The sequence below is a fragment of the Cupressus sempervirens genome, chromosome 7 (assembly GCF_028749045.1).
Source record: "Cupressus sempervirens isolate cs-2001-9-10 chromosome 7, ASM2874904v1, whole genome shotgun sequence".
In the NCBI taxonomy this organism is placed as follows: domain Eukaryota; kingdom Viridiplantae; phylum Streptophyta; class Pinopsida; order Cupressales; family Cupressaceae; genus Cupressus; species Cupressus sempervirens.
This window is the reverse complement of record NC_143124.1, coordinates 504,259,561-504,836,276: the sequence shown is the minus strand read 5'-3', so window position 1 is coordinate 504,836,276 and position 576,716 is coordinate 504,259,561. Positions and strand designations below refer to the sequence as shown.

Sequence of the window (576,716 nt, the reverse complement as noted above, 5' to 3'; positions counted from 1 at the left end):
ATAAAGCTTTAGAATGGTTAGGAGATACTAATATAAAGGTGAGACATGAGTATAATGAAAATAACAATCCCAAGGAAAGTAGTAAAGAAAGGTAAAAGAAAAAGAAGCTAAAGTAGTTGTGTCTCAAATTCCTCAGATGTTTTTGGATAGCTCTTTCAATGAATGTTTGGGAAATGTTAAGCCATTTTTCTTGAGTATTTTAATAAATGGAAAAACATTAAAAAATTGCATGATTGACTCTAGTGCTTCCAATATTTTGATGTCTTTTGAAACAATGAAGGAATTAGGCTTGAAGGTAGATACTACTCAAGGAAGATGTTGTGCTATGGATGAAAGAGAAGTGACGGTCATAGGTACTATTAATTCCTTACCATATAGACTAATAGCCTATCCTAACAAATAACTTACTATGAGTGTGTTGGTTGTTGATATTCCACCTTAGTATGGTATGTTGTTATCTAGAAAGTGAAGTGTTCCCATGGGAGGAAGTCTATAGTGTGATTTATCATTTGCTACTTTCAACATTGAGGGGAATTCGATAAAAGTAAATAGGGAGCTTAAAAGTGTATATATGATAGAAGAAGACATAGAGGATGACATGACAAACTTTGTGGATATAGATATCAATGCATTTAGAGCTAAGGCTTTGACTTTGAAGAAATCCGAGCATAAGTCTCAGATGGAAGTAGAAGATGACACAAAGATAGACAAAGGTGATCTATGGACTTTTTTTTTTGATGGTGCATGCTACAAGGATGTATTGGGTGTAGGTATTTTGTTGATATCTCCAATAGGGGTAACATACAAATTCTCCTTTACTTTAAATTTCCCTTGTACCAACAATATAATAGAATATGAGGCTTTGCTATTAGGCCTTAGATTAGCTCACAAGCATGGGATAAAATGTTTACATGTTATAGGAGATTCTGAGTTGGTTGTATCCCAAGTAACAAATTCTTATGTATCAAAGAATAGAAGGTTAAAATAATAAAGAAATGCTATATGGGATATGATCGAATGTTTTGATGCATTTGGGATAGTTTGGAAATATAGGACTAATAACAAGATGGCAGACTTACCATCAAATATATCAATAAAACCTGATGATATTACATTTGCTGGTATATCTAAAATTAAGACACAAGCTAGACCCTCTATTCCTAATAATATCCAGAATTGGCAAGTGTTTGAAGATGATAATGATATTCTGAGATTTTTGAACTGTGAGAATATGTTGTCACAGCAAGAAATTGATTGTGCAACTTATGTAGAAAATATAAATGGAAAGGATACTATTTTTGGGTAGGAAGTTGTGCAATTAAAGACAAACAAAATCCCAAAGGGTTTAGTTGTTTTAGAAACTATTTTTGATAACCAAAATAGGTCACAATTTGATGCTAATAAGTATGATGCTAAAGATTTGAAGGAGGTAAATTTGGGAATTGAGGAAGCACCTAAAAATGTATGTATTGGTAAGAAATTACCTCCTAAGATTAGGCAAGAATTGATAAATTTTCTAAGGAAGTATAGACATGTGTTTACATGGTCATATGATGACCTAAAAGCTTATAGGGAAGATCTTTTTCAGCTTGAAATCCCTTTGAAACTAGATGCTAAATCTTTAAGGTAGAAACAAAGACCAATAAATCCAACTTTGGCTCCCAAAATGCAAGAGGAACTAATCAAATTAAGAGATGCAGGAATCATAAATCCTATTAGACATTCTTCTTGGGTATCCAATTTAGTCCCTATTAGGAAGAAAAATGGAGACATAAGGTTATGTGTTGATTTTAGGAATCTTAATATATCTTCATTAAAGGATAATTATGGATTGCCAAATATGGAAGCCATGTTGCAAATGGTCACTAGTTCTGAACCTATGTCTATGATGGATGGATTTTCAAGTTATAATCAAGTGGTTGTTAAAGAATCAGAACAATTCAAAACTACTTTTACTACTCCATGGGGTACTTATGTTTATGTCAAGATGCCTTTTGGGCTTACTAATGATGGGGCCACTTTTCAAAGGGCTATGGATGTGGCTTTTGTTGATATTATTGATAAATTTTTGACTATATATTAGGATGATTTAACTACTTATTCTAAGGATGAGAATGATCATTGCATGCATTTAGAAAAAGGTATTTATCAGAGCCCTTAAGTATGGTATCTCTTTAAACCCTAGAAAGTGCAATTTTGGTGTTACTGAAGGAAAGTTGTTAGGTCATCTAGTTGGCAAGCATGGAGTAAGGATTGACCCTAAAAGGGTAGAAGCAATAGAAAAGATTTAGAAACATAAAAGTGTTAAAGGAATTCAATCATTTTTTGGACAAATCAATTTTCTTAGGAGATTTGTGACTAATTTTGCAAAAATTAGTAGATATATATAAGAATGTTGAAGAAAGGATTTGAGATAAAATGGGATGGGGAGCCTAGCATTTCATTCGAGAAGATTAAACAAGCTATTAAAGATGCTCCTATTCTTAGAGCACCAAATTATGACAAGCTAGTGCATATATTTTCTTTTTCCTCATTTCACACTATTGCTATAGTATCGTTATAGAAAAATGAAGAAGGTTATGAACAACCCATTTCATTTTTTAGCAAATCATTACAGGGAGCAGAACTCAAGTATGATATAAATGAAAAATAGGCATATGTACTGGTGAAAGGGGTAAATGCTTTTAGGTGCTACCTAATGAGAGCTATTGTTATTGCATTTGTCCCTATTGCTGTTATAAAGGAAATTTTTTCACAACAAGAGGTATCTAGCAGAAGATGTAGGTGGATTAATAGAATACAAGAATTTAACAGTGATAGATAGATCACTAAATTGGTTAGGTGTTACAGTTTGGCCAAATTGATGACAAAAGCCAATTTAGAGGCAAACCAAATCAATCAACTTGATGATAGTTGCAAGGATAGTCTTTGTGATATGGATACCTCTGATTGGTATAGAGATATGATCTATTACTTGTAAAACATGAAATCTCCATTAGGATTAATAGACAACCAAAAAAGGTCTTTGAAGTTACAAGCCATAAGGTATGTCATAGTGCAAGGGCAATTATGGTGGAGAAATATGGAAGGGGTCCTTTTGAAGTGTGTAGATGAAATTGAGTCTAAAAGGATCTTAAGAGATATGCATGAAGGTGTATGTGGTGGTCATTATATGGCCAAAACCACTGATCATAAAGTTCTGAGGGCTAGTTTCTGGTGGCCAACACTTTTCAAAGATTCTCATGAGTTTGTGAAAATATGTGATACTTGTCAAAGGCTTAGTGGAAAGTTAAAATTTTCTAGGAATTTACCATTAAGACTTGTTGAAGTGCAGGCACCATTTCAAGAATGGGGAATTGATTTCATAGGTGAGATCTCAAAAAAATCTAGTGGTGGAAATTCTTGGATCCTAGTAGCTACTGATTACTTCACTAAGTGGGTTGAAGCAATCCCTACTAAGAGTGCAACAAGTAAAGTAGTATCTATTTTCCATGAACAATAGTTTTAGGGTTCCCTGTCTTCTTGTACATTTTGTAAATCCCTATAAATATCTTTGTGCAATCTGTTTCCATGTTTTTGTTGTTTTGTGCTCTCTAAGGAAGTTGTCATTTTTCATCACGTATGTGGTCTACTCTACCATAGGTTCTGAATTCTTGCATAGACTTAGGTAGTCTATCATCCCCAAATAGAGCCATTGTTGGTTTAATTTTTTGCATGATAAATTTTCCCATTCTAGGTATAAAAAATCACATTTGAGTCCATTGTTAGAGGCTAGGGTTTTTGGTTTTTGGTCTTGAAGTTTTGATATCATTTGGAAATCTTTGTTAAACCCTAGGTCTTGTTCCTTTTTATTTTATCTTGGCGTGAAATATTTTTAAAGTGCAAATATCCCTTTCCCACATAAAATCTTTTTTTTGCTAAGTATCTTTTTCAAAGTCTTTCCCACCATTTGATCTTGGTTGGATCCATAGTTGTCACGTCGTTGTTATAACAAAGTCTAAGGTTTTTTTCCATAATGACATAGCGACTACTGGGATTTGAGTCATGGTATCGTAAAGTGAAAAATGGTGCCAAAAATATGCATTGATTTGGAAAAGTTTTAGTCATGAGCTATGTCTTAGATTTGTCAGTGTCATAAAAGACACGTGGAGCAAGTTGCAATTGGCATCACCAGAACTTAGATTTCTCGGTGAGTCACTATGTTGCGACCAAAAAATCTATACACCCTGCTGGTAGCAATATGGAACCTTGCCAAAAAATGAGGAAAGTGAAAACCTTTTTGGAATTAATGGCCACAACGAAAGTTCCCACGTAGTATCATAACTGTGCATATTGATTGCTTTGACACAGGTATTGATTAATGTAATCATGATTGATAAAGTAGCTTTTCTCTCATCACTAGAGGTTAACTAATCACCAGAGGTTACTATGTCATGAATGGAAAAGTAATGGTTTTTGCCAATAACAACATAGCGACTCATCGAAAAATAATAATATGGTGACAGTTCCAAAAGGTGGGTCCCAATGAATGCTTCATTAGAAATGAGTCATGCACTCCCATGACACAGTGGCATCTTGCTAGAGATGTATGCACCAAAAACTATGAATCCATCAGAGGTTGTTATGTCACGATTGAAAAAGCTTTATGCCTTGCCGGTAGCAATGTAGCGACTTGCCTAAAAGTGTGAAATGCAGTGGGCTCAAGAAGACATAATGTCACCATATAGATTAAAATAGTAATATATATGCTAGCATGTCAGGATAGTTCCATGTCATCAAGAATGTAGACCCATGCCAAGTTAGATCTTAGATGATCAATGATAATCGTTGGATCAAGGGTAGATCAACGATCATCACCAAGTCATTATAAGAAATTGTGCTTTGTTTACTCAATGCAACTTGGTGACTGAGGACCCACCATAGTTTATGTGACTGAAGGGCAATTTCCTCACCTTTAGATCAAGTGAGATCTACAACTATTGCATAGTCACTATGGAGAAGTGCTCAAAGTTTAAGGATAGTGACACAATGATTAAAGCAAGTGGAAAGGAGACCCACCACATTTTTTTTAAATAATGAATTAAATATCCTCCACTTGATCAAAATAATATCAATGGTTGTCACCATCTCACATAGGTGATATGCTCACTCTTTATGCATAGCAAGATAGTGACACGGTGACACGTGTCCTCAAAGACTAGTGGGTCCGATTTGAAATGCAAACAGTAAAAGAAAGTTACACATGTAGACTTTTCTTGGTTTGACTACTAGCATGTCAAGAAGAAGATGAGTCATCCCTATTTCCATTCCTAGATTGTAGGATTTTCTGAGATCAATGAAACAAATTTGAAAAAGGAAGGTGGTGCCACTCTATTTTTCCTTACAGTTCATTTATGAGGTATGAAGGCTTTGCGTGTGAGAAAAAAATAGAGTATATTGCAGAAGATTGAACCATTTTCATCTTACACGAACAAGATTTCAAGCTTTCTAAGTAGTCAAAATTACAGAGAACATTGTGTTAAGTTTGATTGGAACATGAAGCAATTTCTCCATTGTTTGCAAGAGGTTGCAAAATTACAGAGAAGAGCGAGTAGAAGATCAAGTAAGTCCCCATATACTATAATCTCTGTACCATTTTAGTTCCTACAAATTATAGTTAATATGCCTCCAAAGAAGGTGTTTTCTAGGCAAGAAAACTATTTGGATAGGAATATCCATGATGACCTGCTTGAATTGCTTCTTGAATCCACCACTGAGACTGTGCAAGTCAAAAAGCTAACCTCATTAAACCCTAGGATGAGAATTGTAGATGGGTTATATGATAAGGGGAACTGGGTTAGGAATGCAAAAACTTCTCAGATTGGTCTTGCTCTATTCAAAAAATGGTTTTCAAAGAGGAATCTATTCTGCCCACATGCCAATATTTGGAATTTTGAATTGGGAAAGTTAGTGGTTCCCAGTGTTTTTATGGACTATGACCTTCTTGAAGCCATTACAAAAACATATGACCAAGTAGTTAGAGTAGTAAGAAGAACTGATGGTGTGCCTCTAGTTATAATTAGTCTTGAGGAAATTAGGGAGGTATTTCATCTAGAGCCATTGACAGATTGTCACGTGCCCATTGATTTACAAGAATTAGAAAAAGAATATATATCAAAGAAGGACGTGATCAAGGGAGGTCCATTGAGGGCACATATTGGAACGATTGGGAATTTTCCAGTAATCACTACAACCTCTAGGGAACCCTTCAAGAAAGAATTTTTCACTTCCTGAGTTGTAGAGGCATACATGACTTTATGCTGAGTTTTCAGTGAAGATGAACAGAATGTAATGCCCATCAGTGTTATGTATATGATGTTTTAGATTGCTTTCTTTGCTGTAGACATTATTTTTTATTTTACCTCTTATTTAGCAAAATAAATTCATACTGGCCTAGAAGGAGTTGCAAAGGGGAAAGTAGAGAAGACTTTTGGCCATTATTCTTTGTTGATGCATATGTTTTTGTTTAAGGGAGTGACATATTTTGATAAGGAGATGGAATTGAATAGAGAGCAGGATGGAGAAGCACTACTAGTCTAGCTATGGAGTGCAGATATGAGCTAGGATGTAGAGAATGCTAGTTTTGGCAAGTTTGATTGATATTTTGCATCAAAGTTGAGGTGCCTCATATTAAGTGACAATCCTAGAGTCCCTAAGGCACTAATGAGTCTCATTAGGCCTATGGATAACCCTATTGGTTTGAAGGTTTTACATAATTGGGGAGATATTATCCCATACTTTGTCTCTACTATCATTAGAATTTATGGTTTTAGAGGAACCCCACATGTATTGCCTTACCAAGTACCTCTAAAGGTAGGAATGGCTGAATTTTTGTGGCACCTAGGGGGACTAGAAGAATTCTTTTTGATAAATAGATCAAGATGGTCAATATTCCCCACTTGTACTATAGCCCATCAATTTGTGATCACTAAATGGGATTAACGTTTTTTGCATAAAATTTTGTATCACTACAAAATGGCTATTTCTCATCCCCATTTTTGTGATACTGAGCGATTTTATAACTTGGATTTTAGACACATGATCAAGTTTGGCAAAATTGACCATGAATTTTATTATCCTAAGGACATCATAAGAAATGAGTTTTCCTTGTAGGAACATGAAACTAAAAAAGAAAAATGGAGAGTTTACTCAAGGATTCTAGAATTTATACATTGTTTTGATAAATATTATAGTCCTCTGGATAATGTTGTAACAGAGGCAGATAAGATTAAAAAGTTCATGAATACATTTCCTAAAATAATGGAGACTATGAATGAGAAGAAACAATTCTTTATTAATTATTACCTAGATAAGGCCAGGGAAGTCATCAAGAGGTTGGCATTCACTCCTAAGGTAGGATCTGGACATTTGATCTTCCAAAAGATGCTAGGTTATACCATATTTCAAAATAAAAAGGTCACTATGGATAAGGGTAAATAAATAATGGGATCCACCAGTGTTGTCCTAGAAGAGAGACCTAATGAGCCTTCTCCTAAGAGGCAAAAAGTAATGAAGGAATAGGGTCCTCATGTTGAGGAATATTAGCCTACTCAATCCCCTTTGTGGATTGGAGAAGAGCAACTCATTGGGGAACATTTTGAACAAATAGGATGACAAGGAGTGTTCATTACTCAAGTAGAATTGGATGAGGGAAACAATCAAGAGCCTCCTGTGCCAAGCCTTGGATTGACAGTAGCAGATTACAATGGTAGGGAATTGGACCCTGTCATAGAGCAAGCTAGTCATCAATTTTTATCAGATGATAGCTTTATTAAATCTAGAGCTTTCTACTAATTATGGTAGGCCAATATGGGCAAGTTTGAAGAGAAATGTAATAAGTTGAGAATAGAGCATCTAGGAATGGATGAGGCTGAATTGCAAAATTAGGTGAAGGAAGAAATGATGCAAGAATTTCAAAATATAAGTCCTGAAGAAGGAAGGCAAATGGTGAAAGCATCAAACATTTTGTTGCTACCCAATTGGGACATAGCTAAAGCTTTGGTTTTTAATTCTATTTCTAATAAATTGGATTTACAAGATCAGAATAAAAAGGAATTCTAGGGCACTACATTTAGTAAAGACCAGGCTACTTTAGTCATTTGGTCATTAAGGGGTCACGAGCTACCTCATCATAGCTAGATGAATCTTGATTGATGGAAATATTATTGTGAGAAGAGTAGCTGATACTTCCCATGTATAGGTAACACACATGAATGTGGGAACCTCTCATTTTGTTTTGGCCACTGCTGAAAAGGAAGAGAATGCCATGTTTGAATTGAAAAGTAAATATGAAACAATTTTGGAAGAATACAATAGAGAGGTCCAGAAGAGGATTGAGTTAGAAAATAAGGTAATGGGAAGGTCTGCCAGACCAAGAATCACATATCCTCACCCTCTAGTAGAACCTTTTAAATCCACTCATCTTATAGAAATGCTAGACACCCCACATAGGCCACAATACTATATAGTTGAAGATTTTGAGGAAGAAAAAAGTAAATTTTGGGCATTACATGTAGAGATGGAGGTGCAATATGAAGGTAAACTGAGAAAGGCTCTAATGTATCTGGTAGATAAAATTGAGTGGCCACTATTTTATGATCAATTAGCAAAAATAATAAGCATATGGGAGGAATTGAAAGCCCATGAAGAGATTTTGAAACCTATTATCAACAAGTGGGGAAAGAGAAGGAAAGAAATTACCTTCTTGTGTTATTCTGTTATAAGGTCTACCCATGACCATATAGAAAAAATATATGATATTGCTAATGATATGTCAGATCTTGATGATAGAACTATAGAATTATAACTAAAAGTTGTTTCTTTGTTGGAATATTCAAATATGGAAAGAGTACTTATGAGAGGGGGGGGGGGGGGGGGGGGGAATCATAAGTATCACACTTTAGCCAATAAAATTTTTAACTGAAAGTAAATTGCATGCATGTAAATACATCAAATAAATATGAAACTAAACACATGCATCAACAACTCTTAACACTGGAATTTGGTAACCCAGAAACCCTCCAAGAATAAGAAGGTAAAACTGGGGTGGGGATGATACCCACAGAAATTACTACAGCAATATTGTTCAACCACTTCTGATGGTCTGCCCTATTAAAGGCTTTACACTATATTAATAGTGACCTGGTTAGAGGATTTACAAACACTTAACATGAAGTGTCACCCTGTTAAAGGATTTAATCACCTATTTGAAGGATCTATGAAATAGTTGTTAAGCTAACCTATCACCACAGGATTTTCATTCTAATACAATTGCTAGAAAGTATTAGGTATAATGAACCTGATAGATTACAATCCTTGATTACTGAATGCAAGTAACTTTTCCACTTTCTCTGATCTTGATCCTTTGTGATCTGATAACCCTTGCTTCTGAAAATAGATTTCCTTGTGCACCCTTGTACATCCACTCATTCATTTTACAATGAAATTTTGTCTTCTTTATAAAGACATTTGAGGATTTAGGGTTAGGTATGGATCTACGATCCATATTCAATCTTCATTTTCCACTTATTATTTGCATTTCTTCTATTGGTTGCATGCCTTCATCATTTTTCTTATTGGCTGCATGAAGATTGCATAGGAAAATTAAAAGATTCGATCTCATTATTAAATCCTTCGAGATTTACTTTATGTCGGCTATAAAAACTGTTTGCATCATAGTTTGTGCAATTACAAACTCTTATGCTGATATACTGAGTTACTCGGCTCCTGAAGTATTGCTGATACTCGACATATGTTGTTTCCTAGATAGCTTGACACCTAAACAAAACTGTATCACTCAGCACCTTATGTAGCTCAGCACTTGTTAACACTCGACACCTTATGTTACTCGACACTTGTTAACACTTGGCACCTTATGTTACTCGACACTTGTTAACACTTGGCACCTTATGTTGCTCGGCACTTGTTAACACTCGACACTTACACTTCACTCGATATCTGATCTTCACTTGGCATCTGAAAACTACTCGGCACATGAAGATCACTTGGCACCTGAAGTCTTTCCTAACTCGACATTTGTTGTGGCTCGGCATGCATGGTGTACTCGGTTCCAATGTGGAATGTGATTAAGTGTGTTGGCACTCAAAAACCATTATGAGGTTAACAATCTCCCCCTTTGACATGAGTGACAAAAACACTTAACTGACCTTACAAGTACATTTACTAATCTGATTGGTATATACAGAGTTTAAAGAAAACTTGATCAAAATTTGTAACTTACAAATCTTACAATATATACTTCAAAAATTTTGTAACTCCCCTTGAGTTGATTGTGCCTTATCTGTATATCAAGCTCCTCCTTTATATCTTTTCTCCCCTATTAATTCATCTTATAATATCTGTATCATCCCCTATTATGTCTATTTTCTCCCCCTTTTTGACACTTATGTCAAAGAATGTTTAAGGGTTAAGACCATATTTAGCCAAAAATGTGTTGTTTACCTCCATAATCATCCTGAGAGCTGCATCCCAATTGTTCAAAGCAATTTTCAGTGACTTATGCTGGATGGCAGTCTTAGCAGCAAGATGAATAAGTCCATCTGATGTAGAAAGATTTGGGTCTTTCTTGAGAACAGTTTAAGCATATACTTGCTCTTTATGGAGTATCTCTAAATGTGGGGTAATGGAGGATTGGGGCTATATTAATTTGGGCTTGATATTAGCCTCATCTGCTGTTAATACAACTATTTCTTTGTGAGTGTGAAGCGATTGAGCAAAATGCTTCTCACTTTGAGCTGGATCATTTGGTAGTTGCATGCTTGAAATGTTTAAATTTCTGTCCAGGTTAAGTATCTTTTGGCTTGTTTCTTGTGTGAAGTATGAAAAATCACATAGCTTTTTGTACAATGAGAATATATTCTCAAGTACCTTTTTCACTTTGTTAATAAGCTTTGCCAATTCAACTTGTGAAAGTGCAATTTGACTTGATATTTTCTCATTCACTTTCCCGTGAAATTTTCTTTCTGACCATTCCATAAGTTTTGCATTGGTTTCTAGGTCTTCACTTGTCACATGGTCAACAATATCTATTAATTGCTCCGTGATATGCTTTGACTCATCTGGTGATTGCAAACTGAAGGCATCCATAAAGATGTCCTTAATTTCATATAGTGTTTGCTTTTGTTTATACTCCTTCCTGAGTATTTCCTATCTTTTTCTCCTATTCAGTGCTTCTTGCACCTCATTGATTTGATCAATGGTTATTGATTTTGAGTCATAGCTCGGTATGACTATCTCCTCATCTAATTCAGGGTCTCCATAGTGAAGTACCCTTGCAACTCCGGTAGTACTAGATGTTGGTACGGATATTTGCAATGGCTGGTGTGAAGGAGTTCCCGAGGTAGGAAAATTTATTAATGTTTGTATTGCCTCCTGTTCTTTAGGGGTTTTCACTGTTTCCTCCTCCTTCTGTCTACCATGATCAATTATTGTAATCTTGGGAAGTGCACCTTGTGTTTGTGCTATAGGATCAGATGTAATAGTCTATCCTATTTGTGATGTTCCTTTTTCTATAGCTGCACTTGGCTTCTGTCTTGCAGCATCAACTATGCTTGTTGGTATTTGAAATTGACTACTAGTAGTTGTAGAGATGATAGAAGGTGGTTCTTGTGGATTCACCTTATCTTTGACTGTACTTTCTACTAGTTTTTGCAATTCATCTATACTGACCAATACTGGATCTGCACATAATATTGCTTGTTGTGTAGATTGGTCAAGAATTATTTTGAGATCTTCTGCAGTTAATGGATTGATATTTTGACCAGAAGTATCAGGAACATCAGTAATAGTTACAGTGTCTGCAGGTGAGATGGATGCTTGAGGAGGGCTAGGGGGTGGCAATTGTGTGTCTTGCACACTTTGATCTGGTTGCTGCTCTTGCTCAGCTGTTGCCATTATATCATGTTTTTGTGTCTCTTCCTCCTCTCCATCTTTCTTTTCTTCTTCCTTCTTCTCTTCTTCTCTTTTCTTTTGTTCTTCTTCTTTCTTTTGTTCTTCTCTTTTCTTTTCTTCATCTTCTTTCCTTTTTCTCCTTTCCTCTATTGGTACAACAGCTTCTTCCTTGTATTCTTCTTCAAGAAAATCTTCAATATTTTTGTACAAGTTCTTCCATGATTTCATTGTTCTTTGAACAATTTCTTCCATCCTGTTTTGGAATATGAAGAATGCCCTGTATTTAGGTGTGAACCTATTATTATACCTTTTGACTGCATTCTTTACTTGTTCCCTAGTCAAATCTAGCAATACACTTGCTAGGGTTGATTCCCTCATCTCCTTCTCCATTTTCAAATAGAAATGCCATCTGTCTTCTACAATTTTTGACAGTTCTTTTGGCAATTGTCCATCTAATTCAAGTGGAGTGTACTTGAACTGTGCCATCATTCCATAAACTATTTCTTCTATCTTATTTTGTTCTTCTTTAGTAAATTTACTAAAATCAACTTTATTTAAATTACTTAAGTCACCATTTCCAATCTTTTTACATAAGGTATCAACTGAAGAATTGCTTACCTTTTCAGATTGGTCTTCTTCATTAGTGTCAGGTTGAGCCACATATCTTCTTCTTTTCCTCAGCTCTTCCTATGTTTCCTTGGTTTGTTTCTTCTTTGTAATTTCCTCTTTGGCCTTTTGAGTGGAGGCCCTTGTTGTAGCTCGTGTTGTTGGATTTTGAGGTGATGGCGTGGCAACTTTCTTTGATCTGGGCTTAGCTGAAGGCTATTCTATTGCCTTTCTCTTCTTTGGTTCAGCTTCAATTGGTGCTTCCTTGGCTTCTTCTTCCTCTGCACCTTCCTCCTTTTCTTCTCCAAGACCTTGAGTTAATTCCATTGGCCCTTGTTCTTGCTCATCTTCATCATCACTATCATCTTCTTCTTCTTTTGCTTCAACCTCAATTTCTTTACCAAATTTTTTCTTAATTTTCTTTAATAATTTGTCTTTCTTCTTCAATGTGGAAGCAGTTTTTAATTCCATGTTTATCTTTGATCTTACCACATCATAAGTGCCAAAATGTGGAACACTTTTATCTATTTCTTCTGCCAACAATGCAGTTATTGCTGCAGATGCCTCATCAATATTAATTTCATATCCAGATGGCCTTAGCCATCTTACCCTTGGTATTGCTGCTTGAATATAAGTAAAATCAATGTCAACTAAGAAACATATATCATTAGTATGTTTTTCTACTAAGGAAGCTGGTATCCTTGATCTTTGCTTCATGGATTTCTTCCTCAAAATAGCTTGTCATTAATGTATCAAAATTTTCTCCCATTTGTTCTATGTATTCATTGATTTGGGCAATGATGGTTCTGTCATTCCTCCATGCCACTTGTCCAAAAGAAGGAAACTCATTCTAAACATAAAAGAATATGCAAACTAGGATTGCTCCAAATTTGCATTGAGTGCCCTTTGTTCTTCTTATTGCAGCTAGGTTTCATTGATCTGTTGTAGTTGCAGTTCAGCAAGATCATAAGTATGATCCTTTTTCACCAATTTGTAGCCTACATCTACTGCAATACATGGTACACTGTTGAGTCTACTGGATTGGTAGAATTTATGGGCAATGACTCTAACATCAAACTCAATTAGAGGATCTTGTATGGTGAGAATTGTCATTCCTCTTTTGTTCCACTGGGCACCAATGTTCTTTTCAATAACCTCCTTTGATTCACTTCTCAGGGTTTTGTACCGATCTAGGGTTGGATACCCTGTTACTCTATGTATGATTTCTTTGGTCAATTTGATGGGAATATCTTCTAACCACAAATTTCCACCATGAATTCTGCTCAGTACAAGTCTAACCCATTCTGTTTTGAATACAGTGGGAAAACTTAAGACTCGGGTCAAACCCTTTCTTTCAACGATTTTGAATTCTTCTTTCAAGACTCCATCTACGCATAGTTTCTCATAGGCTTGTCTTATTTCCATGTCTCCTAGAGCACCTATCTTATAGTTGTAACATTTTCTTACATCTTGGACCATTACAACTTTTGGGGGAATTTGGGAGAGAGCTCCGGCTGGGTCATTTTTGTAGGCAACTTCGGGAATAGGATGGAAATCAGGTTGCTTCACCTCATTTGAAACTAACTACACTTCAAAAGACTCTTTTTCCTCAGTTTTCTTCGAACTTGACGCCATTTATGCAAACTAGAATTTTCACAACAAAAGGATACGAAACTACGTAGCTCGACACAACTGAAAATACCTCAAGATCAATGAAAAATGTGTTGAATGCGGTTGCAATCTGCTTGATACGCTGGATTCTTGCTATGAAGTCACTCAGCTCTCTTTCTTCTTCTTTGCTTCTTGATCGCGATGAGTAAAATTGATTGAAATTGCGATAATATATCCTATTTTCATCGCATTAAATGCTCAACTACCAACTCGGCTTTTGAAGAAATTTTAACCTAACTCGGCTTCCACTATATTTCCACTTTACTTAGCTTCCGTTGGAGTTATCCAACTCGACATCAGTTATCAGCTCGGTCGCTGTTGGGAGCTCGACATCTGTTGGAGTTTAACTCGGTATCCAAAGATAGCTCGGCAACAACATTTAGTTTTTGTCTTGACATCTTGTTTCATGTAGGTTTATACTTTGCTTATCTTCTTTGTCTTGGGACTGATGTGTGATATAGCTTTGTATATCAGTCATGTGTACTTCTCATGCTTAGTTTGATGAAGTGTGATCACTTGACCCATTGGGTGAAGTGATCCCTCCACTTGATGTGTTGCACTCATCTTTCTTTTTCCAAGTCTTGTTCATTTTCCTTCTTATCTTTTTGACATCAATTTTTCATTTTCCCTTGTTTTCTTTAGTCTTGGGTGCCTTTTTGATCTTGTAGGACAGTTTCTGCTGATATGACCAATTTTTAAACAACTAAAACATGTAGTTTGATTCAACCATTTTTTGTAGTTTCCTCTAAAATGTGTTTTTATGTAGTTCTGTGGTATATGTCCATATTCTTGACAATAATGACAATTGTATCTCGTATTGTAATCCCAATGATAATGACTTTCATTCCCTTCTATTTTTGCTGGTTGATTTGATGTCCACATAGGTTTTGATCTGCATTCAAATGCCCTATGTCCATACTTTTTGCAATTATAACAATGTCCATCAAATCTATGAGTGCTTGTGACATTGGATCTACAATTTTGTGTCATATGTCCTTGTATGTTGCATTTGTGACAGAAACTCTTATTTTTGGGTGTGTTTGATTGATTGAATCTTCTACTCCTGCACACATTAACTGTATGCCCCTTCTTATTACAGTGATGACAAGTGGGTTTTGAATTCTTACCTTTGTCACTTCTTTCTTCAGCGTTCTTTGATGATTTCCCAACTTCAGTGCTATTGTATCCTAGTCCTGATGTATCATGGGCAGATTTTGGGGATTTCAGCAACTGTTCAAAATACTTGATGGCTTCACTTGACTTGTTGAGATTCTTTGCTACCTCTTTTTCTCTGTTCAATTCAGTTTGCATTTGTTCATTCTACATCTTCAGAGTAGAGATCTCAATATCTTTTACATTGAGTTCATGATGAAGGTTCATCATTTGGGCAAGTGTATCCATCTGCATGTTTGAGATCCTTGTCAATTCAGTACATTTTTCTTCAAGTTTGTTTGCAAGATTTCTTTTATCATTTTCCATCATCACTTTATCTTCAACTGCTCTTTTCTTGTGTTCAATGATTTCACATATCATTATGGCCTGTGACTTATGTTCCATCTTGAGAGATCTTATCTCATCTGCTTGAACTTTGTTTTTCTCCATCAGTTCTGCTATTGCTGCATCAAACTATTTTGTCTCTCCATTGGAAAATATGTTGGTGATATCAATCTCCTTGTAGTGTATATCATTTTCAGCTATGGCTAGATCCTTCCTTTTTTTTAATGAGTTTCTCAACTTGTTTTTAAATTCCTCCAAGCTATGTAGAGCAAGTTGCACATCTATCACCTGATTTTCAATAATCTTTCCAAGTTTGAAAGCTTCCATCTTTAGATCTTTTCCTCCAAGCTGTTAGGCTTTTCCTTGTGAGAACCTGGATTTTCTCTAATACCAATTGTTGGAATATTCAAATATGGAAAGAGTACTTATGAGAGGGGGGGGTGGGGGAGTGAATCATAAGTACCACACTTTAGCCAATAAATTTTTTAACTAAAAGTAAATTGCATGCATGTAAATACATCAAATAAACATGAAACTAAACACATGCATCAACAACTCTTAACACTGGAATTTGGTAACCCAGAAACCCTCTAGGAATAAGAAGGTAAAACTGGGGTGGGGATGATACCCACAAAAATTACTACAGCAATATTGTTCAACCACTTCTGATGGTCTGCCCTGTTAAAGGACTACCATGTTAAAGGCGTTATACTATATTAATAGTGACCTGGTTAGAGGATTTACAAACACTTAACATGAAGTGTCACCCTGTTAAAGGATTTAATCACCTATTTGAAGGATCTATGAAATATCTGTTAAGCTAACCTATCACCATAGGATTTTCATTCTAATACAATTGCTAGAAAGTATTAGGTATAATGAATAGGATAGATTACAATCCTTGATTGCTGAATGCATGCACCTTTTCCGCTTTCTTTGATCTTGATCTTTTGTGATTTGATAACTCTCACTTCTGAAAATAGATTTCCTTGTGCACCCTTGTATATCCACTCATTCATTTTACAATGAAATTTTGTCTTCCTCATAAAGACATTTGAGGATTTAGGGTTAGGTATGGATCTACGATCCATATTCAATCTTCATTTTTCGCTTATTATTTGCATTTCTTCTATTGGTTGCATGCCTTCATCATTTTTCTTATTGGCTACATGAAGATTGCATAGAAAAATTAAAAGATTCGATCTCATTATTAAATCCTTCGAGATTTACCTTATGTCGGCTGTAAAAATTGTTTGCATCATAGTTTGTGCAATTACAAACTCTTATGCTGATATACTGAGTTACTCAGCTCCTGAAGTATTGGTGATACTCAGCATATGCTATTTCCTAGATAGCTCGACACCTAAACAAAACTGTATCACTCGGCACCTTATGTAGCTCGGCACTTGTTAACACTCGGCACCTTATGTTACTTGGCACTTGTTAACACTTGGCACCTTATGTTACTTGACACTTGTTAACACTCGACACCTTATGTTGCTCGGCACTTGTTAACACTCGGCACTTACACTTCACTCGATATCTGATCTTCACTTGGCATCTGAAAACTACTCGGCACATGAAGATCATTCGACACCTGAAATCTTTCCTAACTCGGCATTTGTTGTGGCTCAGCATGCATGGTGTACTCGGTTCCAATGTGGAATGTGATTAAGTGTGTTGGCACTCAAGTGTCAAAAACCATTATGAGGTTAATTAAAAGATTCGATCTCATTATTAAATTCTTCGAGATTTACCTTATGTCAGCTGTAAAAACTATTTGCATCATAGTTTGTGCAATTACAAACTCTTATGCTGATATACTGAGTTACTTGGCTCCTGAAGAAATGCTGATACTTGGCATATGTTGTTTCCTGGATAGCTCGGCACCTAAAAAAAACTGTATCACTCAGCACCTTATGTAGCTTGGCACTTGTTAACACTCGACACCTTATGTTACTCAGCACTTGTAAACACTCAGCACCTTATGTTACTCGGCACTTGTTAACACTTGGCACCTTATGTTGCTCGGCACTTGTTAACACTCGGCACTTACACTTCACTCGATATTTGATCTTCACTCGGCATCTGAAAACTACTCAGCACATGAAGATCACTCAACACTTGAAGTCTTTCCTAACTCCACATTTGTTGTAGCTCGGCATGCATGGTGTACTCGGTTCCAATGTGGAATGTGATTAAGTGTGTTGGCACTCAAGTGTCAAAAACCATTATGAGGTTAACATTCTTATCTAAGAAAACACAAGAATGATAAATTTGATTTTTTCCCTCATGGTTTAGATAGAAATAATAAATTAAAGAATAAGGATGAGTGGGCCAAGGAATTGGATGACCTTTTTTGTTTGACAATGAATAAGGTTATCAATGAAAAAGGGCATGCTTGGTGGGCCACCATGATAGAAGAATTGGTAAAAGTCTAGTTATTTTTTGATTCTTTGAAATAGGAATTTGTTAGTATTGATAAGGAGGCTGCATATGTACTTCGAAAGAAAAGTGATATTTTGCAATTCAACTGGCTTGATGATACACTCTTTGACACATGGATGGCAGATATTGCTTCTAGTGAATAGTTTGAAGAGGTTGAAATAGATGATGATGAGGTACAAATTATTGACACAATAGCACCAAATCAAAGAAATGAGGAAGATAAAGGTCACCAATTAGTTTCATCTATAGGTTTAGAAGCCTAGGATGTGGACATGACAGAAGAACAATTAAGAGTAAAAGTAGTTTTGTTTATTCAAGATGAAAATAGTGAAAACCCATGAGTAGAAATTGATTTGTGAGTACCACAACAAGATTAATCATTTGCTAGCTTAATAGTTGCATATAACCAAAGATTCAAAATAGTGGTGGCAAATCAAAAAGAGCCAGTAGTTTGTAATGATGTAACAGAAATGGGACCTACCAAAGAATGTCTTGATGTGTTAGCATTCTGTTACTCTAAGTTTTGTCTTTTGTAGACTATATTTGTCTTTTGTTTGGAAGGACACTTGTCAATCACATATGCCCTTTTATTTTTGCAACTCATGCTTATATAAATGAGTTTTCAAGGCATTGTGAGAGGTCCAAATGGCTGGTAAAATTTTGTTTCTCTCAAGAAAAGTATAGCCAGTACAGTAGTATGTAGTTGTTTTGAGTTTATTGTCAATTGTATACTTTTTGATACTATATAGAAATGACAAAATCAATAAGATATTTGAAGCTTTTCATTCAGTTTCTATTGGTAATTGTATTAGTCATCTAAAAGGATAATACAAAGGGGTATTTGCATTAGATTTGTGTCACCAATTTCTATCTCCATTTTATGAGTTTTCTTACTTTGAAGTCATTTGAATAAAGTTTTAATTGATTGAATGCAGTCTAGATGGGTTGTATACTGGTTTTGTTGTTGCTTTTATTTCAAAGAATTATTTAAATGCTTCAATAGATCAGTAGAGTTTGTGAGTCTATGAAATGGATAATTCATAAGAATGGGAATGGTTTGTTACAATTGATAGATTCATTTACAAGTTACTTGAGTTAGATCTCCTGCCAATAGTCAATATTTTGCCCAATGGATAAGGCACTGATCACATAAGTCAGAAGTGAGTAAGGGTAAATTCTATCACTTCATATCAAATCAATTATAAAATCAAAATCATTTTCATTCCATTTTTCTCAAAGTTATCAATGCTGGTCACCACTCATTTATATCTAGTTTTTGAGTTTTAGGTAGCTGCTATTTCCAAAAATATTTCTAACCCCTGGGAGAATTATGACTAGATCTGCTTATGAGGGATGTACATAAATCTAAAAATGTTTAAGAATTGGATGAACTATGTATTTGTTTGAAGATTGAAGATGAGAATTATAATGAAACTAAAATAATTGTCATACAATAGTTTTCATTTGGACTATCCCTAGGTATACCCACCTTGGTTTTGTAGAGCCTAAAGAGTAGGAAACCATCCTTGGTTTTTTTGAAGTTGGGTCCATGTTTTTTGCACATGTAATTGTTAATAAGAATTGGCTAATCCTTAGGTTATGTGAGTATTATCACTGTGGTATTGAATATTTTGTTGTTCAATAGTTTTAAACACCAACATAAAATATACTATTTTACACTGGACCTGATCAAGTTATGAGGAGATGTGTGAGAGAAGATGAGACATATGGCATTCTACATGCATGTCATAATGAACCATGTGGAGGACACTTTGCAGAAAAAAGAATAGCATTGAAGATTTTAACAACTAGTTACTATTGGCCTACACTTCATAAAGATGCAACCAACTATACATGGAAGTGTGATAAATGTCAGAGGATGGGCTGACCAACAAGAATAGATGAAATGCCTCTCAATCCACAATTGGAATTAACACCATTTGACAAATGGGGCATGGACTTCATTGGTCCAATAGATCCTCCATCAATGCAAAATCATATATCCTTGTGTGCATTGACTATAGATAACAAAATGGGTTGAAGTCAAAGCCATGAAGCATGATCGTGATCATAAAGTTGCCAAAAATTTTTATGAAGAAATGTTTACTCAGTATGGTGTACCCAAAGAACTTGTCACTGACTAGGGTGCTCAATTTACTTCTAATCTAATCACAAAACTCATGAAGGAATATAATATCAAACACTAGAAATCAAGCCCCTATCACCCTCAAACTAATGGACAAGCAGAAGTTACAAATCAGGAGATAGAGGCCATGTTAACAAAGACAATTTATTTGCCCTGAAGAGATTGGAGCAACAAACTACCAGAAGCTATTTGGGCATACCAAACAACATGGAAGACTACCACAGGGTTCACACCATTTGAGCTATTGTATGGAAAAGTAGCAATGCTACCCATTGAGTTTGAACATAAAACTTTAAGAACAATAATGGAATTGAACATTGAAGTTCCTGCAACATAGAGAGAGCATCTATTGCATCTTAATTCTTTGGATGAAATGCACAAGTTTGGTTTGGAACACACAGAAATCATACAAAAGAAAAGGAAACAATGGCATGACTCACACATTAAGAGTAAAAAATTTCAAATTGGTGATTGGGCATTGCTTTATGATTCTAGATTTAAAGATATGCTAGGCAAGTTGTAGACGTGATGGCTGGTTCCCTATGAAATAAGTCATGTATTTGCAAATGGAGCTGTCTAGTTAACTACCATTGGTCCAATACATTTTAAATTATTAGTCAATGGACATCAAATCAAGTTTTATAAATGACCCCAAACAAAAGATGACTTCCTACAACAATTTTAACAGCCAATTTCAACTGCACAATAGGTAACACTTCCTGTAGCAGAAGATGTTGATCTCCTGCTTGCAACTCTTCAATAACAACTTCTTCACACATGCCCATAATAAAAAATTTATGTCCACATAAAGTTCAAATTATCCATTCACTTTCTAATTTCTTCTTTTCCACTCATCTCATCTCTTTATCTACCACACACCCATCTTCCACATCATCATTTTATAATTCTTTCAATAACATAGTGAGTTCTCTAATGTATGCTGCCGTTGCTAACCTTCAAACTCTTGCCACCTTTTGGCACATGCAATGATCCATTAGTAGGTATAATATTTTCAAATCTTTATTCATTTTTAGTACATAAATTTTGGTAATCATATCTATTACTACATTAAATATATTATTGCACTGTTATGCCAGTTCCATACCTCGTGCCAAGTATGACAAGTGAGAACACTTGTCCACGTTTCATAGGGGGTAGGGAAGGTTACTAATTTCCAATGAAATTCATATTTATTCATTAAATATCCTTAAATACGTATACTCTCTTTGATTTATTAAAACATAGTTGCCATAGTACGCAAGTGTCAAGTGTTGTACCCTTGTTCCCAAATAATTCCTCATTGTCAGGCTATGATGTGAGCCAAATTTGATTTTGGGATGATTCTTGCATATCTATGATTTTCTTTCATTAAAATCACATTATTAGTGCTCATGACATATTGTTATGACATTAATTAGCCAAAAAGAATGTGAAATGCAAAAAGGGTCTATGATTTTCAAAAAACAAAAGAAAGCCTGAATTCATAGAAGGGAAGAAGGTAATAGTGGAAGCAGAGTAGAGATTGAAGTTGGCAAGCACAAATGGGAGAGAGCACAAGGATTTTACTACACCTTCAAAAGTAGCAGGAGAGGGAAGACTGAAGTTGGAGATTTTTGATCAATGACCAGAAGATGCAATGCTTGAGGACAAGCATCAAATTACCAGGGGGCAGATGATGAGGCTAATTATTGCCTCTATTATATGATAATTTTAAATACTCTATTTTAATACTACCAAGACATTTGTGAACTTATGTTTAGTTGACCTTATGATTAAGTCTAGATAGAACCATTAACCTATGGGTAGATAGTATATCATATTTTCCCAATATTATATATATATATATATATATATATATATATATATATATATATATATATATATATATATATATATATATATATATATATATATAGTATTTCATATAACCATCAGAATATGTGTTCTAATATTTGGATTTAATTTGACTATGCTTATTTGCAAATATTTCTGCATCGTAACTAACTTGTTAGGGAAGAAGTTGAAGGGTGGTTGAAAACATTCAAGGAGGAACATTAAAGTCTAGTCATATTGGAAGAATCATAATGGTACCAGGAGACATTACCGCTATAAAGGAGGAGCTATGAAAAATTGCTATATTCCCTTTGCATTTACTATCATGTCAAATTGGTTATCCAAACTTTATTATTTGTACCACAAACTATTATCATTCCTTCTTTAACTCTAACAAATTTGTAGTCAAATTGTTTTCTTTCATGTTTTAGAATAAGTATCAATCCTCTATTTATAGGGATTGGATTGATAGTTTTAGGAGGTTGGAAGAAAGTTTATGAAAAGAAACTGTTGACTCTTGTAGTGAGTTGTTTTATAGTTTTATGGATTGTTCTTATGTAAGGAATGTTTGAAATATAATGAAATAGTTCTTGGTTTACATTCTGTGTTAGTAGATTAGTGAAAGACAACCAAGGGGGCCCACTTGGGAGGTGGATTAGACTAAAGTAGTGTAGATTTACTTTCAACATTTCTAGTATTTCAAGTAGAAGTTGTAAGTTTTCTCCTACAACATCATACTTTGTTAGTGTTCTTGCAACATTTGTGAGAATAGTTATAGTGGATGGTCTTAGTTGGAATATAAGTTAGCATTTAATTGTATGTCCAAAATTCATTTTAGTGAAGAGTTAAGTATGTTAGTTTCTTGCAACACTAGTGTAGGTTCTTTCTTTGCATTTTAATTTCCTGCAACATAAGCATAATGACTCCTTAAGAAACCTAGTGCACATACCGTGCCAACCATTTCAAGTATATGTCCTTGGGTTGACAAATTAAATGCACCTCATGGTGGGAAGAATAATCATTAGATTGAATATACCATTCCTAAGTAAGGCCTTGGGCATGATTATCACACACCTATTGTGAGGCGGACCAAAAGGTTCAAAATGGTTAGGTTCAAGTTCACTAGTTCAATAGTACATGTTCAGGATCATCAATTGCAAAAGGTTTAAGATTCAGGTTTGAGGTTTAAAGTTTAGAAATTTAAAAACTCATATGGTCCAAAAATTTTGAATTTGAACCTTGAAGGTCACATAGTTCAAGTTTAAAGTTCAAGTTCACTAGTTCGGAGTTGAAGATCCAAGTTTAGATTCAAAATCTAAATGTGAATCAAGATCCCCAAACCACCAATGCAGTTCAAAATTATCACATTTCAAAAGTTCAATTTTGCAGGTTCAAAATGTGCAAGTTTAGTTTTGTAGGTTTAAACTACTCAATTTTAAGAGCAACAACCTATAACAACAAATTTTCTAAAGATTGCAAAAATAGTTCTTGCTATGGGGGGCATTACTTTTAGCTCCATCATTGGATCTTTCTGATGTTTGGATATGTTGTCTAAAATCAAAATTTATTAATAATCAAAAGTGAAAATTTCAAAATATGGTCAGATTCAAAAGTTATAATGGGTTGTATAAGGGTCTATCAAGTAGACTAGAACCACAAATTCACTAAAGCCAGAAAAATAGTCATGTTTGGAGGGGCATAACTCTTAATCCTATTGTTGGATTGAGTTAAATTTTGGATATTTTTGGAAAAACCTAATTATCTAAACTCTCTCCAAGTCATTTTGCTAAAATTTGAACTTGAACTATGTGGTTCAAGGTTTAAGTTCAATATGATAACTTGTCAACCTGAAAGTTTTGAAAAGAAATTTAGAATTATTGGACCAATTGACTTTTTGAATTTTTGAACTCCTAAACCTCAAACTTAATCCTTGAACCTTTTACAATTGATGAACCCAAACTTGTACTATTGAACCAGTGAACTTGAATATCAAACTTGAACCTGCACATTTTGAACCTTTAAACTATAAACTACATAGTTTGAAGTTCAAGTTCAACAACTCTTTACAACACTATCACTTTACACATAATGCAAGCTTTACAAGAACATAATTTACATAACTAATAAAAATATTAGGAAAAATGAGTGCATTATTCCCTTGGGCTCAATATTTAAATTTTTTAAGTTGGGTGCTAAATGCAGGTCAATAGTACTATTGAAGCCCTTTACCCAATACATGATGATAAAAAATGGGCCATGACGTCTATTCTTATGATTGATAATGCTAGAATTATTGCAATGTTCTTACGAATTTCTTTTCTTGAAAATTAATTATCCTAAATAATAAAAATAATGAGATTATCAAATATGCATTATACATGCAACTTAAGACATTTATATCATAGGCTAATGGTTTGATAGTATGATTGGAAGAAACTCATCTAGAATATTTTAAAAATAATATTATATTAGAAGAATGAAAATATAGGTAAAATATTATAAGAAATGAAACCATGAGTACAAGCTCATCTTAATTAATAAAAGAGGTGAAGAAATCAAGCAAATAAAATTTAAATCAATCTAAAATGAATTTAAAATTTATGATCAATTAGTTGGTGAAATAAATTAAACCAACTTTGTCTATATATATATATATATATATTATAGACAATACAAACTGATCAAATTTTTTTTATTGTAGACAATATAATATTTTTCTTTATAATATAAATATATTTTATTTCAAAATAGTTGAATATAAATATTTTTAGATTTTCATATAGACTATATGAATTTCAAATGCTTGAAAAATAAATTATATATAACCAATTATGTAATATAATATTTTGAATATTATTAATTATATACTTATATTAAATTAGAATTAGAATTACTAAAAAATAAAAGATATATAATAATACGTACACTTGTTTAATTTTAAAAAATTAAATATAATTTATTATAATATGTTTAATGCATAATATTATATGAGTGAGATACATTACAACTATAATGTATCAAATCATATTGTAGATGTAAAAAAGTACAAGATATATCAAAATGATGACAACATTAAACAACAAGACACGTTATGCGTCAAAGTTCCTTGCTATAAGGGGCATGGGGCATAATGTAAAGTGAATAGAATGAATTAGACTTTCTTAGTTTGTGGTGTATTTTTTCTTGTTTTGTCATTAGCATTTGACATCACCACAAAGACATTATCATCATTTTCCCATAGAAATTTTGATTCTTGAGTGCCTACACACATTCCTAATGGGTGCAATGTCACGTGTTGCTTCTTACTCTTTGTTGTGCTCCAAATTTTTCCTAGGTTGCAAACATGCAAATGCAAAGCTCCCGTGAGAAAAAAAAAGTGTTGTGTGTTGAAAATAAAAGCTGCTTCAGTTATGAAAGCGTAGTCCTTAGAATATGGACTTGAAACAAGATGGAGTCTTTAGGGAAGCTTGTGGGTGGAAAATAAACAATGCATAGACGACAAAATTCTAATATCAAAATGAGAGAATTCTAGGAGAATGGGGATGCGATTAGGCATGGAAAATTTGGTCAATTATTTGAAGAAAGCTTAGTGTTTGGAATGGTGGGAAGTAGTGGATCTGATCTTGAAATGTGGGGAGCATGTCTAGCATCTACTAGTAGTTTCCAACCATCTACCATGCAAACATATAAAAGGATATTGACTCAGATATGCATACGGTTCCTATTGCCTTGGCTTGGCTTATTACTAAATGCACAAAGAACTTGGATAATTAGCTAAGAAGTGATACAACCAAACATTAAGGAACTCATAATCCATGATTCCATACATATTGTAAGTTCAACATAGAAGCCAATACGATGGGGAGGCACAAGTGGAAGAGGTCTTATTAGAGATGCACAATCATCAGCCTCATTTGATCTTGCATTAAGAGCTGATACAAATAAAAATAATAGTAGATACAAGTAAGTTGAAGAAGTTGGGTTGCAATGCAGAATGAGATCTCTTTACAAATGAGCACCTAATTTTTTAAAACCGAGTACTCGTTATGGTTCGGGTGCCCAATCCGTATTAAAAAATTGGGCACCCAATTTTAAACAAATAGGGTACCCAATTTTAAAGGTCAGGCACCCAATTTTAAACAAATTGGGTGCCCGATTTGTAAAAAACATAAAACACATTTTTGGGTGGGGTTTTTGTCATTTTGACTGTTAATCATTATTTGGAGATGGGAGCTCGATTTGACCTTTCTATTGACCCCAAAACTATTTTTTCACTCTTCTAGGCATTTTAATTTATTTTTAATTATTTAATTTCATTGGTTTTAGTTTTTTCTTTATAATTTTGCCAATTTATTGCCATTTTTTTCATGATTAATAGTTTTATATATGTAAAATTCTACATTTGCATTAGTAAATTATTGTTTTGTATAGATTATTATTCAAATTATATTTAGATTATGTTTTCTCTCCTCCCTTTGTTGATAGTTAGATGTTCATATAAATTTTTTTTTTGTAGATGTTTATTTAAAAATTAGTATTTTAGATTTTTGGATGTATTTAATTTATGACACAATTAAAGTTAAAGTGATGGATGATTAGATAGATGCATTCAATGTTTAGATTGTTTAAACATGTATTTACATTGATGTTTAGATTTATTTCAACTATATAGTAATTGTAAATTAGTTTTTTGTACATATTAAATATTAACCAAACTTTATGGTTGGGATTTGTATAAAGCCTATACTTGAACCTACACTCTACACTTAAATGCATGTTTATGAAATATTTTTCTATCTCTAATATATTAACTTATTACCTTATTCATATCCCTAATTCAACTATAATCCAAATCTTAGGTAACTATATTCCCTAATTCAACTATAATCCTAATTCAATTCTAACCATAATCTTGAACCATAACTATAATTCAATTTTTGACCTTCACTATGACTAGTTCATATTTTTCTCTACTTGAACCATAACCCTATTCTATCCTTAAGCCTAGTAAAAATTATGCTTCAACCATAAGAGAAATTGAACTATATAACTCTATCCTAATTTGAATGCTAACAATAATCCAATCTTAACTAGAGTCATAGTAACACTGACCTTAATATGTACATCCTAACTAAACCCTACACAATGCATAATCTAAAACCCTTACTTCAATCCTAAATCTAACTCTAAACCTTAAAACCTTATATTCCTAACCCTACCATATAGACACTAAATTCTAAACATAAATGTAAACCATGATGTTAGCCCATATCCATACCCTAACACTAAACCTAACCAAGTTTTATGAACTCACTCCCTAAAATGTTATTTCTAAAACTTAACCATGTAACCATAATCTTGTAGTTAAGGTGATGTATGTATGCTTGAATTGAATGTATACAATATTTTATGTCTGTATTGAATTTATAAATTGGTAAGTGTTGTACTCTCTCAATTATTCAAGTGTGAATTGATAACATTATATGAAAAAATCAAGTTAGCATTTATTTTAACTTTTAAATAATAAATATAATCAATCTTTATGTATTAAAATAAATTCTAAATGATATATCAAATAATAGGTCAAGTAATACCTTTATATCAAATGATCTAGAGCTATGCACATGTATATGTATATCACAACAAAAAGTTGGCTCATATTCAATATATTAAACTTGAAATTTTCCTCTATCACCTTGAATAGGCCCCTAGGACTTGGTAAGACAATATAGATCCATTCCTTTAATTTTTTTCACTTTTTGCCAATGTCACAAGTTTATTTTATTGTCTATATTTTACATGTAATATTAAAATAAAAAATTTATTTTTAGCTAAGATATATACTAAATATGTAATGTATAAAAGTTTTACTCAAAGGTAGAATTAATTTAATTGGGGATAAGATAATGTCAAACATAAATTTAATTGATTAAATAAAGTGTACTCATAATTATTATGACTGAATTATCAAATCTTTGATTTATACTTATCAAGTACGAGGTCATCTTCCTCTTGATTCCATGGAAAATATCATCAATATTACCATAAGATCTTGTCCATGTGAATACAACCCTAGCTTGACCCTTGAACAAATATGTGTTCTAAAAGTAATATTTCCAATGGTAGGGGAAAAACATACTATGATGCACTATTAAAGGCTATGTTCAAAAACTTTGTGAAAAAACAAATATCAAATTTATGAAGTTTGATAATATAGAATCAAAATAATAGTTTTAGAAGGGATAAAAAATGAAAGAGTAAGGAATATTAGAGAGATAGGTAATATGAGTACTTATCTTTTAATATACAACATTTATGGCATGAATCTATATTAGTAATATGTATAAATTAAACCTAGGTATAAATTAACCCTTCGATTTAAATACCAAACTAGATATAATTCATAGGTAACCCTTCTATCATAGGTATAAACTAACCCTTAAATCATTGGTATAAATTAACCCTTCAATTTAATAACCAAACTAGATAACCATAATCTTGAATCATAACTATAATTCACTTCTTGACCCTAACTCTAACTACAATATTTCCCTTTACTTGTATGTAGCCCTATTCCATCCTTAGGTCTACCAAAAATTGTGTTTCAACCATAAGAACATTGAATAATATAAGTCTATCCTAGTTTGAATCCTAACCATAATCCAATCCTAGAACTAGAGCCATAATAACCCTAATTGTAATATGTACACTCTAACTAAACCATGACAAATGCATAATCCCAACCCTTAACCTATTCCCAACACAAATTGTAAACACTATATGAACGTAACTAGATAATATAAGCTTGTTTCAAACCTTATTCCTAACAAAATTAAAATTAATGTAAAAATTGAAGATTTAGGCCTAACCCTTAAATCCTAAATGCACTAAATCATAACCTTAATTATAAATGGAATTTTTTTAATAAAAAATGTTAAATTCTAAATCTTAACCAACGTATATTAATGCTTAATCTAGTAAAACTTAATTTTGTAAATGTTAGCACTTTAGAACACTTTTGTAAAGTCTACACACAATCATTAAACTAACCTTTTTAAAAACACTTATAATCCTTAGCCTAATCTTGACCATAATCTAAATATAATTTGAATCTTAATCTATACCCTAATCCTAACCTATACTTTACAGTTATGTATGTTTATGATGGACAATGTTTCTTTAATCCAAATATATTAAGTCATTCCCATGAATATTCTCTCCTCCTCTTTTTGTTATATTCAAGTAGTTAAAGATGTATTAGATGTAAATATATGGTTTTAAAGATGCATTTATATCACAATTTTAGATTTATTATAATTAAATAGTAATTTTGTGAATTTTTATGTTGTATACATATATGTAGATTATATTTGATGGCCCCACCCCCACCCCCACCCCCTCCCCCCACCCCCGTCCCCTCCATCTCCACCTCCACCTCCACCCCCACCTCCACGACCACCTAGTCCTCCTCCACCACCTACCCCAAAGGATCTATGCAAGAGCATGAGGCACAACCTTCACAACCTCATGTGAGATATATGGAGTATTAGGCACGAGGCCCATCCCCCCCTCATATACTTCACCTTTCAGATAGCATGCAAGACATTGTATAGTCTATTGAGCATTTAGATAGTGACATATATAGCTTCAGAGTATGGAGGAAAAACATGCGTGCCTTCTATTCCAATGACCTATCTTATAGAGAGGTTTGTTAGCTAAAATAAAATAAAGGACATTTTAAAATATATTTTGTAAACTCGAAGACAAGTCTTAAGATAAGCAAGAAGAAGCCTTGTATATCTATTAGATGGTATACATATCCTTGTATATCAAAACACTATTGGGAGTGGTGGTGGATGGTATTTGACCATCCACCACATGTTAATCATGAGGTGCCTTTCTTAGGAAATTATGAGCAGAGTTTGAAACCCAATTATTTTGATATTAGGCCATTTCAAGGGGTTGGTGGAGGGATGTATTGGGATAGGGCTGGGGAAAAGCTCAGTGATAATATGAGTAATCGCCAACATCGTTAGCCTTTTGATCCTCCTCTTGCAAAAGTTTTTCTAGTGCCCCTCCATCATTGAGCAGTGTCATATACTCTTACCTTATTGAGTGCCCTTTCGGGCAATTCAGTAGACTAGTGGATGTAGGTGACAGGTATTTGTCCACTTGGACACATTTGAACTAGTTGTGGAAGTAGATGCAGATGCCCCAAAAGTGATGCCAATTCAACACAAGTTGGCCGTGGTAATGAGGGTGGTAATTTTGATGATGAGGCGTATGCTACTCATGGTGTTGATAGTGATGACATTGATGTCTCGTCATTTGTTGAACTTCTTTGTGGAGAGGGAGAGAGTCAGGAGCAATGGCTAAAAATTAAATTAAAATTTATAAAGTAAATTATTATTTACTTTCTACATATATGCATACTTGTATTAATCATATTAATGAATGTTGATTTTCAATTAACAGAGGATGGATGATATTGTTCCTCCTAGGAGACAATATAGTCTTTTTTCGAGACCTTCAGATGTTGGAATCCCTCATATGGTATGCACTGTGAATTACACTGTAAATAATTTACATTGCAACTCAAATTTAATAACATGTGCTCATATATTATTTTTATCTTATTTTGTAGGGATTGCCATCCGTTACATAGTTATATGATTGTATAGGTCTTGATCCATCGACCATTGAGGAACAACCTCAAATGTCTATTGTATGAACTTTTGAAGACAAATAATTTGTAATATTTTTATGTACACATTGTTATCAACTTATCTTTAGCTTTGATTCATGTACAATAATGTATTTTGCTTTTATGAATAGGAGACAGATCATACTTTTCCATACAAGCCTCAGTATAGTCTATTTTTTACTCCGTCTTTTGACCATTTCAAACATGTTGATGATCATCATAGTGGAATATCTCTAGACACATATGTGACACTAGCTAGTACTCAGGTATGATATATATGTTTTTATTTTAAAAAAAATTAGTGTAAATTATGTACTTTTTAATTTACATACTTTGTAATTCATGTATATATAATTTTGACTCAAGGTTCATGCATCCATGATTTTAGGACTATGTCACCATGAGTGTTGGTGGAACTATAGGACTAAGCCAAATGGAGGTACAAACATCACCCTTTTAGGTCAGTATTGTTATTTATGCATAGTTTTATTATGATCTTTATCAAATTTTAAAAAATTATGTATTCTATTACAAGACCTTACCACTACCACATTTGGTAACTTTGACAATGCACCTCCTCCTATTATAGAGGGACACCTATCTCATGTGGTATTATTTTAAATAAGTACTAAATGTTTAAATTTATTTGCAAGCTAGATTTTGAAACCCATTTCAATTAAGCATGTACATATTTCTTCTCAAGATGTGACACATGATACCCTATAGGATGTCCCACATGATGAGACACATCATGTTACAAAGGATGAGATACATCATCTTACACATGATGATGCATCTGAGTCCTCTTCGTGTGGAGTAAAGAGGATTGTAAATCAGATAGATTATGTATTTTGGCACCTTTAGATTTTTTTTTTATGACACATATTGTTTATTATGATATACTTTGTTTTAGGATAGTTAACTATATTATATATATTTTTTGACTTCATAGATCATGTTATGACATGTTAGACCATGTTATATATTTTTATGACTTCTTATCATGCTAGTCTATCTAATATGGATTATTATGTTATCATGTTGTAAGTATGAACTATTTTGTTTATTCTGAGATATTTTATTCATGTTATGACACATTTTGTTAGTATTTGGTACATGAACAATAATTTTAATAATTTTAATTAAATATAGGAACATTAATTTAAACTTGTTTGAATGTAAAAGTAATGGAAAAGTATTGGAGGTTGTTAATTGAATTGACAAAGAATTTAACATCAAGTGCACACCTTTAACTTTAAAATAGAAGTGAACTCCTATATTTTACACAACTGAAATCATGTATTATTGAAAAAGTAAACTCATGTATATTTAAAACAAGTGAAGTCATATATATGTAACACAATGTGAAGGATATAAATAAACGTGAATGTCTATTTTTAAATGTTTACAGTATGTTTCGATTTCAAAATAAAAAATTGGTTCAATAGATTTCTTCAAATGAGGTCTTGCAATTTTTTTTTTGAAATTTTAATAAAAGCATAAATTAATAAGACCTGTTTGTATTATGTCAATATTTGTAACACATGTACTCACTATGTGTAATTGCACAAGATGTTGATGTTGGATCCACCTTAAACATTTAAATTTGCATAAGTTGTACTTGAGAAATGACTAAGAGGTATATATAAGTTCTCTATTTTTCTATTGAGAACACATACATACATTTAAATTATATAAGTACATATATAAAAAGAGCACAATAAAGAAAAAAACTTACATGTGTTTATTTTGTAGTCATCTCACTGTACCATCTACATCCTCTCTCTTTTGCAATGCATCTATGATTGCAGCATGCTCATCCATTGAAATTGTCCGTAATACCTTATTGGTGGGTCTCCTTTTGTATCTTTCTAATTTGATAGACATTGCCATAACCAAATGAGAATAGTGTAAAATCTTATTTTCTGATTGGTAGCCTTCAAATGTTGGTAAACCATTTCTTCTTCTTAGGTATGTATGTAGCCAGGTGTTAGCTATGATGACCAACCCAATTGGATACTCAAAACCATTATCATCTACTTGATGACATATTATTTGTTCTTAGGTTCCACACATCTAGCTAGCCAATATGCAGTCTGTTCATCATTATCATTAGGTGCAATAACAACATAAACATGTCCTACAAGATAAGATAAAGTACATAAACAATTTAATCAGATGTGTAAATAAATAACTAATATATTAATGACATGTACATAAATAAATAATATAAATTGAAGCATGATCACAACAAAATTTAATTAAATTGTCCATACCAGGTTGTATGAGGTCTAAAAAAAAACCATAGTTTTTAATGCAAATGTAACATTTGGGCCTTGATTTACTATATCATCTTGAAAATGTGTGTCAATAGGTGCTACTGATTTATGTTTCCAATCTTCAACCCATTATGTATTCGAGCATATTCTTCTCATTCACCTGAAAGACAAAATTGACAAAAACAAGCAAGTTCCCCAGTCCATATAGTCCAAGTGTTGGAATCTAAACTCCTAAATGAAATGAATGTCATTTAGCTAAACCACAAATTTTCTCATAGTCATATCTTGAAAGGATATTCTTCTCTTCAACTAGGAATAAGAAACATCTGATTGTAGAGTTCTGACTTGATCCTGTGTATAAATATTTGTTACAATGTTCCAAAATCTCATGTACATTTTTTAATTTGGTTTTTTCCTCAAATTTTAATTTTCCTTTGCAAAGGGCTCTCTTCACACATGCACCAATTCCATCATGTTCTCCTTTACCATGTCTAGCCTAAAAAAAACTCCACACATGGTAGATATTAGTTTGCCTACATGTGTCCTAATCAACCTATAGAACATTCTAGCATTCTTGAATTGTCCTGTACAATTATCTGACCATATCCAATGTTGTGTTATTTGAATTTCTCTCTCTCTCTCTCTCTCTCTCTCTCTCTCTCTCTCTCTCTCTCTCTCTCTCTCTCTCTCTCTCTCTCTCTCTCTCTCTCTCTCTCTTAAATTATCATAAAAGACCTTGAAACAATATTGGACAAACTCAAATGAATGAAGTTTATTATCACTCATATATAAATGGTACTTTGTCAATATTTTTTAATCCTCCTCTGTACTATTAGGTGCATTCCTATAAACTATATGAACAAAAATTGCTACTGCACTAAATTGTAATATTGTGCTTATACCTCATCTTGGGGTGAAAGTGTGTAGTTCTCCACAAAGTCAATAGTAGAAAGTATAGTACTAATTGAAAACGTATTCTTACATATGCGAAATTATCCATCAAGCCATCTAGTATATTGAGAGTGTTTAACATATTTTGGTATGATCACACTCTTAAACTCATCAATAAATTTATGACAACTAATTTTATTTGTAACTAGATCACACCTTCTTCCAATCTTCCCATCCTTTAATAGAAATTTTAATAATTTTGAATCTTTTTAAATCAACTAATTGTTGTCCAGAGGTAGTCAAAGAATTTTCATGCAAACATTCATCTAACAAAGAAAGATTGCCACACATATCACATGTATCAGAAATACATGCACTGAAAAGAAAATATTGGTCATCAAGTGACTTACAAAATAAATCTGATCTAAAATCCTTTATAGTTTGATATGGTATTTTTATACCACATTCCTGCAACATTTCTTTACTATTCATGGTACCATGTATAGATTGAAATACATCATAATGATAATGAAATTGAGCATGAGTTTTACAACAATATGTGATTCTTTCTTTGTTAATCCTTACATACCACGATTTACACTTTTCAAAGATCTTTGCCTAATGGTAATAGTTAAAACCTTATCATCTAATTTTTTTCTGAATAATTTAGTTTGAGTCATGTCCAAAAGCTGTTTAAGATGTGGATCATGTATTTTTGAGCCAATTCTAAATTTAGGAACATCTCTTGAATTAGGTGACACTCTTGTATTATCATGCCAAAAAAATTCAACCAAACTTTTGACTTCACTAGTAAGTTTCATATCATATCTCTAGAGTCTACTAGTAGAAGTCCACAAACTATTTACTAGATCATATTCAAAGTTGACCCTTCTCTTTGCAACTCCTAAAGTTTTATGGCTCACATTAAGATATCCACTTATGTTACTAATCAATCTTTTGTCAGTAGTTGATTTGTTAACTAAAGTTGTTGTTATTGCTCATCATGCTACATTCTTATCTTTAGAGGGACTTCTCTTTTCAATAACATTAAAGGCACTAGCAACAATGGATACAACTTGTTTTAAAGACTCATTTTTATTCTTGAGTTTTGCATACATTGCTAACCTTTTCATTATTTTCACATTTTATACATTTTGATTAGTTGCAACATCAACTAACATTGAAACCCAAATTTCTTATTATAAAAAAATTATCTATATAATCTATTAGCATGTGTCCTAAACTGTCTCCAAGAAACCAATCTATAAAGATTATCTAGCACATCATTATAATAGTTAAAATTATGTTCACAAACTTCAATACTATTGAGCTATCATTTTCCATGATGCTTAATGGTAGAAATCCTTTCAAACTCCCCTCTTGAAAAGATAATCTGGGATCAACTCCAAGGTTCTAGGCAATCTTGCAACCTATTGGAATTTGCTCAGTTGAAGATAAATGTGAATTTTCACAAGGAGGCTTTTGTTGTTTCTTAAAAAATTTGGATAAGATTTTGAATCTACTTGCTATCTCAAAATAACTACACAAAAAGAAATATATTTTTGTATTTTTCTATTTTTTAATGAATGCAATCTAACAATGCAACTATATGAATTCCTAAATTAACCAAGAGGTTAGTAAAGAAAATAACAAAGATAGGGCAACGAGAAATTTAAGCAAATAATATGAAAATTAAAATCCTAACAAACATAAGCCACAAAAACAATGTGTCTACGAGTTAATCCTTTGAAAAGATTGGTGGGTAACCAATGAAAATAGGAGCATCGCTTCCTTAATTCCACTGATGCAATCATTGATGGGAATTCAATAATTGTAAGATATTTCACTTTTCATCAAATCACAAGGCCACGAAAAGTGCACTCATGCAAGACAAAAAGATATGCAAGAACAATATGGTGATCTCTTCTCGAACTAAGTATGCCAGCAAAATTTGTAAACACATGGAAAACACCAGAATTAAAAGATTGCATGACCATAATAACATAATAAAACTATTGGATCAATTACATTTCATGAACATACATTCATAGAATATAACACAATCAGGCAAGAATCACTACACTCCAAATGTGAGCACCAATAGCATATATTATTGCATCAAAATAATGGCAACCTAGAATACATGTTACATTCTTGAATTTATAAGAAATCATCTTCTTAATTTGTGTTGAGAGTGAGAGATATTTTTATGCAAACATATGTTTCTAAACTAATAAAACAAGTCTATTTATGTACAAACTGACTCTCTAACTAGTGCTAAGTAGGACTATATCCTTATTTGTATCATTTAATGGATGCATGAGCCTTTACATCTCTTAAAACAAAGAAAGCATGAGAAAATAAGAAGAAGAAAGCCATTAGATGATGTAGGAGTATCTAGAGATGCCAAAAATAGAAGCTCAACTTTCACTAGTTGTTTGTAGGAGTTAAACTACCATCAGAATGTGTTTTCGATGCATGGAAAGCTCAAAATTTGGAATTGGTAGTTAACTATCAACACACCTTTGACTTCTTCAAAAACTTCTAGCGCACCTCGAAAGAAACACACCTAGTGCACCTAATACACCTCAGAAGAAGCACACTTTCTCAAAACAACACAAATGTACCTTGCGCACCTGCTCACCTAGTGTACTTGCACACCTTGGAAGCTCGAAAGCTCAGAAGCTCAATTCACCAAAAAAATCAAAGTTCTCAATCTTGAAAATGATTTTTGAATTTTTCTCAGATGAGGTATGGGAGCACTCTAGTGTATTTATTTTTCCCCATTTTGATGATTTATACCCTCTTTATAGCCAAACATTTTCATACATTTGAACTCCTTTTACTTCTTCTATCTAAAATCCCAAGGTACTCATGACTCCTTTGAAGGTCAAGGTTACCATCTTAGGTGAGATCTCTATTGCTACTGATAATGAAGATGCTATGGAAATTTGTGCACTTGCACATTATGCGCTACACCTTCATGTTATGCACATTTCGTGATCCTTCCCAGTCACAGACCAAGTGATCCAAATTATCTAGAATGATCAAATGTTTGAAAAAATTTCATATATTTTTTAATAAGATTTTCTAGGTTCTTTTAATTAGCTTTTTCAGAGGTCTTCTACTCAAAATTTCAAGTTGAAACTTTCATCAGTTCCTAAAATTGGGCAACCAAAGGCTCACCGTTTAGGGACTTAAATTAGATTTTTAGTGCTTCTTTCCAATGGTGCAAATGATTTTGAATTTTGAGCTCTAGGTCAAAAGTTATGACCTAACAAGTTAAGGATGTGTTTTTTATTTGCAAAAAGAAGCAAAAATTAGTCTGGAGAGTTGAAAAATAAAACCCTAAACAAACCCTAGTTATGACAAAAAAAATGACCAAGAATGTAAAATCTTAAAACTACTAAAAAACACCAAAAAACAATATTTCTAACCCTAATAGGAAAAAAAGAGCACACCTAGCACACCTCTGAGGTGTGCTAGGTGCCCTTTTTCCCTTATGCAAACTTTAAAGAATATGGGTGCACATCTTGTGCACCTCATGGGGTGTGTAAGATGCACACCCTTACTACACAGGGTAAGTCAAATACAAAATTAAATGCACACCCCAATGCATACCCTTTACTTCCCTAAGGGATGATTCTTTCTAGTAAAGGTGCGCAACTATGCATCTTTCACTTGGTGAAGTCTTAGTGAGAGTTTAGGTTTTTTAAGGTTTTTTGAGTTTTTTAGTTCATGTAACAAAGCTAAGGTGCACACCTTGTTTTAGAGGTTTTAACACAAGTTTTTAACTTTTTTTTTGTGGTGTTGTGTGCAGGTGTGAGGATGGGGTAGTGCAAAGGCACACCTCTTGGAGCTATGCAGCTACACACTTCCAAGAGGAAAGTGCTTTTCAATGTAAGTTAGTGAACCAGTGCACCTGGTGAGGTGCACTAGGTGTGCTAGTGCACCTTCATATTGCAAATTTGATTTTCTCCATCTAAAACAAGGTTTCTGGCATTTGGGTTTTCAAGAAAAGATTCAGATTAGGCAAAAACACTAGGCAAAACCCTAAAAAAGACTCAAAACCTAGACTAGGGATCCAGAAAGCTAAAAAATAAAGTAGTGGGTCCTCATTTCTAGGCAAAATGGGGCATGCATTGTGAAAACACAACAATTATCATTCAAACATGTTTGTTCAGTATTTGGTGTTTCCATGTCTACATTCATATAATTGTTATTTTCAATTGGCATTTTATTTTCAATGTTATTTGGAATTTGAATCTCATTTTCATTTGTTGTTGGCATTTCATTTGGGGTTTGCATTTCCATTGGATTTTTTTATGCATGATCATTTGACAATCTATTCTCATGAAGAAAACCTATATCATTTTTAAATCATAACCTACTTCTACAAAATCACCAATTTTATTATGAGAAAAAAATCAAGGGTTTGGAGATACAATTATATTGAATGTTTGATTAGAATGTGCACCTAAATATCCTTGTACTAGGTTATCTTTTTTAGCCTCTTCATCCATTGTGATATCCTAAATGTTTTTCTCTTCTGAAACAATATTTGAAATTGAAGACCAAAAATTACTCAACTCTCTAATTCTTTGTCTTTTCTCTCATTGATGTTGTGCTTCATTTTCTTTGTTTGTTGCAATCTCCTCATTTTTCAAATTTTTTATTTTCTTTTTTCTTCATTGTTTTGATCTCATGTTTGCATAAGTTTTGAATTCAAATAAACAGCTTGTATATTATAGAAGATGACAAGAAAACAAAATAATTGTAGAAAAACATTGTTGTTGTAGCTCGAGATTGTCAATCAATCATTGCAATGATTGATAAGTGCTTTGTGGGTCATCTTTTTCTAGGGCCCAATGGGTACTAACAATTGGGCACCTGATTTTTAAATACTTAGGCACTTGATTCTAAATCAGGCACTTGATTCTAAATTAGACACACAATAAATATTGGGTGCTTGATTTGTACAATGACTAAATTAGAATCGGGCACCCAATTTTTGAATTGAAAATTAGGTGCCCAATTCTAATGCCATGGGTAGGAATTTCCCTTTAGCATTAAGTTTTTCCTTGGGGAAAGACATGGTACATGCTTGGTGGGACCAAGGCTTTGCCTTTATGTATCAAATTTTGGCTAAGGCAATTATTCAACAATTTCACGAATTGTTGTAATTTTTATAAGGTCTTCCCCATTGAATTTTTTTAGCAAAAGAAAACTATTATAGGTCTCACTATTTTGATTTAAAAAATATAAATTTTATAGTGTTATGAGTTCATTTGCTATTTTTGCATTATTTATGAATAAAAAATGTCTCTTAAACATAAAATAGTGAGATTCACAAAAACTTTAATAACTTTTTAATTTTCCATATTTCTTAAATTAATTTAAATGCCATCAATATGCACACAATTCTTTTGAAGTTAAAAACAAAATTATGAAAAAGTTAATTTTTTTTATTAAATTATGATGTTTGTATATGAGAGGTTTTAGAAATTAGCTTAATTGTCAATTAAAAATTAATAATTAAAAAAATTAAATAATAAATAAAATTATTCTTATCAATCTTTGGTGTGTCAAGAAACTTTTTTAAAAATGATTCATAAAAATTCATTTAGTTGTGTCAAATTATGGTGTCTGTACATGAGTTGGTATAGTCCTGAAACAAATATTTTTAAAAAATGGGTTTTAAATATCCATACTAAAAGAATAACCTATCATATGGATATACAAATAAATTACATATTCAAAAAGGAGATATCTAGCACTCCAATTTTTATTTGTTAAATTTTTTAATATTTAATTTCTAAATGCCTCAAATTTTGATATCAATTGACAATATATTTCAAAAACAGATAAAACACTTACACTTTTTGATACCCAACTTATTGCACTAACCCATACAAATACAAACATCAGACAGCAATAGAGGGGGCATTTGTTTAGGGGGACATTATGGGCATCACATTGCATTTCAAGATGTAAGATGATGATAACACAGGAAGAACAATATCATTAGCGACGTGGATGTTGATATGGTGAATAATGAGTATAGTTTAGGATTCACATGCATTAATCTAAAAGTAGAAGAATTAATAATGTAGTGAAGGGCTTTTAAAGAAAACAAATTTATTGAAGGCAGACACAGGAAATGAGGTTTTATTCATGAAGACTAGGTGTTATATATATGTTGCACAAAATCATGTTTGTTGTTGTACGTGACCATACTCGTTGCTTCCTCATATTATAATCAAATTTGCTTCTGCAGGGAAGGGAATTGTAATGAGTTGTATAATACGAACTAAAGAAATGTGGGCAAAAAGAATTTGAAAATTTGGTGGGCAGAAATAAAGGGATTATGTATTAATGATGCAATTGTGGAAGCTTTAATGGAAATGGGGAAACTCTATGCTCAACCAGGACTCCTCACCTCCATTGCTTGAAATTCTTCCTTAATATTTATCTCAGCCTTGCTACCCTACAAAAAATACTCAAATCCATGATCAAAATCATTTCCCTGCAAAATAAATACGTTCAAGGTGAGCAAACAAATCATATCTCCCAAATTTTGATATCAAACAAGAAACTTCAAATGGAACAAAAGAATCTTGGGATGTATTGGTTGCAAGCATCATGTTATGCTAGTTACTAAATTAATTAAAATAAATTTCTAATTTCGACAATATAATCTCTTCTCAAAACCCTACAATACAACCTTTGCATCAGCTTACAATCTGTTTGGGTTTTTTTAAAATGGTGGCCTCATGAGTACAGATTTGGCAGCGACAGAAACCCCAAATCTAGCATCTCCCGAACTACAATCCCTCTTGGCTACAACTCTGAAAGTCTTAAAAGTCACACCCCTAGCTAAAACTCTGCTTGTAAACTCCTCTGTAGAGCCATGACTTAGTAAAGCTCTATGCAAAATCTCTATCAAAAACCTTAGAGGAAGTGCGAACTGCTTAAACATCACACACTAAGGCTTGATTCCTAGTGCAAAAGTGTTAAATAGTCAAAGTTTGACTTACTTTTCCAGGCTTAATTTCTTCCTTAGTGTGTGATGAAGTGCATTGCCTCTGAGAACTCCACAAACGCTTCAGACGGAAGAAGGTAATATAAATTAAGACTCATAAATATAAGTGTTTCATAAAAGTTTAACTTTTATTATCATTTATTTGCAATGAAAATTAATTTTTTTGAAATCTTTTCCTTCACAATTTTTTCTTTCAACCAATAAAAATCATGATAATTAATATTTTTTATATTTAAAAAATATGCATAAATTTCTAAACATAGGAAATCTCATATGAAAAAACCCAAAAAAAACCTTGGACATAATTGGCTGATATAAATGGTTTATTTGCATCCAACAATAGCCAGGAACTAATAAACAATATCAAGGAAGTAATAAACAAAACATAGATTACAAAAGAAGCAAATAAAAGTTGGGATGACTATCTCTGGTATATTTATTTGGCTTTGATTGACAATTTTATAGCAGTCAGTCGTACATAGTTAGAATATTTGTTGTATTTAGTATGCATTGTTGACTATGTTCATAAACATATTTAAAATTTTAAAATGATTTGTAAATGAAAAAAAAGTCAGGACAGGATTAAAATGACCTAACAAAGTTCAAGTTGAATTCTAAGGCCCCGTTTGTTTGTTGGAATTAACCTGGAATAGGGAAACGGGAATAGGAAAATTGGAATAAATCTATTCCAATTTTGGCCCAAAATGAGAATAAATCAAATTCTAATTTTTGGAATTCGATTTATTCTCATTTTGGGCCAAAATTGGAATAGATTTATTCCAATTTTCCTATTCCCGTTTCTCTATTCCAGGTTAATTCAAGCAAACAAACGGGGCCTAAAGGATTGACAAATATCTAGTTGGGTACTAATTTGGTTTATGCTTATTGTACCAACTACAGTTAAACTTCAACATGGGAGAAAGCACCCTTTCTCTCCAGCAAAACAACACAACTGTTGACTTGATAGAAATCACATAAATTGACTAAAAATGTTTATTAATTATAAGAATTGTGAATTGACCTCAACCTACTCTTTGCCTTTGACAAACATGCAATTAACTGGAGAGACAACTGAAACACAATCGTAACAATTGAAGAAGAAGATAGGAGTGAGAGAAGACATAATATTTTACCTCTACACCTAACACTGGGTTGTAATAATGACATTCCAGAAATGATAAGGATTTCAAGGCAGAGTTTCTTCTGGCAAGACGTATTGGAGTCAGTGCAAAGTGGTAGAACAAGACTACAGTGGAGTTGTTCATTTTATGAGAGTAATGGGAATATGTATATATATGAATGTGAGCATAATGACAATGACCCATTTTACATTGGCCTGGAAGATTATGCAATGGATGATGAAGATTTTCAAATTATTGTAAATGTGTTGGATGATGAGAATATGAGTGAGAGTGTTTCTTGAAGGGTTCCTGCAGACAAGTCTGCTATGGAGAAGTTATTGAGCGTTGAAATTAAAGATGATATGGGCATGTGTTGTATCTGCCAAGATCACATATTGGATGACGGTGATTTGACCAAGAAGATGGAGTGTGGTCATCTCTACCATGGCGACTGTATATTCAAGTGGTTCACATACTCCAACTTTTGTCCTATTTGTAAATATGCCCTGCCATCAGCTTAGAATCACATGGGTTACTAGATATGCACCGCCATTAGATTTTTATTATAACTATAATGATGGTCAAATTTTTGCACTTAGCTAGTGATAAGAATATTCTTTTTAATTAGTATAAGTGATAATTCTAGGACATTATTTTAGATGCTCTAGTCTCTCTTTTTTTTCTGATTCATGTCATTAAAAAAATGACATGATCACATTCATAGTAACTTTGATCATAGTCATTTTAGTACTGACACTTTATTTTAAACCTTTTTCTATTATAAGCTTTAGATACAGTCATTTATAAGCTTTAGATATGGTGATTTCTATTAGTGTAGTGATGATAAACTTTTTCTATTAATAATTTCTATAAATATCATGGTACCTACATTGTTATACTAATAGCGATTTTGATAGTTATAATGACCATCACATCCTTTGATGCAGGTGCATCCTAGGCTTGCTTGCAATCTTGCATGTTTGGAGGGATTTTGGCTTAAGTTGTGGAGTTTGGTAGATACTGGTACTCGGCATGGTCTATCCAACTTGGCATGGTATTTGGAACTCGACATGGTGTATGGAACTCAACATGGTTTGTGGAACTCAGCATGGTCTTTGGAACTCGGCACGGTCTGTGGAACTTGACATGGTCTCCAAGCTTGGCAATGCTTAGCAATTTACTAGTGCTCGACTTGGTTTTGCTGACACTTGATTTGGTCTTGATCCTTCTTTGACCAAGTTGTCTACGAGTCGACTTATGGCATTTAATTTTTGTATTGGGTATTTAACTTATTGTTGTAGCCAACTTGTGGCTTGACCTATATTTAATGTAAGGGATTTAATTTAGTTTGTAATGAGTTGGGCCAACTTGTGGCTTAGTTGGGTATAAGTAAGGGGTCTTGTAGGGTCTTTAGGTATTATTATTTATTCTAGATTAGATAAGGGGATGAATTGTAGATGCAAATTTTGAAGAACTAGGATTGTTGCTTAGGAACTAGATGATTTCTTGGTGGACCTAAGGGTACAAGTGTGGATTCTTCTTGGTGTTCTTATCTAGTTGTGGATCTAGATTACCTAGAATTGGTGTGTGGTAATTGGATCTTGTGGGATCTTGTAGAACTAGTATTGTAATTGTTGTTTTTATTTGGCCCTAACTTGGAAGGCCTTACAGTTGGGCATATCACACGCAATTAGTTATTTATGAATTAAAAGTTGTGATTTGGTAGCATATCTTGTCTTGTTGTTGCTTTGTTTTATTATTTATATAGTGTGGGTATTTTCTAGGGGTTAGGAAATATCCTTTAGATATTCTCATGCGTTGCACTACATTAGGTGTTATCAAAGTGAAGGTTGTTCCTGAGTGTGTGGATAGATAGTCGAAGCTGAGGTAGTTTGCACCAGGATTTGTAGAGAAGGTTGATCTAGCGGAGCTGATTGATCTTATGATTACTGGATCTATTGCTTAGGGTTTGTGAATATTTTGGAAGATTCCTTTGAGAATATTGGACCCTAGGGAAATTGATGATCTTAGTGATGCTATGGAGGAAAGGATCTCAAAAAAGATTAGGGTAGAATTCAAATATGAGATTGCATTGATGAAAAGTCACATGGTTGCTGAAATTGTGAGTGCTCTAGGTGATGTACCTAGGCATGTGGGTACTAAAGGTAGTTATGAGGAAGTTGTTGAAGACCTTGAAGCTACTAGATCTAGTGGTAAGGATAGAACTAATCATGTGGAGAGACCTATTGGAACTAGTGTTGGTCAGTTTGTTAGAATTGGATCTTAGTTGAAGCTAAAGCATAAGATGGAGGTTTCTAATTTCTTAGGTAATTTAACTCTTGAAGACTTGATTGATTGGATTGGTGATTTAGAAGAATACTTTGAGCTTGAGGATATTGAGGATCCACTCAAAGTGAGGTTGGCACAAACTAAGTTGAAAGGACATGCTTCTTTTTGGTGGAAATAATTGCAAAGAGACAGAGAGGAAGAAGCTGAAATGAAGATCTCTAGATTGAGATTGATGGTGACTAAGGTGAAGGCTAAGTTCATTCCTGCTGATTATGAACTTGAGTTGTTTAAGAGATTATAGAATCTAAAATAGAAGGATATGACTGTGAAAGATTATACCAAGGAATTCTACAAGTTGACTATTTGGTCTAGTCATAGAGTATTGTCAAAGAAAAAGGTCTAGATTAGTACATTAATGGTTTGAGATTCAATATCCAGGATGAGGTTGGTATGTTGAATATTTCTTTAGTTGAGTATGCTTATCAGTATGCTTTGAAGGTAGAAGATAAGTTGTAAAGGAAAAGTCAAGGTAACACTAGAGGGAAGGAGAAGCAGGATAGCTCAACACAAGCTAAACCAAGTGTAAAAGGTGAACTGAAACCTATTAAGAAGAAAAGAAGAGCAGGTGGAGGGGATTCAAAGGCAATTGTTTCAAATGTGGTAAATAAGGGCATGCATATTATGAATGTCTGATTGGTAGGACAACTACTATTGTGAATGAGGTTATAATCTAGGATAGTTAGCCTGAGAAAGGAGAGAGTTTTTTGGCTTGACAAGTACTGGTTGGTGAGAGGACATTGGATTTTTGTTAGAGGACTAGTTTTTTTAGGACTTGTTGTAAGTTTAGTGGTAAAATCTGCAAGGTGATTATGGATAGTGATAGTACGGATAACTTTGTTTCTAAGGAGATGGTTTAGAAAGTTGATTTGAAGAGAGTGAGACATCCTTATCCTTATAGGATTGGGTGTTTGCAAGGTGAACATGCTTTGGAAGTTAGGGAGCAATGCCTTGTTGATTTCCAAATTAGGCAGTATAAGAATCAAGTGTTGTGTGATATTGTGGACATGAAAAATTGTCATGTGTTACTTGGTAGACCTTGGTAGTATGATTGCAGTGTTGTGCATGATTCTTTCAAGAATGTGTTTACTATTGACAAAGGTGGTCAAAAGTTTTCCCTGATTCCTTTGCAGAATGAAGAGCTTGGTAGGAGGATCTTGAGTATTCACAGCCGAGTTAAATTGGTAGATTCTGAGAAGGTTGGAGATCAGCATGGAAGGTAGACCTATAGCAGACCAAAGATGGATGTGAAGAAGTAGAAGAAGAATAAGGGAAAGAGTGTACAAGTTGAGGACTTGGAAGATATGTATGTGAAGAACCAATTTGGGATTTATGTGTTGAATCTTAGAACATGTTCTTCCAGTTACTAGAACATGTTTTTGAACCTGAGGTGTCTAATGCAAGGGCATCCTGGGCTAACTTGCAATCTTGCATGTTTGGAGGGATTTAGGCTTAAGTTGTGGAGTTCGGTAGATACTGGTGCTCATCATAATCTTTGGAACTTGACATGGTCTCTAGAACTCAACATGGTCTCTAGAACTCGACATGATCTTTGGAACTCGACATGGTCTATGAGCTCGATGATGCTTAGGAATTCACTGGTGCTTGGCTTGGTTTTCTTGACACTCAGTTTGGTCTTAGTCCTTCTTTGACCAATTTGTTTGTGAGCCAAATTTTAGCATTTAATTTATGTATCAGCATTTAATTTAGTGTTGTAGCCAACTTGTGGCTTGACTTATATTTAATGTAAGGGATTTAATTTAGTTTGTAATGAATTGGGCCAACTTTTGGCTTAGTTGGGTATAAGTAAGGGGTCATAAGGGGTCTTGTAAAGTCTTTAGGCATCATTATTCATTCCATATAAGAGAAGGGGATGAAGTGTAGATGAAAATTTTGAAGAGCTAAGGTTGTGGCATAGGAGCCAGAGGATTGCTTGGTTGACCTGAGGGTACAAGTGTGAATTCTTCTTGGTGTTCTTATCCAGTTGTGGATCTAGACTAGCTAGAATTGGTGTGTGGTAATTGGATCTTGTGGGATCTTGCAGAACTGGTATTGTAATTATTGCTTGTATTTTTCCCTAACCGAGAAGGCCAAACAACTAGGCATGTTGCATGTAATCAGTTATTTATGAATAAATAGTTGTGATTTGGTATTAGATCTTGCCTTGTTGTTGCTTTTTTGTATTGTTTATGCTATGTGGGCATTTTGTAGTGGCTAGGACATCTCCTTTGGGGATTCTCCTACCTTGCATTGTGTCATCATTTTAACAATATAAATTTTCCTTATTGTAATGATGTTCATCATTTTTCTTTCTAGTTGTGATGCATTACTCTCAAACATGTGTTTCTCAGGTTTTCTAAACTTGCTTCACATGTGTATAAGCTTTAAAATGGTGATTTTACTTGTTGTATTGCTGGTTACTTTTCTATAACTATCATGGTACCTACATTGTTATACTAATAGTGATTTTGATAGTTATTATAACCATCACATCCTTTTAACAATATAAATTTTCCTTGTTGTAATGATGCTCATATTTTTTCTTTTTAGTTGTGATGCATTACTCTCAAACATGTGATCCTTAGGTTTTCTAAACTTTCTTCACATGTGTATAAGCTTTAAAATGGTGATTTTTCTTGTTGTATTGTTGGTTGCTTTTCCATAACTATCATGGTACCTATATTGCTATACTAAAAGTGATTTTGATAGTTATATTGACCATCACATCCTTTTAACAACATAAATTTTCCTTGTTATAATGATGTTCATATTTTTTATTTCTAGTTGTGATGCATTACTCTCAAACACATGTTTCTTAGGTTTTCTAAACTCGCTTCACATGTGTATAAGCTTTAAAATGGTGATTTTCCTTGTTGTATTGTTGGTTGCAGTCAACAATGGTAATTCCATAATTTCATGAATGTATGATATTTTAACAGTGTTGATTTCCTTAATATAATGATGATCACATTCTTTTAAATCACATTCTTTTAATCATTAGTAATATAATGACTCACTTTTGAGCTCCTTTCTCTTATTTCATAGATTGAATTTGAATTTTTTTATGGGTTTTATTAATGAAGATTTTCATAACTTTAATGTTGATCACATTATTTTCTTAGTTATTAATAATGCTTTACTTTTGAATACTTTTCTTGTTTGGCATACTTTAACTTTTTTCTTAGTTGCACTAATCCTAGTTACATTTTTCTTATATGTACTAAACTAACTTATTATTAAGCATGGATAGTAGTGAGTCTCATAATTATAATAATGATCATATTCATCCAAACAATGAAAAAATCAATAATAATCATGATCACTCTCTCTCTCTCTCTCAATTAATTTATATAAATATTTTTGATGTCAATAATGATATGTATTTTGATATTAATATGAAAATATTTACTACAATCTCCCAATAAAAATTTATGCTATCACATAATGTTATGAATTATAAATTATTATCGTAATTTTAATTCCTTGACCTCTAAACTATAATGTTTTTAATAATGAAGGTAGAGAGAGGGCCCTGAACCTGAAGAACCATTACATAAATAAAGCATTTCCTTAGGCCATTACAACTAAGAAACTAGATAAAGCATCATAAACAAATTATACATCATAAACCTTTCACAAAATTGACAAAACTAAGCCAATAAAACTAACCAAACTAAACTATAATTTTCCAAAGTAAAAATAGATAGATTACTTTATAAGGAAAACATTGAGCTATGCTTGTTAAGAATCTTACTTAAATTATAAAATATATGTTAAAATACTCAATGACTAGAGATCATTATTGTATCCTTTCCTTAAACCCACCACTTCTAGACAACTCAATGGCTACTGTTACTCCCCAAATCTCCATGGAACCTAACCCTAACTCAAGCCAAAAAAAAAACCTTGGTTTTGAGGTGAAAATAAGCCTCATTGAGTCTGATATAGACATGAGGAGGAGAAAGAAAATTGCTTGGAGAGCTAGTCAATGACTCCAAATAGAGAAATTGAAGTCCCTCCCAAACAATATTTTAGCTCTGTGTCTATTGAGAGTGAGAAAAAGCCCACCAAGAGGAAGATGCCACACTAGGACACTAGAAAGAAGGAAGTCTCTAGCCCACCTAGTCCCTCACACATCTCAGACACCTTGGAAGCCATCTTGTCCCAACTAGAAGTTGGGGGGAAGAGATCACCTCCCCCATGAAAGACACTCCCAAAGGTGGGGGGAAGAAATGGAAACATAGCCATGGATAAAGCCAAAGCAAGGCTCAGCTGGAGAGGCTAGAGAATTAGATGAAAGAGATGGCAGATTACCACATTAGCATTTGCTAGAAATTTGACACCTTGGAAAAATTCTCCATGAAGGTCATGCACACTACTGCCACCACTATCTATTTCCTATAGGTGAACAAGGATGAGATTTGGGCAAGGAGAGTGAAACTACCTGCTCCATTTTTGGTTGCCTGGCAAAGGATTGGTTGAAGATGCTCCTTGATAAACCTATCAAAGAGAAGGGGGTGGACTTAAATAGGGAGGCTCTTGAGGAAAAAAAGAACACAGAATGGGGAAAGAAAGCAAGCAACTAGCCCTGGTTCTATTTTTTTTTGGTTTTTATGTTTTTGATCCCTTTGAACTTGGTGCCATACAATTTTTTTTCATATATGTATATGATCAGTGTACTAGACTAATAACAAAAATATGTCTCCTTATTGTTGGTATGTTTTTTTATTTTATTTTTTAGTTAGAAAGAGGACTGATGGTAAGGATTTCTCTGTTTTGGAGCTTATCTTAAATTTTTTTTTTTTGAGGTATAAAAATGGTATCGGTTAGATAGTTGAGAGGGTAACCTTCAACTGATTCTTTAACCTTTTTTTATTATAGGGTGATCCCCACTTTCTTTTAGCTACTATCTAATACTTCAAAAAATAGTTTAGATAATTGTTAAAAACATAAACATCTCTTAACTCAAAGATAACTAAAACTAACAAAAGAACAACAGAACTATCAAGACTTTTTGATGGTGTTACATTCCTTCTCCAATTGTTAGAGATCATACTATTAGTTGTTGATGTTTCTAGCTCCTTGGTCATTCCTCTTGTCACCCGCACCCACTTCCTTAGCCTTTTTCATCTTGCTCCCACCACTCATAATACCTAGAATAGTTCTTTTTTAGGATCTCACATTGAATTTAGTAAAGGGTAGAAGCCATGACTCCCAACTCAATGCTAGTAATAGCCTCCTTACATTTTGTGAAGGGAGTCAATCGTTCTCTTCATGTTATCCAATCGGATAATTAAATTGGATTTAATCTCCTTTATCCTTACATGTAGAGAATCTATTTGTTTCTTTCCCTTATTCTACTCTTCCATGGTTTCACTCTAACTCCCCTATTTGTTGGCTTCATCCATATTGGGCTTCTTTCAGTTAAGACTCACCACATCTATGTTAACCTCAATATGTACCTCCTATTCTTCAATTTATGTGTCCTCATCCTCCTCATCATAGATCTTTTTTTCACCCTCTACATACTTTTCATCCTCAGAGTTAGTATATGCACTATCATCAGGTATTACAATCTTAGCTTCCAAGTATTTTAACTATTGTTCTACAACTTTTGGTTCCTTCTTTTCCTCCCTCAAACTCATTTGTTTCTTCTTGTAAATGCATTCTAACATCCTCTCCATAGATCTAGACTCTTGGTTTTTGCCTTTACTCTCAACATTCTCATTTTTTCCAACCTCTTCCTCGGACCTATGTTTATTGACATCTATAATTTCCTTTTCAATTTTCATGCATTTAGGGTTAGGGCCTTAGTGATTATTTTGGGGTGACTTCTTCATTTTGGTTGGGGTTTCAAGTAGAATGGATTCTTCAAGAGAGAGAGAAAGCATTTGGGTTATCACTTTTAGGGCTCAAGGGTTCCTCAATACCATCTTTTTGGGTAGAAATATCAAGGTCAACAAGATTATTCTTCAGGGGAGAGGAGTTAATTTCTTCAATCCTCATAGATGAAATATTTCCAACATCATCCTTTCTAAAGATTAGATTCCTATTAAAAGAATGGAAATGTGAGAAAACATGATGGTAGAGCACAAAAATCAGCCCCTGGTGGAGTGGGGGCTATCATCACTAAGAATACTACTATGTACAGAAGAAAGTAAGAAGAATGACATAGTCATCTTTTAATCATTAAATAGGAAATTAAGTAGAGAAATGTGATAACCACGGTTAGGATTAAAATATCCTTCACAAGTAAAATACTCCATGACCTATAGACAAACAATAGAAACAAGAGGAGGTGTTGAGCTATCATTTTGCACGATGCTTAACGACAAGAATCCTTTCAAACTCCTCTCTTGAAAAGTTAATGTGGGATCAACTCCAAGTTCTAAGCGATCTTGTGACCTACTAGAATCTGCTCCATAGAAGATAAATGTGAGTGTTCATGAGAAGGCCTTTGCTGGTTTTGACCAATTTTGGATAAGATGTTGAATCTGCTTGCTATCTCAAAAGAATAACCACACAAAACAGAAATATATTTCTGTATTTTTCTATTTATAATGAATGGAGTTCTAACTATGCAACTGTATGAATTTCTAAATTAACCAAGTGCTTGTAAAAGAAAATAATGAAGATAGGGTAACAAGAAGTTTAAGAAAATGACTTGAAAAATAAATCTCTAATGGACATAATCCATAGAAGCAACATTTTTGCGAGTTAAGCCTTTCAAAAGGTCGGTAGGTAACCAATAAAAATAGGAGTAGTGCTTCCTTAATTCCACTAATGCAATCATTAATGGGAATTTAGTAATTGTAACATGTTTCACTTTTCATCAAATTGCAAGGCCATGAAAAGTGTGCTCATGCGAGACAAAAAGCTATGCAGGAATAGTAGGGTGATCTCTTCAACTAAGTATGTTAGTGAATTTTGTAAAGACATGGCAAATAGTAGAGGTAAAATATCAATCAATCAAAATAAAACAACAAAACTATTGGCGCCTATGCATGGGTTGTTACCCATTTTGCTTCCCGCCAAAATTTGAACTTTGAATACTGGCCCATCTAACGGTCACTTCCAGGTTTAATATCATTTAATTACTCAAGAAATAAAAAATTAAATGATTAAAATTTTAGTGTATTTCCTTGTTTGTTTCGGTTGGCCAACAACTTTCTGTGCCGTCAAATCTTGCCTAGATCTACGGTGGGTGCTTTCTCGCATTATCAAAATGAACAATCTTTAAACATTGCGGGGAAGCTCCTTTGTGACATGTAGATCGGTGGGTCCTTGTTCTCTTGTGGGATGCGGGATATAGGGTGGCTGGCTAAGCTGGCAATTCAATTGGTGCCCGCTTTCCCACATTCTGAGCTTCGTCAGACCTTCTGACAGTGCGGGGAAGTTCTTTGATGACACGTGTCTAGATGACATCACGGTGGGTATTCACAGAGGTTTAGAATGCACGTGTTATGAGCACCATGAGATCTTCTGAGATCAATGGCTGGCCCATGCCTATAAAATGGAGATGCAAGGACTTTAAGTAATGTGGGCAAGCACCTTGATGACACTTGTCCCATGACCTCACATGTTCCTAGTTGTACCTTCCACCGTCAAATCTTCAAGGATCAATGGCTGGTGCATGCCCACAATAAAGAGTTGCGAGGAAAATAAGTAATGCGGGTATGCGCCCTTGCAGCATGTGGCATGGTGTGATGTTATGGGCCCACTTTTCTTGGAAGCAAATGATAGCCCGCCCCCCATGGTAGTTGCTAGATGAGTCAGAGTACGACAAGGCAATCTCATTGGCCCATCTAGCTGACTAGGTAAGCAGTTCTGTCGAGCTTTGATCGCCGTAGATTCAAATGAAATCAAGGGCTAGCGCTTCCCTGCAATATGAAGATGCAAGGACCTTAAGTAATGCGAGAAAGTGCCTTGTTGCCACATGTTCTTGTGGGGTTGGTTTTGTTCTAGGTGGCGCTAGTTGGTTGCCAAGTCGAATGCCGAAGTATTTTGGGGGCCCAAGTTTTCATGGATAGGCGCATTGAATGGAGAGTCTTTCTCGATCGTTGATCTTGTGCAAATCAACAATCAGGGCTTTCCAGCAATATAAAGTTACAGGGAAGTTAAACATTGCGGGGAAGCACCTAAACAACATGTGTCCTTGCGGGCTCGGGGAGATACGTTGTGGCTAGGCAGTGTGGTTAAGGCTGGCAGTTGGCAGTTCCATTGTGGTTAGGATTTGAGGAGGTGGCGCAGATAGTAAAGAAGGTGTTGGTCAACCACATGGGGACTCTACAGAGTGGAAAAGTAAAAGAAGATCATTGGTCCACATGGCTCATCTTGGGTGCAATAGTCGGTTGACCTGCTGATCATGCTGATTCATGAGCTACAAACAAGGGAATTTGAGTTTTGTTGCGCGATCTGATTCTTGTGATCAATGCCAACTGCTCTTAGATAAATGCTAAACTCGGTGAATGTGGGAAAACACTCCACCATCTCTGATCCAATCCATCTACCTAGTCAGAACTATTTAATGGCACCATTTCTGTCTTCTCAGGGCCCTGTTTTAACAAGATCAGATATCATTGCATCTGGATTTGTGCTCAGATCATATTTTCTTCTTATCTCCATGATTATTCTCTGTAGGACTTAATGGCAGTAGTTGTAGAGTAACTTCAGTAAGAGGACATCTCAGTTATGCCTAAACTATAAAGGTAATTTTTGTAAAGGTTGACCCTTCTCTAACTTCTCTGATATTGCTCTGCAATTTTATGTGTAAATTCCCCTTGCCTCTGAACTATATGGCATTCTACCTTATCTCCTTCAACCATTGATGTATAGTGTAAGAACTATTTGCCTCTCATTGGTGTATTGTAAAGATCTGCAAATTTTGCATGATTGTATCTCTTTTGGCCTATGAATGGTATATAAGTGAGTCCTCTCCTTCCTTGTGTCATTCATTTGGGTTTTTTGATCTGCATGTGATTGTTAGATTAAAGCAAGTCTAAATGTGTATATCTTTTGGTGTCATGATGGTTTAATAGTGCATGTATGGACAGAGATTGGTTTGAACACTCTATTTTGGTGCATCACCCCTTAGGTTAGAATAGGTAGATTTTCTTTTTAGGCATTTCTTCTCCCTTTTCCTCTCCAAGAGTAGTTAGGTGCACCTTGATAGTAAAGGAAGCCGACCTTCTTCGGAGACTCAACCTCATAGTTCAAGTCCCATAGCTTGGAGGTTGTTTCCATGTTTCACAAGGTTTTTCTTAGGCAAAAACTTTGGACATGGATGCAAAATTTTATGACAACAGCTCCATTACACTCCATGAACATACATTCACAAAATATAAAACACTCTGGCAAGAATAACTACACTCCAAATGAAAGCACTGATAACATACATTATTGCATCAAAATAATGGCAATATTTAATATCTTTAATGTAAATATGTGAAAATATTAGAAAAGCATTTTAGTTCTTCATGATATTTTCCTAAATATAAGAAAATATTTAAGACCTCTATGATATTTTCCCAAATCTTTAATATCTGTATGTGGAGGAGGGATAGCAACATGGTCAAACAACTTCTAATTTTAGTTCTTCATAATGAAGGCCAATGTTTGTGCATCACCCGCAGGAGGCTCAAGTTTCTTAAGGGCTTAAATTAATTCTCTCACTTCTTCTTCCTCAGTACAATACAATTTCCTTTTATGCCTAACCATCACCTCTTTTCTCAACCATCCTAGAGTATTTTCCATTAGAGACTTATACTTAGATGAAGAGGGAGTTTTTTCTACAAGATCCTTTCCCTTATCATTTATTTCTAGAGTCCTTTCTTTTTGTGAGGTATCTATATCATGCATCCTTGTATTTGTTGAGCCCACTATCCTTACCTCTGTATCTTGGGAAGTTTTCTAGGATTATTCGTATATTTTCCCCTCCTCTAGTACTTCATTGATGGGTCTTTTTTGTGGCTCTTCTTCTTGCACTGGTTGTACCTATTCTTCATTGACCAGAGGGAGAGAAGTACCTAAACCTTTATCCACTAAAGATACATCTTGAGATGGTGATGGCAGAGCACCTAGAGGTCCTTGTGGAGAAGATGCCAATTGACTCCAATCCTCTTGTGGAGGTTGATTTTTCAATGTATCCTTTATCTAATCAGCTACTAGTTCAGTGCCTATAGGCATGAAATCAAAATCTGACATCTTAAAGACATCAACTGAATCCACTATTGTAACTCATCCTTCAAAGCTATAACCTGAATAGGTTGTGTAGGAATGGATGGTAGAGTTATCATGGAACTCCTTCTTTGTTCTGCTTTAGTAGCCTTTTCCAGACAAGTCCTCTAAATTAAGGGAGGGTTATCCTTTTCTTCTTCGTCATCCTATTCTTCTTTTTCTAGAATAACTTCTAGGATTCATTGAAAAGGAATAACCTTTCATATCACCTTTTGTCTCCTTGTCATTTTAATTGGAGTTTTTATCTTCTTCCTCTTGGGTAGTTAGAGACACTCCGTGTGCTTCTTTTCAGCTTCTTACCCTTGTTCTAGCTATGGCACCAATTGATTATCCTAAGTCTGAATGACTTCTTGGGCTTGAGTCCCTTCATCCTCAGGTTTAGCTCACTATGGAGAAACTCTTTTCCTTTTATTCTTTCCCTTCTATGCCTTGAAGTGCCCAACTTCCTTGTCATGTTGATACACTATCTCTGGCCTAATTGGAGATTGGGTTGTGAATGTTGGTACTATAACTTTCGCTCCTCTACCTTTCATTGGACGAGCTATAGCTTGGAAAACTACTATTTGTGGAACCAGATCTAGCTTGAATGGTCTCTTAATCCATTCCTTGGTCAACTAGATGATATTCCTCGCCCTATGATTAATATATACATTTTCTTCTCTATCAACCTCTACACTAATGATAGGCTGATCATATATCTTATCTCAGTTATATAAGGGATCTAAGACCTCTTTAGTCTCTTGCTACACAATATTTAATGGGAATTTTATTTTTAAAGCACTCCTTGCCAAATAAAGAGTTATCCTACCATAATCTATTATACAGATCTTGTAGTCATCTACTACATTCATCCAATGATCCTCTACAAAATCTTCATGTTTAAACTATTTTCCTGCCAAGTATTGAACTTTGCCAATGTTATCAAAACATTGATGAGGGTATTTATAATCCTCCAAGAGGTAATGATTCTATTTTGACTCAAAAGTTGTGATATCCTACTTCTTCTCGACATTGAATGGACCTATGGTGATGGGCCATACCCAAGTCTTCTTACGCTGCTTCCTTACTTTGTCATATGCAGATGAGAGTTATCATGCAATCTCTAGAAAAATGAGCCTATCACATGGATACCTTGGGATCTTCTTAGGATTTATATTTGTACCTGCTAACCTTAAGTAGCTGAATGTCTTGAATTGAATGTAGTAGGCACCTATTTCTATAATTTTTGCTATTGCCTCTTCTGATATCTTTTTTGCATAGTCTCCCTCAATGAACTAGATGATTACAAAAATGAAAGCATCATTCACTATTCTATATTCTTTTTTGTGATCTAAGAGCTTTTTCTTCACCAGCTAGGATACCACATAAGTCCATGCATCAACATCTTGCAAGTTACCCCTCTTAAAAAATCCTAGGTAATCTATACTTCTTGCTGCTAAAAAATACACTAAATAAGATGTCATATAAAACTTTAGATCATTTTTGTACTACCATGAGCTATTCATCTAAATTCTCATTGAGAATTGTGGCCTAGTCAATTGGCATCTTTGTCATTTTAATGGTTTCAATGAAGTGTACCATCCATATGTTTAAGTGTCCCGTTGCTAGTAATCCCATAATTCTACTCAAGAGGACTACGAAATGTCTGATATAATCCTTCATATCACCTCTTGTCATATCTACTTTCCTAGCTTTTCTTCCCAAAGGTGTTCTATCAATGATATATGAAATTTGAGTAACTTTTTTGGCTTCTAGTTCATGATCTCTATATCACATTTCTACTTGATGATAGTCAGTCTTATATACTGATCTACCCTCGGAAGATGGAGTAATTTCTCAATGTTCTTGGGCCTCAGATCTAGGATGATCTCCCTTGTTATACTTTTCACAAATCTTTCCTCCAAAATATAATTCTCAGCCAAAGTCATGATCAACTCAGAAGATTGTACTGAAACTAGGTGTGAAGTTATGTTTACTAACCTTGATTTTATAAGTCCAGACACAATTGGGGGGCTCTCATGTGGTTTTTTGCATAGAACCAAGAATTCATTCTAGTTAATATGACCCATCTCAGTGTCCTGAATCTCTGAATGTGTATCTTGGAAGCATGTTTTCAATAGAACACCTTGAAATTTGAAGATCACCAGTTTAGGAGCAATCTTTTTATCAAGGAAGGACAAGGAGGAACCCATTTTATCTACACAAAATATACATACATTAGTTTGGAAGGTGAAAATACAATCTTAAACAAACCCTAGTTAGGAAAAAATCAAACCCAAAACCTTAAAACATCAAAAAACACCTTAAGAACCTATTATTTGCCTATCATAGACAAAACATGGTGCACCTTGTGCACCTTGAGGATGCAATAGGTGTGCCTTACTCCTAAGGTAAAATTTCAAACACTAAGGGTGTACACATAGTGCACCTTTTGGGGTGCACTATGTGTGCACCCTTATGATGCAAAGTGGAGTTTATCTCTAAAATGTGAACATGTGTGCACCTTGGATAGTTGTACACATGCACACCTTTCACTAAGGTGATTGTTGTTTTCCTTAAGTTTTATTAAGATTTGTGAAAAAAGGTGCACACCTTGGATAGGTTCGCAAGGTGTGCAACTTATTACTTGTTTTGTGTGCTATGCACATTCTGAAGATTGGTACACCTCTAGAGGTGTGGAGGTGTGCTCGTCGAAGATCGAAAGAGAAAATGAGGTAAGGAAGAGATAGGGTCCTGAGCTTTTATAGGCCCAGGATGGATCGCACATTTGGAGGTGCACACTTATGCATATGTGTGGGTGTACACTTCAAAAGGGAAGTTCTCCCACACTAATGCATCTAGCACACTAGCACACCTTTAAGGGTGTGTTAATGTGCTAGGTGCTCTAATGCACACCTAAACACCAAAATTCACTTTTCCCTCAAAACCTCTAATTTCTAGCAATTGGGTTTTTCAAGTAGAGGCTTAGACTAGGCTTAGACACTAAGTAAACCCTAAAAAAGACCTAGACCTTGGACTAGGGGTCTAGAAAACAAAAAATTATACTAGGGGGGTCCCCAATTCTAGGAGAAATGGGGCATGCATTGTAAAACCACAATAGGAGGGAGAGCTGTTGGAAATATAGATGGAGTAACTAAGAGGGGGGGCGAATTAGTTACTACAAAAATAAATCCACAAATCCCTTAGATGTCTAATAAACTAGTTATTGCTATCACTTAGTAAACATACAAAAAAATGTTGTAACTCGATAGATGTAGTGTATGTTAACTTTTTACTGATCTTTAAGCATTCACAGTGATTAACATGCAACCATAAAAGAAATAACATGAACACATGAGACACCAGACTTAACGTGGAAACCCAATATGGAAAAAACCACCAAGTAACTAGCTACTGATTTTCACTCTTCTAAAGTGAGCCCTATTAAGAGCCAACCTGGTTAAAGGTTACAAAACACACTGTTAGGTGTGATCTTGTTAAAGGATTTAATCACCCTATAAGGAGTGGCCTTGCTAGAGGTCTTTAGAACAATTCAAAAGAACTATCATCTTGTTAGAGGATTTACAAAATGGCTGTTAAACCAACTCTATTAAGAGATTTAGAAATCATTGCTACAATGGTGAGAAAGTAACAATGAATAGACCTAAATGAGATGCAACTGAATTGCTGATACAGATCTCTGTTCTACTCCACTAGATCCTCTCTCATCGAATAAAACTTTCCTGCCCCTCAAGGATATCTGACCATCCTTCAAAGTTTGCTCACACTTTCTTCTTCAATCAATACACTTGCATGCTCGCTCACTCATTCATTTGAATTCACAATTTGATCTTTTATTTATACCTTACAAATTGTTAAGTTGGCTCATTTACAACTTACGATTACCAATAATCATTACATCAGTCAGCTATAATCATTACATGAAATAATTAAATTTTATTTTTCAAAACAACAAAATCTTTCATTGGCCAACCCTGCTCAGTGAACATTGTTCCTAAATTGATTTCCTATGTTAACCAACAGAGGCTCAGTTAACATTGCAAACTTTGCAAAATATTTTGGAGATCAAGTGAACTTGGTAAACACTGACTTTCCTTAATTAACCTTGTGAGCTCAATTAACACTGACTTCTACCAAAAAATCCTTTGACGCCCGAGTGAGCTCAATAGAAACTGTTTCCACAAAGTATTTTACAAGAATGCTCGGTAGACATTGAAATTTTCTTTGCTAACCAATTGAGCTCGATAGACACTAACTGATAACTAATATGACATTTTTGTAACATTAAAGACAACACACAATTGGACAATTGTATCCAACAATCTCCCTCTTTGGCATTGATGGAAACAGAACATGTTATAGCAGAATGAAATTTGCAAACAAGTCTTTCTCTGATAGAAATTTCTCCCTCTTAGGTTTTATGCCACAAACTTCTCTAATGTAGTAATCTCCCTCTATGAAGGAATTACATAGCTTCTTTTCTAAATAGAAAACTCTCCACAAACAAATAATGAAAATGTTAGAAAGATATGACAGTAAATTCTCCCTCTTTGAAAACACATGCCAAATACAACACATACCAAATGAGTATCAGTGTACCTTAAGTACTAATTCATATGCAATGTTCTCATGACTATGTTGCATCAACTGATAGATCTTCAACTTGATTCTTGTTGATGCATCACTAAAACTTTATTTTATTGAGCTTCAGATAGCAGAATGACCCCTAACTTACCTCTTAGATATAAGAATGCATCCTTAGGTAATGGCTTGGTGAATATATCAGCAATCTATTCTTTTGTATGGACATATTCAAGTCTAGTCTCTTTATCCTGCACCAATTCTCTGACAAAGTGACACTTTATTGCAATGTGCTTGGTTTTGGAATGAATCACTGGATTTTTTAATATGTTAATTGCACTTTTATTATCAAAAAACATGAAAAATGGTTCCTTGATCTCAACCTTCATGCCTTCCAATAACTTCTTAAACCAAACAATATTAGAACAGTTTATTGCTACTGCAACATACTCTCCTCTGCTATAGATTGGGATGTGCAATTTTGCTTTTTACTTGTCCAAGATACCAATCTTTTGCAAAGAAATAATGCTCCTCCACTTGTACTCTTTCTGTCATCCAAATTACTAGCCCAATCAACATCAATGAACACTTTTAGGTCTAGATTTCCTCCAAGTTTATACCACAGACCATAATCTTCAGTTCCTTTCAAGTATCTCAAGATCCTTTTGATTGCCATCATATGATTTTCTTTAGGTTTTGTTGAAAATATTTCTACTATACCAACTACATACTACAATTTTCCAATCATTGATCTATATAAGGTCTGGTCTACCTCTTTTGATTCATCATCTTTGGTAAGCTTTAATCCAATACACATGGGTGTTCCAACTAGTTTACAATCTTCCATACCAAACTTCTTGAGTATCTCCTTGATGTATTTAGATTGAGTGATGTAGATACCATTTTTGCTCTACTTTATTTGAAGACCAACAAAGAATTTAATCTCTCCAAACATAGACATTTCAAATTCCCTATTCATTTGTTCTGAAAAATATTTGCATAGATCATCATTTCCTGTAAACAAAGTATCATCTACAAATATTTTTTCCAAAACAATTTTGTTATCTAGTCCTTCCTTAATGTATAAGCTATTGTTATCATTAGTTCTCTGAAAATCAATTTGAATAAGATAGTTATGAAATCTTTCATACCATGTCCTAGGAGCTTGTTTTAGACCATACAATGCTTTGTGTAATTTGCAGACCATGTCCTTCTTGTTTGGATCAACAAAACCTTTAGGTTGCTCAATGTAGAATTCTTCATCAAGAATACCATTGAGAAATGCTGATTTGACATCCATTTGATATACCTTAAATCCTTTGTATGAAGCATATGCAAGTAAGGTCCTAACACCTTCCAATCTTGCAACAAGAGAAAAAGTCTCTCCATAATTAATTCCTTCTTCTTGAGAGTAGCCTGTACACATCTAGCTTTGTTTCTTGATACCTTACCATCTTCATTCAACTTATTCTTGAATACCCATTTTGTTCCAATCACATTTTTATCTTTAGGCCTAGGTACAAGAATCCAAGTTTTGTTTTTCTCTATTTTCTCTATCTCTTCATTCATAGCCTCAATCTAACTTTCATTTTCTAATGTATCTTTGACATTTCTAGGTTCAAAATCAACAAGTAAATAAGTACCTTTTTACCTTACTTCTTGTCATAGTACCTTCAAATTTATCTCCAATAATCTAATCTAGTGCATGATGTCTCCTAACATACTTGGCTAATACAGGTTCCTTGCCTCTTGAATGAATTGCACTGTCTTCATTTTGAGTTTCAAATTTTGGCTCTGGTTGATCTATTTGTAGCTTAGGTCCTTTAGACTTGGTAGGCATTGACTTGGTAGCTTCAGACTATGACTCGGGTCCTAGTGACTCGGTTGGAACTTCTTGCAACTCGATGACTGAGGAAGACTTGGGAGTAGAAGTCACTTGATTGAAAAATGTATCTAGCAATGTATCAGGTTCAATGAAAACAAATCTCCTATAATCTTCTAGTTCCTTTTTACTTTCTTATTCAGTTCTTTTTGAAAACTCATCAACTTTCACATGTGCACTTTCTATGATTTTGTGAGTAGACAAATTCAAACATCTATATGCTTTACTCTTACAAGAATATCCAAAAAAATACCTTCATCACCCTTTACATCAATTTTTCCTTTTCTAGATTCTTTCAAGATGTAATATTTACTTCCAAATACTTTCAGGTAAGTTACGTTGGGTTTATAGTCATACCATTACTCATAGGGGGTTTTGAATGAGTCCTTCTTCAGCTGTACTCGGTTCAAGGTATGTACTGCAGTGCTGATAGCTTCCTTCCAATATTTGATAGCAATGTTCTTTTCAATCATCATAGTCCTTGCACAATCCATGATAGATCTTTTCCTCCTTTCAGTTATTTCATTTTGCTCAGGAGTTTCAGGACTTGATACATGTCTTTTGATTCCTCTTTTAGATGAATTCACCACCTATGTTTGATCTCAAACATTTTAGTCTTTTTCTTGTTTCATTTTCTACTCTGGCCAAATACCATTTGAATTTCTCAAATGCTTATGACTTCTCTCTTAGATACATAACAGTCATCATTCTAGAGTAGTCATCAACAAAAAGAATGAAGAAATTTTCTCTAGTATAGCTCTCAATTCCAATAGGTCCACACAAATTAGTATGCACAATTTCAAAAATATCTTTAGACTAATAGTTTTTACTTTTAAAGCTAGTCTTTTCCATCTTACCAATCTGAGAGTTCTTGCATAGACCAACATCAGGTTTCTTTATACTAGGAATGCCTCTTACTTTCCTAAATTTGCTTATCTTTACCATGTTATCAAAATTCACATGACATAAACTTCTCTGCCATAACCAACTTTCTTCAACTTGAGCAATAAAACATGAGCACTCACCAGGTTCAAGATAAAACAAGTTACCTTTTGTTTGTATGCCTGATCCAATAAGCTTTCCTTTGTCATCTAGAAATCTTGCCTTTCCATGCATAAATTTCACCTTGAATCCAATATTGATTAGCTATGTCACACTCAATAGATTATGTTTTAGTCATTCAATCTAATAGGCATTATCACATACAACTTCTTTTATTAATGAGATTCAACCTCTTCCTTTTATGCAACAAGGTTCATTCTTTCCAAACCTTACACTACCACCATCATAGTCTTCAAAATGTTCAAACTTAGTTTTGTCACAAGTCATATGATGAGAACAACCACTGTCTATGATCCATGTATCATTTTTGTTCACATGAGAGATAAGTGCCATCTTATCTTCCTCATCATTATTATATTCATCTTTCACAACAATGTAAACAATTTCATCTTCACTATCATCAGAATCCTTAGAGTCCTTAGCCATAAAACATGTTTTCTTACCTTTGTCCTTGAATGATTTGAAATCTTTCTTGCTATTGCACTTATGACCTTTCTTTTCATCCTTGCTTTGCTTGTTTGGGGACCTAGCAGCAATATGACCAATTTCTTCACATTAAAAAAAAATTAAGGGAACCTTACCTTTGTATTTTCCTTTGCCTCTAGAATATTTCCTTTCTAGTAGAGCTACAACTACTTCAAGATCACTATCAGAACTTTCTTCTAATTCTTCTTCACTTTCTAATTGAGATTCCTTTAATTTCTTCCCTTTTTCTTTGAGTGAAAGCTTGGCTTCAAATGCTAATTCAATGTTCTTGGAAGCTGGAATATAATTGTCATAGTTATCTAGATCAAATGTAGTCAATCTTCCTACTATGGCCTCCAAATTTATCTTATGATTTGTTTCACATCTTCTTTCTTGAATTGTAGAAACTCCAGTTGCATAAATGGGAAGAAATGTTCTAAGAACTTTACTTACAACTGTTTCTTCTTTGATGTCTCCTCCAGAAGCTTTGATTGCACTGACACTTTCTTTGACTCTCTCAACATATTTGGCAATGTTTTCATCCTCTCTCATTCTCATCTAATCAAATTGCCCTCTTAGAATTTCTACTTTGGCTCTCCTCACATTTTCATCACCTCCATAGATATATGTTAGCTTGTTCCACATTTCAAAGGCAGTTTTACAATCCTTGATATCATCAAATTCTTCATAGTTTGGAGTTGATGCAATGTCTATCATCATGGAGTTATGAGTCTTCTTCTGAGCAATATCATTAATAGATAATGTACTAGAAGGAGTTGTGTATTCTTCATCAAGGTATTTCAATCATGTATCTCCAATGGAAGGTAGATGAAGTCTCATCAATTCTTGCCATGCTGAAAAGTTGTCCTTGATGAGCCTTGGAATTTCTCTCTTGTAAGACATCCTAATCTTTAGAATAGGTCCTTGAAACCCTTCCTACAAGGACCAAAATCTCTGATACTGGGGGGGGGGGTGAATCAGTTACTAAAAAAATAAATCCACGAATGCCTTATATGTTTGATAAACTAGTTACTATTGTCACTCAATAAACATATAGAAAAATGCTATAACTTAGTAGATGCAGTGTATGTTAACTTATTATTGATCTTAAAGCATTCACAGTTATTAACATGCAACCATAAAAGAAATAACATGAACACATGAGACACCAGATTTAATGTGGAAACCCAATATGGGAAAAACCACCAAGTAACTAGCTACTAATTTTCACTCTTTTGAAGTGAGCCTTGTTAGGAGCCAACCTAGTTAAAGGTCACAAAACACACTGTTAGGTGTGACCTTGTTAAAGGATTTAATCACCTTGTTAGGAGTGGCCTTGCTAGAGGTCTTTAGAAAAATTCAAAAAAACTATCACCTTGTTACAGGATTTACAAAATGGTTGTTAAACAAACCCTGTTAAGAGATTTAGAAATCACTACTACAATGGTGAGAAAGTAACAATGAATAGACCTGAATGAGATACAACTGAATTACTGATATAGATCTTTGTTCTGCTCCACTAAATCCTCTCTGATCAAATAAAACTTTTTTGATCCTCAAGGATATCTAACCATCCTTCAAAGTTTTCTAACACTTTCTTCTTCAATCAATACACTTGCATGCTCGCTCACTCATTCATTTGAATTTACAACTTGACCTTTTATTTATACCTTACAAAGTCTTAAGTCAACTCATTTACAACTTACAGTTACCAATAATCATTACATTAGTCGGCTACAATTATTACATGAAACAATTAAACTTTATTCTCCAAAACAACAAAATCCTTCATTGGTTGACCTTGCTTGGTGAACACTGTTTCTGAATTCATTTCTTGTGTTAACCAATAGAGGCTCGGTTAACACTTCGAACTCTGCAAAATCCTTTGGAGACTAAGTGAACTCGGTAAACATTGACTTTCTTTCATTAACATTGCAATTAGCACTAACTTATGCCACAAAATCCTTTGACGCTTGAGTGAGCTCAGTCAAAATTGTTTACACAGAGTATTTTCCAGGAATGCTCTGTAGACACTAAAATTTTCTTTGCTAACCAACTGAGCTCAGTAGACATTGACTGATAACTAATATGACATTTTTGTAACATCAAATACAACACACAATTGGACAATTGTTTCCAACAAGAGAAAATCTATCATACCTTTTTTTGGATTTTACCCATTCTGCCTTCTCCTTATTCTTGAAGAATTTCTTCCTGTAGAGGTTTATCTAGCTTCTCTTTTATGTTCTACTTGACCCATTTCACATTTAAGACTAGTAGTTTCTATAGTTAACTCCAAAGTGAACACCAACTAAATACTACCTATCATAACCGTGTCTTTGTGCCAAGAATTAGCAAGTCTAGATGAGAGTCTGTAGTTGAAACCTCTCATGGATTTAATGTAGGTATTCAACCCATTTTTTTGGAAATAATTTATAGGCATTGATTTGATTCTTTGTAATCCCTCATCTCCACCTTCTTCAATAGCCCTCCCATGATTTTTATTTTACCCAATGCCTCAAGAAATTCTTAAATATCTTTCATTTGCTTAGCTTTGTCCTTTTGATTATTGCCAACTTTTTGCATTCTCATGGTAAAAGATTTAGTTTCATTAGAACCATTATTCTGAGAAGCTCCAAGATCCACATTTTTTTGCAAATTTTTAAGGCTTTAAAAAGAATGATTAACCTTCATCATTAATAAAACACCCCTTAAAAAATGAATGTCCTTGGGCTAGTTGAAATGACATAAATCCTCGCTAGTAGTCTTTGCACAAATGTCTTTTATTAAGCACATGAACTAATTTATTAAAAAATAATAAGAACAAATAAAGGGACTAAATATATGAATAAGGCCTTTTTAGATTTTTGTAAAGAGCATGCCATAAAGAAAGAATAATGTACATAAATATGTGTACCTTTGAAAGTACATATAATTGTATAGAAAATTGACAAAACATGGGTCTAACCCTTAGAATGTTCTGCAATCTGATATCTATCTAAACTACATATCTATCTAAACGACAAGTAGAATGAGTTTTTATGGATTTGATTCCCATAGAATTGAAGAATAACTTGTTTCATAAACCCTCAATGACCATATTTTCCTCGTCTCACTGTAATACAAATTCATCACTAAAAACTCAAAATAGAAAAAAAAATATAGAAAAAAGACAAACTAAAGAGATTTCTCGCAAATAAGTATCTTAAAATGCCTTCATTTGTAGTAAATATTTAATCATTTTGATATCTTAAATCATTAATATATAATTACAAAGTAATTATATTTTTCTATCATTTTCATGCATATAATTCAATCTTAAAAGGAAGATATTAGAAAATCAATTTGTTTAATTTGTTTATATCTACTAAAGTTAGTTTGTAAGACTGATATAATATTGCCATTTGATAACTCTCATAATTGTTTAAGCGTATAATTTATGGTGTACTACGGGACTTAATATGTTAATTCAATGTCACTTTAATGATATTAGAAAATTCTATACAACAATGTCCTTCATCTTGCAAAATCTAAAAGTTTGAGCTAAAAAAGATATAATAATATGTTACATAATAATCAACTAATAATGAATCATTTTAGAATATATTTTTATTAAATCATATTTCCATATAAAATTATATCAATTAATTTTGTAATAATAAAATATCTTAATTAGCAATAGCAAAAACTCAGGCCATGCGGGAGGCACATGAGCCACGAACTCTACAGATCGAATCCAATTGATGACAAACTCATTTTCTAAAGTTTAACCGAATTTGAGATCCATATGCAGAGAAATTATAAAAGGTGAAAATTGATTGTAGAGAAGATCACTTGCCATGAAAAGGGAAAAGACATGGTCGCAGACCGCTATGCATGCTATTGAGGTGAGGCACAATTCTGATTACAGGCTCAGGCTCATTTCCAAATTTGAGGATATTTTCCAAATACATGTTGGTCTGAGACTTCAATGTAAGAAAAGTTAAAAATATGAATTAGGGAGAACTTGTTGCAGTCTCTATCAATAACCCCAGCTTCCTGCTATATGATTCCATCTCTCAAAACACAAAAATTCTGGGCTCTGCAAATTTTGAATTCAAAACATGTGATCTGTGCTTTAGCCATAACCACCTAGATTTTATTCGAAAATACATTCAAAAAGTTATTGGAACTACAAAGAATCAAAGAGACACAAATAAACTAACCCAAAAATGCCCTTACCATATGCTCACAAAGAATATTCGGTTTAAACAATGAGAGAAGAGACAAATTTTTGAATCAGATAAGGGTCACAGAGTCCAATCTTTAGTTTAAGCTATTGAATGTTGAGCTTACGGATTCATCAAGGAATGTTATGAAAAATGGAGAGAATTACAGAAGTAGTGAATCAAGCAAATAAATCAGTATTTTCTAGATTTGTCAATCATTCTTTTTTCGGACAACACCAATATCAACAATTAGAGGTAAATAAATTTTTTCCTAATAAGGGTTTGGCTTTTTCTCAGTCAACATATAAGAAACAAGGAGATAGGCTGAATGGAAAATAGGAAATCCCTTGTATTCTGATCAACAACAAATTTGAAGCTTTAAACAATGATCATTGAAAGTAGAACATATTTAGTGCCCTGGTTAGACAACATGAAGCTAGGGATAAGAAGATGATAAAGATAAATAAAAATCCATGTGAAAATATCAATGGGTGGTAAGTTGTAATTTCAAACAAGAATTGAAGAAGAAACACATTGCAAAAAAAGAGGCCAATGATGGAAAAAAATAAATATCCTTAGAAATAGTCTACCCAAATTATCAAACCAGTAGAGGAAGAAAAGTGAATGGCAAAATTGGTTACTTTCCCAGCAAAAGCAAACAAAAATAGCAAGCTTGCAATATATAAACCTACCAAAATTTTTGAACCTAATTGTATTTTGCTAGGGTAGAAACAACAAGCAGACTCAAAAAAAGTAATTAGGGTTTCTGAGAAGAATCAAAAAATATATATACCACCACAAAGGGAGAAGGGTATTTCAAATAATGCAAAGTTACCAACACAAAAAGGTAGTATGACAACTCCGCCACCAGATAAGGTAAAGGAAACTAATTTTTATAATTTCTTTGATATATTAATCATTAGGGTAGGTATGTAGAAAAAAAGTGGAAGGAATGTCCAGCGCTAAGAGTATATGTACACTAGAGTGGACCAAACAAGCATTTGTCAAAATTGACAAAGAAATTAGAGAAGATTTGCAAATAATAGGTAAGTATTAGTACTTCCTCAAAATCATTAATTTATCTTCATTGCAAAAATAAAGAGATTATAAATAAAATAATTTCTATATCAAAATGCTATTATAAAGGGCATGTAGTTAAATTTCAAACTTGCATATCTAATTGGAATGATGAAAAAGAGCATATGTTACCAATTTGGTATGAATGTAGTAATCTTCTAGTAGAAATTAAACATTTATATACATTATTCAGAATAGGTAAATCAATTGGTAAACTTATAGGTATAGACTCAGAGTATGAAAAAACCAGTAATGTTAAATTTCTAATAGATGAGGAACCAAATCAAAGAATGATTAAGATAAAAAAGATTATAACAAATAGATCCATTTATGAGATTGAATTTAAGAATTGTGAAGGGGAAATCAAAGGCATTATTAAAAAAAATCTAGAAATTGATCATAATATTTTAATCATAGAGGAGTCCTTTGGAAATATCAGAATAAAGAAGAGGGAACTAAAGATTAAGACAAATAATAAGGACAAATATAAGAATATAGAAAAACTAGATGAAAGGAAAAATTTTGAGCAAAGCACACAAACAGAAAATATACCTATAGTAAAAAAGAGTAAAGAACAAAATCAATTAGAATGTTCAGAAGTACCAGAATAGAGAATCGAAGGTATACACAAGGAAATGACAACAATTGTAGCATTGAAAGAATGCAGAATTTGTCACAAGGAGAATGATAATTTGAAGGAAACACAAAAAAGCATTAAAGAATGGTATACAATGACACATGAGATTAAACTATTACAAGCAGATAAAGAAAGATTAGACTATGGTAGGAGAACAATTTTATCAAGTACATGAGATAAGACAAAAACTTACAGACAAAAGAAAAGAGAAGGAGAATTATAATACTAAGACAAAAATTGGGATCAATAGGGAGAACAGGATGGTAAAAAAATAATATATAAACTATTTTGAGGATGACACTAGTTAGATACATTAGGATGGTGAAGATATTACAATTAATAAGGATATGAACCATCAAATAGACTTGGAAAAGGAAACCACAAAAGAAGAAATTTTAAAGCCAATAGAGTATACAAAAAATCGAGAAGAAGAATATATAATTCTAGCAACAAACTTAGAATAATGGAGTAATATAACAATTAGGAAAAACACAAAAAAGAAAAGTTATAAATTTTGACAAACACTAATAGATGGGAAAGATATCTTTGGAATTAAATCTACAGAGGTGAAGGATAAAATAAAGGAATATAGTATCCCTCCAGAAGTTGAATCTTTTTTAAAGGAGTCTAAAATGTATAATTAGGAAGATCCTATCACAAAGACTAAACTTATTGAAGTGTTAAAGAATTGGGAGGAATTTAGGGTACTAAATGAGACCCCAAAAACATTGAAAAGGAAAATTTAGAAAAGGATACAGATAAAGATGTAGAAGAAAATGAAATAACAGAGCAGATATTAGAAGATTTAGCAAATGGGGAAGATGATAAAGAAGGAACTACAAAATAAAATAATAACCATATAAATATAGATAATTTGGGTATTTCAATCAACCAGAAAGGATTTATAACTCCAAAATATGGTAAATCAAAACTGAAAAGAGGAAGAAAATCAGTTAAGGAATTAAGAGAAGTAGATGGTCAAACCAAGGAACAAAAAAATATATTTGAGGTTCTTAACTCTGGGAAGGGGAAGTGCCTTCCCAAAGAGCAATGAGGATCATAACATGGAACACTAGGGGCCTGAATGCTCCTAGTAAACAAAGAGTGTTAAAACATAACCTAATGCTCTTTGAATTGGATATAATTATAATATAAGAAGCTAAGCTTAACAAAGAAGGGGAAAAGCTAAGAAAAAGACTATGTAGATTGAATGTAGAAATTAAGGAATTAGATGGAGCATCAGATGGAATGGGAATCATTTGGAATACTAGAATAGAAAAAATTAAAAATATAATATTAAAAAGAAACTAGATGGGGAGTATGGTTTCAAGCATTGAGCACAATCTCGAATTCATTCTAATTAATGTTTATGGCCCAATACAAACTTCAAACAAATGGAAAGTTTAGGATGATATATCTGCCTTTATGGAGTTATATCCTATGACAAACATGATCATAGGTGGTGGCTTCAATACCATACTTGACCTCAAAGAAAAATTTGGAGGTTCTTAGATTTGAACAAGAAACATAGTAGAATTCAGAGAATGTGTCAGAGTTAATAAATTGATAGAAATACAAATTAGCAAGAGAGTATTCACATGGAATAATAAAAGAAAAGAATTTAGTTATATTGCAGAAAAATTGGACAGATTCTTTTTCAAAGGAGAACTAGTAGAAGTGGATTTCACAATCATTGCCTCAATTCAGCCTATTGCAGAATCAGATCATTATCTTGTTAAAATTGAATTAACAAAACCTATAAAACATAATAGGAATCCTTTCAAATGTGAAAAGATGTGGTTCTTAGTTAAAACATTCATGGAGAATATTAAACAATGGTGGGATGAAGGAAAGTTTATAGGATCAAAGATGTATTAAAGAAAAAGAACTATTAATCATACAAGAAGACATTTTAGCAAAAGAATAAGTCTTTTGGAGACAAAAGTCAAGGGAAAATTGGTTAGCAGAAGGAGACAAAAACACAAAATTCTTTCATAATAGTACAATACACAATAGAGCTTTTAAAACTATTACTCAAATTAAAGATGATAATGGTAGTAATATTAATAATCTAGGAACAATTTCTCAAACATTTGTCACATATTATGAGAATCTATTAATCAATTATGACTCATCCAATTTAACCAAATAATAAATTATGCTAAATAATATACCTAAAGTTATCACAAAATTTCACAACAAGGAGTTCAGTAAACCTTTTACAAAAGAAGAAATCAAACTAGCTCTTTTTAAGCTTAGCCTAGATAAATCTCTAGGCCCTGATGGTTTCCAAGCTTCTTACTTCCAAAAATGCTGGGAAATCTTAGGGGAAAAAATATGGAAATCAATAGAGGCAGCTAGAAATGGGGGATAAATCTTAATTGAAATTAATCATACTTTTTTAGCATTAATACCAAAAAAATCTATAGCAGAGTCACCATCAGAGTTTTACCCCATAGAATTATGTAATACAATATATAAAATTTATTTTAAAGCAATAGCAAATAGGATTAAAAAATTTCTTACAAAAATTATCTTAGAAGAACAAACTGGGTATGTACCTGGTAGATCAATTCTGGATGGAATATCCATCATTCAGGAAACTATACATTCACAAATTAAAAACAAAGAAGCTTGTATCTTTATGAAGTTAGATATACAAAAAGCATATGACACAATAGATTGGAGGTGTTTATGTAAATACCTAGAAAATTTTGGATTTTCCAAAAAATGGATAAATATAATTTTTAACTATATATCAACTCCAAAAAGCTCACTACTTATTAATGGTACTCCTAAAGGTTTCTTCAAGATTTCAAGGGGTATCCGACAAGGAGACCCCATGTCACCTTTTCTTTTTATAATTATGGCATAAGCATTTGGTAGAGCTATTCAAAAGGCACAAGCTGTAGGATTAATTAAAGGGATTACTATCACTGAGAATGTTCCAAACATTACCCATTAATAGTTTCCTAATGATACCATTCTTCCAGGAAGTAGTACAAAGGAAGAAATCAAAGCTTTAAAAAAAATTATATTGGATTATTCAGCAGCGTTAGGAAAAAAGGTTAATGAAGAAAAATTAGAAATTTTCTTTTTAAACACACCAAGGAACATGGAGGAATATATATGCAATTATATTGGATACAAAAAGAGTAACTTTCCATGTAAATATTTAGGGATATACCTAGAAAAAGTAGTTAGGAGTAAAAAAGCTTGGGACAATATATTAGAAAGAGTAGAAAAAAAAATAAAATCATGGAAAAGAAAATGGCTAACTAAAGATAGGAGAGTAACAAAAATTAAATTTATTCTATTAGCTATTCCTACTTATCCGCTATCTCACCTTCTGCTACCGAATAATATTAATAAAAAACTACAAGGAAAACTTAAAAAGTTTTTTTGGAGTGGAACAAAAGAGAAAAAGAAACTAACACTAATAAAATGGGATAAGATATGTAGGTGTAAGAATAAAGGAGCATTGGGCATAAAAAATCTCAGTTGGCAGAATGAGGCATTAGGAGCAAAGCTAGTATGGTGCTTATATAAGGAAAAAGATTAAAAAAATGTGCAAAAATACTTTATAATAAATATCTTAATCCATTAGATCCTTCCTCTCTCTTTAGAATTAGAAATCCACCAAGAAGTTTAGAAAACTAGAATTTATGATGAAATATAGGCCTCTGGTCAGAAAATATCTTACTTGAGATTTAGGTAGAGGTGATGAGACATTATTCTAGGATGATTCATGGGATGGTCAACCCCTAATTATTAATTCTATATTATCCAGAAATAGCATCAATGCCATTACTGATATTTGGGGACCCAAGGTTTCTGATGCCAAAACACTTATTAGGATTGATGAGACTGAGACTTGGGTATGGAAATATTTGGATAATATTAATATTCAAAGTATAGATAAAACTATTCTTGAAACTATCCTTAATGATAGACCCGTGACTCACAATAATTGAGTAGATAAACTCATCTAGGGAGCATCTAATGATGGAATATGTACAAAGTTAAGCTAGGATATGATCTTATAATTAACTCACAAAGATGGGATAATATTTCTATTCCTTTGGATATATGCTAGGATTCAACATGCCTACCTAAGGTTGGTTTCTTTCTTTAGGTGGCAATTCAAAATCAGATTCTTACAATCAATATATTCTCTCAAATGGGATTTGAAGGACCACCTAGATGCAGTCTATGTAAAAATGAATCTGAAAATATGGAGCATATTTTGTTTAAGTGCCCTTTTGGGCAAGATTTTTGGTATTGGGTTAAGAATACATTGAATTGGACTTCCCCTTTATCTTAGGATATCGAGGGATTTCTTAGGGGTTGGCCAATTAAGAATAGGATAAGCATCTATGAGAAATTATGGAATATTTCACCTGCAATCATTATGTGAGAAATATGGAGGGAAAGAAATAGATGAATATTTCAAAATATAGAACTTAGTAAGATAAAAAAAATTCAATAAAATCGAGGCAGTTATCATAGAAGTTATGAATTGCCATCTCAAGAACACACCCAAGGCAGAATGTACATTCTCAGCATGGGATGAGAATATGAGAAAAATTTGGCTTCATTTGATTAATCTTCCCTTAATATCCTAAAAAGGATAATATAGCCAAGAAAGAACGTAAATTGGTTACACCTCTGATAGGATGGAAGAAATTAAACTTTGATGGAGCTTCTAGAGGGAATCCTGGGAAAGCAAGATTTGGTTGTACAGTTAGATCAAAAAATGGAGATTGGATATTAAAATGAACTAAACCATTAGGTAATGTAACTAATAATATAGCTGAATTGGAAGCATTACAAGAAGGATTAAAATTAATCATAAAAAAGAATATTAAAAAGTTAATTATTGAAGGTGATTCACAAATTATCATAAATACAATTAGAAAGCAACAAACACCGAATTGGATATTAAATGCTAAACTAGAAAGTGTACTTAATCTTATAGATCAATTTGAGGAGATTAGAATAAAACATATTTATCATGAAGGGAATTTAGAAGCTATAAATTGGCAAATAAAGGAGTGGAGGGAGAAGACCTTATATATTTAGCAGAAAAAATTTTAAATTAAGTAGAATACTAAGATTAGAGAAAAAGACAATTTAGTAGAAATATGACACATCTTTATTAGAAATAATTATCAGACAAACATTCATAGCAAGAAAATCTAGTTACATTTATAAGACATCTAAGAAACAATCATGAAACATTAAGTATAGTCTCTTTTAGTGTATCTCAATAATTCCACACATATATGAGTAGGCATCAATCAATGCTTAACAACCCATGAGTAGCCATCTATTATTTAAGACTCAAAATACTAAATCTTTTTATGGCTCTTCTTTCTTATCAAACCCTATTATTTCTTTGTGAGCATGGAGTCTACTATTTCCCTCTTTCACGCTCTAGAAGTGAAGACAATGGCGTTCAAAGGGGTTGTCAAATTGGAGAGGTGGAATAGGATCCTTAATCTAGTAGATGATGTTTCTAGGTTTGCAATCTATTGGGCAATTGGGGAGAGCTTGTTTAATTATACTCCTATTAAACTTAGAAGTATACGATAAGAATAAGAAGAATCAATTAACTTCTACAATTATTGAATTTAGTTAATATAATTTTGATTAATCTATTCATTTGAACTAGATAAGGACCCTGAATATGTAATCCACTCTAAGTATAAACTATAAACTGATTAGGTAATGTGATGAGATTCTAGATAAAGATTCACATAAAGCATATTATAAAATCTTCTGACTCACTCTATTGGTACAATTTAGGATTCTTATTGTATGAAGAGTCTCTTAGTATGTTATTAGTCTCTTTACTCCTCTCATTTTTATGATCACATTGAATTGGTACTAATCCCATATTAGAAGATAGTTGTATTTTATCATGTAGATGGTAGATGGATTAATTCTTCATAGCAGGATCCTTGCTAAATTTTGTTTGGAACCTTGCCTCTCTCTAGTTTTGTGTTCCCTTTTCAAAGGATGTCTATATGTTATTACTTGCTTCATAAAATTTTGTATTAATCTATATGAAGTTTCATATAAATTGGGGTATTCCCCTTTTAAACTGTATAATATAGGACTTCGGTCTTGGGCAAGAATGGAGGTTTTCTTGCTCTGTTCTTTCCTACTAGTGCCTGCTTGAATGGATAATTCTATAAATTTAATTTAATTTATTTAATATAATACAAGGTTTCAGCTGTTTACTAATAAAAAATAAAATTAATGAATAATTTTGATTAAATGTTCATTCAGGCTTGGCCTTTATTTTTAACTTCAAGTAATTCATAATATTTGGAAATTGAAAAATTATAAATAATTATCTAATTCATTTCCTCATTTAGCATAAATCATATTCACATATAAAAGAAAAAATATAATAATATGATATCAATGTCAATTTACTCTAAAGAAGAGCTCTATAAAGCTATGGTCCCACCTTATGTAAGAAGGGAGAAGTAAGATTCAATTTATAGTATTGTTTGAAGAAAATAAAATCAGACCAAAATGATTATCTATATAATAAAAACAAAAATCATAATTACAAATTTAATATTGACATTGTGCTAATTTGGAAAAGTTAGAAAACAAAACATGCATAACTAACATAATTAAAATACTAGTCCTCTAGAGTAGAGTTGAAGAGAATGTCAATGTAAAATATAGTTATAGGTAAGTGTGGACAAATGAGGGTCTTCAAGAGGACATCAAGCATGAAGAAACTTGAACTAACTTCTCCTCTTAGCACAGTCTATTTGAAATTGCCCTCTAGAATTCATGGTGAACATATTTATATTTTTTGTTTTGACGATCAATGTACCTACCAGAATGTATAGGTTATGTATCAAGGTAGCATAAATATACTTGTAATTACAATCTTGTAATATGTGTAATTAGGATCTTGTAATACTATGAGTAAGACACGCGCGCGTGCGCGCGCACACACACACACACACACTTCATCTTTTAAATGAAATTATTATTTAATAATATTTCTCATCCTTAACCAACATTCTTACTTTTTCTATAACATTTACCTAGAATAACCCTCCATACCTATCATTCCACTAAAGTGTAAGCTGAAGTTCAAAAGAATAGAGTGACTTTGAATCTTGTCCAACATATTAGAAGTTATGAAAACAACTTAATTTAGTGGAATTTTGGTATGAAGTTGGTGCAATCTTCAAAGTGATAAAGTTTATATTCTATGTCTTTCTCGAATAGATAAAATTTAAGAATTATTTTTACAATAAGATGGTTAATAATAAAATTATTTTTGAAATGTAATTTCATTAAGAATAATAATTTATAAACAATTTCTAATTTAAATAAAGAAAAAAAATTATAGAAACGATTTTGGAAGACCTTAGGTTCAAATCCACTCGAAAAATAATAATAATAACTTATCAAGACATCAACCTATTATTGATAAAAAAACGTATTATTAATTTATATTCATGATATTTCAAATAAATAAAAAATTCCTTGAATAAATTCTAAAACTTAAACATCATGCTCCACTAGCCCAAGGTAAGAAAAAAGAAATAAAAAAAAACTTAAATATCATTAAAATCTATTTAGATACTAAAATATAATAAGATTGGAGAAATATGACATGTTCAAAGAAAAGTAGTTAAAAGATATTTTGATCAAATATTAAATAAGGAATAAAGTAGTAAGATTTTAGACAAAAAGAGGGGTAAAAATTTATTAAGACAGAAAGGAATACAACAAGGAGAGCTCAACAAGGAGCTCGATCCTGAGCAACAAGATCATCAAATTCTTGCACCATCTCAAAGGACAGTTGCCTCCTATCCCTAATATTCCAACCCGGATCATGACTAGAAGCCCATTTGGCTAAACAATCAGCAGTTCTATTCCATTCACGAGGAATATACATGAACCTAATGAACTAAAAAGAGGAAGAGAAGAAAAGAATTTGCTTAACAACAGTGGCCAACTGCCAACTAACATCCTCAAGCTCTTGCAAAGAAAGCATGTTCACCACCACCTGTGAATCAGACTCACAGATAATCTTACTCCATCCCCGCAAGCAACACTGTTCCATATTTTTATTTATTTGTGTATACATTCATTGTATGTGTGTGTCTACACACACACTTACATAGATAGATACATACATACACACATACACAGACACACACACATACGTACATACATATCTTTGATACTTATATTCATTTAACTTTCATTCCTTTTTTTTTAGTAGTATTTATTATTAAGAGGTAAATATTTTATTTTCTAGAGTAATTTTTATTTTTATTTTTTATTTTTATAAATATTTCAAAATTACAAAATCATATTGTAAAGTTGAGTAAAGATCTACTATATATGAAATATAATTAAGTAAATTAAAAATCATAGTGTAAACATGAAGGCTAACAAGAAATAGATTCACCCCAGAGTTAGAAATAAATGAAGTGATTTTTTTTTTTTTTAAATTAATGATTTTGAATATATTTTTTTAAAAACACATCAAAAAGATCTTAAATGAGTCACAAATTTATGCATCTATCATAAATATATTCTCTCTCTTCATCTCTTCTCTCTTTATTAATATCCCTTCATATATGTCTCTCCTCCACATATTTTTGAAAAAAAAATTATAATAATTCAAAACTAACTCTATCTCATTATCTCTATCTTTACCCATCACCCTTAATATTCCTTCATATATGTCTCTCCTACACATTTTTTTTTAATTTAAAAAGTGTAATAATTCAAAACTGACTCTATCTCATTATCTCTATCTTTGCCCATCACCCTTGATATCCCTTCATATATGTCTCTCCTACACATTTTTTTTTTAAAATTATAATAATTCAAAATTGACTCTATCTTATCTTTACCCATCACTCTTTTGGCTTTCCTCTCATCTTCATTTCATCACTTTATATTTATAAACTTCATTATTTTTAATATTTAAAATATAATTAGATTAGATAATTAAATGTAGAAGATCTTTATATTTTAGCATCAAAATAATAATATATTAATCATGTTATATGTATAAATCAATTATGTTATATATAATAACAATAATAAATGAGTTCGGGCCCTTAATTAATCAAAAATAAATAAATGCAATGTTTATTAGATTTTTTTTTTTTTTCAAACTTATTATTTTCATTTTGGTATTATTATACATTACAAACTGTTAAAAAATCTTACATTTTAAAACCAATTTAATTGTAAATAATATTTTTTTTTAAAATGAATCTATTAATTTTTTAGAAACCTTACATATCACTTTCATTTTTCTAATATTATTATAAAAAAAATAAAAAAATAAAAAAATAAAACTGTTCAACTCTATAAATGTAGTTAAAAAAATTTCATCAATGAATCTGATTTGCAATGGAATAAAAGAGAGGTTGTTTGCCTATTTTATTGTAGATTTTTATGCTGATTCATTTGTTACAAATTGATGGATATTATTGTACTTACTGTAGGCAAATACTTCACTTGTACTGATTAGTCAATTACTTTTCACCAATCATATCAATTTATTTGTTTCATTTGAAAAATAGTCTTATGTTTTATAAAGTTTGTCTTTATTTTTAAAATTTTGATAATAAAAATAATATTTATTTTTTCAATTAGAACAAAGAAGTACATAGTTTTTGGTATGAAATTATCTCAGTAATATAAAATAAAGTGAAGTTTAATATAAAATAAAGTAGGGATTAATGTAAGGGTAAAATTAGTGACAATATAATTTATATCCATGTCTCTAATAACTATTTTAATTTTAGTAACTAGTTACTAATAGCATTACCATACAAATCTTAAATTTTAATTTTAAACATTATATCAAAATTTTAAATATTTTTATTCATATTAAGTGATTCAATTAATAACTCTAACTCTATCATAATTACTAAGGTAACTATTAATTTAAATTTAATATAAAATACTTTAAAAATCATTACACACATCTTCTACAACAATTTTCTAACTATTTAATTAATTATTTATCAATTATAATTGTAATGACAAATACAAAGCACTATGTGGAACTTGTTGAAGCTTAAAAAATGAAAAAGTAGGCAAATTCAATTGTTCAATAATTATAGCTATATTTTAGCAAATTTGTGATATGAGTTCTAATTTCAACCACCTCAATTTTTTTTTTAAAAGACCATACCATCTATTACAAAGTGCAAATTCAGAAGAAAATTCAGAAGAAAATATATTGGCAAAAAAAATTAAAAATAGAACAAACCATCCATTACAAAGTGCAAATTGCAAATTCACGTATAGAAGATATATGAAATTCACATAGAGAAGAAAATAAATCAAGAAGAAGAATCATATGAATAGATCAGTGAAAATTCAGCAAAGGAATGAATTGTTTATACAATTTACCATAAGGATGAAAAAAACATAAAGTTCTAGAATTATAACGAATTTTATAACAAGAATCATATTTAGAATCCTGCACAAACTGTACCTATTCCAGCACCCTATGAAAGTTAGTCCACTGTAAGTGACTATACTTTTGTTGTGAAATAATTGAACTTAAACTAGCTTTAAATATTATTTCCAAAGAAAATGCGTATACAGGAAGTGTTATTTTGGTAAAATTGAAGCCATTGAAGAGGTAAGGATTGTTAAAAATGCTTTGGGTTTTCTGGCAGCAGGTTGGTGATGAATACTCCCCCCATTCTCTACAGAAATCAGATGAAATTTGGTTTACTCTCTTGAAAGGCCTGCAACACTTGCTTAACATTCTACAGCCCCAAAACTCTTTCAATGTGGAAAAAAAACATTTTCATTCCCATAACAAAAATCAGGCCTTTGAACATTTTATTTTCAAGAAACCTTAGCCAAGACTACACTCCTCACTGATAAATCCACACAAACAAAAACAAGGGCAACCTGCAGATGTCCAGTATTTTGGCTATTAGATCCTTGGAGCTGCGTTGAAGCTTCCAATTCTAGAGGATTAAAGAGGGAATGTATTGGAGGATTGAATCAATGTTTGGTTCCACCACCTGGGCTTCGAATTATAATCTTTCCTATATCAAACTCTACTCAAATCCTATATTTATTCTCTACATATTTTGATCTATTGTAAGGATTGCAAGGGAAAAGATATATGTCCGTGAAATTAATTTTGAGTAAAACAAATATGGGTCAAAGGATATACTAGACAACCATTTTCAGCATGCTATCAAATAAATAACCATTTTCCATAAGTAAGATATCAACCAGAGATCCGATTCTCACAACTTCATTTTTTTTTTGGTTTTCCAGGATAAGATAAAACCTGACTATTAGAACAATCTGATTAATACAGTTTATGGTCTGATTAACAAAGTTTACAACACAGATTACATAAATACACAGAAAAAAACAAGTGACCTTAAGTGATAAGTCAAAGATAAACAATTACCTCTTCATAAATTGATTCTTTGTGCCTTCAAAGGTTTGTGTATTTGGATCATCAAAGTTTACTAGAGTGGTCTTTGACTGCTAATAGTTTTGCATAACATAACACAAGCAAACAAATGCTACATATTTAGGTAGAGAACACAAACGCTGAAACTGCTTTTGTATTTTGCAGCTGAAACTATTTGACATGCGTTGATCAAAAGCAGGAAATATGCTTTGCGTAGTCCGTCCACTGGGCGGGTGGCAGGAATGGCTTTCGCTGACAGAGAATCAGCGCAACTTGCTCGCAATCATTGAGAAAATATTTGAGGAGCTAAACATTGAGTTTAATTGGGATGTTAAGGTCATCGATCGCCTTGGTGGAAATCAGGAGTGGGGAGTTGTAACCGAAAACCAAAAGGTAATCGAAGAGGCACTTCAAGCTCTCAAGAAACATCTGTCTTCCTTCCGGCCACGTTTCCAGCAACCATTTCCTTATTATGATGGACATTATCCTCAGCAATTCCCTAACGATGGATTTTACCCACAGAAGTTTCCATATGACCCTCGCCCACGTCCGTGTAGTGGGCCTGTGAGTGAAGATGCAGCTGCAAAAGCAGTTTCAGAATGACCTGCCTAGTAATAGTGCTCAGTCTGTGTATGTGCCGTCCATCTTACTAGCTTATTAAATAAATCCTGGACGGTTAGGGTTCGTCTTCGTGTTCACTGTTTTTATTTTGTTTGTCTGGCGTATGTGTCGAGATTCCTTGTTGGCTTTTAAATAAATAGATAAATACTAGTTCAGATATTATAATCAATGAAGCTCTGAATTTTTGTTTTTGTTTTTTTTAAATGAAGCTGTGAATTTTTCTAAAGTGAATCCTTCAATTCTTTGGGTTTTATTTCTATATTTATGCTCTATTCCTAAATAAATATTAATTGTTTTCTGCTTCTATAATCAACTGTCATTGAGAATTGAAGAATAATGTTAATTGTTTTCTGTTTCTATAATCAACTGTTATTGAGAATTGAAGTATAATATTAATTTTTTCTGTTTCTGTAATCAGCTTATATTCAGAATTGAAGAATTACTTGCATTTAAAATATTTTCTAATATATTATATTCTCTCCAACCACACTTATTGCAACCATTCCGTACCTACATATGCTCTAATTATTTAGCACTAATCAGTCAACGTTACTCACAATACAATATATCTAATATCCATACATCTTAAAGCACAAACAACTTTGTGTGGACTTAGTGCAACTCAGTCAAAGTTTATTCAGTTCGTGCTTATTGTGTAACATGCCAAAACCCACAATTGCAATGTTAATGAAACATATGCACGAGACAATCTTGACATACATAGACATATGTTGTCATGTAAAAAAAATATTTTTGTAAACAATAAAATATTCTTCAAAACCATTAAATGTAAATAAGATCTGGGAGTAAAATTTAATCTATTCAAAAGAATATTTATAAAGGAAACACAAATGAAGTCTTCTTCCAAGTCAAATGTGCAAGAAGCTTTTACACAATATTATTGTTTGTCAAACTCACAATTCATTAAATTCTTTCTACACTAAAGAGAAAGAATGTTGTGGTCCATCATTGAACACATTTATGGTATTTATAAAGGAACACAAATAAAGTCTCCTTCCAAGTCAAATGTGCAAGAAGCTTTTACACAATATTATTGCTTGTGGTACTCACAACACATTAAATTCTTTCTACACTAAGAAATAGAAAAAGAATGTTGTGGCCCATCATTGAACACATTTATTGCTAGCTTTATGTTCTATTTTAAACCTTATTTCTCTTTTTCATTATAAACTAAACAAAGGAGAGTTAACTATTACACATGTTAATTAGTTATTCTCATTAGCAATCACTATATTGCATTTCTATGAAATCATTGTCTTAATGTCAAGATTTTTTTATCTCACAAATCTTTATTTGAGTGAGCTACAATAATGCATCTAGTTAAGTGGGTTGTCTATTGTAAAGAAAATTATTTAGAATAGTAAAATAGAAGGTTAGTATGATAATTTTCATTATAAGAATAAAGAGACACTATATTATCAGTATTTGGTTTATCCTTAAATTGTTAATTAATTGCATTTTTGAAGCCATTATGTTCCCATATAGAACTTACTAATCAATGACAGTAAAGCTCCCCCATAACTAATTATAGACTAATTTATTAATTTAAAAATTGTTTTGCAACAAGTAACTTCTAAGGTCTTCAACATTCTTTTTAAAAATAGGCAACTATTTTTATTAGTTGTAACCTAAGTTTCCTAGTCTAGAAGACTATTTAATTTACCCAATCTCCTCTTTCTTGAGAAAAATGTCCCACTCTATTTTAATATTATCCTAAGTTTTTCAATCCACAATTTTTTTAAAAATTATCCTGCAATACCTAGGATTCCAAGAAGGATCTATTATAAATAAGCATCCCACTCCTCCTATGAACTAAGAAAAACTCAAAATTCCATGCTAATGAATATGAAAATCCATGAGTTCAGATATATTGAGTGATCTTGATGCAGGAGCATCCTAGGGTAGTTGGTCATCCTGCATGCTAGACTTGTTTGACCTTGGAGTTGGAGGATTCGGCCATAGGAGGGACGATGCTTGGTCGTTATTAAGAAGTTCTTGATTGGTTTAGTCTCTGAAGTAACTTGGCAAATTTTTTTGCTTGGCAATGCCTAGGTTGCTCAGTTTCTTAAGGAGCTTGACTTATTTTGTATTTCTCGACATGTGTTGGGTGTTCAACATGTAATGTTTCTTGGGGATGCTTGGAATTTTGTTGATGCTTGGCAGTGTAGTTTGTCGATTCGTATTGCTACAACTTTTATCAACAACTTGGTGCATTTAGTGCATATGATTATGACATTGATCAATCTGGAGTTGTGGGTGGACTTATTTGGGTCTTGGATCTTTAGCCTAGGTGCATTTAATGAGTTTTGTAAGCTGACTAAGGAATTTTGTATATGTTGCAAGCTGACTTGTGGCTCAAATATATATTCAATGTAAAGGTTTATTTAATTTGTAACTTTATAAGTTGACTTGTGGCTTAGTTGGGTATAAGTAGATGGTCTCATGGAGTCTTGAAGCATATTCCTTTGGCATGGAGTAACTAAGAGGAGCAAATTTTGGGAGTAGAGCTAGTAGCTACAACTTGGGAAATAAAAAGATTCCTTGGTGGCTTGCGAATATGAGTTTAGATCTTGCTGGAGGTTTCTAATAGAGTGTTGCTATGTTATAGATCTAGACTAGCTAAGGTTGGGGTTAGATCTAGAGGGATCCTGTAAAACTATTACTTGCTTTGTATTTGGCTATAACTAGGAAGGCCTTACAACCTGGCACATCACATGTAATTAGTTGTTTTACAAATAAAGAGTTGAGTTTGGTATCAAATCTTGTATCTTATGTTGTGTTTCCTATGTGAGTTAACTGCTAGGGGTTAGGATATCTCTTTCATGGATTCATGTGCCTTGCATTGTATTAGTGGTATCAGAGCCTAGTTGATCTTGTGTATTAGTGGTATCAAAGCCTAGTTGATCTTGTGGAGCTGGTCGATCTTGTGGATTTATTTCTTTAGGTTTGAGAAGATCAAGTAAAAGATGCCTTTGGGAAGATTGGACCCTAGGACGATTGATGATCTCTCTAATGTTGTGGAGACTAGGATTTAAAAGGTGGTTAGATTAGATTTAAGATGGAATTGATGAAGAATTATATTATGAGTGCTATTGTTGGTGTACTGAGGAATGTGGGTATTGGGGATGCTTATGAGGAAGCATTCGAAGACTTTGAAGTTGTTGGATCTAGTGGTGAAGAAAAAACTAATTGCATGGAGAGACTTATGGAAGATATGGTTGGTCGATTGGATAGATCTAGATCCCACTTGAAGCTGAAGCACAAGATGGATGTTTCTAATTTCTTAGGCACTTTGAATTCTAAAGACCTGATTGATTGGATTAGTGAATTAGAAGACTACTCTGAGTAAGATAATATTACTAATCTTCTTAGAGTGAGGTTGACACAAACGAAGTTAAAGGGAGATATTGCAACAAGATAGAGCAGAAGGTAAAATGAAGATCACTAGATGGAGATTGATTGTTACAAAATTGAAGGCTAAGTTCATACCTACTGATTATGAATTTCCATGGGGCTCAACTTTATAGGTGTATGTGGGTGGTTAACATTGTGTGTAATCCCATCTCACATTTTTTGACAATGGCGTGAATTGATGTGTTGTGGGCATGACACATTACAAGGACTGTTCTTTAATGTTGAGTGACATTCTTTGGCCTTGTTTTCATGATGCTAATGCACTCCATGCTTCTGTATTGATTGTAATTATTAGATCTTTGGATTTGATCTTTTACAACTAGATGTATTTTTTTCCCCTTCTTGTCACTTCCTACAATAGATTGCACTTCAAAATCAGATTTGCCTCTGATATTTAGTTATTGCTCTTCTCTGTAACTTAGTTGTAGGGGTTGAGTTTCAAACTCTATGGCTACATTCATGTTATGACAAAACTCTGTAAAAGGTTGTTCTAAATATTTTCAAAGGGTTCTTGTAATGCCCTAAAAGAGTTCGACAATGATAAGAAAAATGCGACCTAGGCACGACAGTGGCCTCCGTAAGGACGACACTACGAGTTGCGACAGTCTGCGGCGTAATTAAACGCAGTACTGTCACATACTAATATATATATTTAGTGTTTGCTTTAAAATATGTGGGTTGTGAAAATCGATTTGTATAGTTCAGTTTTTGTTATAATGTTTATAAAATGATATTATTATTATTAAAAGTTTATTATTATATATGTATGTATGTATGTATGTATGTATGTATGTATGTATGTATGTATGTAAGAGTATATGTGTGTGTATGTGTGTGTGTGTGTGTGTGTGTGTGTGTGTGTGTGTGTGTGTGTGTGTGTGTGTGTGTGTGTGTTATTAATTATAAATAATTATTATATTTAAAATGATTTGAATTATTGGATCATTCTTTAAAATGAAAATAAAATTAAAATGGGATATTATTAATATCCATTTAAATAATGTTTATTCTATTGAGTTGTTTAAATTATGAAAATTATTAATAGAGTTTCAATTAAGATACTATTAATTTATTTGGGGTCGTATATGGGAATTTATATGCTCCATTAATTAATTTAATTAAGCAAAATTATAATGGAAATAAATCATAGAGAGACTCCTTGCCTAATAAGAATTATTATAACAATTATGTGATTATTAATTTAATTAATTAATTAATTATGGAATTAATTAAATTTAATTGATAATTAAGTTACACAATGAAGTTAGATTGAAATGATTATCGATAATACGAATTTGTCAAGGAAATATTAGTATTCTTTGAAAGAGTGACGAATGTGGTCATTATAGATTTCCAATACGACTTGTTATTAAATATTAACAAGTCATCATTGAACTATTAATATTAGAAAATTGGATTGTAGATTGGCCTTTAACTTACAAATTATGGCTAGTTATTAATTGGGTCGTTGATATGGATATGTAATTATTAATTAAATTAATTAATTAGAGTTAATTAAATTTAATTAATAATTAAGTTATGTAATAAATTTTTAATTGATATGATTCTTTAAATGAAGTTGTAGAGTATTTACATTGAAGTTGATAAGTCTTATTCTAATGACTTGAATAACGACTTTAGATATTTTTAGTGATGATTTAATCAAGAGACTTAAGTTTTAGTAATATTTAATGATATAAAGTTATGGATTATGTGTGTTATTAATTAATTTAATTATATAATTTAAGTAAGATTAATTAATAAAGCATGGCATTAAAGTAAGACTAGTTAATTTTGTTGTTATAATCTTCTTATTCGAAGGTTGATAACTAGCTTTCTTATAATTTAAAAGAATATGATCTTTTGATTATGTTGAAAAGTTGAATTAATGATAAGAAGAGTTATTCAATTAGTAACATTGATCTTAGCAAAATAAAGAAAATGATTTTATTGAATGTCAAATGATTTAATGAGTAAATATTTATCCTTCAATTAATCTTAGAATGTAATTTTAAATAATGGAAGGATAATGTTATCGAGGGAACAAACGGGTTGACTTGTAGGTCAAATGATTAATCTTATATACTTGAAGTATACTTGCAAATAGAAACTGAAACCTCCACACTTAATTCAACTATGTGATTTTAGCAAACCAAAATAGGTGCTTGCATTGTGTTTTCTCTATGCTTCTTGTTTTGGGTTTTTGGGTTGACTAGCTATTGACCAGTTATAGGACATCTACCAGAGGCTCGAGGGTTATGAGATGTGATGGCATATTGATGTTATTTGGTCTCGATCTTTTTAAACCCAACCATGGTAATGCAATGGTATGCTCTATGAGATGTTTGTATTTACTGATTGTTATTGCTCATCAGTGTTCTTGAGTGAAGTTGAGTTGTATGTATCTGAGACACTTGAACTAATCATTTTTGAGTCATCGATCAGTTAGCCTTGGATTTCTTTCCATTCGCCATGATGGGACTGAAATGTTGATTTATTTCTTGATGATGTCATGTTGTGACATGTTTTGACTCAACCATTTTGGAGTCTTCGATCAATATGATTTTGAGATATATTTTGGTTATTGAGAACCAATGGATACATTTGATTATCAGTGATACCTTCAGTTGCCAATAGAGAACTATTGTGGTCATGATTATCTATGAATGCTTTTCATTTGCTCATGGAGATTTGATGCTCTTTTTATGGATTATTTTTTTTGGTATTTTTCTAGTCTCTTGTAAAGGACTCTGGTGATTTTAGTGATTTATGATTCCATGAGCTTAGGGTAGGTTATCTACTTGTAGTGTTGGGAAGTGGCTTGCAATGGCGGCTGGGGCCCTAAGTAGCTGCCAGGGTAACTCATTGTAAGTTGTTTTAATAAGTGAAAACATTTACACTAAATGGGGATTAAATGAACCTAAAAAGATAGTTGTTTTATTCTCGCCCATGCTTCGAGTGCTAGTACAGACTAGGATGGGAGTAGAGAGAGCGCTTGGTTGCGACCTTGCATTCCATAGTATGCCTTTTCAGTATGAGAGGATACTAGTGGCCGCATAAGGATCAGTAGGGACCCATGGAGTCCTAAGCTAACTACCAGGGTAACTTCTACATGATATATGCAATGACACTTGCCCGCTTATAGAGTAGGTTTCCTACATGTCATTGTTGTGCCTTTGGGATTAGATGTCAATTTTGTGTTGGAACCTTTGAGTTAGTATACTTTTAGGATTCCTAGACTTAGAGAGTATTTATTCTATGTGATTTTGATAACCTGTTTGGGACTTGAGATTATCTCCTCAGCACGGTGGGAGTGGACCATTTAGGTTCCATGTGGTCGGGTGGTAGTGCTTTATCACTCGTATCATTTGAGATCCGTTTGAGACACCATGGCTAATGCATTCTTTGTTGGCATCTATCTTCATGGATTATGATGGTGGACATGTATCCTCACATTGATGATTTGCATATGTTAGATGATGTTATCTTATGCTTTACTTGCATGTTAGATTTCTTTTTTCATATGATGTAAGATGTTTTAGGAGTGACATTCCTACTATGATAATACCGATGATCTCTTCGGTAACTTGGAATGTTACACACGGAGGGATGACTAGGATCCATGATGGTCTAATGATGCTATTTACAGTTGGGAGAAACCATGCACTTAGATATTTATGTTTGATGATTTATGGTTATCTCTTATGATGATGTATCATGTATAATTTGTGGTTTTATTTATATTATTGCATCATGGATTAGAGTTAGTATTATGATGTAGTTTATTTACACGGATGTATATTCTTTTATGCCTTTCATACCCTGTGACACGTACAGAGGGTGATTGAGCAATCTGAAATGTAATTCTAAAAGACACTTGTATATTGTTTAAGTACATTGGATGTATCATTATTATTTCATGAGGATGTGATGTTAGATGATTAGTTGATTTAGATGTAATTCAACGTTAAGGGATCCATAAAGAATGTAACCTATTATGTATGTCATGTTTACTTTCATTTAAATTGTTGCTATTGCTTCCACTATCATGTGAATGATGTAAATGGATTTACTTTCATGTTATAAAAAAAAAAAAGAATGCTACCGAACTTAGTGAAACTTTAGGTTAATTCTTTGGATCTCTTGGCAGGGCATTACAGTTCTTCTCTAGTTCTCTTGTAGCTGCTTATGCTTTGCAATTGTAAATGTTTTGTTCTATTTTTCCTTAGTAGAAATCCATATTTCTTCTTCTTTCCATTTGACTATCTTGTGCATGTTTTTCCTTGTGTTGAATTTTTCTATTTCATCATTTAAGTTTGTATGTTGTATTTACTTTCTCATGGGTGTTGTGTTGTGAAATTCTTCTTCCTTCCAACATCTCATTTTTTCTAGCCTCCATATGAATCCTTAAACGAGTGAATTACAGTTAAGATCTATGACTTTTGGTGTCTTTTATTAATGTCATGTGCATCTATAGGGAGATTTGTAACCATAATCTATTTGGATGCATCACTATTTTCCCTTTTAGCATTTTAAGTTCAGTTCTCCTTCTCCCCTTTCCCTTCAAGTTTTAGTTTAGGTGCATCCTGATAGTAAGGAAGGCAACCTTCTTCAGAGATTTAGCCTCAAAGAGAGAGAGAGAGAGAGAGAGAGAGAGAGAGAGAGAGGGGGGGGGATAGGAAGAGGGAGAGGGGATAGGATAAGAGAGAGTGAGAGAGAGATGAAGTGATGGAGAGAGAGGGACGTAGGAGAGAGAGATTAGGGGATATGATGGAGAGAGAGGGAGAGAGGGGGGATTAGGGATTACTCAGAGAGAAACAATGTTTAAGGATAACAAGTTAAACATAGATAATATGTTAGCATTTGTGTTTACCTATTGCTTATGCATTTGAAAAATAATGACTACCTATTTTAGATTATACTTAATTTAAATTGATGAAAAATAAAAAAATTATGACATATGATTGATTTATCTACATCATGTTATAGATCTCTTCAATATCTTTCCAATGCATTTTGAATGGAGTTAATCAGACTTTGTATGTGAAAGTTATGGCCTTCAGAGTAAAGCCTACTTTTAGTTCTTCAAAACCCGATCAAGTTTTGAATAACCCGATCAGGTTTTGAATACACTTTTTCATTTTCATAACCTGGTGAAGTTTTTTGAATCTTAGAAACCCGATCAGGTTATGGCTTGGTGATACCATAGGGAAATAACACAAAGGCTTGGGAGACTATTTTGCCTCCATTTTTTTTTCTTTAGATGTTTTTTCATCTTCTGAGATAAATTCTCATCTTTACCTTCATCAAGTTTGCTAATGGTGAAGTGGGTGTCTCTAAAATTACTCCCATAATATTATGCATCTTCTTAGCTTTCTAACCGTATCAATTTTTATATTTTTAGACAATGTAAACTTTTATTACTTTTACCAATGCCTTGACATTCATCACAGACATATGTCTACCATTTTTTTAGTAACGTTTGATATACTTAACCAAATAAAAATAAATTATATATTATTATTCTAAAATTTATTCTATAAACTCTAAAAAAAATTAATTTTTGATTGTTTTGGTGCAAGTTATGTTTGTTAGCACAGGAACATGTACCAAAATTTCAAGATGTAGTCAGTTCAATTATTCATTAAAAAAAAAAAAAATTCATCAAAAAATTGCAAAAAAAATACACAAATTATAGATATGACTCTTAACTATCATCATACTAAAAGGGTATGAAATTTACTAAATATAAATATATTTTGTGTGCTGCACACGAAAACACCTATGTTATGTTTTCTAAAAAAATCAGGAATTATTTTTTGTGTGCGCAGGGTTTGACCCACCTAATCTTATCCTTTTTTTACAAGATCTAGTAGTTTAGAAATTATATTCAAAGCAATAAAATTTATATATTTCACACATGTTGTCATTTTGAGTGGATGAACCTCAAATGTCTCTTCAAAGTTCAGATTTACTTGATTTCAGAAAAAAAAGGTGTCCACTTATACCCCCCTTTTTGTACACCATCTTTGTGCACTCACCCTAAGGATGCTTATAAATATGCTCTTAAGGAGAAATATAAGTTGAAGAATAGAAATAAAGGTATTTCCTATAAGAAGGATAAATAGGATCACTTGACAAAGGATTTAAAGAGAGTGCAAAAGATGAACAAAAATCTACTAAGCTGAGGAAGAGGATGGGTAAGGTTGTCTTTAAAGGTAAATGTTTCAATTGTGGTGAAGGCGTTATATCCCCATTTTAAGATAGAACTTTAATAATTATTAGATAATACAATGTTATTAAATAAATAATAAAGTTATGTTAAAACTACTACTAAAATATAAAACAAGAAAATAATAATTTTTTAATCTATATTATTAATAAAATAATATTTAGTATGATATCTTAAATAATTAAAAATAATAAAATTCAATGAGTAAGGAAATAAATAAAATTAAATGCAAGAGACAATATTGTAGAAAGTATGTTAACTTTCTAAATAGAATTTTATAATAAATAAAATAAACATAAATAAGTAAGTAAATAAATAATATAACATAGAATAATATAAATTAACTAAATCATTTAACAAATGCACATGATTCCTTAAAATTAAGATATACAAGGAAGGAGATTTTATTTTAGAGAGTAAAAAAAGGAAGAGAAGGAGAGAGGAGTTCAAAGAGGAAAGTAATATGAAGAAAATAAGGAAGTGACTTTCTAAAGTGGTATCAATGATATTGAAAGGATGCGGACCTTTGAAAGGGTCATAATTATGAATAGTTGTGACTCTTCAAAAATATTTTGATTATAAAGTATTTGGACTTTTCCAAAGGATTTTAGTTATGAAGTATCATGACTTTTCGAAAGGATTATTATACACGGTGTAAATGTGTATCTATGAAACTTTAATGTAGAATGTAGATAAACTGATAACAAACTAGACTAAACTTAAGAAATGATTATCAAAATGTATATTCTATGAGTGTCTCATGTTTCCCTAACTACAACTACTAAGAAAGCTCTTAGACCAACATCTCATTGACAGTTCTAGAATCAAAGTATGCTTAGAATGTAGATCTACAAGAATGCATGCAAGATCTATGACTATAATGCAAATTATATGAAGATAACAACCCTTAGAATGCTATGACATGGACATACAAAAAGCTAACATGTAATAAATGATGCTAAATGACATAAAAACAATGCTAAAATTCTATGAATTCACTAGAATGATAATGCTGAAATGATAACTCAAAGTGTGCCTATAGTGAAGATGCCTAAACCTTGGGTCCTTTGGCTCTTGGATTTCCCTCCTATTTATAGGATTTTGGAAGGGTTTGGGCTAAGAATCAGGATTTTTACCTTTGACTAGAGGATGAAAGTGAAACTGAAATATCTCATAAGAGACCAGGAGGAAGAATCCAATAGACTTGGTTTTGAGGATAAATGGGGATATTTCTAATTCTTTTAAATGAAAAAGGGAGATTTTCTCTTTTGTGAGGATAATTGATTTAATAAATGTTTATCTATTTCCAACACTTTGTCTTTTTCTTCCTCCCTTTTTGAATTTCATTTTATGAATTTGCATTTTTTTTCTCCTCTTTTAAAGTTGATTTAGGTCTTGTCAATTTGATAGATAATTGATGACCTAATGCGATTTTTATTTGAAAGTTTTTTGTGTACCTTTAGTTTTCTCCTTGATTTTCATTAATTGATTGGAATTGAGTAATTCAAGTGTTTGCCAATTTTTGGGTGTCTACTATTATAATTATGAAGTGCTGTGACTTTTTCAAAGGATTTGTATTATGAAAGGTTGTGACTTTTGGAAAAAGAGAAACAAAATAGTATATTTTGTCCTTTCCTTATAATTAGAAAATGAAGAAGTGTGAAACTAAATATAGAGTTGAGATAATCTAGAAGGAATAATTCATTCAAGGGTCAACTAAGGATATAGCCTCATGGACAAAGAAAAGAAGAAGGTAAGAATAGGTATAGTGTATAAATTAAGTTTGAATATTCCTTACACTATTAATATGTTAAGACATATATGATAGTATGAGAATATTTATATGTTAGGAGGATAATGTTAGGGATATCTTTAAGATGACAATTAATAGAGGGATTTAATAAGATGATGTTATTAATTTTAAGGATAGTTAGTGTGTTTTAATATAGTAATGTAATTTCAAGTATCTATATAATTAAATAACTAAACCCTTAGTACTAGTATATGAACTGCATACATTTATGTATAAATTTCTACATGCTAATGCAAAGCTAGAGATCATCTCTATATGAATAGGTAGATTGGAATCTCACAGTGCCAGTGCTAGAGTAAGATCCTCATATGAATGGTTATCATACCAGTGCAAAAGATAAGTATCCCTATAAGAATGGCTAGATGAGTAATGAATGAAATTGAAAAGTACTAGTGTAGGAAGTGAGATCCCCATATGAATGGCTATCATGTCAGTATGAGAGATAAGTAACCCTATATGAATGGCTAAATGAGAAACAGATAATGGCTAGAATATTCTAATGTTGTCAAACCTATGCATATGTCATTAGCCTTGGATAGAGGATGTCTATCCAAGAAGAATCTTAAGAGGGGCACTTTCGAGATGATGACGAGGTAGCTATAAGCTAAGAAGCCCGATCTGGAGACGTCCTTATGATTGGGATTAACTTAGAGGGTAGAATAATATAGTTAGCTTTATTATTATTGTGATTCTAACATTTATTTTGCAAGTATTACTTGTCCCTCACTAACCCTATTAGTGGGGACATTACAGTGGTATCAGAGCATGATCTTGCCATCATGTAGGGATAAAGAGGATCTAGAAAATTAATTTATATGAAAGACTAATGTAGAAAGTTAATGACTATTAGAAAAGATTCAAACATATCCATGATAGCAACCTAATAATTTGGACTAAAACAAATATATATTTCAACTCAACAAAAGAAATTATCTAATTGCTTGAGGACAAGCAATTTGAGGATGTACTATCATATCCCTATTTTAAGATAGAATTTTAATAATTATTTGATAATACAATTTTATTAAATTATAAATAATAAAGTTATATTAAAACTACTACTAAAATATAACATAAGAAAATAATCATTATTTAATCTATATTATTAATAAAATAATATTTAGTATGATATTTTAAATAATTAAAAATAATAAAATTTCAATGAGTAAAGAAATAAATAAAATCAAATACAAGAGTCAATATTGTAGAAAATATGTTAACTTTCTAAATAGAATTTAATAATAAATAAAATAAATACAAATAAGTAAATAAAAAATAATATAACAAAGAATAATCTAAATTAACTAAATCTAGTAAAAAAGTCAAGAGATGTTTAACAAATAGACATGACTCCTTAAAAGTAAGATATAAAAGGGAGGAGAGTTTATTTTAGAGAGTAAAAAAAATGAAGAGAAGAAGAGAGGAGTTCAAAGAGGAAAGTAATATAAAAAAAATAAGGAAGTGACTTTCTAAAGAGGTATCAATGGTATTGAAAGGATGTGAACCTTTGAAAGGGTATAAATTATGAATAGTTGGTGACTCTTCAAAAACATTTTGATTTTAAAGTATTTGGATTTTTCAAAAGGATTTTAGTTATGAAGTGTCGTGACTTTTTGAAAGGATTATAATTATGAAGGGTTGTGACTTTTCAAAGGATTTTGTATTATGAAAGGTTGTGACTCTTGGAAAAAGAGAAACAAAATAGTATATTTTTTCCTTTCCTTATAATTAGAAAATGAATAATTTTGGAAAGTAAATATAGAGTCGAGATAATCTAGAAGGAATAATTCATTGAAGGGTCGACTAAGGATAGAGCCACATGGACCAAGAAAAGAAGGTAAGAGTAGGTGTAGTGTATAAATTAAGTTTAAATATTCCTTACACTATTAGTATTCTTTTGAATTAAAAGCAACCAAAACTAGGGGGCTAGCCCATTAACAATCAAACTAGTCAACAACCAACAGAAAACCAATAACCAAAATTACTCCCTACCACTTAATAAAACAAAAAAAGGGTTTGGAACCATAATTAAAAGAGTATCAGTAGGCCTAACATACATACTGACTATATTAAAACTAGTAAAGCTACAATAATATATAAACAAAAGCATAATAGCCTTAAACCCCCTCAAGTTCAATAACCAGCAAATTAATAGCATTAAAACAAAAAGGAGAGAACCATTAAGGCTTCTTAGGCTCCTTCCTCCCCAGGAGGATGTTAGCCCAATCTTCCACAAGGAAGTCAAACAACATTTTTGTATCCTCCTTTAGCAAGTCCCCCTCCAAGTCCTTAAGCAGGTTCAGTGTGGTGGCAGCTACATGTGTCACTTTGACAAAGAACTTTGTCGGTAGGCACATTCTCTCCTCCAGTGCATGAATTCTTTCCCTCACCTTACTGCTAGCCTTCTTTGTGATCTCCACATTGACCTTCTACATGTCACTAGGAAAAACATCTGCTTGCATCATAATAACTTCCTGCACAATAGGGGGTTAGCATTATCCTTGGAAAAATCCTTAACAGGGGAGGAAATTGTTATGGGGGAGGGTGCTTTATCCACCATATCAAGGAATTGGTCCCTCGTTAAGTCCACACACCCCAGCTTGATGGTTTTTGAAACATGTGACACCTCCTTTCTCTCCTTCATCCCCTCATCTGAGCTAGACCAAGAAGAGTCCAAGATCTCCTCTTCTTCCTCCTCTATTCTCCCTTCTCCAAAAATCTATACCTTCTCTTTCATCCTCTGTTTGGTGTGGCCTATGTCTTCAAAATCTGTCTCCTCCTCTTGCGAGGCCCCCTATTTCAATTTCCTTTTAGCATTAGACTTAGCTAACCTCCTTGACCTCCTCCTCCCCCCTCTTCCCTCCTCCTCCAACTCCACCGATTCCTTCTCTTTCCCTTTGTCCTAGCTCCCTATTATTATTAGTATGTTAATATATATATATATATATATATATGATAGTATGAGAACATTTATATGTTAGGAGGATAATGTTAGGGATATCTTTAAGATGACACTTAATAGAGAGATTTAATAAGATGATGTTATTAATGTTAAGGATGGTTAGTGTGTTGTAATATAGTAATGTAATTTTAGGTAGATCTAATTAAATAAGTAAACCCTTAGTACTAGTATATATGAACTACATACATCTGTGTATAAATGGTTACATGGCAATGTAGAGTTGGAGATCATCTCTATATGAATAGGTAGATTAGAATCTCATAATGCGAGTGCCGGAGTGAGATCCTCATAAGAATGGTTATCATACTAGTGTGAGAGATGAGTACCCATATAAGAATGGCTAGAGGAGTAATAAATGAAATCTCATAGTACTAGCGTAGGAAGTGAGATCCTCGTATAAATGGCTATCATGCCAGTATGAGAGATAAGTAACCCTGTATGAATGGCTAAATGAGAAACAAATAATGGCTAGAATACTATGATTTTGTCACACATATGTATATGTTATTGGCCTTGGATAAAGGATGCCCATCCAAGAAGAACCTTAAAGGGTGAGCTCCCTAGATGACAGCAGGGTAGCTATGAGCTAATAAGCCCGATTTGGAGATGTCCTTAAGATTGGGGCTAACTTAGAGGGAAGAATAATATAGTTATTTTTATTATTACTATGATTCTAACATTTATTTTTTAGGTATTACTTGTCCCTAACTAACCCTATTAGTGGAGACATTACAAAAGGATATGGAGATTATGGATGCTCCTAGAAGGTTGGTGATAGAAGAGTTTTTGTTGTGATTGAGGTTGAAGACTCAATCAATGAACCTAAGAGGGAAGGAGAGAACTTGATGGCTCGAAAAGTATTGTTTGATAAAAGGGTATTGGAAATTTTTCAAAGAAGTAATTCTTTTAGGACTCATTAAGTCTGCTGGTAAAATATGCAATGTGATTGTGGATGGCGGTAGTATAAATAACCTTATTTTTGAGGAGATGGTTCAAAAGCTTGGTTTGAAGAGAGTGAGACATCCTTGTCCTTGTAGGATTGGTTGGTTACAAGATGATCATGCTTTGGAAGTGAAGGGGTAGTGTCTTGTTGATTTTTAGATTGGGTAATATAAGGATCAAGTGTTGTGTGAATATTGTGCACATGAGTAGTTGTCACATATTACTTTGTAGACCTTGGCATTATGATTGTAGGGTTATGCATGATTGTGTCAAGAATGTATTTATAGTTAAGAAAAGTGACAAGAAATTTTCACTAATTCTTTTGATGAACAAAGAACTCAATAGAAAGAGCCTAAGCTTTGGCAGCCAAGTTGAGTTGAAGGATTCTAAGAGGGCTAGAGATTAGTGTAGAAAATAGACCTATGCTACACCAAGAATGGATGTGTATAAGTAGAGAAACCATGTGATTTTTTTTGGAATAGATTGGTAGAAGTGGAATAAAGGGAAGAGTGTGCAAGTTGATTATTGACAAGATACATATATGAAGAACCAATTCAAGATTTATGTGTTGAATCCTGCAAGATGTTCTTTAAGTAGCTAAGAACATATTTTCATACTTGGGGTGTCTAATGCAAGAGCATCCTAGGGTAGTTGGTAATCTTGCATGCTAGACTTGGAGGACTCTGTCATAAGAGGGTTGATGCCCCATCACTATTGAGTAGTTCCTAGTCGTAGTGTTGGTTGAGGGGCTTGGTCTTTGATGGAGCTTGATGTATACTATTTCTCAACAATGCCTAACATTCTTGGTTGTTGAAGAAGCTTGGCTTATTCTTTATTATTCAACATGTGTTGGGTGCTCGACATGTATTTTTGCTTAGTGATACTTGGAGTTTTGTTGATGCTTGGCAGTTTAGCTTGTTGATTGGTATTCCTATAGATTTTCTCATCCAACTTGGTGTATTTAATGTTTATGATCATGATGTGGTTTGATCTCGAGATGTGGGTGGACTTATTTAGATCTTGGATCTTTATCCTAGATGCATTTAATGGGTGTTGTAAGCCAAATTAGACATTTTGAATATGTTGTAGACTGATTTGTAGCTCGAATATGTATTTAGTGTAAGGGTTTATTTAATTTTTAACTTTCTAGGATGACATGTGGCTTAGTTGGGTATAAGTAGAGGGTCTTGCGTACTCTTGAAGCATATTCATTCAGTATGAAGTAGCTAAGAAGAGTGAAGTTTGGGAGAAGAGCTAGTAGCTATGGCTTGGGAATTAAGGAGATTTCTTGGTGGCATGCAAACACAATTTTAGATCTCTCTAGAAGTTTCTACTTGTGTTTTTGTGCTATAGATCTAGACTAGCTAGGGTTTGGGATTGGATCTGGAGGGATCTTGCAAAGCTATTACTTTCTTTGTATTTTGTTATAACTGAGAAGGCCTTACAGCTTGACGCATTGCATATAATCATTTGTTTTATGAATAAAGAGTTGAGTTTGGTATTAGATCTTGTAACTTGTGTTGTGTTTTTTTTGTGTGGTTAACTATTGGGTGTTAGGACATATCCTTTGGAAATTCTCCTATCTTGCACTATATTAGATCTATAGATACAAATCACATGTTTGAAAGTTAAGAAAATCCCAATTATATGCAAACTAAAGTAACTAGTAAGTCGACTATGACAAATTCACGTATCTATAAAAGAAAATTTATCTACTCCATAGATTGAAATTTCCCAAGTCACATCATTATTAAACATAATCATTTGATAAATTTTCTCATAATTAAAGATAAAATTATCAAATTTTAATCGATTATTAATTTAATACATTGATTATTTATCTTTTCATATGACAAGGAAACACACAATTATGGATTTCTATCTATAGTGATTAAATATATGATTCGATTAGCTTGACAAGGAACTTATCACTTTATCTATTAACAAATGGCTTGACAAAACTCAATAAACTTATCCAACAAGTCAGGCTAGCAAGTTACAATGATTAACAAAAATTAACTTACAAGTTTCAAAAGTCACTTGGCAAAAAAATCTATCTTTTCTTTATTGACCTATGTTCATTGAGAAAGGTACTATTTACACCCAATCAAACAATATAAGTGTGACTAGTACAACATTAATAGAACCAAGCTTTAGAGAACTATCATTAATGGTCAAATGGATAAGTGCATGGAGAGTATGAAGGATATTAACATTAATTTGTTGGAAAAATATATTGCATTGTGGGTTTAGGGTAAAGTTTGTATTGGCATTGTGATGTTCATTACTCATCCAAAAAAACTTAGAAAAATCAAAAAAAATGTCTTGAATTTTATAAATTCCATTTCTATGTACTTGAAAGTTTCATGTAGTGTGTAAAGTAATATTTTATTTAAATTTTAAAATTGCAAAAATGTTGCAAAAAATTGCAACATTGTACAAGTACATTTTTACAAGTTGCACCAAATGTTGTAATAGGTGAAGTTGATTTGTCCAAGAGTTGGTTATAAGTTTGAACAATCATATAATATTATAGGATGATGGGTGATGGTCAAGTTGAGGTAGAGGATACAAGTTGGAGGGTAAAACTTTAAGGATCAATATAAATTACCTCTAATTGCCCTTCCATCTTTGTAAATATCGAGATAGTCATGGAGATTGAGTAATATTTTGTATGTATTCATCCATGTAATCAATAGTTAACTCATGGGTAGGAAGAGGATTGTATGGGAGACCATTTTAAAGTATTAGTGGAGACATTTTTAAAGTATTACTTAAGTTATCAATGATTAAAATTAATAATTTATGAAAGCTTTTGATGGTCATTCTATGAATAGTCTCATTTTTTATTCTTGATGAATACTTTTCTATAAATAAATTATTTGAATAATTATTAAAATTTATAAATATTTTAATTAAATTTTATTATAACCTACTTAGACACCTATTCAAGGAATGTAATGGAAGATCTAACTATTTTTCTATAAACTATAGTGAAGCCCTTTATTACAAACCTACATATAAGGGTTTGATTAGTAATTCTTTTGTAACCATTAGAGAATCATGAATTTATGGGATTATAAAGTAGAATAAATTTTATTCTAAACAAATTTGATTAGAGATTGAGAGGTTATATTTCCTTTGATAAATTTGATACGTAACAAGAAAAATTATAGAAAACTTTATATTTTAACAAAAAATAGATTTATCTAGTCAAATGAACACAATCTAAAGGTTTATAATGCATGTAACTAGTTTAGTAAGGGTAACATGTAAAATATGTTTTGACACCTACAAGATCAAATATGTAGAAAATTGAAGATGAACAATACATATTTATTGTATCCTACAATTGTCTAAGTATTGACAGTCAACCATATGGTTGAATCACCATTCCTTTGTGATATTTTTATCATAAAGCCATGTGAGGTTGATTGTATTGAAAAGGTTTATGACCCTTTCATTTGAGAGTAAATTTGAACAATAATTAATGACACCATGCTACCCAGATTTTGCATGTATAAAATTGAAATGTTCTTGTTGTAAAGGACAAGTATGGTTAATGAGTTTTTCTATTATTGGCAATGACCTTATTAGATTTTTTAAGAATGAATGGTTTAGATGTGTATTGAGTTTGTTTTGTAGAAGATACTTGAATCTAAATGGACATTATAATGGCTAATTCATATGTGCAAACATGCAATGCTAATGATAATCATAATGAATGTTTCTAATATGAAAAATATCAAGGACATATTTGTTGATGAGACTTAATATATTTTCAAAGAATAAGGAATTGGAATAACTCTTATATTTATGGCCTTTGGGATGCAAATGGTTCTCTAAATTAAAGAAATACATGGTCGATGTGACCTTAAATGTGTGAATGAAGAGTCACTAATGAATTTGGAATTCTTGTATGGTAGAAAGTTGATATATGGGTAAAAGCATATAAATAGATCCTAGATTGATAATGTTTATAGAGTCAATAGATTGTCCAATTTAAACATGTGGGAAAACCTACAACTAGATGAACAATTATTGGTGACGACTTTAATGCATTGTATTTTCTCATTATTGCATGATAGATTGAATATCTTGTTTAGATTAATGAAGGAATTCTAAGAAGATCAAGATGATCCTTTGGGGAAAATAAGTTGTTGGTAAGATTCTCTAAATATTTTGCTAATAAAGCTAGAAGATCTTGAGAGTGGAAGTAGTAGAAAATCACACAAGGCCTAGCCTACAAAATTTTATATTTTTCTTCTCTAACAGAGTTTCATTCTAGGTGCTTGTTCATCTAGTTGTTATATAGGAAGTTTTTGTTTGAGTGTGGGCATACTAGGAAGGTCTATCATTTTTGTCTATGGTCTATTGATTTCCAGAAGACTATTGAGAGTGCAAAGGAAGGAACACTAGGTGAGGTAGAAATTGAATCATTTGTTTTGAGGTGAAGTGGCCATGGGAAGGTGGTATTCTAAAGGATAAAATACTTTTGGTTGCAGTGATTATGTATTCCACTAATAAGAGTAACTAAGAAAGTATAGATAAGGATAATACTATGTCCTTAAATGTAAATTTGTTGGTAATAGACTCATAAGGTAGATGAAGGAAAACAAGGTGCATTAATAGGAAAAGACAAATTAAAAGGTGGAAGATTTCCATAAACAAAATTTCTAGTAGCTCAATACATCCATGTTACCAAATATGTTGTGTGAGAAACCACTATTAATTATCTAGTTCTTGTAGATATTAGTGTTGGCTATTAGGGTCCTTTCTATCTTTTCTTCTATGATAATGGTGTAGGAGTACCCTAATCAATATCCATAGGTTTTGACATGCCTAAAGGACTCCCTAGTCATGTTTGTGTATTTTTGTTCTTAGGACCCTAAGATGTTGCAATGGGATCCATTTGTAAGGCCCATTTCCAAGTTGGTGGGCATATAAACCACTTAGTCATTGTGATCAAATGATTAAAATTTTAGTGGCATGTGTTGATTAGGTTTCCTTAGTGGGTTTTTAGTTATTTTGGTCTATGGGGAACCATAAATCATGCATACAATACAAGTTTCTCACTTTTATTAAGAAAAGTAGTAAGAGGGTGCCAACCTAAGGTACAAACAAAAAATACTTGAGACACTATTAAACAACATATTAACAATTTTTCCTAGTACCAAACATCCTAAAAACAATATACTAAAGCTTAACTCTATAAAAAAAAAGGTCTAAATGCAAAAAATCCACCAACTATGGTATGCATTGCTAAGAATCAACATGGGACAAGCCCCCATACTAGTTGCATTATTAAACCCCCAAAAGGGACCTAGGTTTTTCCTTTAAAACAAACAATAACCACTTAGTAATAGGAAGAAACTAAACATATTGGGGGGCACAAAATCATCATCAGAAGCTCCAAAAACCTACCACAGGAAATGGGAAGCTAATTCTTCTTTCACCCTCATAGCCATAGGTCAATTGCCAAAAAAACCACTAATTTAAGTTAGCATTCCCAAAAAATATTCCACCCCTACATACTCCCTTACCACTGCCATAACGATAGGATCCACTTCAATATAAGAAGGGGAAGGAATGATCAAGAACTAATGTTGGGGGAGAGAAACATCTAAACATCAACACTGTCTCTAATGGTAGGAAAGGTATGTTCTCCTTCAATAAATATCACATCCACCACCAAAATCCTAGGAATAAAATTCACCTCTATAGGATTGAATCTCATAGTCAACCTCATAGAGGAAATAACTAGAAAACACCAAGTCCACTTTGAAGGAACAACCCCAACCCACAAAAGAAGAATGAGAGAAACTATCTATATAGACAAGCTACCTTCCACCTTAATAAAAAGGAGCCCCACTCCAATAGGGATAATCAGGATAAAGGGAATCCTTAAAAATACCTTCTTCTAAATCTACCCCACCTTCTAAGCATCAACCTTATGAGAAGGATTATCCAACCCACTATCAACAAAACCCACACAACATATCACAACCTTAATAGGTGATATCTCCATGTCAATAAGAGTTGTGTGCATAATGGACAATAGTATGAACCCTCCCTAAAACCAAAATTCCTATCAAAGTTGTCTTTGATACAAAACATGAGACTTCATATCTATAGAAATCCCTAGAGGAAAATGTAGGAGAAAGCATAGAGACTACAAGATAATAAGAAAAAGAAGGCACCAAACTCTACTATGTGAAATCACCCCAAAAAAGAGATCAACATTTAACCAAGAACAAGGAGCCAAAAAGGGCTTCTTAAAACCTAAAAGCAACCACCTAGCAGCCAAAAAGAAGGCCAAAAAATAAAAGCCCACTTAAGAAAATAGGTGATTTGCACTTGTAAAATCATTAAAGAAGCACAACATCTCAATAAGAAAGAAGCATGGTGAGATCTATAATTACCAACCATTAAAACACCATAGAGCCCCCAAACATGGAAATCCCATAAGTAGAAAACCCCTAGACATAATAAGAAGGGGCAAAAATTTGGCTTCCCAAAAGAAAAAACACCTTCAGAGAAGGTTTGCCATAATTCCAAAGGAACACTAACAACTCTAGAACAAACCACTAATAAGGTAGAATGAAGATACCTAAAAATTCCAACCACTACAATAGTACAAGGTCTAGAAAACCCAGCAATAAAACACTATAGGATGCATCATGGAGAGGCAAAAAATGGATGTCCCAAGCACACAAGAAGAGGAGGTACCACTAAGGGAGACGCCCCACTATCTTGAGGGAACCCCAGCCATGAAAAACTAGAGTTCCCTCCACAAAGCAATCCCATAGAGAAGAATACTTCCCATGGCCCAAAAATCCAACAAGAAAATGGCACCCAAACCGCTCTCTTAGCAGCAAAAACCACCCACTATCTGTGACAACACATAGCTAACCAATGACACAAGGAGGGCCCTCCTTCCATCTGGCTCCTCATGTTCTAATTCCCCACCATTAATAGAATCCAAATTGATTCAAACCCTAGAAACTCGTAGCACAGAGCTCCCACTCCTGCTAATCCTAATCTAAAAAAAAAATCAATGTTACACAAATTATTGTTATGCAATTTTTTTACAAAAAGTGTAACTTTTGATTTAAAAAATTGTAATAGTTCCTCCAATGGTCACAACATTTAAAAATTAGTTGGAAATTTTGGAGAAGGTCTTCAAATAGCCCTTACTGATGGGTGGAAGCCAATAATATGTCAATTTTCTTTCCAAATCAATGAAAGTAAACTAATTTTCGTACAAATTTGATATTGTTTTATTTTGTGCAAACTTGTAAAAATTCATGGTTGCTTGAAACCTATTATAGAAGAATCAAGGATGCATTATCTTTCATTTGAATTTATTTTGAGCCCTTGAGAATTTGTGACAAGGGAGATTGAACCAAATTTGTAAATAGAGCTCTCAAACCCTAGGTTACCTAGGGTTTTGTAAACAAATGCCATTTTCTCTTGTTTCACCTAGTGTAAAATTCTAAATTTTGGTGAAATGAGAGAGTGGAATGTGTAATTTATGATTTCAGTTCTCATTTGGAGGAATATTTCTAGTATAGATTGATTTGAAGAAAACTAAGGTTGGCATCTTTCTGTGTCAATATAGAAACAACAAGAAGGATTGAGGATTGATATGCTTATGGGTTGAATCAGTCCTAGAAACATTGGATTCTTACTATTTTCAATATTCTCAACATGTTCATGGCACTGGCATAGTTGTTCAGTGTGTAACTCTAGTACTTACTTTGTTAAGTAGACCTAATTATTAGAATATATAGTCCACCAATATAACTGAGATGGGGGGCTAAATTAGTTATCTAACTATTATCACAATTATCAACCTTATTAATCCTTAACCATATGAGAAATATAATCAGAAACCATAACAAGATACTCATTCACAATAACACTAGATATATTAACTAGGGAAATTGTTGATCAAAAGGAAAACCCCAATGGGGATGGTACCCAGAAAATGATGTACTAGTATAAATATTCCTTGTTAGAGGATGGACCCTATTAGGATTCTATGAAATACATTTAGTACATATCAATCCCTACTATAAGACTTTGAATCCCTATTAGGAGTTGTAGAAGGAAGATGGACCCACTGTCCAAACAACTTTAGGGGTAAGACCAATGAATCCACTATACCAAATGATCTTTTTATTTTTCATTGCAAAATAATAGAAATGAATTGTACTTGTACTTCTTCTTCCTTTGTTATGTGAACTTGTCTTTTGCTTCTTTTGATCTTAATACCACAACACCAACTTCTTACTCACATTTACTACATACTCTACTCTTGTTCACACACTTCACACTTCAAACACTTCTTAATCAAGGAAAATACTTTCCTTTATACCAAGTCCTCAAAATAATTCCTTGAGTTTACCTTGAGGCTTTTCCAAATTATTATAATAGGACAACATTAAGATAAATATTTATTTCACAATCATACATCATTATCAGCTCATAGTCTTAATAAATTCTCACACATGTGACTCTAGGACTCGTGCACTTTCTGACATCATCATCAAACTATCCTCTATCACTATATAAATTTTTATATCTTAATTCTATCTCTATTAGTCTAGATACACTCCAATCATTATAAATCCCTAATCAGGTACTCTATCTCTATACTTCTCTCTGTAAATAGAACATATCTTCTATACATATTTGAATTACATCATGCACACTTAACCTCATCATTAGGACACAATGTAGAACATGTCCTTAACCATACTTCACGTAAACATAAAACCTTTGTTTGTATGACCATGATCTATGTCTTCTACTCTACTAGTCTTTAGATAAACCATACTATGGTGTCATCAATGACAAACATAGTCATGAATGCAACATATCAATCGTGCTACATGCACTCCAATTCTTAGGATACTCCTCCAAAGGAATACCATCAACATTCATGATAATAATATCCCCCTTTTGCATTGATGGCAACATATATGAAAAACATCTAAGTTCCAAGAATACCAAAAAACACTCTTTTGATGTACTCATCTTTTCAAATCCTCTTCATCAATCATATCTAAAATCCTCTAGAACACTGCTCTATTCTAAAACTCTTAGGATTAGCATTACTTGTTCATAGGCTAAATAACTCTTAACTTCTCCCCCATATAATGTTAGTCTCCATTGATATCAACACTACGCATCTTCCCTTTTGGCATTAATTCTTCATCTTGTATATCTCCCTCATAGAGATATCCCTTCTTCTTATTTACATGAATCTTTCTAAATCTCCCTAGTAGAGATGTGCTCATCTCTCCCTTTTCAACTATCGCTCACCCATTTGACTCGAGGATGTTTCTCATATGCACTTTTCCCCCATATTTAGGAGATTTCACACTTCTCTCCTACATATTTAGGAGATATTTTTCATGCATGCTTCTCTCCCCCATTCACATCAATGACAAAGGCTTCATTATGTTAAACATCTACTCCAAGTCTTTAAACAACTTGAGTCTCCAAAGACACTATTCAAGACCAGGAGTCCTTAGTGACTCTTCTCATCTTAGATACTCTCCCATACATGAAGCATTAGCATTTAGTCCAATCGAACAATAGTGCTCTATACCACTCGACTAATGTAATCTCTACATTATCTAATTTGAAGTAGGTGGGGGCATAACCCCAAGTATACCTCTCAAGTACTCAAATGTATCTTTAGGCAAGGTCTTTGTAAATATATCTATAATTTGATCTTTGGTACTAGAATACTCCAATCTAATCTCTTTCTCTACAACCTTCTCTCCCAAAACATGATCCCTAATAGAAAATATTCTTAGTCTTAGAATGCAATACATGATTCTTAGAAATACTTATTGTACTTGTGTTATCACAATATATGATAATAGGTTCTAAATATTCTATCCCAATATCCTTCAGCATCTGCTTCATCCAAATGATCTAATTACAATTATTTTTTGTTGCTACATACTTTGCTTCAGCTACACTCAATGAAATACAATCTTGTTTCTTGCTTAGCCAAGAAACCAATCTTCCTCCACAAGAAAATGCTCCACTACTAGTGCTCTTTCTATCATCCATACTGCCTACCCAATCTAGATCAGTCAAAGCACATAAAATGAAATCACTTGATCTCTCATACCATATCCCATAATCAGATGTTCCCTTCAAATATTTGAGTATCATCTTTAGTGATGCATAATGATACTCCTTAGGATCAAATTGAAATCTAGTTGTATAATCCCAACTACATTTTCTATATCTGGTTTGGTGTGGGTAAGATATTGTAGAACTCCAATCATTGATCTATAGATCTTTTGTTCAACTATAGGTGTCTCATCCTTGTTATATAACTTGTGACCAATTATCATTGGTGTACCAATAGGCTTACAACTTTCCAAGACAAATATTTTCAACAAGTCTTTCAAAAACTTAGCTTGTGAAACAAAAATACCATCACTAGTTTGCACATTTTGTAAACCTAGGAAAAACTTCATTTGTCCAATCATGCTCATCTCAAATTTGTTCTTCAATTCTTTAGAGAACTTATCACTTTCTTCATCATTGCCTCCAAATATTATGTCATCAAAAAATATTACTATTATCAGCAATCCATTCTCAATTTCTTTCAAATACAAGTTACAATATGTCATAACTTTAGCAAATCCAAGATTTGCCAAATACTTTTCCAACCTTGCATACCAAGTTCTAGGTGCTTGCTTTAAACCATATAGAGGTTTCTTCAATCTAAATACCATATCATTTTTCTATTTTCAGAGGGAAACCTTTAGGATACTCAATATAAACCTCTTCTTTAAGTTCTCCATTTAGAAAGGTTGATTTGACGTCCATCTAATACACTTCAAATTTCTTATTTGTTGCATAAGCCAAAAATATTCTTATAGCTTCCATTATGGTTACAGGAGAATATGTTTCCTCGTAATCCATTCCTTCCTACTATGAATAACCTTTGTACACTAGTCTATCTTTGTTTCTCACAACTTCACCTTGTTCATTCATCTTGTTTCTAAATGCCTATTTAGTTCCCATAACATTATTATCTTTAGGTCTAGGAATCAACTCCCATGTGTCATTCTTTATAATATGATCTATTTATATTAGATTATGGTGACTAATCAGGAAAGTACTGTGCATACTTCATAAATAGTGGGGTTTGGGGCATCACCCTGAAAAAAAATTTTGGGCCATGGCCGACATGGTAGTTATAACCCTAAAGCGATTTAATACTTGTATAAAAGGGTTTAGGCTTAGGTATTTTCATTATGTTGTGATGCAAAATTGGTTCTTGCAGCGGTATTGAGCTGTAAGGGATTACGGATTGTAATCAGGTTGTAATCACTGGATTGTAATAAGATCAGACCTGCTGTTTGGTGGACGTAGCCCAGGGATTGGGTGAACCACGTTAAATCTTGGTGCCTTGTGTTCATTTATGTGTGATCTATTATTTTCTATTATTGATTATATTTGCATGTAGTTTTTATTTCTATCTGTGGTTTATCCTAACAAGTGGTATCAGAGTGAGGTTGTCTTTCAGTTATCCTCTGCAAGAAATTCTCATGGTTGAGTAGGAGTGATGGCAGATGAGGGTAAGCTGAGGGTTGACAGGTTTAATGGGCAGAACTTCCAGTTATGGAAGATGCAAATGGAAGACTATCTATATTAGAAGGATTTATGGAAGCTGTTGGAAGGCAAAGCCAAGAATCAGGGAACTATGTCACAGGCTGAATGGGATCTTTTGGACAAAAAGGCACTCGAAAGCATTCGATTATGCTTAGCACCATTGGTGGCATTTAATATTAAAAAAGCAAAGACGATAGAAGATTTGATGAAAACCCTAGCGACATTGTATGAAAAGCTCTCTGCTTCAAACAAGGTATTTCTCATGAAGCATTTATTTAATATGAAAATGGTAGAAGGTGGATCTATTGTAGATCATTTAAATGAGTTTAATACTATTACTAGTTAGTTATCTTCTGTGGGTATCAATTTTGATGAAGAAATTAGGGCTCTCTTGATTTTGTGTTCTTTGCTTGAAAGTTGGAATGGCTTGGTAATGGCAGTGAGTAATTCTGTTCCTAGATCTAGTACCCTAAAATATGATGATGTGATCGGTGTTGTTTTGAGTGAAGAAACTCATACGAAATCCTTAGGTGGATCTACATCAGGAAGTGCTTTGAATGCACAAAGCAGGGGCAGAACAACTAAAAGAGGAAGTAACTCTAGAAATCATGGGAAATCAAGAGGAAAGTCAAAGGGGAGTAGGTCTTAATCGAGAGGACCAAATGATTGCTGGTACTGTTGGAAACCAAGGCACAAAAAGAAAGATTGTTGGAATCGAAAGAAAAATGAAGGAGATAAATCAGATGGAGACAAGAAGGCAAATGTGGTAAGTAACAAATCTGAAGAGGATGCTTTGCTTCTGTCTTTAGAAAGTGTTGATGATTCATTGGTTTTAGATTCTGGTGCTTCATTTCATGCTACACCTCATAGAAGTTATTTCATTGATTATGTCCAAGGGGATTTTGGGCTTGTTTATTTGGGTGATAATGAACCCTGTCAAATTGTTGGAAAAGGGAAAAATCAAGATTAAGTTGCAGAATGGAAATCATTGGCTACTACATGAGGTAAGACATGTTCCAAAACTAAGTAGGAATTTAAGTTCTGCAGGGCAACTCGGTGATGAGGGTTGTGTAGTTACTTTTAATGATAAAAATTGGAAGGTTTCAAAAGGTTCCCTTGTAGTAACAAAAGGTGTGAAAGTAGGCACCTTATATCTTTTTACAGGTCATATTGTTCCTTCTACTTTGATTGTTTCAAAGAAAAATGAATGTTCAGGAACAATTGCTGCAGTTGAGCAAGGAGAACAAATAGTTGCTGTAGATTCTAATACAACGTTGTGGCACAATAGACTTGGGCACATGAGTGAGAAAGGTATGAAAGTACTTAATTCAAAGAAATTTTTACCAGGTCTGAAATGTGTGAATATGGATTTTTGTGAAAGTTGTGTGTATGAAAAACAAAAGAGAGTGAGTTTTGTAAAGACTGGGAAGGAAAACAAAAAGGAGAAATTAGAGCTTGTGCATACAGATGTATGGGCACCAGCTCAGGTATCTTCCCTTGGTGGCTCTCATTATTATGTTACATTTATTGATGGTGCAACTAGAAAAGTATGGGTTTATTTCCTTAGACATAAATCTGATGTATTTCAAACTTTTAAGAAATGGAAATGCTTGGTTGAAAATGAGACTGGTAAGAAATTAAAATGTCTTAGATCTGATAATGGTGGTGAGTATTGTAGTCATGAATTTGAAGATTATTGCTCCACTAATGGTATTCGTAGACAGAAAACTATTCCAAGGACTCCACAGGAAAATGGAGTGGCTGAACGCATGAATAGGACTATAATGGAGCGCGCAAGGAGCATGAGGTTGCATGTTGGGTTGCCCTTACACATGTGGGTAGAGGTTGTCAATACTATAGTATATTTGATTAATAGAGGTCCCTCTACTCCTTTGGGTTGTGGTATTCCAGAGGAAGCATGGACTAGTAAGAAGGTGAGTTATTCTTTTCTCAAGACCTTCGGTTGTGAAGCTTTTGCTCATATAGACTCTGAAAATAGAACCAAGCTAGAAGCTAAATCAAAGAAATGTGTTTTTTTTGGATATGGAATTAATGAATTTGGTTATAGGCTTTGGGATTTTGAAAATCTTAAAATTGTTAGAAGTCGGGATGTCATATTCAATGAGAAAGTGTTGTACAGAGATCTGTTGCAGCAACATGAGAAGAAAGAAGATGATTATGTAGTGTTGGATGATACTCCAAAAGCTGATGTTCCAGCCATTCCTCATGATGTGCAACAACTGCAACAACAAATACCACACACACCAATGAATGTTAGACGGTCAACGAGGAAAATTAGACCTCCACAAAGGTTTTCTCCCTCTTTGTATTCTATTTTACTTACTGATGCTGGTGAACCTGAAAGTTATGATGAAGCTGTGTAGGTGGATACTAAGATTCAGTGGGAGTCTGCAATGAAAGATGAAATGGACTCTTTGCTAAAAAATAAGACATGAGATTTGTGTAAGTTGCTTGCAGGTAAAAAGGCTTTACAGAATAAGTGGGTTTATAGGTTGAAAGAAGAGGAAGGAGGTAAGCAAAGATTTAAGGCCAAGTTAGTTGTAAAAGGAGTTCCAGAGGAAAAGGGAATTGATTTTGATGAGATATTTTCTCCTGTTGTTAAAATGACTTCTATTCATACTGTTTTAAGTCTTGTGGCTACTGAAGATTTGCATTTAGAGCAGATGGATGTTAAAACAACCTTTCTTCATGGTGATTTGGATGAAGAAATATATATGGCTCAGCCATAGGGTTTTGAGGTCAAAGGTAAGGAGAACTTAGTGTACAAATTGAAGAAAAGTTTATATGGCTTGAAGCAAGCACCTTGGCAATGGTATCTAAAATTTGACAGTTTTATGCATGAGCATGGATATAACAGGTGTCATTCAGATTACTGTGTTTATTTTAAGAGGTTGGATGATGATAGCTACATTATTTTATGTTTATATGTTGATGATATGCTTGTAGCTGGGTCTAACATGGATCATATTAAGGGGCTAAAATGCCAGTTAGCACATGCATTTTCTATGAAGGATTTGGGGGCAGCAAAACAAATCCTTGGTATGAAGATTTGCAGAGATAAGAAGAACAAATCATTGACGCTATCTCAAGTTGATTATGTTGAGAAGGTGTTGCAATGTTTCTCTATCGAGAATGTTAAAGCTGTCAGCACACCTTTACCTAGTCATTTGAAATTGACTAAGGAAATGTTTCCCAAGACACAAGAAGAGGAGGATAAGATGTCCAAGGTACCCTATGCTTCAGCTGTAGGAAGCTTGATGTATGCTATGGTATGACTAGGCCAGATATTGCACATGTAGTGGGAGTCGTTAGCGGGTATATGAGTCATCTAGGATTTGAGCATTGGAATGATGTCAAGTGGATTCTCAAATATTTGAGAGGAACATCCAATAAGTGTTTACACTTTGGGGGCTCTACTATTGATTTACAGGGCTATGTTGACTCAGATTTGGCTGGGGATATTGATACCAGGTAGAGTACTATAGGTTATGTCTTTACTGTTGGTGGGGCAGTCGTGAGCTAGGTTTCTAGGTTACAGAAGATTAATGCTCTATCCACTACAGAGGAAGAGTATGTTGCTACTACCGAGGTAGCCAAGGAGATGATATGGCTTCAGTTCTTCTTGGAAGAATTGGGACATCCTCAGAAGGATAATTATTTGTTCACAGATAGTTAGAGTGCCATTCATCTTGCTAAGAATTCAGCTCTGCATTCTAAGACCAAACACATACAGTTGCGATACCATTTCATTCAGTCAGTTTTGGAGGATGGACAGTTAAAGCTGGAGAAGATACATACCAATGACAATCCAGTAGATATGTTGACAAAGTTTGTAACAATGGAGAAGCTAAACTCCTCTTCAACTTTGGTTGGTCTTTTAGACTGACCATGAATAAAAGAACAACAGAGTCTAGAGTGGTTTGATCCAGTGGGAGCCCCATGTGGTAGTGGTATTGGTATAAGATCAGTCTCCAAGTGGGAGATTATTGTTTAGTGCTGAGCTTGATCAGTCCCCAAGTGGGAGATTGTTAGATTATGGTAGCTGACATATTATGGCTGACATATGGCCGACATGTTATAACCCTAAAGTGATTTAATACTTGTATAAAAGGGTTTAGGGTTAGGTATTTTCATTATGTTGTGATGCGAAATTGGTTCTTGCGGCGGTATTGAGCTATAAGAGATTATGGATTGTAATCAAGTTGTAATCACTGGATTGTAATAAGATTGGACTTGCTATTTGGTGGACGTAGCCCAGGGATTGGGTGAACCACGTTAAATCTTGGTGCCTTGTGTTCATTTCTGTGTGATCTATTATTTTTTGTTATTGGTTATATTTGCACGTATTTTTTATTTATGTCTGTGGTTTATCCTAACAATTTCTTCCTTCGTTGCTTGAATCCAGTGATCATCTTTGCATGCCTCATCTACACTCTTAGGTTTCATTTGAGAAATTAGACATAATTGCTCATTTTCTCTATTTCTTTTCATCAATCCTTTGTCTTTGCTTCTAATTATCTCCTCTGGAGGGTGATTCTATGTCACACCCTTGTTAGGAGTAGGAGTTTCTAACTCAACTCTTGTCTTGTCTCTTAGTTCAGATCTATATTCTCTTCTTTTCTCAACAATTTTATATCATTCTATGAATCATTGTTAATCTCAAAGAATACTTCCACATTTTCTCTTACAATTCTAGGATTTTCTTCTTCCTCACTATAAAAAATAGCTACTAAAGATATCTCTTCAATTATTTCCTCTTTTTAAACCAGTTTAGGCTCATTATCTTTATCATCATTATCATTCAATAATATTTCCATACATGCTTTAAATTCTTTGTCTTCATCTAATATGGAATTCTTTTTATATTTTCTTATTCTCTTAGGACATTTGGATGAAAATGACCAAACTATTTGCATGCCCAAAAAACAAAAAATTTCGTACCCTCTGGCTTCCTTTTCATAAGCAAATCAAAACCTTCTTCAATCTTCTTTTCTTCTTCAAATCTAGAATTTTATTTACTTGTGCATCTATTCTTTTGTATGCAACAAAAGGATTCTAGATCACGCAAATCGATGCTTTCTTCTTTACACAATTCTGATAACTCACCAAGAATCTCTATCTTTTAGGTGTTGAAACTTCCTCTATCAAACTTGGGACTATCTTTTCTGAAGTGACTCACCATTGATTTCCCAAAGTTGTTAAGTTTTCTCTTCATGGACCTCAAGCTCTAATACCAATTATTAGAATGTATAGTCCACCAATATAACTAAGAGAGGAGAGGTGAATCAATTATACAAATATTATCACAATTATCAACCTTATTAATCCTTAGCCATATGAGAAATATATTCACCAACCATAACAAGATACTCATACACAAGAGTACCACTTATGTTAACTATGGAAACCCTTGATCATAGGGAAAACCCTAGTGGGGATTGTACCCACAAAATGATGTACTAATATAAATATTCCTTGTTAAAGGATGGACCCTATCAGGAGTCGATTAAATATATTTAGTACATATCAATCCCTGTTACAAGACTTTGAATCCTTGTTAAGAGATTCCAAACTTGTTAGGAGTTGTAGAAGGAAGATAGACTCCCTATCCAAAGAACTTCATGGGCACTTACAAATGAACCCACTGTCCAAATGATCTCTATATTATTCCTTACAGAATAATAGAAATGGATTGTACTTTTACTACCTCTTCCTTTGTCTTGTCAACCAAACCTCTTCTTCGTCTTATCTTGATACCAGATCACCAACATCACATACAATAATCCCTTGGATTGCTTACTCACATTTACCAAATACTCTTCTCTTGTTCACACACTTCACACTTTATACACTTCTCAATCAAGGAAAATAATTTCCTTTATACCAAGTCCAACAATTCCTTGAATTGGCCTTGAGGCTTTCCCAATTAATTATAATAGGACCACATTAAGATAATTAATTATTTTGCAATCACACAAAACTCTTGGCTCACAATATTAATAACTTCTCACACATGTAACTCCAAGATTTTCACATCACTAACATCATCGTCATATTTTCCTCTATCACTATACACCTTTGCACATTTTGATTGTATCTCTGTCAGGAGATACAATCCAATCATTAGAAATTGCTTATTAGGCACTCTGTCTCTTTACTTCTCTCTATAAATAAAGCATATCTTATGTATGACTTTTACTTACATCATGTACACTTAACCTCAACTTCAAGATATAGTGTAGAATATTTTGTTAACCACACTTCACCTAAACATCAAACCTCTATCTATTTGACCACAATATATGTCTACTCCTCTACCAATCTTCATAGAAACCATCCTATGTTTTCATCAATGACAAATATAGTCATGAATGCAACATGTCAATTATGTTGCATGCTCTCCAATTCTTAGGATACTTCCCAAAAGGAATACCATTAGTATTTATGCTGGAACACTAATTAGGTCTTTTAGGCATGGGAACTTGGTTAGCTTTTTTCTAGTTCCTTGATGAGTCAAAAACTAAGAATTGGGAGTTCAAAGTAACTTAGAAAAGCATATCTAGAATTTTTTTTTGTTTCCTAGAGGTCTTTTAGAGAAATAGTGACTAGTAGTTCAAAAACCAAGAGAGGAGGGCTATTAGGAAATGATGGGCTTAATGAAGGAAGTATCAATTGCTAATGGATAGATGAAGTTTTGACCATTAAAGGATATCAGCAAGGTTTCAAATAAGAGGGATCTAAGTTTATTCAACCGAACTCAAATTTTTCATCATATTTTGGAAAATGTGTCAAATAGGTCCTTAGTTGAGTCAAATTATTTGAGCTACCAAAGGGGGATCCGTAAGAAGGATTAGAAGTCAGAGTTATATAGGGTCTTTGGATTCCAAAGACATGTGGGATGAAGTTTCTATTAAAGGTGTTAGTCACTTGTTAGAGTCCTAATCCAAGTACCTAGGAGTGAAGCCTTTGAGGAGGGTATTATCAAGAGTGGTGGAATCCCACAAAAATAATACCAACCACTTAATTTGTGTTGGATATAATTTGTGCAACAAGGGATTTGCATCAAGTGGTATCAAAGCTTAGAAAAGTATCCTAAAGATAAAATATTGATAAGATGTTGAAGGAAGAAGAAGCCTTTCCAAGAATGACCAATACACAATTGGCTAGATTGGCTAAAGAAAAAATGGGAGAGAGAAGGGAAGTGTGGACATTAAATAACTCATTGAGGGAGGAAATAGACAAAAGAAAGAACATAATTGATAAGAGGGAAAGATAAAACATTGGAAATTATAGAGATGGGGATGAAGTTTGTGTAGATCAGATACCCCTCTTGAAGGCTCTTAGGTATATGGAATGGAAAACCATGGATGCTAAGTGGGATCACCTATCTATTGTGGGAAGATGGACTCAAATCAAGTCATAAATCAGATATAATCTTTGTCAAGTTTCTTTGAATGTGAAGATATTTCAAAAACCCAAAAATAGAAAATTCCAGGTTAAAGTGGGTAGTCTTGACTTGGTTGAACTTCATAAAGGCAAAGAGGTTGAAGAACAAAAAGGATATGATCTCATTATGGAGTACAATGGTAACACTAGTTAAGGAGGCCTATTTCCTAGAGGACTATGGGGTTCAAATTCATAGGAGAAGAAAACTCACAAACAAATAGACATCAATGCTATTACTTATAAAAAGAAGTTTTTGAAATTGTGCATGAAGGCCAGAACTACAAACACTAGGGAGGAAAAGTTGGCTAGATACATGAAAGGATTGAAGCTTTCAATTAAAGGAAAACTCAAATTAAATGCCCTAGAGATAGTACATAGATTCTATCAAATGAAAATCAAGGTTGAAGATGAGTTTAGGAAGACACAAGAGATGAATGGAAAAGAAAGATGAATCAAAAAGAATTTTAGAGAAAGATGAATTAACCTAACATGTTATAACATTTACTAAAAATTTTTTTTTTTTTTAAAATTAAACAACATCAACTAACAATGCGGAAGTAATATACACAAACACCACAACTACACATGTATTTACAACTCAGATTACATTCCACAAGGGTTCCTTCTCATTGAGTCATGTTTAAGAAGTTTTATTAATTAGTTTAAACCTCAAGTACAATGTTCATGATACAAAATAAATAAATAAAATACATGTCATCTCATAAGAAAATGCATAAATACAATTGATAAAATGAAATACATCTAACAGATAACATCCACAACACATGTTGTCGGGTATGTGAGAATAGATACAAGTACATCAAAATGCATGATACATTATAACATATTATACAATAATTCAATAGAAATCTCCAATATAAAAATAAGAATAATAAAGGTGCAATTGCATCAATGAATACCCAATAACTCCCAATCTATAGGGGAACCCAATGTTAAGAATTGACTACCTCCTAACTATGTGGTCACCTATTTAGGATACCACTCCCACCATGTAGGAGAGATAATGAATGATCCACATATCAATAATCAAACCATAAAATAATCCTAGGCTAGGAATTCAAGTGGCCAAATCTACCTCAAGGGTAACAACCTATTGATAAAGAAAAAGGTAACCAAAATAAAAAGACACTCAACCAATACCAACACCACATACCAAAGGAAACATACACATACCATGTTTAAATTAAACATCAAATATCAAGAGATCAAGTCAATGATAGATATTCGCTTAAGGTCAAAAGTCACATGTCAAAAGTACAATAACTAATAAAACACCTATTTCCATCAATGAAAGTAAATCACCAACAATAAATACACCACTAAAGGTAAATAGAAAATCTATGGAGGGACCCACAATACATACTAGGGAGTGTCATTACATGGTCAAACTACTTGAATTACGATGGACTCGCTTCTCATTAGACCCTAGACCCTCAAGTCTTGAGTTACCCTGGACTAGTCACTCTGGACCCTAGACCCTCAATGTGACACCTATAGAACTAGAATACCCTCTCACTAGGTATAATTTCATTTCAATTCTTATCCTATACAAGCACTCAAGGTATGGGAAAGGCAATATCTCTAACTTGTCATTTTATTTTATCTCAAGGAAAGGGCTATGCAAGATATTTTAATAACTAGGTTATCACTTATTACACAACTTACAATAGGTTACCTTTGTAACTGCCACTTTGGGTCGTAGACCCCAATTGCAAGCCACTCTAGAAAACATGTAACTAGATAGCCTCCCCAAAGCATATAAATCACTATTATATCCCATTACCACAACACCCATAATGATCAAATTTGGTTCCTTAACAAGAAACCTAAAAATAAGATGGTTCTCAAACCCCCAAGTAAATAGAAACATTCCACAAAATAAATCTCATAAATCCAATTTTTAATTTGAATCAAAAGTATATCATGACATCCAGTTCAATAAACATAATAAAGAAAACATAATGCATCTAGTGTACATCCTAGTTGGCCAACCAAGCAACCCAAAAAATAACATGATGAAATAAATATCACAAAACTCCAAGTGTAGAATATAGAAAAATACAATGTTCAATCAAATGGTTAAATTCATTTATTTTCCAAATAGTGGTTTGACCAAAAGGACATGAACATTCAATATAGTATTCTCATTTTCAAAGGAAAAATAGGATTCTTATGATTTTAATAATGTATTCAAAATTTATTAATATTCATTATTTAAAATCAAATAACAATATAAATTTTCATCCAAAATACTATATAATAATCCAATTAAACTAACTCTTAATAAAGTTCAAGAATAAAAATTTTTAAATTAAATAATTGTTATTCATAAATCTCATCTCATAATTTCTATATTATTAAAAACTCAATTTAATATAATATTATTAATTATTAAAAACATAAACAACTTTTAAATTATAAAAAATTAAAATTATATATAAGTTTATCAAACCCTAATTTGGGTGGGGCTTGCATGGTTCATGGACTAAAGTTCTCCCTACAGCCCTCCCCAAATGGGATGGCATCAACCTAGCAGTTGTGCACTGTTGTAAGCAGTCGTAGAATTCTACAATAATTGCACACTACTAGCAATAGTCATGGTTGGGCGGGGGGGGGCGTGGTTAGTTTTTTTTAATGACAGGCATATTAAAAAAATTGTATATTTAATCTATGTCATTTTTCATCAAAATCCTAGTCATTCAAATTCTTTTTATTTGTAAATAACAATTTGATAATGGACAAGTTTTTTGCAATTCCTTCAATTAAAATGTGAAATTTTAGTTCATTTGCACAGATCCCAACTAATAAAATAAAATGAAAATCAAACTTAAAACTCCCACAAGACATGAAGAATATAGATCTCTTCAAATGAAATATGCAATAACACCTATTTGAAACACTACCTTACGCTAATGCTAACAAAATGGAAATACCTTATGAAACCCTTGCTAATCCTATTATCTAATTTTCACCTTGCAAACTCAATTAGGATGATATGTTATAAGGGGTTGCATTGAATGAAAAATATAAGTATATTTACATGAATTAACAATGGATAAGTAAGAAGGAAACATGTTGTAGGGAATATACAACTTTAAGACTGAAGAAATCTGAAGTTATGTTTTGCTACAGGAAGTGCACAATTTTACCAGTTGTTGATTTTCAATGTTGCGGCACTTTGCACAAATGTTACAAACATAAATGGATATATGAATGTGAAATATCACACTCAAATAAAATTTTATCGAAGTATTCTTTCATTTAAATCAAGTATAAAGCATCTTCATGAAGAAATGAAAGATTTATATCCATTTTGGTGACAATATCTTGCCTAGAAATTAATTTTCATTTTACAATAAAGAAAGGAAAAATCTGGTACGACCACATATGGGCTCATATAACCTCATAAAGTTATGAGGAGATAGATATTGATGTTAGGAAAGAAAAAAATATTTCTAGAATTTTTTTGGATGTTTAGGGGGTTATTTACATCATTTTATTAACAATGCCTTGCCTAGAAATTATTTTTGAACCTGTACCAACCAAAAGTAAAAAACAATTTGTACAGTCACATATGGACTCTTAAGACTATACAAATTGGTGAAGAGCTTAATTTTTAAGTTAGGAAAAAAATTCTTACCAAAAAAACTTATATGGACATTTTGGGGGTCATATAATTCATTTTCTAAAAATCTTCCCATTAAAATGAATGTTGAAGCATGTTTATAAATGGCTAAATTATTGAATTGTAAATGCCCAAATTTCAAAAACTTATAATACATTGATTGTTACTGTAAATATGTGTGTGTGTGTGTGTGTGTGTGTGTGTGTGTGTGTATAATGATTCCTTATAAATAATTTTATTTAAATGTTATCTATAAATGCAAATAGGGGAAGTTGGCAAGATAAAATATGTGACTTTAGAAGGGGGCTTTATATTTTAGCATTTGCATTTAATGTAAACAGTTAAATGGATGATATCCTTATAAATCATTCCGTTTAAATATATATTTTGAAATGAAAAACAAGTGAAAGAATAATTAGATTTAGTTATGCCCATGTCATGGAAGTTTGGTGATTAGTTTCCTTTCTTGTATTCACCTACCAACTGATTTGAGGGAGATGTCAAATTTTAGATTTCTACATGATCTATGGAGATATCAAGTTTCACTTACAAGTTGATTTGAGGGAAATCATGGATATGCTTCCATTTTGAAGAGATGATGCATTTATGGTTTATGAACCTATTAATACTCCCTTCCTTAGCATTTTTCAATTATTTCTTAGATCCTATCTTATTTCAAGAGGCGTTCTTCTTTCTCCTTGCAAAGATAGTCTAGTTTGTAGTTCATGTCCTATATTGCGATGTCATTGTTGAGCCTTTTCTCCTCATCAAAGTAATATAACAAAGATCCTCTTTTTCCCTATTGCTAGTTTTTCATTTGTCTTGGAGAATTTTTAAACTTCAAGTTAGTGTGGTTTGATTCTTCCTTGGCTTGAGTTAAATATTTGAGAGGCATTTGAGAAATAGTTTTATGAGAAGAGTAAGTGTAACTTGTGTGTAATCCAAGTTTAAATTTGTGAAATCTTTCCTTCTTTTGAACTTGACATTATGTAATACAAGAGCATCCAATGGTGTAAGGGCAATCTTGTATCACCCAAAAATATGCTTAGAGATAGTTTTTGTTTAATGTGTTTTCATTTTTGGATACCCATTTTGGTCAAATAAAGGTTCCAACTCTCACAGTTCCACTATTAGTTTTTTGGGTTAGAGTTTTTAAGCACCTTGGGATACATGTAAATGTAAAAAAAAGGGTTATTTTGTAATTGAGCCAAAATTATGATGAGTTAGAGGGTGTAATTTGGAGGGATGATTATACTTGTAATTTAAAGTGCTCCAGAAAAAGAATCAGGTCAAAAGGCTTTATGGTTAGAAAGTTATTATAGTTTTAAGTTTCCTGGAGACCTCCGAAGAGTGCTTCAAAGTCAGGTTTTGAGGCACTAAATGGCCTCCTACAGGAAAAAAAATGGGGAGCAAGAAAAGCTATCCACAGGGCTATAGAGTACTTTGAGAGCTTTCCAAAAATGTAAACGGTTCACTAGTCGGAGTTCACTAGTCGGAGTCCCAATTCAAAAGTTATGCCTCCCAGAAGTTGGGCTACCATTCTTGGATTCTTCTAATTTTACACTGACTTCTAACAAGATTTCTAGAACCTTCTATTTTGGCAGTGGATGCCAACTAGCATATTCTACAATGTATTCCTAACCCTAAACCAATTGGGGTCTATTTAAGAACACTTCTGGCATTATACAGGCAGTTCTTAGTGGAGTTTGGGAGAAGACACTGTGAGGAGAATTTCTCTCCAGATTCAATATATTGTAAGCCCATAGGGCATGTCTTCGAGTCTATTTTCCTTGTACTAAATGTAATAGAAAATTTTCACAAATAATAATATTTCCCTTTTCCCTGTTGTGTTCATTCTGGTCTTGGGTTGTGTCTCCATCACCTTGATATATTTTAGGAACTTAAAAGGATATTTTTGTGATCAAACTATTATAATCATTTCATGTTTTTGGTTGTTTATTCAAAGTTGCATCACCTTCATTCCAAGTCAATTTTATGTTAATTTATTTCCTCTCTCTCTCCTCTTTTCCTACCAAGTTCAAGTTCTATTTTAATAGTTGATTCAAGGGAATCTAACCCTTATAGCAGAGGTTGATCCTTAACATTTTTTACCTACAGGCCAAGGATCATCCCATATTTCACTAGATTGATGGAAGTTTTCAACACAAGGGCACAGTCTAAGTAATAATAATTTTTGACATGCCCGATGGGACAAGATTTCAACTTCATAAGTCTGTGGGTTAACCAATTTGAGACCTTCATTCATTGAGAATTTAGGTGTTATTCTTAGTGAAATCAGCCTTTGGAGGCATTCATCTCTCATCATGGTGACACTAAATGCATCTATTGGTTTCAATCAATTATAGTACAATGGTATGTGTAAAGATCTTTTTGATCTTTTATATTTCTTTAGGATTTGTATGAAGTTTTTTTCTTAAATAATTTAACACAAATCCCCATCATAGATATTTGTATTACTTCCCCTCATATTATAAGAACGAATACAATTTTAGGGATCTCATACACTCTCCGGAGTGGGAGGGGCTTTGGGCCTAGTTTGAGGAAGATCTTGTAAGAAGGCTGGCTATTGCAAATGAAGAGATGATACTCAAGCTTTCTCAATTGCAAGCAATTAAAGCACAAGAGCCTCCAAAGAGAAAGTTTTCTATCTTTAGATAGAGAAATCCCCCATTTTTTAAAAATGGAGCACAAGATAAACATGAAGAAGAGGTGGATATTTTATCTTCACAAGAAAATAAGGAGCCGCTTTCAGACCAATGAGATATCATTATTGTATACCATAATAGTGTAGTCAATGTTGATTGCTGTCATGCCCAAACTACGAGGGCAAAAACACACACATTTTTTTTTTTAAATTAATAATTAAAATGCTCTAAATTCGATAAGGTTAAGTTTAAAATCAATGGGTATGATTAGATCATCACAATTAAAACTTTCATAGTTTAGTCGATTAATTAATTTAAACAAATCCAAATTCAATTTCTGAAAGTTTAACACAGATGTTTCATTTACTCTAAAGGATGAAAATAATGATTAAAATAGAAATAAGGATTAATACCCTTAAATCAATTGGATAACAATTATAATTCGAGGTCTAATATTTTGGAACTTTTGCACTAAAAAAATATTATCTAATTAAAATAACATTTCATCCACCATTAAACTCAGATTAAGATTTCAATATTATTTAAATCTATTCTTAAATATCATGACAAACTTAAACTTTATTTCTAAATAAAAATATCAATTAGCTTTGTAATCCATTAAAATCAAACCATACTAACATTACTAAATAAAGAAATAAAACATACTAATTACAATATTGCATAAAACTATACTTCATTATAGATTAAAAAGAACTTCCTAAAGTTAAAGTAATTAACTATTAGAGATCAACGTCTATCAAAATTATAAATTAGTCATAAAGATATAATTACATTTAAATTGACAACCTAACTTAATTAGGATATTTCCATTAATAATAACAATTACCAAAATAAAACTAAATAATACATAAATAATTCTTATACATACTTCAAATAAAATAATGCTGACTACTTAAACAATTTAACTAGAACTAAAAATTAATAAACAATTTTTTTTTAAATTACTACTTTAATAATACTAATAAATCTAATACTAAAATTAACTAAAAAGAAACAAATATTATTTTAAACTAATTCTTTAAATTCCACTAACTTAATGTTACTAGCATTTACATAAAATAAAATAAAAACACACTATATAAAAATACCAAATAAATGTAATCTAAACTAAACTAATACTAATCTAATCTATACTAACAACTAAAAAATATCCTAACAAACTCATAATAATTTAACATTTAAACTACCCCCAAGCCCATCTAAACTTAACTTTCTTCCCACTCACCCATCCCATCCTTCACCAACCTCTGCGCTTCCCAACTGTGCATTGCCCAATGCACTCAAATCAACGCAGGCATGAGGGGTGGGTTTGAAAATGCATCAACTGGAAGGAAGGAGGGAGGAAGGTAAGAAGTAAAGGCTTGTTGATATTTTATTTTTTTTAAAGTTGTTTAATAAAAAACTTTACCAAGCTAAGCCGCCCCCTCAAAAAAACTAACCTTGACTAAACTTTCATTTCACATAAATGCATACTGTGCCCAACCACTATGGACAGAGGTGACGTCAGCATGGGAGTGGGGTTGAAATTTAAAATAAGGAAAAATATAAAAGTGGGCTAACATCATTCATATATATATATATATATATATATATATATATATATATATATATATATATATATATATATATATATATATTGACTTTAAAAATTGAATAATTTTCAACAAAAGGGATAAATGTAAGAATCTTTGGAGGAATATTCTCTGTTGCACAAATAGATTTAATTCTTTCTTCCATGCAAAATCCAGAGAGCATTTTTCTCTTGGGGGAAAAAAAATTTTGAAGCTTTATTTTTCTAAGTATGGATTTTAAAGCAATGTATTTTTTATTTTTTTAAGGTATATTTTTTTGATAGATTTAAAACATAGGTTTAAACATTGTGACACAATAATACAAGATTAATTGATTTCTCAACCAACTTGAATTGAACTATAAACCATAATTATTTTTCTTTCCTCAACATAGTTTTTTTTTCATATTTACCATATAAGAAAAACTTAAAAAAATTTCTCAGTCAAACTGAATCTACATCCATGATATAATTTGTGTTTCCAACATAGAAGTAAACTTGAAATTTGCCTAATTAAATCAACACCATTGATGTGCATCCATCCAAATTAAAATTTACAATTAAATCACATGGCAAGCAATTATACTCAAACACCAATTTTATTGGCAAACCTGATTCAAGGGCTCAGCCAGGAAAGAATCAGGAAGAAAACCCAACTTCGTTGCCAATCCAACAAAGTTTGAAATACCAATTTACATAGGATATCAATCCCAAATTTCAACATCATGACCCTCATCAAGGGATTTATAACAATTTCTGCAACACATTTCTAGAACCATGGATGGAACAGAATTCTGATCAGGTGACAACAAGCATGACCAAGAATAATTCAACCATGCATATTCACACAAGGTTATCACTATATGATTCACAATGAATCAACACTAGGGAAAGGTGGATTCTTCCAACTAGGAGAAGTCAAGCACAACACCAAAAAATGCCCAATCAGGGCTATTAACCAAGAACTTCCATTCTCCCATTTCAACATATCATAATCATACAAGGTTTGTGCTGACAGGTAGGGGCCCATAACACCCTACCCTTTCTCCCTCTTCTCATCCTGAGAAGAGACTTTACACTGGTTGAAGTCCAACTAAATAGACCTTTCCCAAAATTGGTCACTTCTGTCCTATCCAAGGGTGAGTAATACCAAAACACCCATGCAAGAAAATCTCAAAATTTCAAACATAAACATGAAAAGAAATCATCCAAAAGTAACATGGTTTTCAAATCTTCCCAACATACCCACAAACATACAAACATTCAAACAACAACAAGGTAGCATAAGCATGAAACAAGAATGAAATCTGAACAAGGGAGATGACAATTCCTACCTTCACCAAGAGGTAATGACAATGAACAAGTTTGAGTAGAGCTTTCCCCTTCCTTGCTCCAATCTTCCAAGACTCCTCTCTAAATGTAGAGATTGGGTAACAACCTCAACTAGTCCAAGAAAGGCCTCTAAATAAGCCTCAAACTCAACCACCCAAAAGGATCAATAACTACACCCACCCACCTACAAATCTAGAAGCTCCTAACTCAACCCACACTATGGTTAAACACTAAGTGGAGGTGAGGTGAGGTAACTCAAGATAACCACTTGCAATTTTCGCACAAAGGTAAAATGAGACTTTTTGAGTGGCCTCAAAAGTCAATAAAAGGGGCTTAGGGGTTGGAAAAGACCCCCAACCCATACCCATACCCCTTGGGTATTAATATTTCAAGTTTTAAAGCCTTACAAATAGGTTAAGAGCCAAACAAAATTTAGGAATAAAATAAGACCATCTAACTACTCTAACATTGCAGATTAAGCACTAATCCAGATTAAGGGATGACTGACCTCGATTAAGAACCCAATTAGCAAATTGACACTAGCTAAAACTGACTTAGATCCAAAGGTTACACAGCTAACCCCAACTAGCATGCTGAAGAACATAAACAATTTACAAGTGTCAAGCAACATTAAAAGAACACAGTTACGAACATTAACATTTACTGATCACAGAAAGATACATACATACATCTCACAATACAATACTAGAATTACGAACAACAAGGTTTCCAAAATTAGTACATAGGGATCAGTTATGTTCCTCTGTCAGTTTTTTCGGCTAAAATATCTACACACTCATTGCACACATCAATAGTCCAGTAAAATCACATGTACATAAATATATACGTATTAGAAAATCACATAAATTAAAACATACATCTATAAATCAGTCAGGTTTTCTCTCAATTCTTAACCATTATACTCTCTTAATCCAAGTGTTAATCCTACGTTCTACTTAATTCATCAACATACATAAACATAAAACATTAAATGAAAAACATCAATATATCTGTAAGTAACATCACACAGCATGAAATAATATAATATGTTTGAGTATTTGATAAAGTCTCGACATCTCGAGTTGTGAGTATCAAAATGATAAGGTAACAACTAAGGCTACGAAGGGTCGGGGTGAGGCCTCACAATTGCTTAGATCAAGTGGAATCAAGAGGATTCCCCATAAGGCATCTAGCTCTACAAAAAATAAATATTTTTCCCTCGTTCATGCTTAATTTTGAGCATAATGATGATCATAAAAAGGAGCAAGTGTATCTTTATCAACAAAATAATGTCTTAGTACTAGAGAGTTTTCTTTTTCTCAGCATTGGGAAGGTATTTCAAATTTTAGCATTATGACTTCCATGCATGTTGATCTGATTAGCTATCGATATGCATGAAAGGAAAAAATTCAATTTTTAGAAAGGGAAACTATTTCAATCAATCAATAAATGGGTGTATTTGAGATTTTTTATGATTAATTAGCTTAGGATATGATAGCCCAATGTGTTTCAATTTTCAGTTTCTATTCATGTTAGTTATTGTTGGTTAGTTTATTTCAGTTTTGGTTTTTTTTTGTTGGTTTTATTTTAGAGAGACTCAATTCATAATGGATAGCTAAGGAAACTAGTCACATGTCTAGCAAGAAGACACCCATCAGAGGTTGCCAAAGTGTTATCTAATTTTCACCTTATAGGCTCAATCAGGATGATATGTTGCAAGAGGTTGCATTCAATGAGAAATATAAGTGTATTTACATGAAGTAAAAATGTATAAGAAATAAAAATAAATGTTGTAGAAAATTTTCAACTTCAAGAATGAAGAAACATGAAATCATGTTTTACTATAGGAAGTGTACAATTCTACTAGTTGTTCATTTTGATTGTTAAAGTACTTTGCATAAATGGTACATACATATATGGATATATGAATATGAAATATCATATTAAAATTGAACTTATCTAAGTTTTGTTTTATTTAAATTGAGTTTGAATCATTTTCATGAAGAAATGAAAGAGTTATGTCCATTTTGGTGACAAAGCCTTGCCCAAAAATTATTTTTGAGCCTACAATAGAGGAAGGAAATTTTGGTATGATCACATATGAACTTATATGACCCTATAAATTAGTGAGGAGATAGATATTGATATTAGCAAAAAACTTTTTTCTTTCTAGAATTTCTTTTATGGATTTTTAGGGGATTTTTTACTTCATTTTGGTGATAATGCCTTGCCCAAAAATTGTTTTTGAGCCTACAACAACCAAAAGTGACAAATTAGGTACAATCACATGTGGACTCTTAAGGATGTACAAATTGGTAAAGAGCTATATATTGATGTTAGGAAAAAAAAATCTTACCTAAAATAATTATATGGACATTTTGGGGGTCATATAATTCATTTTGTAAAAACAATCTTGTTTAAATGAATGTTTTTAAATGGATGAATAATTAAATTGTAAATGCCCAAATTTCAAGAAGTTGATATACATTGATTATTATTATTATTATTATAGCTAAGGGTCCAAAGCCTATTAATTATTATTATATTTTAAAATTAATTATTATTATGTGTTAAGCTCAAGTAGACTCGAACTTAAGACCTCCTACATGAGAGGCTCACAAGTTCCCATTGTGATAAATGCTCTTGCTTATTATGCATTGATTATTATTATAAAAAAAATTAAATAGACTGATTCCTTATAAATTTATTTATTTAAATTTTATCTTTAAATGCAATTAGGGTAAATTGGCAAGATAAAATATGCAAGTTTAGAAGGGGCCTTTTTATTTTTGCATTCGCATTTAATGTAAATATTTAAATGGATGATATCCTTATAAATCATTCCATTTAAATGTATTTTTTGAAATGCAAAGAAGTGAGAGAATTATTTTATTTTATTTAGCCCAAGCCATGGAATCTTGGTAATTAGTTTCCTTTGTTGTATTTACCTACCAACTGATTTGAGGGAGATGTCAGATTTTAGATTTTAGCATGATCTATAGAGATGTCAAATTTCACCTACCAGTTGATTTAAGGAAAATGTTGATATGCTTCCATTTTGAGGATATGATGCATTTCTAGGTTTTGAACCTATTTATACCCCCTTACTTAGCATTGTTCAACTAGTTATTGCATCCTATCTTATTGCATAAGGCTTTGTTCTTTCTCCTTGCAAAGATAGTCTTGTTTGTAGCTCATGTCCTATATTGTTATGAAGTTTTTTAGCATTTTTCTCCTTTTGAATTTAATATAATAGTTATTCTCTTTGGCCCTAATATTAGTTTTTTTATTGTCTTTAAAAGAATTTTTAAAATTTAAGGTAGTGTGGTCTCATTAATCATTCTCTTGAGTTATATATTTAAGAGGCATTTGAGAAATAGTTTAATGGGAAGAGTAAGTGTAACTTGTGTGTAACCCAAGCTTAAAAGTTGTGAACAAGTTTCCTTCTTTTTAACTCTACATATTTTTATATTTCAAGAGCTTTAAGTTAATAGGATCTTCCCATGATCAAAATATTAATCATTTCAATTTATGGGTTGTTTATTCAAAGTTGCATCACCCTCGTAGTTTTAGTGCATCGCCTTAATTCCATGTCAAGTTTATGTTAATTATTTCTATCTCTCCCCTTTTCCTACCAACTTTAGGTTATGTTTTAATAGGTGATTCAAGGGAAACTGACCCTTATACCAAAGGTTGATCATTAACATAGCATACCCATAGGCCAAGGATCATCCTATGTTTCACTAGATTCCTAGAAGTTTCTTTTTAGCACAAAAGTACAATCTAAGTGAAAACAAATCCAAAACCCTTCCAGGCTTCCAAAACTTCTCTCACTTAGATTCCCAAAAAAATACTCCCTAGAGGCTTGTGTGTCAAATAATGAACCAAAAGATTCTAATATAGAGCCCTAACTCCCTTTAGGGTTTCTATCTCTAAAAGTCACAAATTATAATTATTTTATTTAATTAATCTTTTCATGCAAATTTATGTGCTTGAAATATGATAGTAGTATCCTAAGGAGGAAGTGGTTTGCAAATATCAGCATTACCAAGGGCAAGTGGCTCTTAGATATGATAGGTACTAGATTGAAAAGAATATTGATGTTGTTTTTATGCAAGACAGGTAGAACATACATAAAGAATATGAGGAAAAGGGAGGACAACTTCATACCATTATATCAGATCTCATATAAGAAAGTGATTGGGTAGAGAGGTATTCATATCTATAATTTCATAGAGAGGTGGATGCAATAGTAAAAGAACATGGAGCAACACAAAATGAGGAAGTTGTATCAAGTGTGAAGGGATATCCCTTCTTGATTACCTCAAGAAAGTATAATATGATCTTTAGAAATAATACAAGATTTAATACTCCCCTAAACCTTAAACTTGTGATTCAAAATATTATATATAGATAAAATAATCTAGTGAAACTAGGAACATAAAGAACATTGGTTAGAGAGAAACTTTCTATTTCAATGAGAATGATAATTATACTTGTACCTTCCACTGCATGATCTTTATCATCAATGATATGAATCATATATAGTAGGTGTAAGATCTAGCATATCCAAAAACCCTTTATCATGTCAATCATGTGTAGACTAGCCCTAGAATCAATCACCCAAACATCATGTGATGACAAAGAGTTTTAAAAGAGAAGTGTTATATTCTAGTTAGGACCAAGAATAGGAGAGTCCTTATCAAAGATACCTTAAGATTTTTCATCTTGTTATATAGAAAAATTTACTTTTTGTTAACATCTATAATGACACCAATGAGATTCACTAGAATGACTGTGACTACAAGAGATCTCTTTACTTGAAGAGCCTTGAGTAAGACCATTGTACTAGAATTTATTTGCATCATGAGTGTGAATGCTAGAGATGTAGCACAATCTAGTTGAAGACTTTTATTGTGAATCTAATTGTATAATGACACCAATGAGATTCACTAGAATGACTGTGACTACAAGAGATCTCTTTACTTGAAGAGCCTTGAGTAAGACCATTGTACTAGAATTTATTTGCATCATGAGTGTGAATGCTAGAGATGTAGCACAATCTAGTTGAAGACTTTTATTGTGAATCTAATTGTATCTAAGATTGTTCTGAAACTTGTTGAGACTATGATGGCTAGGATGACCCCTTGCAAGTTCTTTGACCATATTATTGGTGAGAGGAAAGAGATTTCTCTTCAAACTCCTCATGTATGAATTGGAGGGATAATTTCTATCAAAATATATTTATCAATTCTTTGAATGAAACGTTTTGTTTTTTGATATTAAATATAGTGACAAAGGTTGTGAACTTGGAAGGAACAACACACAAGGTGATAGGAATAAGTAGGTTATCCTCTACCATCTCTCCAAGAGTAAGGAGTTTTGCACAAACAAAAGATACACAAGAAAATAAATATCAATTTTTTTAAATTAATTTTTAAAGGAAGAGTATGAAATTTAGATTGAAAATAAAGTACCTTGGTATGATTCTTTGCCTCAAAAATTTTAGAAACAAGCTCCCAAGATACCATAGATGTCTCAACATCTCTAATCTGTGGTTCACCATTATAAGATATATCGAGAGTGATAAGCATTAATATTTTTGCATCATCTTTGTCATGCTTTTTCCTAGAATCAACATCAGTTGGTCATTTGGTAACACCTATAACAATTTCCCATAAATTGTCAAACTGAAGAATGGTGCACATCTTGGTTTTCCATGTGACATGGATAGTCCCCTTTTGACATAGTGCAAGGTAGAAGAATCCCCAAAGGAGATGTTATAGCCCCAAATAATAACCAAGGGGTGGAATATAAATAATAACATAGAGATTTTTAGATCCAAATTCTCATAATAGAATCATAAGAATTCATCCAACATGACTGGTTGCAAGGCCTTCTAGGTTATGACCAAATACATTAAAAATTAAAATAGCAAGTCTGCAAGACCTTGCAAGATCCAACCACTAGCTATCCTAGACCCATAATCTAGTAGAGAACTCCAAGAATAATCGGAACTTTTTCTTGCAAGCTACCAAGAAACCTTCTTGTTTCCCAAGCCTACACTTAGCTACTAGCTTTGCTAAACTTCATTCCTCTCAACGACTCCATGTTAAACTAAATCCAATTATCCCTTTAGACAAGACATCACCCCTTACTTTTACTAAACTAAGCTACAAGTTTTCCTAGAAACCCTTACATTAAATTAACACTCAAATTATATACACTCTCAAGTCACAAGTTGGCTTGGCAACATACATTGAATACATTAAATAAATAAATACTTAGGATAAGCCTCAAGTTTACAATGCATAACTAACTCATGTGACAACATAAGAGTACGAACTCTTAGGCATAGGTCCACATCCCATCCATCTATCAAATCCAAGAGAGAACACATCAACTCCCTTAGAAAGAAGCTCACGAATACAGTCTCCAAAGCTTGCTAGTAAATTAGAAACACACAACTAGAAGTCAGCAAAACAACTCTAATTCCAAGTTGATAACTCCAATCCTCATGCATAGATAGGAATAAGTCCACTAATATGGCTTGAACACCTCCCTAACCATAAAAACTATAGGTCCAAAAGATATGATCTCAATGCTCCTGCATCAAACTCCCCATGTAGATGGAAAAGTATGTGGCATACTCTGATGCTAAAGAAATTTCTTCAACCAACTTCATTTTCACCAAAGCCATCTAATCCATCGAGGACAAGAAAACCAATATTCATATGAACCATCTCTTCTTCACCCATTCAAACATCATAATCAAAAGAATCTCAATAACTCTGTTGGTTTGGTTTTTTACCATTCCTGCTTTGCTACATTTAGCAGTAAAAAAACCTAAGTCTGTGTTTTAAAGTCTTGAATTTAGGTCAAGACCCTGGGAAAGATTCTTGAAAGACCCTCACGCCTTATTCAATTTTTCTCTAGCTCTTGAAATTTTCTAAAAACAATATTTCAAAAAGATTTTGGCAGGATAATTTTACCCTAAAAGTTTCATGTTGCAAGCATTACTATAAAAATTTACATGTTAAACCCTTGCTAAGCCATCCTTTAATCATAGTTACTATTTTGAATTTTTTTATTTAAGAACCTTAACTGTAGCAAGATTTTGATTAACTATCGATCTTGATGAAATCAAAGGCCAACACTTCCCTGCATTAAGAATATGTAAGAACTTTAAGTAAAGCAGGTGAGTGCCTTTGCGCCACATAGCTCTTGCTGACATTGGAACCTCAGTGTGCCACAAAATCCATAGACTGTTAGATTTATCAAACCCATGTTGTAGAATTGTCAGTATCTGTCAACACACATTCAATTTTTCTATTATGTTATTGGTTGGTTCTTTATTGAAATTATCACTCTCCCATCAATTATGATACACTGTCAATCTTGGTAAGATTGATGGAGAGTGCTTCCCCACATTAAGAAAATGATCAAAATTTAAATTATGCGAGCAAGTGCCAATGTGCCATGTGGTACAGTGGGACCAAGCTTTGAGGAGGATTCTAAGTCATGCCAGGTTGTAAAGCCTTGCTGAATTAGAGTGCATTTATTGGTGGAACACAACACATATATGCCAAGTTACAAATGATGTCATGGGCACGAAAATTCTTAGAATTAATATTACAATCTATGCCACTGTCAGACTTGTTAGAGCATATTCATTTAAAAGGTGACATCCTATTGGTCAAGATAGATGATTGGATGATATAAGGGTATAAGTTTGTGTGATCATTGATTTGTGTAAAATCAAAGGCAAGTGCTTGACCACATTATCAAGATGCAAGAGATTTAAATAATGTGGGGAAGCACCTTGTGGACACGTGTTCATGATGATATCAGTGCCACATTTCGTGAGATAAACCAGCACTACTAATAATTGTTCTCCTTCTATATCACGGGTGTCAAAATTCCATTAGCCATTTATGTTGACGTGATTTCCTATAACATCACTTGGCTCCACTATTGATCTTGACTTGATCAACGGACAAAGCTTTCCCACTTGATGAAGTTGCATGGCAGATAAATAAAGTGGGTAAGCACCTTAGTGACATGTGTCCTTAATGATGTCGTCACTTTTATCTCAAACTGTTAAAAAGGTTCAAGTTATGCTACCATTGATCTTTCAAAGATTGATGGCTGGTACTTGCCTGCATTATGAAAGTGCTCAATAATTAGATAAAGCGAGGAAGCGCTAGCCTGATGCATGGAAAATTGTAAGGAAACTTGAAATAAATAATATAATCATTTCCACATAACCCATAATAGATCTGAAATAAACATGGAATTAAAATCGACATGCAAAAGAATAGACAACATACCCACAAAATGTGACACAAGATATACCCTGGGAAACCCTCATTGAGGGAAAAACCCAACCTCCAAAAGCATCCATCACCATGTATTATTCAGCAAAAAATACCATTGCCATACAACCATGGAAGCCTTCAAAGCCATAGCCACCACCAAGCAATCCATGTGAACAAGCATGAATCCACACATCCCATGCCATGCTTCTAACCTTCACAAATGTTCCCTTGGCTAACCTGTCAAGCCTTGTCCTGCTCGACTCTTGCCTTTTTCCCTTCTCTCTCTTGTCACACCAAAAACTACCCTTGTGGTTGCTTATATAGTAGCAAGTCCCACAAAACAACCAAGTGGTTTTACATAAACCATGTCCTACCTAACCCACTGACCCCACATTTAATATTGGGCATTTAATTCTTTTCCCCAATATTAAATAATTACATGAAATATTATCACAATGTTACAATACAACTCATCAAGTATAACCCATGGGAATCTTTACATGTTGCACATCCATCTAGGTCGATCATTACAAATAATAAAATATAACAATATTATGCAATGTGTGCAACACCCATTATCTCAACACAAATGTGATGTCAAGGACCCACCTTTTCAAAAGATAATAGGGAACCTACTTCCGTGGAGTTTGTCAGAATGTACTACCTCATGTGGGGATTTTCTATTGGTTGATGAAGCTGACTAGGTGTTATAGCAGTATGAACTTGTATGATTGTCGATTCAACCAAAATCAGGGGTTGGCACTTGCCCGCATTTTCAAGGTACAAGAAATTTAAGTAATGCAGGGAAGCACTAACTTGACATGTGGCAAAGTGGGACCAACTACAACCAACGTGGGCTAATGTGTGACACTTTGGAAGAGTTATTATGCCAGTTGGATTACACTTTTTCACATGTTTTCGTAAAGATGTGTTACTTCTCTTGACCATTGATTTGAAGGAAGATCAATAGCCATCGTTTGCCCGTATTATCAAAATGCAAGAGATTTAAATAATGTGGGGAAGCACCTATTCGACATGTGGCTAGATCTTTGAAGCTATAAAGAAATTTTTCTTTTTGAATTAGGGTCATCCAATCTAATGAAATCAATGGATAAGATTCAAATTTGAATACAAAATGGAAATAACGACTAATGGAAGTTAATTTATCTCAGAGCTTATTCATGTGATCTCAATGCATGGAGCCACCATTATTGAACTACAAAATTATAAAGGTTATTAGAGTGCAAAGAATTTTTGGAGCTAGGGCACAGAATTTTACAAGGTGATTTAGTGAATTGTAGCGATTTTCAACAGAGAAAGAGGCACAATTTAGTGGGCAAGTGATCTAAAACTTGTGAAAATTAAGAAATTGGTGTAGTGAAGTTTAAGGTTTTTCAAGATGCCTCCACAAAAGGAATTTTCTAGACATACTAGCTATCTTAAAAGGTCTATCCATGATGATTTTCTTGAGAAATTTCCCCCATTTGTACATGAAATAACAACTAGTAGAGATTTCATTCCTAAGAACTCTAAGTTAATAGTTGCAAATGGTTTCTATGATAAGGAAAATAATTACAGAGATGCTCAAATTTCCATGTGGGAGGTTTAGAATTGTTCAAAAAATGGTTTTTTAAAAGAAAATTAGATACCCCTTTAAGTAGTGTCTGGGAGTTTGACATTGGAAAGTTAGTAGTCTCGAGGGTTTTCTTTGATAGTGATCTACTGATTGACCTGGCCAAGAAATATGATCACATTACTAGATTTGTGAAGAACTATGCTGGAGAATTTCTTTTTAGGGTTTCCCTTGACTTGATTAGGGAGGTTTTTAACCTCAACCCTAACTGTGTTATGCATGAGATCATTGACATGGATGACCTTCAAGAAAGTTATGATGCACAGAGGGTGTACCTATGAGCAAGGCCTCTACAACAACATTTCACCAGGATTAGTAGACAATCCTTGGTCACACCCAATACCCCAAAGCCACTAATGTGGAAATACTTTAATCCTAGGGCTCAAGCTTTATATTTTTCCCTCTGCCAAATATTTGGGATGGATGAAGGGGATCACATCCCAGGCTCTATTGTCCTTATCATGGCTCAAACATTACAATTTGGAATGAGTAGTATTTTTTATTTTGCCTCTCTCCTAGAAGAAGAAATTCACAATGGATTGGTAGGAATATCAAAAGGGGAGGTAAACAAACATTTTTGTTGGTAATCCCTACTCGTGCATGTATGTCTTTTTAAGGGAGTTACCTTTTTCTCTAAAGGGATGGAATTGGAATTGACAAGGGATAGTGAAAAGAATCTAGTCTAATTGTGGAGCATTGATATGACTTCAGAGGCCAGAAATGCCAATTTTGTGAGATTTGACAAGTATTTTACATCTAGGCTTAGATTTCTTTTGAGAGGGGATAGCCCTAGAATTCCACAATCACTATTAGAATTGGTCAAACCAAAGGACCATGCAAAAAGGCTTTTGGTTAGTCACAATTGGGGGGATGTAATCCCATATAATGTTTCTACAGTGATTAGAGTATATGGTTTTTTGGGAAAGCCCCATGTTCTACCTTTCCATGTGTCATTGAAGGTAGGAATAGTAGAATTGTTGTAGCAGATTGGAACCATTGAGGAGAGAGACATGATTGGTAAGGGTAAGGGCACTTTCTTCCCAATTATTACCCTAGCACATGATTTTTTTTTTTTAAGTAAGAGATGGAGACATATCTGTTTATTTTTGAACAAGTACAACATGGCAGAATCCCATGCAAGGTACATTGATCTAGAGGGATTCTTTGATCTTTTGAGAGAAAGGAAAAAAGCTACCTGTATGACACAGCAAGTATATTTTACTGAAGATATTATCATAAATATTTTCTCTTTACATGAGCAAGACATTAGGAAAGAAAAATGGATAGTATTTAGCAAATTTTTGGAGTTCTTCAATGCATTTGACTCTGATTATCATCCTTTGATAGATAAAAAAATATTGGGGAGCCAAAATGCATGTGTTGATGAATAATTTTGCTGCAATAATGCAAACCATGAATGAGAAAAAGGTTATATATGTCAAATCCTATCTAGATAGAGTTGCAGAGGTACAAAGAAGAATAAATAGTAGAAATATAGTTGCTCTTGGTCAGTATACATTGCAAAAAAGGGCAGGGTGTGTGATGGTTCAAAACATACAACAGGTTCCCCCTCATGGAAGACAAAGGCTAGAGAGTCCACCTACAGCGAGTGCCCCAAAGAGGCAGAAGTAGGAACAAGGATCCTCTTCTCGTGTAGAAGAGTACTCCCCAAGTCAAACCCCAATCAAAATAGATGATGAAGCATCCTTAAGGGAGCAGTTGAGACAGATTGGTGGAGAAGGGGATGTAATTGTTACCACTGTAGATATGGAAAGAGGAGTGCCTAAAGAGCCTCCTGTACCCTCCTTAGACCTTACAATTTCTAATTATCAAGGTAAGGAGATAGACCCACTAATTGCTTAAGCTTCTAAGAAGTTTATAAATGATGAAAATTTTGTTACGTCTAGGGCTTTTGCACAGTTTTTATGGAGAAAGAATATAGGAAATTTTAAGAAGATATGTGAGAAAATAAAAGTAGAGCAACCTGACAAACTAGACTCTGATATTAAGGAAGAGGTAAAATCCAAAATTTTGAGTGATTTTTCCCAGTTTACACCTGAGGTTGGGAGGCAAATAGTTAAGGAGTCAGGGGTCCTAGTATTTCCAGAGTGGGACATAGCTAATGCTATGATTTTTTACTCAATTAGGAAGGAGAAGAATGTACAATATAAAATAGAGGAGGAAATATTGCAAACCCATAGAGGAATTAAATTTAGTGATGACCACCAAGCCCTAGTAATTTGGTCAATTGAGAAGAGAGACAAAACTAGAATGTAGGAAATTTCTAGTGCAAAACATACTAGTGCTCTTATAGTATATAGGGTTGGTGAGGTAAGTAGTCAGCAAATTTTTGGAATGGCTTCAAAAATGGTAAAATTTGGGAATGTGGTGCCTAGACAAGAACATGATAAGTTCTTAGAACTTGATGCTAAATTTGAAGAAGTTTTGAAGGCATATGAGGAAAGAGGCAAACAGATACAGTTGTTGGAAAATTAGCTAGCTCAAATGAACAAGCAACTGGGGAAGAGAAAGATGGGAGAATCCAGCAAGTCAAAAATTGTATATTCCCAACCACCAATTGAACCATTCAAATCCACTCCCATTATTGAGATACCAGACACCCCACAAAGGCCTGAATTCTACAGTGCAGAGGAATTTGAAGAAGAAAAGAATAAATTATATGCAATGCATGTAGAATTGAATAATTAGTATGAAGGAAAAATAAGGCAAGCTATAATGTACTTAATAGATAGAATTGAGTGGCCAGCATTTTATGATCAGTTGGTAAGAATTGTAGCTATTAGGGATGAAATAAAAAGAGATGAAGGTAAATTGATACCTACTGTATAGAAATGGACTGAAAGAAATAATGATGTTATTGCTATGTGCATATCTATCATCTAGCTACCATGTGACCAAATAGAAAAGATTTTTGATTTGCTAAATAAATTGGAGGGTTTTGATGACAAACAGGATTTATTTCAGACAAGAATAACAATTTGTTTCTCAAATACATAGCTAAGAAGTTTGAACTTTTTTCTAGTACTCTAAAAATGGTTGATAGAATAAAGGAAAAGGAAGAGTGGAAAAAGGAATTGGATGAAATATTCTGCCAAAGAATGAATAATGTTGTAAATGAAAATGGGCATTTACTATGGGCAATGACCAATGAAGAATTGGTTAAAGTGTAGTTATTTTATAAAGCCATCAAAAAAGACCTCATTGAGATAGAAGCAGTTGGAAATTCTATAATAATAGTAAAAAGGGAAATGCTAAATTTTAATTGGCCAGATGACACTACTTTCAACGAATGGAAGGAACAATTTTTGTTTGCAGAATAGATGGTAGAAGATAATGGGGTAGAGGAAGATGTAGGTGTAATTGTTACTCTAACAGTTCATGATGAAGATAGTGAGAACCCCTGAGTTGAGGTAAGCTTGTAGGAAATAGAATAGGACATGTCACTTTTAAGCTCGATAGCCACCTACTCCAAAGAATCAGATTAATAAAGGGTCAAATCACAGAGTTTATAGTTTTCCAAAAGATGTAACAGAAGAGGAGCCTACAAAAAGAATATTATGATGTATAAGTCTTTCTGTTACACAAATTATTTTCTTTTGTGGTAGCTATATGTAAATACCTTTTGTAAAAGGGCACCTGTCAATTGTCTATGCTTGAAGCTTGTTGCATCTCACATTATATAAGTGAGATTCTAGGGATAGAGTAGGTTTAATTTTTTAATATAGTTTGAGTCTATTTTGAGTATGGTTTGGTCTAGTTATTGTAGAAAACTTTATGATGTACAACTTCTCTGCAAATTTTCTAAGAATACATTGATGTTATGTGATCCTTGTGTCCTTTTCTAGAGTCATTCTGAGTTTTATTACAATTGTATACAATTTTCAAAGAAAATTAATACAAGTTTGAACTGTTCCATATTTGTTCTTGTTGAATTTTGTCTCCTTTTTTATTACCTGATTATTCTGATATTATATGAGCAAAGCTTGTCCACTTGAATGCAATTCACTTAGGTTGTATGTCAATTCATTATTACTATTGATTCAATGAATTAAGTAAATGCTTTAGTGAACTTGATAGGATTTCTATGGTAATAGAAAGGATGTCTGTAAGAATGAGTTCCAGTAAGAATTGCTGATAATATTTGTTGTAATGCAACAAATTAGATCTATAAATTGGAGTAAACTCTGAATTCCAATGGATAGGCACTGATCTAGTTAATCTAGTCTACAAATAGATAGATCAAGAGTGAGCATCAAGTTTTAAATCAAAATCAATATTATTTTATTGTTTAAAGAGTTTCAAGGGTGGTCAGCACTTGTGTGCATGTAACTTTTAAGTTGTAGCTAGCTACTATTGCTAGAAATACTTGTAAATCAGAGAAGAATTATGACCAAATTTGTTTATAAGGGGTGTATATCATCTGAAAGTGTCAAGAAATAGATAAACTATGTATATGGTAGAGATAGAAGATGAGAATTAGAATGAAACTAATAAAATTCTCATACAAAAACATTTATTCTGAATCATCGCTTAGGTATAGCCACCTTGGTTCTATAGAGCCTAAAGAGTAGAAAGCCAATCTTGGTTTTGTTGAAGTTGAATCCAAATGGTTTACACACATGATTTTTGATAGGTGATAGCTAACCCTTAGATTATGTGAGTATTATTATCTTGGTATTGAACCTTTGTTGTTCAATAGTTGAAAAACACCAACAAAATTGTGACTCTACTAGGGACTGTATTGAATCTAAATGGTAGACAAACCTTGAGAATTTAAAAGAAGAGATTCAATATAGTAGAAGAAGTGCATAAAAAAGTTGCAGCGATAAGTTCTCTGATGTTCTTTCTATTTTTCTTACTCCAAATCATACACCCCAGTGAGGTTTTATCCATTTACAATAGTAGCTTTGAGGTTGAATGTAAATCGTGTTGTTAGGAGTGTTCATCTTTAGTCAATTCAGCTAGATTTTATCTTTCAAAGTGTTGTTGTAAAATCATAGTCAAGAATGAACATAAAGTTTGTGTTCCATTTTCCAAGTTTGTAAATCTACAAGAGTGGTTTGATGGTTTGCATTTCTCCTATAGAAAAAGATATGGTTCAAATTTGTCAAGTGATAAATTATTTTTTATTTCTCACAAAGTGTGAGTGGCGACTCCCAAATCTCTGTACCAATTTGTTCCCAGTTGATTTCATTGCATAATTTGAAGGATTTTTAGTTTTATGGGAAAATCTGAAGCTTTTGATAGTTTCTTGAAAAGGAAGTTTAAATTCTTGAAAAAAAATTAAGTGTTGTTTGCAATCTGCTGTTATAAGAAAGTGAACTGTAAAAAGTAGATCACAACAGCGATTTTTTTATCCTCTCTCAAGGAGGTGGTGGCTCTATGAAGTTTTTATCAATGGTATGAAGGATTTTTAGTATGCACCCATGTCAAAATTAGCAGATCAAAGTCTTGCATCAGCACTTGAGGTATTTTGATTTTCATGTTTCTCTTTCATGAAAATCAAGTGGTAAAAGTGGTTGCCTCTATTCAATGATTTTTAGCAATAGAAGGAAGAGGTAGAAGTTAAAATTTATGGTGGAGTCAAATCTCAGATCTAAGATTAGTTTGCCAAATTCTAAAAGTTCAAAGACTGTAAGTAACAATATTGCTATGGTAATAGAAAGGATGTTTGTAAGAATGAGTTCCAATAAGGATTTCTCATAATATTTGTGGTAATGCAACAAATCAGATCTATAAATTGGAGTAAACTCTGAATCCCAATGGAATAGGCACTGATCTAGTTAATCTAGTTTGTAGATAGGTAGATCATGAGTTAGCATCAAGTTTAAAATCAAAATCAACATTATTTTACTATTTGAAGAGTTTCAAGGGTGGTCAACACTTGTTTGCATGTAACTTTTAAGTTGTAGCTAGCTTCTATTGCTAGAAATACTTGCAAATCAAAGAAGAATTGTGACCAAATCTATTTATAAGGGGTGTATATCATCTAAAAGTGTCAAGAAATGGATAAACTATGTATATGGTAGAGATAAAAGATGAGAATCAGAATGAAACTAATAAAATTCTCATACAACAACATTTATTCTGAATCATCCCTTAGGTATACCCACCTTGGTTCTATAGAGCCTAAAGAGTAGAAAGCCAGTCTTGGTTTTGTTGAAGTTGGATCCAAATGGTTTACACACGTGATTGTTGATAGGAGGTAGCTAACCCTTAGATTATGTGAGTATTATTATCTTGGTATTGAACCTTTGTTGTTCAATAGTTGAAAAACACCAACAAAATGGTGAATCTGTTGGGGGTTGTATTGAATCAACATGCTCACTCCAAGGAACAAACTAAACATAATACTTCACCAATAATTACTATAGCTGATTTCAATCAGCAATAGTAATATCCTCAAACATGAAATCCATGTCAGCAACATCAGGTAACTCCAAAATGGAATAAGGAAAATGTAAGCCCAAATCCACAATAAGAGAAACATGTAAATCTTCAATCATGTCAACCACATGGAGATCCACATCAAGAACATATAGATCCAAAGAAATAGTATCATGTAGATCCTCAACCTCATCAGCAACTGATGAATCTACACTAGAAATATCCAACTCCACATCAGTAGAAACAATAGAGTCCTCAACCATATAAGAAATAACATGTGAATCCAAAACCACTTTCACTTTTAGCAACAATACAAAAATCCAAATCAATCATATCAATAGTAATATACATCCTCAATCATCTCAGCATCAACATATGAATTTAGATCCATATCAAAAACCGCATGCACATCCTCATCCATATATAAATCCCCATAATTAACAATCTCATTTTTCACAACAAGATGCTCTGCAACATGTAACTCATCACCCACAAAATCTTGATTATCCACAACCAAGTGCTATATAATTTTCATGTCAAATCTAAACTAATCATGAAAACAAATCTCATTTCCAGTATCAGCAAGGTTATGAACTTCTTTGGTAAGCTTGGGTATCTCAACAACAACCATAAGTTGCTTTGGTGGTTTCATATGAGAATCCATAAACTAATCGACAAAACCAAACACACATGCCTCTTCAGCTCCGATGAAGTAATCCTTTACCTCTTCCTCAATAGAAATGTACCTTCTTATCTAAATGATCTTCTTAACTAGTTAGACAAATCTCTTTCTAATCGATAGACTCCAACTCAAGTGCTTACAAATTTATTCTCCTTATCTTCAATTCATTTAGAAAAAGAAGCATCCACCTAATAAAATTCCTCTATTATCTTCATCTTCACCATATCATAGAGATATGCAATCATCCTTGGGTCCAATCTTCTCAGAGGCATCTTCCAAGATCTTTGTAAATTTAAAACAACAAATTCACAAGATCAACCTTCCATCTTTGCAACCATCTCTCCATATCAAGATCCATCTGTGATTCCTCTACAATTGTAATTCATAACCACGATCTTCCACCTCACAACCAACATGTCCAAGACTCCAGAAAGAACAATATAATTTATGTGAGCAATAGGTCAATGAAAAAGTGGGAGAGTAAATGCATCATGAAGTACAAAATTTGCAAGGAAATATTCTATTTAGTGTTACAAATTTATTTTTATATATTCAAATAACTAAAAATATATGAAAATAATAATAAAAGACTGCATTAAAGGTTCTTTGAAATTTCCTACAATTCATTATAGATTCATCCATATATATTTTGGACAACCTCATGGATTGAATTAGGCCTCCTTTTCTTAGCTCCACATCTAATAGATTATAATCCAACTTAGAAGTGTATCACACTAAAAAATAATGAAGAGACATAGTCGATGAACCAATAACATAAATGTTAATTAGCTATGAAATATTTTCACAAAGCTTGAACTATTTTTTATATATTTTTGGATGCTAAATATTAGTCAGTACTTCATATTTCAATTTTTTTAAAGAAATCTTGGAATATTAAAAAAATCTACCTTTGTAATTAAATATAATTTGTAAAGAAAAAGTGATGAAATATGTGTTCAATCCTTAGAATTCTCTATAATTAAACATCTATACATATTGAAACCACAAGCATGATGAGATTTTTCAAGTTTGATTCCAATAGAACTGAAATATAACTTATTTGGATAAAACCCTTAATGACCATATTTTCCCCTTTTACTCAGATACAGTTCATAAGAGGAATATCATATTTTATTTTTACATACTTGTTACTAAAAAATAAAATAGAATGAAAAATAGAAAAAAGACAAACTTAAGACATTTCTCCCAAATAATTTTCCTAAAATGTCTTCATTTATAGTAGATATGTAATCATTTTGATATTTTAATTATTTACTTATTCATTATTATATGATTACAAATTAATTATATTTTTCATGCATTAAATTCAATCTTAAAAAGAACATATTACAAAACTAACCTGTATAAAAATTTGTCATAATGTTTATATCTAGTGAAGGTAGTTTGTAAGGCTCATATAACATTGTCTATTGAAATATCTATAATTATTTAATTGCATGATTTATGTTCTTTTGAAGGACATAAATATGTTAATTCAAGTAACTAATAATGAATCATTTTCTTTAAATCTTGATTCAAGAAACAGTTTTTCTTTTAACTGACAAATTTTAAAGAATTATGTAATTATATATTCTAAACAATTAATCATGTTTTCTACTATGAGACTTCTACATTAACCTTACATAAACTATTATTAAAATGAATAATGAACATTTCCAATAGAAAAAGAAAAGCTATATGAACAAGGGTTGTGTGCAACACTAGTCTCATCTTTTGGCAGGCTTGACGAGAGGTGTGTCTATTGATGGGGTAGGATGAATGGATAAAAGAGAGGACAAGTACTACAGTATACAATGGATCTAGTAACATCAAAATATGATCCAATACCAAACAAATGAAACCAAGAGGGACAATCCTAGAATGCAAGTAGGGTACTCCCATTAGGATATGGACAATGTGATCTAGAGATTAATGCTTCTTATGCCATTACAGTAGCAATGGCATGCATCATTTAAAAGGGGGCATTCTAGAGCAATATATGTAACTCAAGTATTGACCAAGAAAAGCGGATATAGATAATGTGATACAGGCTTTATAATTAGTTAATTACACCTGCAAAAGCCCAACACAAGATGGACAAAACTAGATGAACTTAGCACAGACCATTTCCATTGAAACAAGTTTGATGTAGATGGTATAAAAGAATAACATCCATTATCATTTTACTTGCCTTGTCCATAATTTACTTGGTCTCATATTCCATAGCTATCTAATAAGACTCCTGGTCTAATGCATATTATTAGAAAATTGTCTAAGCATGAATGGAGTATTACAATTGCTAAAGAAATTGAATAATAAAAATCCATAGCACTGGAGCACTCTCATCAAGGAAAGGAATACAAATTTTGATGCAGCATGTATCAGGGAGTGGTGAAATATATAGTATGAGCTCATAATGAAATGACATGATTGCAAATATAATTGAGAAGGTTGCACAAAGCAATTTCCATGCTACTAGAAAAATGTTGGATTGCCTCTAACTAGAAGTGTGAACATGGACTTCAGAACCCTGAATGGATATGTGGAAACAAATATTATCCAATTGGAAATAGGCATGGAATGCATTGAGGTACTGCCAAGAAATGAGTTTGAGATTTTTTGTAGGGCACTAAATAGACTGCACACCGATTGAACAATAGTCAAATGAGAATTATTTTATATGCGATGTTTATTATAATTTGTGCTAAAATTTTCACCTCAACCTAAACACTAAGTTCCCCCCTTTTTTCCTTCTATGAATCTCACGTGTGCAAAAAAATGCATGTTCCCCACCTTCCTGATCTACTTCTCTCACATTTATATGTTCGCTATACTGTTGGGTCTCACCACCCATCCTTAATTATTTTTATAGAATTCTACCCAGAATTGCACCCTACGAAAAAATGGCGGACTGGGAATTTAAACACAAACATCGAGTTGAGGGTTTCTATGGGTCAACAGATTTAGCAATTGGTTCTGTTGCTTGCTCTATCATTGACTATGCTACTATATCCATAAGCTACATTCAAATAACGAACATATAATTTCTATGGCTTTTGTAGGTGATGAGTCTCAGCCTAGTTCACAGTTTCCTTATTACCCTTACTACACCATTAATGGCGCCTAGCCTAGCAGTGTCAGATCCTTCATCGCTTTTCTCTCCTCTTGTTCTACCTTTGGATCAATGCATTTGTGGACAAGATTGGTGGGAAATGCATCTCCACATTGTAGTATCTTCTCTCGAAGATGTTTCAAAGTGATTGAATGTTTATATACAAGTGGAGTGTAAAGGTAATGATGATCTCATCTCACATGTCGATTTGTAACAGATTTCAGGGTTAACTGAGTTTTTGAATTATAACTTTCAGAATTTTGAGTTTGAAATCAGATCTCTCCGCATTGCATTTGTAAGATCTTTAAGGAAAATGATGCAACCTATGTGCTTGGATAATCTGCTCCTGCAGTAATCTCGATAGCGCAGAAAACACTAAGAACTCCCATTGAGAATCTTGAAGGCTTCTACAAATGAAAAAAATAGAATTTGCAGTGGATTTTTCATATACAACGTGAACCGGTATCTAGCTTTTTCATGATCTAATTTGTAATACTACTTGGAATGAGAAAGAGTGGATGGGCAAAATTTTCTAAACAATTCGTTTATTATCGAATACACCTGGCTCCTGAGTGCAAGTTGAATACAACACATTGATGGTACACACAACTACCCCTAGAAACTATACAGATGCCAGCAAACATCATCGGGAGAAAAGAAACAAAAAAAGTGTTCCAAATATTTTTCCACTAAGAATATTGCAAATGGATTAAATTTATTTTGGCCACTTTTTCATAATGAAGGTAGAAGTGTTATAATCAATTGAATGTTTAAAATTATAAACAAAGAAAAGTGAAGGTGAGAAGTAGCACATTACCATTTGAAGGAGAGAAAAGAAATCTAAATTAGAAGTCAAATGGATAAAATAATTCCTAGGCCAAAAATCTTGTCTTGTTGATAGAAAGGGCACAATCGTTTGTAAGAAGACCAATTGAATAGGAATGGAAGATATTTTCAATACACTAATAAGGAAAGAGAGTAAGAATTCATGCATAGCTCCACACATCAAAATTGACATGCCTCCATTTGTTATGTACTATTCATGCATAATTCCATCTCCAGATGATAGGTCATTAGCCTCTACATAGCACCACGCTCCATCACTAAAGATAAATTTCTTCATAATTTTGTCTATTGAAAAAAGGAAAGACTACCGAAAAAATGGATAAGCACTAATGAGAAGGTGGAAAATTTAAATGTAAAAATTACATTTAATTAAAAAATATAACTAGTGCATATTTTGATGGGATTGCTTTTGTAGAATCTAAAAACACAAAAAAAAAATAGGGGAAGAAAATAGAGCAAAGGAAGAACACAATTTTACACACAAACACATCAATATCTTAATTGATCTCCAAATTTGATTATATTCTTGAAGGCTGCTATCCATTCTGTTGTGCAGCACACTAAAATGCATTACATTACATTTCTTTATAATATTCCTTACCATCAATGATGAAATATGTAATTATGCATGAACAACAATCAAATATCATGCAAATAATCTAAACTAATCCCTAATTGTTAGGTGATGTGGAAAGACTTATTTATGAGGCAGATCAATTTGACATATAAATCTTTATTCATTGCACTTAAGATCTTGTTAAGGAGCAATAATAAACTATGACTACTTCTAAAAAGACGAACTTAGAGATCTATGTTTCTCCTTATTTCATGAATATATATCATTAATTGCTAACTATCACATGTCAATAATTTCTTGCTTTGCTCTAATTTCTTCCCTTATTTGTATGTGTGTTTTCAAATTTTGCATTTGGTATTAGAGCTAGGTTGTTTAAACAGTGAGCCTCGAGTGGATCTTAGCATCAATATTCATACTTCCCCTTGATGCTAAGAGGACTCACAATCTAATCTTTGAGTACAAAAATTTGATCCTTTGCAATTACTTATGTGAAGATGTCCGCTATTTTCTCTTTTGTGCTTGTATACTTCAATTCAACCGCCTTATGTTGCACCAAGTCTCTGACAAAATGTTGTTTTAGATAAAAAAAAATTGTCCTACTATGATGAATAGGATTTTTGGCCAATTTAATATCACTTATGGTGTCAGAAAAAATCATAGTAGACAAAACCTTGTGATTCATGAAAGAGAGAAATTGATAAAGAGATGGTTGACTTCTATTAGAAGTACCATTCGAGTCTATGAGACTCTAGTGATGAAGAAAGAGAGAAATTAGTAAAGAGATGGTTGATTTCTACTAGAAGTACCATGTGAGTTGAAAATACTCTAGTTATGAAGAGTTGCACTGTGTGGTGCATGGATTAGGTTAAAACCTATGAGAAAATTGTGAGACTCAACATCAAGGGTGAGTGTTGAGAAAATACAAGAGTTTGATACTTGAAGATGAGTTTTTTGTGGTCAACTAAAAACCATAGAATGAATGTAGAAGTTTATGGTAAGCTAAAAGCCATTTCAGAATTGATTGATGAGTAGTAGTGTATGCAGTAGCATTTGGAGGTCAAAATTAAGAGGCAGTGTTGAAAGATACAAGGCAAGATTGGTTGCTCAAGGTTTCAGTCAAAGGTATGGCATTGATTATGAAGAAACTTTTGCACCAATAGCAAGACAAGAAACTATTAGGATGTTAATCTCTCTTGTAGCTCAAAAGAAATGGAGTATTCATCACATGGATGTGAAAAATGCCTTCTTGAATGGGTACTTAGAAGAAGAGGTATATGTGGGACAATCATGTAAGGTTTTGAGATTCAAGGCAAAGAAGATCATGTCTACAAGTTGAAGAAGGCTTTCTATGGCCTCAAGCAAGCACCACATGCATGGTATGCAAGAATTGATAGATATTTTCAGTAGAATGGCTTCCAAAGAAGTAAGAATGAACCTACCCTTTACTACAAACAAGAAGGTACTAATATTCTTATTGTGAGTTTTTATGTTGATGATTTTTTATATATGGGTAGTAGTTTAAAGATGAAAGATGAATTCAAGGTTTCTTTGATGAATGAATTTGAGATGAAAGATTTAGGTGTCATGAATTATTTTCTTGGCATGGAAGTTTATCAAGGTAAAGATGAAATTTTTATTTGTAAAGAAAAGTATGCAAAGGATATGTTGAAGAAGTTTGATATGGCTGATTGTAAACCTATTTCCACTCCAATTGCTCATGGAGTTGCATTATGTAGAGATGATGGTGCTGAAATTGTTGATGAGGCATCATATAGAAGTATAGTTAGGAGTTTGATGTTTTTAAAACACAAGGCCTAATATTGCTTATTTAGTTACATTGGTTTCAAGGTATATGAAAAATCCTTCAGAGGGACATATGAAGGCAACCAAGACAATTTTGAGGTATGTGAAAACCACAATAGATTTTGGCATTCACTATTCTTCTAATAAATTTGAGCTTGGTGGCTTTAGTGATTCAGATTATGGAGGTAGTTTGGATGACAAAAAATCTACATCTAGTAATTATTTTTCTTTGGGTTCCAGTTTAATCACATGGAGTTCAAAGAAGCAAAGTATGGCTCCTCTCTCTTCTACAGAAATGCAATATGTTGCAGTTACTTTAGTAGGCACACAAGCTTTATGACTCAGAAAGCTTCTTGAAGAAATTGGAGAGCTACAAATTTATACTACGGTGGTTTTTTGTGATAACATAAGTGCTATTAAATTGGCCAAAAATCTCATTCATCATATCAGGACAATTTTTTTTGATTTGAAACAACATTTTATTAGAGACTTGGTGCAATAGAAGGTGGGTTAATTGAAGTATACAAGCACAAAAGAGAAACTAATAGCCATCTTCACAAAGCAATTACAAAGGATCAGTTTTGCATACTCAAATATCAAATAGTGAGTCCTCTCAACATCAAGGGAGAGTATGAAGATTGATGCCGAGATCTACTCTAGGCTCACTTTTTAAACAACTAGCTCTACTGATTCAACCATTTTTGCAGTCACCATTGGTTTCGCCATTACTTAGCACATTTGATAGATGTTTTAGTTTTAGTTTTATTTTTTTTGAATAAGGAGATAGATGTTGACGTGCATTTATCAATGCATGATTTTTGAAAATTTCTTTAATTTGTCAAAATAGTATTTGAATGTTCTACATGGGATCAAGAATCTTGTTGTAGATTGACACAAAATAAGAAATCAGAACTGTTGTTTCAAGTAGTCAACTATGCCATCTTTCACCATAGGATTTAGAGATTACAAGTTAGAAATAAAATATGTAATAGTATATACTGAGCATCAGTTGATAATAAATTGTAGACATTCAAAATGAGGAAAGTAATTTTTTGCTGCTCCAAAACTCTGTTTTCTTTGTTAGAAAAATAGAGCATATTGTGTTTAGAAATTTTGTGGTTTCTCTTCTTATTTTTTACATTGTAGGTGTTTATGTGCTACATTTTTCCTATTTTGGCTATTCCTGAGGCAAGATTAAATGTTAAAAGTTGGTGAAAACATCAAACCAAAGGACCAACAAAACAAATTGAAAAATTATAAAATTTATTTAAAAAACACATGCCCAAACTATAATAAATTGTAAAAACATAGTAAATGGAAGTTCCTTTTGGATAATCCCACTATTGGATTAAGTAAACTATATAATATTTGAAAATTATAGGGAAAATGTAGTGTTTTCCAATAATAAAAAAATAAAAGAGAGGAATTAACCACAATAAAATGACGATGAAAGTCCAATGGTAAAAGTGTACATGGATTTCCAATGTGTCAACTTTATTTAACTATAAGTGAATAGGAAACTCTGTCACATAAGAAAACACACCTTACATATTTAGATAGATGTATATATGCCAGAGAGACAATGAAGGAGGAATATAAACCTTCCATGTTTTATTTAATAAGCCTTATAAGATGGATGGTGTTGGAAATATAAGAGTAACTAAGAGGGGAGGGGTGAATCAATTACCACAAAAATAAATCCCAGATCCCTTCTAAAATATGTCAATACAAATCAAAACATAAAATCTAATTAAATTGTATTTTTTTGTTACTTGGCAAACACATAGGCACTCGGTTTACACTAGAAAATGTTGTAACTTGGCAAACACTTAACTAACTCAGCAACCACTTAACATGAAAATATTAAGATATTATCTATGATTAATATTACTTAACTTAGTTGCATACACATAAAATAAATAGCATAAACACAAGTGACACCAAGATTTAATGTGGGAACCCAATTTGGGAAAAATCACCAATTGTAACTAGTTACTGATTTTCACTCTTCTAAAGTGAGCCCTGTCAGGAGCCAACCTTGTTAAAGGCTACAAAACATACCGTTAGGTGTGACTCTGTTAGAGGATTTGATCACCCTATTAAGAGTGGCCTTGTTAAAGGACTTTAAACACTTCAATCTAGAAATTCCACCTTGTTAGAGGATTTGCAAATAGTTGTTAAGCCAACTCTATTAAAATATTTTAGATCACTACTATAATGATTAGAGAGTAACAATGAAATTACCTGATTTTTGATGCAACTAATTTTTTTATTATAGCTCTCAATTTAGGCTTGTATACTTGATTCTTTCTAATCAAATGTATCTTTGCAGCTCAACAAGGATATTCTTCTTATCCTTCTAATTTGCTTCCTCTAAGCATCTTCAAATCTTTTTTTATATTCTACACATTTAATTCTCAACTTGACCTTATATTTATTTCTTACACATTGTCAATTTGGATTTAATACAACTTAGAATACTTAATATTCATCTTTACAATCAGCTAAAACCAACAAACAAAATAACTAAACTCAATATGCCAAAACAAGAAAATCCTTCGTTAGCCAACCTTGCTCAATAGACACTAACTTAGAAATGATTTTCCTGTGTTTACCAAGTGAACTCAGTTAACATTGCATATCATAGAGTTCCTTTTCTAACTGAGTGAGCTTGGTTAACATTGGTTCCATCCAATATATCTTTCATTAACCAAGTGAGCTTAGTTAACACTCAACTTCTGTAAACTTCCCTTTGACACTCGTGTAAACTCGGTAGACACTATCTTCTTAACTTAGAAAACTTTGGAATGCTTGGCAAACACAAGAAAAATTCTTCATCACCCAAGTGAGCTTAGCATACACTAACTAACAATAATATGACATTTTGTGTAACATCAAAGATAAGACACAATTAACAAATTATTTTCAACAATCTTTCTCTTTGGCATTGATGGCAACACAACATGTTATAATACAATAAAATTTTAGAGAAAGAATAAAGTAAGGAACATATCCTTAGTTTTATTCTGATTCTCATCCATGAGAACTTCCTCTATCAGTGTGAACTCCCTCTACCTTCAATTTCTTCCTCTGTCAGCAAAACTTTGTCTTCAACATCTTCTTCTGATAGAAAACTTTCCTTATTTGGTATTAGATCAAGTTCTCCCTCTTTGACATCTTTGCAAGTAATAAAATTTCTATGAAATATATACTCTCCATCTTTAGAAAATTTCTATGAGATATGACATCAAACTCTCCCTTTTTGACATCTCATGGCAAAGACAATATTTAATGAATATCAATGTACCACATGTACTGATTCATTTGTAATGTGCCCTTGTCAATACTACATAAACTAATTGATATTCAACATGCTCTGATTGATGCATCACTAAAATTTATTTAGTGAACTTTGGATAGGGGAATGACCCCTAACTTACCTCTTAGATACAAAAATGTATCCTTAGGTAATGGCTTAGTGAATATGTCTGTAATTTGTTCTTTAGTATTCACATATTCCAATCTTACCTTTTTATCTAGTACCAATTCTCTCAAAAATTGATATTTTATAGCATTGTGCTTGGTTTTGGTATGCATCACAGGATCCTTTGATATATTAATTACACTGGTGTTATCACAAAAGATAACCATTGGATGCTTGATCTCTACCTTTATACCTATCAATAGTTGCTTGAACCAAACAACATTAGAATAGTTAACTATTACTACCACATATTCTGCCTCTGTTATGGACTAAGAAATACAATTCTACTTCTTGCTTGTCCAAGACACTAGTCTTTTGCCAACAAAGAATGCTCCACCACTGGTGCTCTTTCTATAATCAACAATTCCTGCCCAATCAACATCTATGAATGATTTCAAATCTAGATTGCCTCCTTTCTTCTACCATAATCCATAGTCTTCAATACCCTTTAGAGACCTCATGATTCTCATGATTTCCATCATGTGATTTTCTATGGAATTTGCTAAGAATCTTGCCACCATACTAGCTGTTAATGCAATATCAGGACTTGTGTGCACTACATACTACAATTTTCCAACCATTGATCTATATGTAATTTGATCTACCTATTTGGAATCATCATTTTTGGAAAGATTATGTCTAGTAGATATAGGTATTCCAACTGGTCTTGAATCTTCCATTCCAAACTTCTTTAGTATCTCCTTGATATAGTTGGATTGAGTAATGCAGATACCATCTTTCTTCTACTAGATCTGCAATCCAACAAAGAATTTTATCTCTCCAAACATGAACATCTCAAATTCTTTACTCATCTCCTTTGAAATGCCTTGCATAAGTCATCCACAAAGATTTCTTCCAACACAATCATTTTGTCTAGTTCTTCTTTGATATATAGGTTTTTGTTATCATTTGTTCTTTGAAAACCAATCTTTATCAAGTAGTTATGAAGTATTTCATACTAAACTCTAGGAGCTTTCTTGAGACCATACAATTTGTTGTGTAATTTATATACCATATCCTTTTTACTAGGATCCACAAAACCTTCATGTTTTTCTATATAGACTTCCTCTTTCATAATTCCATTCAAGAATGCATATCTTACATACATTCAATAAACTTTAAATCCTCTATGTGTGGCATAAGAAAGTAGAGTTCTAACACCTTCTAATCTAGCAATAGGTGAAAAATTTTCACCATAATCTATACCTTCTTCTTGAGAATAACCTTTACAAACTAACCTTTCTTTTTTTCTTGAAACGTTTCCATCTTCATTCATCTTATTTCTGAAAACCCATTTTGTGTCAATTACATTTTTATCCTTGGGTATAGGAACAAGAGTCCAAGTCTTATTCCTCTCTACTTGTTCTATTTATTTATTCATAACCTCAATCCAAATTTTATTATCCAAAGCATCTTTAACATTTCTGGGTTCAAATTCAACAAGCAAACATGTACCTTTCAATTTGTTTCTTGTCATTGTTTCATGTGACTTGTCTCCAATGATCTAATCAGATGCATGGTGCCTTCTAACATATCTTTCTAACATAGGTACTTTGGATTTAGAACATATTCCACTAACTCTTCATTATCTTTTATATCAAGCTTGGGTCCCTTTATTTGTGACTCGGGTCCATCAGACTCAATTTTCTCTGGTCATAGCTTGGTAGCTTCAGACTATGACTCGGGTTGCGCTAGTTGCAACTCAGTATCTTTTTGATATTTTGGGGGCTCAAGAGGTGAGGCCTCCTAACTTCCAAGTAGATTTGGTAATGTATCAGTTTCATAGTAAAAAAACTTTTGTAATCCTCAAATTCTTTGTTGCTTTCTTCTTCACTCTTTTCTGCAAACTCATCAATTCTCACATGTGCACTTTCTATGATCTTATGAGTGAATAAATTCAAACGTTTATATGCTTTACTTTAGAAGGAGTATCCTAGGAATATGCCTTCATCACCTTTGACATCAAATTTACCTTTCCTAGATTCCTTCAAGATATAACATTTTCTACCAAATACTTTCAAGTAACTTACATTAGGTTTGTAGCCATACCATAGTTTATGAGTTTGATTTGATTCTTTCTTCAACTGTACTTTGTTCAAGGTATGCACTATAGTACCAATTTCTTCTTTCTAGTATTTGATTGCAACATTCTTTTCTATCATCAAGGTTTTTGCATAATCAATGATGGATCTATTCCTTCTTTCAGCTATACCATTTTGTCGTGGTGTACCAGGGGATGATACTTGTTCTTAATTCCTTTTTTAATACAGAATTAATTGAACTCATTGAAAATGAATTCACCACCTATATTTGATCTTAAACACTTTAGCTTCTTTCCATTTTCTTTCTCTACTCTTGCCAAATACCACTTAATTTTTTAAAAGCTTCAGATTTTTCTTTTAGATACATTACAGTCATCATTCTAGAATAATCATCAACAAATAAAATAAAAAACTTATCTCCATTATAGATGTCTATTCCAATAGGTCCACAAAGGTCTACATAAACCAACTCCAAGACTTATTCTAAATGATAGTTCTTACTATTGAAACTAGTCTTTCTCATCTTTCCAATTTGACAATTTTTGCATAGACTCATATCAGGTTTCCTCAAACTAGGAATATGTCTTACTCTTTTCTTATTTCTTATCTTGCTTATATTATCAAAGTTCACATGACATAACCTTTTATTCCATAACCAAATTTCTTCCTCTTGAGCAATAAAACATGAACTTTCACAGAGATCTAGGTAGAATAGGTTACCTTTTGTTTGTTTGCTAGACCCAACCAGATTTCCTTTTCCATCCAATAGTTTGGCCTTCTCATTCATGAATTCTATTGTGAGTCTAATTTTATTCAATTTTACTACACTCAATAGATTATTCTTTAGTCCTTCAACCCAATAAGCATTATCACATCTAAGTTCACTCGTTAGTGAGATACAAACTTTTCCCTTTATGCAACAAGGTTCATTGTTTCCAAATCTCACATTGCTACCATCATAATGTTCCATGTGTTTAATTTTTTTTTTGTCACCAGTCATATGATGTGAGTAGCCACTATCAATAATCCATGTATCATTCTTGCTAACATGAGAGCTAAGTGTCATCTCCTTCATCATTAAATTCATCTTTTATAGTAATATATACCATTTCATCAGCTTCACTACTATCTAAATCTTTATCCATAAAACAAGATTTCTTACCTTTTGTGATGTGGAGCCTAATTAGACTTAGAGGTTTATTCGGCATGGTTTTCTTCTAGATTATTTCTATAGGGGTTTGAGGGTAGTGCCCCCAAGATGGGCTCAAGGTGTAGTGCCCCTATAGGGTCCTATGGTATCACCCCAAGTGCACTCCCTATCATAGTATAGGGTGGGGTCGAGGTGAAACGCGCCTGTAGGGTTTTTCAGGGGCAACGCCCCCAAAGTCAAAAAAAATGAATTTATATTTTAAAAGGCGTCGGGTACTATTTTGTCTACTATTCTAGCCCTAACTTTGTAAGTGGAAAAGAAGCTTGTATAAAAAGGCTTAGGGTTAGGATTTTTCATAGTGTGTGATGTGAAAATTGGTTCTTGTAGCTATATTGAGTTGTAAGGATTATAGATTGTAATCAAGTTGTAATCACTGGATCATAATAATATTGGACTTGTTGTTGGTGGGTGTAGCCTTGAGATTGGGTGAACCACATTAAATTTTGGTGTCTTGTGTTCTCTTATGTGTGATCTATTATTTTCTGATATTGGTTATATTTGCATGTAACTATTATTTATGTCTAAGGTTAATCCTAATAAATGGTATCAGAGCTAGACGATCGTAATTTTTTTTAGCTAGGCCATTGTCATTTCTTTTATCAATCATCTATAGGAAGGTCTCATGGTTGAGTCGGAGCAATGGAAGATGAGGGTTAGCTGAGGGTTGAAAAGTTTGATGGGAAAAACTTTTAGTTATGAAAGATGCAAATAGAGGACTATCTCTATCAGAAGGATTTATGAAAGTTGTTGGGAGGAAAAACTAAAAACTAGGGAACTATGACAAATGAGAACTAGGATATTTTAGATAGAAAGGCACTTGGAAGCATTTGATTATTCCTAGCACCATCACTAGCATTTAATATTACAAAAGAAAAGATGACGGAAGAGTTGATGGAAACCCTAGCAAAATTGTATGAAAACCCCTCCACTTCAAATAAGGTATTCCTCATGAAGCATTTATTTAATATGAAAATGGCAGAAGATGGATCTGTTGTAGATCATTTAAATGATTTTAATACTATTACTAGTCAATTATCTTCTATGGGTATTAATTTTGATGAAGAAATTAGGACTCTCTTGATTTTGTGTTCTTTGCTTGAAAGTTGGAATGGCTTGGTAATGGTTGTGAGTAATTCTATTTCTAGATCTAATACCCTAAAATATGATGATGTGATCAATGTTATTTTGAGTGAGGAAATTCTTAAGAAATCCTTATGTGGATCTACATCAAGAAGTGCTTTGAATGCACAAAGTAGAGGTAGAATGAATGAGAGAGGAAATAATTTCAAAAATTATGGGAAATCAAGAGGAAAGTCAAAGGGGAAGAGGTCTTAATCTAGAGGACTAAGAGATTTTTGATACTATGGTAAAATAGGGCATAAGAAGAAAGATTGTTGGAGTCAAAAGAAGAATGAAGGAGATAAGCTAGAAGGGAACAAGGAGGCAAATGTGGTAAGTAACAAATTCAAAGAGGATGCTTTGCTTTTGTCTTTAGAAAGTGTTGATGATTCATTAGTTTTAGATTCTGGTGCTTCATTTCATGCTACACCTCATAGATGTTATTTTATTGATTATGTCAAGGGGATTTTGGGCTTATTTATTTGGGAAAAAATGAACCATGTCAGATTGTTGGAAAGGAAAAAGTTAAGATTAAGTTTTAGAATAGAAATCATTGGCTACTATATGAGGTAAGACATGTTCCAAGGCTGAGTAGGAATTTAATTTCAGTAGGGAAACTGGGCAATGAGAGTTGTGTAGTTACTTTTAATGATAAAAATTGGAAGGTTTTGAAAGGTTCCCTTGTAGTAGCAAAAGGTGTGAAAGTAGGCACCTTATATCTTTGTACAAGTCATATTATTCTTTCTACTTTGATTGTTTGAGATAAAAATGAATGTTTAGGAATAGTTGTTGCAATTGAGCAGGGAGAACAAATAGTTGTAGATTATCATACAACATTGTAACACAACAGAATTAGGCACATGAGTGAGAAATATATGAAAGTACATCATTAAAAGCAAGTTTTATCAGGTCTAAAATGTGTCAATATAGATTTCTATGAAAGTTTTATGTATGGAAAACAAAAGAGAGTGAGTTTTGTGAAGACTGAGAAGGAAAATAAAAGTGAGAAATTAGAGCTTGTGTATAGAGATGTATAGGGATTGGCTCATGTATCTTCCCTTGGTGGCTCTTATTATTATGTTACATTTATTGATGATGCAACTACAAAGTGTAGGTTTATTTCCTTAGGCAGAAATCTGATGTATTTCAAACTTTTAAGAAATAAAAATGCTTGGTTGAAAATGAGACTGGTGTGAAATTAAAATGTCTCAAATCTAATAATGGTGGTAATTATTAGAGTCATGAATTTGAAGATTATTTCTCCACTAATGGTATTCATAGATAGAAAACTATTCTAAGGACTCTACAGGAAAATGAAGTGGCTGAATGCATGAATAGGGCTTTAATGGAGCATGCAAGGAACATGATGTTTCATGTAGGATTGTCCTTAGACATGTGGGTAGAGGCTATTGATATTGTTTTATATTTGATTAATAGAGGTCCCTCTACTCCTTTGGGTTGTGGTATTCTAGAGGAAGTGTGGGCTAGCAAGAAGGTGATTTCTTCTTTTCTCAAAACGTTCAGTTGTGAAGCATTTGTTCATGTAAATTTTGAAAATAGAACCAAGCTAGAAGCTAAGTCAAAAAAATGTGTATTTTTTGGATATGACATTAATGAATTTAGTTATAGGCTTTGGGATTTTAAAAATCATAAAAATTGTAAGAAGCAGGGATGTCATATTCAATGAGAAAGTGTTGTACAAATATATATGTAGCAGTATGAGAAGAAAGAAGATGATTTGTAATGTTGGGTGATACTCCAAAAGTTGATATTCCAACAATTCCTCATGATGTGTAACAACTGCAACAATAAATGCCACATACCCCAGTGAGTGCTAGATGGTCAACAAGGCCAAATAGACCTCCAAAAATATTTTCTCCTTCCTTGTACTCTATTTTACTAACATATGCTGGTGAACCTAAATGTTATAATGAAGTTGTATAGGTGGATACAAAGATTCGGTAGGAGTCTACAATAAAGAAAGAAATGGACTCTTTGCTGAAAAATAAGACATGGGATTTATGCAAGTTGCCTATAGGTAAAAAGGCTTTATAGAATAAATGGGTTTACAGGTTAAAATAAGAGGATGGAGGTAAGAAAAGATTTAAAGTTAGGTTAGTTGTCAAAGGATTTGCACAGAAAAAAAGGTATTAATTTTGATGAGATATTCTTTCTTGTTGTCAAAATGAATTCTATTCACACTATTTTAAGTATTGTGGCTACTGAAGATTTGTATTTGTAGTAGCTTGATGTTAAAATAGCCTTCCTTCATGGTGATTTGGATGAAGAGATATATATGGCTCAGCCATAGGGATTTGAGGTAAAGGTTAAGGAGAACTTAGTGTGCAAATTGAAGAAAAGTTCATATGGCTTAAAGCAAGCACCTTGACAATGGTATCTAAAATTTGACAGTTTTATGCATGAGCATGGCTATAGCGGGTGTCATTCAAATCATTATGTTTTTTTTAAGAGGTTGGATGATGATAGCTACATTATTTTATGTTTATATGTTGATGATATGCGTGTAGCTGGCTCTAACATGGATCACATTAAGGGGCTGAAATGCTAGTTAGCATATGCATTTGCTATGAAGGATTTGGGGGTAGAAAAAAATCAATGGTATGAAGATTTGCAGAGATAGAAAGAACAAGAAATTGACTTTATCTTAGGCTGATTATATTGCAAAGGTGCTGCAACATTTCTCTGTGGAGAATGCTAAAGCTATCAACACACCTTTACCTGGTCATTTGAAATTGACTAAGGAGATGTGTCCAAAGACACAAGAAGAGGAGGATAAGATGTACCTAGTACCCTATGCTTCAGCTGTAGGAAGCTTGATGAATGCTATAGTATTTGCTAGGCTAGAGATTGCTCATGCAGTGGGAGTTGTTAGGAGGTATATGAATGATCCATGAATTGAGCATTGGAAGTAGTAAAATAGATTCTCAGATATTTGAGAGGTATGTATCCAGTAAGTGTTTAGAGTTTGAGGGCTCTACTACTGATTTACAAGGCTATGTTGACACAGATTTGACAAGGGATATTGATACTAGGTAGAGTACTATAGGTTATGTATTTACTATTGTTGGGGCAGCAATGAGCTAGGTTTCTAGGTTACAGAAAGTTAATGTTTTATCCACTATAGATGCAAAGTATGTTGCTACTACAGAGGCAACCAAGGAGATGATATGGCTTGAGTTCTTCATAGAAGAATTGCGACACCATTAGTAGGATAATTCTAGAGTGTCATTCATCTTGCAAAGAATACAGCTCTACATTCAAAGACAAAACACATATAGTTGTGGTACCATTTCATTCAGTCAGTTTTGGATGATGGATAGTTAAAGTTGAATAAGATACATACAGATGATTATCCAATGGATATGTTTACAAAGGTAGTGAAAAGGGAGAATTTGAATTCCTCTTCAGCTTCAATTGGTTTTCTTGATTGAACGAAAAAAAAAAATAATAGAGTCTAGGGTGGTTTGATATTCCAATGGGAGCTACAAGTTTAGCAGTGCTATGATCAGTCACCAAGTGGGAGGTTATTATTATGGAGTCTGATTAGTCTCCAAGTGGGAGATTATTGTGATGTAGAGCCTAATCAGACTCAAAGGTTTATTCAGCATGATTTTCCTCTGGATTATTTCTATGGGGGTTTGGGGGCAATGCCCCCAAGATGGGCTCAATGGGTAGCACCCCTGAGGGGTCCTGGGATAGTGTCCCAAGTGCACTGTCTATTGCAATACAGGGTGGGGTTAAGAGGCAATGCCCCCATGGGGGTTTTTGGGGCAGCACCCCCAAAGCCAAAAAAATGACATTATATTATAGAAGGCACTGACTATTATTTTTCTATTATTCTAGCCCTAATTTTGTAAGCAGTAGAAAAGATTGCATAAAAAGGCTTAGGGTTAGGGATTTTCATAGTGTGTGATGCAAAAATTGGTTCTTGTGATGATATTGAGGTATAAGGGATTACGAATTGTAATTAGGTTGTAATCACTGAATCATAATAATATTATACTTGCTACTGGTGGACGTAGCCTAGGGATTGGATGAACCATGTTAAATCTTGGTGTCTTGTGTTCTCTTATGTGTGGTCTATTATTTTTTGATATTGGTTATATTTGCATGTAATTTTTATTTCTGTGTAAGGTTAATCCTAACATTACCAGTCTCCTTGTAGTCCTTGAATTTCTTGAAATCCTTCTTTCCTTTGTACTTGTCATGCTTCTTTTCATCTCTATCTTCTCTATTTAGGCACCTTTTCGCAATGTGTCCAACTTCTTCACAAGAGAAATAGATTAAAGGGATTTTACCTTTATACTTTCCTTTGCCTTTGGGATACCTTCTTGCAAGAAATGATTCAGTGGCTTCAAGATCATTATTAAAACTATCTTCCTCTTCACTTTAAGATCTTCTAGCTTTCTTCTTGAGTGATACCTTGGCTTCAAATAAAGACTCAAGATTGCTAGCACTAGGAGTATAATTGTCACAGTTGTCTAGTTCAAATGTTGTCAATCTTCCCACTAGATCATCCAGATTTATCTTATTATTTGGATCACATCTCATCTCTTGAATAATAGACACTCTAATTGCATAGATAGGAAGAATGGTTTTGAGTACCCTACTTACAACAATTATGTCATCAATGTCTCCTCCAGATTCTTTGATTACACTCACACTTGCTTTAATTCACTCACCATATTTTGTAATGTTTTCATCCTCTCTCATCTTTATTTGATCAAACTAGCCTCTCAAGATTTCTACCTTAGCTCTTTTTATGTTGTCATCATCTGCATAGATGTCTTCCAGTTTGGTCCACATTTCATGAGCAGTAGTGCAACCTTTTCCCTCATCAAATTTAGCATAATTTAGAGCTAATACTATGTCAATCATCATGATATTATGATTTTTCACTTTAGCAATTTCTTCCACAGTAATTGTACTAGTAGGAGCTTTGTAAGTAGTGTTTAAATATTTCAAACCTAAATCACTAATGGTTTCTAGATGAAACTTCATAAGGTCTTTCCATGCTGCAAATTTGTCTCTGTTCAACTTGGGAATCTTTCTTCCATAATACATCCTAATCTTTAGCTTAGGTCCTTGAAACCTTCTCTGCAAGCACCAAAAGCTCTGATACCAATTGTTGGAAATATAAGAGGAGTAACTGAGAGGAGAGGGGTGAATTAGTTACCACAAAATAAATCCTAGATCCCTTAGATGTCAATACAAATCAAAACATAAACTCTGATTAAACTATATTCTGTTGTTACTCGGCAAACAAACAGGCACATAGTTTACACTGGAAAATGTTGTAACTCGACAAACACTAAAATAACTTGACAACTACTCAACATAAAATTATTAAGATATTATCTATGATTAATCTTACTTAACTTATTTGAGTACACATAAAAGAAATAGCATGAACACAAGTGACATCAAGGTTTAACTTAGAAACCCAAATTGGAAAAAACTACCAATTGCAACTAGTTGTTGATTTTCGCTCTTCTGAACTGAGCTATATTAGGATCCAATCTTGTTAAAGATTACAAAACACACTATTAGGTGTGACCCTATTAGAGGATTTGATCACATTGTTAGGAGTGGCATTGTTAGAGGTCTTTAGACATTTCAATCTAGAAATTCCACCTTGTTAGAGGATTTACAAATAGCTCCAAAGGAAATATTTATGTTGCAGTGGGAAACTCTTTATAGTTACAGAATTTTGTAAGTATAGACATACATACATTATGAGTGTACTTTTTTTGCTTGTTTGTTTTTTTAAATGTAAAGAGCCTGGATCCAGCTTTTCCTGATTATGAAGATGATTAATACAATTTTCTTGAGGCATTGGTAGTCATGCTTGGTAGAAAAGATAGAGAACCCTAAACAAGATGGAGTTTGCTTGATTAGGGTAAGACAAATTTTGAATAGGGATGGAATTAAACATTTCAAAAGTACTGATATGGACAAAATTTGACCTAAGATAAAGGAAAAATGATGTGCTCATTTTATATTTTAAAAACTCAATTTTGTTTTGTTCATTCTTTCTTCCCTTTTCTTTCTTGAGTGTCATGCATAGCATAGTTTGGTAGAGAAATATGCTTGCAATCACATTCTGTGTTTAGGTTTGTCCTGACTAGTCAATTTCTTTTTCTTTTTTTTTCCTTTTGGGTATTGTTGAACAATAGCTTTCCTTTACCATCAATATTAATGTGGACATGCATACCGATCTATTAAGTAAAGCTTTGATTTCAAATCTAAAATATTACCAAGGGACAAATGGGTATGTCATAGTGATGCAAAAGGATCTAATCAACAAAAATTAGATCTAATAAAAAACACTTACAAGTCAAGGATAATTGAATTTAAGACTAAAATGTGAATGACCTAATTAAAAGAGTATCAGTAGAACTATGGATTCACCAAGCTATCACTCTCCTACATTTTTTCATGATGATGGTTGTAATAACCCTTTCCTAGATTGCCTTGTAATCTTCCCTATATACACAAATTTCCAAATGAAACTGACAACACAATATAGTTAGAGCTATAATCCTAACGTAGGATTAAGATAAGATAGGCATGTGTTGGCACTTGCAACCAAATTAGTTAATACAAATTTAATCATAATACATGTCATACATTCATTAAGGCCAAGAGAGAAATATACTTATAGCACAAAACTTTCACGAGCTAAATCCATAGTGAGGGTTGAGATAGGAAAGACATGATGAGGTGCTCTAATTATCTCTAGTCCTAGTGCCAAGAGTAGAAATTCTATCCCACTTGGCCTTGTGTGGTTACAACCAAGCTCATGAGGTGGTGTACCTAGTGGAGCCTGTACACCGGTTCCCCATCACACCAACTTTTTCTCCTATTATAATTAAGGATCCATTTCTCAGTTACGTCTATGACTAACCCATATAGGCTCAAAGGGAAGATTGTAATAGGGTGACCTTAATTGGACCCTAGGCCCAAGAGCAGAATCTATGTCTCTCTTGACCTCATGTAGTCCTTAACTATTCTCATGAGCTGGTGTACCTAGTGAGGCCTCATTGTTCCTCCTTACACTTCTTCTCCTTTCTAATATGGTTTATTATTATAGTTACATGATATTTTAATTTGCATAGATGTAAACACACATTTACATTCCATATATCCATCCTAAGCATGCAAATATATCAGAGATGAAATTTGTAAAATAACATTGATATTCACATCATTTAAATATGCATTAGCAGTATAATTATTTGGGACTCATGACTATAGTGCATGCCCTTATCCATTGGAGAGTTTTTCTTTTGGGACATAGGTTTGAGTTGCACAATGATCATCGGAGCTTGCTGTATATCTTTACTCAGCCAAACCTAAGTGCACGACAACATCGATGGATGGAGTTCTTATGCGAGTATGACTTTGATGTTCACTACATTAAAGGGAAGGAAAATGTTGTCACAAATGCCTTGAGTAGGAGGCAACATGAGGTATTAGTGATTTCATTGAGAGTGGATTTTCAAGGCCATATCTTGGAGGCCTTTCCTAGTGACACATGGTATCAAGAGGTGAGGGCAAAGATCGAGTCTGAGCATACCTATGAGGGGTGATTTTTAGGTTATATGCTTGAGTCTGATGGACTACTATGTACCTGTCTTAGGAGATCTTTGTGCTTTGGTTTTGTTGGAAGTGCATTGTGCACCATAATCCACACATCTTGGAGTTAAGAAGATGCATGTTGATCTTAAACAATTGTACTTCTGGGCAAGGATGAGACACGATGTTGAGAATTTTGTTGCTAGAGGTCTTGAGTGCTAGAGAGAGGACATAGTATCAACATCCAATGGGTCTTTTGCAAATGCATACCATTCCAGAGTGGAATTGAGATACGATATCCATTGATTTTATCATAGGGTTGCCTATGTCATCATGGAGACATAATTGTACCATGGTGATAGTGAAAAAATTGTCCTAGTCAGTTAGAGCCAACAAACAAAACAACTAAACTCAATATACCAAAATAAGAAAATCCTTCATTAGTTGACCTTGCTTAGTAAACACTAACTCAAAATTGATTTTCCTGTGTTAACCAAGTGAACTCGATTAACACTTCATATCACAGAGTTCCCTTGGTAACTGAGTGAGCTCAATTAACATTGGTTGAATTGAACATTTTCCTCATTAACAGAGTGAGCTCAGTTAACACTCAACTTCTACGAACTTCCCTTTGACACCCAAGTGAACTCGGTAGACACTGTCTTCTAAACTTGGCAAACTCTAAAATGCTTGGCAGACACAGGAAAAGGTCTTCATCACTTGAGTGAGCTAGGCATACATTGCCTAGTAATGATATGACATTTTGTGTAACATCAAAGACAATGCACAATTAACCAATTGTTTTCAATAGGGACATATATAGACTAACCACTAGTAGGCATTTGCACCTGCATCTTCATTCATAGGCTCAATGGTGCAAGGGAGCCTAAGTTAAAAATAAAAATGGAGGTTAAAAATCTTAATGTGAGAGATCTAAATTCATTTGAGTCATAGTTTTGGTTTATGTTGGTTTTATTCAAAAGTTGTAATGTGAAAATGCATAAAGTGCATAAATGTTGTCATAGTTGCATAATTATTAAAAGAATATAAGGAGCTGGTTTAAAAGGTAGTTTGGAAGTTATAACCAATAACAAAAACTACATAAATGAATGTATGGTTGAACCAAAACATTAATGAAAGGAAGAGATAAAATTTGAAACAAATTTGGTAAAATTTCAAGTTGTTGTTTTGATTGATTTTTTAGTTTTAGTGTTGGTTCCAGGTCTTGTATGACCATGTATAGCATGGAAACCATGTAAAATTTGTATATGTGGATAGAGTAGTGAATAACCTTTCTTTTGGATTTGGTCTAGATTTATTTCATGTAGAAATGAAGAAGTTATGAAAGTTTTGGCAAAGGTTGTAAATTGCAGGCTTGAGGATGCCCGAATATAGTCAAATTGAAATATTTGGTAACACCAAATTTGAATGAATTAGGAACCCTACTTATATTAATTAGAAATATATATGAAATAGGTTTTATTTCAAATTGTTTTGAGTCATTTTCATTTAGATTTGTGTAAATTATGTTCATTTTAATGAAGACTTTTTTTTATGGATCTCCATTGAAGTTATAGGACACAATTAGTGCTTTTAGAATGATTTATGCAGTTTAAGAATTAATGGCTTATAGATTCAAAAACTAGACTCATATAACACTAAGTAAAAATTATTTTAGTGTTATTTGGTATTAACTTGAGAAATTTATTTGATGCCCTACAGAGGGTTACTAATTTTACACCTAATTTATGACAGAAAATATGGGTCTTGGTTCAAAGCACATAATTTGTAATTTATTTATTGAATTGGTCTCATATTTGGATAGGTTTCAAAAGGGATAATTTGGAACAAATCCTTCAAAATCTTTGTAAAGAAACTATCAGGACTAAAAGTTATGGGTAATTTACTCGGCTATAGAAATAAGATTTTGTGAATGGAGATGTTGTCTTTATTAGTGTATAATGTCAGGGTTCTTTATTGAAATCTTTGAGATGTTCTTAGTTCCTTGAGGGTGTACCAGCCTATTGTGAATCCCTTCTATTGAACTAAGATTTCTTGAAGGTAATACAGAGGACTCTACATTAGATTGGTATCAGAGCTTGAAGATCTTAAGTGTATGGGTAGAGCATCGAAGGAGGCAATCTGCACCAGGACCTTGAAGATTTGGTTTTGATTTGTTGATAGAGTTTTTGGATGCAGGTTCTCAACCATCTTGCTACAAAAAGAATTGTTTTTTGTTGTGTAGATAGATATGGATTTTCTATCATGGTCATGGAAAGGTCCAAGTGAATTCCAAAAGACCAAGGAGAGAGACAAAGAGGAGAACTCCTAGGTGAGGCATATGTGAGAGTTGTTTATGGTGACTTTGAAGTAGCAAGGTAAAGGTGGATCTCTGACTAACAATGCACTATGGAGTTTTAGCATCTAATGCTCCACTGATAAGAGTATTTGAGAAAATGATTTTGCGGATATTCCTATGTCCTTAAGCAAAAATGATGGTGATAAAGGCATGAAGAGGCAAAGGTAAAGAAGAGGACTTTTGGTCTAATATTTTTTCTAGTACGTTATTGATTTCATGTTTTCAAGGGACTTGGAAACTTTTCAAGGTTGGGAGTATGGTGCAAGGGCACCTTTAAATAAAAATAAAAATGGAGGTTAAAAATCTTAATGTGAGAGATCTAAATTCATTTGAGTCATAGCTTTGGTTTATGTTGGGTTTATACAAAAGTTGTAATGTGAAAATGCATAAAGTGCATAAATGTTGTCATAGTTACATAATTATTAAATGAATATAAGGAGATGGTTTAAAAGGTGGTTTGGAAGTTATAACCAACCACAAAAACTATATAAAATGGATGAATGGTTGAACCAAAATATTAATGAAAGGAAGAGATAAATTTTGAAACAAATTTGGTAAAATTCCGAGTTGTTATTTTGATTGGTTTTTCAGTTTTAGTGTTGGTTCCAGGTCTTTTTTAACCTGGAAACCATGTAAAATTTGTATATGTGGATAGAGTAGTGAATAAAATTTCTTTTTTCTTTGGTTTTGATTTATTTCATGTAGAAATGAAGAAGTTATGAAAGTTTGGGCAGAGTTTGTAAATTGCAGATTTGAGGATGCACTAATATAGTCAAATTGAAACATTTGGTAAATTCACATTTGAATGAATCAAGAACTCTACTTATATTAATTGGAAATATATATGAAATAGGTGTTATTTCAAATTGGATTGAGTCATTTCCATTCAAATTTGTGTAAGTTATGTTTGTTTTAATGAAGACTAGTTTTTATGGATCTCCATTGAAGTTACAGGACACAATTGGTACTTGTAGAATGATTAATGAATTTTAAGAATTAATGGATTATAGATTCAGAAACTAGACTATATAAGGTTGGGTAAAAAATATTTTAGTGTTATTTGGAATTATCTTGAGAAAGTTAATTGATACCCTAGGCAGGGTTACTAGTTTTGCTCCTAATTTATGACAAAAAATATGGGTCTTGGTTCAGAGCATGTAATTTTTAATTTATTTATTGGATTGGTCTCATATTTGGATAGGTATTAAAAGGGATAATTTGGAACAAATCCTCCAAATGGTTTTGCAAGAAACTATCAAGACTGAAAGTTATGGGTAATTTACTCAGCTATAGAAATCAAATTTTGTGAATGGAGATGTTCTCTTTATTGGTGTATAATGTCAAGGCTATTTGCTGAAATATTTGAGATGTTCTTGGTTCCTTGAGGGTGTGCCAGCCTATTTTGAATCCCTTGAGTTGAACTAAGATTCCTTGAGGGTAAATACAGAGGGTTCTGCATCACTCAACACAAGCACACACCCTGGTCAGAATTCTATTGAAGTTAGATGGATAAGCCTTGTTGGAACCTCCATGAAATGGAAAATTCTGAGGATAGAATCCATCATATGGAAATAGTTGATGGGATGAAGAAAGACATCTTTTGAGACCTTTAAGTTTCTGTTCCATTACATATTGGTTTTTGATTAGAACCTTGAACTCCTAAAATCCACCTAGGATATCAATCACCCTAACCTCCCATTTGAAGTCCATGTCTAGCTCCTCAAACATTTTCTTAATCAGTGCAAGCAAGTCACATTGATTCTTTGTAAGCATGTGTCATTCTTTCCATCCTCCCAACATATCGATAACACAAACCATGTTTCTTGTTTTACATTGCATAATATTGAATCCCTTTAGTGAACACAATCAACATAATACAAGTTAAAGCTTATTAACTAAATGAATATAATTCCTAACCAAATAGAAGCTCAAAGAGAGAAAATTGAAATGGATAAATCAAAAGCACTTTTCATTTTGTTCAACAGAGAGCTCATTAGCACCAAGTGCCAAGTTTGATGAATGCCAATGAGACCTTACTAATCTTATATAGAACTGGCGAAGGCATTTCCTTAACTATGGAATAACTCTAGACAGTATGAATGTTTGAGATTTAATGAAAACACAATTTTTGGGTGGGAGGGGCACTACTTGTGGAAGGAAATTACTAGAAGATAATGAAGTAAAGGGGGGCATTAGCTGTAATAATTGATTGAAAAAGTATTAAACAATAAATGCATTAATTGCACCTTAGTGTGCAATAGGTACATCAAATTTTTCTTTAACTATTCATATATTTCTAATACATCATTATAAAAAAAGCTAAAATAATTATTAGTAGTAATTTGAAGGAATATTATAATTGTCTTGGAGATTACATTTATTAATTGGATGCCATTTTTAATAGATTTTGAATAATTATAACTCATTTATAGCATTGCTATAGAAATACAAAGAAAACATTTTTTTGAGAGTGCAAGGCCTTTCGCATATGATTATGTAATAGTAACATTGTAATTGCTTTAATTTTTTTTTTTGTTATTGCAATTTAACTCCATATTTGTCAGTCATTTGGTCATTTATTTTTGGCATCAATGCTCACAAGCACCAAATCTAACTATTTGTTAGTTAGTTTGAGCCTTGAAGACTTTATAAGTGTCTCAAGCTCTAACACCATTAGGTTGTTGTCAACATTGAAATTAAATCCCCATAACATCTCTTTGAGCTCTAATTTTTCATTTCAAAACCCTTTTGTCTTTCCCTTTGGACCCATGCTCGTAGTTCAAAATATGTCCAACAATTATTTCACATGCTTCCGAACAAGATGATCATGATGGTAAAAGATGGATAGTAAGGATATTTTTCATAGTCATCACTCTCTATAGATGATAATAACCATTTGATGATTCAATTTAGGTCATCCATCTTTTATGTAGTATATCAACATTGTGATGAATGAGGGGGAAAAAAATTAAGACATAATAAGATTTGCATTTACTAATCTAATGAAAAATATTGATATTTTGTGTAACCATTAGCTACAAAAGTAAAAACAAAAAATAATTTTTGATATTGCTATCATGTATCATGAGTAGTGATTCACACATGAATCCATCTCCCATGAGAATAAATGGGACACTTTGCACTCATTAGATCTAGGTGACGCTCATAGAGGTGAAGCACCGAGACTTCCTAGGAGGTCACCAATCCCAGTACTATTGTAGCTTGAGCACACTTAACTACAAAGTTCCCTCCATGGTTAAACCCACTCTTCTTGCAATCCCATTTGCAAAACCTTCACCAAGTGTTGTGCCTATGAACCATTCATTAGAAAGCTCCTTAAGCTCATCAATTGATAAGTAGGTGATATTTTTCCACAAGTCAAATTGTGATATTACTATCAAGATTTAACTATGTGGTTTTTGGGTCAAACTTATTGACCAATGTATCCTAAGTAGTGATTCACACATGAATCCATCTCTTATGAGAATAAATGGTTCATGAATCCATCTCCTACTTATCAATTGATGATCTTAAGGGGCTTTCTAATGAATGGTTCATAGGCACAACACTTGGTGAAGGTTTTGCAAATGGGGTTGCAAGAAGAGTGGGTTTAACCATTAAGGGAACTTTGTAGTTAAGAATGCTCAAGCTGGAGTAAAAATGGGATGTGTGAACCTCTCAAAAAAGCATGTTGCTTCACCTCTGTGAGCATCACCTAGATCCAGTGAGTGCTAAGTGTTCCATTTATTCTCATGGGAGATGGATTCATGTGTGAATTCACACATGAATCCATCTCTCATGAGAATAAATGGTTCATGAATCCATCTCCTACTTATCAATTGATGATCTTAAGGGGCTTTCTAATGAATGTTCATAGGCACAACACTTGGTGAAGGTTTTGCAAATGGGGTTGCAAGAAGAGTGGGTTTAACCATTAAGGGAACTTTATAGTTAAGAATGCTCGAGCTGGAGTAAAAATGGAATGTGTGAACCTCTCAAAAAATCATGTTGTTTCACCTCTGTGAGCATCACCTAGATCCAATGAGTGCCAAGTGTTCCATTTATTCTCATGGGAGATGGATTCATGTGTGAATTCACACGTGAATCCATCTCTCATGAGAATAAATGGTTCATGAATCCATCTCCTACTTATCAATTAATGATCTTAAGGGGCTTTCTAATGAATGGTTCATAGGCACAACACTTGGTGAAGGTTTTGCAAATGGGGTTGCAAGAAGAGTGGGTTTAACCATCAAGGGAACTTTGTAGTTAAGAATGCTTGAGGTAGAGTAAAAATGGGATGTGTGAACCTCTCAAAAAATCATGTTGCTTCACCTCTGTGAGCATCACCTAGATCCAATGAGTGCCAAGTATTCCATTTATTCTCATGGGAGATGGATTCATGTGTGAATCACTACTCATGATACATGGGTCAATGAGTTTGACCCAAAAGCTATATAGTTAAATCTTGATAACAATATCACAATTTGACTTGCTATGGAACTATCTCCTACTTATCAAAAATTAATTTTATATATTTCAATTGTGTATTTAAAATTCTCATCCTAAGACATTTTCACATCATGGAGATTATCATGAGAAAAATGACATTTTGACAAAGCTTTGACAAATTATAAAATGTAGATCTCTTTTTTCTCCATTTATAACTATTTATGCACATCTATCATCTATTCTTACACACACGCACACACAAAAAAAGGAAAACTTTTGTACAAAAGGTATTTTCCTAGGTCACTACAATTTCGATGTCAAAACATATCATACTAAAAAAAATCTTCTTTATGAAAGAGAAACCATATTTATTAGGAAAAATATAAATACACTTAATTAGTAAAATATTCTTAATACATTTATAATAATTATCTAAATAACTAATTATGTATTCAAATAATTTTATAATAATAATTAAATGATTGAAAAAACTAATCAAAATAATTTATTAACCTTAACATAAATAAATCACTACTAATAATCAAATTAATAAAGTTTAATCAATATTCATGAAAACAAAATAAAATAACTATAACTAACTAGCTAGCTAAACTAAAGAGCAATAATTAATTATTTTAAAATCTCCAAGTTTAAGCACCTTGACTCCTTTAAACATCCAAAACAAAACTCTCATTTAGAAAACTATCCTAAATTAATTCTTAATTAAATATAGCCATTCTTTTACTAAACTTTGAATTCCTAAAAATTGATGTCATTTATTCTCTCATATTAAAGTAGAAGATGGGCTTAAATAAAAACTAAGTCCATACATTCCAATAACTAACAAAACATTTAATAATTCCCTTATAAAGAATGAAATATATAAACCTTTAGATAGAAAAGATATAGGAGAAACTTGAAATTCGTTTTGACGTGCGCTTTATAATATGCACTGTGTTATTCATGAAGGAAGTGTACCAAATTAAGTGTAAAGTGGTCAATTAATGCTTTCAAGAATGATTCAACGCATCATATGACCTCAACTCTTTTAATTAATGCTTTCAAGAATGGATAAGAATGAATCAAGGCATCAGATGATTTCAATGGTTGTCATTTCGTGTATACAATTGCTCACCGTGGGATGTGAAATTTAGCTCCTTACATTCCAACATGGAAATGTCTTCGACATAATAAAATATTTGAATGGTGAGGATCCATTGGATGGTCGTCGAAAGACTCTTACAAACACTGCACCGTTGATTCTTGAACATTTAGCCCGACCTCTTTCTTATAACATTTATGCATAAGAAGCTTCTATCCAATATGATTGGTTGCCAAGTTAACAATAAATTTTATTGTTTTTGCACTGCAAAAAGAGAAAGAATGTTGTCATTGTTGAACACATTAATTAGTAGCTTTATGCTCTATATTATGCTCTATTGCTCTATATTTTTAGTGGGCTAAACAATATGAGAGTTAGATTTTATACATGGTAATTAGTTATTCTCATTAGCAATCGCTATATTGGAAATCACACTAAAATATTGTAGTGCTATGAAATTATAAATTTGATCATTCAATATTCTTCACCTCCCAAATCATTAGTGTAGTGAGCTACAAGACTTCATCCAAATCCATTTGTAACCTATTTAAAAAGACAAGGGTGCTAAACAACAATTTGAAGGAGAAATTTTGATAATCTAGAAATGAGATTTCATAAACTAAAAGAAAACAAAGATTTAATAGAAAATAATTTAGAGAAATAAAATAAAAGATTGATATAATATATTTGCATTATAAGAATAAAGAGGCATTGTATTATAAATGTTTGATCCATCTTTACATTGAGATTTAAATGGATTTATAAATTTTCTATTTTTTTTTATGAATAGTTCTTTTTCTATTAATAAATAATATACTAAGTTACAATTTACAAAAAAGGGTCAAGGGATACAAGATCACCCCACGAAAGTTCACTCAGTCTCAACCAAAATCAACAACTATTCATCAAAAAAATTTATAAGAAACATCCTCAGGCTGCCAAAGCAGTGCCAATTGAGGGTGGTGGTTCATCTTGATCATGGAATCTCCAGTCATCCCTGAGATTAGCAAGTGGGTTGGGAATAGTCCAGCCATCAGCTACATTGTCAGGGGCCTGAGCTTCATCCTTGTTATCAATCCTTAAGGGCGAGATGGCTAGATCCAAGTGAATGGGCCATTTCCCAGGTACAATATGTTGAGCACCAACTGGGGGAGCCACCGGGCCTGGAAACCACCCTATGCCACCTTGGGGTGGAAAAACTTAGCAACGACCCCAACCACCATCGCCACCACTGAGAGAGCAGTGACGGGAAGCTTGCAAGTGAGACATGTGCGAGTAACGGCCCCTGGGCAGAGTAGCGTCAACAAAGACTTTAGGTGGAACTCTGGCAATCATACAGTGAGCATTACCCCAGTGGTTAAGTAGCTCCTGGAGGTGGGCCACCTCTAGAGCCACCTTGTTGGCTTGTACTCGAATCTACATTATTACATTATTACAAATGCACGCTTTAGTTTACATAGCAACATTTATGTCAAGAAAACTGTGAGTGAAAATAACAACATTCCTATCTTTCCATAATGTAATAAAAATCTCCATCCTGAAGGTATACCAGATCTAGATAAACTTATTGGGAAACTTGAGGGAATCACCCAAAATAACCATATGCCAAGAAAAGGATTTTGGCCAAAAGGGCTGAAAAAAGAGACATGAATCCAGTGCCAATACAGTTGAGCACATCTACAGAACCAAAAGAGATGCAAAAAGAGCCTTTGGTTGCCCATAGAAAGGGTATCAAGGATCCAGAATGCCAATATGTTTGAGCCAAGGCCCAAGGGGAAGAGCTTGAAAAACCAAACACCAAGCAAAGTGGGCAATCTTGGGCTCCGTAATGGGATTCCAGATTGTGTCAAAACACTTTCTCCACTCTGTGTGTGTGTGTGTGTGTGTGTGTGTGTGTGTGTGTGTGTGTGAGAGAGAGAGAGAGAGAGAGAGAGAGAGAAGACTAAATGTCAGTGCTGGTTAAGAGTATCCACCATCAGCAAATGGGGAGAAAGCCAATGATATCCCAAGCTAGGCTTATAGCTAGTGAAGGGAGTAGCAGGATATCATTTCCATTCAATCCACAAAGGATGAATAGACTGAATACCCACCTTATGAAGTAAATGATCTAAAATTGCAAAAACCAATAGATCAAAAGTATGTTGATCTAAACAGGCAAGATAAAACTAAACTTGCATATCTTCCCATGATCTGAGGTTCATAGTGATCCTGGAAAAGAGGTCCTCAAGGGTCTTGATGCCACGTTTAAAAAATGCAAAGCACAAGCACCTTGAGTCTTGGCCAAAGAGATACCATGGGTGGCAAATAGAGGAGACCACCAAATGTTCTGTTGATTCAAAGGGAGCCCATCCCTAAACCCATCACCAAACCAACGAAGCCAAAGCTTGACAACTTCCCAAGCTTCCATATGCTCTTGATAACAAAGAGCCCTGTATGTGCACAAGTACCCACCTAATAAGAAGGGTTTGAAAGCCAATCCTTTTCCATGCAAGTCTGTTGGCAAGAAAGCTAGAAGAAATACAATGCCAAACCAAAAATTTCCAGGCTTCATGGGTAAAAGTACAAAGTTGTGTCACCTTTCAGGATGACTTATCAGAACAATTGAATTTGAGTATTTCTATCTAAAAATCAATTTTGTTCAAACATATGATCTAGATAAATTCATTCTAGCTAAGTTATATATGGTTTCACACTTTTCCAATTGGAAATGTCTATTTAATGCATGTTTTATACTACTTTGTATCTAATTACTAAATAAATAAAATTATTTGAGAAAAGTGGCATTTCAATAACTCTTACTATTTTTTATGATAATTTTTAATAATATATAAACACCATTTTATAGAGCTCAAAGTCAAAAATATTCTCATATAGAGTTTATAGTGTTTTAATTAGATATAGTATATTGTAATTAAAAAATTCTACAAGCATGTATTTTAACACTCGAAAAGATGTAAATTTTGAGAAAGAAAAAAGTATTAAATCATATTAAAAAGAAAAATTATATGACGTTCTAGAGGAGAGAGTCCTCTTCTAAGATGTATATTTTTTCTTCTAATTAGAATAGATTTGCTTTGAAAAATGTGGTGGGAGATGAAAACTATCAATACTAGGTGAGTTGAAATTTGAATCATTATAAAAGAGAAAATATAGGTCTAGAGCTGATTTTTATTTTTGATTGTTCTAGCTATATATGTTATCTATAACATAGTCTGAGATCAAAGGGAAATAAGTTTATTTCCATATAGTTTTGTGGTGGGAACTAGACCTATAATTTTTTGTGTTTTTCAGTAGCTAAAAATTTATCTATAAAAATTAGGAAAATATATCAATTATTATTTCAAATAATTATTAAAAATTGCAATCCTAAATTTCATCCATTTCTACACATTTCATTAGTTTACTTCATTTTCAAATTCAAAATAATAATACTAGTTTTATGTCACTGAAGGTGAACAATTATACTTTTGTTAGCCTTTTCCTTTACAAAAGTGTGACATAGGTTTGTGCTTTTACCCTCATCTCCAGTACTGGCACGAATGATCCATTTGGCACAAAGAGCAAGCCCTTACTTTTGAGTGGAAAGAAGGCCAAGGCCTCTAGACTCTTTGGGGAGGCAATAAAAATCCCAAGCCACTCTGTGGAAACCATGATGGTCAGAGCCCGAAGCCCAAAGAAAGTCACAAAGTAATCTCTCTAATTTCATATAAGAGGCTTTGGAGGGAGCCCAATAGGAAGAATAATAAAAATGTGTAGTTGCCAAAACCTTTAAGAAAATCTAGAATTTCCTTGCAAGAGAAAGGGGTTTAATAAGCCAATAGTCAAGCTTCTTTTCAATCTTGATAAACATAGTGTTCCACAAATCAACTGACAAGGTTTGAAAGGCAAAAGGAATGCCTAGAAATTGAAAGATCTTGTCAGTGACCCATTTCCATTAGAACTGGTCAAGCCATGGCAGCGTTGAAAAAAATATTGCTAATAAACAGAGCGTTTTGTGCCATTGAATAGTTGAGCCAGAAGCTTGACAAAAGGTATCCAGACATTGCAAGGAATTAGTGATGTTTTCCTCATGCTCCAAAAGAGTGACAAAGGAATCATTAGCAAAGTGACCATTGAACAACTGGGAGGAGGAATTTGGTAAGGAAATGCCATGCACCAAACCAAAAGAAATAGAGTGGGCTAGTAAGTATCCAAAACCTTTAGCAGTGAGAACATATAAGGCTAGAGCTAGAGGGAAACCTTGCTAGATGGAGTGAAAAAGCCCAAAGGCTTCACATTGAGAGCTATTGGTAGTAATACAAGCATTAGCACCTCCATAAAGCATTTCCACAGACTGAATAAAATTGGAGCCGAAACCAAGAGCTTGAAGCATAGCCAAAATGAAAGACCATTCGATCTGGTCATAAGCTTTAGCAAAGTCAACTTTAAAAAACATAAACAGCTAATTGGACTTGCAAGCCCACTCCATGCCCTCCTAGACAACAATAATGTTGTCAAGAATATACCTAGACTTAATAAAGATAGTTTTCTCTAGCTACACAATTAATGGCAGGAGATGGCAAACTTTGATAGAAACTACCTTAGTAATAATCTTATAAGACACATTAAGCAAGGTAATGGGCTGCCAATTACAAATATCTTTGGGATCACTAGCTTTAGGTATGAATTTGATGTTTCCTTTGTTAATAATAGCTCCTAGACTCTTGGAATGATAGGCTTCAAGATAAACTTTGTGCAGGTCTGGACCAATAGCTTCCCAAAGATGTTTCTAAAATTCAAAAGGGAGCCCATCACACCCAGGGGATTTGTCATCAGCCATAGAAAAAACTACCTCCTTGAGGTCTCTAATGGTGAGAAGCTAGTCATAGAAGGTTCATTGCTCGACCACTAGGTAGTTTGGAGTAATAGTAATACACTTTTTGAGGGCTTCCTCCTAAGCAACCAAATTTCCCTATGAAGAAAATACATTTTCGTAGTGGTGCACAAAAGCTTATAGGATGTCAAGGAGATTAGAAAGAATAGAATTACCTTTCTAAATCTTTTTAATCCCAAAATTGGCATGGCGGGCTCTAAGAGCCTAAAAAAATTCTTTAGAAGCCTTATCGCCAACCTCCAACCAATGGAGGTGAACTTTGATTTGGGCCCCATGAGTAGCATAATTATCTACAACCTGCTTGTTATGATGAAACTTGGCAAGCTGAATTTGCAAATCAACATCAAAAAGGTTGAGGGTGAGCGCTTCAGAAGCTTTTTTGAGAGTTGTGGTAGTGGATTCATAAGACTAGCAACCACCAATTGCAACCCATAGATGCGCAAAAATCTAGCAGTTTTGGTGATGGCATCATTCCACCACTGAATCCAACCAATCTAGGAATGCAGACATGGCTCCAAGTTCCAAACATGTAGGCTATGGGCAATAGTGGAAGCATGTGTTAGCACTAACATATTGAGAAAAAAATGAGTCTTGATAACACGCTGGATAGTTGTATGCCAAGACATGGAAAACTAAATGGGATAGTGGTCTGATAACATCACATCTAGCAAGGGAATGACAGGTAGTTCTTGATCCTTAGAAAAGGAGAAAAAAATTGTACAATAATCATAGCACGATCAAGACACTTTAGAGTACGGTAAAAGCCAACTTGAAAGTTGGACCAAGTGTGTCAAACCCCACTATGCTGGCAGTGGTTAGAATTGGGATCATAAAGGCCCAATTTATTACACATGTAGTACTAGGCTTCCCTTTCCCCAGTTGTCCAACGAAAAGGAAAATTCCATCTTTGTCAGAGGCCACCTCAACTATATTGAAGTCACCACACATAACCCAAGTAGCTAGAGCCAAGTTGTCCACCATTCAACCCCATAATTGAGATCTTTCCACGGCATCATTGGAGTGATTGTTGATAGAAAGCACAAGCCAAATTATTTTGCGCATGGGGTCAAAATCACGTGAAATAATAGAAAAATGAACATGAGGTGATAGAAAAGTAACTACACCACCTCTACCAATTTTGTGCTGAGAAGAAAACATAATGCCATCTGGCCAAATGATGTGACATGCAGAAGAAAGCATGAAACCAAAAATTTTAACCTCTTGCATGTAGAGAAAATCTAAATTACCACGTCTATGGTGCCTCAACACGTCTAGGAGGACTCCAAGAATGCTTCACATTCTAGGTCGTAATGGTAGAGGCCACAAGAGGTGTGCGAATCACCATAGAATTATTAGCCCTTGTGGCTGCCTTGATCCCCTATGAACCTCTAGGGTTTGAAACTTGGGAAACACCATGGTTTGAATCTAGAAAAACTAGCTTTGGCCCTACAATGGCTGGAGTTTGCACTCCTGTAGGAATATGAGGAATTGAAACAATAGTCACATATACAGGTTTCAGAATTGAGGGAATTTTACCCTTGTTCCTAACTGTAGTCCATTCATCTTTTTGTTTCCCTTCTTCATGTTTAGTTGGGGCCTCCTTAGGTGGGGGTTTAACCCTAGGCATAGCCAAAGGGAAATCCCTAATCTTGTATTGTTTTGCTGACTGACACCTATAATAGGTGTTGGGTAGGTTCAAATAGAGCACCTTTTGAGAGAAGGTTTGAGAACCAATTTGGAGTTCCATAGAATCCTTGAGATCCTTGGAGAGATCAACCTCAACACATATATGTGTTTCTGAGGACAAGCATTGAAAAAAATTTCATGTTCCTTAGTGATAACCTTGCCAAGAGTATTGGCAATAGACTCGATAAAATGCCAACATGGAAAGGGTAAACATGGGAACTCAACCCACACAGGGACCCTAATCTTTTTGTCCTCAAATATGGTAAAGTATCTCGACCATCTTTGAAAAATAAGTAGGGAGGAGCGCATAGACCAAGGGCCATTATTAAACACCACATCTATTTGAGACAGGTTGGAAAAATGAAATAAGAAAAAACCTTTGGTAAGGTTTTGCACAGCATCAAGGTGGACTCCATGAGGAGTCCAGCTCTTGTTAACCCATTCTCAGAGCATAGCTTTAGGAGGACTCCTACCCACAAAATACCCTATCAGGGTATGTTGTTCTAACCAATCACAAGCAGCATCAAATTCTTGCAAAGGAAGGATAATATCAAGATTACCTCGAGGAAAACTTTCGAGATGAATTTGCGAGGACATTTATTCAAAGGAGGTGCCATGGCTATCCAACACAGCAATGTGAACACCAATATCAACAACTGGATCACCACTAGTCAGGGCCACTATAAACTAGCCTAAAAACTCCTGCAGTAAATGCAGTTTGACAAGTGGAAAACATAGAAGGAAACCTCAGACAGAGAGCCGTATGTAAGAAAACTCAAAGATCGCATGAAACCCTAGTAGAGAAAAATCTCCAAAATCGCTATGATCCCTAAACTCTCTATTTTTACATACAAAACAATCTAACTAATGGGAATAAACTTTTTCATTAACCTAACTATGAACTAGTTTATTGAATTTCAAAATTGTTTTCTATGAACTACCCTCTAAGGTCTATAGCATTCAAGAATAAAACTAAGAAAACTACTCCAAGTAAATCAATACATAAATCCAACTTTGATTGAATTTATCCATTTTTTTCTTGTTTGGAAGAAAGGTTTGACTCCATATTTCAAAGCTTCTAGAAAGATATTTGATTATCCAACAATACCCATGATTTATAGAATATTTTGTTGGTGTTTTTACATTAGCAGGTTAATTTATGATTTTAAAAAAATAAGATAATAGACTAGATAGCTACTAGAAATTATTGCTTTAAGGGGTGGTTGCATGGTTACTCACTAGAAATCAATACTTTTTAAGAATTCACATTTAGCAATGAGGAATTTTGATTGAAGGAAAATATAATTTAATGCAACATTGAATGACCTCGATTATTATGTGGTATACTTTTCCATTTTGTATCAAAGTATTCAAAGAAATGGCTGAGATGAATACATTGCATGAAGGATTTGATCTCTTTATTCATTGATAACTTTGATGACTATAGGTGCACGTCTATCCAAGTGATAAAGAAAGAATATAACATTCAGAGTTAGAAGTGGGAGGATAGATCTATAGTGAAAATAAGAAATTCATCTGATACATAATTTTAAGGGAATCTTATTACTAGTGATAAAAATTAGAAGTGGCTACAAAGAAGATTGGTGGTGTATTGCATGGTATGTTGAGAAATATTTTATGAAGCAACAATTTAAGCTAATGTTCTCTTGAAAGAGGTTTATAAATTCATTAAAACCAAAATTCCTAACTAGTACCAATTGTCTTTGTATTTAGAATGACATGGATTGTCTTTGTATTTAGTGAGCAACTATGATGTGGTTTCTTATGACTTTTACTGTGGATTTGATGTTTAAAAAAACATAATTTCTTGTGACCTATAAAAAGTTATGAGAATGAATTGAAAAATTTATGGCATGACAGACGAAGGTAAAATAAACTTCATAGTAATTTGGAGGGTTTCAAGACATTTGATGAAGCATGCTAAAATTTACAAATGGAAAAAGGCATTGGACTTTGTAATGGAAGTATAGTCAAAAAAATATTATAATCTCTGTGAGAAGTAAACCATTTGAGAGAGTTTCTCTATCAATTTCTATTTTAAATGGGTGTTTAAATTTATTATTCATATATAGTTTTTTAATGTTATTTTTATTATAAATTTGTAAAATAAAAAGTTTGTCAAATGCTCTAAAGGAGATTAAGACTTATTGAGTTATGGTGTGTAAAAGGCATGTGATTTCTAGAAATTATAGTAAACATCAGTAAAAGAATAAAGATCGTAAATAATTTTGGGGATAAATGTGATTGTGTGTTGTTGTCATTTGAATCTTTGTGTTTACATATTTTTTGATTTCCAAGTTAAAAGGAGACTATTTTTATAAGAAATTATGACCACATTTTTTTATTTTTTTTCGTTTAAGTGTATCTATCATTGCTTTACTTTTTCCTTTCAATTGTTCATATGGAAGATGAGTATTATTGACTCAAATCAACACTCAATTTATTTTCTTTGTTTATGGCCAACTAATATGTACCTTAATTTTGTGGCTAGTAGATATTTTACATTCCATCATTTTTATTATAAAAAACTAATGGATAAAGCATAAGGAATCAACAAGGGGGCCTAATTTTTTGAAATATAAAAGCAGCCAAAATAGGGGCTAGCCTAGATACAAATATTGTAAAATAGTTAACACTAGGGAACAAAAAATAGTTCACCTACTCCCCATCTTAATTTCAAAAATCCCCCAAACTAGAGAAATCCAAAATATAATAGTACTAACCGAGATAATAAACACAATATATACAAAAAATGGTGATTAAGATCAATCCTGAAAAGCACCATAAAGAAAGCCCAGATGGGTTGAGTGTTGAAACATAAAACATAACAAAACTTTAAAATCAATTGAGAGATAGGTCTCTTTATTTTTCTCCTCCCCCTCTGGCCTGAGTTGCTAAATAATGTATGGGAAGAATTTATTTGTGTCCTTGGAAAGCACTAGCTTGAAAAAATCATCCCTAAAGGCTTGACTTATTTTTATCCATATAAACAAGAGGAGGCTTAGCAACATGATTATCCATTCATGGAGCACACAAGAGGAAGCAATATTGCCAAATATGATTTTTTAAGGGATCGAAGAAGTGATAGACACACTTAGAGGAGGCATGGACTTTTAGAGGAAAGACATCTAATATTTAAGTATATTGGTGATGATTTTTCCCATAGAATTTGAAGAGGTGTTAGACACACTCAAAGGAGATATGGACTTCCAAAGGAAAGGTGTTGCATGTACAATACTGGGGGAGGTATTAGACACACTCGAAGGCTATGTGAAATATCATAGGAATTGTGTCTCTTGTGTGAGGGAGGTGGAAATACTCGTGAAGAAATATTTAAATTTTGTTGTCCATAGATCCATTGATGTAGTCAAGTGGGTGTTTCTTGAGTGAGCAAGGAGGATTGCTGAAGATACTTTTTCAAATTGTCTAGAGGGTTGGTTTAAACCATTTCAACCTCTACCTTGTTTGAATTAATGTAATAAGGGCAGGAGATGTTGGAGTTCTTACATTAATAAATTAATTTTACATTAGACTAAATTAAATAGTTAACCATTTAGTTTGTAGATTTTATTTCTATAAGGGATCTTACAATGGCAATTGACAAGAAAAAATGATTATAATCATTTACGTATGGCATTATAACACATAACAACTGAATGGAAATATAATTTAATGAAACTTTGATTGTGCTTTTTTTTTGTGTTATGTATTTGGATGCTCCATTAACAACAAGCACGTCATTCCTCCAACAAACTAAAACAAAACCTCTAAAATCCATGCTAAGAAACTTGAAAAAGTATAATTGAGATCAAATCAATAATCTGTAGATATCAAACACATATTTGTAAGTCAAGACAAACTCAATTATTTGAAAACTAAAATATCAACCAACGTTGGCATTTAGTCTTCTCTTAACCAGCACTAACATTTAGTCTTCTCTCTCTCAGTGGAGAAAGTGTTTTGACACAATTTGTAATGCCATCATGGAGCCCAAGATTGTGCACTTTGCTTGGTGTCTTATTTTTCAAGGTCTTCCCCTTGGGCCTCGACTCAAACATATTGGTGTTTTGGATCCTCGGTACCCTTTATGTGGGCAACCAGAGGTTCCTTTTGCATTTCTTTTGGCTTTGTAGACGTGCTCAATAGTATTGGCATTGGTTTCATGTTTTTTTTTTCATCCCTTTCGGCCAGAACCCTTTTCTTGGCATATGGTTATTTTGGGTGATTCCCTCAGGTTTCCCAATAAGTTTACCCAGATCTAACATACCTTCAGGATGGAGATTTTTTTTACATTATGGAAAGATAGGAATGTTGTTATTTTCACTCACTATTTTCTTGACATAAATGTCGCTATGTACACTAAATCGTGTATTTGTAATAATGTAATAGTGCAGATTTGAGTACAAGCCAACAAGGTGGCTCTAGAGGTGGCCCACCTCCAGGAGCTACTTAACCACTGGGGTAATGCTCCCTATATGATTGCCAAAGTTCCACCTAAATTCTTTGTTGATGCTACTCTATGCAAAGATCTCTACTCGCACATGCCTCGCTTGCAAGCTTCTCATCACCGCTCTCCTAGTGGTGGTGATGGTGGTTGGGGTCACCACTCAATTTTTCCACCCCCATGTGGCACAGGGTAGTCTTTGGGCCCGGTGGCTCCCCCAATTGGTGCTCAACATATTGTACCTAGTAAATGGCCCATTCACCTGGATCTAGCCATCTCGCCCTCAAGGATTGATAACAAGGATGAAGCTCGAACCCCTGATGATGCAGCTGATGGCTGGAATGTTCCCAGCCCACCTGTCAATCTCAGGGATGACTGGGGATTCGATGATCAAGATGAACCACCACCCTTAGCTAGCACTACTTTGGCAGCCTGAGGATGTTTCTTATAAGTTTTTTTGATGAATAGTTGTTGATTTTAGTTGAGGCCATATGAACTTTCACAGGGTGATCTTGTATCCCTCGACCCTTTTTTGTGAATTATAACTTAGTATATTATCTATTAATAGAAAAGAACTATTCATAAAAAAATAAAAAATTTATAAATCCATTTAAATCTCAATGTAAAGATGGATCAAACATTTATAATACAATGCCTCTTTATTCTTATAATGCAAATTATTATATCAATCTTTTATTTTATTACTTTAAATTATTTTCTATTAAATCTTTGTTTTCTTTTAGTTTATGAAATCTAATTTCTAGATTATCAAAATTTCTCCTTCAAATTGTTGTTTAGCACCCTCATCTTTTTAATTAGGTTACAAATGCATTTGGATGAAGTCTTGTAGCTCACTACACTAATGATTTGGGAGGTGAAGAATATTGAATGATCAAATTTATAATTTCATAGCACTACAATATGTCAGTGTGATTTCCAATATAGTGATTGCCAATGAGAATAACTAATTACCATGTATAAAAACTAACTCTCATATTGTTCATCCTGCTAAAAGTATAGAGCAATAGAACATAATATAGATCATAAAGCTACTAATTAATGTGTTCAATAATGACGACATTATTTCTCTTTTTGCAGTGTAAAATCAATAAAATATATTGTTAACTTGGCAACCAATCATATTGGATAGAAGGTTCTTATGCGCTTGACTTGTAGGGAAGAATCTTTAATGGTGTCATTTTGTAAATATTTCTTCAAGAAATCTTTATCCTATTATCATTTTTTTTTTGAAGAATGGTTTTTTCTATACAAAAAAATTTCATCACATGGCAACATATGCTCTAGATGTATGTCAAGTTTAGCTCAGCACATATTTCATTAACATCACAAATGTGTTTCTTGGAAAGTTATGCAATATCCTATACAAGCCTAAAATTAATTTTCTTTAAAAGGGTTGCACTAATTTAGATTCAATATTTTATGTTTACATAAAGTTGTTTATTTTTAAGATGCGTGACTATTGGAGATGTTGTATTGTGAGTAATTAGACTTGTGCACGTGAGTGATTAGGGATAAATTCAAAGTATATGTAGGCATGGAATGGTTGTAAGAATATTAATTGTACTATTTATATTTAGAGAGAATATAATAGATTAAAAATATTCTAAATGGATTGTCTGTAATAATTAACTAATATTTTTATTTACAAATTAATCAAGCATAAATATAGAAAGAAAAGACAAAGAAGTGAAGTACTCACCTTAGCAAGATTGACATAAATAGCTTTTTTCATTCTATTATCTAAACTACTATTCTATTTATTAAGACGTCGGCATTTCTCATATGAAAGAGGTCGAGCTAAATGTTTGAATCAATGGTGCAGTGTTTGTAAGAGTCTTTCGACAACCATCCAATGGATCCTCACTGTTCAAATATTTTATTATGTCAAAGACATTTCCATTTTGGAATGTAGGGAGCTAAATTTCACATCCCACGGTGAGCAATTGTATATGTGATATGACAACCATTGAAATCATCTGATGCCTTGATTCATTCTTATCCTTTCTTGAAAGCATTAATTAAAAGAGTTGAGGTCATATGATGCGTTGAGTCATTCTTGGAAGCATTAATTGACCACTTTACACTTAATTTGGTACACTTTGTTCATGAATAATAGAGTGCATATTATACAGCACAAATCAAAACGATGAGTTTGGGTTTGTCAAACCAACCAATTGCATTGCCTTCCGTGCATCGTGCCTCTATTGGCTACTTTTTCTACTACTTTTATCACCTTCCATGTCAACTAGAGTTTCCTAGGAATCTCATATAAGAGTTTCAATGAGAGGTTCTCCTATCATGAATCTTATATATATATATATTCTTTGTGTGTTTGATTCATTTGTTGATTTACTAAGGAATAAATTTAATCTTGATATTTTATGTTTGGGGAGATAAGGAGTGAAGGAATGGAAGTTCTTTGTGATTATTAGCCTTGGCAGAGGCATATGTTTTGGTGTTGTGATTGACATCTCCTACCTTGGAAAAATCCACCTTCTCCCTAGTCTTGGTTTGATAAGGAACTAGTTATGCAAACCTAGGATGGGAGTAATTGGTTGAATGTGTCTATGTGTTGAAATTGATTATCACCCAGTCAGTTTTAGTTCTCCATAGTTATCTTGATGTAAATTGTAGATTTGTATAGTTGATACCTTGATATGGAGTCAAACTAGATTCAAATTTTTGGTGTTCTTGATTCAAATGTTATGGAGACTGCTCCTCGAGATAATGATCCTAATGTAAATTTCATTATTAACCTTATTTTTGAAATGACAATGATATCAAATTTTCTTCCCTGATTCTTTCTCGATTGAGTCCTTGAATCAGGTTTTGAATAAAATAAATATGAAGTGGCTAGCCCACATATGTGGAAAAAAAAAAGAGAAATTCATTTCTTATGGCATTCTTTATAATTCATTTCATATGCATATGATCAATTGTGATTAGATATAATGACATTACACGAAGTTATGCACTTGGATTAAGATTAGGTGTTAGAGAAAATTCGAACTAAATGAATGTTACTTATTTTTGCATTGTTAGTTACTATTGAAAAATGAATAGAATATTAATATTTCTTGTCATGTTAAAATTTCTATGGGAAAGCTTAACACTTATGAAAAAAATAGACCTTGAAAAAAATTCATGTATTTTGGAGCAAAAGCTCTATGGATTTTGTATGAGAGAAATTTTTAATTCTCTTTAGAACAGAGGATATTTTGAAAAATTTCCTTTCGAATTTTGAATACCATTTTATAAAGAATTATGTAATTAAAAAAATAAAAATAAATACAAGGGAAAAACTTCTAACATACTACTCTTACCTTATCTTTCACCTCAACTAGAAAACTTTAAACCATTAATTTTTACCTTTAATGTCAAGACCAATGAAAATAGTAGACCACCTCCTGCCGCGCGTATAGAGTGATGATGTCACCTATCTTTAACCTTCCCACATGGCTTGGATTGGACAAAATTTGGAGAAGGAAAGAAAGTAAGAAAAACACACAACCAAGCAATAAATGGCATGTAATCCTTTCTCCTCCAATCCAAACAAAAAGGCTTTAGACCTACCCATGACATGCCCTACGTACCCACCACCCACCTTGGACAACACTCCAAGTTTGCACCTTAGATAGCACTCCAAGTCTTGTTTGGGAGGAATGAATTAAAATGGGATGAGAATGTATTAAAAATTTTGTGTTTGCAAACATCTTTTCCCCACAAGACTCTCCTACGCACCATCTGCAAGATATCCTTGCTGCCTTGGGCAGCGTAAATCATGATTGAGTCTTGGCCCACATGGGCATTAGGGGACATAAAGGGAGGTAAGGGGTAGGTCAGTTAGGGGGTGGAGTTAGGTGGTAGGGGTAGGGTTAGTTAGGGATTAGTATGGTTAGTTAGGTTAGTTAGTTTAATAAGTGTTAATTAAGATTTGTGATTTGACGTAAAGTAAGTAGGTTATTAATTCAATTTAGATTGTAGTTTAAATTAAATTTTATTGAAGTAATGTTAATATTTTTTTGATTTGTTTAAATTATACTAATATTTTTTATATGTTTAATATTATTTTAGGTTTGTAGATTTAATTATTCTTGTTTTTTTTAGTTATTTAAATTTATTTAATTAAGTTGTAAATGGTTGTTTTATTTTCAATATTTAATTATTATTTTTAAAATGAAAGTGGCAGATTAATAATGTATTGGAGGGTCACATTTTATAAGTGGTAGTGGTAAAGGGTTTAATGCAATACAAATAGATGTTGAAATTAATTAAATAATGAATTTTTAAATGTAATTATTTAATCCTACAAGATTAGTTATAAACTAGGACGAAGTGTTAAATTGTGCTAAGGAAACCTATGTATGATTTTTAACACACCTATAGATTTAACTTGTAAAATGAATGTATTGAATCATGTCAAAACCTAGTGTGACTTAGGTAATTAGTCAAGCATATCAATTCAACTGTGGCCCAAGAACAAAGGAACCTAATGCTCTGCCTGAATTATGATATCACTCTCTACCTGAGATGTTGACTCTGCATAATGTTGAATCACGGCTGGAATTCATTTTTAATCTTCTCATAAACTTTTTAGGTGACATGTATTAATTTAGTGGATTAATTATCTTTAAAAAAATAAAAATAAAACTATATGTTTGCCCCAATATTTTGGGCATGATATCTTCCTAAGGGTTGTTCACCAGCACCTCTCTTGCCTACTACTCCTACTTCAGAACCTATTCTTCCATCTACATCTACTCAACCTATTGATGTTCCTTCTTTGGAACCTATGGTAGTTGATCCTAATTTTTTTGTGTCTTGCAAGACTATTCATAATTAACCTACTTGTTAGTGTCACAAGAACTATCAAGCTAAAGCTAAGTGTATAGCTCGTTCTCTTGCTTCCCAACCTACATCTTCTTTTGAACCCTTAACTTCCTTTGGTAAAATTTTGTGTAAGTCTTTGGAGAAAGTTAAACAAGGTAACATTTTGCATATGGATAAACATGATTCTATTTGTATTTTAGATTCTATTAACTAGACATGGAAGATACTTTAGATGATAGTAGTGATGAAGATTTAATTGATATGGATAGTGATTTTCCTACCATTCTTTCTATGTGGCTTACAATCAAGTATTAAGCATAGTGACTCCAAAAATCCTTGTGTAGAACTAGTTGTAACTCATACTACAATGGATATTGTTCCTCTCAAGAGTCACCATCCATCCCTTGGAATTTCAAACCAAGATGTGTGGGGCATGTCAAATACTTGAAGTGGACTTTATTTTTTATAGTAGTCTTTTTCTTTTTGTGTTGTGTTTTCCCTCGTGTTTTGTTTTAATTTTATGTCTTATCTTTTGATTTCTTTAGACAATCATTTTTTCTTTTTTGAGCTCAAGAGGATAAAGTAATCACCTTGTCTTTTGCATTCTTCTATTTATATCTTTGTTCTTCTACATGTTATGTTGTGCTTGTGCTAGTGTTCATACCGATGATCTTGTGTAGTCTTCTAGATCACTTATGATTTGGTAGCAATGATTATTTTATGTCTACATGTTATTGGCCCAAAAGGACTCTTTTTTGCATCTCTTTTGTGTGTTTTCCTCCATTTTTTCATAGTTCTACCTCCTTTAGGAATGATGATATTTTCATACTTGATATATTATTACATGTTATCATATGATCTAACTGACCCCAAAGTTAGTAGATCCCTTGTGTGCTCTTTCTCTTTGTTATGTGATCATTTCCCTTGATATGATTCTCTTTTTGGGGGAATTTCATAGTGGAAACAAAATTCAGTAGATACATATATGCTTGCATTAAAGTCATTTCTCTAGTTAAGACATTTTCAATCACTTTAACGTGGGGGCATACACTTCGCTCATGCTTTGTCCATGGAAAAAAAATATGGACTCTATGTATAACTTGGAGTACTTTAGACTTTAGTGTTTGGCATGATTTTGAAGGTATACCCAAATCTATGTATTCTTATTTCATGTTTATCTCCTCTCAATTTTTTTCTTCTAGTTTCCACAGATCATTCCTAGAAGCTTGGTCTTCTTTCTTTTGGATCTATCTCTAAAGTACTGTTAGTTTGGGAGGTTTGATCCTTCTTTCAACCCTTCTTTCAACTACTAATAGTCTAGGAAGCTTGGTCTTGTTCTGATCCCTTAAGGACACACACATCCTTATGCCTAGGTCACTTTTTTATTCTTCTTTTCAGGAGATTGAGTTCCCTTAAAGTTGAATCACTCAATGGACTGACTAGAATGTCACACACACTTGCTATAATATTTGGTTCATCTTTCAATGGGTTAACTATCATGCTAGACACACTTGCTAGGATATTCAATTTCATTCCCTTTTCATTTGTGGAGACCTTTCCCCATTTATTTTTCTTTTTCTTGTGTGGTTCACAATAAGGCACACAAACCTTATTGGGTGAGTAACTACACCCCCTTTTGTAGTGCTTATCTCTCTTATTATGATCCTAGATGTAATAAAAACTCAGGTCTATTGGGCACTTGATGATTTCTTTTCCTCCAATTTCACGATAATATTTTCTCTTTTTCCATTTCTCTACTTTACCAAGCGTTTGAGAAAACTCATACTCCTACTAAAGTGAGAGCTAAATGTACCACCTTAAAATGGATGCACTTTCCTTTTAAGACCTTTTAGCTCCCTCTTCATAATTCCCTCTTTGGACCATGGATATGACTATTCTTGATCTCCTTTTTCTCTTATCTTCTTCCTCTTTCCACCCTACCTTTCTGGCATCTACCCTTTCTTTATGTGGCAAACAGGATTGGACATCCAAGACTAGGTCAACTTAGGTTGACCTAGTCTAGACTACATTGGTCTAGGTTGACCTCGTCCTCCCAGGTCAACCTGGTCCTTGACCAAGTCAACCCACGTCAACCTAGTCCCTAGAAATTCTAAAGCTCAAGGCTTGAAAGGCCTCACAGATTTAATTAGTTTTTAATCATTATCCGGTTGGCCTATATTATTTTTCTACCCAAAAAACTCATATATAAGGAGACTTGTAGGCTTCATTTTTATACCTCAAACATCTCTCATCTCGTATTATCAAGATCTTGCTCTCGAGTGAAGATTTTTTCCTTTTGCATTCAAGGAGTTCAAGTATTCAATTTTTTCAAGCATTCAAGAAAAAATATTCCTATCTAGTATTGGAGAATCCGTTGTGAGCATTTTCTCTTCAAGATCTAACATCTTGTTTACCATCAAGGGAGAAGATTTATATTGAAGCATTCATCTTCTTCATTAATGTACTTTTATATCCATAGCACCATGATGGAATTATCATAGATCCATTGCAAGTAGTGGAGATAGCCTACAATCCTAATTCAAGATATATATTACATTTAGATATATACAATCAATATGAATCCTAACATTTATCTTGTCTTTCAGTCATTTACATTTACATTTCTCAATTATGATTGATTCCTTAACCTAGGGCTTGACCAAGGAAAGCCCTTGTCAAACCCAAAACCTTTCTTTTATTTGTTGATTTATAGGTTGGTAGTGATAAGGATTACGAATCTGGAACCTACAGTTCACAAGCTTTCTACAATTGTCAGTTGCAGATCATCAAACTATGTCAACCTAGTTGTAGGATGTCTTCCCAAATCAACCTAGTCCTTTGGTCCTAGATTTAGGGGAGATTTCTAGGTTTCGTTCCTTTCATTGTTCAATTCTAAGATCCATAGAGGGATATTTAGATACAATTCAGATCTGCAAGTTTTGAATCAAAAATACATCTTCCTCTACTCATTTCAAGGTGACTCTTTTATATTTAATTTCCTTTCATATATTTACCCTAAATTTACATCTTAATTGGGCTAATTGTCTTTACATAGCATCTAGATTTACATTATTCAAGAAATTAGTTCAATTCCACATTTACATTATCCTATTAAGGACCTAAGAGAGTACATTTCCATGTATTGCATTCCTCCTTATAATTCTAATTTAGTACTAGCTCCCTTGTTCCTTTGGGTCCTAGCTAATCTAATTTGGATCATAAGTGAAATCATACTTGGAAAGTCTCTTCTTTCCCTCACACACATATTTGAATGGTTTAGTGATCCAGTAAAGTGGAAGTCTACATCCTTACTAAAGTGTTCCCATTTTATCACTAAATAGATGAATAATCTAACACTTTATTCATCAAATAACTAACTAAATTCAATGTGTTGGGCTATAAGGCATTCCCGGTTATGGCCAAATACAAAGAAATTACAGTAATAGCTATGAAAGATCTCACAAGATCCAAATAACTTCTAGCTAGCCCATATCTATATAAATGACATGCTAATATGGTAGAAACCTCAAGAAAGATCTAAACTTTTTCTCACAAGCCACCAAGCATCCTTATTGTTTTCTAAGCCCACACTCATCTACTAGCTATGTGTTCAATTCTCAACCTTAGATGTCTAACTTGAATCTGTGATCCCTCATGCATTCCTAGAATGCTACCCAACCCTTCCTTTATACTTGAATAACCATATGTCAGCCAATTACAAGGAGAATCACCTAGAACCAAATAAACACAACATGCCTTAGTCATCTTACAATAATCATTAAATGAACATAGGAGAAAGAACTAAAACTTCAAATAGGTCTTAACTCATCCCATGATTGATCCATGCCATGATCACATGATATGCATATTAAGTGTACCAAGTTGGCTAATCAAATCTCCTAAGGCATCTATTCGATGAACCAGACCTTTGATTGTTAGCAAAAACCACCAAGTACACCAAGCATACCAACAAAAAACATCTACGAGGCTCCCACAAGCATCAATAATCACATATTCTACCAAGAAGATCATCAATCAAGCACCACAAGCATCATAAAGTTCCTTCAATCATTGAGTCTCTAAGGAAAAACTAGGACCAGGAACTACCCCAATAGTGATTGAGCATCACCTCCTTTCAACCAAGTTCTCCAACTACAAGATCAAAACTACTCCAACATACAAGATAACCAACCACGCTAAGAAACTCCTACGTTAGACACCCTAGGTGTGAAAATATGTTCTTAATAACTAAAAAAGCATCTTCTAGGATTTAGCACATAAATCCCAAACAAGTTCTTCACATACATGTCCACCAAGTCTTGAACTTGTATGCTCTTTCCCTTGTTCCATTTCTTTGAATCCTTTCCTACAATAGTAAACTTCACATATGTCCTCTTTACACCTTTCCTTGGCATACCATAGGTTTTTTTTTCATGCTAATCTCTAAACCCTTGAGAATCCTTCAGCTTAACTTGCCTGTCAAAACTCATGTTCCTCCTATAGAGTTTTGCATTCCTAAAAGGAATCAAGGAAAACTTATCGCCACCCTTCTCAATGGTAAATATATTCTTCACACAATCATTCATTTCATATAATCATACTACCAAGGTCTACCAAGTAATATGTGACAACTACTCATGTCCACAATATTGCACAACACCTAATCCACAGATTGTCTAATATGAAAGTCAACAAGACACTACTCCCCCACTTCCAAAGTAGGTTCATCTTGCAACCAACTAATCCTATAAGGACAAGGATATATTACTTTCTTCAAACCAAGTTTATGAATCATCTCCTCAGAAACTAGGTTATTATTACTACCACTATTCACAATCATATTCCAGTAGTTACCTCAAGACTTATATCGAGTCCTAAATAGATTTATTTTTTGAAAAGGTTCTAACACCTTCTTACCAAACAATACTTGTCAAGCTAGCAAGTTATCTTCCACCTCAAGCTCATTCACCAAGTCCTCATTTTCATTCACTATAGTAGTTCTTCTATTGTTGACCTTCCTATCAACATTAGGATATTCAAAAGATCTATGTCCTTCTTTAGCATATCTGTAGAAAGTACCCTTAAATGCACCTTTGTGTGCTCTTCTAATCTGTTCAATAGGTTTCAGTTGATCCTTAGCAATCAATTTATCCTTCACTAATTGATCATGCTTCTCCTTCCCTTGGGAATTACCTTGATGTCTTCTCTTCAATTTATCTTCTTCCTTCAAAACATACTTGATAAGCATCCTCAACCAAATCAACCTTAAGAATACCAATCTCATCCTAAATATTGAATCTTAAATCATTAACATATGTATCTACCTTTTTCTTATAAATTTCTCCATGTCCTAACGGAATAGTTAACTTGTAAAAATCCTTAGTATAATCCTTCATTGATGAGTATTCCTTCTATTTTAGATTCTACAACCTCTTAAAATAATCAATTTTATAATCAATAGGAAATAACTTATCTTTCAACTTTTTTACCATCAATCTCCACCTAATGATCTTCAATCCACCTTCATCTTCTTTATCTTGTTGCAATTCTTTCCACCATGAAGTAACATGTCATTTCAACATATTCTGTGTCAACCTCACTTTGAGTGGATCTCCAATATCCTCTAACATAAACCAATCTTCCAACTCACCAATCCAATTAACCACATTATTTAGGTTTCAAAGTACCAGAGAAATTAAAAAATCCATCTTATATTTTTTCTTCAACCAAGCTTCAGATCTATCCAACTGACCAGTTATGTCTTCTACAGATCTCTCCATCTAGTCAGTTCTATCCTTACCATTAGATCCAATAACCCCAAAGTCTTCAACAACTTCCTCATAACCATTTTTGTACCCACATTCCTTGGTACACCATCTATGGCTCTCATGATCTTAGCGGCCATATGATTCTTCATCAATTCCATCTTTGATCAAAAATTTGATCAAACCTTCTCAGAAATTTTAGTCTCCATAGCTCCAAATAGGTCTCCACACATCCCACTATCAATCCACATCATAATCACATGCTATGCATATTAAATGCACCAAGTTAGTTGATCAAATCATCCAAGACATCCATTTGGTGAACCAAACCACCGAGCATCAGCAGTAACTACCAAACATTCCAAGTGCACATTGAGCATACTAAGAAAGAATGTCCACTAAGTTCCCACAAGCATCTCTAAGTACAAGTTCCACTCTGACAATCATCAATCGAGTATCATAAGCATCACTAAGTTTCTTCAGTCACCAAGTCCCTCAAGAAAAAATAGAACTAGGAAATACTCCAATAATGATTGAGCATCACCTCCCTTCAACCAAGTTCTCCAACTCCACAATCAAAACCACTCCAACATACAGGATTGCCAACTACCCCAGGATGCTTTTGCATCAATAACAATATTAAAAATGTTTGATTTTCACCAATCATATCTAGTAAATCTCTAGAACTTGGACAAATCCTTTTGGAAAGAAATTCCTTTTATTTGAATGAATTAATTCTCATAGAGGTAGATCCCATTAGCATTGTTTGACAATTTTGCAAGAAACATGTTGATCTAGTATCGAGATGGTTTATACACAAATAGTTTTACAAGATATGATAAATTCAATTTTAAGAATTAAAATATGATATCTTAAGCCATGTTGTAAAGTCTATTTCAAATGGTTTTGTTATACTAATCTGCATGCCTATTAAGTGCCATGGTGTTATCAGAGTGTATTGTAAATATTTGCAAGAAGTTCTAGAGGTCACTTAGTCTTTTGAGCATCATACAAAGTTTGAAATATTACAAATTTAAGTTATTTGCATGGTTCAACTGATTGAAAACATTATTTATTTTAGCTAAAATTGTAAGAGAACCCAACATGACATGATAATTTAAGTCCACATTTTTTCAAATGTGATCTTATTATTTAAATTATTTATTGGTTTAAATAGTAATATAACTTGATATATATCAGAAGTAGCATGTGAAATAATGTTAATAATTCCCAGTAGTGATGTTGACCCCTAGTGATCTCCAAAGGTGATGCAAAGGATGTAATCTTAAATAAATTTTCATTTGAAACATTTTTATATAATTGTTAACTATTAAAATGGGTTTCAGTTATGAAGGGGGTATAATGATAAATAAGTTTTACTTATAAACATAATTCATATGAAAAGTCCCTCTCCTTTGTAGACTGGCTATGGCTATGGCTACCACTGATTCCCCTTCTGTTGATGATATAAAATAAATGAAGAAACTATGTGGCCCTTAACTCTTGTACTTGTACGAATATTCCCCAACTCTACAATGAAATTTAATAATAATAATTTCAAGTGTGGGACCTCCATAGTTTCATCCAACAAATAAATAACAACCAAAACTTATTTTGAAAAAAATGGATTTCTTCTTATAGTCTCATAGTGGAGAATTGAATGAGGAATTTTTGGTGGGCTTGATGGACAACCCTACACCACTACTGTATCCATCAATTTTCTCATTTTTTGTATGGGTGTATGAATGAGGAGGTAAATTATTCCCTAATATTTTCATCCCAAAAAAATGATATAATGACCACTTCTAAAGACTATAGGGAAACAATAATCTCATGGAATTAATGTTTGAAATGAATTGTAAAGAGATTGATGGGAGGCTTTTATTTTTTCAGTGTGTTCATTTTCATTTGTCTCTTTTCATTTCTTCTTATTATTTTTTATATGTCCACTTTGGAGGGCATTGTAGCTTGCAAGAATCATGGAAAATAGATTTGACAAGAATTGTACAACTTCTTATAGATTCCTCATTTTTTTGATTAAGGCAAAAATAGGTTTTGAAGAAACCCGAAACCCTTTAACAAAAGCTAACGATCGGCATTAAGTACCAGCAGGTTTTACAAGGACCTAAAACTTAAAGTTTACCAACCAAACACAAAAAAACTAAGTTTTACAAGGACCTGAAACCGCAATAGTAATCCAAGTAGAAAACACACTTAGGTTTTACAAGGACCTAAAACCTAAAGCTTAAACAAAAAATTGGAAATAAAACTAGAACTAACAAAACAACACGGACCAGCAACAGTACACCAATGACCACGACAACCACCTATAGCAGCTCTTTTATGATCTTCTCAACCTCCTTACCTAATTCTGTAGTACTCTGGATAATATCAGCCATGGCAAAGCTAGGAACCTCGGGTGCCTGTTTAATATTTTTCCTCATACTCTACCTAGTTCTGTTACTTGGTCCTCTAGGACTCTTCGCACCGATAGTATCTAGAGACATAATCTCCTCATTGCTTTTCTTTCCCAAACTAGTTGTCGTAGCACATAAACTAGAGATAACCAGCTCCATCCTCTGCCCACTATCCTTAATTAATTGACAAAGTTCCATCTCATACTCCTTACATTTTTCGGGAATGTTACCAACTTAGTTTTCCAAATGGGCTCTCATAGCACTTTCATGATCCAACTCTTTTTGAATATCCCCAACTTTTTTCTTAAGCACCATTATCTCATTGTATAGCCAAGAATCACCTTGAATGGATGTCTTAGCTTTGAGCTTGGTAGTGTGAAGGAAAGATAACTTCAGATACTCATCCTTGTACCCATCATCTACCCTATTCGCAGAGTCAATACTGGTATCCTTATTCTCCTCTATATTGGCCTAGAACTTAGTTTTTGCATCTTGCTTCTCATTAGGCTCATCTTTATTATCCTTGCTCAGGTTGTGCTCTTTCATGATAGGGACTTTACCCTCATTTTTCTTTTTAGTATCCATGTTCATTTTCTCCTTCCTAGAATTCCTTTTAGATGGAGAAGGGAGATCACTTTGTTTCCCCCCTTCATGCCCTAAAGCTTCTGACCCTACATTTGACTCAATTTTCCTATCTTTATAATCTTCCACATAATCCTTGCCGATAGACATGCCTCTACTCCCAGAGTAACCATCCAAGTTTGAACTAAGATCCCCTATTTCCATTTTAGCATCATCTTCAACAAAAAATTTACATTATGTAACTTCCTCTGTATTTTTCTTTTTAATCTCCCTTTTATTTCCCTTTTTGCTACTCTTGCTATCACTAGTAGCTTCCTCACTTTTAACCTTAAATTTATTTGAGTGAGGTTCATTACCAGTCACTTTCTACTTTTTCTCCACAACTGGAGAGGGTTTAATAACTCTTTTTTTGTAGTAATTTTCAATAAGTAAAATTAAACCCTCATGGAGCACAGGGCCTGACTCCTCCTTCCTATGGGGTTGGAGACTTTGAATAAAAGAGTATTTCAAATAAAATGGGAAAGACACTCTATACCTAAAATGATTTAAGAACACAAAATGAAACTTGTGGGCCTTCTTAGATCTACCATCAAGGATGAAATTCTCATGAATTCATGATAAAACATCCCTCCAAATAACCTTAATCTGCCTCAAGTCATAGAAGTTGCCACTCTTCTCCAACATTTTCTCCTCTTCATCAATTTTTGGGAATTTCTTGAAGGCAACATTGAAAATGTTGGTCTCCTTGTTGAATTTCAGTCCCTTCATTGGAAGACCCGTAATCTCAGTGATAAGTTCCTCAGATAGTTTCATAGTAACCCCATGCTGCATAACCTTATCTTCTATCCATTTTTTGAAAAAAAAAATCTGTAATATGAGGCTTATACCTATGAAGTTTCTCAATATACACTATTACTTTCCCTTTTTGTAGTATATCCCACACCATTGAATTCACCTTCCATTCCTTGCAATTATTTCGCTCTTGCTTTCTTGGTTCCCCTCCCATCTCAAATTTGACTCTGCACCTACAACTAATCTAAGAATTGAAAATCAACAAGAAAAGTAAAGTGTATTTGATTTCCAAGAAACTTTTAACCTTGAATGTGTTCCAAGTACAATCCATTATTGCACAAAGGTACCTTCTTAGGATATGCAAAAAATCTGCCATAAACCCATCACTTCCCCTCATAAATTCCTCAATCTTGAGTGATCTTCCCTTCAATAGCATGTGTCTTTTCATAATTAACAACTATTGTCAGCTCAACTTCCTTGCTTAGGTCATCTTTCCAACTCAACTTTGTTTCCCTAAAGATCTCTTGATTCACAGTCTAGTCAATGGCTTGGTTGCCTTCACGAAAAATATGAGAAATAAAAATATTATAAAAATTTATCATAAAGATTTTATTTCCATTAAACTTCCCTCAATACTCCAAGCTATCAGACTCTTATTATTCATCATATTAATAATATTAAGAAAATCTCCTTCCAACCATAAATTTGAAATCCAAATTCCACAACCATCCTTTTAGTGAATAAAGTAGCCATAGCCTCATCTTTATGAATAGTAGACTTGCCTATAGGTATTGCAATAGCATCCACTGCCCTACTATAGTGGCCTCTCAAAATAATCCCACGTCCTTCTTTTCCAAGATTCCCTTTAGCTGAACCATCAAAATTACCTTTAATCCAACCCAAAGGAGGAGATTTCCACTTTACATCATGTTTGTATCATCTTGTTTTTTCTTAGTACCTTTACCATTCATGGGATTACTTATCTGGGTAGCATCAAACATTTTCCTCTAAGATTTGAAGTTCTCTTTGATGGCTCTGATAATATTTTGACCCAAAACACAATCAGGAGTTTCCTTATTTCTAAAAATTTGATTTTTTCTCTCTTTTCAAATACCCCACTAGAAATGAGGAAGAGAAATCTTCCAAAGAAAACCAATATCTACATCCTTTGCGGGACATGTCCAGCTCTGAAAGCATTAATCAATGTTATTATGTTGAACCCAATCAATATTCTAGTAGTGAAGGAGATGACTCCAGACATTTTGGTTGAACCTACAGGTTAAAAAGAGGTGATTCTTATCTTCAGAATCCACCTTGCAAAGATAGCATCTATTGACCAAAACAAAACCTCTCTTTTGCAAGTTATCCAAAGTCAAAATTTTGTTTTGAAGAACAGTCCAAAAAAAGATATTGATTTTAGGAATAAGTCCTTTAATCCAAGCTTTAGCCCACACTGGAGGATTTCCTTTCTCCTCAGATCTAAAAATAGAGGGTTAGAGCTGCAAAATAGATTCCTCATGTTTTAACCAATGTTAGAGCTACAAAATTCACAAAAGAAAAAAAAATTATTTGAAGGCACTAACCAAACATTTTATGGTTTTTGGATGAAAATACTAAAAAGAAATGTAATCATAACATCTACAAAAACATTGCAAAATTTTCAATAAGAGAACAGATTTATAGAATTTTTTTAGGTATTTCAAACAAAATACAACTATATATTACAAATTATGAGTTAAATAAAGAAAATTCTTGATGCATTGATGTAGGAGCAATCAAACAGAATTCCTATCAATGCACAAATGAGACACACAATACACTTGAAAAGATGTTTCTAAGAAATTTGGTCTCAGACACTATTTTGTTTATATTAAAGGGGTCAAAATAGGGTTACTAGCCCAAAAAAGAAAGAAGACGAGCTTCTTACATCTGAACAATGGTAGGTGGAAAACTAGCACAACGCCTCCTCCTCTAATGTTGTTCTTTAACAAAAAAAAAAAAAACCAGCACTAAAGGAAAATAAACCAAAGAGCTAACCTACTAACCAGAAGAAAATAGTAGTACCAAATAGTATCTAGGAACATAAAAATGTCATGATTTTTTGAAATACTACTACTACCAACATCAACCATTAAAGTCTAATTATATTAAAAAATTAGTACTACACAGGGTAAGAAGATCAACATAACAAAAAGAAAAAAATGGACTAGAGGTTAAGCCATCATTATCCCTTAGCTCTTGGGGAGAGATATTTAGACACCAATACATGTATCCAATCATAAACAAGGAAACTATAGATATGTAAGGAGCTTCTCTAATCTCCTTCAGTTGTGCCTTTTTATTTTTCCTACTAGAGAAGTTGGAGGGTAGTCTCTAACGAGTGCATGACCCTGACCTATAGTTTCATCAAGGTAGTGAAGTTTATGTCTATAGGGCCCATTTGTTGTTGCACCAAAATCCATGACTATTAGTGAACATGGAACACCACATAATTAACCACCTGTGGGCAGGGGAGCACGTCGCATCACCCAACAATCTCCCCCTCGATGCGCATACCAGGTGCTTACGCGGGTCAGGATGGCACCGAGGAGATTTGAACCCATGACCAAGCCAAAACCAGGCTCTGATACCAATTGTAGGGCCCATTTGCCGTTGCACCAAAAGCCATGACTGTTAGTGAACATGGAACACCACATAATTAACCACCTGTGGGCAGGGGAGCGCGTCGCATCACCCAACAATGTCCAGGTCTGAGATCATACCTTTCATTTCTTCAACCTCCTTTCTTAGGCTCATCATAATCTCCTCCAACAAGCCACAATCATGATCCTTAAAATTTTCCTATACAAAAGACACTTCCTACAAAGTGGGGGCTAAGGCGTCCTCAAGGATTTTCTTCTCAAGGGACGTAGGCATACAGGGAAGGGAGGTGGAGGTAGACTTGACCTCCTAGGAGAGGGGGGAGGTGTTCATAATGGTGGAGAAGTCCACTAAACCATTGTCACCCTTATTGGTGGTGAGAACCACTATTTTCATATTAAAACTAATCATAACACGAGTCATGTCCTTGGTCATAGAAGAAGCATCAATATCTAAGGAAGTTCTAATGCTCTCTAACTTCGAGAGCTCCTCCTCATTAGCATAGTTATTCCTTATAGATTTCTATTTTTTATGTCACTACTCTCCTTTTTCATTTTACTTTCCTTGGACTCAAAATCTTATTCCACCTCTTCCAAAATACGTTGTTGGTCCACCATTTGCTTCCTTTGAGGGTTGGAAGAAATCTTGGGCTTCTTCTTAAAGATAGAAATAGAAGGGGTTTCCTTATGCTTCTTGCCACTAATAGACATAGAGTTCTAGGAAACCTAAGGGGTAGGGTTATTAACAATGGGGACAACAACAATGTTAGTGTTAGGTGTTGAAATAGGCAAAAGGATAATATTGTAATGTGGATGGCGGGCACGATGGAAATTGTAAAGGTGGAAAACAAGGTCGTAGTGCAAGATAACATAATTCCTACCCTATTCTCTATGCTTCCTAACCTCCATAATTAAGAATTCCATATCATGAAGTAGAAAAAATGGAATGGAAATATCATCATGATATCCAAGATGATTGAACAAGGGGAAATGCTAATACTAGCTTACCCAAACCAACCTGTAAGGTACTTCATAATCCAAAATAGACATTGTGTCATGGATCTAGGAGATTTTCTCTAGCAAAATCACCATGTAGATGGATTGATGCTTCCTTGGCTTCAAAAAAAAACTATTGAGACTGGTCTCGTCAGGGACCTTAGTGACCTTATTCCACTTCCCACCTTTGTAGAAATTTGAGTGGCTCAATAAATAACCTTTTCATTACTTTTAAAGGTGATTCCACCTATAGTGACTTTTCTGTCATTTCAGGTGTTCACCATCTCCATGGAGAAGGATTCATCATATCCTTCCATGGCTTCCATAAAAGGCTGAAACTCACCCCCACATATTATCATCCAAGTGCAAGGATCCTTCTACCATGCATCTCTAGTATGAAAAGCGGGGAAAATCACTTGCAATTATGAGGGTTACAATAAAACTTGGGCATTATTATTATCACATCTCACAAGAGGAAATATATTTCTTTGGAAGAAATTAAAAACTTTAGGTATTATACATATAACTTTTGTAGTGATGAATTCAACAATCATAGTGTGATTTTCCCATTGCCAATTATATTTTGTTGAGAATAAAGTAAAGATAGTTTTTGAACCATACATTAGGAAAAGTGGGTTTTAATCAGACACATGGTAAAATTTCCATGAAAATAAAATTAGCTTGTAGATATCAATACAAATCATGGAATACTTAGGCAAGAAAAATGCATGATCATCATAAGTTTTTGTAGAAAATTTCTTCACCTCTTGATCTGATGAAGATGATAAATAACCTATAGTTAATTTCTTCATTTTATCACTAGAACTATTATGCAAGCATCCAAATTCAAAATTATTCGAATTTGAACACCATTAACCATAATCATATTTCCTCTTAACATCTTATTCAATTATTTGTAAAAGAATCTTATACATCTACATAATTTGAGCTATTAAACCGAGTTTTTATGCTAAAATCAAGGTATGTAATACAACATTGAACCTTCTCTCTCTACTAATCTAATATTTACTATATAGTGGAGATCAACATCTAAATAAAAATCGTCACCTAGATACACATTCAAATTGTAATATTATACTTTATTCTTAGAAAATCAAATCCTATTCATTGTAAAAGTGATATGATGTACTTGATTCTATCAGTTGCATGCCTTGAGATGTGTGCATTACCAAGACCACAATAAATGTTTTAGAATCATTAGAAATATTCATCTCAATCCTTCTAGATGTTCTTGTCATCTTATACTTGCAAAAAGGTTAAGAATAATGCCTCTATAAGAGCTCCTACTAAATCAATAGAAAAAAGAACTTTCAATCTAGAATTCTAATCAAAGTTAATAAGAATTTGGTGCTAGTTGAAAGAAATTTGAGTATATAGAAGTAGCTTCATATATCAATGTATGCAAAGGACCTAGTTCAAAAAAAAATTTAACCTTAATGACTATAAATTCATATGCACAATTAATATAACACAAAAAAGTAAATAAGACTAAATAAGACTATATTTGAACATGTAAATTTGGAAAGTCAGTTTACAAAATATAATATTAAAAAATATAGCCCATTGTATTATTTAAAGACCAATTTTATACATGATTTTAGATTTATTATCTTTTTGAAGTCTTTACACTTCACCGAGATTTTGAAATGATTTTGGCAGCATAATGGTGTCAATGAATAGAAAACAATACAATCCAAAATGTAATTAAATAATATACAATAGTTTTTAATGGATGATTGGATGTTTCCAAAATGGTATGTTGAGAATGTAACATGTCATTTTCCTCTTCATTGCATACATACCACATTGAAGATAAATATGCAAGATCCCTATGTCACCTTGCAACCTACTAATTGCAACAAAAAGTACAAGACACATGCATCCATTTAACTAATATTGGACATGGAAATTTTCTATATGTGAAAAATATCCATCTTTAATGATGATCTACTAGATTGACTTCTCAAAAATAATATCTACAATTAGTAACTAACAATCTAACATGATTCAACTATCATGTTATAATGTTTAGGATGTTGGAGTTTATAATGTTTCATCCATTTTCCAACATACTCTTAGTTTTGGACTTTTACACACACACACACATTTAAGTGAAACCTTATATTATATTAATAATAATTGGTTCAAAAATAGCTCCTGGAGAAAAGAACCATAAAAGAAAAACTCCAGTCATTGCCTGATACAAAAAAGATGCAGAAGAAGAAAGACTACAACTAAAGAGAGTATCTATCAACACTAATGAATCTAGTCCTTATGAATACAATTCATTGTTTGGTGTCGGAGACAACACCAAGAGCCAAGCCAAAAATTGTCTTGTTAGAATGGGGTTGTTGTTGCACGAAAAGACCGATTTTTCAATGCTTGATACAACCACTCAACTTATAGTACATAGGAGGCAGTTAAACCCTTGTCATAAATTTTGAGGGGAGCGCTGAATTTTTTTTTAACAATCTCCCTCTCCACATTAACCAAGGGTCTGAAGATTCAAACCTGTGACCAAGCTCTAATACCACTTGTTAGAATGGAGTTTTCATTGCACCAAAAGACATATCTTTCAATGTCTAATACAACCACTCAACTTATAGTACACAGGAGGCAGTTAAGCCCTTGTCACGAATCCCAAGGGGTCCTATTATAATTAATTGGGAAAGCCTCAAGGCCAACTCAAGGAATTGTTTTGAGGACTTGGTATAAAGGAAAGTACTTTCCTTGTTTGTAAGAAAGTATGAGGTATACAAAGTGATAAAGGAAGTGTGAAAAAGAGCAAAGAGATTGGAAAATGTGAGTAAGTGATCCAGGGGATTATTGGATTCAAAGAGGAAGAAAGCAAAAGAAGAAAAGAAGAGAAAAGAGGTAGAAGAAGATGGAAAAAGTATTAAAATATTATCTCCTTAGTTAAATACTTTCTATAATGGTCAACTACTCGTTTGTAGTTCGTCTTTCTATCTAGATAGGAATGTTTCCTATCCTATCTTGAGTTTTGTTTCTAATTTCGTCTTCAGTCTATGTTGTTTCTTTTAGAAACAACATCCTTGTAATTCTTTATAAGGAACACATTTGTCCCTTTGTTAATCAATCAATCATTCAAAAATTCGTTAATCTGCCAATTCTTGAATCTTGTAACATGGTATCAGAGCTAATCCTTGAATTTTTTCAAATAAAATTTATAATTTCTTTCTGAAATTACTTGTTTGAATTTTTTTCACAATTATTTTCGTTGATTTTTCTCTTAAACCCACCTAGGGATTTCAGCCTAGAGAAAAAATCTCAAATTCAGGTTTGTCTACAAATCAAAATTGCGTCCATTTTTTGTATGGTGATTTCTCTATTCACACCAGATTTGTAACTGTTGCATATCATGCTGGTTCACATGACTGCTAGATGTCTGGACTACATATCATGTTTTTAAGCCGCCAGATTTGAGCCAGGTTTTCCATGCGATTTGTAGAGAAAATCGGGTCTACAACTCAAATTTTTTTTCCAACTTGTGTCGGGTATTCTCCTACATGTTTGGAACCGAAGACTGTAGCCCTAAATCTAAATGGTTCTATAACATTTTTTCAACAAATCCGCCATTTTTAAAAAAATTTTGACTCTTTAATCTGTCGACTAGGGTTTTACTCGAAACCCTAATTTTTGGGGTCAAATTTTTTTTTGATTCCAAATTCTTGGTGGGTTTTTCGAGATCTCAAATGGGTCTTCATCAAATTTTTGTGGGTGCCTTGTTTTCCATGCCTCGATTTTTGAGCCTACAGATTTGAAATTTGACTTCAGATTCTTTCTGGGTTTTGTATCAGTTCCTCTGGGTGCTTGTCAATTTTCTCTACGTTAGCTAAGAATTTGCCTTGAAATCTGTGCCTATTGAATTTTAGTCTTGAAGTTTGTACTTGAATTTTTTGAAATGGCATCTTTGACTAATCTAATGTTGGAGGGTAGTCTATGATTCAATGGCCACAATTATAACCACTAGAAGTAGCGCATGTTAACCATCTTTGAGTATCGTCATTTGGATGAACTTGTTCTAGGCACAAAGACTTGTCCGACCTCCGACCAAGCAAAACATGACAATTTTGATGATCACAATCGAGAGGCTATTATGCTTCTTAAGCTCTCTATTATCGATGATCAGCTATTGTAGATTCCTTTCAACAAGTCAATTGCAGAAATCTAGAAATATTTGAAGGAGCTGCATGAAACATCTAACAAGAGTCGGGCATTCTTTCTGAAGAATCAGTTGTTCTCCATTATGATGGATGAACGCATGTCCTTGCAAGAGCATCTAATAAAGATTAAGGAAATCTGCGATCAACTCGAAGCTATTGGTTGGAAAATGGAGGAAGAGGAAATGGTAGTCATCACTATGAAAAGTCTACCATCGTCCTATGAGCACTTCATAGAAACACTCAACATTACGTCAACTAATGTTGATCTGAAGTTTCCAGAATTATGCACAAAACTTCTATAGCAGGATCGTTGGAAACAACAATTTGGCAGCAATGCTTCTACAGCCTCCTTGGAGTACACATTTGCTACAAAATCCATTCAATAGAACATCGGCAACCATCAGTCTTCTCGGCCTTTCCAGCATCAACTTTCTGCTCAATCCTTGGATGGCTCTATGAAGCAAAATGTATAGTGTAATTACTATCACAAGTTTGGCCATATGAAGTTCGAGTGCCAGAAACATTTGGCTACCCAAGCAAGACAAAATGCTTCCCAGCCAATAGCACAAGTTGTCGAGCTTCCTGATCAAGGCGAAGCTGCATTTTTCACCTTCTAAATATGTTTTTTTTTTTCTTTGTTGATTTTCTCCTTAAAAATCATTTCATGTTGTCTGTACTACGCAAGGGTGCTTGAGATTCTGGGTTTTGCCATTTTTTCGACAAAAATGAAGTTTTATAATTGCAATATGTTTTGAGTCATAACACTCTTCTAGCAAAGCTTCTTGGTTTCAACATTCTGTAGATCCAGGAGGGTCTCAGTTGTCCCAGAATGTTCCGACATTTGTACGTTGACCATTAAGGGAGGGTATTAAGATATTATCTCCTTAGCTATAATGGTCAACTACTTGTCTGTAGTCCGTCTTTTAGTCTAGATAGGAATATTTCCTATCCTGTCTTCAGTTTTGTTTCTAATTTCATCTTCAATCTACGTTGTTTCTTTTAGAAACAATGTCCTTGTAATTCTTTATAAGGAACACATTTTTTTCTCTGTTAATCAATCAATCATCCAAAAATCTATTAATCTGCCAATTCTTGAATCTTGTAACAGAAAGAAGCGGGAAGAGGAAAAGAAAAGGAAAAGAAGAGGAGAGAATAAGAAGAGAAGAGAAGGAAGGAAGAGGAAGACAACAAAAGTAAAGGAGAGAAGAGAAAGAAGGAAATAGTATAAGTAAAGAATTATTTTACGCGAAGCAAGAAGATGTGTGATGTATGCAATATATGAGAATGCGAAGTATATGATGTGTATGTGAACTATGTGTATGACATGCGAACTTATATGAGAGATCTATGATGTGAATTCTGATATCAAATCAGGCTATATGAAGTACAAAAGTCAGCAATAAAGAGGATTTTGTATCCATCTCATTTTTGTATAAAAGCCTTATATTGTATAATTTCACGTTAGGGCAATGGGCTCTCCTTGCATACAGTTGTAATTGTAATACCAACTCCTAACAGGGTTGAAGCAACTCCTAACAGTGTTGAGTATTTTAACAGAGCCTAGTCCTCTAACAAGGACCAAGACACTATATGTAATTCATAGACTCCTAATAGGATCAATATCCTTATCAGGATTCTTTTCATTAGTGGATCATCCTATGGGTGCCATCCCCACCAAGGTTTTTCCTTGGCTAGGGTTTCCCTAGTTAACAAATAATGGTGTTATGAGTTCTCTTTATGTATGGTTTTATTTATTGTTCAACATTGTTGGTTTATTTTCATATGCATATTGTAAAGTAATTAATAATATCTAGTTGTGAGCAAAAGTTTGTAGAATATTGATTTACCACCCCTCCCCCTCAATATTATCTATTTCTAACAATTGGTATTAGCTTGGTCATAGGTTCAAATCGCACAGGACATGACGAGTGACACTGAAAGGGAGATTGTTGGCAGTGGGCCAACATCCCTCGCAAGGTTCGTGACATGGCCTAACTGCCTCCTATGGTTCTATATGACTATTGGTTGTATCGAGCATTGACGAGTCAATCTTTTGGTATAACAATAGTAATTCAGGAGGAAAGGGCATGATAGTGATGTGTATTTGTATAACGAGAGTATTAATTTCCCATTCGCTCTATTCAGGGCATTTACCGTTAAGTAATTTGTATGAGTCTTCAGTTCATGGACTTCCTCCATGATTCATATAGTTATTCAACTACAAGGCCAGTATGCTTGGTGGTTAGGTGCAATCACATTGTTGGACTAACCACCAACATTCCCTTTTGGGATTTGTGACATCACTTAACTACCTCCTCTATTCTATAAGTCTAGTGGTTGTATTGGGCATTTAACATGTTGATCTTTTGGTGCAACGACAACCCTAGCTTGTAACAAGTGGTATCAGAGCTTGATCACTGGTTTAAATCTTCTTGGACAATGCTGAGGGAGGGATTGTTAGACCAGCCACCAATATTCCCCTTCGAGATTCATGGCATGGCTTAACCACCTCTCGTGTTTTATAAGTCTAGTGGTTGTATTAGGCATTAACAAGTTGCTGGACACACACACACACACACACACACACATGCTTAGATACATGTGTATGTATGCATGCATGCATTTGTATATTGATGTATGCACATGTACATATATGCATGCATCTTTGTATTGATGTATGTACATCTACATATTGTTGGTAATATGCATAAGTTGTATAATTTTGTCATTGATGTCAACCTATGTTGGAGCTATATTATCAAGATGTTGGAGGAGTATACTAGAATGTTTAAAGTGATGTCCACATTCTTGTATGAGTTTTGGCTTACTGTGATTGTTTTTGACAACATTATTATTTTGATCTACATTGCTTTGAATTGTAACGTCTTGGTTTACAATTTCAATGTGCTTTGTAGCTTTATAGGGAAGGTATATTCCAAGTATCATGCTCTCAATCCTTCCAAGGGAAAAATGGTGAGGTTCTAAGTGTCACATTGCACAAAGATGCTTATTCTTCTTGTAGTACTTCACATTCCCTCACAGCTGATGGTTTTATGTTGTGGCTTTCAAATGTGAATTTTTGATGGTGGATGATAATATGGTGTCCATTGTAGGTGTTAAGGCAATTTGCATGATGAATTAAGGTTTAAAAGCTAGCTAACTTAGCTTGTTTAATATTTAAGAGTTAACCTAAGTTTTTTTACACTGCAATTTCATATGTTTGCAAAGTAAAAGTTTTTTGAGTGATTGCATGATTTGCAAACATGATTTGATGTTACACGAATTTTGATTTCTTTCCACAAAATATTGGTGATTGTGTTCTTAGATGACAAATTGCATTATCCACATTTCATCTAATTAGGGCAACCTACTTGATATAGTTATAAAATGTATGTAGGTATGTATATATCCATGAATACATCTATGTAGGTGTTATGTATGTATGCATGTATGTAAAACACGTACATATGGATGCATGTGTTTATGTCTTCAAAATATTTGTGGATGGATTAATGTGTGTCCAGTGCATGGTATAAACTTACAAGATGATCAAGATTGAACTATTTCCATGTGATGTTTCTGTCTTATTATCTATCGTGCTCCAAAACTCCTTGTCAAGGTATACAAAAACATTGGTGTATGCTTTGGGGGGTTGAATGTATGTATTTGAAGCACAGGTAGCAGAAAGATCTCCAATAAAAACTTGGTGATAAATAAGGATAGCACTTTAGATTACAATAAAATTTGATTCTGTCTTCAAATAATAAGGACTTCATCAAATTGAAGTACAATGTGAAATATCGAAAAAAAAAATCCTAAAATAGACTAGGGTGGTTGAGAACTACGGAAACTACAAATGCAAACTAGGGAGGATCTTCCACCTCTGAAACTATGGACGAACTACCTTCCACCTCTAATGATTTACAATAACAAATTTCCTTATATAGGCCTCCAAGAAGCATTTGAAGATTTACATCAGTCTAAACTTATTGATTTATTCATTATTTTATTATTTCAACCCTTTGGTTATATGATCATTATTTTATTATTTGGACCCTTTATTTAATAATTGAAGTAAATAAATAGGTCCTTGTTATATTATTTTAATTTTTGGACCACTTAACCTAATTAAGATACTAAATGAAAATCTTTGATTTTACATTCCAATTATCCTAGACAACATTTGTGTATTATTTGATGGCCAAAGCAATTTGATCACCCATATTGGCAACTCATGTACTTGGGCTAATCTTAGTTCACTAGGATGTATAACATGCATCAAGGTGGGCAAGAAGTTCCCAACAATTAAAGAAGAAAAGTTATTTTTGTATTTGAAGTAAATGATTTTACTTAGCAAGAGGCTACAAACACTTTTTGGTTGACCTTTTTTAACTTTCAAAACCAAAAAGTTAAGGATTTAACAAGACATGGAAATAATGGTGATTTACATTAACTCCATGCAACATAAGATCATTTGCTAGAATAATAGATTATTAGATTTGCATGGAGATATGTTTCAAAACACTTGAATGATGTTATCTTTTTCTAATCGTCTACACTAGTTTCTTGCAAGACTACCACTATTTCACCAACTTGGGACATTTTTGTCTTTCCATTATGACAATTAATGACATAGGGTACAATACGCACCTATATGATATTTTTCAATGTTCTCCACATTTATATTTAAGATGATTATATTATGTACTCATCTATGGTCTCACCCTAACTCTACATTTAACTGCTTTCTTGATAGCTATGCTCATATTGGCATAGTGCATTTCTCTATTCTTCGTGTGGGTATGTTAGAGAGAGTTCTACTGTAAACAATAAGATGCAAGATTTGGTAACTAAATAATGGTCAGTACTCTCAATGCCTTCAACCTTGCATCTTTATTCTAAATTAAGATGAAAACTAAAAGGAAAAAACATAGACTTGCTTTACATTAATAGTTGTGGGAGCCTTATGGAAGACAAAACATCAGTCATTTTCCCAAATGTCAGGAGTCTATATAAGCCCAATGGTTTTATGTGTGAATTATATCAACAAAAATTTTACAATGCTCTGAAAAACCAATAATGGCTTCACGCTTTGACACGTCCATAACAAAATTTAATCTCATTGGCATTCCTATTATCATTATTCCAATCCCCATCTGATAGAATTCGTTTATTCTTTAATACCATAAGGCAATGACTTGGACCTCCCGAGGCTTGACATAATTGAGTGCACTTCTAGTTGAAATTTGAACACCATGGCCTTGACAAAACTGAATTGAATATCATGACAAAACAGACTCTTTCACAAACTTTCTACCCCCAGATCTGCAAATTTGAAAAAAACAGTGTCATTAAATTGAAGCTATCGGCATAAGGAAGCAGCATAATAAACAAATGAATACTCACGCATATTCCAGATGTATATTCAGAAACCGTGGATTTTTCTGATTTTGGGACAATGTAATGGAACCTTGAATGACTTGGTCTTGCTTCACGTCTATGGGATCATAAATGTAAAGCACCGTCTGCAAAGTTAGAAAATATTAAAATTCTGACATAATCTCCACAAGTACATACATGAACAATTAAAAATTGTCGCTGCAATTTGATGATATTTACTCAAACCTATTAAGTTAGACTCAAGCATGCAGGCAGCATAAGAAAATGTTCAAATACCACTAACACTAACACTACCATTGTTGATAATAGAAAACATGTTGAGTAGAATAGTAGCAGAATTAGAGATGAGAAAGAAAACAGTGCCATTGCCAAGCATCTTCTTACTACCAACACAAATAGTTAAGCTCCAATTTGTGATGATTCTTAAACCTCCCATGATGTAATTAGACAAGTGCTGAACCTGATTCAACATGACAGATTCAAAAACACAAAATGTAATTACAAATAATTACAGTTTCCCAAACTTGTTTTGGTTAGATGACAGAAGTAATAAGAGCGTGTACATGGTGAAGTTGAAATATTCTCAGAGAAGATCAACCACCTTATTCAATGAGCCCATTTTCTTTACCCGACCTATAGTGTCTCTCATGATTTAGCTTGAAAGTGGAGATGTAAAGGAAGCAAAGCTATATTTCATTGGAAGATCTCCCACGTTGAAGTCTACAATATCTGAGATTTCTCTTCTTAAAAAAGCAGAAATATCAAAAATGGTACTCATTTCTAATTATTGATTTTTATTAGTATAAAAACAGGTTTTGAAGGGGCTCCGAAATCCTTTACAAGCAGATTTTGCAAAGGATCTGGAACTCCACCAAGATGAATAGCTGGAAATGTTGAGCATTACATAACCATAGCCCAAAACCAGCAAGCAACCAACAATATTACAAAATAGATCAATAAAAGTTCAAGCTGCCCAAAAGGACCCAACACAAAGCCTACACCTTACATCAAAGAATCATCTTCCCAAACAAGGAGATCCTAGGGGTTTTGGAGGGCAATCCAAACCTTGTTATTGGGTTTTAACATGTCTCCCAAAACCTAATTAACAACAACCTCAAAAGATTGATCATCAAAAGACTAGTTGAAACTATGGGGTTTTGACGAGCTCATCCAACCACATTGGGTTTTGATATATTCCCCAAACAATGATACAATGGACATTAAGATGAGCTTTGAAAACCCCGCCCAAAAACAAATGAGCCTCCCACAAAATCTGGAAGACAAACAAGGGGTTTTTCCGTGCTCCCCTATAACCTTAACAAGCATCCTTGAGAGATTAAACAATACAAAGCTAGGTGATCCTCCATTGGAGTTTAACATGGAACCCAAAACCATCATAGGGTTTTGAAAGGCTCCCAAACCTAACCAAGGGCTTTAACAAGATCTCTTAACCAAAGACATTGTAAAAGCCACACTCCCAAGCCACCAACAGTCAAGACCAACCACATAAAGTACCAAATCACCTCTTCCACACAACAACACTACCTCCATAAGAGATGCTCCCACCTCAATAGGGACTGTAAGAGAAGATAAAAGAAATCAAACTAGGCAAAGCTCCAAAGATAAGGCAATGGAAGGAGAACCCAACTTGAAAGGCACGAAACTTGAAGCCATCATAGGGTTATCAAAGGCTCCCAAAACCTGACTAAGGATTCTAGCAGGATCCCTCAACCAAAGAAAGTGAAAAGGCCAACCACTTGAAACACCAATCCACCTTTCCCATACAACCACACTGCCTCCATAGGAGATGCTCCCACCTCAATAGGAAATGCGAGACAAAGGAAGAAGCTAAATGAGCCAAACTTCCAAAGAGCCTACAAAGGAAGGAGAACCCATCCAAAATGACACCACTTGATACATTCCAATTTTCATGTAACTAGCGGTCAAAATCAACCAACATGTGGTACCACACATCCTCTCCCAACCAGTAGCTCTCCACCTCTATACGGAATGCAATCACCTCAATAGATATCATGCGATAAGAAGCAGGTATCCATATCAGTCAATACCACAACCAAATAACATGAAGAATCCATGCCTCAATAAGGGAAAGCTCATCCCCAAAAGGAATAGAAAGGAAACGGAACCAAGCAAGGCATAACAAAGCCCATAAAAGAAAATAGTAGAAACATTGGCATAACAAGGGAAAACAACTTCCCAAGGACAAAAAAACCCAACCAAAAACACACAAGGGACGAAACGGTCTATTGAAAACTGACAGCATCCAAACATCCACCACGCCAAAATGACACACAAAAAACAAAGCACCATGAGCAAACAGGACAAAGAAGCCCACAAGAAAAAGGGAAGTGAGAATCCACCAAAGCCCACAAACCAAAGATCCCAAGCACCACACAAAGAAGAAACAAAATGAAGAAAAGACAAGAGGAGCACGCTAAAAACACCAAAATCACAAAAAGGCAGAGGAATGAATACCAATTAAGAGAGCACGAACTACCCCGTCCAAATGTAGAAGGCAACCCACAACCATAATGACAACACATATAGACAAACCAAGCACCTTAAGTACAACAAAACACCAACCTGCGAGACACCCAAACACTAAGCCACGAACAAAGTGCATGGGAAAACAACAAGCCAAAGATGCAAAAGAGAGAATAGGAAAGAACAAAGAAAACACAAAAAATGTCACACCTCTTGGTCCAAGCATCTAATTTATCCCATTCACAAGACCAACCCTGTCTCAGATCCGAGGAACTATAGAACTATCATGATTGGGCACACTTTTGCTAAACTGTATGCGACAAACCTTAATGCTATGCTTTTTGCGGAGCTAGACGGGGAAAGTTGTAGGGCTAGAGGGCAGGCTGGTTTTTGGGCTGATTATCAAACTATGGATCACATTTTCACCCTATGGGCTATTATTGAGGAGGCCAGACACAGATCAGAGAAGGTTTATTGTTGCTTTGTTGATTTCCGCAAAGCTTTTGATTCTGTTCCTAGGGTGGCTCTGTTTGAGAGACTTAGAGAGGTTGGTATTTCTGAGATGTTACGTATTGCTATTATGAGACAATATGAGACTATGGTTGGCAGATTCAGGACTCTTGAGGGCTTCTCAGATCCGATCCATAGCACCATTGGGGTTAAGCAGGGTTGTCCTCTCTCTCTTACCTTGTTTGGGTTATATATTGATGAGCTTGAGGAGTTCCTACTGAAGTCTTCACTCCCTAGGGATGGATATTATCTTCGTCAGGTTCTGATCTCCATCCTTCTTTTCGAGGATGATGTGGTTCTCCTTGCTTCCTCTCCAGACAGGTTACAAAGACTTCTTGATGGCTTGGCTTCATTTTGTGATCAGCGACACCTTGCGGTTAACTTGGGTAAGACTCGGGTTATGGTCTTTAATTGCTTAAAGACCTCTCATCTTCACTTCATTTTTCAAGGTCAGGAAATTGAGATCACTTCATCCTACACTTATCTGGGAGTTATGTTTTCCAATCCATATTTTAGTATGGGACCAGCTATTCAGCCCAAAGTTAATAAGGGTATGGGTTCTCTTGCTTTGCTTGAGAAACAATGTTTCAGACATCACTTCCAGGATACCTTCTCTAAGCTATCTCTCTTAGACTCTCTTGTGCAACCAACTATTCTTTATGGTTCTACGGTTGGGGCCCTTCTCTTCTTAGCTCAGATTGGGCCTCGATAAAGCAGGTTCAGACTTTGTTCTTGAGGCACATCATCAAATGTCACAAGTTCACTCCTCACAGTGTCGTTTTGGCCAAGTTTGGTGCTCATCCTTTCAGTCTCGTGGCCATCTTTGATTTGGTTTGGTTCGTCCATTGCCTTCGTGGGTTTCTGGATAATGCTAGGGACCGTGATCGATATTTCTACTTAGCTTATTGTTCATTTGTTTCTATTGTGAAGGCTGAGTCTAGTTCTCGTGCTCGTTGTTGCAGAGGCTTCTTCTCTGCTGGGTTCGATTGGGATTGATATTGATTGCCTCCCCCCTTTTCAGTTCTCATTGGATGCCCTTGCTCATCTTCTCCCCTCTCGACAGGAGTTGAATGAGCATGTTCGACTTGACATTTATAGACATTACATTGCCACTACTTGGGTTAACCCTTCTAACGGGTTACGCCCACAGATGTCCTTTAATGTGGAGCACTTTTTAGAGATTTTTGATGGGATTATAGTCCATCCTAGCTACCTTTCCCAGCGGTGGTCTCATGCCCTACGGATCTCGTTAGGTTCTTTTAGAGTTGGATCTCATCGTCTTCGGGCTCAAATTGATCATCATATTGATCGTGGGGAGCGGATCTGTATGCTCTATACTTTAGGGGAGGTAGAGACTGAGGCTCATTTTCCTTTTTTGATGCCCTATATACTATGAGATCATAGGGAGATTCTTCTGTTTGTTTCGGGAATGCTTCTCTCTCTATGACTTTTTCAGTGATTATGATCAGAAATGTCTTGCACTTTATCTTCGTGAGGCCACTACGCTCCGTGATAGCACAATCCAGTCACTGCTTCCACACTGGCACTCGTCTACTCAACTCATTACTGCCTTTTTTACACCATTATCTCCTTTGTGTGGGTTGAAAAGGCCTTCTAGCTCTATTAAATCTACCAGGCTATCCAAATGTGTCAAATCTCGTTCCGGATATTTACACCAGCGACACTCCTCTGTAAGTGGCCAAAGACAATATAGTGCCTCTACACATCGGCATGCGTATCATTCAGTAATTGATTTCTTTTCCCCTAAGAATGACTCCTAGTCTCTCTTAGTGTTTTCTCTGTCTCTCTTTATTTGTTGTTATTGTTGCTTTGGTTTTAGTCATTTATTTTTTGACACCTTTGTGTGTTCCTGTTGGTGTTTGCCTCACTGATGTAATCTTCTAGTCCCATAGACCTATTTTGGTCTTTCGTTGGACATTAATATCATTATCTTATCTTATCCTAACTCCAAAGGGTAGAGCATCAATTGTTTTCGAGACTCCTTATTATGTAGTAATTGAAAAATATTTGCCTGATTTTTGAGGTAATAATTCAATCAAAACCCAACATGATTTTTGAGGTGAGAAATCAATCAAAAGCTAACATGATTTTTGAGGTGAAAAATCAATCAAAAGCCAACATGATTTTTGAAGTGAAAAAACAATCAAAACCTAACCATACAAAGCTTCATTTGTTTAGGAAAACGGTAAAACCCAACAGATAATTTTTGAGGAAAAAATTACAAACTCACAAAGGAATCCCACACAACTTTGCAAATTACAGAATTAGAATTTTTTAAGGGAATATTTATAGAAACCCATAAGAAATTGTTTTTAGGGAGACAAAACACGAGACTTTGCATGGTAAAGTTGCACATGCAAACAACATGCAAGTACATGTAACCCTCAAAAAGTAGAGACCCAAAATATTTGAAGGGTGACCTAGAAGAGAGCTCCAAAAACACATAAAGTATACGTTATCGATTTTTAGATCCGCTGGCTCAAAAATCGAGCCACCCAAAAAAATCTGACAACTTAGTTGAGCTCTCAAAAAACCCAACAAGAATCTGGAATCAAAAAATAATTTTGAGCTCAAAAATTAGGGTTTTGAGGAAAACCCTAGTCAACAGCCATTTAAGGTCAAATTTGCAAAAAAATGTCATTCTCTAGTAAAGACCATCAAGATTTTTTCAGGAAGGAATGTGCATGGACGAATGTTGCCGAAGAGGGCAGAACTGACACCAGAGAATGGTGTAGCAGGCGCGCGTTTGGACAGAAGTATGCAGAAAATCGTGTGCAAAATTTGGCGCTTGTTTCAACAAAAAATGTCACTCGAATAAACTCGATTCTTGTTGATATCTAGTCATGAGCAAAGGAGCTGTGATCAGTAGCAAATCGCGATGTGTAGCTAAACCGAGCCCCCCAACAAGCAAAAAAGTGAGCAATAGAAGACATGATTTTAGAAGTCACAATTTGGAGTACAAACCTACTCTTAAAAAAAAACCCTAGTCAATTATAGAGAAACAAATGATTTGCAGTGTGATTAGCCATGAATTTCTCATAGAAATGGAAACCCTAGACGGGTTATTGAGAAAATCTCAAAAATATAAACAAAAAATTCGAGCAAATAATTTTGAAAAAAATAATATTTTTTCTAGAAAAATTGAAGTATTGGCTCTAATACCATATTCCAAAGTAATTGAAAAATATTTTTTTGATATTAAAAGAGACTGAGAGGTCAATTTATACAAGAGGCTCAACGATGTTTCCTCAGGAAACAATCGTAAAAAATAGAAACATTCTAGTCTAAGAATAGAAAACTAAATATTAAAAACATTTTAATATTTACAGAAGATTACAATAGATAACCATTAGAAACCAAACAAAGATAATAGAAATTGTCTATTATCGTAATACTTCTTGGCCGATCGGTTTGAGTATATGTAAGAGATGAAAAGGCAACTATTTGTTTCCAATCCAAAGCCTGACCCTAATCGGGATTAGCAATAGTTAACATTTAACCAATATCAATGACATGTTGCCGATCTGAAATGAGAAATAATCAGACTTCGATCTGATTTATTCAAGCATTTGGTCATAAATCGATCTAGGCAAGAGGAACATAAAAACAACAATGATGGTAGTAGAATCTGCAAGTGCAGATCTACAATATGCTTGGCTTTATTACAATCTGATATAGATAGTTATCTATCTTAAATAAGATCTTATATTTATAGGGTTTCAACTAGATACAAGGAAGATGGTTGTTTTGGAAAACAATCAATCATCATAACTATATGTAACATGCTAAAATTTCTACTCCTACTTTAATTGATTTAAATAAAAAAATAACATTTCTTTTCCAAAAACACAAGAAAGACAGTTATAACAGCTATCATATCATTTACACACGAAATACAATTTCATTCTTACTTTACATATTCAAGTGATAGGAGCAACAGATTTAACTGAAATCTTAATCTAATGAAAGAGAAACTAACTTAGCTACAATAACCATCTAAACGATTCATAGAATAGAAAGCAGAAATATAAAAGTAAAACAACCGAAAGGTAGTTATCTTGCATGCAGATCTTATCCTTGAGTTGTGCAAGTTTTGGCATCCAGAAGAGAGGAGAAAGGCCCTCCCTACCTACGTGCTCTTCCTACCTTGCGATTAGGCTTGGGACACTACAATCCAGCCACTGGGCATCTTGGTGTTAGAGTGTCAACTAGACAGCCAGCTAGGCTTTGGATACTTTCCATGCACCTATCTGTCAACATCTAGCAACCCTGACCTCTAGTGATCACAACAGCAAGCATGTCACTAACCTACCTTGGCCAAGGATTTGTGTAGGCACTATGTACCCGATCACCCACCACTCTACTTGACATCAAGACCTATACAATGGACTACCATGAGCTGACTCAATTTACAACACTTTTATTGCTTGCTTATTTGTCACTAATTTTTCTTTCTCTTTTCATGCAGAGATAACTCGTGGCTCAATGGTTATCAAGACACACCCTTCATCTCGACAATGTTGGTCTTCCTTGATGAATCTCTAGGGTGTATAATCATAGCCAATGCCTAATACCCGACATGGGCTTATGGCTTAACAAAAGATTCATGATACTTGAATTTACTCTTGACTTTTCATAAGAGTGCTATCTCTTATCTCAGAGTGTATATAGCAGATACCTCTATATAAGCTTGCACTGTTGAATCTTATTCCAGGTTAAGTAATAATTCTGAAAAAGAAGATGTTATTACAGGTTGCCATTGTTTTGCTCCATCTGGAGCATATTTACAAATCTTATACAAATGAAAACAAATAGTTCATTTCAGATCAAAGCTCTATCTATGCTACCATTGCTTTCTCAATTCTAGGCTGATATTTACGAGCCCCATATATCAATTTTAACCAGCATAAATAAGCAGAAGTATTTCATAACCTGACTGTAATCTTACTTCTTTGAATGGTCAATCGGTCTCTAATAAGTGCTAGTGAAAGCAAGACCAAAGCTGCAACGTAGAGAAGGAGAATATTGATAATAGTTTCTAATGCAACTCACAACACTTCCATGCTTGTGTCTTGTTGCAGAAAGTCTGACAATGTATGGCAGCTATCTGCAAGAGATATCTTGGTGGATTGGTCACACTAGGGCGACACTTGATTCAATATTTAAGGCAAATGAATAATCCAAGGCGTATGGAAAATAGAAACTTTAAGTGACTACGAGGAAGTATGAAGGATTCGTAGGCGAATTGAGATTGAGAATAATACAAAATGCAATGTAGGCAATATGGAGATATGATAACTATGTTCTGATGTTTTGAATGCTACTCAATATGAACCATCGCACAAAATAAGATCTTTGCCTTACTTCATTGCATGCACAGTTACGAGCAAGAAAGTAGGAAGATGGCAAGGAATTACAACCAAAAAGCCATCGGCAATATATGTGGCAATAATATTGAAATGGCCACCGAACAATATAAGGGTCCAATGAAGAATATCGAATATGGCGTCTCATGATAAAATAATAAAACTATTGTGACTTGGAAAAATAATTTCATACTAATGTCTTAATATAAGAATATCATATTATACCTACGCACACTTGTGTATGTACGTACACCCATATATGTGTGTGTGTGTGTTTGCGTGATATTCCAACAATGTATCTAGTGCATATGTCATATATTAAGTGGGCGTATATGTACATCTAATTCGAATTTACGCATACAGACGTGTGTGTGTGTACAGATGCGAGTATATTTAGACTATGGCATTGTTATATTAAGACATGACATATATCATAGGAAGCTCTAAGATCACTCCAATTTATTAGGTAACACATTAGTTCTTAGTGTTTAATTTAATGCTTAGTGATCTTTTCTTTAATAATACATATTTATTGATCCGGTTAGCTCATGGTAATCCACAGTATACTTGTGCTTGCCTAGTAATTTACCCCAAAGCCTTGGTGGTTAGAATTCATACATGTCACCCCATAGGCTGATTGGTGTCCCTTACCCAATTCCCTCTCTGGAAATGCTTCCCCCCTTTGTCACGCTCTTACAAAAAGATAATTACCACATTAATAACATACTCCCCATTATAAAATCAAGGTAACTATAACACGTAACCCCACCATTTTACTTTCCATGAAATCATAACAACCAACTTTTCCATTTCACATTAAATCATAAAGTTTTACTAGTTTACTAGTCAACCAACTTCACATGAAATCTCAACAGCTATAAGGACATTTTTTTATTAAGCAAAATTTGGGATGTAACATACCCTCCCCCTTGTGTTTGGTTGTCCTTGATGAACTTTTGAAATGAAAAATATTCCAATTACAATATATATATATATATATATATATATATATATATATATATATATATATATATATATATATAATTGAATCATAATTTACTTATAGTTCAAGTTTTTGGAAAAAGATGTAGAAATGTCTAGAAGATTACATCATAATCTTCCCAAGTTGCATTCTCTTTAGTATATTGGTCCCACTAGACCTTGTATTGAGTGATATCTTGTATCTACAAGCGAAGCTTATGCACCTCGAATATTCTAAGTGGCTCTATTTCCACCACCTTTGGATCTCGCACCCTGGGTTTCTATAGGGCACATCTATTGCTCTGCCTAAAGGTTATCCAAGGTTGCATCTATCTTTCATTGAAAGACGGCCTGCTGAGGAGGTAAGGAGGTCAGGGTTAATAGTTAAAGATGCATTTATTAGGACACTGGTTGGCGTAGTGGTCTCTGCCACATGTGAAACAACCCATAGGTAATCCTTTCCTCTCACTTCTCCTGTTGCTATGGCCACTGCTAGAATTATCTTTAAACTCTTTATTGTTATTCGCCTTCTATTCTGTCTTGTTGGGCTTAAAGTTTTTAAAACTCTTTTTGTGCATCCTTGATTAGAACTGTTGGTGCTCAAATTCGCTTTCCTTTTGTTATCCTGGCTGGAATCATCCCTTTTAACTTTGTCTTCCTATCAGATGGCCCTTTCAAGAGCTTCCTCCATGGTTTTCATAAGGTGAGAACATCAACTGCTCCCCGAATCCTGTTGTTTAACCCTATGAGAAATTTCCTAACCTTTAGGTTCTTATCTTGCTCATATTGAGCAACATACTTTAGTAGACGAGTGATCTTCTCCCAATACCCATATACTATCTGATCTTCATGTTTAAGGTTCTAGAAGTCCAGTAGCTTCTGATCATAAAAAGTTTGGGGTAGCCATTGGTTCTTGAAAATCGACAAACTTGTCTTGGGTAATATCAGTAGTCTTAATATTTAGTTCTATCTTGGTGTTTCCCCACGAGGTGATTGCTTCTCTTGAAAAGTGATAAATTCCCCAAATTGCTTTGGAGGTTTCAGAAAAACCTCTGATCTCGAAGTATTATTCCATCTTTGGTTATAACCAAGCCTTAGTGGCTTCACCAAATTCAAGTCCATAAAATCTAGCGGCTTTAATTTTCTTAATGTCAGTTGACAAATCACTGTCTATCTCTTGCTTCTTTTTCTTTTCAGATGGTGTTTTAGGAAGTCTCATTTCATGCACACTATGAGCAGAACTCTTGCTCAATTCTATGAGGGGAGAAGTGGGTATCCTCTTGTCCTTGCCCAAGTTGAGCCACCAAGGCATTCATTCGTTTCTCCATGTTCTCCATTCTAGTTTAGGTGTCCCGCAAGACTTGGACCAGCAGGTCCGTGGGTTTCAAAGGAACAGAATTCTGAGAAATGTAATTCCGAGGAATGATCCCACTAGACATCACATTCTCTACATTGTTCCCGTTGTTTTCCATGGTGTTTGTTTTCTTGAAATATACAATCGGTTCTTTTATCAATATTAAGTTTTCATACATATGCTCAAGAAGAGAGAGAAGATACAATTGTCTGCTGAAAATAAATTAAAAACAAAATGCCATTTGTTCTCATAATCATTCGAACATAGAAATATTTCTCTTGTTGCAACTACAACCATTCTTATTTACAAAATTTCCTCTTTTGAGGATATAAACAAAATAGCTTAACATAAATCTTTTTAAGAAAATTGGATACCCTATTCCTAGGCATTCTGTCTATTTCCTTCTTTGGGCACATCCTACCCTTTACAAGGTTTATAATAGATAATGAGTGGATTTGTTTGTTTGGCATTCCAAGCCTCAATGATTTTAGTTCACAAAATTGCCTTCATGGTAGGAGTCCACTTGACTCTCTCCTTAATCCATAGCAAAGCATGGGCAAAAGTGTTCATCATTCTTGGGTTCGGAACAGTGAGAGTAGTTGTACTTTGGCATGTTCTTAATAAGATAGAAGAATACGGGGTGGTTGGGTTTCTTTTAAAGAGTAATTCGGGTGTACATCCAGTTTTTCATTTAACACTGCATTTTTCAGTAGTTAAGACAGTGATGAGTGCAAGGTTCAGTGCCGAACCCAGTGCTCTGATACCATATGTAACATACTAAAATTTCTACTCCTACTTTAATTGATTTAAATAACAAAACATTTGTTTTCTGAAAACACAAGAAATATAGTTTCATCCTTGATTTACATATTCAAGTGATAGGAGCAATAGATTTAACTGGATTCTTAATCCAATGAAAGAGAAACTAACTTAACTGTAATAACCATCTAAACAATTCATAGATTAGAAAGCGGAAATATAAAAGTAAAATACTTGAAAAGTAGTTATCTTGCATGCATATATTATCCTTGAATTGTGCAAGCCTTGGCATCTAGAAGAGAGGAGAAGCATTGCTAAGGGTTTGTAAGACCCCTCCTCACACGCACTTATTATTTTCTAGTAATTCTCTCATGGGAGAATAGAATGGAAGGAAGAGTGGGATGTGATGATGGAATGAACAATTATTATGATATTATGGTTTAATGCATACTCTCATAAGGATTGACAAGAAACTTGAAGATAAAATTTTCATTACACTGCGTAGTGTTCATAAGATAACTTAATATTGAAGTTGGGGTAACCTATTGTGCAAGTAACTGTAGGAGAATATTATGTTATAAAATATTAAAATAATTACATTGTGCTAAGTTGACCCACTATGTGGAAACATGAATTAGCAGTTTTAGGGTCGAGGCACCTTTTTATATTTTGTATCCATATATGTTTATCTGATGATTGATGGAACTAGAGTATTATGATGAGGCTAGGACCCCTATGCATATGTCAATATTTATCTATTTTGGTGATTATTGGGTTGTAGATTGAACTAATAGTAGATAGAGATTAGTATAAGAATTATATTTCGAGATGAGATTGATATTGCTAAGGTGTTGTATGCAACTTTAGACTGAACATAATGTGATACTTATAGGCTTAAAATATGGATGAGCTATGTGTTTTACTTGATAACTGAAATAGTCAATTATTGTACCTTAATAATATAACAGTATTGTTTTACAAAGACTATAGTTCTAGGTTGAGATGAGTACACTGATTGTGCGAGAATGTGATTTAATCATAACGTTTCATGTTACCTAGAGTACATTTGTACACCATAGGTGTTATGAGATTAATGAGATGTTAATAAAGATAAAATTAATTAGGGGTTCTATAATTTAAGGGTTTAAATGGAAATGAGTATCAGTCAGATCCTGGTAATGATTAAGTTGTCATGTTTTACTTATGATGCTTTAATGACATTATATATGCACACATTTAGATAGTCTATTTTGGTAACATAAATGGAATCAGGATTGGATCTAGTATGATTAGATGAATTAGGATTAAATGTTTAAGATTTGAATTGGTGAATATGTCATGGTGTTCAATTATGCAAGTTAGTTATATTTGATAATTGTTGAGAAATGGGAAAACTTATTGAAATGAAATTAGGAATGTCTAAAGTTGAATTTAATTATGCAAGTTAAATTGATACATAGATGTGATTTTCTTGAGCTACTGATATTTGAATTGAGAGTGTAGGGATTTAACTACGGTACTAAATCGGAGAACCAAGAGCTAAACCTATGTGCATCAGTGAAGCCAAGGTTGAATCTATTGAAGAGATTCAGACCTCAGTGTTATATATTTTAATTTGTAATCGTAAATTGAATGTATGTATTAGATCAGTTCATTCTGTAATTAGTGATGTCACTTGTATTATGTAATGTGATTTTATGGTGTCACTTGACACTTGTAATGTATATATGTAAATGACATGTCAATTAGGGTTTGTCAATAAGACCCTTAGCCTAAAACTGAACTTAATTAGGTGCCTAATCTAATTCCATTTGTTTAGAGGTCTCATGTGAAGTCCTACCAAATAGGAATTCAAATTCAAATTTTAAGGTCACTTTTAGAGGCCAAATAGTGGTCCTAGGAGCTTGCTTTAGTGGAATTTAAATGCCTGTATGGTAGGGGTATGAGTTAGGGACCTAATTTTCACCACTAGAAGGCCCAAGCAACTTTAGAGACCCTCCATACAACCCATTTTCCAAAAGTTGTGAAAATGCAAAAGTCTTACGTCCTTACCCACACACTTGTCCAAACTTGCATTAATGGTAAGAAACAAGAATGATGGTCAAGGACTAGAGGTCCGCTCAAAAACTTATTGCTAGTAGGTGGGTGGGATTTGGAGGCCTTTTTAGAGAGTCTTGGACAACTTAGTGCATATTCTCACACTCTTCCGATTTAGAGACGCCATGCTTTGAAGATTGGAGCAAAAAGGATAGGGCTCTTCTCAACTTTCCGTTGGTGTCTCTCGCAATGGATGTTCATAGATTAGCATGTTGAAGATCTTGTTCATGTATTTCATGCATTTTATGTATTGTTTTGTGCTTGTAAATGGTTGGGAAATGGTGATTCGAATCTTGTTTTGTTTTTTCTAGCAATTTCTTTGAGGGATTGTTCATGGATGTGAAGAAGTTACTCACCCTTGGGAGGGAAGAAGTGGCCTTGGATGAAGGGGTTAGTTGTGACCTCCATGAAAGTGAAGAGTCTCTTCTCATGGAGAAGAGGGAAAATAGGCAAGGTGTATGGGCCCTTTCTTACCAATGATTTTTGATGTCATTTGGGGGTGATAAGGGTAAAGTTGTTATTGTGTTTTAGTCTTCAACATGATATAGAGAAAAATTGCAAAAGATCAAATGATCCTATCAAGTGTGAGGCTATATCATTTTGTCGATCATGTAAATTTATCCATGCCAATGATTAAATTCATTAGATTTTTAAATCCATTTGCATTCATGAAATTGAAGAAACAAATATCTCATTATCAAGTTTCATTTCCAAAATTTAACCCTAATAGATTTAATGGAATAAATAGATTAACCAATTAGACTAATGTTGTCTTCAGAAAAAAAACATGAGTAAAGCACTTAGATGTAAAATACCTTGTTAGATTATCAATTCAATACACTAGCAAATTCAAAATGATGAGAAATCAAAATTCCACTAGAAAGTAAACAAAGAAATCTTGGTAAAATTTCCTCTTATTAGAGACCTACAACTCTCTGCAATTTGTATGGGAAAATAAAATTAATTCCTCCCTTACAAATTCCAATCCACAATCATTATGTTAATACTAAAAGTTAAAAGTAAGCCACTTGCATCCTAATAACATTAAAATAAGTATTCTAAAGAGGATATTAAAAGATTCAAAAAAAAAAGGAAACATATATACAATAGACCTCAAAAATACCCCTTGTTACCCATCAATAAATAAAAAAACTTTTATAATAGCAATGGGGGGAGGTGACCCCATGTGGGGCCCATATATCCCACACCCAACACCTTGACTCATTTCCATCCTCATTCCCACACCAACCTTCCTATATTTGAAGTTTTTAAACCAAAAGAACAAAAACCTTTTTCTTAAAGTAACCTTATTAGGAGACCCTTTTTGGTGAGTACCCCCTCCCCCCGCGAATCTCCTCCCACCTTCCTAGCGTGGACTTCACATATGAAGCACTGCAAATTACACTTGATGCAGCCTGCACTCCTTTGGAAGCCGCCACCCATATCTTTGGATCCACGTTGCAGGTTTTGGGAGATGGATAAAAGGGCTATGGTAGAGTAGGGTGTAGGGAATTAAGGGAAAATGGTAGGTGTAGAGGGGTAGGAGTAGGTAGGGTATCTTGTCGTAGTAAATTGATTTAAATTAGTTAGTAAAAAATTAATTTTGTTGATAGATTTATTTAGTTGTTAGTAAATGTAATTAGTTGTAAGTAAGGTTGTTGATAATAAATTAATTTAGTTAGTTAGTAGGAAGGATTAATTTAGTAAGTTATTTTAGATTAGATTGTAAGAGATTTTATTAGTTAGTAAGTGTAGTAGATTAATAGATAGTAAAGCAAACTAATTTAGTTACTAAATTACATTAGTTAGTTTAGAGTTAGTTATAATTGATTTTATTTAAATTTTTTGCAGTTTAATATGCATAGTTTATGTTTGTAACTTAGTTAAATTTATTTGAAGTAGCCTTTAGGCGATGTTATTTATTTTCTTTATATGTTATTATGTCTCATTATTTAGTATTTATCATTTAATATTTATTTTCTTTTGTATACAATTAAAGATTGGCTTTATATAAAAGCTAGTAGATGTTCCTACACATTATTTCAAATAAGCCTTAAACTATTGTCAAAATACCTTGAAAATATTAGATTATAGGTATATTTCATTCAAGTTGCATAAAATGGAAACTTATGTTGAACCATGTCAACATTTTAATTCAATAAATAACTAAACCATCGAACATTAAACAATGGATCCTTGAAATCCGATATTATCCATTCTTGTAACAACAACATATATGGCTTATCAAACCGATCTAAGGTCACCTTCATAACATGTGAATTATAGTAAATATTAAATTAAATTTGACGTTATGTTTTAACCTAGATGACGAAAATGATACTCTTCAACATTCAATAGTCTCATGATCAAACTATCACCTAGATGGTAAATGTTAACTAGAAAGCCTTCTAACCTAAACATATCGTAACCTAGTCATGCAACCTTGAACTTGTAAGTCATTAAACTTACTGCAACTCATTCAGTGTTAGTGTGTGTGCAACTTAGTTATAACCTTCTTTAAAAAAAATATTGGTGTGTTTTTTCCTAAATTTTGGGCATGATAGAGCTTAACTTCCCAACCGTGAACCCTTAAGTATCCCCACACAATCCCTACCCTAGGATCAGGCTTGGGACACTACTGTCCAGCCACTAAGCATCCTGGTGTTAAGAGTGTCGGCTAGATAGACAGCTAGGCTTTGGATACCTTCCATGCACCTACCTGCCAACTGCTAGCAATCCTGACCTCCACTGATCGCAACAACAAGCATGCCACTAACCTACCTTGGCCAAGGATTTGTGTGGGCACTATGTACTCAATCATCCACTACTTGACTTGACAACAAGACCTATACAATAGACTACCATGAGCTGACTCAGTTCAAAACACTTTTATTTCTTAGGGAGAGTGATTGCTGGGAGTAAAGCCCTCCTTTGGATCAATTCCACCTAAAAAGTCCCCTATATATAATTGAGGCAAGAAGGTGAAGAACTAAATAGGTCACCTCTCAATAATATGAGACGGGCCCGCATGGGTGGGGATACTCTTTTAGATCCTAAAAGGAGATTTATTTGTAACTGATTTTTCTCTATATCATGCAAGGATAACCTGTGGTTCAATGGTCATCAATACACACCCTTCATTACAACCATGTTGGTCTTCCTTGATAAATCTTTGGGCTGTATAATCATAGCCAATGCATTATGCCCGACTTGGGCTTATGGCTTAACAAAAGATTCATGATACTTGTAATTTATTCCTGACTTTTCATAAGAATGCTATCTCTTATCTCAGAGTGCATATAGCAGATACCTTTGTATAAGCTTGCACTGTTAAATCTTACTCCAAGTTAAGTACAGATTTTGAAAAGATGTTATTACAGGTTGCCATGGTTTTGCCTGATCTGGAGCATTTTTACAAATCTTATACAAATTAAAACAAATAGTTCATTTTAGATCAAGGCTCTATCTATGCTAATGTTGCCTTCTCAATTCCTGGCTAATATTCATGAGCCTCATATGTCATTTTTAAAGAGCATAAATAAGCAGAAGTATTTCATGACTTGACTGTAATTTTGCTTCTTTCAATGCTCAGTTAGTCTCTAAGCAATGCTGGTGAAAGCAAGACCAAAGCTGCAACGTAGAGCAGGGAAGTATTGATAACAATCACTAATACAACTCACAGCACTTTCGTGCTTGTGTCTTGCAGTAGAAAGTCCGACACCGTATGACAGCTATGTGCAAGAGTTTTCTCAATGGGCTGGTTACACCATGGTGACACCTGATTCAACATTTAAGGCAAATGAATAATCCAAGTTGAATGGAAAGTAGCAACGGTATGTGACTACGAAGAAGTATGAAGGATTCATAGGCAAATTGAGATTGTGAAAACAATATGAAATGAAATGCAAGCAATATGAAAAGGAGATAACTCTGTTATGATGTTTTAAATGCTACTCAATATGAACCATCACACAAAATAAGTTCTTTGGCTTACTCAGTTGCATGTCTAGTTACAAGCAAAGTATGAAGATTTCAAGGAGTTACAACCAAAAAGCCATTAGTAACGTATGTGGCAATGATATTGAAATGGCCACTAAGCAATATAAGGGCCTGATGAAGAATATCAAATATGGCCACTCATGATAAAATAATAAAACTATTATCAAGGAAAAATAATTTCATACTAATGTCATGATATAAGAACATCATACTATACCTACCTACACTTGTGTAGGTACATACATACCTGTATATATGTATATATACGTGTGTGTGTGTGTGTGAATTCCAACAATGTATCTAGTGTATACGTCATATATTAAGATATTAAGTGGGCGTATATGTACGCATCATTCAAATTTACACATACCTACATATATGTGTACATACATATGTGAGCATATGTAAATGCTATGGTATTATTATATTAAGATATGATAGATATCACAAGAAGCTTCGAGATCATTCCAATTTATAAGGTAACACATTATTTCTTAGTTTTTTATTTAATGCTTAGTGATCTTTTCTTTAATATTACATATTTATTGACCGGGTTAGCTCATGGTAATCCATAGCATACTCTTGCTTTCCTAGCCATTTACCCCTTAGCCTTGGTGGTTAAAATTCATGCCTATCAATCCATAGGCGGATTGTTGTCCCTTACCCAATTCCTTGTCTGCCAATGCTTTCCCCCTTAATCATGCTCTTGCAAAAAGAGAATTACCATGGTAATATCATATTCCTCATAATAAAATCAACGTTATCATTTTCATAAAAACATGATAATGATTAACCACCATTTCACTTTCCATGAAATCATAAAGAATAACCAAATTTTTCATTTCACATCAAACCACAATGTTTAACTAGTTTATCTATCAACCAACTTCACATGAAATCTCAATGACTATAAAAACATTTTTTAAATTACACAAAATTTGGCATGTAACACTATATCTGACTGAAGCTACTATTGATTCGACATTCCATCTTAGCTAGGGAAGATAACCGAGTATTTATCATAGTAGGATCATCTATTGTGAAAAGAGCTATCACCTAACTCGTGATATTAGAGGGTATAATATGCTCAAGAATATCAAGTCACATGACATTCTTCTTATAGATCCAAGTTACGATATATGCACTAACATCAAGTCTCATGATGTCTACCATAGAAAACCATGGCATATCCACAAAAACATGTATCCACCATGATTATCTCATAACGAACATAATGATCTTCAATGGATTATCAAGTCTCTTGATATCTATCAAAATGTCCAAGGGATGCTAACGATGATGACATGTCCACGAATATCAAGTCACATGATAGTGAACTAATCATTGTAAAGTCATCACCTTACAATGTTAAATACAAGTGTTCATTATTTGAAAGACCGTCACCTTTAAATAATGTGCTCAGGGGGCCTATAAAATCATAGTCACACATGACAAAAAGAGTTTACAAATTAAGCATCTTATATATATATATATATATGTATTAGTACAAATAAATAATTTGAGATTCAATCTCAATAACTTGCATTTCAACCATACCAAGTTTCTTCCTAAACTATTCAACTTTCACTCTAGATAAACACTTGATGAGAATATTTGTTGTTTGATCGCTTGTACTAATATACTCCAACATAAAATGTCCTCCCTGCCATAGTGGTTTGAGTCAATGAAAGGGTAAACTCAAGGTCTGTTGTTGTGAACTCGCTAGGGGATGGAGGACCTCATAGTTGATTACTTTATCTTGTGTGTAGGACAAGCACTTGAGATAGAATACAATCTCCATTAAATGTACGATGTTGACTGCCACCTTTGCTGCAATAAATGTGGCATTGTTATAATTTTTGGTCTCTTACATGTGCAATTTGGATCTGATACCATGATGTTTATGAGGATCGCTTGCTAATGTAAAAGTATTTCCTTCTTGATATGTGTGTTCCAAGTGCAGCAATCTCTCTTTATATTGTGGATGAGATATGGATAGACATGTCTATTCATTAATATTTAATTAATAATAGTTTATTATTTAACTACACATACAGACACACCTATCTATCTGTGTTATTATGTTATCTTATATATATATATATATATATATATATATATATATATATATATATATATATATATATATATATATATATATATATATATATATATTCTATGCTATATGCTATTAGATTAGTATGCAAAGAACATCAATATAAATTAACATTCACAAACTAAAAATATAACAACATATGAAAGGGCAAAGGAAACGCAAAAGGAGAATGCAAACCAAGTATTGTGAGCTCCCCGAGTGTAACCTTAATACTTAGATATGTCCAAACGATGGTTGGATGTGTGCTCAAATGTGCTCAAGCTTCAAATGGATGGACGCCTTCAAAGGGTAAAACATGGTGTATAGGGTGAGTGAGGATTCCTGAATGGTAACAGTATGATTCAATGATTTGTGTTACAAGATTCAAGAAGAGTTGGCAGATTAACGGATTTCCGGATGATTGATTAATTAACAGAGGAACAAATGTGTTCCTTATAAAGAATTACAAGGACGTTGTTTCTAAAAGAAACAACGTAGATTGAAGACGGAATTAGAAACAAAACTAGAGACAGGATAAGAAACATTCCTATCTGGACTGAAGAAAAAAGAGACAGGATAGGAAACATTCCTATCTAGACTGAAAGACGGACTACAGACAAGTAGTTGACTATTATAGAAAGTATAAGATATTATCTTAATACCCTCCCTTAATGGTCAACGTACGGATGTCGAAACATTTTGTGATAACTGAGACCCTCCCTGGATCTACAAAATGCTGAAACCAAGAAGCTTTGCCAGAAGAGTGCTATGACTCAAAATAAGTTGCAATTACAAAACTTTGTTTTTGTGGAAAAAACGGTAAAACCCAGAATCTCACACAACCTTGCCTATTACAGACAACTTGAAATGATTTTTGAGGAGAAAATCAACAAACCCAAAAAAACAGAAACAAATTCAGAAGGCAAAAAATGCAGCTTCACCTTGATCAGGAAGCTCGACAACTTGTGTTGTTGGTTGGGAAGCATTTTGCCTTGCTTGGGCAGCCAAACGTTTCCGGCACTCGAATTTCATATGGCCGAACTTGTGATAGTAATTACACTATACATTTTGCTTCGTAGAGCCATCCAAGGATTGAGCAGAAGGTTGATGCTGGGAAGGCTGAGAAGACTGATGGTTGCCAATGTTCTGTTGAAAGGATTTTGCAGCAAAGGCTTGCTCAGTGGAGGTGGAACTGGAGCTGCTACCAAACTGTTGTTTCCACCGATCTTGCTGAAGCAGTAGGGTGCAGAGATCAGTGAACTTTAGATCAACACCAATAGATGTGATGTTGAGAGTCTCGATAAAATGCTCATAGGATTTTGGTAAACTCCGAAGAGTGATTACCACAATATCCTCTTCCTCCATCTTGCGACCGATGGCAAGTAACTAATCACAGATTTCCTGAATCCGATTCAAGTGTGCCTGGAGCGAGGTGCGCTCATCCATGACAATAGAAAATAGAGTGTTTTTCAGAACGAAGGCTCTGCTCTTGTCGGAAGTCTCATGAAGACCTTTTAGATGTGTCCAGATTTCGGCAACTATCTTGCCGAATGGAATCTGAGAAAGCTGGTCATCAGCTACGGATAGTTTGAGAAGCATTACTGCCTCTCGATTGTTCAGATCCCATGTATCTTGATCAGGACCTGGAGAAGTCGGACGCTACGTAACACCCAGAACAAGTTGAGCGGTGTTGTGATATTCGAAGATTGCGATGATGCGCTGCTTTCAGGTTCCATAATTGTGACCATTGAATTTGGAATTATGTTCGAGCAGAATATTTGTCAGAGATGCCATGGCACGTTTTTCAATAAAAAATTGTGAAAATCTGTGAAGGCACGTTCTTCGAGGAAAACATACGAAAGACCCAGAAGAATCAGAGAATGACCCAGAAGAGAGCTTGAAAAACCCAGAAGGAATCTACTGTCGTTTTCTAGATCCGCTGGCTCGAAAATCGAGGCACCCAAAAAAAAGGACGACAACCCAGTTGAGCTCTCGAAAAACCCACCAAGAATCTGCAAACAAAATATTTTTTCGACCCTAAAAATTAGGGTTTTGAAAAAAAGGCCCTGGCTGAAAAAAGCTTGAAAAAACTTCAGATTTCTTGATAAAAATGGTCGTTTTTGTTACAGAGTTCTATTAGAGGCAGAGGCCGCACTGAAGATTGGAGTTTTAACTCCACAAATGGTCGAGATTGCAGGTTGTTGGTCGTAAAAAAAAATTTGCACAAAAAAAGCCAAAAAAGACGTCCAAAAATCGCGAGTTTAGAGATGGATATGGCGCGATTTGCAGATGCAGGCAAACAAAAAAGGAAATACGCAACTTCCCGTCTTGATTTGTAGAGAAAAAAGGATATCAGGCGCGGGCGGAAATACTAGTTACAAGCTAAAAACCAGATGCAAGCGGAAATGAAGACCAGGCACTGGCACGAACAGAATGCCAAGTGTGGGCAGGAATGAAGACAAGTCACGATAATAACAAGATCGTGATTAGAACCCTAGACGCAAGCATGAGCAGATAAAAACAACTTTCGTTTTGCATGGATGCGATTTTCAGATTCATAAACCCTAGCTGAAACTTAGATGGGCACAGATAAATTTCTCAAAAAAATAGAAATCTTGGACATGCTATAGAGAAATCCCTAGAAATAATTTCAAAAAATTTAGCAGATAATTTCAAAAGAAATTATAAATTTTTCGAAAAATTCCTTATCATGGCTCTGATACCATGTTACAAGATTCAAGAAGAGTTGGCAGATTAACGGATTTCCGGATGATTGATTAACTAACAGAAGAACAAATGTGTTCCTTATAAAGAATTACAAGGACATTGTTTCTAAAAGAAACAACGTAGACTGAAGACGGAATTAGAAACAAAAGTAGAGACAGGATAGGAAACATTCCTATCTGGACTGAAGAAAAAAGAGATGGGATAGGAAACATTCCTATCTAGACTGAAAGACGGACTACAAACAAGTAGTTGACTATTATAGAAAGTATAAGATATTATCTTAATAATTTGTTCTTCAAAGGGGCATTATGAGTTTGCATGGAACTTGATTTTTAAAATGTCATTATGACTTTAACTTCAAAGGTGGAAGATTTGTGAGAGGAGAGGGGTTCAATTTATAGGCCAAGGATGTGAGGATGGAGGGTCAAGATGCAAGGATGGAAGAAGGATGAGGGAAGGCTAGGATGCAAGGAGAGGCAAAAACATCCAATTACCTCACCAATAGCTTTTTCATATTGTCCTTTTCCCTCACGGAGCAGGTCTTTCCAACTGAGATCCATTTGGGGTCACTTTCATCCCCAATATCAATTTGTCGTATTCTTTCACAACCCCATTATGAGTTGCATTCCTCTTAATAGCACTATCATCTTTTCTCTAAAAAAGGTGTTCAAGAGAAACTAGTCCCTTTGAAATTTTATTTCCTTTCAATTGTATTACCTCGTCAGTCTCACTGAGTTCTTCACCAACATCTTTGCCTTCAGCATTGGAACCTTCGAAGAACATGTCAACAAAATTTTGGAGACATCCAATAAAACTTTTCAAATGTGAGTCATTATCAAAGACCTACCAATGGTCAACATTATCTGGCACACCTAGTCTATATATTATTTCTACTCTTACATAGTGATAAGTAATCTCTATATGCTTTGATCTATCACGAAACACTAGATTAACTAAAAGCTTAATACAACTTTGATTGTCACAGTGGATAATAGAAGGTTTCAGGGGCTCACCATATAATCCCACAAGTAGTTTCTGGAGCCATACTACTTCTCTTGCTCCCATAGAAGCTGCAACCTATTTGTCTTATGTTGAGCTTTATGCCACTGAAGACTGTTTCTTGTTTATCCAAGAGATCATAGCCAAACCCAAGCTGATGCAACATCTTGATGTGCTTTTACAATTGGTTATACTTCCAATTCAATTGGAAGCAGAGTATCCATGTAGATCTTGGTCAACATTTTTTATATATTGAAGTAGTTTATCAACAAACATAATCAAAGAAAAGAGACAAAGAAACCAAATGGTCAGCAATTCAAAAGCATAAGCTGCTGACCACACCTGAGAAATCTTTGAACCACGGTTATCTTCTTCATGAGTGGCTGTCCCACTCATTTGATTTTCAGCTTTGTGGAGGGAGAAATGTGTTAAGCTCAATTAAAGACATAGCTCATCTACCTCATTCTCCTTGTTCTTTCCAAATTTTATTGCTAGATCTCTATCCATTAATGGTTGCAAGTAATCATATTTTATCATTTTCAAAGTTTCATAGTATGTAAAAGAGGACTTGTGACACCACATACATTCCTATGTCTCTCTTCTATCACAATCTTCCGCATGAGATCCTCAATCAACTTGGAAGAATCATTCATCCTCGTCAACGCTTGGACAAACTTGTCCTCTTTGACCAAAAGCATATCCAATAAGTCAAGGAGTGATAATGGTTTTTGACCATCTCCTTTGAACACAAGCGAGCTGTTCTCCAAAGAATCTTCTGATTTTTCATCACCTAGGGAGACAACATTTTCAGATATGTCCTCTAATAACGTGTGCTAGATCATTTATCTTGCCAACATTGCAGTCCATTTGCTCCTCAAAATTTGACATAATTTCCAGCCTAGTATCACCATAAAATTTATCCAATTTAATTTCCATGTCATCAAATAAGATGCTGGTGTTTTCCATGTCTAAATAAGATGGGAAGTTGCCAACGTTGGCGGTTTGGGCAACTCTTCTACATGAGCCATCAACATGCTCATCAGAAGGACTAGTGTAAACAACTCCATAAGATACTTCTGTCTCCCAATTACCTGTTAGTCTACTTGTGCCATTATTAGTATTTGGCATATTATCATGCGAAGGTTGCTCTTCCTTTCTTGTACTACTATTGAGTTGATGAATGTCTTCCTTATGCAAATTTCTATAACTATCCTCTACAAGGAGATCTCGAACCAAATCATAGCATTCATTTCTTATCATATCCGTCTTGTTGTGCAACTCTAGTTGAAAGTCCACATAATCAATGAAAAAAATTCTTTCTGAAGTTTGATAGGAACTTGTTATAATCATCGTACAGTCTCCTTACTTCAGTTTTAATATCAAGTTGGAAGCCTCGGGCTAGCTAGTCTTCATTATCTATTGGTTGAGAAACATTAGCCACCCTGTAAGACTTCCTGGTCACAAATCTCTTGTCACCATTATCAGTTTTCCTCCTGATATTATGTTTCTCGTCATATTCATTAGTATAATAAACTTTCGTCCCACTTCCTCTACCATGTAGCTTTTCATGTGCCTGAGACAAACCCAATCCTGTTTCATATGTTCTGCCTGTAGGCTTACTTTTGCAAACTATTGTTTTCTTACCAATGAGACCGTTGAGATGTGTATGAGGAGTTCTGAAACAAACTGGCGACAATGAAGCTGAGAATGCTGGTAAACACACTGCAGTGGAATCAACAGCCACATCACTGGAGCTTGAAAACTGATTTGTGGACAAACGTGAACATAAACATTTTTTCTCTTCGTCATAGTTGTGTTCTCCCAATTTAAAGTACATGCTGGTAGATGCAACACAATTCATGGTAGGTGAACCACAATTCATCACATTAACAATATTAGAAACTTCCCCAGGACTTCCAACAGAGAATTTTTTACTTGTAACAACAGAATCCAAATAATCATTCATTTGATAAGATGACACAGTCGTTGCAACTTCACATCTTCCATCATCAAAAAAATCAGTCATTTCGTTTCTTGTTATGATAGTATCTCTATTTGGCTGAAAGCAATGTGGATATGATTGGTTAGTTGAATCCTTTGTTTCACCAACCAAACTCTTGTGTGTTTCTTTTTGCATTTCTGAATTTTCTTTGCTAAGCTTGAAGGAACTTGTAGAAGCCATCTCCATAGAACCTAATTGATTACCACTTTTAGAAACAGACGCTTGACTACATGCAAACAGTTGATCAGTCACTGCTCCTATAAAGGTTGTATCAATGGACATTTTTGTGGCTGTATTGAACACGGGTATCATGTTTTCTTGGATCACAAGCAAATCTAGCAGCTGAACTAGAAGCCTTGATGCCAAATATGAGTCTAGCTTCTTCTTTATTGAACTATTCCAATGATTTTTTATCGCATTGTCTCCCAGGCAAAAAACTTAGCAATTTCTGCCCACTTGTTTCCATAAATTTGGTGAGAACAAATTAGCTAAAATTGTAATAAACTTAACTAAAACTAACCACAAAATATAGTATGAAGTTAACGTATTTTATCAAACACTTGTCATGCAATCTTAACTCCTTCAATATATAAATGTTCTGTAAATAAGCTGCACCACTGCCTGTATTTAAGCACTATGAATTGATAGGATTAACCAATAGCAATACTTTGAAAATCCACCCGGAAAGAAATTAGATTGAACTAACATTAATTATTCATATCAAACTGATGACAGGAAACAATATAACCTCCATTGTATTCAGAAAGTTAAACCACAATATCACAATATTGGCAGATAGAATAAAAATCGCAAGAAAGCAAACATTTAATAACCGACCCGTGTTGAGGTTGTACTGAGGGTGAGCTTGCATCTAGAATACACTTCAACTACACTGCCACTATCGTTCTCCTTTTTCTAACACTGTATGCTATGCCATGGAGAGTCGTTTGACTGAGGAGTGAATCTGTTCAACCCGCGAATGGAGAGAATGTTCCCTGAACATGGTCACTGCATGAACCTTGCAGAAAACCCATGTTACATTCACCTGCGTCCACTCCAGTTACCTTCCATGTGTTCCACTCAGCTGTATACACGTTGCTCAACTAACTCCCAATTCAAGTGAACCTCTATCAGCCTCTGCCTCCACTTTTTTTCCTGCCTCCCGTGCTCTGTATTGGAAGAACAAGACTAACACAACATAGGAGGGGTTTTGGTGCCTTCTCCTTGACCTGACTGCCAACTGCAACCTTAAGCCATACTTCACTATATGAGATAACTTGCGGTATTCCTGTGATGAGAAATATCTTCAGCTAACAACGAGTTCTTGTCCTTAATCACAATCCATCTAAACTGTACGGCAAAAATTGAGGGGTTGGGGTGACGTCCAACTTCCTTAGAAACTAAACTTGGGGGTTTTTGTCCCTAGAGTTTTCTAGCCAATCACATTAAAGCAACCAGACATGTAAAATAAATTCAGTTCACAAAATTCTTGTGTCAATTCCTTTTGCAATTCAATTGATGATATAATTTCACAGGCTGGCAAGATGCATGGCTCTGGTACCACTGTAATATCCCTTTTTCGGATATTTTACTAAAAACCCTTGATAAAGACGTGCAGATTTAAAACCGAACAGAAAGCCAATGTTTGATATAAATTCCAGAACTTTAATCAATTTGTAACCAGCAGATTTGCATACAAGAAAACTCAGAAAAAATTGTTTATTTCCTCCAATATTCAGAAGTACATATATAAACTAGGAGTTAACACAAATAACCGCCAAATACGTTACTGTATTAGATAATAGCAATAGAATAACATGCAACAATCCAAATAATCCAATCTTATAAATAGTAATAATAGTCAGATTGGCAAATGCAGATTAAACCTATAAGAAGGCTAGGTTTGTGTCCAACCTCCAAAAGCTTCTTCAAGGGTTTGCTTCCTCGAAGAGATAACCCGTCATTGTTTCCAACTCCTAGATTAATATTTGTTTATAAATATTACCCTCTCCAGCCTCTCGATGCGGAGCCTATTGTACCTTTATCACTTTTCCCAATGTGATGCACACCCTTTTAGGCAATGTGGGATAAAACACCTTTTTTTGTCCTTAAACACTAAAGTGAACATAATACCCTTTTTAAAATAAAGTGAGAAGTTAAATGAACTTTTAAAGTCACTTAGTCAATAAACCATATAATCATCAGACATCAAAATAACCAACCAAATGAACTCGGATAAGCACGTGCAATAGCTCGTTGGAAAGCTCTTGGCAAGATGCTTCCAAACCAACACTGAGATACCAAGAATTTTGAGCATTGTTTACTTACTAAAAATAGTAAGCATCCGGACAACCTGCAAAAACTGTTTTGATGAGTCTGAAACTAGAAATGTCTAGGCCAAATCTCGAACTGAACCCTATAAAGAACTTTTCTCACCCCGAAACCTAGGCGAAGTGAGTCGGCAACACAGAATTATAATGTTCCAGAAAAAAGGGGACATTACATAGCTAGTTTTTCGAGAAGGAGAATCCACCTAAAGAAAACAATCTTTGGTTCAATAGGCTAGAGTCAATATTATTCAAAGATGAAGTGCCATCTAGAGTTTGGCCATTTAAAACCCCAACAATGGTTAATTCTATCAATGATTCCCATATCTTGTTTGAGGATGTAGTAAATATGCTTCCTGGTACACTTGAATAAAAAATTTACATCTTTCCATTTAGTTTGATCCAACACCTGTTGAGTGGTCATGACCTTACCAGGAAAGAATCTGCTCACTCCTTTTGATAAACGAGTGTAGGTCTTCTTTTGAGAAATGGGTATGTTAAATATGCTGCTCATTTCCTCCCATGTCCCCATTTGCTTGCCAACGATAGATTGCTATATGAGAGAGATGCCCTTTTGTGCCAATTTTTAGCACAAAAACAGTGTAAGAGCCAGAGGTTTGATGTTATGATAGATACCCCACCAAATGGATCTATCTATGACAATATAGTAAGGGTTGGTACCAACACCATTCCTAGAACCAATTACAGGCTTAACCTAACACCAGGCTTTCTAAATAGTCGAGAATACATCAGACCTGTGAACTTTAGTATCAAAGTCTCCAAAAACTATATCAATCGAGGGAATGTTATCCCACTATTTTCCTTTCTTGATAAAAGATTTGTTCAGATAATTCCTGATGAGGATCTTCCATGGTTCATTTCCATTAAATGACTTAATAATTCATTTCCTAGGAGTATAGTAAGAGAGTAAAAGAATCAGAAAAGAACATTGTAATCCCTTAACATTATAAGTTATAAATATAAATCTACTTGATATAATAAATTGTATTTACATATATTGACATTGTATATGTATCTATAATATAGAAATGCTTTGTATGTTTCAAGCCATAAATATGCATATCATATTTCTTATTTCTTCATCATCTACTGACTTTTCCATATCTTTAATATTTCACATTTAATAATATATTTTATGGTTTTCAATGTGATGTATTTAATTATATGATAGGATTGAGAGGCCAATATCTCCGCGGCCTTGAGTTTAGTGTATCCTTATTTGACCATGTGACCAAGAGTATATGATGTTTGTAACAATAATACCTCTATGTTATATGAATTGTCCTTCTTAGGACCCTTTTTCGATATTCAAGATTGGTATGTTTTCTTTGATTCTTTCAGACGTTGCCAAAGGTCTATATTCTCCCTTTCGTGTGCTTTAATGGTTCAGTGTCACCCTTATTCGATGGAGTTTTTCCAAATGTGCATACCTAAAACCGCATTATATTTTATATTTTTTCATACTTCCTTGGTTCGGTGTATTAATATGTTTTGGACCAATGCAATGGCTTATTTGTTAGTCATCGGTCTTTAACACTTTAAATGTCCTTTACTTACGTTGATTATGATTGATTTATATTGATCATCATCATTATTATTTATTTAATATTAAATATTTTCTATCATATATATTAATTTATAATAATTAATGATAATATTATTATTAATTATAATTATTTTGATTCGCTCTAATTATTTATTATTTATATTATTGATTCGATTTCGATCAACTAATTTAATAACAATATACATTATGCAAACTATTACTAATGGATCAAACAAAAGCATGTATTAAATACATTTGTATATACATCAAGACGGTTTGTGACAGTCTTGTTCTTTTGTTCAATTTCATGTCTGCCCCTATATTTAGTATTGTTTTTATGTTGGGGATTCACTCTCTCTCGCCACATCTATGCTCGGGACTCCATTTTCCCTTACACTTGTAGCACAATTTCTTTTATGATTCTTTTTGGTGACAAGTATGCCCTCGTCCCCAAGGTTCTTGGCATTTGAAACATAAGTTTGTTCTTTTAAGTTCTTTTTCTTTTTCTAAGCGCAAGTCTTTGTGGAATTCTTCTCTTTTGCAGAATTTGTCTCTCATAGGATCCATCACTTTTGTAAAATGTCCTAGTATGGCTATTTGTTAGTCTATTGTTTGACGAAGATTCTAAATTCAATGTTGCTTTGATGCATCCTCAAGATTTCTTGGTTTTAGTGCACCGACCAATCCTTTAAGTGTTTCCTTTAATCCATCTATAAATAGATAAGTGAGTCTATGTATTAGTCTTTTGAAATCTTCTTCAAGATGTTTTCTATCGAATCTTTTCATAAATTTTTGTGTGAATTCCTTAGACGAGGTAATATTGTTATGACCATGGTTGTTTATCCCATGGTACCACCAGTCACGTGCTATGCCTACTAGATGGAGAATGGGAAATTGAAATACATCTTCTTCAGTCATGGGGCTAAAGGTCAGGTAAGTGTTTAGTGTTTTTAGCCAATCATATGATGTGATCTTTTCTACTCCATCAATATTTGAAATATCCACCTTATTTGCTTTATGCTTAAGATCTCTATTAACATGTTTCCAAGGTGTTTCCCTTCTCTTATCTTTACAAAACTCATTAAATGATACTTCCCTAATATGAGGATCTAATTCTGCATAGGCTCTTGCTATTTCCTCAATTCAGTTCATGGGTTGCTCTATCCCTTCTTCCTCTATTAGTATCTCTACCTTGGGTAAGGATGGGGGTCGCAATATCCAAACCGTAGAAGACACATTGTTATTTTCTAAGTGGTTTGAGATAGTGTCCCTTATATAGGTAGGTTGACCTTTCAAAATATTATTGATTGTAATTCCCATGTTTTGCAGCGCTTTGAAAAGTGTTTGGTTTGATTTTTCCATTTGACTAATCAAAGTTTGGTTGTTTTGTTCCATACAGGATCTCATTTGATTTGTTATGTCACCCATGGTGGTTCCTTTTGCCCTTCCCTCATGAGTTTTCATAAACTTCTATCCACAGGTTGGCAGGATTATGCTCTAATACCACTTGTGATGACCCCTACTCATAGGCCTGTCAATAACCAAGATTTAACATCCAAAACAACTTAATTAATTTTAGATAATGATATATATCTTATAATGCTTATAGTAATTAACATGTTTTAAACCTTGATTCCTTACTTCTAACTTGTACCTATCTGAAGAAGAGTGTGGATTTACTTTTCATAGGGCGCTTGACACCAATATACTCTCTAGTTTTACTCTGCCTCTCCCTACACCATCTATCACTCCCAAGAGTGTAGTAAGAGTGTAAGAGAATTAGGACTTAACATTGTAATCCATTCACATTATAAGTTATAAATATAAATCTACTTGATATAATAAATTGTATTTACATATATTAACATCGTGTATGTATCTATAATATATAGAAATGCTTCATATATTTCAAGCCATAAATATGCATATCATATTTCTTATTTCTTCATCGTACATTGACTTTTCCATATCTTTAATATTTAATATTTAATAATATATTTTATGGGTTCCAATGTGATATTGTATTTAATTATATGATATGATTGGGAGTCCAATATAGCTGCGACCTTGAGTTCAGTGTATCCTTATCTGGCCATTTGATCAAGAGTATGTGATGTTTGTCACAATAATACCTTTGTGTTATTTGAATTCTGGACCCTTTTTCGATATTCAAGATTGGTCTATTTTCTTTCAATCTTTCAGACTTTGCCAAAGGTCTATATTCTCCTTTTCTTGTGCTTTAATGGTTCGTTGTTGTCCTTGTTCAGTGATGTTTTTCCCAAAGCGCATACCCAAAATTGCATTATATTTGATAATTTTTCATACTTCCTTGGTTTGGCGTACTAATAAGTTTTGGATCGGTATGATGGTTTATTTGTTAGTCATCGGTCTTTAATACTTTAATTATCCTTTACTTACATTGATTATGGTTGATTTTTATTGATCGTCATCGTTATTTATTAAATATTTAATTATTTTCTATCACATTTATTAGTGTATAATAATTAATAAAAATATTATTATTCAACATTATTATTTTGATACATTCTAATTATTTATTATTTATATTATTGATTCAATTTAGATCAATTAATTAAGAACAACTTATTTTATACAAACCATTACTAATGGATCAAACAAATACATGTACTAAATACATTTGCATATACATCAAGAGGGGTTGCGGCACTCATACTGGAACACGCTTCTGCAACATCTACTGTATAATGTTGGCTTTTGATGTTGACCATATGGAAATACCATGTGATCAACTTTGTTCTTCATTCAAAGCTGGTTTTGTTTCCATTCTAGCTTCCTTCAACCTTTCTTTCTTTGTACGAAGGTCAAGGTATGTGGGTTTTTTCGTCTAGGACCTTGTGATTGTTAGGACCTCCTCCTCAGATCGTGTGATATTGATCAACTTAGCCGCTTTCCCTTAGGGTAGTCACCATCCTCGTGGTTACCAAGACCACACCTTTTGCAGGGCATGCTTCCGCCTCCTTGCCCACTCTAACAATCTCGCTCAAAGCTACCCCATTAATTTCATCTAAGGTATTGTATCATGGGCCATTCCTTCCCCTCATACTAGATGCAACTTCTTGGTTTTTTGTTATTGTTATTGTTGCTTGGTCATCCATTGGTACAGTATTCACCGAGAGAAGCACTATAATTCATTCGTTGTGACGGTGTGGTAGGCAAAGTTGCTCTCTCCTTGGGTAAAGAGCACTTCTATGCTCCTTAATGGAGTGCCCTAGTACTTGGTAGATTTCGCAGAAGAGTTTCTTGGGATAGTTACCTTGGTGTACCCTTCATTCTTACACTCAATACACCATAGTTCCTTGCCTTTGCCTTCCTCGGCAGTTTACTTCTCTTCTCACATTTCCTCAACATCCTCGCCATGTCCTTCTAAAGGGCCTATATCATGTGGGACTCCCCTTTACTCTCACCATCCTTACCGTTATCGCGACTAGTTTATTTTTGTCTTGTTTTCCATTTCAATGTTCATTGCTTGACTACAGGCCTCTGTGTACAATGAGGACAATACCACCTTCATCTTCTTTCAGATGGAGGGGTTCAATTCTTTGATGAACAAGCTTTTGTTCAAGTCATCCATTAGCTGGTTGTCTAACTTTTTGATGATTTCTTTCATCCTGCAATAGTAGAACTATATGGTCCCATTTTTCCATTTCTTTATGTCAAAGATTTCTGCCATCTTTTTGTCATTGTCATGAAGCAATCTAAACTCTTGTTGGAATGTTATTTCAGGTCATCTCAAGTTACCTTGTCACCTGCTAATAGGTCCATGTACCAATCAATTGCAATCCCTCATAGTGGGGAAGGAAAAGTCTTCAACCAGTAGTCATGGACATCTTGGCCATTTGCTTCCCATATTGTTACACATGTTTTACAACTGGTGGACTGGATCCTATAATCCATCCCCAATGAAGTTGGGCAATTTTTGCTTCTCTGGGGATTTTTCCATTTGCCATAGGGTAGGTATTGTGCATGTTATTAGACATTGGTGGGTTGGTTACTCCTAGCATCCTTGTGTGTCTCCCACACCTTCAGCCACGTGCAATTCTTCTACCCCTCCAACTCTATCATTCATGTCTTGGTTGCCTCCTTTGTAGTGCTACCAGTACTCTCTTCTACCCGGAGTCTCTGATTTTGTGCTCCCTATTCTTGATCCCTCTAAGATAACAAGATTGATAATGCCCTGGAAGGTACTCTCAAATAAATCTTCTACCTCCCCTTCAAGATTTCCCTCTTGGCTATTGTCCTCTTCAAAATGCACAGATGGTTCACTTGGTACCGATTCTCCACCTTTCCAAGTGTCGGTGTCAGATCCTTGGTGTGCTCAAGAACTGCTCAAGAGTGGTAGTTCTCTGGTGATCACATCCCACTCATGTCTTGATAATTGTATTTCACTGCCCTATGCCCATGGTGGGGGGATCAATAGACCATTTCATCAGTTGTAGTCATTCGCGTCTCTCTGCTTGCTCTTGGATATGTCGAGACCTTTGTACGATAGATTCAGCTTCCTTCTCTCCATCAGTTTTTACGTTCACGTGTTGCCTTTTGTTTTTGTTTGGTAGGTTGGGCATTAATTGTGAAAGTTACTTATGCCTTCTAGTATCATGTGCTTCCTCCATCTGATTCCTCTCTTTATACTATTGTAGTATCTATTGTCTACGTTGTTCTCTTTCTATTGCTCCTCATTGCCTTTCAACTTCCACTAGTCTACGTGCAAGCAACATCATAACGTTTTCCAAAAGATCCTACATCGCCTCATTAACCGTGAGTTCGACATGCAGTGTACCATTGTACGTACTTGTCCACTACTACGTCCCATGTCTGAATGAAATCATGTGTCAACTAATTGTTTGGGGTTACTTCCTTCTACTCAATGTCACTATTGGTTATCAGTATTTTCTGGTCAAAAGTACAGTCCATTATGCATTCATCCTTCCACCATCACTGCTCTAACCTTGACTTTCAAACTTTAGGCAACAACACCAAAATGATGGATGCCTAAGTCGAGACATATTGCATAGTGTATGCAGATTCAATAGGATTGCATAATACCAGAGATAAGAGAGATACAACAATAATATGAATAAAATAGAATCGCATAACACCATAAATTACAAAATGATATATGTTTCACAGCATAATAGTTCCAAATAACCACACCCTCACTTGCTCCAAATTCCATATAAATAGACTCGACATAGTTGATTAAGTCTTCAACCGTCACCAACTAATGACACACATTATGTATACACATTATTCCTTCCATGGTAATAAGCAGATAACAGCCTAGAGGGCCTCCTTGTATTTATCTTCTGGAGGAAGAAAGTGTGTTGTTACCTTGCCATTTAAAGAGAGGCTGAACAATGGAGTTGCTATTAATCTTTAATCTAGTCAATTTAACTTTTAGCAAACCCAAAGGGGGTAGAAGAGTATGGATTAAACACCAACTGCACACATCAAATGCTTTGAAAATGTCATGCACTAAATAAATCTGTGTTGAACTCTGTTTTGGAAGTTTGAAGATCTTTTTGAGAAAACAAAATAACATCTCATTCACCTCCTTGGCACAGAAGCAGATATACTTTGAGAGATTAGCCTGTGGGACACAATTCGAAGCCTTAACTTATCAAATTTTATATGATCAAGCATCAAATTACATAAGGAAATTGGTCCACAAAGATATATACGGTCTCCTTGGGTGATTTTAGGATTGCGCAAAAGTCTTTAAGATTATCATGACTGTGTTGAGATAAGTTTTGATAGGGTTCCAGTAGATTTAGTAGAGGAATATTTGAAAATCATAAAGCCCAGGACCTTTTCCAAATAGGACATAGAATACCATTTATTTATCCCCTTTCATGGTGGGACATGTCATAATAACATTTGCCTCTTCTATAATGAATAAAGTAACTTAAGAATTGTCTCTCTTTCCTTTGAACTTTGCTGAGGCTGTCAAAAAATTCCACTGTAGAGCTCATAAATGTAAATAGAGAACAGAAAATAGTTGCAAGGAAGGTTGATTTGTGATTTCATCTAGTGAGTTGAAAAGAGTGCCATATTTAATTGTTTAAATAAGCTCATATACCTATTCAAAGCAAGTTCATGAAAATAATTTATATCCAAGTCACCTCGTTTGTACCCACTGTTCCCTGGATCAACAGTTGCATTTATTCTCTGTCTGTTTTCAAAGATTTGCTACAGTGTGTATGAAAGAGATTACTTGTATAGGTACAAACATTCTGGGAAGCCTCTCCATTGTTTCTGTAATCCCAGCAGCTGTGTATAGATATGCAGTAATTATTACAAAATGCTGTAAACTATTTTTCTGAAATATTTTTGATTCTATATTTGAGATGATTTAGTCCTCTCATGAATTTGAGCATAGCATATACTCAAATATTCTTTTTCTCATGCCATCATTGATAAATGTCTTGCTTGTTGGTTGGATATGCTCACAACATTTTTTTCCAATCTGAACTCTGGGTTCACCATCTCCCTTAGGTTGTCCTGTATTTCTTCTCTCTAGCCCTAGCTTTTTAGTCTTCTTTGTAGCCCTAGCTCTGTCTCTTGAAGTTTCAAGATATAGGTGAGCATTTGCGTGTAAAGAAAATATTCCCAAGTGACCCCAAGCCCAAATTATATGCACACATGCTAGCTCACTGCAAATGGAGTGTCCTTCATGACTGTCAGAATACTAATGATGCTGATACTTTCTACCGTTCTGTGTTAAATTTTAGCATTCAAGGAATGCGTCTAATCAGGAATCTCCTTGATGAGATTAGATGCTTATGAATGGAAGGAACTAAAAGGCTCTTTCTATTACACCTGGTGTATGCATAGAGGCTACCGAAAAGATTGAATTCCTTAAACCTGAGACTGAGCTAAGGAATTACTAGGTAGATTTAAGAGGAAAAGAAATAGAAGATTCAATGAGAGAAAAATTCAAAAGCATGCGAGATATCCCAAAACGGTAAGTCTAGATGTAAATGATCATGGGCTTAGTACGAAGCTCAACAAATTTTAACCATGAAACATGATAATGCCTGTGGATGGCAAAATTAAGGCTAAAAGGAGAAGAGATTCTAGTGCTAACCATGACCGATGAATATGTAGGGTAGTTTGTAATATCCCTCAACTGGACAAAGCTTAATCAGACCAATTTCTTTAACTGATTAATAGTTTGACATTTTGTCAAACACTTGGCAACCATTTCCCATTCCGGCTAGTGCTACTGAAAATGTGATTGAATTACTCTAGCCCAACTTAATCAACAATTTATGCTTTTCCAGATAGCAATCATTTACAATTAATTTTACTGCCTTGCAAAAATCTGCTAACTATGTTGTGATATCAGTCTAGTGATGAACAACCAAAAACAATTTTAGTATCATTCACTGTTTTCTCAAAAGCAATTACAAATTACAATTCACTTATTAAATAAAGAAATTGGAACCTGGAAATGTTATGTACCATGTACATTGATCTTCCCCACCAAATCACAGCCCTGGAGTGTCTGCTACAGCAGCCCAAAATGATTCACAAATCTGGCATTTGCTTTAGCAATCTAGTCTCTCATGAATGCAAACAGTCCCAGTGCCAATAGCATGATTGCTGGCATGATTTTCAGAATGCCTGATACGGAAAATACTTCTCCAATATGCAGCCTGAGCTAGGGAATTTCTGCCCAGAACTGCAATGATGCTGGCATCTAAAGTCAGGAAGCAATGTGCACCCAAATACAGTGTTTATTGGCACCAATTTGCAGAGGTTTCAACGCCCAGCTACAGCTCACAATGCTTCAATAACTTAACGCCAATATGCAGGAGGAATGGCATTTTGTTGCAGGCATAAACTGCCCAAAAATATCAGAAATATAAACACCAAGCAACTGATAAAGCTAGCATTCAAATCAGGTTAAACAGTCGCCCACAATCAGACTCTTTAGACTACAAATGATAAGAAATTAAATTACCAATTTCCCCTCAACATGAAGTCACCCTCTCAGCCACAGGAATCACAGTAAGAGAAGACACTGAATTATGCCAACCAACAATCGCTCCTCAGCCATAGTTGCTATAGAAAGAGGAGGCTCAGAAATCATACACTCAAATCAAACCCTTATACATCAGCAAGGGCATTAAAAATCCACGAACTGAGAATTGTCACAAAGACAACAAAGCCAAATAGATAATCAAATAATTGGATGCCTCTTCCAATGAAATGAGCTCGTATTTATTGCCAAAGGCTTGCAAAAAGACTCACAGAAACTGCAGAAATTCCCAAAAGAACTCAGCTCTTGACACTTTCCAAGACAACTCTTCTAGAAATATCCCTGGATGACATTATTATAATAAAATATTATTATTATAATAACCACATCCTCTGGAGGTAGCGACCAACTGCCAAAGCCAACCACTGCATTGCCAAAAATAGACTTACTAAAAATAGTAAGTCTACAACTGAGACCCCCTAATCAACCTGTCAGCGTACAAGGGTTGCCATAATGAACTGACTCAATCATCGTCAGAGGCATGCCAATAAATGGGGCCATTACAGAGTTTGCAGAACGTTTTCCACCGTTGACCCTCCCAAATTAGGTGGAGTGCATGTCAACATGGCCAAAGGACAAAATCTTTGACCTGGCCAAAACTGTGCTCTCCCTTCCCCGTGGAGTGCAATTCCACCGAGAGCAAGGAATACGTCCAAAGGAGTGGAATCCTTCACTACCTCAAAAGACCACTTTGCCTTATTCGATGGATGCACTTTTGAGCCCATTGCAGATTTTCTCCTAGGATAAGATTCTGTGATCTCTCAAAAAAGCCTGTTGTCCTAGCAACTAAGCGCACTTTTCATGTTGGCATGGATTTCTTCCGTCTTGGATGGAATCCATGACTAAGCTAAAACCCCGACTCTCCAAACTCCTTGAAGCGCAATTTCAGGATTTTGTCCAAAAGAAAGGAATCCATAACACACTTAAATCCCTGCTTGGACCTTGTGGTTAGAACTTAGAACACATTTTCACGATTTTTTTGAGAAAATTTGGAAATTCTTGAAACTCTAAAAAAATTGAAATTTTTAGAATAAATCTCGAAAATGGAGAAATTCATGAAAATTTTAAAAAGAGAAGATTGTACAGGCTAAAATTGGAAATTTTGGAGAAAACTTGAAAATTTAATCTTGTGAAAATTTAAAAAATTTGGGAAAAGTTTAAGATCATTTGAAAAGTGAAAAGGAAACAAAATAAATTGGAGATATTTGGAAAAGAGAAAAATTCCTGGAGGATAAACGTTGGATCTAAATGTAGGCAAGAGCCTACAACACAACAGTAAATTGTGAGCCTCTTATATGGGAGGTGTTTGCTTTGAGTCTACTCGAGCTTAATAAATAATGATAATAAGTAATCACAACACAACAATTAATCTTAGCTTTGGCCTCTTACTAATTTTTTTTAAAAGTTGGATTTAAAAGTGATTATTTTATAGAAAAAAATGGTATTTTTTAGGTGGAAAAATACAAAGATTTTTTTCACTCACATATAAAATTAAATATTAATTTTATTAATATTTAATTGATTATTTTTAAAAAAAGTTTCCCCAAAGCTTTAAAATTGAGGAAATTGAAAAAGTGATGTTTCTTGCATTAAATCACGAAATTAATTAGATATTAATTTTTAATTAATAATTATTTAATTAATTCCACAAACAAATCAAAATTGGATAAATCATGACACAACTTCCTCACAAAGCTAAAGGCATCAAATTGGCAGCTTTTTTGAAAAGCGGGAGAAAAGCAACAAGTGGCACAAAGTCATTCCAAAATATAATCTTGGCAACCAAGTAAAGCAAGTGCCTAATTTTAGTCCACAATTTTAATGAGAGCATTTTATGAAGGTCCATATAAGAAACCATTTCATTCTTTTTCTCACACAAAAATCTTAAGAAAAAATTGAGTAGAGCAAAAGTGAAATTCAGGAGGCTTATCTGAAAGACAGGCTGGGAAATGGGTAGTTATTAGAAATTTCAAAGCAGTTATTCAGGATTCCCCTAGTGGATGGTGTATGCGGTGGTATGAAAATCTTCCACATAACCCTTGAAGACTGCACCAGTTCAGGTGTAGTTGTAGTACAACTTGGCAAAATAGAGCTCAATAAATTAAGGAATTTGTCCACTTGAGTACCATCTGTTGTTATTGCTGCCCTTAGGAATGGATTAGAATCTCTAAACCCTATCCCATTTCATTTATGCATATTTTGTGAAAACCCAAAAAGTACTTCATTGCAAACCTTTCAATAGCTCCCACATCTAGAATGACTTGAAATGAATCTGAGTAAACATAAGTACCTGTGATCATCAGCAAATCACATCAACCAAGCTTATCCATAATATGTTCTTCTTGCAAGATCTTAGCATACAAGAGACTTTCTTCAAGAGAGGATAAGATAGCTCAGTATTTTGTTCTACTATTTGGTGGGTCATAAAACACGCATCAACAAGTTACTGTTATTTCCAATTGGATTGGCCAATGTACTGGGGCTGGAAAAAAAAAAAAAATTTACGACTGATCCATTACTAGAAGATAGGGATTATATCATTTCACTGCAATATATTGAGCATCCCTACAAATCAAGTTCAACCATTCGTGTGTCTGCTTTAAGTTTGTACCTCCAGCATCGTATGCAGATGCATATAATCAGGTGATGGATTTGGAGAGTGAGCAAAAAACAAGGAAGAAGAAGAAGCACAAATCATCTGACTCAGATGATTCATCTTCCGAAAGTAGCAACAGCGACGAAGAATCAAGTGAGAAAGTTTGAGCATTGTAGAAGGATATGCTACAGATGATGAAGGAATTTAAAAATCTAAAAAAGAATCCTGACTTGGTGAAGGAGGAATTGTGGTGTACAGACTGTAAGGAGGAGGGCCACACAAAGGGCTCTTGCCCAAAAAAACAATTTTGTGATATCTGCCAGATTGCGAGACATTCCATCAAGGAATGCTCGTTCAATATGAAGACAAAGGAACATCAGCAAGTGCTACTGATGTAGGAAGTATCCACCGAACACAAACAATAGCAATGCAACCTCAGGAGGATATCGCAACAATAACCGGTGCGGAAGGGGTGGTAATAATAATAACAATAATAACAATGGAGGCCGGAGTCGGATATAGTACGACTCGAGTGGACGGCCGATGATACAATGTCATGCGTGCAACCTCTGGGGGTACTTTGCCAAAGATTGTACCACGAAGGAGATGCCGCAGTTGTTATGCAGATGGTTTGGTCTGGGAGACCACGAAGATTTGAAATGCCCAAAGTAAGGGGTGAATTTGTTGAGCATTGAAACATGTGATGAGGAAACACTAGCCATTATACATGAGCAAGCAAAGATGGAAAAGTACCTTGATGCAAAGGAAGAAAAGAAGAGGGTGCAACAAGCATGAACGGAGTTGGAAAAACAAATGGAAACAGAAAAGTTACAAATAAAAGACACTATCGGCATCTCGAAGAGGAACCTAGTAGAACAAAACATGATAAGGAAGGTAATGCAAATAGAACTCCCTATAAAATTAAATGACCTTACAATGCCTCAGTTACGAATGGTGATTCTGAATATGACACCACTTCCGAAAACAACAAAGGAAACAGGAAAGGATGGTAGTGGAACAAATGCAGCAGACCCATTGCTACTGTCACTCACGATAGGAAGACATTCGGTAGTGGTAGAGATGGGTATCCTGGGAACCATATTTACAGACACAATCGTGGTCGGAGGGCAAGCATAAACATGTTACTAGAGGATATATGGAAGCACTTGGGACAACCTACGTTGTGGCCACCTACATTTCAGTTACTCACTATGGATCAACATGGAATCAAGTCGTTGGGAACCTTGATGGCGTAGCCGGTAACTATTGGAACACAACCATTTCTATTAGATTTCGTGGTCATTCCGCTAAAAAGAAAAGAGTATGACGCTATCCTTGGACGGAGCTAGTTGGTGCAAGAGAAAGTGAAACATGATTGGAAACGAAATACCCTATCCATGGAACGCGGAGGCCGAAGATTCGTAATCGACTTACACACGCAGATGATAGATGAGAAAGCAGCGTCATTGGATTCTGAGGGCAAAGGTGAAGGGGATGACAAAAGGAAGAAGATAATGGAACCTAATAAAGAGGAAGTATTGAGACCGGAAGGAGAGTCTAACGATGACGACTTGGACTCGATGAACGACCTACTCCATTGGCAAATGAAGGACTACGAGCTCTTTCCGAGCTGTAATATGTTAAGGGTTGACGAAGGTAATAGAGGAAAGGAAAATGAATGCCCGAAAAAATACAGAGAAGCAAAAGGAAAGGTGGTTATGGCTAAAGCTGAAGGAAAGAACATACCGTACAAACCCAGCAAAAGGAAAGATTCCACCGTACGGTACATGATGAATGGACCGTGCGGAGAGAAAAGGTTACGCCGCACCACAGGTTTAGTAGAAAGGTATTAGCAGGAAGGAAAACACATTGTATGGTTTGCACAGGAAACAAAGAGGAAGGGCTTAGTAAAAACTTCAGTAGTACGGAGTGAAGGTTTATTGATAGCAAGGAGTGGCAGCTAACAGAATTCATAGTACCAAGTTTGAGGATTGCGATCGAAAACAAGCTAGGAGATATGGAAAGCCTGAAGGAAAGATTGTACAATTTAAATAAACTTGATGAGCAACGACTACAAGCACAATGGGGCATGGAGGTTACACAGAATAGGCATAAGGCATGGCATGACAAGTATTTAAAATTGAACAAATTTCAACCGGGCCAATTAGTTTTAAAGTATAATGGGTGTAACGAGATCAGACCAAGAAAATTCACAGTGAAGTGGGTAGGACCATACAAGATATGCGAAGTTGGCGATAATAGAGCAATCAAATTATGGACGTTGGATGGGAAGGAAGTGTCTGATGCAGTGAACAGGTCGAAGTTGAAAATCTATCATGAAAGATATAACGTGCCTCCGCAAACAAACAACTAGAGACAGAATAAAAAATAGTAATGTATATATGTAAGATAAGAAATATAAGTATAAAAGGAGAATATAAATAGAGCAATGACAAAATTATAGTGACATAGCATCGTACAGCTGTAAATAAAAGGACTAAAGCACAATTCAAGAGTACACCATCCCAAAGACAAAAGGAGGATTCCATACAGTAGTCAATGAACCGCGGAAGACAATACGAATTACATATGTGGTGTGGAAGACTGTACGGTAAACAGAAGTAGCATGCCATTTGAGTGGGTGACGTCTAAGGTTGTAATTTCTTACAAAATCAATGCTTATAGATTGAAGGTTCGTGAATTTTTCAGTACTATCATCGTTCTCTAAATTTGGCATATGATGTGTGCATTGCACAAGAAGGGTTCTTCTCCAGCATCAAGGGTTCTTTTTCTTATTATTATAGTCTTGAACACATAGTTGCAAGAATCCGATAGGAGGAAGTTGGGACTGAATTCCAACTTAAAATCCTTGGTTCTATAAGTCCAGATTTGTGATTGTTCGAGATCGTAAATTGCTCAAGATTATAACCATAAACTTCAAATCTTAAAGTCTCTATGGAAGATTCAATAAGTGCTGAATATTCAATGTTTTTGGTTGGTTGATATCCATATAAATTTTTTGGAACCAAATGTCTAAAGAAACATGTCATTTCTTAGAAGTCGTCTGGGGGTGCAACAGAAACAATTGAATAAACCTTTGCATGACTGTAAATTAAGTAATTGAACATATGAATTAGATTTCTTATTGTGTGAGACATGCAAAATGTGATCAGAATCCAATAAGTCTTCTGTATTGAATATAGATGAAGCAAATGATGGAGGATAGATGGAAACAACAATAAATTTGGGTACGGTATAATGGGTTGAAGACTTGTTACCAGCTCGTAACAGAAGGGATTTTTCATAGTATGTGACATATTTGACATGACAGTGGGCATGTCTTCATCATCATTCCTTCCTTCGAAATATGTTGCGGTCCAGCTTCATTAAACATATTATACTGTTTCCAAATTAAATCAATTTCAACTTTGTGTGCCCTGCATATGTGGTTACTGGAATTTGCATTCCAGATCAGCACTCAAAGAATTAAAACATTTAATGTCTAAAGCGGTCCATTTAGTAGAATAATACAACTTCAGCGACTATATCAATGGTTCGAATGGCACTAAAACATATTTATAATATGCATATAAAACTAATGCCACATAAGAGACCAAGATATTGTTTTATTCATATCAGCCAAATATGAAAACATTTTTCTTGTTTGTCCAAAGTTAGTTGCAGTTCAGCAGTTAGAGTTGGTTCTAATCAGATTTTTATTGAGGCAGTCTAGAGGAGGCAAATATTTCCAAGCTATGTATATGCTTCAGCAATTACATTTGTTAATAAAAGAGAAATTTATGAAGTTCGATTTATTAATGGGGCATATACATTAAGTGACACGATTTGTTTAAAGAAGAGGCAAGTTTTCTTAAAAGACATTAGAGATGTCTATTACCAAAACACTTTCAGTGGAGCAAATATTTATTGAGTATTTTATTTATCTATTCATTGTAGTCTCTCTCCTAATTGTACACACTATAAGAGCTCTTTACCTTAATCTTTTCTTTTCTCTCTCAGGATATTTTTAACAGAAGAAGGGAGGACTGATATCGGATTTAGAGAGTCTGACACTTCTTAAAAGGTAAAAGGGCTTAGAAGACCGATGTTCAGAGGGAGTCTGAATTAGTCAACCTTCAGTGATTTTGGTCATATTGATTTAGAGGGAGTAAACCATGTCAAGATGGATTCTCTAGTAATTAATAAATTGTACTAGTCAAAGGGACTGTAATTCATGAATATATCTTGTGACTATGCGATGGGACTACCCCCTATGTAAATCATGAGGAAGTGACGACTTCCAAATGATCATCACTTGAAATTGCAAAAGTTATTGAAAGGTGACGATTTTACAATAACTTAATTTTCTAGCATGATGGATATCTTAAGATGTCTATGCAGATCATGATAGATTATACTTTGCTTAAATGTTTATATGGTAAGCATTATGAGAATGCATGTGTACATACCTTATTAACATTTTTGAGTACATAGTGAATGTTATTGATATTCTGGAAGACCATTACATAGAGTACTTGGTGAATATCACACATTTTGATGTTCTAGAAGGCCATTATACAAAAAGTACATGGTGAATATCATGCATCCTGATGTTCTGGGAGGCCACTACTCACTGTATTTGGTGAATATCTTGCATTCTGGAAGGTCATTACTCAGAGTATTTGGTGAATATCGTTGATATTCTAGGAGGCCAATACTCATGATATCATATGCGATATCAAAACTTTTTCGAATACTTGGTGAATATTGAACAGTGATATTCTAGAAGACCAAAACTCATGATATCAAAATGTTGAATATCTTCTGATCAAAGATATTCGTATATTACATTGAGTTAATATATCATCATGTGTTTATCCTCACTAGCTAAGGAGTAATGATGTTTGGGTAGCTTTAGTAGGATAAACGTACGAGATCCGAGAGAAGTTAATACTATGATAATAGATAAGTGTGTATTATTAATTAATGGTTATCTATTTGTAATCTATTGTAAATATTAGAATGTTTCTAATATTTAGTTAGTTGTAGTTATCGGTTAGCTTTCTTTTAGCTAGAATAGAATATTTCTATTCTTTACGATCGTTTCTTAAGGAAACATCGCTTTATTCATCTGTATATATAGACCTCTCGGTCTCTGTTAATAAAGGGCAAAAATTTTCCTCAGAGCAAGGGTTTTTTAATTTTTTTCGAAAATCATAATTTCTTTTCCAAATTATGAGCAGATATTTTTGAAATTATTTATCAAGGATATTTGCTTCAAACTATGGTTTGTTTGGTTTTGTTTTTAAAGAACAAATCGCGCTTATACACAACAAAGGCCATTTTTTCCATGGTCATTTTTCATGCTCACAAATAGAAAAATTGTGGCTTCTTCTTCTATTAAAACGCAGTTTTGTATCCAGCTCGCATCCAGGTCATTGAGGGTGTGATCGCATCTAGTTACTGAGAGCATGATCATGATCTAAAGAAAACTCCTGCATTGTTTGAAACATTTTTTACAAACACCTTTTTCTATCATTTTTCTTCAAAATCACACCTATAACACCACTTTTTGGTGTCAATTTCTTCATCATCTATGACGTTTTGGTAGGAAACCCTTTTTTGTAGAACAAATACACCATTTTTTTGCCTGAAAACATCTTTTCGTGCAATTTTTTTCCCTCCATTGCTGTTGACTAGGGTTTTCTTTGAAACGTTAAATTTTGAGCTCAAAATTTTTTTCCTGATTTTAGATTATTGGTGGGTTTTTCAAAAGCTCAACTGGGTTGTTGTCAAATTTTTCTAGCTGCCTCAATTTTGAGCCAGCGGATCTAGTTCTCTTCTTTCTTTCTGGATTTTTCGAGCTCTCTTCTGGGTCACCCTTCAAATTTTATGGGTCTTCAATTTTTTGCCTTGAATTATGTGCCTTCACAAATTTTTACACTTCTTTATTCAAACACTTGCCATGGCATCTCTGACAAATATTCTGCTTGAGGGTGATTCAAAATTCAATGGTCGAAATTATGGCACTCGGAAGCAGCGGATAATAGCAATCTTTGAATATTAGAATACCGATCAGATTGTTTTGGGTGTTACACAATGTCCAACTACCCCTAGTATTGATAAGATACATGGAATTTGAATAATCGAGAATCGGTGATACTTCTCAAGTTATCCGAAGTTGATGATCAGCTCTCTTAGATTTCATCCGGCAAGGCAACTGCTGAGATATGGGCACATTTTAAAAATCTTTATGAGACTTTTGACAAAAGAAGAGCTTTGTTCTTGAAGAACACTCGGTTTCCTATTATCATGGATGAGTGAACATCGCTCTAGGCTCCCCTAAATAGGATTTAGGAAATCCATAATCAGTTGCTTGCCATTGGTAGAAAGATGGAGGAAGAGGACATTGTGGTTATCACTCTCCAGAGTTTCCCAAAGTCCTACGAGCATTTTATCGAGACTAAATATCATGCCTTCTGGTGTTCATCTGAAGTTCACAGATCTTTGCATACTTCTACTTCATCAAGTTCGGTGGAAACAACAATTCAGTAGCAGTTCTAGCTCCACTTCCACACAACAAGTCATAGCTACTAAATCCTTTCAGAAGGATAAAGGCAAGTCTCAACAACCTTCTCAACAATAGTCCTCTGCTCCAACTTCAGAAGGCTCCTGAAAGAAGAACATTCAATGCAACTACTGCCACAAGTTTGGTCACATGAAGGTTGAATATTGGAAATGCTTAGCTGCCCAATCTAAGTGTTGTCGGTAAATGTATAATGTAGCCAACGGGTAGAATAGTATCAGAACGGGTGCGTGACGCTTGAGTCACCCCTTCGGAAAGGTATATGTACATGTCCGAGATGGACTTTGGAATCATCAGTTAAAATCGATTGATCATTGTAGTCATTGTAATCAGATTGTAATCTGCAAGTGCATACATGAATAAAGTACCTGATGGGGAAACAAACCAAGAACAGAATGGACACAACAGAAAAGGGAAATTGTATTAACTGAAAAATAAGCTAGTACATTCAGTACAGAGAAAATAAACTTCAAAACATGCCCTAAGGGCTTACAATAGCATAATTGTGGAGATAATTTCTCCTTTCAGTACCTCCTCTCAAACTCCACTCCGAACTGCCTTTTACAATGCCAGAAATCTCCTTAAATAGACCCCAAAGGGTTAAGGACTAGGAGTACATTCTAGAAAGTGCTAGTAGGCATCCACCGACCAAATAGAAGGTTCCAGAAGCTGCGTTAGAAGTCGACGCAAATCTAGAAGAATCCAGAAACGGTAACCGAACTTCCGGGAGGCATAACTTTTGAACCGTAGCTCCGATTGACGAACCGTTTACATTTTCGGAAAGCTCTCGAAGCGCTCTATAGCCCTATGGACCAGCTTCACTCGTCCCCCATTTTTCGGCCCTTTTCGAGGTCATTTAATGCCCCTAACCTGACTTTGAAGCATTCTTAGGAGGTCTCCACAACTCGAAAAACTGCAATAACTTTCAAACCGTGGGGCCTTTTGACCTGATTCTTTTTCTGGAATGCCCTAAATTACAATTACATTCATCTAGCCAATTTACACCTCCTAGTTCACCAAAATGATGGCTCAATTACATACTCCAATTTTTTCGGGATCTACACGAACACTGATAGTGGAACTGTGAGAGTTGGAACATTTATTTGACCCAAATGGGTATCCAAAAATGAAAACACATGAAACAGAAACTAAGTCCAAGTATATTTTTTTGGGTGACACAGGATTGCCCTTATACCTCTGGATGCTCCTGCATCAGAGACACCCAGGGTAGATTGAAAACTAACCCTGTCACTTTATGAATGGTAGAGGAAATCCCAAATGGGAAACCTCAGCTGCTGAAATCCAAGTTGAGTCCTCGATCGGTCGTCCTTTCCATTTGACCAAATACTCTTCATACTGCCTATTTCTGGTACTCCTACCCACACGATGATCTAGAATGTCTTCTATCTCCTCCTTCTTAGAAGCAGGAATTGGACATGGCTCTAACACCAGCTCCTCATCTGCACCATCATCATGATACTCTGTTAAATTTGCAATGTTGAAAATGGGAGAAATGTGAATACCATCTGGCAGCTCCACTTCATATGCATTTCCTAAGTCATGTTTCTTCAAAATTTTGCAGGGGCCAAATTTCTTCATTTTCAACTTGTTGTAAGTACCGACTGGAAATCTTTCTTTTCGTAAGTGCACCATGACTAGATCCCCTACTTGGAATTCCTTATGTCTTCTCCTTTGATCAGCCCTAGCTTTATACTCATGATTCATCTTGGTAATGTGTGCTTGAACCTCCTCATGTAGACACTTGATATGTTCAGCAAATTCCTCAGCTTCAGCACTCGTCCTCTCCCCGTGTTCTATCTTCCTCAATTCTGGTGCAGTCCTTGGGCTATTCCCATATACAATTTGGAATGGTGATTTTCCAGTACTCCTATTTATAGAGTTATTGTAAGCAAACTCTGCTTGTGGTAGAATCAAATCCCATCCCTTGGGCTTATCCCCAACTAAACATCTCAGCAAATTGCCCAGACTTCTATTTACCACTTTTGTTTGGCCGTCAGTCTGCGGGTGATGCATGGAACTGAATTTTAGGTCTATTCTCAACTTCTTCCACAATGTCCTCCAGAAATACCTCACAAATTTAGTATCTCTGTCAGAAACTATACTCCTTGGAAGACCATGTAGTCTTACCACCTCTTTGAAAAACAAGTCTGCAATATGGACAGCATCATGAGTTTTGTGGCATGGAATGAAATGTGTCATTTTGGAGAACCTATCAACCACCATGAATACTGAGTCATTACCCCTTTGTGTCCTTGGCAATCCAAGAACAAAATCCATACTTATGTCCTCCCATGGCCTTGATGGAACAAGCAATGGCTGATATAGCCCAGTATTGTGACTAAACCCCTTGGCAACTTGACAAACCTTGCAACTCTGTACAAACTTCTTCACATCCTGTGAAATTTGAGGCCAAAAATAATGTTCTATAAGAATGGCAATGGTCTTATCTCGATCAAAATGTCCTACCATCCCTCCACTGTGTTTCTCCTTAATCAGATTTTCCCTCATGGAACTCCTTGGAATGCACAATTGACTACCTTTGAACAACATGCCATCCTGAATCAAATAGTCTAACCACTTGGTTCTATCTACAGCAACAAGTTCTTTACAAGCTTTCCATGCTTCAGCAAAATCAGGATCCTCGGGGTACAATTTCTTGAGTTCATCAAACCCAACTACTTCAACCTGTATTACTGTAAGCAAAAATTGTCTCCTACTTAGTGCATCTGTAACCCTGTTAGATTTTCCACTTCTATGCTTCAACACAAATGTATAGCTCTGCAAGAACTCTACCCACTTCATATGCCTCTGATTCAATTTACCTTGGCTATTTAGGTACTGTAATGCCTGATGATTAGTGTACAAAACAAATTCCTTTGGCAATAAATAATGCCTCCATTTCTTTAAGGCTTGAACTATTGCATAGAACTCTTGATCATAAACAGAATACTTCTTCTTTGCATCATTCAATTTTTCACTAAAATATGCAATAGGCTTACCTTCTTGGCTTAATACAGCCCCAATAGCGCTGCCACTAGCATCACAATCCACTTGGAAAACCTTTCTAAAATTTGGAAGTGCCAACACAGGCTGTTCTGTTACCTTCTTCTTCAGCAATTCAAAACTTCTCGCAGCTGCTGCAGTCCATTTGAACTCTTTTCTATCCCCTCTTATTGTATCAGTTAGGGGTGCACATATGCCACTGAAATTCTTAATAAACTTCCTGTAAAAACTAACCAGACCATGAAATGATCTTACCTCAGTAGCAGACCTTGGAGTAGGCCATTCCAAGATGGCTTTTACCTTCTTTGGATCCATTTTGAGACCTTCAGGTGATATAACAAACCCCAAATAGACTAACTCCTTTTTTGCAAAGATACACTTCTTCAAATTAATTAACAGTTTCTCTTCCCTTAGCCTTTCAAGGACACTACGAATCTGCAATAAATGTTCTTCCAAAGTCTTGCTGAAAATTAAAATATCATCCAAATAAACAATAACAAATTTTCCCAAGAACTTCTTAAGTACCTCATTCATGAGCCGCATGAAGGTGCTTGGGGCGTTCGTCAATCCAAAGGGCATGACTAACCACTCATAAAGACCCTCCTTGGTCTTGAAGGTTGTTTTCCACTCATCTCCTTCTCGAATCCGTATCTGGTGATAACCACTCTTCAGATCTATCTTTGTGAAGTACTGAGCTCCACTCAAGCAGTCCATAAGATCATTCATCCTTGGCAAAGGAAACCGGTACTTGATGGTTATCCTATTTATAGCTCGAGAATCTGTACACATCCTCCACTCTCCATCCTTCTTTGGTGCGAGTACTACAGGTACTGCACATGGACTCAGGCTCTCTCGAATCAAGCCCTTCCTCAACAGCTCCTAAACCTGTCTATTTAGCTCCTCTGTTTCAGTAGGAGTCATCCTGTGAGCAGCCTTGTTAGGCAAACTAGCTCCTGGAATCAGATCTATCTGATGACTGATTTGCCTTACTAGTGGCAATCCATCGGGAACATTATCAGAGATAATATCTCCAAATTCCCCTAGTAAATCTGAAACTTCAAGTGGTATTTCACTACTACCTTCTTTATCTTTCCTAGGAATCAAAGCATAGCACATATGCTGATGTTTCATACCATCTAAAAACATCCTTCTATCAACAAGACAAATCCTAGCACTGCTACATACCTTCTCACCTTCCTTTTTCATGGGCTTCAATTTGTGGCGAACTCCATCCTTTGTCAGAGAGTATGTGTTTGCATGCCCATCATGTACTGCATGTCTATCAAACTGCCATGGTCTACCCAACAATAGATGGCAAAGATCCATCGAAATAACATCATAGAGAACTTCATCATGGTAACTCCCAATTTTGAATTTCACTAAACATTGTTCACCTACCAGGACCTTATGATCATCTTTTACCCAAGCAATCCGATAGGGCTGGTTTGTTTCTCCCTCTTGAGCTTCACCTTAGAGACCATCTCTTCTGATACCAAGTTATCAGTGCTACCACCATCAATGATCACGTCACAACATTTATCCTCACACTTGCATCTGGTACGGAACAAACTCCTCCATTGTCCTGGTTCAATCTTACCACTTAGTAGGACTCTTTCATTTACCAAGGTCTCTCCTCTTTCTGCATCCTCTGAATGTGATGATTGTGCATCCTCATCCACATGAGCAACCCTAGCTTGGCCCTCAGCTCTCCTATCTGTCCTTCCTTGTCGTTGAGGGCATTCAAAGGCACGATGACCTTCTTCAATGCAATGGAAACAGGTACCACAGAAGCCTCCTCTTCCTTGTCCACGTCCTCTACCTCTTCCTCTCTGATTTCCAAAGTCTTTATCATGGGAGCGGTTCAAACCCTCATTCCTCTGGTTCCTGCTAGTACCCACATCTTCATTTTTCTTTTGGGTTTCATTGTGGCCTCCAGATGATCTACTGCTTCCCCTTCCTCCTTGACCGCGTCCTCTTTGTCTTCCTTCAAACCTTTTATTCAGCTTCTCTTCAACTCGTAGGGCAAACTGGTATGCCTCTTCAACGCTGGTCATTCTTACCAGACTTAATTCCTCCTGGATGCTAGGTTGCAACCCACTGATATAACGAGCAACCTTCTCCTTATTTGCTTCTGCATACCCCGCTCTAATCTAGAGTCGGTAAAATTCCTCTGTATATTCTTGGACTGATCTTCCTGCTTGCTTTAACCCATGCATCTTCTTAAACAAATAAAGCTCATAGTCCACAGGAATGAACTGCTTCTTCAATTTGTCCACCATGCGATCCCATCTTGTGATCTCCTCCTTTCCTCTTCTGTTTCTTTCCAATTGGACCTCTTGCCACCAGATTTTGGCATGGCCTTTGCAAACTTAACGCTATTTGGGTCCCTGATATCCTCATACTCAAAGTATTCTTCTAGTTCATTGATCCAATCGATCAACTCATCTAGTTTCAGATTTCCTGAAAATACACCCACTTCAATTGTAGGTCTTTTCCCAAACTTAGTAATGGCCCTAAAAAGCCTTTCCTCTGCATGATTCAGAACTTCTCCGTCAAATTTTCCTTCTGGTCCAATTTAATCTTCTTCGTTGTCATCTTCACTTTCATCACCTGCGGCCACAGTTGCTCCTCTACGGAGCTCCTCCTGCAATGCTTGTACCTGCCTTTGGAGGGCTCTAACCTCCTCAAGATTAATAGCTCTGGCCCTTCCGCCACACTCTCTTCGTGGAGGCATCTTCTTAACTCAAACCCACAACCACACAGTCCTGGTGCAAACTGCCTCACAGTCGACGCTTTGTCTACACAATCAAGAAAACCAGCTCTGATACCACTTGATGGGGAAACAAACCAAGAACAGAATGGACACAACAGAAAAGGGAAATTGTATTAACTGAAAAATAAGCTAGTACATTCAGTACAGAGAAAATAAACTTCAAAACATGCCCTAAGGGCTTACAATAGCATAAATGTGGAGATAATTTTTCCTTTCAGTACCTCCTCTCAAACTCCACTCCGAACTGCCTTTTACAATGCCAGAAAGCTCCTTAAATAGACCCCGGAGGGTTAAGGACTAGGAGTACATTCTAGAAAGTGCTAGTAGGCATCCACCGACCAAATAGAAGGTTCCAGAAGCTGCATTAAAAGTCGACGCAAATCTAGAAGAATCCAGAAACGGCAACCGAACTTCCGAGAGGCATAACTTTTGAACCGTAGCTCCGATTGACGAACCGTTTACATTTCCGAAAAGCTCTCGAAGCGCTCTATAGCCCTATGGACCAGCTCCGCTCATCCCCCATTTTTCGGCCCTTTTTGAGGTCATTTAATGCCCCAAACCTGGCTTTGAAGCATTCTTAGGAGGTCTCCACAACTCGAAAAACTGCAATAACTTTCAAACCGTGGGGCCTTTTGACCTGATTCTTTTTCTAGAATGCTCTAAATTACAATTACATTCATCTAGCCAATTTACACCTCCTAGTTCACCAAAATGATGGCTCAATTACATACTCCTATTTTTTCGGGATTTACACGAACACTGATAGTGGAACTGTGAGAGTTGAAACCTTTATTTGACCCAAATGGGTATCCAAAAATGAAAACACATGAAACAGAAACTAAGTCTAAGTATATTTTTTTGGGTGACATAGGATTGCCCTTATACCTCTAGATGCTCCTGCATCAATACCTGTTCTGAATTGAATCGTGTTATACATGTGTTGAGCTTTTTACCCTATACAGTAAACATTTGGCATCGTTGCCAAACGAACCTGGAACGAAGGAATGATATGAAGATTGATGCCGAATTTGCCAAACAAAGATCGACATAAGGTGAAAGATAAGAATGAACTAAGTATAGCAAAAGAAATTTTAATTTTAACACAGCAAGCAAAGCGCAAATAGAGACTTCAGCAGATTGCCAAGGGGCACCGAAGGGGTGAAGAGGCACAGACGGAGGGAGTGCACTCACCTAGTAGGCTGAGGAGTGCCGAGAAATTGCGGGAAGAAACTCAACAACGCTTGAATTTGGTGGAGGAAACAAGAGAAGAATTCCTTAACCTGTATATGCCGAGGGGAGAGTGTCTAAACGGAAGGGAAGAAACTCGCCCGGCTCGGAGTGCCAAGGGAGCATGAGCGTGGAGTGATCTCTTTGTTCCTGATACACTGGACGAAGAGATACAGGCGGAGAATAGAACGTCACTTGAAGACTTTTCACCAGACAACGCAGTTGTTGGAAACAAGACTATTATTCATAACAGCGTGGAAGACCAGAACAACGCGGGAGCACAGAACAACACTAGTGCACAGAACAACGCGGGAGCACAGCACAGCACGGGAGTCCAAAACAGCGCGGGAGCACAGAACAGCGCGGGAGTCCATAACAGCGCGGGGGCTCAAAACAGTGCAGATACACAAGTACCTCAGAATCAAAGGCAAGTAACGATGGCTGGCCCTAAAGAAAAGTTACCCAAGTTTCACGGTGATGGTTCAGCAGACCCTATCAGACATTGTAAAACGTGTGAGACCATATGGACGGCAAATGGCATGACAGATGAGGATGATTGGGTAAGACAATTTCCAACAACCCTACAGGGTGTGGCGATAGATTGGTTTTCTGACACTAGTCCTCAGAAACTTAATACATGGGAGAATGTTAAAAAAGAATTTATAGCAAAATTTAGATTACTCCAAGATGATAATGAAATAGTGGCAGAAATCTACAACACCAAACAAGGAAAGAATGAGACAGTCCGAACCTATGCCAGGCGACTAAAAGAATTGATCGGAAAGATGGAGAGTCAACCAGTGGATGGGTTGAAAAAACGGTGGTTCGTGGAGGGGCTACGGCCAACTTTTAAAAAGAAAATGAAGATTGTATCACTGTCATCATACACCGGTGCATATACTCGTGCCATGGATTTAGAAAGCGAACAGAAGACGAGTAAGAAGAAGAAACATAAGTCCTCTGATTCAGATGATTCATCCTCGGAGAGTAGTAGTAGTGATGAGGAATCAAACAAGAAGGTGGAAGCACTACAGAAAGACATGCTGCGGATGATGAAAGAATTCAAAAATTTGAAAAAGAATCCAGATACAGTAAAAGGAGAACTGTGGTGTATAGATTACAAGGAGGACGGCCATACGAAGGGTTCATGCCCGAAGAAGCAGTTTTGTGACATCTGCCAGGTGGCAGGGCATTCCCTGAAAGAGTGCCCGTTTAACTTGAAAACAAAAGGACATCAGCAGGTGTTACTAACGCAGGAAGCGTCGAACAATAGCAACAACGCGGGCAATGATGCAACTTCAGGTGGATATTGATATAATAATAGAGGCGGAAGGGGTGGAAACAATAACAATAACAATGGAGGCCGAAGTAGAATACAATATGATGCGAGTGGACGGCCGATGATACAGTGTTGGGCATGTAATCTTTGGGCTCACTTCGCTAAGTGCTATACTACGAAAGAGATGCCGCAGCTACTGTGCAAATGGTGTGGTCTGGGGGACCATGAAGATTCAAAATGTCCAAAGCAAGGCGTGAATTTATTAAGTATTGAAACATGTGATGAAAACGTGTTGGCGATCACACGGGAGCAGGCGAGGAAAGCAAAATATCCGAATGCGGAAGAAGAGAAGGAGAGGTTACAAAAAGCCCGAACAGAGATAGAGAAGCAGATGAAAGCGGAGAAGTTACAAGTAAAAGACACTGCTGAAACTCCGAAGAGAAACTTGGCGGAACAAAACATGGTGAAACAGATAATGCAAACGGAAGTGCCAATTAAATTAAATGATCTTCTCACCATGCCACAACTGCATATGGCTATTATAAATATGACACCGTCCCCGAGAGTAACGGAGGAAGCAAAGGATAGTACGAAAACAAACATAGCAGCAGCAACAGAACCAATGTTATTAGCACTTCCAACAGGTAGACACCCAGCAGTGGTGGAGATGGGCATTCCGGGTACGGTGCTAACGGATACAATAGTAAACGGAGGATCGGGAGTGAATGTGATGCCGGAAGATATCTGGAAAAACCTTGGACAACCAACACTATGGCCACCCATCTTTCAATTACTTACAGCAGATCAACATGGGATAAAACCCTTGGGCACTCTAATGGCGCAGCCGGTAACAATTGGGACACAACCATTTTTACTGAATTTCATGGTTATTCCACTAAAGAGAAGAGGGTACGACGCCATCCTAGGACGGGGGTGGCTGGTGCAAGCTAAGGTAAAGCATGATTGGAAAAGGAACACCCTGTCAATAGAGAAGAGAGGTAGGAGATTTATAATCGATTTGCATACACAGATGGTAGGAGAAGAAGCCGCGTCATCGGACTTAGAAGGCGGCGGCGAGAGTGATGATGAAGGGAAAAAAAGGATGGAACCAGATGATGAAGGGGTGCTAAGAATAGGAGGGTCAACTAATGACGACCTAGATTCAATAAACGGATTGCTACATTGGCAAATGGAAGATTATGAGGTCTTTCCGAGTTGCAATATTTTGAGTATCGAGGAAGGAAAAGAAGGCCATGAGTTTTCGAAGGAGTACAGTGAACTTAAGGAGGGAGAAGCGCAAGTGGATGAAACACCTGCCCATACGTTCAGTACAGATAAACCAATAAAGTATGAAGAGCCAACAGTGAAAACAATGAACTTGGGCGATGAGGAAAATCCGAAGAACATTCTTGTAGGAGATGATTGAAACCCAGTATTGAAGGCGGCAGCATTCAAAATATTCATGGAGTATAAAGATGTTTTTGCTTGGATGTATAAGGACTTAAAAAGAGTACCACCAAAGTTATGTGTCCATCGGATACCATTAATTGAAGGTGTGGTACCCATACGGAAGCAACCGTACCGAAGGAATAAGAACTATGCAGCATGGGCCATGGAAGTTGCACAAAACAGGTGGAAGGTATGGCGTCAGAAGCACCTAAAATTGAACAACTTTCAACCCGGTCAGTTAGTACTGAAGTATAATGGATGAAATGAAATAAGGCCTGGAAAATTTAAAGTTAAATGGGTTGGACCGTATAAGATACGGGAAGTTGGGTATAACGGAGCAATTAAATTGTAAGAAATACTAGATGCCGTAAATGGATCAAAGTTGAAAATATATAGAGAAAGAAAGGATCCTCCGCTGACAAACAATTGAACGAGGAAAAGATGCCTGTAAATAATGTATATATGTAGTGTATATTTTGAAATAAAGTAGGGATGTAAAAATGTGATAAAGTCTAATTTTTGAATTACAGTTGAGAAGATTGGAAGTAGATAAGGAAATTTTTTTTTTTATTGGAGCAAAGATTGTTGTATGGCCTTAGCACAAATGATATAGAGAAATATGAAGAAAATCAAATGATAATAAAGTAAGAAATAATAATAAAGGGAGCAAACAAAGAATTTGAGAAGGAATTATTTGATAACCATACAGCCATCCTGACCGTACGAATCCAAGGAGTGGGAAAAGTAAGACTGTATAGCCTTCCCCCATGACTGGACGGCCCCCTAGATGACCGTACGGCCTGAAAAACTCGCATAGGCTGGAGATATAAGCCCGTACAGTGATACCGTACGGTGAAGAGCAGTGACCGTACGGCCTTGAGGTTTTTTGTTTTGTTTTATAAATGAAACTGTACTAGACCATACCGTACCGTACGGAAGATAGACCGTACGACCTCTAGTGAAAAGACCATACTGTACGATGGAATAGCGAAGGATACAAAGAAAGACCGTATGGTCCTAAGGCAAGTTGAAACACAAAGAATCATTGATGTCTGTACAGCCAAAAACATAAGCAAGGAATAGCGTAAGAAGACCGTACGGCCTTTCCATACGGACTAGGCGACCAGAGGAAAGGGAAAAAGGTCGTACAATGTACGGCAAGGGAGAAGCTGGGATAGCCGTACGAAGGGTATCAGGAAAGGAAGAGGAATTGTTGTAGCCGATTCACAAAACAAGTCTGCAAAAAAGAGGAAGTGGAAGAGCAAAAGAAAGAAAAAACGACGACAGATTGAAACAGTTCGGAATGAGTAATGCATGATGCCAAAGGGAAGGGTAGACATAAGCAGTTGCTAGAAAGAGTGTGGAATCGGAAAAAAATGACAGAAATGGTGTGTTTCATGTAGTTTTGTGTGGGTTTCGGTGTGCCCCAGGACCCCACAGGGGCGCTGCCCCCCGACCCTGCTGGGGGCGTTGCCCCCTAGCCCCCCAGTCGTTGCGGATATCAGTCGTGGAAAGTCTGACCAATTGGTGAAGACTTGGAGCTATTGCAGGCATAGAGCGTTTGTGTACTAGAGGCAATTGGAGTAGGTGTTGGACGTGAGGCTGTCTTGGTGGATGCGTAGAGAGCTCGGGAGGAGCTAATCATCCAGTTAGAGGCAATACAACGACACTTGGCTCTGGGTACTCAGGAGTGGGAAGCAGAGAAAGCAACACGGGTGCCTATCAAGGTCAGCTAAAGAGACAGTATTGTGTTAGCAGAGGCTACAGATGCAACGTGGTTTGGAGACCAGTTTGGTGCAGGCACGAGATGAACATGAAAGTGATGTGACAGAAAAAAATCTATCTTGTTGTAGTTAGTCAGTTAATGTATTTTGTAGTTAATTTGTCTCATATATTTTGTAATTGTCGTCTGGAGACGACTTTTTCTTTTGGGGGGGATGATGTTGTCGGTAAATATATAATGTAGCCGACGGGTAGAGTCGTATCCGAACGGGCGCATGACGCTTGAGTCACCCCTTCGGGAAGATATATGTACATGTCCGAGATGGACTTTGGAATCATCAGTTAGAATCGATTGATCATTATAGTCATTGTAATCGGATTGTAATCTGCAAGTGCGTCATGAATAAAGTACCTGTTCTGAATTGAATCGTGTTATACATGTGTTGAACTTCTTGCCCTATGCGGTAAACACTAAGCAATCGGGTTCACAACCCAAAGCGAATAGTGCAAAGCACATTGAGCAGACAGAATCTTCCTTTTACGCCTTCATGGCTTAAAAACATGCAAATCATGTGAAGTCATATGCCTGGTACATTGATTCAAGTGCCTCACGTCACTTCACCCATTGCAGAGACTGGTGGTACTTTGGATAAGTACAAAGCTCATTTACTTGCGAAGGGCTTTTCTCAGCACCGGGGCATTGATTATGAGGAAACCTTTGCTCCTACTACAAAGATGAGCACAATCGAATTAGTCCTAGCCATGGCAGCATAGTTTGGCTGGAAGGTCCATTAGATGGACGATAAGAATGCTTTCCTAAACGGTGATCTCTACGAAGAGGTCTACATGACGTAGCCTCTTGGTTTCAAGGTTTACGGTAAAGACCATCAGGTTCTCAAATTAGTGAAATCTCTCTATGGCTTGAAGCAAGCTCCTACGGCGTGGTACATAAAAATTGATAAGTACCTCAGTGATCAGGGATTCAAGAGGAGTTCTTTAGACCCAAATTTGTACATCAAGACTACTGATAGTGACATCATCCTTCTGGTTATTTATGCGGATGGTTAGATCATCACTGGTAGTTCGGCATCTTTGATTTAGGGAATTAAACAAAATCTATGCCAGTCTTTTCATACGACTGACCTTGGGCTCATGCATTATTGCTTAGGTGTTGAGGTTTAGCAACAACTTTCGGGTGTATTCATCTCTCATTCCAAATATGTCAGGGCTCCATTAGACAAATTTTGTATGCAGGATTACAAGCCTACATCTACACCCATGGAGAAAGGTCTCAAGTTATCAGCCAAGTCTGATTCCCCTCCCGTTGATGATACTACATAGAGGCAACTAGTAGGCAGCCTCATCTACCTCTCTACTACTAGGCCTAATATCAGCTTCGCAGTCAGCTACATCTCATGTTTTATGACAGCTCCTAAGGCTTATCATTGGATGGCAGCAAGGCATGTGCTTCATTATGTAAAAGGTACTACAGATTTTGGACTTTGTTACCCTCAAAGTTCTAATCCTAGACTCAATGGGTTCACAGATCAGATTGGGTGTTTACCGCATAGGTTAATTGATTTATGCATGCAGACAATGAACAAGAACAGCAACAACAATACTCCTTTATTCGCATATGCCAAGAGATTACATGCAAATGATAAGATGATTTACAATGATCCCAGACGGGGTATAAATACTTCCTGCCGATCCTTCCCGAAGGGGTCCGTCGGCTACATAACAATCCTAATCTACCCCTCAGCTGCAAAATACAAAATCTCCAACGAAATAACCAAGTCGGCTACAGAATGCAAAATCTACCGACGACATCATCCCCCCCAAAAATCAAAAGGCGTCTCTTAACGACTAACAAAATAGGAGACAACCCACATACAACAAAACAAAAAATACTAGAGAGAAGGTGATGCCCCTAAAGAATGTTGTTGCCGATGCAACTCATAGACCTGATTTGTCCGGATGCGCAAATCCTTCTGAATCCGTGTATTAACCTCTATGGCCTCCTTCAGAAGAAGTACCACATCCATAGCCTGTGTCCTTGCTAACTACAACTCCTACTCAACTGCTTCCTTATCTCGCACGGTCGCTTCCTTATCCCGCATCAGTGCAGCCTGCTCAGCTACCCACACTGCCTGCTGGCTGGCCAAATCTGCATTTACCCTTTCTCTAGCCTCCTCTACTACTAGAGACCTCTCCACTGCGACCCTGTTTGCTGTCCTGTCCACCTCCGCACACCTGCGAGCATAGTAGACTTCTTTGTACAGTCCTACTATCTCCTGCGCCAGCTTCTCCATGGAAGTGTTGCACGAACCCAACTCCGGCTCGGTGGCCCAATCCACCAACATCTCTGGTGTCTCAACTGCTAGCCATCCTCTGTCCTCAAAACATGAACGAAACCGCTGCAGGCAAATCCCCCTAATATAAGCTCAAACCCCTCCGCCGAGTCATAGCCCGCAATGCCACATGGTGTCCCTTTTTTAACGCAACCTTCATAGCCCTGAGGTAGTCCCTGCACCTATCCTCATCCGACCCATAATCCTCCTTCGCCACGCCCTCCATCGTCCATTCCTCATCACTATTTTCTGCCTCGTCTGTGGTGGCCATGCCCACATCCGGTGCGGCCTCCTCTGCTCTCGGCACATCCTCGGCCTCTGGCACTCCCACCTCCTAAGGCTCTGCTACTGTAGCTAATACCCCTAGATGCCTGGGGCACTGAATAGACAGACCAACCTCGACAGGGATGAGACGAAACTGCTGTCTCAAGAAAGAACTATCTCTATCCCTCACCTCCAACTGTTTTGACTATGCGGCCTCCATGCTCTCCTCCTGCTATGCTGGCTGGGCTGATTGGGTTGTCTGTACTAGCTCGGCATCTGCTAACAAGGAGGACGAAATAGTGACCACTGCATCACACTCAATCACCTCCAAACAAACCTGGAGCTCAGGCTCCGGCGCTAGCAACTCCACCCTCTACAAGACTGGCTCCGTTGGTGCAACTAGAACAACATCCGTGACGGCCGTGGAGAAAGAAACACCTAGAGTGGTCCCTAATGCAACAACATCTGTCGTCGGTGGGACACCCTCAGCCACTGCCCATGGGACATCTGCTACTGTCGGTGGGGTTATCACGACCGGTGCATGCCGCTAACCAAACGGGGGAACATGTGAAGTGGGGGAGGACAAGTGCGCCGAAGTTGACAACTGTGGCGGGGTGAAAAATGTGGGCTCACTATCTACTAGTTCGCTGCCAACATCCGTGGAAGTAATCTCTTCCTCATACTCAGCCCCACTGCTCTCTGGAGTCTCCTCCCACTCGCTGTCGGTGTCCCCATGAGCCTACAATCCCCGAAATACCTTCTTCTACCCCGCTGCTGTCCCACTCGTGTCCAAATGTCTCCAATAAAATATCAGAGGCTCTCCCTGTGCCAACTTTCCCTGAGGTGGTGCCTCAAAATTATCCATTGGTATTTGATTAACTGTTGCCTCCAGAAACAAACCAATTGCATGGTGCGGCATAAAGAATGTGTGGTGCTAGAGTGTCATGAACTCCTCCATCCTGTCGGCAAGAACTGTAGCCCAATCATACGACGTGTCGTTCATGATGCCATTCATGAATACAATCTATGGCAATGCTATATATATAGCCTGAGTTGCCCCTGTCAGCTTGCTCTTGATGACATCCATAATGCACCTCCAGTGGCCTTCTCGAATAAGATCTCGCCAAAGCCCTTTGAATTTAGACTGCTTGATCACTGACTCCATCTCGTCGGGTGTAAGATCGCGGCCCACTAATCGTATCCAATGTTCTTTCCGTTCCTGAGAGAGCTTGTGATTCTTGATTTCCACCTTCTTCCCTCCTCAGCAAGGGATGCCAAAAACCCTAGTGAAATCCCTAGGCTTAAAGGAAATCATCATCTAATGCTTTTTGTACAAGAATGTGCTGGTTCTACTGTGCCGATTATATGCTTCTATCATAGTTCGTAAAACTGATTCAAATAATCGGATGGAAGAAACCAGAAGCTGGATGGCCCAATGCACCTATGCCCGTATCAAAATCTGTTTAATTAGGTCTGCATCTGGAGTTTCCTGCCACCATTTCTGACACTCATTGCCATTAAGTCCCTCAAACTGAACAGTAAGATGTGTGAGTTTTGCCCTTACTTTCTATTTCTTGCTGCTGGAAGCGAATGGCCCTGCAATGCGGATTCCAGAAGCTAAAACCCTGGCATTCTTTTCCATACTTGTCTTCAGCTGGTCTTTCCACTGCTTCTGTTTCCCTACTGATTCCATATAATAACTGTTTCTTTCCCACCTTTAAATGTAGGGTTCCAGTAGCTTTTGCCTGTCCGCGGAGACTATGCGTAAAATTTCCCCCTTTCCATTGCCTAAGCCATGAGAATCTTAAAACTCATCCATGGGATCTAACACCACCAACTGTCGAGCTCACAATACCTCCGCCAAAGCATATAATGTTACCAAGACTGGAGCCGTAGAAAAGAATGGAACCATGGCCATCAACAAAATTCCAACTACGTGTCTTGCACAAGTCTCCACATAATGACACCTCAGAAGTAGAGCAACAGTCATGAGAATACACAAAGTGCTGAGGGAAAGCACGCCAAGGCTCAGAGAGAATGCGTGTGGAAAAAAAGATATAGCCCACGAGTTAAACACTTGTAGGTTTAAAAGAAAGTCTCTACGGAACTAGGCAAGTCACGGATGCAACAGCTGCCAGATGCAAGGAGGAAGATATCCACGAAAGGAAACCAATCTGTGGGGAGAGGATAAGTGTCCATGGAAAAAAGCAAGCACCCACGGAGAAAGCCTAGCCGCAAGGAAGCGAGGAGCTAGTCCATGGGAAAGACGTCCACGGAAGGCATGGCAACAACCACGGGAAACAGTCCATGGACGGACATAAAATATGTACTGAAATGTTGCAGCGCGAGGAGACTAAGACATCCGCAAAACAACAAGAAACAACCACGGATAACAAAAATGCCCACGTGCACCAACCTATCCGCAAGAAAGACATCACCCGTCTGTGGAGAAATTAGATACAAAGACATCAACCATCCGCGAGGAAGGAAACATCCTCGGAAAGGAAGTCATGCGCGGCGAACCAAAGACGTCCGCGGAAAAGAGTAACTGCGGGAAACAAAAAGAAGCAGTCTAACACAAACCCGTCTGTGGAAAAGACACCTATGGCCTTCAATTTTAAGGTTATGGAATTCAAGATGACTCTCATAACTCTCCATTATTCCTTGATAACAATGCAAGAAAAATGATCCAAGTCAAGGCTTGGGATCCATACAATTTGTCACAAAAGAAAATAATAGAAATAAAAGAGACAAATAATTGTATCTAGGAGGAAATCTTCTTCTTACAACCATTCCAATGTTCACGATGCATAAAAGAGGCAAATAATTGTATCTAGGGAATTTTTTTTTTCTTTTTTTTTTGAAGAACAACTCAACTCTACCTCCGGACTCCATCATTCTCTAAGGGAGTCATTCCAACTTCATCCTTTTGCGATTATGCTGGAGTCTTCCTGGTATGGTACATTTTTAGATTAGACCCATTCACTGTCTGAGGCACCTCTTGTCTGTCCAGAGTCCACAATTTTATTGCTCCATTGTCACCTACCTCCCGAATCTGGTATGGCCCAACCCATCTGACTTTGAATTTGCCTGGTTTGACTTTGTTCCTTCCATCATACTTTAACACCCACTGTCCCGGCTGGAATTTGTTCAGTTTCAGGTGTTTGTCATGCCATGCCTTACGCCTGTTCTGCATCACCTCTGTGGCCCACTGTGTCAATAACCGCTTCTCAAGCTTGTTCAATTTGTACAGCCGCTCCCTTAAGCTTTCCATGTCGTCTAACCTATTTTCCAGTGCTATCCTCAGGCTCAATATCATGAATTCCATCGGTACCACTGACTCCTGCTTGAACATTAATTGGAAAGGTGTCTGCCCTGTTGTCACCTTCTATGCTGTGCGGTATGCCGACAGAGTAGAAGGTAGCTTTTCCTCTCAATCCTCACCTTCGACTGCACAAGACTTGTAAATAATTGATACCAGGAACTTGTTTGTAGCTTCGGCCTGTCCGTTTGCTCTCGGATAGTATAGGCTCAATAATGAATGGCAGATCTTGAATTTAGTGGTTAGCAATCTAATAACATGGTTAACAAAGTGTCCACCCCTATCACTTGTTAACTATAATGGAATTCCGTCCCTAATAATGATCTTCTTGTAAAAAAATCTTACTGTGCTGACGGCTGAGTTATCCGGTAGTGCGCATGCCTCCACCCACTTGGTCAGGTACTCCGTTGCGACAACAATGTATTGACACCGCAGGTCTTGCTCACCTTCAAAGGTCCGATGAAATCCAATCCCCACCGTTCAAAGAGTTCCTATGCGTGTGAGGGATTGAGCGACATAAAGTCTCTCTTCAGCAGCTTCCCGGCTTGTTGGCAAGTGTCACAACCAACAACCCATTCCCGTGCGTCATTGTACACCGTCGGCCACCACAGTCCTACCAGTAGTATCTTCCACACCATGGTGTCGCATCCCATATGTCCACCTGCTGGTCCCTCATGTGCTTCCTTCAATACTTTCGGTATTTCTTCCTCCAACACACACCGTCTGAGGATGTGATCCAGCCCCATTTTGTACAACAATCCATTAATCAACTGAAATGTGCGGCTCCTTAATACCAATTTCTGTTTTTCACTCTCTGGCATCTTCGTTGGTGGCTGTCCCATGGACAAGTACTCCCCAATACTGGTATACCATTTTGGTAGTACTGCAATTTGGAATAAATGTGCATCAGGGAAGTCATCATTCACGCCTCTATCTATTGGTTCACCTATTTTAATCCGCGACAAATGGTCCACACTAACATGCTTCTTGCCAGCTCGTACAACAATTTTGAAGGTGAATTCCTGTAGCAAAAGGAGCCACCGACTAATTCTTCCTTGAATAATCGGTTTATTTACGAGGTACAATAAAGCTTAATGATCGACATAGAATACAAACAATGTCGCCAACAAGTAGTGTCGAAACTTCTGTATTGCGTACACCATGCCCAATGCTTCCCGTTCCGTTGTGTTGTAGTTCTGTTCCGCTCTTGATAACAGTCGGCTGGCAAAGTATATCGGGTGATCCAAGCCGTGGTTGCCTGTCTGCGTCAAGGTTGCTCTGATCACATAGTTGGATGCGTCAACATGAACATGGAATTCCTTATCCCAATCCGAATATGCCAAGATGGGTGTCGTAGCCAATCGTACCTTCAGTGCTTCAAATGCCTCATCATGTTCCCTCTCCCATCTAAATGATTCTGCTTTGCACGTTAATCTGTCTAGCGGATATGATACTTTGGCAAAAAAATTGATGAACCTTCTGTAATAACCTGTGTCCCAAGAAAGATTTTACCTCCATTACATTGGTAGAAGGCTGCATTTCCAATATTACTCTAACCTTGTCCGGATCCGTCTTTAATCCCTCTTTACAAACACTGTGTCCAAGCAACCTTCCCTGTGGAACCATAAACCTGCACTTCTTCGGATTAAGGGCTAGGCGCGCCCGTCGGCATCTCTCCATACACTCGCCCAGTGTTGCCAGGGGTTTGTCCTCAGTGCTGAATACCGACCAATCATCGAGGAATGCTTTGAAGTTTCCCACAGACATTTTGTCAAAGATATGCAGTATGATATGCTGGAATGTAGCGGGCGCATTGCACAAACCAAATGACATCCATTTTAATGCGTACACTCCATCTTCTACGACAAATGTCATCTTCAGTTTATCCTCCTCTGCAATTCAAATCTGATTGTATCTGAAAAATCCGTCCATGAAAGAGTAAATCTCACATCCAGCTGCCTCCTCCAAGATGTTGTTCGTAAATGGAATTGGAAACGGATCTTTGATCGTGACTGCATTCAGGCATTTGAAATCAACACATATCCGGATCTGGGTGATGTCCTTCAGTGAGATTAGTATGGGTGACACCCATTCACTAGTCTGCACCTTGAAAATGATACTGGCTTCTAGCATCTGATTGATTTCCTCTATAACCCGTGCCACATAGTTCTTATTCATCCTGTAGGGTCGCTTCCGTACCGGCACTGCTCCTTCGACCAGCGAGATGCGATGCACACAGAACTCGAGAGGTACTCCCTTTAGATCCTTGTATGTCCATGCGAATACATCCTTATATTCCAAGAATATCTTTAATGCCGCTACTTTTAATACTAGATCCCAGTTATCTCCTACCAATATGTTTCTCGGTTCGGCTTCGTCTTCCAAATTCATAGTTTGCAATGTGGCTTTGTTGTATTTGATGGGCTCCCCTTCAGTGAATGCATGGGCGGGTGTCTCATCGAACAGCGCATCCCCCTCTTTCATTTCTCTGAATTCTCTTGGAAACTCATCTCCGTTGTGGCCTTCCTCTATTGTCAGTACATTGCAGCTCTGGAACAATTTGTAGTCCTCTATTTGCCAGTGGTAGAGACGATTGATCGAATCCAAGTCGTCATCCATTGATCCTCCTTCCAACCACAGGACTCCCTCCTGATCCGGTTCAATACGCTGCCTCCCTTCATCTTCCTTTTCAGAATCTGATGACAAAGCTTCTTCTCCCACCATCTGAGTGTGCAAATCAATAACGAATTTTCTCCCTTTGCTTTCAAGTGATAAAGTGTTTTTCTTCCAATCATGTTTAACTTTGGCTTGAATAAGCCATCCACGGCCCAGAATGGCATCGTATCCTTTTCTCTTCAGCGGGATCACGACAAAGTCAAGCAAGAACGGGTATGTGCCAATTGTAACTAGTTGTGCCATCAGGATGCCGAGAGGTTTTATGCCATGTTGGTCTGCTATCAACAACTGGAATGTAGGTGGCCACAGCGTCAGTTGTCCTAGCCTCTTCCAAGTATCCTCGGGTAAAATGTTCACGTCAGACCCTCCGTCAACAATTGTGTCCGTCAGCACACTTCCGAGAATCCCCATCTCGACGACCGCTAGATGCCATTCGGATGCAAGGGCGAGCAACATTGGGTCTTCTCCATTGGCAGCAATTTCCTTCGCTCTTCCTAGTTCTCCTGGTAACTTGGTAGTTGGTGCGATATTTGTGAGTGCGGACCAGAGCTGAGGCATTGTGATCAACAGCGTTGATTTTGATGGGTACCTCCGTTTGTAGTATCTGTCGTACAATGTTCTGTTCCGCGCAATTCCTTGGTGAGGTGCCCGTGGTGTCCTTCAACTGAGATGTCTCCGCATTTGTTGCTTTTTTGATTTCCTTCCATACTTCTTCCAGCCTCTTTTCCTTCCACGGGGTTGGGGTATAGTTTTGCTTGTTTTAGTGTGATTGCCAAAACCTCCTCTTCGTCCATCCCAACGATGATCAGATTTACTCCAGACTTCGGGCACTTGGGATCTTCATGATCGTCGAGTCCGCACCATCTGCATAATAATTTTGGTGTGTTTGTCATTGAATAATCCTTGGCAAAGTGGCCCCACAAATTACAGGCTCGGCATTGAACGATCGGCAGTCCATTCGCATCATACTGAATTCGACTCCAGCTGCCATTATTATTGTTATTGTTTGCATTATTGTTGTTCTGCCCACGTCTATTATTTATGTATCCTCCGGATGTGGCACCCTCCGTGCTTGTGTTCCCACTTCCTCCGGATGCGGAAGCCTCCTGTGCTAGGAACACCTGTTGAGGTCCTCTGGTTTTCATGTTGAAGGGGCATTCTTTTTTGGAATGTCCCATGATCTAGCAAATATCGTGGAACTAGTTCTTTGGACAGGAGCCCTTTGTGTGACCTTCTGCCTTACATTCCGTGCACTAGAGCTCGCTTCCTTTTGTCTCTTTCTGCATGTTCTTAAATTCCTTCATCATATGGATCATGTCCTTCTGGAGAGCTCGGACCTTTTTGCTACTGTTTTCCTCATCGCTGCTTTCTTCTTCTGAGGATGCATCGTCATCTGACTCAGAGGAGCTACTCTTCTTCTTCTTCTTTTTCGTCTTTTGCTCACTTCCAGTGTACGCTTCAGTGTATGACGATGGTGGCATGATCTTCATTTTCTTTTGCAATTTCGGGTGTAGGCCTTCAATGAACCACCTTTTCTATAATCCATCAACCGGCTTATTCTCCATTTTGTTGATCAAGTCCTTCAACTTCCTGGCGTAGACTCAGACTGTTTCATTTTTCCCTTGTTTTGTGTTGTATATTTCGGCTATGATTTCATTGTCATCGCAGAGTAGTTGAAATTCCGCAATAAACTCCTTCTTGAGGTCATCCCAAGTGGTTAATTTCTGGGGATCTGCATTGGCAAACCAATCAATTGCAACACCCCGTAGGGTGGCCGCAAACTGCCGGACCCATTCATTTGTATCTGTTATGCCATTTGCCCTCCAAATCATTTCGCATGTTTTACAATGTCGGATTGGATTGGCCGTACCATCACCATCAAATTCTGGCAACTTTTCCTTTGGTCCCGCCATCACCACTAGATTTTGTGCACGGGCGTTGTTCGGTCCTGCAACACTGGCATTGTTCACTCCCACACCAGCGGTCTCAACAGCTGCGAACGTCTTGCAACATTGGCGCTGTTCACTCCCACACCGGCGGTCTGTGCTCCCAAACCGGCGATTTGCTCTCCCACACCAGCGGTCTCAACAACTGCGAACCTTGGTGAAGAAGGATCTTCTGAAGTTGTCCCTTCCAAAAGTGTATCCCAAACAAAGAGTTCACTCCACACTCTTGCTCCCTCGGCACTCCGAGCCGAGCAAGTCGATTCTTTCCCATCTGGATTCTCTTCCTCGGCAAATACAATTTCAAAAACTGCTCCCTTGCTTCTTCCACCAACTCCACCCGCTGTCAAGTCTCCTCCAATAATTCTTCGGCGCTTTTGTGTTCGTCGGCAATCTTCTGGAACCTCCTCCTACGTTCGGCTTGCTGTGCCAACATTAAATTTTCTTGCGCAATACGTATTCCATCCTTTCCCTTTACCTTATTTCAACCTTTGTTAAGCTGATTTGGCATTAATCTTCATTCCTCCTCTCCAAGTTCACAGGGCAATGGCACCAAATGTTTACCGCATAGGTTAATTGATTAATGCACACACACAATGAACAAAAAAAGCAATAGCAATACTCCTTTATTCGCATATGCCAAGAGATTACATGCAGATGATAAGATGATTTACAATGATCCCAAACAGGGCATAAATACTTGCCGCCGAACCTTCTCAAAGGGGTCCGTCGGCTACATAACAATCCTAATCTACCCATCGGCTACAAAATACAAAATCTCCGACGGCATAACCAAGTCGGCTATAGAATGCAAAATCTACCGACGACATTGGGCAAGCTTTGTTGACGATAAAAAGTCAACTTCTGGATTTGTGTTCAGTTTGGAAACCAGTGCCGTCACATGGACCATTATGAAGTAGTAGGCAGTTTCTCTTTCCTCTACAAAGGCCGAATACAGAGGGACAGTCAAGGCGGGTTGTGTAGTTGTTTGGCTTCATCGGGTGCTTGGGGATATGCAAATGTCACCAGCAAGACCGACCACTTTGTTTGTTGATAACGAAGGCGTTAGCAAGCTAGCTCGTAATCCAGTCTTCCATGAACAAACCAAGCATGTGGATGTTTACTGTCACTACATATGACAACTAGTTGAAGACGAGACAATAGACTTGCACTATGTTCCCACCACAGATCAGACTGCAAACATTCTCACCAAGCCTCTTGGTCCTGATAAGTTTGTCAAATTTAGAGACCTTGGTTTTGTGGATAGATTAACCATTTAGGGAGGGTATTACGATAATAGATAAGCGTCTATTATTAGTTAATGGTTATCTATTTGTAATCTATTGTAAATATTAGAATGTTTCTAATATTTAGTTAGCTATAGTTATCTGTTAGCTTTCTTTCAGCTAGAATAGAATACTTCTATTCTTTACGATCATTTCCTAAGGAAAAATCGCTTTGTTCATTTGTATATATAGACCTATCGGTCTTTGCTAATAACAAGAAAATATTATCCAATTACTTCGTAATAGTTAATATAATTATAATGATATATATACATAACTCTAATTAAGTTTGCTATTATATTAATTATGTTAATGAATAGACATGTCCCATGTAGGGATATGTCTCTTCTCGGTTTATTACTCATACAAATTCAAAGAGATCGATGTATTTGGAAAACAAATACCGTAATGGCAGTTCTTAGTACATTTGCAGCGATGCTTGAAAACCAACAGAAATTACTGTGTGCAAGAATGTGCAAGTTGCATTGAGTTGCACACAAACCAAAGATGTGAAGGGCATGGTTGCATAGGTCCACCAATTGTTGAACATAATCATAAAAAAGCACCAGAAGCATATGCATGCAATAAGACAGATGAAAAGAAAAATGCATACAATGAAGCACGTTGCATAGGGGAAAACAAACGTGTAATACATTCCTTTTGGGTGATGCCTGATTATTCAACCTCTGGGATACCCCTACATTGATTTCATAGTTTCTAAAAGAGGGACTATGAATATTACTTAAATTAAACCCTCTTCATATTCATGAACATGTATTTAGTTTTACAAAAAGACTCTAGACAAGGTTTGGTAAGACTAAATTAAATATATTTCTGGGTTCTACTATACCATTGTACATTTAAGATTAAATTCATATTCAAAATCTGTTTTCTACCTGAAATCCTACAAAATGTACATTCCTTTGTGAAGTTGATCTCATTTTGTCTGGAAAATAGCCATATCAATGTTTTCTCTTGTAGTTTTGTCTTTAAGAAAGGGGTGCTCGTTAGGCATGCCTTAAACGTATGCAATATAATGTGATTGGTTTAGTATTGCTTTCTTCCTTGGGGATTGTTAGTGTTTCATTTGAACCTTTTACTTCACGGATTTGCAGTCTAGGGAGTCTTTCCAAGTGTAAATGGATGAGTTGTGGTACTTTAGTTTTCCTGTTGCAGGAACACTCTAGCTAAATGATGATCCAAATGGCAATTATGGCATCTAAATTGCTTGAATTGATACAATGGCCATTCGCATTCTCTGCCCTCCCATGTCATGCACTATCCTATGCTGGAAAGTCCACTCTAGATCCACATCTACATAGCTGTGTGCACAATTTAGCACCTCAGGATTTTGTGTGAGCTTTGAGGCTGCGCATAATTCCCTATAACACAGTCTACCTTCTTGAGAGCAGTTTATTGCCAATATTCACATGACTGCGGGAGAAACCTGACCCATGCTGGCATTGCTCTTGGGAAATCATCGGTTGGATTATGGGATGGGCATCAACGTTTCATAAAGAGTCTTCAAAAATAATAGCCCTCCATCAAATGTCTGGTATCTTTTTTGTATGCAGAAAACAAGGAATTGCCCTTTTACAACCATTAAAATGCCCAGCAAGTCATAAGTTCTCTTCAACCTACAATATCATAGTTTTTGGTCTAGGGAAGGGTTTCATTAATCTGTAGATCAGAGTTATTTTTCTTTGACATTCAGGGTCTTCCTTCCGCTATATTAACCATGAAGTCATTTTTTGGAAGGTACCCTATTTCAAGGTAGCATCCATTCTATTTTATTTGAAATATAGCAAAATACTTGTTCTTCTGTCCTGACATTGAATACCACCTTGAAGATCCTCCTTGCAGGTCTGTGGTGCTTATCTTGAAACATAAAATCAGAAATTTTTGTTTGGGTTTTTTGTGGTGTTACCAGAAGGAAAAGTAATGATTAAATACAATCAGCTGTTGGTGCTTCGGCAAAAATTGGAAAGATCTGATGGCTGAAATAGCCTGCTTCAGAAGATGGAACAGTTATACAGGTGCAATAATTAAAGAGAATGAGCTAACCAAATTATTTTTCATTATAATCATTTACAGCCAATAATATAATTCTCTTTAGAAGATTTATTACAATGAAACATTATATGAAAATGTGAAAAATATATTTGACATACAAAATTCCACATCAAATTTGAAAACCTCCATCTCAAAATATTTTTCATATGAAGAAAAACTCAGACACAAAAATGATCTTACATCATGCAATCCAAAACAAGTTCACGATAATTTTATTTTCTCATTTCTATACAGCAATCTCATTGTTAGGCACAAAAACAAGGAGAAACAAACCTGAGCCCAGTGGGTGGGTTCTTCTTCTGGAGCAGTTGATAAAACAAGAGAAGTAGATTTTGCACGTTTCCTGCTTCTATTTAAACTATCATTCAGGGATAGGTTGATTGAGGATTCGAATTGGGCATCAGTATGAGTTATTGAAGGCCTTTCAAAGGTGACATCAAACCATAATGCAAATCCATGAAGAGGTGCTGCAAAAATATCAATTATGAGACCAACAGTGAGAAATCTGTGTGAATTTGATTTTGATCTTAACAAATCAGTTATCACTCTAGCCAGAAAATATGATATCTCAATAAAACTCAAGCCATACGTACATAAGAAGAATTCACTTATGCTTACGTTGAACCAAGAAAACTGTAGTTGAAAACTTGCACCAAATTATGAAAATTAAGAAATGCATAGAACACAGTTTTATTAAATAGATATTGAATAAGGTTACATGAAATCAATTGTTTACCCAGTTATCAGCTACAAAGAACGCAAAAACAAGTAAAATGGTTGGTACTTGCAATCCTCTGAAAACAAGTCAAGGTAAGTTTGCATGCCAAATTCACTAAGTACTTGGAAATCACCAGTGGCTGAAAGCAAGTCTTTACAAGTTTGTGTAGCACATTTTCATGCGTACTCAACTCAAAACATGTAAAAAATGAATCCTGACAAGTTTCTGTGTTGGACTCACCATAAGAGTGTACAACTCAAACAGAGTATCAATTGGAATATAGGTTGAACAGGGAAACGTTGGTTTGGACACTAAAATGATGAATAATGTTCCCTAAGCACTAAAAACTAAAAAATATATTGTTTTCTGCCCTTTTTAAAGCCTGCAATGCTCTAGCATTTCCTCACACAATATCTCGATCTTGGTTTGAGAGAATTTGAGCAATTAGAAGTATATTTGAAGACCGAATTTGTACAATTTTGGTTTCCATGTCAGAATGCTATTCTTTTCTTTTATTTTTCCATTTCTTTCCAAGCATGCAAATTCTTTACAATAGTTAGAATTAAGTTTTCAAACCTGATTTTCATACATTCAATTCAAAATTTAGTAAATTTTAATGTTGATTGAAGCAGTCTTTTCTGAACAAAATTGTCGTTTTCAGGGTTTGATGTTTAGGGACAAAAAATTGTTATTTGGGTTAAGTTATTTACCTCCTATTCATAAATATTTGCTATACATTTTATATGAATTTAGTTTTATTTCACGTTCAATCCTCCTTTTTCTTTTACTCAAACATAAGTTAACAATTCAGATGTGGGCTCAGCTATGGGATCACAAGTTTGGCAAAATTCTTTTTGGGGGGTTGGGTTCATTTTGGGTTCATCAATTTAAATCTATATAAAACTTAAAATATATAGATATTTGCAGCAGTAATTAAGTTCAGAATACAACACTACACTAAAATAACATACCAAAATACAATGTCAAATTAATAGTTAAAACTTGGCCGTCATGATATATATAGAAGTTTTAGTTCAAATATAATAATGCCAATTGTGAACAATCAGCCATCACTGATCAAATATAATATGAATCATCAAAATTATCATTATCCTCTATATGTAGTGGTAAGTTAAAAGAACCAGGGGCACTGGTACTAGCAGCTTCATGCTCACTAGTGGCTTATAGTCATCATCAACCTCAAGCATGACAAAGTGAAAGAAATTGAAGCATCTAACTCAGTATGCTTGGGATCGATAGCTCAAACCCTCCTCTCCCATTCCTTGTAGACATTGTCTTTTTGTGTAATGAGCCACGAGTTAAAATGCACAAACATCAATTTAAAAGAACCATCTTGGAGTGTTTCCTATTGTGCTTTATTGAGTGGATGGAGGAGCATAATCTCCAATTCCTCTCAAATGAAGATGAGAAAAACCTATCAAGACAAAATTAGAGAGTTGAGAACTGAAGATAAAATTTAAATATAAATAAAGCTTAAAAATAAGAGGAATTTTTTCATAAAACTTGCAATAAAAATTTGATAGCAAGTGGTTGTAGGGGCAAGTATAAGAGCATAAATCATTTGGGGAATAAATCAGCTACCAAAGGAGTAGGATCTTTTGAAAAAATCATCAAAAAGTGGGAAAAATCTGGATTTAGAGTTTAGTTTTTTTAGGGTTCCTGCTTTAAAGGATTTAGGAGACAACGGATAAACAGAAAAACCAAGCAATTTTTGGGCACTATTTAAGGTTTTTCCTAGAAAAAAAATTCGTGAATTAATCATAGATTTTACCAATTCATTGCCAAATATCCCAAAAGTCATTGACCAAAGTCAACCCCAAAAACCAGATTTTGGGGTAAATAAATAGGCAAAATGTCTAATCAAGGATTAATTGCCATTCATTCCAAATTTATGCTTCTATGGGTGCAAGTATAATTCTACATTGAAGTACCACTATGAGCATCAACTATAAACTTGTCCCAAAGAGCATCAAGACCACTATGTGCATGCAAAACAAATGAGCTCAGCCTCGCTGCATGCCATATCTCATGATTACAAAAGGTTTTGTAATGTTTTGTCTTGTACCCTTGACCAACTTCAAGATCTTTATATGGTGAAACCCTTGTGTCACTGCCACCAATAAGGATCAAAGTACTATAACATATGGGACTTAATGAAAATGCAAGAGAATGGTGATTTTGTATCATTTGTCTACTATGATTTGCTATATTTTTTTGAATGATTTTTCTTTGGGATCTAACTCTCTTGAATTTTTTTATGATACTCATATTCACAAACATTGAGTTGATGCAATTATACACCTCACACAAACAAGGCCTATGTATGTTATTACAAGGAATCATGCCCAATATCGGGCCAATTAAAACGAGGAGATACTAAATACAATCCCCACAACTATCATCTAGGAACATGTTCTTCCATTTGTTTTCCATTGTATATCTAGATTGCCTCAATATGGTCCCAATAGGGTTGATTAACATGTTAGATAGTGTCTCACAAACCTTCACAATTCATCTCAACAAAATTGAGTTGAAGGAAAAATAGATCTCAGCAACCTATTTCAAAGTTAAAATAATAATGAAAAAATATTAAAAAGTTTACTAAAGAAAAACACATTTATTATTTAACTTACCTTCGATAACTTCAATCTTGAGAATTGTCTATATATCCTTCTGACATATGATACTTGGTGATGAACATTTGAATATCTTTGCCATTAGCCTACCCCTTTTTATCCATTCTATTGGGAGTTAGTGTTGATGTGGACATTGGACATTAAATTTTACGTAGGCATTTAAATTTGTGTTATGAATAAGTGTTACATCCCAATTTTTGACCTAATTTAAAATATAGCCATTGAGGTTCACATGAAGTCAGTTGACAGTTAAATTTGTTTTAATCCTGTGAAATGGTAAGATGGTTAGTCATTATAATTTCATGTGAAGATAACATGCTAGTTGATTATTTATCACGAATTCATGGAATTGAAAAGGTGGTTAGCTGTTATGATTATTTATAACTTGTTATGAAAATATGACTTAACTGTGGAAAATTTCCTTGTAGAAAGCACATCAAAGGGGTGGAAGCATTGTCAAAAAAAAGAATTACGCACAGAAGCATCACCATCATTGGGCAAATGGGTTGAGGACCTAGTGACTTGAACATCAGGATACAATCAATGAAACCGCATGAGCTATTAAATAAATAATTTAAAACATAGAATAATTTAATTAAAATATAATGCATATCTCAAAGGTTTTGATGATCTTTCTCAATATTATTTTAATTTATACCTATGTACGTACACATAGAGATAAATATAAAGTGACACCATAATATTATCTTCTTTATAATATAATGATGCTACCTCACAAATAAATTTATGTGTACGTAGATAAATAAAAAGACTGAGAATTTCGATTTTAAACCTTCAAATTTTCTTCCACCCTTTATTTCTTTCCTTTTTCCTTATTTGAAACTGATTGAACACTTGGCACATTTACTTGGCGTCCAAGAGCCAATACATTTCCTTTATGTTACAACTTCTTGGAAGCCAAGGAGTCACATTATTCATTATATATTTTGAAGTCGAAGGAGACAGAGGGCAGTATTTTTATTTCATGGCACCCGACTTCTTCATTACTGACCACATTTATCATGGCTACTGATAAGCTCTATAATTAGTAATCTTTGCAGTCTTTTCCAACCACGATTTCTGATTATTCAGAAGATCTGCGGAAATCATGAGCAGCAAGTAAAGGTGTGGCAAGTAGCTGAGTGTTCAACAAGACATCATTTTCGAATTAATCCAAGCTATGTGGAATACCCGAATCCAATATTTCAATTCGATTGTCTTGAATCAAATGGTGCAATAACATCGAATTTCATAGCAGCAAGTTTCAGCATTTACCGTGATGATATCTTGTTTGATTTTACAAATTTAAACTTCTTTTAATTTAGCTTTGTTCATGGCAAATGATAGCCAAGTAACCATAGTATGGATCCATAAATCATTATGCCAATGGATATTAGAATTGAACAATAAATTCTGCAATCTTTTCTCTCAAATCATAGGTTGTAAAAGCTAGAAGTACATAATCAATCATGTTCAAAGCATAGCTGTATATTTCTTATCATTTCCTACTGGTTTCCGATTTCCATAACAGCTAAACTGTAGTTATAATCATTGGATAGAACCTCTTGAAAAAGAATCACTGAAGATGCAATAAAATCATGATCTAAATATATAATTTGGAAATAAGAATCAATGATATTTCTACTATTAAGAACATATTCTTTCAAGTCACAATTTGTGATAAGCTGAAAACATATAATATTCTTTTATCAGATAAGGATCAATAGAAAGAGCAGGTTGCTCTAAGATTCAAACACCTAGGACTCGCCCGGCTGTATAGCCAAGGAAAAGGGTGAATAGGTGAGAGAAAGGAATCTGCAATAACATGAAACTGAGTCAGATGTAACATAACAATGTTTATTATTTTTAAAGAAATCATTTAATAACTCATGCATAATCTTGTTTATTGTATTCTCCAGCTGTCGAGTCGAGTGGTGTGATTAGATACCAGAATGCTCAATGGATGACAAGGTGTTCCATGTCTATTCCGAGTAGGGAGGGCCTTTCTCGTTAGAGATTGTGTGGGGATAAGTTATGGTTCGAGATTGGGTGGTTAAGCCCCTGAAAATGTTTCCCCTCTCCACAAGATGTCGAACATGCATTAGATAAAGATAAGTTATGCAATCAAATGTTTGTCGGAAATAGGTATTTTTACTTTGATGATGTATGTTCAAGTATAAAGGTAAGATTAATTAAGTTGTATCATCGTTACCATTATTTCTTTAAATGAAAGCAACTCTTATCATCAATATAATTGGCAACCGGTTAGATCGGTTGATCTTCTAACTGAATATGGAATATATTTATTTCGAGAGATAGATTTATTTGATGGATTGTTATTTCAGCCTTTCATTTATAATAATAATGATTATGGCCCCCACGGGTTAGGTGAGTTGGTCTGAGGTTTGTGGGTGATCCCCATGGTCTCGTGTTCGACTCTCCTGCCCATCATTACCCTGCCACGGACACTTGGGGGAAGTGTTGGTTATCCCGTGGCCGAAGGGATTAGTCTCGCTCCAAGCTCGCCTTGTAAAGGGAACCCGCTAGGCTTGGATCGCAGGGATACCCTCCGAGACCAAAAAAAAAAAATTAATGATTATGAGCATATTTTCTAATCTTATGTTATTGCCACAGTTAAGCAAGTCAAAAGGAAAGGAATAATATAGTGGTATTTGAAGCCCTAAATGATACAGCGATATTTGATGCCCTAAATGATCCAATGGAAATTGATGCCCTAAATGATACAGTGGTATCTAAACCCCTAAATGATACAGTGGTATTTGAAGCCCTAAATGATACAGTGGTATTGACACCCCAAATGATACAGTGGTATCTGATGCCCTAAACGATCCAATGGTAATTGATGCCCTAATTAACACGGAGGTATGTGATGCCCTAATTAACACGGAGGTATGTGATGCCCTAATTGATATAGTGGTAATTTATTGGTAACCATCATTTGATTTTGATATAGTGGTATTTGTGGACTAACCTGGGTGATTGCAGAAGCATCCCTAGATTGATTTCGATCTTGAATTCCATGTTATGTAGATTTTAATTTCCATAGTAAATTCATTGATGGTGTTTTCAATTCTTAGTTATGAAATTTTGTTTAACTGATTTGAACCATAAATCTCATTCGCATAAACATGACTGACATAACTGTCTTCCCATGAAAATGAAGTAATAACTCTATTTCTTTGAATATGTTAGTTGTTAGTTAAGACCCAGAAAAAGTGTATGTTACAATAAGTGTCATGATATCAAGTTGTTAGGAAACAACTTAAAATTGAAGAGCATAGTATTATACTGAGGGTGGGGGGGGCAAATCAATATAATAACACTTTTACAATTTAAAACTTTTTTTGACACAATAACTTCAAATACGGAAATAAACGATTTTGCACATTAACACAATGACACAATGATTTATGTGGAAACCAAATGCGGGAGAAAACCGTGGCAAAATAATTGATTTATATATTAATTTCTTCTTTTACAATGTTTTGTAGGTACTACCCTACTAGAGGCTGCAACCTCTATTGTTTATGAGCACCGACTCACTAGAAGCACCAACTCCCACACTTCGCAAGCCCTGACCTACTAGAAGCACCAACTCCCGCTTCTATCTTCGTGAGCACCAACCCACAACACACAAACTGTTCTTCCACCTTGTCAAGGCTGCTCACTCAACTGATGATGGACACTTCCATTGCATTCTTTTCTTTTCTTATATAAATGACTGTATGCACTCCTTTCCTTTCCTGTAGACAGCTTTTAATTAAAATATATATAGAATTTTTCTAATTTACACACATACTCGTATATTTATATCATAGTTACGAGACTCAGACTCGCCTCTGACTCGAAAAGTCAAAATCCAACTCGGACTCAGACTCGGCCAAGACTTGGCAAGGATTCAAAAAATTGAAAAACCCATGAAATTGAAAGATTTTTAAGAATTTAAAGATTTTTTCATGCATCATTTAGTCAATTAACATCAAATACACAATAATTGAGATAAATAGAAGCTACTTAACACTCATACAAAATTTTGCATAGATCACACAAGTATAACAACAAATTTTTGAAGGAAAAAACTGACTAACATAATCTAAAGTTAAACATAGTGTCACTGTCAAATGTCTACAATATATGAAATCCATGGAATCAAAAGTTGAAAACATATATCAAAATATCAGCTAGAGTGTAGAAGACTAAAGTTCTTAGTAGCCTATGCCCTCCTATGAATATGCCTAAGATAAGTCATGGAAGATTCAGATATTGAGAAATCTGTTTGTTATAGCTTATGCACGCATTGTAGGCAACAACAGGGCTCTCAAGTATGTCTATCAATTTGCTTGGTGAACCACAACTTTTAACGGTAAAAGTCTTTTAATAACAATTATAGTTGGCTTGCCCCCACGGGTTAGGTGAGTTGGTCTGAGGTTTGTGGGTGATCCCCATGGTCTCAGGTTTGACTCTCCTGCCTGTAATTACCCCGCCATGGACACTTGGGGGAAGTGTTGGTTATCCTGTGGCCAAAGGGATTAGTCTCGCTCCAAGCTCGCCCCGTAAAGGGAACCTGCTAGGCTTGCATCGCGGGGATACCCTCTGAGACCAAAAAAAGAAAAAGAAAAAAAAACAATTATAGTTGGCTTACAAATTTTTGCCAAGAAAATGATCAAGGACATAGCCAACAACACATATACACATAAGTCTGAAAGTTTATAACTTTAATAAAAGACAATGCTGAAAGTAACTTCTTCATAATGAAACACAAATAGTGTATATAGTAACCACAACATCATTTTCAGAATTAATATACACTGAAAAAATAAAAACCTTCCAGAAATCTCTATAAAAAAAAAAAAAAAATTGAGAGTCCTGGGCTCAGGACTCGGCAAGTCCACATGGACTCTGCCAAGACTCAACCGAGTCAAAGTCCAGAGGCCATTTGCCTCGGAAAGGCCGCCTCTGCCTCGGACTCACAGAGCCCTACTTGGATTCGCAAAGTCCCGGAACATTGATTTATATAAATCGGATTTCTCATCTTATTATATATATTTCCTTTCTGCTTCTTTTATACTTTACTTATATCTAACTTCTTCATTCACTCCATTCTTCTTTCTTACATATTCTTCTTATTATACTCTTATTACTTCTCCAACACACCTCTATTATTCTGCATTTATACATACTCCTCTTTTCTATTCTTGCTTCAACCTTATCATTCTGTTGTTTCATACATCTCCTCTCTATCTTTTACTCTTCATTTTCACTGCTTACCTTCTCATTACACTTCCATTTGAAGGATCTTTTATTCCTTTCTATTCTTATCATATATAAGCTTTTTCCCCACAATTCAAAATATGAATTGTATCTTACTATTATATCTTACATATGCCCTTTCAATAAAGGGCAGCAACCTCTCAACAAAACAATCTCTTAATATACATTATTAATATAAACTATATCTCTTTGATGATACCTACTTTTAAACAAATTATATTATCTTTCATCTAGATTTTTTCTTAATAACATCTTTTTAGTAAGACAAGTTAATGTTTGTCTTAATCTGTCACTGAATTGTCAACATTAAATAATAGCATCTTATCACTTTAAAAAAATTAATGTTTATCATCATCTCTACTTCTAAGTATGTATTGTGATCAATGCAATTGATGTGTCTTATATAAGATTGCTATTTATAATATCTTCATCATATTGACACTCTTTATAAATATAAATTTCTCTGGATGTTTTCATATTGGCACTACTTATAAACTACATTTTAAAGGTAATAGTTGAAGAATAGTGTTGCGATCACTCTCTACAAATTCAGCCTCTCCTTCCAAAAAGTGTTCTCAATCAATTCAATAAGTGTTTTGATAATAATTGGAAACTAACTGTATAAACTTGTCACTGATAGTTATTTCATTCACTTAGGCATTTGACACTAGAAGGCCCCAACGACATCACGTAGGAAAGATTTAAGTTTGGATGACATGGCAAATAGATTCCAGTTGCATTATGATGTGTCATGTGGTTTTTTCCTTTCTCATTTTTGTTCACATGATAATAACCTTGTGTAACGTGGCTCTATTAATATTGTTATAATGTTGGAATCAAGCAATATATTCATCATCAGCGACTTGTCTTTTAGCATCTGCAATTTTTGTTTGAATGCCATAAGACAATGGCATTGATGCTTGTACTCCTTTTTCATTTTATCAGGCCTTAAATATATTATTGCTTTTGTTGAATATATCATAGCCTTTCTTTATTTTATTTCTTTTAAACACCGCTTGAACTTTTTCTTAACTTCTCAACAACAATATACAAGGTCTTGATCGACATCCATAATAGAGTATTGGTCTTTTATAGCATCACCCAATCTCTGACATTAAAACTTCCTAAGTGTCTTCTCTCCTTGCAGATATGAAGCATATTGAAGTATCCTCTTGTTAGAGCTATTTAAATCATATTGTCGTCTCAAATAGTCTTCTATATCCCTATTCACATATGGAATAAACTCATTGTGATATCAATTATTTCTTTAATGATTTTGATATCTTTATTTTTAATAGCACAGTAACTTGAATTCGAAATATGAATTACATCTTCAGATCTTCTTTAAATACAAACGCTTCTCTTCTTCATAGATATAATTCAATATATCACTGTTGTAGATTTCAATTATCTTCATCATGCTCATTGATCTCCCTTTTTGTCTCTGCGTCTCTAACATCAATAACTTTCTCATTGTATCTCAACAATCTCCCCCTTTGTCATTGATTTCAATACTTTCTAATTCTTCTACTTCTTCTCCTTTCAATATCTCTCCTCCTTTGATATCAATGGAAAAGGGATAATCATCAAGCTTATAGTCATCAAATGCATGTAAATATATAGCTCTCCCTTTGAAGGTTCCCTAGTACTCCCCCTAAGAAGGATTCTTCAATGCTCCTCCATGCTCTAGTACTGTCATTACTGCATCTGCTTCTTTGAAGAATCCTCTTTCAAACTTTGACGTCAATGCAATCAGTTTCCAAATCTCCTGAATGTAACCTTCAAAACATCAACTTATTTTGACCATCTCACTCTTTTCTCCAAGGGACCTAATTATAACTCTCATATGTATCCCCCTCGAGTTTACCCATCTCCTCTCAAACTAGGACGTATATGAATTGCAAGTTGCACTTGTAATGGTTTCTTCTTCTCATTTAATTATCTCCTTTCTCCATACTTTTACAGTTCTTCCTTTATGATTATTTTGCCTCAAAGTCCATAAGGATTCATTCTCTTCTTTGTCTTTGTCAAGTTTCTTTCTTCATACAAACATACATCCTTTTTGTTTGTTCTTTGTATACTTTCTCTTGTATCCTTTATGTGACTCCATGAACCCATATCTGCAATATTGTGCTAAGTGCCCATTAATGATTTATCCTCCGACCAAAAAAAGATTTCATTTCATGTTTTGCATTATTTGTCTTTGTGACCAAAATAATTGCATAAGTGGCAATATCCATAGAATTTTTGTCGTGGTTTACATGTAAAAGCATAGTTACAACACCCTAGGGGATGAGGAGACGTTGGGACGGGGGGTCAAGTTTTCAGTAGGGGACAGAGGGGTCTCAATTCAAGGACGACAAGGGGACAACGGGGGGACGAGAGGGGGGAGGGATGTATATACCATATACTATATGCTAGTTATGAATAAATGTATATAAGACATTAAGATGTCAAATTAAAAATATTAGTTTTCTAAAATTTAAATACTTGAACATTGTATTGTGATTGAATATTGAACTATAAATATTAGAATTCTAAAGACTTGAATCAGTAAAGCCAAATAATCAAAGTCATAGATATCAAATTTTCATAAGTATGAGTATTTCATCAATCATCATAAAGAGGATTACACTGAGAAAGTACAACATAATGTCAACTAAATATGATATTCAATGTTCAATGGTTATATATCAAAATCAAAATGCAAGTACCAAGGCCTAAAATATAGCGAAGCAAGCCTCTAATCATCCCTCAGGAGGGCAGCAAGCTCGTCATCATCGGAGGCTGGAACTATCAGACTTTCCAAGGTTAAGAGTCACAAAAGGAACATCAACCAGCCCTGCATCTGTAGTATCCACATCGTCATCAATCTGTGATGGCTCCTCGGGATCTACACCCCATCATGCTGCAGAACTCTCCTTGCACATACGTCTTGCAATCATTCATACACAAGAAACTATGCACAACTTCTCTACTCTTTGAGAGATAAGCTTTTTCCTCTTAATAGAGTGGATAAAGCTATATGAAAACCAATTGCTCTCAAAAGCTGAAGAACTAGATACCTAATGTAGCAATCAAATGATTAGTGTGAGAAAAATTTAAAATTTAAAAAGTAAGACTCATAAGTTCCCTTAGAGTTTAAAAAATAAAAACTTAAAACATTTCTCGAATACGTATTATTATTAAATAGGTTATGAACTCGAGAACTAGATGCTTGAGACAAAAAACTAATAGCTAGTGTGGTAGTGGTTGATTTTGACCCATAACATATCCACCAAAAAATCGGATCCTCATGTGTCATAGTTTTTAGGTCCACTTTGCCACAGCCCTATAACCCCTACGACTAGAAATTTTGGTCCACTCAAAGCAAACCTTCCCAGCTGTCTCAAAGTCAAACATCCTATCAATGCACTTGAATAACCCTTTCTTCACCTAGAAAATTAAAACTTGAAAAATTCAAATTATTGGCAAAAAGAGAATACTAGTTATGAAAAGGTTCAAGTAGCAAGATGTATAATAGTATAAGACATAAAGATGATTATAATAAGTAGCATGATATGAATCACCTCATCATCCTAAATCGGTGCGACTCTACCAAGCCTAGGCATATACCACTTTGGATTTAATGCATAAGTAGCCATATGTAGGGGAGTGTCTAGGCTGTCCCATGTGTGCTAAATGCTAGGCTAGATGTGATCATGGTAGAATTCTAAATTGGGAACCATCTCTTGCGCATTTGCCCTCATCTAGCCAAGCATGGAATTAATGCACTCATAAACCTCTCGAAGGCTAGGAACATTCCCCTCCTCGTATCTGATGGCCTAGAAAACTGGAGTGATGATAGAGATTATGCATTTTGCATCACTCCAAAATGCATCACTCTTCACTATCGCCTTCACCCTCCTCTATTGCTTTGTCCAAGACCCATCTCACCTATACAACTCATTCATCATAAGCATGAGTTGCAGTGGCTCCCGTAACTCAAGCATTCTTTCCAAAAGAATGAAGTAGGATGCTTATATGGTCTCAACTAGTTTTAGTAACTCCTAAAGAGTGCATGTAAAGTGTGGTGGTTGTATATATACATCTGCATGTCTCTAGCATTGTTGCGCACTCCCTTAATTCAGTCAATCTCCTCCATGTCCTTGAGTACATTGTTCATGGGATGCACACAACATGGAGTCCATCAAATATGTCTGTATGTTGCCTCAACAAGCCTCCTTGCCACTTTATACATAGATGTTGCATCAGTTACCACTTGCACAACATTTTGTGGCCCAATCTCCTCTATACCTATCCAAAGGATGTCAAACTAAAAATCAACATCCCTTCGACACCCTGTACAATCAACTGCCCTAAGAATGAATGGCCCATCTGAGAATGTAACTATGATATTGATGAGTGAACAGTTCCTAATGTTTGTCCACCCATTTGATAACGTTCCATCCTGGGTCCACCCAAACTACCTTCACTGTCTCCATTGTTTGATTGATCTTGGGATACTCATTATCTAGGATTGTGGTCCTCAATGATGGTCCTCTCCCTTCGCAGCCTTATGTGACATCTCCCTATAATAAGGAGCTCGAGCTATATAAAGTGGTACGCCATTGGAAAAGAAGAGTCTACCAATGGATTCCTTTATCTCCTCTTTCACGAGTGCATTAAATTAATCTTCTATGGAGTTACTTTCAGTTGTCACCTTTTGTTTCGCCTTGCTCGATTGTACTTCAGCCATAGTACTACAGTGGAAGAAGGTCTTGAGGCTGCCCGTGTAAATGATGATGCTCTCTGCTGTGATCTAGGATAAAAAACAAGTGGTTGCCCTTGTAATTACTGCTCATGTGACTGTTGAATAGAGTAAATATGTTGTCTACTAGATAAAATAGTAGGTATTTCAATCCCCAAGTCATCTGGAATGCCCCAAAGCTTGCTGAATTCAATTCTATCTAATGCAAAAAAAATTATTGCAGCTCAAAAAATCACATGTTCCCACACCTTTTCATGTCCAAAAGACGAAGTGTGTATTCACTCTACTGAGAATTAGTTTTCAGTTCCACTCATCATCACAGTCATTTATTCCATGACTGTGGGAGCTCATTTTGACTCTGTATTTCACCAAATGAAAAAAAAATACATGATTTGAGCATATGCCCTTATTTGAAATAACAAAATTTTAAAGATTTTCAATAATTTGTTTCTCACTAGCTCTATCCATGGTTCTGAAACTCACAACTCAGCATATTACTTGAATTCATTCACTTGCCAAAACTCACCAAGACATGACTTGAATTTATTAACTTGCCAAAACTCACCATGACATACCAAAGTTCAACAAAAACTCAGCTAGACAAGTTAACCTTGACTGGAAAAATAATTTGCATGTCCATGAATAAGTCTGTGATCTCTAGTTCTATCCTAATATTATTTTAATATTGAAGCTTTTTCAAGACATTTTGTAAAGTTTTTTTATTAAATAGAAAAAAACACCTTCATATATGCATTTAGATTATAATTATTTTGTATAGATAAGTTTTACAGATCTCACTTTAGTGTTCTTCCAAAGACAAAGCCATGTCTGAGTCTGTTGGCAGCCCACCTGGGTAATTAAAGCACTCCCAATCAGCATCCAGAAACGAGACCTCCACTCCAAAGCTTGGACAAAGACCAATTCTAAAAAGCAGCCTCAATCTTTTGCACATCAATTTCTCTCTTTGGGTGCTGAAATTATTACGAATGTGGATGTTGAAATATTGCACGCAATGTGGGTATTAAAATTGTTACGAATGTGGGTGTTGAGCATATAGACACTAAATGACTGCATGCTCTATTGAAATGTCATTACAGATACAATTGATGGACTTCCTTTCTAACATCACCATATCACCATTCTACTCTGTATAAGGAGATGAATCCCAACAATATCCACTTCAGTATCCACTCTGCTTTGTGCCAAATAAAACACAATCCTATGTCCTAGATTGAAATGCAATGCAATGCAGCAGAATATATTTTGCTCAATGGACTTAAAATTACACATCAATAATGCTAGACTAAAACAACTTTTCTGTAACGATTAATAATCTTAAACTAATATTACATAAATAAAATCATTTATTTGATTATATGCAGTCTTACCATTCATCATAGATGTCACACTAAACTCTGCTGTAACCAATTCCAACTCCTGCACTGTGATTGTATTACAGTTAATATCCTTTACCTGCACGACCAATGTGTAATGCTAATTATATGATCAAGCAATGAAATAATAAAAAAGTTGATGGTTACAAGATAGCACTCAAATTTAGCAGCCTACAGTAGACACTCTTTTACAAGACTTGAAAATATCAGTACAGAAGCACTTCAACTACAAAATTTCATTCCATAAGGAAAATTAGCATTATCTTGAAAGAAATGATTAATATAGCAGCATTAACATCAAATTCAATTGCAGTAAAAGCTATTATGCAAGACCTACCAAAAGATCAATCACTAGCAAAGCACGAAGTTTGATTGGGAAAAATACTTTTATTAGCATATCGGCAAAAGTGCATGCAATCTAACTATGGTGACAAGAATTTCAGAAATCCTTTGAGAGATCAGAAAATATAATTTTGCAGCTACTCTACTCAATTTCATAAATATTGCATATAAAGAACAACCAGAATATAATCTTTTCAAGATAAAACATTGCTCACTGAGACATTTGTTGTAATACCCCAGATTTTCCACCAGATAAAGTTGAACACAACTACAGAAACAAAAATTAGGGCTCACATCTTTGACAAGTGAATCCTTCATAATCTCTCCTTACTACTGAATAGGAAGCAATAAAGATTCTCAACTGATGCTTCCTTGACTCATAATATTGGTCATGTGCATCATGTACAAGAGAGTTCATCAATTGGCTTCTGTATTTCGCTCACTGACAAATTTGTTTGAACTACAAGCATTTCATTAAATCAAACAGAATTTAGTGGGCACATCAAAACAGCTAGCATGTCTCAAAGATTCAACAGGGCCTAAAAATGCATGAGAGGCTGCTAATGTGAATTTGTATCTTAATCATGGAGTAAGCCAATCCCATAATGGAAAGAACCATAAACATGAGAAGTCTTAGGTGCACAAGGGTGGGACTACTCATTCTGTTGTCATTATATTTTCACAGCTAAAATAAATGCTTGAGATATGTTAAATTATAAATAAAGAGATTAGTTGGGACTCAAGAAGTTAGTTGTTTATGCTATTGTGATATTGCTATGAGTGACCTCCCAAGAAGTCCTGGTGCTTCACCCCTGTGAGCATCACCTAGGAACCAATGAGTGCTGAGTGTTCGATTTATTGTCATGAGGGATGGATTCATGTGAATTACTACTCATGAAACATGAGTCAATGAGTCTGACTCAAAAACTACACGGTTAAATTCTGATAGCAATATCACAATCTGACTAGTTGTTGAAAAATATCTCTTGTTTATGCTATTCCAAACCCAATTTTAGCAATTTTCTATTTTATTTTATACAGGTTATAACATCATCTCACCTCACACATATATGGCTTAGAAATAGAGTTTGTGCTTGACTTCTTTTTCAAGACCTTCAACCCTGTCCCCTGCACTCCCTCAATCAAAAAAATCTCCAAATGGGTTATAAATGTTTATTAAAATCACTTTTGTTGCTGCACTGAAATGATATACCTCTTATAATGCTAAAAAATAAGATATATATTGTATCTGGTAGTGTTTGTATCTCTGTTCAAGTAAACAGGCATGCTTGAGCAAAGTGTAACACAACTTCAAAATTGTATCAAGAGATATAAAATTTGAATCATGATGTAACTCCAGCTTTTCTAACTTGTCATTCTCAAAATACAAATGAATTGCAGTTGTGTCCGCTGCAATCACTCATATTAAAGTCAGGTGTTTGTCTTAATGTAACCAAACTCCAATACCAGAGCTTTCAGTTCACATTAGCTGTTTAGATAACCTTCAAGAATCCTCCATACTATGGCTATTTTTCCAGTATCTACTATGAGAGTGACTTTGCTTGCCTAAACTATTGTTTATCTTACCCCTTGTCCATTGAGTACTGCTCCAAATCATTGGACTAGAGTAGAAAAAGAACCACTGTCAATCTCATTTCTTGGGAAGATATTTAGCATCCAACAATTTGTTCAAATCCAATCACAAAATATGTAGACCAACCAAAGCGTATCAGACAAAGTCTCTCCTAACTTTAAGGGAAGGCTCCCCCTTCTCACCGTTCCTTGGATCAACTCAAGGTAAGCAAGCAGTTGAAAGATTTTCTAAGAGGTGTTAACAAAATTCTTTCCTCTCTTCTTTCAGGAAAGAATTCACTTACTGGCAAAGCGAGTAATGGGCAAGAATAAATCTCTAACTACACTTCTATTTAATAGCTGGAAATGGTGATACCGATAAACCAATGCCAACTCAAAGGCTGATTGAAAGCATAACAGTTTGGCTCTAAGTCATGTTTTAATCTATTCTATAAGAATAACATCTAACATTGGGGCGCAAAGATTGCCAGAACTAGGGAATTCTAACTATTTTTGGTGAATTTGAGATGGCAATACAAGCTACAGTCAAAGCTTCTAGTCTATGTATCACCAGAATCACTCTGAGTCAAATCTTTGGCTCTAATTGCTTCTTAATTTGCTATGCTCTATTATAAACACACAATAACAACATGAATCAAAGATAATAGACACAAATTACAGTCAAAGCTTCTAATTTGCACTATCACAATTGCTCTCAACCAAAGTTTCAGCTCTAATTGTTTCTTCGTATTCACTTTTCTTCAAAATAGTACTCCACAATCAAAGTTATGCTTGCACAATTTTATCAGAGCTTTCTTGCAGACAATAAAAGATCATTTTACAATGAGGGGGGCACTTTTAATATAGGAAAAGAAGTGAGAAAAAGAGGAAAAAGTGGGAGCAACTCTACCACTTTGACCTAGTAAAACTAGTTGAGAAGAATTATTGGATTACATGTCAAGAAAACATGCAATCAAATCATATACAATTCATCTTACACAACTACAAATATAAAATGCTAAAGACTAAAACGAAAAAAGGGAGGAGAAAGTTGAATCAACTCTTGAGATTGCCAAGGAAAGCCTTATATTTGATAATACGATCATGAACCATAGGAAGATCTGGAATCTCCATCGTCTTTGAAATGGCTTCAACTCTAACTGCATTTGCATGTGCTGATTCTACAACTTTGTAATTCTTTGCAAGTGAACCCCACAAGTGTTTTGCCACAGGCTTGTATATAGCGAACCTATTCATCGTATACAATCCGAAATCTTCAAAATCAAAGTCAGCATTGACTTTGTCGGTATACCCTGAAGTCACTTCCTCTTCAGTGAACAAGTTATCATCTTTAGTAGGACTTTACATCCCATCTTTCTTAGATCGCTAATGATCTCTGTTTCTACTGCCTAACAACCTTTTAAGGCTCCTTGTATTTTTGTCAAAAGCTTTTCCAGTATCAACTCCTTATGACCCATGAGTCCCTGATATTTGTAGAATATATCCAGGGATGGAATTATGTTGCATGAAATCAAGATATCCAAATCAACATTTTCCATTTGATCCCAAATACCCAGATCTTCTTTCAAGGTATTGGTCTCTTGGTTGAAAGAAGCAATCATGTCATGGAGTCTTGCCTCAACACCTCTGATACGCTCCAGAACTTTGAGTGCATCTTTGACCGACTGAACCCCTTTTGAGATAACTTCTTTGAATTGTGCCTTTGTTGCCTCATCTCTCTGATTCACCTAAATTGTTTGAGATTTGATGACCACAAGCTGCGAAGATTGTTGGCAAATGATCTCGTGAAGATGAGAATTCTCTTGCTTCAGTTGATTTTTCTTTTCCTAAAGCTCATGATTGCTTTGACAAATTTGAGAGTACATCTCGAGCATCCTGTAAACACCCCAATCGTGATTGTTTACCAAGTTCAATTTTGGTGAACATAATCTGAGTGGTTAAACACCTTAGCTAGTTTGTCCAACCAAGCTCTACAATCTCAGCATATTTGATCTTTTCAAAATCAACAACGATTCTTGAAACAACCTTTGCCTTTGACAGTTTAGATTCATTCTTCTTTGCGAAAGATCATCTGGGGGTAGTACGACCTTCCTCCTTTTCATGGTGATTTTTCCCAACCATGCAAGCAGACTAATACCTTCATCTGCTGAAACTGGAACAATGGCTACAATAGACATTGATCCTAATTGTATTTTTGTCGTCACAGCGCATGCTTCCGTTTACATAGCCGAAATCAAGGGTGTCCTTTGAGATAACTCTGTCATGAACATCTCGAACCTTGCAGCCGAGGTATCAAGATGGAAAACTTGACCTTCTGTAAGAGTTGAAAATCACCAAATAGATTTTTCAAGTTCTCACATTGCTCCATTGTGAGGATAGGGGTTGCAAAAGAGATGCAGAGTGTCAACATGTTCACCTCTGAGACAGAATTGGTAGACGTAAATATAGTGGAGAATGAATCTACATCATTGTCTACGACATCCAAGAAAGGTTCCTCCTAAGTAGATGGTTCCTGGTTGTTTGACGGTTGTGGGGGAGATATGATCCCTATCTCTCCCTCTTCCTCTTCATCCTCATCATCAGATTCTTCCTCTAATTCTTAAGCTTGCATGGGTGCTTGAGAAGAATCTAATGGTGGATTTGATCCTTTTCCTCCTTTGAGCTTAAACTTGACAAATTTCACTAGCCCTAAAGAGGATGAACCATCCTTCTTGTTAATCTCTACTTGTGATCTTCCAAATGGCCCAAAACGAATGCAGTCTACCCCAATCTTAGGATGTTCTCTCTTAAGGCCTTTGCTTTTCAGCCACCTGTTAGTATTCAGTAAGATAGATTGGAATCTATCAAAGACAAAAGTTCCTTCCTTTTGTTGCCATTGAATAGGAAAAGGGCCAAGCTTGTCAAACTGAGTATTATGATACTCTGGATCTAAGATCATGCCATCATCTTCAATCTCAAAGCCTTATGGGTTCTCAACCATATTGAGGTTGATGATTTGCCACAATGTAAGCTTGCAGTAGTTCATTTTTATGATGTCTATCTCTGTGTGCAAGTCAATCCATACATCCTCCATTCCATGAACATGGGTGAATGGGTGAATGACCTTTTGATCTTCGAATGCATCCCTTGGTAGTCAAAATCAGATCTAGCTTTGAACTTCTTCAAGGTAATGAGCTAAAGATCTGCTGCCATAGCTTTTGCTTCATACACCAAATTGAGTGTATATTGACCAATCTGGAGGGATTTGGCAATGGTAATGACAAATCCTGGCCTGTGCTGACTGTGTTGGTATGATTGCACCTCCATTAGCTATCTGGCTATCTTCATCAAAATGATCCTATCAGTAGGATATCTCGATAAGGTGTACAGTTCTCCTTGGAAATAACCAACTCTCAAATAGGTGAAAGTTGGAAATTGCAAGAAAATGCACCTGATCTAATTTACCTTTTGCTAGGCTTCATCTGATACTTTTTTGACTACTAACTTTTTGTCAAAAAGAAATCTGAAATGTCCAAAGAACGGAACTTGTACCCATCTCTGAGTTAGCATAATCTAATTATAGTAGTTCCAGATGGGAACTAGAGACCAATATCCTTTGATGGAAAGTCTTGAGAACATTCCCATGGTTGCAGCAATATAGACCAAATATGAGTTCATGTAGAATGGTGTCAATGTACCCACATGAATCAATTGTTCGCACAATGTTGTGCTTATGAGCTCTCCCAAATAGATGGGTTCCTTGTTCTCAAAAATCTAGAAGATGAACTTGTACACCCAGGGTTTAAAGTTATCAGATTCTCTAAAGCTACAGATTCTGCTAAGCATAGTTGTCAAATCATTAACTTCTGGGGAGAAGTCATATCTGTGTATTGTCTTTGGCCATCCAAAGAGATTGAGTCTCTTGTTCACCAACCAATTATAAGTGGCATGCCTCTGATAATCCAATTTACTCTGATTGCACAGTCACAAACACATTTCTTTAAACAAATCCACGCATTTTGAAGTCTGAGGGACTTCGACGATTTGCTCAATAGCATCTGAATCCAAGCTAACAATAACCTTACCATCCTTATCCTTAACCGATTTTTATTTAGGGCTGAAATGATGAGCACATCCCAAGATGAACTCAGCTTCCAGCGCTATCATAGGGAAAGTGAACACCAATTGAATATTACTCTTTTTGATACACCTCATTTCGTTGTTGGCAAGAGCTTCGATCCTCTACAAGAAATTGGCCATGTCTAAATACCCAATCTCTGTATCTGAGATTTGATCCAGTTTAGATGAAACAAGCAATGTAGTTGTGTGAGCTAGCTCCATATCAAAATGCATTTCATCTACCCTTTGGATTTTGATGGTGCGGACATATCTCTCACAACAAATGGAAATTCCAAATAGTAAATACGTCTAAAGGGATGGGATCCATGAAGACATTAGACTTTGGTTTGCAATGATAGATCTATGAAGAGTAGGCGTTCAAAGTATTGACTAGATACTTATGGAACACATGTGATGGATGGAAATGAACCGAAAAGCATGTATTTGGACAAAAAGGGCCAAAATTGGACTAAGAATGATGGATTGCATGTGAACAAAGATGGGTTTTCCTTTGCAAGGCCAAGAATGCAAATTGGATGCATATGGATATGTGCAAAATGCCAACTTTGGTATTTAAAAGTGGGACCTTTTAACAAAATCGGGTTCTCCAAAGGTAATTACATGTGGACAAAATGATTCATCTTTACTTGTGATAAACATGTAATTGGGTTTGTAGGATGTAATTGCATGTGTTGGAGAATAGAATTTGGAAAACGGATGATGTATGGATTAGCATGGAAGGTGAAAGCATGTATATGCACTTACATTCTTCGATGAGAATCCTAAACTTTCTTCCAAAAAAGAAATCAAAACAAGCAAGAAAAACTAAGAACAAAACAGAAATTTACCTCGTGCTATTGACTCAAACATGACAAACTTCAAGATATCCCTTTACTTGCAATTTTCATTTTTGGAGTTTGGAAGAGTTTTTTCATTTGCAATGAGAGGATTTCAAACTTATTTAAAGACAATGCAAAGACATGGGTTACATTTGAACAAATCGTCAAATACAAGCCAAAGAATGCAATATTGTAGCAAAACAAGAAATACAAACAAAGTTGAATCCTTCTACTCACTTGGAGCTCAATGAGCCAAAAATGGAGGAAGAGAAGTTTGGATGAACTAGTCTTTTTCAAAATCGGGTTCTCCAAGTGCCTTTGCATGTGGAAACCAAAAACCTTTGAAAAATTCAAAGTTTAGAGGCAAATCGTGGTCTCCAAGGGAAAATGCATGCGCATTAATGAGCAAAAAGTTGTTGCAATCTTCCTTCTCCTTCTTCTTAATGCAAAATCAGGTCCTTGGAGCCTTAATACATGGACGATTTTTTCCCTTCAGCAGGAAATCGCACTCTTGAGAGCTCCTTGTATGAAACGCCTCCTTGCACAATGGCAAATCAGGTTCTCTAAGTCCAAACGCATGAAGCAAGGAAGCATGTATTTGTATCTTTTAGTGCAAATTGCACTCTTAGGGAACCATTACATGTAACGCCCAGCATGTAGTTAGAGAAAAATGCCCTTCAAATGCTTTCACATGGGACGTTTTTGCTAGGAAGAGGAAAATCACACTCTTGGAAGGCAATAGCTGGTTTTAAATATGCAAAGCAATATATGTGTTTCGGCGTTTTTGACCTTCAAAAGGAAAAACGTGGACTTGGAGAGTGATTGCATGTGTTGAAGACCAAGACCACACTCTCTAGATGCAAAGATATGTTTTAAATGATCAACAAATACACATTGTAGTGCAAAATCACACTCTCCAAGGCCAATGACATGTAACGTTTTTTATTGGGAATCTCATTTACATGCAAATTGTACCAAACGCATGTTTTATTTTAGGCCTTTTTGTTTGTATAAGTCAAACATATCTTTCCAAGAGCAAAATCACACTCTATGGATGCAATGACATGTTTATTTTTAAGTGCAAATTGCACTCTCCAGGTGTCATTGCATGTTTTAAAATAGGCTTTTGACTTTCATGCATTTGGGTTGGACAAGTCAAAATTGCACTCTAGAGATGCATTGCATATTTTGGCTGTTTGCATTTTGCATGCAAGAGGAAAGTCGCATTCTCTAGATTTAATTGCATGAAACATATTTCAAAAAAAAGACATGTTATTGAGTTGCACAATTTAAACTTCTTATTTAGCATATGTCTAATTAATTATTTAGCAAATATTACTTAAATGGGTCAAATAGAATATTTACACTATATAGTTTACATATAATGTGTAAATATTTAATTAAAAGTAACATTTACTTAGATGTTTTAAATTAAACATTAAAGCAAATCTCAACATTAAATTAGACTATATAGTGCACTATAGCCACTGAAGTCAAAATTTTAAAAGCAACTCAACATGAAAATATAACATAAAGTGCACTATAATGACTTAAGTGATAAATTAAGTCATAAAGTAACTCAAAAACATAACATATAGTGAATTCAAGTTATATTTTTTTTATAGTGAAACACTGAATCACTGAATGAAAAGATTTCACTTTCAATTTGGGCACTTGGAAGCTTAAGAAAAGTTTTCTATTTATTAGACCATTATTCCCTCCTTTGACCAAATATTGTTCCCTTTCCTTCAGCCTTTATCTGTGTCAAGCTATCCTATGTATCGGTCCACTACTGGTTTACTTTTGACCCGATTGCTATAGCCAATGTTTTAGGGAGATTTGTGTAGTACGTAATAAAGTAATTTTGTAATTAGAACTAGTTAATCTTATGGGAGTTTGGGTAGTTAGGAAGTGAGGGAATGTGTCGGTTGGTTTTCCCAAACAACCGACCCTTATATAAGAACTTTGGAATATTGATGATGTACTATTTTTTTTGGTAATCAATAAAGTACTAATATTCTCTCACTATCTTGGTATGTTGGTACTTGTAATGAATGTTCCATTTGGTATTATTGAATCTATGTTATAGTACTCCATACCTTATGTGAATAACCATTCTACATTTTGGCGTCGTTACCTAAGTCTGAGGCCAGAGGTTGTTGGCAAGGCAAGATGGAGTAATGGGAAGACCCTTCCTACCATGTATACAAGTGACAAACAGTGATGGTGAAGAGGAGGAAATAATCAGAGAAGATCAGATGACATGTGATCTGGTGATGGCCTGGGAAGTTTTGGTCGACCACTGCGTGCAAAGGGAAGCCCGCAAGAGAGCAGGTTTGGAGAGCACGGTACAGGACTAATTTTCGGTGCTACCAGTGGTGTACGATCTACTTGGACAGATCCCTCACCTGTTGGCAAGGAACTTGGTGTGTGTAGAGGAAGAAAGAGCCAAAACAGGACGAGAACGAAGAAGGCAACAAGTGCTCTGTAATGTCCCTGATTTCCACTTATGTTCACATGTTGTAACCTGCAACCATTTGTTAGTACAATATTGAAAATTGTATGTAAAACATATTAGCAATATTGGATTTAAGTAAATACTAATCTAAAAACTACCCAAGCTACCCCTTCCTAATCCTTCGAGAGAAATCCTTTCTCCAATCACCCAACCCTCTGGTGAGAATTATATCTCGATTAGGTAATTGTCATAGAAAGTGCTCTTGCCTTGGGCCTCTTTGGGATCTCTAGTAATATTACTTGGTAGAGATCCCACCTCTACCAAGTCTCTATCTCTGACATATGCATATGCTTGACCACTACAATTTATATTGCCTCTAAGGGATTCTCTATAAATCCCTCTCTAGAATTCCATCAGGAATGCCCTCTAATTTCTGAGTTCTCTTAATGAGAAACTCAACACCCATAATGGATGCCCTCTAATCTATGAGTTCTCTAAGTGAGAAACTTGACATTCTCAATGAATGCACTCTACCAAGATGGACTTGGTCTCTTATCTCTGCAATTATTCTTTAGATAAGGTTCCTCTCTTCCTTTGGAAAAAGATCTTTTGGTTACTCTCTGATATGTCTTTGTCACTCTGGTTTATATCTTTATTACTAATTGAGTTTATATCTTTATCTTTCTTGGCTATTCACCTTCATTGTCATTGATTCTTAGATCACTGGTGCATAAATCTGAACAACTCTCAAATGTATATGATTTGGCACTACCTCTTCCAATTAATAATGTGTTCTTCCTCACTGCGTGTTTCACAATTCTATGTTACAGTTTAGACTTAACTCTTTTTTCTTTGCTACCTTCTTGACAATTAGAGTCTTCCTTATAGTATCATTGACACTCTTCTGATTTCTGCCACTAGTTTTGATCATTTATTTTACTCCTCTATTTGTAATTGCTCTTATACTAATTGGTGTTTGTAGCCACATATCCAATTTTATACTGCTGAGCGTCTTTTATTTTTTATTTTTTTTGTTCACAATCTTTGGTCTATTCTTAGAGTATCCAACGGTTAGAGTATCTCTCGATCTCCAATAAGATGAGTTAGGAATTACATAATGCTAAAGCTATCAATGACCCAAAAGATAGATAAGATATACGGTATCCACTGCCCTTCTTGTTTCCTCATTATTTCAGTCTATTTGATCTAGGATTCTATGTATTCTATCCTTCTCCTTTCATTTTGCAGTAGCTGATAATTCTTTATGTCCTTCCTTATATTCTCCCAACATCTTCCTTTACCCGTCACATGTGTTGTTTGATCATGATTGTCTTTGAGATATTTATACCTTTTCTTCCAGTATCTAGTCTCTCCTTTCCTTATTTCCCACCTCTGTGCAGGAAGATAATATTCATCAACGTTTTTACCCAGCCTGGCTTCCTTCCCAAATCTGTGACTGACTTGTTATTCTATTCTAATTGGTTATCTGACTCAGCCAACCTCTATCGTGATTCGTACGAAATCCTTTGGGTGTCTTGATCAGTGCTTGTCATATCTCTGTCCAACCTGTTCTATCTGCGATCTCACTCCTTATAATAATTGTCTTTTCCAGCCCGATTCATACAGTGTTCCTGAGCATTAAAACTTGGATGCTATCCTTAATAACAATGGTATATAATCTGCTCATTCCCTAACTCTGGCCTGCGTTGCTCTTCATACCTTCTCTGCTACTCTTGCGATTTCTTCTTCATTTATAATTTTCCTCTTTCCTTCTATTCTTCCCCCCCTATAGAAAATGTCCTTTGTATATTAATATATCTCCTTGTAGAATAGGCAGAGACGTGTCCATTTGTAAGGCTTAATATGATATAATTTTTTTAGGTTATTATCATATTCACAATCAATAAATATGACCCATATTATCATTTTTATTATTTACTAATATATTCATTGAGATATTATTTATATTATTTATCTCATAATACCTTTCTTTATTATAATAAGAATTTATATATTTCTTGTTTATAATGTATAATTATTTGTTTAATATAATTAATTATTGATCATCACAAATATATATTGTCTAATTATTTGGTCTTGTATTTTTAATTCTTATTATCATTAAATTTCATCTTAGGAAGGGGATATCACATGCTCCAACAATTTGCTGAAAGGAGACGGGAACAGGACTTGGAGGAGCGTGATAATTAAAGGAAAGTAAATAGACACTAAACCAATTCATGCCCCTGATTCCAAACAAATATCTGAGGCAAGTGCCAGAGGAAGAAACTGACGAAGAAGTCGCCTTAAGGACATTACATCTTCAACAACAATAGGGAAGACGTCCTAATCTAAGAGGACAAGGGGACCACTTCCAAATCCAAGAAGGGTTGATTGAACATACAATCGAAGGAATAGCCAATTTGGCTATCTCTGAGACATCAGGAAGGAAGGCAAGGTGCAGAAATCCTGAAACCCCTGCATGCAAAGAGCTTTGACAAGAGCAAACCCCCAGTGGAGAAGGAGATACTATCAAGACTAGCAACCTGGAATCTAGCCCATCAGGAGGGAGCTTCCAATTAGGAGAGAGTTTCCCATCATGAGGGAGTGTCCCATCAAGAGGGAATTTCTCGTCAGGAGGGATTTTCTCGACAGGAGGGGGCATCCCGTCAAGAGGGAGCGTCCTGTCAGGAGGGAACGTCCCGTCGGGAGGGGAAAACAATAGAAGAATGGCAATGGACACGCAAAAACTCCATAGATTCGCGGGGCATGGCTCGGAGGACCCCACATGTCACTATAAAACAAACATAAGCATATGGCAAGCAAGCGGAGAGAATGATGCGAACCAAAGGCTGAAAGCCTTTCCAACCACATTAAGAGGTATAGCCATTGACTAGTATATAGATTTGGAGGTAGGCAAGAGCACATGGAATAATCTTCGTACAACCTTTGAAGAAGAATTCAAACTCCTTCAGAACAATGATGAAATAGTGACAAAGATTTATAACACAAGGCAAGGGAAGAATGAATTGGTCAAAGCGTACGGTTGCAAGTTGAAGGAATTGATAGGAAAGCTTGACAACAAGCCTACGGATGGATTAAAGAAAAGGTAGTTTATTGAAGGGTTGACATCGTCCCTAACGAAAAGAATGAAAATAGTTCCACTATCAACCTTTGTGGATGCGTGCACTTGCACAATGGATATAGAAAGTGGGAACAAAACCTCCAAGCCAAAAGGCATGGAAGCGAGAGTGAAAGCTCAGAAGAAAGTGAGGATGAATCCAAGACCATTCAAGCCCTGAGGAAGGATATGATGCGATTAATGAAGGAGGTAACAAGAAGTAAGAAAAAGAAAAGAGAAGGGAGGGAACTATGGTGCACAGATTATGAAAAGGAGGGTCATAGAAAAGGGACATGCTTACAAGAAGCATTATGTGAGATCTATCAGGTGTTTGGACACGCAATCAAAGACTGTCCCTACAATCTAAAAGCACAGAATGCACAAGTATTCTTCACCCAGGGAGAACAATCCACACCACCCTCCACGAAATACAAAAACAGAAGCCTCACCTGGAGTTTATAGAAATAATAGACGGGGGAGTAATAACAACGGTAATAACAACAATAATAACAACACACCCCAGAGAGCAATCCAGTATGATTCTAAGGGAAGACCTATGATCCAATGTAGGTGGTGCAATGAATGGGGGCATTTTGCACGAGACTAACAAAATGGAGGACAGAACGGAGCAATGTTGTGTAAATGGTATGGACCAGGCAATCACAAGGACGCGAATTGACCCAGGCAAAAAGGGGTTGAACATGTTGAATATTGAAGAACTAGAAAGGGAAGTCCTTGCTATCACAACAATGCAAGCCAGGAAACTTGTTTACACGGATGCTACAACGGAAATGGAAAGATTTCATGAAGCAAGAAAAGATATTCAACATAATATGATAGTAGAAGGGAATTCAAGTACGAATAAACTTCCTACCAACGGGCGTGTAGCGAATATCATGAAACAAGTACTAGAGACCACTATTTTGGTGAAAATTGGCAATTTACTGGAAACACTACCTTAGTTGCAGGTAGTGTTAACACAAAGGGCAAGCATCAAAGGGACATCCTACGAAGAGCAAAAAAAAGAGGAAGCACAAGTCGAGAAAGAGAACATCAACCTATTCAGTATAGGAATGGGGAGGACACCAATAGTGGTGGAAATGGAAATAATGGGGTATAAACTCTCGAATACTATTGTTAATGGAGGCTCTAGCATGAATGTCTTATCTGAGGAAACATGGAAGGCAATCGAGAAACCCACACTTTGGCCACCCATATTTCAACTAGTGGGTGCAGACCAGCATGGAATCGAGCCAATCAGAACCCTGATGGGACAAAAGCTAGTAATTGGCACACTACAATTCTTCTTGGATTTTGTGGTTATTACTCTAGAGAAAAAGGGGTATGATGCCCTACTGCGAAGAGGATGGCTAGTTACGGCAAAGGCTACCTATAATTGGAAGAGAAATACTCTGTCCATTAAAGCAACCGGTAGGAAGTAAACCATAGATCTAAGGAACCAGTTTGTAAATCAGGACCTAGCATCAGATTCAGAAGCAGAGGAAGAGTACCACGAAGGGGTGGAACCGGATGACGAAGGGGTGCTCAAACTTGGGTAGTGCTCCGAAAATGAAACGAGCGCCCTCAATGGATTATTTCACTGGTAGATGGGAGACTTAAGTTTTTTAGCCAGAATGTAATATGTACAAATCCAAGATGTTGAATCCGAAGAAAGATAGCCGGAGGGCTATAAGGAATACAGAGAGGGTACGACAACCCTTAACAATAAGTCAGCACACATAATTAAGGAAAAAGTAGAATACGAGGAGGCCAAGCTGCAGACTATAAACCTTGGTGAAAAGGATCAACCTAAGGAGATCCTTATAGGGGATGACTAAGACCCAGTGTTGAAGGCGGCAGCTTTTAAAATCTTCTTGGAGTATAAAGACGTCTTTGCTTGGACATACAAGGACTTGAAAGGAGTAACTCTGGAGTTGTGTGTCCATCGGATACCACTAGTACCAGAAGAAAAATTAGTACACAAACGGCAGTACCGAATGAATAAGAACTATGCAGCCAAAGTTCAAGAAGAGATTACAAAATACTTGAGGCAAGGATAATATTCAAGGTACAAACCAGTGAATGGGTATCTCCTATAGTCATTTCATTGAAGGACGACAACCAAACCCGGATACGTGTCAACTTCAAGTGCCTAAATACAATAACTATAAAAGACCCTTTCCCAATTCCTTTTACTAAATGCATCCTAGAAGAGGTGGTCGGCTATGAAATGTACTCTCACCAACAGATTTTCAGGATATAATCAAATCAGTATTGTTGAGGAAGATAAGCTAAAGATGAACATTTGTTGTCGAAGATGAGGTGTATGCATATCATAGAATGTCGTTTGGGTTGAGCAATGCACTAGCCACATTCCAAAGGATCATACTACATATCTTCAACGGTATGTCGGTTGGAAATTTCAAAGCCTTCCTAGATGATTGGTCTGTCTATAGTGGAAAGGATCACCACCTCAAAATCGCTAGCGAATGCATGGATCAGTGTCGAAGGGCAAGGTTGGCATTGAATCCGAAAAAATGCAGATTTATGGTTCCACAAGGCAGACTTCTTGGTCATATAATATTCAAGGAAGGGCTGAAGACGGATCCTAATAGGATTAGAGTCATTCTAGATATGGAGATTCCATCAGATGTGATGGGTGCCAAGTCCTTAGGGCATGTAGGGTATTATAGGAGGTTTATAAAACGATTTGCATAAGTGTCTTTACCCCTAGAAAAGCTAACAAGAAAAGAACAATTTTGCTAGGAGAAAGAACAAGAGGCCTTCCAAGAGTTAAAGAAGATACTAATATAAGCCTCCGTACTCATATACTCGAACTGGAATAAAGAATGTCCATGTCCATTAGGATGCATCCAACTACGCAATAGGCACCACTCTAGCGCCAGTTGGGAAAGGACTAAACCATCCTGTCTACTTTGCAAGCAGATTGCTATCAAAGGTGGAACGAAACTACAACACCACTGAAAGGGAAGCTTTAGGTATGATATATGCAGTATAAAAGTTTAGACATTACTTATTAGCTACTGCTTTTACATTTTTTGTTGATCACCAAGAACTTATGTATCTAGTGAACAAGCTTGTGATTCAAGGAAGAGTGAGTAGGTGGTTGATTCTCTTGCAAGAATTTACTTTTAAGATCATAGTCCGGCCAGGGAAAAGTCATGTAATTGCATATCAATTGTCACGTATCAAGTCACGAGAAGCCTCGAGAAGTGGAGTGAACGAGGACTTCCCAAATGGCCATCTCTTCCAAATTGCAATACTGCCTCAGTGTACGAAGGGATCAGACAATACCTGTCGACGGCTAGCTTTCCAAAGTAAATGCCAATGCTGAAAGAAGAAAGATTGGGCTCAAGAGTAGGACATTCCAGTTGATCGAGGGACTGTTGTACAAGATGAGACTAGACAAAGTCTTGAGAAGATGCGTCATGGAAGAAGATATTCTAGGAATTCTGAGGCAATCCCATGAGGGACTAGGAGGAGGCCATATGAGACTTGATGCTACAACTAGGAAGATAATATTGGTAGGACTGTGGTGGCCCATACTATATGCAGATACCCGTGAATGGGTTTTGAGCTAAGATACATGTCAAAGGCCAGGCAAACCCCTAAAAAGAGATTTTATGCCACTATTTCCATCACAGCCACAAGAACTATTTGAGCGATGGGGGCTGGACTTTGTAGGGCCCCTACCTGTCAGTAGTAACCACAGATGCAGATACATAGTGGTGGCAACAGAATATCTTATGCAGAGATGCGAGCACTTTCCGACAACATAGCTCTCAGTACAGCCAAATTTCTTTATGAACGAGTAGTAACCAGATTTGGTTTACCACCACAATTAACAAGTGATAGAGGGGTGCACTTTGTAAACCATACAATCAGAGCCATGACAAGTGAGTACAAGAATTTGCATTCTTTTTCTAGTCCCTACAATCCAAGGGCAAATGCTCAAGCAGAATCCACGAATAAAATATTGGTAACACTATTCTTCTTGTCTCTGTGATGTCTCCTCCCGGCTCAACCCTGATTATCAACCCAACTATCCCCTACAATATTCTTGTCTCTTCTCCTCTGCGGTAATGGAGATCTCTCTTGCTAGTCATCGGTCTCAAAACGTTGTTGCAACTGGATCTACTTCCATCGACCTTTGTGTATTTTCTGACTAGTTTGGTTTTCACAGGTTTCATCATCATCATCTTCAGTCTCCTCGTCTGCAATCCTGTATGTGCTTTCTCGAGTCTCTCTTTTTGTTCCAACGGCAAGGTTTTGATATCATGCTCATGCTCGACCCTACGTCTCTGCTTGTGTGTTCATCTATCATTCCATCGTGCTTGTTTGTTTATTGTGACCTAGCTCTGTCGTCCCTACCTTGTCTTTTGCGACCTACCTGACTACATGTTGCTATCGCTTCCCATCGGCTCTACTCATTTCTGTTAGTGTTTGCATGTTGCTATGTGAGCTCTCCAATACAACTAAGGCATACGGACATCTGTATGTGATTTATCATTTGGTCTAATACGCACGCACATCTCCAAGTCAGTTGTTGTTGTTGTGTTGTAATATGACCACAAGTGATAGCAATCTGCCACAAAATCAACCTCTGACCTACCAAAGGTAATGTGATCGTGTGAATAAGCTGGAGACCGACAACACTTTTCTTAGAGAACAGGATGTTGTACTAACAGAAGAAATTTCAAAGCTCAAAAAATCTACAGAACTGAACACCTCGCATATCAAGCGCTTCTCCGATACCTTCATTTCTGAAACAACAGGCTTAAAATCCAATTTAGAATCCATCATTGAACGATAGGCTGGATAAAATCAAGGAACAGCAAACTGAAATGGCCACAATACACTCTTCTCTAATTGCTGAAACTGAACAGAAGGTGAAATCATGGGCCTCTCTTTGCACCAACACAGATACTACTGCACCCCAATTGAGCATAGACAAGATTGTCCAAGGAAAGATTGATGATGAGCGCCTGCGACGAGCACGAGAGCTCAACTTCCATGTCCATGGTCTTTCACCCACTTCCGATTCCCTTTCTGCTTGACATTCTTTTCTCATTAACTAGCTCAATATCTCTGATATCACTTTAGATAAGTGTTGGTTTGGTCCAGGACATGCCCTTTTCATCAAGTTTTTCTCCTTTTCAGACAGGCTTCATTCTCTTAGAGCAAAGAGAAAGCTATTCTCTCGCCTCAAAGATTTATCTTGATAAAGATCTCACAAAGGCACAGGTTACAGAGCTGAAACATGCTCGGGGTATTGTGGCAGATGCTAGGCGGGCAGGAAAATGGGCTATTATTAGGATTCTTAGAGCAATTGTTCATAATTCTCCTCCCACCGGATGGGAAGCGAGACAGTCCTCCAAAACCGCATGATGGTTTCAGCAGCAATCTAACAAGAGGAAGCCCCCATCTCTTCTTGTCAACTATTGGAATGGTAATGGCTCTTTATGGTCATTACCTGGTCTCTTTCACAATGCAGTGGGGTCCACCGATATTTTGGCTGTTACAGAGACCCATGAGAGTCCCATGCGTCCTCTTACAAGGTATCTTGGGTACCAGTGGTTATCAATTTGCAGAGAGGAGGTTCGTACTTCTGGTGGGGTCTGTGGGTCCACAGGTGTTTCTTGTTTGATTAAGGATGATATTTTCAGCTCCACATTAGTGGTTTACTCCCACTCCTTTGCCAGATTCATGTGGGTCCGTATTGGTCGTCGGAATCACCGTCAGGGGGACATCTTTCTTGTAGTATATTATTTTCCACCAACCTCTTCTCCATATGCCATTCATGAGGTCGAGGATGGGGATCCATTTTGTGACCTTTAGGAGAGCATCTCACAGTTTGCAGCTTTGGTTGACATCGTTATTCTTGGAGACTTCAATGCATGAACCAGGAATCTCCAGTCTCCCACACATGACTGTGGCTCTGATTCAATCTACACTTTTGAGATAGATTTTACCAGTCTGGGACTTCAGCGTACCTCGGATGATGCCCTTGGGCCGCTCTCTTGTTACAATCGCCACCTCCTCCACCTCTGCGAGTTTTCTAGTTTGTTGATTCTGAACGGTATATCCTCCTTCCCTATTCTGACCTATTTACTTGCTGGCCTAGTTCTGACCTCTTTACTTGTTGGCCCCGTTGTGGTGGTGCGAGTATTGTGGACTATGTCATCACGTCTTCTTCCTTCATTCCCTTCATTCATAGTTTCACCATTTCTCATCTCCCCTTTGCCGACCATGTTCTTCTTAGCATTGATATCTACATTTCACCCCGTTCGTCGCCTTCTCCCTAGCCCCCCCGCATCCCGTCTAACACTGCCTACACCCATACTCGCTTTCGCTACCCTGAGGGTGATGGCGAGCTCTCTTCCTACCATCTTAGGAGACTTCTAACACCACCTAGTTCCACTGATTCGTATGTGGCCTCCACCATGTTTGATTTACTTGCTTTTGTCATTTGGGAGTCCGCTCTCCTCCCTCTATTAGGTCTAAGCGTCAGAATACTTGTCCTATGAACCAATGGTTTGATGTTGATTGTAAAGCTTTTCATCGCTCTATTCGCTCTGCTTTTGAGACTCATTCTCCTCTTTTCACCCACTTACGTTTCTCTTACCTATGTTTCCTTCGCCACAAGAAACGTTCTTTTACCTCTTCTCAGTGCAGATCCTCTTGCTCCACGCTTATTCAAAATCCCCAGATCTTCTGGCATACCTTTTTCCCTCGGTGTCCTCCCCTACCCTCCATCCTCAACTTTCACTCTCTGACCTCCCATACCATTATGCTTTATGATATTCCAAGGCAGCCACCTCTTCATTCCACTCCACCTCCTTACTATCATCTGTTCACCCCCTCCAGTATTTATGAGGCCATTAGATCCATGAGATGTAGTAGAGCAACGGACGAGGAAAGTTTCCAGGCTGAACTTTTCAATCTGGCTTAGACTTGGTTTATGATATTTAACTGCATAAAGATCTCTCATCTTCATTTCTTCTTTCAGGGGCAAGAGGTTGAGATTACTTCTTACATGTATCTTGGAGTGAAGTTCTCGAGACCCCACTTCAACTTGAGACCAGCTATTCAGTCCAGGGTTAGTACGGGCATGGTTTCCCTGGCCATGCTTGAAAGACAGTGCTTAAGACCCCATTTTCAGAATATTTCATCCAAGTTGTCCCTCTTGGACTCCTTGGTTCAATCGATCGTTCTCTATGGCTTGGTGGTTTGGGGACCTTCTCTTCTTGCTTCAAATTGGGCCTTTATAGAACATTTTCAGACATCGTTTCTTTGGTGTATCATTAGATGTCACGGACTCACCCCCCACAACATTGTCTTGGCTGAGTTTGGAGTTCATCCTTTCAAACTTGCGACCATTTTTTACTTGATCTGGTTTCTCCATCGGCTTTGAGGCTTTATGGATTCAGCTGTCGACTGACACAGATACTCTCATCTGGCATATTGTTCTTCTGTTATGGTTATGAGATCCGACACTAGCACTAGATCTCGTTGTTGGTATGCCTAGGCTACCTCTCTATTGAGTTCGATTGGGATTGAGATTAATCGTCTTTCTCCTTACCAATTCTTGCAAGATGCTCTTGGTCACCTCCTTCCCTTACGACATGAGTTGAATGAGCATGTCCGACAGGATATCTATAGACGGTACATTATCACTACCTGGTGTAATCATTACCTCTAAAGATGGCCTTTTATGCTGAGCATTTTCTCGAGATTCAAAATGGCATTATTGTTTGCCCTTCTTATCTTTATTAGCATTGGAGTCATGCACTATGATTCTCTTTGGGCTCCTTTAGAGTTGGTTCCCACCGTTTTTGAGAATAGACCAATCACCATATGGATATAGAGGACTATATTTGTCGACTGCATACTTTGGCGGAGGTTGAGACTAAGACTCACTTTATATTTCGTTGTCCTATCTACTATGAGATCAAAGGAAGATTTTGCTACCTATTCAGAGATTGCTTTTCTCTTTTAGAGTTCTTCAGCTATATTGACCAACGGTCCCTTGCAATTTACCTTCGAGAGGCCACCTAGCTCCATAAGCATACCCTACAGTCACTCATACCTCAAGGCCATATCTCAAACCAGCTCATCATCGCCTTCTTCTCCCCCTTGTCTCCACCATAGGGTGTGCAAAGGCCATCCAATATCACTCACTCTAGATCGATCAGACACTGCACCAATCTTTCCAGGCAGTGACACTCCTCCAGCAGTTCTTGGCAACAATCTAAGATTCTGGATCGCCTACGGTTATACCCTTTTGTGACTGATTTCTTTGTACTAAGGAAGGATCGTTAGTCCTTAACTTAGTTTTTCTGGCTTCTTGTCTTTTTTTGTTTCTTCTCAGACACCGTTTAATGCTCCTGCTTTGGTCGGCTCTTTTCTTTGTATGCTCAATCCCATAAACCCTTGCGGTTTTTTGTTGGGCATTAATAGTATTATCTTATCTTATCATATCTTATCTATTGTACAAAACCTGTGGAGTGGAAAAAGGAGATCGGGAGGAAAGATTCCCAGTCATGGTATCGGCGTACAGGACTACCTACAAGGCCACTATGAGACAAACCCCCTTCCACCTGATGTATAGCCAAGAAACAGTAATGTCAATGGAATACACAGTACCAAGTCTACAAATAGCAATTCAACAGAGGCTGAGCGAAGAACAGAATGTAAAGGAAAGGCTCAACACCTTACTTAAACTAAACGAAAAAAGAACGCTAGCTCAATGGGCAACCGAAGTGGCACAAAGAAGGCATAAATCTTGGCATGATAGACATTTGAAAACAATGAACTTCAGACCTGGACAGTTGGTACTCAAGTATAATGGGAAAAATAAGATAAAATCAGGTAAGTTTAAAATATGATGGTTAGGGCCATACAAGATTTTGGAAGTTAAGGATAACAGAGCATTAAGATTATCTACCTTAGATAATAGACCCTTAAAAGACCTAGTGAATTGATCAAAATTAAAACCTTATAAAGAAAGGAAAGAGTCCCTCTCTATTCAGTTGGTAGAAATACAAGGTGAGAAAAGTAACACAAAGGAACCAAGAAAGGTTAGAAAAGAATACTCCCTATAAATAGAAGCAAATAATAATAAGGAAATTAAGGACAACAAAAACGAAAGACATTTCAGCCCTATAAAAAGACTGCTAAGGCCCGCACCAAGTCAAAAATTCTTTGTATGTAGCTCTCCAAAGTTAGGCGTATGGCTAGCAGAGAATATCAAAGGCACAAAGTGTATGAGTGGACAAGCGACTGTATCTAGTCTAGGCGGCCATAGGAAGAAAGGTGAGGTACGAACGAGTCCAATCCGTACATCTAGAGAAGGATATATGTCATACAATGGAAGGAGTCTGATCTTGTACAATGAGTAGAGACGGAACTCGTACGGTGGAAGGAAACCCAGCCTATATAGCAAAAGCACGTACCCAAGTATGGAGCGGTGGCACAAGGTTGAGTATCTATGTACGGACTGATAGAATTCGCAGGGGTGGTATCGTGGGACATACGAGACCAAGCATACGGAGTTCCATCATCTTCAATAATCAGGTACAGATTTTTGCTACATCAGGGAGGCATCGAAGAAATAAGGTCTTAAGCAATGTTAAAAGACTCAACTCCCAACACGTGGATTGAAGAAACAGTTGGAAGGGAAAGGACAACCCCACTATCAGTTGGGGACTTGCACATTATTCGAAGATGGTCAAGTATTGGAACCCCCAACAAAGGAAAGATCATTGATTCTAAGAGGAATTCAGCCTTACAGGCGAAGAAGATGAGGAAAATGACAAGCAAGGATGACAAAGGGAAACTTGAAGAAAATGTTACAACCGCCAACACTACTTTTGAAAGTGTCATGGGAAGTGAATGTCGCACCTAGTGGGAGCATGCAGAAGACAATCACCCTCTCAAGAAGGCCCTACAGAAAGCGAAGGTAGATAAAATTATTTATATGCCTTTATTTGATTTAAAGGAGTTCAAATCTATCTTACATACCATGGTGGTTGGCTATGATAAAAAGGCTATGCAATCTATAATCCAGTATCTACATCAAACTCTAACAATTTCCTATTCGGCCAAAGAAATAAACAAAGTTTTTGGAATTCCTAACCGAGGACAGGAATTGAGAAAAGTCCTTATGACAATGGAGGAAAAGAAGAAATGGTAGAAATTAATATGTAGGAATGACCAATCAAAACAAGAACGGCAAAGCATCTTAAGAAATAGTTGAGGCCTAAGAAAAGTTTTCATAGCCAGCAAAGAATGGCAATCATTGTAGACCTGGTCAAAAGGAAACTCACAGTCGGAAGCCAAACATCAGACATTGCCCTATGGATGTTACCTATAGTTGATGGATTGAATAGAGGAAGGGTGTATAAGTGGGCCTAGTTTCTTTCAGATCGTTTATAGGAATTCATGGAATTGAAGCATAAGGCATTCTATATGCCGCATCATGCTATTGCCCTTTTCTTGGAAGCAATCCACACACAGGTGACTATTGCGAACTGTAGAACCTTAGTTCCAGTAAATAGGGTGGAGCCCTACAAACCAGTTATGACCTATTGGCTTCATATGGACACTTGTGGCATAGGAACAGGTGGGGGAGAACCAAGAAAGAATAAACAAAGACAGATAGTGGAAACTCCCAGTAAGGAGGTAGAGGAGGACAATTCCAAGAAGACTAGTATAGATTCATCTTAAGCTTTGTCTGTAGACTCACAAAATGAGGAAATTCGTCTAAGTCATCTCACGAGCACACCAGGATAAGTCATTATTTTACCAATATCAAAGTGACCATTGCCTAGAGAAGTTCTGGAAAGTGGTCACATCCATCAAAAGTGGGAGGCAAATACATCAAGCGAGCCAGCAAGCCGTACGAAAGATGTCCGTATGGAAGCCACCCATACAGAAGCTAGTAGTACGAAACCTATTTGTACAGATACTGGGACAGAAGGGGAAGGGAAGACTAAGATAGAGGGCAGCGGACAGGAAATTCCGCAGTGGGGTGGGGCTCAACAGAACTTTCCCTACCTAGAGTGGCAAGTCTAGTCCCTTCCGAATAGCAAGCTCACACTAAGGTAATTGATCTTAGACATCAGAAAAAATGTGGGCACAAAGTCAAATTACATACACCTCAAGGTACAAAAGTGGTCCATCTTGTTGCTTTGGTGCTACAACTTACAAGCCAAATTGACATTCAGAAGGAAAAGCACGAGGAAGACACTACGGCTACGGAGGATATGCCGTCTCTCCAACTTCACCCACCCCTCTGGAGATAGAAGATGAAGATCCTACAGAAATACAGAGTGAGAGAGCAGAACCAGCTGCAACATTTCCCTTTGAAGACAGGGCTGCTATGTTCCTCAAAGAATTGCAAGCTATGGAGCATTCCACTAGAGAAGTGATCACGCAGGCTAAAAGTCAGAATATGGAGGCCATAGTTAGGGGACTGAATCATTGGTAGCATTTATGCAGCAAGGCTGTCATAAGGACTGGGAGTTGTTTTAGCAAAGTGGATATGAACAAGAGGAAGTAGCTATGGAATGGATAAAACTATACAATATACCTCTAGCTCAGGAACAACCACCTCTCATTCAGACACTTGCAGACATGGAAACTGCATTTCAGAGGACATACTTAGAGCTCCAGCAAAGAAAGAGTTTGGCACAATGAAGGGCTAAGGAATGGGAGATTGAAAAGGCTACTCTGGCAGAAGAGTGGAAGGCACAAACTCATAATACATCATTATATTACAAACTTAATATAGCAAGTTAAATACTTATGCACCAGGTAGTACATATATCACTCTCAAAACATATTGGTACATATATTGATTTAATATATCTTATTATGATGACAAACACTTAAGAAAGCTTTCCAATTGGACTGTAAAAAGTATGACTGGTAAATGTCCAATATGTGTCTTAATTTATCCTACAACATGACTTTTGGCCACAACTCAGCAGTGACTCCCACAGAACCTGTAACTTACCAACTAGCATTCTCAGTTACCCATGAACCCAAAGGTAGTCTTCTCACACCAATTTTGCAATACATATCTCCTCGTGAAAAAATATTGGCATCAACATAAGCCAGTGTTTCCCAAGCAAGTTTTCATGAATTAAAAATGTTGTAGCAATTCAGAAATGAGCCTTAAAAGTTATTGAGCTCTCTTTTGGGATTCTAGGCAAGACACACAACATGACGGCTATCCTAAACCTGAAACCATATCAGAATTAGATATTTGCAATATGTGGTCCTACATAGGTGAACCCAGTAACTTAGTTTTTAAACTAGATTTCTCTAACCAGAATCTAGAAAATTAATTCTTCATATAGGATGTGAATTTCTGCCAACTCCTACAATCTATCCATCTGAATAAAGGATTTTGCAGAAAGAACCCTAAATATTACCAATCTTATTTTAAATTTAAATTGTGCAAAGTTCCAAGATCCAAATAAAGGGATCTTCTTGAACTTATCATCAAAAGCATTACCTAAGTTAATTCAAAGAGCTTTTCAGATCATCTTCCTCTATTTTATGACCAAATACAATTTTAAAGAAAGAATTTTACCACAGTTGGCCATGACAAGACATTCTCCCCTGTTATTACTTCAACTAATGGTTCTTCAAATGCACATTGCTTTGCCAAAGGTAGCATAGGAGACACTGTAAAAAGAAATAAAAATTATCAGAGACTAAAGAGCCACTACTTATGTCAGAAGAAAATATAAATCAGCATGCTAGGCAAAGCATGAAAGGACACTTATTTGACACATTGGAAACATACTACTGTGTGACAATAAAGAAAAAATGCTCTATTTCTCCCCAAAGTCTAGAAATATGCATAAACAGTGCAAAGTTCCAGAAAAATTCGAGTATATTAAAGTTCTCACTGTCAATCCCATAGACATCATTCCAGAAATCAATACTGTCACTGTATCTCTCTGGATGTGTAATTGGAGCTAAATACAACTGCATGGAACCAATAAAGTGTCAAATAAACACAAACAGAAACCCCACAAACATATGTCTTTCATATCTCAACACAAAATGTAGATATGAGAAAGACAAACATAAGATTAATCATGCAAATTGCATGTGAAATATGACCACTAATATGTCTTCCAAAGTGTTCATATTTTTCTCTAATGTCTTTGTATATTGAATATAAAAAAAACTTTCCTGGGTAACATTTTCCCAACAGTCATCCCAGCCCCCAAAGAATAATCTCAAAGAACCAAAGGTTCCAAAATAAATACAAGTAAACAAATAATTTATTCAAGAACTGTAGATCTTATTTTATTTATCTAGAGCAGCAGAACAGAAAATAGCTAATATACAAATAAATCATGGATGCCTAGATTATATAAAGATTCAAAAACTACAATATATCCATTAACAACATAAAAAGAGTGAAAACATGTCAGAAAATAAAAAATTCATTCCACACAGAAATGATAGCTTAGTAAAAGAAAAATAAATAAAACAAACCGGTCCTGTTCTAACCCAAATAGTAAGGATTTGCAGAACTGATTAACTCAGTCAGACTTATATGTATTACCTCTTTAATAAAGAACTATGGTATGTGACAGTCATATACTTTTATTCATTATTTAGCAAAATGTGAGTTGATTTGTATTAATATGAGATTATCTATGCAAGAAAAATAATTTGTGTTACACAACTTGGATTTTCCTTGAGGGGTCCAATAAATGGTGGTTAAATTTTTTTACAGTATACAAAACCTAGTTAGATGCCACTTTATTAAAACAAATTGCTTTTTATTGTTATAAAAGAAAGGAAGGCGGAAATAGGAAACTAAGAGTAGAAATCAACCAGTTCTCTAGACATTCTCATAACCACTTCTATGTCAACAGAAATGAAGATGTCACAACAAATGTTGTGGTTATTTTCATGTGTACTGTGCATAGACCAAAGCATCCAATTATAATTTTTACATGGTGATGACTTGTCTCAGACAAGTAAATTGTGTTTTATACATTTTACCAGAAACAATGTCTGTACACATTAATGCTTAAATAACTACATTGTTGTTGGTGATCAAACAATTCCTGTGTTGAAAGTACCGTTGCATGGGAAGGAAGAATTAATCCTCCAGGTTTAAGCCAACGATCCCTTGCACTAATCACAGTAGAGAGCATGCTCTGCAATACAATACATCAGAATTATATACTGTAAAGAAAATTTAGAGCCAAAATAAATGTAGAGGATAAGATGGGAAATATTATAGCAATGCAGAAATGTCCAGGCAAAATGTACTACAATATCCCAGAATTAACTGATTCCAATTTCTCACAAAATCTAACATACTATTTGGTTTTCTGATACAATAGATATTTGAATCGAAAGGATGATCTACTTAGCAAATTTCACCTCATAGAGAAGCATATAGCCCATCCACTCAGAAACAATGACATCGACTTTTTCATCAATATCAACTTCCTACAAAAAGAGATACATTTCGTTAACAATTCCATTTAAAGGTAACTTCAGAATATCACACCATTCCATGTCTCCTTCAATTTCTTCATGACAGAATTGCTTACGAATTTAGTAGATTATGACTTTATCCTATATTAATAAAGGCTGTTGGAAAATCCATGTACAAATGAATATACCATTGGTACAAAATCTAATAGCCTTTGTTAGAAACAGAAATCAACAGGCATTAAGATTATTAAACATTTTAAAATAATTAAGCACTCAATTAAGCTGAAAAGTTACATCCAAAATAATATCTTGATGTTGATAATGTGATCTTCCCCGAATCATTTCCCAAAAGCGAAGTTTATCAAAACTTAGATGAAACGACATGCTATTGCGACACAAACAATTGTAATGTAAACAAAATAATGAATAAAAGAATTTCATTATATGTCTATGCCCTGATCTCCTTGAGTTCCAGTAAAATATTATCTCTATCACTAAGGTCAGAAGCAATTTGATCACTGAAGCCAACCATCACAGCCCCCTTCACATTGTATCTATGACTCTAAAGTAACATCCTAAATGAGTCAAGATTGCAAAGAGAACCAACCAAGATCCATTATTTTTAAATTTACTCAATAGTGCAATAGTGAGTTTCTACTGTATTGGTAATCCCAGCTAAACCATTGTTGTTCTTCCTTGTCTCCTTTGTAAATATTATAATTGATTTCCTCTAATTAATTTTTTAATGTCTCCAATTAGGCAACCTTAGAAAATGTAACGTTCCCTTCCTAGCCTGTTCAATATGGTGGACTTTTAGCCTATCCAGTGAGTTCCTAGAGGCTAATGAATTAAAGTTAGGGGACTTCAGTGGCAGTTGGTCTAGTGGCATGGCTCTATTAGATGATTATTTGGATTTTGATAGCTGAGCATAATGCCCTTTTCTGGTGTTATTTCCCATGAATTTCACATAGGATTTTTTATAAGTTGGTTTCAGGCTTCATAGCTAGTTGTCAGTGTTTATATTTATAGACATGTTGGTGGGAGCAATTAATGTCATTGGCCCAGTATTTTGTATAGTCCAACATTTTCATTTTAAATAACAATAATACTTTATAAAGTAAATATTTAAATTTATCATTAATTAGTATACTCTAAAATAAAGACACTTTCTGAACCAAGATTAAAGTGCAAATCGAATATTTAATAGACAGAGCCATTTGAAGATTTAAATAGACATTAAGTCCTTGATTTTATTTTAATATCTTGAAAAAGACTATCCAAGAGACGTTTTGACCCTTTTGGGAAAATTTAAGAAGTCGGAGCTCATTTATCTTATACAAATGACATTTTGGATATTACTTCCTATTCTAGAGGAGATTGTTCTTCTCATATTTGCGAAGACGAAAACCCTTGCAGGTAACATTCTCCACATCATTGGGAGACACAATCTTGAGAATATTTCGGTGATTCTATCTCAAAGGTTGTATTTGAGCATATTTCTGGAGTTCCATTTTAGAAGTGTCAAAGGTTTATTGCAGATAACATTGGAGAAGGGTGAGATGAGGACATCTTGTGCCTTCATTTCTTTTTGCTGGTCTTACCTTCCTCAAGGACGGTTGTACATTGCCAAGGATAGCCATGAGCTTACTAGAGCTGGTCAGTTAGCGTTTTAGTGTTTTGTTCAGCAATTTGGGAGTACTTAAGGTGGGAAACTGTATTGATTTAATCTCTTTTATCATTGCTTGGATTTTTGGATTTGGTGTCCATTTTCAAATATCATAAACATCTCAAGCTATTTCAAATTTTCAATGTTGCATTTTCCAGGCAAGTTTGAATTAGATATTCACAGATGCCAACTGGGATCTTTACTGAAGATGCTGAGCTTGGTCTGCAAAGCTTTCTTTGACCAGAGAAATGGGGGTTGTTTTATTTTTTTCTATATTCTGATTTTTTAGTATTTTTTTATTGTTTTCAATTTATTGGGATTATTTGACAAATTTAAATGCAAGGAATAATGAAGCAATCTGAACAAAAATTTGCAACTGGAAAATACACAAATCTAAAACTAATTATATGTTTATTGATTGCCAGTGCCACAAACACTACAAGAAAATCATACCAGGCTAGTAATTGCAGATTTGATTCAATATGCAAGTGTGTTACACTGACAAATTTTAATATTGCTCCAAAACTGCACTGCTGACGCTTCTAGGACTGGTAGATAGGTGGAATGGTCTGTTTCAAGACCAAACATAACTTGCTAATAAGTTTCAAGACCTAAACATAAGGGAAAGGAACTTACCCATCTCAAACAAACTGGGACAATTGAAGAATTTGCTAATAAATTTCAAGACCTAAACATAATGGTCCCTAACTTATCTCAAGGACAACTCACATACATATTCATAGAAGGACTAAAACAATCCATTAAAACCCAAGTAAAACCTTTTGAACCTCAATCCCTTGAAGAGGCTATTCGGAAAGCAAAGAAAATTGAATCCAATACACCCAAGGAAAGACCTAAGAGTTTCCCACCAAAATCACCCTATCAAAATTATGGACCTAGGAGAGATAAGAGAGAAAGGTTGTGCTTTATTTGTAATAAACCTTGGAGCAGAGAACACCAGTGCCAGAAAAGAGAAGAATTACGCCAGAAAAATCTTTGCTTCAAATGTAAAGAACCATGGGATCGTGATCATCGTTGTAAAAGAGGGCGTTTGAAACTAATAGATGAAATATGAAAAGATGAGAAGTCTAACAAAAAAATACAGACTGATGAGAGCGAATAAGGAATATTAGCAGTCATCTCAGAAGGGAATGAGAATAGAACATTTCGAATCAAAGGCAACATAAAAGGACAAAGAATAATTGCTTTAGTGGACATAGGGGCCTCCCATGATTTCATTAGCAAACACATTATATCTAGAAGGAAATTACAAACAAAAGAATTCAATGGATTTAAGGTAGCTTTTGGGAATGGAACTATCGAATGATGTACCAAAATTGTACCTAACCTTGAGGTCACCCTGGGAGGGCACACTATTAAAAGAAACTTTTATGTGGCAAATATTCAGAACGATGTTATCCTAGGAATGCCTTGGATAAATTCATTAGGAAAATTTATTATGAATGGTGCTAACTCAGAAATCTATTCCAATCATGATGGAAAGGAAATTACACTAAAAGGATTACCTGATGGCTCCCCAAAAATAGTCACTTGCAAAAAAATGGCAAAAAATACTCAGCCACAACGAAGGCGAATGGATGGCACAATGCATGATACTAGATAAGTCAGCTGTCCATGGAAAAATCATCCATATAGATATCCAACCTATACTGAATAAATATCAAAAGGTTTTTGAAGAAATCCCTCCAGGGATTCCTCCCAGAAGGGTTTTTGAACATCCCATAGAACTAGAAGATTGGGCAAAACCAGTAATAACTACACCCTACAGACACCCTTAAAAATACAAGGAAGAAATAGAAAAGACAATTAAAGAACTCTTGGACATGGGACATATCCAACCAAGCAGTAGCCCCTTTGCGTCTACAGTGGTATTAGTGAAAAAGAAAGATGGTACTATGAGGATGTACATCGATTACCATACTTTCAACCAAAAAACAATTAAAAATGGGTATCCTATTCCTAGAATTGATGAATTAATGGATGAATTACATGGCGCATGTTATTTTTCAAAAATTGATCTACGTTCTAGTTATCATCAAATAAGAATGAGGGAAGAAGATATACCCAAGATAGCTTTAAGATGCCATTATGGACACTTTGAATTTCTCGTCCTTCCCTTTGGACTCACCTAGGCCCCAACAACTTTCCATTCCTGTATGAATCACATTTTTAGACAACGGTTGAGAAAATTTTTACTCATATTTTTTGACAATATACTCATCTACAGTAAAACTTGGGAGGAAAACCTTGGCCACATTGAGGAAGTTTTGAAGATTTTAGAAGAAGAATCTCTATATGGTAAGTTTTCAAGATGTGAATTTGGACTAGAAGAAATCCTATATTTATGTAATGTCCCCTTTTTGGGGCAATAGAAATATGAAGTCTTTTATATATAATGTTAAAATTGACAAGGAGAGCGTAGACTCAAATTATAAATAGGTCAACTTAATGTTATAAAGAGGGCAAAAGTCAAGGAGGAATAAGACAAAATGCCAGAGGAAAGTGGAAGAGTCACAAAGGAATAGGACGAAAGCCAGAGGGGAGTCAAAGAGTCTTAGTTCGTGTATTAAAAAGGGAAAGAGGCTCATTCTTGGGCATGCTTGTTTATGATTCATTTCTAGTTTTCTCTCTTGTGAGAGTTATTCAGAAAGCTTCAGCTTTCAGCTAGTTTGAGGACATAGCCCCTCGCGTTGGCAGACAATGGACACAAACCCATTGTTCGGGGAGACATCAGTTTAGGTGTTTCACATGCGCTTACAGGTTCTTATTCGAGTATTCCAATCTGACTGTTAATATGTATTTAAGATTGGATTCATTAATGCTGGTTACTGTATTGCTGTTGTATAATGCGATAACGTATTTTAAGAAGTTAAAGAGTTTGTTGGGCTTAATATTATTGGTTTGTTCGCATTGTTATATGCTTGAATTCCTAAACATTATTTTGAAAAGATGGGTTTATATCTATTGGAAGATCTGTTGTTTATCTATTACTGTTCATAGTACATCTACCTATGGTTTAAGTTCTAAATATTGGTTTTGGAGGAAATAACTAGATAATACGATTATTGGGGATGTTTCCTAGTATTTATATTACCGGTTGTTACTATGCAACTTCACATATGTGTGTTCTGAATGTTATCTGGGAAAGAAATCAGAAAATATCTGGTTCGGGATATTTCAGTGGTATCAAAGCTGGTTTTTCCTGCTAGTCTGTAAAGTTATAACAGAGACAATTTTATGAAGGGTCAAATTTGTGTATCTAAGTTCGATTCAAGAGGAAAGATTGTTTCAGACGACTCCATATTCACAATATTGATAAGAATTAGAGGTTCTTTTATTCAGTATCGGGGCACAAGAAGGTAGGGCTGATAACCTGTGCTTACAGGGTCTTCTGCAAAAGTCAAAAGTTTTGTACTTGCAAATTTTGAATCAATTGATGAGTTGTGCAATTTTCCATCAACGATAATTTTATGTTTGGTTGTTGGAAATACATCGGCTTCAACGCCTTGATTGTTGGATTTTCTCAAGGATACTGTGTGTTGGAGGAATTTGGTAATTAATCTCTATTATTTGACCACAAATTATATCTGCAGATCAGGACACCTTTGGCTTTGTTATTTGAGCGACTGTGGTTTCTAGTTCATGAAACGCTAATCCCTGTCTGGGGTGTTTTAGTAACCACAACATGGGCATTGAGTTCCTATATCTGGACGCCACCATATCATTGGTTTGGGTGTAGATGCATTTTTGCATTGAAGCAACTGTTTCATGACTTTAGATGCCATATTTCTTACCCGTGGTGTTTTAATTATGTCACAATTAGGAGTGAAATTATCCTCTTTTGGGCAGTATTACTTGAATACCATATCTGGCATTGCTTGTAACGCACTTGGGGATGTGTGAAGGATGAAAGCATTATAACCATGAAAGCTATATTGGCTAAAGCTAGTGGAGGTTACCGAGCTATGGAAATGACTCAGTGGGCAACATAGGATTTCATTCCGGAAATTGATGCAGTAGTATTTCTGGCAATCTGGAGTGGAGTCTACTCAACTAGCAAAGTATATCGGGTAGCAAGAACTCGGCAACACGTGGTCAAGGAAAATTAAGGCTAATGATTCACTGTTGGCTGTAAAGACCAAAGGGAAGACAAACGACAATCCTAGTGTAGCCGTTACTGGGGGAGTTACTCTTACAACTGTCATTCCTATGCTTCTAAAGATTTCCACTTTATTATCATCTCTTACAACCGTTTCATGCAATCACGACAGTCATCATTCATTTGCAGTGCATAGTCTCGAATATTATGAACACTATTGCCCTACTTTTCATTCTCTAACCAATTTGCAAAGTAGAAACTTTGTGTCTAGTAAAGTCCTAGATATGTCTAAGTCAAAGTCCAAGCCCCCTTAGGTGGAAGGAGTCTTCATCGGATTTTTCATCTTCCCCTTCCCCACATTTCATAGCCGGGTGGTTTTCCTTTTGTGTTGTGAGTTTTTGTGGGTAGTTTAGTACCTAATCTGATGGAGATTCACGAAACATGCAAAGATCATTCACAAGAGTTATATCTGCTTGCGGCCTATCATTTTCTCCATGAAAAGAGAAGCTTGCAGAAATTTGGACTTCGCCTTCTCCTCGGCGGGTTTTCAACCCATGAAGGTGATTTCCCACGAAGAGCACCAAATGATACATGCGAGCCACAATAAAAAGATGATGAGGTACCTTATGATAAATTCTTGTTTCCTTTATGATTATCTACCTCAGGAAGTATTAAAGATTCATCACAGTTCTCAATATCATCCTAGGCGGAAAACTCAAAATTGACTTCTCCTCGGCGGGTTTTCAACCCATGAAGTCTGTTCTCCACAAAAGTTAATTCTAAAGGAAAGGAAACGAAAGGTGGGTCCCTAATGAAGCTTCGCACTCCTTATGGATATCTCCAAACCCAAGGGAAGGAATAATTCAAAAAGAAAAGTTAAAAGGAAAGCTTGAGCAAAGAAATGAAAATTGTCTTCTCCTCGGTGGGTTTTCAACCCATGAGGACAATTTTCCGCAATTTAAAGAAAATCAAGCATGTAAGCGGATGGGACCAACAAATGGTACACGAAACATCTTGAGATGATAATGGAAACAATCTAACTATTGCAGGAAACATCTATTAAGCAGAATCCAATTTGGCGGATATTTCCTTACGGATACTCTATTCATAACTTCCCAAAACTTAATGGGAAATGGGAAAGTAAATATGAGAGGATAAAAAGTTACCGTTGGACCAACGGAACAGTGAAAAGACACCGAGATGCCCGTAAAAACCTTGCATTTACTATTTCAATGGATCGCTCCTTTAATTCATTCGTGTGCCGCGAATTCTAGAGATTAACGGATGAATTGAAGTTCCTATATAGATGGAAACATGAACAGTTACAAAAACTACTGCTCTTTCTTGAACTATTATTCTGTTAAAATTGCACAACTTTTTCAAAAGCTAGTGTTTGTGCATTTGTTATTCCTTTTGCTTCCTACATTCAAAATTCATCTCTGAACAGAATGGCAACCAAATTTGCAAGTTTTGATGGGCTGAATGGAATCAAGTTTGCATTGCAGAATTTCACAAACACCTCTCTCCGTTTCTATGATATGCAAGACTTTCAGAAGAGAGTAAGATTGGAGCCAATTCATCCCTTAACTGAGAAGCTTCGAGGATGTGGGCTAGTTGAGGCAGCTGGTTTCCCAATGGCAGTCCAAGCTCTGGAATTGATCTATGAATGCATAAATCATTACAACCTGAACACCAAGCAGATTGTATTGCCGGATGATACGGTATTGATTTCCATTGATAGACAAACAATGGTAAATTGTCTATGAATTCTAGAGCAAGAGGACTTTTTAGATTTGACAATTGGTGGAGCTGTCTCTGGGTTTTCCGTGAAGAAAATGGTCTGGAGAAAGGAGATTATTCAATCATGGTTTCAAAAGCCACAGAGTACCAAAAGTTAGGTCCCTAATACATTTGCCTATGGTTTAAGTTCTAAATATTCGTTTTGGAGGAAATAACTGGATAATACGACTATTGGGGATGTTCTCTAGTATTTATATTACCGACTGTTACTATGCAACTTCACATATTTGTGTTCTGAATGTTATCTAGGAAAGAAATCAGCAAATATCCAGTTCAGGATATTTCAATTTAGGACACAAAATCAGTATCAAAGGTGTAAGCGTAGATCAAGAAAAAATCAGTGCCAATAGAGATTGGTCAAGGTCCAAAACCCTAATCCAACTCAGAGGATTTGTAGGTCTGAGTAGTTACTATAGATGATTCATAAAAGGTTTTTCCAAACTAGCATCCCCCCTTACAAAGCTAACAAAAAAGGGAGCTTTCATGTGGAATGAGGAAGCGCAACAAGGTTTGGATAAACGTAAGGAAATCATGAGTTTTTGTCCAATATTCGCCATTCCCAGATTTCACCAGACCCTTTGAATTACAATGTGATGCATCAAGGGAAGTAATAGGAGTAGTCCTCATGCAAAAGAAGAGACCAATAGCCTTTGAAAGTCATAAGCTCACTAATTCAGAGAAGCTCTATCCTATATATGATAAAGAAATGTTAGCCATAATGCATGCTTTAGCCAAATTTCGACAGGAAGATTCATTGTTAAAACAGATCATAATAGCTCACGTTTCTCTTTTAAACCCAAAAGATCTTAATGACAAGCAACAAAAGTTGGTAAGTAAGATTCAAGCTTACAATTTTGATATTGAACATGTAAAAGGAATTAATAATGGAGTCGCTGATGCACTTTCTCGATGCCCACACATCAATAGCGTGACTAATATCTCACAAGATTGGAAATGGGAAATCTTATCAGAATATGCGAAAAACTCTCAAACACAAGATATATTAGAAGGAAATTTTTCCAATGAAGACTTCAAAATTTGTAATGACATTATCCTTTACAAAGGACGAGTATAACTAATCCCTCAATCAAAAATAAAGGAAAAAATTCTTAGAGAATACCATGACAGCCCTCTAGCAAGTCATCAAGGGTACTATAATACATACAAACATATTAGAGAAAAATACTCTTGGAAAGGTTTGAAGAGAGATGTACGAAGACATGTACAAGAATGCATAACATGTCAAGGAAACAAAGCTGAATTAACACACCCAACAAGATTACTACAGCCCTTGCCAATTCCAGATCAGAAATGGGAGAGCATATCCATGGATTTCATAACACGATTCCCAAAGGTACAAGGGAAGGATAGCATTTTTGTGGTGGTTGATAGGCTTATCAAAACTGCTCATTTCTTCGCTACCTCTACAAAATACAAAGCACATCAAGTAGCCGAATTGTTTTTCAAAGAAGTTTTTAGACTCCATAGACTTCTTCAAAATAATATTAGTGACAGAGATAGTAAATTGCTTAGTAAATTTTGGCAAGAACTCTTCTGTCTTGCAGGGACAACACTAACCCCAAGCACTAGTTATCATCCACAGACTAACGGACAAACTAAGGTTGTCAACAAATGGTTAGAAGGATACTTGAGGAATTATGTTATAGAACAACAAAACACATGGATCAAATGGTTACACCTAGGTGAATATTGCTACAATACAACTCATCATATGTCGATTGGAATGAGCACATTTAAAACATTATATGGTTACGATGCTACATCATTTGGAGAATCAATAGCCCAAGAAAGTCAAGTTCCATGAGCGCAAGATTTCATAAAGCAGAGTGTTGACATTATTAAAACTCTCAAAGGAAATTAACAACACGCTCAGAATCAACAAAAAATGTACGCAGATAAAAGGCGTGTCGAAAGATCCTTCGTGATTAGAAAGATCCTTCGTGATTAGAGATTTGGTATTCTTACGACTACAACCATACAAGCAATCCTCAATCAAGAGAAACGGGATGGAAAAACTCAAACCTCGATTCTATGTACCTTATAAAGTTATAAGAAGAGTGGGAGAAGTAGCCCACGAGCTTGAACTTCCTAGAGATTATAAATTCATAATATATTTCATGTTTCACGACTAAAGAAAGTTTTGGGACAACACATTAGTCTCCCCTAAATGAAGGACAACTTACATTAATACCATAATGTATCTTGGAAACATGAGAGCACAAACTAAGGAATAGAACCATCACCAAGTTCTTGATTAAATGGAGAAATCTACCAAATACAGATCCCACTTAGAAGGAAGAAGTTTTAAAATTGCTTGAGGACAAGCAAATTTAGGACGGAAGGACTGCAACGGACCCTAGTTAAAACAAATATTATGTAAATACAATCAAGAAAGATTAAATTAAAGATTAATTCTTATTATTAAGGCAATAAATTACTCATGTATATAAGTTGCTCAAATTAAAAATCTAAATCAATTATAAATTTAAATAATAAACAATTATAAATCAATATTGTTAGAAGTGAATAATAACAATGTTCATTAATTAAATAATTAAAATGTGATATAATAACAATGTTCATTAATTAAATAATTAAAGTGTCATCGCATATGAGAGGGGACTCACCTAAAGGAAAAGGACCAAAATCAGGTCATGACTCCTCACACCCATATAACATCATGGGTATGCAGCGAAAGAAAAAGGGCATCGGTAAAGAGGAAAGCAGCGATGTAGAGCCACGTCATCACCATCCGTTCGCATCACGTAAGACTGGAATCCACAAAGAGGTACCAAGAAGTACGGGATTGTTTAGGACCTTGCACAGAAGGAGTACAACAGCAGTAAACTACCACATCATACCATGTAGAGAGTGGACCATTGAGGAGGTAAATGCAATTCGATTTAAGTGGTTAGTAATTTTAATAAAAATGATGTTAAGAATTTGAGTTTATACACGAGGTTCAAAAATAATTTGAGTTTATACATGGAAATTCAAACTTAAGCTTATGGAAAACGTATATGCAAGGAAAGTTTTTAATTGTGAATGAATTACTTATAAGAAAATATCGTGTTAACCTATGGGTTAGCACCATGATACTAAGGTGAACTCGAAGCATGGAGCATGGAGATATTAAGATCACTATTGTCTGCCATGGCCAAGATTCAATGTGAACTCAAAGCATGGAGAATGGAGATATTAAGATCTCCATTGTGGCCATGGCTAAGTGTCGATATTGAAGCATGGAGCATGTGAGATATTTTAGATCTCCATTGTCTGCCATGGCCGATAATCGACATGCCAAAATATTTTGATGTGTCAACATATGCATATGTAAGTAGCCTTGGATAGAGGATGCCCATCCAAGAAGAATCTTAAGGGGTGCGCTCCCTAGAAGACGGCGAGGTAACAATGAGCTAGGAAGCCCAACTTGGAGACATCTTTAAGATTGGGGTTAACTTAGAGGGCAGATAAATACTATTATTATTGTTGTGTTTTCTAACAAGCTTTTATGTACACATCAAGTTGAATCAATTTACTAAATAGGAACATTACAGGAAGGTAGTGTCTCCACTTCAATGCCTAAACTATAACATCAAATTCTTGAGCATAAAATTCCTAATCATAAACAGAATACTTTCTTTTGGCATCATTCAATTTCTCATTGAAATAAGCAACAAGTCTACCTTCTTGGCTCAAAACAACTCCTCTTCTTGTACCACTAGCATCACAGTCTACTTGAAACACCTTATTAAAATTTGGAAGTGCTATAACAGGTTGCTCTATAACTTTCTGTTTCAACAGATTAAAACTTTTATCTGCTCCTATAGTCCACTTAAATTTTTTCTTATTCCCTCTTATTGTTTCAATCAAGGGTTCACAAATACTGCTAAAACCTCTAATAAACTTTTGGTAAAACCAGCCAGTCCATGAAAAGATCTTCCCTTTTTTGCGCTCCTTGGAGTAGGCCATTCGACGATAGCCTTCACTTTCTCACATTTCATTTTCAGACCTTCAATTGATACTACAAATCCCAAGTACACCAACTCCTTCACAAAACTACACTTCTTCAAATTTATCAACAACTTTTCCTCCCTCAACTTATAAAACACCTTACGAATATGCATGAAATGCTCCTCCAATATCTTATTGAAGATCAAAATATCATCTAGGTAAACAATGACAAACTTTGCTAGAAACTCCTTTAGTACCTCATTCATGAGCCTCATGACAGTGCTTGGTGGATTGGTTAGCCCAAAAGGCATGACTAACCACTTATATAATCCTTCCCTTGTCTTGAAGGCAGTCTTCCACTCACCTCCTTCTTCAATGTGAATCTAATGGTACCCACTCTTCAGATCTATCTTTGTGAAATACGCAACTCCACTCAAATAGTCCATTATATCATTCCATCCGCGAGAATACAAGTTTCTACTTGATTGTGATCTTGTTGATAGCTCAAGAATCTATACACATCCTCCATTCTCCATTCTTCTTAGGTGCTAATACTGTTGGTATAACACAAACTCAAACTCTTGAATCAACCCCTTCTGCAACAACCCATGAACTTGTCTGTTCAACTCTTTACTTTCTACCGGTATTGTTTTGTACACTCACTTGATTGGCAAACTGGCCCTTGGAATCAAGTCCATCTAGTGACTAATCTTCTACAGTAGTGGTATTCCATCAGGGACATTATCTAAGACAATATCTAGAAACTCTTCAAACAAATCTACAACTTCTACAAGTACCTCTTCTACTTCTTTACCATCTATTGGAATTATAGCAAAACACATATGCTAATGCCTCATACCCTCTAGGAACTTCTTTCCATCAACAAAACACACTCTAGCAGTACTACATACCTTTTCATCTGTATCCTTCAATGGCTTCAGCTTATGTTTCACTCCATCCTTTTTCAGAGTGTACGTATTTGCACGCCCATCATGTACATCATGTCTGGCAAACTACCATGGCCTACCCAGCAACATATGACATATGTTGTAATAACCCCAATAGGTTATAACTTCTTCAAACACCAAAAATCTTTATACTTCAGTTGTTTGGCATTTCGTCAAACACTTTGCAAGCAAGCTCTGATACCACTGTAATAACCCCAATAGGTTATAACTTCTTCAAACACCAAAAATCTTTATACTTCAGTTGTTTGACATTTCGTCAAACACTTTGCAAGCAAGCTCTGATACCACTGTAATGACCCTCCTCAAATCTGCTCTCAAAAAATGCTGATGAAAGCTCAAGGAATTTCATCAAACAATTCACATGCAAGGGACGTATGACTGATATAGTATTTCAGCTGGCTTTAAATGACTCTTTTTCAATTTGCATCAATGAAAATCTTGTGCTAGAAGACTCCAAATGGACTACACAATGGCCTAACATGAGTGTGCTACTAATTTTGACAATATTCAATGCATATATATGATCTAAGCATGAGAAATGAACACCTACAGCCAACTGGTATTTTTACAAACAGTTGGTGTGCAAACTAACTAGCTGATAAATAATGATATTGAATTGCTTAAATGACAACAGCAACTATTATCTTCTTAATTTGCAAATGAAATTTCTAATACAATGCTCATGAAATATGGCCAAGACTTTTGGCATTTACATGGATTACAAAATGATAATGCTAGTATAATGCACACTTACAGCTGAAACTTATAACATCCTAAAAAAACAATACTAATAAAAGAACCTGGTTGTAGATGGCTGTAATAATTTTCTTCAATGCTGTCCTTTCTGCTTTGCTTTTCCGATTTGCTTTTTCGGACTGCTTTTTCAGCCTACTTTTTTGGTTCCGCTTTTTCGGCCTACTTTTTCGGTTCCGCTTTTTCGAACTGCTTTTTCGTATCTGCTTTTTCAGACTGCTACCCTGTTGAATCTCAAGACCATATCTTTCAATGGCGTCAAGATTTCCAGCTTGAAGGGATTTCGTCTTTCAAACTATTGAGACATAATCTCCAGAAAATTTCTCAATTTCTTTGATATTTCCAAGCCTGAATAAATGAGGGCTATCCTCTTTCTTTTAATCCCTTCCTCACTTGCTCCACACTTCCGTCTTGCCAATGTGGGATAATACATGAGTTTTAATATTACTTCTTTTTTCCCTTTACAAAGTCCATGTATGTACTCAAAAGGGGGACTCTTGATTTTTTATAAAGTGACTTTATGAAACATTATAATATTTAATTTTAAATAGTCACTTTACCGTTGTAACTTCAAACATTAAAATAATCTACCAAATAAACTCGGAATCTCACATATAGCTCATCAGAAAGAGCCCAACAAAACACATCTCATCCTGTCACTGAAAATTGAAGTCACTGCATCTCCCTATTGGCTTACTAAAAATAGTAAGTTTTTCCAAAACCCCAACAAACAAACTCCGTTTGGCCTGTAATTAAATTTGACTAGGCCAAATAATCTCAGGATCCCCTTTGAAGTCCTGGTTAGCCCTCGAGACCATACAAGAATGGGCTAACGACAACATACATCCAGACTGGCTAAGTGGGGGGGCATTACATATGTCCATAGGTATGATATGACAAAGTACCTCATCCTAGTAGCTTCCAATCTTGTACTTCACTAGGCATTGCTCATTGACCATGACCTTGTGGTCATCCAACACCCTGGGTATACGATATGGACACAGGTGTTTCCACCTCTTGAGCTTTAACTTTGTGACCATCTTTTCTGACACCAAATTGTTAGTACTTCCACCATCAATGATTACATCACAACACTTATCTTCAAATTTGCACATTGTGCAAAACAAACACCTCCTCTAATCAGGTTCATTCTCACCACTCAACAAGACTCTTTTGTTAACTAGGACCTTTGCTCTTTCAGCATCTTCAGAATGTGATGATTTAGCATCTTCATCAACATGCACAACTCTAACTTGGCCTTTTGTTGTTTTATCGGTCTTTCCTTGGCACTAGGAACATTCAAATGATCTATGCCTTTCTTCTCCACAGTGAAACATTTTCCATAGAAACCTCCTCTTCCAGATCCTTTCCCTCTTCCTCTTCCTCTCTGATCTCTATTGTTCTGATTATGAAAATGATTGGAATTGTTTCCCCTCTGGTTTTGACTGCTATTGTTGGCCTCGTCCTTGTTCTTTCTATCATCATTTCGGCCTCCATAAGATTGTTTGCCAGATCTTCCACCATGACCGCTTCCACTATTCTTGTTATCAAACTTCTTGTTTAGCTTTTCCTCAATACACCTCAATACTAGTCATTCGAACCAAACTTAGCTCCTCTTGAATGCTTGGCCTCAACCCATTAAGATAATAGGCAACTTTTTCCTTATCAGCTTCCGCATGGCCGCTTCTAATGAGAGCTGAGTAGAACTCTTCAGTATACTCTTGAACAAATCTTCCTGCTTCAATCCTTGCATTTTTTCAGTAGATCAAGCTCATAATCCACTGGAATGAATTGTCGCTTCAATTTTTTTTATCATTCGATCCCATCTGATTATTTTATATTTCCCTCTCTGTAATGTCCCCAATTTAGCAAATTTTCGAAATACAGTTTTGTTAGCTCATCATTGGGACCCTTGTGAGTCTACATTTTCAAGGAAAAAAAAGGGAAAATCGAGTCTACATTTTTAGGGAACACAACAGAGCTCAGTTAGGTTCTTTTCAGTGGTATCAGAGCAATTTCCTACCAACCTACAAGAATTGGGCTCAGAATTTTCAGAGGCATATTTTTGTTATTCTGCATCTTGAGATATGGATGGTGGTCGAAGGTTTGTGCCAGGTATGCACTACACCCGACGAGATCAAAATGTACCTCCCGGAGAGGGAGAGCCGGAGATTCAATTTGGCTTGATGGGTAGTCTGAGTGGTTCTGGGGGCATTGGGCAACATACTAGAAATGCTCAGGTTGATAAAGATGCCTTGCAGGCATTTAGAAATATCGCAATCGGGCAACACCAGATGATAGGTGTTCTCCAACAATTGTGTAACACCTTGCAGCAGTTAGCTTTGCCTCAGGATCGAGGTAGAGAGAGAGATCGAGATGTTTTTATTGGTTCCCATAGGTCACGTGTGGATACAGGGCCCAGGGCTAATGACAGGCACAGGATCAAGGATCATGTCAGGATGGATGACAGGGTGGACAAGATAGGCTATATTGGTGCTTAGGATAGGCCACAGAGACCCACTTTTCTAAGACTTCAATTAGATGCAATTAGCACTACTTCTGATGCTGCTCAATTTGTTCATAATGTACTGACTCATTTTCATGAGTGGGATGCTCTTCCTCAGGCATTAAAGGATAACTTGAGTTTTGACAGATATCTAACACAAAAGCGTAAGCATTACAGGTGTAGGCCTGCTACTGACAGATAGCAGCCCAGGTATACTGAGCTACAGCAGGCATCTGGTAACATGACATTGGCTCATTTTGATGGGACCAATAGAGTGACTGCTAGAGCTTGGGTCCATAAGCTCGACACCTACCTTGCTTTGTGTCTTATGATTGAAGAGGACGACATCAAGTTTGTTGTACTCAACCTTGATGGAGTTGTGCATGATTGGTGGTATCATGGTTTAGTATCTCTCAATCATGATCAGATCATATCATACCAGGAGTTTATTGGCAGGCTAATAGAATGTTTTGACAAGAAGGATCCCGAGGTATATTTTAGGGAGTTGTCTTAGTTACGACAAGCAGCTGGTTTGGAGGCATTCATCAGTAAGTTTCAAAGGTTTTCAGTGATGGTGTATAATATATCTGAGCGAAGGAGGGATATGCTCTTCATTGAAGGTCTTGCTGAGCCACTCAGAGGGTCGATTAAGTCATTAGATCCCCCTTCATTGCAGGAGGCAATGAAAAAAGCTCGTAACTTAGAGGCAAATTTGTCCCAAAGCCTGCTATGTCTTCCTATGATAGGGCACCACTTCGAAGAGAGGAGAAGACTGAGGGAAAGCGTCTTGCTGCAGCACCTTTGGACAAGGAAACCATTAATGATTTGAGGAGGAAGAAGTTGTGTTTGTACTGCAAGGGTCCTTATGATGTTGACCATTACTATCCTATGAAACCTAAGGGTAAAAATAGGATGATGGAGTGGTTCTAGGATGATGATGGCAGTGCTGATTTTCAGGAGCAGTATGGGGATTATGATCAGGATCAGCATAGGAGTGATGATGTAGATCATGAGGAGGATGACTCCAACCTCAAGGTAGCTTACTTATCCAATATGAGGAAGGAGAGAGCTTTCAGGATGCGTGGGCTCATTGCTGGTTAGGGTATTGTTGCTTTATTTGATACTGGAGCTGCTCATAATTTTATTGATGCACGTTTGGTTACCAAGAGAGGTATGCAGACTGAGGATTTTGAGGGCCTACAGGTAGCTGATGGTTACACTTTAAAGTGTAACAAGATGATTACAGATCTTCCTACGAAACTTACTACATATACTTTCTCTGCTGATTTTTATGTGGTAGACATGGGGGGAACATATATAGTCCTTGGTATGGCCTAGTCACACAGACTTAAGGATATTTACTTAAGTAAGAAGAAGATGGAAATGAGATTTATTAAAAACGGGCAGCCCCAGGTTCTTTAAGCAATCCGTAATGATGAGTTGAAGCACATATCCCTTAGGCGCATGCAGCATTTGGTTCAACATGAGGATACTATTGATTGGGCAATGGAGTGCATGATTATGCCTACTCAAAAGAATATTGAGGAGACAGAATATCATCCAGATATCCAGTAGTTGAGAATTAAACACTCTAAAGTGTTTCATGATTTACCCCCCGGTAGCCCACCGAATCGTGGGATTGAGCATATTATTGAGTTGGACAAGGGCACTAAGCCTATTATGATTACTCCTTATCGACATCCGAAGAGGCTCAAAGATGAGATTGAGAAGACCATACAAGAGCTACTTGATCAAGGACATATTAGGCAAAGTAAGTCCCCATTCGCTACTTCTATTGTTTTGGTGAAGACAAAGGATGGCACCCTCTGGATGTGTATTGATTACCCAATGTTGAATAAGAGAACTATTAAAAACCAGTATCCCATTCCATAGATTGATGAGCTCATTGATGAATTGCACGCGGCGAAGTATTTTTCGAAAATTGATTTGAGGTCCGGCTATCATCAAATCTGGGTTAGAGAAGAGGATATGAAGAAGACAACATTTAGGTGTCACTGTTGGCATTTTGAGTTTTTAGTCATGCCCTTTGGTCTTACTAATGCTCTTGCCACCTTTCAGTCTACTATGAACAGGATGTTCCACAGTTAGCTCCGCAGGTTTGTGCTAGTCTTCTTTAACGACTCTGATTTATAGCAAGACTTGGGACGATCATGTTGTTCATTTGGATACAGTTTTGGGTATTCCAGATAGGGCTTCCTTGTATGCCAAGGAGTCCAAATGTGCTCTCAGTATGATAGAGTTGCTTTACTTGGGGCATATCATTAGTACTAATTGAGTTCGCATGGACCCAGATAAGATCTGTGCTATTGTACAATGGCCTACACCTGAGACCCTAACACAATTGAGAGGGTTTATTGGACTTTGTTCTTTTTACTAGAGGTTTGTGGCTAGTTTCTCATGACACACTGCTCCCCTTACAGATTTGACCTGTAAGGGTGCTTTCTAGTGGCCGGCTGAGGCACAGGAATGTTTTGAGAAGTTTAAGACTATTATGACTTCATGTCCAGTATTGGCTTTACCTGATTTTTCCAAGCCCTTCGATTTGCATTGTGACACTTCCGAAGAGGGTATTGGTGCCGTTTTATCCCACGATCAACATCACATAGTTTTTGAGAGCACGAAATTGTGGGGTCCTGAGAGAACTTTCAGCATTTACGATAAGGAAATGTTAGCTATCATGCATGCTTTGGCTAAATTCAGGCAGTATTTGGTGGGCAGAAAGTTTTGCATTAAGATTGATCATAATAGCCTGAGACATTTCCTGGGACGAAGGGATTTGAATGAAAGGCAGCAGAAATGAGTCAGCAAGCTACAATCTTATGATTTTGATATTTCCTATATCAAGGGGACTTAAAACGTAGTTGCGGATGCTCTTTAAAGACCTCACCTTTTTGTAGTTTATGTTATTTCAGAGGATTGGAGGCATTTAATTATAGCTGAATATGCCAGGGATCAGTGGGCAACAGGTATTGTGGATGGTAGTATTCAGGATGACAGATATTCGCTTTTAGGGGAGTTGATTATCTACAAGGGGAGGATTTATTTGATTCTAGAGTCAGTTGTGCGTAAGATTATTTTACAGGCATTCCATGATTCTCCTATGGCTGGTCATCCATAGTTTTTCAAGACTTAAAGACAAGTTTGGGAAAGATTTACATGAAGGGGTTGAAGGATGATGTTCATCACTGTGTCCGAGAGTGTTCGATTTGTCAGCAGAACAAACACGAACACACATATCCTGCTAGTTTATTACAGCCACTTCCTATCCCTGAGATGAAGTGGGAAGGAATTTCCATGGACTTCATTGTGGGCTTACCCAAAGCCCAAGGGCGGGATAGTATATATGTGGTGGTAGATAGGCTCACGAAGTATGCTCATTTCTTTCCTATTACCACTACCTATTCAGCTGTGCAGTTGGCTAAATTATTTTTTAGAGAGATCTTCAGGTTACATGGTTTACCTAAAACCATTGTGAGTGACTGTGACAGTAGATTTATGAGTCATTTTTGGCAGGAGATTTTTAGATTGTGTGGGGCTGAGTTGACTCCTAACACTAACTACCATCCGCTACTGATGGCCAAATGGAAATAGTAAATAAGAGGATAGAGGGATATCTGCGGAATTGTCTATTCTCAATAGAAGGCTTGGGTAAAGTGGATTCACTTATGTGAATATTGTTACAATTCCACTCATCACATGACTATACAAATGTCACCTTTCAAAGCTCTATATGGATATGATCCACCTAGTTTTGTAGACTTGTTATGTGGTGATAGCAGAGTACCAAGTGTCGAAGAGTTGTTGTAGGACAGCCAGGATGTAGTGAGATCCCTAAGAGATAATATGTATAGAGCACAGAATCAGCAAAAGTAGTATGCTGATCAAAGGAGTACTCGAACTTTTCAAGTTGGTGACATGGTCTACTTGATATTGCAGGCGTATCAACAATAGTCAATCAAAAGAAGTGGTGTTGAGAAACTTAAGCCAAGTCATTATGGCCCCTTTCGTATTGTATGGCATGTTGGAGAGGTGGCTTATGAGTTGCATCTACCTGAGGATAGCAAGGTTCATAATGTATTTCATCTCTCTCGCCTTAAAGAAGCCTTGCATAGTCATGTGATACCATCACCTGGATTGTCCCCATTGGATGATGAAGGAAGATTGGAATTGATTCCAGAGGTGATTCTTGATACTAGAGAGAGACAGTTGCGACGAAGGACTATCTGTGAGTTGTTGGTTAAGTGGCAGAACCTACTAGAGGAGGATGCTACTTGGGAGCCTGAGGATATTCTACAACACATTGGATTGCGATTGCTCGAGGACAAGCAATCTTGGGGAGGGAGGACTGTAATGTCCCTAATTTAGCAGGTTTCCGGAATACGGTTTTGTCAGCTCATCATCGCGACCCTTTTGAGTTGACGTTTGGTTTTGGGGATCTTTGTCCAGATATTGCTATTTTTGGACTTGCTAATTTTAGTAAGTCACTTTCGAACGGTTACTATTTTTGGATGTGCAGTTCAAGCAAGGTGGACGTCTAGTTTGTTTGTTTGTTGAAGCTCTTGATATTTTTTATGGAAGTCGTATTTATTGGGAAAATTGTGGTTTAATGGTTATTATTAATACTCTTAATTATCATTGTACTTTATAATATAATGTGTTATGACGTTATATTTTTAAAGTTGCCTTCAAGTGAAAAGTTTCCTCAAATAGAAACTCTACACATGAATAGCCCTTATTGAAAACACAAAACTAGAAAATTGTAAATAGAAATATTTTTGGGTGATACAAGATTGCCCTTACACCCAAGATGCTCCTACATCATATACACAACTGAATTCCTTTGAATAACATATCTTCCTGAATGAAATAATCAATCCATTTTATCGTACTCATCTGTTATGTGATTTTTACAAGATTTCCAAGGTTCTGCAAAATCAGGATCAATTTCATACAAGTTCTTCAAATCTGCAAACCCAAGTACTTCAACCTTCATCTTTGTCAACAAACTTCTTCTGCTCAATGAATCTGCTACCTTGTTTGATTATCCACTCCTATGCATCAATACAAAAGAAAAATTCCACACGTACTCAACCCATTTTGTATGTCTCTGATTCAACTTATTATGACTTCCCAAATACTATAAAGCTTTATGATCAGTGTACAATACAAATTCCTTAGGCATCAAGTAGTGCCTGCTTTTCTTCAAGGCTTGACTAATTGCATAAAACTCTTGATCATAGACTAAACATTTTCTCTTAGCGTCATTCGATTCTCATCGCAAAAATCTATAGGCTTACCTTCTTGACTCAAAACATATCCAATTGCACTCCCACTAGCATTACAATTAACTTGAAAAACTTTAGTAAAATCATGTAAAGCAAGCACAAGCAATTTTGTTGCAATTTGTTTCAATGTTTCAAAGCTTTTATTTCCTCCACGTGTCCATCTAAATTCCCTTTTATCACCTCTCATTGTCTCTATCATAGCATTACATACTGAGCTGAAATTTCTGGTAAACTTTCTATAGAAACTTGCCAATCCATGAAATGATCTAACTTCTCCAACACTTTCAGGTGTAGGCCACTCAATAATAGCTTTTACTTTTTGAGGATTCATCTGCAATTCATCAGTAGAGATTACAAAACCAAGGCATACAATCTCCTCCTTTATAAAAGAACATTTCTTCAAGCTTATCAACAACTTTTCTTCTTTCAATCTCTACAACAATTGTTTGATATGCATTAGGTGTTCTTGTTTAGACTTACTGTAGATTAGAATGTTATCAAGATATACAATCACATATTTACCCAAAGACATCTTAAAATCTTCATTCATCAATCTCATAAAAATACTAGGTGTAGTAGTTAAACCAAAAGGCATAACCAACCACTCATACCATCCCTCATTAGTATTAAAAGCAATCTTTCATTCATCTTCTAATTCTAATCTGATAATATCCACTTTTAAAATCAATTTTGGTAAAATACTTTGCTCCACTCAAATGATCCATTGTGTCATCTATTCTAGGCAAAGGAAACCTATATTTCACTGTTATTATGTCTATAACTCTAGAATCAGTGCACATTCTCCATCATCCATTCTTTTTAAGTGCCAATACAACAGGTATTGCACAAGGACTCAAACTTTCTCTGATCAAAACTTTCCGAAGCAGTTCTTGCACTTAGCTGTTCAATTCTTCATTCTCTATAGGTGTTAGTGTATGTGGTGCTTTGTTAGGAAAACTAGCTTCGGGAATCAAATCCATGCAGTGACTAATACTTCTCATAGGAGGTAAACCATTAGGTACATTATTTGAAATAGTATCTTGAAATTCTATCAACAAAGATCTAATCTCAGGTGCATGTTCAACTTCATCTTGTTTCTCAGTCTTTCTAGGGATCAAAGAAAAGCATACATTCTATTTCTTCACATCCTTAAGCAAACTGATTCATCTGTACTATTGTTCCTGGCAGGAGATTGAACAAGCTTAGGATAGTGCAACTGTAATGGAATTTTCTTCATAGGGGAGGACAAAGTGGGGGAAGATTTTATAGGCATCTTAGAGATAACCAATTGGTCTTTGAAAACAAACCCTCCATTATTCAGAAATTTTATATTTAATTCTGGATTTGAAACTGGTTTATTACTACAATCCACAAAGAAATCATTATTTAGTTTATTATCTTTGAAAATGATTTTAGTATCAATAACTTAACAGAAATTAGGATATAAATAATAGAGTGAGCAATTTGAAATGATCTTCAATGGTGAAAAAGGGATTTTAATTTAAAAAATGAGGTAATTGGAAGCAAAATAGTTTTCCGAAAGATGATATTATTAAAAAGAAGCTCTACTGAATAACTATGGATTTCTACCCATCTGCAAATTTTAGGGTACCAAACTTGGAAATGTCAAAATTTGGAAACCAATCAAAAAAAGTTACAAGAAAACCCTTACAGACAAAAGAAGGATCTATTAAAATTTAATTTTTTAATTGCTTATTATTACAGTCGGCATTAAAGAAATCACCATCCAAGTTAGGGATACTTACCTGGCCTTTCATCTTTAGCTCAAACCACTTTGAAAAATTGAAGTTTGACACATAACTTCCTTCCCAAAACCCGTACTGGTTGTAATCAATACAATGCTGCCAGAGACTGTTAGCCAAGAGTTGCTAGTAATCAATACATCCATATCTGGATCAGAATGCATATTTCCAATCTTATTCTGCAACTCCCCAATTGAAACGGGGTTTTTGGAAGGACTAGGGCCAAACAGAATACCACAAACAAAAGAGGATTTCTCACAGACAGATTTTGGAAAATCGTATAAATTTTGAACATTATTTTGAATATGTTTCTGTTTTCTATTTATAAAATTGCTTTTGGTAAACTGCTGATCCTTATTAGCTTTGTCTGAATAATGATGGTTTAAAACCTCGAAAATGTTTCGGACGTGAATAGCATATTTAGTCTTATTAAATAATGCCTATTGTATGTTTTCCCTGCATGATATCTGAGTCGTACTCCCTGCTTGTGTGAGCCATCAATTTTTTCATTCTTAACATTTTTATTTCTTATAATATATCTCATATGTATAATAGACATAGAGAGAGAAAAATATCTACTTCATAATTTGTTATCAATAATAATAATGCTCCATGATAATAATAGAGAAGGATAGATCTCAAATGTTTAAGGCCGATAGGCCATTCAAACATTTGATTTCATTGATTGGAATCATTGTTGAAGCTACAATCATTAACAGCAACTGACATTTTTTTTTATCCTTTGTGTTGTCCATTGCCTTAAATTTTTGTTGGAGAACATAACCAACATTTATTGGAAGAGATCAATGGTGGAAGACAATAAGACCAACATGAAACAAATCTACAGTAACCCTTGGATTCTCAGTCCTCATATTTACACAAAAAAAGAAATTGACACATTTAGTAAACATAGAAGTCTAGCTTGCCTACCAATTTTTTAATAACATTATGCAGCATATAATCTTAAACCCTCAAACTCTAAAATTTCATAATTTCAAGGTTGAACTATAGGACAACAAAATTATAGATAATAAACATAAAACAGCATTACTCTACATACATGGTGATATGTAAAATGAAGAAAACAACCAAAGATAATCTACATCTTTTTCTTTCCCATCCCTAGTGTAAATTTCTCAAGCCTTAAACTGCAAGGTAACTCAATATCAAAATGATAATTGATTACTTCTTAAAAAGTGTCTTCGACTCTTCATTTTCCTTCATCGCATCCAATTATAATGCTTTTGTTTGATGATTTGATGATGAACAACTTTGCATGGTTAAAAAAAATTCTCAAACCATATTCTTGCTATGTGGATACTTAACTAGGTAAAAATGGATGAATAAGGGCAAAAAATGGCTTTAAAAGTTCAAATTTCACCTTTAAAAGTGTGATTATTATTTAGCACCAGAGAGAAGAGTTTGAGCTGAAGACTAGCAAACCCTAGAATGAGACTCGTTGTAAGGTTCTCACACCATCACCCCAAAATTATAAGGACCCCCATTTTCAACCTCTACCTTGGCAATTTTTCACATGATGTTGATTTTTTTGGAGTCGCCTTGACAATTTTAGCCTTGCTCGGATTCAGTAGAATGGCAATTCGCCATTAGGCCCCTTAGGCATTTTCATTTTGTTTTCACACAGTGTCAACTTTATTTCAATTTTCATGGACTGGCAGTTTCTTCCATAGGACAAACAAATTCTAAACAGCAAATTTTCTTTTTTAATGATATTTTGGCAGGATGAAATTGTGAATTTTGGGACTTAACAGATTTTGGAAATTTGGTAAAATTCAAAAACCTAAAACGTTTTCAAAATCAAATTTGGATATAGCTATTTTGAAAATCTTGAAATATTTGGTGAAAAAGAATTTTTTTTGGATGAAATGGATTTCGGTTTTAATTTTTTTTAAATTGCATAGATGAATTTATTTTGCGAAATTTGGATTGAAATTGCAAGTAAAAATTGGATTTGATGGAAAAAATTCATTTGGAATGATTTAAAATTGTCTAACATGACTAGCAAAATTTTTAGAGGGCAATTAAGTTGAAATTGAAATGTGGTTTTAGGCTTCTAAATTTCATTTCAAAGGGATTTTAATTGCAAAATTCATCAAGGGGAGAATTTCGATTCTTAATGGCTAATTATTTCAATTTCCCTTTGCAATTTTCAATTTTAGGCAATTTAATTTCCATTTCTTTCAATAAGTTAATCCACTAATGGAACAATTAATTACAATTTAGGCTTAAATGGTCCATTTAATGAGTGTTTAACCCCCATTTAATGTCATGCAGGAGGTCGACTCTTTGGTGAGAGGCACAAAGTTCCTATAAAGGAAACCCCCCCCCCCTCTCTCTCCTCTCATAATTGCACTCCAAAGTTGGCAAACTTCTCCAATGCAGCACTTGCGATTTTTGGCAGCACTTCTACATTGGCAATTTTGCATGCAAATTAGGGTTTCAAGGCAACTTTCTTGGCATCCATACTAGCGAATTTTTTATCAGCCTTCCATAGTGGTGATTTTTCATGCAAATTAGTGTTTGTGGCAGTATTTGAAAGGGCATATCAGTGTAATGGGCACCTACTGGTTATAACTTCGTGAAACACTTTGTAAGCAAGCTCTGATACCACTGTAATGGGCACCCACCGGTTATAACTTTATGAAAGAGTTTGCAAGGAAGCTCTGATACGACTGTAACGAACACCCAGGAATGCCCAAAAGCTGAACCAACTGCTGAAATTATATTAATTCTAAAAATGCTGCAATCAAGTACAAAGAGATGTATTCCAAAGGCCAAACCTTAAGGGAATGACGTCTAGAATGTTACAACAGAGAATGAACGTCCCCTATTGCCAAAAAAGAGTGTGATTCACACATCCAAGTTGTTATCAAATGCAAGTCATAATCATTCGATACAATAATCCCATGCTAAACAATGAGACTCTCACCCCTATTTATCCTATTCCTTCACCCTTCTAGAAAGAACTAAAACATTAATTAATTGCAAGTGCTAGAAGCTTCCCCCTTCCAATAATTAATGCACTCTCTAGAAACTCCTCTCTTGCAATAATTAATTGTGCTTCTAGAGGCTTCCACCTTTCCAATAATTAATACACACTCTAGACGCATCTCCTTTGTAATACAATAATTAATTAAATTAATTAAATATAAAGCCACCTTTTAATTTTAATTTATCTAATGACTTTATAAGAAATTAATTTAATTTTTTCTTATCCTCCACTTAGACTTTGGAGAACGTGAAGGCCAAAAGATGGGATCATTACAATTAGATCTGTTCATGGGCAAGCATCTAGGGTTTTGGCGCCTCCATTGTGGACTGGTTTGGGCAGCATTTGATTCATTTTCAGATCTGATCCTTTGGCGTCAATTCCCGTCTTCATAAGGCAGCAAAATCCATCACATTTGAGCACCTTCATTTTGGGCAATTTGCATGTGCATGTTAGGGTTTTATTGGCGGCAACTTCTAGGGCATTTTGGACAAAATTTGGATAGTGTTTTGGAGGTCTGATTTATATCATTTATGAAAAATTTGAGGGCCTAATTTGACAAGTTTTACTGCAGCACTTCATGCCCTAGCTGGGTCTTAACCAAACTCTAGCAATTTTCATCGACATCTTCTACTATTGGCAACTTTTTTGAAGGATATTGAAGGCAGATTTGAGGACATTGTTTTGTGCCCTAGATCAAGTATTTCAATGACAATTTCCAGAATTTGATCAAGTCTGATTTGGACAACATAAGGGCAGATTTTCACACATTTTGGTGCCCTAGACAAGGAGTTTTAATAAGTATTTTCAGTATTTGCATAAGGTGGACAGAATTCCAAGGTCTTAGTTCACTTGCCATGACTTCACATTCTTGCTTGGAGCACATGCCGGACAAATTTCCAAAGGTGTTCTTTGTTGGTAGAAGGACGAACTTCATTCCGTGTTTGGAGGCCGCTCTAAGGGCAAGGTTGTCTCTCTCTTGTTCTTGCTTGGTTTCGTTCCTCTTCTCTTGCTTGTACTTTTCATCCACCACTTCATCATCCCATTGATAGGTTGGAGTTGGGAGATATAAGTGTAGTTTACCACCCTAGGTATTGGAGAGGGAGTCATAAGTGTAATCCATCCTAAGGCACGAAAAGGCAGAAATAAGTGGTAGTCCCACCCCTAGGTTGAAGATTGGAGATTGATAAGTGTAGTGATAGGACTTGGCGAGGTAGAAATAAGTTAGAATCCATCGATAGAAAGAAGGTTGGAGATCGATAAGGGTAGTCCATATCACTTAGAACGAAGGGGCACAAATAAGTGTTTAGGATGGTAAATGTTAGTGCAAGCAAAAACCCAAGAGGAATGTATACCAAAAAAGACAAGGAAGACATGATGTCAAAGACCGCCTTCTTCTCGAAATTGAAGCAAGTCTGTGACACCAACAATGGCACTATAAACATGATACAGTTGAGAGACAAAGCATGGATCAGGCCGCCAAGTTCCACCAAGATAATCAAGATGCCTACTTCACTCTCCTAAAGCAGAATTGGATACATGAAGGCAAGAAGGGAGTCACCAAGGCGTCAAGGTTCACCAGATCAGACTTCAAATCAAAGTATGGCGACCTCATTGTGCTGCTCAACTGAATCATGGGCGTCTCACAAGGTATGCAATTCGAGAATTGGATGTATTACTTTATTGATGAAATTGTAAATAGAAAGGGCAAATTTGATTGGGCTAGAATTATAAGTGAAAAGCTAGAATTACAACTTAGGGCAGTGCAAAACTAGAAGCAATTCCACATGGGGTCCTAGCCATTCTATTTGATTGCAAGCCGGCAAAGGTTGAAGTGCGAGCTTTGGTGAAGAATGAAATCGGGTGAAGGGTGAATTTGATTGAAGATTGAGATTTAAGAAGCCCCGCAATTTCAAGAAAGAGCGGATTAGTAGAAGAGATTTGAAAATATTTGAGGCTAGGCAAGGCTTGGCTATTCATGCAAGCTAGCTTGGTTGGATTCGAATGGGAAGGTTGGAAGACCAAGAAGGTTAAGGAAGGCAAGGATAATGGGGGAGGTTAAGTTCGATTTCAAGGTAGTGGCCAAGAGCAAGGCTCTCGAGTTGCAAAGAAGTTTAGATCCAAGGAAGCCATCGAGGCCAACACAAGATTACCCCAAGTGCATGAAGACCTCATCCTTTCAGGGTCAAGACATCAAGTACAAGCAAGTTCGAGCGGTGATGAGAAAGTTTTTAAGGACAAGCTCAAGCATCCAAGGCTTCACCTTATCTCAAGGATTGACTAAATTTATAAGACAAGGTTGATGAGGTGGCACTTTCATGTGCATGCAATCAAATCATGCCAAGTGTCCTATGTTCTCATTGGTTGACAAATTATTGTAATTTTCTCATTGGCCCACAAAGTTGGTGCCCTCATGTAATTGGTTGAATAATGGTAACCCTAATTAGGGTTTGTAAGATATAATCTTGGCCCTTGCTTTTGCCTCTTAATCTCGGCCATTCATTGTAATTTGGAGCCTCTATATAAGGCCATTTTGCTCTCATTTGTAAGAGAGTTATGTTGGAGAATTGTTTCCAAAATACTATCAAAATTGTTCTCTATTCATTGTTGTGGCTTGCATGGTGGATATACATGATCATTTTGGTGTATTGCATGGTTCTTCTCATCTCTCAAATTAAAGTAGGATTTCATTTCATGTTGTTAAGAGTAGAAGCGGATGGCTAATTGTATGCTGATGTTTGTGAATGTTTGATAAGGACCTATATACTAGGCCACTAGCACCCTAGCGGCTTGTTAGGAAGCCTTGTGTGGTAATCTAGTCCAATCGCTCCTAAGTTCTACTTGCATATCATCTTTCCGCTTGTACTTCAAGTTGGGTTGGAAGATAGGTGTCAATGTGAAAATCCTAAGAGTATCCCTTAGAATCATCGCATCAATGGAGGTAGCGCCACTAGCAAGCTTTCATTTGGTTAGATCCCCGTCCATTTCCTAATTTCTCCATCCATAGGAGTAGTAGTAGAGCAATAAGCATTTAGTGGTAGGAGTAGTTGAAAGTGAAAGTGATCAAGGAGAAAAGAACAAGTCAAGCAAGCAAAGTACCACCAAGTTATCTTTGAATGAATAACGTAAGCCCGCCTACGTGATTACCAGAAAATCACATCGATATACCAAGTTAGTATCCATAGGTGTAAGGAAAATTGGAGTTTTGCTTATGTCTGCATGAGTATTTAACTTTTCAAGAGAGGAATTGAAGATTTGATATTCTATATCAAGTGTTCGGTTGCTATATGTTATGTAGTGGTACAAAACCAACACTCAACAACTCGAAGAGTCTTGGAGCAAGAGTTGAGCGAGTACACTGCACGACTTGACCAGGCTTGATGCAAGAGTTTGGTCGACTCGGCTCAGCTAGCACAAGGACTAGTGTTTGTAGAATCCTGCAGGGTACTTGGAGAGTATTGAAACTATGAGTCTGAGGATGGAACCACAGCTGAGAACAAAAGTAGGCTCATGGCTATCACTGGAATATTTATGGGGATGAGGAAATTGTAAATTGTTGTAACTCAACCTGCATGGAATTCGTAGATCTCCCATGATGATTATGATGATTTACTTGCTGCCGTATTTGTGTGATGACATATATAATAAAAATATGTTTTGTAACTAAGATTTGCATAAAATCATGTTTTAAAAAGAATTTTGGGTTTTGTTTCCTAGTGCTGAGTTTTGGCCAAGCCAAAAAGTAAATAAATTTGGCAAATTGTAAGCTGTAACTTAACATGCATGAAATTTGTATTTTCTATATGATTATGATGATTTGTTGGCTGTAATAAATGTGTGATGATGCATATAATAAACAAATGTTGTGTAGCTAAATTTTGCATAGATTCATGTTTTTTTAAAGAATTTGGGCATTTTTTTCTAGTATTGATTTTTTGCCAGGCCAACAAGTCTGAGTAAATAAATTCAACTTGCATGGTATTCATATCTTTTATGATGATTATGTTGATTTATTAGCTGTCAGATTGTGTGATGATTCATACAGTAAACAGATGTCATCTAACTAAATTTTGCATAATTTCATGTTATTTTAATGAATTTGGGTTTTTTTTTAGTGCTGAGTTTTTGTCAAACAAACAAATCTTAGTAAAATTTGGGTCTGTACTGTTTTTATATGTTGCGAAATTTTCTAATCTATGGTTAAAGGTAAAAGAATAAGTGTTATTTCTCATTCCTTTTAATGAAACTTCTACATTCTATGAGCAGTAAACACATCATCCATCCAGGGCTTAATTTGAATCCTTCAATCACCTAATAATCATGCATATACAAGAAGGTAATCCCAGTCTTACCTCAACTTTGCCAATGATGACCGTAATTTTATCAGACAGATTATTTGCTTTGATAATTTCTCTTGCCTGAGGGCAAAACATTATTGAACCAGTCAAAAGAATGCTGCAAGTATGAAAAATAGCAATAATATAAAATTTTAATCCATTTCCTATGAATTTTCTGGATGTCTTTGCAATATTGAGATATTTCAATAAAATAAAGGTTTTCCCAATTTAAAAAATGGATTTTTCAAAAGAATCTTTTCAAGTATTGTCAGATAATATTCTTGTGAAATCACTATCAGGATTCAACTATATAGTCAACCAATGAGAACATAGGACACTTGGCATGATTTGACTCAAAATCTACACAGTTGAATCCTGACAGCATTATCACAATATGACTTGCTGTGGAAAATATATCCTACATATCAGATAATTATTATGTCATTACAGAATACAGAAGCATTGTTCAGTACCTAAATTTCATGGAATATTAAGGAGCAACAATTAACAATGCATGCTCCAGAAACCCTAAATAAACAATGTAGAACTAGAAGCTATAAAACAACAATACACACTAAGATTAAACAATAGTTTAAAGATGAAAGATGGCACCCTTTGATACATAAACTACTAATCCTGGAACTGTGATGTGAATGAACAATGCCAACACTAAAAACGAGAAGTAAAACATCCCAAGTACTATAACTTGGATTTGTGAAATGACATCAGGAGGATAAACAGGGTATGCACATTGATTCAAAATCATTTAGATGAATCAAAAGTGCCATTTGATAAGAGGAACAGAAGACATTCATGAGGTGATGTAATGTAAGTAAAACTAAGTACACAGAGTAAATCAGATACAGAACATGTATTAGATCGTCATACACCTAAGTTGATAATGTTATTTCTCTTTGCAGGCTAAAACTCTAAAGAAAACAACAGGTCCAAAAAGAAATGCAATTAAACTCTATTTACGAGCTTAGATACCCAAAGTTAGCTAACAAAGAATACTGTTCCAAGTGCAAAATACAGATGAACCTGCAGAAAAAATAATTGAGTTCAAACATATGACCCCACTATTACATAAGAAGCCCTATGATTTAAGTATAATTCATGTGAAAGATTGAAACAGTCAGTCGGGATAAGGAGAATTTTTTTATTTTTTTGCAAGAATAACATTACCAACCTAGCACATGAAGTCGGATTCATTTTACCTCTGAATAAGGAGAATTTTATCCATGGAACAGTCCACAGAGATCTCTTTTCAACAAGATTAACCCTAAGATATCTTATTTCCTACATACATATACCATAACAATCACTAAGTAACCAATCACTGGATGCAGTAGGAAGATCTATCAATTTTTTTTGTTGCACTCAGAAAAATAAATATCAAATTCTACATTCAAAAACATCATAGACTACAACTTGAACAAATTATCATTAGCAATCTCAAAAGCACAATGAAGAATATGAAGTTGATCTGTGGGCCTGGAAGGCAGTATCATGGATATGTACCAAATAACCTTTAAAAAATCACCTGCCAGATCCATGGCCATTTTCTGTCCAAAAAATGAGCAATCAATGGATTGTCTTTAATGACTAAAGCATTGACTGACTTTGAGATTGTGTTTTTGGACCATTTGCAGTCAAGCTACATCATAATCCTTTACTGTAAAGTTTAATAGCGATGTAGCATACTAATGAAAACTCACAAAAAAAAGTGCACAAGAATGTTTAAGAGATTGAGGAAATGATGTGAAACAAAATGGATAACAATAAAAGATCAAGTCTACCAAGAATTGCAAGGCGGAAAGATCTATCAAACATGGATAAGCCAGAAGAAATGCAGATGTGGAAATCATCCAATAATACTCGAATACAAGATCTTGTAATTTGTGCTTCCAAGCTAATACTTTTGCATCCAGACATTGTCTTCCATGATTCTTGCAACATCAAAAAGCTAGGTCAATACTCAACACAGATGTCAGATCTTTCCTGAAAATTTGCTAGGCATCTGTTATTTTCAACAGATTTCAGATTTTGCTTTTTTTGCCCCTTTCTTGGAAAATGTGCAAATTAGGTCAATTTTTTACATCAAAGAGGATTTTTTTTTTGCATTGTGATGGTCTATACTGCTACATCACATCATTCTTGTATTTTTTCATTATATTATCATGGACCCAAATCATATTATTCCCCATTGTATTCATCTACTATAGGTTGAAAATGAAGAAAAAATAATTATCAGAAGAAATAGGAATTGTACAGAGTGATCATGTAAGAGACATCAATCTCTTTTAGTGAGAGATGCCAACCTATCAATCTACATCCATAGATCCATGATTTGCTATTAATTAGATCCATTGCATTTGTGGAGATTTCCTATGTTTCTCATTGAAGATTCAACATCAACAACATCTAGCATTGTGAAACTCTTCCTAACAAGTGTCTCATCAAGGTGAATTATTGCATTGCTCTAACTTCTTTAAATGATTTTCAATACTTGTCTCTTTATAGGTTAATTCTTAAACTGGCACTTGATCAAGCCAAGCCTCTTTCCTCCAACAAAATTCCACTTTTCTTGTGGGCAAGAACAGTTTATCAGAATTGGAATTACAAATTGGAAACCTATTGTTGGAAGCTTTCAGTAGATCTAAGGTCAATTGGCCTTTTACCTTCCGAGAAAATGTCAACTTGGTGGCATATATACCAGTATAGGTTGACCTAGTCGACATGTACCTAGAGATCTGCAGTTCTCTAAGATTTTTTGGTTTTTTGTCCTCATTCTAGATATGTCCTACAATCTCCAATCTGTTGCTTTCTAAGTTGACGGGTGACTTCCACTAATATCTTTGAGGTTAGTCACTTTCTCTCTCTTGTCCTTGTGTCTCAAATCTGATTTCTTGCTTTAATAGGGTTGTATATGTGTTTCTTGCATTTAAGTCAATTAACCTCGGGCAAATTAACCAATCTAGAATTTAATCACATTAAGGTTAATGAACATTGCATGAAAGAGGACTTTCTTGTGGACTTCCTTGATATTATTTAGGTTTAGCATTGACATCCCTTCACCTCACTTGAGTTGTGCTAACCCAACTTGGGTTTTATTGAGAGTTATATCTAGAAGCTGCTCTTTCTCCTATATTGAATGGCTTAGGGTGAAGATGTTTGGCTAATGAGCTAGTCTCATCTAGTTTACATTAGCAAATTCATTGCTCCATTTTTGCCCTAAATAGTCACAACTAATAAACTTTTGATGGATGGGCATCCTACATTATTTGAAGCCCTTATTTTGCCCATTATCTTGACTTACTCCTTGAGTACCTAGGGAAATTGTGTTGGGTGGGAAAGTTGGTCAAAGCTAGAAGGAATATCTCAAAGTACATCTACAACCACGCATAGCCCCTAAGACTTATGAGAGAGCACCCTAATGGTAAGGATCTCGTGTAATTGGAGGTCACACGTTTTGTTACTAATTTTCTCACCATGCAGAGCATATTAGCCACATTGCTCAACTTGAGGTAGATGGTTGTGTTGGAAATATTATTAAAGGCTAAGTTACTGAGAGGGTAGGGGTGAATCAGTAACCAATAAATCTTAATCCTTAATTAGCAATTAATCCTTCATGTGAATTCTGATCTAACTGCATGCATGAAAAATTGAAAACATTAAAGCATTCGTAACACATTTGACACAATTTGGTGACCCAAAAACCTTCCAAATAGAAAGTAAAACTGGGGTGGAGATGATACCCACAAGCTTTAGTACTGCAATATAAAGTTGGCCTGTTAAGGCTTACAATGATCACTTCTAATGATCTGCCCTGTTAGGAGCAATAAGGACTGCTAGGTCCACCTTGCAAAAGGATTTACAAACATACAATGAAGTATGCACTCGGTAAAGAGATTTACACAAGACTGTTAGGTCTACCTTGTTAAGGATTTGATTGATCCACCTGTTAGGATGAAACAGTAGCTAATCTCTGATCTGCAACTTGGTTTGCTGAATGAGATTCCTCTGAGTGTACAGATCACCTTGCTATGACAGATAAATCTTTGCTGCTCCTTATACTGTTGTAGCCTTTGTAATTTGCTCTTCTGCTCTTTGCTAATGATTACATTCCTCCAATTCGTTACTTTGGATGTGCTACAGTACATTACATATATACCAATCCAATTACACAATTACAAAGTCAGCCACAATACAAGTTTACACAAAATCACAAAGTCGGCCAAAGTGTAGAAACACGGGTTCTGAAGACTGGCTTGGGGAGGTTCTGATACTCGGCATCCACTGTCAATGCTCGGCATCGTCATGCACTTGGTAGACATAGAAGCTCAGTCCATACTGATCACTTCCAAGTAGTCTTGAACTCGGTCTACACTAGTGACTCGGCAAATACTGTGAAACTTGGCATATAAACTGAATCACTCGATTCTCACTGCATAGCTCGATCAACACTATCACTGTGAGCTCGGCATAAACTGAGTCACTTGGTTAACACTAAGTAGCTCGGTTAACACTAGACTCTCATCACATCAACTGCGAACTCAGTAAGCACTGCACAACTCGGTTTGCACTGGTAAACTCGGCATAAACTGAGATGCTCAGTTTACACTGTTGATCATCACCATAGTAGTTACTGCTCAGCACAAACTGAAATTTGTCCAAAGGACTCCGTAGAAACTGTAGAACTCGGTAGCAACTGAAATGCTTGATTAACACTATTAACTGTACAATATGCTCGGTATAGGCTTACAATCTGAATAAGTGTATGTCACTAATAACAAGCATGACTGGAATGTCAACAAGTTGGTGATTCTTTATGCCAAGAAGCCTGGGCAGAGAAGTTTGTTTTTTATGTTAAATTTGCCAAAGATGGTGGAGTTCATAAATGTAAGTTTACAAATCTTGATTCATGATTTATTATTTAATTTTCAAAAATTGCAATTTGCTGTCTTTTTTTTTACTTTGTCCAAGTGTCAAAACCATTAGTGAGGGTTTTGAGAATGGTAAATAGGGATAAAAATACCCGTGGGGTATCTATATGAGATCATGTAAAGGGCCAAATAGGCCATTCACCACTTGTATGGGTCAAATAAGACAAAATATGAATCCATATGGTGCATAATCGATAAGAGATGGAATTGACAAATCCAACATAATAATGCTGCTACCTACTACTTGAACCTCAATTTTGACTTTTCCAAAACTTTCAGAGTAGATATAGAGTTTCAGATTGGCTTGGACACATGTTTTCGAAGACTAGTTCAAGATGATAACCTCTAAGACCTCGTTCTTGATGAATTATGGAGCTAGAATAAGGTCGACGGGCTATTGCTTTCTTCACCTGATTGCAAATGTAGGAGGAACTCCTTGCGGCAAGGTTAAAAAGAACACGTGATTAGTTTTATTGTACCATTTCACTCATTAAGTTTATTGGAATCTTTACCAAATTATAAATGGCATTTTTATCCTTGCAGATTTGTGGTGGGAAGATTATAGTGCTACAACACCTAATTTTCAAAAGATTGTCATCCACATATTATAAGTCCTATAGTGTTTCCAGTTGCAAGTGTAACTAGAGTGTTTTTCAGGCCATATACACAAAGAGGTGCAATAGGTTGACTCAGAAGCACTTGAATGACACAGCTTATGTGCAATACAACCTTTGATTGCACAAAAAGAAGGTGCAAAGGAAAGCTTCAAATGAAGCATTTGACTTGGATTGCATTGATCCATATTCAGTAGATTGGGTAGCTACTCATAATACTGATGATGTAGCTCTGGATGTGGATCCTTTCTTGATTGATGATCACCAAGTTGAGCTCAAGATGGAAGAAGATGGCTGTGATGGAGAAGTGGCAGCACATGAGGAGGAATGTGAACTTGATCATCCATAAATAACTTCTGTTGAGGCACCCGTTGAGAATTTTGCAACTACTTCAACACACCCACCCAGCGGCTCAAGATGGAAGAAGATTACTGTGATGGAGAAGTGGCAGCACATGAGGAGGAATGTGAGCTTGATCATCCATAAATAGCTTCTATAGAGGCACCCGTTGCAACTACTTCAACACACCCACCCAGCTGAAGTAATTTCTTTCAGCTTTAGCCATAGATGCAAATTATGATTTCTACTTGTAGTTCTTATTGATACTGAAACTTGAACTCAATGTATTTAGAAGTTGTAGTTTCATGGAGTTTGAATTTGATATGTATTAAACTCAAAATTTATTCAAATGCTACACTTGTCTTTTGGTACATGATTCTGTGTAAATTTGCTGAGTTGTAAATGCCATTTATTGCACTCATAACTTTGATTAATATATGATAGAGATCTCAAATCAGTATAAGTTCTATAAATTTGATGTATATGTGTGTGCTTTTAAGAATGTTTTAATAAATTGTATTATTTTAAAATGTTTGATGAAAAGTGACAATTTTTTCCCGAGTTTTTGGCGAGTCGGAGTTTTTGAAAACAATTGGGTCGGTCATGTTAAAGTTTGATCAGATTTGTATGTAGAAGGAATTTAATTTTCATCTCAGGTCTATATATGTATCTTCGATGTTGATGGTATAATTCTTCACAATATTACAATGATGATTCTTATGTACCTGTCACTATTTAATATTAATCGGTTCTAATATTAGTGCAGATATAAATCTGCGACATATAATCTCAATATCGATTTCCTATAAATCTATAATTAGACTAATGTAATATGATCTTAATGAATAGCAATGTCTAATTTGATCTTACTCAATAAGACTACTCTCAGTCTGAATATGTGCTTATTTCTTGGATCAATCTGCTGGTATGATCTCTTATGGCAACCCAATCTCTTTATTAAAGATGCTATTTGAGACAATATGAATTGCTGTAATGATACTTGCTTTTTGCACTTATTTTTTTGTACACATACAAGATCCCGAACAACCTTCATATTTGTATGTTGTTTCTCACCGACTCATTTTTGGCCTGTTTAATGATGTTGTTTCATACAACAGTATACAACAATCATTTAGTAATGAGATTGATTAAGTTGGCCATGTTGTATGTAATCAATATCGATGCTCAATATCAATCATAATGATGATTAATTTTATTAACCATAATCATTTATATAACTTATTATATACATGTATATATTATTAAATATATGTATACATGATCATTAACTTATAATCATGCTTAATTAATTTGCAATTAACATAGTTAAAGAAAACAATATGATTAGTATATTGTGAGGGATAGATATCAAATGCTTAAAGCCAATAGGCCAATTGAGCATTTGATTTCATCGATTAGAGTAATCTGACCAAAGCTACAATACATAAACAGGCCGAGTTCTTTCCGAGTCCAAGTTTTTCAACTATGACTACATCTACAACCACTTTCCATCAAAAAATTATTGAAATTTTCTAAAATAATTGTAATATCCCAACTGGATATTCTCCCAAATTTATCTCAAAAACAATTTCAGAATACAGCAGAAAGCTCATACAAATAAACCAGCAAATGAACCAGTACAAGCTCATTAAAATACTATGTTCCAAACAACTTCAGATTTGCTATTGTATTATAAAAACTAGCAATACGATTGTGTAATGTTTTCCAATCTTAAGTACAACAAAGACAGTCAGATTGGACAATAAAGATAAGTGTAAGCACAACTGAGAGACCTGAAATGAAGTCTCCCACGAACAATAGGTTCTCATCCACTGTCGTCCGGCTAAAGGGTTTCCATCCTCATAGCTAGTTCTAAAAATCAAAAGAGCTTGCTTCCAAGTTTCTCCAAGACAAAACTGATCTGAAATCCAAAACCCAAACATGCCAAAATAAATGGGACTTCCTCCTTCAATACGAATAGATCACCCCACCAAAACTAAAAACACCTCCAATATGTAAAAGTCCAACTCATAAGACCCCCACAAGTTGTTTCTATAACCTGAATCGGGAATCGGAATGATATCAATGTTGTCACTGTGCCCTTGCACCGAAAGAAAATTTATCTCATAAGGTATGTACCTCTAGATGAGATTAATTTGCAACTCACAATCTTCTAAAAGTTGAGCCAGTTTCTCAAAATATAATAGCACACCAAGCGGAGTAGGCATTGCTAATAGGGGTACGCATAGAAATAAAATCACCGATTAGTAAGGAGGCAACTGCTAGAGCACAAGAGCTTGGCGGCAACACAGTAGGTGAGATGTAGGAACCTTCATCTATTGGTTCAATATGAGTACCATCAGCCAAATCACTCTCCCAATTAATGAAAAGATCAACATCAAGTCGAATCTCTCGATAATGCTGACTTGTCCATCTCTATCCACATGGCATTGTGAAGCTATAGAACCACTGTCATAAAAATCAAAGTTCTCATTATTTACTTCTTGTTGGTCCTTAAAGTCTTCTTCAACATAATGAGCCTCTGTGAAACCTCACCCCAACCCATCATACCATAGTTGCTTATTTTCATTTTGGATACTCTATGTTTCGAGACATTGTTACACTTTAGACCTAATTGGACAGTGGTTCAGCCTATTTGATACTATATGATGCTTTATTTTATGATGATTATCTAGGATGAATAGGACTTATTGATGATGCTTGATGATTATTTGTAATGAAATAACTTGCACGATAGAAGAAATAATATGAAATATTATATAAATACTTGATAATAGCTGAGAGTAATAGGCCACTTCGAGGGGGCAACCTCCAAATATCTCCAATGAAAACACACTTCACAATATGATGATGAAATAAGACTCACACCCTCCTATATATACATAATTATTCTTCAGTTCACTAGACACAACCCTTCATAACACCTAAGCCAACCTACCTACCCAAATTATAACATAATAATGATAACATGACTTAATTAAGGATTAAGATAGCCACAAGTTGACTATTCATAACCCTATATACAATAATATTAAGGGTGTAGCATGCCCCCTCTCTTGAAAGAAGCATTGTCCTCAATGCAAACCAAGTGTGGATTCTTTTGAATGAACTCCTCATCCTCCCATGTGGCCTCTTCAACTAGTAAATTCTTCCATTGGATGAGATACTGAGTCAGGGTTTTGTTCCTCAGCTTCTTCCTGCGTGTTTGAAGAAAGCACTCTGGTTCCAAAATTATTCTTCCTTCTTCATCAAGTTACGGTAGTACTATTTGAGTAGGAATATTCTGCACAATTACCTTCTTCAAACAAGGAACATGAAAAACTGGATGTATCTTTGTTGTTGGTGGCAACTCAAGCTTGTAGGCAACACTACCAATCTTTTGCATGATTTGGTATGGTCCATAATATCTTGGAGACAACTTATTATTATTTTTTTGTTGCTTCATTGATTTTTGTTTGTAAGGCTGCAATCTCGAGAAGACCCAGTCCCCAACTTCAAAATTTCTTTCACTACAATGTTGGTCCACTTGTTGTTTCATTCAATTTTGTGCCATAACTAAATTCTCCTTGAGTCCTGAAAGTACTTTTTGTTGATGAAGCAAGTGATCCTCTATTGCTTGAACTCTTGGTGACACCTTTAATGATGATGTGATGGAAGGAGGATGATATCCATAAAGTGCCAAAAATGGAGAAATTTTTTATGAGTTGTGAAAAGAAGTACTGTACCACCATTCTACAAGAAGTAGCCAATCTACCCATTAAGATTGTTTTTCTGAAGTGAAATAATGTAGATATCCTTCCAAACATTTATTAACCACCTTAGTTTGCCCATCTGATTGCGGATGGTATGAAGAACTGAGCCAATTGAGTACCCAAACATGAGAATAAATTATTCCAAAAGCGACTAGTAAAGATAGGATCACAATCACCATGTAGCTTTTGGATATTCTCCAAGAAAACATTTGCCACTATACTTGCTGTAAAAGGATGTGATAATGCAATAAAATGTGCATATTTAGTGAGGCGATCAACTACTACCATGATGGCATTATGACCTTTAGATTTGGGAAGCACTGTGATGAAGTCCATGGATACCTCTTCCCAACATTGGCTAGGAATAGATAAAGGTTGCAAGAGACCTGTGTCTTAATTGTTTCCCACTTATTTCTTTGACAAACCAAACATTCAGTCACAAACTTTTGAACATCACCTTTTAGCCCTTCCCAAAAAAAGTCTTGCTTGACCCTATGATATGTCTTCAAAAATCCCAAATGACCACCGATTGGGGACTCATGTAGTTCTTTGAGAATCTTGTGTTTAAGAGTGGAATTCTTGTAGAGATACAAGCGCTCTTTATACCAAAGAATATCCCCCTTTAAACAAAATTTATCTGAACTACTAGGGTCACTTTTTATTTGTTGGATGAGATTACTTGTTGCAACATCATTTTTCCACACTTCTTTGGCTTCGACCACCCAATTTTCTTGTAATATTGAAAGGGCACACATTAAGGCTTCATCTTTTTCATCCTTTCTGGAAAGTGCATCGGCCACAATATTTTCCTTCCCTTTCTTGTATACAATTTCATAGTCATATCCCAACATCTTAGTGACCCATTTTTTTTGCTCTTCTGATGACAGTCTTTGTTCCAAAAAATATTTTAGACTATCATGATCTGTCTTACCCTTGAAGTGTCAACCCATTAAATAAGGACTCCGTTTTTTAACTGCATGAAGGATTGCTAACTTTTCCTTCTCGTAAATAGGTTTGAGTTGATTTTTACCTTTTTATTGATGACTCTCAAAAGCAATTGGTCGACCTTCTTGCATGAGAATTGCTCCTATCCCATTTCCAGAAGCATCACATTCCACAATGAATTCCTTGGTGAAGTCTGGAGTGGCAAGCACTAGAGTTATGCAGATAGCCTTCTTCAATTGCTCAGATGATACATGAGCAGATTCATTCCAATGAAAAGAATCCTTCTTCAATAGATTTGTAAGGGGTGCTGCTATACGACCATAATTCTTCACAAATCTTCTATAGTATCTTGTCAATCCCAAGAAACCCCTCAACTTCTTAATAGTTTTTGGAATAGGCCATTCCATGAGAGCCTTAATTTTGTTTGGGTCAACCTTTACTCCTTCATGTGAAACTGTGTCCCAAATACTCCAACTCCTTAAGACCAAAAGCACACTTGGATGGCTTAGCATAGAGTTGATGATCTTCAAGTAATTGTAATGCTTGATCTACATGCTGCAAATGTTCTTCGCAAGTCTTGCTATAAATTAATATATCATCAAAAAACACTAACACAAACTTTCTCAAGAACTTCTTAAAAATGGAATTCATCAAACTTTGGAATGTAGATGGTGCATTGGTCAAATGGCATCACCAAAAATTCATAATGACCTTCATGAGTTCGAAACGCTATCTTACAAATATCTTCCTCCTTAATCCGAATTTGGTGATAACCCGACCTAAGATCTAACTTGGTAAAATACATAGCTCCATTTAATTTATCTAGAAGATCATCAATGACTGCAATAGGAAACTTATCTTTAATGGTGTACTTGTTGAGCACTCTATAATCTGGACATATGCGCCAAGTTTCATCCTTCGTATGCACCAGCAAAACAGGTGAGGAGTAAGAACTTTGGCTATGCTTGATAATTCCTACCTCTAGCATTTCCTCAATAATTTTTTCTATCTCACTTTTTTGTATGTGTGGGTACCTATAAGGCCTATAAATCACACAAATGAAATGTAAATTCTCTGATTTATTTTTTTTTTACTATAACATACTTGGGCCAAGAAATCCTTACTCGAAAAAAATTCCCAAAAAAAATTAGCAAATTTGCTGCCTTGAGAGAGAATTTTACTAATTTTATAATATCTTGCTTATTTTTGTATTTCAATTTCTCCAAGCTTTGAATTTAGGCTCCTCTACTATGTATTGAAAAACCCAATACAAGTTATACTCCAATTCGGCAAGATGTGAGAGATATGAAGATCTCAAAAAATTGTGTAGAAATAGTGATTCTGCAATAATTTCCTCAAATTTGCTCCAATTCCTCTAAATTTTGGACTATAGCTTCTTTAATATGTTTTCCAAAAACCCTTTAGAAATCTTTGAAAAATTCGCTAAAATCTGAAAGTTATGCTCTTCCAAAAATCACCCCAATGTTGAGAAAAAATCTTGCCTCTATGGTGCCAAGATCATGCTCTGATACCACTTGTAGTGAAATAACATGCATAATAGAAGAAATAATATGAATTATTATATAAATACTTGATAATAGCTAAGAGTAATAGGCCACTTCGACGGGGCAACCTCCAAATATCTCCAATAAGAACACACTTCACAATATGATGATGAAATAAGAGTCACAACCTCCTATATAAACCTAATGATTCTTGAGTTGAATAGACACAACCCTTCATAACATCTAGGCCGACCTACCTACCTAAATTATAATATAATAATGATAACATGACTTAATTGAGGATTCTGATAGCCACAAGTTGACTATTCATAACCCTATATACAATAATATTAAGGGCGTAGCATTATTTATAATCATGCACTTAATTGTTTATTCTATTGATGGATATGGAATCATGTTTTAGATGCAATTGCTAGATGGGTTATATTTGAAAGTTAAGAAATGGTGTAAATGGTTATATCGTGTTTAGCTTGATTATGCAAGATTTATTATATGCATTTTGATTTAGACATAGAAATGTTATTTGAAAATTGGATTGAGAAATGGTCAATGTTGTGATTCAGTTATGAATGTAGATTTGATTTAATATATATATGTAAGTGATTTTTATCTTGGGCTACTTATATGTGGTTTGAGTGAGTAGGAAAATAACCATGGTAAAATTGGAGATCCAAGACTAAACCTATCTGAAAACTATGAATGTCAAGGTTCAATCTAATGAAGAGATTTGAACCTCGTTGTTAAGTGTTTTACTTTGTGAACACAATGTGAATGAGTTTTTTAGATTAGATTCATTCTGTGAAATTGATATGCCACTCGTAATGTAAATTGTATTTATGGTGTCACTTGACACTTGTAATGTTTATGTGCATAGTGACATGTTAAATTAATAAATAAACTAAGGTGTTGGCAAGAGCTACCAAACTGGAGTCTAAACCAATTAGAAATGCCCAAGTTTAATCGAGTTGCATAGTGTTGTCATGTGAAGGCTTCAATTACATAAAATTAGAACTCTAAGCTTACGGTGACTTTAGAGGACTTTATAACAGTCCTAGAGTGTTCTTTTAGTGAAATCAATTTGCCTATATGTAGTACTATGTGTTAGGACTTTAATTTTGACTTATGTTTAAATCACTTTTATGACCCTTTCAAAATCTCATTTACCAAGTGTTGCGAAAATTGAAGAAGTCATAATCAACTTCCCATCTTATCTACAATGAGTTGGTGTTTCACTCAAAAAGGAGACATAGGAGGAGGGAAGATCCTTCTCTCATTTATGATGATAGGAGAAGTAGGTGTAGAGGCCTAGTAGAGGGGAATTTGAAAAATAGAGTGGTCGTTCACTTACTCTCCAGTTTTAGAGATCTTTTGATTTTGGAGATTTGTCAAGCAAGGAAGCATAGAGGGCTCTGCTCAAGTTGTTCATTTTCCATAGCTTGGAGGAAGGTTGGTGCTCTTGCCATCGTTGAGAATTATGCATAGTATTGTTTTTCTTTGTAATCGTTGTATGAATTTGTTGTAGATGCATATGTGTATTGCAAATTGTCCATGTTTGTTGTGTCGGGTGTGGATGAATTTTATTTTCTTCTTTTCATTTTGTTTATGATAGCATGATGTTTATGGGTGTGAAAGGACATTACTCACCCTTGGGAGGGTAGTAGTGGCCTTTGGGTGAAGGGGTTAGTTGGGTCATTCCCTAAGTGTAGAGTTTCTTCCCTAGAAGGAAGAGGGACAAGCATGAAGTATGGACTTCAGGTGCCAATACAATATTTTACACTTGGAGGTGATAACAGAGAATTTCTGTGAGTAATGGTATATGCATTTTGAGCCATGTGAAGGCATTTTGATTTCTATATTTGGCTTCTCCTCATGGTTTAGGCACAACTTCACCCTTCTTGGGTTGCAATGATAACCTGTTGTTAAGCTCAAAATGAGAGTTCAATATTGTATTTTGTAAATGTTGTTTGTGAGTTTGTGCTTGTATGTTACACATTTGGTCTTGGCTCTCCAAGCTCTGTGGGTAGTCTCATAAAGACCTAGGTTGGGAGGCGAGCTCTTCATGGTTGCATCTGTTGTTTCTTGCAGGTTTCTATGTGGATGTTTGTTGAAGAAAAAGCTTGGAAGAATGTTTACTAAGTTGGTGTTTATAACAAGAAAGAATCATGAAGTTTGAAAGTTAATTGTATTTGAGAAATTCATATGTAGTTCTTCATTGTTGAATTGTAAAGTTGCAAGTTTGAAATCAAATAAAAAGTTTCCAAATAGAATTGAAAGTGTACATGTAAATTCAATTTTGTAACTATATTCTATTACGAATGGTTCCTTGAAATTCATTGTGTAGATGAAATGTAATGAATAGTAGTATTCATGAAAGAATTTCAATATGTTTCAATTGTTCAAGAAAATACAAATGTTTCAATCCTTCTTGCCCACTTACATGTATTTCCATCCTCTAAACCTAATTGCATGTTCACTTTAAAACAACTATTACATGTAAATCACTTTACATGTAATTACATCCCGAGAATACGACTTTGGCAAGTCGCTCTTTAAACACCAAAGTCATCATTGCACACATCCATATGCATCCCAACAAGCATTCTTGCCATACCCACAAAAGCCCACCCTTGGCTACATGTAATCCACCCTTGAGAGTCTGATTTTGGCCCTTTTTTGCCCAAATACATATGCTTTCTAGTTCATTTCTAGCCATCATATGTGTTTCATAAGTATCTAATCCATACTTCAAACACTCATCCCTCATGGAATCATCGTTGTAACTCAAATCCCAAAGTTTTCATGAATCCAATCTCGTTGGAAGATGTTTTCATTTTCATGTTGGAACGCACTCTTCAAGATATGTCAGAACTTCTTCAAAGAACAGAGACATTCTATCAACAAGATATGCTTTGATTGTCAAGAAGCAGTAATTCATTTGGTCTCCATTTTCCCAATGGCTATCTGAAAACCTGAGTTCATGTGGGAATGTGCCAAGTACTTTGCTTCAAAAAAAAGGAAAAAAAGTTGTGCCAAGTACTTTGCTTCAAAAAAAAGGAAAAAAAGTTAAGTGTTGATAGAAAGTTGTTTTAAGTTTACATCTGGACACCATCAAGAAGGTTTCAAAGTGTCAAAGACTCCATCATGTGCTAATCTACAACGGAGAATTCATGACAACTTGAATGAGAAAAAGCTTGATCACATCAAGTTTTCAAATTACAAACGAGCAATTCATCAAAGAGAGTCGGAGACTCTCAAAAGATGCAACACCATGGTCATCAGGTGAATGCAATGGTACAAAATACAAGAACTCTCGATCCTGTGATCATCCGAGATTGCATCATCAAGTACAAGGCCTTTGCCGACAATCTACAGGATTGATTCATTCAGAATTAACAACCTCAACATTTTCTTCAAGTGTTTTACATGTTTGTAGTTAGAGAGAATGAATTGTATGAACTTATGTAATTACATGTAATTCGATTCCATATCCTTATGACATGTCATCTAATAATTTCTCCCACCTAGTTTAACCAAGTCAAAGTCGGTTGAGTTGCTCCCACTTTTTTCTCAACTCCTTTGCCTATATAAAGGAGTGCCCTCTCATTGTAAAAATCATCTTTTATTGTATGAAAGAAAGGTCTACCAAACTTGTGCAAGCATAACTTTGATTATGTAGTACCAATTTGGGAGAAAAGTGAATAAAAGAAGCAATTGGATTCAAAGCTTTGACTGGAAGCAATTGTGATAGCGCAAATTAGAAGCTTTGACTGTAATTTGTGCCAATTGTCTTTGATTCATGTTATTATTTTGTGCTTAATCATAGATCATAGTGAGTTAAGAAACAATCGGAGTCGAAGCTTTGATTGGGAGCGATTATGGTAATACATAGACTAGAAGCTTTGACTGTAGCTTGTATTCTCGTCTCAATTCACAAAAATAGTTAGAATTCCCTACCTCTGGAAGTCTTTGCGCCCCAATGGTAGAGGTTATTCTTATAGAATAGATTAAAATATGACCTAGAGCCAAACTGGTACGCTTTCAATCAGTCTTTGAGTTGGTGTTGTTTGTTTATCGGAATCACCGTTTCCACCTATTAGATAAAAGTGTAGTTGGAGATTTCATCTAGCCCATTACTCGCTCTACAGGTAAATGGATTATTTCTTGAAAGTTCAGAGGAAAGAATATATGTAATACCCTTTCAAAATCTCTCAAACTCTTGCTTACCTTGAGTTGATCCAAGGTACAGTGAAAAGGGGGAGCCTTCCCGTTAAGGTAGGGGAGACTCTATCTCATACACTATGGCCGGTCTGCCTATTTTGCGATTGGATTTTAACAAACCATCAGTTGCAAAATATCCACCCAACATTACAAACTTTTCTTCACACAATCACATAGTAGTCTCTTCGATATTCTTCCTTTGTATCATGTTGACATGGCTCCTTTCCTTTTTTATCACTATATACAAATAAGGCTTTATCATTCCTCTTTTTTTAGTATGTTTGTCTTCTTCATCATATTCGATTGATCACAAAAACTCTTCGCTGTCTTTCATTGATTACGCTTTGACCAAAGTCCTTCAAATGTATTACCATTGATTACAAAAGAAACTGTATATACTCCGTTTCAAAGTTCTAATGCTTTTCATTGCATATATTTATTGGCTAACATCATGGATACTTTAATGTGGACACTTCAATCAGTATAGCAGTCGCTTTATATGTGTTAATGTCAATTTGAAGTCTCTTGATTAGAAAAAATTGTTGCCTAGTCTGAATTATGTGTCACTTCACTATGCTCACCCATCTCCTTAGTAGTTTTATTTCCATTGTTTGTTTTACTTTGTATCAACCATAATAAATTAAGCATAGGAAATACATATCATGATATTTATGTCCTTAGTAACATTTGTTTGAATCTTTGTATTGAAATTGCTACCTTATAACATTGCTAACTCATCATCTCAAATGAATCACTTTTCTTGTAATATGAATTCATGATTCCCTATTTGTGATTATTAACATATCAAAGCTTGTTCAATTATAATATCTATGACCTTACCTTCAATGATTTCACCTTTGTCAATCATCTATCATTGATAACATTCCTATTTATAAATGCCTTGAACATTAATCTCAATAAATTGGAAACTTGTTCACATATCATAGCTTAAGCTTCTATTGCTTTCACATCTTTCACATTGATGTAGATTATTTTAACATTCTCGTCCTTGCTTATGAATCCCTTGACATCAATGACAATAGTTTCATTATTATCAAAATGCACTAAGGTTGCAACCCACATCATTTGATACTTTCAGCTTATCATCCAAATTATAGAAATGGAGTTTCTAAGTGTTCCTTCAGATCAGCCCCTATAGTAACATTACCTTGCTCTAGTTCTTGAATGCTAGACTCATTTTCAGCTGCACCATTTTTAGAATTTTCCTCTACTTCAAATGTATGTCCCATCAAACTATTACGCCATTGTTTCAAATGGTTCACCTTCGTGGAGAGGATGATGTTCATTATAGGACATATCTTGTAGATAGACACTCTCATGAAAATGGTCGTGAATAGTCACTTCCAATTCACCAAATAAGATGCTAATACAATTCTTACAATCATCCATAGCAGGTTCCCTCTTATGGTCCTCATCATGTTGAAGTTGGACTAATGTCCTCAACTTCCCCAATGTTGATCTGCACTTCTTGAGCTAACTCTTCCTCTGTGTTATCCTTACAAGTGTGACCAAGTGACCAAAAATGCTTGCAAGTAAAACAGATCTACTCTGTTCTCATTTGGTTCTTGCTCATCCCCTAGGATCCTACAATCTGTAATTCCCTTGCATTTAGTTCTTTAGCTTGTTGTTGTTGGTACTTCTCATTTTTTGGCTCACATTACTTCATCACCTTGTTGACCAACTTACAAGCAATTTTTGAAGCATCTTGTTCTTGCCTTGAAATTGATAATAACATGTGTATAAAAGGTTGAAGATGAGTATCACCTTCGTTTATGGTCATAAACATAATAGTTTCCATGGCTACAAAAATATCTACATGGTATCTTTCCCCGATTGTGCCCAGGAAATGTGGAAACATGGTACGTATTAAATCATACAATCCCATATCAAGCGGGAGATTGCATAATCTAATTTCTGCAAATGACTTGAGTAAGGCCATCCTTCTAGAGAAAGACAACTACTGATGCCCCCAAGGTTTTGAAAACTATCAACAATAAGCTGAACTACCTCCTTCATGATATCTTCTTCATATGGCTCTTGCGGTGCTAAAATTCTAATGACCTCCATCAAAGAAGAAGTAACAAGAAGCCTTACCTCACCCTTTGGATGCCTCAACCAATTGTGATGACTCAACACTATTATTGTAGGAACACGAGTTGCCTACAATATATTAGGGAGTGATTGCTCTACCATGGACAAACATCCTTCTAAACAAATCAAAGTGCTGAGGACATTTTCCTTTGTCGCTGAATTCAGCGTGAATTTTTTACCTATCTCATAAAGCATATTGGCCAATTTTGGTATGTCATTTGATGCCATGACAGGTTGAGAATTCTTTGTATGAACTGCCTAACAGGTTGTAATACCCAGTTTTCCACTAAGTGACCTTGTACTACTGTTAACAGAAATCTGTTATAACATCCACAGAAGGCTAAAACTCATGATTTCCAAAATATAAATTTGTATCCAGTTACTATAGTCTTCAATTTTCAGCGAGGGTACATGTCAAAATGCTATTTGTTGCCAACCAATCCTTCCCTTGAATAACTATAGCAGAAGTAAATATTGCCCACAAATGTTTTTACAACAACTATATGATGTGTTGCAGTTTCAGTAAATTAAAACCTGATGGAATGGTGGAAATCTCAATCATACATTCACGAATCTGCTTTACTAATGGGAAGCCTAAGCAATAAACAACACTCCCTTTAAATAGGGCACCCTCCTATTCCAACAATCCTCGGAATGAATACACAAAGCAACAGTTTTAACTACGTAATAGGATCGGTGTTTTTTGAGCTTAGCGCAGATGCTCTAACTTTTCCCTTGTAACTACACGTCGGTCGTCCACTTAGACTTTTTGACTATTTGCCAAGGAAACACTGATTGTCTGATAAATTATGAGTATCTACAACTACAAATCGTCACCTTCACCTAGCTTAGGTTCTACTATGAAGAGATGCTTGATCCTGTGGTTGCATTTTATTAATTTAAACTCAATCACTGAGAAGTCTCAAATGTTGCACACATGTTTCACTTGGGGTGTGTGATAATTACGGACACAAGTGTATTTAAGTTATGGATCAATGGGCAATGACATCTACTTGAAGATATCTTTATGCATTCACCGCTTGTCAGTGGATGAAAATCTATTCTTGAATGCATGAGAACACTCCTCTTAGTGGAACAACTTTAATGTCTTAGTCTGCATTTGAATGCAATTCAAAAAGCTCACTCACAGAGTAGGGATTGTGTCTTCCAATAATCATCTCTTTATTCCAAATGATAAAGACGTCAAACATGGATAAGACGGTATCCAACGACTAGTAACTTTGCTCTTTGATAGTGGTTCAACTCTAAACAACACACTGCCCGTTACATGCGATGCCCTAAATATTATTGTCACTCCACACTAACACCACGAAAGCTAGTGCTTTCACCAACACAAGATGCTCTTCCATGAAACAAGTTCACTTATGTCATTTTCTAAATATAAGACCTAGTAGGCACACAAGCACTTCTTGATTCCGTCAGAATGTAACATCGACACAAAGAATCCCGCCAGTTCCAGTCATTTCAAGGAAATTACGGTTTACAACCAACAACTAAACTATAATGGCCTACCCACACCGGTCAAACGAAATCAAACTCTTAGCTCTAGAAGTTGAAATGACATATTTTAAGTACTTGACATGAAATCTAGCCTACAAAAATTAAATTTCTTTGTTTGAAAGACTTTTATTCTGGAAGTTTTGGCTTTGCACAGAATCTTATTACACTCACTATGGTCTCAACACCCCCTTCATTGATTATTACTCAGTCGACTTGCTTCACTCTATCATTGCTCGCTTTCTCTAGTATAACCTAATTGCAAGACTCACCCTTTATTGTTAATGCCCAACTCTTGTTTGATTTAAAATTATATCTTGTTGATTCCGGATGTGTAGTCTTGAATGCTTCTCGATAACTCACTTATGCACAATATTAGCAAAAAAATTCTCCCACTACGTACAATTCACATAACACCTATGAAGTTGCTCAAGTGTTAAAAAAAATTCGTCTTCTTAAACTATTGTGTATCCTCTTCAAGCAACCTAAGGACATCAAAGTTCACCTATAATGTCCCCACTTCTAGTTTAAGGAACAAACACTAGAACCTGCAATAGATTGTTAGTACATAATAAAAATATATTTAATTATGAAAATAAGATCCTACAACATGTTAGTAATAATAAAATAATTATCTATTAACTAAGTACTACCCTTTCTACCCCCTCCTAATCCTTGGGAAGGATCCTTCTTAGGTTTACTCAACCCTCTAGTGAGAATAAATTTCGGTTCAGCAACCATCATATAAAGAATACCTCCTTAAGGCCTTTGTGATCTCTGTTAATGAGCATACTCATTAATAATCACTACTTGGTAGAGATCCCACCTCTAACCAAGTCTCTAGTCTCTAACATATGCATATGATTAACCATTACAATATATATTATATCTAAGAGATTCTCTACAAATCTCTCTCTGGGTTCCAATTCAGAATCCTAACATTCAATCAAGAATGTCCTCTAATCTTTGAGTACTCTTAAAAAAAACTCGACATTCTAATGAATGCCCTCTACCAAGTTCTTACTTGATCTCTATAAAAGCTATAAAGTTCTCATCTCAATCCTTGATCTTGATAATTTTATCTACCAAATGATTCATATTTATTTATTAAATAAACATATGAAATGAACACACCTCTAGTTCCTTTTAGTTTTTTGTTTTATAATCCTTCATTGAATATATATTACTTCAATTCCCAACATTCAATATATATTAGTTTAGTTTCTTTGTTTTCTCAACTCGATGATTTGTAGTTCAACTCTCTTAGGTATAGTTGTTTTTTAATCCTCTCATATTTTATTTATCATCTGTGTCTTTTTAAATAGTTGGGAACCTTCATAATCACAATCCTTTTGAAAAGTCACAAACCTTCATAATCACAATCCTTTGGAAAAGTCATAACACTTCATAATCAAAATCCTTTGAAAAGTCACAACACTTCATAATCACAATACTACCAAAAAGTTTCAAAATTTCATAATCACAATACTATCAAAAAGTCACAACCTTTCATAATCAAAATCCTTTTGAAAAGTCACAACTCTTCATAGTTAAAATATTTTTGAAGAGTCACAACCATTCACAATTACAACCCTTTCAAAGAGTCACATTCTTTCATCATTGAAAATATTTGAATAGTCACTTGTTTTCTTCTCATTCCTCTTCTAATAATCATTCTTTAACTCTTCTCTTCTTCTATTCTTCCTTACTCTTTAAAATGAACTCTCCTCCCTTTTATACCTTAATTTTTAAGAGTCAGATCTTTTTATTACATCTCTTGACTTTTTATTAGATTAAGTTAATTTATATTATATTATTTATTTACTTATCTATTTCATATTTATTATCATTTATGATTAAATCTTATTTAGAAAGATAACATACTTTCTACAATACTGTCTCTAGTATTTAATTTTATTTCTTTATTTACTCATTGAAATTTTATTATTTTTTTAATTATTTAAAATATCTTACTAAATATTATTTCATTGATAATATAGATTGAACAATTATTATTTCCTATTTTTATATTTTAGTATTAGTTTTAATATAACTTTATTTTCATTATTTATTTAATAACATTGTATTATCTAATTATTATTATTATTAAAAGTCTATCTTAAAATGGGGATATGACATCACCAAAGGAACCCAACACAAATTTATTTCCAAGTTCACCTTCAGAGTCTCAACTAAAAGGAAAATTTATAATTTGTTTGGAGACTATTCAATATATGATTTGTGTCATTAAATAGAGATACCCAAAATTTTCAACACCAATGAGCTTATAAATCTGATTCATTCATTCTCACGGGAAATATAGTATTATTCCTAATAACCACAGCAATAGTTTTTTATGCAAAACTTTCAAGTCTCACTATAGGCGTCAATGACATTTAATCTCTGCAAAAAATGTCATTTTTTTTTCTCTCTCATACGATCACCATATTTTGTATTGAATCACTATATTGCAATATTTCCTGCTTCCCACCTTCGGTGGCTAGAAGAGTATAGAAAATTTATATTTGGTCAAGTTCCAAAAATCTTCTCCACTAGGACATATAGATATCACACGCTGATAGAAGACAACCATAGTAAAGTCTCTGACATTAAATCAATTTCTTGAAGAAGCTCATTGGATTGAAATATTATGATAGCCGACTCAAGATATCAATATTCCAAAGCAAAAAATATTACATTCTTGACAACTTAAACATATAGATACTCTGATTTTGTTTCTTATGAAACCTCAGGGGATGGTGATTATACTCAAATTTATCTCAAAAACAAATTTCTACATACAACAGAAAGCTCATACAAATAAACCAGTAACTGAACTAGTAGATGCTCATTAAAATACTTAGTTCCAAACAACTTCAGATTTGCTATTATATTATAAAAACCAGCAATACAATTACGTAATGTTTCCAACCTTAAATACAGAAAAGACAATAAGATTGGACAATAAAGATAAGTGTAAGCACAAGTGAGACATCTGAAATGATATCTCCCACGAACAATGGGTTCTCGTCTACTGTCATCAGGCTAGAGGGTTTCCGTCCTTATAGCTGGTTCTGAAAATGAAAGCAGCTCGCTTCAAAGTTTCTCCATTAGAAAAATGATCTAAAAACCAACAACCAAGCATGCTGAAATGAATGGGACTTCCTCCTTTAATGCTCAAACAATGACTCATCAGTTTGCTTCTCGTCTTTTCGTCTTACTCTTCCTTTTCCACTTTTTTGTTCACTGTACAATATTAAATTGATCCCTTTTTTATAAATTTACATTATGATCCCGTAAGTCAATTTTAATATTACATGAATATGTCCTTAATTTCCTAATGTCCCAAAACGGGGGCATTACAATAACATCTACATTTTTTATTTTATCAATATTTTGATTTTATCTATAACTCTAAAATATAATAAATAAAGTGATGGCCTGATTTTTCACCTACCAAAAATTTTGTCAAAACTTGTGAAAATCAGGTAGAATTGTGTTTGTCGTGCTTAGGGCTTCTGAAATTTGTGTTAACCCTCATAAAAACCCTAAGGCAATTTTATATTTTATGTTTCGATTGAATTTCATTCAAAATTGGCTTGCAAATTGTTTATTAGGGATATATGAAAACTTGACTCATATGTTTATATCCCTAAGCTTTGAATTCGTTGTCTTATTATATCTCATGCTTTTATTATCTCTTAAGTTGCGATGTTGCGAAGAACTATTGAGTGCAACATCACTGCTCTTTAATCACTAACCTTGTTGAACGATGCGAAGTTGCGAGATGGTTTCTGAACAGTTCATCGCAGCATCGGAGCGGTTAGTGCAACCACGCAAGTTTGAGTTGCAATAGAGCAATGGCTTGGAAAGCGCATCATCGCAGGTCAAATAAGAACTGAAAACATTTAAGTTGTGATGCTGCGAGTAGAAGGAAGCAGTCAGTAAGGTGGCTATCGCAACATCACTAGGCTAGATAACATGTCAAAGTTTGCAATTGCGAGGTTGCGATGAAGGGAAACAGTCAGCTTCAAATGGTCATCGCAAGGTCGCATGCCAAAAGGAATTGAGTATAACTAAAGATGCGATGGTGCGAAACACATAAACAACAATCTAAAAGTAAATTAGCGCATGATCGCAAAGGATCAGATGAACTATGAAGACAGAGTTGCGAGGATACGAAAAGGCAGCAGTGGTTAAGAGTTAAAACTACAGCATGCTCATGGGTAGTTAAGAAAAACCTCGAGTCAAAGTAGCGAGGCTGTGAAAGCTTGTAATCGTGCCTTCGCAAGGTTACTTGTCGAGTTAAGAATCTAAGTCGCGAAGCAGCGATAAGGAGAAAACAATCAAGTTAAAGAGTTATCACATGCTCGCACAGCTAAACCATGAAGAAAGATTATAAAATGCGAAACCGCAAAAGATATCTAACAATCAGAAAAAATGCTTATCGCTCTTTCGCAAGGGTTTGAAGCAAAGTGACAGATTAAATTATGATGAAGTGATCAAATGATTAGGCTGTTAATTTTTAAGTCATTGCAACATCGCTAAGATTTATGATTAACTCAGAGTCATAGCTACGAAGTGGCGAATGCTTAAGATCGCATTGTCACAAGGTTTAGCTGCAATTACATTTTTTAAGCTACGACCTTGCAAAATGAACTTAGAACAGTTAAAGTGTTAAGAATCTAACCTAGATAACCTACAGGTCTGATGGTACAGACCGTACCTCGTCTTCTAGGCATATATTCCTTATGAATGGCTTTCAACATAATTTATATTTTCTCTAAAGGTGTTGGCGATTTATAGGCAAATACATTAGTTTGTTCTTGGCTAAACTTAGTTGATCATAACTAACTTATTTACTATAATCGCTGGCTTAGGGATAAACAAATTTGTTAGTTAGACGCCAAGGATTGTGTCCCTTGAGGGACATACCCTCTAGAAGGATATATATGCGGGTTGAGAATGTAGTTTGGATGACACACAATATACAGCAGTCTGATATTCCAAGCATTCTCCTTCCCACAAAAACATTTGCAGAAGATCCTTTGATATTAACATAGTATCAGAGCTAAGGTTGCAGATGTAAAGAAGTGCGAGAGGGTGTAACAGATAAGAAAGTGAAAGGAAGTGTGTGAAGAATATAATCAGACTAATATCTGATTTATATCTATATAAGTATACTAAAGTAAGCAAGTGTCTAAGAGCAATGCAGGAGCAAAGGAATTCCAGAGATGATATTTTATTTTGAAGACTTCATAAACTTTAACACAAACTCAACTAGTGGCAGGAGTAGTGTGAATATGAAAGAGTTTGAAATGAGCATGCAAGATATCAACGAAAAATGTTTCAGTTGATCACACTACCAATTTAATGCACATCCCATACCAAATTTATACAATCAGCCATCCCTACATCTACGTGAGTGGTCAACAAATCAATGTCAGATTGGCGTAGGACTACGGTTTGCAGCTCGATAAGGAGATCAATATCCAATATCAAGCAAATTGAGTGAGTTGGATAGCGCTGGGCCTTTGATGACGATCCATGGTCATGTCTAGAAAGAATGATTTTAACAAGCTCCTCCTAATTGAATCTCAAACCACTGCCCGATCTGAATCTTTTCATATTAGCATGCCAAGGTTTACTATGTTTAAATTCCACACCACGGGAATTATCTGGGCAGAAGACTTGGAATGTAAAAATACTATATTCTTGGCATCAATTGGCAGTAGACGCTTATGAGATAGCCTGTCCCTACATATTTTTCATAATAACAACAAGGGTATCAATGGGAAATGATGGAACCAGTTCAGAGTTCCAGCTGAGAACCGATGAATGGAATGTCTGATAATGGGATGAATATTCATGGCTTTGAATGTGGCGTGAACATTGGATCAAGATAAGTAATTAGGACATTATCTTTTCTATCGCTTCGCATATTTTTTTGCCTGAATAATCTCAAATGGACTATATGGAGTGATCACGGGAGAAACATATATAAGGATTGAATTTGGAGCTGTTATAAAGAGAAGTTGTCATGGAAAGAGATACATAAATGAAGATAACTCATGGATAGAATCACTGATGAGATGCACATGGATAAAGATTACATCATGAGACTACAGATCATTAAGATAAACATTTTAGTCAAGGCATTTCTAATCTTCCCTGAAGTCCAAGAGGGAGTGTTAATGATTGTGGACTAAGAAAAGATGCATTCTATATAACCTTATGACTATTCAAATTATTAGTATTGGTTCTCTTAGAAAGAAGGGAATAAAGTGACATCATGCTGTGACACCAAGATCATGGATATTAGCATGGTATGCCTTCCTGACAAAAGGAGAAGCTAAATGATCTGCAATGGTGAATCTTGACTCAAAGAGTAGACCATGCTATATTGATTCCTAAGTAATAAAGAATTTGTAGCAGAGAATCATAAGTATCATCTTATAAGAAGGTTATATGTCTGAGAGAGTACCTAGAAGATCAAGTTGACTCCCCAGGATCCAGGTTATACAAACTCAGACTAAGTGTACCATGGCAAGATGGTGTATACTCATAAAGTACAAAAGCTTTCATCAAGGTTATGATGGAAAGATAAGTATCTATTGTACTTGAGCTCTTCTTTTACCTTATGTCTATAATATCTTTCATTTGTATTTTTTATAAGAAGAGTACATGCCTTGATTTTGGTTTCTAAAGAATGTTCTTGTAGGAAAGAATATTGGATTCAGAGGGAGTCTGACATCTCATCAAGGCAACCTTGAATAAGGAGCTCAGAAGATTTGTTATCCAGTAGGGGTATTGAAAACATCATGGTGTGGAAGCATTTCTCAACAAACAATCTTGCAGCATCAGTTTGCAGTAACAGAAAAGAATCCTCCAGCACAAATTTGCCTGATGGCAAATGATCTTATGGTGTTTTTTAAATTAGTAGAGGACTACTAGAAAATTTTGAATAGATTCAAGATTGTGTTGTGAAAGAGACATTTCAATGTCTATGAATCACAACTTGGATAAAGAGAGAATTTAATTATTCTCTAGACTTTATCCTTAAGTACTAGAAATTAGAAAGCAAGTATTCTTATCAAAACTCTCTGAGAGTGATCATCTCAGGAAAGATCCAGGTATAATTGAATTGTTTTATATTCTTATGATAATTTATATTATTGTCAAGATATTGAGTGTTATGGGGCTTCACCATTTGTGTTTGTTATTTAAGAGGTGACGATCTCTGAAATAATGAACACTTGTATAAAGACATTATAAGAGGTGACGACCTCTAAGATAATGTTTTGACCAGTAGAGAACTACTGGCAAATTTGGATGAATTTAAGATCATGTTGTGATGGAGGCATTTCTATGTCTACGAATCACAACTTGGATAAAGGAAGAATTTAATTATTATCCAGATTTTATCCTGTGTAAGGCATTCTAGTAATGGATTGCTGGTAGAGTCTAGATCTTGGACGAAATCAAGATCATGTTGTGACAGTGACATTTCTAAAACTCCAGACGTCACAACTTGGGTAAAGGGAAAATTTAATTATTCTCTAGTCTTTATCCTAAGTATTGCATTCTATGCAATACTGTTATCACAAGTTCAGGTAATACTTCATATCACAACTCTGTGTTACAAGCCTAGGTGATTTGATAGTTTGTATTACAAACGATGCTTAGTGATTTGATCACAAGCTCCGGTGATAACTTATATTACAAGATTTGTAATATGATGTGTTTTCAGGACCATTTGTATAATGATACATCATACTTGAAATTCAGAAAGGTATAGAGTGTATATCTATGCGTAGTCATCTCTATTGATGTTGCTAGATATGTCTCTATCACTTATCTTATCAAGTTAAGAGGAAGTGTTAATTCCTTGTAACTTTGACAAGACAAGTGTTCTGATTTTCAGATCTGTCTGATCTAGATGCATGAGTTCCCTTAAGTATTGGTCCCTACAACATATTGTCCCCTCTAGATAGTTTGGCATTTTCCCTTGTGGCTTTTATAAGACTTCTTATTTACTAATGTGGTTAGTTAGCTACTAATCATTAGTAACTCTTCGAATGGGCACCAATCTTGAGGAAACAATTCTGTTGTTAAATAGGCCAACCTAGAGAGGGACATGTCCATTCAATAGATTTTATTGTAAGATCCAGATGAGTTTTAGATCGTATTGTGACATTGACATTGCTATCTTCATGGGTCACAAATTGGATAAAGGAAGAATCTTAGAATTCTCCGAGTTTATCTTTTATTCTAGTAGATCTTAAACTCAGGATCTCATTGTGATATAGAAATACCAGTTTCTTAGAGTCATAACATGTGTCTTATCACTAGTAGCAGTGATTTGTCATATCACAAGTTTTGTAATATGACTTTGTATCATGTGTTCTATGATACCACATACTAAGAAGAGACAGACAGCTATAGAGTATTAATTCTTGCTTAAACATCTATATTGATGTTGCTAGATATGATATCTCTCTATAGGATTATCAGGTTAAGAGGAAGTGTTAAGAATCTAACCTAGATAACCTACAAGTATGATGGTACAAACCATACCTCCTCTCCTAGGCATATATTCCTTATAAAGCTTTCAACATAATTTATATTTTCTCTAAAGGTGCCGGCGATTTATTAGCAAATACATTAGTTTGTTCTTGGCTAAACTTAGTTGATCATAACTAACTTATTTACTATAATCGTTGGCTTAGGGATAAACAAATTTGTTAGTTAGACGCCAAGGGTTGTGTCCCTTGAGGGACATACCCTCTAGAAGGATATATATGCGGGTTGAGAATGTAGTTTAGATGACACACAATATACAGCAGTCTGATATTCCAAGCATTCTCCTTCCCACGAAAACATTTGCAAAAGATCCTTTGATATTAACATAAAGTTGGAGGTTAGCGCAAGATTGCTAGGTTTTCAATAACAATTAAGATCTTTGCTACGAAGTTGCGAAAAGAGATGACAGTCAGACAAAGCAACAATCGCATCTTCGCAGGCCAAAAACTACAATTAAGAAATGGAGCTGCGAGCTTGCGAATAATCAAAGTGTTACAATTAAACACGATCACCGCGTCTTCGCATAGTTTCAATTGTTGTTAACATCTTAAGTTGCGAAGTGGCAAAGAATTGATGAGCGCACTTTCGCAAGCTTTCAAAGATAGTTAGAATGTTAAGTTGTCATGTTGCAAGATAAAGTAGATGTCAAAGAAAATGCTCAATGCGGTATCGTATGGTTAAAGTAAGCATCATTGTTACATCCCAATTTTTGACCTAATTTAAATTTATTATAGTCATTGAATTGAATGGATTTTTTTCATAATCATGTGAAAATGGTAGTTAAATATAACTGTTGTATTCTATGAAATTGTTTGTTGTCAATTATTTGTCTAACTATTTAATGATGATGGTTGTTATCCATTATTTATCAAATGATGATGATAGTAGTTACCAATTGCTTGGTTTTGGAATTATGGTTAATAATTAAATTCCTTGTTAATATCTACATTAAATGTTAATATGGATTTATCATGGAACTTGTTATTATTGTGGAAAATGTTGCACGGGTGATTGCAGGAGAAGACGAAGGGGAGAAGAATTGCTAAACAGGATCAACAGAATGGGGTACTATCTTAGTTCATTTATCTGGTCGACAGGTATGACCTCTAACTATTTTGGTAAGGACCTAGCGACTTGTATAGCAGGGTACAATCATTTGGACACACATGAGCTATTAGATAAACATTAAAAATATTAATGATTTTAACTTTTATAATACATATTTATGTACGTGCACATAGATATAGAAATAAAGGTGACACTATAGTATTATTTTTATACAATATTCTATCTAATTAATACGTACATTTAAATACGTGTACAAAAAGATAAAATAATCTTCCAAATGAAGCATGTATTTAGATATACATAATAAAAGATACGACCTTGGATAAAACATATAATTCGATGTCATCTTATAAAATACTCTACGTGCAAGAAGGTAAATATGTTATAAATTATCCTTGATTTATAAGCTTCAAGTTCTTCTCCATATTTATTCAATTCTTTACTAGAAACCGAAACATAGACTTGGCATATTATAACGGTGTTCAAGAAGGCAAGTCATTTTCTTTAAAAGTTACGACTTCTTGGAAGACTTTGATATATCGAATGCCTCTACATATATTTGGAAGCCAAGAACATGAATTTGTCTCCACATGATTTACCTCTGCATATTTTTCCACATTATTATTTCATGTTCTACCACCTTGCTGAAGGTCAGGAATTAGAAATATTCTGGAAATTGCATACGGATTGCTTTCGTGAGGGAACCGGCTGTTAAAAATCAAGCCAAGGCTCACGTTTCCGTTAAGTCAAACCAGGTTAAGTGGCCATTTCCTTTTCAAGTGATACATCTTCATTCTTTTATTCCTGCATTCGAAATTATAGCAGAAGGAAGTACGTCCATGAGAAATTTGTTCTGTGTTATCAATGAGACTAATGTATTGAGTCAAAACCAATTGTTCATGATAAGTCTAAACATCTTTATTTTACTGTTGTAAGTCAGAATCAAATTGTACTTTTGCAAGTCTTAAGATTATTTTCTCAAGTCATAAAAGCTATAATATTTTGAACACATGTAATATTCGTACACTAGCTGAGGATCATCAAAATGAGTTGGTTTACTCTGAGGTTTAAACACCTGGGACTCACCCGGTTGTATGGCCAACGAAGAGGCGAAGAGGTGATAAAGAAATCTACAATAACATGGAAACAAAATCAGAAATGACATAACAATTATATATTATTTTAAAAAGAAAAATTGTTTAATAGCTCACGCATGTTCATATTTATTATTCTCCTGTTATCAAGTCGAGCGGTGGTTATCAGGTAATAGAACCCATCCAAAAACCTTAGCCAAGGTCGTTAAAGGCATGTTTGCCTTCATTAGATCACTTGATGTCAGTAATGCTAGTTATTCAAACATGTCCATCCATAACTGTACGGACATTCTAAACACCGGAAATGCTCAGGTAGGTAGACTAGTAGTACCCCAAGCCCGGTCCTAGGGTAGGGAGGGCCTTTCTTTTCAAAAGAATGTGTGGGGATGGATATGGTTTGAGATGGGGAGGTTAAGCCTAAGCCAATGCTTCTGCTCTTACCGAAAGCCGAAGCTTGCACAACTAGTTAAAGACTCGCTAGTTACTTCTTGTATGTTTCTTCTTTCCATTCCTGATATGCATTTATATTTCTCTTGTAAATGATCGTGTATTTACTTTACTATATGCAAGGAGATAAGAAATCATTATTTCAGTTACTTTAGTTAATCGTTATTTCAGTAACTTCAATTAATCGTTATTTCAGTTATTTTCATTGAATGGCTACCTCAGTTAATCGTTAGTAGTTAAATCAGTTAAAGTCTCATGAAAAGGATTTAAGATGTTTTGTTTCGAAAGTTAGTTGAAGAAAACACTTTCATTTCTATGTGAAACCAGATATTAGTTGTTCTTTATTTTGTTATGAAAATCCGTTTGTTACAATCATGACTAGCGGTTGTGAGGAAGTGACAAGGTAAAAGTTGCAAGCATGAAAGAAGTTAGGGCCTAAACCACGATGTGGTGCCTCTCATGTTTGCAATTTGTACCTTGTTTATTTTGATCAGAGAGATACTTGTTACTCATGTTATTTTTACATTTGAGATGACCTAAAGGTCAGATATTATACTTTGATTTCCAGTATCATAGATGTTAAATTACTATGTTGTTAAGTTGATCATATTTGCATGATGATGTCATTTTGAGAGAACAGTATGTTTTGTGGTGATATTTGGTTATCCGGTATTTGTACATATCTCAGATTATGTTATATGTTGGATTTAATGCTATGCTAATTTACTTCATTCTTGCTTTGTTATGTTTTATGTGAATGTGAGTGATGTAAATGGACTAATTTAGTATAATTAAATAAATGGTTAAATTAGGTTATTTAATGCATTTATTGCTTCGACTACGTTATTATATGCAATTGCACTTGATCATGTGTTTTATTGTGCAGGATTTATATCCCTGCTAGTGGCACATGGAGTTAATGATTCAGCTATTCATATTTTACAAATCCCAACCCTGTATGGTTGACGTATCTTATTGATTGTTTAAATTAAACCTTCTGGACTCATTTGCATTATGTGATTAGACTTGTGAGCGTGTCTATGCATTTAGAGGTTCGCACTTGTCACGAAAATTTGTTAAGAAATTTTGTAATTTTGGGTTTAAGGGGTTTTGGACTATATTTTAATTTCTGGTAGCTTTTCCATAGGTGAATTCCAATTACTTGAAATAGCCCATTTTCGTTTGGGTTGATTCAGGGTTTAACTAGGTTACCTAGTTATTTACCCTAATCGATTATTCGCTCGAAAAGTGAATAAGTATCCAAAGAGGAAATTGATTCTTCACTGCTCACTTTTGCAAATTAGTAATCTGAGAGCTTTTTCCAAAATCCTCTTATGGAGGATTACATTTCTGTTCATTGTGAGATTTACGGGCATGGGATCTTCGCGAGATCCATCTCGTTGGATCTAGCTCGGGGAGTCCTTGGTTTTCCGCGACTTTCAGTAGCTTTTGCGGGATTATTTTTTTTTTTGGCTGATTCCCGTTTTAGCCCTTTTGGCTATCAAGTAGGGCTCTCCCATTTTTGTGTTTCAGCTCCATTTTTGTTTCCATTTCTGGTAGTTGAATGTTAGGAGGCTGAGAACTAGTGTTCCCCTCCATTTTTAATTGTTGGTTTTACTTGGTCGGGTATGAACGTTTTTTCTGATTTTCAAGATAAAGGTTTGGGGTTTCACACCATTATGCTAGCCATTTGTGCATACGGCGTTCGAACCTAAATTTAATTGAATTTTTGTGGCTTTGTGCCCTAAGACCAAATGGGTTCTATTTTTGAAGTTTTTGAGTTTTGAGGTTTTTACCTCGATTTGCGTGCCACCCAGTTTTCTCAAATTTTCTTAGCATGATGTTGGTGGTGGACTTGGATTATCCGTAAGATGTCAGTCGAGCCATTGTTGCACCTTTTTGTTGCATTGGGATGCATGTCGCATCCATGCTCCCAAGCTTGTGTCCGATTGGGTGTTGTTTTGCATGTGTTCTCATTCAGCCCTAGTTTTATGATCTTCCTAATGGTGGTGCGCCACACACGAGCATGTACGCGTGCATTTGTCGAGTGACTTACGAGACCCGAACTCCCGTTTGTATTTCGGTGGAGTTATGCTCATTTGGGGGTTGGGTTGGGAATATGCATGCCTACAGGCACTCATCGTTGGATGAGTATGGGTAGGGTAGGGTAGCATGGAGGGGGCTTCTATCTCGCAATTTGGTGACTATTGTGCCGAGCGGGTTAGCGTGAAGAAGTTCTAAACAAGTGATAACTAAATAAATTAACTGGGAAATAAATTTAAGATAATAAAATGTTGTGAGCACCCGGTTAAGTCTAAAGACATAGGATTGTGCTCCTCCTTGGGGAATGCAAACTGCCATTACTAGCTTGGGCTACCCGATGCCAAGCTATTTTCCCCTCCAATGAGTCCCTACAGAGTAACCCATTGAGTGTCTGACCAAAACCTATTGTACTTGCATTGTCTCGTGATCTTGGTTTCAGTCATCTTTACTATTTGGCGTGAGTGTTAGCCATGAAAGTTTGCTTTATGTGTGTTTGTGGTTGGATCATTATCTCCATCAACACTACGGGAGTGGACCTATGGGTTCCACATGGTTGGGAGGCATACCTACCTATACCACTGTTGGGGACCAGTGTACAGAGACGATCTATTATTCTAGTGCGACCGGTGCTTGATGTTTGACTTGGTATATTTAGGATTTCGGAGTATGCTTCCTTGTGATTTATGCTTTCATTGGAATGCTTGGATATCATGTTTAGATGATGTTAGTTTATTTGATGCATTCCTTTATTTATGATGTTTAGCATATGATTAGATGATGTGATTCACTTAGTTGGAATAGCTATTGCTTATTGATTTAGCATGAAAGATTTCCTTGTTCTTGTGATGTTATTACGTTTTAGTAATGACGCCCTCATAAGACAGCTCCGACTATCTAGTTGGCAATTTGGGATGTTACACGAAAGAGATGGCTAGGGCCTTCGAGGTCTCATGATGCTATTACAGTTGCGAGGAACTACACAAGAGTTTCGTTATTTTTGTACATTGCGATGTTGCTTTCAGTGCATTTTCATATATTGCTTTGGTTTACATGGTTAGTTGTTTTCCGTCTTTCAATTCTTGGGTTCGAGTGTCCATGCCTCGACTTGTGGATCTGGTACTCCCTAGTGTGGAGGTTCTAACTCTTTTTACCCCTCTGAATGTTCGTTGGAGCGTTTTTTCTTTTCCTAGGCAACCATGTTCCAGCATGGGGTGATACTTATAAAATATCGCACACCCAAAGGAGTATCATGTGATACTGGAAAGTATCGCATGCCTTAGGGGAAAATGTCGTGCAAGATACTAGAAAGTATCGCACGCCCTTTGGTGAATTGTCGTGCGACACTAGTAAAGTATCACACGGCCTTAAAAATAGTATCACCCAAACCCTGAAAGTTTCGCATGGCCTTTTGAGAAACATCGTATGATACTGATGAAGTATCGCATGGCTGTTTGAAAATGTCGCACGACTCTGTGTGAAAACCTGTGCGGACGACTAGCGGGCACTTTTCGACTTGACCAAAAGGTTTTGAGAGATGATTGGGATACCCTTTGCGGAGTTCTTGAACCTTTTGGTTTGACCTTTCGAATTCAGAACGTTTCGGATTCGAATGCGTTTTGTGACTTCCGTAGTTTGTAGTTTTTGGTCAATAGTGGCGTTTGGAGATCCATTGGTGTTTGGATGTTTGTTTAGTCTTCCATTGCGATCTTTGTGATCCTTGTATGTTGATTGTCGTGTGCATGCATACTTGTTTAAAATAAAAATATCTTGGCTTTTATTTATCCTTGTTCCAAGGATCTCTGGGTGAAGCATTACATGCGACGAATGTGCGAAGTAAGGAATAATCAAGTCATTGCCAGATCATAGCAGTTTGAAAGATAAAGTGATGAACAATTGCGAAGCTGTGACAAAGCATAAAATAAAGTGATCGTTGTTTCACAAGCCCACACGATGAATGATGAAATAAAGTTGCGAAGGAGTGAACAAAGGGAATCACACCATTGCAGGTCAGACTTACCAGTTAATGAAATAAGATATGAGGTTGGGAAACAATAAAGATAGCCTATTTTGCACAGTCGCAGCTAGAAACAAAGAAAGTAAAGAAACCGTGGCAAAGCAGCGATAAGGTGGTGATCACATCATCGCAACTCTTAGTTATGAAAGCATAAAACGTTTTCAACGGCCATGTCTGAGCTGGGTAAAAAGGGATGAGCTAGATGTACAAAATATGAAAAAGCGAATATTTTGCCAGTTGTTCGAGGATTGATAGGTTTTGAAGTGTGCTGATTTTAAATGCCATTAATGCCACGCTCCTATTGCAGAGAATAGATAAATTCTGCTGAGAGACACGGAGATTTTCATTACCAGTTTCAGAATTGTTTGAGTTTTCTGAGCAAAATTGAGTAGCAGAGTGATTTTCAATGATTATTCAGCATATAGCATACCGAGTTGATTGAATTGTTTGAAGAAATGGCTGAGAAGGAAAGAGAATTGATTGCACAGGCTGTGATTGAAGAATCTACTACGCAAAGAAAAAGCCCTAGCTCATTTGTTGAAGAATGGATACATATTTTGCCTGGTTCTACAAATGCACAATCTGTTGATGACCACACCTTCAGAGATTCATATGTATTCTATAGAGATGTAGAGGTTCCGAACAAAAATGGATATGAGTTGTTCTAGTTCTTCTATAAGAATAGAACGGAGATGGTTCCAGTCTGCAACCCTTGGGTTAGGAACTTGGGCAAGTTGATCGTGCCAGAAGCATTTGTGGATGTTGACTTGGTGAAGGCTCTAATCAAATGCTACAATCTAGTAAGCAAGTCATTCCACAAGAGAGATAAAAGTATTTTCCTAGCCCTAGAAAAGGAGACATTCATAGAGGCATTCGACCTGGGAGGCCCAATGTCATTGCCTATTGACATTGATGACCTACTTGAGAATTTTAAAAGCCAAAAGAGCTTTTACATGGGTAGGGCAATGACAAGGCACATCCCTATGTCCCATAAAGAGAAGGGAGAAATTCCAAAGAAGAAGGAAGTAGAGAAGATCATGCCTCTTGAATTCTTTCAGAGGTATTTCCAGAACACTGTCTTTGGTCTGAACAAAATCCTAGGTTCAGATGGAACCATGAATGCCCTAGGGGGGCATGATGTTATGGCTTTGAATATCCAAGACCCCAACACCAATGGTGGGTATGATTATGTCACGTACATAATTGACAAGACCCATGAGCAGATCACTGCTGCTCAACAAGGACATTTGGAGAATTTCAGATTCCCTCACTACTCTTTGATCATGCATTTAATCCTATTCAAGAATGCTGATTCATTTAATCAAAGCTTCTTCGAGTCCACACAGGAATGGGGAGAAAGACTACCAGTGCAGAGGTGGACAAGGGTATGGCAAAGGTTCTACCCATATTCCAATATTATTTCTTTCTATAATGATTTTGTGCATCCTATTTTTAGAATGATAAGACTGGCTAATGAAAGAATCCTTGGAAGTGTTACAAAGGTTGTTAAACCTAAAATGTGTTATGATGCTGGTAAACAATTAACACATGATTAGGGAAGTGTATTTCTATTTGAGGAATACACTATTATCAAAATATATGGATGCCCTCAACCTGCCCACATTCTACCCAAATATGTCTTAGAGAGACTAGGGTTTGTAGAGGTTTTTTGACAGATGATCTCAATAAACAGAGAGTATTTAGGAAAACTTGTCAAGAAAGGAACATTCTTGTGTAGATGCACCAAGGTAGGAGATTTTGAAATAGGCAAGAATACAATTGAAGAGACTGATGCCTACCAAAGAGCTTATAAATTGTCAACTAGGCCAGCCAGAATGTATGACCACTGCAGTGTAGTCAGGAACGCCCTAAAAAGCATGAGGGGATACAATTTACCTCCTACAAAACCTATGTGGGAAGAGGATGTCATTTCTGACAGGTTAATTGAGGATGTTTGTATGGAGAGCATGATTAAATATAGGGATGTTGCTAGTTTTGAACAGGAGATGAAAAAAGCTGACCCATTCTTTAAGAGATTCTATCCTGAAGAAGACTATTGGTCAAGATTGGACAAGTGTGTAGAAAAATTTTATGAGATATCAGCACAAGTCCCTGAAGCAATAAGGAAAAAAGTTGACCCTAAGTATTCTGATGAAGACATAGTTGTTCAAGTCACTGATGATGAAGAAGGTCAGCCTAAAAGATCAGAGTGGGCAGAACAAAGAAATAAGAAACAAAAGATGGTGGAAATACCACAAAAGGCTCAACAGAAGGCCTTACAAATCATGCCCAGAGGTAGCCAGTACTTTGATGATGTTAGAAGGAGATATTGGTATCTCAAGCATCTGAAGATGAACAAAGGGCAAAGAAACTACAATTGCAGGCCTAGATGATTGATGACAGAATCATAGAAGCAAATGAGTTCATGCGTGATGACAGTTCCATCAAAACTGAAGAGTTTAAAAGCTTTTTGTTTAAAATGAAACAAAATGAATTGTCCTTGCAAATGAAACCAGGTGATTCTGATGAAGTAGTTGCTGAGTTAGTTCAGACTACAGGAATATGATCTAGCCAATGAAACACTCACTGTGGAAGAAGCAAGAGAATTGGTGAGAAGAAGTGGAATGATTGTCTTCCCAAGATGGGGCATAAGTTCTTTCCTACTGGACCAAATGAGAAGACAAGTCTATTAATAACATTTGAAGATGAAATTCAGCTTGGAGAACTAAAAGGGTCAGCATACAATATTGATGCTCAAACAATGGCAATATGGAGTTTAGTTCCAAAGGATCAAAAGCCTACCCTAATGGAAATAAAAGAGTCCCCAAGGGGAAATGTGATATTCTGGAATGTGCATTCCACCTCTAGCAGCCAGATATATGGGATGCAAACATTTGTGGCTCTGCTAGGAAAGAACAAGATGGGTGTCCTGCAAGCACAATTGTAGGGAGCCAATGAGTGTTTCATCAAGACCAAGAGGCATTATGAGGAAGAAATGAAGAGGACTTATGTCTTGGAGCAGAAAACCCTCAAGCTGGAGAATGAGATAGCAACATTAAAGAACACTGTCAAAACAGCTACAGAAATTCAGGACAGTGGTGGGTAAACAGAGGGCCATGTACTTGAAACAGGGGAAGCATCAGGCCAAGCAATGGAAGTTGATGAAGAAGAGGATTTGGAATTAGGCAAGGAGATAGAAGTCAGAACCATTACGAACTTGCTGATTCACAAAATAAATGCACTGAAACTAGTCTCCCAGAATGTGCATAGCAACTATCTTGTGTTGCAAGGAGCAGAATATAGGTGTTCAAAGGCTACTGCCTTATTGTCTCCACTCTTTACCACATGGGGTCCTTATACTCCATTTTTTTATAGTTTAGTACCTATGCTGGCACAGAAAAAGGATCTGCCTAAGGTAACTATTATAAATACTAGAAAGATGATAAATAAGGTGAAGGATCTTAATGGTTTCTTTGGTGGCAAGATGCAACTAATCTAGAATAAGATGAAGACAATTGCCGCAGGAACTCCAAATTTTGTACCTATAATTTTGGAGAGTAATGGAAAGGTTAAGGACTAGGTAGAATAGTCAGCATCTTTTGATAGCATTTTGAACCATCTCAGATTCCTTGCATATTGTAATGATGAGGCAGGTTTAGCAGTGGTTTATGACTTGATTGGCATGCTCTATAAATTGGAAACAGAGATGTCAAAAATAACAGCAAAGGTTAAGGGAATAACGGATGCCAAATGGAACAAATGCCTAAACGAGTTAGATGCAGTTAGGGATGTCACTTGGCCTAATGTAGACACGGACATAGCTATTGGGAAGTTATTGCAAATATTAAGGCCCTACTATTTGGTGACAGTGATTAAGCAATGCAAGCATGCAATTAGAGGCAAAAAAGAAAAAAGAAAAGGCAAGAAAAGCGACAGGAACTTGAAGACCAACAAAAAGATGCTCAAAACACTTGCTGAAAGTGCCACCTGCCAATTTTGCAATTGTATCCAAAATCTTGATCCAAGTACAAAGAATGTTTGTAGTGTAACAATGTAAAATATCTTTGTATCTTGCCTCCAATAGAATTTTGACATGTGTCTTCCCATCTGAAGCTTGTTGCAATCCTTCCTATAAAAGGATTTCCAAGATGTGGAATTGAGGTCCGAAATCTATATAATTTACAGAGTTATCCTATTTGCAATCGGTCCAGTCAGTCATTGAGTCAATTTTTGTGTGATGTATTCATTTTGAAAATCTGAGAATACAAGTGAACATTGAATGATATTTTGTCATATCTTGAGTTATTCATGAGCTTTATACCACTAATGTATGATTTTCAAGGAAGATTAATACAAAAGAAATGTTCTGCAATATCTGTGTCTTTGAATTTCGTTTCCATTTCTATGTGTCTGTAATTTTGATATTGAAATGATTTGAGATTGAAATGAACAAGGTTCTTTCATTTTTATGCAACTTGGATGGGTTGTATGTCTTTTCATTGATTGCTTTTAATTCAAGGAGTTAAGTAAATGCTTTCATTGAATTGATAGGGTTTCTAGATGTATGGGAGGGATATTCATAAGAATGAAATTCAAGGGTCACTGCTGATAAAATTAATTGTAAGGCAATTAATTAGGTCAAAGGCTTGCTGGGTAGACTCTGTATAACAATGGATAAGGCACTGATCAACAATTTAGATGCAAATTGTTAAATATCATATGGTTGCACAAAGCAAAAATTTAATTCAAATCAATTTTTACTTTTCTGTATGAAGAAACAAATTGTTGGTCAACACTTATTTGCAAATAGTTTTCTACGAGTTATAGTTAGTTGTTGTAATCAAAAATTACTTGCAAATCTAAGAAGAGTTGTGGCCATTATCTGCTATAAGGGATAGATATGAAAAGTAGTGTGAATGAGTGAATTGTGAAGAAAGTATCAAGTATCCAGTCATTTCCATGCCTAAGGTGCACCCACCTAGGCCTTGCAGAGCCTAAAGTATAGAGAATCCCTGTGATTATGTTGAATTTGGTCCAAATCTAAAGAAAATCTTGCTGAATATAGGATCTAGCTAGTACTTAGGCTTGTTTTTGTCTTCTAAACCCTGTTATTAGGTTGTTTGTAGCCTGGTAGTTTTCAAACACCAACATAACACACAACAGACTACACTACTTTAAGGTGGAGGACTTAGTCCTTGTCATTCTAACTTGTAGTTGCTTAACCAAAAAGGAATTTTGAGAATGACTATGAGTCACCTAGTGAACTTGAGACTGCTAGTGTCAATGACATTGTCAATGTTAGTGTTAGGCTAGTGCTAGTACCATTGCCAATGCGAGTGCCACTAGCACTATTTGTGATTTTTCTAATTTATAACTTTTAACTCTCCAATATTTACTTGATAGCTTGCAAGTTCATTTTCATCTAAGAGGAATTAACACATTTACCTATTCATCCAGTCAATAAAGCACAAAAGCCTATGCACCATAAAGGCAAAGGACTTGATGTTTGTGCATTTTGACTTGCAATTGTTTACACACAAAGAAAATGCCTACAAAGAAGGCAAGACAATGAAGTGGGATATTGAGTTAGACCATTCTGAGTTGGATGCTCTAATTTCCCACTTCGCTACACTTGGAATTGATAATGATTATGAGCCACCTAGTAAGTATAAGATTGTTAGTGTCTAGGCCAGTGTCAAGGCTAATGCCTGTGCCGCTGCTTGCCGATGGCACTATTTGTGATTCTTCTAATAAACCACCACATATGGAGGAGGATTTTTTTTATGGCCCATATGATATTTTATTACTGATAAATAATTGCTGACACTTAAAATTATAATTTTTTAACTGAAAACTTTGATATAACATGACAGTCTAGTTTTGACTATTAATATGGTGGTGTATTTTGCTATGTTATTTGACTGTCTACATAGTGGTGTATTTGAACTCAATTATTGCTGCAAACAGATACGTGTGTGCGTGTGTGCGTGTGTGTGTTTGCTGCTTTATTAACGAACCCAAAAGCAACTCAACCTGAAGATTTGATTTTGGCTGAACCCACAAATCCAAACCTCAAACCCAAACTGGTAACTTAGCTCCAAACAGGTCTGACACTTGTCTTGGGCCTGTTTACTTAAATAAATGAATAAATGAGGCTTATTTAATTATTGCTGCCTTCAGGCTTTGCTTATATAATGAATCATTGCATTAACTCTTATCTATGCTTAAGCTTGACCATTCAACTGCTAAATGCCTTTAACATCAATGACAATAATTTCCCAACATACATCACATTCCCTAATAGGATTTAGGAAAATTCCATGTTGCATCTAACTGCTATAATTTAGAGGGTTCAAGAAGAAGGTTGGATTACCCACCTGAGGATAGAAGATCATTCAAATCTTCAGTTACCTTCTCACCCAGATATTTGGTACTGCTTGAGGAGCAGTTCTAGTATGAGTAGGTGGTTTCACATTTCTAGTTTAATGTGTTGAAGTTTATGTTTTGATTGCTCTTTCAGTTTTTATCTTTGTAAAATGCAAATGTGGTCCAGATGCTACCATTTTATCCTCATGACTGTTGGCAGGAGGTTTTGGTGATCAGTGTAATTTGATAAGTGTTGCTCACAAGGAATGGGGAACAAAGGGCTCAAGTAATCTTAGGTGGATGTTACTGGACGATTACTAGCACAAGTTGATCAGCAAGACGGGATCACTGTTCTTGAGGACCAAAAAAGTTGTTTACACTGCAAGTGCATGCAGAGTATGATGATCAAAGTTGTGGTGACTCATTTATAATTCAACGTGAGACATGTGTGTACCAGTACCAATGGCAGAAAAGGTTTGGAAAGTTGAGAAATAACTACCAGAAGCTCCATATCAATAGTTTATGTCCCCTTTGGGTTAGTGGAGTATCGGAATTTGTTATCCAAACTGTATCTTTTACCAGTGTTATATAACTGCATTGTTATTATATATTTATGTCATATGATAAAGTTAGTTTTTCACTAGTGAAGCAGTTGTCAGGGGATACAGTGATGTAATCATTGAAAAAGGCTTACCAAGCCATATTCGTATTCAATTGGAAGAATCCTGCATAAAATAATTTCCGGTATTCATTTATGGCATTCATTGCCCCAACCTTTGATTTCTATATGCTCTTCAATCCTACAGACATTTGGGAGGATGTGAGAACAGTTACAGTAATCCCCTCGTTGTCCCCAATTTTACTTTTGTGGGGAAATGTCCTTGTGATGTTCCCCTTATCAAAGGTCTCTGTGGGGACAGCCTTCTGTCCTCAAAGTACCTATAGGCTATGATATCTCTAGGACATTAAGGCATTCCAAGTACCTATCAAATTCAGGCCATTAAAAGCCCAAAAATGGAAAAAAAAGAAAAAGAAAAAAGAAAAAAAACAAACCTCCATGGGGTCCCATAAGGCCTCCAAAGATTAAAAAGTATTAATTCATTCCAAAAAAGTTGAAGTAAAACCCTAGACCAGGTTCTTTTTTTGTCTCCATCATTTTTTATTTGCAATGTTGCAATTTACTTTTGCTTGCTAAAAGAGGCATTATGCATAGAACTCTGATTTTATAAAAGCAAAACATAAAGTTTATTCTATACTGTATCAGACAGAAAAAGAATGTTCCATTACCAAATTTCTCGTAATTGAATCCCTAGCAATTTAATTCATTTACACTTGGTTTGCCTCCAAAAAACATTAGTATAACTATAAACTATATTGTAAGCATGTTGAATAATCATTAAAATTTATGACCTGAACACAGCAGATAGCTAATAATTTGATGTTATCTGTCAGGTCATAAAAGTTGACGAGTTATCAAAATGGTTATGCCACAGCAAACAGGATGCCCAAATGTGGACTATTACCACTCAAATCATATTAAGTATAACCCAAAAGCTTGAAACTCCATTTAGCTGCATTTTTCATGTCTTGCTTTATGGTTCTCGGAAGTCTTTTGTTATTTTCTAATGCTCAGCATGAAGATTATATATAAATCTGAATATTGAAAATGTTTGTATCATAACAAAAAGAATGCCCAAATGTAGACGTTTTGTATCATCACAATTACCAGTCAAATCATAATTAGTTTAACACAAAAGCTTGAACTTCCATTTACCAGCACTTTCGTCATTATTGATGCCGAATGGTGCTTCGAAAACTTTTTTTGGTTAATTTCTAATGCTCGGCATGAGAGTTATACATAAAGCTAGAATCATATCAACAAAACAAGGTACTAATTGTAGTGATCATCATATAAAGAAACAGAGAAACAAGCTTTCCAAGACAAGTTTCATTAGTCTTATCACTAGCATTAGTTATATTCAGACTAAGGTTGATGTCAATAAGTTTGCAGTCAATCATTTCAAACTTGGCCAACAAACCCAAAGCATGCTTGGCTTGATTAATATAGATGACATTTTCCTTTCTGAATTACATATTTTAAAGATAATACATCAATCCAGGAAAATTTCAGATCTTTGCAGAAAAAACCCCTACCTGTACTCCTATTTCACTTGCATCCACAGCATAAACCTGTGCAAGCAACCTCAAGAATGAAAAGATGGAATTAAAAAATATATAATACATGGTAATTGTTACAAAATAGATGTTTAATACATGAAAATAATTTTCAGTGGATGTTAAAATAAACAATCATTGACAACGTGGATCATTTGGTGAATGGATAAAGACAAAATAGATATAGGATAAAAACTTTGAAGGCACGAGGAGTTTATCCCACAATAGAATCATCAAAAAGTTGTAATCTATAATATCACATTACAAGATTTTTTTAAAAAAAAAAATTCTATTAAAGTTTAAAAACATGATATGAGAGCTTACCTATCATGGAAACTGGACCAAATCCATACTGGAATAGACTTGTGGAAACATATACTACAACCATCGTTACCATAATATATGAAGACTCCTCGTGTTTTTCTTCACTGCTTGTTCACTAATCATAATATTTGCATTAGTCCATCCCCTTTCAAAATAAGTTATCATTCTTGACTGGTGTTCTAAGTGGAATGCGAAGCATGTGTAAAACAACTGCTAAACTCTGATACAAAAGTAGGACGGAAATAGGTGCAACAGATATGAAGTCTATGATTGGAGAAATGAGACATCTCCTTTGTGTGTGTCCAGCTCCTTGAGTGTTAGTGCTGATTTGGCATTACTATATTGTTTCTTGAGCTTTACGTCTGACTCCATTTGAATGCCCCGAACCCTAACTAAGACTTAATCCTTACTGAGCTGTTCAATTTTGCTTCTCAATTGTGAATCTTATCGAATTCTAGCTCTTGAACTGCCGCTTAATCTTCATAATTCTTCAACCCCATATCTCAATATATGGGTTGGTTCTTTAATATTCAAATATTACTTCTCCAAACCTTTAATATCAACTCTAATTTAAGGCATCGATGTTCTGCTTGTTCGCACATTTATTTGTCTGGTGCATTTTATCAAACAATTCAATCAAGCTTGTCATGAAGATCAATATGCCTCTCTACTATATCTTTCAATCACAGAACGCCATCTTTATGGACCAAAAAAATCTATCTCGTCAATAGTTGTCTCACCATTAATCATCAAGAGCTGAGGATAGGTATTTATATGGAAGATAGATGCGGGTATTGATTATGACAATATTTGAAAATCACTATTACAAGAGAAAATTGTTTAAAATCATAATCACCTGGAGATAACAAAGAAACTAGGAAGGGATCTTGGAGAGGGCTATAATTTCAATCAATTAATTGATAAAACTTCAATGCATTATTTGCAAACTCTACGAGTTGCCGATTACTTTTTTTCCTAGACAAGTTTCCACAAGTCTTAACTCTCGTGACTTTATAGATGCAAAAACTTAAGTAAAAATGTCAATGCAAGTAAAACACTGGTTAAAATGTGTTTTTCACATGTTTTTACTATATAACCATGCATTTTCTATTTTGAGATGTCAATTGTTAGTCGCTGATATAAGGCAGGGAACTAATGTTTTTGTTTGACCCCCACCTATTTCTTTTTTCAGTAAGCCATTATCATATTTCTAAAGTTTTGTACTTTATATTTTTTAATTCATTTATCAAAACAGAAATCCTTTTTTCCAATTGGTCCAAGCTATTTTCCTAGGCATAAATCTTATTTTTTCCAATTGAAAAATGTTGAAAAAATTCAAAAGATAAAGATGTAATTAATATTCTTGTCCAAACTTTTTTAGGGGTTGTCAGTGTTAAGAATATTAACCAAGATAAACCTATGGGTCTAACAGTACAGACCGTACTTCCTCTTAATAGTAATATATCTCTAATGTTGGCATTTAATGATATATATATCTCTCCTATAGGTGCCAAGTTAGGAAGGGTTATGTCCCTTGAGGGACATACCTTTTAGAAAGGATATATAAGTAGCTTGTAAATGCAGATTATAGGACACACAGTTACAGCAGTCTGCTCCTACAAGCATTTTATATCCTGCAATTTATATCTGAGATTCTCTATCACAATAAAATGTTAAATATTCAGTATTGTATCTGCATTATAATAAGCACTAATTTCATCAATATTCATACTACTTAGAAGATCATTCTCAGCATATAAGAATAGATTAAAAGTCTGATTAAGAGATAAGGATCTAGTAAAAACTTTACATAGTATTAGAGCTCTGGTAATCGAACCTAGGCTCTGCTAAATTTCAGTAATCAGACTTTGTACACATCAAGCAACAATCTTCTATCTTCCATGGCTTACACAATTAGGCCCGAGGACAGGTTTGATGGGAAAGAGCACTTTGAAGCGTGAAAGTTCAGAATCATGATGATTCTTGAAGAGAACAATGTAAAACAATTCATTGATGGAGCATCCAAACAACCCCCAGTTGAACCTCACAAATCTATCTCGAGTAGAGGAAATAGAAAAGCTATTCAAATCATCTTGGATGGAGTTAAAAATGATATTGTAACTATGCTTACAAAACATCAAACTGCCTTTGATATGATGAATGCACTACGAAATGCCTATGAAGTAAACAATGCAACCAGGGTTCTTGCACTAAAAAGGCAACTGAATCACATTCAGATAAAGAAAGGAGAATCGATAAGTTCTTACTTCTTAAGAGTTGTCGGCATTAGAGATGAACTATCAAGCATAGGAACCATCATTAATGACACAGAATTAACACTTATGGCTATAGATGGATTGCCAAATTCATGGGACACATTTGCACAAGGAATAAGTGCCAGAGATTAGCTCCCGGACTTTAACAAACTCAAGAATGATTGTGATATTGCTATCAAGATTTAACTGTGTGATTTTTGAGTCAAACTCATTGACCCATGTTTCATGAGTAGTGATTCAACATGAGAATAAATGGAACACTTAGCACTCATTGGATCTAGGTGATGCTCACAAGGGTGAAGCACCGCGACTTCCCGAGAGGTCACCCATCCCAGTACTACTCCAGCCTGAGCACGCTTAACTACAGAGTTTCCTCTATGGTTAAATCCAAAGCTTGCAATCCCATTTGCAAAACCTTCACCAAGTGTTGTGCCTTATGAACCATTCATTAGAAAGCCCCTTAAGCTCATCAATTGATAAGTAGGAGATAATTTTCACAGCAAGTGAAATTGTGATATTGCTATCAGGATTTAACTATGTGATTTTTGAGTCAAACTCATTGACCCATGTTTCATGAGTAGTGATTCAACATGAATCCATCTCTCATGAGAATAAATGGAACACTTAGCACTCATTGGATCTAGGTGATGCTCACAGGGGTGAAGCACCAGGACTTCCCGGGAGGTCACCCATCCCAGTACTACTCGAGCCTAAGCGCGCTTAACTACGGAGTTTCCTCCATGGTTAAACCCAAAGCTTGCAACCCCATTTGCAAAACCTTCACCAAGTGGTGTGCCTTATGAACCATTCATTAGAAAGCCCCTTAAGCTCATCCATTGATAAGTAGAAGATAATTTCCAGAGCAAGTCAAATTGTGATATTGCTATCAGGATTTAACTGTGTGATTTTTGAGTCAAACTCATTGACCCATGTTTCATGAGTAGTGATTCAACATGAATCCATCTCTCATGAGAATGGTTTATAAGGCACAACACTTGGTGAAGGTTTTGCAAATGGGGTTGCAAGCTTTGGGTTTAACCATGGAGGAAACTCCGTAGTTAAGTGCGCTCAAGCTGGAGTAGTACTAGGATGGGTGACCTCCCGGGAAGTCCCGGTGCTTCACCCCTGTGAGCATCACCTAGATCCAATGAGTGCCAAATTGTTCCATTTATTCTCATGAGAGATGGATACATGTTGAATCACTACTCATGAAACATGGGTCAATGAGTTTGACTCAAAAATCACACAGTTAAATCCTGATAGCAATATCACAATTTGACTTGCTGTGGAAATTATCTCCTACTTATCGATTGATGAGCTTAAGGGGCTTTCTAATGAATGGTTCATAAGGCACAACACTTGGTGAAGGTTTTGCAAATGGGGTTGCAAGCTTTGGGTTTAACCATGGAGGAAACTCCGTAGTTAAGTGCGCTCAGGCTGGAGTAGTGCTAGGATAGGTGACCTCACGAGAAGTCTCGGTGCTTCACCCCTGTGAGCATCACCTAGATCCAATGAGTGCTAAGTGTTCCATTTATTCTCATGAGAGATGGATTCATGTTGAATCACTACTCATGAAACATGAGTCAATGAGTTTGACTCAAAAATCACACAGTTAAATCCTGATAGCAATATCACAATTTGACTTGCTGTGGGAATTATCTCCTACTTATCAATTGATGAGCTTAAGGGGCTTTCTAATGAATGGTTCATAAGGCACAATACTTGGTGAAGGTTTTGCAAATGGGTTTGCAAGCTTTGGGTTTAACCGTAGAGGAAACTCCGTAGTTAAGTGCGCTCAAGCTGGAGGAGTACTAGGATGGGTGACCTCCCGGGAAGTCGCGGTGCTTCACCCCCCTGTGAGCATCACCTAGATCCAATGAGTGCTAAGTGTTCCATTTATTCTCATGAGAGATGGATTCATGTTGAATCACTACTCATGAAACATGGGTCAATGAGTTTGACTAAAAAATCACACAGTTAAATCCTGATAGCAATATCACAATTTGACTTGCTGTAGAAATTATCTCCTACTTATCAAGAATGATTGTCTTCAAGAGGAATCCAAAAAACTAAAGAAAGGAGGGAAACCAAAAGTAGAAGATGAAGAACTTCACGTTCTTAATACAAACTCCTATAAAGGCAAGAAGAAGCATTTCAAGAAGAAAAAGGGAAATCAAAAGAATGGAAAGCCCAAGAAAGATCTATCTAAAATAAAGTGTTTCAAATGTGAAAAATTTGGACACTATAGATCTAATTGTCCTGAAAATTCCAAACAATAAGCAAACTATACAAATGTCATTAGAGAAGAAGATACTTATGATCCTGAGAACCGTGTTTTGTATTCCTCTCTATCAAATGAAATTTCAAATAAAGCATGAGTAATTGATAGTGGATCTTCTACACATATAACAGGATACAAAGAAACTCTAGATTCTTTATCAAAGAAGGTTAACAGTGAAGTTACCACTGGTGATAACTTAGCACACTCTGTTGAAGGAATTGGAAATTGTACTTTGAAATTAAAATCAAGAAATACTCTTCTTCTTAAAGGTGTACTCTATGTACCAAGGATTAAAAGAAACCTAATCTCAATTACAACACTTGAAGATGATGGACACAATGTTGCATTTGTGGATGGCAAAGTATTAACTTGGGCTAAAAACTCTTCCATTAAGAAAGCAAAGTTAATTGGTCAAAGAAAGGGATATTTGTATGAATTGAATATAGAATCTAGTCGATCCATTCAAGTCCTAGTCCACGAAGCCGAAGATTCAAATGAAATATGGCACAGAAGATTAGGGCATCTAAATTTTAAAACTTTATCAAGTATGGAAAAGATGGTTATTGGATTACCCAAATTAAATAAAGACCACCCTAGTATTTGCAAAGGGTGTGCTCTGGGTAAAAGCACCAGAAGTCCCTTTCATGATAGTACTAGGAAAACAAATAATGTACTAGAATTAATTCATTCAGATTTATGTGGACCTATGTCTGATCCTTCTCTTGGAGGATTCTGGTATTATATCTTGTTCATAGATGACTTCTCTAGGAAAACATGGATTTACTTCTTAAAATGCAAGGAATCAGAAGAAATCTTACAAAGATTTAAAGAATTCAAAGCATTAACTGAAAATTTTTCAAGACATAAAATTAAAACCCTGAGAACTAATAACGAAGGAGAATATACTTCGGACTTGTTTAAAAGGTTTTATAAAGAATCAAGGATTAAGAGGGAGTACATTGTTCCTTATAACCCATAGCAAAACGGGGTAGCAAAAAGAAAGAATAGGACAATTATACAAGCTGCTAGGGCTATGATTTTTGACCAAAACCTGAAGTATTATCTTTGGGCAGAAGCCTCTTGTACTGTTGTATATATTCAAAACAAAAGTCCTCACTCCTATCTTAAAGATAAAACACCTGAAGAAGTATTTTCTAAAGTAAAACCCAATATAAGTCATCTTAGAATTTTTGGATGTCTTGTATATATCCATGTTCCAAAAGAAAAGAGAACCAAGTTAGAACCCTTTAGGAGGAAAGGTATTTTTGTAAGGTATAGTGAAACTTCTAAAGCATATAGGATTTTCATACCTGGACAGAAAACTATTGAACTTAGCAGAGATGTAATCTTTGAAGAAGATCTTGCATTCAAAAGAGCCATAAGTTCTGATGAACCTTCTCCTTTATCTAATTTTGAAAGAAATAGTGAATCTGGGTGCCAGAGGGAGAACTTAAAAGAAATCGAAGATGAAATTCAAAATATGAACCTTGAAGAAAATTCAAAGAAAAGACCACTTTGGGCCATTAAAACAATTGAAGCAGCTCAAGACTTTGTTGCACCTTCTGGAAAAGTCAGAGAAAGAAAAAGACCTAAAAGATTCTCTAGTTATACAGCTAACATAAGTGATTTATCCAAAACAGAGCCAACCAATCCCTCTGATGCTATTAAACATACAACTTGGAAAGAAGCTATGACAGAAAAATACCAATCTATCATGAAAAATGATATTTGGGAAATTGTTCCAAGACCTAAAGGAAAATCTGTTGTTTTTTCTAAGTGAATATTTAAAATAAAGCATGTTGTTGACAGTAGTATTGAGAAGTATAAAGCCAAATTTGTAGCCAGAGGATTTTCTTAGAAAGAAGGGGTTGATTATGAAGAAACCTTTGCTCCTGTTGCCAGATATACCTCTGTAAGAGCAGTCATAGCAGTTGCCGCATCAAAGGGATGGAAGGTACATCAGATGGATGTGAAAACAGCATTCCTAAATGGAAAGATTTTAGAAGAAGTATATCTGGAGCAACCTGAAGGATTTGAAACTCATGATCCTAATGCTTTTGTTTGCAGGCTCAAGAAAGCTCTCTATGGGCTTAAACAGGCTCTCAGGGCCTAGTACGAAAGAGTTAAGTATCTCACCAGCTTCGGATTCTCCAAGAATGAAGCTGATCCAAATTTATATTATAAAAGAGATAAAGATGACATGGTAATTCTAATACTATATGTTGATGATCTAGTAATAACGTGTGATGATCATCTCATAGATCAATACAAGAAAGATTTGACTAGAGAATTTGAGATGAAAGATTTGGGACTCCTTTATTACTTCCTAGGACTGGAAGTACAGCAGAATTCTGACAGTATCATACTAAATCAAGGGAAGTATACATTAGATATTTTAAAGAAATTTGGAATGTGGAATTGCAAACCTATGTCTTCTCCAATGGAGACTAATCTACATAAACTTAAGGAAGCAGCTGCAGAATCACCATCCATAGATTCTACTCTCTACAGACAGATGATTGGGTCTCTTATGTACTTAGTAAATACAAGACCAGATATTCGTTATGCAGTTAATGCCTTAAGGCAGTTTATGTGTGAACCGAAGGAGATTCACCTAGTCGCAATTAAACACATTATGAGATACTTACAAGGCACTCTTAATCTCGGACTCAAATATGAGAAAGTTGCTTTAGACTTACATGGATTCACTAATCCAGATTGGGGTGGGAGTGTTAAGGACAGGAAAAGTACTTCAGGATGCTATTTCAATCTGGGATCAACAATGATATCTTGGATATGTAAAAAGCAGTCTTCAGTAGCACAGAATTCCATAGAAGCCGAATACATTGCAGCAGTGATGGCCTCCCAAGAAGCAGTATGGCTGAGAAAATTACTTGTGGGATTATTTGGGCAAGCTATGAATCCCACGATTATTCATTGTGATAATCAGAGTTCCATCAAGCTCTCATTGAATCTAGTTTTTCATGACAGGTCCAAGCATATTGAAATTCCTTACCATTATGTAAGAGATATGGTAGACAAGAATTTTGTAAAATTGGAATACATTTGCACTACAAATCAGACAACAGACATACTCACCAAACCTCTATCTAGAGTGAAGATAGAACACTTAAGGAGGAGACTTGGTATGGTTGAGTTGTAATCTATTTGTACTCTCTTGATTATTAATAAAAATAATTTTATTTTGTCAGGCTATTGATTGTTGTAGGCTCCACCATTTGTATTCATTTGTATTCATTATTTTATGAGTTGACAATCTCTGAAAATAATGAACACTTGTATGAAACATTAGGAGAGGTGACGATCTCTTAGATAATGTGCTAAATAGTAGAGTTCTACTGTGAGATCTAGATGAGTTCAAGATCATATTGTGATGTTGACATTACTATGTTTATGGGTCACAAATTGGATAAAGGAAGATTCTTAGTATTCTCCGAGTTTATCCTGTATTCTGGTAGACCTTAAAACTCAGGATCATGTTCTGATATGGAAATACCAGTTTCTATGAAATCATAACTTGGATAAATGAAGAGATTACTCTTCAGATTTATCCTGTATAATATCACTAGTGGCAGTGATTTGTCATATCATAGGTTTAGTAATATGACTTTGTATCATGTGTTCTATGATGCCAAACACAAAGAAGAGACAGACAGATATAGAGTATTAATTCTTGCTTATTCATTTGTACTGGTGTTGCTAGATATAATATCTCTCTGTAGGATTATCAGGTTAAGAGGGAGTGTTAAGAATATTAACCAAGATAAACCTACAGGTCTAACAGTACAGACCGTAATTCCTCTTAATAGTAATATATCTCTAATGTTGGCATTTAATGATATATATATATATATATATAGGTGCCAAGTTAGGAAGGGTCATGTCCCTTGAGGGACATACCCTTGAGAAAGGATATATAAGTAGGTTGTAAATGCAGATTCTAGTGCACATAGTTACAGCAGTCTACTCCTATAAGCATTTTATATCCTGCAATTTATATCTGAGATTCTCTATCACAATAAAAGGTTAAATATTCAGTATTGTATCTGCATTATAATAAGCACTAATTTCATGAATATTCATACTACTTAGAAGATCAATCTCAGCATATAAGACCGGATTAAAAGTCTGATTAAGAGATAAGGATTTAGCAGAAACTTTAAAGTCAGTTACTCATAAATGTCTTCCCATCCCAACAAAAGCGGTCTTCATGCCCTTTTAAATGGCCAATCAGTAAACTCTTCTAAAATTTTATTTTAAAAAATAAAATAAAAATCTCTTGTAGAATTCAAAGAAGTGGCTTTTCAAGAGTTGCATTTTCCTTTGTCTTACACTTCAAATTGTTTTCCCAAAACATAGGATTACTTCCTTTCATTTCACATAGGGAATCTCAAAATATTTAACTATTTCAAAGTATGATTTGATTTTAATTTGAAGAAGTGAGCACACATCCTTTAAAAGCATCCTGTTTGGGCAACCTTAGAAGAAACAATCAAATGTACTAGAAATCCATTTCTACAATATTAGTTCTTTCCTCCTAGAAAATAAAGAGATAGAAGTCAATAGTTGAAGGGTCTATATTGTTATCTCACATGGCATTTGACTTGATTGGTTAGTAACTCAACTTTTTAATAAGACAAAAGATTAGCATATTAATAATAAATAATAGATCTATAATGAATAGTTTAGTGTTTAAACAATTGATTATATGGATTATCATTTCATTGATATTTAATTAGAGCTTAAAATTTATATATTATTCGTTTAGATCTAGTTTTCAAATAATTATTTTTGTTCTTAGTTCAAGACCATAGATATAATTCTGAATATACATGCATAATCTAGGAACCCTGTTCTTAAATGTAAATTTATTCATACAATTAAGTTAATCAAATTCAAACTAGTTGATATTCTCTTATTGAAGTGTACAATATTCAAAATTGAATAATAAGGTGATGTATACAAATTCTTAGTTAATTTTAGATGGTTTGATAGCTTGAGCATGCATGTCATTTGATGAATGCATAAATTGGATCAACTTTTGTCATTTGATCAAACATATGATTGGATAAACATATGTAGCCATAAGATCAGATTTGGGAACATTTAATTTGATAAAATAAGTATATTTTTATATTGTAATTTAATCTATCAACTAGATACTTTAAATATAATTTATATTCAAATAAACACGACTTTTAATATCTTTTTCAAACAAACAAATCCAATTTCAATTATATCAACTATATAAATTTTCATTCTTACTATTAGTTTGTGTCTAAATTTAAACGTTCTAGTCTTAAATAAATCTAAATCATTTGTTAAATTATTTTTTATTAAGAACTATTCATAATCATTTGTTAAATTATTTTTTATGAAGAACTATTCATATTTTAAGGAATCAATTATTTGAACTTTTTGTATAAATAATTAATAAATGAAATGTTTTAATTACTAAATTTTTAAGTTATTTTGAAATTCTTTTCTTTTTTATTAGAAACTATAATCATAAAATATTTAAAACTACAAACAAAACATAAATTATAGTTTTTAATAAATACAAATGAACTTAAATTTTAAAATGAATAAATATATATATCTTAAGAATATGATAGATTTGAGATTAATTATTATTGTTTGAGTTCACGCTCCCTTTCATTATCAAAGCTTTCATTTTGTGCTTCAATCTCTATTTGTAAAGAAGCATGTTTTAAATACAATTATCAGAAATAAGCATTGCAAGATGAACTTTCTGAACACATGCTAACAGCTACAACCCCCACTATGATGCCAAAAGCCATGGACTCTAGCTAACAAAGAGCTCTTGTTAATCTAGTACATTTTGTAATTGAAACTTACAAAAATAATATGTTTCTTGAAAGATTTTAATTTTTCGTACTTTCTAAGTTTCTCAATTTTTGTCGAGTTGAAAGTTTGGGCCTGTCGAGTACTCTCCAAGTCCGAGTCTACGAACCATGCTTCAATGCATGTGTGCATATTAAACCTTATTATCATTCAACTTCATATACTTACCTCCTTGAGATTTAATAGGGGAGTTTTCTACCATCCAAAAAAATTGTGATCTCTATGAAAAAAATATAAGTTTACTTGATTAGTTTTTTTTTCTTTTATCAGCCACATATCAATACTCGAAGAAAATCCAATTTTATTTAAGAGATATATTTGAGAACCTTTATTGAAGTTTACTTAATTTATGTAATGTCCCCACTTTTAATAAAGTAACTTAAGTAAATCAATTAATTAAGTGGTCCCAAACAAACCAATTAATATTATAAATGACTGATTAATGGCAGAAGTTTTAGGTAGATTAATTGTGAAAGCTAGATCAGATAGCATCTAGAAGGGTATCAGAATTGGGGATGGTCTGGAGCCTCTCACCCACACGCAATTTTCTGATGGTACCTATCTCTCAAGTGAAGCATCCATTAGAGAAGCTAAGGTTAAGAAATTCCCCCTGGATGGATATCGCAGGGTCTCGGGCCAAATAATAAATTTGCATAAATCTGAGATATATTCCTTTAATACCCCACCTAGATTTCAATAGGATATTAGTCACATTAGATTGGTAAACTCCCAAATAAGAATTTGGGGATCCCTCTGTTTGAAGGGGGCTTTAAGGCAGATTTGAGGCAAGGTTTGGTAAACAGCTGCTTTAAGAAGATGGATGCTTGGAAAAGTAACTGGCTCACTTCACAGGTCATATCATGCTTCTAAAATCTGTCATCTCTGCTATCCTGGTGTTCTCAATGAGTTGCCTCAAGATTCCTAAGGTTCTAAACACAATAGAGGGCTGGATGCGGAATTTTTTCTCGAATGGTGGAAGTGAGGAGGATAAAAGGTCACGATTAGCTTGGGATCAGATTTGCAAACCAAAAGCATTAGGGGGAGCAGGATTGAGGAGCTGGAATCTAATGAATAAGGCTTTGGGAGCAAAGCTTGTGTGGATGATGTATGCTAATCCGAAGTTGTTATGGGTGCAAACCTTAAGGGCGAAATACTTGGATTCACAAATAAACAACCAAATTCTTATTGTAAGGAATCCACCAAAGGGGTAACTTCTTACTTGATTGTTGTTTTTTGATTACTAATCATCTTACTTGGCAAATTGGGAATGGTATGCATGCAAACTTCTGGACTGATTCTTGGGACAGGCACCCAGAGTTACATCTGAATCAAGAGTTAAGGGAGATACGGACCACATTGGAACAATTGTGGGGTCATAAGGTGGCAGTTTATTTAGTTCAAGTGCATACTCCATCAGGTTTGGATTGGAGATGGAAAAGCCTAGAAAATGTCAATGTAGAGGACTATGTAAAGAGACGTTTGCAAGAGATTCTAGGTTCTAGAGAAAGATTTTAAAGTTTCACAAAGAGGATAAACTGATTTGGTGTGCTGCTAAAAGTGGATCTTATTCAGTTAAGATTGGATATCAGCTTCTAACTAATGAGGTTAGAGAGGAATTATGGTCTACTAACCTGTTTTGGGGTAAGAATTGCCTCCCAAAGGCAGGTGCCTTTGCTTGGCTAGCAGCAAAAAGGAGGAATCTCACTAATTACAGAGGATAGAAATTTGGTGTCCATCAGCCCTCAAGATGCAGTCTTTGTACGGAAAAATTGAAGGATGTCAATTACTTTTAAATTATAAGGTGGCTTCATTGGCTTGGACTATGGTTCAAAGAAAACTAGCGTGGCATGGTCCTTTACCATTTACTTTAAATGATTTTTTTTCCTGTTGGCCACATAAAATTTCCAAATCTGTTTTCTCTTGTTTATGACAAGTGTGCCCTTCAACTATTGTGTGTGAGTTGTGGAAGGAGCGTAACAAACGCATTTTTAGAGGGATAAAAGAACCAATTGATAGAATTTTACAAAGAATTGATAATGCCATCGAAGAGACAGTGAATGCTTCATCCTTTTCAATCACTGCACACATCCCCTTAACAAATTTGGATAAAGTTTGGCAGTGGGCTTGGCCTTGAAATTTTGAATTAGTAATCAGGGAGCCAAGGGTTGTAAGATATTAGATAGATCAAAATGTCAAGTGGTTAAAACCTGATAAAGGTTGGGTTAAGGATAATTTTGATGGGGCCTCTATAAAATCAAATGGTAAAGTCGGGGTTGGGTTTGTATGCGAAGACTTTGAGGATAACATTTTAGCTTTTAGAGCGGTTCAGCTGGCTAAAACCTCACACAATAAGGCTGAAGGTTTGGTAGCCCTGGAGGCACTACAGTGTGGCAAAGAGTTGGGGATCAGTAATATTCATCTAGAGGGTGATTATATGCTAATAACAGATGCCATTGAGCACGACTCCATTTCAGCGTGGCATTTAAAACCTGTTATTGATGCAATTAAGGAGGCATTGGATGGATTTCAAAATTTCCAGGTGACACATATTTGCAGAGAAGGTAATGTAATAGCTGACAAATTATTTTTATGGGTTCTTTCTTTTCTGCGGGCAAATGAACTTAAATTTGAAAATTTGAATAATAAGGGCTCGTTTAGTCCACATGTATCGGACGGAGCCTAAGGTGTTGACATGGTTTTTCATCGGCTGAATTCACAGAGGTGCTAGATGGGTAGGGCAACTTTGGAAAGGATGTCAGAATCACTTATTATGCAATGATGATTTGATCAAGACAATATGTACCTTATTTAAATCACTGTTTTTTTCACACGAAAATGGCAGCAACTAAATCTACTCTGGCTCTCCTTTACAAAAGAAATGCCTTATCATCGCATGGGTAAAATGGATGACTAAACAAATCATAATTGCTTTTGTCAGGCAAGAAGCAACATTATTTATTGGAAGCAGGTCCCTTTATTTCTTACAGTCTGATTGAGAAGTTGGCTGACGGAGGCAGTCTAAGTGAAAAATGGAGGCCAACTTCTCTGTCTCTACTAAGTTTCAGCAAAAATCGTTGCCTGGTCCTATTTCCAAATGCAAAATGAAGGGTTTGTTGAAGATCAAAACACAAAGGTTGGTGAATTTGGTTATTGGGGTGTTGGGGAATAAGTTTCAAAAACATTGGAAGTGGAAAATAAACATTGATATAGTGTCTATGGTGTTGGCGTGGGGTTTGTAATTTGAGAAGGAAGACAACACAGTGAAATGGGTTATGCACTCTCTATTTGAAGATAATGTGCTTTTAGGCATGAATTCCATCTTGGAATGGGTTGGGCCAGGGTGGTGAATAGTCATTTCTGAATATTTTGCAGATAAAGAAGATGCCAGATATTATGGGTTCATTCCTTTTAAAGGATGGTGGGGGAAAAATGGCAAAGAGACTTATTTGCAGGAGCATTGGGAGGCTTGGCTGAACTTAAAGGTGGAGCTACAGAAGCTGGAAGCAGGCATTGCTCTTGAATTCCCAGTCCAGGTCCAATGGAGCGGGCACTCTCCACAAGGCGGAAGGCAAGTGAATTTGGGGGAAGTAGCTCCACCTGTTGAGCAGTAATGGCTTCAATGTCGATGTGTTCAAATCATTTACAGAGTTGGTAGGCTTGTTTGTTTTGAATAGTTTTTTTCAGGCCTAGGTTGTGTCAGTTCTATTGTAGATAATGCAAGTCGATTAAGGGTGGATTATTTGGTAGTTTTTTGTTTATAATAGTAAGCAGTTTACTACTCAGGGTCATAGTTAAATGTTAATGCTGTAAGGTTGGATTTTTTGGTCATTTGTTGTCATTACGATCAAGCTGTTAATCACCCAGGATCAAAGTGAAATGAACTTTAGTAAATTTTTGTATGTGTGCCAAGTCAGCAAAAATAGCAATGTATAGGAGGTCCGTGTAGGGGTTGTGGAAGGATGTGATGTTATGGACGACTGACTCAGCTATTGACAGGGTTAAGGATAGTAACTATTTTACAATTGGAAAAAAAATGTGTAGTCAAACTTTTTATATATTAATAAAATAATTACTATTACCGATCAAAAAAAGTGGCCAATGTTATAATATAAATAATGATATCGGCCCGTGGTAACCTTCCAGAAACTTCTTGGAGGCCTTAATAAGCTAATGACTAGCAGCATAGGAAATCATCGTGGAGTTTATTCGCCTTGTGTATTTGCAATTCTAGTTAGAATTCAGTTTGTATGCAGTTTCAGAGGTTCAAGACCCTCCCTATTATGTAATCGTGGCTCTGGTTGTTCATAGCCACCCTAGTCTGTCGTTGGAGAAATCGCTTAGATATTTCAATTTGTACTTCATCGTTGGATCTACTCTACCATGTAGAAATATAATTACAAATATCTAGATCTTGGGTATTCAATGTTGTTAGTGTATGTGTTGATGATTCATTCCTGTAGCAGCAATAATCTTATCTCTGATTGGATCCTAGTGGGGAGTAGCATTGTCATACAAAGTGTTTGGAAGTGTGCAGCCTACTTTTTTATATAAGTGGAACTTTACTGCCTAGAGCCCAAGTGTAATAACCCACCCTTTTTGCTAGCTCTATAGATTATGTTGTCAAGCTCTACAAGACCTTTTCCATGAGCATGTTAGTTCATCACTTATATTTGGTGATGCAATACTTTGATATATGGATAATAGATTATATCAAGATAGTATGGATAGTGATGATTACTACCATATGTTAATGACGTACTATGCGCTTTTAGTTGATGATTATGGTTAGTCTCTTGATGATGATCTATAAGATATGGTGTTATTTATATTCATGGATTTACTAGTTGTAGTTGCCCCATACTTGCAAGTGTATCATTATATATATTTGTGTGTGTATGCAAGCTTGTCTCTTACGCAAGATTACAAGCATCTGGCATTGACTTCCCTAAATTGCTAGGATAAGCGTGCCCAATCTCAATATTTCAAAGGTAAGAGAGAAGAGATAATGTTCAGGTCCAATACGTAATTGACTATCCATCTGAATTCATCAAGGTGGCATAAATTTGTGAAGCCTTCCCCTAAGCATGGCTTTACATTTTTGGACTTAGTCAGTTCTCTTATTACCTGTTATGTGATTTATTGTGCGACGTACTAAATAGCAAAAGAATTTAATAAGATTTCTAAAATAGTAAATTAATTACATTTTCTCAGAAAATGAAAAATATTATATATAAGGTTATTTAATTAATGAGAAATTATTAAATACTACTATTTAATTAAATAGCTTAATTAAAAAAGTCTAATTATGTAATTTAAGATGTTAATTAGATATAAAGCCAAATTGGAATTTAATGCACAATTAATATAATAATAATTAGCTATCAATTTGCATATTCTTAATATGCTATAAATATTAGAAGGTAATTAAAATAAAATTATAGAATTTATTGGTGTATGCATTTAATAAAGAGAGAATGGAAACTAAATTAGCAAAATTAATTTCACATACATGAGAAGAGAATTAAATAATTATTATTTAATTTTAAGATGTGTTGCCCTTTTAGGTTTGAGAAACCCCAAAGGACTAGATTTTCTTTATAAAAGTTATTTTGGTCTTTTTGGAGGTTAGACAATTCAAGGGGCTATCTTTGAGAATTAGAATTGTCAAAGTTTATATAGAGGATTTTGGAGTCTTTTTGGAGACTCAAAATTTATAGGTTTATGGTGATTGGACATTAAAGTTAAAGAATTATTTCAAAGCTTAGGAGTATTTTAGATCGCGTGTTGTCCACTCATCCTAAGACATAATTAAAGAAGAATTATTCACTCCTTCTGAGACATAATTCAGAATTGTCCTTGTATACACCTCATACTTACATGCTCAAGGGGCCTTAACACAACCAAGAACGGGTGGTATTGGGCCCATTATTCTCTTGGGAACAAAGGTACTCTCTCAGACTAAACTTATGGTATGTAATTCACCTACAATATTGCAATACTACAATGTAATTGGAAAATATTTTCTTGATATTTACAGAGACCGAGAGTAATATATATAAAAGAATAAAATGATGTTTTCTTAGGAAACGATCGTAAAGAATAGAAACATTCTATTCTAACTAAAAGAAAGCTTTAAAAAGCTAACAGATAACTATAGACTAACTAATATTAGAAATATTCTAATATTTACAATAGATTACAAATAGATAACCATTAAGTAATAATTAAAACTTCTCTATTATCATAATACCCTCCCTTAATGGTTAGTCTATCCACAACACCAACCATGACAAACCTATCAAGACCAAGAGGCTTGGTGAGAATGTCTGCAATCTAATCTGTGGTAGGAACATACTTGCAAGTCTGTTGCCTCGTCTTCAACTAGTTGTTGTATGTAGTGACAATGAATATCCACATGCTTGGTTCGTTCATGGAACACTGGATTCTATGCTAATTTGATAATGCCTTTGTTATCAACAAACAAAATGGTCGAGCCTACTAGTGACATCTACATATCCCCAAGCATCCGATGAAGCCAAACAACTTCACAACCTGCCTTGGCTACCCCTCTATATTCAGCCTTTGTAGAGAAGGAAACTACCTGCTTCTTCTTAGTGATCCACGTGACAACAGCGAATCCCAAACTGGACACATATCCAGAATTGTGATATTGCTATCAGGATTTAACTGTGTAGTTTTTGAGTCAAACTCATTGACCCATATATCATAAGTAGTGATTCACTCATGAATCCATTTCCCATGAGAATAAATGGAACACTTAACACTAATTGGATATAGGTGATGCTCACAGAGGTGAAGCACTGGGACTTCCTGGAAGGTCACCTGTCCCAATACTACTCTAGCTCGAGCATGCTTAACTACAGAGTTTCCTCCATGGTTAAACCCACTCTGCTTGCAACCCCATTTGCAAAACCTTCACCAAGTCTTGTACCTCATGAATCATTCATTAGAAAGCCCCTTAAGCTCATCAATTGATAAGTAGGAGGGAAGTTGATCAACAAAGCCTGCCCAATCTGAATGTGTGAACCCACTAAGTCTAGGATTAGAACTTCGAGTGTATAGAAGTCCAAAACCTGTAGTAAGCTTCACATAATGAAGCACACACTTTGCTGCCAACCAATGATCAGCCTTAGGAGCTGTCATAAAACGTGAGATATAGCCAACTGCAAAGCTGATATCAGGCCTAGTAGCAAAGAGGTAGATGAGGTTGCCTACTAGTTGCCTGTATGTAGTATCATCAACGGCAGGAGAATCAAACTTAGTTGACAACTTGAGACCTTTCTCCATGCGTGTAGATGCAGGCTTGCAATCCTGCATACGGAATTTGTCTGACAGAGCCCTAACATACCACAAGGTTGTTGCCAAACCTCAACAACTAAGCAATAGCTCATGAGCTCAAAGTTAGTCATATCAAAAGACTGGCATAAACTTTGTTTAATTCCCTAAACCAAAGATGTCGAACTGTCAGTGATGATCAAATCATTCACATAAATAACCAAAAGGATAATTTCACTGTTAATAGTCTTGATGTACAAATTTGAGTCTGAGGAACTCCTCTAGAAGCCTTGATCACTGAGGTACTTATCAATTTTCATGTACCATGCCCTAGGGGCCTACTTCAAGCCATAGAGAGCTTTCACCAATCTGAGAACCTGATGGTCTTTACCACTAACCTTAAAACCAAGAGGCTGCATTAAGTAGACCTCTTTGTGGAGATCACCATTCAAGAAAGCACTCTTGACGTCCATCTAATGGACCTTCCAGCCAAATTGTACTACCATGACAAGGACTAATCTGATTGTGCTCATCTATGCAGTAGGGGCAAAGGTTGTCTCATAATCAATGCCCTAACACTGAGAAAAGCCCTTTGCAACAACAATGAGCTTTGTACTTCTCCAAAGTACCATTAGATTCGTATTTAATTTTGTAAACCCATTTGTGGCCAATGGGTTTCTTCCCTGGTGGAAGATCAAAAAGGACATAGGTATTATTCTTATGCGGGCTCTAGTATTCGGATGTCATAGCCCATTCCTACTCTGGAATTCCTTTAGCCTCAAAATATGTTTGAGGTTCAAACACACTATGAATGTTGGCCATTAGAGCAAAGTTAACAAACTATGTAGGTTTTCTCTTTGTCTGAGCAGTTCTCTCATCAATGAGCTCATCATCACGAAGATCAACAAGTGTCTTAGCCCACCACTTAGGCCGACGAGGAGAATCACCAACATGAGTATCAGGAGATGCTCTATGACCAAGTTCCTCATCTGAAGAATCTGGATCAAACTCAGGTAAAGCATATACAACTTAGGATGATCCTGCAGGAGAAGTTGGAGGTGTATGTACAAGGATCATTGGTATAACTGGAGCTGCAGGAGCTACTAGAGCCCTCCCATCAGGTGGACCTAATGGAAGTCTAACTCCCAAATCACGAGCCTTCATAGGTTGGTCTGTTGGATCAGGAACAGGAGAAACAACCATGAATGGTCCTCACTGCTCATCAAAGACTGCATCACAACTGTACAAGAGACGAGATGTCTCAGTGTCGATCAAGCAGTAGGCTTTGTAAAGACTATTGTATCCAGCAAGCATAAGTTTCCGACTCTTGGCATCCAACTTGGTGTGGGACATATCACGGATCCAAACAAAAGTAAGGGAGCCAAAAACTTTTAGGTCACTAATTTTGGGCTTGTGACCTGACCAAGCCTCTTCCGGAGTCTTACCTTTGACCATCATTGTGGCTGACCGGTTCAAAAGATAAACTGCAGTGTTAACTACTTCTATCTAGAACTTCTTCAGAACATGTCTGTGTTTGAGCATGGAGCGAGCCATTTCGGTGATTTTTCTATTTCGACATTCAACTTGTTAGAGTAAAGCGTTAATTTAATTTCATTTATTAAATTACCTTCACTCCTTAAGATTTCTCTTTATGCACTTACATTTTCATTGAATAATTAATTAGTGATTATTAAATGTCATTTACCTCTTAGAGTTTCCATTTTAGGCTTTTAGATCTCCTTCTATACGGATTGATCTTTTGTAATTATCTCTCATCCTTTCAGTCTGATAATATATTCTCAGAGCAAAACCCTTGTCTCTTCTTTGTCTTTTCTTCTCTGTAACAGGTTCTTACATGCAGGTGCTCTTCGGGTTTTGTGGATTTGTATTTCTCAAATCCTTCATGATATCAAAGCATGACCTATTGTAGGTTGTTCTTATTTGGAGAAAAAGAAGACCAAGGGTTTTACAGAACAGATCTGGCTTATTTTTTGTTATTTTTTGTGAGAATAGGGGGATCTCTGAATTTCGAAACACTTTGAGGCTAAACAGACCTCACGATTGGATTCAAACGATGTTAAAACCCCCATTTGTATATAAAATTTGTCATTTTTGGACAAAGTTGAATTGGGAGGCAAAAAAAATTGCATACCAAGGTCGTACGGCCTCTGGCACACACTCCAAGACAAAAAAAATAAAAAATTGAAAAAAAGAAGCGTTGGAAAGCTGATTCAAAGACGGAGATGATGGAGAAAGTATCTTTTGGATTTTGTTCCAATTTAGTACCTGTTTATTCACTCGAAGTCAGATGATGCCTTCTATCTTCCGAGGGGCGTAACTTGCTTATTATAGCAAAAATTTTAAATCCAAAAGAAGCGCCAAAAAGCTCTTCTCGAGCACTTTCCAGATTCTCTGTCAGTTCACCAGAATTTTTTACCAAGTATTTGTAATACTCAATTAAAGTCTTTTTGCTCTATTCTTGTATACGCATTCCTTCTACAAGTTGGGGTTCGGGTTTTTGCATTGTGGGGGATATTTTTTCATTATTTTCTGTTACAATATCAGTATATCAAAAAACTTCAAAACACATTCTTAAAACAATGGCCGAGGCCTCTTCTTGTCTAGTTCTTCTAAACCCACATAACTATCACACATGGAAATGTACTATGCAATAGCTTCTCCGTTCAAAGTGTTTGCGGTCTTCTTTAGATACAATGCAGCCAATATTTCAAAGTCAATATCAAACTTTGCAGCACATGAATAAGATGGATGAAACCATGGATCTGATTTCTTTGAGTGTTTTAGACAACTTACAATTTCATCTTGATGAGTGTTCCACTCCTCAAAAAATGTGGGACAAGTTGAAGGACTTGTTTGGTACCATCAACGAGTTCAAAGCACTTCAAATTGAGGCAGAGCTTAATTCTCTTGTACCAGATGCTTTTTCCTCTTTTGAGGACTTTTTCATGAGGTTCAAACAGCAGAGAACTTTGTTACAGGGATGTGGGAAAGAGAAGACAGATAAGGAGTGCATCTATCTAATTCTCTCAAAGCTTTGAGGAAACTTTTAGATTTTCTCTTCTACCTTTCATTCCACTATGGATGCCTTGGGTCCCAAATTTATCATGCCCACTTTTGAGGTCTTTTGTGATCGATTGACTAGAGAGCAGTCCAAGCTTAGACAGTTGGATACTATCACAAGTTCAAAGACACGGGCATTAGTTGCTCAGACATCTACATGGAAGTCGAAGCGGAAACCGAAGCCCAAGACAGATTCAATAGGCAATGAGAGTTCCTCCAAGCCTACTCCTAAATTAGATGTCCGAAAACCCACTCGGAAGGGTAAATCTTCTAAGTTTGGTTAGTCTTCCTCCAAGACTAAGAAGTATACAGGTGATCCTTGCCGTTTTTGCGGCAAGGAAGGACATCTAATTTCTAGGTGTTGGAAATGTCTTGAGGCTCTAGAGGAGGCCATGTAGCAACATAGTATTGCTTCTCCGAAGCCACCACCTCCTCCTTCAAGGAAAGGACATGCTCTTTCTACACGAACATTGTCTTCTACAACCACTTGGATTCTTGATTCAAGTGCTTCCCACCATATGACACACAGACCTTATTTGGTTACCTCACTTGCTCAGAGTGTTACTACACAGATTGCACTTGGTGACTCTACAAGGCTTCCAATTACAGGTTTAGGAACTATCTCTTTAGAGGGTCGTTCACTACAAGATGTTCTCTTGGTTTTGGCCATTTCTACGAACCACATGTCTGTCTTTCAAATTTGTCATTCTGGCTCTGATAAGACAGTTGATTTCTCACCACATGATATGGTTATTCGAGACCTCCATGATCCTGACTTGATTGCTGCTACTGGGAGTGTTGATCTTCAATCTCACTTATATAAGTTTGATGGCTTTGAGAGCTCCGTTTCTACAAGTGTTTCTCTCTTATCACTCATGCAGACACAGTGAGCAAGCTTTGGCATGAGTGGTTTCCCATGTCAACTACATATATCTACAACAGATGAGTACACAGGAGCTAGTGATTGGGCTACCTCAGATCTCTTGTACTGACGATGTTTGTCAAGGTTGTGCACTTGGCAAACATCATAGAGATCCATTTCTAGCAGGTAGATCCACACATGCTAAGGCACCATTGCAGTTATACACAGTGATCTAATGTCATTCACCACTTCATCTTTTATAGGTGCTCGATATATGCTTACCTTCATAGATCACTTCTCTAGACGCACATGGGTGTACTTTTCGAAGTACAAGTTTGATGTCTTTGATTCATTTCGAATCTTTAAGACATTTGTGGAGAAGCAATCCGATCTTTCTATCAAGCATCTACACACTGGCAATGTTGGGAAAATGTGAATCAGTCTTTCAGATATTTTTGCACTGAGCATGGTTTATAGCATCATTTTACAGTTCCCCATACCCCTCAACAGAAGGGGGTTGCAGAGCGCACAAATAGGACATTACGAGAGATAGCCACTTGTATGATATAGTCTCGAGCTATGAGTTCTTCATTTTGGGTTGAGGCTATCAATTGTGCCAACTATATTCAAAATCAGATGCCTCAAAAGGCATTGCGACATTTGACTGCTAAGGAGGCTTGGACTCATCTCAAGCCCGATGTTTTCTACATTGCGCATTTTTGGTAGTGAGGCTTGGGCATTTATTCCAAATGCTTAGCAAAAATCTATGGAGAGGAAGAGTCGACCACTCATCTTTGTTGGCTACTATGAGGATGTGAAGGCATACAGAATGTTTGATCCTGATTCCAGAGATGTCTTGTTTCAGCGAGATATTTAGTTTGATGAGCGTTATCCTTAGATGGAGCCTCCATCACCAGCTTCTCCCTCACTACCCACTACTTCCTCTACTCCACAAGATTATGTATCCTCTGAGGAAGATCTTGATATTGATCCCCCTTCACCACTCCCACCAGTTGTTCAGCGAGTGCCCAAGTGGGCTCATGCTACTATTGATGCAGTAGGACTTATGGCAGGTGATCCTTCAAATTCTCATCGCACTCATGCTCAAACTTCTGGTACTAGACTAGAGTCATGTCATTTTAAATGATCCATAGAGTTTTTCATAAGGGACAGGACACTTAGAGTGGGATAGGGCTATGGATGATGAGTACTCTTCTTTGATGAAGAACCACACATGGGATCTTTGTCCTCTTCCACAAGGAAGAAAGTTGGTTCGGTGCCGGTGGGCATACCATACCAAGTATGCTGCAGATGGTTCTATTGACAGGTACAAGGCACCTCTTGTTGCAAAGGGCTTTTCACAGGTTGAGGGTATTGATTACTCTAAGACCTTTGCTCATGTTGCCAAGATGAATTTTGTTCGCCTTGTGCTATCTCTTGTAGCTTCACAGGGATGGCCAATTTTTCAAATGGACATGAAGAGTGCCTTTTTGGCATGGAGACCTTTATGAGGAGATCTATATGGAGCAGCCTCATGGTTTTATGCAGGACTCTTCATTAGTATGCAAGCTCAAACAGGCCCCTTAGACTCGGTATGAGAAAATGGATTCCTTCTTGCTTGCTTCACAGTTCACTCGATGTCATTCTGATCCTACAATTTACATTCAGCATCATGGGGCTGACTTATTGATACTTGTGCTTTATGTAGATGATCTCATTATTACATGTAGCTCATCCTCCATGATACAGAGTGTTCAACGAGCCTTGAGAGAGCAGTTTGAGATGATAGACCTTGGACTTCTGCATTATTTTTTGGGCCTACAGGTTGGCTAAGTCTTTGGATGGGATAGCCATACTCAAGCAAAAGTATGCTCTTCATATGCTTCAAAGATTCAGCATGCTTGATTGCAAGCCTGCTCCCACACCTTTTCAATCGAGTGTAGTTTTATCTACCACTTACACTACTCCTACACTGGATTCCACTTTATACAGACAGCTTATGGGTAGTTTGTTGTACCTGATAAACACACGTCCTGATATTTCTTTTGTGGTTGGACTTGTCTCTCGATTCTCCCATGATCCACATGAGTCATTGGCAAGCTTCCAAACGTATCTTGGGGTAAATGAGGGGTACTACATGTTATGGCATTCACTACACATCAAGGGATCCTCACATTGTTGGTTAAACAAACTCATATTGGATTGGTGATATTGATGATCACAAGTCTACTTCTGGATTTGTTTCTTGTCTTCATTCTAGTCCTATCACATGGTCTTGCAAGAAATTGCATGCTCACACATTATTATCTACAAAGGCAGAGTACAGGGCAACTGTGCTAGCTAGTCAAGAGGTTTTATGTCTTCAATAGTTGATGACAAAGTTTGGATTTCCTCCTGATAGTCCCACATTTCTTTGGTGTGACAATCAGAGTACTATACACATTTCCCACAACCCAATTGAGCATTAGCAAACCAAGCACATTGAGCTTCACATGCAATTCATCAAGCATCTAATTCAGGATGTCTCTCTAAGTTTCAAGTACATTCCCACTGCGTAGCAGGTTGCAAACATCTTCACTAAACCATTTGCATCCCCACAGTACCTTCAATTGTGTTCTATGCTTGGAGTGAAGGAAGTTGTCCTTGGGGGGTCTCAGTGATGAGTCCTTCCTTCTTTTCTTGCCAGCTCTTTTTGGAGTAGGGTTTTTCCCACATGGTTTTCCTTGTTTCTCCGTTTCATAGAGATTTGGTTGTGATTGGGTACCTCATCAGGCCTTGTTGTCGAGACCCAAGTTTGCTTTCAGCTTTGTAGTTTCCTTCCTTTTTATGCATTGTTTGTCATTGCACTGTTGCTCATCTTATGGGGGGGTTTTAGAGTAAAGTATATTTTAATTTCATTTATTAAATTACGTTTACTTCCTTCTTAAGATTTCCCTTTATGCACTTGCATTTCCATTTAATAATTAATTAGTAATTATTAAATGTCATTTACCTCTTAGGGTTTCCTTTTAGGTTTTTCGATCTCCTATAAGGATTGATCTTTTGTAATTATCTCTCATTCTTTCAGTCTGATAATATAATTTGCATATTCTCAAAGAAAAACCCTTGCCTCTTCTTTGTCTTTTCTTCTCTGTAACAAGTTCTTGCATGCAACTGTTCTTCGGGTTTTGTGGATTTGTATTGCTCAAATCCTTCACAACTACACTGTTCTATTGTGGTGTGTGGGGTGTGGTTAACTAGCGTTTGATGCCACAAGTATCCAAGAAGCTAGAGAATTCATTAGAACAAAATTCCCCCCCCCCCCCCCCAATTGTCTAACCTAAGAGTAATAATGGATTTCCCAAACTCTTTTTCAACTAAATGTTTAAACTTCTGAAAGACAAGAAATGCATCTGATTTTTTTTTAAGAAAATATACCCACTTTTTTCTACTAAAATCATCAACGAACAACAGAAAATACCTGGACCCAAAAATAGGAGTGACCATAGAGCCGTAGATATCGGCATGAAAAAGCCTGAAGTACCTGAGAAGCTCGCCATGAATCGCCATTGGTGAAAGGTGTGTGATGTTGCTTTCTAGCCTAGCATGCATCACAAACTCCAAACTACCAAGTACAAGCTCTTCCCGAGCAAGCTAAGAGAGATAATGCACATTTAAGTGCCCATACCACTGATGCCAAAGTGTGCTAACAGAAGACCCCTGAGCAGCCATAGCTAAGAACCAAGAATCACAAGCATCAATAAGTCAAAAAAGACCATGATCCTCATGACCCACTGCAACAATAGACTAAGTTGCCCTATCAATGATGGTACGCTGATGTGAACTAAAGGTGACATCCAACTGTGGAGAATGTCGCAGCAATTAATTAAGAGTAGATTTAGTTCCGTCCCTAGAACGTAGTACACAAGGAAAATGAGATTACTCCCACCACACTGAATCTGAATGTTGCCTTTGCTGACAACGATGTACTCTTCTCCACCATCAAAAGTAACAAAATCTGAGTAAGGCTAGTAGTCAATGAACCAATCTCTGCGGTGGGTGAAATGACGAGAGGCACCTAAAGCAATGTCCCAAGCAAACGACTTCACATGATCTACAGGTCTTTTAGCCATGAAGGTGTAAAAGGCAGATTTCATCTGCTCAATGTACTCTGCACTATTCGCTTTGGGGTGCGAACCTGATTGCCTAGACTGGGCAGCTAAGCGTTTCTAACATCCAATCTTCATATGACCAAACTTGTGGCAATAGTTGCAATGGATTTTCTTCTTCAGGGAGCCTTTTGAAGCTGGAGCAGATGACTTCTGCTAAGAAGACTGTTGAAACTTGCCTTTATCCTTCTGAAAGAATTTAGGAGCAAAGGCTTGCTCTGTAGAGGTGGAGCTAGAACTACTACCAAACTATTGTTGTCACCAATCTTGCTGAAGCAGAAGCGCGTAGAGATCCTTGAACTTCAAATCAACACTTGTAGAAGTGATGTTCAGAGTTTCGATAAAATGCTCATAGGACTTGAACAAACTTTTGAGGGTTATGACCACAATGTCCTCTTCCTACATCTTGCGTCCAATGGCAAGCAATTGATCACGGATTTCCTAAATCCTATTCAGATGAGCTTGGAGCAATGTTCACTCATCTGTGATAATAGAAAATAGAGTGTTCTACAAAAAGAAAGCTCTGCTTTTTTCAGAAGTCTCATAAAGATTCTTGAGATGTGTCCATATCTCAATAGTTGTCTTGCCGGATGGAATCTAAGAGAGTTGGTCATCAGCTATGAATGATTTCAGAAGCATCGCCACCTCCCGATTATTCAGATTCCATGTATCCTGATCAATACCAGTTGTAGACGGACACTTTGTAAAACCCAAAACAATCAGATTGGTATTTAGATATTCAAAGATTGCTAGTATCTGTGGCTTCCATGTACTATAATTCCGATCATTGAATTTTGAATTGCTCTCGAGCAAAATATTAGTCAAAGATGCCATAGCACATTTTTCAATGAAAAAACGTGAAAATTTGTCAATGGACGTACTTCGAGGCAAAAAAATGGAAGACCCAAAAAAATTGAAGGGGTTCCCAGAAGAGAGATCGAAAAACCCATAAATAATATGTTGTCAACTCCTGGATCCACACGATCGAAAATCGAAGCACCCAAAAAAAACAAAGGACAACCCATGTAATGTTCCAATTCTCACAATTGAAGACGTGACTCCTTTGTATACCTAATTTCATCTCCATCAAGTAGTTAGAGGGTATTGTACGGAAGGGAGAGAGCGAACTGGAGGCAATGTACGGCCTGGAGGGTGGAGTGACTGAGCCATACAATAGTGGTTGAGAGGTCATACGGTGAAGGCTAAATGGTTGTACGATTGTGACTGGAAAGGTCATATGATTGTGACTGAGAGGTCGTATAGTGGTGAATGAGAGGTCGTACAGTTGTGACTAGGAGGTCATATAGTGAGCAGGGGAATATGTCATATGGTGATGAACATGAAGCATACAGTGAGGGATAAAAGAGGTCATATGGTGACAAAGGTGATGCAATACAATGTTATTCTTCAGATTCGCTAAAGCTAAGTCCTCCAGAATGAATTGACAACTTCAAGGAAATTGTACAAAAGGAAACCGAAGTATATTGAGATAATCACAGATAGATATAGATATATTCCAAACTAAAATGGTGTTCCAAATTTACCAGATTCAAAGCAAAGAAATACAATGGATGGAATAGGGTGAGGGTTGATTCCCACCGAAACCGAAAGAGTCAAGTAGGGAAGATCTCACTTCCAAAATGGCAAACAACAGAGAACCCCAAGCAGGAATTCGTAATACAAAAAAAATAATCCAAATCGCATACCAACTACTACCTACATGTCATACTTAAATACCCTTCCGAAGAACTCCTAAGGGTTTACAAAGATAGCCAACGGCCACACCTACAGAAACAATTAAATAAAAAATGGATCTGAGATATACTAAATCAATCGACCCATAAACAACAGTTTGATTATTTATTTATTTTATGACAAGAACATTACAGTCCTGCCGTCCCAAAACTTGCTTGTCCTCAAGCAAATGCAATGTCAGATGTTGCAAAATGTGTTCACCTTCCCAAATTGTGTCAACCAATGGAAAGTGTTTCTAGCATACCAAGTATTCTCTCAAGGTATGGTTCCGCAAAGTCTTCTCCCATACATCAATGATCTCGGCCGGTTCTAACACGAGCTTCCCTTCTTCATTGAGTAGCGGAAGATCTATGGTTACTGTAATGTTCTGTTCCACGGCTTTCTTCAGGCAGGAGACATGAAAGACGTTATGGATGCAGCTCCCTTCTGGAAGTTTCAATTCATAGGAAACTTCACTAATGTGGAAAGCTACACGATAAGGACCATAGAAACGTGGCTTCAATTTTTCGTTCCCTTTTGCCTTTAATGAGGATTGTCTGTATGGCTGGAGCCTAAAATAGACCAAGTCTCCCACTTCGAAACTTCTCTCGATCCAGTGTCTATCGACGTAGATCTTTTGTTGATTCTGCGCCCTTTGTAAGTTCTCCTTCAAGAATCTCAAGATGTCTTGCCCTTCCTTAAGCTAATCCCTCACCCTTGGTGCAAAACTGTAACCTAGTACCATGTCAATAAATGAAAGGGGTTCATACTCGTGTAGTGCTTTGAATGGTGCCATCCCAATGGACATGTGATAAGTGGTATTGTAACAGTATTCCCCCAGATGCATCCATTTGACCCACGCTTCTTGTTGTGTCAAAACGTAGATCTGGAGGTAGTCTTCTAGCCATGTGTTCACAATCTTCGTCTATTCATCTATCTGAGATGGTAGTTAATACTTGGTGACAATTTTGTTCCTACCAACCGAAACAATTATGTCCAGAAAATACTGAGAAACCAACCATCCCTGTCACTAACAATGTTTCGCGATAACCCGTGCAGACAAAAAAATTCTCTGGAAAGAAAGTCGGCTACCTATGCAGCCTAGAAATCTAAGGAGATGGTGAAGAAGTGTGCATACTTCATTAGTTTGTCAATCATCACAAAGATACAATCCTTTCCGTTTACCTTAGGAAGTTCGGTCATGAAGTCAATAGAGATACTTTCCCACTTCTATTCTGATATAGGCAAGGGTTGTAGTAACCCAGCAGTTAGAGTGTGTTCAAATTTGTTTTGCTGATAGACTACACAATCCCATACATACTGCAATACATCTCCTATAAGTCCCTTCCACGAAAACCTCTCCCTAAGCTATCTATAGGTTTTGAGAAAACTCAGGTGTCCAGCCAAGGGTGAGGCATGTATTTCCTTTACGATTTTCTGCTTCAATTTGAATTCAGGCACGAAGTATATCCGATCCTTATAGTAAATGATGTCATCCACCACCTTGTATTGGTCACCCTGAGTGTTGTCATCCATTAGCTTACATGCAAATGTGATTTTAGAATATTCCACCAATAAGTGTGCTTTTCAGTCAATTGAAATCTAATCTGAAACAGTAAACAAATGGCGGGTTTTCTTGATAAGGCATTAGCAACCATATTGTTCTTTCCCTTCACATATTCAATGTTGAAATCAAAAGCCTAAATCTTACTTACCCATTTTTATTGCCTCTCATTTAGATACCGTTGCTCCAGAAAATATTTCAAACTATTATGATCAGTACGAACAACAAACTTGGCACCTACCAGATACTGTTGGATCTTGGTCAGTGCATGCACGATGACCAACATCTCTTTGTCATAAATGGAATATAGACGCTCTGCTTGTGTAAGCTTCAGACTCTAATAGGCTATAGGGTGTCTATCTTGCATTAATACCGTGCCAATGCCCTCTCCAGATACGTCACACTCTAGGATGAATGATTGAGTAAAATCAAGTAAGGCGAGAACTGGGTAAGTGCTCATTGCTTCTTTAACTTATCAAAAGTGTGTTGCGCTCTTTCATTTCATTTGAAGGAACCTTTCTTAGTCAGATCTGTTAATTGTGCGTTGAGCTGAGAGAAACCATTTACAAACCTCCAGTAATAACTACACAGTCCCAAGAACCCTCACAACTCAAAGAGCGATTTTGGTGGGGCCAATCTAGGATAGCTTGAATATTCTCTTGGTGGACCTGCACTCCATATTTACTGACAACGTGCCCTATGTATAATATTTCTATCATTCCGAATTCATATTTGGATTGCTTAGTGAATAAGGACTGAGACTTCATGATCCCTAGGACTTCATTCAAGTGTCTCAGGTGTTCTTCCCAAATTTTGTTGTAAATAAGGATATCATCAAAGAATACTAGTAAGTAGTTATGCTATAGTTTTTTGAAGATGTGATTCATGCAAGACTGAAAAGTAGATGGTGCATTCGTTAATCCAAACGGCATGACCAGGAACTCATAATGCCCATAGTGACAATGAAAAGCTGTCGTCTCCAAGTCTTCTTCCCGCATGCAGATCTGATGGTATCTGGAACGAAGATCTATTTTAGAAAAATAACTGCACCATGTAGCTTCCTGGGAATAGGGTATCTATTTTTTATTGTCTTCTTATTCAACGCACGGTAGTCCACACATATGCACATCATCCCATCCTTCTTTTTTACCAATACTACAAATGATGCAAAAGGGCTAGAGCTAGGACGGATCCATCCTTTCTCGAGCAACTCCTAAATCGTTTTCTTGATCTCATCTTTGAATTTTTTGGAGTTGTGGTATCGCATGGTGATAACTAGTTTTGCGCCAACTTCCAACTCGATGGTATGCTCGAACCCGCGATGGGGAGGTATGGCAAGAAGAATGTCTATAAAAACTTTATCATGGTTACTCAAGATATTCTGAAGATCATCATCCTGATGAGGTGTTTGTTGTCCTTTTATTGGTTTTGCCAAAATGAAAGAATGTGCAACCTATGCAATGCCATCATGTGGAAAAATGGCCTCCATCCTCTGTGTCGAAACTTCATTCGGTCCCTCATTGGCCATCCCACGGAGAATAACCTTATTTCCATCGACAACAAAAGTGAAGTCCATCTGCTTGAAACTCTGTGTGTATACATCTAGTGTCTTCATCCACTATACACCCAGAATAACCTCCATATCATCCTGGTCCACTATAAAGAAATCCTCTGTCACAGTGTGATTAGCCATAGTGATACTCAATTGGGGAACAAGGTGCATACAGGGTAAAAGTGTTCCTCCGGTGACCTTGACTTGGAATCCTGTGTGTGTCTTTGTAGGTAGACCTCTTCTTTTCACCAAAGATGAGTTTATGAAGTTTAGAGTGGGTCCGCTATCGAGCATCACAATGACCCTTTGTCCATGAAGGGTTCCTTGTACTCAGAATACCATACATCTTGGAGTCCTAGCCAGGGCGATGGTTCCTCCACATTGTACCAATGCAGTGATCCTCTCTGTATGGTTCAAATTTACCATTTTGGAATCTTCGTGAGGGTGACCGTCCTCTGTGGATAGATTCTCCTGATCGTCCTCGTCATCAAACACGACTTCAATGTAGTGTATTTTCCCTTTACCAAGGCATTTGTGCCTAGGTTCCCACAACTCCTTACAATTGAAACATAATTTCTTCCTTTGGAGCTCCTATCAAGTAGCTTGGTCCAACGATGGCTTCTTCGATAGAGGTTTATTATCTTTGTCCCTTGGAAATACTAGTGGTTTAGAGTAGGAGTAACTTCGAGAGGATGATGTCAATGATGATGCCATGCTTCATGCCTTATTTATAGCCTCCAAAAGGGTGGCAGGATTGAAACCTTTTACCCAACCCCTCAATGTTTCTATCAATCCATCCATGAAGAGCACTATCTGTCTCCTTTTGGAAATGTCCGTAACCAAAACAGAGTTTCTGAAGTTCTATGATGTACTAGTCGACCAATCCAATTTCCCTCAATTGTGCCAACTCTTTCAAATTAAGTTCTAGATCTTTAACATCAAACTAATCGATCAATCTTTCAGTGAATTTTGCATAAGTATTTACTTGGTCATGCCCCAGTTTAATAATGCCATGATGCCACCATTCATGCACCGCTCCCTCCAAGTGGAGTGTTGCAAATTTAATTGCTTCTTCTAACATTGGATTTAGCTGGAAGTATCGACCTTCATTACCCATGCTTGGGCAAATATGGATCCGGATTCATCAAATGGTGACAGATTTACTTTACTCAACTTTCTTCTGAGATTATCATTAAAATATCCTTGGTTTCCGCCTCCAGAATATCGCATTCTCAATTCTGCGTAGCCTTTGTAGGATATATCCTCTTCCAAGTTTGCATTCTTCCAATCTTCTTTCAACTGTTCTTGAATTTCCTCAAATGTTGGTTGCCTTACTCTATGTGGTACCTCCACCCATGTAGAAAAAGTCGACATGGAAGGTCAAGAGCGTGTAGAATGAGGATTTGCCATTCCCGAAACCAAGTCAGAACTGTGACCATTTTGTTCCCAACATATCTTATCGTCTACCAATTTCTAGAGAGGTTCTTCTATAAGTCACTAAGTGTCATTGATCTGTGTCTAATTCCTTGTAATGTCCCTTGATTGAAAACCTCCAAAATTGAAATTAATTTCCAAGAATCCACACTTCAAGAGACTTCTTTAGGTAAAAAGGACACATGCCCTTTTGCGAATATTTATTTCCTTGGTATAACTCAAATGCGAAAGATCATCTTGGGTATGCCATTAATACTTGTGATTTGGCATAGAGTGCCCTCAAGTATTAATTTGTGCTTCCTGATATCCTCTCGATCGGTATTAGAAGTGTAGAACGATTATGTGGTCGTGGAAATGATTTTTTCTTTTGGATGTGACATGAATATGTGAAGTTTGTGTATGTTCTCTATCAATGATGGTTGCTTGATTATTTCCTAATGTTGTAACTTCTTGTCTATCCCCCTTCCATCGATTATTCAATTCAATATGAACAGTTAACATAGTTATTATTATTTTATATTCTCTGTTATATTCTCAATGCGTAAATTTGATTGGTTCTGCTGCTATGTGTATCTACACATATTTGTGTGCGTCAATTATATAAATCATTCTCAGTAATATAGACCTCCAATTGATATTAAATATTTATGCTACTATATTTGTTGTCCCTTGAATGACTATATAAGTTCAACTCAATATTAATCTACAGGGGATTTATGGTATTAAGTTTCCTAATGTTTGGCCTTACTACCAACTAGCTTAATAATCTGTTATTATTTTTTCCCTTGTTGTAATGCTCCTTGTTTGTTTTGTGATGGAGTTCAGATGTTAACACTCTGCAGATGCTGATTGTTGGCTATTCTAAAACTTTAATTCACTTTGACTTGTTCCTCTACTTCTATGACTGGATGCCATTAAGCGCTGACATGGAGGGTTCATTGCTGAGACTTGAATGAGTCTTTAATGCGATAATCTTGTCTATATGTTTGTCCATGTATTCTGTCCTATCTCCTTTTGATAACTATATGTTTATTTCTTATGCCTCTGTGAATATGCTGATTGGATTTCCTTGAACTTCTATCTGTGTCCACTATCCTTGTATCCACATATAATGAGTCGATATCCTTGTTCTACTCCATTCTTTATGCCAATCTTTTGGTTCAAAATGGGCTTCCAATATCCTCGATTTCTTTATTGTCTATTTATGGCAGAAAAATTATCGAGATTAGAAACATGAGATTCTTATTATGCAATGTATTATTTCTCTCCCTTCGTCGACTCGGATGTTGCTGGACTGTTCTTTCATGCTTTGTTGTGTCTAACCTTCACATGGGTATGACTCCTATTGATGTCATTTCCTTCTGTTCGAACTGCTAATAAAGAATCATATGAGCCTCCTTATACACTGCTAGATAATCCCCTGGGGTGTGTTGAGTGCTCTATAGAACTGTATTGTTCAGTGATTTGAATTTTGATCCTTATGCTATCTTATCACATTTGAATGTTGTATTGCTTCTTATTATTGAAAGAATATAGGGCTCGATGTCTATCCTCTGTTGAGTGAGTCTGTGTCGTCCCTCCCCATTTTTTCTTGTCGTGGCACAAGACTCTCGGTCAACAGGAGCCTACGTGGTATTGTTTATCCTTCGAATCGTCTATCCTTCCTTTTCCCCCTTCCTCATAGTTTTTTTTACCTTTAATATTCATTGAGAAGGCACAATATGATAAGTCACTTCTCCTCAATTATTACTAAATCATGCCTATGGAAACCTAATCATGAACTATAGTTACTATATATCACTATTTCCAGATTATTTGTGATTTATACTATACTAATCACATATTGATTTCATCCAGGTTGAACCAGCGATTTCACAATAAACATAAATAATTCATAATAATCATTGGTGGGCTATTTTATTTTACTATTCATATTACCATGGTATGATAATAATATCATTGATTTAATATATTATATCTTCATTGCACTAAAATATATTCTATTATTTTATATTGATAATATAATTAATAAATACTATTATAATTTATTTATTCATTTATTTATTATTATTTTATTATCATTTATTACTTAATTCAATAGAGGAAAAATAGGGGACATTACATTCCTCGAGTACCATGACTTCCGTAGGAGTGGGTTCTTGATCTATCATTCTATCAATTGAGTGGGATCTTCTTTTCCGGCTATAAACTTTCATTCTCTGTCCACAAGCTAGCAGGATCTTTGGCTCTGATACGACAGTAATGTTCTAATCCTCGCAATTGAAGACGTGACTCCTCTGTATACCTAATTTTGTCTCCTTCAGGTAGTTAGAGGGCGTTGTACGGAAGGGAGGAAGCGAACTAGAGGCAATGTACAGCCTGCAGGGAGTGACTGAGTCATACGGTAGTGGTTGAGGCAGTACGATGAAGGTTGAATGGTTGTACAATCGTGACTGAAAAAGTCGTACAGTCGTGACTGAGAGGTTGTACGGTGGTGATTGAGAGGTTGTATGGTTGTGACTGGGAGGCCGTATGGTTGACTGGGAGGTCGTACGGTTAGGAGGGGAAGATGATGTACAGTGATGGAGATGAAATATACGGTGAGGGATAAAAGAGGCCATACGGTGATGGAGGTGTAGTACGGTATTATTCTTCAGATTCACTACAGCTAAGTCCTCCAAAATGAATTGACAACTTCAAGGAAATTGTACAAAAAGACACCAGAGTATATTGAGATAATCATAGATAGATATAGATATATTCCGGACTAAAATGGTGTTCCAGATTTGCTAGATCCGAAGCAAAGAAATACAATGGACGGAATAAGGTGAGGGTTGATTCCCACCGAAACCGCAAGAGCCAAGTAGGAAGATCTCTCACTTTTGAAATGGCGAACAACAGAGAATTTCGCAGCACAAAGATAATAATCCAAATCACATACCAACTACTACCTAGATGTCGTGCTTAAATACCCTTCGGAGGAATTCCCGAAGGTTTACAAAGATAGCCGACAGCCACACCTACGAAAATAATTAAATAAAAAATGGGTCTGAGATATACTAAATCAATCGGCCCATAAACAATAGTTTGATTATTTATTTATTTTATGACGGGAACATCACAACCCAGTTGAGATCTCAAACAACTCACCAAGAATCTATAAAAACAAAACTTGATCCGGTACAGAAAATTATGGTTTTGAACAAAAATGGCCCTACTGCAAAAAAAAAAACCACCAAAAATGGCGGAAATGTGCAGAAAAATGGTCGTAAGAAGCAAATATCACAGAAAATAATTTCAAAAAAAATTGATCTAATAATTTTGAATAAGAAATTATAGTATTTTTCGAAAAAATTCAAAGTATTGGCTCTAATACCATATTAAGAAGTAACTAGATTAACAGAGAGTGAGAGGTCAATATATACAAAAAAATAAAACAATGTTTCCTTAGGAAACGATCATAAAGAACAGAAACATTCTATTCTAGCTAAAAGAAAGCTAAAGAAAGCTAACAGATAACTACAGACTAACTAATATTAGAAACATTCTGATATTTACAACAGATTACAACCATTAACTAATAACAAAAACTTATCTATTATCGTAATATTATTCTCTGGAGAACAAAGGTAATCTCTCATACTAAAACTATGCTATGTAATTCACCTACAATACTGCGAATTTGAGGTTGTGGCTTCACGAATAAAATGGATTTGTTGAACCATGAAACTCCTTCAAAAGTCGAATCCTTTTCAGCCTGGAAAGATTAAGCCTCTCAACATCACAAGGAAATCAATGACTCCTCTAACTTCCAATTCTGCTGTACCCAAGACTCCAAACCTTTCAACTCAGTGGCACCCATAAATATGCTGCTTAAGGCTCTTTCAAGGTGACATAATCTATCCTCCATTTTATCCAAGGAGACATGAATATTTGACAGTTGAGTTTTTCCATTGTGACGTGGCAGCTATTGGTCATTCGAGCTGGAAAATATGGCTTGATCAACAGCTCTTTGATATGTTGATAGAAGACTTTGAGCATCTTATCCTTAGACCTATGATGAAAGTTTGGACTAACAAGTAGAAAGAAGGGTAAAGAATTTTGCATACAATAGCCTCTCTTTGACCATGGAGCACAAAATATGGGATTAAAAAGTAAATTAAATGGTTGACTTAAAATATGCACATGAAATCAGCAGAAAAAAATGGATGACACAAGAATGACTGATCATGAAGGATCAGCTCAGCAAAGTTTTGTTGTAAACACAACATCCTGAAGTGCTCTTACGATTCTCAAAATTTCCTGCCTAGTCAAAGTTTGTGTATCCGCTTAGACCATATCCAATTGTACCACTAAGATACCTGAGAATGTGTTTTGCTGCTACTAAATGAATTTGATTGGGTTCGCATATGAACTAACTAAGAGCATTTACAGCATAACAGATATCAGGTCTTGTGTTTACCAAATACATTAGGGAACCAATCATTTGTCGATATAGAGTAGGATCAACATCTTTAGAATCTTTTGTTGCTTCTTTTAGTTTCTTGAGATTTGCCATAGGAGTCTTCATTGCCTTGCTATCCAACATGCCAAATCTTTTGAGTATGTCCAGAGTATACTTTCCCTGATTCAAGAAGATTCCATTTGAATGTTGCCATACTCCTAGTCCTAAGAAATAGTGCAGTATTCCTAAGTCTTTCATACCGAATTCGGATGCAAGATCTTGTTTACATTTGTCAATAAGATGATCTTCTCTTGTAATCAAAAGGTCATCAACATATAAAACCAGAATCAATATAGCCCCCTGTATTACTTTGTAATATAGGTTAGGGTTTGCAATACTTTTAGTGAAACCAAGTTTAGTTAAGTGATGATCTATTCATTCATACCAAGCTCAAGGAGCTTGTTTCAACCCATATAGCGCCTTCTTTAGTTTACGTACATGAGACTGTTTATTGTTTACTACAAATCCTTCAAGTTGTTCAAGATAAACTTCTTCTTCTATAACACCATTCAAAAATGCAGACTTTACATCCATTTGATGAATTTTCCATCTCTTGGATATAGCAATGGCTAATACCAATCCTTACAAAGGTATATCTGTCTACTGGGGCAAAGGTTTCCTCGTAGTCTATTCCTTCCTTTTGAGAAGATCCTCTTGCTACAAACCTAGCTTTGTATTTGTCGATACTTCCATCTGCGGCATATTTAATCTTAAACAACCATTTGGAGGAGACAACTGATTTGCTTTTGGGCCTAGGAACAATATCCCAGACATCATTGTAAGTATAGAATTATATTCTTCTGTCATGGCATCTTTCCAGTTTTGATGTTTCGTTGCTTCTTTTACATCAGATGATTCAGATTTAGATATTTCACTCATTAATGCAATGTAACTAGAAAATATGTTAGGACGTTTTCTTTCCCTAATGAAATCTGAGAGAACGGAATTATTTTCTTCAATTAGCTTTCTGGCCCATAGTGGTCTTTTCTTCTCCTTGAAAGTGTGGGTAATGTCCGTAGGTTCAACAAAGTTATCTTCCTCCATTAGAGACTCCCTCTATTGTCAAGGATCAGTTCTTCTAGTGTCTCTTCTAAATTTGATTCAATTTCATCCTTAGATCTTTTGCAAGCTGTATCTTCATCAAATATTACATCTCGACTTAGTTTAATGTTTCTATGTCCGGGATATAGATACAATAAGCTTTAGAAGTTTCATTGTATCCTACAAAGATTCCTTTCTTTCCTAAGGGATCTAGTTTGGTTCTCTTCTCCTTAGGAATGTGAACATAGTCAGGGCAACCAAATATTCTTAGGTATTTAAGATCCGGTTTCTTCTTGAAAAATGCTTCTTCAAGGGTCCTAAGTTCAAGGTGAGAGTGTGGACATCTATTTTGAATGAAAACAGCACTATTGGAGGCTTCTCCCCAAAGAAAAGTTTCAAGCTTTTGATCATGAAGCATGGCTTTAGCAGCTTCAACTATAGTTCTATTCTTTCTCTCGACTATTCTATTTTGTTGAGGATTGTAGGGAACATAACACTCCCTCTTGATCCTGACAAGTTTACAGTAATTTATAAAGATCTCTGAAATGTACTGTTTACCATTATCATTTCTCAAAACTTTTATTTTCTTCCCAGATAGGTTTTCTACAAGTGCTTTAAATTCTTTAAATTTTGTCAGGGTTTCTTCAGATTGTTTTCTTTTTTTTTTTAAATAGATCCAAATTTTTCTAGAGAAATCATCCACAAATATGATGTAGTATAGAAAACCCCCAAGTGAAGGAACCGACATGGGTCCACATAAATCTAAGTGAACAAGTTCTAGAACTTCTTTAGATTTACTTTGACTGTTGAGAAATGCGGTTTTAATGTTCTTCCCTAGAGCACAACCTTTACAGGTTCCTTCATGGTAAGGATAAATTTTTGGTAGACCAGTTACCATTTTTTCTAGAAAGGGTAATCCTCACGAATGAAGATGACTTAGCTCCTGTGCCAGATTTTGTTTTCTTTGAAAGGATCATCAAAGAGAGCTGAATGAGTGTAAGAGTTTAGTTGGTAAAGACATCCATGTCTGGAGCCAATTTTGTGAGCATTTTTTATGTTTGAATTCTTACGCCAAGCTAAGACCTTTCCCTCCATAAATGTGACTTTGTATCCTTAATCTTCAAGGGCAACGATGGAGACCAAGTTTCTTTTTATACTAGGTACATATAGTACTTTAGTGAGTTCAATTGAGTTTCCTAATTTTAGATGTATGGTACATGTCCCTATTCCCTTTACTAGATAGCTAGTATCATCCCCAATACTTACTTCATCAACATAATCTTCTTCGATTGAATCCAATTGTTCTTTAAAACCTGTAATATGTCGAGAGGCTCCGCTATCAATTACCCAATTACTTGATCTGGTTGATACTTCACTAGAGAGGGCTGAATAGAACACATTATTTTCAGAATTTCCATTCACGTTTTGGGTAGTTGCAAATGATGCTTGTTGCTTAAGTCTGTTAGGACATTTAGATGCTGGATGCCCAGATTTATCACATCTAAAGCATTGCATTTTGGAGAAGTCTGATTGCTTTCTCTTTCCTTTGAACTTTTGTTTTCTCTTCGTCTTATTTACTTGTGTAGAGAGAACTTGTATGTCTTCTTTTGATGAGGAGACATTTGGACCTCGAGCTATTTGCATACACTCTTCTTGTACACAATCAGCTTTAAGTCTTTCAATTTTAGGCGATGATGATGGAAGATCTTTCAGAGCCATTATTGTTAACAACTTAACTCCTTTCCATCACAGACATGTCCTATTGTCGAAAGTTGATTTCATAGCTCAGTTATTCTCATAAAATATGAGGAAATTGTATTCATCTTAATATTTGAGATTGTGTCCCTTTATGTGATAATTCAAACGACATTATTTATCTCAAACATATTTTCAAGGGCATTGTACATCTCATGTGCAGTGTCTAGTTCTGAGATGATTTAAAGTAGACGAGATTTTACACCATCCACAATGAGCTTCATGGCTTTGTTGTTGTCATTTTCCCATTTTTCCAGTTCATCATTTCCTTTGGGTGGTGGTTCAGAATTTTCAATGAATTTATTTAGACCATATCCTTTCAATGTAATAAGCTTCATTCATAGTTTCCATCCCACAAAGTCTGAATCACCCTCCAACCTGTCTTCTAGTCTCATGCCGTTCACCATTTTGTAGAGTATTGGAATAATGTCTGATTTTGGATTGCCTTTTAAGCCTGGTCTGATACCATGTTATTGTATACAGACTGTTATTGAAATACTATTCTGATTTTGTTTTCACAAATATGAAATTGATCTATATCCTTTATGTGGTGATAATGTCACTGTATTATTGATCAGGCCTTCTAATAATAATCACTGAATTGCAGGAATAGCACAAGAAGACTGGTTATATTTATGTGTTTCGTACTTTAAAATCAGCGGAAGCAATACCATATATATGTGAAGAAGGTGACTATGAGTCACAACCGATGGACGTGACTCATATTGTGCGTGACTCAATAGTCACCACCTTATAATATACTTTGATACATTCGGCAGTCAGCACTTTGACTAATTGTAACTAAGCAGTTGATTACAATATGAACTTTACTTGCATCGATTTATATATTACATTTGCATATATATATATATATATATATCAAATATATGAAATGCAACAATAAACAGAAATATGAACACAAAGAAATATTAAAATGTAACTTCAATATTTATGTCCGACTAATCTATACTTTAACAATATTGATGCCACTTTACTTAAATGCTTATCATGTGGTACCTTACAAATATGAAAAATGTAAAACACGTATCAAACATATTCTGATTCTTAAATAATGAACTGATCTCTTAACCTATTCATTTCTAGCTTCATAAATAATATAACACACCTTTCTAGCACCTGCCTTAGCACAAAATATAGATAGTATTCCTGTCCCACACCCTACATCCAGAACCACCTGTGAATGGATACAAAAGAAATGTAAACAAACAAAACATGACATCCAATTTGCCATAATAAGAAACATAAGATTAAATATAAGCTGAAAACTCTAGATTGGTTTTCAAATTTAACATTCCAGCTATCAATCAAACTAACCACAGTTTGAGATATGCTCTCACTTTGTCTTGGATAAGGTCTTGGCATTGTTGTATTGCGGCTCTGTAAGTTTCTGTGCGTACTTGATCCTGCACAACAGATAGACCAAAATGAAATAAGCGAATTTGAAAAACAATCTCTTCAGGAATCACTAGCTTAGTGCGGTAAAATAAATGCCACTCACGGTTATATAATCTCCAAGGCCGATTGGAATTGAAAATAAAGAAAAGAACTGGAAGAAATTCCATTTCTACTCAATAAATACTTGAAAATTTAAGTCACTTCACTTGCTTGAGATTGAAGAATGAGGACCAACAACTAGTTTTCCTAGGAAGACATCCAAAGAAAATTGCAAACAAGATGTGTTAACTCTTTGTTAACCGAATCCACAAATGTCAAAAACATAAAATTTTGAAGGATTATCCATGAACTGGAAGGGTTTATGGATGGCCCTTTACTGCTACCGAGATATATATCAGGACATAGATGATCTATTCAAATCAGCAAAAGTCCACTTGCTAGAATAATAAAGGATGTCTACAGTCATGGACAAAAGATGGTGCTAACAGCACAGAAACTAGCTAAAATAGGTCATAGCAAGTTCTCCAACGCACAGCTGCAAATTTAGACTCGGGAATGACTTGGCAGGCCCAAAAAAATTTAAAAACTCAGGACTTGGGAAACACTTGGAAAACCTCAGCAATAGCTTGGGAAATTTATCGCACATTTAAAAACTCTTTTTTAATTAAAAATACTCGTAAAAAGCACACATATGTACAAATGTCCAGAATTTTGCTGATAATCATTCAGATCTTTGTAATTCTTTATTGATAAAGATAATTTTTTTTGACACTTAATTTTCTTTAGTTTTGAATTTTTTGCATTCATATTTGTACAATAAATGTTACATATATATTTTTATGCATACCTTTATAATCAAAATATATTAATCTTATCAATAATATATAATCTACTTGATGGAATTTATATTCTGTTGTAACACATTATCACTGCATTCGCATTGCAACATTGTTGATTGCATTATCATTACTGTCACACATACCATTCATTATTGCATTTCCATTATTAAAGCATTCAGAACTACCAGTCATATATATAGTTCATTGCCTTGTATTCATATATCACTGTCATTGCATTCATTATTATAAATAATTAATATATCTGCATTTCTTGAACATTGTATTGAAGTAGGAATTCAAGAATTGATGTAGTGTCCAAATAATCAGAAAAGGGGACATTGCAGGTTTCCACACCATCAACCCATTGCAACTGAGGGTTCCCTCTTTTTTTGCCTTGCCCGTGTAGCTTTGGTTTATTAGAGCAAGTTTGGTAAAGTCTTCAGTTAAGATGAGATTGCTAAGAGGTTGAAGTGTCAAAGAGAGAGGGAAAATCAGAATTCAGATTGATAGAGACTTGAAAGGATTAGCTACCATTGAGAGGATCTAGTTTGCCTTCAAAGCCAACAAAGGAGGCCAACTTCAAAAAAGTGTCAAAATCCTCAGGCACAGGCAGAATCCACCCCCTGCCTAGGATTTGATCCTCCTCCAAGTGAAATTTCTGCCCTCTAAAATTCATGCAATTCAACCCTTTTAATGATGATATGATGTAAGCTGAACGATGAAGAGACAAGCCTTGAGGTGGGTTGATAAGGCTAGGGAGAATAGAGTCAAAAGTTTAAGAAATGACAATGCCAAAATCCTTGGGTAGGGGCGAAATCAGTGCCCTACCCAAGATTTTATTTTTCTAACATTGAGATTTCTGTCCCTACACTGAGGACCACTCAACCCTTTTCTTGAGAAGAGTGATTAAGATAGGCGATTGAAGGACCAGGCCTTGAAGTTAGATGATGGCTTCACGGAGAATGAAGTCAAGTTCTTTACGATGAAATATTGGAATCCTCAAGTAGGGGAGGGACCTGACCCCTGCCCTAGATTTTTTTACTGACTTTGAGAATTTTCTGCCCAAGCAAGTGAAGAAGTAATCAATTTATTAATGTCCAACAAGAGGCCAACAAGGGTCTAAGGAACTAGAAACAGTACAAAGGGAAAATGCCAACAAGGGGAGCACCAAACCCCGTGGGTAGGAGCAAAATCAGTGCCCTACCCAAGATTTTATTTTTCTAACATTGAGATTTTTGTCCCTACACTAAGGACCACTCAACCCTTTTCTTGAGAAGTATGATTAAGATAGGCGATTGAAGGACCAAGCCTTGAAGTTAGATGATGGCTTAATGGAGAATGAAGTCAAGTTCTTTATGATGAAATATTGGAATCCTCAGTTAGGGGAGGAATCCGACCCCTGCCCTAGATTTTTTAACTATCTGACTTTGACAATTTCTGCCCAAGCAAGTGAAGAAGTTATAAATTTATTAATGTCCAACAAGAGACCAACAAGGGTCTAAGGATGTGGAAATAGTACAAAGGGAAAACATCAGCAAGGGGAGCACCAAATGGTGTCCACGGAAAGAGCATGAAAGCAAAAGAAAATAACAAAGAAAGAACTAGATACTCCTCACAGACGAGAAGTAGTCAAGAATGGAAGGGTACAATCTAGGACGTGAAGTCGCTCTAGAATGCCGCTTCTAGGGCCTGCTGGAAATAGAGTGGCATTGCCAAGTGTGAACTCTATGGGGTCTCACAGATCTGGTGTGACTCAAGATAATCCTTACAGCCATCAAAAATAGACCTTGACCAAATTGAAAGATCTTGATGTTATGGGAGCATGAATGCAATAAGAAAATGAAGGAAAGTTTTAAAGAACACAATCCTTAATGCACCTCCAAATCCGCCAAGCATAATCAGGGATAAAAGAGGAGTGATGACAGCGATATATTTCAAAAAGAAAAGGGAGTTTGGTTGTCCAAGTTGAAAGCAAGATGGAGGAACGAAAAGAGGAATATAATGGTGGTTGAAGTGGAGCTGGAGTAAAATTGAGGATTCCTCGAGGGATGATGGATTCCAAGGGTAAAATCTTCTCCTCGTCATGAACTACACATAGCTAATTCATAGGGAGGTCCTTCACCTTAAGCCCACTAGGCTCCTCACTAGGTCTCTTACTAGACCTTCTAGGGTTCTTTTTACTCAACCCTTATCCCTTGGAGAAGTCACCTTTCTATTCTCCTTCCTAGGGCCTCTCTACCAATGCAAACTCAACTTTTTTCCTTGAGCTCACTAGGGTAAGCTCAAGGCCACACACACTTGTGCTTTCACCATGATCTTGCTGTTGTCTGACAAAATGGGTACTTAGGCGTTTACCGGTGTGGACACGATTGTGTTGTTTCATAAGCACCGTATCGGATATTATAAATGTGGCTCTCACTTATGTATTTGACATCATTATAAGAAACATTATTGTTATGTACGGAAAGCATTTGATGAATAAATAGTATTTTATTTTGATAAGTTATTATATGTTCTTTCCTGTTCACCCACAGGCTGAACATTTGGTGTCGTTGCCAGTTCAAATTCGAAAGTTGTAACGAATGGAAGGCCAAGGATAAATGGGAATAACCGTACCAGACATCTAAAAAACGAATGAGGATAATAAAACAAAAATTCTGGAAGGTGAGCACGAGGCAGCCTAGAACTTTCACATCCTATACCGCGTAAGCCTTGAAACCTTCGTACAGAGAGAAGTCATGGAGAACAAGGTTACACCAGACAATGTATGCAGCAAGCCCAACCACGAATAGATTCCTAGTCCAACTCCCCCGTCTAATTGCACAAGCATATCTGGCATAGAAGAGACACAAGGAAGGAGTGGAACAGGAAGAACTTCGTCAGGAAATCCTCAAGAATTTTTATGAGAGAAGCACGGCATCGCAAAACGAAACCATGAGCTTGTGAATCGTGGTGCCAAGAGCACTCACGAGTCTATAACTGTCACATAAGCCGACACATGATGTATACAGATTAAATAAATAAAAGAGTGTTCTGTTTTGTTTTTATATAATGGTATATATCAAATGCCCAATCTCTTAAATAAAAATAGGAACTTGAGGGAGGATGTTGACGAATTACAATCTATGCAGGGAGATTTAATCCAAGCTAAGCGAAGGTGACAGCTAAGACAACTTGCCGAAGATCAGACTGTGGGGCAATCGAAGGAATCACCAAGGGTGATAGAAGGCAACTACGCGAGAGGCGAAGGAATTGCTGAAGGGTGCCACAGTTCGCAAGAACAGCGAGTACAGAGCAACGAGGAGTTGCTTGAGGAAACACGACACAAATTAACAGTGCTCAAGGAGACAAGGACAATTTCTGCATTCATCCCATACACCACCACGAGAGGGAACCCGTGAAGTAGTAGGGAGGCGAGGCCAACAAAAGACATTGAGGTACAAGAAAGTGTCGGAGGGACACTGCACGGTGGTCAAAGTAACCCGCCGAGACCAACTCCTAATAGTTATGGGACATGAGTCAGTGGTCATCAAAGGATGAGAAACACAATGTCTCAATAGCAAAAACTCTCGAAGTTCACAGGCAACGGCAAGGAAGATCCTATATGGCATTGTCGTACATGCGAAACCATATGGACCGCCAACTCCGTCACCGACGCCAACGAGTGGTTGAACCAGTTTCCAGCCAGCCTACAAGGAGTGACCATGAATTCATTCTCTAACATGGACAAGGTGAAGATCTCCACTTGGGACGATCTAAAGAAAGAATTTCAAGCAGAATTTTGACTGCTACGGGACAACAACGAGGTTGTTGCGGAGATCTACAACTGCAAACAAGGGAAGGACACCGTTCGAGCCTACAATCGAAGGCTCAAAGATCTTAGCCGGATGGGTACTCAACCCACGGATGAACTAAAGAAAAGTTGGTTTGTCGAAGGACTCTGTGGGGCATTGAGAAGGAAAATGAAGAGAGTCCCGCCCACATCATCTACAGATGCCTACGACCGTGCCCTAAACTTAGAAAGTGAGGGCAAGATAGCAAAGAAAAAGAAGAAGAAAAGTAAATCATCATCCTCCTCAGAGAGTGATGAGTCCTCTGATGAGGAAAGTAGTGCAGACAACGAGGAGGAACTCAGCAAGAAAGTATAGGCCCTCCAAAAGGAATTGGAGCGGATAAGGAAGGAGTTCAAGTCCATGAAAGGAACCACTGGTCGCATGGAGGAAGGAGAAATATGGTGTACAAATTGCAAAGAGAAAGGTCACCCAAAGGGAATGTGCCCTAAAAAGGAAATGTGCGATATCTGTAAGATCTTGGGTCATTCTACGAAGGAGTGCCTGTTCAACATAAAGACACGAAGCCAACAAATATTGTTCACACAGGAACAACCATCCACCTCTGGCACTAATAATGAGATGCAAGGCAACAACAATGCCACATCCAGCAACTACAGAAACAATCGCCAAGGAGGACGAGGCAGCAATGACAACAAGAATCGGATACAGTATGATTCTAAGGGAAGGCCCATAATCCAATGTTAGGCATGTAACCAATGGGGCCACTTCGCCAAAGAGTGTCCAAAGAACAACACTCAAAAATTATGTCATTCGTGTGGTCCAGGGGACCACAAAGACACCAATCGACCAAAACAAGTAAACCTCCTTAAGATTGATGAGGAGAAAGTTCTTGTTGTCACCTGCAACCGGGGCACGCAGGCAACCTATCCTGACCCCCGCACGGAGAAGCAAAGACTGTGAGAGGCACAAGAAGACATAGAAAGTGCAATGATGCTACAAAAGATATGAAAGATACTATTCCTGGACGATCGAAGGGGGAGAACAACTTGGTGAATCAAATGCTACAAATATAGGTGCCCATTAGACTTCAAGACCTATTACAAATGGTAACACAACTAAGGACGTCACTATTGAATGCCCATGCAAACCCGTCGGAGATGAAGGAACAACCAACTATACCAAGAGGGTCAGCCACAGGTCCCATGTTGCTGACAGTAAGCAATGGCCGTCACCCGACAGTGGTCGAGATGGGAATCCTCGGAACCATCCTAACAGACAGCATCGTGGATGGTGGGTCTGGGGTGAACGTTCTCCCCGAGGAGACATGGAAGAAACTGGGCAAGCCTACCCTGTGGCCGCCCACATTCAACCTGCTTGGCGCTAACCAGTAGGGGATAAAGCCCGTAGGGACCCTGGTGGCTCAACAGGTAACCATCGGGTTCAACCATTCGTACTGGATTTCGTAGTGATTCCCTTGAAGAAAAAGGGATATGATGCCATTCTCCGAAGAGGATGGCTAGTGGCAGCCAAAGTAAATCAGAATTGGAAGAAAAATATTTTGTCCACGGAAAGCGAAGAGCGAAAGTTTGCCATTAATCTCCGAACTCAAATAGTAAGTGAAGAAATGGTGTCGTCATTGGAGTCTGAGTCAGACAGGGAATATCGGACAGATGAGGGAAGAGCCCATATGGATTCGAACAACAAAGGCATTTTGGAATTGGAAGAATAATCAGGAGACGAGACCAGTACACTGAATGGACTTTTCCATTGGCAGATGGAAGATTATGAGCTCTTCCATTCTTACATGCTTGGCATCGAGGAGCTTGAAGATGAGGAGGTATTTCCACTACAGTTCGTGGAATACAAAGAAGGCAACGCGGAGATCAACGAGAGTCCCGCCCATTGTTTCAAAGGGAAAGCTATAAGATACGAAGAGTCGTCAGTGGAGGCTACTAATCTTGACGACGCGAACAATCTAAGGAACATACTTGTTGGAGACTACTAGAACCCGGTACTGAAGGCCATGGCATTTAAAATCTTTATGGAGTATAAAGATGTATTTGCCTGGACTTACAAGGATTTAAAAGGGATTCCGCCAGAGATGTGTGTCCACCGCATACCCTTGGTACCCAAAGCCATACCTATGTGGAAGCGACCGTACAGAATGAACAAGAACTATGCAGCACGTGTAGATGAGGAAATACAACGAATGCTGGAAGCTGGGCATAATATTCAAGGTCCAAACAAGCGAGTGGCTGTCGCCAATTGTGATATCCATGAAGGATGGGATTCAAATCCAAATATGTGTAGACTTCCAGTGCCTGAATGCGGTCACGATAAAAGATCCCTTTCCAATCCCGTTCACCGATATGATTCTGGAAGAAGCGGTCGGACATGAGATGTATTCCTTCATGGATTGATTTCCTGGCTATAACCAGATCTCCATTGCTAAAGAAGATAAACTGAAAACTACCTTTGTGGTGGAGGATGGAGTATATGCTTACAACCGAATGCCCTTCGAATTGTGTAACGCATCTACTACATTTCAGAGGATTATTTTACACATTTGACAAAATGTCAGTGGGCAACTTTCGAGTGTTTTTGGATGATTGGTCCATCTTCAATGGACAGAACAACCACTTGAAGGCACTCTAGGAATGTATGGAGAGGTCTTGGCGGACAAGGCTGGCATTGAATCCTAAAAAGTGTTGGTTCATGGTTCTTCAAGGAAAACTACTTGAGCACATTGTTTGCAAGTCAAGATTGAAGACCGACTCGGACAAAGTAAGGGTGATTGTGGAAATGGAAGCCCCGACAGAGGTAACTGGAGTCAAGTCTTTCCTCGACCACATTGGATATTATAGACGATTCATAAAGAACTATGCCCGAATTGCTCTTCCTCTGGACAAATTGACACAAAAGGGAGAATCGTACGTCTGGAGTGCCGAGCAGGACACTACCTTCATAGAGCTGAAGAATAGATTGTTGGGGGCGCCCATTTTGTCATACCCAAACTGGGACAAGGAGTTCCACGTCCATGTGAACACTTCAAACTTTGCCATAGGTGCAACGTTGGCACAAACTGGCGACCATGGCCTGGATCACCCAATATATTTCGCAAGCCGGCTACTTTCAAAGGCTAAGAAGAATTACAGCACCACTGAATGGGAGGCTCTCGGGATGGTGTACTCGGTACAAAAATTCCGACATTACCTATTGGCTACACCATTTACATTTTACATAGACCACCAGGTGTTGATGTACCTGGTGAACAAACCAATTATCCAAGGCAGGATTAGCAGATGGTTGTTGCTACTGCAAGAATTCACCTTCACCATCACAGTGCGACCCAGGAAGAGTCATGTCATTGCAAACTAGCTCTCCTAAATCAGGTCCAAAGAGCCACCAAAAGGGGTCAATGATGATTTTCCAAATGCGCACTTATTCAGAATCGCCATTCTTCCAAGTTGGTACAAGTCTATCGGGGAATATCTATCCATGTCTCAATTTTTGAGGAAGATGCCGCCAGGCAAACAGCGGAAGTTACTATTAAGGAGCCCAACTTTCCAACTAATAAATGGTCTCCTATACAAGATGGGCCCTGATCAAGTGCTTAGACGATGTGTAATGGAAGAAGAAGTGCAAAGTGTTCTGAGGAAAGCACATGAAGGTCCGGCAGGCGGCTACATGGGACCCGACACAATGACACAGAAGTACCTACTTGTTGGGTTATGGTGGCCCACACTTTACAACAATGTACGGGAATGAGTGTTGAGCTGCGATACATGCCAAAGAGCCGTCAAACCACTCAAGTGGGATTTCATGTCGTTAAACCCATCCCACACCCAGGAGTTGTTTGAACATTAGGGACTAGACCTCGTGGGTCCACTGAAGGCTAGTAGGGCCTGATGTTGCCAATACATGGTGGTGGTCACAGAGTATTTAACAAAATGGGTAGAGGCATGGGCACTACCCAACAACTCTGCAATACGTACGGCAAAGTTTTTGTATGAACAGATCATCGAACGGTATGGCATACCCATTCAGTTGACAAGTGACAAAGGGGGTCACTTTGTGAATCATGTGATTAGATTACTAACAACGGAATTCAAGATTTTTCATTCATTGTCAAGTCCATATTACCCATGAGCTAATGGCCAAGCGGAAGCGACAAACAAAATCTTTGTGGCCATCATATATAAATCATGCAGAGTGGAAAAGGCAAATTGGGAAGAAAAGTTGCCTTCGGCGCTGTGGGCCTACTGCACAACATTCAAAGTCACAACTAGATAGACATCATTCCAGTTAATGTTTGGCCAAGAAGTCGTGGTAGCAGCCAAATTCATGGTCCCAAGCCTTCAAATTACAATTGAAAAAGGACTCAGAGATATGGAGAGTCTACGAGAATGCCTATAGCAACTGAACAAATTGGATGAATGCAGATTAATAGTGCAATGGGCGACAAAGGTGGTGCAGACCCATTGAAAAGCATGGCATGACAAACATTTGAAAAGAATAAAGTTTCGGCCAGTCCAACTCATGCTTCGGTACAATGGCCACAATGAGATAAAACCGGGGAAATTCAAGGTTAAATGGCTCAGACTATATAAAATCAGAGTAGGCGACAATGGTTCCATAAAACTATGGACCCTGGATGGGTGAGAAATCCCTGACACCGTCAACGGATCGAAGCTAAAAAATTATCATGAACGACAACAAGACAGGGTCAGGAGTGATAGTCGTTAAAAATATATATATATATATTGGAAACTCCCCACGGACACATGACAACGGACATGTTGTCCCGTGGACACATAACCGCGAACATGTTGTTCTACGAACATATGACCGCTGCCCGCAAACCCCTTCCATGGACAAGTATTCGCCGTAGCCAAATAACGAGCAACCGCAACGAATAAAGACCAACTGTGGTAAATAAAAAAATGCATCTGCGGAGCACATCCATGACGAAGGAGAGTAGTACCCACGGGAAAGAAGAAAGGAGTGTCCGCGAAGGTGTCCGAAGAAGGTGTCTATGCCCACAGCAAAGAAAAAGAAAAGGAACTTCCGCAAACGAGCAAGGGAAAAGAAGTAAAGCCCCGCAAGGAGTTGTGGAAAACCAGAAAGAACAAAGCCACGCCTTCCACCGAGACTACGAGGCTAGATAGGAGCTTTCGCAAAGAAGAGATAAGGAGCGGCCGTAGAGAAGGTAAAAGGAGTGGTTGTGGCGAACAAAAGCAGAAGTCATCTATGAGAAGAGGAAAAGGATATGCTAAAGAAGGAGAAAGGGGGTCGGTGGTAGAGGTATTGGTAACGTCTGAAGGAAGCATTCCATAGGAGCTGGCAATAAAACAGAGGGCTAAAGCAAGCCACAAAAAAGTGAAAAGGAGAAGCAAAACCTAACCGTTTTTGTTTTGTTACAATAAAAGACAAAACAAGAGACTGTTACGATGCAGTCGGCAAGAAAAATAAAACAGTGGAAAGACCAGTTGAAGGAAAATAGTATGGAAAAGAATGCAAGAGTGTTGGCTTCAAGAGTCCAAGTTGCAAGGTTGGCAACATCGAGCAGCAAGAAACAGAAGGTGAAGGCCGACCTGTCACATCTCACAGTTCAGTTTGAAGGGTTGAATGGCAGTGAGTGCCGGAGATGGTGGCAAAAAAGGCAGATACAGACCTAGTCAAGCAAATTCTAATCCATGCGCAAATACATTGGGCAATACAACTCCCCGTGTTCTCCATTAGGTTGTTTGAGACAATCCTAAGAACTATGATCGAAAGCTACAATAGGAACAATCGAACAAGCACATTTGTATACAACAAGCATCGGATGACAGTCTCCTTCAAAGCTCGAGATATCAGTAGGGTACTTGGCATTCCTGGCCAAAGAGGTTGCAAAGTGGTGACCAAGAATCACAAGTTGCCGCAAGAAGGCAAGGAATATTGGGTAAAATTGGTGGGATGCGACCTCACACCGAAGGAATTTGAGTTTGTTGTGAAAGGTACCAAGAGTCGAGGACTACGGCAGGATTTCATCTGAGAGGGCCATTGAAGATGTATTATGGATGTAATAAAAAGCAGGTTAACCGAGCGAGTAGGGCCTCAGATATCGCCCTGCCTCAAATTACATTCATGAACAACATCATGAATGGTACTATGTATGATTGGGCCACTATCCTCATAGATAGAATGAAGGAGTTTATGACATTACAGCATCGGGCATTTTATATGCCACATCATGCCATTTCTTTGTTTCTAGGACTCTTCAATCTCATTGACTAATGAGGTGTCAATCCTGATTAGGGTTTCTATAATTCGATCTAGGCAATTAATTCTCATTTAATTTCAGTCTTTCATTGTACTTGAGCTCCCTATAAAAGGACTGCTCCTCTCCTTTGTAAAAGGGAGATGTTAGAGAATTGTTGCTAAGATTATGTCAAATTTGCTCTACTCATTATTGAATCTTGTATGGTGATAAGTTATGATCAAGTTTGAATTATTGCATTGTTATCTTCATCCTTACTTGCAATAGATCTCAAATTCAAGTTGTTGAGATAGGTTAGAATTTGCTTAAGAAGCTTAGTTAGATGAAAGAAATTGCGGATGCTTATTTGTTGGACTTGATTTATACTAAGCAACTAGCATTGTGTATGGTTAGCTAGAGACTGAAAGTACTTAACTTCAATCACTATCTAATCTTTAGTTTGCATCCATTGATGGGACTGAGGAAGAAGTACTGATTTGACAATCATTTGAGTATACCTTTGAGCTTGCACTAGGTGGGTGGAGTTGTTGACAAGATTGCACTTAGAAGAGTGCAAGTTCATCAATGCTTTCTTGCATTCATTAATGTAGAAGAAGTGAAACTTAAGTTTGAATTAAGAGTTGATGAATTGGAGAGTCAAAACACTATATTTTCATTGCACTCAAATCTTTAGAAGCAAACTGATAAGTCTTGAAAAACAATGTAAGTCCCCTTTAGTGATTCCTGCAAATCACATCATTTCACTAAGCAATTATCCACAATAGACGGAACCTTGAAGTCATTTCATGATCTTACTTTGCAAGCTTAGCATGAGAAGTGGCCTCATTAAGAGACAATTGAATATTTAGTGTTTCACTTCAAAATATTGAATGTTTGATTTTGCATGTTGTACTATCCACAATTTCATAAACAGAATATGTGACACCTCACAAGGAATCCTTATTTGCAAGCAAGAGGCTTTTTATGCCATGTTGGCTAGTGGAACAACTTTGGAATGTAAAACCCTCACTCTGAATCTAGAATTTACCAGGGAAACTATGCACTTATCGACAATTTCCCATATAACAGATTTGAGGATTGATATGATCCTAGGTACTTATTGGATGAAGGAGATTGGCAGCTTCAAGCAAAACTTCAAAATCCTGACCTCTAAATTTAAGGTGAACAGTCCGAAATATGGGATATCTAGACACAAAGAGCATCCAAAGATTGATGCATACAATACAATGATAGCCATTAGCAGACATTGGTGATGACAGTATTTCCAAAGACCCAATATAATTGGCTAAGGCATCATCATTCATAGATCAGCAACCAAACTAATACACCTCCAGTCGGTAAATGGACTATAGTTATTGACCGTGATACCGGTTAAGGAGGACTATCGATACTTGAAGGATCATCGATATCAAGAGGTGAAGAACATATGTGGTTACTAAATAATCAACTCGTGAAGATTACCCTCTGCATCATTACTAATAAAAATAAAGATCATTGTGGAGATAGCAATTAATATCAATAAGCTAAGCGATTAAGCATCTTGACAAATATAAGTTGAATATTGAGTTGTCAACAGAAAACACAAACTAATGACATTATGAAAAGACACAAATACAATCCATCATCGGTGATTATTGATATTGAAGAGATGTGCTGAGTACAGTAATCACACCCAATCTAGGTTTAAGGCAGCGATTGGAAGGATTGACAGAAAGGTGTTATTAGTAATCACTGTCAAAGGATGCAATTTCCAAGAGACATGAGACATGTCTTATCCTTTATGACTTCTCAACTCAGGAATATGATATAACAGGACATTTGCATTCACTCAACTCAGGATCGAATTTGAAAATGTATATAACCCTTTAATCCTTAAATCCTTAATTGGATCTGTTCAACTCAGCAAGTGCCTATTTGGCATAAATCGGTTGAAAGAACCTAATTACAAATCAAAGATGCAACGGTGATTGCAAGTGAAGAAAGCTTAAATCAGAAACAGCAGCATTTCATTGCAATTTGAATTTATTACATTAGGATAAGACTTGGCGACTATATCACTATAGGCAATATCTAATATGATGTATTGCATGTATTAAGGGTGTATATCAGTGACAGAAAATACTTATTGTCATAGGCAAAATCATATCCTATTCCATATTCATATTGCTATACTTGACATGGGAAAGATCCTAAGAGATCATTGCACTTTGTGCAAACATATCAATTCACTTTTAGCATATATATTATAGTATATATCAGAAATAGCAAGTGGTGCAGTTCTCATTCTCCATTACGTAGTTCAGTCGAAAAGATTAGATAGTGTAAATATGAGGAATTGAAGTGATTGTCCCAATATTCCAAGATATCCTAAAAGGGGACATTACAGTATTATGGAGATTATTATGGTCATGATACATTATTGGTCTTTAACTTGCTTAGACTTATAGTTCGATGGGGGTTCAGGGGCAACAACAAAACAAGGTTGACTGTAGCACGTCTTGCATGGGTCTGAGGGCGAGAAAGAGAGGTACACAGATAGGTCTCGATCGAGAGAGAGAGAGAGAGAGAGGTAGAAAAAGGGGGAAAAGGGAGAGGGAGCGAGGGAGGGACGGAGGGATTGGCAAAATAAACTGATTGAGATAGAAAGAGCAAAAGAATGCTCATAGGATCCTGTTGATTACTCAAATTTGACTAAGTCTGAAAACTTATAAGATTTTCTAAAACCTAGAATTTGCATTATAAATCCTAGAGAGTTGAAGCCACTTTCAAACATTGTGCCATTATATACATGCGATTATTACTAATGTTATGTTTGGTATATATATTCTGGTGAACAGAACTTGAAGACAAAGAAGGGGAGTTAACTGTTATATTTAATTTATATTTTAGAGGCGTGTCATAAACCAAAAACAGCATTGAGATTTCGAGACAAAAAAAAGGTCTAGGTGATGGGACTCGATCAAAGTCAGCAAGGTCAAGTCCAATCCCCTGGGACTCATCAGGGGTGACAACTCGGGACTCGCCCAAGTGCTTCTATGATTGCAAATATATTCCAAGCTTTTCCTTTAGTAACAATAAAAACGGACTATAACCTTACCCAAGAAGTACCAAGCAAAATAAAGAAACCGATAAAAGCTATATGCTTCATTACAAATTGGAAAAACACCAGTAACATTTACGAAATTTTGTTATTGATGTAAATTTGTTAAAAAGACAAGCAAAACAAAGACTTATGTTTATCCTCTTTGAAATCACCCTTTCAGCAATAAAGAGGCCATTAACTCTGTCTTGCAGACATTAAGGTTGTGGTGTACTGATTAAAACGCATAGGAATTATAAACAACGTTTACAAATCTTGCAAATGTAGTCAACGCTTCTGCGGCACAGCATTAAACGTTGGACTATCGCCAACTACGATATACCGAGCAAATTAAAAACATCCATCCAAATCCCCAGGAAGTCGTAGCTGGCTTGAATGACCCTTAAAAGCATGTAAAACAGTTAAGAACGGCTCCCACGGAATTATCCTCTTAAAAAATCCTTCCCGGAGAGACAAGATGGCCCGTAACAGTGTTTTACAAATTGTGCGAATGCAGTGTAACGATCAAGAGAAAATTCAACTATAACACGTGTTTGCAAAATCTCATAGTCTGGCTTAAGCATCACTTACAACCAGAGTTACCAATTACTTAAAGAAAGCACCAATATTCACTTTTCAGTTCAAATAGGATATATATTTGTAACTCAAATACGCTAAAACCATGTAGTCATCCCCTCTGATTACAGTTCTTGTGAACAATATGTTTAATAGAGATTATTCATTTATTCAATTTCAAGAAAGAAGGCTTAAGAAAATATGCAATGATGCATTCACGAGCAGACCTTGATCATTTCTTCGTGCACTGCAACGTGAGCATAGGCTTGAAAGTAAGCGGCATCATAGGCCGCATGAGTCTCTGAGACTGAAGGAGCAGACATCATGGAGCCCTTCAATCCTTTGTATTTCTCTCTGCTTGTAAGCCCTCCTTGTCCCCTCAACATTTTTTTTTCAATCTATCTGTCAAAAGCCAACGACGCAGAACCTTTCCTCCCAACTAAGAAGAAGAAAGAGCAGCATTTAATAGAGCTCTTTCAAGTTTATAACATGCAGGACTGAATGAAGTATAATGTGATACCCTGCGACGCGATTACATGGTTAGTTCTTCGATTACTGGACCCACTGGTTTGGTTTCAGTTGCGAGAGGAAAACCCCAACCTTTTCCTCACACTCTGACACGCATAACATTCCGTTTTCAAAAAGCATGCCCTACTATAGAGAGGGTGCGTCTACGGTGCAGCTTACATGCACTCTTTTTCAGTGTATTTCACTTGTTTGTAATGGATTTAAGACAGACTCACGACTATTAACACGACATCTCTGGCAATAGTGGCTTGGTCTTGACATACGGAGATAGTTTAATGCACAACAGCATCATCAAGTGGAATCAAGGGAGCTTCCTCATTATTCCAGAATCTTCAGTCGGACACACGAGTTCATTCAATCTTGGAGGGACAAATGGTAATTTATCCACAAACACTTTGAGCTTATCACAAGCCAGCGGACCACTCACAGGAGGCAACTACATTTATGTGAATGCCAAACAATATAAAAGAATAATTAGGCGGAGAACGATACGAAAGTTTAAAAATGCAAAAAGAGGGAAGTTAGCAGCTTTACTTCCGAAACCGATTCCACAAACCCCAGACAGCACAAGGGAGGGAGAACAAAGTCTGAGGCCGACTGAAATCTCTAAAACAATTAAGCAGTTTGATAATATCAGAGATATTAATGGTAAAGGGAAGCCAGATAATTCTCAGGTGATAGACACAGTGGAGGATGGGCTACCAAATAATTACAGGCCCACAAGGACACCTATGACGTGGTATCCAGACATTTTTGTGAATGATTTAGTAGCTATGAAGGAAAGGGTGTGGGCACTTGAGGAGAGGAACCAAATAGAAAGTATCACAATGAAAAGAGTTACTGAAGATAACTGGAAGCTGGCAGCGGAGGTCAAGTCACTTAGAGAACAAATTCAAAAATTGCAATTTAATATGGAAAAAGGAGAGTATGAATTAATATTGTTAAAGAAAGAAGTAGGGGAAAAGAGGACAGCAGCAAGTACTATGGGAGAAGGAGAGGCTACAGAAGCAGACAAAAACTCGCAAATGAAAAATATACAAGATGCCATGGCCAATATGGAAATAAAAGAGAATCAACTCAGAGAACAGATTAAAGAAGTTAGATCATGGGCCAACATAGTAAAGGGGCCAGCAAACACTCCTATTGACAACATAGAAAAACAAGTTCGGAGACAGATTAGAGAGGAAAAAGAAAGAAATGAGAAAGCAACAAATATCGTTGTCAAAGGGCTACGAGACTATGGAGAACAGGAGAAAACAACGGATTTAGTTAAAGACTTCTTCAAAGACCAATTAGACTGGCATGGAACAACCATACAAGCTCAAAGAATCGGAAAATGGATTAGAGGAGGCAAAGATAGACATGTTAGAGTGACAATGAAGAATATAGGAGATAAAAATAACATTTTCAGCAAGAGGAAGTTTCTTAGAGGCACACACATATATCTTGATGATGACCTCACCGTAACTCAGCAAGAAGAAAAGAGGAAGGAATGGGAAAAAGTGAAAACAGCAAGAGGAAAAGGCAAGTGGGCGTGGCTACAAGATGGCAAAGCCCAAATCAGCGACAAAATCACACGCAATAAATAGGAACTCGGGCCCACCCAGGAACATTTAACTATAGTTAGCTGAAACTGTAGAGGTTATCCTTGGAGAAGAGGACCTGGGTTAGGGCCGATAGCTAAAGATAATGACATCATTATGCTTACCGAGACTCATGAACATGATGGATGTAGAGTTTCAGATTTTGAAGGGTATAAGAAGGTATCACTGTGGAATGAAAAGATAGATAATGGTAAGGGGCATGGAGGCATCACCGTTCTAATAAAAGAAACTTGGAGCAGATTTGTAAACTTAGAGAAAGAAGATGTAAACAAGCAGTATATTTGGATAAAAATAACAGAGAATCAGATTTCTACAAGGGTGGCTATATGTTACTTCGCTCCAAAAGGCTCAAAAATATATAAAAAACATAGATTGGATCGAGAAGATTCGTTCGTTGCGCTAAAAAAAGACATAACAGCCTTTAGCTCTTTAGGGGAAATAATGTTAATAGGGGATTTCAATGCTAGAACAGCAAACAACCAAACTCTCAATCTTAAGGAGAGTTACAATGAAAACAGAGATCCAGTTTGGCTCGAAGAAGAAGGGACACAAAAATGGGAAAGATCTTCACAGGATAGCATGGGAAAGATTAATCATTTTGGTGCTGAATTACTAGGCTTATGCTGCCTATACAACATGGTTATATGCAATGGTATGGAAAAGTGGCCTAAATCAGGAGGCATCACATGCAAAAGACACAATGGACAAAGTGTTGTTGATTATGTTATATGCTCACAAGACTATGTCGCAAAGATAATTAACTTTGAGATAGAAGATTGCCCCATGGAGTTAAAATCTGATCATAACCCCATCTTGATAAGGGTGACTACTCACTTTAAAGATCAACATATTGTTCCAAAACTTTTACAGAAGAGGAAGATGATTCCGACTGGCAAAGTTTTAATGACACAAGAAAACCATGATACTTTTCAAGACTCTCTTTTGTGGCTGTCTAGGGTTCCGAGAAACCATCTAGAGTCTGAAAAACAACATTTCATGGACAAGGATAATCTTGTTCTTACTATCATTAAAGCATTGGAGGAGTGTAAAAGATCTAGGGCCACAAAAGAAGCCAAGAACACTTTTCCGGCCAATCCTTGGTTTGATGAGAAGTGCAAAATGGCAAAAAGGAATTGGAAAAAGAACATGAACAAAGAAAGTAGAAAAGAGTATAATCAACTGATTAAAAAGAAGAAAGAAGAGTATGTGAACAAGAGAAGAATAGAGTTGATTAATCTTGGTAAAAACAACCCCAGAAAATTTTGGAAAGAGCTTCAGCAGAGAAAAACTCAGATAGTGAATAACATAACAGGAACCAAATGGCTGGAATATGCCAAGACTCTCTACGAATGTGATCTAAGAGAGCATAGTACCATGAAAACAGAGACTACAGGGGAGTTATTCAGTGAAAATGATATTATTCAAGGCATCAGGAGGTTAGCTGTTGGTAAAGTGCAAGCTATAGATGGGCTACAAGCGGAATACTTAAAATGGGGTGCTGAAATCCTCACACCACACATCACTAAGATTTTCAACAGTGTCAATAGAGAGGGTTTCCCTGTAAAATGGACTACAAGTGTGGTGATCCCACTCCACAAAAGTGGAGATATAAAAAATCCTTCTAATTACCGAACCATCATGATCAATCCACTATTTGGCAAGTTATTTGGTAGTTTGGTAGAACAAAAAATCAGCAACTGGGCTGAAACAGAAGGCAAACGTGCAAAAGGGCAAGCAGGCTTTAGACCAAAACACTCTACTATAGATCACGGCATCACTCTCAGACATTTGATAGAGAAAGTTTGGGACACTCCGGGGAACGAGGCTTTTTGTTGTTTCGTGGACTTAAAAAAAGCTTTCGACACAGTGCCACGTAATAAACTATGGGATAGAATGGTAGAGCTAGATGTCCCTAAAGAACTTAGGTCAGCGGTTTACAGATTATATGAGCAGGTCAAAGCTAAAATCAGAACGACAGAAGGGATATCAGAAGATTTTGACAGCAACATCGGGGTTAAGCAAGGGTGTCCGCTTTCTCCAACACTATTCGAGCTTTATATTGACAAGTTAGAAGAGTGGATAAACAAGACCAATGGTGAGGGGGTGCAGCTGGCCCACTTCGTGATAAGATTGCTCTTATATGTAGATGATCTCATAATTCTTGCTAGAACAACTAAAGGTTTGAAAGAGCACTTGAAAGCACTAGAATTTTTTTGCCATGATGTAGGAATGCAAGTTAACACTAGCAAAACCAAAATTATGATCTTCTCACTAAAGAAGAATAGGGGCATACAAGACAAGTTTCTGTTTGAAAATAGCCCCTTTGAGATTGTGGAAGAGTACAAATACTTGGGCATCGATTTTCATAACAAACTCAACTGGGATACTTGTAGATCGAAAAGGATCCAAGGGGGCTGGAAGGCGTTATACTCTTTACAAAACAAGTGCAGAAACGCAGAATTATGGGATTGGACGACCATGAAAACTCTGTTTGGTTTGCTGGTCACTCCGATTATTCTATACGGATGTGAAGTGTGGGGCGGTAGTATGTCCAAACAGAAATGGTGGCAAGTAGAAAGAATTCAAAAACACTTTATCACATGCAATCTTTAAGTCAAGACCACAGTTTCGTATGAAATCCTTTTGGCGGAGGTGGGTTCCTTTCCATTAGAAGCCGTCGCATTGATCCGAATGCTAAGCTATTTAAAGAAAACCCAAGGTCTAGAAACACATCGTTGGCCCAAGTTGGTAATAGAAGAAAAACTTGTGAGGCGGAAAAGCACATGGATGAAACAAAATGACAAATGGATGCAAAAATGGGATATCAACATCCAAGCTTGCCCGGATAACATTAAAGAAATAAAAAAGTTTGTCAATGAAAAATTTCGCAATATTCTGTGGACAAGACACATAGGGAGGAAAAAATCTTATTACATTAAAGAATTTAATCCCACTTCTAGTCATGATGAAAAGGCCTATATAAGGGCACCTATTAACTGGAAAGCAAAAATGTTGATGGCACAAATTAGAACTAGTTCACATCAGCTGCGATGTGAAACTGGTAGATGGCAAGTTCCAAAGGAAGAGTGGGCAGAGAGAACATGTTTATTCTGCAATATGGGAACAGTGGAGACAGAGCAACACTTTGTCATGGAATGCTTGGCTTACAATGACATCAGATCTGATTATACAAAAATTATGCAGAACAAGGACTTCAACTATTTATTTGAGGAAGATCAAGTGAAGAGAACAGCGGAGTTGATTATCAAAATTCAGAGAAGGAGAGACAAGTTAACCAAAACTTTGCAACTAACTAGTTTGGCTCCTGACTCGGGAGGGCGATTGCATGGGTCCCATAGACTACTTTAGTCTCGTGGACGTCATTAAAATCTATCATATCATATCATATCATATCACTGCTACATGTGTATATAAGTTATCGGTAACCAAAACTATAAAAAGAGGGAGTCACCAGCGGAGGGGGAGGGGAGACTTAAAATGAGATACTTGTCCGCATGTATATAGATAAGTCATGGTACATATATAGAGTGAGAAGTGAGTACACATATATAGAGCGAGAAGTCAACTAAATTAATAATAGTGTGTTTCATTATATGAAATATAATACTTGTATCAAAAGTATTTTATTATTATATCATTATTGTACATATTAAAATAAAATTATAATATAAGTATATTATTAAAATAAAATTCTATTGAATGCATGTATTTTAAGTTATGGTATATTTAGCAGGCAATTATTACAATCTATAATATATTGATGATGTTGTTAGGATCAATCACAAACAAAAATAACAATTACATGCAAATATAACCAATATCAAAAAATAATAAATCACACAAAAGAGAACACAAGACACAAAGATTTAATGTGGTTCACCCAATCCCTGGGCTACGTCCACTAACAGCAAGTCTAATATTATTATTATCCAATGATTACAATCTGCAATCCCTTACAACTCAATACTATCGCAAGAAGCTACAATCTCATCATACATTACAAAATCTCTAACCTTAAGTCATTTTATACAAGCGTTTGCCACTTACAAAATTAGGGCTAGAATAAGTCATCCAATAGAAGAAAAAAATAGCAATCAAAGCATTTTACAATAGTAGAGTCATTTTTGGCTTCGGAGGTACTACCCTTGGAAACCCCCACAAGGGCGTTGCCCCTCGACCCCACCCTATACTACAACAGGGAGCGCACTTGGGGCACCTCCCAAGAGGCGTTGCCCCTTGATCTCGTAGAAATAATTTGGGGGGAAACTGCACTAAATAAACCTCTGAGACTGATTAGGCTCCACATCACAACAATCTCCCACTTGGAGACTGGTCGAACTCCACAACAATAACCTACCCACTTGGAGACTAATCATAGTACCACCAAAACTTGTACCTCCCACTAGAATATCAAACCACCCTGGACTTTGTTGTTCTTTTATTTTGTTCAGTCTAGAAGACCAACCGAAGTTGAAGAGGAGTTCAACTTCTCCCTTGTTATTGCCTTGGTAAACATATTTGTTGGATTATTGTATGTATGTATTTTCTCCAGCTTTAATTGTTCATCATCCAAAACTGATCGAATGAAATGGTACAGCAATTGTATGTGTTTTTTCTTTGAATGTAGAGCAGAATTCTTGGCAAGATGAATGGCACTTTGGCTATCTATAAAGAAATAATTATCTCTCTACGGGTGTCCCAATTCTTCCATGAAGAACTAAAGCCATATCATCTCCTTGGTTGTCTCTGTAGCAGAAACATACTCTATCTTTGTAGTGGATAAAGCATTAACCTTCTACAATCAAGAAATTCAACTCACTGTTGTCCCACTAATAGTAAATACATAACATGTAGTACTCTACCTAGTATCAATATCCCCTACCAAATCTGAGTCAACATAGCCCTGTAAATCAATAGTAGAGCCCCCAAAATGTAAACACTCATTGGATGTTCCTCTCAAATATCTAAGAATCCATTTAACTACATTCCAATGCTCAATCCCTGGATGACTCATATTCCTACTAACAACTACCACTGCATGTGCAATATCTAGCCTAGTACATACCATAACATATATTAAGCTTCCTACAGCTGAAGCATAGGGTACCTTGGACATCTTATCCTCCTCTTCTTATGTCTTTGGACACATCTCCTTAGTCAACTTTAAATGACCAAGTAAAGATGTGCTGACAACTTTGGCATTCTTTATAGAGAAACATTGCAACACCTTTTCAATATAATTAGCCTAAGACAGTGTCAATTTTCTATTCTTTCTATCTCTGTGCAAATTTTTATACCAAGGATTTGTTGCCCTCAAATCCTTCATAGCAAATGAATGTGATAATTGTTGTTTTAACCCCTTAATGTGATCCATGTTAGAACCAACTACAAGCATATCATAAAACATATAAACATAAAATAATGTAGTTGTCATCATCTAACCTCTTAAAATAAACACAATAGTCAGAATGACATCAACTATAATCATGCTTATTCATAAAACTGTCAAATTTAAGAAACCATTATCTAGATTTTACTTCAAGCCATATAAACCCATACTTTTCTAGTTGCGTCATCAATAAATGTAACATAATAATGAGAGCCACCAAGGGAAGATACCTAAGTTGGTCTCCATACATCTATATGCACAAGTTCTAATTTCTCATTTTTCTTTTCCTTCCCACTCTTCACAAAACTCACTCTCTTTTGTTCTCCATACACACAACTTTCACAAAATCCATATTGATACATTTCAACCTGGTAAAACTTTCTTTGAAGGAAGTAATTGTTAGAGTAATAAGTAATTTCCTAATTAACTCTAGTCTGCTTAAGCTAAACTTTAGGCATCTAATAATTAATTTTTTTATTAATTATTATGATGCAACCTGGTTAGACCTTTTTAGAGTTTCGATCTCCTTTATAAGGATGATCTCGCATTGTAAATTGTTAATTGAGACTTTTTTCTTTTGATAATAGCAATCTACTTTTTTGCTAATCAAGAATGTCTCATCTATGGATCTGGTAATTTCTACCTCCATAGCTTTTTGCTACCCTCTTTTGTAACAAGTTTTTGCATATAGGTGATTCTTGGAAGTTGTGGGGATGATATTTCGTCAACTTTAACATAGTATTAGAGCTCCAGATCTTCATGTCCCTATTCTGTTAATGAGAGATTTGACATTAGTTTTTAGATATAAGCTTTTAACCAAATTTTTTTATTGGATATGGGAGATCACTGATTTTTGAGGCACTTTGAGCAAAAACAGACATCATTGTTGAGCTCAGAGTGCTCGAAAACCCCAATTTTCATATAAAATACGTCTAGTTTGGACATTGTTCAAATCTGAGGCAATTTTTTTTGCACCCAAGGCATATTGACCTAGGCACACAAATCGAGGAGATTTTTTTTTTATCAAAAAATATTATCATCTTGTGAGGAACTTGATTTGCTTTTCAAAATCACAATGCAATTTTTTTTGTGCAACCATGGTTGCATAATAAAAATAAAGATAGCAGTGCATTTTCATTGCTTTTGGTGTCCTTTTTATGGAGCAACCTGGTCCACCTAATTTTGTTTGAGTGCCTTCATTTTGATTTTGGGCACATTTGACCTTTATCTATAATATTTTATTGACAACATTCTGTGGTATTTTTCATGCACACATAGGCAGATTTCATGTAGCCCGATCAACTTATTTTACAAAGTACGAGGAGGGAAGTTTTTATTTGGGCTTATGTATGCTTGGGCCTCTCAGGTCACGTGCAAGTTTTTTTTTGAGACCTTGTTCACAATAGTTCACAAGTTGGCAGGTGGCCTATTCACAAGACAAATTGTGCCTCATTTTTTATGTTGCCTCTGCATGACACATCAACACCTCAGGATCCACCGTGAATGTAAGGTCAACCGATCTTCCCCAGTTCATGTCCACCATTTGTGGGAGCTGCTAGTTTTTCTTCTTGTGAGTAGACTTTTTTGGCAATGCCTTTCAATGTGTGGACTCGGCGGGCAGGTAGACGTATCATTTCAGTGTGATATTTATTCATTGTCTGCAACAATCATAGTGAAATACATGAATACTAGAATCAAAGGAGCTTTCATCGCGATAGTATTTGGCATGCAAGGGCTGGGAATTTTGGCAAGTAGTATTGTAGCTTCTGTTATGTTGGTGAGTATGAAGTCTATTGTAGGGGATGCGCAACATTTTTGGAAGGAGGTAGTTTTTAGCATTGATTTGGAAGCTTCTCCAAAGACTTTTCAGCCCGAGGATGCTCCCCACTTTCTTGGGCCAATTTTGTTGGGCTCACACCCTCCCTCATCTTGGGCCACGTTGATTCTTGTTGTTTGGAGTCATCGACCCCTCCTCTACGATCAATGGCATTGATGGCAATCTTGTTCACCCATCGAGCACCTTCATTCAATCTCTCAACCCACGTTTGGATGTCGACCTCTTCAATTCACATCATTTCCTTTGTGGACACCACCAGGACTGGAGTTTTGAGACTGTTGGGCTACATGAAGCACAATGGAAGCATGGTGGGCATTTTTGACAGGTCTCCAATCTCCATGATTGGCTCCAATTATTTCAAAATGGAATTTTTTGATTGACACCTTCTTTCACTCCATATAGAGGTCCACATTTTGTGGGGTCTTCTCAGCCATGTCAACATGCCCTCTATCTCTCTATACATTTTTGGTGCCATGTTGACTATGATTTTGTGTCCCCATGCTCACTATGGTGGTGGGATGAAGCTGGTTCTGAAGTTTCCTTAGTGGTGTGAAGAGATTTGGCTTTTGGATGTGAAGGCTCCCGCTTGAAATGTGTTTTGGGACCCTCGACTAGTGGTTACCTTCCATGATTAAAGGTGATTTTTAGTGTCATTGTATGTTTTGAGGTGTATGTTTTAATCCGGCATTGACCCTTTGTTTGGCATTGTGTTTCTGACGGTCGGAATTTTTTTTTTGATAGGGGTCATTTTATGCCATTTTTTTTGCCTCGACAGCTATTTGCCTATCAAATTTGGGCTTATCACTTGCTGACATCAGCATTGCATCAACATATACTATCACCTTCTTGACCTCTATGTGGACCTACCTTCACATTTTTACTCATATCTCGAACATTCAGACTCCATTTTTTGCAAACAAGATATCATCAAAAAGCTGGTTCTAAGTTCGTCATAGTGGTACAGTTGATTTTCAGTTTTGATGGCTTTGATAGCTTTTTTTGCTATCAAAGTTAGGAGTTCCTTTTTGCACTCCTAGAGACATATCTTGAGCATTTGATCTCTGATTTGGGAATTCTTTATATCATTGGAAAAGTCTTTTTGAGCTCTTTCCAGTGATGTTTATTTTCTAGATTCTACTCTAGGCACATTCTATTCAGTCTTTTGCATTTTTGCATTCTAGTGGATAACTTGGTTGTTTTAGATCTGGTGATCGATTTCATTGCTTCAGATGATTTGTCATGACTTGTACTATCTATGTATTAGTCTTATGTCTCTTCTCGTCTATTTAGACATCATTTGTACGCATTCTTGCAAATGCACTGAGATAAAGTGTTATATTCCATCTATATTTTCATTTCAATTGTTTGCCTTGTTTTTGCCTAATGGGTTAATGAATTTGACTAAAAAATCACACAATTAAATCCTTATAGCAATATCATAATTATTTTTTCCTTCTGATTCAAGTAGTGTCATCTAAGGACACTCATGCAAATTATTGTATTATTGGGATTCACCAAATCCTGTGCCTTATTATACATGCACTACTCTGATAAAGTGCCATGGGGGATTGATGTTTTTCCTTTGTTTGTCATCTTCCTTTATCTAGCGAGTGTCCCTTCCATGACATTAGCCTCATAACATGTTTGATATTGATCACCTCAGTACACACATATGTACTCTTTTGTGCATCTTGATCATAGTTCCTTAACAAGTTCTAATTTCTTATTTTTCTTTTCCTTCCCACTCTTCACAAAACTCACTCTCTTTTGTTTTCCATATACGCAACTTTCACAAAATCCATATTGATACATTTTAACCTGGTAAAACTTGCTTTGAAGGAAGTAATTGTTAGAGTAATTAGATATTTCCTAATTAACTCTAGTCTACTTAAGCTAAACTTTAGGCATCTAATAATTAATTCTTTTATTAATTATTATGATGGAACCTAGGTTAGACCTTTTTAGGGTTTCGATCTCCTTTATAAGGATGATCTCTCATTGTAAACTTTTAATTGAGACTTTTTTCTTTTGATAATAGCAATCTACTTTTTTGCTCATCAAGAATGTCTCATCTATGGATTTGGAAATTTTTGCCTCCATAGATTCTTGGGAGCTATAGGGTCGATCTTTCATCAACTTCAATAGTAATCTCATACATTTTTCACTCATGTGCACAATTCTGTTGCGTTGTATTAGAATCTATAACAATTTTTTGTTCTTCCTGCTCAACTACATCAATTATTCCTGAACATTTATTTTTCTTTGAAATAATTAAAGTAGAAGGAATAGTATGACCTGTACAAAGATATAAGGTGCCTACTTTCACACTTTTTTCTACTACAAGGGAACCTTTTGTAACCTTCCAATGTTTATCATTAAAAGTAATTGTGCAACTCTCATCATCTAGTTGCCTTGCTAAAATTAAATTCCTACTCAACCTTTGAACATGTTCTACCTCTTGCAGTAGCCAATGATTCTCATTCTACAACTTAATCTTAATTTTGTCCTTTCCAACAATTTGACAGGGTCCATTGTCTCCCAAATAAACAAAGCACAAAATCTCTTTGGACATAATCAAGAAAATAACCTCTATGGGGTGTAGCATGAAATGATGCCCCAAAATCTAAAACCCATGAATTATCAACATTTTCTAAAGAAAGAAGCAAAGCATCCTCTTCAAATTTGTTACGTGCCACATTTGCCTCCTTGTTTTTCTCCTTCATTTTTTATTTGAGTCTAGCAATCTTTCTTCTTATGCCCTGGTTTTCCACGGTACCATCAATCTCTTGGTCCTATGGATTGAGACCTTTTCCTCTTTAACATTCCTCTAGATTTCTCATGATTTCTAGAATTGTTTCCTCTCTCAGTCATTTGGCCTTTGCATTGTGTATTCAAAGCACTTCCCAATGTAGATCCAGTTGAAGTTTTCCTACAAGTTTCCTCACTTAGAATAAGAACAATCACATCATCAAATTTTAGGGTATTAGATCCAGAAATAAAATTACTCATAACCATTACCAAGTGGTGCAAGAGCACCTAGGTAAGGCTATAGGGTAACCTAGGGTTCCTAGTCAAGTTTTGGCTTTTAGTGGCTTTAGCTAAGCCACTAGTGAAATAAGGGAGGCTAGTGAGTCTTAGTGAGTGTCTTGGTCATTAGGAGATCTAATTAGGTCCTTGGAAGTACTCAATATCACTTGTTTGTCCAAAGTTGTTGGGTAGTGGGCAATTGTTGTCAAAGTTGTTAAATATGATATTTGGGCATTTAGAGGGCTATATTGGACAAATCAGGAGTGAAATGGTGATTTCATGTCCCAAGGATCATCATTAAACATTTGATAGATTTTCATGAGGCTTTGACTAAAGTTGTTCTAGAAATGCAAAAAGTTATTAAGTTGCATGACAACTTTGCTAAATTGCAAAAGTTGTCATGACAACTTTTATTGCAAAAGTGCATTTTCGAGTAGTAGGTGAAATAAGGACCTCAAGGCAGTTGGAACATGTGTTTTGGACTTATATAAGGCCTCCCTCAACTTATGACAAGGGTTGGATGAAATTTGCATGAAAGTTGATTAATGAACAATTAATTTTGTTGAGCATTTTTACCACAATAAGAGCATTTTAGTTCATTGAGCCATTGAATGGACTAAATCTTGCACTTTGACCTATGAATGAGTTAGTAGATGTAAATAGTAGATTCTTTGTGTAATTAGATAGGTCTTTTGGTTTCATTTCTTTGCATTTTAGAAAATCTTTTATTTCCTCACTATTGCTAGTTTGAACCAGATAGATTTTGAAAGTGGAGTCATAACTCACCTTTTTGTTGTAGTATTTGCACGTTCTCTTGGAATGTGTGACATGAATCCTTGTATTATAGGTATGCAAGTGCATAGGCCCTGAAAAGCATGTTTGGTATTTCTACAACGATGCCATAGGCAAGCCAAATGAGCATGGTTAGGGATCACAGTGATTGAAATAACACTTGATGGGATAGAGTACATTGGTTGCTTCAATCCAAGTTGATGGAGAGAAGGATATAAAGGTGGAGAAGCCCTATACCCACTGGGAAGTTTTGGTGACATGTTTTGTTATGGATTTGATCAAACCCTTATGAATAATCTCAACACATTGGTGAAACCCTTAATGTAAGGCTTAAATATAGAAACCCATTGTACGAATAGCTTGGGGAAGTGAGACTAGGTGAATCTAAAAGACTTCCAAAAATAGTATCAAAAATTTGAGTTTTCTTTCCACCTCATTAAGTCATTTTCTAAGTTATGTGCCAAAAGGTGAGTTTGGAGGCATAATTCCTTGTAGCCCTATTAGGCCTAGTTTTGAGAAATTTTGTGAAATCGATAGAGATTTGTATGCATTTTTGGTTGATGAGCTTTGGAATGGCTCCAATGCCTTAGAAACAAACCTCTCTCTCCATTATGGGGTAGTTTTGGGCATGTGTGGTCATATGGTGTGGATGATCCTATAGAGCATCTGAGGAGTATTGTTTGGGTTGACTTGATTCCTTAATTGGTGTGGACAAGTTGAAGATGGGAAGGATTGGGAACATGATTCTTCCAAGCTAGGGTTAGAGAAAGAACCCTAATAGGATATAGAGGTAGCCTAAAGACCCTAAGAGAAGTTAGGGTTGATAAGCAAGACTTTTTCTTACATCAGAGTGGTATTAGAGCCCCAAAACATTTGGGTTTGTGGATAGATGTTTCAAATTGCAGAAGAATCAGTAGGTGAAACAATAATGGTGACTAATGCAAAGTTGGCCAAAAAAATGGGTGAGAAAAAAGAGAGAAATAAAGTCCCTAAAGAAGCCCTAGAGGAAATGAAGACAAAGCTAGAAGAAGTTGCTAAAGCAGCCAAGAATAAAGACAAACAAGGTGAAAGTAGTGATAGAGGCAAAGCAAAGATTGATGAGGAAGACATCATACCTGAACTAGACCCTCCAATGAATGAAGAACCATTCTTGAAGGCCATCTGGGCACTAGGAGGAAAAGCCCTAGAAGGAATCCCATTATTTAGTGGGAAGATGAAAACTGATATAGTGATGGAATGGATTGAGGGGATGGAAAATCACTTTGAGTATGAAGGTGTCACAGAGGCACAAAAGGTAAAGATTGCAAAGTCAAGACTAAGAGGTTCAACATTGACATGCTGGAAGTACATGCAAGATGAAAGGGTCAGTATGGGTAACAAGCCTATAGCTAATTGGAATGCCATGATGACTAAAGTGAAGGAGAATTGTTTGCCAGAAGACTATGAAGTGTAATTGCATAGGAAGAGGCAAGGTCTGAAACAAAGAGAGTTAGATGTGGCCTCTTATACAGAGGAATTTCAAAAACTATGTGTAAGGTTCAAGATTCAAGAAGATGAACATATTAAAGTGGCAAGGTATTTGGGTGGACTAAAGTGGAACATAAAGAAGAATTAAGCCATGGATCCCTACCACTATGTAATGACCCCTTTTTAGGGTCATTCATTTTTGCTACTTTTCCTTTCTTTATTTATATCTTTTGCCATGTTTTCTCTGATATAACTTTATAATGTATGCAATTTGCAATGCTTCAACAATGGTGAGCCGTGTATTTTGATGTGCAGTCGGGTCTGAATATTTATACAACTATTAATGTGTTGCCATTCCATCTCCCTATCATATAGTCAATTATTGACTTAACATTCTCCATATATAATATTTGAATAGGCATAGTGAACCGTTGCCTTTACTTGTTATGCTTGTTACCTTGATTAATTAACAACAAAATAAGTGGATCAATTATTGTGAGCCGATAATGTACTACCTAAGGTAATCTCATTGACTTATAAAATAATCAAGTGTCGATAAGTATTCATTGCTTGAGACATTTTAATTACTTATAATAATCATATGGATTAACATAAGTAATTGTTACAATCATAAATTACTTATTTATCCACAACACGACAGTGACACCCAACCATGGATTAATGATGCCATCTCTGAAAATGTTATTGAAGTATGTTGCCACATGGATACATCCATACATGTTAGAATGATCAAGTGATACATCATTGTAGCATGTAAGTATATATACATATATCAATGATACCAAAATGAATTTCATCATAGACATATCAATGATCTCAAGATGACGTGATGATGTAAGATGTAGCCATATATGCATATGTATATGCCCATTAATGCATGTGCGTGCATGTGTACCTTTGTATACATGATTTTGTAGGCATGTAACTATGTGGCATGCCCATTTCATAATATAATGTCATTAATCATTTATTTATATATTTTTATACTATCATAATAATAATTATATATCAATATTATATAATAATGCTTGATGCACTACTATTAATATTTATATATTCAATATTTATTTAATAACAATGTACATAATTTATTTATAACATTATTGTTATTATTATGTGTACAATTGATATCTTGATTACCTTACTAATATTATCAATCTTTTATTTATTATATTTTAATACTATTATCATATTATAATTATAATGTAATATCATATTGTATGATAATAACATTAATATTATTATTATTTTATTTATTAATAATGATTTGACCTTTAATATTAGCTTATTACCTTAGTAACATATTATTATATCAATAATATATTATTATTTATCCTTTAATAATATATTATAACATTAGTAATATATCAATATTTCTTTTAACATTTAAGAAATAATATATTTATTTATTTATAATAATTTACTTATATTACTCAAATTAGGGGACATGACACACTATTTAGAAGTGTCATTAGTTGGCTCTTGAGGTGGAAGAGAATAATAGGAAAAAGGGGGACTCTAATTTCAAAGGTAGAGGCAAAGGAAGAGACCAAAGAGGGCATAGAGGTGGATACCAAGGCATAGTTAATGATCAAAGAAACCAAGGGGATTCTAAACTTGATGAGCAGGGTAGTGAAACTACTTCAAGAGGAGGTTACACAAGAGGAAGAGGCACTCAAGGAGGCTCCAATAGAGGGATAGGTGTAGGTAGGAGTAATTAATACTTTGCAAGTTTTAAGTGTTACATTTGTGGTCAGTTGGGTCACCCTGCCTACAAATGTCTTGACAAGCCTACTTCGTCAAACAATGAAAAGATAGTTACATATGCTCATGAGGACACAATAAGTTCCAAGGTATCTCAGGTGGATCATATTGAGTCTATCAAAGCCTAAGTTTCTACATTGGGAGTTCTAGGTATATTTTGGAATGCCACTAGTTGACAGACTAGTTAAATTGAAATGAAACTTAAAAAATTTATGTATCTATTGCAAACTTGAACACTTAAAATAGTTAACTGAAAACAAAACTTGAATTGGTATATGCATCTATTACAAACTTGAACACTTCAACTAGTTAAACTAAAATGAAACTTGAACTATTATATGTATGTATTACAACTTGAACACTTGAAAAACTCTTGAGTTGGATTTCAGACATGTTTTCCTATGATTGTGCTTTGAGGTGGTATGCCTTTGTTGAATTTGTGAGCATTGTTGTTGTTCTTGCTTGGGTGTTTGTAGTGGAGTCTTATCATCCTCCTATAGGGGGAAAGGGTCCAGTGGGACCCACACAATGAGTACTAGAGGTTTTTATCTTTCTTGTAGGCTTCCAGGAGTAAGCCTAAATCTAGGGGGGTTGGATGTAATGCCTTACCCTGGTTGAATTTTCTATCGTATTGTCAAATTATTTTTCTCTAGTTTTATGATTATGTTTTATGATTAGTGGTACTTGGTTACTAGATTTGATTAGATGTATTCCATATTCAGTTGATATATGTGTTGAGTTACTTAGTTATTTCATGTGTTTATGTTTATCCTTTCGATAATGTTACATGTATGTTCACATAGTGATTTCAATTATTTCATGATGTTAGTTAGATGAATGATTTATATGCAATTTCTATGATTTACTTACCCCATACTTGCATGTGTATGGTGTACTTCTATATTTTACTTTATGATTGACATTCCTGATGTGGTTGAGAGAGGGAGTCATAGTCATCTGCTAGTCAAGATCTACAAGATGCACCACTTCCCACCATTGCCTGTTTAGTTTAGATTATATGCGTATGTACATGCTCAAATTTTATGCAAATTGCAGGTATCGAGCATCGACTTCCTTGAATTTTTAAGATAAGCGTGCCCTATCGCAGCATCTTAATGGTAAAAGAGGGGAGATCATTCTTTAGTCCAAATCCTAAACCCTAAGCCAATTGTCTTAGAAAGTAGGACAAGTATCTAAGTTATTTACCTATCCAAATTTGTAAAGTGATGTGAATTTGTGATTTTGATCCTACAGTTTGAATCTGTGTTTTGTACCTTTTATGGGTTTTTGTACTTAGTCTTGTGGGTTTGGTGTGGTTTTCAGTAGTAATTAAATCAAATTAAAAGGTAATTTAATGGAAATTTTATAAAAGAAATTCAATATTTAATTAATTGAGAAATTAATTAAATAAAGAAATTAAATTTAAAAGATTTTTTTAAGGTTCTAATTTTGGCATATTTATATTTATTTTATTTAATAATTATTATTTGAGAGTTTCATTTTAATAATAAACTCTAAATAATATTATTAGCTGAATTAATAAATATTTAATTAAAAGTGTCTTGGGATTTAATAAAAGAGAAAAAGAAATTGATTTAATAAAGATATCTTAATTAAAATTGCAAAAAGGTTGCACATGAAAATTTAAATATTATAAAGTAATTAAGGAAAAAAGGGTTTCATGTGATTGCACAATCAAAGCCCTAATTTGGGGAAAAACTATTTATCAAAGAACTAGAGTTCATTTCTCCTACACTGAGGTTTGGAGGAGCCAATTTTGAAAGAGAGGTTTCTGAAAGAAAAGGAAAATTCTTGTGTGTTTTGCACATTCGTTGTTTAGCATAAGATCTAGGTATGATCTGATGAGTTTTGTGTAGTAGTTCATCTGTGAAATGATATGTCTTCTTCATGTCTGATTAAAATCATTTTAAATTATATTTGGGTTGAACCCTTTTAAGAAGAAATTGATTTATGTTATTGTATTGTCTATGATTTAATCTAAAACCCTTGTTGTGAATCTTTTGGTTTCATTTCTAAAACATTTGTACACAAATGAAGATTGAAACCCTTGTATGCAGACTATCGTTCTTCAATTGAGAACAATTTGTATATGTATTGGAAATTAGAAACCCTTGTTTTGTTCTTTTTAGAGAATTGTAATTTAATCGGGTAGGGTTTGGAAAAGATATCAAGATTTGAGTTGTAAAAATTGTTTGGTTATCTGTATTTTTCCTATTAGATATGTATTGGAAATTTATTGATTTTTTTAAATTAAATAATATAATTACCATAGTAATTGGTAATTATTGTAGTAATTACATTATTAAATAATACATTAAAAAAATGAGTTTTAATATGGGTATGGTTGTGGTTTGTTTATTTTATTTTATTTTAAATATTAAAAAAAAATGCTTGGGTGGGCGGGGGCCACCACCCCCCCACCCCCCTTTCCCCTTCTCCACGATGACGATTTCAAGGAATGTTGTGTAACAGTACTGCTGTGGCAGCATGTGGGCAGGCCGGCGGGCCTTTATAAATGCTTTTCTTTTTAAAAATATTTTGTTAACAATTTTTTTAAAGTATTTTAAATTGATTAAAATTTAATAAATTATTAAATTTTTTAATATATATTTTTAAATTATTATATTAATTAATTTAATTAACAATGTTTTATTTTTTTAGATTAGGGTAAAAACAGGTTTTGAAGGGACCCGAAACCCTTTAACAAAAGCTAGAAATAAGCATTAAGCACCACTAAGTTTTACAAGGACCTGAAACCTATAGTTACAACAAAAAGCACACAAAAACTAGGTTTTACAAGGACCTGAAACCACAAATTTAAACCAAACATAAAAGCATCCAAGTTTTACAAGGACATGGAACCTAAAGTTTTAAACAAAGTAGGAAAATAAAAGGCAAAACTAGAAAAACCACATGGACCAGCAACCAACACACTAGCACCCATGACCAACAACTACAACTGCTCTTTAATGATATTTGCCACATCTTTGCTTGCCTCTGCAGTACTCTGGATAATATCAGCCATAGCTAAAGTAGGAGCCTCTAGAGCCTCAATGACCTTTTTCCTCATGCTTTGCATGGTTCTCTTACTTGGTTCTCCTGGACTCCCCACCCCAACATTTTCTGGAGACCTAATCTCCTCATTTTTCTTCTTACCCAGGCTAGCCGCCACTGCACACAAATTGGAAGTGACCTGTTCCATTATTTGTCCACTTTCCTTGATTAAGTAATGGAGTTCCAACTCATACTCCTTGAGTTTTTCAAGGATGTTACCAACTTGTCTTTCCACTTGTTCTCTCATAGCTTGTTCATGGTCCAACTCTTTCTATATTACCCCAACTTTTTTCTTGAGCACCCTGATTTCATTGTAAAGCCATGAATCACCTTGAAGGGATGCCTTTTCTTTAAGCTTTATAGTATGAAGGAAGCATAATTTCTCTTCATGAGATTCTTCCTTGCACCCTTCATCAACCCTAATTGCAGAATCAATAGCATTTGTTTCTGTATTGATCTTGATTTTAGTGTTAACATCCTACTTCTCTGTGCTCTCCTCTTTTTTCTCTTTACTTAGGTTGCTGTCCTTCATGACAATGAATTTACCCTCATTTTCCTTTCCAGTATCCTTCTCCATTTTCTCCTTGTTGTCATTCCTCTTAGGAGGAGAAGGGTAAACACTCTGTTTCTCCTCCTCATCCCATAAAGCTTTCGACCCAGCATTAGACTCAGTTATTTAGTCCTTGCTACCCTCCACATTATCCTTGCCAGTTGAAATTCCTTTGCTCCTAGAATATCCATCCAAGTTGGAGCCTAGGTCCCCCATTTCCATTTTGTTATCATTGTCTATAGAGTTCTCAAACATCGTAACTTCCTCCACATTTTTCTTTTTACTCTCCTGTTTATTACCCTTTTTTATACTCTTACTCCCACTAGTTCCTTCCTCACTTTTGACCTTAATTCTCTTAGAATGAGGATCATTTCTAGACACTTTCCACTTCTTCTCCACAATCGGAGAGGGTTTAATAGCCTTGATTTTAAATAAATTTTCTATTAGTAATATTAAACCGACATGAAGCAGAGGATGAGACTCCTTCTTCATATGGGCATGGAGGCTTTGAAGCAGAGAGTATTTCAAGTAAAACAGGAAGGAGATTCTATTTTTATACCTAAAATTATTTAGGAAAATAAAGTGAAACTTATGGACCCTCTTAGCTCTACCATCAACGATAAAATACTCATGAATGCATGACAACACATCCCTCCAGATTACCTTGATTTTTCTCAGGTTTTAGAAGTCACCACTCTTCTCCAAATTTTTCTCTTCATTAGTTTTTGGGAATTTCTTAAAGGCTACATTTGAGATACTTGTCTCCTTGCTGAATTTTAGTCCTTCTAAGGGAATTTTCATGATCTCAGCTATAAATTCCTTAAACAGATTCATCATGACCCCATGCAAAGTGATCCTTTCTTCAATCCAATTTTTGAAGAAATTCTATGTAATATGTGGCTTATACCCATGGAGTTTCTCAATATAAGTCATTGCTTTCCCTTTTTGTAGAATCTCCCACACAAGTGCATTCACCTTCCATTCCTTACAGTTGGTTAGTTCTTGCTTTCTTGGTTCCCCTCCCATCTCGCATTCTTGTTTGCACCTACAATTCGTCTAAGAAATGGTAACTAAAAGAAAGAGTAATGTATTTATGATTTCTGAGGAACTTTTTACCTTGCATACATGTCGAGTACAAATCATAATAACACCATAGTACTTACTAGGAATATTCGTGCTATTCATCGTAATCCCATCACTTCCCTTAATAATTTTTTCAATCTTAATTAATCTTTCCTTCTCTAGCATGTGTCTTGTCATAATTAACAATTTTCATTAACTCCACTTCCTTACATAGGTTATCTTGCCACCTCAGCTTAGTTTCCCTATAGAGTGCTTGGTTAGCAATCCAGTCAGCTATAGAATTGCCCTCCCTAAATATATGAGAAATAAAAACATTATCAAATTTATTCATAAGATCTTTAATTTCTAATATACTTCCCTCAATGCTCCAAGTTATCAGACTCTTATTATTAAAAATATTAATTATATTGAGGGAATCTCCTTCCAAACACTAATTTTGATATCCAGATTCCACTACCATCCTCATAGTATATAAGGCAGTCATTGCCTCTTCTTTATGGCTAGTAGACATGCCTATAGGTATTGCAATAACATCTATAATTCTACTAGAATGGTCCCTTAATACACCTCCACAACTAGCTTTTCCAGGATTTCCTTTAGTTGAACTATCAAAATTACCTTTAATCCATCCCATAGGTGGAGAATTCCATTTAACATTCTGTCTCTAATCATCAATTTTTATTTTATTTCCTTTAGTCTTCATAGGATTACTTATTTGGGTTTCATCAATCACTTTTCTCTAAGATTATAAGTTCTCTTTGATAGCTCTGATAATATTTTGACCAAGAACCCATTCAAGAGTCTCTTTATTTTTGAAAATTTTATTATTTCTCTCTTTCCAGATTCCCCTCCAGAGATGGGGTAGAGAGATTTTCCAAAGGAAACCAATATCAGCACCCTTTGACGGACAAGTTCAACTCTGGAAACATTGATCAATGTTGTTATGTTGAACCCAATCTATATTCCAATAGAGAAGGAGATAACTCCAAACTTTCTAGTTGAACCCACATTTTAAGGAAAGGTGATTCCTACCTTCATATTCCATTTTGCATAAACAACATTTGTTGACCAAGTATACCCCTCTTTTTTGCAAATTGTCCAGGGTTAAGATTTTATTTTGAAGCATATTCTAGAAAAAGATATTGATTTTAGGAATGAGTCCTAGAGTCCATGCTTTTGCCCATAAAGGTATGTTTCCATTATCCTTTGATCTAAAAGAAGAAGAGACTTTAAAACATCCTCTTGGTTCTATCCCCCACACCACAATATCTTCTTTATGAGGATAAAGGCTAACAACATTCAGAGCCAACTAGATACTAGTAAAGAACTAGATTTCTCTCTGCTAGATTAACCCATTCACTATTAACCCAATAATTCTCCACAAAGACACCATAAATCTGTTTACATCTATTAACTAGAGTCATGTCCTCAAAATCCTTAATCAAAGGGTGGTCTAGAAGCCACACATCAACCCAGAACCTAATCTTATTCCCATTGCCTACTATCCATTTGCATCCCTTATTCGAGATATGTTTAGCTCCCTGAATTGCACCCCAAATGGCAAAAGAAGAAGGAATAATGAGATAAGATTGAAAATTAGATAAATGAGCAACAAAAAGGTATTTGTGTTTCTAGATGGAGCTCCATTCCTTATTATCATGATAGATTCTCCAACCTTTCTTGGCTAGTAAAGTTTTATTCATACTCCTTACATACTTAATACCCAACCTACCTTCTAGCTTAGGCTTGTAGATTTTATCACAGGTAAACAAGGTCATTCTCTTCTTATCCTCTATTCTAGACCAAAGAAAATTCCTTTGATTTTTGTCAATAGTATCAGAAAATTTAAAACTGGAATCCTAAAGAGACTCAAAGCATAAGTAGGAATACTTTGGAGACAAGCTTTAAGGAGAGTAACTTTACCAGCTTGACCCATCAAATTACCTTTCCACCCTGCTAGTTTTTTATTGAATTTCTAAACAAGATCCTCCCAAAAAGAATCTGAAGGACTAGGCCCCAAGGGAAGACCAAGGTAAGTACAAGGAAAAGATCCTATATAAAAACCAAGAATATTTGCAATCTTTCCCTATCTGGTAACTTGAGTATTAATAAAATATAAAGAACTCTTATTCCAATTAATCAACTGTCCAAAAGCTGAGGAATAAAGATTAAGGGCCTTTTTGAGATTCCTCGCCTCCCTCACATCAACTTTACCTAAAAAAATGGTATCATCCATAAATTACTCATGAGAGAAAATAAAAGGATGAGAAAGGTCTCAATCCTCAAATTTCCCTTTAGAAATCAATTTCCCAATATATCTACCCAAACAATCAACCATAATAGTAAAGATGATCGGATATAAAGGATCCCCCTACCTCAACCTCCTAGATAGTTTAAATTTTTTTGTGGATCTCCCATTAACCAAAACAACAACCGTAGTTACATAATAAGCTTAATCACATTGACACTAAAACCAAAAGACATTAAGATCTTGTGAAGAAAAGACCATTCAATTCTATTGTAAGCTTTAGCAATATCAACTTTCATTATAAAACCCTGATTGTTAGAAAGAGATAGAGAATGTATATTTTCATGCACAAAAATAATAGAGTTTAGGATTTGTCTACCAGGAATAAAGCCATTATGTTGCTCAGAAATTAGAGAAGGAAGAATAATCAACAGTCTCAAAGTAAGGACTTTAGATAGGATTTTATAAATAGAATTGCAAAGGCTAATAGGCCTAAACTAATCTAGGGAATCAACACCAATCTTCTTTGGTGTAGTGCCTACCCCTAGTTTGCATTTTTGTTATCTTTTCCAAACTCTTTTATGCTAGTTTTATGCTTAATTACTAGTAGCATTGTTTTGGGATTATCAGATATTGTTTCAGATTTAGTTGATTTATGATGAGATTACTTGGTACTCTATATTTCATGTATGCATGATGATTATTACAGTGCTTTCAGTTATTGATGATGTTTAGTTAAATGGATTATCATATGTGTCTTCTTATGGATACTTACCCCCTTACCATTTACCGTGAACCAACTGTTGCTGTACACAGTCGTACCTGTGACTGCAGTCATAGTACAACTGCGACAACAACCGCAAACCTAAGGCCTGCTATGATTTCTAAATATATAATATTAATATATTTAATATTAATTAATTTTAATTTAGTTTATTAATTACTTTTAATTTAATTAAAATTTAATTTAGTTTAAATATAATTTAATTAAAAGTTTAATATAAATTTTAATTATTATTATTTAATAATTTAAAAAGTATAAATGTTAATATTATTAAATTAATTAACAATTAATGGATATAGATAAATAAATGGGGTTGTTAATAAGTTTTATCAATTTAATAATAATTTTTTTAAAGATAGTTAATTTTTAATTAATAAAATTATTGATAATTTTATTAATTATTAATATCTGATAAATATAAGTATTTAGATTGATAATCACTAATTAATTTAATTAAAATTAGTTTAATTAAATTTAATTAATGATGAATAAAGTTAAATGAAAATTATAGATTTATATAGGATTGATTTAAATTAAACTGAAATTTCTTATTTAAAATAAATAAATAATATAAGTTATTATTTTAATAATTAAAATAAATAATTACTCTTTTTTTATATTGATTAATTGGCTTAAAATAAAAATTAGGGTAATTGTACATTTGTTTCAAATATATAAATGGGGTAAATTGATATGTTACTTAAAGAGACGAATGGGTAAACGTGTAGGGTAAACTATAAAACTTATTACTTGAAAACATACGTTAAACTAGAAACTGAAATATTACACTTAACTCGACTTCATGTTTTCAAATGAAATCCAAACTATGAAACTATATTATTTTGTTTGTATTGTCTATGCTTTGGGGGTTTTGGGGTTGATTAGATGTTGACTAGTCTTAGTTTGTTACCAGAGGCTTGGGAGTTATGTGTTTGTGATGTCATGCTGATGTTGATCTCAATCTTGATTATTTTTACTTAACCATGGTATGTGATGGTATGCTCTATGTTGAGTGTGTTATATTGCTGATTACTATTTCCAGTGCCTTTGTGGGATGGCAAGATTTTATGCTATGAGATATTTGACTTAACCATTTTTGAGTCCTCGATCATTTATACTTGGGTTTCTCTTTTAGTTACCTTGATGGGACTTAAGTGTTTGCTATGTTCTTGATGATGTCATTTTGTGGCATGTTTGATTAACCATTGTGAATCGTTGATCAATATAATTGGGATACTTTCTGGTTGCTCGTTGAGAACCGATGGATATGGTGATTTATCATTTGATGATTTTTAGTTGCTCGTAGATAATTGATGTGATTATTATGATTATGTTTATGATGCCTTCCAGTCACTTGAATAGGATTGAGGTGATTTTTATATGATTATTGATTTATGATTTTATGAGCCTAGGGTAGGTTATCTACTTGTAGTGTCAGGAAGTGGCTTGCAATGGGGGCCGGGGCCCTAAGTGGCTGCTAGGGTAACTCATTGTAAGTTGTTTAATAAGTGATAAAATTACACTAAATGAGAGTAAAATGAACCTAATAAGAGTTAATTGTATGTTCTCACCCATGCCTCGAGTGCTAGTATAGACTAGGACGAGAGTAGAGACAATGCATGGTTGCGACCTTGCATTTCGTAGTATGCCTTGTCAATACGAGAGGATACTAGTGGCTACAGTGGGATCACTAGGGACTTGAGAGTCCTAAGGAACTACTTAGGTAACTCTGAGCATAATTCATGTGATGACACTTGCTCACTTACATAGTAGGTTTCCTACGTATCTTGTGTGCCTTTGGGATTTAGATGTCGACCTATCTTGGAACCTTTGAGTTAGAATAATTTTAGGTTTTCCTAGACTTAGAGAGTACTTGTGTTATGTGGTTTGATATCCTGTTTGGTACTTGAGACTATCTCCTCAGTGCGGTGGGAGTGGGCCATTTAGGTTCCACGCGGTCGGGTGGTAGTGAATTTTCACTCTTACCATATAGATCCGTCTATAGTCACCATGGTTGGAGCTTCCTAGGATACTTATTTATCATGTTTAGATGATGTTATTTATTGATGCATTTCCTTATATTGATGATTAGCATGTGATAGGTGATGTTATCTTCTTTATAGGATCATCTTATGCTTTATTCTTGCATGTTAGATTTCCTTATGCATATGTTGTAGCATGTTTTAGTAGTGACATCCCTATTACTATAGTACCAACAATCTAATCGATGGCTTGAGATGTTACGCACAAGGGATAGCTAGGGCCCACGATGGTCTAATGATGCTATTGATGGTTGGGAGGAACCACACACTTAGTTATATTTCATGATGGATGTTTATATCTTTTATGATGGATGGATGTATCATGTATGGTGGATGGTTTCATTTATTTTACTGTACTTTTCATCATGGATTCATGGAGGATGATGTATTTATATTTTTACGTATGTATATTCTTTTATCGTTTCATACCTTGTGACATGTATAGTGGATGATTGAGCATTCCGAATTAATTTGCCAAGAGGCATTCATAACAAATGTATATTATGGACATTGGACTTTTTATTATTCTTTCATATGGATCTGGTAGTTGTTATACTTAGTATTAGTTAAATTTAAATGTAATTCAACATCATGGGAACCTTAAGAAATGTAACATGTTATGTATGCTTTTAGTTGATTGTATGTTATTGCTTCTGCTGCTACATGTTTGGTGTGTATGGTTTATCTTTCTTGTTTCATTTTTTTTTTTTGGCAAACTTAATAAAACTTTAGGTTATTTCTTTTGGGTCCCTTGGTGGGGCATTACATCTAAAATCAAATAGAGGAAAGTAGAGTTAATTTCCTTTAACATCCTTTTAGCCCCAAAGAATTTTTTGACAGCATCACAAACATCTTTTCCAACCAGTTTCCATTCTTTCTAAAAAAATAGCATAGGAAATCCATTTGACCTTGGTGACTTATCCCCATCTAATGAGAAAACCACTTTATATATTTCCTCTCCCTTGGGAATAACACACAACACTCTATTCTGATCTTCAAAAACCAAAGAAGGAATAGTTGTTGGAAATATAAGAGGAGTAACTAAGAGGGGAGGGGTGAATCAATTAATACTAAAATAAATCCTAGATCCCTTTAGATGTCAGTACAAAATAAGCTCTAAAAATTGAATACTACTAATGCTCAGCAAACACACATAAAATGTTGTAACTCGGTAAATACTGAATATGCTCAATAAGTACTTAACATGCAAATCTTAGATGTTATCTGTGATTACCATTACTTTAGCTTAGATGCAAACGCATAAAAGAAAATAGCATGAACACATTTCACACTAAGATTTAACGTGGAAACCCAATTTGGGAAAATCACCAATTGCAACTAGTTACTATTTTCACTTTTATGAAGTGAGCCCTATTAGGAGCCAACCCTATTAAAGCTTAGAAAACACACTATTTTTGAAATACAAAGTGACCAAAACAAGGGGGTCGGTCCTTACAATCCAAAAGCTGGTAACTAGCAAACTACCAACAAAAACTAGTAGAAGACATTACAACATCATAGAAAAAAATCTAACAGCCAAAAACACCTTGCTTAATAGTTATAGTTCTATCCAAACTACAAATGTTCAAAGTAATAACTAACTTTTGACATAAGAAAAACAACCCAACCTAGATACAACATACTACTATAAATAGTAACATCAAATCTATAGTTGAGAACTATATTACTAATCAAATTACTTAAGTTCAGAATATAAAAAATTGTTGGCACAAATAGGCCAACCCAAGTTTTAGTAACAACTATAGACCAGCAAACCAAGTAGCAGCAATAAAAAGAAAAAACAACCAAGATCAAAAGATCCCACAAAACCACCATCTTATTTCTCATCATTTTCCTTCCCTTTCCTAGCCAGTAGAACCTGAGCCCAATCATTAGCCAGAAACTTATAGAGGATTTTTCTATCCTCCATGTCCACTCCTATTTGATCCTTCTCCTGTACCAGCAATTGGAGGGTGGTAGCAACAACATGAGTGACCTTTAGTGAAAATTTAGAGAACGAGTAGAATCCCTCCTCTAATAATTTGACCCTTTGATCTAGTTGAGTAGTCACATCCATTCATTCCTCCTCCTTCTCCTTGTTTTCTATTTCCACCTTCTTGTCCCCCTCATTGATTTTTGCCACCTGGTTGTTATCCTACAAAACCTGCGAGTTAGTAAAAACCTTGGCTTTTTCCTTAACCAGAGAGGAAATGGTGATAAGGGAGGTATCCATTTTGTTGTTGTCCGCATAGAAGGTAATAGGTTATAGGGTAAAGCTGGCTGACACATGAGTAGTCTTAGTTGTGATGGCATTACCAGCAAACACTTGGGTGTTGTCGCCAGAAAACTGGGTATTATCAACATAATTCTCACTTTTTTCTTTCTCCTCCTCTTTTTTTCCCTTGGAGTCAAAAAGTTTTCTTCCTCCAGCTCCCTTTCATTATTTTCATTGCTCTCCTCTTCTGCCTCTTCAACCCTAAACCTATTAAACCTTTGCTTATACCTTGCCTGGGTTTTTACAATCCTTCCCAACCTTCTCCTACCCTTTCCTCCTCCCTCCTCTTCCGATTCCACCAATTCCACCTCCACCGATTTTTCAACCTTGATCTTTTTACCACCCTTTTGTTTGGAAGCCAAATCTGGTCTTTTCTTTTTCTTATTATCTCTACTAGGGGAAGGGCGCAAGGTGTGGATTCTAGTTCCAGTACTGGTACTTGGAGGGTAATTCTGATGATGATACTGGTTATCAACCACAATAACCCTAGGGGGGCAGAGGGTAAGATTAAATTGTTAAAGTCTAAAGATAAGGCCCTGGTGAATAATGGTCAAATTATGCCCCTTACTTCTCTTCTCCCTAACATCACTAACCATATCCTCCAAAGAATGTGATAGGAAAAATATAATAGAAATGAAATCTCTATTTCTAAAATGGTTCAAAAGGGGAAAGTGATAGTAATAATAAACTCCAAACCTTCCTTTGAGCGTAAGGTATTTCATAAGCACCAAACAAACATCCTCCCAAGGAGCCAAAAGCTTATCCCTCCTAAATCCTCCCCTATAGCGCACAGGTTCTTCATCTTCAGAAAAAAACTACTCATACTGACTTCATTTTCTATTTTCGTCACCTTCTTCCATTTTTTCCCTTTCATTGACACCCTAGTGGCCATTGTAATTTCTTCCTCATTAACTTGAAAAGTAATGCCATTTATGGTTACCTTATGATCATTCCACCCATTCACAAACTAGAGAGCACAATTTTTGTCATAGCCCGCCATCGCCTACATATAAGGAAGAAATCCCCCCTCCTTTAACAAGAACCAGGTAGCCATCTTGTCTTTAAAATTTTCAATCTTTGTGGGCTCCAGTCTATTCAAATCTCCACCCATTTCTTTGTTGCTAATTTTCAAATCTCTCACCTCAGTAATTTGCATCTGAACCTCCTTATCTTTGAGCTTTCTGTGAACAATGTTAACCCCCAACAACATAGAAATGAACCAAATAACTTTACCAGCTTGTTTTTGAGACGCTTCAAAATCCCATTCAATTTCATTATGGGATTTGTGAGTACTTAGCATCATTATTTTAACATCCTTGAAATCTCTGACAACCTTAGTAATGATATTTTTAGTACTTACAAAAAGGAAATTTTCTAAATTTTGCATTATGTTACCATAATGTTGAAATAACTCATCCCTTAAATTTCATCCATTCATTATACGATCTTTACGCCAACATCTCCTCATCCTTCCCTTAAAATTATTATTAATTTTAGCAACTTTCGCCTTCCTAGAAATGGTATTGCCAAAATTGGCCCTACCCTTTATTTGTGTTGCCATATTTAACTTTTGCTCCCCCTTCTTTCCTTACTTATCAAGGCCTTAATATCCTCCTTTAGGCTTTCCATGCTTCTCCAACACGTCACTGTCCTTAATTCAAACCCCATGGTGGCACAACATCTGCCACCATATTTCCTTCTCTGTATATGTGTTGCAATTGGACTTTCTCCATCCCTTCCAATATGTGTCTAATATCCATGATGATAGTTTGGATATTCCAGCCAGGCCGGGAGACTCCCTTCACCAAATTAATAATTAATTTGGAGTCACCTTCTATTTTTATTTCCTTTATTTTCATTTCTCATATCATCTGAAGAACCAAAACAGGGCCATCGCTTCCACCAAATTATTGCTTCTTCCCCCTACCTTCCCAAAATAGACTAACACTGCATCACCATCTCCATTTCTCAGCACCCCACCCACCGCTCCTATGCCCCCTTTGCAACACCATCAAAATTTAGCTTAAGCTAAGTTAGAGTTTGTGGTTTCCATCTTGTTTGCTATCTCTTTAACACTGTAGAGTTGTCAAAATGGTAAAAATCCCCTTGAATACCCCATTTTTCTACTATTTGACATTCTTTTCTACCTGGTTCTTCCTTCAGTGTCTTACATTTAGCAATCCTTTTATTTTCCTTTAACAATTTTTCCATGATTCCCATAACTACCTCCTCAGGTTTTTCCTCATCCTAAAAAATTTTGTTGTTTCTTTCTTTCCATATGTGCCAGCAAACATATGGTGGAACAATTCTCCACAAAAAAACCAGCTTTGGGTGATAGAAGGGATAGTTCTAGTTTTCCATAAATTGATTTAAGTTATCCTTCAACGCCCAGCTCAATCCAAATTTCTCCCACACCAGCACCCAGATCCTTAAGGTATATTGGCATTCAAGGAACAAGTGAGGGATATTCTCCTCTTTTTCTTTGCAGAGATAGCATCAATTTGTGATAAAGAAGCCCCTTCTTTTTAGATTATCGAGTGTTAAAATTTTACCATGCTAGATAGTCCACAAAAAAAAATTGATTTTAAGGAGGAGATTACTAATCTAGACTTTACTCCATATTGGGGGGCAGAGGTCCCTACTTAAGAGATGTTTGTAAGCTGATTTGACTATAAAATTGCCACTAGAAGTTAAATCCCATACCACTTTATCCTCCTGGGTTAGAATAGGTAGTCTTTATGCTCCTAGCAACTCTTCCAACTCAATAAGCAATTGAATATCCTCTTGGGAATACATATCCTTTTGTAGTTTCTTCCACCTCCTCTCCTAGTCAATATAATCCTCCACCTTCATTCCCATTTCCTCCTTCAAATTCTCCATTAGAATTTTAAATTTGTTGTAAACCAACGGTTTCCCCCCATCCAATTATCCTCCCAGAATTTGATTCTTTGCCCACTCCCCACTATCCACCTTGCCCCTTCCCTTAATATGCCTCTACTCTTAACAATATTCATCCATATTTTAGATCCTCCCAGGAGATGATTGTTAAAGAGATTCCAAGTGAATAGGGAGTTTGGCATATATTTAGCTTTCATGATATTGCTCCAATCTGTATTATCTTCTCCTAGTCTCCATCCAATCTTTGCAAGGAGAGCTTTGTTTAGGTTCCTCAGTCTTCTCACTCCCAATCCCCCCATCTCCTTTGGTTTGTATACATCTTCCCAATTGACAAAACTCAATTTGTTCTTTTCCTCCATTCTTGACCAAAAGAAGTTCCTCTGTATTCTCTCAATTATATCTGCCATACTCTGGTTAATTTTAAAAAGGGATAGAAAGTAGAATGGAATACATTGAAGAGCCGCCAAGAGTAACTGTAGTTTGCCAACATTACTTAAAATTTTCCCTTTCCATCCTGCCAACTTCTTTTGGATTCTTTCAACAATAGCATTCTAGAAGTCATTGATCACCTCCTTAATGGTTAGTGGTAGACCAAGGTAAGTATCCAGCAGGTTGGCTAACTGACAGCCTAAAATGTTCCCAATCTTCCTTTGCATAAAAGCATCAGTGTTAAAAAAATAAATTTTTCTTTTAGAGTAATTTATTTGTTGACCTGAACTATCTTCATAATCATAGAGAATACTCTTCCATGCCTCAGCTTCCATAATAGAGGACTCTCTGAAAATAAATGTGTCATCTACAAATTTTTGTAACACTTCAGTATCAATAGTAGTAACAGGTTTAATCCCAGTAGTTAGGTGTGACCTTGTTAAAGGATTTAATCACCCTGTTAGGAGTGGCCTTGTTAGAGGTCTATAGGTATTCAATAGAACTGCCACCTTGTTAGAGGTTTTGCAAATAGCTATTAAGCCAACTCTGTTAAGAGATTTAGATCATTGCTACAATGGTTAGAGAGTAACAATGAGATGATCTAATTTTTGATGCAACTGAATTGCTAATTATAGATCTTTGTTCTAGCTTGTACTTCTTCCTTCTTGATCAAATATATCTTTTTAGCTCCATAGGGATATTCTTCTTATCCTTATGATTCACTTCCTTACTGCATCATTTAATCTTCAAAATCTTCCATGCATTCACACTCTTACATACTTTCAAATTTTCAACTTGACCTTATACTTATATATCATTCATATTGTCAAGTCGGCTCATATACAACTTTGAATAATTAATATTCATCACCTCACTCAACTAGAACCAATAGATAAATAAATTAAACTCAATATGCTAAAATAAGAAAATCATTCATTAGCCGACCCTACTTGGTAGACACTAACTCAAAAATAATTTTCCTGGGTTAACCAAGTGAACTAGGTTAACACTGCATATTCGCAAAGTTCCTTTGGTAACCGAGTGAGCTTGGTTAGCACTATTTCCATCCAACATTTCCTTCATTAGCCCAGTGAGCTAGGTTAACACTCATCTTCTATGACCTTCCCTTTGGTGTCTAAGTGAAATTAGTAGACACTACCTTCTAAACTAGGCAAACACAAGAATGCTCGGTTGACATAGAAAACTATCTTCATTGCCTGAGTGAGCTCGGCATGCACTGACTGATAATGATATGACATTTGTGTAACATCAAAGACAATACACAATTAATCCAACAATAGCATCCAACAACTCAACCTATTTAGTTAGATTAATTCTAAGGTCTGAAGACATCAAAGAGGAAAAAAAGGAAACCATTTCATTAGCAATTCCCTTCTCATTAGTAATCTTGATTCTTCCTTTATTAAGGCTAGAAATACAAGTTTTAGCTCTATGTTTTAGGGTAGACAAATGAAAAAAAATTGAGATTCTGTCTCCTTCTAGCCAAATGGATTTGGACCTCTATCTCCAATAAATTTCTTCTTTAGTAATATTGTCATGATACTCCACCAATTGGTTTAAGATCATCTTTAATATTTGATTTTCTTTCAACAATGTTCCCAAACTATCTTTTATTCCATTCACTAACTTTCTTTATAACATTTTTGAGTTTAGAAGCCACTTGAAATAAGGCCATTCCTTCAATATTTATGTTCCACCATTCTACCACCCTATCCTCAAATTGTGGGTGTTGCATCCACATTTTCTTAAATCTAAACAAAAATTTCTTCCTAGCTTGAATTTCCTCTGCTATAAATAATAGAGGAAAATGATTTGAACCTATCTTCTAGATGACCTTAAAATTACACACAAAATCTTTTGTCTAATCTGGAGATTTTAGAACTCTATCCAAATGATCTTCGATGCATTCACTTCTAACTCTTTTATCGATCAAAGTGAAATTAATCCCATGAAGATCTAAGTCCATTAATCCTTCCTTATTTATAAAATCCATAAAATCCCATCTTCCATCCAATTGACTAGCATTTCCCCCTTTTTTTCATGCTCATAAAGTGGAACATTAAAGTCCTCCAAGAAAATCAATCTTCCATAATAATCATCATTCTTAATGTTAGATAAAGTTTCCCAAAACCTTTTCCTACCATTCTTGTTATTAGGCGCATAAACATTAACAATATACCAATGGTTGTTCAAGGAAATACTCTTAATCTTAACCACCATAAAATGTTTATTAGCATTCAATAGAGTACCAATAAACAAGGATTGCTTCCAAAATATCATCATTCCTCCTAAAGCTCCTTTCAAGCTACTAGCCATTATATAGTAATTATCAAAAGATTTAAGCTTTTGAGCTTTCTATTTATCCATTTTTGTTTCCTAGAGCACTAAAATATTAGGTTTATGCTCTTCGACAAAATTTCAAACAATATCAAGTTTATGAATATTGTTCAATCCTCTAATATTCCAAGTGATTATTTTCATCATAACTTTTTAGGGGTAAAATCTAGAAGAGTTGCATGTTTTCCATCAACAATATTCTATAAACTTTCATTTTCTTTGGTCTTCCTATTAGTTTTTCTTCCAAGTTTCTTTGGAGTTCCAATATTCAGTTTTAGTTTAGGAAAGTCGATTTCCAATTCACTACTCCAGGTCTCAACTCCTATAGGTAAGGGCCTGTTTGTTTGCTAGAATTAACCTAGAATAAGGAAACGGGAATAGGAAAATTGGAATAAATCTATTCCAATTTTGGTTGAGTGCAAGAATAAATCTAATTCCTAAAAAAACCTGGAATTCGATTTATTCTCATTTTGGGCCAAAATTGGAATAGATTTATTCCAATTTTCCTATTCCCATTTCCTTATTCCAGGTTAATTCCAGCAAACAAACGAGCCCTAAAGTATTGCATTTTTTTCTCTATTTTCTTCCTTTGACCCTATTTCTATTTAGGTTCTTTCTTGTCTGAAATCATATCCATACCTTTAGACTCTAAAACATTTTCAATAGTCATAAACTCTTGACAAAGAGGAATCCAATGAGTCTAAGTTTCTTCATTCTGCAACTCCTCTAATGCATCAAGTTGGTCACTTCTTTCCTCAAGTATTTTTCCTTCCTCTACCTCTTCTAATTCTTCAATATCTTCCCACTCTGGATCTTTTTTATGAAAGATAACCATCTGGTTCATTGGATCTTCATCCTTCTCTTTATCCCGCATCCTTGAAGTCTCCTCTACTTCCATCTACATCTCCATGTTCTGATTACCTTGGATATCTTTTCCTTCAATCACCTTCTTAGAAATAGCTTTAGGTTTCCATACCTTTTTCTGAATCTTAGTTTCTTTCTTTATTTTCCACATTCACCATCTTTGGTTGAATTTTTATTTTCAATGGACAATTTTTGGCCGAGTGACCCTACTTTTTATAGACAAAACATGCATTTGGAATATCTTCAAAGACCATCTCTTGCATCCTTTTACTAAGTTTTGAATTTAATTCCACCTTCTGAGGTAGGTTCTTCAAGTGAGCAACTTTTACATAGATTTTGGCACACTGAAATTTAGACCTTGAAGCTGTGGCATTATCGATAGCTATAAGTTCACCAAAAGATCTAGCTATTCCCTTAAAGATGTCTTCATTCTAGAACTCAAGGGGTAATACTGGTAGTCTAACACATACCAGAGTAGTTAGGAAGAAAGCATAAGACAAATCCATATTGGGTTCCCACTTTTAAATCATTAGAGTACTATTACCAAATGACCAAGGTCCACCACATACCACCATATTTAAATCTTCTTTACATGTAAATACAAAGGAAAATAACCCATTCATCATAAGCACAATATCCACTTGACCACGAAGAGCCCATTTCCTTTTTACCATATTTCTTAGAGCATCAATATTAGGTTTGGCCCCCTAAAATTTTCCAACTAGGGTGAACTCCATAGTCAAAATAGAATAATCAACAATCAAATCTAGGATGAAGATTTGAAACTCACCTTTTCCAACAGGATTTAGAGGTTACCGGTAAAAATAAGACTTTTCTCCTGGTCTTCTTCCAAACAAAGAAGACCACTTGCATTGATCCACTTCCAGATCCTCCTTCTTTTGCTCCTCTACACATAAAACATTTGCATTCTTAGCCATGTCCTCCAAAATATTCCTTTCCTGTAGTGGGTCCCTACTGTGGACAAGACACTTGGGTAGAGGATCATAGTGAACATCAATGACCCCACTTCTTGTAGAGAAAGAGCCCAACAGATCTTTGTCTTCTTCCTGATCCAATAGTCCACCACAACCTATGTCCAACTTCCCTGCAATTCTTGTTGAGATCCCCACTTTCAGAATCCCTGCCCCTCCAAGATCAGTCCCTACCACTAAATTTTTGCCTACCAGGTTCCCACTGACCAGAGCTCCCACCATTTCAAACGAGATGTCAATATTTTAATTTTTATTAATTATTTATATTTAATATTAGGTTTAAGGTTTAATAATATTAATTAATTAATTTCGTTATTATGAATTTAGATTGTATGTTAGTTTTAAATGACAAGTTTGGGGATGTTTTTCTTTTTTAAACCAATAAGATAATTTTTGAATTATTTATTTTAAATCTAGTGTTGATTTAATTAAATAATTATTGTTTCATATAAATGGGAAAATTGTAAACTTTATCAAGTTGAAAAACTTATAACAAAATGTAAACTTGAACCTTATTGTTAAACCAAAACTATATGTTTTCAAAACCAAACAAAAACTATGAAACTATGCTTCCAGTTGTATGATTTCTTGTGTGTTGGTTTTGGGGTTGACTTAAAGTGTTGACCAATTTCAGGATGTCTACCAGAGGCTGGGAGTTATTGATTTTGTATAGAATTGAGGTGGATGGTGTGAAATTCTCTATATAACCTTTGAGTCTTCAATTATTTATCTTTTGATTCTTTCTAGTTGCTTGTATAGGAATGAGGTGATTGTTGTGTTTTAGCTTTTGATGTTTTCTAGTTGCTTGTATAGGACTAAGGTGATTGTTGTGTTTTATCTTTTGATGCTTTCCAATTGCTTGTATAGGATTGAGGTGATTTTTGTGTTTTATCTTTCAATGCTTTCCAGTTGTTTGTCTATGACTGAGGTGTTTGTTATGATTTGTCTTTAGGTGCTTTCTAGTCACTTGTAAAGGACTAAGGTAAATATTGTGTTTTATCTATAGGTTCTTTCCAGTCACTTATAAAGGGCTGAGGTGAAAATTGTGATTCTTTCATTTGTACTCTTTATGAGCCTAGAGTAGGTAATCTACGTGTACATTAGGAAGTGGCTTGCAATGGAGGCTAAATCCTAGAGTGGTTGCTTGGGTAACCCATTGTAAGTTGTTTTAATAAGTGATAAAATTTCACTAAATAGGTTTTAAAATGAATTAATAAGAGTTTGTGTTTTTCCTTGCCCATGCCTCGAGTGCTAGTATAGGCTAGGAAGGGAGTAGAGAGGATGCTTGGTTGTGACCCTTCTTCATTAGTATGTCTTATTTGTATGAAAGGATACTAGTGCCACATATAGAGACTAGGGGAGAAGAGTCCAGAGAGGCTACCAGGGTAACCTTAGAGTTTGCTCATGCGATGACACTTGCCCACTTACATAGTAGATTTCCTACATGTCTGTGTTGCTTATGGGATTAGTGATACTTGTGTCTTGGTACCATTTGAGATAGTTTTCTATCACAATTTTCTTGACCTTGATGCTAGTTATGTCTTGTGGTTTGATATCTATATGGGACTTGATTTTATCTCCTCAACATGGTGGGAGTGGGCCATTTAGGTTCTACAAGGTCGGGTGATAGTGCATTTTTCTTATACCATTAAGATTTGACCACTGGATGTCATTGCTGGTGTTAGAATGTATAGTCCACTAATATAACTGAGAGGGGGGGGGGGGGGGGTTGACTCAATTATCCAACTATTATCATAAACATCAACCTTAAAAAAACTTAACCATATGAATAATATAAAGTGAAAGCATAACAAGATACACACAATTAACACTAGATATGTTAACTAGGGAAACCCTTGATCATAGGGAAAACCCTAGTGGGGCTGGTACCCACAAGATGATGTACTAATGTAAATATTCCTTATTAGAGGATAGACCCTATCAGGAGTCTATTACAACATTCAGTACATATAAGTCCTTGTTAGGAGATTCCAAACCTGTTAAGAGTTGTGGAAGATAGCTGGACCCACTGCCTAAACAACTTCAAGGATAAGACCAATGAACCCACTATCCAAATGATCTTTGTACTATTCCTTGTAGAATAATAGAATAGAATTGTACTTCCTCCCTCTATATTTTTCTTGTCAACCATACTTCTACACCTTCAGACCTTGTAACTAGATCTCATACTGCACATCCAATAATCCCTTGGATCACTTATTCACATTCAATAAGCATTCTACTGCTTTTCACACTTTTCAATTTACTTCGCATTCCACTTGATATAAGTACATTCACATACTACAAATAAGGAAAATAACTTTCCTTTATACCATATCTTCATAATAATTCCTTGACTTATCCTTGAGGCTTTCCTAATTAATTATAATAAGATAATTAATTAAATTACAATTACAATAGTACTGTCAGCTCATATTCCATACAAAACTTCACACATGTGATACCAGGGCTTGCACACCCACTGACATCACCATACGACTGTCCTCTGTCACTGTGTGACTATGCACTTCTTCATTACATCTCCGATGAAAGATATTTATCAAACATCAAAACATTGTTTTCTAGTACTCTGTTTCTACACTGCTCTCAGTAAATTAGGTACAATTGTCGTACGCCATTAACTTAGACTCTACACTTAAACACATCATTAGGACATAGTCTTGAACATGTTCTTAACTATGCATCACTAGACAATCAAACCATTGTCCTTACTAGTAAGATCTTTGACTATTTTTTCCCAATCTTCACAAAAACCATGTTATGTTGAGATCAATGACAAACATAGTCATGAATGCAACATACCAATACTCTCCAATGCTTAGGATACTCCTCCAATGTAGTATCATCAACATTCATGCTAACAATTGGATGTACCTACGTAGTTGTTCCTTTCTTCTGATCTTGCATTTGTGTTGGATGATTATATTCCATTATATTGTACTTGATTATCACAGATCTTATGAGATGATGTATATTCTTTGAGCTTTTCATACCCTATGACTTGTACAGTGGATGATTACACATTCTGATTATTGCCAAGTGGCATCCTATAATTGTATATTTTTAAAATGGAATTGTACTTGTGATTATTCTTTGATGTAGATTTGTTATGTATTGGATTTAGTATTAATAAAACTCAAATGTGATTCAATGTCATGGGTCCCTTAAGAGATGTAATCTATTTTATGATGGTTGTATGTATGTGAGTTATTGCTTCCACTATATTTTATCTCTTGTTGTTATTATCTTTCAAAAAAAAATGTTTGACAAGCTTAGTGAAAATTTAGGTTAATTTCTTTTGGGTTCCCTAGTGGGGCATTGCATAGTCAGAGAGAGGAGAGAACTTAATGTTCAAGAGGGTGTTGATTAGACAACCAGTCAAGGATGAACCCAAGCATAGAAGGGACTTGTTCAAAATTAGGTGCAAGATTTTGGGCAAGGTATGTAAAGTCATTGTGGATTCAGGCTCTATAGATAATATCATATTAGAAGAAGCAGTGGACAAACTCAAGTTGACAAAGATACCTCATGTAAACCCATACAAGGTGACATGGTTGAACAAATGACAGAGTGTGTTGGTGAATGAGAAAACTTGGGTTGAGTTTTCAATTGGAGGTTATAAGGACAAATTATTGTGTGATGTATTGCCTATGGATGCATGCCATCTGCTATTGGGAAGACCTTGGCAATATGACAGATGAGTTATCTATGATGGAAAGGAGAATTACATTTCTTTTAAGAAGGATGGAAGAACTTTCAAGATTCAGTCTTTGTTGGAGGAAGATGAATTACAACCCAAGACTCCTGGTGTATTGTTGAGTAGTGGGAAGGAGTTCATCAATGCCCTTAAGCATGAAGGTAGTGAAGGGTATGTTATTCTTCTTAAGCCTAAGGAAGAGAAGAAAACTAAGCAAGAACCCTTACCAACTGAGATCCAAGAGATGTTTATAAAGTATATGGATATTGTAAATGATGGGACTCCTGCAACTTTACCTCCAAGAAGAGTGATAAGTCAGTAGATTGAATTTGTACATGGTGCATCATTTCCTAACAAAGTAGCCTATAAACTTACTCTAGATAAGAATAGAGAGGTAGCTAAGAAAGTGCAAGAACTTCTAGATCGAGGTCTAATAAAGAAGAGCATCAACCTTTATGCAGTTCTAGTAGTTTTGGCATCCAAGAAAGGAGGAAAATGGAGGCTTTGTACAAACTCTAGGGCAATAAATAGGATCACTATAAGATATAGATTTCCCATACCTAGAATTGAAGACTTGATGGATTGTCTTGGAGGAGCTGAATATTTCACAAAGTTGGGGCTCAAAAGTGGTTACCATCAAATAAGGATAAAGGAGGGTGATGAGTGGAAGACAAATTTTAAGATGATAGATGGATTCTATGAATGGCTTGTGATGCCATTTGGGCTCTTCAATGCTCCTAGTACATTCATGAGACTTGTGAATGAATTATTGAAGGACTACACATGGAGATTTGTGGTGGTATATCTTGATGATATACTCATCTTCAGTAAGACAAGAGAAGAACATCTCAAGCATGTGGAGATGGTGCTAAGGAAGTTGTAGGTAAAGAAGTTGGTAATCAACTTGGAGAAATATGAGTTTATGAAGTAAGAACTTGTATACTTGGGATTTGTAGTATCCAAGGGTTCTTTGAAGATGGACCAAGACAAAGTTGCAGCTATCCTAAACTGGTCACCACCCAAAAAAAAACATACGTAAGAAGTTTCCATGGGTTAGTTCAATTTTATAGAAAATTCATTAGGAACTTCAGTGGTATTTGTGCACCATTGCTAGACACCATTAAGGTTTGGATGAAGACCAAGTTCAAGTGGACTTCTGAAGTAGGAAATGCATTTGAAAAGTTGAAAGAACAAGTAGCAACACAACCTATCCTTAAACTACCTAGTTTTGACACACTGTTTACCCTAGAGTGTGATGCAAGTGGAATGGTAGTGGGGGTGTATTAAGCCAAGAAGGTAGGCCAATAGCCTTCTTCAGTGAGAAACTAAATGAGGCCAAGAAGAAATACTCTTCTTATGACTTGAAATTGTATGCTTTAGTACAATCTCTTAGGAAGTGGAGGCATTGCCTTCTTCCTAAGGAGTTTGTAGTGTTTACTAACAACCAAGCCCTTAGCTACATCAATACACAAGACAAGTTGAGCAGGAGACATTTGAGGTGGATGGAATATCTTTAAGCATTCACATTCACTATTAAGCACAAGGAGAGGTAGCTAAACAAGGTTGTAGATGCACTAAGCAGGAGGATGTTTACCATTCAAGAAGTTCAGCTACATAGCATTAGTATAGAGAGTTTCAAGGACCTCTACAAGGATGATGAAGATTTTGTTGAATCCTACAAGGTATTCTCTGAATTTTAGAATCATTTTCATAGTTGTTTTACTAATTATACCTTGCAAAGTAGATTGTTGTTCAAAGAAAGCCATTTATGTGTTCCCAAGGGTTCCATGAGGAGAGCCTTATCAAGAAAAATACAATGGAGGCTTAAGTGGTCATTTTGGCATCAAAAAGACCCTAGAGTTAGTTCAAAGGTTCTAATATTGGCCAAAATTGTCAAGAGATGTGACAAGATATGTGGAACAATGTGTAGTGTGCATGAAGGCAAAAGGATGAGCTAGCAATGAAAGTTTGTACCAACCTTTACCAGTCCCTAATAGGCCATGGGAGTGTGTTAGCATGGAATTCATTGTAGGGTTACCTAAAACAAAGCAGGGTTGTGATAGCATCTATGTTGTGGTGTACAAATTTAGAAAAAAGGGTCATTTTATATGTTGCAAAGCTAGCCACATTGCACATCTATTCTTTTAAGATATTGTGAGGATCTATGGACTACCCCTAAGAATTATGTCAGATAGGGATGTCAAATTTATGATCCATTTTTGGAAAACCTTATGAAGTAGGTTGGGAACTAACTTATCTTTTGGTTCAACTTACCACCCTCAAGCTTATGGCCAAACTAAGGTGGTTAATCGGGTGTTGGGTAACTTGTTAAGATGCCTAACCAAAGACTATGGTCAGACATGGGATGTGGTTATTCCTCAAGCAGAGTATCCATATAATGATAGTGTGAACATAATAATAGGTAAGAGCCCATTTGAGATTATTTATGGGATGCATCCAAGGTGAGTGTGTGAGCTTAGAGAACTTGGAGCTATGGAGTATAGGATTGGATAGGTTGAAGACTTCACTCAAACCATGAAGGAGAATCAAGAACAAGTGGAGAGAACTATTCAAGAGGCTAGACAAAGATTGAAGGCTAAGGTAGATGAAAAGAGAAAATATGTACAGTTTGTAGTAGGTGATTATGTTATGATCCATTTGAACAAATATAGGTTGCAAAAAGGAGTACCTACTAAACTACAGATGAAGAGAGTGGGACCCTGTAAGATCCTAGCTAAGTATGGAGCTAATGTATACAAAGTGGATCTACCTAGTGATTTGAACATCTCACCTATCTTCAATGTGGTAGACTTAACCAAGTTCAAGGGCCCTTTAACTGAGATGGATATGACTAGAAAGGAGTTTGAAAAGTATGTAAAAGCTGATGTCTTACCTCCCAAGATGGAACTAGAGGCAAAGAAAATGCTATATTCAAGAGTCAAGAAGAGTACTTGACACAAGGTGTACATGGAACACCTCATAAAATGGAAAGCTAAGCCAAAGTAAGAGGAAGCATGGGTTGTAACTAATGACTTCAAGAAGTTAGAAATTATTGATGACATCTTTCCTATAGGAGTGACATGATTTGCTTTTGTGAGGAGCATGGTGTAGGAGCACCTAGGTAAGGCTATAGGGTAACCTAGGGTTCCTAGTCAAGTTTTGGCTTGTAATGGCCTTAGCCAAGCCACTAGTGAACTAAGGGGGGTTAGTGAGTCCTAGTGAGTGTCTTAGTCTTTAGGAGGTCTAATTAGGTCCTTGGAAGTACTCAATATTACTTGTTTGTCCAAAGTTGTTGGGTAGTGGGCAATTGTTGTCAAAGTTATCAAATATGGCATTTGGGTTTAGAGGGCTAGATTGCACAAAGAAGGGGTGGAATGGTGGTTTCATTTCCCAAGGCTCATCATTAAGAATTTGATATAGTTTCATGAGGGTTTGACTATGTTTGGTCTAGATATGCAAAAAGTTGTCAAGTTGCATGACAACTTTGCTAAATTGCAAAAGTTGTCATGACAACTTTTATTGCAAAAGTGCATTTTTGAGTAGTAGGTGAAATAATCACCTTAAGGTAGTTGGAAAATGTGTGTTGGAATTATATAAGGCCTCCCTCAACTTGTGATAAGGTTTGGATGAGATTTGCATGAAAGTTGATTAATGAACAAACAATTTTGCTGAGCATTTTTACCACAGTCAGAGCATTTCGGTTCATTGAGCCATTGAATGGATTGAATACAACACTTTGACCTATGAATGAATTAGTAGATGTAAATAGTAGACTTTTTGTGTGATTAGATAGGTCTTTTGGTTTCATTTCTTTGCATTTTAGAAAATCTTTTGTTTCCTCACCATCGCTGGTTGAACCAAACAATTTTTGAAAATGGAGTCATAACTCACCTTTCCATTGTGGTATCCATATGGTCTCTTGGAATTTGTGATATGAATCCTTTTAATATAGGTGTGAAATTTTGAGAGCCTTGGAAAGCATGTTTGGAATTTCTATAGTAATGCCCTAGGCAAGCCAAATGAGCATGGTTAGGGATCACAGTGATTGAAACAACACTTGATGGGATTGAGTGCATTGGTTTCTTCAATCCAAGTTGACAGAGAGAAGGATATAAAGGTAGAGAAGCCCTATACCCACTAAGAATTTGAAAGATCCTTGATGGATCTCTTCTGTTGATCTACTGTAATTTTATATTTTTAAATTTATTTTCCTTGTTTATTAAAATTTTCTTGCAGAACTAGACAGAAGTTGTAGAAGGGTTTGGTTGTTTTATATTTTTGATGATTTTTCAATTAGTAATAACAAAAGTATAATAACAGGAACCAGTTTTGAAAATGTATTCCAAATACATTTAAAGCAAAGTCATTTCAAATAGATTTCTTGAATATATGCCTAATATGTAACCATATAAAGATTTACAATAATATCTAGATGATTTAAACCACAAATAAAGCCAACCTGAAAGCATGAAGATGAAATATGAGCCTAGAAGGAGGCTATGGCTAGAATCTAGCTCTTAAATGCTGCATGTGGAAAAGAATATGGCTTTCAGGCATGGCGGTACAGCTGCAAAGTGCCCCCACATGGGTAAAATGCCTAAACCCTAGCTAAAACTCTGACTCAGTATCACGTTCCCTAGAAGAAACAATGCATAATCTCCAAGATGCTTCTGACTGCAAGAATTCAAACCACTATTTTGGGGGCTATGTCCCAAATGGGCAAAGCAAGTGGAGTTGGTGTCCCAAATGTTGAAAGCTCAATCAGAGCCCAAAACACAAATCCAAAATGTAATATGTCAATAATACCTTTGAACTTTCCTTTACCTCCTTATAACCCATCAAACTTAGCTTGAACCCTAAAAGTGTATCCATGTGGCGTTGGTTTATAAAATAATATATTTCTTATTTTTAAAGCGATCAAGTATCCAAAAAATGACCTTTTCCCCAATAGAAAGAAATTTGTTCACCGAAATGCTTTGAGTCAAAAGATAAATATTTAGAAAAGTTCAAGACCTTTCGAACGAGCTATTACACCAAGGGATAAGAAATCCAGATGAGGCCAAAAACCCCTTATTACTCCAAAATGGCTATAACTTAGCTTTATTTAAATATTAAATGATAACTTAGGAAATATTAAAAATATAACCCAAGTAGCTAAAAAATGCCCCAAAGACACCACAAACCATGAAATCATCCTGTCACCTATTTGTGACTAAAGTCAGAAATCAAGGATCCACTAGAAATCTCATCCCTAAAATCTAGGGATGCTCCTAAAACTTAGGAAACAAATCCTATTCCTCTGAAACTGAACTCAAGGAATCATCTCATGGAGAACCAACCTTGGGCTTGATCATCCCTCCTAAAAAGTAGGAATAACCCCTTAATTTTTAGGAACTGCCTCGTAAAAACAAGTAAAATCTCCAAACTAAACAACAACTGCTAGAACACCAAATCCCCAACACTATATAACCATATTGGGTCTCTATCCAACCCTGTCAGCCTACAAGACCCCATAATAAGCTAACTCACAAGTCTTTTCTAGAAAAAATTAAAGAGGGGACATGACAAAAGTTATGGTGACATGTTTGTTAGGGATTTGATTAAACCCTTATGAATAATGTTAGCACATTGGTAAAACCCTTAGTTTATGGCTTAAACATAGCAACCCACTATATGAACAGTTTGGGGAAGTGAGACCAGGTGAATCTAAAAGACTTCCAAAAAAGGGTATCAAAAAATGAAGTTTGTTTGCCACCTTATTAAGTTATTTTCTAAGTTATGTGCCAAAAGGTGAGTTTGGAGGCCTGATTCCTTGTAGCCCTATTAGGCCTAGTTTGGAGCAATTCTATGAAATCAATAGAGATTTCTATGCATTTTAGTTGATGAGCATTGGAATGGCTCCAATTCCATAGAAATAAACACCTCTCTCCATTGTGGGGTAGTTTTGAGCATGTGTGGTTATCTGGTGTGGATGATCCTATAGAGCATCTGCAGAGTATTCTTTGGATTGACTTGATTCCTTAATTGGTGGACAAGTTGAAGGAGGGAAGGATTGGAAATGTGATCCTTCCAAGCTAGGGTTAGAGAAATAACCCTAATAGGCTAGAGAGGTAGCCTAGAGACCCTAAGAGAAGGTAGGATTGATAAGCAAGATGTTCTTACATCACCAAGCAATTCCATCTTTCAAGAAAAGAACAAAAATTCAAGAGAGCCCTAATTTCTTCATTGAATTTAACATTACAAAAGATAATTGGCTAGTAAATGTATTAGACTCATTTAAATGATCTGCAACTGATCCACCTTCTGCCATCTTCATATTAAATAAATGCTTCATAAGAAATAACTTGTTTGAAGCAAAGGGATTTTCATACAACTTTGGTAGAGTTTGCATAAACTCTTCTATTGTCTTCACTTTTTTAATGTTAAATTTCAATGATGGTGCCAGGCATAATCAAATAATTCCAAGTTCCTTTCTATCTAAAATTTCACACTCCTCACCTGTCAAAGTTCCCTATTTCTTGGCTTTTCCTTTCAATGGCTTCCATAAATCCTTTTGAAAAAGATAGTCATCCATTTTCATTTTCCATAACTAAAATTTCTGCCCATTAAACTTCTAAACCTTCAACTTATCCTCATCTTCCATTGCTCCCACTCAACCATGAGACTCCCACTCAACCATGAGACCTTCCTATAGAGGATAGCTTAAAAAGAATGATGACAGTGTGGGCTAAAAAAATGAAGACAGTCTATCTTTGATACCACTTGTTAGGATCAACCACATACATAAATAACAGTTTCACGTAAATATAACCAATATCATAAAATAATAAATCTCATAGAAGAGAACACAAGACACAAAGATTTAATTTGGTTCACCCAATCCTTGGGCTACATCCACCAACAACAAGTCCAATATTATTATTATCCAATGATTGCAATCCACAATCCATTATAGCTTAATACCACCACAAGAAGCTATAACATTGTCATACATTATGAAATCCATAACCCTAAGCCATTTTATACAAGCTTTTACTTCTTACAAAATTAGGGCTAGAATAAGTTGTCCAATAGAAAAAATAGCCATTGATGCCTTTTATAATAGTAGAGTCATTTTTGGCTTCAAGGGCGTTGCCTCTAAAAACTCCTGCAGGGGCATTGCTCCTTGACCCCACTTTGTACTGTGATAGGGAGCACACCTAGAGCACCCTACAAAGAGTGCTACCCCTTGACCCCGTCTTAGGGTTTCTACCCCCAAACTACCTAAAAAATAATCTAGAGAGAAACTACACCAAATAAACTTCCGAGCCTACTTAAGCTCCACATCACAACAGGTGTTGTGCACATAAATACAACATTGAAATATGCATCTACAATTAAGGAAAATGAATATAAATGTTCATAGATATGACCTAAGAAAGCTTAATTTTTCAACATGTAGAAAAAATAGTACATCCCATGTCATCAATAGAAAATACTTTCTATCCCATCAAAAGGCCTAATCAAATCTGAGACTTAATCATTCTGTAGAAAGTCACATTGCCTAAGCAACCAACACAACACATTGTGTCTCATCGATCAAACTGAAGCACAAAAGTAATGGGCCTTTCCACCCACTCTTACCTTCATTAGATAACAACTAGCTCTAAGATCACCACTGAAGCTAATAAATTAGCAGAACAAAACAACAAATTGATCAAACCAATCAAATCATCCATTTATGGCTAAATTTAAATTCAAACAAGATTTATGAAGACCTCTCCAAATCAAACAACCAAGCAATAGTCCATTAATGCACATGAATTATAAAGAGACATATTATCCATCCAAATTTTTTCCATGGAATTGCTTCATAGTAAGTCATGCAAGAGAAGAAAGCATAATGATCTAGGTATTCCCTTGTTCAAATTTTGTTAATGTATGAATAAATTCATCACTTTTTCTTATAATATAATTGCCTACAATTTTGTCAAAAAACACTTGTTGTCAATGATCATTAGGAGGCTATGAAGGAGAGTTTTATTCTTCCTTCCTAGGTCATTTTGTTAAAATGGTTTATGGAGGAACTATTCAACCTTATTGATCATTTACATAGCCATGAAGAAGACAATGTTTTCCATTTTCCAACCCACCAGCAATAAGTAGTTACTCTGAGAGTGTTCTTTTGATTGTGTTGGACAAGCGTGAGAAAAGGAAGAGAGAAGTGGAGGAGATAAAATTATGAAAACAACAATGGCTTCAAAAAAGGGTTGCAAGTAATGTGCCAAGACAATTGAAGGTTCAAGAAATGATTAATGAGGAGATAAAAACATATATAAACAAGGTAGGTGTAGGTTGCAAAGTAGAGGGGGAAATTTATTGAAAAGGAGAAAAGGAAGATGCAAAAATAAATGTATAAGACTTTTAAAGAGCTATAGAAGTTGTAGCAAGCTATAGAATGAGAAAGACACTTAAATTATCCTCCTTAGCTCATAATCTAGAAATGCTTGGGGGACCTTTCATGTACATATTCCCTGATAATTTATTGTATGGATTACTTCTCCAATTAGTAAGTTACAAGTGAGAGGGAATCAATTATTATATCCATCTCCATGTTGGTTCTCAAATCCTCCTTAATAATATGATGTGCATCTTATTGTTTCCCTAAGAACCAACAAGTGATTGTGTGACAATGTTTATCACCATTGCATTTTTTTTTGTTTATAATAGAACTCCTATACATTTGACCAATATAATGGACATATATATTGTGTTTTTTTGGTTGGGATGATGAAATCTGAAAGTGATGCAAGGGAGAATGGAAAATTGAACTAGGGATCACTCACCAACCACCATGCTAGAGTATACACATGGAAGCCAACACAAATGTGGAAGAAATCACAAGATATATATATATATATATATATATATATATATATATATATATATATATATATATATATATATATATATATATATATATATATATATATATATATATATATATATATATATATATATATATATATATATATATATATATATATATATATATATATAGATTCCAATGCAGATATAATGAGACAATCTTTCGTACACATGCTAGGTATAAGGCATACCTAGTTACACTCATATACATGCAAATTACAATTAGTAAGCTTAAAAGCTTGTGCTTACAGAGCCAAATTTATAATATCCATCTTCTACCAACCTTAATGCTTTCTAATCTTATCCTAGATCTCAAATATTTAGCCATTATGACCACAAGTTGGCCTAATAGATACAATTATTACAAAATATAGGTTCGGCCCCAAAGGGAAATTAGAGACCATAAAATTAATGAAATTAATATTTTTTGGATCAATAATAGGTCCACATGTGATCCAAGAAGAGATCCCCAAGGTCACAAACAACCTTGATATCACAAAAAACTTGCAAAAGTGAATAACCATGCGTTACTCAACATGAAATGAAATAAACATGCTACAAGTAAAGAGAAAGGATAACTCATTGGTGAGACCAAATGAAGTTCCAAAAACACAAGAGGGTGATCTACGATAGGTCCTCATTAAATAATTCAACTGCGTGGAAAGAAATAACAAGCAAGGGCCATTCCATGAATAGTAGATAGGAACAATTAATAGGAAATATTGTTGGTTGATGCAAGATTGCCAACGAATCCAAGATGCTCCTACATCAAAAACCTAGGTTAAGTAAAGAATGATGTGCACATCAAGAAGCTTTGATGTTCTAAGAAGAACCATAAAGAGCCAACTTAGCTTGAGATATCCAAGAACCATCTTCAAATGATTTATTTTTCCATTGAACTAGATACTATTTGTAGTCTTTTCCTCTAGCACTCTTTCTTACTCTAGTATCTAAAATTCTATCAATTCCCTATGTCTTCTTCTTAGGATAATCACGATTATCATCTATTCTTCATGAAATTCAAAATATTCTTAGATGTTTGAAATATTGAAAATAGGTGAAATATCGATGTCTTCAGGCAATTCAAATTCAAGGCATTTCCATTGTCACACTTCCTCAAGTTTTTACAAGGCTCAAATTTCTTTATCTTTTTCTTGTTTTATGTTCCAATAGGAAATTTTTTGTTCTTCAAATGTACCATCACTTCATCTCCAACCTCAAAAGTTCTCTCTATTCTCTTATCTTCTCTCTCTTTATATTCATGATTAATTTCATTTAGATTACTCCTCACTTCTTTATGAAAATTCTTCATAATAAGTAAATAAAGCACAACAAATCTTGTCTATCATACTGCCAAGGTCTCCCCAAAAGAATATGAAAACAATCCATAGGCATAATATCACACAAAACTTGGCCAAAGTAGTTCCCAAATTTGAATTTACCAAGGCATTATTCACTTAATAGTAACTTGTGCTCATCCTTGATCTAGGAAATGTGATAAGGGTTGGGGGGTTTCAATCTCTCCAACTACAACTTAGATACCAATTTGTAAGATGCTAAATTATCCAAACTACCACTGTTAATGATTAATTTGGGACATTTGACTTCAATCTTAAATTTGGTTTTGAAAAGATTTTTTCTCAAGTTTCCTCCATCGACCTTAGAGTTTATATAATCTTGAGTGTAATTTATTTTATCATGTCATATGTCTTATGAATTAGTGCAATGTACAGTGAACAATTGTTGTAACTAAAGATCTGTTGATAATAAAGTGTTTTCTTGCAATTATATCTTGTGTGCTTATGTAATGTTGTATTTGACGAGGTCTTGGTCATCTCCTTTAGAGACTCACCTACCTTGTATTGCATCACATTCATCCCTAAGCCATCAAGCATTCATTTCCTTCCCTAGATCTAGCTTCTTTCTCCATAGGAAGAAAAGTAGTTGTTCATTAAGAGAGGAGATTGACATTCATCCATTCAAATGTTCCTCTTTTTCTTCTTCAAATAATAATTTAGGAAAATTATAAGCTTCTAATATATGAGATTTTTCCTTACATGATTTTATGTTGGTTTTGTGTTAAGTGTAATCTATTGCATCAAAAAACTTGATCACATAGTAAGCATAATTACATTTACATGGTATGATATTCTTCATTATTGTTTAATCTCTACTACATGATATCATCTATTTTATTTTAATTCAAGGTTAATTCCTATATAATGGCTTGATCAAGGAAGTCCCCTCTCCCCCCCCCTCAACAATTTTCCCTTTTCTCATGTGTAGGTGCAGATCTGTAGAATTTTAGATTTGGAATTAGAGATATAGAATTGTAGTTTCAATCATAATCCTGAGACCTTTAGATGCATCCCTCTCAAGTAATGGTCAAACCACCATCAACCTATACTACTATAGGCTGTGCCATTCTTCACTCATTCCTATAGCTCTAAAAATTTGATAGCATAAAGATATAGGATTCAAGTTTCTTGATCTTGAGTTATTTCTAGTTTTAATTCAATATGACAAGGTTTCTATGAATATGAAGTTTCTTCCTCTACTAACCCTCAAGGTGAGTCTTTCATAACACTTACTTTGATACAATAGATTTTATACCTTGTTGTCTATCATTTCATGGGTGTTTACTGTTAGCCATTTTTAGCCCCCCCTTCATTCCATTGTTGCCATCATCAAAATCCAACTAGAGATATCTATTCATGTCATCAAAATTACATAGTGTGGCTAAAACCCTAGTTATCCCCTTCAATGTATCAAGTGTTATGATCGTACAATTAGGATTTTCATCATCTAGTCATAAGAATTCATCTTCCCTCTCCTGATGTTACAAAGTAGGGCTTGCAGAGGATCATAATGCTAAATGTTGAGTCTCTTGATCTTACAATATCCCATTGATCATAAAATCGTAGGTGTAGATTTTAAAGGTTTGCGATATCTTGATATCCCTATTGTCATAACATCGTAAGTGTTTTACAACTGATGGAAGAGGTATATGATGTTATGACAAGCTGAAGATTTATAATCTTATGATGTGGTAGAGGATCATGAAGATGATTTCTAAGTCTCTTGATGTTATGATAGTCCGTGTCATCATAACATCATAAGGGCGTGTGATTCTATGATGCTTATAAGAGGACCCACAACCATCCGAAGTGATGTTTTCATGAGATTGCAGGGTTAGATGAAGGAGACTTTAGAAGCCACAAGTGGGAAGCAACCATAAGATTGTAAGTAGGGAAATGTATCAGAAAAGTTGACAGGGTGGCATGTTCTGATTGGTCAGAGGTGCTGACAAGGCTCAAAGGGTTTCAATTTTATTATGACCATTAGATCATAAGCATATCAACTATTGGCATATTCTCGCTTTCTAAATTTGTACAAAGTTTAGCCTAAGCAGGAATATGAGCTTTTGACATGTGTCATGGTGGGTGAGGTGCAAGACCAATCAATGAGGGTTTCCAAAGACATGATAGACTGCCTATCCTATGATCTTAAATGGAATGGCTTTCGATGTCATGATAGGGTTAGCTAACTATTGTTGTGTTATCACAAGGAAGAAAAGGGAAGTCACCAAAGTCACGATAAGGTTAGTTGGCCACGATCGTAAGATCATAAAGGTTATAAAGGGTACCCTTGACCATGCAACAAATTGACAATTGTAAGATTGTAAAGGCCAACTTCTTTGCTTGAGATGATACAAAGTGTTTTTTTGACTTCAAAGGTGATTGTAAGATTGTAAGACCCTAAGTTGACATGAAAAAGTGTTTTGGTTGTCTGAGATGGAAAATAACTAAGGGTCTTCAACCAATGAAATCACAGGAAAGGTATAGAGGGTGGATGGTTGAATTTAGTTGACTTGTTAACTTGGCTGATTTGGCATTCATGCACATAGTATTAAGAAGCTCCTTTAATGGGAAATCAATTATTTTATCATCTACAACCACCTTTTGGTGTTCTCTATGCTTGTTAAATGCACAATTCTTCATTGCACTACCTTGGGTTGTCCATCTATCCAACCATATAGTTATGACCACCATTTATGTCTCTTCAAGGCTAGAATTAAATGTAAATATATAATTTTTGCATATGGAAGTGTTCCCCGATCAAATATTTCTGGGATTGGCAATGATTGTTCTCTGCAACTTAATGGCAGTAGTTGGGTTTTGGCTTTCATTAGAAGTTTTCTTAGTTATGCTTGAGATATAAAAGCAAGTTTTGTAACCCTTCCAAGGGTTGGTCTTCCTCTAATTCTATAGTAGTTGCATTGTATGCCTTGCTACTATAATTTCCTTTTGCCTCTGAATGAATATAATTCTCTGTTGTATCTCTTTCATCCATTATTATATTGTGCAATACCTTCTTCCCTTATGTTGATGTATTGCCTCCATTATTTGACTATGTGATTGTATCTATTTGGCCTATGAATGATATAGAGTGAAAATCCTTCCTTAGAGCATCTTATTGGTCTCTAGTCTTCATATGATTGTTGAGTTAAACAAGGATTGAATCTATATATTTTGAGATTTTATTGATGAGTTGTGCATTCCTAGGCAGAGATGAGATTGAACATACTATTTGGTGTATCACCCCTCTAGATAAGATTAGGTAGTTTTATTTTCATGCATTTCCTTGTTCCTTTTCCTCTCAAGAAGTAGTTAGGTGTACCCTAATAGTAAGGAAGCTGACCTTCTCCAGAGACTCAATCTCATTGTTCAAGTCCCACAACTTGGAGATTGTTTCCATGTTTCACAAGGTTGTCTTGCTATGGTTTCACAATGCATGCCCCATTTTGACTAGAAATGGGGACCCCCTGCTTTATTTTTTGGCTTTCTAGATCCCTAGGCTAGGGTCTGGAAGTCTTTTAAGGTTTTTATCTTTGGGTTTCTGGTCAAGACTGGGTCTTGACTTGGAAACCTAGTTGTCAAAAAATTAGAGTTTCAGAAGGCAAAGTCAATATTTTGCAAAAAAAGGGAGGTGCACCAACACACCTACTTAGGTGCACTAGTGCGAAAAAATCAACAAGGGAAGTGTACACTATGGGAAGTGTGTAGTAGCGTAGCTGCGCACCTCCCACAGCTGCATAGAGGACCCTGAGCTATATAACCCAGGGACCCCCTTGAACCCTTTACTTTTTTTCTATTTTCTTTTTAGAGAGCATCAAAAGTGCAAAATTTCACCAACTTAGGTGTGCACCACGCGTCTCTTTGCTCTTCCACTAAGCAAAAACACACATCAATAAACACCCAAAAAATTGGTGTGCATTAGTGCACCTACCTGGGTGTTTTGATGTGCACCTATTTTTGCATTAAAAAACTTAACAACAAGCAAAAAATATGCATTTAGGGTGCATAATAGTGCACCTAATTAGGTGTGCTACTATGCACTTGCTAAAAAACTTAGACTTTTTGCTAAAATGGTTATAGGGTGTGCATTAGCACACCCCATGAGGTGCATTATTGTGCACCCTATCTCTCAATATTTTAATAAAGAACTAGTGCACTAGGAACACCTATCAGGTGCACCATTTCTTTTACATTTTAGGGCTATAAACCAGGGTTTTTAGTGTTTTCGGACAACTAGGTTTTTTGGGTCTTATTCTTGTGAGTACTAGGGTGTGATTAATTAATTTTTTCATGACTTCAAACTAATGGAAATCATTTTTGTGCAAATTCTATGGCATCTTCATCATCTTTCCTTGTTGAGAAGATGGTTCCAAAGCCGGTAGTATTCAAGTTTCAGTGTGTACCAATGAAATTACAATTTTAGGATGAGTACTTAGAGATCCAAGACACTTAATTTGGACACATAGATTTGGCTGCATTCCTAACACTATGCAACAAACCAACAAAAATTTCTCCCATGATATATGCCTTGATTTGTTTAGGATTGGTTAACGCAACATCATATCCAGTTTCAATACAGTCTTTAGAATCGATCATGATGCTAGCAAAGAGATATGCTCCCAAAGAAAGGGTCATCTAAAGCATAACTGGAGAGATCATCTTGGATCTCTAACCCAACAATATAGAGAAGGTATTCCATCTTCCAAGGGTGGATCAATTTATCCGATTGACTTATCACCAAGTTGAGAGATGGTACAAGGAACATATTGATGAAGCCTTCGAGATCATCTAGTCTTCATACCTTATTAAGAAGACTCCTCTAGGGCAGAAAGTAGGAAAAGTGGATATGACATGATGGTACATGAAGGAAGATATTGGATACTCGATCATACTCTTGAGCAGAGTCATGGGTTTTCCCGCTTCTAGACATTTGAATTTATGGATGGTGCATTTTATTGAGACCATCAAGACAATGAAGATGCCACTTTATTGGGCCTTCATTCTTAGCAAGAACTTGGGAGAGTAGTTGGTGACAGTGAAGTATAATAGAAGGTTTTACATGACATTAAACTTGGTGTACTTTTTAGCTAAAAGGTGATAGATTACCCTGGGCTCTATAAGAAAGGTAGCATGTAGGATGAGAACGCATGGCCTTACATTGTGTATCCTTAGTTGATAAAGAAGAAGCTTTCAAAGAAAAGCAAGGAATATAGGATTGTAAATGGTGCTTTCATATTCATGATAATATGGTTTATAGAGGGGGATTATGTGAAGAGGATGTTAGTAGAGGCAGCTGCAAAGGTATCAGAAGTCAGAGCTTACTATATCCAATTCCAAACATTTACATATTTGAGGGTAGCGAGTACAACTCTCAACCCTAAGAAGCTCCCTAAGTATCCTAGTGACAGTCTTATTCTCCTAGAGATTTCTCAACAACTCTTGTTTGCATATGATAGAGTTAGAAAGAAGCACAAAATATGTTGGATGTGGGCTATGGCTATAGGACCTTTTAGGGTGGATCAGAGGCAAGATATTCCATCTTTTGAGTGTGAATGGGATCAGTATCCCTTGGATGAGTATAATTGCCCTCAACCCTATCTTGATAACATAAAGAGAGTGCAATAATTAGCGGGTAAAACATTTTAGAATGAAGATGCCCTTGAAGATCACTGGATGAGTGCAACAGATGACTATGATGTTTGCATAATGGACTATTGTAGGATGACTCTATATCTGGCAAAGAGTGCTTTGAAGATCAAGACTCCATTGAAGATTGTGCAACAAGATTTAGAAGATCTTCTCAATCCATTATTCAATAGAGATAAGATTGGTGATAGGCCTATATTGAATGCCGAGATTGATAAAGAAGAGAACTCAAACATTAATCACAGGGCAAGGCATGTCATTAAATTGACAAACGATTGGATCAAGAGACCTTTAAAACTTGATCTAATTCCTAAGACAATGATCTTCCATGCTCAAGCTCACCCAGCTAAAGGTCGAGGAGCAAAGGTCACAGTGCCTACATTTATAGCCTAGTCACTAGTTAGACTAGAAATGGTGCACCAACTTGATAGGCCAGTTGGATATTACAGGGCTCAGAAAGGTAAAGGTAAAGGGAAAAGGAAGAGGAATTCTCCTCAACAAATCAAGCTAGAAGAGGGAGAAATTAAAGCACTTACACATACTAGAGAAGAAAATGTACAAGGGTCAAAAAATGTTGAAGCTAAAGAGACCCAAGACAATCCTCAAGTGCCACTAGCTGAGAAAGTACTAGGAGGAGATGAAGTGGAAATCTAAGAAATACCTCAACAGTAGGTACAAGCCTTCCCCTTCACACCTAAGAAGAGAAGAAGGATTAAGACTCCTGTAGAAAGGAGAGAAAATGTCAATAGGAAAGTGATTTTGTCCTGTTAATCCCTAAACCTATTCCAGAAGAAGCAGAAGAGGATGATGAGGATAATTTGTCTTTGAACCAGAGGACTCGTCTCACGAGAGCTACAAAGTCAGAAAGGAGAAGAAGCTCCACCATCATGCCTCCATCTATTCCTGAACAACCATTCAAACTACAACATAAAAAGATGAGATGCAACAATGGATAGATGAGAAGGATGTGGAAGGCACTAATATCTTTCAAATGTCAAAATTTGATTTTATGCTGGTGGGTACTGAACTGGTGGGAGACAAGATAGTAGACACTCCAACTAATCAACCTTAGTAGGAGGATTGGAGTCAGTTGCCTCCTCAGATACAAGGATTTGAAATAATTCCATCATCACCACATCATGCTACATTTTGTGTGGATAAAGGTTTAGTTACTCCTCTTCCTCTAGGCACAAAAGCAGAATAGGTACAAGCAAGACAAGAGGAAGAGCCATAACAAGTATCCATCAAGGAAGTGTCAGAAGAAGGGAAAATAAGTGAACAACCTTAGCAAAATTCCCAAGACATCGAGGTGAGGACTGTGGACTCTATAGATACAGAGACTCTTGATATAGATTTCTCATAGAAGGAGAAGACTCTAGAAAGGAGTGATAAGGGGAAGGGTATAGCTGAGAAAACTCCTTCATCCTTAAAAGGTAAATCCTTGGTACAACATATCCCAAGGTGGTTAAGGAAAGCAATAATAAGAAATAAAAGGCAACAATTCACCACTAAAGAGGAGGATAGAATGAAATTAATTGAGGTTTTGAGGAAGCCTGAATCATCCCCAAAAGATGCATATGCATTAGCCTTCATTATGAGTGATTAGAGCCAAGACTTGTTTGCTCATGTGGCCATCCCTCCCCCACACTCAAATTTTGAAGAATTGACTCCACAAGATTATTAGACTAGGGAGGTCATGCTCGGGAAGCCTACCTTGGATACCACTAAGTTAATGGTTACAACAAGAATGAAGGAGGTATTCAGGAGCTTGGAACAAGATGGGGTGGAAGTAATAAAACTTTGGAGACAAAATGAATCCTAAAGGGATATCTAAGCAAAGTTGTTGGTCCCCTAGATCTCACAAACCCCAAGGAAACTTTGAACACAACAATTGAAAGAAGAGATAAGGGGGCGGTATAGTTGTACCCATTTTTGAGAGCTTGTCAGCAATGGTGAGAAAGTTTTGAGGAAAAGGGTGAATAGATCATTCAAGGATTTGAAGCTATTACATGTCATGCAGGAGAATGTGGACATGCTAGTAGCCATTTTGAATCAAGATTTTGGTCTGATGGATGAGATACAGGGCAAGGATTTGCAAGCATTACATGCAATTAAAGGCAAAAGGTATCAGATGCTAATGGGTGTATATACAACTGAGGAGTTAGAAAAAATTGATGATTGGTAAAAAATATTGCACATGGGAATAAAGTAATGGATACATTATACGCAAAGATTCACAGGCTCAAGGATTAAGCCCAAGAGCAAAATTTGGAAGCTGAGAAGCATTATAGTGATGCTTGTTTAGATATTTTTGAGGATGATGCACAGGAGAAGTTAATACCAATGGAGGTAGTAGTGAAGAAATTTTGGAGAAATTTGGAGGATGCTACTAATGATGATGATATTATGCAAATGTTTAGAATAGAAGAGGCTTTACTGGAACTGGACATAAAACTTGGAGATTTTGCTGAGACTTGTATCAAAGTCAGCAACTATAGGCATAAGGTGAAAGACAAATATAAAGCCTTAGATTTTCTAGATGTGGCTCAAGTCATTGAGATTATTGAGAAATTCAAGGGCAAATACCCAGACATAGCTCTGGTATAAAGGGGAACAAAACCCAGAAGCCAGAATTTTGATTTTGACACTTAGTAAAATTTTGCATTTTTTGGAGCTTGCTTTTGGGGTGCACTAGTGCGTAGGTGCGCAATTTTAGTAGTGTTTTGGAGGATTTTGAGGAATTTAGAGGTGCGTTGATAGTTAACTACTAGTTCTAAATTTAGAGCTTTCCATGCATCAGAAACACATTCGGATGACAGTTTAACTCCTACAGACGCCTAGTGAAGGGGGAGCTCCTATTTTTGACACTTCTAGACACTTCTACATCAACTAAAGGCTTTGTCTTTCATATTTTCTCATGCTTTCTTTGTTTTATGACATGTAAAGGCTCATGCATCCAATTAATGATATAAAATGGATGAAGTCTTACTTAGCACCAGTTAGATAGTCAGTTTGTAAATAATTAGATTTGTTTGTTAGTTTAGAAGCATATGATTGCATAAAGATATATCTTACTCTCAAAAAAAATTGAGGATAATATTTCTTATAAATATATGAATGTAATATGTAATTAGGGCCACCATTATTTTGCAATAATATATGCTTTTGGTGCTCGCATTTGGAGTGTAGTGATTTTTGCCTAAGTGTGTTATATTTTTGTGAATGAATGTTCATGGAATGTAATTGAGCCAAAATTTTATTGCATTATTTCTGGTTGTGGATCTTTTAATTTTGGTGTTTGCTATGGGTCTACAAATTTTGCTGACATATTTAGTTTGAGAAGAGATCATCATATTGTTCCTGCATAGCTTTTCATCTCGCATGAATGCACTTTCCATGGCCTTGAAATTTGATGAAAAGTAAAATATCTTACGGTTACTGAATTCCCATCGATGATTGCATTAGTGGAATCAAGGAAGCACTACTCCTATTTTCATTGGTTACCTACTGATCTTTTTGAAAGCTTAACTCATAGACACGTTTTCATAGCTTATGTCTATTAGGATTTACTTTCATGTTATTTGCTTAAATTTCTTGTCACCTTATCTTTTTTATTTTCTTTACTAACCCCTTGGTTAAATTAGGAATACATATAGTTGCATTATTAGATTGTATTCATCTTAAAAATAGAAAATACAAAAAATATATTCCTTTTTGTGTGGTTATTCTTTTTTGAGACAACAAGCAGATCATACATCTTATCCAAATCATTTAAGAACTAGCAAAGGACTCCTCATGAACATTCACATTTATCTTCAATTGAGTAGATTCTAGTAGGTCGCAAGATCACCTGGAACCTTGGAGTTGATCCTTAGATTAGCTTTTCAAGAGAGGAGTTTGAAAGGATTCCTACCATTAAGCATCATGCAAAATGATAGGTCAACATGTTTGTAGGTCAAACTTCAGGTGAGGGTGCAAACTTTTGTGTCAATAGTTTTTGGCATGCCTTATGGGAGAGATTCAAATTCATTAGTCTACTGGTTAGCCAATTTGAAGATCCATTCACTAAGGAATTGGGTGTTTTTCTTAGTGCCATCAGCCTTTAGAGGCATTCATGTAACACCTTGGTGACTCTATGCATCTACTAGTTTCAAGAAGACTAAGTGTTGGTATGTGTAAAGATCATTTTTGATCTTTTATGATTTCTAAGGTTTTCTATGATTTTGTAACTTTAATAAAGTTTTAACCATAAATCCATATCATAGAAACCCATATTATCCCCCCATATCATGAAAATGCTATTCCCATCCCCCTTTTTATCAATATCAATCTTAGACACAACCTTATTATGGCCAACATATCTAATATGCATATTCTCCTCCCACCCTTGCTCCATCAATCCTAAAACCTTTAGAGGATGAAATTATGGCCTTGGCTCTAAGGTTATAGGCTATGATTGATGCCGAGGGATATGGGGTTGAGAAACCCCAAATGCAGCAAATGGAGGTCCACCAGGGGCAATATGAACAAGATTATTCTTTTTAGGCCTCTCCTTAGCAACAAGAACCAAATATTCAAGCCCTCTTTCACTCTCTAGAGTGGGAGGTGAGAGTATCCTAGTTTGAGGAGGACTTTGCAAGAAGTTTGGCTGCAGATTAGGAGGAGACAAGGATCAAACTTGCTCAAATGCAAGCAATAGAAGCACAAGAGCTTCCAAGGAGAAAAATTGCTTACTTCATGTAGAGCAACTATCCTATCCTACAAGACAACATATCAGAGCCAAACATGCACTCAAAAGAGACATTGCCAAATCCATTAGAAGAGGAGCCACCCAAACACAAGTTTGCTAGCTTCAAAAGGAGTGAGCCCCCCTAGATTTCCATTCCTTGCTGCAATAATCAAGAGCCTATGCTACCTCAATTGTATGTTGAGTAGTTGCATCAAGAGAAGAAGGAGACAAAGGAAGATGAGGTACCCTTGAGGAATCAAAGGTAGTTGATCAAGCTTTTGATGGGGAAGAAAGATCAAACCAACTACAAGGAGAAGAAGAGAAAAACCATCAGTTGCAGTAGGAAGAAAAGCATGAGTAGGAGCATGAAGAAAAGAGAGATGAAGATCATGCTCTAGAAGATGATTTTTCTAGCATCATAATGAATTTCTTCTCAAGGCTCGACACCACACTAGTAGCTCCCAAGGATGAGCATCATGAAAAAGAGGTGGATATTGTTTCTTCACAAGAAGAGGAGCCACTTCCAAACTAGTTGCATGCTACCATTGCAGAGCACAACTAAGTGGTCAAGGCTGATTGCCTAGACCTGAAGCCATCAAGAGGATGCCCCATTAGGCATCTATCTCTAAAACAATGCAAGTTGCCCCCAGTCATGATCATTCTTGAGCATGAGGGAGAATTATAGAAAGAAGAGCAAACATGTTTTGCTCTACAAAGTAATGCCCTAGTGCATGAAAGTTTCATTATTTTCAACGCTGGGAAGTTGCTTCAAGTTGTGGCAATATGCTTGTCATGCTTCTTGCTATTTTTAGTTGCCCACATACATGAAATAAGAAATCAAATGGTGAGGAAGGGAAACTACTTCAAACAACCAATCAATGGGTTTGTTTGACCTTTCCATGTCTATAAATTTTTGTACATAGTAGATTAGATGTTTTCTATTTTTCAGGAAGTGCACTAGCACAAACAATTTCTTTGTGAAATAACAGTTTTCAAATTTTGACAATTTTGTGAGGTTGCAATTTTTTGATTATTTGCAAGGTAGCTTTTATTTTTTGTGACTCTATAGCCCAATTAAGGCCACTGATCTTATGTTTAGCAGGAAAGCATCCCCTCCAAGTTGCTAGAAATGTTATCCATTTTTATCCCCCCCTTCATTCCCTTGTTGCCATCATCAAAATCTGAATAGAGATATCTATTCATGGCATCAAAATTACACAATGTGGTTAAAACCCTAGTTATCCCCTTCAATTTATCAAGTGTTATGATCTTATGATCAGGGTTTTTATTGTCTAGTTGTAAGACTTCATCTTCCCTCTCCTGATGTTATAAAGTAGGGCTTGTAGAGGATTGTAATGCTAAATGTTGAGTCTCCTGATCTTACGATATCCCATTGATCATAACATCATGAGTGTAGATTTTTAAGGTTTGTGATCTCCCAATATCCCTATTGTTGTAACATCATAAGTGTTTTACAACTAATGGCAGAGGTCTATGATGTTACAACTAGCTAAAGGGTTATGATCTTACAATGTGGCAGAGGATTATGAAGATGATTTCTAAGTCTCTCAATGTTACGATAGTCAGTGTTATCATAGCATCGTAAGAGGGTGTCATCATATGAAGCTTATAAGAGGACCAATGACCATACAAAGTGTTGTTGTCATGAGATTGTAGGGTCAAATGAAGGAGACTTTTGAAACCACCAGGGGGAAGTAATCATAAGATTGTAAGTAGGGAAATGTGTCAAAAAAGTTGATAGGGTGGCATGTTTTGATTGGTCGGAGGTGCAGACAAAGCTTAAAGCGTTTCCATTTTATTGTGACTATCAGATCAGAAGCAGGTCAATGGTTGGTGTATTCTCACTTTTTAAAGTTGTGCAAAGTTTAGCCGAAGCAGGAATATGAGCTTTTGACGCATGTCATGGTGGGCCAAGTGTAAGAGCAAGCAATGAAGGTTTCCAAAGACATGATAGACTGCCTATCATATGATCATAAATGTAAATGGTATGGCTTTTGATGTGACAAGGTTAGCTAACTACTATTGTATGGTCGCAAGGAAGAAAAGGGAAGTTGCAAAAGTCATGACAAGATTAGTTGGTTGTGATCATAAGATCATCAAGGTTATAAAGGTTACCCTTGACCATGCGAAAAATTGACAATTGTAATATTGTAAAGGCCAACTTCTTTGCTTGAGATGATACAAAGGGTTTTTTGACTTCAAAGATGATTATAAGAGCCTAAGTTGACATGAAAAAATATTTTTCTTGTTTGAGCTAGAAAATGATAGAGGGTCTTTGACAAATGAAATCGCAGGAAAGATTTAGAGGGCAGATGGTCAAATTTAGTTGACTTGCTGACTTGGCTAATTTGGCATTCACAAACATGGTATTAAGTAACTCCTTTGATGTCAAATCAATTCTTTGATCATCTGCAACCAACATTTGGTATTAATTATGCTTGTTAAATGCAGATTTCTTCATTTTTCTACCTTGGGTTATTCATCTATCTAGCCATGCAGTTATGACTATCGTTTCTATCTCTTCAAGGCTAGAATTGCACACAAAGATCTAATTTCTATATATGGAAGTGTACCCTAATCAAATCTTTCTATAATTGGTAGTGATTGTTCTCTACAACTTAATGGTAGTAGTTAGGTTTTGGCTTTCATTAGAAGTTTTCTTAGTTATGCTTGACCTATAAAAGAAATTTTTGTAACCCTTAAGGGTCAATCTTTCTCTAATTATATATCAGTTGCATTGTATGCCCTACTACTATAATTTCCTTTTTCCTCTGAATGAATATATTTCTCTGTTGTATCTCTTTCATCCATTAATATATTGTGCAATACCTTCTTTCCTTATGTTGATGTATTGCCTCCATTCTTTGACTATATGATTGTATCTATTTGGCCTGTGAATGATATAAAGTGAAGTTCCTTCCTTAGAACATCTTATTGGTATCTGGTCTTCATATGGTTGTTAAGTTAAACAAGGATTGAATCTATATATTTTGAGATTATATTGATAAACTGTGCATTCTTAGGTAGAGATAAGAATGAACATACTATTTGGTGTATCACCCCGCTAGATTAGATTAGATAGTTTGATTTTCATGCATTTCCTTCTCCCTTTTCCTCTCAAGAATTGGTTAGGTGCATCATGATAGTAAGGAAGCTAACCTTCTCTAAAGAATCAATCTCAATTTTCAAGTCCTATAGCTTGGAGATTGTTTCCATGTTTCACAAGGTTGTTTGTAGGTCAAACTTTAGGTGAGGGTGCAAACTTTTGTGTCAACAATTTTTGGCACACCCAGTGGGAGAGATTTAGATTCATAAGTCCACTAGTTAGCTAGTTTGAAGATCCATACACTAATGAATTTGGTGTTTTTCTTAGTGCCATCAACCTTTAAAAGCATTCATCTAACACCTTGGTGACTCTATCCATCTACTAGTTTCAAGAAGACCAAGTGCTAGTATTTGTAAAGATCATCTTTGATCTTTTATGATTTCCAAGGTTTTCTATGATTTTGTAACTTTAATGAAGTTTTAACCATGAATCCATAGAATAGAAACCCATATTATTCCCCCCAATATCATGAAAATGCTATTCTCCATCCCCATTTTTATCAATATCAGTCTCAGCCACAACCCAATTATGGCCATCATATCCAATATGCATATTCGCCTCCCATCCCTACTCTGCTAGTCTTGATAGCTTCATAGGATTAAATTATGTCCTTGGCTCTAAGGTTACAAGCTATGATGGATGTCGGGGGATATGGGGTTGAGAAGCCTAAAATATAACAAATAGAGGTCCAACAGGGGCAGTATGAATAAGATTATTCTTGTCAGGCCTATCCTCAATAACAAAAACCAAATATTCAAGCCTTCTTTCACTCTCTAGAGTGGGAGGTGAGAGTAGCAGTTAGAGGAGGACCTTGCTAGAAGATTGGCTGTAGATCAGGGGGAGACAAGGTTCAAACTTGCTCAAATGCAAGCAACAAAAGTACAAGAGCCTCCAAGGAGAAAATATTCTTACTTCATGTAGAGTAGCCATCCTATCCTACAAGACAAAATATCAGAGCCAAATGCCCACTCAAAAGAGACATTTCCAAATCCATTTGAAGAGGAGCCACCCAAACACAAGTTTTCTAGCTTCAGAAGGAGTGAGCCTCCCTAGATATCCATTCCTTGCTACAATGATCAAGAACCTACACTGCGTTAATTGGACGTTGAGTAGCTGCATCAAGAGAAGAAGGAGAAAGAGGAGGATGAGGTGGTTCCTACCCTTGAGGAACCAAAGGTAGCTAATCAAGCTTCCAATGGGGAAGAAAGATTAGACCAACTACAAGGAGAAGAAGAGAAAAACCATCAGTCATAGCAGGAAGTCAAGCATGAGCGGGAGGAAGAAGAAAAGAGAGATGAAGGTCATGGTCTAGAAGATGATTTTTCTAGCATCATAATGAATTTTTGTTCAAGGATCAACACCATACTAGTAGCTCCTAAGAATGAACATCATGGGAATCATGAGCAAGAGGTAGAGATTGTTTCTTCACAAGAAGAGAAGCCATTTCCAAACCAGTTGGATGCTACCATTGTAGAGCACAACCAAGTGGTCAGGGCAGATTGCCTAGACTCGAAGCCATCAAGAGGATGCCCCATCAAGCATCTAGCTCTGCAACAATGCAAGTTTCCCTAGTCATGATCATTCCTAAGCATGAAGGAGAATTATAAAAAGAAGAGAAAGCATATTTGGCTCCACAAAGTAATGCCCTAGTGTAGGAAAGTTTCATTATTATCAGCATTAGGAAGTTGCTTGAAGTTGCAAAAATAGGCTTGTCATGTTTGCTACTATTTTTAGTTGCCCACATACATGAAAGAAGAAATCAACTGGTGAGGAAGGGAAGCTACTTCAACAAACTAGTAAATGGGTTTGTTTGACCTTTCCATGTTTGTAAATTTTTGTACATAGTAGATTAGGTGTTTTCAATTTTTCAAGAAGTGCATGAGCATAGACTATTTCTCTGTGAAATAATAGTTCTCATATTTTGATAGTTTTGTGAGGTTGTAGTTTTCTTGATTATCTATAGGACAAGTTTTATTTTTTGTGACTCTATAGCCCAATGGATTTCTTAATGCCACTAATGTTATGCTTAGCAGGCAAGCATCCCCTCTGAGTCTCCAAAAATGTTATTCATTTTTAGACCCCCCTTTCATTCCCTTGCTTCCATCATCAAAATCTAACTAGAGATATCTATTCGTGGCATCAAAATTACATAGTGTAGCTAAAACCCTAGTTATCCCCTTCAATGTATCAAGTGTTATGATCTTATGATTAGGATTTTCATCATCTAGTTGTAAGACTTCATCTTCTTGCTCCCAATGTTATGAAGTAGGGCTTGTAGAAGATTTTATTGCTAAATGTTGAGTCTATCCCATTGACCATAACATCATGGGTATAGTTTTTTTAACGTTTGTTGACATGAAAAAGTGTTTTTCTTGTCTAAGCTAGAAAATGACATACAATCTTCAACCAATGAAATAATAGGAAAGGTACAAATGATAGATGGTCAAATTCAGTTGACTTATTGACTTGGCTAATTTGGCATTCACAAACATGGTATTAAGAAACTCCTTTAATGGAAAATCAATTCTTTGATCATCTGCAACCACCTTTTTGTGTTCTCTATGCTTGTTAAATGTAGATTTCTTCATTCTACCACCTTGGGTTATCCATCTATCCATCCATGCAGTTATGACCACTGTTTCTATCTCTTCAAAGCTAGAATTTCATGTAAAGATATGACTTCTACATATGGTAGTGTACCCCAATCAAATATTTCTAGGATTCATAGCGATTGTGCTCTGTGACTTAATGACAGTAGTTGGGTTTTAGCTTTCGTTAGAAGTTTTCTCAGTTACGCTTTAGTTATAAATTTTTTTTTTTTAACCCTTCCAAGGATCGATCTTTCTCTGATTCTATAGAAGTTGCATTGTATGCCCTACTACTATAATTTCCTTTTGCCTCTGGATGAATATAATTCTCTATTGTATCTCTTTTATCCATTAATATATTGTGTAATACCTTCTTGCCTTATGTTGATGTATTACCTCCATTGTTTGACTATATGATTGTATCTATTTGGCCTATCAATGATATAGAGTGAAGTTCCTTTCCTTATAGCATCTTATTGGTCTCTGGTCTTCATATTGTTGTTGAGTTAAATAGGGATTGAATCTATATATTTTGAGATTATATTGATAGACTGTGCATTCTTAGGTAGAGATAAGATTGAACATATTGTTTGGTGTATCACCCTTCTAGATTAGATTAGGTAGTTTTATTTTCATGCATTTCCTTCTCCCTTTTCCTCTCAAGTAGTTAGGTGCACCCTAATAGTAAGGAAGCTGACCTTCTCTAGAGACTCAATCTCATTGTTCAAGTCCCACAGCTTGGAGATTGTTTCCATGTTTCACAAGGTTTTCTGTAGGTCAAACTTCAGGCGAGGGTGCAAAATTTTTTGACAAAATTTACCTTAGTTTACTTTCATATACATTACACTTCTTTCTATCTATACATTTTAAGGGAAAAGACTTGAGAAGTAAGAATTCCTTTTGGGCCTATATCTTACATTAGAATCCCTCCATCTAATTGGGTTGTGCTATATTTAGTCCCAAATGAGTTACATCCTAGGGCCCTTTATAATGTATGTATGAAGTGGTGGTCTACCATTTATCACCATTTTACATTATAAATTTTGGTGAGTGTTACGTTCAAGCACTATACTTTCTATTTGGGTAGTTAGATCTTCTTTAGTGTTATATCTCTTTTTTCATCTACTTTTTATGAATTATGATGATCATTATTTTGTTACATTGTATGCATCTCTCTAGGTTCTATTTTATATTTAGTGATTAGATTTAATTTACATTGGTTATATTATTTCATTTCATATATTTGCATTGTGAAAAAGACAAAAAAAAAATTGAACCTTAAATCTATTTCATTCTTTCATTGCCTTGAATTTTGTCCAAACATTTTTAAAAATACAAAAATACTTCATTCATAACAAATTTATTTGATTTTTAAGGGAGTTTTTATCTTCACTTGTTGGTTCAATTTCAAGTTTTCTTCAAAATGTTGAAGATGAACTAGTTCTTCCTTTTATTCATTCCTATAATGCTCACCCTTGCACAATTTATCCCACTCCTAACGATATTGTGATTGCCACCATTCCTTATTAATATCTACATCTTACTAAAGAGTACAATAACAATGATGATTTTTCTTCTCCAATTCTTATTCCTTATAATGATAATTTGGTACACAAGGATGGTGACATGATTATTTCTCCATTTCTTGTGAGTTTCATTAACATGCCTTTTATATATTAGGTTTCAATGAGCTATGTTTGTCCTTAATTGTCTCTATGAAATTTTCATTTCCTTCTTTAATATGAATAGGTGGTCTATCAACTCTTTAAGATAATGATTGTGGAGCTATAGATTTCACACCAATATTCCATAGCAAGAACAAGTCCCTTGAATTTGAGAGTCAAACAACTCAAATTTTATGAATGCATAGATATTGATTGATCCTCTTTAAATTTCAATCCTCTCCCACCTATAGGATAATCTTATCTTATTGATACATCAAACATTCCTAATGAAAAATGTTTTCATAAGTAGCTTTAGGTATCACACCTTATCATATTCCTAATCACTCTATACATTCTCCTTGTAATTTATACTAACAAAAAGAGTTTTTATTTTTATTTTACCAAGACCAACTTAATTACTCTTCCTTTGAAGAAAGTGCACAAAAATAGAAAAAAAGAAAAGAAAATTCTTCCATTTTTATGTTTCATCAAATTCATTGCCATAAGATTGTAAACCAAAAATGGGGTACACTTCTATAAACCATTACACTTAAGAGATCACACAAAGAGAGAATCTCAAGAAGTGTCTTATATCTTCCTACTTGTAACGTACAAGGGAAATAAAAGAGATTTTGTGTTTGTGGCTCCAAATGAACCAAGATAAGTGAACCTTGCAAGGTGCACTACAAGATGGAAGATCCAATGAGGTAAGAGAAACAAGATGATAGTATCCAAGGATTTCTAAGTGGATATGAAAATTTAAAAAAATCTAATATGGATGAAAAAGCTACTCTAAATGATGATGAAAATGAAAGTACAAATAAAGAAAACTAAGCTAACAAGATGAGAGTTACAATCCCCCTATTAAAATTATGTGATTTAAGCAACTATGCAATAAAGGAAACACTAGACTAGTATGCAAGTAAACTAAATGAGAATAGAAATAAGAGTGCTCAAGCACTCAAATGAAAGTACAAAAACATAAAAATAACATCAACTCAAAAGATATGAAGAGAGTGGGGAGAGAGCCCCCTTTTAAAGAGAAATGGATAGTTAGAGATTAAGAGGCAAAATTATGGGTGGAGAATAACTCTCATTTTGACTTTGTGCACAAGATTCTCAAGAGACAAATCAATGACTATGTTTAAGAGGAAAATAATGAGAGGAGGATCTTAAAAGGGAAAAGAGATTCTACTCACTTTAGAAATTGTTCATTCAATGTTTAGACAAAAAGTTTTTTTCTTTTATTTTTAAATTAGGAAATTCCCTTTTATGTGCACACGTAGGAATAAAAGAGATTTTTATTTAGTTAAAAAGAAGCATGTTCTTATAATTTAATAAATACTTAGGATAAGGTGGTAAAATTTGTAAGATAAAATTGAATAAATAATTAAGTGATTGTTTGGTTAAGGATAAATGATTGATAAATCATGCAAAATTGATCAAGCATAAAATTTAGATTAATTTAGAGATTCAAAATGACAAAAAGGGGGCTTATAGTTTACTAGACCATTTTTGGGTAATTAGATTTGCCCCTCTTTGATTAATGTGTGAGAAATCACATAACACATTAAGTAAAAGAATGATGGTGTCAAGCTGATAAGAGGTTTGATTCCAAACTACCAGTGAACAATGTGTAAAGAGATAAATGATGCTAAATGCATAGTTTGATGTGAAGTGATGAAATTGAACATTAGGACAAAGTTGATCATATAATACTAGAATTGATGTGATGTAATGAGACTTGATATGTCCAAGAGTGATAAGATTAGGTCAAGCATCTACATAGAAGAATAGATTATAGAAGGATCTCAACTTGATGTGAGGTGATAAAGCTAAGATGTCCCTATTGAAGATAACATAACATAACCAATTTGCATAATTTAAAAGATAAGGTATTCCTGCACCTGTGGGATCAAAATCAAAATGAGGTAGAGGAGATGTAGAATAAGATAGATTTGATCAAATCAAGCTAAGATAGGGTCCATGTTGATAGATAAGCGATGCAAAGATCATAGAACCAAGTTTGACCATCAAGTGATGAAGATTGCCCTAGTTTGATAACAAGATCATAAAACATAAGAATATGGTCAAACAAAGAAGAAATGGGATGAAATGGTATAGAGAAGGTGATGAAGAGGTAGAAATGATTTTTTCCTCAAAAGATATGAAAGATTTTCCTCAAAAGGGTAAGCCAACTAGGTATACACGAGAGACATTTTAAATCACCATTTCAACATTCAAGATGAATCCAAATTTTGATTTCAATCCCTAAAATGAACCTAGCATGTATAAATTAAGTTAGGCTACAATTCTTTTTAAAAATATAAGATAGTTGAAAATGATTTGAAAGCTTAGTATTTTGATAGATCGAATGTGATCATATGATTAACCCCTTTGATGACAAGATGAAAGAGAAATGATGATGAAAGATCAAGAAGGTGATGAAGACATGATAAAGAGATTAGAATAAAAGATGATCAAGTGTGATTGATGATGTGCCCAAAAGTGATGAAGGATATTTTGTAGAAACTCAAATGCAAGACTAATATGCAACCTATGATGCAAACTAAAATGAAAAAAATGCAAAGTGCAATTTGCAAGGGTCTCTTTAACAGGTCCTTGTTTTTGTACTTATCAAGCCTTAGTAAGGGAAATCATAAGATCATACAACTATCACAAGTGCAAGAAACTATGAAGATATGGATATGATCTATATTGGATAGAGATGTAGGAATTAAACCTATGCATAAAAGACATAGAGGTCAAGATGATAGTGCAATTAGATTATAAGTTAATGTAGCAATATTATGCTCACATCAAAATAAAAAAATTTGAGATGACCATATGAGTGGTCTTGTGGAACTAACACAATAAAATAATAAAGGATATAATTTTAAATCACCCAAATGCCCAAGGGATCAAAGCAAGAGACACCTAAGATCATCAAAGCTATACCCACAAGCAAAAAACAAAAAAAACCTGCCTCATGCCCCTAATCCCCTAGTCAGGTGATATCCATAAGTAAATAAGGAGGAAATAAGGAGGGAACATCAAGAAAAATCAACAGCAAGCAACACACAAAGAAATCAACAAGCTTGTCTTTGTCATTTTAGTTTAAGTGTGGTGTGCGAAAGCAAAGAAAAATAAAATTGCTAGATTTCTCATATTTATACTTGTGAGCAAGATAAATTGCACAACTAGACTATGGACAAAGCATAAGACCTAGGTAGACTCTCTAATAAGTGTTAAGAAAAACTCAGTGTCAAGGGAAGTTTGGGAAACACTATTTGGGGTGGTGTCACGGAACACCAACGCATCCTGGAGACCAAAGATGAGATAGTTTGTGCCCCTAGACCTAGACAAAGAACTACTCTAGACTAGGAAGAAAGTGTGTGATAGAGTGAAATGGCTAAGTGTCAAAGTGACAAACAGATAGATAGAAGCTTAGAGGTCTCAAGTAGCACATGTTTCTAGGTTTTCACAACTTTGAAGTTTTTTTTTTCTTTTTTCATTTTTAGGACTTTTTATATTTTTTAATATTTTTTTAATATTTGATTTTTTGGTGATACAACAAAATGCCTATTGCTAGGTTTTCACTACGATGGTCATTTTTAAGGATATTTTTCTCTTTTAAGGATTTTTCTAGATTATATATATATATATATATATATATATATATATATATATATATATATATATATATATATATATATATATATATATATATATATATATATATATATATATATATATATATATATATATATATATATATATATATATATATATATATATATATATATATATATATATGGATTTTTCAAGACCATAAAATATGTAAAAAAAAATCTAGATGTTAGGATGTCACACATAGAACTTCTTTAGGTGGAGAACATTGATAGGTTCTTGGAGTTGATCTCCCTTAGGTGTAGAAATATGATAAGCACCAAATACAAAGATAATAGGTAATGATATAGGGACCCAACCAGTTAGGTTTGAACTTTCCTTTTTGAGTTCCATTATGTTGATTCTTGGGGTTCTCACATAAGACAAGATTTCTAGCCTCAAACTCTCTAGGATTAATCTTCTTGTTGTTTCTTTGTGATATTTATTTCTAATAGACCCTCATGTGATTGAAGATAGCTTTTCTATGCTCATCCAAAATCTCTAGTTCTTGTAGCCACAAAATTCTATAATCCTCACTTGTCACAAGCCCTTTTAGAGCTACCCTAAGTGAAGGAATATCAACCTCAAGGGGTCAAACAACTTCTAGTCAATAGACAACTACAACATGCGTAGTTCTAGTAGGTGTGTTCATACTAGTTCCATAAGCCCATAATGCATGTTTAATCTAAAGATGCCAATATCTATTTGACTTGTTAACTGTTTGATGTAAGATCTTCAATAGTGTTTTATTCTATGCCTTGACTTGTACATTCCTCTAGGGAAAGTACATGGATGACCATTGTGTTTGATCCTAAACTTATTGCATAGTTATTTCAGATCTTTATTTTTGAATTGACCTCCATTATCAGTAACAATGGAGGATGACACACCGTATCGATAGATGATGTAATTCGGGATAAATAAAAAGAATTATTTTCCTATAGCACTAGATAAAGGAACAACATCAACTCATTTCACAAATTATTATGTAGTTGTGATAATAAACTAGTGACTCCTTGATGAGTTAGGGTGAATCTGACCTACTAAGTCAAAGACCCACTGCTAAAAAGGTTAGTGTGTAACTAATCATATAAGCTCCATACCTAGAGCATGCATTAGATTTATGTGCATCTGACACTTCTTATAAGACTTTTCATACTTATCCACATAGTTTTGCATAGTAGGCTAGTAGTAGCCAACCCTTAGCAACTTTTGAGCTAACATAAGATCATTGGAGTGAGACCCACATACGCCCTCATGGACTTTAGCTAATGCACATTTAGATTTGTCTTCTCTAGACACCTAAGTAGTGTTCTATCTAGATCCCTCCTAATAAGTCACTAGAGATAAGGGTATAGAAGGAAGCATTATAGATGAGTTGACATTTTTTTTGTTATGGGTTAATCCATTAGGATTTACTTGGTCATAAAGATATTTGTAGATGTTGGAAAAGTGAGATGAGATACAACCAATGATGGTAAAAATGACATTGTTTTAACAAGATTAATAAGAAACGTAATGTGGCTCTTCACTAGGAATTCAAATCTTGATTCATATTCTTATAGTTATAATATAGAAGCCAAAGTTGTCATAGTATCAATTGCTTTATTTTATGCTCTAGGTATTTGTTGGAAGGTGATGAAAGTGAAGTAGTTCCTTAGAGCATCAACCAATTTCTTGTAAGTGATTAAGTTCTCATTTTTGGTTTGATGATCATAATTTATTTGGTCAAAACTAAGATGAGAGTCCCAAAATATGTGCAACTCAATGATTCTCTAGCATTTAAAAACTAGTTTCATCTTGTTTGCCAATACTTCATATTCAACTATAGTGTTTGTACACTGGAACAATAATTTGTAAGAGTCAGGGATAGTGTACACATGAGGCATGGTAGACATAAATTTGATACCTACTCTATTTTGTGTATGGGAACCATCAAAGAATATTTTCCATGTATGTTTAGTCATATACATAATGGATAAATCAAGGAAATATATCCATAGGAGCATGGTCTTGTAAAGGGAAATCTACTAGCTGATCTACAATAGATTGACCTTTGATGGTCTTATGATCAATATATACAATGTCAAATTTGGATAGAGTTATCATCCATTTCATTAACTGACCAGTAAGGGAAACTTTTCTCAATTGATACTTTAATGGCTCAATCCTTGATACAAGATGTATAGTTCATGTAAGCATCTAGTGTCTTAATTTTTGAGATGCAAGTAGTACAACAAGGCAATATTTTTTAATATTATTATAGGTGACCTCATAGGCTACTAATGTTTGGCTGATATAGTATATTTCTCTTTCTTTCCCACTCACATCTTTTTATTCTATAATTCCCCCAAGGATGTAGTTGTAGCTGAGATGTATAAAATAAGAGGTTTCCCTGGAATATGAGGCATCAAAATTGGAGAATTCGCTAAATATTCCTTAATTTTCTTTAAAATATTTTCATATTCCTCATTCCACACACATGAGGCTCGTTTATGAAGATTTTTGTTGAATGTTTGAGATCTATCAACAAGTTGAGAGATGAAACTCCTAATAGATTGGAGATGCCCATGAAGACTTCTCATTTGACTAATGTTGCAAGGAGGTGGCATATTCATAATTGCTTGAATATTTTCAAGATCAAATTTAATTCATTTGGCTAAAATGACCTAGCCTAGTAGTTTCTTTGAAGCAATACCAAAATCACATTTATTTGAATTGAGCCTAAGTTAAAATTGTTTCACTCAATCTAGAATTAATCCCAATTCCTTAAGATGTGTAGCCCATTTCTTAGACTTTTCTATGGTATCATCCACATAATCTTCCATGGATTTATGAATCATGTCATGAAAAATTATGGTCATAGCTCTTTGATAAGTTTATCTAGCATTTTAAGTCCAAATTACATGACATTCCAACAAAAGGTTCCCCATGCACATGTGAAAGCTATTTTGTCTTCACCCTCTAGAGCTATCTTAATTTTTTTATAACCCAAGAATCCATCCATGAGAGCATACATTATTGTTGTCATATCCACTATCATATCTATGTTTGGAAGTGAAAAAATCTTCCTTTGCGAAATCTTTGTTAAGATCTCATAAATATGTGCATACATGAATGGATTTATCATGTTTTGAGACTAGTATGATGTTTGAAATCCATTCAACATAGTCAATAATTCTTTTAAACCCAACTTTGAGGAGATTTTAAAGTTCCACTTTAACTAGTAGAGAAACATGTGGATGCACTTTTCTTATCTTTTGTTTAACTAGTTTAACACTTAGAGTTATGAACAAGTGGTGCATAATCATATTAGTGTCAAGCCCTGACATATCAAAATAAATCCAAGTGAGATTTATCTTCTTTTTTCTAAAGAAATTGGTGATTTATTCTTTCTCTTACGTCAATAAAGAATGACCTAAGTGAATGATTTGTGTAGTCTTTTTTGTTCCAATGTTGATGGGTTGTGTAGGATCTATCAAGAGTGATAATCTGTCTTCGAAATAACTAGGTAGGCTACCAAGTATCTCATCCTTAAGCACCTTAGGGAGGTTTTCACCCTCAGATTTCTTTTATTTTTAATTTTTTTTTCTAGTTATGTCATTGCTTGCCACAAAGTGGTTTTTTCCATCAAAATGCTTGTTTTTAATTTTACTTTTAATTTTGTGACTAAGATACTTGATGTCGACCTTCATCATATTTGTTTCTAGTTCACTAGTGAAAGAGAGTATAGGTTCAATGCCATTTAGGTAAAAAGTGATCTCATAGTCATTTTGAAAATTCAATAGCTTAGGTTATCAATTTTGTTGAGACCAATCTATGAGATCAAGGTGCATAAGTGAGAGCATATTGGAAGGTTCAAGGTTATTGACATGGAAGGAGTCATATCCAATGAAATGAATATCAGAGTCTATAGGCCCCCCCTAAAAGATACCTAGGTCAATTAGTTCTCTAACATGGTAAGTTTGATTGATAAATGTGACATGAGAGTTTGACTCATCAAGCCCTATGTGTGACTCATCATCTACTTTGAGTTGGTTAGCATAAGAATGGATGATGTCAACATGTATTTCTATAGATTCCATTAAAGTTGAATCCCATTCATACTCATTTGAATCTATGTTAAGATGTATTTCTAGTAGGCATGCAATGTTTCTTTGAATTCTCTCTCTATTGGGATCTTCAAAGTCTAACTCTTCATTTTGATGTGATGTAGAAGCTTCAACAACATAGTCGACATGATTTTTATCATTAGTTTCCCACCAAAGAAGAGAAGCAGAAGGTATCAATTTATCCTTTTTGTGTAACTAAGTTTCTAGGTTGAATCTCTTCTTCAAATTCATCAAAGTCACTAGATGCTTCATCAAAAATAGGTTTGTCATCAACATTGTAGAATCCTAAGCTAATAGTGTCTCTAGAACTATGTCCATTAAGGTGACTTAGGGACTCAACAAGATCATTATTTTTATCACTCAAAGTACTATGATTGGGGTAACCCATCTTGTGAAGAAATTCATATCCATTTCTATATTGTTTGAGAGATATTTTGATAGGAATAATAGTTTCATCAGTTTCTTCCTCTTCTCCATGATAGATCAAATTCCTCAATGTTGTTTCTTCATTTTCATCTTCTATTAGTATGAAGGGATGAACAAAGGTACCATAAACAATCATAGATGAAGAGTAAGATTTCATCTTTTCTAAAGGTTGAGCATACGAGCATTGAGAAATGGGAAGTGTAGCACTATAGTTCAATCTATACTCCTACTTCCCCGTGTTCAACATTTTAAGCTTCTTTTTACATTCAGTAAGAAATTTAGTATTGTTAATTTATTTTGTAGTTCCATTGTGAGGTACACACGATCTAGTATTGACAACATTGATTAATAAGGTGTTATTTCCACAAATAGATACCACAACACCATTAAAAGGAGACTTGATGCATTGATGGTAAGCATATGTGACAACTTACATTTTGTGGATCCATGATCTCCCTAGCAAGATATTGTATGTAAGTGGATTTACATCAAGTACTTGGAAGACAATGGATTTTTCTATTAGACCCACATGAATAGGTAAAATAACCAATCTCTTGAAAGACCTCCCTTCTTCATCATAGGCCTTGATCATAATCTTCTTTCTAGGATCAATGACATGCTTTGAAAAACCCAATTGTTTGAGTAAATTAAATGTACAAATGTTTATCTATGTGCCTCTATGTATCAACACATGTCTGACATGGGTTTTATAAATTATGACTTCTATGTGCAAGGCAAGATGTGCATATGGATCAATGACTTATTATCCTATTCAAAATATGAAAGGTTGTAAACTATAGCAATGTGGTTAACCATAGTCTAGAATTGGTCCACATTAGTGTCTTTGGGAAAACTAGCCATGTGTAAGGCATCATCTAGGATTTTTTTTATGAGTAGGAGATAATCATAACAACTCAAAGATTGATATTTGTGTAGTAGTCCTTTGTAATTGATCTACTAAATTATAGCTTGAGGTGGACTCTTGCTTAAATGTAGTTTGTTTGGATGTAGTTTTCTGAGACATAGATTATTGTAGAGAGGATATAGGAACCTTAAGCATGATTTGGGATTGTTGAGTTCTAGTGACCATATTTAGACTCTCAAAGGAAGGTGAATTGAGTCCTCTAAAAATAATTAAAGGTTTGTCTCCATTTTTAGTTTTATGTGAATTCCCATGTGAAGATATATGACCTCTACCCCTAAGGTACACTCTAGGCTCATCAATATTTGAGTCATAGTTGGTATTATTTCCTTTCAAGTAAATTATGTTAACACTCTCCTCTATAGGTTCAAGCATGTTGATCACATTGTCTGCGCTAGTATAGGTGTAATTTATCTTAACATCACCATTGTTAGGTTTGGAAGTTTACCCTTGTTCATACTTAGGGAAAGGCTCACTATTGTAATACCCCTAAATTGGCATATTGGCATTTTGAACCAATTTTGGTGCATCAATCTCACAACATCTATTCTTAATCAGTTTAAGTCCTATTTTACTAGACCTTTCTGGTTCTTATCATCTTTAGTCGACCTAAGTGTCAAATGTAGAAAATCCCTAATTTGTATTAATCACATACTTTATTTAACTCCTAAATTTTGATTGAAATTAGCTAAATTAACCTCCTAATGGAATTCATTTAATTATAAGTCCTAAATACTTTAATTAAATTAAATCCACCCTCTTTAGCTAATACACATAAAAAGGAACTAAAATACATTGATTTAATTAAATATACATATCATAAGTGTTGAAACTAATTATTTAATTAATTAGAATATTAGATTATGATGTCATGTTTGAATGGATCAATATTCTTTCCTAATTCATCTCATATGAAAAAGGAATTAAATATATTAATTTAATCAAATATGCTAACCATAATTGTTGAAACTAATTATTTAATTAATTATAAAAAAATTATGAGCACATATTTGAATGGATCAATGTTATCTCATATTTCATCTCATTCAACTCCATAGAAAATGAAGGAATCAATCTCACATTCAATCTGAACCATACACTCGATTTAATCTTGATCGTTGATTAGATCCAAGATTCTATAAAAAGAGACCCCCGACCTCTCACTTGGGAGGATGCAAGTGGAAGAGTATCAAATCACTAGTGAATTGATTTACACAAGCAACTTGCACTTAAATTTCTATTGCTTTTACATGCTCATTATTTAGATTACAATGCATTCATCTAGCTTAATTTGTTTCTCATTGTTCTTAGATTAATTTGAAAATCATCTAGATTAATTCATATCTTTGCATACAATAATATAAAAAATATAGATTATATTTCATTTTCATTCATTGAAATCTTTCATACTAGTTTGGTCTGGTTACTAAACTCTCAATTCTAAAAGTGTATAGTAAAACCCTGTCTAGTTAGAAGACAACATATCACCTTGTGCAAACATACCAGATGAACATTCTCATGTTCATTCTGGGATGTTACTGAAAAATAATGATCATGTTGAAGTTTGTGGTTGAATTAGAGGCCCATATTTAAAACTCACATTTCTAGCACCCACCGTGGGGCAGAAAAAACAATTTTTTGGGCTCATTTATAATTTTTGACATTCTGGATTTTTGTCTGTATAAAATAATGAATTCTAGCACACAAAGATGTTTTCTCACATGAGAAAAATAGAAGCTTGCACTATTATTTGTAGTTCCTCATGTGGGAAAACATATACTCTCATGATGAAAGTACTTTCTTGCACAATACAAAGTGAATCCTTGCGTGGTTTGGTGCATTGTCTCATGCTAGACTTGAGAACATAGTATGATAGATTTGCATTTTTAAGGTTGTTATTCATGATTTTTTGGTTTAACCTTTATTCCTAAAGCATCTATTTTATGATTTCTAATTTTTGAAGTAGCTTAATAGTGGTTTGCAGGATGATTATCAAAGATACCTTGAAATAAACATACAAACAATACTAATGGTTTGATTGCAAGACATTTGTCAAAGAAAAATTCAAACCTACTCAAACAATGTGTTTGTTTTCATACTTTTTCATACACATAGTTTAATAGGGCTTGTGAACTTTGTAGGGCTCTAGACAAAGGAACAGGGGAATATTCTCTTTGCTACTTGGAAGTGATGCCCAAGAGTAAATCAGAAACATAGACACGTTTGGAAAATAGTACCTGAGGGAGGCAAGAAAGGTATTGGTTCTCCCAAGAAAATATTTTTATGAAGGGATGATGCTTGTTTCCTTTTAGGAAAATCAAAATCTTGAAAAAAGACAAGTTGGGATTGATAAGCTAGCTCAGTGATGAATATGTTTTGCATGTTTTGGTAAGGTGATGAGGTAGAGGAGTATGCTCTTTTCCCTTTGGGAAAATAAAAAACTTGGACCCTATAATCTGAGCTATAGTATGAGTCAACCTTTAGACGGTCTGCCAAAGCAATCTATTCTCCGAGAATGACCCAGGTGAGCACACACCTAATGCTGATGATTCCACCTTACTATAATAAAGAAGATTTGTAGAGTCAAAAGCTTTAAAGAAATGTTAATTTCTTCTTCTTGATTCTGATATCACATATCAAGAGGAGGCTCTTTCTATTGCACTAGGTGGTGCCATCCCTAGTCTTGCTAGTCAAGTGTGTGTACTTTCAGGTATCAATATGGGCTGCTGGCCTTAACCTCATTTGTGAGGCCACTGGGGGTTAGTGTGAACAAAAGTCTATTAAAAAATATGTAGTTAGTTGCTACCTGGTTCACCTCTAAAAAGGGGCATAATCTTTGTGCAAGGAGGAGGAAGAATCTCTCCTGTAGATTCTCACCATAGGCATGTACCTAGATGCTACAAGGTGGTATACACCCTTGACCCTTTTCACAAGGGTGATCATTGAGAATATATATTATTGAGTCCTTGGAATAAACCAAAAACACAAGCACCCTCTAGTGGGGTGACACCACTATGTGAGGTGAATGCATGCACATAAGTTGTGAGACAAAGGCTTTTATGCCACTAACATTTCTGGTTATAGGCATAAAAGAGTATCTTTTTTGAGTCTACAATTGTCCAAACTGGCCAAACAAAAAGGTCAAAACTCCCCTGTCCCTTTGAGTTTATTTTTCCTCAGTTGGATTGTTTACGAGTACTACTTATATCCTCTTGTCTAAAAATCAATTGTTTACTTGCCAAAATAATTTGAAATGGTGCCAAATCTAAAAATGATGTCCACATTTGATTGTAAACTACAAACACTATTGGTACTCTATCTAGAAACTATCAGAACTTATCACAATCTCTTCAAATTTAGTTAAAACCTATCAATCTATCCTTTACTCATGTGCATTTTTGTACAATTTTGCGTGAGTCAGGACCTTTTGGTTAGTCAGTCTATGTTTCCTCATGTGGTACTCTACACTTCCTCACATGAGAGGCTAAATTTTCTCACATGAGCATATACTAAACACTGTCAACATTGTCCAAATTTGGTCAAAGAGCTGTTAAAACTGATAACTTGTCATTTCCTCACATGGTTCAACAAATAATTTCGTGTGAGAAAACACTTGAGAAATTGCTGTTCCATTTCCTCACACGGGTCTCCATACTTCCTCGTACGGTTCTTCCAGAATCTTCACGTGAGATTTGGTCATTAAACTGTCAAAAACCTATTGAAATTGCTCTGTTAGATGTCTTTAATCACTTGGTTCACATCGTTTACTTGCCTCAAAGGCATTTCCTCATGCAAGTCTGTCAAGAACTGTCTAAAAATAGTGAACTATTCTGAGCTTCCTCTTCAAAATTTGATCCAAATATGGTCTTTATCTGAAAACACTAAATCATTCCTCTATCTATTGTAGTCTAAAACTCAGACATCTTGCTTACTTAATCACTTTTGATCCGCACATGAACTAGTCTTGCTACTTTGTTGTCCTATTTTCTCTCTTGTGTTTGCCATATCTTGTGTCACAATAGTAAAAAATCTCAGCTATTTTAGCCATTTCTCTGACTACTCATACCTAGGTATACACCACACTTACTGATTACTTACTTTGAGACAATGTTCTAGTATGATCCTTGTTCAAACTTTGTCATAAGTCATTGTCTATGACTGTTACAACTAGGAGTGGAAACATGTTTACTCCCCATAGACCAAGATGAGGTAGATATAGAGGTAGAAATCATGGTAGAGGTCATTCCCATTTCTACATATAGTCTGAGTATAGTGAAGGGTCCTCATAATCTCTTTCACCTATTGGTTCACCTAGTGCTCGAAGAGTCTTTTCCATAAACTTGCAACAAGTTAGGAATCTATTATTCCAAGAACATCTAGACATTGACAAGACACCTATGTATTTAAAAAAAAAAAAAGAACTTCTATTCAAAACACCTATACAACATAAAAAAACTAAAAAATTCTACACCCCTAGAATGACAAATCAAGATCAAGAAATGGGTGACAACAATAGGAGAGCAAACAAAGAGGACTTCCAAAGAACTGGAAGGCTCAATGATCCTTACACCTATAGAAATGATTATGGGGATACTGAAGAGATACCCCTAGAAGACATAGAGAAATGTTGTAAAGATAAGAAATTCTTGAAAATGATGGAAATTTTGCTCCATGATGAGAAATAGAAATATTTCCTCAAACTTGCTCAAGAAGGAGAAAAACTACATCAATACTTCAATGTTGAAACAATTGTCACACAAGAAGAGGAATCTAAAACCTCCAAGTTACATAAAGAACTCAAGGAAATGCAAGAACAATTGGTCCAAATATTGAGAGACAAATATAAACTAGCTAAACAATACATGTTAGACACTATTCATCCATTTCCTTTTGACAAAGATTTGTTCATACCTTCTTTTCCTAGAGGAATTGAGCTACCCATATACAAAAAGTACTTAGGAATATCTGATCCCCAAGATCACTTGAGGGAGTTCAGTGCTTTGTCCATGGAATTCATGCACAATTAAACATATCTTATGCATTTTCTCCCATAGAGTCTAGGTGGTCAAGCCATGGAATGGTTTTCACGGTTACCTACTGGAATTAAAACATTTGTTGAGATCGCTAATATATTTATTCAATAGTACTCACACAACATCCAACATCCAATAAACATTAGAGATCTTTGCAACCTTAAACAAAGAGTTGGAGATCCTTTCCTAACATTTCTCCAAAGATGGAGATAATTATATACCAAATACTCATGTAAAATCCTTGAAACTAAAAAAATTGATATCTTTATAGATAATCTTTTACTTGATTTTGGGTATAAAATATAACTTCAAGGTCCACATACCTTCGAAGACATGATTACACAAGGTATCTAAATAGAGGAGTTCATGGTAAAGAAAGATGAATTAATCCTTCAAAAATACATCAAACAAGGGTCTACCTCTGGCAAAGACAAATCCAAGTATATTAACAAAAAATGAGAGGTAGTACATGATGGAGTGGTGGACAATATCACTCCCAAGCCTTCTAAAGTGGCTTTTAGTCTCATCTATAACATGCATAAGTCTAAAACCATTGAACAATCTACTTTGGATAACTAGACATTTGGAAACAAAGCTAAAATCTCATCTTGGGTTTCTCGACCCAAATGTGAATATACACCTTTGAGTGAGCCTCTCAATGTGGTATATAAAACTCTACTTCAAAATTATATTATTACTCCACTTGATAATTCTCATCCTTACGATCCACAACCACAATCCACATGGTGGAATGAGAACGCATATTGTGAATACCATCAAAAAAAGGGTCACAAAAAAACAACTATATTAATCTATAAGATTAGGTTCAAGACCTCATTGATGATGGTGAAATAGTTGTGGGTGGACATAGCAAGAATTTAGATCACAAAACTTTTAAGGAACCATTTCCTCCTTATGACAAGGGAGAAAATTCTAAACAAAAAAACAATAACAAGGTCAACTATACATATACCAATGATGATAATGTGATCAACATGGTTGAACCTTTGAACTTTGAACATTGTGATGTTATCACAATTAAAGGAAAAAATGACAATACAAAACCTAAGTCTCCATTTTTGTTAAGAGGTGCTACATATCTTACATTTGATCATGAATAGTCACAATCTTGTGCCAACATTGTTACACGTTCTCATGCTAAGATAGTACTCAAAGGCCCTGTGCCTTCTTCTCCCGAAGTAGATCAACATAAAGACAAACCTATTGCTGGTCTATCCATAAAAAATATGAAAATTACAACATCCTCCATAGCTACAAACTATAATATCCTTGAACAATTGCAACAAACAAATGTTCAAATAACAATCTTTGAATTACGTAAAATATCACCTGCTTATAGGTAGATTCTTGACAAAGGCCTCACTGAGGTAAGAGTACCTCAAGATCTTGATCTTGATAGGTTTTAATCTATGGTAGGTCACTTGACCTCACTTCATTATTCATCCTTTTCTAAAGAGGATGGCAATTCTTTGAGTCATCCTCATAATCAACTGTTGCATATTGAAGTCATGATACACTAGAAGCATGTCCATCGCATGCTTATAGACAATGTATCTTGTCTTAATATATGCTTTGCTAAGTTTCTCAAACAATTGGGTAATGATTAAGAGTTTATTGTTCCTTGCCACAACATAACCATTAAAGCATATGATGAAGTATAACACAAATCCCTAGGTCTTGTTGTGTTTCCTCTTCAAGTTGGTCCTATAGAAAGAGATGTTATTTTTTAGGTCCTTGATATTCTTTTAGCATACAACATACTGTTTGGAAGACCATGGATTCATGAAATGCAAGCAGTACCTTCAACATAGCATCAATGCATCAAGTTTCCATTCCAAGGATCAGAAGTTACTGTACTTGCTAATACCAGTTACACATGTATCATGTTCAACTCTACTGATAGTTTTGTTCCCACCAATAGAGAGTCTACATATAATGATGTCAACAATCTCAAAGAAATGGAGAAAAATATCAAGCTAAAAAAAATTGGAATGGGAGAATATCACATTGAACTAGTTTTGTCTTTGACATCTCTTCCTGAATCTCCCTATCATTATGGGATACCATCTTAAATGAAGAGACCTTTTGTGGTATCACCTAAGACTATATTCAATGGTTCCTTTTTCAAGGCCACTATACCTCTAGAAGATGGAGATGAAAATAGAGCCATCGCTATGTGGTTATACAAAGTAGTCCTAGCTGATCTCATAGACCAGTCTTGTGAGATAACTCCTAAAAAGTATGGACTAGGTATTAAATTGATAAAACACTTTGGCTACAAAGGCAATGGTCCTACATGATGCAACAATAATAGACTGATTGATCCAATCAAGGTAACATCTAGAAGGCTTCGTAACACAACATGCTTAGGCTTCAAGAAAGTTCCCTTTCATCTAGGGATCAACAAATTTATACCAGAATCTGATAGTTCATTTGAACATTAGTCACAAACTGATTCTAATAATCAAGTGGACAATTCTAAAGATGAGGATACCTTGCCTTATCTTATTTCACTGGATCTTGCTACATTCTTTTCATAACCATATGACTTTTCACCATGTGTCAATATTGCTGAAGTTGATAATTATTCCTTTGACAATACTAGTGATACTCCCCAAATTCAATAAGAATAGGATGAGTCTAGTCACACTATCATTGTTGAATGACTTTGTAAAAATCAAGATGATAATGAAAGTAGAGAATGGGTACCCATAACTGTTGGGGAATTCTACAATCTGACTCCATGTGGCACTGATTCTTGAGAATATGAATTTGACTCTCTTAGAGGCAACTTTTGATAAGGATGTTGATCAAGTGCACATGTATTAAAATCAACTCAAAATGGGAGATTAATCTAGGGTTTGGTTAGATGAGTCTCATCCTACCATTGATGTTGACAGGTCTTTAATTAATGTTGTTAGAACTCAAAGGGTTTCAAACATACCTTTGGACGAAATCACTTTAGGTCTTGAATTACTTGTCCACGCATTTGATGACTATACTATGAGTGCAATCAAATCCTCCACTTCTCTTCCACTCACTTATCCCAATTTAATAGATTGGAACTCCAATACTACATCTAGTGAACTCCCCATGTTCTAGAATGACTATGCTTTTGCTTGCTACCTACACATTGTCGAACCAATAACATATTCCACCAGTGAACAAAATGTCAATATGACTAAAGCTGACATCAAATATCTCAGTCATACAATTAAATGAAAAAAGAATATACATTTTGATGGTGAAAACCACATTGTGGAAGTATCGAAACCAAAAATAGCAAAAAAAAAAAGACATATCCAAAGGGGAAAACCTCTCTTAGGCACCTAAGGATGAGATATTTGATGCACTTTCAAGTCATTTTCAAGAGATATCATTAGCGTTGATAGAGCCAACACAACCATTCAATCTGGGAACTGAGGAACACCCTCATATTATACATCTTGCACAATCTTTATCTATAGAGGAAAAAGAGGAATTTGTTGCTTTCTTCTGGAAAAAAAGATCAATTTTGCATAGACTTACTTAGATATGCTAGAATTAGATCTTTATCTTATAATGCATCATTTATCTATTGCACTAGGGGTGAAACCTATGAAAAAAAGCTTAGGAAGATGTACCCTCATGTGGCACTACTTGTTAAAGCTAAAATAGAAAATATCTTGAAAGCTGGTTTCATTTGTGCCATTGAATATGCTGAATGGATCTCAAACATAGTTACAGTCTCAAAACATGACAAGTCTATTAGAGTTTGTATGGATTTTTGAGATCTAAACAAAGCATGTCCTATGGATGACTTTCCACTACCCAACATTGATATGATAGCGGACATGACAATGAGATATGAAATGTACTCACTAATGGATGGTTTTTCTGGCTATAATCAAATCAAAATTACATTATAAGACCAAGAGAAAATTGCTTTCACTTGTGCATGGGATACCTTTTTCTAGAATGTAATGCCCTTTGGTTTAAAGAATGTTGGTGCCACATACAACAAGTAGTTATGATAATCTTCCATGACATAATGTATAAAATAATGGAAGACTATGTTGATGAGACCTTGGTCAAGAGTATGCAGCTAAACACTCATCTTCAAGAATTGGGATCTACCTGAGGTCGTATGGAGAAATTTAGTCTCATATTAAATCCTAAGAAATGTGCTTTTGGTGTCACATCAGGGAAGCTACTTGGTTACATTGTCTCTACAAAAGGAATTGAGGTGGACTTAGAAAAGGTTCAAGCTATAATGGAAATGCCTCCGCCTTGTAACATTAGTCAAATGAGGGGGTTACAAGTAAGAATTCAATCTATTCATAGATTCATATTACAGTTAGTAGATAAGTCACAACCTTTCACTAAAACCTTGCATAAAGGTATGGAATATGATTGGAACATAGATTGAGATCAAATATTGATGTAGATCAAGCAATATCTAGCTAATCCACCAATACTGATGCCTCCTATTTATGGAAAGCCACTCATTTAGTTTATCTCTACAACAAACTTATCTCTAGGTATCTTGCGAGCTCAAGAAGACAACAATAATAAGGAACAAGCTATTTACTATCTCATTCATACATTGATCTCTTATGAGATGAACTAAAACATTATTGAGAAAGCTTGCTTGGTAGTTGTTTTTGCTTCCTAAAATTTGAGACACTACATGCTCAGTCATTATACATGACTGATTGCAAAGATCGATCCATTAAAGTATTTTCTTAGCAAGCCTACTCTGACAGGAAGGCTGGCTAAATGGGTTATGATCTTGAGTGAGTTTGACATTGAATATGTCATAATGAAAGCTATCAAAGGAAAAGAAATTGCTGATCAACTAGCAAAAGAACCAATGCAAAGTGTACTACCACTAAATATTGAATTCCCCAATGAATCTATTTTATTGCTAACCCACCAAACATAGGTGATGTTCTTTGATGACTCCTTCACACAACAAGGATCTAATGTTAGACTTTTAGTTATAAAACCACATAAATATTCTTTACCTAAGGCGTAAATGATTCTATTTCCTTGTACAAATAATATTGCAGAATATGAAGCCTCAATCAATGACATGGAAATTGCAATTGAATGGAGGGTAGATGAACTGATTATCTTTTGTGACTCACAATTAGTGATCAATCAGGTCAATAATGTTTATCAAAAAAGGATGAGAAGTTGACAACTTACAAAAGAATGGTTGATGATTTGAAAAAGTACTTTGCACATGTCACTTTCTAACAAATTCCTCGGGTAGATAACAAGGTTGTTGATGTAATGCCCACTCTTGCTTCCATGCTACAAATGCCAAAAAATGACTTTCGACACAAGTTGTTGGTAGAGACATTATCCTACCCTACTTGCGATTCACCTAAATCCCAAATGATCTATTCTATCATAGGAAATGATTCATCTCACTACCATCATATCTACTCTTAACTGCATGATTAGATTGTTCTAGACAATCTAACCCAGAATGAAAACTGTCACCTAATTTGAAATGCTTCATGGTGTGTCATCATTGCTAATGACTTGTTTCAGAGAGGTCTCAACAATACACTCCTTAGGTGTTTAGAACTTGATGAGTCAAAATATGTATTAGTAGATGTACATGGAGGAATTTGTGGATCACACTCAAATGGTTTGGCATTGGCTCACAAACTTATTAGAACTAGTCACTATTGGCTAGATATGGAGAAAGAGGCAATTAAATATGCAAATACTGCAAATAGTGCCAACTCCATGGAAATTTGATTCATGCTCCAGCCAGGGAACTAATTCCTTTCATCATACTTTGGCCATTCCAAAAATAGGTCTTTGATTTGGTAGGTCAAATTCATCCATCTTCTTTGAATAGACACAAGCTCATTATCAGAGCTACAAACTACTTCACAAAATGGGTGATAAGGCCAATTATTGCCTCTATTTTATGTTAAAATTAATACTCTATTTTTAATACTGCTAAGACATTTGTGAACTCATAACTAGTTAAACTTATGATTAAGTCTAGATAGAACTATTAAACCATGGGTAGATAGTTATGTCATATTTTACCAATATTATACATATAATGCAGTATTTCATAGAACTATAGGAATGTGTGTTCTAATATTTGGATTTAATTTGATTATGCTTATTTGCATAAATATTTCTACATCGCAACTAACTTGCTAGGAAAGGAAGAATCTAGAGAGTGGTTGACAGCATTCAAGAAGGAGCGTCAAGGCCTAGCTACAGAGGAGGAATCATTATGGCACTAGAAGACACAACTAATACAAAGGAGTAGCTATTATTCCAAGAATGCAGGGATGAAGTGTTTCTATATTCCCTCTGCATTTACTATTGTGCTAAATTGGTTACTCAGACTTTATTGCTTATACTGCAAGCTATTATATTTCCTTCTTCTTCTCTAGTGGATTTTTAGTTAGTTTGTTTTCTTTCCTATTTTAGAATAAGTGTAAATCCTCTATTTATAGGGATTGGATTGATAGTTTTCAGGGTTGAAAAGTTTATGGAAAAACATTGTTGACTCTTGTAGTGAGTTATCTATAATTTTATGTATTGTTCTTATGAAAGGAGTTTTTGAAATATAATGAAGTAATTCTTGGTTTATATTCTGTGTTAGCAGATTAGAAGAAGTCGACCAAGGGGGCCCACTTGGGAGGTGGATTAGACTAGAAGTGGTGTATATTTACTTCCAACATTTCCAGTATTTCAGATAGAAGTTATAGTTTCTTCCTGCAACATCGTACTTTGTGAATGTTCCTGCAACATCCACAAGAGTAGTTATAGTGGATGGTCTGGGTTGAAATATAGGTTAACATAGAGTTGTATTTCTAGCATTCATTTCAGCAAGGAGTTAAGTGTGTTACTTTCCTACAACACTAGTGTAGATTCTTTATATGCATTTTATTTTCCTACAACATAAGCATAATGACTCTTCAAGGAACCTAGTGCACATAGTGTGCTGACCATTTCAAGTATACATCCCTAGGTTGAAAAATTAAATGCACCTCATGGTGGGAGAAATAATCCTTAGATTGAATAAGCTATTCCTGAGTAAGGCTTTGGGCATGATTATCAAACACCTATTGTGAGGTAGACCAATGGGTAGAAGTAGTTCCTCTTTCTAAGGCTAATGGAAAAACCATAGCTCTAGTCATTCTCAACTACATCATCTGCAAGTATGGTGTACCATCCCCCATCATTACTAACAATGGGGTATAGTTCAAAAATAAGGATCTGAAGGAGCTATGCTTAAAATTTAAAATCATGCAACATTGGTCTTCCATTTACTACCCCCATGGTAATGGAAAAGGGGAAGCATCCAATAAGGCTATTCTCAAGATCATCCATCAAACAGTTAACAAATTTGGAAGGGAATGACACCTTCAAATTAGTCCAGCTCTATGGGCTTACAGAACAAGTATCATAACTCCTACGAGAATGCCCTTTGCTTTGGTAAATGGAGTGGATGTTATGCTTCCTATTGAGATCAAGATTGCTACTTTGTGAATCTCTCTTAAAGGCCTCATCAATGACGATGATTACAAAATATCTTAGCTACAAGAGCTAGAACTACTAGATGAACATCATCAAGTGGCGTTTGATCATCTATGAGCTTGTCAAAAGTGAATATCTAAAAGATACAATAATAAAGTCAAACCACATAAATTCCAAGTGGGTGACCTCATCTTGAGGGAAAATCCTAAGAATCAACAATAATGAATACAAAAAGGGAAGTTTGAACCTAACGGGCTTGGCCCATACATAGTCACTACAATGTTTGGATCTGATGCTTATCAACTCTCAACAACCGAAGGAGACTCACTCAAAGAACTGATCAACACCCTTCATCTAAAATATTTCTATAGCTGATATACTTTTGAAGCTCTTTGTACATATCTACATGTCCTAAAAAAAGTCTGAAAATATCAAAAAGTCTTGAAAAAATCTATTATCCTAGTGAAAACCTAGCAATAGGCACCTTGGTAATACCAAAAAAAATAAAATCCAAAAAAATGGATATACTCAAAAAAATAGAAAAATAGAAAAATAGAAAAATAAGAAAAGTACTATTGATGAAAACCTATCAAACAGGTATAGTGGTAGAAAAAATAGAATCTCTACCAAGAAGGTGAAAACCTGGTAAACATGTGCCTCTTATTTCAAATGCTACATCATGCAACACATCTTTTGGCTCCTGTATAGTTGCTTTCTTGCTTTAGTTTTCTTCTTTCGCTCATGCATATGCTCTTAGCTACATTCAGGACATTTCCTGATATCCACATGGATTGAATCTGGTCATAAGTCTAGGGGGCAACACCATGTGGTTTCTTAGAGAATCTCTTAAGCATTAGTCACTAGTTGTCCTAACTATGTCTATCTACTATCACTTATTTTACTACTAAGATTCCTCTCAAAGAAGATCTCTTTCATGTCAGTCACTAGTTGTCCTAACTATGTCTGTCTATTATTGCTTACTACTGAGATTCTTCTCAACAAAGATTCTTCTTTGGTGTCAGTCACTAGTTGTCCTAAATGAGTCTATCTATTATCCTCATACTATTGAAGGGATTTCTTACACACATATTCTGAATATCAACATCTCACATCAATCCATTGCAACTGAAACTGAATTGAAAACATTGAACGTATTTGAGCTATGCTAAGCTTTTCTTTGTGTGTTTTTCTTTCACTTTATCATTTCTGTATGAGAAACTTGAGGATGTCTATTTTGACTAGAGTAGCAAGGACTGGGGGTATGGTCCTTTTTCTTTGTTTTTTGCTTGATGGTTTATTTTTGATAATCTAAAGGTTACATATAAAAGGGGTGTCCACTATAAGAGCCTCTATCTCGTATTGGATGGCCATGTGTACCTCGACTCATTTTATATGAACACTTTAGTGAGGTTGGTTCTTCTCATTGAATATTTGAGTGAATTCTCTATGCTACAGTAAAATACTGATACTCATCCTATTAGGTGAATGTATGGGTTACTGCAAGTATACTTAGTGCACTTCTATCTCAGGTTATGAATGCACAGGTCATTACAGACAACATACTTACTGATTACTTAGCATGAGAAGAATATGTCACATGTATGGTGTGTTTGAACACAAGAAACATTCTAGTCATCCTAACATTTATGCTTTGATGCTTATGTTCACTTGCTACATTAAAATGGACAAATGTTTTAGTCATTCTAGCTTCTTGTGCATTAATGCTTACATCTAATCCCAACAAAAATACGATACATGTCATATTCATATTCTCATGGTTGTAATGTTAGTGTGAATTTTATGACATTCGAGGGTCTAAATAAAAAGATATATGATGATAACTATTTTACGGTTTCAATAACCAGTCCTAGGGATTGCATCTAGAATAGGATTGCATTTTATAATCAAACTTTCATTAGGGCATAACTCCAATTACTTCTTTACTTTTATCTTTCAACTTGAGAGGTCACTAATTTCTTCAATGTATCACATTTCATCTTGAGTGCACAAGCATTCAATTCGTTGTTCGATCTTTCCAAATTTGACTAAGCACCTATAATCAGTAATAAATGTGAAACTTGCATGAGATTTTAGTACATATACATTTTTCATTACCATATTGTTCATCTACATATCATCATGTCATGTCATAAGCATACATCATACCTCATTAATCACATTTGCATAATAATATCTATTTCATCTATGCTATGTATCCATACATCATATACATTGCATTAATCAATTTCATATAGCTACACATCTCATATAAAAAAAATCATAAGGAAACAAAGCATGACACATGCAATGATACAAAAAAGAAGCTCATATATATGTATATCTCCAATGGAGTCAAATGTACATCAATACAAAAATAAGTGCTACTTGGGAACTATCGATCTCAAAAATGATACAAAAAGATGATGATACATCATAGAAATTATGATCAAAACTAAGATAGAAGAGAGTAAGTTAACTGCATCCTTCTCCTTCACCCCCAGGTGGAGGAGGAGGAGGAGGAGTTGCATCTCCTCTAGCAAGTGGATGTGCACCCTCTAATGCTTTGGCATACTTAGAGAAATGAGGAACCTACTTTGTTGCCTAGGGACTACACCAACATAAGCTGTATAATAATATATCACTCTCGCTATTTGTGTATGGTCCTCATTTCACTAGTGCTCTAGCTACTCTTGAAGCTCTCAAATCTCTTGATCTCACTCTAGGAGGCATGTATCACACACTACCACCTAGATCTATAACTCTCTAAGCTACCACCGTGCAATCCTCACTCACTCTCTCAACCACCTTAGAGCATCCTATGTCTGTACTAGGATGTCTCTACCCTATCACTCAGGAGTAGGCTAATCCTACATCTCCTCATCACCTCCTACATGCTCTACCTACTGTGAAGGCTAGTCCTCCACTCTTGACCTTTGTACCTCACTGTTGATGGAACCAAGGTTCCTATCTCTCCACATGGTCTCCTCTACCCAAAACCACACCCACTAGCACCTAGATCTACCCTCATCTATTGTGGAAGAATCAACATTAGTGTGGTCCTCTATTTGGGGCCCTACTACTATGGATGCTATAGGGCCTGAACTAGTTGTATTGGTATTTCCATCCCCACTAGATCTATAAAATGTGGAAAGGGTTGATTGACAAAATGCTCTCTATACTCTAGAGTCACCCCTCCATCTACTACCACTGGCATAGAGTCCCAGTGGATAAGTGTGATACAATGTGCATTAGTCATTGTTCTACTTGTATCTAATATCACTAACCACCCCTTCTTCACATCCTTAGTGAAGCAATTGTATGTGTAGTACTCTTGTGATATATCCTGTAGCCAACCGTACTACCTCTACATGCATGTCAAAGGAAATCACTCAATAAAATGGATGGAGTGACCAATTAGTAGCCATGAGGAAAACATATAACCAAGTTGTGCTTGGGCATCATCCCAAACCTCTATCTCTCACTAGGGCCACCATACCACTGCTACTAGATCATCCAACTATGCTTGCCACTGCTCGGTCTTACCTAGAACAGTCTAGGTCATCTTTTCTCTATATCAACATATATATGGCTCATGCAACTATTGCTCATCATCAAATATCAGTCTCATGATGGGTAGGTGCTCCCATGTCCATACCTACAATACAAATACACCTACTTCCACAGTCTTCATCTCTTTATAAATGATCTTGTGCACCTCATAGAACATATGGGTCAACATGCACTGACCCCAACCAAAATGTGATGGTTGTTCCAACATCGTCTACAACATCTATCCCCATTCACACCCAATCCATGGTGACCTTTTTCAGGCATTAGATAACATCCAAGGAAAGCACCTAGCACCAGTACTAGTCTATGTGTAGGCCCATATACCTGCACCAACTGATCCCAAGGAATAGCCCTTCCCATCATCATCTTATCCTGGAAGATGGCCCTCAATGCCAATGTCCCTAGTCATAGCTATGTGTCGTACTTAATCCATGGCTCATGGAAGGGTATACTTAGAATCCTTTAGATATCCTTAGGTGTGATAGTCATCTCTTTGGGGGGAAAATGAAAAGTGTTTGTCTTTGAGTGGAAACATTCTACCAACACTATCAAAAATTCATGATTCACCCGTAGAATGGGGATATCACATAAATGAGAGAGACCGAGTGTATCAATATGTGTTAGCTCCAGTGCATCTATATTCCTAATCAACACCCACATGGAGGGATAATATGACCAAAAATGTACATCTGAGAAGTTAACTTGTGAACATGAAAATAACATAATATGGTCAGTATTCAATCTGAACATAAATATGGTTTTTCTATGCTAAATGGAAACATCATAAAATCAAACAATAATAATCTAAGATGATGCAAACTAGATGGAAGACATGATAATTTGCATCAAAACATTACTTGATGATACTCAGAATCTTGCACGCACATACAGATTCTTGTGCGAGACTAAAAAATCTTGTGCGCAAATACTGATTCTCATGCGAGAAACCTCCATGGGCCATGTGAGGAAAATTTCTTAGCATGAAACATGACCTTATTTTTGGGTCACTCGTGTGAGAGATGGGTGTCCCCCACGTGAGGAAGCCCTACACTACATGAGAAAGTGTCCTACTAGCACTTCTTTGTGCAAGCTCTCTTAGAGGCTTGCGTGAGCACCCCGACAGAAATAAAATTCAAATGATCCTACAACTACTAAAAATTGATAGAAAAAATGAAATTCAAAATGATCAAGTGGTTTATCAACTACTCAGTAGAGGTCTGTAATCCACCATTGCTATGTCGCTTGGATTGCTCAAATCGGTGAGAGTACATGAAATATCCCAAATTGGATATTTACTCAATTTATCCTTAAAATATATTCAACACTAAACATATGTAGATGTATTAAAAAATATAATCAAAAGTAGTAGAAACTTCAACAGATATTTATCCACCTTCTTCTTGAATATAATATTCAAAAATCAAACATAGGAAAATGTAATACGTTACAACAATAAAACCAAAAGATTCTTCACAAGATAATAACTTGTTCTTTCCAAAATAATATTCAACATTTGAGCATATGAAAATGCGTCACAATCCAATAATATAAAAACTAGTAAACTATTATACAACTCCTTAAAACACGTTATTGCATTATACAACAACAATACAATAACCAACACTAAAAAACCAATCTTAAACACAATTTAACAATCAGATTGGAACACTTAGAGAAGAACCTATAAGCACATACGAGACACCTAAAATGATGTCTCCATGGACAATGGGTTTGCATCCACTATTTGCCAGCATGAGGGGCTATGTTCTCACACTAGCTGAAAGCTAAAGCTTTTTGATTACTCTCCCAAGAGAGAAACTAAAATCTAAATAAAAAATCAAGCATGATCAAATGAGAGAGTCTCATCTCCTTTTATTCTTATAGTTGTGACTCTTTGACTTCCCTTTTAGATTTCCATCTCATCTCTCCTTGTCCTTTTTGCCCACTTGGTAATATTAAATTGACTCTTTATATTTTGATTCCACACTCTCCAAGTCAATTTTAATATTAGATATAATATTCTTATAGTATTTCTAATGTCCCAAAAAGGGGACATTACAAATCTCCCCTCGTTAAAATTGCCTGTCCTCAAGTAATCAGTACCAAGATCCCATACAAATTTTTTTGGAGCTCTGCAACCTAATCTAAAAACAAACCCAACCATACTATGAAACAAGGTGTCACTCTACAATCCATTCATCAATCAGATCCATGGATCCCATATAAATCTATGAAATAATGTGACATCTATAAACTGTACAACTCTAATCATCACTACATCTAGCCTCAAACTGAACAAAGCTACAACAATGTCCTTAACAAGCCAAAGATACATATGATCAACACCTAGATCCCAAACCCTATTGTCATAACCAACTGATATGATAAGGTAAAAATGTATCAACAAAGTATGCATACCCCAGTAGATGGTGACAACTTGACCTAAATAGATGATATAAAAAATAAGTTGCTCAAAAGCTGAAATCAACACCAAGGGCTCATAAAAGATAATACTACCATCATCACTCTAAAGAATCCCTAAATACATAGGGGTTATGAGAAAGAATGAAGCTGAAAAAACATTCCCTATGATCAACATATAAATCTCCTCAATTCTCCACCAGGACCTGTTTAACTACTTAAATAAGAAACCCATCCAACCTATATAAGTTAAAATTTAGAGCCATGAAAAGGCTATATGAAAGAGGGGCAATAATAGTTGCTTCACCACACCAATCCTATGACCAAGGTTCATTGTTAAGAACTTCAGCTTGATCCGAATCTCTGAAGTCAAGGTCATCATCTTCCTAGAAATCAAGAGGAACTCTCTCCTCTACCTTAAAAAGTGGGTTATCAAAAATCCAAACAACATCTACCTCAAACAAAGGGTCGTCTATAAGATGAATGTGATCTAAAGTTTTGGAACTTGGTCACTTGGGGCAACTATCCAAATCATACATCTTCTGAATGCTATCAAGTTTGTCAATTACTTCTAGGAAAAATTCTTGCCTCTCTTTATCCTCATGTTCCCTAAAATAATTTGTGATTTGAATCTAATTTTTCACTTCCTAAAGAGAAATATGAGCATCATCTAATACCTCTTGAGTATACTTAAGCTCCCTATTGAGTTGCATAATCTCATTCCTTTCCTTTTTCAGCTGATCAAAATGTATTTCATAAACCTTAAGAATGTTATCCCTATCAAAAAGAAAATATAAATAATCTAATTTCATAGTTTCAAGAGCTGTTTTGATCACTTAGAAATCAGAAACAAGCCAATATTCTTCCACTCCCTTTTGAACCTTCCTATAGAGATTCTCAACCATCTTTTGTGTGCTATCAAAATGTACCAACAATGCCACAACCATGTCATTACTATCCTTCAGCTGATTCCTTAAGGTATGCATTTCATTATTGTCATTTTGAGGTGGTTCATTGTCTTGTAGTATCATCTTGGGTTGTTCATTTGAATTCATGTCATGGGCATCATTAATTTATGGTTCATTATACAAATATTCCAATCTCCTATTACCTCATGTGCAACTGACCTCATCAACCTTCTTGTCAAAGCTAACCTCTAAATCACCAATGTAGAAACTTACACCCCATGTAATATTTTCTATGTGATCATGAGAAGGGTGCAAATCAATGGTAGTTGACTGATCTTCTTTTTAAAGATCCTTTATTCAATGATTTTGGTCTGCCAAAAATTCTTTATACACACCTTTGCATTGGTCTTTTGCAAGGAGATCCTGAACTAGTTCCAAATACTTTCTTTTTGCCATATCAGTCTTATTTTGATGCTCTAGATGAAGATCCACATTATCATTGGATGGTAAATCATTTTGAATTTGGGTAGGAAGTTATTTATAATATCCATAAATGTCAAGTATTTCTAATCTTATATCAAATTCAAAATTTTGGGTAATTGCTCTTGTGGCTTCATAATACCCTTCCTGATTTTACCCAAATCTTTTCTCATTGCTAAAGTTTGCTACCTGTCTCATAAACCCGAATGCCCCCTGCAAATTCTCAAAATTTTGGAAACGATAGTCCTGATAAAATAACAAGAATATCTTTAGCTAGAACCTGTATGGTGTTTCTTATTGCTTCCTTTATATGAGCATAAACATACTTAGTCTTTCCTTCTCTTTTTCTAAAAAAAAATCAGTTATTGAAGCTCCATTCTTTGAACAAAATCCTTCAATTTCCTTTATGGGCTTTCCCTCTAGATCAAATGACTTTCTTGCTAGAGGTCCACACACCTCTATCTCAATTTCATCTTGCATTCATCTTGTTTCGTGGACAATAATAGACTATGGTTGAACCTTTTGAGATTTTAGTGACTTGCCTATCACTAGATTAGCATGATTTCTTTGTCACATTTAACTCAACATACTACATATTACTTCAATAAGAATATGTGAACCTTATGCATTTGATAAATGACTTGAACTCAGTGAGTCAATGAGAAATTATGCCAGTTCTATGTATAACCAAGCCATAGTTCAGTCACACTAGAATTTCTACAACTTCTTTGATACATATAACTTATCATATTTTCTTCCACTACACATTTTACTGCAAAACTAACACAGATTTCATATACTTACAATGCTTATCATTCTGCAATTACATCTAGGGAACTTAAGCTACAAATAGATAAAGAATCTACAAGGAATCCCCCTTCTTTAGTTTATCAAGAGTTCTTTGTATTTGAATATCTCTTTCCTAAGCCCATTTTGCTGCAACTTCTTCATCTAGCTTTTGGATTAGTGCTCACTTTGGCCAAGCCCACCATTTATTTTTTCTTGGATCGGATTCAACCTCACCTACTATATCCGGGGAAGAAGATTCTCAATTTTTTGTGAAAGATATTCTTGTAGTTTCAACATACCTAATTGCAGCCCTATGTCAACTATTGCAAAGAAGAAGGCATAATAAAAATCTCTAGGATGGTCACCTTATATATGACCAAGAAAACCTCCACTAGAAATTCCACCAAGAGCATAATTTATTAGATCTTCAGGTTTTGCTGTGCATAATTCCCTTACAAGTTCTTGAGATCCAAGGAAAACATGAGGCTACAATGGCTGAATTAGTAGCATATGTTATTGCCAATTTAGATGTGCCATGACATTTCAAGATTCTAGATAAAATCCTTTCTCCTCTGCCAATGACACCTATAAATACATAACTTCCACTAGAGATGTTACATTTCTTAGACACCAATCACCACTGTCAGTTACATTCTACTCCTATGGACCCCCATGTGGTAGATAAATGCTTGGAATAGTGAATCATGGCTCCTTTTTATAGTATACGTCAAATAGGAAATGGTTTCAAATGATGTTATTACCTAATGAGGATATTTGACTAGGAAACAACCCACTATTTCTACTTGTTTCCTGACAACTCCTTGAAAAAATTCTAGAATCAAAGGGGATCAAATTGCCTAGATAAATAATATTTCTCTGCTCTTAACATGAGTAGAGGCTAACAATTAAAATGGAAAACATTACTCAAACACTATAGTTGAGCACCAAGTAATATTCACGACATCGTTTGGAAGTTAATCGCTTACTACAAGTCGTCATCAACTATTCAAGGAGAATACAAAATCTTTGTTACACAACTATTCAAGATACATCCATCGATGCTCTTTAGCTTATTAGAAAACTTACAATTTTCAATTTAATATACTGTCAATGATATTTGTTGTGCAACCCCCATCCTAAAATAAGATGTATTTTTGATCCTCACAATGGCTTCCATGAATGCCCAACATGAATATCTATCACCACTATTATATATGACAAAAATTGAAATGAGGAGGTCAAAACTATAATGAAGAGTCATAGGAAAGCCATAAAAAAAATCTCATGGGATTGCACTGCTTCAAATAATTTCCAATCGCAATTTCTGACTAAGTAGCTCTCCACGACAACAACTAAAATAAAAATTTCTTCAGTCTTCCCTAGATTGAAGAATAGGCCCAAAACTTTAAAACAATCATGACTTGTGGAAAGGTCTCTAAAGTATTAAGCCCAAAAAGGTCTACCACCAAAAACTACAGGGGTTTTGTTTCTGCACATAATTTGAAATGATAAGATGGCCTACACACAATTTCTTGCCAAGTATTTCTGAACTTAAATATTTTTGTTCCTCCTCAGCATAGTCCCACATAACTAGTTTTCTATAAATCTTAGAAAGAGAAATTCCCTTAGATGATAATACCAACAGTATTAAGATTTCTTTTATCTTCTTTATCATATCTAAGCTCCTTAGGTTAGATTATCAAAGTGCATCAATATATTTAGTAGATACTTAATCTCACTTCTACAAATTTTCCTACTGATGAAGATTTACCAAACTCACAGATTCTATATTTATTTCTAAAACCTCACAGGTTGTAGAATACGAAGCTCTGATACCACTGAAATATCCCAAACTAGATATTTTCTCAATTTTGTCTCAAAATATATTCAACACTAAACATATGTGGATGTATTACAAAATACAATTAAAACCAATAGAAACTTCAACAGATATTTATCCACCCTCTTCTTGAATATAATATTCAAAACTCAAACATAGGAAAATGTAATATGATACTACAATAAAAATAGAAGATTCTTCACAAGATAATAACTCATTCTTTCCAAAATAATATTCAAGATTTGAGCATATGAAAATGCATCACAATCCAGTAATATAAAAAGTAGTAAACTCTTATACAACTCCAAAAAACACATTATTGCATTATACAACAACAATACAATAAACAACACTAAAAACCCAATCTTAAACACTATTTAACAATCATATTGGAACACTTAGAGAAGAACTTATAAGCACATATGAGACACCTAAAATTATGTCTCCACAGACAATGGGTTTGCATCCACTATTTGCTAGCATGAGGGGCTATGTCCTCAGACTAGTTGAAAGCTGAAGCTTTCCGATTACTCTCCCAAGAGAGAAACTAAAATTTGAATAATAAATCAAGCATGACCAAATGAGAGAGTCTCATCTCCTTTTATCCTTACATATGTTACTCTTTGACTTCCCTCCTAGCTTTTTGTCTTATCTCTCCTTGTCCTTTTGCTTGGTAATCTTAAATTGACCCTTTATATTTTGAATCTATGCTCTCCAAGTCAATTTTAATATTACATATAATATGCCTTTAATATTTCTAATATTCCAAAAAGGGGACATTATAGTGCACAAGGCCCACCATTTTTGCCTTAGCTCCTCCACAAAAGACAAAAGATTAAATGATTTGAAAATGATTCTTTGGACCCTTATATAGGTTTTGACCTAATTTTTCAAAGTGCTCCAATGGTCATGAAAATCACCCCCTCACTATATGGACAACTCTAAACTCATTTTTGACATCCAAATTGGAATCTAACACACTTGATCAACTCAAAATCACAACTAATTTTTGACATTAAAATCAAAATTTGACACACTTGAACAACTCAAAATCGCATATAAATTTTTTGGGATTGACACGATTGAATGCTTGTGAAGTCTATCTTTTTGATGCTTCATGAATTTTGGAACATCATCAATTCAACATTACTCCAATATTTTTCAATTTTTTTAGAAAAATGGCAACTTTGGTCAACCTTGGTCAACCAAACCTTGAAATTACTTTGGATCAATGTCAAATTTTCTTCATGCTACTTTGATCTTTGCTACATTCTTATGAATCTTTTCTCATATCATTATCTTCACATATATTGCTTATCCTTACTATTCTGTTGTGTCATCTTCTAATTTTGCTCCTGATGAGGTAGGATGATTACATCATTTAGTCTTTTAAATTTGGCTTCAACTTTATCTAAATATAATTTCCTAATCGCTAGGGGCATCTCATCACTCGGGGCATCTTTGTTCCGTCTATTTGGCATCATATGTTATCTAATCCTACTTATTGATCAACTGATCAAACTCATAACAATTCTATTTATAGCTCGATGGACATATATGTAGGTGTTCTATCTGGACTCCTAAGGATTAAGCCTTGTTCTAAGGATAATCCTACGACTCCTGATTAGGACTTGTTATCTTTTTTGTGGACCAGTATTTAGGTGTTCTACCTAGACTCTGGAGGATTAAGCTTCTTTATGAAGATAATTTCAATCACTTTTTAATGAGTAGGTATCAAGGCATTCTAACCTTGACTCCTGAGGATTAAGCCTCATTCTAGGGACAATATTATGAATCTTAATTAATCTTGTCATCTTTTAATGGGCATGTATTGAGTCATTACAACTCAGACTCTTGAGGATTGAGTCTTGTTCTGGGAACAATCCTATGAATTTTGACTATCTTTATTCTATTAAGACTAGTATCTAGGTGTTCTATTTGGACTCTGGAGGGTTAAGCTTCATTTTGGAGATAACCCTAAAAATATCATCAATTGGTTTCCATGTCATCAAATCTCATAAACTAATCTAAGTTCTTGTTCTATAATTCAAACTTTTGATTTCTTTGAATCAACATGCTTTTTGCACATTTATTCAAAGAGGGGCAAATGTAATACCCCTAAATTAGCACATTGGTATTCTAAACCAATTTCGGGGCATCAATCTCACAACATCTATTCTTAATCAATTTAAGTCCTATTATACTAGGCATTTCTAGTTCTTATCATCTTTACTCAACCTAAGTGTCAAATGCAAAAAATCCCTAATCTGTATTAATCACATACTTTATTTAATTCATAAATATTTATTGAAATTAGCTAAATTGACCTCCTAATTGAATTAATTGAATTATAAGTCTTAAGTACTTTAGTTAAGTTAAATCCACCCTCTTTAGCTAATACACATAAAAAAGGAATTAAAATACATTGATTTAATTAAATATACCTATAATAAGTGTTGAAACTAATTATTTATTTAATTAGAATATTAAATTATGATGTCATGTTTGAATGGATCAATATTCTTTCCTGATTCATCTCATATGGCAAGGAATTAAATATATTAATTTAGTCAAATATGCTCATCATAATTGTTGAAACTAATTATTTAATTAATTAGAAAATAATGATGAGCACATATTTGAATGGATCAATGTTATCTCCTATTCCATCTCATTCAACTCCATAAAAAATCGAGGACTCGATCTCATATTCAATCTGAACCCTACACTTGGTTTAATCTTGAACATTGATCAAATCTAAGATTCTATAAAAAGAGACCCCCACTTGGAAGGATGCAAGTGAAGAGTATCAAATCCCTGGTGAATTGATTACTCAAGCATCTTGCATTCAAATATATCGCTTTTACATGCTTATCATTTAGATTACAATGCATTCATCTAGCTTAATTTGTTTCTCATTGTTCTTAGATTAATTTTAAAATCATCTAGATTAATTCATATATTTGCATACAAAAATATTAAAAACAGAGATTAGATTGCATTTGCATTCATTCAAAACCTTCGTACTAGTTTGGTCTAGTTACCAAACTCTCAATTCTAAGAGAATATAGTAAAACCCCATCTAGTTAGAAGGCAAAAGATTGCCTTGTACAGACAAACCATATGAACAATCTCACGTTCATTCTGGATTGTTATTGACAAACAATGATCATGTTGAAGTGTGTGATTGAATTAGAGGGCAATATTTAACACTCACAATTATAAGCCTTGTGATCAACATGAGTCATCAATCCATCTACACTAACCTTTTTGCTATTTATAACATCTTGAACAATTGTCTTGATCCTCATGTAACTATTGGTTTAATGTCCCTTGTTTCTATGAAATTTTTAATAGTGGTCATCATTCTACCATTTAGGTTTAATATTAGGCCCATAAGTTTTCAATTTATCTAGCAAAGTAATTATCTGGTTTGCAAGAAAAGTCTTTAGAATCCCATCATATGAGTCTTGTTAGGGTTCAAAATGACATTTAGGACTTGAAGCTCATGATGGTTTACCTTTGGAGACCTTATATTTTTTGTTGTCACCAGAGTTTGGAGAAGCCTCTTGAAGTTTAATGGCTTGGATTCCTCTTAAAAAATTAAAGATAGGCTCCTTAGGCTTAGAGATATCAACCACACCATCAATAACAACATGTTCTTATTCCAATAGTTTTTCTTAGCCTTTTCTTTGTTTCTATTGTTGTTGTCATTGGATTTATCTTTGTTTAAGGTAAGTATCCCTTGTTTGACTAAGAAGTCTTTTATCCAAAAAGAACTTTCTATCATGTCATTAAATGTCTCAAATAGTTTCTTTCTAAGGTAAAAATGTAATCCAGGGAAAAGAGTATTCACAAAGATATCAATATTTTCCTTTTTGGGAATGACATGTAGGTATCTAGAATTCAACTTTCTCCACCTTTACAAGAATGTAACAAAAGGTTCACCTTGTTTTTGTTTAAGATAACACAAGTCAAACATAATGACTAGTTGTTGAATTTTGTAAGAGTAGTGTCGAACAAAGATTTGTGCTAGCTCTTTAGAGGAATCAAGCAGAGGTGTTATCTTAATGAACTATTGCATAGCTTGACCACAAAGGTGTTAGAATTCTTTTGAATAATTGAGAAGGGGAGTGAATCAATTATCCAAGGTTCATATGTACAAATAAAATTTTTCACAGCTTATGAACCCATAAAACATTTACCATTATGCATGCATCCATAAGATTATGCAATAACTTAAAACTTATAGCTTATTGTCAAATCAATTTGCAAAAATGTAAAGCATGGAACATAACTGATTCAACAACACACATAAGACAATGATTTATGTGGAAACCCAATTTGGGAAAAACCACCAGTAACATGCTACCACTTTTTCACTCTTTTGAAGTGATGCCCTATGAGAGGCCAACCCTGTTAAAGGTTACAATACACATTGTTAAATGTGACCTTGTTAAAGGATTTCAATCACCCTGTTAGAAGTGAGCCTTGTTAGAGCACTTTAGGTCATTCACTTAGAATGCCACCTTGTTAAAGAATTTACAAATGACTATTAGGTCAACCTTAATCTAAAGGATTTACCCTAGGCTGATACAATTTTTAGAGAGTAATAATAGAGCTTTGATTTGATATAACTTAAAATTTCTCTTGTAGATTATAGATCTCTATTCAGTCCTCCATTTTGCTTAGCTTTTATACTTTGTAGCTCTGATAGCTTGTTCACCCTTCAAGCATTCATCTCCTTAAGCCTTCTTGCTTAACATGCTATTGCAGAGTCTTCTCTTAGGTCACTTGATGAAGTAAAACCCCTTTGACCTCTTTTCTCCCTTGGGTTCTCACATATGACAACCTTTGCTTCATGATCAAACATTCCTTATATAGGAAATTAAGATCTTTTTCCATTTATTCTCCATCATCCAAATTAGGGTTAAGATGGATTAGGAAGGATACAATGTATCTACCCCATATCTTGTCTATTCTAGAAACTTCCTCTAGAATCTGCTTTGAATTTTCTTCAAAATGGTTTACCTAGAATTTTGTGCCACTAGCTTATCATCCTTATCTTCCACCTAGTTCAAATAATCCAAGAAAACAAACTTGTCAGCTTAGATTCATCAAATTCACGATCTTTAAAATAATATGATAGCTTGACATTATCAAAATTTTGATGCTCATCACATGCTGTGTTACTTGACATCCACTACAAAATCACTCAGCATCAATTAAAGTTTACTGGTGCTCAACACCTACTAAAATTTACTTGGCACTAACTAACTTGCTCGACATCCATTAGAATTTTCATTTACTTGGCACTAACTAATTTTTTGCTCAGCTTGCGTTGACTTTTCTCGACACCTACTATCCACTCGATCAAGCTTAATAGACAAATTTTGTATTACATGTTCTTCTATTCTTTCTTAGTGTAGCCAACATTTGTAACCTTGAGTAGATAATCAATGCATCATGTTACCACTATCTTAACTGATCCTTGTACTTCATTACATAAGCATAACTCAACCTTTCCTCTAGGTGCTGTTGTTACCTCTTATTAATCAAATCATCTATCAACTAAGTGATAATACTTGAATCTATAAGAAATTGTCTTACAACAAATAGCAGGTTTGACATCAGTGACAAAATAATGATTAAAATATATAACAATCTCCCTCATAAAAAGCTTTCTCATACAATGATCTTTTCAATTAGATTTCAACAATCTCCCTCTTTGGCATTGATGGCAAAGCAAATTGATCAACCCAAAAATGATCAAATGATGAACATCTTGTTTAGTCAATTTGATTGGGTTAAAATAGTGAGACAATACTAAAAAGAAATTCTGTATTAGCATTACTCCCTCCATTAGCAACTTCCATCTTTTGATTAGGTTACAAAAAACTTGTACATATAACTCCTTCTAAGTTTCTTTACTTACATCTCCCTCTTAGTATGATCTTTCTTCTACTTTCTCCCTTTTTCTTGACTTTCTCCTTGTTGATCATTTTGCTTTACTTTCTCCCTCTTTGACAATAATGCCAAAGATATATACCAAAAAAAAATCTTGTCATCTTTAATATATGCAGACATGAACTTGTTCAATGTCTCCAGCTTCTCCCGTTGCTGCCTCTATCATCTTTCTAGTGATTGATTTGGAAATTTCAGCTCTTTGTTTACTTTAGGTAGATTCTAAAGTAAAATCTTTTGCATCAATTTGTAACATATGTCAATCAACTAATTTGATGCAGGACACTCCCTTTGTTACTTAGATAGCCTTAGATAGGGGTATCACCCCTAGTTTACCTCTTAGATACTCATGAGCATCCTTAGGTAATGCTTTTGTGAAGATATTAGTAATTTTCTCCTTTATGTTAACATATTCCATGTTCACCTCTTTATCCTAGACTAACTCTCTCACATAATGATATTTGATTGCAATGTGCTTGGTCTTTGTGTGCATCACTAGATTCTTAGATATGTTTATAACACTTGTATTATCACATCAAAGTGTTACAGGTTCTGTGATATTTTCCTTCATTCCTTTGAGTAGCTGTTTGATCCATACAATGTTTGTACAATTTACAACAACAACAACATATTCAGCTTCAACAGTAGATTGTGAGGTGTAGGTTTGTTTCTTACTAGTCCATGTAACTAACCTTTTGCCTAAGAAAAATGCTTCTCCACTAGTGCTCTTTCTATCATCAATGTTTCCAACCTAGTCAACATTAGTATAGGCTCTCAATTCAAAAATTTCATCCTTGTAGTATAGACCAAACTCCTATGTTCCTTTCAGATATCTCATTATTCTCTTCATAGCCATTAAGTGATTCTCCCTGGGATTAGTAGAGAATCTTGAAACTATCCCTACAGATAATGCAATGTCAGGTCTTCTATGTACTACATATTACAATTATCCAATCATAGACCTGTATAATGTTTGATTCACCTTAGCTGAACCATCATTCTTTGATAATTTGTGTGCTATCACCATAGGTGTACTTACTAGTTTGGAATCCTCCATTCCAAAAGTCTTCAATATCTCTTTCACATATTTTGACTAAGTCATGTATATACCATATTTCATCTAATATACTTGCAAACCCAAAAAAATTTGATCTCTCCAATCATAGACATTTCAAATTCTTGCTTCATTTGATTTGCAAAGTCCTTACATAAAGTATCTTGACCTCTAAATATGATATCATCAACAAAAATTTCAAATATCGAAATACCTTTGCCTTTATTTATCTTCAAGTACAGATTGCTATTATCATTAGTCCTTTCAAATCCAATCTTCACAAGATAGCTATGAATCTCTCATACCATGCTCTTGGTGCTTGCTTAAAACCATATAGAGCTTTGTGTAGTCTACATACCATGTTCTTATTGTTAACATCAACAAAACCTTTTGGCTATTCTATGTAAACTTCTTCTTCTAGTATGCCATTCTGAAACGTGGATTTAACATCCATCTAATAAACCTTAAAACCTTTGTATGCAAAGTAAGCAAGTAGAGTTCTTACTCCTTCCATTCTTACAATAGGGCAAATGTTTCTCCATGGTCAATTCATTCTTCTTGTGTATAGCACTTGCAAACTAATCTTGCTTTTTTTCTTGTTACTTCACCATTTTCATCTAGCTTGTTTCTAAATATGCACTTGGTGCCTATCACATTTTTGTCTTCTAGTCTAGGAACTAGACTCCATGTTTTGTTCTTCTCAATTTGTTCAATCTCTTCTTCCATGGCCTTGTACCAATCATCATCTTCTAATGTTTCTTTTACTATTTTAGGTTCCTTCATGCTTATAAAACATGATTCACTTCTCAATCTATTTCTTGTCATTGGCTTAACATCTTTGTTTCCAATGATTTGTTTAGCAGGATGATGTCTCTTTACATATTTAGACAATCTTGGCCTAGCTCTTGTTTCTTCATTCTGTCTCTCAAATTCAAAATCACTATGTATATCTCTATTATGTGTCTGAACATTTCTTTCATGTACACTAACTTCAGAGTTAGAATGTGCATTCACTCCATTTTGTAACTCTGCATCTAAATGTGGCTTAGTTCCTGAATGTAACTCAAAATTCATAGGATGTGACTCAACAGTCACTGAAACTTGTTGTTGGATTTCAAATTGATTTGTAGCATCTTCTCCAGCAATCATTCTTTCATAAAATTATACAAATGATTTGTATTGTTCTGGTTCTTTCATAGGTTCAGCCTCATGTATTTTTGTATATTCATCAAAATTCACATTTGCACTTTCCACAACTTTTTTAGTGTTAGTATTCAAACACTTATAAGCTTTATACCTTCCTCGCTTTTTGCATCAACACATGGGGTGTGAGTGTCCATACCATAGTTCAAAAGGTGTAGAATGAGTACCTTTCTTCACTTGCACATGATTCAAAGTATAGACAACTAGCTTCTCTCTAGTATTTCAAAGCAACATTCTTCTCCATCATGAGTGTCCTAGCATAGTCAATTACAAACCTGTTCCTCCTTTTAGAAATTCCATTTTGTGGAGGGGTTCTAGGTGTTGATGTCTATCTTTTGATTCTTGTGTCATTACAAAACATCTCAAACTCATGTGATGTGAATTCTCCCCCTCTATCTGATCTCAAACACTTTAGACTCTTACTTGTTTTTTTCTCAACTCTTGCTAAATACCACTTAAACATTTGGAAAGCATCAGCTTTCTATTTCAGAAACATAACTATCATCATTCTAGAATAATCATCAACAAACATCATAATGTACTTATCTCCTTTGTAGCTTTGCACATCTATTGGTCCACACAAGTTAGTATGAACAATCTCAAGTATGTCCTTAGAGGTATAAGTTTTATTCAAACTTGACTTTGTCATTTTGCCTAGTTGACATTGTTTGCACATTGTATTGTCATGTTTCTTCAATTTTTGCAAACCTCTAACTTTCTTCATGTTACTAATACTAACTAAGTTATCAAAGTTAACATGACATAACCTTTTGTGCCATAGCCATACATCATCAGATTTAACAACTAGACAAGTAGCATCCTCTATATCAAGGTAGAATAGATTTCCTCTAGTTTGATCAACCTTTCTAATCAGTTTACCATCAGTATCAAATATCTTAGAAGTCTTATTCACAAATTCAACCTTACATCTCGAGTTATTCAGTTGTGACACACTCAAAAGATTATAGTTCAGTCCTTCAACATAGTAAGCATTGTCACATGAAATCTTGTCTGTAAGTTTGATGGAACCTTTTCCTTTTATTAAATATGGTGCATCATTACCAAATCTTACACTATTTCATCATAAAAATTTAGGGTAATACTTACTTTTGTCTCCGATCATGTGGTGTGAGCACCCACTATCAATGATCCATTTGCCATTCTTTTTTACACATGTCACAAGTGTAGTTGCCTTTATCTTTATCAAATTCATCCTTCATTGAAACATACACCACTTCATCATCATGATCATTAGAATCATCCATAGTATCCTCTTCAACAATGTAGCATGACTTCTTTCCTTTGTCTCTCTAGTCCTTATTGTTATCATCTCTTCTACTCTTGTATTTGTCACCACCTTTATGATTCTTCTTCTATGGATATCTAGTAGAAATATGATCAACCTCATCACAATTAAAAAAAATGATAGGTAACTTACCTTTGAAATTGCCTTTTCCTCTGTGGAATCTTCTTGGTAGAAATGCTTCAAGATTGTCAACATCTTCCTTATTAGTTTCACTATCACTGGACACATATTTTAACTTTCTCCTCTTCTTATGCTTAATGGGCTCTTTAGAATCCTTCAACAATAGTTTAGCTTTGTAAGAAAATTCAAGAGCCTTAGGTTTGTAATTATCAAAGTTAGATAGTTCAAAAGTAGTGAGTCTACCTACTAGACCTTCAAGGGTTAGATCATTTCCTGGAATACATCTTAGTTCTTGAATTATAGAAACTTTAATAGCATAAATAGGTAGCAATGTCCTCAAGACTTTACTTAATATATTATCATCATCTATTTTTCTAGTAGCACCTTTTATTGAACTTACAACTTCTTTTATCCTAGCAACATATTGAGCAATATTCTCACCTTCTTCCATTCTCATGTCATCAAACTTACCTATGAGACTTTCAGATTTGGCTCTTTGAACATTCTTGTCTCCTCCATAGATAGTGGTTAGGGAATTCCAAATTTTGTTTGCAGTGTCATAGCCTTTGATATCATCAAATTTGGCATAGCTTAGGGTAGAGGCAATCTCCAACATTTCCTGATTGTGTTATTTCTTTTTCTTCATATCTTCAACAGTTGGAGCACCTGCTAGATCAACATGTTCCACATCAATGGTAGTTTATGCATGGTCTCCAATTCCTCCAAGGTGTAGCTTCATCAAACTTTTACATGCAAGAATGTTATCTTTGTTAAGCTTGGGTACATCTCTTTTTGACATCTTGATCTTTGTGCTTCTAGTACTTTCAAACTAGTCCTTTTAAGCAACCAAGGTTCTGATACCAATTGGTGAATTCTTTTGAATAACTTGGGGGTGGGGCGGGGGGGGGGGGGGGGGGGGGGGGGGTAAATCAGTTATCTAAGGTCCAAATGTACAAATAAAACTTTTCATAGCTTAGTGAACCCATAAAATATTTACCAGTATGCATGCATCCATAAGATTACACAATAATTTAAAAATTGCAACTTATTGTCAAATCAATTTATAGAAATATAAAGCATGAAACATAACAGATTCAGTAACACACATAATACAATGATTTACGTGAAAACCCAATTTGGGAAAAACCACCAGTAACATGCTACCACTTTTTCACTATTTTGAAGTGATGCCCTGTGAGAGGCCAACCCTATTAAAGGTTATAATACAAAGTGTTAAATGTGACCCTGTTAAAGGATTTCAATCACCTTGTTAGAAGTGAGCCTTGTTAAAGGACTTTAGGTCATTCACTTAGAATGCCACCCTATTAAAGGATTTACAAATTACTATTAGGTCAACCTTAATCCAAAGGATTTAGCCTAGACTGATACAATTTTTAGAGAGTAATAGTAGAGCTTTGATTTGATATAACTTACAACTTCTCTTGTAGAATATAGATCTCTATTCAATCCTCCATTCTACGTGGCCTTTATACTTTGCAACTCTGATAGCTTGTTCACCCTTCAAGCATTCTCCTTAAGCCTTCTTGTTTAACATGCCATTGAAGACTCTTCTCTTAGGTCAATTGATGAAGCAAAACCCCTTTGACCTCTTGTCTCCCTTGGGTTCTCACATATGACAACCTTTGCTTCATGACCGGGCATTCCTTATATAGGAAATTAATATCTTTTGCTATTCATTCTCCATCATCCAAATTAGAGTTAAGATGGATTAGGTAGGATATAATGTATCTACCCCATATCTTGTCTAATCTAGAAACTTCCTCTAGAATCCACTTTGAATTCGCCTCAAAATAGTTTACCTAGAATTTTGTGCCATTGACTCATCATCCTTATCATCCACCTAGTTCACAAAATCTAAGAAAACAAACTTGTTAGCTCAGATTCATCAAATTCATGATCTTTGAAATAATGTAGTAGCTCGACATTATCAAACTTCTGATGCTCAACACACACTATGTTACTTGACATCCACTACAAAATCACTTGACATCAATTAAATTTTACTGGTGCTTGGTACCTACTAAAATTTACTGGACACTAACTAACTTGCTTAACTTCCATTAGAATTTTCATTTACTCGACACTAACTAATTTTCTACTTGGCTTGCATTGACTTTGCTCGGCACCTACTATCCACTCAGTCAAGCTTAGCAGACAAATTCTGTATTACATGTTCTTCTCTTCTTTCTTAGTGTTGCCAACATTTGCAACCTTAAGTAGATAATCAATGCATCATGTTACCACTGTCTTAACTGATCCTTGTAGTTCATTACATAAGCATAACTCAACCTTTCCTCTAGGTGTTGTTGTTAACTCTTATTGATCAAATCCTCTTCATCAATCAACTAAGTGATAGTACTTGAATCTATAAGCAATTGTCTTACTAGCAAATAGTAGGTTTGACATCAGTGACAAAATAATGATTGAAACATATAACAATCTCCCTCATAACAATCTTTCTCATACAATGATCTTTTCAATCATATTTCAACAAAAGGATCCTTGGGAAAACCTCATGAGGTAAGTATTATCATGCATAAAATTCATGCTTAAGGTATATAATTTCCTAACATAATCATAAGGATCTCCATTTCTATCATACTTTCATACTTAGAAAACTTATTTTTTCATGGAAATGGAGTCAAATATAGACCCCTGTCATAAGGAAAAGGACATATAGAATCAATAGAAAATGATGTTTTAGGCTTTTGCTTCTCCTTCTTCATGCATGAAAATTCATTTTTCAAGTCTTTTATTTCTTTCATCACAACCTCTATTTGGGAGGGTTCCTTCTTTTGAATTAATCTATCAAAATCAAAGTTGTGTGGAAGCTTTACCCCTCTATAAGCTATATGCATGAAGTATTGGTCACCATTTTTTCTTAAATTATTCATCATGAATTTTTGAAAGTGATCATCTTGTTGGAAGTGCAAGAGTTCATCTTCGATAACCTCAGTGTCTAAGTCATTTCCATGTTTGGAACCATGTGAGGCATACCTAGTATGTGTAGATCTAGGGGTTGGTGATTCATATCTATCATTATTATGTGATCTTGAAAGTGTGCTTGGAAGTGAGTTATTGCAAAATTTTCTAAAGGTTTCAAAATTTCTCAAGTTTCCAATGTTTTGATTATTGAGTTGTGAAGCCAAATGTCTAATTTCCTCTTTCATGTAGGCTCTTTTCCCTAACTCAATTTGTGTAAGTCTTTCATTCTCTCTAAAGACTTATTTCATGGACCTTTCATGGTCCTCTCTAGCCATAGAGAAAGGCAAATTATCTTCAAATCTAGGTGAACTAAGAGGTGTCTCAAAGATAATACTAGGAGGATCAAACCAAGTTTTAGAGTTTCCCTTGGGTAATTTGTCAAAGATCACTTGTGGTTCTTTCCCTTTATGATTTTGATGTCTAGTTTTCAAAGGTAACTTGTCAAAGATAATATTAGACCACTTTTCTTGATGACTTTGATACCTAGCGGCTACCAACATGAAGGAAAGTGTGAAATCTAATAGCATGACTCAAGCCAACTTTATGTCCAAACAAGATTAGAAAAAGGTCCACTTGTCCAAAGAGTAAGAAAAAGTTTAAAAGAGTAATAAAGTATCAAAGATAGAATTGTCACAAGGTGTCCAAGATACATATATGATAGACCCTATGTATGATACTTGTGAACAAGAAAAGACAAGGTAAGATAAAAGAGATAAAAAAGCAAATCATAAAGAGTTTGGATAAGTGAACAATTTTGAAAAACCAAGCATGTAAACAAGAGATTCAAGTAATCTTTTCAGCTAGATATAAACTCTAACTTGTTAGAGAAAACTAGAGATCAAATAGACCAAGCTTAAGCTTCCCTAATCATCCAAAACAAGTTTCTAAGAAAGCATACCAGAGACATCAACCGTACAATGTTTCACTGTAAATCGGGAGACACTAGGAGAACAAAATGATACTTCTCCTTAAGCTAGGTGACATTTTAGTTTTATATGATATTATATAAAGAGGGTGTATGTTATTTTATATTATGTTCAGACAATAGACTATAGGACTACAAATGATATTGTAAACTATCAGATGATATTTTTCACTACTGCAGGTGACTGAGAAAAATGTAACTACAAAAATGATTGAATCTTGACTAAGAGACCTAGTTCAAATTATTGTTTTGGATGTTTTGACAAGCTGAAGTATTTTGAAAACAAGAAAACTTAATTGTGATAGTTTTTTAATGTTTAAAGGTAATATTTCAATTAGAAAATGTGATACATGCACTAATCTTCTAGCAATCAAGCAAGGAACAAAGCAATCTTATATGATACAAACACATGGGGATGTCTCAAAGAAATGAAAAACCTATGAATGTGGTGTAGGAGGACCTATAAAAATGAACTTAAATATTACATATCTAATTAATTTTTCTTCTAAAATGTCAAGTTAATGTTTGTCAATACATTTGAGTCAGTAAGGCTAAGTTAAGCCTTGGAATCAATTTGTAATAGATTGTCAAAATTGTCTAGTGTTGTCAAATTATGTAAATGAACCCATGGAAGGGTAACATGTCATAAAATGTCATATATAGTCTATTTTGATACTTTAGTAGGGGTTTTATAAAGTTAAAATGTCATATATGAGAAAATGAAAAAGTTTTCAAATATGTAATAAAATATTGTCACAAAAATTTGACAATATGAAAAGTTGATGTAAAGAGGAAGGTCAAGAGTCATAGGAGGTATCCAATAGTTAAAGGAAGTGAAAATTCATTAAAATATCATGTAATGGTGATGATTTACATATTGGAATGGTTGGAAATTATTTTGAGGAGAATAGAAATGAAAGGAGTTTTTGTTTTACAAGTTTTATGTATAATTTTCTAGAAACCCAACTTTTGTTTCTATTGGTATAAATTCGTATTAAAAGATAAAGATCTACAGCTTATATTTTTAGAAATATATTTAATTTATATTTATTTTGGTTTATTTTGGTCGAATTTCATTAGGTTTTGCAGAAGTTATGGCCATTTTGGTGATTGCAGGTCTGGATCTGTCCTAGTTTGTTGATTCCATTATAAGTTTGCAAAATGTGCAATATTTCTCTAATGAGTTATGAAGTTGTGATTATGTTATTTGTGAGTAATTTTACACTTGCATAAAATTGGTATTAGAGCCCAAACATTTTGGGAAAAAGAAATTGTGTGGGTTTGGTGTTTGCATTTTGCTGGTTGAAGAGAGAACCTGGATGCCAAGAAACCAGGTAGTGGAAAAGAGAGGAAAACCTAGGTGAGGCAAGAAAATATGGGGCAAGAAGATATAATCTTGCTTGGAGGGTTAAGAGTTTTTATGAAGTATATGCATGGTAAGGATTCACAAAAGGAAAAGAAAGAGGATGAAAATTAAAAAAAGAAGAAGAAAAGAAGAGGAAAAATGAAGAAAGAAGGAAGAGAAAAGAATAAGAGATTAAGGAGATAAAGGAAGAAGTAATGAACTTGAGGGTAAAGTTAAAGAATATGAAAGAGAAAAATCAAGCCTTGGGAGAGAAGATTTTAGTTGAAGAGGAAGTGATAAATCACGAACCTATTGTCCAAATTGTGAGAGAAGATTAACAAACTTCTTTACTCATTCTGGAACCTACACAAGCAAATACTAGTGTTCATAATATGGTTGTGGTTGAAGACCAAAAGGATGGTACAATTTTTGATTATTCTCATGATGATATTTATATTGAAAAAGAAGAAAATCAAGGTTGTGGATGAACAAAGAGTAGAGAGTGATCTAAAGCATGTTGAAATTGAAGAAAAACGTGAAGAGTTCCCAAGAATACTTGAGAGAAAAGATGCAATATTTATGATTGACTTTGATACTAATCCCATTGATTTTATCCATGAATTTTTCATTATTTTCTTTTCAATGCAAGTTATTGAGAAATCAGATTGTACAGGGCATAAATGTTTTCATGACAAGTTCATATTCTTAAGCAAGATGATTGAGAGACCAAAAGTGAAGATGAAAATAAACTTTCTTTTTACCCCTTTCCAAGGGACTTGAAAAGATTTGAAAATTGAGATTATGGTGCAAGATAACCTAGAAAAATGGACTTAAAGATTACATATCTCATTAATGTTTGTTCTAGAATGTCAAGTTAATGTTTGCAAATATATTTGAGTCAACATGTGAGGCTAAGTTAAGCCTTGGAATCAATTTGTAATAGATTGTCAAAGTTGTCTAGTATTGTCAAATTATGTAAATGAACCCATGGAAGGGTAAAATGTCATAAAATTCCATATGTAGTCTATTTTTATATGTTAGTAGGGGTTTTATAAATTTAAAATGTCATTTATGATAAAACAAAAAAGTTTTCAAATATGTAATAAAATATTGTCACAAAAATTTAACAATATGAAAAGTTGATGTAAAGAGGAAGGTCAAGAGTCATAGGAGGTATCCAATAGTTAAAGGAAGGGAAAATTAAATAAAATATCATGTAATGGTCATGATTTATAGATTGGAATGGTTGGAAATCATTTTGAGGAGAATAGAAACGAAAGGAGTTTTTGCTTTACAAGTTTTATGTTAATTGTCTGTGTAATTTTCCAAAAACCCAATTTTTGTTTCCATTGGTATAAATTAATATGAAAAGATACATATTTAAAACTTATATTTTAAGAAAGATATTCAAGTTATATTTCTTTTGGTTTTTTTTTGGTTGAATTTCATTAATTTTTTCAGAAGTTATGGCCATTTTGGTGACTGAAGGTCTAAATATGTCCTAGTTTGTTGAATCAGTTATAAGTTTGCAAAATGTGAAATATTTCTCTTAGGAGTTATTAAATTGTGATTATGTGATTTGTGAGTCCTTGTATCCTTGCATTATAATTCTATAGTCATGTGTATGTTCAAATGATTTCCACAAGTCTTAACACAAATGAAGATACATTTAACAAGAGCTACCTAAAGGACATGAGTTTTACTCAATATCTTTTCCCATAACTTGATTCCCCATTGCCTCATACAAAGTTGTTTCCCATAATAGATATTGAATATTTCATAGAGTTATTTTAGCACATCTAAAGGGACACATATGGAAAGTCAAGTATTTGGGTAATCCACTAGGGTCAATCCTGCACAAAGATATTGAGTGGCTTAAATAGGGTAGTGTTGGTTAACAATTTGTCTTCCTTAATTCTATGGAATATACCTTGACTCTTAATGTGCCCAATAGTAAATGGAAAAGTAGTTAAAAGAAAAATGAGTTAGTGTAGTAATCTATCAAAGACCCCTAAATTAAAAGGTACAACTCTCTTAAAATGCAAGATTTGCAATGAATGTATTTTTTAGTTTTTGGGGTATGCTCTTAACCAAAGAGTAGAAGAGGTAGAACTAGATTACTTAAAGCTTCAAACAATATAGGAAAATTTCAAATCTAACTCCTAAAATGCAATCTATTCTATCTTAGATGGAAGATTGAAACCATGTAAGACTACCTACCACAAAATGAGAGGAGAGAGACTGATTAATTTAGCAATGCCCAGATTGCTAGAATAATTGAGATTTGATCATATCTGGATTGTCCCCTTTTTAGGTACTTCATTAATCAAATCCCGAGCTTCTCATAAAATCCATAAAATATGCATGAACTAATGTGCACAACATAGGGGAATAAAGTAATACTTATACTAAAGAAAGTAAAGCTTACAATCCACTGAGATGAAAGAAATAAAACCAAGTTCATTTGCAATATTTTAGTTTTCATTTACAACATATTCATCCCAAATACAATACAACAAGTAAATGAACAACAAAATTAAAATGTAGACTTAGAGTCACACACAGTAGTCCCAACTACAAGGGGTTTTCTGACAATATAATTTGCAGACCCTATTACTTTCACCAAAAGTTACATATATAGGCCTCTCCAGAAAGGCTGGTTAGATTCGATGATTACATTGTAGAGAATATCTAAACAAAGGAAGCTTAAAATAGGACCTGACTGGTCATCATCCATTGTAGATTTTAAGCCTACTACCAAAAATGGTTACAAAAAATAAATTGAGAAAAGAAGAGAGAGCTACAATTGTCTAAGAGAATATCAAAGAATCAAATTCCTTTGGAGTCATAGCCTTAGCTCTATATGCTTTCATTGCATTCATTAATTTATCTAGTTTGTCAACACCTAAGATTATGATGTTATCAACTTGAATCATCTAGTAGTCATGCATCTCTATCAACTCTTCCACTCTAGTGATCTTTGATTGGAACATTTTCGATACTCATCTTGAGATGGAATCTGTTGATGAAAGCTCCTAGATCTTTGATACCTAGAAGTTAACTGGATTAGTGGCCTCATTAACAAATTCTAGGAATTTGTCTTTCATTCATTTGATGTCCACCAATTTACCATTACTAGATACATACAATTTCGTATGAAACACCTTTAAGTATTCAAAAAAAGTTTCCATGACCTTCTGCACTAAATCATGTACATCCTCAAGCTCCTTTGTTGATCTCATAGAGATTTCCACTATGAACTCCAATGATTGCTTCCAATGAAGAAATATTTTTTGACCTATTTTGAGGATCCCTAGGGTCCTAGTGATGTTAGTTTTCATATCAATCACCTCTTGCACCAAGGCTAATTGCTCCATCAGTCTATTTGATGCTTTGTGTATGGTAGTTTTATGACTAGACACTACTTCCCTTAACTTGTCAGTATCTAACAATAGATTTCCAAGATTCTTGATGAAAGGGGGACCTTGGGCCTTCATTTGATCAATATGAGTAACCAATTTGACTAAATTACCTTTCCTATTGTAGCTTTAAAAAAAGTTCTTGTTCTCTTCTGCACTAGGATCAAATGTACCAGTAGAAGTGCTCCCAAGTGCAGCTCTAATTTAGGCCATTAGTTTTTATTCAAGGCCTTGAGTACCTCTTTCTCCACCCTTAACTCTTCTAGTCTATCCTCTATCTTTTCATTGGTTTATTTCTATATATTAACTATAGAATCATGGAGGGGAATACCAATATTGACTATTCTAATCTAAAAGTCATTGGAAGTGAGCTCATGGAATTTTCCCTCTTTCTGAGGTTCTGCTATCTCCATCAACATATAAGCCTGCTATCTTCATTTTTTCTAATCAACAGTCTCTTCCAACCATGACTCAATTGAAAGGACATTGATCACCGAGTGAAGGGTTTTAGGATCAAAGAGCTTCCTTTCCATTGAGGGTGTCTCCTTGATTTGAGTGGTAGTAGGGAAAGTAGTCACTTTAGTAACTAAGAGGGCCAAGGTATCATCATGCTGGGATGCATCTTAATCTTGACCATCCATGGGATTGGTGTCACCATCAAGATTGATGACTTGCATAGGGGAGGAAGACCCAGCCATTGATTTCTCTTGCTCCTTCTCTTTATCCTTCCTCTTATCCCCAACTTTTCTTGTGTCCAAAAGAGATCCTCCTCCATGAGTAGGGGTAATATGAACATTCTTCTTTAGAGGTTGATCTCCACCCTAACCAATGGATTGGGTTGGGCCTACTAATGTTGAAATGGAAACAGTGGTGGAGATAACTGTAGTTGACTGAGAAGTTCTAGAAGCTACTCTATTAGTAGAGCATGTACTTCCCATTATTTTCTTTCTTGCCCTGGTCCACTCCACCCATTTTTGCATCCTTTTGATGATCACATGCATTAGGACCTTCATTGTATTGATAATAGGACTTGCAGTTGGGGTTGACACAATGAAAGTTCCCTTGATCTTCTTGAATGTAGAGGGATGCATAGAGGAGCCATCATATGCAATATTAGAACCATCAAGAGAGTCATTATATAACTTAATTTCATCAATTGTTAGCTTGAACCAATACCTCTGCCTAGTTTGGTATTCATCATGACATCCAACCCAATAATCTTCAATGTTTGGAACATGTCTATGAGCATATCCCAGCTTCAAATGATCTCTTACAAAATTCACCAGGTTATATTGAGGCCTAAGTACCTCATAATCAACTAGTTTGATATCGCTCTCAAAAACTTTAACTAGATTCTAGGTATCAAATCTAGAAGCACATCAATAGGGTCCAACCACTACTGGAAAGGATATTATGGCTATTTTATTTACATTAGAACACAAGGCATTCACTTCTAGTATTTGTAAACATAATTCAACAATAAAAACCTTGTCCTCAGGGTACCTAGGGAGCCTTTTGGGAAACCCATCAAAAGCACCGATCCATAGGTAAGAGAATCTCAGGAATTGGATGAAAGAACATCCAAATTGGGCTATAGCTGAAATAACTTCTAGTGAAAATCTTCACTCAGGGAAGCCTTGCAATTCACAACACAATATTATAGTGAAGGAATCATTCACTTTTACATACTCTTCAAAGATCCTTTGTAGTTGAGGGTGAGGGTAGAACTCATAAACCCTCATAGTCTTGTCACAGTCTTTGATTCTAGGAAGACTTGACCACAGGTGATATGTGGCTAAGGCATATATTAAATATGAGGACATACAAAATTTCTTGAATTACTTAGCTAAATTTAACCACAAGGCAAGCTCATCACATATGATTTTGGCCTAAATGATCAACAATCCTTTGACACATATGGCTTCCACCAATAAGAAGTGATGCTTAATGAAATAAATCTTAGTAGTAGTGCCAGGATATTGATGATTTCTCTTTTCAAATTGGTTCTAAAAAGAGTTTTCAACATTTTACTCTTCTTGGAATGAGGTGTTTGAAATTAGGTTCTTTGCATATCCTCTCTTCTCAAAGTCTTCTTTTCATTGAACATAGATAAAGAGGACCCAAAATTGATGTCATAGTATTCTTCCTTCAATGGCACACCAATTGCAGATTGCATCGAGGCCTTATTTATTGAGAAAATAATAGATTGATCGAGTAGCAAGATTTTCTTTGTTTCTAGATTATATCTATCGATGCATTCTCTCATTATTTCTGGAGCTTGCATGGCCATGAGAAATCTAGCATCTTCCACCAATCCACTTTCCTTCAAATTTTGGGTATTTGGATGGATGGGCTAAGAGTTAAGCCTCCTATGGAGATCACCTGAGTCGTAGAATTTCAATGAAGTATCAGTGAGATCTTTCAATTCACTTTCCAAGCGAAGGAGTCAATCATAACCTACTACTCTAATTGCCATTTTCTTATGATTTGAAAGAGGGTGCAATTTCTTGATAAATAGCCATTAAAAAAATGAGGAATAATGTTTGAGGAAAATCCAATCAGATAGATGCATAAGTCCAAATATTGACACCACATAAATGAAATTAAACACAACCAGTAATCATAATGGTAGGATTTGTAATAAACATGATAATTAATGAATATTTAAAAACTTTCCATTTGTATGCATGTAAGGATCCATGAACCCAAAAAACCATATTACTCTCTTAAAGTGATATAGTAGCATGAAAATCCACTTAACAAACCAAGGGATTTTAGTTTAGTGGAAAGTCCCTTATTTACTTCAAAATCCAAAACAAGGATTCACATGATAAGTCTTTATATATGGAGGAGAAAGTATACATCCATCTTTCTGTAAGCTTATCTTTCCTTTGATTCGAGATCATAGTGCATGGCATAATCCTTTGATACCTTAGGAACCTCATTTTCTTATTCTCCACATCGAGTATCTAAACACTTGATCTCCTTTATATCAAAAATGAACCTTTGCAACTAACTTTACCAAAAATATCTTTCTAGAATCTCGATAGAAAATTCTCATAGTATACTTGCATAGTTCTTTATTTTTCTAGTGTTTTGGAGAAGTAGCCTTTTATGTTTGTAAAGGATGGAAAACACCTCTCAGAAAAACACTTTCTAGAGGAAGAACCAATTTAAAGAATTTTTAGCTATTTTGGTTAGTTACCTTGTATATCCTTGAGATGAAATTTTTAGCATGGGTTTGTTGACAATTGGCTAATAGTGATATGTAATTGTTTTCATTTATGGAAACACATGATGTACATATTCACAAGAAACCTTGGAAATAAAGATACTTAGTGTTCGGCAATTAGAAAATTGTCTAAGTATGGAATTTGGCTTACAACAATGTATTATTTTGTTTATAACTTGTTTCTAACATAATATTATGACTAGAAAAGTTAGATGGAGATAGTATACAAGTTGGTGATGATGTGTATAACCTTAGAAGTTAGTAAAAATTGTAGAAAATAGAGATAATCATGTTTGAAGTGAAACAAGTCAACAAAATTGAAGCAAAGCATTATTTTGTTTACAAGATAATTACTTGTCCAATTAGGGCCGACATCCTAGATGTTTACTCTAAGTTGGAAAAGTGGATTGTGGTCTTAGCCAATCTAGCATCAATTTGTGTAAAGGCATGGTATTTATGCAAAGGACATCTTGCAATAAGAAGTGTGATTGTGATTGCAAGTGCTATCTTGTAATTGTGATTATATGCAAAGTTTTATATGAGCTATTTTGTGATCTAAGATCGAGTAGAAGATCAAAGATAAGTCAAGGAAAAAGATACAATACATATATTCCAGAAGTTTGATTACATGTTTGGGCAGTGAGCTCTTCTTATAATTGGAAGTGCATGTTTTGACAGTGAGCTCATCTTGCATTTACTATACTACAACCTCTAACAAGGTTGGAATATCCTAATAGGGATTCAAAGTCTCCTAAAATGGACTCCTTATACTGAATTTTCTCATTGAATCCTAATAGTGTCCATCCTCTAACAAGGAACTTATATATCAGTATATTATTTAGTGGGTATCATCCCCTTCAGGGTTTTCCCTTGGCTAGGGTTTCCGTAGTTAACAAAATATAGTGTTATGAGTTATCTTTGTGCATTATTACTGTTATTGTTCAACATTACTTTATTGCTTTGTTATGCATGGTTTAAAGTAAGAAATAATATCTAGTTGGTGACTAAAGTTTGTAGATTACTGATTCACCTCCCTCTCAGTAATCCTTATTTCTAACAATTGGTATTAGAGCACAATTACTTTGAAGAGGCTTAACAAATTAAGTAAAATCCCTATGGATATGGAATAGTTGATGAAGAACCTTGAAGAATCTCTTGAAAAAATTGATCTGGCCTACTGCTTAATAGTTGTTGGGTGCCTTACTGAAGAAAGAGATAAGCTAAAGGACAAATATGAAAACTCCAAAGCATACATTCGTCAATTGAAAGAAAAGATTGAACATCTCAAATCCAAGCCTGAATCTATTGAATCTAGAACTAGTGATGATGATTATTCAAAGCTAAAGATAGAGTACAAGATCTTGAAGCATGAATTGAAGATTATAAATCTGAAATTGACTTTGAGAAATGATCCTAGCAAAGTTGAATCTGATTTGAAGACTGAAAATGCAGATTTGAAAGCAAGTCTGGAAAAGAAAATATCTCAGTTTGAAACATTGAAAGAAGATCATGAAGAATTTCATAAGTACAATACTATTGTGAAAGGTGAATTAACTTAGTACAAGTAGAATCTTGAGAAGCTTTATTCTAGTAGAGAAAAGCTTGATGATTCAATGCCAATATAGAGATCTACTTATGATAAGATCGGTCTTGGTTATCTAATTGACATGTCTGCAAAGAAACCTAAGATTAGATTAGATCCAAAAGAAAAAGATAAATTTGATGATAAGATTGAATCAGGTCAATCTTTTGATAAATCCAAAGAAGTTGGAAAAGATAAGGAAGTTGAAATTTTGGAGGAACCAAAGCAAGTGGAATCTCCTAAGGAAACCGAGTATGAATTTAGAGGTAAGTGCTTTTTATGTAATGAAATAGGTCATATGAAAATATATTATACTAATAAGTCATTTAATCATGTTAAGGACTTTTATTGTCATAATTTTCATGGTATGGGTCAAATGTAATTGATTATAGGAAAACTAAGTATGATAATGATAGAAGGAATAGTAGAATGTTGAGAGATACTAACCCTACAGATAGAAGAAGATCTACTGAAAGGACATCAAGAGAAGGAAGATCTTATGAAGACAAAAGATAGATCATGTGTTATAAGTGTAACAACTTAGGAAACATTGCTCAAAATTTTCATGCACATGATGATCAACAGAATCCTAGAAGTAGATCACCAGTATGTTAGTTATGTAAAAGCTTCAAACACACAACAAAATATTGCAAAACGTATAGAAACTTTGAAGATAGAAGGAACAATGGAAGAAACTTTAGGAATAGAAGGAATGATGGAAATAATGTAAGAAATGGTAGAAGG

At 35.2% G+C, this 576,716-nt stretch overlaps 1 protein-coding gene across 1 annotated transcript; it reads right to left on the bottom strand.

The window, feature by feature from the left end:
* Window positions 1-209,395: 209,395 nt before the first annotated feature.
* On the bottom strand, window positions 209,396-454,127 carry LOC149547740 (putative protein arginine N-methyltransferase 6). Its single transcript, XM_089791807.1, has 13 exons — window positions 453,565-454,127; window positions 438,730-438,795; window positions 438,498-438,566; window positions 397,613-397,648; window positions 353,868-353,933; window positions 323,592-323,660; window positions 323,285-323,362; window positions 322,091-322,169; window positions 321,769-321,863; window positions 296,690-296,774; window positions 282,158-282,351; window positions 209,928-210,046; window positions 209,396-209,846 (listed from the first exon to the last, which is right to left on the bottom strand). Exons 1-13 carry the CDS (start codon window positions 453,721-453,723, stop codon window positions 209,804-209,806), a joined length of 1,158 nt encoding a protein of 385 aa, XP_089647933.1. The 5' UTR covers window positions 453,724-454,127; the 3' UTR covers window positions 209,396-209,803.
* Window positions 454,128-576,716: the final 122,589 nt, after the last annotated feature.

Coding starts and splice junctions, on each gene's coding strand:
- LOC149547740 (XM_089791807.1), bottom strand. CDS start 453,723: ATGTTGAGGGGACAAGGAGGGCTTACAAGCAGAGAGAAATACAAAGGA. Junction 323,363..323,591: donor GCTATATGCTTCTCTATGAG/GTGAAATTTGCT, acceptor ATTGTATTGCAG/AGCATGCTCTCTACTGTGAT. Junction 322,170..323,284: donor TTCTTCCTTCCCATGCAACG/GTACTTTCAACA, acceptor GGTTCCATGCAG/TTGTATTTAGCTCCAATTAC.